Source organism: Scyliorhinus torazame, chromosome 23 (assembly GCF_047496885.1).
Source record: "Scyliorhinus torazame isolate Kashiwa2021f chromosome 23, sScyTor2.1, whole genome shotgun sequence".
Taxonomy (NCBI): Eukaryota; Metazoa; Chordata; class Chondrichthyes; order Carcharhiniformes; family Scyliorhinidae; genus Scyliorhinus; species Scyliorhinus torazame.
Window position 1 is genome coordinate 78797156 of NC_092729.1, and position 576716 is coordinate 79373871.

The window sequence follows — 576716 nt, forward strand, 5'->3', positions numbered from 1 at the left end:
AGTTAAAACCAATTGTTCCTGGTATGCAAAGCAATTTCCTCCCATGCGCCCGATATCGCATCTCCTCCAGCAGTGCAATATCGACATTATGTCCTCCGACAGTCCGACAAGTACATCTCCTGATTTCCCCAGTCTAACAAGTATATATAAGTCCAAACAGTCCTCTATATTTCTCGCTCCGCCGCTGAAAATAGAAGAGCACACTAGCTCAGCCGTGTTCTCGTCCCATATCTACACATGTTCCAATGTACTTCATACATCGGTGCCATCTACACGAGCATTTGGGCGGCAATACCATCCTCACCTCATAAACCTACGATCCACGCTACTCAACCCCCCCCCCCCCACACACACCACCCCCACCCTCGCCCTCCCCCTCCCCGCGTGAACGCTTTAACTGGTATATATCACCACCTCTACCAGATGTAGCAATTTAAATCCCAACACACCGTGTACATAGTACATGTAACCTATGTCCCGGCTCCCGCTGCATGTCAACCAAAGTCTCCCTGATACATCTACCCCTCCACGCTAATATATGCCGCCTCTAATGGTGCACCCTCATTATTCACCACGCCCCAAGTGCATCTGTTCACACACCCCTCGCATTGCACCTGGTATTCCTCCAACTTTGCTACCCACAGAATCTATTAAATGGCACAGCATAACGAACAATCTTGATATATGTACTTCGTCCTCTGTATAATCTAGTATATCGACCACAGTTACTGATACTATTGTTGAACTTGCTCCTCTTCCCATTTTCGAAGGGCGAAACAAAGATGACCAGAGGTCCTTTGCTATTTATTAAACATTGCGATCGTCACCGGCCCCGCTATTATCACAGCAGCACGCGCCCATCGCATGCTGATGTTGTAATGTTTGATTCCATTTCAGTCATCGTAAGATTAACGTACAAATCGGCATGTGAAGACATTTTTCAACTGGTCTCTGAATTTGGTCTGTGTCACTGCATAAATACAAGTATTTGTGCAACAGCTCAGTAGCTGCAGCATGAATCCCACCTCTTGCACAAACTTATGTAGATACATTGCCTCATACCCCAAAAAATACATCCGGGTCCATATCGAATAAAACATAAACACCGACCATAAGATAATGAAATTGGCCGAGATGACAAACAGTAAAATAACGGATTTCCTTCGTATCGCCATCTCTGGGTCTCTGGTACTCTCCCCACTGCTGTGAGCTCGGAGTCTCTTGCGGGCTCTGTTGGCCACTAAAATGTGTCTGACGGTGAAAAGATTAAGCAGCATAATCAGGACGAATGGAACACCAGGTGTTAAAATGTAATGAAGGAACTCAATTGTTCCCCAGACCACAGAAAACATGTCCGTGATGGGCACATCACAAAACCAGGGTCGGTTTCCCCTATAATACGGACCTGACACCATGAAATACCAGGAAATATCCTTTAAACAGCTCAGTAAAGTCACTGTACCCAGAACAACAGCCGCCGTTATTTCAGTGCAGTATTTTTGTTTCAGCTTCTTGCAGCAAATGGCGACATATCGATCGAAGGTGAAAGTGACGGTGAACCAGACAGAACAGTCAGTGGCTGCATAAAGCAGGACAGCGTGTATGTTACACATGGGGATGTTCAGCAAAAATTCAAATTGCTCCCGAAATACGATCGGAATTTGTCTCAATATGAGATCGAATATAACAACCGATAGATCCGCCGCTGCCATGCCGACGAGGTAGCATGTGACACATTTACAAAGGCCACACTGTCCTCGGGACAAGATCACAATCGCCACTATGTTGACTGTGTGGGAGAGAAAAAAACATGATTTTTATGATTCAGACTCGAAGCAAAATGACCAGTTTGCATAAGTATGAATTACATTGTGAAAGGCGTGACGAGCATGGAATGGATTAGAATAACTTGACCTGCACCAACAAACAGGAATGGCTGCCATGTAGGGAAAGCATGGCACATGCCCCGACAAAGTGGATAATGTTGGAATTGGCTGCCAAATACAGATCATAATCCTCACCTCGTTGTTTCCTTCCCTGGGTTAAACGTTGCCAATCTCTACACCACATCGTTTTCTCTTTCTTCTTGAGGCGTCCGCATGGGCCGACGATGGTTTGCTGCTTTCCATTGAGCAGGGTTCTGCGGTAGCTGAATAGTCCAAACCGGGATCTAGACACTTTGTACCAGGTTTGTCAGCTGGTGTTTAAGCAGTTGGTTGGATGGTGCGCTCTGGATTCAGCGCGCTCCTTCCGCTGTGTACTCACGGCCTCTGCGTGCACTTTCTGTGACACTCCTGGTGATTGGCGCCTTCGTGGGTGCTTCATGTCCAGCTTGTGTGTTGTAAAACAAGCGAATACACGTATCCATGAGGATGTTACATTTATTTGTGGAGGCTTTCTGAGCGTCCGTGTTGCTTTTTCTGTGCCCTTTCAGTCACTGCTTGCTTTGGCGGTGTTTGGAGTAGAGCAATTGTTTCAGGAATCTCTTGCGTCGGGCATGTGAGTTGGACCTGATGTCTTGGTGATCGAACACTCTGTTCCCCAGCCATCCGAAGACTGCGCTGTCACATTGCTGTCGCATCTGGATTTCATCGCGATATTTGCTCGGGCCAAGTTGTGGGGAATGATCCACATTGTCGAGTGGCTCACCATAGATCACCGTGGCAGGAGCGGGCCGGCAGACAAGCGTTGCTTTCCGGATATTTAGACTGAGGCTCTTCTCCCAATTACCTCGGTGAAAGCGTCGATGATGATTGGTACCTCGGTCTATGGGTGTGCACATACACAGGGGACATCTGTGTACCGCAGCCCTATGACAAAAGTTGTGGTGGTCTTGGATCTGGCCTCCAGGCGTCGGAGGGTCAATATTTCACCCCTGTCCGGTAGATTAGTCCCACCCCAGCAGTGGATGTCAGGGCGATGAGTTGGAGTGCAAAGAAGATGGAGAATGTTGTTGCTGCGATGACGCCGCACTGTTTGACCCAGGGTTGCACACTCAGAATTATACATAGATGCTGAATATTGGACCAGTGCTTTTTTACCACTGACATGTTGATAAATGTATCTACATTTTCCACCATCTTACACAATTGAACCCAGGGAAACCCTATAATGAAAGCTGAACTTACATCCGAACTTACTGTGAGGTTCGGAGGAGGAGGAGCAGTCTCTGTCAGGGAGAGAACCTCAGAACATCTAAGACTCTCAGGAGATAAGAAGGTAAGTAAGTGATCTTTACTCAATTTTACTTTTATACCTTTTTCAAATTGTCTGTGTGTGTGTGTGTGTGTGTGTGTGGGGGGGGGGGGGGCGGGGGGGGGGGACTGAAGTGACATCACAGGAAAGCTGTGGCCTGAGTGGCTGTTTGGGAATCTACACTAAATTTAAAAAATTAAGCATTGGTAACTAATTACACATAATTACTTAATTATAATTTAGAGGGATATCTAAGAGATCGGAGAGTACTATATTTAGCTTTCGCATTTCTATTAGAAATCTAGTGCTATGAAACAGATAGTTAACCGTAACTTTGAAATTTAAAAAAATATATATATTTTTTTTTAAATTACATTTTAATTTTAATTAATTGACGCAATGTCAGTTAGGGTTGCAGTTCTCTGACTGTGAGATGTGGCAGGTCCGGGTGGCTTCCAGCGTCCCGGATGGCTTCATCTGCAGAAAGTGCACCCAACTGGAGCTCCTCACAGACCGCATGGTTCGGTTGGAGCAGCAATTGGATGCACTTAGGAGCATGCAGGTGGCGGAAAGCGTCATAGATCACAGTTATGTAAATGTGGTCACGCCCAAGGTGCAGGCAGAGAAATGGGTGACCACCAGAAAGGGCAGGCAGTCAGTGCTGGAATCCCCTGTGGTTGTCCCCCTCTCGACCAGGTATACCCCTTTGGATACTGTCGGGGTGGATAGCCTATCAGGTGAAAACAGCAGCAGCCAGAGCAGTGGCACCACGGCTGGCTCTGATGTTCAGAAGGGAGGGTCAAAGCGCAGAATAGTAATAGTAATAGGGGACTCTATAGTCAGGGGCACAGATAGGCGCTTCTGTGAACGTGAAAGAGACTCCAGGATGGTATGTTGCCTTCCTGGTACCAGGGTCCAGGATGTCTCCGAACGGGTAGAGGGCATCCTGAAGGGAGAGGGCAAACAGGCAGAGGTCGTTGTACATATTGGTACTAACGACATAGGCAGGAAGGGGCATGAGGTCCTGCAGCAGGAGTTCAGGGAGCTAGGCAGATAGTTAAAAGACAGGACTTCGAGGGTTCTAATCTCGGGATTACTCCCTGTGCCACGTGCCAGTGAGGCTAGAAATAGGAAGATAGAGCAGCTAAACACGTGGCTAAACAGCTGGTGTAGGAGGGAGGGTTTACGTCATCTGGACCACTGGGAGCTCTTCCGGGGCAGGTGTGACCTGTATAAGAAGGACGGGTTGCATCTAAACCGGAGAGGCATAAATATTATGGCCGCGAGGTTTGCTAGTGTCACACGTGTGGGTTTAAACTAGTATGGCAGGGGGTGGGCACGGGAGCAATAGGTCAGAAGGTGAGAGCATTGAGGGAGAACTAGGGAATAGGGACAGTGAGGCTCTGAGGCAGAGCAGACAGGGAGAAGTTGCTGAACACAGCGGGTCTGGTGGCCTGAAGTGCATATGTTTTAATGCAAGAAGTATTACGGGTAAGGCAGATGAACTTAGAACTTGGATTAGTACTTGGAACTATGATGTTGTTGCCATTACAGAGACCTGGTTGAGGGAAGGGCAGGATTGGCAGCGAAACGTTCCAGTATTTAGATGTTTCAGGCAGGATAGAGGGGGAAGTAAAAGGGGAGGCGGAGTTGCGCTACTGGTTCGGGAGAATATCACAGCTGTACTGCGGGAGGACACCTCAGATGGCAGTGAGGCTATATGGGTAGAGATCAGGAATAAGAAGGGTGCAGTCACAATGTTGGGGGTTTACTACAGGCCTCCCAACAGCCAGCGGGAGATAGAGGAGCAGATAGGTAGACAGATTTTGGAAAAGAGTAAAAACAACAGGGTTGTGGTGATGGGAGACTTCAACTTACCCAATATTGACTGGGACTCACTTAGTGCCAGGGGCTTAGACGGGGCGGAGTTTGTAAGGAGCATCCAAGAGAGCTTCTTAAAACAATATGTAGACAGTCCAACTAGGGAAGGGGCGGTACTGGACCTGGTATTGGGGAATGTGCCCGGCCAGGTGGTAGATGTTTCAGTAGGGGAGCATTTCGGCAACAGTGACCACAATTCAGTAAGTTTTAAAGTACTGGTGGACAAGGATAAGAGTGGTCCGAGGATGAATGTGCTAAATTGGGGGAAGTGTAATTATAACAATATTAGGCGGGAACTGAAGAACATAGATTGGGGGCGGATGTTTGAGGGCAAATCAACATCTGACATGTGGGAGGCTTTCAAGTGTCAGTTGAAAGGAATTCAGGACCGGCATGTTCCTGTGAGGAAGAAGGATAAATACGGAACTTTCGGGAACCTTGGATGACGAGAGATATTGTAGGCCTCGTCAAAAAGAAAAAGGAGGCATTTGTCAGGGCTAAAAGGCTGGGAACAGACGAAGCCTGCGTGGAATATAAGGAAAGTAGGAAGGAACTTAAGCAAGGAGTCAGGAGGGCTAGAAGTACTTTGCATCAGTATTCACCAAAGAGAAGAAATTGGTAGATTTTGAGTCTGGAGAAGGGTGTGTAGATAGCCTGGGTCACATTGAGATCCAAAAAGACGAGGTGTTGGGTGTCTTAAAAAATATTAAGGTAGATAAGTCCCCAGGGCCTGATGGGACCTACCCCAGAATACTGAAGGAGGCTGGAGAGGAAATTGCTGAGGCCTTGACAGAAATCTTTGGATCCTCGCTGTCTTCAGGGGATGTCCCGGAGGACTGGAGAATAGCCAATGTTGTCCCTCTGTTTAAGAAGGGTAGCAAGGATAATCCCGGGAACTACAGGCCGGTGAGCCTTACTTCAGTGGTAGGGAAATTACTGGAGAGAATTCTTCGAGACAGGATCTACTCCCATTTGGAAGCAAATGGACGTATTAGTGAGAGGCAGCACGGTTTTGTGAAGGGAAGGTCGTGTCTCACTAACTTGATAGAGTTTTTCAAGGAGGTCACTAAGATGATTGATGCAGGAAGGGCAGTGGATGTTGTCTATATGGACTTCAGTAAGGCCTTTGACAAGGTGTCATGGTAGACTACTACAAAAGGTGAAGTCACACGGGATCAGGGGTGAGCTGGCAAGGTGGATACAGAACTGGCTGGGCCATAGAAGGCAGAGAGTAGCAATGGAAGGATGCTTTTCTCATTGGAGGGCTGTGACCAGTGGTGTTCCACAGGGATCAGTGCTGGGACCTTTGCTCTTTGTAGTATGTATAAATGATTTGGAGGAAAATGTAACTGGTCTGATTAGTAAGTTTGCAGACGACACAAAGGTTGGTGGAACTGCGGATAACGATGAGGACTGTCGGAGGATACAGCAGGATTTAGATTGTTTGGAGACTTGGGCGGAGAGATGGCAGATGGAGTTTAATCCGGACAAATGTGAGGTAATGCATTTTGGAAGGTCTAATGCAGGTAGGGAATAGACAGTGAATGGTAGAACCCTCAAGAGTATTGAAAGTCAAAGAGATCTAGGAGTACAGGTCCACAGGTCATTGAAAGGGGCAACACAGGTGGAGAAGGTAGTCAAGAAGGCATACGGCATGCTTGCCTTCATTGGCCGGGGCATTGAGTATAAGAATTGGCTAGTCATGTTGCAGCTGAGTAGAACATTAGTTAGGCCACACTTGGAGTATAGTGTTCAATTCTGGTCGCCACACTACCAGAAGGATGCGGAGGCTTTAGAGAGGGTGCAGAAGAGATTTACCAGAATGTTGCCTGGTATGGAGGGCATTAGCTATAAGGAGCGTTTGAATAAACTCGGTTTGTTCTCACTGGAACGAAGGTTGAGGGGAGACCTGATAGAGGTATACAAAATTATGAGGGGCATAGACAGAGTGGATAATCAAAGGCTTTTCCCCAGGGTAGAGGGGTCAATTACTAGGGGGCATAGGTTTAAGGTGAGACGGGCAAGGTTTAGAGTAGATGTACGAGGCAAGTTTTTTACGCAGAGGGTAGTGGGTGCCTGGAACTCGCTACCGGAGGAGGTGGTTGGAAGCAGGGACGATAGTGACATTTAAGGGGCATCTTGACAAATACATGAATAGGATGGGAATCGAGGGATACGGACCCAGGAAGTGTAGAAGATTGTAGTTTAGTCGGGCAGCATGGTCGGCACAGGCTTGGAGGGCCGAAGGGCCTGTTCCTGTGCTGTACATTTCTTTGTTCTTTGTTCTTGAAGACATGTCCATTGAGGTCGTTGTTCAACTTAACGAGATAAAGGTTTGGTTTATTTTTCTGATTTTTAAATGCATCAGTTGATGTTATTGTGTCCACATCTTTCATTTCTGTTGTTGTAAGTTGCACCACTGCATTCTGTTTCTCCAAGTCGGCTGCTAACACCGACATTCCCATCCCGGGTCTGTCCAGTTCCGGTAACTAAGCCCTTCGTTTATTCCCCATCCCCCTGCAAACAACCAATCATTTTGTAAGGGATCTTGCTAACTGCGTGAACAACTTGCTCAACCCAAATGCCACATTCATGCGCCTAGAGTTCCTAACCTATCTCTCCCTGGACCAAACGTCACCAATACCAAATAAAATAGCGCAACTCACACAGTAACTGAACAGATAGGGCCATCTCCACTGTCAGAGCCTCAGATCATTGCCTCTCCAGGGCTCCTAACTTGGCATCTTCAAGTTCCTTTACTCTCCAGCTGCGATGCCAGTGTTGGTTTGAATTCCACTGCCGGAGCCTTCGCTTCTCCCACCACGTTTCTGTCCACCAAGCACAGACAGCAGCTCCCTGGCCATGCTCATTGCCATTCTCTAGTGGCTGCTCTCCCACCGTATGTCTCCCCCTCGTTTACCATCTCTACTACCTCGTCTGCATCACCACCATTTCCCCTCTCCCAACTTGCCTCAATTGACACTAACTGGCTTGTCTCTAACTACTTTTTCTTCAAGTAGCTCTCCGAAAACTGGATCCTTTGCCAACACTTGCTCTTCAATGCCCTGTCCGAGATGCCCCCCATGAAACCTATCCTGACACCATCCGGCTTCTTCACCAACCTGCTCATCCGCCTCCAGCGCCTCTACACATCCCACTTCCTGTCTGCACTGGTATTTCTGCAGGGTGGGCGGTGGGGGGGGGGGGGGGGGGGGGGCATCCGTGTGCCCCTTTTCTCCCCCTCCTCCCACGCCTTTACCCGCCTCCCATATGGCTTTCGGGATATTGTGTTACTCCCCAGCACCCATCTCGGCCTGGAGTATAGGAAACGTGAGCCCTTTTACCCGGACTCCTCTGCAGTGCGGCCCACTCTGGCGACCCCAGTTTTTCTCCATATTTGACCCGTTGCGCCCTCAGCTTCCAACGTCTACTATCCCCAATACGTGGACCCTCATGATCCCTGTCTTCTGTATGTGCTGCACAGAGGATCATCCTGGATTTAGGAAGACGAGGGATATTTAAAGAAATCCGAGATATAGTTGGTGAGGGACGTATCCAAAGGTGACGGGATAATTGGGTATCGCCATGTATGACAGGGCCAAAGAGCCAAGGAAAGAACCCTGCACTCAGTAGTCACAGGGACGAAACGAATTCGAGGATGGGGGAAAAAGATACTGGACATTTTGTTGCTGGTGTGAATTAATAGGATTACAGCAGGACATTGACAGGATGCAGAGCTGGGCTGAGACGTGACAGGTGGAGTTCAGCCTTGATAAATGTGAACTGATTCATTTTGGAAGGCCGAATTTGACTGCAGAATACAGGGTTAATGGCATGATTATTGGAAGTGTGGAGGAACAGATGATCTTGGGGTCCACGTACGTAGATCCCTCCAAGTTGCCACCCAGGTTGATAGGGTTGTGAAGGAGGCGTATGGCGTGTTGGCTTTTATTAACAGTGGGATTGAGTCTAAGAGCCGCGTGGTTTTCCTGCAGCTTTCTAAAACTCGAGTTAGACCACACTTGCAATATTGTGTCCAGTTCTGGTCGCCTCATTATAGGAAGGATGTGGATAATTTGGAGAGGGTACAGAGCAGATTTACCTTGATGCTGCCTGGACTGTAGGGCATGTCTTACGAAGAAGGATTGAGGGAGCCAGCAGAGGTGGTGGAGTCGGAGTCATTAGGGACATTTAAGCGACTCTTGGACAGGCACATGGACAGTTGTAAATTGAAGGGATGTAGGTTAGGTTGGTCTTATATTAGGATAAATGGTCGGCACAACATCGTGGGCTGAAGGGCCTGTACTGTACTGTACTGTTCTATGTTCAATGTTCTAAGTTCTATGAATCGCTCTTTCATTTGCGAGTGGCCGGGGACGAGGTGGAGCACTGAAGCCCGGTCTTGAATCAGAAGTGAATTCTCCAGAGTTGTAAGTGACAAGGAAAGGTGTGCGGGTGGAGAGGGACAAGTTCTGTGACGTTCAGCCCAGCTGAATTTGGCTGTGAGAAGGGAGTCAGAGGTGAGGTAACGCGTGAGGTGAAGTGATTCAGTGAAGTAGAGAGAATGATCTGAAGAGGAAGAGCGGGGGAAGTGATGGATGTGATGTCTGTGCCGTGGTAGCAGCGGATGTGTTGGGTTAAAGAGAGGCAGGTGCGAGATAATGATGGGGAACATTGGTAAAAAGGACAGAGGAAAGCTCGATGTACGTTTAAAGTGAAAGAAGTGGTGCTGCTGAAATAATGTGTAGGAGGTGCCCAGCAGCATGCGTCCTGCGGATCTTTAGTAGCAAGAATATTTTTAGCTGAAAGTCAGGGACCACATAGTGGCACGGGTAGAGCAGAAAATATATGAAGATATGCTTATGAACCAGAGAAGGTAGCGGTGGCGTGTGGAGGACTACGAGATCATAAGACATAGGAGTAGAATTTGGTCACTCGGCCCATCGAGTCTGCGCCGCCATTCAATCATGGCTGATATTTTTCTCATCCCCATTCTCCTGCCACCTCCCTATAACCCCTGATGCCCTTATTAATCAAGAACCTACCTATCTCCGTCTTAAGGCCACAGTGATTTAGCCTCCATAGCCTTCTGGGGCGAAGGGTTTCACAGATTCACCACCCTCTGGCTGAAGAAATTCCTCCACATCTCTGTTTTAGAGGATCGTCTCTTTAGTCTGAGATGGTGTCCTCCGGTTCTAGTTTTTCTTACAAGCGGAAACATCTTCTCCACGTCCACTCTATTCAGGCCACACATTATCCTGTAAGTTTCCATGAGAGCTCCCCCTCATCCTTCTAAACTCCAACGAGTACAGGCACAGCGTCCTCAATCGTTCCTCATACGTTAAGCTCCTCATTCCAGGGACCATTCTTGTGAACCTCCTCTGGACCCTTTCCAAGGCAGCACATCCTTCCTTAGATACGGGGCCCAGAACTGCTCACAATACTCCAAATGGGGTCTGACCAGAGCCTTATAAAGCCTCAAAAGTACATTCCTGGTCTTGTATTCTAACCACCTCGACGTGGATGCTTACATTGCATTTGCCTTCCTAACTGCCGACTGAACGTGAACGTTAACCTGAAGAGAATCGTGAACAAGGACGCCCACGCCTCTTTGTGCGTCTGATATAAAGAAGCCAAATGTGCCGAAAGGAAGGAATGCGTTGTGAACTGCAGCCGGGTTATTACATCAGGTGCAGTGACCAGCGAGAAGCCGGGGATACCAGGGCGGAAAGGCAGAGATGTGCGAAAGGGTGTTGGAAGGTGGAATGACTTTGGAGGATGTGACACAGAACAGTGGAGTTAGTGAGGTTATACAGGCGGAGTTACGGAGAGCAGGAAGCGGAGCCGGGCGTGGATGTGTTTGGGAGGGCTGCCTGGCCCGAAATGAAGAATGGGATGTTTTGTTGGATTATTGCTGAGCAACGGAGAAAGTGGCGAGTGCTTTCAAACTCCTGCTGGTTCAAATCTATGTGCCTGTGAAACGCCACTGAAAGTGTCGATTTGCAATGAACAATACTGTGTAATAAGGAAATGTGGTGTGAGTTCCAGACGATTAGCATAATATTCTGATTGACTAGTCCCAGTAGAAACATCAGTATGCACCCCACTAATTCTGAATTTAAACCGGTGTGTGGGGTTTGCAGAAGGAATTATGTGGAATACTCCATTATTTGGGGCTCAAGGTCCGGGCCATTGTCTCTCTTGATCTCTCGACGTCAGCATTTCAGCAAAAACAATAACTGAGATTTCCAGACCGACCCTGAAGGTTAACAAGTAAAACATGACACTGAGTCCCATGGGGGTATACTGTCCAGTCGCTGGTCAAAGATGCTATTGCAAAGAACATATTTTATTTTGAAAATGCCGGTCAGAACGGCAAATATGTGTCAAGAGATTTGCAGAACTTTCGGCGCAGGCAAGTTAAGGCAAGGCGAGGATGTTGAAGGGATGTGGTTGAGAAAATTATTGGAGGAGCATAAAGCTATTGGGGTTTTGTAGATTCTAAAAGGATCAATTCGATGCTGTTAGGTCGGGGTGTATTGTTAAAACAAGCAGTTGAAGTTTATGATGAAGATATTACAGCATTACTTTGTCATCAGGAGGTCAGTTCTTGCAAATTTGATCCATTGTTTAACGCGTCGATGTACATTTCTCAACACAGAGCTGGTGATGTACTTCAGTGAGACATTCAACAAGTTCTCACATGATGACTATGATCGAGAAGGTAAGAACATCTGGGATCCAGGGCAATTTGACTGGTCGAACAAAATAGGCTTATTGGCTGCAGACAGAAAGTGATGGGCGATCACTGTTCCTGTGACAGGAAGCCGATATCCAGTCGGCCACTTCAGGAATTTGCGCTGCCTCCTCTACTGTTTTCAGTAAACATTGATGATGTACACATGAAAGTTGGAGGTACGATCTGTAGCATCGCAGATGCTAGGACAATTACTGGTGTGGCACAGTTGTTTCACAGCTCCAGGGTTCCAGGTTCAATTCCCCCCTGGGTCACTGTTTGTGCGGAGTCTGCACGTTCTCCCCGTGTCTGCGTGGGGTTCCTCCGGGTGCTCCGGTTTCCTCCCACGGTCCAAAGATGTGCAGGTTTGGTGGATTAGCTATGCTCAATTGCCTTTAGTGTCCAAAAAGATTAGGAGGGGTTACTGAGTTATGGGGGTAGGGTGGACTTGTGGGCTTCGGTAGGGTGCTCTTTCCAATGGCCGGTGCAGATTCGATGGGCCGAACGGCTTCCTTCTGCGCTAATAATTGTCTGATTCTATGATAAACAGCGAAGACGAAAAACTTAGATTGCAGGGCGATGCAGACGGACTGTTTAGATGTATAACATAGTAGCAAAAATAACTTAACACTGTAAGGTGTGACGTAATGCATTTTGAGAGGACTAAAACGTCGAGGGGGGCACAATGAACAGTCGGACAATAGGAAGCAGAGAGGACCAGAGCGACCTTGGAATGCATCTCAGAAGATCCTTCAAGATGTCTGAAAAGTTCAATAAGGACCTGAAAAAGGTATGTGAAATACTCGTTCTAATTAGTCCAGGTACAGAGTATAAGAGTAGAAAGGTTATGATGGATCGTATGAACCGCTCTTTGACCCCAGCTGGAATTCTCCTTAGTGCAGAGAAGGCCGTGATTTAAAGAACATTTAGAGAGGGTGTGAGAAAACATTTATCACTGAGCGGGCTGTTGGAATCTGGAAATCACTGCCTGAAACTGTCGGGACGGGAACATTCATGAGACGGATCGATGAACACTTCATTTATTTATTTTTCTATAATAAATTTAGAGTACCCAATTATATACATTTTTTCCAATTAAGGGGAAATTTAGCGTGGTCAATTCACCTAACCTGCACATCTTTGGGTTGTGGGGGTGAAACCCACGCAGAGAATGTGTAAACTCCGGGATTCGAACCCGGGTCTTCAGCGTTGCAGTCGCAGTGCTAACCACTGCGCCAACGTGCCGCCCCTCGTTAATCGACATATTTATAGGAGTGGGTATCTCTCCTGCGGCACAGGTGGGTTCCAGCGAGACCGACATTAATTCCAGTCACGGAACAAACAGTTTCAGTTAACCACTTGCAACCCATTGTGTACCTTGATGAAGTGGAAGAATGTGCGGTAATGCTGGGATATCTGACGGTTACTGAGGAGAGGAAAATGGGAAATAGTGGAGGGAGGAAATATCACCGTTCAATCGAGATTGGTTATGTCAGTTGTTCAGGCTGACTGTCTGGTTCATAATAGTTGAGTACATTTGTTTTTAGTGTAAAGAGAAAAGGAGGGAAACACTGTGAATTCAGACAGTCCGTCTAGGTTACTCAGCTCGTCTTCCACAAGGCCTTGGGCAAATACAACAGTATTGTTTACTTGGCGGAAATGTTTTAATAGAAGGCAATCCTCACCAATGTATGAATTGAAAAACATGTTCGATAAACATGATAACATTTTGATGTGGTAGTTGAAATGGACGAGGAAGTCACTGCTCAGGTCATGCGCATGTTATTGGAACTCAGGATATTTAGGCCCTGGTCAAAAAGAAGAAGGAGGCATGTAACATGCAGAGGCAGCTGCAATCACGTGGATCCTTTGAAGTGCATAGAGGTTGGCAGAGTAGCGTTATGTGTTGTGCACCAACACCCGGACCGGCCATCGGTTCATCCGCAACCGCGACCCCAGAGACGTCATCCACTTGCCGGCCTTCAACCCATCCATGGCGCAGTGCGGTCTGGACATCCACAGACCTGTGAAGCCAAACCATTGCCCGACACCGACCCGGAACGATCGGCCGCGCAGACCCATCTACTTGACACAGGAACCGCAAGCAAGGAAACAAGAGTGTAGAAGACTGTGTGCCAAAGGAGCAAATCCGCATGCTTCCTAACCGGAAACCCTGGATGAACAGGGATATCCACTGCTGGCTGAAGTCCAGGTCTGAGGCGTTCAAGTCAGGCGACCCTGACCTGTACATGAAAGTCAGATATGATCTAAAGAAATTCATCAAAGATGCCAAAAGACAGTTCCGGACCAAGCTCGAGTCCTAGGCTAGCCAAACGAATCTCCGTGTCAATGGCAAGGTTGCAAGACATAATGGGCTATCCGATGGAGGCATGTATACTCGCCGGCTCCAATGCACCGCTCCCTGATGAGCTCAACGCATTCTATGCCCACTTTGAGCAAGAGGTCAGCGAGAACAAGCCCTCCACCCCCAGAAGCCGCGGATGAACTTGTATCAGAGATCACTGCGGACGTCGGAGCAGCCTTCGCGAAGGTAAACCGACGGAATGCCACCGGCCCGGATGGGGTGCCCGGACGAGCACCTAGATCTTGCACGGATCAGCTGGCGGGGGTATTTGCAGACATCTTCAACCTCGTTTTACAACCATCTGAGGTCCCTATGTGCTTCAAGAAGACGACCATCACCACAAAAGAAATCCAAGCAGCGTGCCTTAATGACTATCGTCCAGTGGCTCTGACATCCATCATCATGAAGCGCTTCCAAAGGTTAGTCATGGCACGAATCGACTCCAGCCTTCCGGATTGACTTGATCCACTACAGTTCGCCTACAGCTGCAACATGTCCACGGCAGACGCCATGTCTATGGCCCTGCACTCTACCATGGAACATCTAGATACAAAGACACTTATGTCAGACTCCTATTTATCGACTACAGCTCAGCCTTCAACACCATCATTCCTACAAAACTCACCTCCAAACGCCGTGGCCTTGGCCTCAGTTCCGTCCCTCTGTGAGTGGATCCTAAACTTTTTAACCCACAGGCCACAATCAGTAAAGATAGGCAACAACACCTCCTCCACGATCATCCTCAACACCGGTGCCCAACAAGGCTTTGTCCTCAGCCCCTTACTATACTCCTTGTTCACCTATGACTGTGTGGCCAAATTCCCCTCCAACTCGATTTTCAAATTTGCTGATGACACCACCATAGTGGATCGCATTTCAAACAATGACGAGACAGAGTACAGGAATGAGCTAGATAATTTCTGTGGCTGCTATGAAACCTACAACACGACATCCGGCGGGCATTAATCAGTAATTGGAAATAACAGACTTCCATTTGAAAAAAACATTGATGTCTAATATTTTTGTGGAGGCTTTAGAAAGGGGGCAGAAGAGATTTACCAGCATGTTGCCTGGTATGGAGGGCATTAGCTATGAGGGGAGTTTGAATAAAATTGGTTTGTTTTCAGTGGAACGAAGGAGGTTGACGGGCGACCTGAATGAGGTCTACGAAATTATGAGGGGTTTCGATGGAGTAGACAGTCAGAGACATTTTCCCAGTGTTGAGGGGTCAATTAATAGGGGGCATAGGTTTAAGGTGCGAGCGGTAATGTTGAGAGGAGATGAACGACGCAATTTGTTTACAAAGAGGGTAGTGGGTGGCTTGAACTGCTGCCGGAGGAGGCGGTGGAAGCAGGAACGGAGGATTCCACCACCTCCTCCGGCAGGAGTGATGTTTAAGGGGCATCTTGACAAATACATAAATAGGGTGGGAATAGTGGGATACGGACCACGAAAGTATAGACAATTTTAGTTTTGACGGGCAGCATGGTCGGCGTGGGCTTGGAGGGCCGAAGGGCCTCTTCCTGCGCTGTACTTTTCTTTGATCTTTGTTCATTTTCGGAATTAAGTTTTGATCAAAATTTCAATAGTTTCCATTATTTGGTCATCATTTTCTGAAGTGAAACTATCACGTTTGCTGAACAGACACAAACTCCCCTGTTTCATACTGGGCAGAAACATTAAAATTCCCTCCTCTGTAATCATGAGTCAAAGCTTCCTTGGTCCGATTTGCCGTTCAACATTAACACAACACGTCATCCCACAGCCATGTGACCTTTACACTTCCACAGTCTTGAATGAGAATCTTTCTTGCCTGGCTCCACAGTGGGTGAGAGAGGGACAAACAGCAGGATTTTCGCCCAACTCTCCATTCAGGCGCTACCAGCAGAACGCGGGACTGCCGCTTCACTCAGCGGGTTACTACCCATCCCGGGGGTACTCCAACCAGGAGCAAACCTCCCAATACACCGAGCACAGGCTCAGAAACAGGCAGCTAGATTATATCACGCTCACTTCATTTCCGAGCAGCATTTACACAATCCCTCAGTGAGTGGAACTTCCCTTGAGCTTCTTTAGTTCTATTCAGCTCCTGTGACCTCTATGGACAGAATAATTTTAGTTTGAAGTCATGTTGTCATCACGCCCCAAGATTTGGATCCAGAACTGGGAAATATTCCTGTCTGTGTGAGCAATAAAATGTGGCGGTATCGAAAGATAGCAGGCCACTCTAGAGCAAAACGTAATTAGAAGAGAAATTGCAGAAACAGTGCAATGATTTAAAAGCATCTCGACGAGTGCTCCACACTTCCACAACGGAAAAAAGGCGGAGCTCCGTAGAGACCCTTCACGGTGCCTGAACCCCTCCATGGCGCCTAGAAACGCTTCACGGTGCCTGAACCACTCCATGGCGCCTAGAAACCCTTCACGGTGCCCAGAACCCCTCCATGGCGCCTAGAGACCCTTCACGGTGCCTGAACCCCTCCATGGCGCCTAGAAACCCTTCACGGTGCCTGAACCCCTCCATGGCGCCTAGAAACCCTTCATGGTGCCCAGAACCCATCCATGGCGCCTAGAGACCCTTCACGGTGCCCAGAACCCTTCCAAGGCGCCTGGAGACCCATACCCGGTGTGCAGAACCCCTCCATGGTGCCTAGAGATCATTCACTGTGTCCTGAACCCCTCCGTGGCGCCTGGAGACCCTACCCGGTGTCCTGAACTTCTCCGTGGCGCCTGGAAACCCTTCACGGTGCCCTGAACCCCTCCATGGCGGCTAGAAACCCTTCACGGTGCCCAGAACCCCTCCATGGCGCTTAGAGACCCTTCACTGTGTCCTGAACCCCTCCATGGCGCCTGCAGACTCTACCCAGTGTCCTGAACCTCTCCATGGCGGCTAGAAACCCTTCACGGTGCCCAGAACCCCTCCATGGCGCTTCGAAACTCATCGCTGTGCCCTGCAGCGCTCCATGGCGCCTGCAGACCCTACCCGGTGTCCTGAACTCCTCCATGGTGCATGGACACCCTTCATGGTGTCCTGAACCCCTCCATGGCGCCTAGAAACACTTCACTGCTGTGGGTGGCTGCCTCGATTTTTCGTATCGACTGTAAACTTTGAGGGAATGAAAGTATCTGAGGAACAGGCAGGAATTGACATTGAGGAAGAAGCTCAGCTGTGATCAAACTGATTGTTGGGGCAGGAGTGAGTGGCCGTGTAGTCTCCCAATGTTGTCATTTGCTATCAGTTCCAGTTGGCACAGCACTCGCAGCTCGCAACTGCGAGATAAGATTTTTAAGTTACATCTTTCGAATAATTATTTCAATATTCTGGGATACAGTTCAATTATCTGGTCTGCACTGCCTGTGAGATTGGTGGAGGCAGATACAACAGTGGCTTTCAAATGTCAATGCGAGAAACGACTGGAATCAAATGCATGCCTCTGGGGAAAGGATGTTCGAGTGGGATTGAATGATCTGCTTCTCTAAAGAGCCGCTGAGGTTAAACGGAATGAATGTCCTCCGTCGGTATTTCACGTACTTTTAAGTTTTTGGTCACATCTGGCTGTGAGATGATGTGCACCAACACCTTGAGTTTCCCCTGAATGTTACCCACCACGGCGAGTAGGATCACGGTAATCCTTTTCTACAATGTGTCCGTGCTTTCAGCCAGCGTCAGCTTTAGCTTACTGGTTACTTCACAGCATCAACTTAGTTGTAAGTTCGAGCCTGTCTCACCATGGGCGCTGCTTGGCGTTTTTAATATTTCCAAAACATGTGTTTTTCATAAATAAAAGCAGCAGCACATTTATAATTAGAAGTTGGTGTATTTTGTTTAGAGGTTACATTAATCTGATTGAAAAATATGTTTGTGCCACGTGTTTACTTTCTGGCCTCACACTGCGGAAACCCAAGTTCCATTCCAGCTCTGTGCAATAACTGACCTATCACACATTGTCAATTAGTCACAACATAAATTGTGGAAAAGAGCATTAACAATTATCTATTATATATTTTGTGAAATTTCAGAACAAGATTGGTTACGCAGGCAAATTAATTAATCCATTTTTTGCCCAAGTGAAACGCTGTTCCCCAGATCTCCAAGAACGCTCAGGGAGTTCGAAAGCATCCCGTACCAAGCAGTGCGCTTGATTGCTCCTCCTGCCACAGACATTCAATCCCTCCAACAGCCATCCCACAATGCACCGCAATAACTCAACACATTTCTTCAGGCAATTGACCCTTGGACAGCACCTGCCATACCTACGACCACTATCATTTTGAAGAACTAGAAAAAGCCCCTTACTTGGGACAATCACCAACTAGAATTTCCCCACGAAATCACTCACCACTCCTACTTGGAACCATATAAACGTTCCTTCACGGTGATGGGGGAAAAATCATTTAGCTTCCTCCATAAAAGCACTTTGGGTTTACCCAATCTTCACGGACTGCAACGATTCAAGAAAGCAGCTCACCACCACCTTCTGAAGGGCAACTGGGAATGGGCAATAAATTCTGTCCCAACCAGCAACTCTCAGATCCAGTAAAAGTGATCTTTTTAATGCATTGGTATTTTGAATTTCTGGGGCCTGGGATGAACTGTTCTCCTTTCTTAAAAAAAATATATTGAGTACACAATTCATTTTTTCCATTATGGGGTAATTTAAGCTGGCCAGCTCACCTACCCTGCGGATCTTTGGTTTGTGGGGGAGAAACCGACGCAAAAACGGGGATAATGTGCAAACTCCACACGGACAGTGACCCAGAGACGGGAAAGAACCTGAGAATTCGGCGCCGTGAGGCAGCAGTGCTAACCACTGCGCCATTGCGCTGTCCCTGATTTTTCATTCTAACGGTGGAATGAATCATGTAACTTCTGCTTCAGAGGAACCTGGATCGAAAGTATTTCTAAGAGCATGAATCTTGGAAGACAGAAACAATGTGCTTGATGCAGTAAGGTGGAAGGGAGTGGTGTGCAATGTACTCCAGCATTAAACGCCATTTCCTCCTTTCTCTCTTCACCACTCTCCTTTATTCTTTTTCTGTTTTGTTTTTGTTGGTATCGGGTGACGATTTGATTTGCTGTGGGACTCTTCAGCAAGATATTCCTCTGCATCTTTTTCTAGGCAGGCACATTTTGTGACTTTGTTGCTTTTTGGAACCACTGCAAACATGATAAACAGTTGGAAATCCACAACATTGAAGGAGGCTCTTTGCTCCACAATTACTGTGTCTGTGCCCATTATTACTATTATACAGAGACATGGCCAGATAATTGAAAACAGGAATTTGGTCGTCTTGCTCAAGTTGTTCAAGGCATTGGGAAGGACACACTTGGAATACTGTGTACAGTTCTGGATTATAGAAAAAATATTATTTAGGCAGAAGGAATGCAGAAAAGGTTTGCTATGCTGCTACGGGACTTGATGGTTAGAGTGATTAGGAGCGGCTGGATAGACTGGAACATGTTTCTTGGAGGCTAGTGGTGATCTTGACGACGGCTGTATAATAATGAGGGGAATAGATCAGGTAGATGTTCCCAAACGTAATGGAATCCAAAACTAGAGGGCATAGGTTTAAGGTGAGAGCGGGCTGATACAAAAGGGTCCAGCGGAACAATTGTTTCACACAGAGGTTTGTGAGTGTCTGGAACGAGCTGGCAGAGGCAGTAGTAGAAGCGTCTGCAATTCTGCCCTTTAAAAAGCATTTAGATATTTATATGGAGAAGATGGGTATAGGGGAATAAGACCAAATGTGGGTAATTGGACAGGTTGTGTACAGTGCTGGGATACATAAAGGATATTATTTAGGGAGAAGGAATGCAGAAAAGGTTTGCTGGGCTGCTACGGGAATTAATGGTTTGAGTTAATAGGATCGGCTGGATATTCTGGAACTTTTTTCTTGGAGGCTAGGGGTGATCTTGACGACGGCTGTAAAATAATGCGGGGAATAGATCAGGTAGATGTTCCCAAAGGTAATGGAATCCAAAACTAGAGGGCATAGGTTTACGGTGAGAGGGGGTTGATACAAAAGGGTCCAGAGGAACAGTTGTTTAACACAGTGGTTGGTGAGTGTCTGGAACGAGCTGGCTGAGGCAGTAGTAGAAGCGTCTGCAATTCTGCCTTTTAAAAAGCATTTATATAGTTATATGGAGAAGATCGGTAGAGACGAATATGACCAAATGTGAGCAATTGGACAGGCTTTGTGGAGGAAAAACTGGGCGGCATGGACAAATTAGGCCGAAGGCCCAATTTCCATGCTGTAAACGTCTGTGACTCGAAAACCTGTCCCACCTTCCAGATCTGTTTCGCCGCATTTTCGAGCACTCCATCTGTATGTGCCAGTGTGTTTGAAATTTTGCTGTGGGTGTCTGCCTCCATTTTTCTTATCGACTGTGAACTTTGAGAGAATGAAAGTATCTGAGGAACAGGCAGGAATTGACATTGAGGCAGAAGCTCAGCTGTGATCAAACTGAAAGTTGGGACAGGAGTGAGTGGTCGTGTCGTCTCCCTATGTTGTCATTTGCGATCAGGTCCAGTTGCCACAGCACTCGCAGTTCGCAGGTGAATATAACTGCGAGATAAGATTTTTAACTTACATCTTTGCAACAATTATTTCAATGTTCTGGGATACATTTAAATTATCTGGTCTGCGCTGCCTGTGAGATTGGTGGAGGCAGATACAACAGTGGCTTTCCAACTTCAATGCGAGAAACGACAGCAATCAAATGCATGTCTCTGGGAAAAGGTCGGTCGAGTGGGATTGAATGATCTGCTAATCTAAAGAGCCGCTGAGGTTCAACGGAATGAATGTCCTCCGTCGGTACTTCACGCACTTTCAAGTTTTTGGTCACGTCTGACTGTGAGATGATGTGCAGCGACACCTGGAGTTTCCCCTCAATGTTGCCCACCACGGCGAGTTTGATGACGGTAATCCTTTATATACAATGTGTCCGTCCGCGACATCAGCGTCAGCTTTAGCTCGCTGGTTACTTGGCAACATCAACTTAATTATAAGTTCGGACCTGTCTCACCGTGGGCGCTGCCTGGCGTTTTTTATATTTCCATAACATGTGTGGTGCGTAAATAAAAGCAGCAGCACATTTATAATTAGAAGTCGGTGTATTTTGTTCCAGGCTGCATTGATCTGTTTAAAAAGCAGCTTATGCCACGTGTTTACTTTCTGGCCTCTCGCTGCGGAAACCCGAGTTCGATTCCAGCTCTGTACAATAACTGACCTGTCACACTTTGCCAATTACTCACTACCTAAATGGAGGAAAAGAGCATTAACGATTATCTATTATACATTTTTTGAAATTTCGAAACAAGATTGGTTACGCAGGCAAATTGATTAATCCATTTCACGTGAAACGCTGTTCCCCAGATCTCCAAGAACACTCATGTATTTCGAAAGCATCCAGCACCAAGCAGTGCGCTTGATTGCTCCTCCTGCCACAAGCATTCAATCCCTCCGCCACAGGCATCCCAAAATGCACCGCAATAACTCCACAATGTCCCTCAGGCAATTGTTCCTTCGGCAGCACCTTCCAGACCTACGACCACTGTCATTCGGAAGAACTAAACAAGCCCCTACTTGGGAAAATCACCAACTGCAATTCACGCTCCAAATCACTCACCACTCCCACTGAAACCATATAAACGTTCCTTCACGGTAACGGGGGGAAATCATTTAGCTTCCTCCCTTAAAGCACGTGGGTGTACCCAAACTTTACGGCCTGCAACGATTCTAGAAAGCAGCTCACCACCACCTTCTGAAGGGCAACTAGGGATGGGCAATAAATTCTGTCCCAACCAGCAACTTTCACATCCAGTAAAAGCGATCTTTTTAATGCATTGGTGCTTTGAATTTCTGGGGCCTGTATGAACTGTTCTCCATCCTTCAAAAATAAATATACAGTACCCAATTCCTTTTTTCCAATTAAAGGGCAATTTCGTGTCGTAAATTTACCTACCCTGCACGTCATTGGTTGTGGGGAGAAATCCACGCAAAAACGGGGAGAATGTGCAAACTCCACAGGGACAGTGACCCAGAGCCGGAATTGAAACTAAGAACGCAGCGGCGTGAGGCAGCAGAGCTAACCACTGAGCCATCCTGCTGTCACTATTTGTCATTCTAACGGTGGAATTAATCATGTAACTTCTGCTTCAGAGGAAAGTACATCTAATGGATGTCTAACAGCATGAATCCTTGAAAATAGAAACAATGTTCGTGCTGCAGTAAGGTGGAAGGGAGTGGTGTGCAAAATACTCCAGCATTAAAGGCTCTCTCCCCCTTTCTCTCTTTACCATTCTCCTTTATTCTGAATCTAATTTGTTTGTATTGGTATCGGGTGAAGATTTTATTCACTGTGGTTCTCTTGAGCAAGATATTCTTCTACATTTTTTCCAGTCAGACACATTCTGCGACTTTGCTGCTTTTTGCAACCACAGCAAACGTGATGAATAATTGGAAATTCACAACACTGAAGGAGGCTATTTTTTCCACAATTACTGTGTCTGCCCATTATTACTATTGTACAGATACATGGTCAGATAATTGAGCACAGGAGTTGGAATGTCTTGCTGACGTTCTACAAGACGTTGGGAAGACCACACTTGGAATATTATGTACAGTTCTGGTCACCCTAATATAGAAACGATATTATTAACCTAGAAAGAGGGCAGAAAAGATTTGCTAGGCTGCTACCGGATTTGATGGTTTGAGTTATACGGAGCTGTTTAAACTGGAATATTTTTATTGGAGCCTAGGGGTGATCTTGACGACGGCAATAAAATAATGGGGGGCATGGATCAGGTAGATTATCACAAAGGTAGTGGAATCCAAAACTAGAGCGCGTAGGTTTAAGGTGAGAGGGGAGAGATACAAAACGGTCCACATGAAAAATTGTTTCACACAGAGGGTGGTGAGTGTCTGGAACGAGATGGCAGAGGCAGTAGTAGAGTCGTCTACAATTCTGCCTTTTAAAAAGCATTTAAATAGTTATATGGAGAAGATGGGTGTAGAGGAATATGACCAAATGTGGGCAATTGGACAGGCTTTGTGTAGTAAAAACTGGGCGACATGCACAAGTTAGGCCGAAGGACCTATTTCCATCATGTAAACGTCTATGACTCTATAACCTGTCCCACCTTCCAGCTCTGCCTCGCTGCAGATTCCAGCACTCCATCTATATGTCCAAATCGGTTTGAATGTCTGCCTCCATTTTTATTCGCGATAGTGAACTTTGAGGGAACGACAGTATCTGAGGAATAGACAGGAAATGACATTGAAGCAGAAGCTCAGCTGTGATCAAACTGAATGTCGGGGCAGGAGTGAGTGGCCGTGACGTATCCCTATGTTGTCATTTGCTACCAGTTCCAGTTGCCACAGTACTCGCAGGTGAATATAACTGCGAGATAAGGTTTTTAAGTTACATATTTCCAACAATTATTTCAATGTACTGGGATAGATTTCAATTATCTGGTCTGCACTGCCTGTGAGATTGGTGGTGGCAAATACAACAGTGGCTTTCAAATTTCAATGCGAAAAACGACAGCAATGAAATGCATGCCTCTGGGGAAAGGTCGGTCCAGTGGGATTGAATGATCTGCTAATTCAAAGAGCGCTGAAGTTAAACGGAATGAATGTCCTCCGTCGGTACTTCACGCACTTTAGGTTTTTGGTCACGTCTGGCTGTGAGATGATGTACACCAACACCTGTAGATTCCCCTCAATGTTACCCACCACGGCGAGTATGATCAAGGTAATCATCTATATACAATGTGTCCATGCTTGGCGATCGCGTCAGCTTTAGCTCACTGGTTACTTCAAAGCATCAACTTAGTTGTAAGTTCGTTCCTGTCTCACACTGGGCACTGCCTGGCGTTTTTAATATTTTCAAAACATGTGTGTTGCATAAATAAAAGCAGCAGCACATTTATATTTAGAAGTAGGTGCATTTTGTTTAGAGGTTGCATCAGTATGTTTTAAAAAGAGGCTTGTGCCACGTGTTTGCTCTCTGATCTCACACTGCGGAAACCCAAGTTGGATTCCAGCTCTGTACAATAACTGATCTATCACACTTTGTTAATTACTCACAACCTAAGTGCAGGAAAAGAACATTAACGATTATCGATTATACATTTTTTTAACATTCGGAACAAGATTGTTTACGCAGGCAAATTCATTAATGCATTTATTTCCGTGAAAACCTGTTCCCCAGATCTCCAAGAACACTCAGGGAGTTAGGCAGCATCCAGGACTAAGCAGTGCGCTTGATTGCTCCTCCTGCCACAAGCATTCAATCCCTCCGCCAGAGACATCCCAAAATGCACCGCAATGACTCAACAAAGTTCCTTCGACATTTGTTCCTTAGACAGCACCTTCCAGACCTACGACCACTGTCATTTTGAAGAACTAGAAAAGCCTCTACTTGGGACAATCACCAACTGGAATTTCCCCTCCAAATCACTCACCACTCCCACTTGGAACCATATAAACGTTCCTTCACGGTAACGGGGAAAAAATCATTTAGCTTCCTCCCAAAAAGCACGTTGGGTGTATCCCAACCTCAGGGTCTGCAAAGATTCAAGAAAGCAGCTCACCACCACCTTCTGAAGGGCAACTAGGGATGGACAATAACTTCTGTCCGAACCAGCAGCTGTCATATCCAGGAAAAATATTTTTTTTAATGCATTGGTGCTTTGAATTTCTGGGCCCTGGGATGAACTGTTCTCCATTCTTAAAAAAAATATATAGAGTACACAATTCATTTTTTCCATTATGGGGTAATTTAAGGTGGCCAGCCCACCTACCCTGCGGATCTTTGGGTTGTGGGGGAGAAACCAACGCAAAAACGGGGATAATGTGCAAACTCCACACAGACAGTGACCCAGAGATGGGATAGAACCTGAGAACTCGGTGCCGCGAGGCTGCAGTGCTAACCACAACGCCATCGCGCTGTCCCTGTTTTTTCATTCTAACCGTGGAATGAATCATGTAACGTCTGCTTCAGAGGAAACTGGATCGAAGGTATTTCTAACAGCATGAATCCTGGAAGACAGAAACAATGTGCTTGCTGCAGTAAGGTGGAAGGGAGTGGTGTGCAATGTACTCCAGCATTAAACGCTCTCTCCCCCTTTCTCTACTTACCACTCTCCTTTATTCATTTTATGTTTTGTTTCTATTGGTATCGGGTGACGATTTGATTTGCTGTGGGTCTCTTGAGCAAGATATTCTTCTGCATCTTTTTCTAGGCAGGCACATTCTGTGACTTTGTTGAATTTTGGAACCACTGCAATCATAATAAATACTTGGAAATTCACAACACTGAAGGAGGCTCTTGGCTCCACAATTACTGTGTCTGTGCCCGTTATTACTATTCTACAGATACATGGCCAGATAATTGAATACAGGAGTTTCGACGTCTTGCTGAATTTGTACAAGACATTGGGAAGGAGACACTTGGAATACTGTGTACAGTTCTGGAATATAGAAAGAATATTATTTAGGGAGAAGGAATGCAGAAAAGGTTTGCTATGCTGCTACCGGACTTGATGGTTAGAGTTAATAGGAGCGGTTGGATACACTGGAACATTTTTCTTGGAGGCTAGGGCTGATCTTGACGACGGCTGTAAAATAATGCGGGGAATAGATCAGGTAGCTGTTCCCAAATATAATGGAATCCAAAACTAGAGGGCATAGGTTTAAGGTGAGAGGAAGTGATACAAAAGGGTCCAGAGGAACAATTGTTTCACACAGAGGTTGGTGAGTGTCTGGAACGAGCTGGCAGAGACAGTAGTAGAAGCGTCTACAATTCTGCCTTTTAAAAAGCATTTAGATATTTATATGGAAAAGATGGGTAAAGGGGAATAAGACCAAATGTGGGCAATCGGGCAGGCTTTGTATAGTAAAAACCGGGCGGCATGGACTAGTTAGGCCGCAGGGGCTATTTCCATGCTGTAATCTTCAATGACCCTATGACCTGTTCCACCTTCCAGATCTGTGTCGCTGCAGATTCGAGCACACCATCTATATGTCCAAATCGGTTTGAAATTTTGACTGTGGGTGTCTGCCTCCATTTTGCTTACCGACAGAGAACTTTGAGTGAATGAAAGTATCTGAGGAACAGGCAGGAAATGACATCGAGTCAGAAGCTCAACTGTGATCAAACTGAATGTTGGGACAGGAGTGAGTGGTCGTGTCGTCTCCCCATGTTGTCATTTGCGAACAGTTCCAGTTGCCACAACACTCTAGATGAAGATATCTGCGAGATAAGATTTTCAAGTTACATGTTTCCAACAATTATTTCAATGTCCTGGGATACAGTTCAATTATGTTGTCTGCACTGCCTGTGAGGTTGGTGGAGGCAGATACAACAGTGGCTTTCAAATGTCAATGCGAGAAACGTCAGCAATCAAATGCATATCTCTGGGGAAAGGTCGGTCGAGTGGGATTGAATGATCTGCTAATCTAAAGAGCCGCTGAGGTTAAACGGAATGAATGTCCTCCGACGGTATTTCGCGGACTTTTAAGTGTTTGATCACATCTGGTTGTGAGATGATGTGCACCCACACCTGGATTTTTCCCTGAATATTACCCACCACGGCGTGTAGGATCACGGTCATTCTTTTCTACAATGTGTCCGTGCTTTAAGCCAGCGTCAGCTTTAGCTCACTGGTTACTTCACAGCATCAACTTAACTGTAAGTTCGAACCTGTCTCACCCTGGGCGCTGCCTGGCGTTTTTAATATTTCCAAAACATGTGTGTTGCATAAATAAAAGCAGAAGCACTTTTAAAATTGGAAGTTGGTGTATTTTGTTTGGAGCTAACATTAACATTAACATTTGGAGCTAACTCTTTGGAAAATATGCTTATGCCACGTCTTTACTTTCTGATCTCACACTGCGGAAATCCAAGTTCGATTCCAGCTCTGTACAATAACTGACCTATCACACATTGTCAAAATACTCACAACGGAAATTGTGGAAAAGAGTATTAACAATCATCTATTATACATTTTGTGAAATTTCAGAACAAGATTGGTTACGCAGGCAAATTGATTAATCCATTTTTGTCCAAGTGAAACGCTGTTCCCCTGATCTCCAAGAACGCTCGGGGATTTCGAAAGCATCCCGGACCAAGCAGTGCGATTGATTGCTCCTCCTGCCACAGGCATTCAATCCTCCAACAGCCATCCCAAAATTCACCGCAACAACTCAACAAATGTCCTCAGGCAATTGTCCCTTCGACAGCACCTACGACCACTATCATTTTGAAGAACAAGACAAGCCCCTACTTGGGAAAATCACCAACTGCAATTTCCCCTCAAAATCACTCTCCACTCCCACTTGGACCCATATAAACGTTCCTTCGCGGTAACGGGGAGAAAGATCATTTAGCTTCCTCCATAAAAGCACGTTGGGTGTACCCAATCTTCACGGACTGCAACGTTTCAAGAAAGCAGCTCACCATCACCTTCTGAAGGGCAACTGGGAATGGGCAATAAATTCTGTCCTAACCAGCAACTTTCATATCCAGGAAAAGTGATATTTTACATGCATTGATACTTTGAATTTCTGGGGCCTGGAATGAACAGTTTTGCATTATATAAAAATAAATATAGAGTACTCAATTCATTATTTTCAAAGAAGAGGCAATTTCGTGTGGCCAGCCCACCTATCATACACATCTTTGCTTGTGGGGGAGAAACCAACGCAAATACGGGGCCAATGTGCAAACTGCACACGGACAGAAGGGCAAGGTTTAGAGTAGATGAACGAGGCAAGTGTTTTTACACAGAGGGTAGTGGGTGCCTGGAACTCTCTACCGGCTGAGGTGGTGGAAGCAGGGACGATAGTGACATTAAAGGGGCATTTTGACAAATATATGAATAGGATGGGAATAGAGGGGTACGGAGTCAGGAAGTGTAGATGATTGTAGTTTAGTCGGACAGCATAGTCTGCACGGGCTTGGAGGGCCGAAGAGCCTGTTCTTGTGCTGTACATTTCGTTGTCCTTTGTTGACAGTGACCCAGAGCAGAGATCGAACTTGTGAACTCTGCGTCGTGAGGCAGCAGTGCTAACCGCTGGGCCATTGTGCTATCTCTGTTTGTCGTTCTAACGGTGGAATGAATCATGTAACTTCTACTTCAGAGGAAACTGGATCTTATGTATTTCTAAGAGCATGAATCCTGGAAGATATAAATAATGTGCTTGCTGCAGTAAGGTGGGAGGGAGTGGTGTGCAATGTACTACAGCATTAAACGCTCTCTCCCCCTTTCTCTCTTTACCACTCTCCTTTATTCTGTTTCTGTTTTGCTTCTATTAGTATCGGGTGAAGATTTGATTAGCTGCGAGTCTCTTGATCAAGATATTCTTCTTCATGTTTTCCAGTCAGACACATTCTGCGACATTGTTGCTTTTTGGAACCACTGCAAACATGATGAATAATTGGAAATTCACAACATAGAAGCGGCTCTTGGTTCCGTAATTACTGTGTCTGTGCCCATTTTTACTATTATACAGATGCATTGTCAGATAATTGAATACAGGAGTTGGGAGATCTTGCTGAACTTGAACAAGACATTGGGAATGACAAACATGGAATACTGTGTACAGTTCTGGTCACCCTAATATAGAAAGGATGTTATTAACCTAGAATGAGGGCAGAAAAGATTTGCTAGGTTGCTACCGGACTTGATGGTTTGAGTTATAAGGAGAGGCTCGATAGGCTCGAATATTTTTCTTGGAGGCTCGGATTCATCATGGCGGCGACTATAAAATAATGCGGGGCATAGATATTGTAGATGTTCCCAAAGGTAATGGGATCCAAAACTAGAGGGCAAAGGTTTAAGGTGAGAGGGGAGAGATACAAAAGGGTCCAGGTGAACATTTTTTTCGCACTGAGGGTTGTGAGTGTTTGAAATATTGGCAGTAGTACAGCTGTCTACAATTCTGCTTTTAAAACGTTTTTGATATTTATGTGGAGAAGATGGGTAAAGAGGAATATGACCAAATGTGGGCAATCGGGCAGGCTTTGTGTAGTAAAAACTGGGAGGCATGGACAAGTTAGGCCGACGCACCTATTTCCATGCGGTGAACTTCGATGAATCTATCACCTGTCCCACTTCCAGATCTGTGTCACTGCAGATTGGAGTACTCCATCTATATGTCCAAATCGCTTTGAAATTTTGCTGTGGGTGTCTGCCTCGATTTTTCTTATCGACAGTGAACTTTGAGGGAATGAAAGTATCTGAGGAACAGGCAGCAAATTACAGTGAGGCAGAAGTTCAGCTGTGATTAAACTGAATGTTGGGGCTGGAATGATTATCCGCATACAGAGTAAAGCTCCCTCTGTACTGTCCTCATCAAACACTCCCAGGACAGGTACAGCACAGGGTAAAGCTCCCTCTACACTGTCCCCATCAAACACTGCCAGGACAGGTACAGCACGGAGTTAGATATAGAGTAAAGCTACCTCTATAGTGTCCTCATCAAACACTCCCAGGACAGGTACAGCACAGAGTTAGATACAGAGTAAAGCACCCTTCATACTTGGAGTATAGTGTTCAATTCTGGTCGCCACACTACCAGGAGGACGTTGAAGCCTTACAGAGGGTGCAGAAGAGATTTACCAGGAAGTTGCCTGGTATGGAGGGCATTAGCTATGAGGAGAGGTTGAATAAACTTGGTTTGTTCTCACTGGAACGAAGAAGGTTGAGGGGTGACCTGATAGTGGTCTACAAAATTATGAGGGGCATAGACAGAGTGGATAGTCAGAGGCTTTTTCCCAGGGTAGAGGGGTCAATTACTAGGGGGCAGAGGTTTAAGGTGCGAGGGGCAATGTTTAGAGGAGATATACGAGGCAAGTTTTTTACACAGAGGGTAGTGGGTGCTTGCAACCTGCTGCCGGAAGAGGTGATGGAAGCAGGGGTGATAGTGATGTTTAAAGGGCATCTTGTCAAATACATGAATCGGATGGGAATTGAGGGGTGAGGACCCCGGGAGTGTAGAATATTTTAGTTTAGACGGGCAGCATGGTCGGCACGGGCTTGGAGGGCCGAAGGGCTTGTTCTTGTGCTGTACTTTTCTTTGTTCTTTGTTCTATGTTAGTCTCCCGATGTTGTCATTTGCGATCAGTTCCAGTTGCCACAGCACTCGCAGATGAAGATATCTGCGAGATAAGGTTTTTAAATTACATGTTTCCAACAATTATTTCAATGTCCTGGGATACAGTTCAATGATCTGGTCTGCACTGCCTGTGAGATTGATGGAGGCAGATACAACAGTGGCATTCAAATGTCAATGCCAGAAACGACAGCAATCAAATGCATGCCTCTGGGGAAAGGTCGGTCGAGTGGGATTGAATGATCTGCTCATCTAAAGAGCCGCTGATGTTAAACGGAATGAATGTCCTCCTTCGGTACTTCACGCACTTTTATGTCTTTGGTCACGTCTGGCTGTGAGGTGATGTGCATCAACACCTGGAGTTTTCCCTGAATGTTACCCACCACGGCGAGCAGGATCACGGTAATTCTTTTCCACAATGTGTCCGTGCTTTCAACCAGCGTCAGCTTTAGCTCACTGGATACTTCACAGCATCAACTTAATTGTAAGTTCGGACCTGTCTCACCATGGGCGCTGCCTGGTGTTTTTAATAGATCCAAAACATGTGTGTTGCATAAATAAAAGCAGCAGACATTTACAGTTGGAAGTTGGTGTATTTTGTTTAGAGCTAACATTAACCTGTTTGAAAAAGATGCTTATGCCACGTCTTTATTTTCTGATCTCACACTGCGGATACCCACATTCGATTCCAGCTCTGTACAATAACTGACCTATCACACATTGTCAATTAATCACAACGTAAATTTTGTAAAAGAGCATTAACAATCATCTATTATACATTTTGTGAAATTTGAGAACAAGATTGGTTCTTAGGCAGATTGATTAATCCATTTTTTGTCCAAATGAAACGCTGTTCCCCAGATCTCCAAGAACGCTCAGGAGTTCGAAAGCATCCCGGACCAAGCAGTGCGCTTGATTGCTCCTCCTGCCACAGGAATTCAATCCCTCCAACAGCCATCCCAAAATGCACCGCAATAACTCAACAAATTTCCTCAGGCAATTTTTCCTGAGACATCACCTTCCATACCTACGACCACTATCATGTTGAAGAACTAGACAAGTCCCTACTTGGGAAAATCACCAACTGGAATTTCCCCTCAAAATCACTCACCACTCCCACTTGGACCCATATAAACGATCCTTCGCGGTAACGGGGGAAAAATTTCATTTAGCTTCCTCCATAAAAGCACGTTGGGTGTACCCAAACTTCACGGCCTGCAACGTTTCAAGAAAACAGCTCACCACCACCGTCTGAAGGGCAACTGGGAATGGGCAATAAATTCTGTCCTAACCAGCAACTTTCACAACCAATAAAAGTGATCTTTTTAATGCATTGGTGATTTGAATTTCTGGGCCCTGGGATGAAATGTTCTCTATTCTTATAAAATATATACTGGGTACACAATTCATTTTTTTTCAAATAAGCGGCAATTTCGTGTGGCCAATCCACCTATCATGCACATCTTTGGTTGTGGAGGAGAAACCAACGCAAATACGGGGCCAATGTGCAAACCCCACACGGACAGAAGGGCAAGGTTTAGAGTAGATGAACGAGGCAAGTTTTTTTACACAGAGTGTAGTGGGTGCCTGGAACTCGCGACCGGAGGAGGTGGTGGAAGCAGGGACGATAGTAACATTTAAAGGGCATCTTGACAAATACTTGAATAGGATGAGAATAGAGGGATACGGACCCAGGACGTGTAGAAGATTGTAGTTTAGTCGGGCAGCATGGTCGGCACGGGCTTGGAGGGCCGAAGGGCCTGTTCCTGTGCTGTACATTTCTTTGTTCTTTGTTCTTTGTTGACAGTGACCCAGAGCCGAGATCGAACTTGAGAACACGGCGTCGTGAGGCAGCAGTGCTAACCACTGGGCCATTGTGCTGTCTCCTTTGTCGGTCTAACGGTGGAATGAAAAATGTAACTTCTACTTCAGAGGAAACGAGATGTAAGGTATTTCTAAGAGCATGAATCCTGGGAGATAGAAACAACGTGCTTGCTGCAGTAAGGTGGAAGGGAGTGGTGTGCAATGTCCTCCAGCATTAAACGCTCTCTTCCCCTTTATCTCTTTACCACTATCCTTTATTCTGTTTCTGTTTTGTTTCTATTAGGATCGGGTGAAGATTTGATTAGCTGTGAGTCTCTTAAGCAAGATATTCTTCTATATTTTTTCCAGTCAGACACATTCAGCGACTTTGTTTTTTTTTTTAACCTCTGGAAACATGATGAATAATTGGAAATTCACAACATAGAAGCGGCTCTTGGTTCCACAATTACTGTGTCTGTCGCCATTATTACTATTATACAGATACATGGACAGATAATTGAATTCAGGAGTTTGGAGATCTTGCTTAACTTGAACAAGACATTGGGAATGACACACTTGGAATACTGTGCACAGTTCTGGTCACCCAAATATAGAAAGGATGTTATTAACCGAGAATGAGGGCAGAAAAGATTTGCTAGGTTGCTACCGGACTTGATGGTTTGAGTTATAAGGAGAGGCTCGATAGGATCGTACATTTTTCTTGGAGGCTCGGAGAGATCTTGACGGCGACGATAAAATCATGCGGGGCATAGATATTGTAGATGTTCCCAAAGGTAATGGAATCCAAAACTAGAGGGCAAAGGTTTAAGGTGAGAGGGGAGAGATAGAAAAGGGTCCTGGTGAACAACTTGTTCGCACTGAGGGTGGCGAGTGTTTGAAATATTGGCAGTAGTGCAGCCTTCTACAGTTCCGCCTTTTAATAAGTATTTAGATATTTCTGTGGAGAAGATGGGTACAGCGGAATATGACCAAATGTGGGCAATCGGGCAGGCATTGTGTAGTAAAAACTGGGAGGCATGGGCAAGTTAGGCCGACGCACATATTTCCATGCGGTGAACTTCGATGAATCTATCACCTGTCCTACCTTCCAGATCTGTGTCGCTGCAGATTGGAGTACTCCATCTATACGTCCAAATCGATTTGAAATTTTGCTGTGGGTGCCTGCCTCGATGTTTCTTATCGACAGTGAACTTTGGGGGAATGAAGGTATCTGAGGAACAGGCAGCAAATTACATTCAGACAGAAGCTCAGCTGAGATTAAACTGAATGTTGGGGCAGGAATGATTATCCGCATAGTCTCCCTATGTTGTCATTTGCGATCAGTTCTAGTTGCCACAGCACTCGCAGATGAAGATATCTGCGAGATAAGATTTTTAAGGTACATGTTTCCAACAATTATTTCAATGTCCTTGGATACAGTTCAATTATCTGGTCTGCACTGCCTGTGAGATTGTTGGAGGCAGATACAACAGTGACTTTCAAATGTCAATGCCAGAAACGACAGCAATCAAATGCATGCCTCTGTGAAAAGGTCGGTTGAGTGGGATTGAATGATTTGCTAATCTAAAGAGCCGCTGATGTTAAACGGAATGAATGGTCTAAGTCGGTACTTCACGCACTTTTATGTTTTTTGGTCACGTCTGGCTGTGTGGTGATGTGCATCAACACCTGGAGTTTTCCCTGAATATTACCCACCACGGCGAGTAGGATCACGGTAATCCTTTTCTACAATGTGTCCGTGCTTTAAGCCAGCGTCAGCTTTAGCTCACTGGTTGCTTCACAGCATCAACTTAATTGTAAGTTTGGGCTTGTTTCACCATGGGCGCTGCCTGGCGTTTTTAATATTTCCAAAACATGTGTGTTGCATAAATAAAAGCAGAAGCACATTTATAATTGGACGTTGGTGTATTTTGTTTCGAGGTAACATTAACCTGCTTGAAAAAGATGCTTATGCCACGTGTTTACTTTCTCATCTCACACTGCGGAAACCCAAGTTCGATTCCAGCTCTATACAATAACTGACCTGTCACGCATTGTCAATTACTCACAACGTAAATTGTGGAAAAGAGCATTAACAATCATCTATTATACATTTTGTGAAATTTCAGAACAAGATTGGTTCCGCAGGCAAATTGACTAATCCATTTTTTGTCCAATTGAAACGCTGTTCCCAAGATCTCCAAGAACGCTGAGGGAGTTCGAAACAATCCCCTAACAAGCAATGCGCTTGATTGCTCCTCCTGCCACAGGGATTCAATCCCTCCAACAGCCATCCCAAAATGCACCACAATAACTCAGCAAATTTCCTCAGGCAATTGTCCCTTAGACAGCACCTTCCATACCTACGACCACTATCATTTTGAAGAACTAGACAAGCCCCTACTTGGGAAAATCTCCAACTGGAATGTCCCCTCAAAATCTCTCACCACTCCCACTTGGACCCATATAAACGATCCTTCGCGGTAACGGGGGAAAAAATTCATTTAGCTTCCTCCATAAAAGCACGTTGGGTGTACCCAAACTTCACGGACTGCAACGTTTCAAGAAAGCAGCTCACCACCACCTTCTGAAGGGCAACTGGGAATGGGCAATAAATTCTGTCCTAACCAGCAACTTTCACATCCAGTAAAAGTGATCTTTTTAATGCATTGATGTTTTGAATTTCTGGGGCCTGGGATGAACTGTTCTGCATTCTTTAAAAATAAACAGAGAGTACTCAATTCATTTTTTTCAAATAAGGGTCAATTTCGTGTGGCCAATCCAGCTAGCATGCACATCTTTGTTTGTGGGGGAGAAACCAACGCAAATACGGGGCCAATGTGCAAACTCCACACGGACAGAAGGGCAAGGTTTAGTGTAAATGAAAGAGGCAAGTTTTTTACACAGAGGGTAGTGGATGCCTGGAACTCGATACCGGAGGAGGTGGTGGAAGCAGGGACGATAGTGACATTTAAGGGGTATCTTGACAAATACATGAATAGGATGGGAAGAGAGGGATACGGACCCAGGAAGTGTAGAAGATTGTAGTTTAGTCGGGCCGCATTGTCGGCACGGGCTTGGAGGGCCGAAGGGCCTGTTCCTGTGCTGTCCATTTCTTTGTTCTTTGTTGACAGTGACCCAGAACCGAGATTGAACTTGAGAACTCGGCGTCGTGAGGCAGAAGTGCTAACCACTGGGCCATTGTGCTGCCTCTGTTTGTCGTTCTAACGGTGGGATGAATCATGTAACTTGTACTTCAGAGGAAACTGGATCTAAGGTATTTCTAAGAGCATGAATCCTGGATGATAGAAACAATGTGCTTGCTGCAGTAAGGTAGAATGGAGTGGTGTGCAACGCACTCTTGCAAGATCGATAATAAATACTTCTTCAGAATTTGACTAAGTGTAAAGTATTACAATGTGAGCGGCGTTTCTCACAATTGGGGGCTCGTCCGGGATAGTTTTCATTGATCGAGGGGGGCGGCTCAAGACTGAACCGAGAAGACGCGTCCCGTTATTTAAACCATCTCGTACTTCATCTTGAGTAGTTACCTACGGTCAACTGAACACGTTCCTAGGGTAGTCATTCTGAAGAAGCAAGTCACGGATTATAGTGGCAGGCACGCCGTGGAAGTGAAAGTCAGGCAACTCTGTGCACGGAGCAAGGTAAGAAAAGCGACTTTTAAGTATTACCTTGTTGACTTGAGTTCGTATCTAGACATCCGCAAGGGCGGATTGATGATATAAGGACTCTCGAGTTTATATCCAGACATCCGTATCAGTGAATGGGCGGATTGATGATATAAGTACTTTCAGGATTGTGATTGTTTTGACGGACCAGTCATAACTAGACAATCTTAGAAATAAGTGGAAGTTGAGTACATTACAATGGGACCAGAAAGTCCAGTGGATCGGATGTTAGTGAATTGGGATTTTGAGATCCATGTACAAAAAATGTAAGGACAGGAAAACAATGATAAAATTTTGTTGCTTCATATGGATAAGAGAAGCAATCCGTAAACCCACAGTCTTTTGGCCGAAATACGGTTCGGACGAAGATTGGGTGTGCCAAATTTTGAATATATATGTCAATGATAAAAGACCCTGTTCCGATAAAGAAGTAAGTTACGCGAGTTGTTGGCTTCCCAGCAGGAACGCCACCCGAATATATCCATTAATCCCACAGGGCGAAGACGTTCGCACAGCCCCTCTTAAACAATGGGACGTCCTAGATAATTTGCCGCCCCCTTATAAGAATACGTCAAACGACAAGGACTCGCCAAATGACCAACAAATTAATAAAGGCAAATCAGAGAAAGTCCCTGAAAAAGAAGGAGAGAGTCAAATGATATTAAGATCCACGAAAGGACAGGGAAAGGAACCAGAAATAACAAAAATGAACCTCCTTCGGGAAGTCCCGATTGGAGAGGGAGAAATAGGATTTGTAAATTCTCTTTAAATTCAGGAGAAGTCAGAGCATTAAAAAAAAAGATATCTATGTACGTTAATGGAAGACCCCTTAGGACTGGCGGAACAATTCAATCAGTTCTTAGGTCCTAATATATACACATGGACCGAATTAATGTCCATTGTGAGTATCCTATTCACGGGGGATGAAAGGGTATGATTAGAAGAGCAGGCATGCGACTGTGGGAGAATAAACACCCGACAGGGGGAAGCGATAAAGACAGAGAGAGTGATACAGAGAGAGAGAGAGACAGAGAGAGAGACAGACAGAGAGATACAGAGAGAGAGTGATACAGAGAGAGAGAGAGAGAGAGACAGACAGACAGAGAGAGAGACAGACAGAGAGAGACAGACAGAGAGATACAGAGAGACAGAGAGAGAGATACAGACAGAGAGAGACAGAGACAGAGAGAGTGATACAGAGAGAGAGAGAGAGAGACAGGCAGAGAGAGAGACAGACAGCGAGAGACAGACAGAGAGATACAGAGAGACAGGGAGAGAGAGAGAGATACAGAGAGACAGAGAGACAGATACAGAGAACAGAGAGAGAGATACAGAGAGACAGAGAGAGAAAGAGACAGAGAGTGACAGAGAGAGAGAGAGATACAGAGAACAGAGAGAGAGAGAGATACAGAGAGACAGAGAGAAAGAGACAGAGAAAGAAAGAGAGAGAGAGAGATACAGAGAACAGAGAGAGACAGAGAGAGACAGGCAGAGAGCGAGAGAGATACAGAGAGAGAGAGAGAACAGAGAGACAGAGAGAGACAGAGAGAGACATAGACTGAGAGATACAGCGAGAGAGAGACAGAGAGAAAGGGACAGGGAGAGAGATACACAGAGAGAGACAGAGGGAGACAGAGACAGAGAGATACAGAGACAGAGAGAGAGAACAGAGAGACAGAGAGAGAGAGAGGCAGAGAGATACAGAGAGACAGAGAGATACAGAGAGACAGACAGCGAGATCCAAAGAGACAGAGAGAGAGAGAAAGAGAGAAAGACAGACAGAGAGAGAGAGAGATACAGAGAACAGAGAGAGAGAGGGGGATACAGAGATACAGAGAGAAAGAGACAGAGAGAGGCAGAGAGAGAGATACAGAGAGAGAGAGAGATACAGAGAGAGAAAGAGACACAGAGATACAGAGAGAGAAAGAGACACAGAGAGACAGAGAGAGAGATAAAGAGAGAGAGAGAGACAGGCAGGGAGTAAGAGATACAGAGAGAGACAGAGACAGAGAGAGAGAGAGAGAGAGAGAGAAAGACAGAGAGAGACAGAGAGAGAAAGAGAGAGACAGAGAGAGACAGAGAAAGATAGATACAGAGAACAGAGAGAGAGAGAGATACAGAGAGTGAGAGAGACAGATAGATACAGAGAGAGAGAGAGACTGAGACTGAGAGAGATACAGAGAGAGAGAGGCAGGCACAGAGAGAGAGATACAGAGACAGAGAGAGAGAACAGTGAGACAGAGAGAGATAGAGAGAGAAAGAGACAGAGAGAGACAAAGAGACATAGAGAGAGACGGAGAGAAAGATACAGAGAGAGAGAGAGAGAGACAGAGAAGGCTGCAAAATGCCTGGAGTCACTGTTTCAATACAGAGAGAGAGAGACAGAGAAGACTGCAGCATGCCTGGAGTCAGTGTTTCAATACAGAGAGAGAGACAGACAGTTTGTTGCAGAGAAGGCTGCAAATACTGAACTACCACCCGTGGGAAGGCTGAAATAAGCTTACCCTACAACCACGGCCACCGCAGGCGGAGTCTCTAAAATCATTCTGGAGCAAATTGTTCCCCGATAAGGGTTGGTAGAAAATCTAGACTAGGACAGGGGAAGTCACTTTACCTCTAAGGTCTTATCAAGCGCAGTGTCAGTTCCCCGTCCGGCAAGTTCCCAATATAGCATACAACCCTGCCAACCGCAGTGTCAGTTCCCCGTCCGGCAAGTTCCCAATATAGCATACAAACCTGCCAACCGCAGTGTCAGTTCCCCATCCGGCAAGTTCCCAATATAGCATACAACCCTGCCAACCGCAGTGTCAGTTCCCCGTCCGGCAAGTTCCCAATATAGCATACAACCCTGCCAACCGCAGTGTCAGTTCCCCGTCCGGCAAGTTCCCAATATAGCCTACAAACCTGCCAACCGCAGTGTCAGTTCCCCGTCCGGCAAGTTCCCAATATAGCATACAAACCTGCCAACCGCAGTGTCAGTTCCCCGTCCGGCAAGTTCCCAATATAGCATACAAACCTGCCAACCGCAGTGTCAGTTCCCCGTCCGGCAAGTTCCCAATATAGCATACAACCCTGCCAACCGCAGTGTCAGTTCCCCGTCCGGCAAGTTCCCAATATAGCATACAAACCTGCCAACCGCAGTGTCAGTTCCCCGTCCGGCAAGTTCCCAATATAGCATACAAACCTGCCAACCGCAGTGTCAGTTCCCCGTCCGGCAAGTTCCCAATATAGCATACAAACCTGCCAACCGCAGTGTCAGTTCCCCGTCCGGCAAGTTCCCAATATAGCATACAAACCTGCCAACCGCAGTGTCAGTTCCCCGTCCGGCAAGTTCCCAATATAGCATACAACCCTGCCAACCGCAGTGTCAGCTCCCCGTCCGGCAAGTTCCCAATATAGCATACAACCCTGCCAACCGCAGTGTCAGTTCCCCGTCCGGCAAGTTCCCAATATAGCATACAAACCTGCCAACCGCAGTGTCAGTTCCCCGTCCGGCAAGTTCCCAATATAGCATACAAACCTGCCAACCGCAGTGTCAGCTCCCCGTCCGGCAAGTTCCCAATATAGCATACAAACCTGCCCACCGCAGTGTCAGTTCCCCGTCCGGCAAGTTCCCAATATAGCATACAAACCTGCCAACCGCAGTGTCAGTTCCCCGTCCGGCAAGTTCCCAATATAGCCTACAAACCTGCCCACCGCAGTGTCAGTTCCCCGTCCGGCAAGTTCCCAATATAGCATACAAACCTGCCAACCGCAGTGTCAGTTCCCCGTCCGGCAAGTTCCCAATATAGCATACAACCCTGCCAACCGCAGTGTCAGTTCCCCGTCCGGCAAGTTCCCAATATAGCATACAAACCTGCCAACCGCAGTGTCAGTTCCCCGTCCGGCAAGTTCCCAATATAGCATACAACCCTGCCAACCGCAGTGTCAGTTCCCCGTCCGGCAAGTTCCCAATATAGCATACAAACCTGCCAACCGCAGTGTCAGTTCCCCGTCCGGCAAGTTCCCAATATAGCATACAACACTGCCAACCGCAGTGTCAGTTCCCCGTCCGGCAAGTTCCCAATATAGCATACAACCCTGCCAACCGCAGTGTCAGTTCCCCGTCCGGCAAGTTCCCAATATAGCATACAAACCTGCCAACCGCAGTGTCAGTTCCCCGTCCGGCAAGTTCCCAATATAGCCTACAAACCTGCCAACCGCAGTGTCAGTTCCCCGTCCGGCAAGTTCCCAATATAGCCTACAAACCTGCCAACCGCAGTGTCAGTTCCCCGTCCGGCAAGTTCCCAATATAGCCTACAAACCTGCCAACCGCAGTGTCAGTTCCCCGTCCGGCAAGTTCCCAATATAGCATACAAACCTGCCAACCGCAGTGTCAGTTCCCCGTCCGGCAAGTTCCCAATATAGCCTACAAACCTGCCAACCGCAGTGTGAGTTCCCCGTCCGGCAAGTTCCCAATATAGCCTACAAACCTGCCAACCGCAGTGTCAGTTCCCCGTCCGGCAAGTTCCCAATATAGCATACAAACCTGCCAACCGCAGTGTCAGTTCCCCGTCCGGCAAGTTCCCAATATAGCATACAAACCTGCCAACCGCAGTGTCAGTTCCCCGTCCGGCAAGTTCCCAATATAGCCTACAAACCTGCCAACCGCAGTGTCAGTTCCCCGTCCGGCAAGTTCCCAATATAGCCTACAAACCTGCCAACCGCAGTGTCAGTTCCCCGTCCGGCAAGTTCCCAATATAGCATACAAACCTGCCAACCGCAGTGTCAGTTCCCCGTCCGGCAAGTTCCCAATATAGCCTACAACCCTGCCAACCGCAGTGTCAGTTCCCCGTCCGGCAAGTTCCCAATATAGCCTACAAACCTGCCAACCGCAGTGTCAGTTCCCCGTCCGGCAAGTTCCCAATATAGCCTACAAACCTGCCAACCGCAGTGTCAGTTCCCCGTCCGGCAAGTTCCCAATATAGCATACAAACCTGCCAACCGCAGTGTCAGTTCCCCGTCTGGCAAGTTCCCAATATAGCCTACAAACCTGCCAACCGCAGTGTCAGTTCCCCGTCCGGCAAGTTCCCAATATAGCCTACAACCCTGCCAACCGCAGTGTCAGTTCCCCGTCCGGCAAGTTCCCAATATAGCATACAAACCTGCCAACCGCAGTGTCAGTTCCCCGTCCGGCAAGTTCCCAATATAGCATACAACCCTGCCAACCGCAGTGTCAGTTCCCCGTCCGGCAAGTTCCCAATATAGCATACAAACCTGCCAACCGCAGTGTCAGTTCCCCGTCCGGCAAGTTCCCAATATAGCCTACAAACCTGCCAACCGCAGGGGCCCAACAACCAGGCATTTCAAAATAATTATTATAATTAATAAATGAATCATATTTGATACTACTGATTCAGTAACATTTCAATAATAGTATTTCAGCTAAAATTCATCGACTGGGAGTAAAAGTTGGATTGCTGCCAAATTCCCGTTATCAAATGTCCTTGAACGATCTGTTCTTTTTAATCAAAGCTGTTTTGTTTTTTTAAGACCAGCTTCCACATCATTTTAAGTTTTAATTCCCAGGCTAATTCTAAACATTTATTTTAAAATATCAAACACAATAACTTATTAAACATACAGGTTTTCTGTAGATGAATTCGTCGATTCTATTAAAGAAGGCACTACTAGAAGTTTGGAGATAAATTGGGACTTCCACACTCCTTGGCACCCACCCTTATCGGGACGAGTGGAAAGGATGAATCAAACCCTTAAAAATCATTTGTCAAAAATAATACTAGAAACTAGGCTCCCCTGGACAAAATGCTTACCGATAGCCCTTCTAAGAATCCGAACGGCTCCAAGAAAAGATTTGGGGTTGTCCCCATACGAAATGTTGTTCGGATTGCCATACCTTGGAACAATGGCAGAATGGCCCATTGCAGAATGTAAAGATAACTATGTAAAGAAATATATACTGGCATTGTTCCTCATTATCATTCCTCGGGAGACAAGGACTGCTAGCGCAGACACTGCCCCTTGAATTCGCAGTCCACAAATTTAAACCAGGAGATTGGGTACTGGTGAAATCGTGGCAGGAAACCAAGCTTCAACCCACTTGGGACGGACCGTTCCTGGTTTTGTTAACCACAGAGACTGCCATACGAACCGCGGAAAAAGGTTGGACTCATTACAGCAGAACGAAGGGTCCCGTGAAATCACCACCTGAACAGGAACAATGGCATGTGGAGGCCACTGAGGAATCATTAAAGATAAGATTGAAAAGGCTCAAAATCCTGAATTGTTCAATAATATGACAAAACTACAGCTAAAATGGACTATACGATGTATTATAACATTAATAATGTGGGGGGAAGGAATCGGTCATATGTTTAAATTAACAATCCCAGAAAGTCGGTACCCTCAGGTAATACGGACTGACCTATGCACCCTCATAGACTGCGAGTCAGAGGGGAATGGAAAGCAATTTAGGGTAGATTCTCTTCATTATTACCGAGAGGAATGATTACGGAGAGGGGGTGTTGGCTGAAAAGGTTCTGCCAATTCCCCAGAGGGGCACCACCGGTCGTACTATTCACCAGATTAATGGAAATTCCCCCTCAACGTGCAAGGCTGGAACTTGTCACCTCGTATATATCACCGTAAAACACACGGCCTGGATTGAGACAGGCAATAGGGTTTGTTCACTTAGACATGAGATATTCGGGGTAAACATGAGAAATGGCAAGACTGAATGCTGCTTCCGTATCTCATTAGACGAAGGAGGAACTCCCACTAATGGAACTAGGAACGACAAGGTGGAGAAAGGACAGGGAGTCAAAATAATTGAAGTGAAAGATTTAGAGCAAGCCTTTGAGATAGAGACCGGCTATGAGGAACAGAATGCGTGGATTGAGTGGGTGAGGTATTCGGCGCAGACGCAGAAGAAAGACAATTGTTATGCTTGCGCATCAGGTAGACCACAGGCCCATATGGAGCCCTTTACACTGGGGTGGACAGACAATAGAGGGAGCATGAAATGCATGATGGCCTTGTACCAAGATGAGACAGCCTGGGGCAACAAGACCTGCACTGCCCTATCTCTGATGTTTCCTCCTGTTAATAAGAAACTATCAGCAAACCCTCCCTCCTTCTTGGTTACCGTGACACATCAGAAATCGTGTATAAGTCGTTCTGATACAGGGCTAAGTAAAGATATGGGAGAACTCAAGACTTGTATTGAGACTAAGAACGTGACCACCCAGGGCAATTGCTCATCACTAAAAATACCACGTGCGGATATATGGTGGTATTGCGGAGGAAAGATTCTAAGGCCCACTCTACCCCCCCCCCCCCAAATGGAAAGGGACATGCGCATTTGTTCAGCTCGCCATTCAGTTCAGTATAGCCTATGAAAGACAAGAGGAGAGGGGGAGTGTAAAAGGGGAACGATCTAAACGAAGCATACCCACCTCATTTAATGACAGTATTTCCTGGACCCCGTTGGCATTCCCAGAGGAGTACCAGATGAGTTCAAAGCCCGAAATCAGATTGCAGCTGGGTTCGAGTCCCTCTTCTGGTGGGTTACGGTCAATAAGAATGTGGATTGGATAAACTATATATACTATAATCAACAGAGGTTCATCAATTATCCCAGGGACGCCGTGAAGGGCATAGCAGAACAACTGGATGCAACCAGTAGAATTGTCTGGGAGAATAGATTGGCTCTGGATATGATTTTGGCAGAGAAAGGTGGTGTATGCTTTATGCTTAAGGGACAGTGTTGCACGTTTATCCCTAACAACACGGCACCCGACGGATCGATTACCCATGCGCTACAAGGGTTAACCACTCTGGCTCAGGAAATGGCAGACAACTCAGTGGCAGACACATCCATGACTGGGTGGCTTGTATCAATGTTTGGGAAATGGAAAGGGTTAATTGTGTCCATCCTCACCTCCATCATCCTGGTGATAGGAGCATTGGCGGCAATAGGCTTTTGCATCATCCCGTGCGTAAGAGGCTTGGTGCAGAGGCTCAACGAAACAGCCTTGACCAAGCAGATGCCATTACCCCTGGGTAAAGGAGGCCAGGATACAATTTGCCTACTAGAAAGAGGGAAGACTGAAGGAGAGGACGGCACCATAGAAAGGGAAGTTGAGAGGATGTTGGACAATTTTGGGGTAGGTTAGAAGAGGCGACAAAGTGTAAAAAGCAACAAGAGTAAAAAGAAAATAAGGGGGCTTGTGAGAAATGAACATTTTGTGTTGTTTCTACATGTATAAACTCTGGTTCACAATTAAGATGTCAACAATGAAGCCTGATGGGAAAATTAACATGTCAAGTTCTGAGTAACCAATAGTGAGCGAGTTGTTGTAACTATGTACAAGGTTGACCTTCGGGGAAGAACGGGATGTACAATAACATAAATTGTTAAGCAAGGGGGAAGATAGCAGGTGCCAGCAGGGGGCCTCATTCTTATCTTAAACTGACGATCCAAGGATATACCAGGAGCTGACAGAAACCACTAGGCAAGGGGGAGGCCAAATAAGGGATCACTGATAAGGGAACTGCCCTTTCTATAGTTTGTGGGATGTATTTCTCACGGATTGTATTTTAATGGATTGTATATAACAAAGTGATGTTTTATGAATTCTTTGTGTCTACTATTGCTTACTGGCGGCACCCGCTTTGCAAGATCGATAATAAATAGTTCTTCAGAATTTGAGTAAGTGTAAATTGTTAAAAGGTGACCGGTGTTTCTCACACTTCTACTTCGGAGGAAACTGGATCTAAGGTATTTCTAAGAGCATGAATCCTGGAAGTGAGAAACAACGTGCTTGCTGCAGTAAGGTGGAAGGGAGTGGTGAGCAATGTACTCCAGCATTAAACGCTCTCTCCCCCTTTATCTCTTTACCACTCTCCTTTATCCTGTTTCTGTTTTGTTTCTATGAGTATCGGGTGAAGATTTGATTAGCTGTGAGTCTCTTGATCAAGATATTCTTCTACATTTGTCCCAGTCAGATACATTCTGCGACTTTGTTGTTTTATTTAACCTCTGCGAACATGATGAATAATTGGAAATTCACAACATAGAAGCGGCTCTTTGTTCCGCAATTACTGTGGCTGTCGCCATTATTAATATTATATAGATACATGGTCAGATCATTGAATACAGGAGTTTGGAGATCTTGCTTAACTTGAACAAGACATTGGGAAGGACACACTTGGAATACTGTGTACAGTTCTTGTCACTCTAATATAGAAAGGATGTTATTAACCTAGAATGAGCGCAGAAAAGATTTGCTAGGATGCTACCGGACTTGATGGTTTGAGTTATAAGGAGAGGCTCGATAGGCTCGAACATTTTTCTTGAAGCCTCGGAGTGATCATGACGGCGACTATAAAATAATGCGGGGCATAGATATTGTAGATATTCCCAAAGGTAATGGAACCCAAACCTCGAGGGCAAATATTTAACGTGTGAGGGGAGAGGTACAAAAGGGTCCAGGTGAACATTTATTTCGCACTGAGGTTGGTGAGTGTTTGAAATATTGGCAGTAGTACAGCAGTCTACAATTCTGCCTTTTAAAAAGTATTTAGATATTTATGTGGAGAAGATGGGTACAGAGGAGTATGACCAAATATGGGCAATCGGGCAGGCTTTGTACAGTAAAAACTGGGAGGCATGGACAAGTTAGACCGACGCACCCATTTCCATGCGGTGAACATCGATGAATCTATCACCTGTCCCACTTCCAGATCTGTGTCGCTGCAGATTGGGGTTCTCCATCTATATGTCCAAAACAATTTGAAATTTTGCTGTGTGTGTCTGCCTCGATTTTTCTTATCGACAGTGAACTCTGAGGGAATGAAAGAATCTAAGCAACAGGCAGCAAATTACATTGAGGCAGAAGCTCAGCTGTGATTAAACTGAATGTTGGGGCAGGAAGGATTATCGGCATACTCTCCCTATGTTGTCATTTGCGATCAGTTCCAGTTGCCACAGCATCGCAGATGAAGATATCTGCGAGATAAGATTTTTAAGTTCCATTTTTCCAACAATTATTTCAATGTCCTGGGACACAGTTCAATTATCTGGTCTGCACTGCCTGTGAGATTGGTGGAGGCAGATACAACAGTGGCTTTCAAATGTCAATGCCAGAAACGACAGCAATCAAATTCATGCCTCTGGGCAAAGGTCGGTCGAGTGGCATTGAATGATCTACTAAGCTAATGAGCCGCTGATGTCAAACGGAATGAATGTCCTCCGTCGTTACTTCACGCACTTTTATGTTTTTGGTCACGTCTGGCTGTAAGATGATGTGCATCAACACCTGGAGTTTCCCCTGAATGTGACCCACCGCGGCGATTAGGATCACGGTAATCCTTTTCTACAATGTGTCCGTGCTTTAATCCAGCGTCAGCTTTAGCTCACTGGTTACTTCACAGCATCAACTTAATAGTAAGTTCGGACCTGTCTCACCATGGGCGCTGCTTGGCGTTTTTAATATTTCCAAAACATGTCTGTTGCATAAATAAAAGCAGCAGCACATTTATAATTGGAAGTTGGTGTATTTTGTTTAGAGGTAACATTAACCTGCTTGAAAAAGATGCTTATGCCACGTCTTTATTTTCTGATCTCACACTGCGGAAACCCAAGTTCGATTCCAGCTCTGTACAATAACTGACCTATCGCACATTGTCAATTACTCACAACGTAAATTGTGGAAAAGAGCATTAACAATCATCTATTATACATTTTGTGAAATTTCAGGACACGATTGGTTCGGCAGGCAAATTGATTAATCCATTTTTTGTCCAAGTGAAACGCTGTTCCCCAGATTTCCAAGAACGCTCACGGAGTTCGAAAGCATCCCGTAACATGCAGTGCGCTTGATTACTCCTCCTGCCACAGGCATTCAATCCCTCCAACAGCCATCCCAAAATGCACCGCAATAACTCAACTAATTTCCTCAGGCAATTGTCCCTTAGACAGCACCTTCCATACCTACGACCACTATCATTTTCAAGAACTAGACAAACCCCTACTTGGGAAAATCACCAACTGGAATTTCCCATCAAAATTACGCACCACTCCCACTTGGACCCATATAAACGTTCCTTCGCGGAAACGGGGAAAAAAATCATTTAGCTTCCTCCATAAAAGCACGTTGGGTGTATCCACACCTCACGGACTGCAACGTTTGAAGAAAGCAGCTCACCACCACATTCTGTAGGGCAACTGGGAATGGGCAATAAATTCTCTCCTAACCAGCAACTTTCACATCCAGTAAAAGTGATCTTTTTAATGCATTGATACTTTGAATTGCTGGAGCCTGGGATGAACTGTTCTGCATTCTTTAACGTTAAACAGAGAGTACTCAATATTTTTTTTACAAATAAGGGGCAATTTCGTGTGGCCAATCCATTTATCATGCACACCTTTGGTTGTGGGGGAGAATCCAACGCAAATACGGGGCCAATGTGCAAACTCCACACGGACAGAAGGGCAAGGTTTAGAGTAGATGAACGAGGCAAGTTTTTTTACACAGAGGGTAGGGTGCCTGGAACTCGCAACGGGAGGAGGTGGTGGAAGCAGGGACGATAGTGACATTTAAGGGGCATCTTTACAAATACATGAATAGGATGGGAATAGAGGGATACGGACCCACGACGTGTAGAAGATTGTAGTTCTGTCGGTCAGCATGATCGGCACGGGATTGGAGGGCCGAAGCGCCTGTTCCTGTGCTGTCCATTTCTTTGTTCTTTCTTCACCTGAGGAAGGAGCAGCGCTCCGAAAGCTAGTGACATCGAAACAAACCTGTTGGACTTTAACCTGGTGTTGTAAGACATCTTACTGTGCTCACCCCAGTCCAACGCCGGCATCTCCACATCTTGTTCTTTGTTGACAGTGACCCAGAGCCGAGATCGAACTTGAGAACACGGCGTCGTGAGGCAGCAGTGTTAACCACTGGCCATTGTTCTGTCTCCTTTGTCGGTCTAATGGTGGAATGAATCATGTAACTTCTACTTCAGAGGAAACTGGATCTAAGTTATTTCTAAGAGCATGTATCCTGGAAGATAGAAACAATGTGCTTGCTGCAGTAAGGTGGAAGGGAGTGGTGCGCAATGTACTCCAGCATTAAACGCTCTCTCCCCCTTTATCTCTTTACCACTCTCCTTTATTCTGTTTCTGTTTTGTTTCTATTAGTATCGGGTGAAGATTTGATTAGCTGTGAGTCTCTTGATCAAGACATTCTTCTACATTTTTTCCAGTCAGACACATTCTGCGACTTTGTTGTTTTTTTAACCTCTGCAAACATGATGAATAATTGGAAATTCACAACATAGAAGCGGCTCTTTGTTCCACAATTACTCTGTCTGTCGCCATTATTAATATTATATAGATACATGGTCAGATAATTGAATACAGGAGTTTGGAGATCTTGCTTAACTTGAACAAGCCATTGGGAAGGACAAACTTGGAATACTGTGTACAGTTCTGGTCACTCTAATATAGAAAGGATGTTATTAACCTAGAATGAGGGCAGAAAAGATTTGCTAGGTTGCTACCGGACTTGATGGTTTGAGTTATAAGGAGAGGCTCGATAGGCTCGAACATTTTTCTTGAAGCCTCGGAGTGATCATGACGGCGACTATAAAATAATGCGGGGCATAGATATTGTAGATATTCCCAAAGGTAATGGAATCCAAACCTAGAGGGCGAAGGTTTAAGGTGTGAGGGGAGAGATCCAAAAGGGTCCAGGTGAACATTTATTTCGCACTGAGGTTGGTGAGTGTTTGAAATATTGGCAGTAGTACAGCCGTCTACAATTCTGCCTTTTAAAAAGTATTTCGATATTTATGTGGAGAAGATGGATACAGAGGAATATGACCAAATATGGGCAATCGGGCAGGCTTTGTACAGTAAAAACTGGGAGGCATGGAAAAGTTAAACCGACGCACCTATTTCCATGCGGTGAACATCCATGAATCTATCACCTGTCCCACCTTCCAGATCTGTGTCGCTGCAGATTGGGTTTCTCCATCTATATGTCCAAATCGGTTTGAAATTTTGCTGTGGGTGTCTGCCTCGATTTTTCTTATCGACAGTGAACTCTGAGGGAATGAAAGTATCTGAGCAACAGGCAGCAAATTACATTGAGGCAGAAGCTCAGCTGTGATTAAACTGAATGTTGGGGCAGGAACGATTATCGGCATAGTCTCCCTATGTTGTCATTTGCGATCAGTTCCAGTTGCCACAGCACTCGCAGATGAAGATATCTGCGAGATAAGATTTTTAAGTTACATGTTTCCAACAATTATTTCAATGTCCTGGGATACAGTTCAATTATCTTGTCCGCACTGTCTGTGAGATTGGTGGAGGCAGATACAACAGTGGCTTTCAAATGTCAATGCCAGAAGCGACAGCAATCAAATTCATTCCTCTGGGGAAAGGTCGGTCGAGTGGGATTGAATTATCTGCTAATCTAAAGAGCCGCTGATGCTAAACGGAATGAATGTCCTCCGTCGGTACTTCACGCACTTTTATGTTTTTGGTCAAGTCTGGCTGTGAGGTGATGTGCATCAACACCTGGAGTTTTCCCTGAATGTGACCCACCATGGTGAGTAGGATCACGGTAATCCTTTTCTACAATGTGTCCGTGTTTTAAGCCAGCGTCAGCTTTAACTCACTGGATACTTCACAGCATCAACTTAATCGTAAGTTCGGTCCTATCGCACCATGGGCGCTGTCTGCCGTTTTTAATATTTGCAAAACATGGGAGTTACATAAATAAAAGCAGCAGCACATTTAGAATTGGAAGTTGGTGTATTTTGTTTCGAGGTTACATTAATCTGATTGAAAAAGATGTTTGTGTCACGTGTTTACTTTCTGTTCTCACACTGCGGAAACCCAAGTTCGATTCCAGCTCTGTACAACAACTGACCTATCACACATTGTCAATTAGTCACAGCATAAATTGTGGAAAAGAGCATTAACAATTATGTATTGTACATTTTGTGAAATTTCAGAACAAGATTGGTTACGCAGGCAAATTAATTAATCTATTTTTTGTCCAAGTGAAGCGCTGTTCCCCAGATCTCCAAGAACGCTCAGGGAGTTCGAAAGCATCCCGGACCAAGCAGTGCGCTTGATTGCTCCTCCTGCCACAGGCATTCAATCCCTCCAACAGCCATCCCAAAATGCACCGCAATAACTCAACAAAATACCTCAGGCTATTGTCCCTTAGACAGCACCTTCCATACCTACGACCACTATCATTTTGAAGAACTAGAAAAGCCCCGACTTTGGAAAATCGCCAACTGGAATTTCCCATCAAAATCAATCACCACTCCCACTTGGACCCATAAAAACGTTCCTTCGCGGTAACGGGGAAATAAATCATTTAGCTTTGTCCATAGAAGCACGTTGTGTGGAAACAAACTCCAGGATCTGCAACGATTCAAGAAAGCAGCTCACCTTCTGAAGGGCAACTGGGAATGGGCAATAAATTCTGTCCGATCCAGCAACTTTTATATCCAGTAAAAGTGATCTTTTTAATGCATTGATGCTTTGAATTTCTGGGGCCTGGGATGAACTGTTCTCCATTCTTAAAAAAAATATATAGAGTAAACAATTCATTTTTTCTATTATGGGGCAATTTAAGCTGGCCAGCCCACCTCCCCTGCGGATCTTTCGGTTCTGTGGTAGAAACCAACGCAAAAACGGGGATAATGTGCAAACTCCACACGGACAGTGACCCAGAGACGGGATAGAACCTGAAAACTCGGTGCCGCGAAGCAGCAGTGCAAACCACTGCGCCATCCCGCTGTCCTTGTTTTTTCGTTCTTACCGTGGAATGAATCATGTAACTTCTGCTTCAGAGGAAACTGGATCGAAGGTATTTCTAACAGCATGCATCCTGGAATACAGAAACAATGTGCTTGCTGCAGTAAGTTGGAAGGGAGTGATGTGCAATGTAATCCAGCATTAAACGCTCTCTCTCCCCCTTTCTCTATTTACCACTCTCCTTTATTCTGTTTCTGTTTTGTTCCTATTTGTATCTGGTGACGATTTGATTTGCTGTGGGACTATTGAGCAAGATATTCTCTCCACCTTTTTCGAGGCAGGCGCATTCTGTGACTTTGTTGCTTTTTGGAACCACTGCAAACATGATGAATAATTGGAAATTCACAACACTGAAGGAGGCTCTTTGTTCCACAATTACTGTGTCTGTGCCCATTATTACTATTATACAGATACATGGCCAGATAATTGAAAACAGGAGTTTGGACGTCTTGCCGAAGTTGCACAAGACATTGGGAAGGACACACTTGGAATACTGTGTACAGTTCTGGAATATAGAAAGGATATTATTTAGGGCGAAGGAATGCAGAAAAGGTTTGCTACGCTGCTACGGGACTTGATGGTTAGAGTGAATAGGATCGGCTGGATATACTGGAACATTTTTCTTGGAGGCTCGGGGTGATCTTGACGACGGCTGTAAAATGAAACGAAAACCGCTGACTGTCACAAGTAGGCTACAAATGTAGTTACTGTGAAAAGACCCTTGTCGCCACATTCCGGCGCCGGTTCGGGGAGGCTGTTATGGGAATCGAACCGTGTTGCTGGTCTGCTATAAACCAGCGATTTAGCCTTGTGCTTAACAGCCCCACAGAAACAATGACGGGGATAGACCAGGTAGATGTTGCCAAAGTTAATGGAATCCCAAACTAGAGGGCATAGGTTTAAGGTGAGAGGGGATTGATACAAAAGTTGATACAAACAATTGTTTCACTGGTTTCTGTTTCTGTTTTGTTTCGATCGGTATCGGCTGAAGGTGTGATTTGCTGTGAGTCTCTTGAGCAAGATATTGTTCTACATCTTATTCCACTCAGACACATTCTGCGACTTTTTTGCTTTTTGCACCATTGTAAACATGATGAACAATTGGAAATTCACAACGCTGAAGGAGGCTCTTTGTTCCACAATTCCTGTGTCTGTGCCCATTGTTACTATGATCTAGTTACATGGTCAGATAATTGAATACAGGAGTTAGGATGTCTTGCTGAAGTTGTACAAGACATTGTGAAGGACACACTTGGAATACTGTGTGCACTTCTCGTCAACGTAATATAGAAAGAGGGCAGAAAAGATTTGCTCGGCTGCTACCGGACTAGACAATTTGAGTAAGAAGGAGCGGCTGGATAGACTGGAACATTTTTCTTGGAGGCTGGGGGCGATCTTGACGTCGGCTATAAAATAATGAGGAGCATGGATGAAGTAGATGTTCGCAAATGTAGTGGAATCCAAAACTAGAGGGCATAGGTTTAACGTGAGAGGGGAGAAATTCAAAAGGGTTCAGAGAGACAATTGTTTCACACAGAGGGTGGTGAGTGTCTGGAACGAGCTGGGAGAGACAGCAATGGAGGCGTCTACAATTCTGCCTTTAAAAAGCATGTTGATAGTTTTCTTGAGAAGATGGGTATAGAGGAATATGACCAAATGTGGGCAATTGGCCAGGGTTTGTGTACTAAAAACTGGGCGGCATTGACAAGTTAGGCAGAAGGGCCTATTTCCATGCTGTAAACTTCTATGATCCTATGACCTGTCCCACCTTCCAGATCTGTGTCGCTGCAGATTGGAGTACTCCATCTATATGTCCAAATCGGTTTGAAATTTTGCTGTGGGTGTCTGCCTCGATTGTTCAGATCGACAGTGAACTTTGAGGGAATGAAAGTACCTGAGGAACAGGCAGGAATTGACATTGAGACAGAAGCTCAGCTGTGGTCAAAGTGAAAGTTGGGGCAGGAGTGAGTGGCCTTGTAGTCTCCCTATGTTGTAATTTGCTCTCAGTTTCAGTTGCCACAGCACTCACAGATGAAGATATCTGCGAGATAAGATTTTAAAGTTACATGTTTCCAACAATTATTTCAATATTCTGGGATACAGTTCAATTATCTGGTCTGCACTGCCTGTGAGATTGGTGGAGGCAGATATAACAGTGACTTTCAAATTTCAATGCGAGAAACGACAGGAATGAAATGCATGCCTTTTGGGAAAGGTCGATCGAGTGGGATTGAATGAACCGCTAATCTAAAGAGCCGCTGTGGTTAAACGGAATGAATGTCCTCCTTCGGTACTTCACGCACTTTCAAGTTTTTGGTCAGGTCTGGCTGTGAGATGATGTGCATCAACACCTGGAGTTTCCCGTCAATGTTACCGACCACGGCGAGTAGGATCACGGTAATCCTTTATATATAATGTGCCCGTGCTTAAAACGACGTCAGCTTTAGCTCACTGGTTACTTCACAGCATCAACTTAATTGTAAGTTCGAACCTGTCTCACCGTGGGCGCTGACTGGCATTTTTAAAATTTCCAAAACATGTGTGTTGCATAAAAAATGCAGCAGCACATTTATAATTAGAAGTAGGTGTATTTTGTATAGAGGTTGCATTGATCTGTTTTAAAAAGAGGCTTGTGCCACGTGCTTACTTTCTGACCTCACACTGCGGAAACCCAAGTTCAATTCCACCTCTGTATAATATCTGACCTATCACACTCTGTCAATTACTCACAACCTAAATCCAGGAAAAGAGCATGGACGATTATCGATTATACATTTCCTTAAATTTCGGAACAAGATTGTCTACGTAGGCAAATTGATTAATCCATTCTTTTCCACGTGAAACGCTGTTCCCCAGATCTCCAAGAACACTCAGTGAGTTCGAAAGCATCCAGGACCAAGCAATGCGCTTGATTGCTCCTCCTGCCACAAGCATTCAATCCCTCCGCCACAACCATCCCAAAATGCACCGCAATAACTCAACAAAGTTCCTCGGGCAATTGTTCCTTCGGCAGTACCTTCCAGACGTACGACCACTAAGATTTTGAAGAACTAGACAATCCCCTACTTGGGACAATCACCAACTGGATCTTCCCCTCCAAATCACTCACCGCTCCCACTAGGAACCATATTAACGTTCCTACACGGTAACGGGGGAAAAATAATTTTGCTTCCTCCATAAAAGCACATTGGGTGTACCCAAACCTCACGGACTGCAACGCTTCAGGAAAGCAGCTCACCACCACCTTCTGAAGGGCAACTCGGGATGAACAATAAATTCTGTCCTAACCAGCAACTCTCACATCCAGTAAAAGTTATCTGTTTAATACATCGGTGCTTTGAATTCCTGGGGCCCGGGATGAACTGTTCTCCATTCTCGAAACAAAAATATAGGGTACCCAATTTATTTTTTCCAATTAAGGCGCAATTTAGCGTGACTAATCCACCTACTCTGCACATAATTGGGTTGTGGCGGCATAACCCACGCAAACACAGGGAGAATGTGCAAACTCCACACAAACAGTGACCCAGAGCCTGGGTCGATCCTGAGAACACGCCCTGTTCGTAATTCTAACGGTGGACTGAATCATGTAACTTCTGCTTCACAGGAAACTGGATCGAAGGTATTTCTAACAGCATGAATCCTGGAAGATAGAAACAATGTGCTTGCTGCAGTCAGGTGGAAGGTAATGGTGTGCAATGTATCCAGCAGTAAACGTGGTCTCCTCCTTTCTCTCTTTACCACTCTCCTTTGTTTCTCTTCTGTTTCTATTGGCATTGTGTGAAGATTTGTTTTGCCGTGGGTCTCTGAGCAAGACATTCTTCTACATCTTATAGCAGTCAGACACATAGTGCGGCTTTTTTGCTTTTTACACGACTGTTAACATGATGAATAATTGGAAATTCACAACACTGACGTTGTTCCACAATTACTGTGTCTGTGCCCATTGTTACTATTCTACAGATACATGGACAGAAATTGAATACAGAAGATGGGATGTCTTGTTGAAGCTGTACAAAACATTGGGAAGGACACAATTGGAATAATGTGTACAGTTCTGGTCACAGTAATATAGAAAGAGGGCAGAAAAGATTTGCTCGGCTGCTTCCCGTCTTGAAAATTTGAGTTATAAGGAGCGGCTGGATAGACTGGAACATTTTTATTGGAGGCTAGCAGTGATCTTCACAACGGCTAAAAAATAATGAGGGGCATAGAAAAGGTAGATTTTCCATGAGGTACTGGAATCCAAAACTAGAGGGCATAGGTTTAAGTTGAATGAGGAGAGAAACAAAGGATCCAGAGGCACAATTGTTTCACACAGAGGGTGGTGATTGTCTGGAACGAGATGGCAGAGGCAGTAGTAGAGGCGTCTACAATTCTGCCTTTTAAAAAGCATTAAGATAGTTATATGCAGAAGATGGTATGGCGGAATATGACCAAATGTGGGCAATTGGACAGGCTTTGGGTAGTAAAAACTAGCATGCATGGACAAGTTAGGCCGAAGGGCCTATTTCCACTCTGTAAACCTCTATGACCCTATGAGCTGTCCCACCTTCCAGATCTGTGTCGCTGCAGATTCGAGCACTCCATCTATATGTCCAAATCGGTTTGAAATGTTGCTGTGGGTGTCTGCCTCCATTTTTCTTATCGACAGTGAACTTTGAGGGAATGAAAGTATCTGAGGAACAGACAGCGAATTACATTGAGGCAGAATCTCAGCTGTGATCAGACTGAATGTTGGGGCAGGAGTGATGGCCGTGTACTCTCCCAATGTTGTCATTTGCTATCGGTTCCAGTTGCCACAGTACTCGCAGGTGAATATAACTGCGAGATCAGATATTTAAGTTACATCTTTCCAACAATTATTTAAATGTGCTGGGATACATTTAAATTATCTGGTCTGCACCGCCTGTGAGATTGGTGGAGGCAGATACAACAGTGACTTTCAAATGTCAATGCGAGAAAGAACAGCAATCAAATGCATGCCTTTGGGGAAAAGTCGGTCGAGTGGGATTGAATGATCTGCTAATCTAAAGAGCCGCCGAGGTTAAACGGAATGAATGTCCTCCGACGGTACTTCACGCACTTTTAAATTTTTGGTCATGACTGGCTGTGAGGTGATGTGCAGCGACACCTGGAGTTTCCCCTCAATGTTACCCACCACGGCAGTAGGATCACGGGAGACCTTTATATAAAATGTGTCCGTGCTTGACGTCAGGGTTAGCTTTAGCTCACTGTTTACTTCACAGCATCAACTTAATTGTAAGTTCGAGCCTGTTTCACCATGGGCGCTGCCTGGCGTTTTTATATTTCCAAAACATGTGTCGTGGATAAATAAAAGCAGCAGCACATTCATAATTTGAAGTAGGTGTATTTTGTTCCAGGCTGCATTGATCGGTTTTAAAAAGCAGCTTTTGCCACGTGTTTACTTTCTGGCCTCGCGCTGCGGAAACCCGAGTTCGATTCCAGCTCTGTACAATAACTGACCTGTCACACTTTGCCAATTACTCACTACATAAATGGAGGAAAAGAGCATTAACGATTCTCTATTTACATTTTTGAAATTTCGGAACAAGATTGTTTACGCAGGCAAATTGTTTAAACCATTTTTTCCCGTGAAGCGCTGTTTTCCAGATCTCCAAGAACACTCAGATAGTCTTGAGACCCTGGAGGTAATGGATAAAGATTTACTAGCGAGACAAACGGAAGGAATCACATCCACACCGCCGCAGACTGAACTTCCTCAAACAGTGTGACTGAACGAGCAGTGGAGACTTTCATGAGGGACTTGCAGAAACAGTCCATGCTGTAGATACGAGGTTGGTATGTTTTTTTCTTCAGCTACCATAACACACCACACGTTACGACCAGAGCGGCACCGGAACAACTGCAGTTCGGCCGTAGGTTGATAACCTGCCTTATTCTGGCGTTCGCCGAGATTGGCGTTGTAGTGCAATGGAATTCAGATCTACAGAGGCAGTATTGAAGCAGGCAGATGCAGGACGGAGGTGTTCAACCGGGAGACACGGTATACATCTGAACCTGTGGAGGGAGTGATATTGGGGATACTAGGAACCATGCTGGAATGGACGGGAACGGTATCTTGCATGGCATAAACACGGGAGTGGACGTGCAGCCATCTGGGATGGTCACTTCCAGAATACAAAATGGACAATTGCAAAGATTGCAGGGAAATATGGACAATGCTAAGATAGCAGGCAGGCACAGAATCTGTCTGCATATTGGAGAAATAACTCCAAGACGAGACTGAAACTATAGGCACAATTGCGTATGGATGGCCCATCTCCGTGAACAAAGGAAGATAATTAAGTCACCGATCTGGCCCCAGACCTCACGGCGCCAGTACCCCAAACAGAAAGCGCAAGCAAAGCCAGGCCAATGGCCACCTAGTACACGCCCAGCCATGAGGGCACCCACCCATTCATTGGTTAGGATCAATGCGAATGATCAAGAAACGGCCTAATTGCTTGGAGCCAAGTCCAAGGCCCGCCAAAAGCGCGCGAAGCCCCCTTCAGATATAAGAAGAAGGCCCCAAGAGAGAATCGCTCTCGTGGAATCGGCTCTCAAAGCGGAGAGACCCTTCCACCAGCTACACCAGAAGCAAGTAAGTTCAATATCAATGCACGAAACCAGACGGACGACCTTAGCTGTTCCCCTCTACCACTTCCTCCCCAGCAGCCACAGATCCTAACAACAGCCATTGTTCTTCTTACTGAGTGGGCGCCCGAAGCTAAGTAAAGGCTTTAGCAGTAGTGATAGTTTAGTCTGTAGTATTTCGTGCATGAGTAGAACTTGCTGTGTGTGTAAATAAACAGTATTGACATTGAACTAACTAACTGGTCTACCGGCTCTTCAATCAGTATTCGGGTTTGAACCTTGTGGCGGTATCGAAAGATACCTGGCGACTCTAAAGCAAACGAAATTAGAAATAAGGTAGGCGACCATATTGACCGCCATATTCAGAAACAACCAAAGAGAGCAACATTTACTGGCGACCTCTGATGGGACTCGACCTGGAAGTTGCCTAGTCACTCCGAGAGAACCCAAATTTGAATTGGGATCCAATTGGAAACAGGAAAACCACAAGTGTAAGAACAATACTGATCAAACCTCCAAGATTCGAAAGTCTGTTAATGCATGAGTACTAACAGGGATTTAAGGTAAACCTGAGAGATTTTGTTGCGTAAAACTATTGGGACTTTGGTAGGCCGGATATTAGCGTAAGCCGTACCCGTGTTTACATCACCACTTTATCAACCTCTGTTCCAAATTCGGTAGACACCACAGAGATAGAGAAAAATGGCAATGAAGACAATGGAACACCTTATGAACCCCCAGGAATTCGACGTTGAAGCGACCAGTAGAGTAGGACAGTGTCCCGTATGGGAAGAAAAGATCAGAAAGTATCTCAAAGGAAAAGAACAAAGAACAAAGAACAAAGAAATGTACAGCACAGGAACAGGCCCTTCGGCCCTCCAAGCCCGCGCCGACCATACTGCCCGACTAAACTACAATCTTCTACACTTCCTGGGTCCGTATCCTTCTATTCCCATCCTATTCATATATTTGTCAAGATGCCCCTTAAATGTCCCTATCGTCCCTGCTTCCACTACCTCCTCCGGTAGCGAGTTCCAGGCACCCACTACCCTCTGCGTAAAAAACTTGCCTCGTACATCTACTCTAAACCTTGCCCCTCTCACCTTAAACCTATGCCCCCTAGTATTTGACCCCTCTACCCTGGGGAAAAGCCTCTGACTATCCACTCTGTCTATGCCCCTCATAATTTTGTAGACCTCTATCAGGTCGCCCCTCAACCTCCTTCGTTCCAGAGAGAACAAACCGAGTTTATTCAATCGCTCCTCATAGCTTATGCCCTCCATACCAGGCAACATTCTGGTAAATCTCTTCTGCACCCTCTCTAAAGCCTCCACATCCTTCTGGTAGTGTGGCGACCAGAATTGAACACTATACTCCAAGTGTGGCCTAACTAAGGTTCTATACAGCTGCAACATGACTTGCCAATTCTTATACTCAATGCCCCGTCCAATGAAGGCAAGCATGCCGTATGCCTTCTTGACTACCTTCTCCACCTGTGTTGCCCCTTTCAATGACCTGTGGACCTGTACTCCTAGATCTCTTTGACTTTCAATACTCTTGAGGGTTCTACCATTCACTGTATATTCCCTACCTGCATTAGCCCTTCCAAAATGCATTACCTCACATTTGTCCGGATTAAACTCCATCTGCCATCTCTCCGCCCAAGTCTCCAGACAATCTAAATCCTGCTGTATCCTCAGACAGTCCTCATCGCTATCCGCAATTCCACCAACCTTTGTGTCGTCTGCAAACTTACTAATCAGACCAGTTACATTTTCCTCCAAATCATTTATATATACTACAAACAGCAAAGGTCCCAGCACTGATCCCTGTGGAACACCACTGGTCACAGCCCTCCAATTAGAAAAGCATCCCTCCATTGCTACCCTTTGCCTTCTATTGCCTAGCCAGTTCTGAATCCACCTTGCCAGCTCACCCCTGATCCCGTGTGACTTCACCTTTTGTACTAGTCTACCATGAGGGACCTTGTCAAAGGCCTTACTGAAGTCCATGTAGACAACATCCACTGCCCTACCTGCATCAATCATCTTAGTGACCTCCTCGAAAAACTCTATCAAGTTAGTGAGACACGACCTCCCCTTCACAAAACCGTGCTGCCTCTCACTAATACGTCCATTTGCTTCCAAATGGGAGTAGATCCTGTCTCGAAGAATTCTCTCCAGTAATTTCCCTACCACTGAAGTAAGGCTCACCGGCCTGTAGTTCCCGGGATTATCCTTGCTACCCTTCTTAAACAGAGGAACAACATTGGCTATTCTCCAGTCCTCCGGGACATCCCCTGAAGACAGCGAGGATCCAAAGATTTCTGTCAAGGCCTCAGCAATTTCCTCTCCAGCCTCCTTCAGTATTCTGGGGTAGATCCCATCAGGCCCTGGGGACTTATCTACCTTAATATTTTTTAAGACACCCAACACCTCGTCTTTTTGGATCACAATGTGACCCAGGCTATCTACACCCCCTTCTCCAGACTCCACATCTACCAATTCCTTCTCTTTGGTGAATACTGATGCAAAGTATTCATTTAGTACCTCGCCCATTTCCTCTGGCTCCACACATAGATTCCCTTGCCTATCCTTCAGTGGGCCAACCCTTTCCCTGGCTACCCTCTTGCTTTTTATGTACATGTAAAAAGCCTTGGGATTTTCCTTAACCCTATTTGCCAATGACTTTTCATGACCCCTTCTAGCCCTCCTGACTCCTTGCTTAAGTTCCTTCCTACTTTCCTTATATGCCACACAGGCTTCGTCTGTTCCCAGCCTTTTAGCCCTGACAAATGCCTCCTTTTTCTTTTTGACGAGGCCTACAATATCACTCGTCATCCAAGGTTCCCGAAAATTGCCGTATTTATCTTTCTTCCTCACAGGAACATGCCTGTCCTGTATTCCCTTCAACTGACACTTGAAAGCCTCCCACATGTCAGATGTTGATTTGCCCTCAAACATCCGCCCCCAATCTATGTTCTTCAGTTCCCGCCTAATATTGTCATAATTAGCCTTCCCCCAATTTAGCACATTCATCCTCGGACCACTCTTATCCTTGTCCACCAGTACTTTAAAACTTACTGAATTGTGGTCACTGTTACCGAAATGCTCCCCTACTGAAACATCTACCACCTGGCCGGGCTCATTCCCCAATACCAGGTCCAGTACCGCCCCTTCCCTAGTTGGACTGTTCACATATTGTTTTAAGAAGCCCTCCTGGATGCTCCTTACAAACTCCGCCCCGTCTAAGCCCCTGGCACTAAGTGAGTCCCAGTCAATATTGGGGAAGTTGAAGTCTCCCATCACCACAACCCTGTTGTTTTTACTCTTTTCCAAAATCTGTCTACCTATCTGCTCCTCTATCTCCCGCTGGCTGTTGGGAGGCCTGTAGTATACCCCCAACATTGTGACTGCACCCTTCTTATTCCTGATCTCTACCCATATAGCCTCACTGCCCTCTGAGGTGTCCTCTCGCAGTATAGCTGTGATATTCTCCCGAACAAGTAGCGCAACTCCGCCTCCCCTTTTACATCCCCCTCTATCCCGCCTGAAACATCTAAATCCTGGAACGTTTAGCTGCCAATCCTGCCCTTCCCTCAACCAGGTCTCTGTAATGGCAATAACATCATAGTTCCAAGTAGTAATCCAAGCTCTAAGTTCATCTGCCTTACCCGTAATGCTCCTTGCATTAAAACATATGCACTTCAGGCCACCAGACTCGCTGTGTTCAGCAACTTTTCCCCGTCTGCTCTGCCTCAGAGCCACACTGTCCCTATTCCCTAGTTCTCCCTCAATGCTCTCACCTTCTGACCTATTGCTCCCGTACCCACCCCCCTGCCATACTAGTTTAAACCCTCCCGTGTGACACTAGCAAACCTCGCGGCCAGGATATTTATGCCTCTCCGGTTTAGATGCAACCCGTCCATCTTATACAGGTCACACCTGCCCCGGAAGAGCTCCCAGTGGTCCAGAAAACGGAAACCCTCCCTCCTACACCAGCTGTTTAGCCACGTGTTTGTCTGCTCTATCTTCCTATTTCTAGCCTCACTGGCACGTGGCACAGGGAGTAATCCCGAGATTACAACCCTCGAGGTCCTGTCCTTTAACTTTCTGCCTAGCTCCCTGAACTCCTGCTGCAGGACCTCATGCCCCTTCCTGCCTATGTCGTTAGTACCAATATGTACAACGACCTCTGCCTGTTTGCCCTCCCCCTTCAGGATTCCCTCTACCCGTTCGGAGACATCCTGGACCCTGGCACCAGGGAGGCAACATACCATCCTGGAGTCTCTTTCACGCCCACAGAAGCGCCTATCTGTGCCCCTGACTATAGAGTCCCCTATAACTATTACTCTTCTGCGCTTTGACCCTCCCTTCTGAACATCAGAGCCAGCCGTGGTGCCACTGCTCTGGCTGCTGCTGTTTTCCCCTGATAGGCTATCCCCCCCGACAGTATCCAAAGGGGTATATCTGTTCGAGAGGGGGACAACCACAGGGGATTCCTGCACTGACTGCCTGCCCTTTCTGGTGGTCACCCATTTCTCTGCCTGCACCTTGGGTGTGACCACATTTACATAACTGCGATCTATGACGCTTTCCGCCACCTGCATGCTCCTAAGTGCATCCAATTGCTGCTCCAACCGAACCATGCGGTCTGTGAGGAGCTCCAGTTGGGTGCACTTTCTGCAGATGAAGCCACCCGGGACGCTGGAAGCCTCCCGGACCTGCCACATCTCACAGTCAGAGCACAGCACCCCTCTAACTGACATTGCGTCAATTAATTAAAATTTGTCTCTTTTTTTTTATAAATACTTTTTTTTTTTTTAAATTGCAAAGTTACTGTCAACTATCTGTTTCCTAGCACTAGATTTCTAATAGAAATGCGATAGCCAACTATAATACTCTCCGATCTCTGGCTTAGATATCCTCTAAATTATAATTAAGTTATTATGTTTAATTAGTTCCCAAATACTCAAATATTTTTTAAATTTAGGTTAGAATCCCAACCAGCCACTCAGGTCACAGCTTTTCTGTGATGTCGCTTCAATTTCCCCCCGACACACACAATTTGAAAAAAGGTATAAAAGTAAAAATCACTTACTTGCCTTCTGAGTGTCTGAGATGTTCTCAGGTTCTCTCGCTGACAGAGACTGCTCCTCCACCACCGATCCTTGACCTGCACAATGGCTTTGGCCCTTTGGAGTGAATTCTGCGCCAATGACGAAACAGGTCCCGGAAGCAGAGGGCATACTTGGTGGGAGAACCTGACAGAGATCCATAAGAAGAGCTGAGGGAAAGCTCGCAAGCCAATGGCAATCGTGTCCTGCTTGGCACAATTGCGAGGTACAAGAGGATGTCGTGAGGATGCTCCATAGAGTGATTGAGGAGAGAGACAAGAATAGTAAAGGAGATGTGAGTGGATATGAGAGAGAGAACAAGGAACTGTGAGAGCAGTTAGCGGCGAGGGACAAGGAGGTGGCTGATGCCACGCGGGCACACCAGTCTTGTCTCGCCCACTTGAGCAGCTTTCAGTCCAAATATGACAAAGCCTACCAAGACACGCAACGCGCGGTGTCGGTAAAACAGGAAAACGAACAACAGATCGAGCAGTTGCAGAAACAGTGCAACAACTTAAAAGCAGCTCTACGAGCGCTCCACACTTTCACAACCGAGTAAAGGCAGAGCTCGGTAGACCACGCAAAGTGCCGGAAGCAAATTGCAGTCTCTGGTTTCTGTTCAGAATGGGTTGCAGAGCAGGTTCGGACCACAGCTCGAGCAAGAAAATGGCCCCGATTGGCAGGAGTTAAATGAGACTCCCCATAGATATGTACATGGGACATGTACATAGGAAAAACCCCAGAAACGAAAAGTACCCCAACGCCCAACTGAACAGGCAGAACACACCCCGATGAACCCTGTCACCACACAGCGCAGGGCCACAGCAGAAGGGAACACAGATTTCTTCCACACTAACCCATTAACCGTCACTCAATTAAGAGACACGTCTGATAAAATAACACCGTTCCTACCCACATCGGACCCCCACCAGTTCTTTGCAAGAGCAGGCGATCATGGTACGGCCTGGATGAAAACGAGCAAGTGAAGCTTACAGTTTTAAGCCTCGACCCTTCAGTCGTGGCATCCCTTCCCGACCCACAGAATGTAGGAGGAGGCACCCTACAAGAAATGCACACAGCGATCCTAGATGCGATCGGCTATAACAAAGGAGACCACGTAGAAGGCCTAAACAAGTGGAGGCAAAATAAGAGAGAGCACCCCACAGCGTATGCTGAACGCATGTGAATAGATTTCACAGCAGTATTCGGAGAGGTAGCCCGCGCCCATTTGACCATGGATAATATGGCCAAGTGGACTCGAATCCAATTCTCTCATGCGACAGAGGCAGGGCAGAGAGCTTGCACAAATTACGACCCCCTCAGACGAGCCGCACAACGAGAAATGGGTTTTGAAAAGATTGTCCCGTGCTTAGGAACAGTCCATCCAAGGCGAAATCGTGGGCAGCACGGTAGCATTGTGGATAGCACAATTGTTTCATAGCTCCAGGGTCCCAGGTTCGATTCCGGCTTGAGTCACTATCTCTGCGGAGTCTGCACATCCTCCCCGTGTGTGCGTGGCTTTCCTCCGGTTGCTCCGGTTTCGTCCCACAGTCCAAAGATGTGCAGGTTAGGTGGATTGGGCAGGATAAATTGCCCTTAGTGTCCAAAATTGCTCTAAGTGTTGGGTGGGGTTACTGGGTTATGGGGGTTGAGTGGAGGTGTTGGCCTTGGGTAGGGTGCTCCTTCCAACAGCCGGTGCAGACTCGATGGGCCGAATGGCCTCCTTCTGTACTGTAAATTCTATGATAATCTCTGAAAACCGCATTTTTAAAACCAGATGAAAAGCAGGCAGACATGCATCCAGTTAGGACGCACGAGGACCCCGCATGGGTAAATGAGGGCAGGAACAGCCCACAGCAACCCAAATCCCAGGAGTGTTACAATTGTGGACAATTAGGACACTATGCACGAGAGTGCAATGCGCCCCAGATGCACCAGAGAAACCAACAGACGGGCACCGTAATAAGAATGGGGCAAAGCCAACCCATAATGTTAGCGCCCGTTCTGAGAACGCAGACATGAACGGCACCGACTGACGGTGTACGGGATCCTCAACTTGGATCTGCGACACTCTTTGGAACAAGTTCGGTTGTCCAGTAGAAACAGGCAAAGTCCGGGGAAACACCATAGAATTTCTTTGGGACACAGGAGGGTCCCGCACCACACTCCATTCCTCCACAATGTTTCAACGGGACACGTGGCCCACAACAGACAACATCACACTCAGGGTTTTTACAGGTCATTTACAACAGGGACACTTCACAGCCCCTGCAGCGATACAAAGAGGGAACATTACGACTAAACACCCCGTAGTTGTGGTCGATCTACCCCAGACAGCTGAACACATCCTGGAATTGACTTTTTGAGCTTCCACAACCTCTCATTTGATCCGGTAAATAAATGTGTATGGAGAACGGCAAAGGCAGCACGTAAAACCGCCACGCTTAGAGTTGGAGAATATGCAAACAGAATCAGCGCAGTCCGAGACTTCTGGTTCGACCCTCGAGCCATTAGTCAGGACAAACAGGTTAGGGAAGTCCTGCAGCAACACAAAGCAGCACAAGCACAGCACAAGCACGACTGTGGCAAGATAGAACATAGAACATAGAACATAGAAAATACAGCACAGAACAGGCCCTTCGGCCCACGATGTTGTGCCGAACCTTTGTCCTAGATTAATCATAGATTATCATTGAATTTACAGTGCAGAAGGAGGCCATTCGGCCCTTTGAGTCTGCACCGGCTCTTGGAAAGAGCACCCTACCCAAACTCAACACCTTCACCCAACACCAAGGGCAATTTGGACATTAAGGGCAATTTATCATTGGCCAATTCACCTAACCTGCACATCTTTGGATTGTGGGAGGAAACCGGAGCACCCGGAGGAAACCCACGCAGACACGGGGAGGACGTGCAGACTCCGCACAGTCAGTGACCCAAGCCGGAATCGAACCTGGGACCCTGGAGCTGTGAAGCAATTGTGCTATCCACAATGCTACCGTGCTGCCCTTGAGACAAATAAATCTACACTATATCATTTAACCGTAATCCATGTACCTATCCAATAGCTGCTTGAAGGTCCCTAATGTTTCCGACTCAACTACTTCCACAGGCAGTGCATTCCATGCCCCCACTACTCTCTGGGTAAAGAACCTACCTCTGATATCCCTCCTATATCTTCCACCTTTCACCTTAAATTTATGTCCCCTTGTAAAGGTTTGTTCCACCCGGGGAAAAAGTCTCTGACTGTCTACTCTATCTATTCCCCTGATCATCTTATAAACCTCTATCAAGTCGCCCCTCATCCTTCTCCGTTCTAATGAGAAAAGGCCTAGCACCCTCAACCTTTCCTCGTAAGACCTACTCTCCATTCCAGGCAACATCCTGGTAAATCTTCTTTGCACCTTTTCCAAAGCTTCCACATCCTTCCTAAAATGAGGCGACCAGAACTGTACACAGTACTCCAAATGTGGCCTTACCAAAGTTTTGTACAGCTGCATCATCACCTCACGGCCCTTAAATTCAATCCCTCTGTTAATGAACGCGAGCACACCATAGGCCTTCTTCACAGCTCTATCCACTTGAGTGGCAACTTTCAAAGATGTATGAACATAGACCCCAAGATCTCTCTGCTCCTCCACATTGCCAAGAACTCTACCGTTAACCCTGTATTCCGCATTCATATTTGTCCTTCCAAAATGGACAACCTCACACTTTTCAGGGTTAAACTCCATCTGCCACTTCTCAGCCCAGCTCTGCATCCTATCTATGTCTCTTTGCAGCCGACAACAGCCCTCCTTACTATCCACAACTCCACCAATCTTCGTATCATCTGCAAATTTACTGACCCACCCTTCAACTCCCTCATCCAAGTCATTAATGAAAATCACAAACAGCAGAGGACCCAGAACTGATCCCTGCGGTACGCCACTGGTAACTGGGATCCAGGCTGAATATTTGCCATCCACCACCACTCTCTGACTTCTATCGGTTAGCCAGTTCGTTATCCAACTGGCCAAATTTCCCACTATCCCATGCCTCCTTACTTTCTGCATAAGCCTACCATGGGGAACTTTATCAAATGCCTTACTAAAATCCATGTACACTACATCCACTGCTTTACCTTCATCCACATGCTTGGTCACCTCCTCAAAGAATTCAATAAGATTTGTAAGGCAAGACCTACCCCTCACAAATCCGTGCTGACTATCCCTAATCAAGCAGTGTCTTTCCAGATGCTCAGAAATCCTATCCTTCAGTACCCTTTCCATTACTTTGCCTACCACCGAAGTAAGACTAACTGGCCTGTAATTCCCAGGGTTATCCCTAGTCCCTTTTTTGAACAGGGGCACGACATTCGCCACTCTCCAATCCCCTGGTACCACCCCTGTTGACAGTGAGGACGAAAAGATCATTGCCAACGGCTCTGCAATTTCATCTCTTGCTTCCCATAGAATCCTTGGATATATCCCGTCAGGCCCGGGGGACTTGTCTATCCTCAAGTTTTTCAAAATGCCCAACACATCTTCCTTCCTAACAAGTATTTCCTCGAGCTTACCAATCTGTTTCACACTGTCCTCTCCAACAATATCGCCCCTCTCATTTGTAAATACAGAAGAAAAGTACTCGTTCAAGACCTCTCCTATCTCTTCAGACTCAATACACAATCTCCCGCTACTGTCCTTGATCGGACCTACCCTCGCTCTAGTCATTCTCATATTTCTCACATATGTGTAAAAGGCCTTGGGGTTTTCCTTGATCCTACCCGCCAAAGATTGTTCATGCCCTCTCTTAGCTCTCCTAATCCCTTTCTTCAGTTCCCTCCTGGCTATCTTGTATCCCTCCAATGCCCTGTCTGAACCTTGTTTCCTCAGCCTTACATAAGTCACCTTTTTCCTCTTAACAAGACATTCAACCTCTCTTGTCAACCATGGTTCCCTCACTCGACCATCTCTTCCCTGCCTGACAGGGACATACATATCAAGGACACGTAGCACCTGTTCCTTGAACAAGTTCCACATTTCATTTGTGTCCTTCCCTGCCAGCCTATGTTCCCAACTTATGCACTTCAATTCTTGTCTGACAACATCGTATTTACCCTTCCCCCAATTGTAAACCTTGCCCTGTTGCATGTACCTATCCCTCTCCATTACTAAAGTGAAAGTCACAGAATTGTGGTCACTATCTCCAAAATGCTCCCCCACTAACAAATCTATCACTTGCCCTGGCTCATTACCCAGTACTAAATCCAATATTGCCCCTCCTCTGGTCGGACAATCTACATACTGCGTTAGAAAAGCTTCCTGGACACACTGCACAAACACCACCCCATCCAAACTATTTGATCTAAAGAGTTTCCACTCAATATTTGGGAAGTTAAAGTCGCCCGTGACTACTACCCTATGACTTCTGCACCTTTCCAAAATCTGTTTCCCAATCTGTTCCTCCACATCTCTGCTACTATTGGGGGGCCTATAGAAAACTCCTAACAAGGTGACTGCTCCTTTCCTATTTCTGACTTCAACCCATACTACCTCAGTAGGCTGATACTCCTCGAACTGCCTTTCTGCAGCTGTTATACTATCTCTAATTAATAATGCCACCGCCCCACCTCTTTTACCACCCTCCCTAATCTTATTGAAACATCTATAACCAGGGACCTCCAACAACCATTTCTGCCCCTCTTCTATCCAAGTTTCCGTGATGGCCACCACATCGTAGTCCCAAGTACCGATCCATGCCTTAAGTTCACCCACCTTATTCCTGATGCTTCTTGCGTTGAAGTATACACACTTCAACCCCTCTCCGTGCCTGCAAGTACTCTCCTTTGTCAGTGTTCCCTTCCCCACTGCCTCATTACATGCTTTCGCGTCCTGAATATCGGCTACCTTAGTTGCTGGACTACAAATCCGGTTCCCATTCCCCTGCCAAATTAGTTTAAACCCTCCCGAAGAGTACTAGAAAACCTCCCTCCCAGGATATCGGTGCCCCTCTGGTTCAGATGCAACCCGTCCTGCTTGTACAGGTCCCACCTTCCCCAGAATGCGCTCCAATTATCCAAATACCTGAAGCCCTCCCTCCTACACCATTCCTGCAGCCACGTGTTCAACTACACTATCTCCCTATTCCTAGCCTCGCTATCACGTGGCACCGGCAAAAAAACAGAGATGACAACTCTGTCTGTCCTGGCTTTTAACTTCCAGCCTAACTCCCTAAACTTGTTTATTACCTCCACACCCCTTTTCCTACCTATGTCGTTGGTCCCAATGTGCACCACGACTTCTGGCTGCTCACCCTCCCCCTTAAGGATCCTGAAGACACGATCCGAGACATCCCTGGCCCTGGCACCCGGGAGGCAACATACCTTCCGGGAGTCTCGCTCGCGACCACAGAATCTCCTATCTATTCCCCTAACCATTGAATCTCCTACAACTATTGCTTTACTATTCTCCCCCTTCCCTTCTGAGCCCCAGAGCCAGACTCAGTGCCAGAGACCTGGCCGCTAGGGCCTTCCCCCGGTAGGTCATCCTCCCCAACAGCCTCCAAAACGGTATACTTGTTTTGAAGGGGAACGGCCACGAGGGATCCCTGCACTTTCTGCCTGTTTGTTTTTTTCCCCCTGACTGTAACCCAGCTATTCTTGTCCTGTACCTTGGGTGTGGTTACCTCCTTCTAACTCTTCTCAATTACCCCCTCTGCCTCCCGGATGATCCGAAGTTCATCCAGCTTCAGCTCCAGTTCCCTAACACGGTCTTTGAGGAGCTGAAGTTGGGTGCACTTCCCGCAGGTATAGTCAGCGGGGACACCGGTGGTATCCCTCACCACCCACATCCTACAGGAGGAGCATGTAACTGGCCTAGCCTCCATCCCCTCTTACCTGACAGAATATGGCTGCCCTGTGGACTAACTAGATCTCCGCCCACCGACCCTGCTCCCAGTCAGCTACACTTTCTGTAAACTCCTGGCTCTCTTCGCACTCTTTGCGGAAATGTCGGAAACAAAATGAAAGGAGCGCCTTACTCCCTCCTCACCTAACTCCCTTGGTCACCAAACTCTCACTATCACACTCAAATGCACCAAATTCAGCACTCAGTGCAAACAAAGTCTGCACTGTAGGGGATCACTTTTATACTGTGAATCTAGCCTCTGAAAACCTGGCCTAATCCAATTAACTAATTAACAAGCTCCAGCTGCAAGTGCCTACAAGTAGAAGCCGGTTTAAAGCTTATTGAAAATTCACCTTCTTCTAAACCAAACAGCAACTTTTAAGTTAATTAACTAAATAAAAGAAAGACTAAACTTTAGATAAAAATGAAGCCTTATACTCCCTTGGTCACCAAACTCTCACTATCACACTCAAATGCACCAAATTCAGCACTCAGTGCAAAGGTGAATAGCTTAGTGAATATTACAGGTCCCGACCCCAGACCCCAAAAGCAGTACGGTTTTCCCCAAGAAGCAGAGGGAGAAATGTCAAAGGTAATACAGTCTGGTTGATCAAGGCGTACTCATATCAATAGCCTCCACGAATAACGCACCAATTTAGCCCGTCAGGAAACCCGATGGATCATGGCGACTGATCATTGATTACCGGAAACTGAACAAAGTAACCCCAGTAGCAGCCCCCACCGTAGCCACGAGTCCCGAGACCATGCTATAAAAGGGACTACAGTCAAAGTTGTTTTCGATTTTGAACTTAGCAAAGGCTTTTGGTCCATTCCATATGATAAAGCGTGCCAATATATATTCGCCTTTATATTCCAGGCAATACACGTCGACATGCCTTTCACAAGGCTTCCACATCTCCCCCTCCATTTTCCACCGATAGCTGGCAAATGGATCAGCAAAATGTTCCCGAACCGATTGTCTGGTCCAATATGTAGATGATATGCTACTACAGGCGAACACAAAGGGAGAGCACATTTCGCTTCTCGCCAAACTTTTCGGACTCCTGCAACAGAATGGATGTCAAGTGAACCCCAAAAAGGCCCAGATTTTGCATGAAAAAGTGATTTACTTGGGTACAGTACTCACATATGGTAAACGCGTGATCGAGCAAAAGATGATTGACTCGATCGTCAAATTGCCGCTTCCCCATAACATAACAGCTCTCCGGTCATTTCTAGGACTGGTTGGCTACTGCCGAAACCACATTCACGGTTTTGCCATAAAAGCAGCGCCCCTTGCCGAACTTCTCAAGAAACAAGCGCCTTGGGAATGGCTTCCACAGCACACGGATGCCGTGGATGCTTTAAAAATAGCCCTCAGCACAGCCTCCGCATTACAGGTCTCATATCCACTTTCCCCGTACGCATTCGAAGTAGCAAGCACCGTCCAAAGCCTTTCGGCCGTGCTCCTCCAAGGACGACATGATCGCTTCGGCCCCGTGGCATACGCCTCATGCGTGTTAGATCCTGTCAAACAAGGATTTTCTGCCTGCGAAAGGCACCTGCTCGCAGATTTGTGGGCAGTACAATACTTCGCCGACATGACAGGACTCAACCCCATCACCATTCTCACTGAACAGACCCCAGCTCAGCGACTACTAGATGGTCGACTTAAGGATGGCACAGTCAGCCAGATCCGTGCAACCCGTTGGACCCTTCTTTTACAGGGGCGGGACATAACAGTTAAAAGAACCAAGACCCACACTTTCCTCGCCGATAATTTACAATATGCAGGTACCCCACACGAGTGTGAGATCATCTCCACTAAACATAATATAGGATCCTTGATACCTAAGTGAGCTCCCAGGAAAGCAGGTGCTACACCCCAGAGACCCCAGCCCACAGACACGTGCGCACCCATTATAACCTATGTGGATGGCTCCTCCATAGTTTTAAATGGGAAAAGAAATACTGGTTGCGGTATTTACATAAGAGGATGCACAGGGAGCCCCACGAAGAGATTTCGTTGAAATTGCCAGGACACTTGGGCTCGCAGGCAGCAGAGCTGGCAGCCAGAGCGCACATTGTAGATCAACTCGACTCGTTTCCGACCACAGCCGACATATATTCGGACAGTTTATATGTCTGCAACAGTTTAACCGAATTCCTACCCCTGTGGGAAAATAGAGGATTCGTTTCCGCAAACAGAAAGCCCCTACCCTCAGCCCCATTATTCCTACATATCCTAGAGACAGCTCAAGATAGGAAATACGGCATTATTAAAGTTCGTAGTCATCATCGTTCTCCCCCCCGCCGCCCCCCCCCCCCATCCCCGGTAACGTTAAGGCAGACGCCCTACCGAAGGTAGTTTCCAGACATGGTCACTTTTGGAACCCCCCGAAAGCGCCCCAGTGCACGCGGATCAGCTCTCACAGACCAACATTCAAGATTTGGCAAAGGCTCAAAAAGAAGATGAGAAGCTCAGGGACGTTTTAAAAGGCAATTTCGCAGTCCCTTATGATAAGATTTAAAAAGCGATAACCATACATGACGGTGTGATTTTAAAAGACGGCATTTATGTATTCCCTAGCCAGGACAAGAACCAAATTATTTGTCAGTTCCGTGACAATCATGGGCACCAGGGCATTGAACCCACCCTAGCACACCTCAGACCTTTTCTGCTGGTGGCCTGATTTAAACACCAATGTTACTCATTTCATTGAGAATTGCTTAATCTGTGCCCAGAACAATCCGGACAGATGTGCAAGAAAAGCTTAGCTAAGTCACACCCCTATTATATAGGACCCTTACCCCACCCCACCCCCTCAATTGCAGAAATTGTTTTACGTACGTGCTGCTGGTCATCGACACCTTCACAAAATGGGTGGGCGCTTTTACATCCAGAACAAACACTGCCAAAACGACAGCTAAAATCCTAACACAGCACATCTTTACAAGATGGGGCCTCCCACGCAGTACAGAGTCCGAACAAGGCTCCCATTTTACAGGACGAGTGATGAAAACCGCCCTCACAAATATCGGAATAAAGCGAACGTTTCATATAACATACCAGCCCCAATCACGCGGCATTGAGAGGATGAACAGAACTCTGAAAGCGACCCTCAGGAAAATGGTGCAACAGCACAATAGCACCTGGGACTCAGTTCTCCCCTTTGCACTGATGTTCATAAGAAACACGGTATCCACGTCCACAGGATACACCCCCCACACCCTCATGACCGGACGCCCCATGAAAGGGACAGAATATTTATTAGGACTGGATTTGGCCAGGCCCACAGTCACCACCCTCACGCATGAAAAATCAGTCCAGCAGATTAATGATAATGTGAAGGCAGCCCAGCTCGCTGCAGCTGTTAGACTTGGGACAGGGAAGAAACAAAGCAGGGCTTGCATTGATAAAACGGTACACGCCACCGAGTTTGCTGTAGGATAGCAAGGGAGGCTATCCCTATACAACCCCAGTTCATTTTTCTCCCCCAAACCTTCCGGACCGTATTCCATCTCTGACAAAGTCAGCCCCTCTGTACACAAGATCACATATCCCGATGGGAAGTCTGCGTGGTTTCACATAAACCAGCTTAAGACTTGTGGCTCGCAGAACAACCATGCACACCACATGTCGTTTGCAGCAGCATATGAGCACGCCCCGCCCACGAATGACGCATTCGTACCCTCCCCAACCAGTCCAGCCCGTCCTCAGACACGACTTCGACTCCAACTCCATAGGCACGTCTCCGTCTCTCCCTTCCGTCAACCAGCAGCGATAGCGACAGCGATAGCGAAAGCGACAGCCCCAGCACACCACCCTACGATTACACCTCTGCATCAGGCCCCACTCCCAGTGATACCGAACATGATTCCAGCGACACCTTCGAGATAACATACATTAAAGCCCCTGACCCAGACCCACCGCCCGACGATTATGGATTAACCCCTAGCAGCTCCAACCTCGACACAATATTCTGGCACCGAGACAATTCGTTCAGGCTCACCCGGAATGATGAGATGGACCCCAATTAGCCCCTCGCAGCTTTAGCAAACCTACTGCAGTCAAGAGTATGGCAGCTGGGAGAAGATGAAGACATAGAGTCTGACTCCCACCAAACGAATCCCTTTGCGACTCTGTTTGCTGCTGAGCAATGAGGTGTCCAGATGATGGTAAAAAGGAACCGATGGAGAGTTACGGTGTCCTTTCTGATGGAACCTGCACCATGTTTGTAATGTATGTTTGTTTGTTATTGTGAATGTTAAATGTTGTTTGTCCATTTCAAGTTTTTCATGGCCCCCGCCACCACTCTTCTAACGCCAACTGGCAGTTAATGGAACAAGTTTGTCGACAGGCAACCGTTCAGAGGAACTAGTTTGTCGGCAGACAACCAATCATAGCAACTCTCCTGATTTGAAGGTAATCACGAGAGGCAGCCCCCACGGCGACCGTTCCGTTCTTGCCGGTCGCTCAGGCAGTGGAGAAACGGCACTGGTCCCCGCCCTCCCTAAGGATTCTCCTCTAGTCAACTACGCTCGGGTAGAGCACACACGGCACTGGCCACCGTCCTACCCGGGGACTCCACCCATTCTTACCCGCCGCGGCCCATACGCACCCCATTTTGGTTCTCTAAGTTCAAAACTCTTTTTTTTGTTTATTAGGTTGCTTCCAAATGCTATTTACATCCTCGAACACTGGGATGGTAGATAGCACAGGCTGCGAGACGGCTCGCACTGTGTCAGTTTTTTCTCGGTTGTCTTGTCCAAAATATTTGGTTCAAATAATAAATGTGGCTGTCACAGATGGTGATCAATTATAATGGGCAATTGGCAATAATAGGACAGACAGACAGACATACGAGATCTTAAGCAAGATAATAACAGATATTATGCTTGTGTCCATAGAACTTCGGAACCTCAGGAAACTCAGAAGAAGAAAAGAAGAAGACAGAAAGAAAGAAAGATGAAGACAACCATCATGCTCTACAGTTGGATCTTAGCGGGATCCCTCCAGTTGCGCGCGGGTGCCACCACCCTGACCCCCCTACCACACAGGTCGTGAATGTTTGCCAACCCTGCCATACACTAAACCACGAGATAGTTACCGATACACCGATCTGGTGTGACTGGCTCATTACCTAGTATTCCCTATCCTACGTTGTGGAATCGCTATTAGTACTTGCGATACTCTGCAGTGTCGTTCAGACTGTAAGACTGCGGAAATGGTGAAGGAAAGCCTCCCGCACTCGCACTCCGGTATACACCCTCAGAGCCCCTATTTTCGGACTTCAAGAAACACCCCAACCCCTTTAACTGAATTAAAGTGCATCCGTTTTTGTGTGTGTGTTTTGTTCGTTCCAATAAAAAGAAATGTAAAACTCCCTGTTTGACTGCCAAGCCAGAGAGACCTGTGTTGCTGCTATTTGTACTGTTTAAAATACTTTACATTCTTTTCATTGCTTGAGTAAGGATAGTTCAGTTAAGGATAGTCAGAGGTTCCAGTTTTTTATTTTGTAATGCATGCCTGAATGTCATAGCGCCCCGTCGAAGGTTATAATGATGTATGGACATAAAAAATTTAGGTACAAGTTGCAATTCATAGGACAGAGCAGTGAAGAGCCTATAAAGTGCTTACGGGTGCCCAACTTGGGAAGAGAACGAAGACGATGTGGTTATTTGATCCTTCACGCTTCGCGTTGAGGATCACAAGGAGGGTGTGTAGCCACGTTGTATGGCCACTTCAGGAATACAAAATGGACATTTGCAAAGATTGCATGGAAAAATGGACAATAGAAAGAAAGAAAATAGGCACAGAGCCTGTCTGCATATTGGAGCCGCAGCTCCTAGACAGTACTGAAAATGTAGGCACATTAGCATATGGATGGCACATGTCCGGGAACAAAGGAAGATACTGAAGTAACCGATCTGGCCCCAGACCTCGCGGCGCCACTTCCCCAAACCGAAACCAGAAAACAAAGCATGCCAACGGCCACCTAGGACACGCCCAGCCATCAGGGCATCCACCCCTTTATTAGTGAAGATCAATACGAGTGATCAAGATACGGCCTAATTGATTGGGGCCAAGTTCAAGGCGCACCCAAAAGCGAAGCCCCTTCAGGTATAAGTGGAAGGCCCCAAGAGAGAATTGCTCTCTTGGACTTGTTTCTCACAGTGGAGAGACCCGTCCACCAGCTGCACCAGAAGCAGTCCAAGGTCAACGCTCGCTACCAGGCGGGCGACCTTAGCTGTTTCCCTTCACCATTTCGACCCCAGCAGCCTCAGAACTGAACAACAGCCATTGTTCCTCTGACTGAGTGGGCGCCCGAAGCTAAGGGTAGGCTTTCGCAGTAGTGATAGTTTAGTCTGTAGTTTTCCGTGCATGAGTAGATATTATTGTGTGTGTAAATAAATAGTATTGACTTTGAACTAACTAACTGGTGTAACAACTTTTTGATCAGTATTCGGGTTTGAACCTTGTGGCGGTATCGAAAGATACCTGACGACTCTAGAGCAAACATAATTAGGATTAAGGAAGGCGACCATATTCAGAGCCAACCAAAGAGAGAAACACTTGCTAATGCTGCGACAGTGACAGTGGCCCCTCCCCCGCTTTTTCCCGTCAGAGTACTTCCGGTCTGCTCTCTCCCAACGACACCAATGGGAAAATTGAAACAAGCAATTAATTTCTCCAAATTGTCAATTATTCATTTCTGAACATCTCTGAATGCATCGAAAAATCGAAACAAATGGATACTTCAGTACATTCAACAACTGCTCCCTGAAAATAGTTTGGGTCACGGCATAAATACAAGTGTTTGTGCAGCAGCTCAGAAGCTGCAACATGAAGCCAATTTCCAGAACAACATCACTCATCAATGCAGAATCATCTATCAAATAATATGTCCGTCTCCATATAGAATACACCATTAAAACTGTCCATAACAGGATGAAATTTAACGATATAACGAACAGCAATATGATTGATTTTGTTCGACTCTCCATCTCTGGGTCTCTGGAACTCTTCGCAGCATTGTTTGCCCGAAGTCGGCTGCGGGCTTTACTGCTCACCACTATGTGTCTGATGGTTGCAACATTAAGCAACAGAATCAGGACGAATGGGACACACGGGGTCACAATATGATGCAGAAACTCGATGGCTATCCAAATATGAGATACTTGAGTGGAGAATGTTATAATACAGAAGATGGGTGTGTTACTAATCATGTACCTGTCTGACAACATGAAGTACCAAAAAATGTTTTTAAAACAGCTCAGCACAGCCACGGTTCCGAGAACCACAACAGCCACTTTCTCAGTGCAATATTTATTGCTCAGCTTCTGACAACAAATGGCAACAAATCGATCAAAGGTGAAAGACACAGTAAACCAGACAGAACAGTCCGTAGCTGCATAAAGAAAGGCAGCATGGATATTACACACAGGCATAGACCACAGGAAATAAAACCGCTCCCAGTAAACAATCGGGATGTGTCTGAATATTAGATCGATAATAATGACCAGTAGATCTGCTGCTGCCATGGCCAGCAGGTAGCGAGTGACACATCTAGAGAGTCCACAATTCCGAAGTGCCAGGGTCACAATTGTCGCCACATTAGCTGGAGGGAAACAAAATAAACAGTGAAATTCTGCATCTGGATGGAGAGAAAAACGTCAGATTGACAGAATGATTATTGATCCGTTTCATATATTAGGTCGGCACGGTGTACAGTGGTTGTTACTGCTCTTTCACAGCTCCAGGCCCAGGTTCGATTCCCGGCCTGGGTCACTGTCTGTCCGGAGTCTTGACGTTCTCTCCGTGTCAGCATGCGTCTTTTCTCCGTGTGCTGCGCTTTCCTACCACAGTTCAAAGATGTGCAGGTTCGGTGTATTGGCCATTCTAAGTTCCCCATAATGTCCAAAATGGTTTTGTGGGGTTACTGGGTTACGGGGATAGGGTGAAGGCGTGGGCCCGGGTAGTGTGCTCTTTCCAAGGCCGGTGCAGAGTGATGGGCTGAATGGCCTCCTTCTGCACAGTGAATTATTTGATTGTATGAATAACGGCTCTTCGGGGGGTTTAAACTAATTTGTCAAGGGGGAGGGAAACGAGCTGTAGTCCAGAAGCCAGTGTTAAGAGTAGTGAGGTACTGAGGAGGGTATCAAGAGCGCATGACAGAAATGTGGGTTGAAGTGTGTCTCCTTGAATGCAAGGAGCATCCAGAATAAGCTGGGTCAACATGGAGCGTGGATTGGTACGTGTGACTACGATGTTGTAGCCATTACGGAGACATGGTTAGAACAGGGACAGGAATGGTTGTTGGAAGTTCCGGTGTATAGAAGTTTCAGTAAGAGTAGGGAAGGTGGTAAAAGAGGTGGAGGACTAGCATTGTTAATCAAGGATAATTTAACGGCTGCAGAAATGCAGTTCGAAGGTGATCTGCCTACTGACTTAACATGGGCCGAAGTTCGAAACAGGAAAGGAGCGGTCACGTTGTCAGCAGTTTTCGATATGCCCCGAAATAGTAATAGAGATGTGGAGGAAGAAATTGCAAAACAGATAATGGATAGGTGTGGAGGTCTCAGGGTAGTTGTCATGGGTGACTTTAACTTTCCAAATATTGATTGGAACCTCTATAGGTCGAACAGTTCGGATGGGCAAGTGTTTGTACATTGTGTGCAGGATGGTTTCCTGGCACAATATGTGGATAGGCCGACAAGAGGGGGCGGGGGGGGGGGGGTACATTGGATTTGGTACTGGGTAATGAACTGGGCCAAGTGTTAGATTTGTTTGTGGGAGAGCACTTTGGATATAGTGACCAAAATTCGGTGACTTTCACTATTGCAATGGAGAGGGATAGGGACATACAGCAAGGCAAGGTTTATAATTGAGGGAGGGGTAATTATGATGCGATTATGCAAGAATTAGGGAGCATAAGATGGGAAAGACATTGTCAAGGAAAGACACAAATGAAAACTGGAGCTTGTTCAAGGAACAAATACTGTGTGTCCTTGATATGTATGTCCCTGTCCGGCAGGGAGGAATGACCGTGTGAGGGAATTCTTTGGGGGACAGGGGGTGAGATTTCAGAGCCTTTGCTTTGATCATTGGGTCCTCACTGTCCACGGAGATAGTGCCAAAGGCCTGGAGAGTGGCGAATGTTGTTCCTCTGTTCAAGAAAATGGTAATTATAGGTCGGTTAGCCTTACTTCGATTGCTGGTAAGTTAATGGAAAAGGCCCTGAAGGATAGGATTTATGACCATTTGGAAAGATTCAGCTTAATCCGGGATAGTCAACACGGATTCGTGAAGGGAAGGCCTGCCTCAGAAATTTGATTGAATTCTTTGAGGAGGTAACTAAGTGCGTAGATGAAGGTAGAGCATTTGATGTCGTATACATGCATTTTAGTAAGGCGTTTGATAAGGTTCCCCATGGTCGGCTTATGAAGAACGTAAGGAGGTGTGGGATAGAGGAAATGTGGCCAATTGGATAAGTATCTGGCTATCACATAGAAGACAGATGGTGGTGGTTAATGGAAAATTGTCAGACAGAAGACCAGTTACCAGAGGTGTACCACAGGTACACAGGTGCTGGGTCCTCTGCTATTTGTGATTTTATCAATGACTTGGAGGAGGGGGCTGAAGGGTAGGTCAGTATATTTGCTGATTACACCAAGATTGATGGAGTAGTGGATAAGGTGGAGGGCTGTTGTTGGCTGCAATGATACATTGATAGGATGCAGAGCTGGGCAGAAAAATGGCAGATAGAGTTTAACCCTGATAAGTGCGAGGTGATTCATTTTGGTAGAAAAAATGTGAATGCGGATTACAGGGTCAACGTCAGGATTATGAGGAATGTGGAGCAACAGATAGATCTTGGGGTTCGTGTCCACAGATCTCCGAATGTTGCCACTCAAGTGGATAGAGCCGTGAAGAAGGCCTATAGTGTGTTAGCGTTTATTAACAGGGGGCTTTAGTTTAAGAGCCGCGGGGTTATGCTGCAACTGTACATGGCCGTGGTGAGACCACATTTGGAGTATTGTGTGCAGTTCTGGTCACCTCACTATAGGAAGGACGTGGAAGCATTGCAAGGGTGCAAACGAGATTTACCAGGACGCTGCCTCGTTTGCAGGATAGGTCTTATGAGGAAAGGTTGAGGGAGCTCGGGCTTTTTTCTTTGGTGTATAGATGATGAGGGGACTAGATAGAGTGGACGTCCAGAGACTATTTCCTCGGGTGGATGTAGCTGTTACAAGGGTGCGGAACTATAAGGCTCAGGGTGGGGGATATAGGAGGGATGTCCGAGGTAGGTTCTTTACTCAGAGAGTGGTTAGGGTGTGGAATGAACTGCCTGATGTGATAGTGGAGTCGGGCACTTTAGGAATTTTCAAGCGATTATTGGATAGGCACATGGAGCACACAAGAATGAAAGGGAGTGGGATAGCTTGATCTTGTTTTCGGACAACGGCTCCGCACAACATCGAGGGCCGATGGGCCTGTTCTGTGCTGTACTGTTTTATGCTCTATGTTCTATATGTCACCGAATCCAGTAACATTCTTAGGTGATTGCTTCGGAAAGGACACAGATGCTATTGGCTGATGGGAATCCTTTATGATGAAAACCTCGATACTTTATAGAAGAGTATAAAGAAAGTAGGAAGGTGATCAAGATGGAAATTAAGAGGTCTGGGAATGACCAATAAATCTCCTTGGCAAGGAAGATTAAGGTGAATCCCAAAGCATCATATTCGTACGTAAAACAACAAAAGGGTGACCAGCGAAAGAATTGGACCAGTTAAGGTGAGTGGGGGTATCTATATGTTGAATCAGAGGAGGTGAAGGGTACTAAGTGAATACTTTTCATTAGTGTTCACCAAAGAAAATAACTTTGTGGAAGCCGATTCTTGGGTAGGGTGTGTGGATAGTCTGGGCCATGGTGAAATCAAAAAGGAGGAAGTATTGGGTATTTTAATATATATTAAAGTTGACCCCAGTCTCCTTGGCCGGATGGGCTAACGCCAGAATACTGAGGGAAGCAAGGGAGCAAATAGCTAGCGCCTTAACTGGCATCTTTGTATCCTCATTGACTTCAGGTTAGATACCACAGCAGTGGAGAATAGCTGACGTGGTACCTCTATTTAAGAAAAGCAGCAGCGATAATGAAGGAAATTATACGTTGAGCCTCGCAAAGGCAGGGGATAAATTATTGGACAGTACGTTCAGGGACAGGATTGATCCCCATTTGGAAAGAAATTGGCTCATTTGCGATAGACAGCATGGTTTTGTGAAGGAGAGGTCGCCCCTCACTAACTTGATCGAGTTTTTGAGGAGGTGACAAAGATGACTCATGAGGGGAGGGCGGTGAATGTTGTTTCCATGAATTTCCGTAAAACCTTTGACAAAGGACAGCACGGTGGCACAGTGATTAGCATTACCGGCTCACGATGCCGAGGTCCCAGGTTCGATCGCGGCTCTCGGACGCTCTCTGTGTGGAGTTCGCACATACATCCCGTGTTTGCGTGGGTTTTGCCCCCCAAACCAAAAGATTGCAGAGTAGGTGAATTGGCCATGCTAAATTGCCGCGTAATTGGAAAAAAATGTATTCGTGTTTTAAATTTATTTAAAAAAAACATTTGACAAAAAGCCTCATGGCAGGCTGGTACAAAAGGTGAAGTCACACGGGATCTGAGGTCTGGTGGTAAGATGGATACAAAATTGGCTCGGTCACGGGTGACAGAGGGTAGCAGTGAAAGGGTTTTTTTCTGTCTGGAAGGCAATGACCCGCGGTGTTCCACAGGGAATTGTGCTGGGACCTCTGTTGTTTGGAGTATATATGAACGATTTGGGGGAAAATGTAGCTGGTCTGATTAGTAAGTTTGTGGATGACGCCAAGTTTGGTGCAGTGGCCGATACTGTTGAGGATTGTCAGAGGACATAGCACGACAGATATAGATTGGTGACTAGGATAGGGAAATGGTAAATGGGTTTTATTCAGGATAAATGCGAATTAATGCATTTTGTTTGGTCTAACATAGAGTGGAAATATGCCGTAAATAGCAAAACTTAGGAATATAGAAAATCAGAGAGAACTGGGCATACATCCAGAGATCTTTGAAAGTGGCAACACAGGTGGACAACGTAGTGAGGAAATCATACAGAATGCTTGCCTTAATTGGACGTGGCATTTAGTATAAAAATTAGCAAGTCATGGATAGAACCTTGGTAAGGCTGCAATTGGAATATTGCACACAATTCTGGATGCCACATTACAGAAGGGTATGGAGATTTTGGACAGCGTGCAGAGGAGGTTTGCCAGGATTTTTCCTGGTCTGGAGGGTCTTAGCTATGCGGAGATGCTGAATAGATGTTTTTATTATAAAGACGGAGGTTTAGGGATGACCTGATAGAGGTCTACAATATTATGGGGGGGCAGAGATAGCGTAGATGGGCTGGCACTCTTTCCCATGATGGACGGGTCAGGCACCATGGGACATAGGTTTAAGGTCCGTGGGGCAACGTGCAGAGGATATGTGCGAAGCAGGTTTTTTACGCAGAAGGTGGTGAGTGCCTGGAACGCGTTGTCAGGGGACGTTGTCCAAATATGTCCGACTGGTTTGTCTTTCGCTTGGACGATTTTCTTGCGCACTCTGCTTTTCACACATTCTGACCTCCTTCATTAATCTCTGGTAACAATGTACTTCATCCACAGCATTCGCTCCCCCAGTCATCTAACATTTTTTCCCGTGTCCTTCCGCCTTCCCAGCGGATAGACGAGCCCTGACTGTTATTTCTATTAATTTCTACCTTCTCGTCACATGCTGACCTGCTGTTCTGGTTCCCATTAACCATTATACGTCTTGTAGTTTTACCATTCCCTTCCCCCTATTTGCTAGTTTAAAGTCCTGTGACCACTTTATTTACTCCTTCCCGCTGGAACAATGTTCCCAGTCCAATTAAGGTGGACGCCATCCAACGGAACATATCCGTCTTGTCAACATACTGATACCAGTTCCGCATGAAATGGAACGCCACCTGCACCGCTCGTTTAGCCGCGTGTTTGCCTCCCTAATTTTCTCATTCCTGTGCCCATTTGCAGATGCCTCGGGCAGTAATCCAGAGAATATAACCCTTGAGGACCTGTTCGATTCTTTTGTTCCTAGTTCATGATAATTCACAAACAGGTCCTCTTTCCTTGTCTTTATTATGTTGTCCGTATCAATGTGGGCCACTAAAACTGGATCCTCCCCCTCCCACTCCAATATAACTTCACGCCAGTTAGAGATGTCCGTCACCTTGGCACCGGGCAGCCAACTTACCATGTGGCACTGTTGGTCCTGCTTATAAAGGATGCTCTTTGTCTCCCTAATCATTGAATCCACTGCTGCTACCACTTGTCGTTTTGATTACACGCTTGAATGACCTCCAGTACCACGTCACAGTGGTCAGCTAACTCATCCTCCCTACAGTCCTTGTCCCCATCAACAATTGAGCAAGTACCTCGTAACTGTTGGAAAAGGTCAAGAGCTGAGACACCTCCATGACTGAAGTTAGTAACTCTCGACCTGCCTCAATAGCAGCCACACGCTCCTGTCTGTCCCTGACCACTGGTTCAATTCAAGGTAGTGAGCCTAAGTGGTGTGACTACCTTCTGGAACACAGTGTCTGGGTACCTCTCCCCGTCCCTGATCTGTCGCAACGTCCGAAGCTCAGAATCCAACTCATCACATCTGAGCCGGAGTTCCTCAAGCAACCAACACTTACTACAGATGTGGTCGCTAGGAACCTCAATGGGGCCCATCAGCTCTTACATCATGCCGGAAGAACACACCACGCGTCCCTCAATCTCTAGTTTTTTAAATTAGATTTTAATTTTTTTAACTTTTAAAACATTTTTAATATTCCCCCACTACTTCAACATGAACGCAAATTATAACAGGAAATTTCAAATGGATTTTCAAATTTGAACAGATTCCTTATTCGCCAAGAAAATCACATCTTCCTGTGATGACACTCTTCATCCCCCCCGTCCCCCAAGTCGGAACACTGTGTCAGTGAATCATGATACCGCTTTACATTCCCTGGATCTGTTCGATAATCTCCTGCTCAGCTCTGCGTCCGATATTTCCGTTTCCCCGTCTGCCAATTTCACCCAACTCCGTGTTTTCCACCCAACTGCAAAGCACGCTCCTGTCTTGCCAAGTAGCTCTCACAGTGCAGAAAAACAGTACTGCCAAACAGTGCAGACAAACAATACTGATTGTCTTCCCTGTTTATCGGCCTCAAAATCCAATGCTCTGGAAACAGAATTAAACCAGTTGCACAATCCAACAGATACAGTTGAGTGTAACTCACCTGCATCCTGTTTCAGGAATACAACTCGCCAAACGATTAGTTTTCTATTACCCGATTTGAGGGCTGATTTAGCTTTCAATTGAAGATCAGTTTAATGACTAGTTACCCCCTTATAACCCGTTAGAACTCACCACTTGAACTCGCTGTTTTTTACCCAGCTCGAAAGCACTCACGTCCAGTCACGTAACAGTCTCAGCGCATTCTCTTGGTGACAGAGAGCTCCGGAGATTGCGACAAAGAAGATATATATATAAAAGTAAATAAACTTCAAAAAGGGATTGGGAACAGCCGTAAGTGGATAGATGTTGCAGAAATATGGAAAAAGTCAATGAGCAGCGCGAAAGGGAATACATGTGCGTCTGCTTGCATCAGAATGAAGTCTTACGACACCAGATTAAAGTCCAACCGGTTTGTTTCGAATCACTATCTTTCGGCCCACAGCTCCTTCATCAGGTGAGGAAGGACCAGAGGAAGGAGCTGCGCTCCGAAAGCTAGTGATTCGAGACAAACCTGTTGGACATTATCCTGGTGCTGTAAGATTCATGACTGTGCCCACCCCAGTCCAAATCATGCATCAGAATGGTGATTGAACTGATCTTCTGTGATATGCAGTTCAGATTACAGAGATATGGATGTTCTGTGCGTTACAAAGTTTGGTAATCTGAAGTGTTTCGCTGATGACATTGGAGCTCTCGAGTTTACATTTTGACAATAGGTGAGGAGTTTTCGACGGCAGAATTGGAGAAGTGATATTTTGGAGGTGATAGAAGACAGGTTTGGTACTGGAGATGATGTGGGAACGGAAATCACCTCAACGTTAAAGCAATTGCAGAGATTGTGAACTGTCTTTTCTTAAGGCTCAGACATTGGACAGATCAGTGACATTACATTGATGGAGAGGTAAAGGTGTTTCAGATTGAACTTCACAAAATGCATTTTCACATCCAAATATAAATGACAGCAAAATACCGTGGTTAACAATGGATTGGAGCATTAAAGACATAAAGTTTCTTACCAGGGACACCGAAACCAGCAAGGAAGGGATAGTAACCCGCCTGAATAACTTGGAGTGTCCAATAGATCCGTTTTTCCAATGACATCCATTTATAAAATGTAGAAAGTTGGTAAATCGCAGCCAAAAAACCCTTGTTTACTGTTGGAACATTCCAGTCATTTGTTCTCAGATTATGATCAACCATTATTGTTTTCAGATTCTCATCCATTGATGGAACATTCCTACCCACAGTTGTCAGATTCTGAAACATTGTTGTATCATTCCAATCCATTGTTCTCACATTCACAGCCATTGTTGTAACATGCCAGGTTGTGAATGTCAGATTTCAATCTCTCCCCTCGCACCCTCTGGAGCCGCTGATCTCTTTCAGTTGCCAAAGCGATGCTGCCGAAGAGACAATGGGAGAACACCTTGAAAGGAGTCTCGTTTTAAAGAAAGTTGAATCCCCCAAGGGAAACAATTTGGCTCCAAGGAGGCTGATCCGATTTCCATTATCTGAAAAAAGCAGTTAGTCGTAATTCAGGGACCCAGGGTAATGCTCTGTGGTCCTGGTTTTGAATGCAATCAGGGCATTTGGATGGACTGAATCCAGTAAATATAAAGAAATAAATTCCGAATGGTGAATATAAAACCATTTTCGATTGTCGTAAAAACCCAGCTGGTTCACTAATGTCCTTCAGGGAATAATAACAAACTGAGCAGTGAAAAAGCAGGTGCAGTTAACTATTTTCAATAAGACAGGACTTGCATCAGACATTGACTAAAATCTAACAATCAGCCATGGATATCACAGTGACGCCGAGGAATTGAGGTTTGTACATTGAACAAGATGAATACGAAAGGAGAGAGTGATAATCATTGCAGCAATCTCTGTAATAAAAGCTGTGGGTGAGTTTCGAGAGATCAAAACTCGGAACAAAATGATTTCTTCTGACAAGACACGCGCACCACAAATGATACCAGATTGACTAATGCGTTCGTCTCACATGCAGCCCGAAATGGCCAGAAAGCTTGGGAATCTGTTGACCCTCCTGACTCAACACACACTGTGACATGGATCCTCCACCGTTTAACCCGAGCACGGCAAAGGGAAGCTCAGGCCACGGGGAACCCAAAATGGCAAAATGTTGTTGCTCCAACTCAGGGACACGGGGCAATCTGGGAAAATGACGGTGGGCACAGAGAGATACGAATAAAACTACATTCTCCTCCTTATCACGAGAGACCCGTTCCAGATAAGAGACATGGTGAACCCACAAACAGTACACATCCCGCGCTACCGACCAGACCAGGACTAGCGTCAACCGGCCGGTGTTATAATTGTGACCGACTACTTTCCGAGAATCTTGCGAACCTAAACATTATTCACAGGGGGCTAAGAAAACTCTCCAAACATTGCACGGGCCTGGAGGAACTCGGATGCACCAATATGCAGGAAAGAATCATCTCTGTAGTTTTGAGGGGCGCAAGCTCCTGACTCATCCACCCACGCTCCGCTATGTAATCAATGACGGTGTCAGGCCTTTGCAGAATGGTCCTGCAGCGTCAAATGTGAGAATACAGGTCGCCTGCTAGCTAGCGGTTGGGGAGGAGGCATCCAGTCAAATGCCGGTGATACTGGAGGTCACGCACCACATTTAACACCAGCAGCTCACTCAGAATGGAATGGTGCAATCAAAGGGAAATCATGTTGAGCGGTTTCAAGGGCCACATGTGATAAGGTGGAGATACTGACCCTTGAGAGTTTAGACTGGAAGTCAGATTGATTTTCCATTCTGCTATCTTGAGTGATTCTTCCCGATGACAGAACACATCCTAGGCTTCGAGCGAATGTGGAAGTTTAGTTCATTCTTTGACATACAAAATTGTATTGCTTGACAAATTGATGGAGAGTTAAAGACATCATCCCCGATCTCTGTGTGAAAATACTTGGACAAAATGTATACCGTGTGCAAACTGTGCGGTCAGAAAGACAAAATGTCAGGGGGCCCATTAGTGCAACATGTGCTCTGGAATCGAGATACGGGTTCAGCCCAACTCAAATCTGTTAGCGGCATATTGTCAGAGGGTGGTGGTTGATGGGAAATGTTCAGCCTGGAGTTCAGTTACTAGTGGTGTACCACAAGGATGTGTTTTGGGGACCATGCTGTTTGTCATTTTTATAAATGACCTGGAGGAGGGTGTAGAAGGATGGGTGAGTAAATTTGCTGATTACACTAAAGTCGGTGAGTTGTGAACAGTGCGGAAGGATGTTACAAGTTACAGAGGGACAGAGATAAGCTGCAGAGCTGGGCTGAGAGATGGCAAATGGAGTTTAATGCAGAAAAGTGTGAGGTGATTCATTTTGGAAGGAGTAACGGGAATACAGAGTACTGGGCTAATGGTAAGGTTCTTGGCAGTGTGAATCAGCAGAGAGATCTCGGTGGCCATGTGCATAGATCCCTGAAAGTTGCCACCCAGCTTGATAGGGTTGTGAAGAAGGTGCACGGTGTGTTAGCTTTTATTGGTAGAGGGATTGAGTTTCGGAGCCATGAGGTCATATTGCAGCTGTACAAAGCTCTCGTGCGGCCGCATTTGGAGTATTGCGTGCAGTTCTGGTCGCCGCATTATAGGAAGGATGTGGAAGCATTGGAAAGGGTGCAGAGGAGATTTACCAGAATGTTGCCTGGTATGGAGCGAAGATCTTATGAGGAAAGTCTGAGGAACTTAAGGCTGTTTTCGTTAGAAAGAAGAAGGTTCAGCGGTGACTTAATTGAGGCATACACGATGATCAGAGGATTAGATAGGGTGGACAGTGAGAGCCGTTTTCCTCGGATGGTGATGGCTAGCACAAGTGGGTCATAGCTTTAAATTGAGGGGAGATAGATATAAGGCAGATGTCAGAGGTAGGTTCTTTACTCAGAGAGTAGTAAGGGCGTGGAATGCCCTGCCTGCAACAGTGGTGGACTCACCAAAATTAAGGGCATTTAAATGGCCATTGGATAAACATATGGATGATAAGGGTTAGATTGGCTTTAGAGTGGTTTCACAGGTCGGCACAACATTAAAGGTCGAAGGGCCTGTACTGCGCAGTAATGCTATATGTTCTAGAGGTTGCTATAGAGGGGCTGGAACCAACCTCAGAAATAATATGCGTTCCCCAAGCTATCAAAAGAAAATGTGCCGAACGTGATTACCGGATTAGTGGGGTAGGGAGTCCTACTCCCGGAGTCTCAGCAAATAATTCCCCTATCTGGTCAGTAAAGAAGCCGGATGCAACTTTGCCGCTAAGTATCGACTGCCGAATATTGAATCAAACAACCGCTTTGGCCTGCCCCACGGTGGTGTCAGACCCGAGATATTAATATAACGAACAACACACGCCCGAAATATTACTGTTTTAGATATCAGTAATATATGTTGGTCCGTTTCGTTAAGAAAGGAACGCCAATACAAATCCCCTTCGCCTTCCTGGGTCGTCAGTCCACCTGCACATGTTTACCGCAGGGATTTCACAATATTCCCATATTCCAAACCGAAAATTTTAATTCATAGAACATATATCGATACAGCGCAGTACAGGCCCTTTGGCCCACGATGTTGCACCGAAACAAAAGCCATCTAACCTACACTATGCCATTCTCATCCATATGCTTATCCAATAAACGTTTAAATGCCCTCAATGTTGGCGAGTTCACTACTGTTGCAGGTAGGGCATTCCACGGCCTCACTACTCTTTGCGTAAAGAAGCTACCTCTGACCTCTGTCCTATATCTATTACCCCTCAGTTTAAAGCTATGTCCCCTCGCGCTTGCCATTTCCATCCACGGGAGAAGGCTCTCCCTGTCCACCCTATCTAACCCCCTGATCATTTTGTATGCCTCTATTAAGTCTCCTCTTAACCTTCTTCTCTCTAACGAAAACAACCTCAAGTCCATCAGCCTTTCCTCATAAGATTTTCCCTCCATACCAGGCAACATCCTGGTAAATCTCCTCTGCACCCGCTCCAAAGCTTCCACATCCTTCCTATAATGTGGTGACCAGAACTGTACGCAATACTCCAAATGCGGCCGTACCAGAGTTTTGTACAGCTGCAACATGACCTCCTGACTCCGGAACTCAATCCCTCTACCAATAAAGGCCAACACTCCATAGGCCTTCTTCACAACGCTATCAACCTGGGTGGCAACTTTTAGGGATCTATGGACATGGACACCTAAATCCCTCTGCTCATCCACACTTCCAAGAACTTTACCATTAGCCAAATATTCCGCATTCCTGTTATTCCTTCCAAAGTGAATCATCTCACACTTCTCTACATTTAACTCCATTTGCCACCTCTCAGCCCAGCTCTGCAGCTTATCTATGTCCCTCTGTAACCTGCTACATCCTTCCGCACTGTCGACAACACCACCGACTTTAGTGTCGTCTGCAAATTTACTCATCCACCCTTCTGCGCCCTCCTCTAGGTCATTGATAAAAATGACAAACAGCAACGGCCCAAGAACTGATCCTTGTGGTACGCCACTTGTAACTGAACTCCATTCTGAACATTTTCCATCAACCACCACCCTCTGTCTTCTTTCAGCTAGCCAATTTCTGTTCCACATCTCTAAATCACCCTCAATCCCCAGCCTCCGTATTTTCTGCAATATTCAGTATGTAGGTGGCCTGATCCTCCAAAACGTACCGAGAGAGGAACACTGAAATGTCCGCGATGATTTGCTAGGCCTGCTCGCCATCTTGGGACAGAACGTTAACCCAAAACGCTTCTATTATGAGAAGCCGGGTCACCAACTAAGGCGCTATGGTGACCTGGACGAATCGCGCCATAGCAGGAAAAGGCTTTAGACCACCTGCCAATTCCCTTTACCCTCGATTTAAAATTCTTACAATTCGTTTTTAGGATTGTTACGATATTGCTGAAACCACATGGCTAGTTTTTGATCAAAAAGCTTCACCGTTGTCTGATCTAATAAAAAAGAACACCCCTTGGAAGGGGACTGACTTGTTCACAAAGGCCATTCGTGAACTAAAAAGACATTGACTCAGGCGCCAGCCAAACAAACTGAATCCAGAATTACCTTGTGACATTCCGGTTGCGGCGATGGACGCTACAATTTCTGACTGATACGTCTGATACAACAGGCATTTTCCTCATTTGAACGCCACATACTGGCAGTTTCCTGGGCAGTCCAGTTCGTTACCTATGTAATACAGAAGTATTACACGCACTTAACCTTGCAGAAATCAGTAATGGCGGGGAAGCGCTAGACTGCCAGTGTGTGGCAGCACCCAGTGCCAGTGGACAAAATCTGCCAAAATAAAAGAGGGAAGTAGGGATAGTGCCCAATAGCCCGGTATAAACCAGAGAGCAACAGACAGACACAAAAACCCACTAAAACATCTAATAGAGGGATCCTGGAATGAGGATGGAGTGAGGGAATTTCGGGTGTGGTAATCATATGGGAAACAGTCAAGGCCAGGTGATAGAGGCAAGAACAGTGAACCTACCCATGCCATGAGCTCTCAGAGTGACTGATGAACAGCAATAACATTTGCAATCACCTATTCGGATCACCCCCTCCCCCCCTCTCCCCTCGAAACCACATGATATGTTTTCAGACAGCCTATATGTTTCTAATGGACTGACTGACTATTTAGGGTTAAGTTAGAGGATTGAGTTAATGGATGAACAGTCTCTCCCGTCGACCACTTTACTAAAATATGTAATCGAGAACTCCCAAGGAGAGCAATATGGGCTAATTCAGGTAAAGATTCGCCATAGACCGTCGCTAACCGGCATTCTAAATGCAGATGTGTTTGCGAAGCAAGAGGCCAGTTTGCTGCCCCGGTACGGCAGCCTCGAGGTGAGGGTCTTTTTCAATTCCAAAGGAACAATTTGTTTTGAAACCCATTCGAAGCCATTCTGATCATCATTGAAGAAGTAGAAAAACAATTAAACATCACAGGGACGGTCTAGGTCTTCAAGATGGAAGATACGTGTTGCCAACGCTAGATTGTAACTAGGTAATAAATCAATTTATTGTGGTTTGGGATCATCATGGAACAGCAAGAACTGGAGACAGAATGAAGAACTTATCTTGGAGGCACGTTTTGATAAATATATAAAGCACTATATTGAAACGTGTTTGATATGTGCCCGGAAGCACATTGACCGATTCGATCATAAAGGATAACTCAGATAGTCTAGGCGCATAGAGGGGCCCTGGTCGAATTTGCTAATTTATTTTGTGGATGATCTTGCGCTATGTTTAGAGGTGGGAGGGGGGAGGGGGTTACAAATATATATGCCAGTAATCATTGATACTTTCAACAAATGGGTCGAAGCATTTCCCTCAAAAGCCAACACAACTGTGACGGCCGATAAACATGAACGTCATGTATTCCGGTAAGAACTTCCCAAAGTATGCTGGATCTCATTAATGTTCACACTTTACATGCAAACTGTCATGACCTTATTGGAAATACACCGAAACTGTCACATTGCGTCCGTTCCACAGTCAAGTGGATCGTGAAACATAGGAAGAAAATTTTGAATCCATACATACCCGCGCATGGAAAGGAGTGTCGCCTTTTGATCTAATGTATGTACGAGTTTCCATATACGAAGTGACTGGATTCACTTCACATGACATAATGCCTTGGTGATCTATTAACCGAGTAAAGAACCCAACGTGGCCGGAATTGTCATCTAGCAGTCACGAAAACAGCAAGGATCTGATGTCTTTCAGAGGTCATGGATCGATGATGAATATGTCTTGGTATAAATAAGATGTTTGATGTTTTGTAGTTCATCTGTGGTCATTAATATGTCTCCAGAAATGTAACTCTAAAGAAAATTCAGTTTTTCATCAGATTTCAGAAGATGATGTCAGGGAACAGAGGGTGAAGCTGCTCTGTGACATGTATCGAACACATGGGGTTGCTGATGATATTCATTATCCTGCCGAATAGACCAGATCATTCTCAGCGTATTCCATCAATGTTAAATCTCAGGAAGTTTGGTTTATTGCAATGATCTCTGCGGTCCTCTTAGAATTGGTCTGGAGTTTATCTACACTCTCCTATCTCTCATTCTCGTCCCCACTCTCATCCTCAACTCTCTCTCCTATCCTTCTGTCCTCCACTTTCTCTCTCTCTCCTTCAGCATTATAAATACGACAGGAATGGAGAGAGAATTTACCATTTCAAACTCGATCATCAATGAAAAGACAAAGCCGAACCTCCATACAATATTATCGAGGTAATAATTGTGACTATATCAAGCTATTTTAACTATTCCTCCTGTCTCAATGACACAACAGGAATAAACTGTTATCTGTTGATTTGTAGTTCTCTTCAATAATTGCTGCCACAGCATATAGACAGGAGCCAAGAATATAACTGACTGTCGGTGCCTGGACGCCCAAAATCCTGAGTGAAATTTGAAGCACCGCCTGAAACACGCGCAATGAGCAGAGCCCATCACATTCATTGTTCCCATTATGGGACTGTGTTTATTTCTGTACCAGCTTCCTTGGTGATGTTCAATACACCGCATTGAACATCGTCATGGACAATTTGCGTATGATGTTACTTATATTTAACATTCTTAATCCGTTAATTTCCGCCAGATAAAGCCGGTAAAACCGACCAAAGCTCGTGTAAGATCTCAATTTGTGCACATGTGCTGTTGCTTATTTGTCAAGGAGTTTTATTAAGGGAAACTTCTAATAAATTTGTGTGTAACCAATTGAAGCAGATTTGAGATCTGATTGCCGTCATGATCAATGAAATGTGTAAACATCTACAGGATAATTTTTTCACTCATTTTACCACATGCTAGTTTTTCAATAAATGGTGGGTAGGGTTTGTGCACGGAACCCTGTACCTGGGGAATTGTTCGTGTGGCCCTGGCAACAATGTCAATCCATGTTCATGGAATGTTCTATCTGGAGATGGACTTGAAGCCACAACCTTCTTCTCGTTGCCAGAATGCTGGAGGTTCAAGTTATACACCAGGACTTGAGTACAAAATATCCTGGCTGACATTCCAGTGCAGTAGTGAGGAGCGGAAGAGATTGCAGAGGGGAGGGAGTTGAATTGAAAATTAAAAACCTCACACAAACAATACTGACTTTTCCTGTGAAGAGTGGGTTATTCCTCGAGTATTTTTCCTGGCATTGAGAACTGTTCCTGAGCCGTTGAACTCTGATGAGTGAACAGAAACAGAATGGTGTACAGCAGTACTGATTGAAGAGAACCCCTTGAGATGACCATTCGAGCTGACACCAGCGACTTAGCACCTTTCACAGCTTCAGGATTCAGGAACGAGACCATCATTGACATCTGCAGCTCGAACACTTTAAATTAAGCCATCTTTCAGGCTTCAAGTTTGTAGGGGAAAGTATTACTGGGATCTCGACCATTTCCAACGTGGATTTAAAGAAATGCATGAGTTCATCAAATCAATGGATGCAAAGGGATACAGATTGATTAAGTGAGGCAGCGAACATTTTGCAGATGGAAGATACGGTACGAAATGCGTAAACACGTCGAATTTTCGCAGGCCATATAGATAAGCAGCGTTTTATTTAAATTAATGCAGTTCCGGAAGTACAGCGTAAAGTTGGTGCCATTTTCCATGAATCACAGAAGGTTAGTCTGGAGGCACAGTAAGCAGTTTGGAAGCTATGTGGTATGTTGTGATTTTTAACAAGGATGATGGAATATAACAGGGGATGTTGTACAGTTGCACAACGTGCTGGTCAGATGAACTCGGGAATACGGGGATAATGGGAATGCGGAAGCCAGATGGTAATGATGTTTCTCACAGGTGAGGCACGGTGGCGCAGTGGTTAACATTGCTGCCTCACGGCGCCGAGGTCCCAGATTCGATCCCGGCTCTGGGTCACTCTCCGTGTGGTGTTTGCACATTCTCTCCGTATTTGCGTGGGTTTCGCCTCCACAACCCAACGATGTTTAGAGTTGGTGGATTGACCACGCTAAATTGCCCCTTAATTCGAAAAAAATAATTGGGAACTCTAAATTTACAAAATAAAAAATGAAAAAGACTAAGTTTCTCACGCCACAGGAACTGCCAGACGTGCTGAGTGACATCAACTTTTTCTCTTTTATTTCTGGAGAACTATGGGCACTTTCCGTCTCTTTATGGAAGAAAGACTATAACTGTGTTCGATAATTGCACGATTACGATTAGATAGTGGTACAGTGGTATTGGCATTAGACTAGTAATGTCACGAGACTAGTTAAGGTCACAAATTAGCAGCTAGCCACATTTAAATTCAACTCTAAAGTCTGAATTGAAAGCTGCTCTCAGTCATGGTGACAACGTAACCATCATCGACTGTCCTTAAAGAAATATCTGGTTTATCAGGATCCTTTAGGGAAGGAAATCTGCCAGGCTCACATGGTCTGACCCACACGTGACCCTCAGATGCTGACTTTTAACCATACTCTGAAATGTTCAAGGGTTCAGTGGTAGCACAGTGATTAGCACTGTTGCTTCACAGCGCCAGGAACAGGGGTTCGATTCCCGGCTCGGGTCACTGTCTGTGCGGAATCTGCACGTTTTCCCTGTGTTTGCGTGGGTTTCCTGAAGTGTACCTCATACGACTCATGTCCCCTCCCCCGTCTCATTACTAAGAAATGTAGGGTTGTTTCTGTACTTTATGTTTGGTAAAGCATGCAGATTTACCAATATGCAGGGCGTAACAGCCTCTCCCTGTGGTTTTACACTAAATCATAGAATCATGGATTTACAGTGCAGAAGGAGGCCATTCGTCCCATGGAGTCTGCACCGGCTCTTAGAACGAGCACCCTACCCAAGGTCCACACCTCTACCCCATCCCCATAACCCAGTAATCCCACCCAACACTAAGGGCAATTTTGGACACTATGGGAACTTCAGCATGCCCAATCCACCGAACCCGCACATCTTTGGACTGTGGGAGGAAACCGGAGCACCCGAAGGAATCCACGCCCACACGGGGAGAATGTGCAGACTCCGCACAGACAGTGACCCAAGCCGCGAATCGAACCTGGGACCCTGGAGCTGTGAAGCAATTGTGCTAACCACAAGGCTACCGTGCTGCCCTTAAATATCAGCTCTCCCCCTCCCAGGGTATACTTGGTATGTCATACCCTCCCACCATGCGTGTGGTATATTTCTACCCCCCGCAGTTTATCTGAGACATCTCACGAACCCCTCCACCCCTGCACACGCCCTCCCTCCCCCCACGCACCCTACGCACCCCTTCCCGTTAGCTTTTTGATGCACTGCCACACAGCTGATGTACGAGGTGTATCCCTTCCTGAACCAGTGCCTGTAAATAAATCCTTTCCCCGTGTAGCTAGTAATTCACAAACCGCTCAAGATGAACATGAAAATATGCTGTCTGCACCGCTCAATGCAGCAACCCCATTTCTGCTGCACTTTCTGTATCTTACACTGTCCGACCAGTGACCTCATGTGTTCACAGTCCTTTCTGCTACATCTGACCAATAACTTTCCACCCAACTGTGCACCTCGGATACATTCCACTGTTCAATATGATGTGTATTTTAATCGCATCGCAATGTACTGACTTCATAGAACGTACAGTGCAGAACGAGGCCATTCGGCCCGTCGACTCTGCAGAGCCTTGGAAAGAGCACGCTAACAAAGGCCACAGTTCCATCCTACTCCCATAACCAGGTAACCGCAGCTAATATTTTTTGGACACTGGTGGCAATTTAGCATGGTCAAAACAACTAACCTGCACATCTTTGGACTGTGGGTGAAAACCCACGCAGACACGAGAAGAACGTGCAGACAGTGGTTTAATCGAAACCGGGATCCTGGAGGTGTGAAGCAACAGTGCTAACCACTGTGCTACCGTACAGCCCATGCATTATCTTTTTTTAAAATAAATTTAGAGCACCGAATTATTATTTTTTTTCAATTAAGGGGCAATTATCGTGGACAATCCACCTAACCTGCACACCTTTGGGTTGCGGGGGTGAAACGCACGCGAACACGGAGAGATTGTGCAAACAGCAAACGGACACTGACCCAGGGCCGGGATTCAAAGCCGGGTCTTCAGCGCTGCAGCTTCAGTGCTAACCACTGCGCCACATGCCGCCCTGTCCATGTATTTGGAAAGATACAGCTTAATCCAGGATATTCAGCATATGTGAGGGGGAAACCTTGCCTCACAAGTTTGATTGTATTCTTTGAGGTGGTAACTAAGGACAAAGATGAAGGTTGAGCAGTTGATGTCGTATAAATGGATTTTAGTACGGCGTCTGATAAGGTGCCCCATCGTCGGCTCATGCAGAAAGTAAGGAGGCATGGCATAGAGGGAAATTTGGCCGATTGGATCTGTAACTGGCGATCACATAGAAGAAAGAGGGTGTTGGTAGATGGGAAATTTTCATCCTGGAGCCCAGTCACCAGCGGTGTACCACAGGGATCAGTGCTGGGTCCTCTGCTATTTGTGATGTTTATCAATGACTTTGACGATGGAGTTGAAGGTTGGGTTCGTAAATTTGCGGATGACACCAAGATTGGTGGAGTATCGGATAATGGGGAGGGCTGTTGTAGGCTGCAAAGAGACATTGATAGGATGCAGGGCTGGGCTGAAAAGTGGCAGATGGAGTTTAAACCTGATAAGTGTGATGTGATTCATTTTCGGTGGGACAAATTTGAATGCGGATTACAGGGTTAACGGCAGGGTTCTGAAGAATGTGCAGGAGCAGAGAGATCTCGGAGTTCATGTCCATAGATCTCTGAAAGTTGCCACCCAAGTCGATAGAGCCGTGAAGAAACCCTATAGTGTGTTAGCATTTATTAACAGGGGGATTGGGTTTAAGAACCGTAAGGTTATGCTGCAACTGTACAAGGCCCTCGTTAGACCACATTTGGAGTATTGTGTGCAGTTCTGGTCATCCCATTATAGGAAGGATGTGCAAGAATTGGAAAGGGTGCAAAGGAGATTTGCCATGATCTGCCTGGATTGGCGGGTAGGTCTTATGAGGAAAGGTTGAGGGAGCTAGGACTTTTCTCATTGGATCGAAGGAGGATGAGAGGTGACTTAATTGAGGTGTATAAGATGATGAGAGGGATAGATAGAGTGGGCGTTCAGCGACATTTCCTCGGGTGAATGTAGCTGTTATAAGGGGGCACGGCTATAAGGTTCATGGTGGAAGATATAGGAGGGATGTCAGTGGTAGATTCTTTACTCAGAGAGTGGTTGGGGCGTGGAACGCACTCCCAACTATGGTAGTGGAGTCGGACACTTTTGGAACTTTCAAGCGATTATTGGATAGGCATCTGGAGTGCACTAGAATGATTGGGAGTAGGTTGATATGATAGTAGTTTCAGACTAGTTCGGTACAACGTCGTGGGCCGAAGGGCCTGATCTGTGCTGTACAGTTCTATGTTCTCTGTGCATTTGTCAACCTCTTCTTTCTGCACATTGCATTTGATATTCAGAAAATGTTTCACCCTCCCTCAACGTTTGTACATGCCATATAAAATCCTTGCTGAAGTGTCACTGACAAATCGCAGCTTGGCTCTCGGTACTGTGTGTGCGACTCATCTTCTCCAGGTGTGGCCACAGCTCCTCCATTCGCTCTGACACTGGATTGAGAGGATACACGGCTCTCTGCTATGGCAGCGACAGATCATTCCCACCCGCATTTACCGATGAATGCACGTTCCCAGTCTGTCTGTGCGTTTTAAAAGCCTCTCGTTAAGTGTATGGCAGACATCCTCATGCCACAATTTACGTGTGACATGTCACGCTCCCCCAGCTATCTGGTGTATCAGAAAATTCGGACAGTACCTATGACATCCCCCGAACAAGTTAATTTTACTGGCGATGATGGCGTTCGGGTCAATGGGTAAGGTTTCACCTTTATCCACACTCAAATATTTCAGCGCAGTCGAGGGAGACTGCTGACGTCAGAATTAGGAGGTTTTAGAAGTCACGTTATACACCAATCAGCCGTGATTGCTCCTCTACCAGAGCATGAGGTATCTCGGGGCTCTCTTAGCTTAATCACAGTATCCGCCAACCCCTCAGCTAACAGTGCGGCCTAGAACGTCCGCTTCCTCCCCGTTGTACCAGACCCTGCCCTCATTGTATTGTATTGTAAGCACATAACACTTTCCCTGACTTACACCATAGCTGTCACGATAGGAGCAACACGTTTTGCTGTTCAGCGATAAACACAGTCTCCGCCAATCCCTCGGCCACCTGAGTGATAGGATCCACCCTGTGTAGCCATCTGGGATGGCCACTTCCAGAATACAAAATGGACATTTGCAAAGATTGCAGGGAAAAATAGACAATGGGAAGAAAGCAAGCAGGCACAGAGCCTGTCTGCATATTGGGGCCACGGCTCCCAGACAAGATTGAAACTGTAGGCCCATTAGCAGATGGATGGCCCATCTCCGGGAACAAAGGGAGATACTTAAGTAACCGATCTGGCCCGAGACCTCGTGGTGCCAGTTCCCCAAACCGAAAGCAGAAAACAAAGCATGCCAACGGCCGCCTAGGACACGCCCAGCCATCAGGGCACCCACCACTTTATTGGTCAAGATCAATACGAGTAATCCAGATATGGCCCAATTGATTGGGGCCAAGTTCAAGGCCCGCCCAAAAGCGCGTGAAGCCCCTTCAGGTATAAGAAGAAGGCCCCAAGAGAGAATTGCTCTCTTGGACTTGGCTCTCACAGCGGAGAAACCCGTCCACCTGCTGCACCAGAAGCAGTCAAAGGTCAACGCTCGCTACCAGACGGACGACCTTAGCTGTTTCTCCTTCGCCATTTCGACCCCAACAGCCTCAGAACCGAACAACGGCCATTGTTCATCTGACTTAGTGGGCGCCCGAAGTTAAGGATAGGCTTTAGCAGTAGTGATAGTTTAGTTTGTAGTATTTTGTGCATGAGTAGATATTACTGTGTGTGTAGATAAATAGTATTGACTTTGAACTAACTAACTGGTGTACCGACTCTTTGATCAGTATTCGGGTTTGAAACTTGTGGCGGTATCGAAAGATACCTGGCGACTCTAGAGCAAACATAGGATTAAGGAAGGCGACCATATTCAGAGCCAACCAAAGAGAGAAACATTTACTGGCGATTCCGCCGGGACTCGACGTATAAGTGGCCTAGTCACTCCGAGGGCACCCAAATTTGAATTTGAATGCAATTGGAAACAAAAGAACCACAAGTGTAAGAACGATACTGATCAAACCTCCAACATTTGGAAGTGTGTTAATGCATGAGTACTAACAGGGATATAAGGTAAACCTGAGAGGTTTTGTTACGTAAAACTGTTAGTTTTGTAGGCCGGAAACTAGCGTAGGCCGTACCCGTGTTTACATCACTACTTTATCACCCCGTGTTCCAAATTCAGTGGAGAGCCCAGAGATAGAGAAAATGGCAATGAAGGCAATGAAACGCCTTATCAACCCCCAGGAATTCGATCGCAGCGAACTGAAGAGTAGGACAGTGTCCCGTATGGGAAGAAGAGATCAGAAAATATCTGAAAGGGAAAGGATGGCCCCTTTGGAGTGAATTCTGCGTCAAATGGTGAAACAGGTCCCGGGAGTATAGGGTATACTTGGTGGGAGATCCTGACAGAGATAGAACATAGAACATAGAACATAGAAAATACAGCACAGAACAGGCCCTTCGGCCCACGATGTTGTGCCGAACCTTTGTCCTAGATTAATCATAGATTATCATTGAATTTACAGTGCAGAAGGAGGCCATTCGGCCCCCGGAAAGAGCACCCCACCCAAATTCAACACCTCCACCCAACACCAAGGGCAATTTGGACATTAAGGGCAATTTATCATTGGCCAATTCACCTAACCCGCACATCTTTGGATTGTGGGAGGAAACCGGAGCACCCGGAGGAAACCCACGCAGACACGGGGAGGACGTGCAGACTCCGCATAGACAGTGGCCCAAGCCGGAATCGAACCTGGGACCCTGGAGCTGTGAAGCAATTGTGCTATCCACAATGCTACCGTGCTGCCCTTGAGAACAAATAAATCTACACTATATCATTTAACCATAATCCATGTACCTATCCAATAGCTGCTTGAAGGTCCCTAATGTTTCCGACTCACCTACTTCCACAGGCAGTGCATTCCATGCCCTCACTCATCTCTGGGTAAAGAACCTACCTCTGATATCCCTCCTATATCTTCCACCTTTCACCTTAAATTTATGTCCCTTTGTAATGGTTTGTTCCACCCGGGGAAAAAGTCTCTGACTGTCTACTCTATCTATTCCCCTGATCATCTTATAAACCTCTATCAAGTTGCCCCTCATCCTTCTCCGTTCTAATGAGAAAAGGCCTAGCACCCTCAACCTTTCCTCGTAAGACCTACTCTCTATTCCAGGCAACATCCTGGTAAATCTTCTTTGCACCTTTTCCAAAGCTTCCACATCCTTCCTAAAATGAGGCGACCAGAACTCTACACAGTGCTCCAAATGTGGCCTTACCAAAGTTTTGTACAGCTGCATCATCACCTCACGGCTCTTAAATTCAATCCCTCTGTTAATGAACGCGAGCACACCATAGGCCTTCTTCACAGCTCTATCCACTTGAGTGGCAACTTTCAAAGATGTATGAACATAGAATCCATAAGAAGAACTGTAAAATCCATAGATCCATAAGAAGAACTTAGAGAAAGGTCGCAAGCCGATGGCAACGTGTCCTGCTTGGCACAATTGCGAGGCACAGAGGTGGTCGTTCAGACGCTCCGTAGAGAGATTGAGGAGAGAGACAGGAATAGTGAAGGAGATGTGAGCGAATTTGAGAAGGAGAACAGGGAATTGAGAGAGCAGTTAGCGGAGAGGGACAAGGACGTGGCTGATGCCAAGCTGGCAGCCCTGTCTTGTCTCGCCCATTTGAGTAGTTTTCAGACCCAATATTATAAGTTTTCAGACCCAATATTATAAGGCCTACCAAGACACGCAACGCGCGGTCTTGGTAAGACAGGAAACCGAACAACAGTTGAGCTGTTGCAGAAACAGTCCAACGACTTAAAAGCAGCCCTACTAGCGCTCCACACTTCCATGACGGAACAAAGGGAGAGCTCGGCAGATCACGCAAAGCGCCAGAAGCAAATTGCAGAATTGCATTCTCTGCTTTCCGTTCAGAATGGGATTCAGCGCACGTTTGGACACCAGTTAGAGCAGGAAAACAGCCCCGATTGGCAGGACTTAAATGAGAATGCCCACAGATATGTGCATGGAACATGTACACAGGAAAAACCCCAGAAACGAAAAGCACTCCAACCCCCGACTGCACAGGCAGAACACACGTCGATGAACCCTGTACCCACACAGCGCAGGGCCATAACAGAAGGAGGCCCAGATTTCCTTTACACGCCCTCGTTAACCGTAACCCAGTTATGGGACGCGTGTGATAAGATTACACCGTCCCTACCCACATCGGACCCCCACCATTACTTTGCAAGTGTGAAACAGTAGGCGACCATGTACGGCCTGGATGAAAAGGAGCACGTGAAGCTCACAGTTTTAAGCCTCGACCCTTCAGTCGCAGCAGCCCTTCCCGACTCATATAATGTAGGAGGAGGCACAGTCCATGAAATGCACACAGCGATCCTAGATGCGATCGGCTACAACAAAGGAGACCCTAGAAGGCCTAAACAAATGTAGACAGAAAAAGACAGAGCAACCCACAGCCTTTGCTGGACGCTTGTGGTTTCATTTTATAGCGGTATTTCGAGAGTTATCCCGCGCCCATTTGACCCCAGGTAACATGGCCAAATGGACTCGCATCCTACTCTCTCATGCGACAGAGGCACGACAGAGAGCGTGCGCAAATTACGACCCCCTCAGACGAGGCCCACAACGAGAAATGGGTTTTGAAGAGATTATCCCGCGCTTGGGAACATCCCATCCAAGGCAAAACCGCATTTGTTAAAACCGAGGAAGAACAGGCAGACATGCATCCAGTTAGGATGCACCAGAACCCCGCATGGGTAAATGAGGGCAGGAACAGCCCACAGCAACCCAAATCCCAGGAGTGTTACAATTGTGGACAATTAGGACACTGCACACGAGAATGTACACACTACACCCCAGAAGCAGCAGAGAAACCAACAGGCTGGCAGCCGAAATAGGAATAGTGCAAAGCCAATCCACAGCGTTACCGCCCATTCTGAGAATGGAGATATGAACGGCACCGACTGACGGTGTTCGGGTTCCCAACTTGGGTCTGCGACACCCTTTGGGACAAGTCCGGTAGACCGGTAGTGGCAGGCACAGTCCAGGGACACCCCGTTGAATTCCTTTCGGACAGAGGAAGATCCCGAACCACGCTCAATTCCTCCACGATGTGTCAGTGAGACACGTGGCCCACCACATACACCATCACACTTAGCGGCTTTACAGGTCATTTACAGCAGGGACACATCACAGCCCCTGTAGCAATCAAGATAGGGAACATTAAAACAAAACACCCCGTAGCTCTGGTCGATCTACCCCAGACAGCCGAACTCATCTTAGGAATTGACTTCATGAGCTCCCACAATCTATCATTTGATCCGGTAAATAAATGTGTATGGAGAATGGCAAAGGCAGCTCGAGCCCCCGCCACGCTCACAGTTGGAGAGTATGAAAACAGAATCAGGGTAGTAGGAGACTTCTGGTTCGACACTCGAGCCATTAGTCAGAATAAAGAAGTTAGGGATGTCCTGCAGCAACACAAAGCAGCATTTGCACAGCACGAGCATGACTGTGGCAAGATCGCTGGCTTAGTAAATATTGCAGGTCCCACCCCAGACCCCAAAAGCAGTACGGTTTTCCCCAAGAAGCAGAGGGAGAAATCTCAACGGGATTACAGAGTCTGTTGGATCAAGGTGTACTCCGATCAGTAATCTCCACGAATAACGCACCAATTTGGCCCGTCAAGAAACCCGATGGACCATGGAGACTGACCATTGATTCCCGAGAACTGAACAAAGTAATCTCAGTAGCAGCCCACACCGTAGCCACGAGTTCCGAGACCATGCTCAAACAGGGACGACAGTCACAAAAAAAAAAATCGGTTTTGGACATCAGCAACGGCTTTTGTTCCATTCCATTGGATATAGCGTGCCAATATAAATTCGCATTCACATTCCAGGGACAACTATATATGTGAACATGCCTTCCACAAGGTTTCTCCAACTCCCCCTCCATTTTCCACCGGCAGCTGGCAAATGGATTCGCAAAATCTTCCCAACCCTATTGTCTGGTCCAATATGTAGATGATATGCTACTACAGACGGACAGAAAGGGAGAGCACATTTCACTCCTCGCCGAACTTTTAGGACTCCTGCAACAGATTGGATGTAAAGTGAACCCCAAGAAGGCCCAGATTTAGCAGGAAAAAGTGATTTGCTTGGGTACAGTAATCACACATGGTAAACGCGAGATCGAGCAAAAGAGAGTTGACTCGATCGTCAAATTGCCCCTTCCCCATAACGTAACAGCCCTCCGAGTCATTTCTAGGACTGGCGGGCTACTGCCGAAACCTCGTTGACGGTTTTGCCACAACAGCAGCGCCCCTATCTAAACTCAAGTAACACGCATCTTGGGAATGGCTTCCATAGCACACGGATGCCGAGGATGCTTTAAAAAGAGCCCTCGGCACAGCCCCTGCATTGCAGGTCCCAGATCCACTTTCACCATATGCAATCGAAGTAGCAAGCACCGACCGAACCCTTTCGGCCGTGCTCCTCCAAGAACGACATGATCGCTTAGGCCCCGTGGCATACGCCTCACGCGAGTTTGATCCTGCCGAGCAAGGATTTTCTGCCTGTGAAAGGCACCTGCTCGCAGTATTTTGGGCAGTACAATACTTAGCCTACATTATAGGAATAACGCCATCACCATTCTCACTGAACACACCCCAACACAGCTACTACTAGATGGTCGACTTAAGGATGGCACAGTCAGCCAGATCCACACAGCCCGTTGGACCCTTCTTTTATAGGGACGGGACATCACAGTTAAAAGAACCAAGATCCACATCTTCCTAGACGATAATTTACAATATGCAAGTACCCCACACGAGTGTGAGATCATCTCCACTAAACATAATACAGGACCCTTTATACGTACGCCGGCTGCTAGGAAAGCAGGTACTACACCCCAGAGGCCCCAGCCTACAGACACGTGCGTACCCATTAGAATGTATGTGGATGGCTCCTCCACTGTTTTAAATGGGAAAATAATTACCGGTTGCGGTATTTACGTAGAGGACGCACAGGGACGCGCCATAGATATTTCGTTGAAATTGCCAGGACACGTAGGCTCACAGGCAGCAGAACTGGCAGCCATAGCGTACATTGTAGATCACCCATACTCGTTTCCGACCACAGCCGACATATATTCGGACAGTGTATATGTCTCCTACAGTTTAACCGAATTCCTACCCCTGTGGGAAAATAGAGGATTCGTTTCCGCAGGGGGAAAGCCCCAACACTCAGCGCCATCACCCCCGACATATCCTAGAGACAGCTCAAGTTCGGAAGTATAGCATTATTAAAGCTCGTAGACATCATCATTCTCTCCCCCGCCCCCCCCCCCCCTCGGCCCCCGCTCGTAACGTTAAAGCAGACGCCCTTGCGAAGGCAGGTTCCAGACATGGTCACTTTTGGAGCCCCCCCCCCCCCCACCCGAAAGCGCCCCAGTACACGCGGTCAGGGCCTCACAGACCAACATTCAAGATTTGGCAAAGGCTCAAAAAGAAGATGAGAAGCTTAGGGAAGTTTTGAACGGCAAATTCGCAGCTCCTTATGATAAGTTTAAAAACGCGATAACCACACATGACGGTGTGATTTTAAAAGACGGCATTTATGTAGACCCCAGCCAAGGCAGGAACCAAATTATTTGTCAGTTCCCTGACAATCATGGGCACCAGGGCATTTAACCCACCCTAGCCCACCTCATACCTCTCTGCTGGTGGCCTGATTTAAAAGTCAATGTTACTCATTATATTGAGAATTGCTCAGTCTGTACCCAGAACAGTGCGGACAGATATGCAAGAGAGCTCAGTTTAGCCACACCCGACCTTGGACGAATTTTCAAATAGATGATATATGGCCCCTACCTCCCTGCAGAAATGGTTGTCAGTATGTGTTGGTGGTCATCGACACCTTCACGAAATGGATGGACGCTTTTCCATCCAGATCAAACACTGCCAAAACGACAGCTAAAATCCTAACACAGCACATCTTTTCAAGATGGGGCCTCCCACGCAGGACAGAGTCCGATCAAGGCTCCCATTTTACAGGACGAGTGATGAAAAGCGTCCTCACAATAAAGCAAAAAAGCAAGAGTTTCCTATAGCTTACTGCCCCAAATCAAGCGGCATTGTAGAGAGGATGCACAGAGCTCTAAATGCCACCCTCAGGAAAATGGTGCAACAGCACAATAGCACCTGGGACTCAGTTCTCCCCTTTGCACTGGTGTTCATAAGAAATACGGTATCCACGTCCACAAGAGACACCCCCCACACCCTCATGACCGGACGCCACATGAAAGGGACAGATTATTTATTAGGACTGGATTTGGCCAGCCCCACAGTCACTGCCCTCACGCATGAAAAATCAGTCCAGCAGATTAATGATAATGTGAAGGCAGCACAGCTCGCAGCAGCTGTTAGACTTGGGACAGGGAAGAAACAAAGCAGGGCTTGCATTGATAAAACGGTACACGCCACCGAGTTTGCTTTAGGGCAGCAAAGGAGGCTGTCCCTTTACAACCCCAGTTCATTCATCTCCCCCAAATTATGCGGACCGTACTCCATCTCTGACAAAGTCAGCCCCTCTGTACACAAGATCACACTTCGCAATGGCAAGTATGCGTGGTTTCACAGAGACCAGCTTAAGGCTTGTGGCTCGCAGAACAACCATACACACCATATCTCGCTTGCAGCAGCAGATCAGCACGCCCCGCCCACGAATGACGCATTCCTACCCACCCCCGAACAGTCCAGCCCGTCCTCAGACACGACTTCGACTCCACCCCCAGAGGCACGACTCCACCTCTCCCTTCCTTCAACCAGCAGCGATAGCGTTAGCGACAGCCCCAGCACAAAATGCTACAATTACATCCCTGCACCAGGCGCCATTTCCAGCGATACTTAACATGATTCCAGCGACCCCTCCGAGATAACATGCGTTATAGCCCCTGACCCAGACCCACCGTCCGGCGTTTATGGATTAAAACCTAGCAGCTCCAACCTCGATACCAACATTTTGGCACCGAGACAATTCGTTCAGGCTCATCCGGAACGATGAGATGGACCCCAATACACCCCACGCAGATTTAGCAAACCTTCTCCAGTCAAGAATATGGCAGCCGGGAGAAGATGCTAACATAGAGTCTGACTCCCACCAAACGAATACCTTTGCGTTTCTATTCGCTACTGAGCAACGAGATGTCCAGATGATGGTAAAAAGGAACCGATGGAGAGGTACGGTGTCCTTTCTGAAGGAACCTGCACCATGTTTGTACTGAATGTCTGTTTGTTATTGTGAATGTTAAATGTTGTTTGTCCATATAAAGTTTTTCATGGCCCCACGCCACCACTCTTCTAACGCCCACTGGCAGTTAATGGAACATGTTTGTTGACAGACAACCGTTCAGAGGAACTAGTTTGTCGGCAGACAACCAATCATAGCTGCTCTCCTGATATGAAGGTAATCAAGAGAGGCAGCCCCTACGACGACCACATATTCGTTCCGTTCTAGCCGGTCGCTCAGACAGTGGAGAAACGGTACTGTTCCCTGCCCTGCCTGAGGACCCCCCTCTGGTCAGCTACTCTCGGGTAGAGCACACACGGCACTGGTCAGCGTCCTACCCGGGGTTCCACCCATTCTTACCCGCCGCGGCCCATACGCACACCATTTTGGTTCTCTAAGTTCAAAACTCTTTTTTTTGTTTATGGCAACCCTTAGGTTACTTCGAAATGCTATTTACATACTCGAACACTGGGATGGTAGATTGCACAGGCTGCGGGACGTCTCGCACTGTGTCTGTTTTTTCTCGGATATCTTTTCCAAAATACCTGGTTTTTTAAAAAAATGAGGCAGTCACAGATGGTGACCAATTATAATGAGTAATTGGCAATTAGGGGACAGACATACGAGATCTTAAGCAAGATAATAACAGATATTATGCTTGTGTCCATAGAACTTTGGAACCTCAGGAACCTCAGAAGAAGAAAAGAAGGAGACAGAAAGAAGGAAAGATGAAGACAAACATCATGCTCTACAGCTGGATCTTAGCGGGATCCCTGCAGTTGCGCGCAGACGCTACCCCCCCCCCCCCCCCCCCTGATCGCAGGCCGTGAATGTTTCCCACACCTGCCATACACTAAACCCCAAGATAGTTACCAATACACCGACCTGGTGTGACCGGCTCATCACCTGGTATTCCCTATCCTACGTTGTGGAATCACTATTAGTACTTGCAATAGTCTGCAGTGCCGTTCAGTCTCTACGACTGAGGAAATGGCGGAGGAAAGCCTCCCGCAGTAGCACTCCGATATACGCCCTCAGATCCCCTATTTTCGGACTTCAACAAACCCTCCAACCCCTTTAAATGAATTAATGTGCCTCGATGTTTTTTGTATGTGTTTTGTTCGTTCCAATAAAAAGAAATGTAAAACCCTGTGCTTGACGGCCAAGCCAGGGAGCCCTGTGTTGCTGCTATTTGTGCAGTTAAAAATGTGGTAAATTATTTTGATTGTAGGAGTAAAGACAGTCCATTTAAGGATACCATGATGTGGAGATGCCGGCGTTGGACTGGGGTGAGCACAGTACGAAGTCTTACAACACCAGGTTAAAGTCCAACAGGTTTGTTTCGATGTCACTAGCTTTCGGAGCGCTGCTCCTTCCTCACCTGAGGAAGGAGCAGCGCTCCGAAAGCTAGTGACATCGAAACAAACCTGTTGGACTTTAACCTGGTGTTGTAAGACTTCGTACATTTAAGGATAGTTAGAGGTTACAGTTTTTTTTATTTTGTAATGCATGCCTGATTGTCATAGCGCCCCGTAGAATTTTATAACGATGTATGGACATAAATAATTTAGGTACAATTGCAATTCATAGGGCAGAGCAGGGTAGAGCCTATGACGTGCTTACGGGTGCCCAACTTAGGAAGAGAATGAAGACAACACGGTTATTTGCTCCTTCACGCTTCGCGTTGAGGATCACAAGGAGGGGGTGTAGCCATCTGGGATAGCCACTTCCAGAATACAAAATGGACATTTGCAAAGATTGCAGGGAAAAATGGACAATGGTAAGAAAGCAAGCAGGCACAGAGCCTGTCTGCATATTGGAAAAGTAGCTCCCAGACACAGTAGTATATGGTGACCCATCTCCGGGAACAAAGGAAGGTACATAAGTAACCGATCCGGCCCCAGACTTCGTGGCGCCAGTTCCCCAAACCGAAAGCCGAAAACAAAGCATGCCAACGGCCACCTAGGACATGCTCAGCCATTAGGGCACCCACCCCTTTATTGGTCAAGATCGATACGAGTGATCAAGATATGGCCCAATTGATTGGGGCCAAGTTCAAGGCCCGCACAAAAGCACGCGAAGCCCCTTCAGGTATAAGAAGAAGGCCCCAAGTGAGTATCGCTCTCTTCGACTTGACTCTCACAGCGGAGAAACCCGTCCACCAGCTTTACCAGAAGCAAGTAAGTCCAAGGTCAACGCTCGCTACCAGACGGGCGACCTTAGCTGTTTCCCCTTCACCACTTCGACCCCAGCAGCCTCAGAGCCGAACAACGGCCATTGTTCGTCTGACTTAGTGGGCGCCCGAAGCTAATTATAGGGTTTAGCAGTACTGATGGTTTAGTCTGTATTATTTCGTGCATGAGTAGATATTACTGTGTGTGTAAATAAATAATATTGACCTTGAATTAACTAACTGGTGCACCGACTCTTTGATCAGTATTCGGGTTTGAAAGTTGTGGCGGTATCGAAAGATACCTGGATACTCTAGAGCAAACATAATTCGGATTAAGGAAGGCGACCATATTGACCGTCAGATTCAGAGCCAACCAAAGAGAGCAACACCTGCTAATGTTGCGACAGTGACAGTGGGTCCCCCGACTTTTTTCCCATGGGAGTACTTCCGGACCGCTCTCTCCCAACGACAGCGATGGGAAAATTGAAACAAGCAATTAATTTCTCCAAATTGTCAATTATTCATTTCTGAACATCTCTGAATGCATCGAAAAATCGAAACAAATGGATATTTCAGTACATTCGTCAACTGCTCCCTGAAAATAGTTTGGGTCACGGCATAAATACAAGTGTTTGTGCAGCAGCTCAGAAGCTGCAACATAAAGCCAATTTCCAGAACAACATCACTCATCAATGCAGAATCATCTATCAAATAATATGTCCGTCTCCATATAGAATACACCATTAAAACTGTCCATAACAGGATGAAATTCAACGAGATAACGAACAGCAATATAATTGATTTTGTTCGACTCTCCATCTCTAGGTCTCTGGAACTCTTCGCAGCATTGTTTGCCCGAAGTCGGCTGCGGGCTTTACTGCTCACCACTATGTGTCTGATGGTTGCAACATTAAGCAACAGAATCAGGACGAATGGGACACACGGGGTCACAATATGATGCAGAAACTCGATGGATATCCAAACAGGAGATACTTGTTTGGCGAATGTTAGAATACAAAAGAAGGGTTTGTTACGAATCGAGTACGAGTCTGACAACATGAAGTACCAAAAAATGTTTTTTAAACAGCTCAGCACAGCCACGGTTCCGAGAACCACAGCAGCCACTTTCTCAGTGCAATGTTTATTGCTCAGCTTCTGGCAACAAATGGCAACAAATCGATCAAAGGTGAAAGACACAGTAAACCAGACAGAACAGTCCGTAGCTGCATAAAGAAAGACAGCATGGATATTACACACAGGGATAAACCACAGGAAATAAAACCGTTCCCAGTAAACAATCGGGATGTGTCTGAATATTAGATCGATAATAATGACCAGTAGATCTGCTGCTGCCATGGCCAGCAGGTAGCGAGTTACACATCTGGAGAGTCCACAATTGCGAAGAGTCAGGGTCACAATCGTAGCTACATTAGCTGGAGGGAAGCAAAATAAACAGTGAGATTCTGCATCTGGATGGAGAGAAAAACGTTAGTTTGACAGAATGATTATTGATCCGTTTCATATATTAGGTCGGCACGGTGTACAGTGGTTGTTGCTGTTCTTTCACAGCTCCAGGCCCAGGTTCGATTCCCGGCTTGGGTCACTGTCTGTGCGGAGTCTTGACGTTCTTTCCGTGTCATCATGGGTGTTTTCTCCGTGTGCTGCGCTTTCCTACCACAGTTCAAAGATGTGCAGGTTCGGTGTATTGGCCATTCTAAGTTCCCCATAATGTCCAAAATGGTTTTGTGGGGTGACTGGGTTACGGGGATAGGGTGAAGGCGTGGTCCTGCGTAGCGTGCTCTTTCCAAGGCCGGTGCAGAGTGATGGGCTGAATGGCCTCCTTCTGCACAGTGAATTCTTTGATTGTATGAATAACGGCTCTTCGGGGGGTTTAAACTAATTTGTCAAGGGTAAGGGAAACCAGCTGTAGTCCACAAGCCAGTGTTAAGAGTAGTGAGGTACTGAGGAGGGTATCAAGAGCGCATGACAGAAAGGTGGGTTGAAGTCTGTCTACTTCAATGCAAGGAGCATCCAAAATAAGCTGGGTGAACATGGAGCGTGGATTGGTACTTGTGACTGCGATGTTGTAGCCATTACGGAGACATGGTTAGAACAGGGACAGGAATGGTTGTTAGAAGTTCCGGGGTATAGATGTTTCAGTAAGAGTAGGGAAGGTGGTAAAAGAGGTGGAGGAGTTGCATTGTTAATCAAGGTAAATTTAACGGCTGCAGGAAGGCAGTTCGAAGGGGATCTGCCTACTGAGGTAATAAGAGCCGAAGTGCGAAATAGGAAAGGAGCGTCACGTTGTCAGCAGTTTTCTATGTGCCCCCAAATAGTAATAGAGATTTGGAGGAAGAAATTGCAAACAGATTATGGATAGGTGTGGAAGTCTCAGGGTAGTTGTCATGGGTGACTTTAACTTTGCAAATATTGATTGGAACCTCTATAGGTCGAAAAGTTCGGATGGGGAAGTTTTTGTACAGTGTGTGCAGGAGGGTTTCCTGACACAATATGCGGATAGGCCGACAAGAGGTGGAGGGGGGGGGGTGGAGGGGGGCACATTGGATTTGGCACTGGGTAATGAACCGTGCCAAGTGTTAGATTTGGTTTAGGGAGAGCACTTTAGAGATAATGACCACAATTCGGTGGCTTTCACTATTGCAATGGAGACGGATAGGGACATACGGCAATGCAAGGTTTATAATTGGTGGGGGGGGGGGGGGGTAATTATGATGCGATTATGCAAGAATTAGGGAGCATAAGATGGGAACAGATGTTGTCAGGGAAAGGCACAAATGAAAAGTGGAGCTTGCTCAAGGAACAAATACTGCGTGTCCTTGATATGAATGTCCCTGTGTGGCAGGAAGGAAATGGCCATGTGAGGGAACCATGGTTCACAAAAGAGGTTGAATGGATTGTCAAGAGGAAAAATAAAGCGTATGTAAGGATGAGAAAACAAGGTTCAGTTGGGTCGCTTGAGGGTTACAGGGTAGCAAGGAATGAGCTAAAACAAAAGGTCTTAGGAGAGCTAGGAGGCGGCATGAGAAGTCCCTGGCGGGTCAGATGAAGGAAAACGCCGCCTTTTTACTCTTATGTGAGAAATAAAAGAATGACCAGGGTGAGGTTAGGGCCGGTCAAGGACAGTAGTGGGAACTTGTGCATGGAGTCAGAAGAAATAGGAGAGGCGTTGAATGGATACTTTTCTTCAGTTTCACCAACGAGAGGGGCCGTATTTTTGAGGATGAGAGTGTGATACAAGCGGACAGACTGGAGGAGCTAGATGTTCGGAGGAAGGATGTATTAGCAATTTTGAAAAGCCTTTGGGTCGACAAGTCCACTGGGCCAGATGGGATATATCCAAGGATTCTTTTGGAGGCAAGGAATGAGATTGCAGAGCCTTTGGCTTTGATCATTGGGTCCTCACTGTCCATGGGGATCGGGCCAAAGACCGGAGAGTGGCGAATGTTGTTCCTCTGTTCAAGAAATGGAATAGGAATGACCCTGGTAATTATAGGCCGGTTCGTCTTACTTCGGTGGTCGGTAAGTTAATGGAAAATGTGCTGAAGGATAGGATTTATGACCATTTGGAAAGATGCAGCTTAATCCGGGATAGTCAACACGGATTCGTGTTGCGAAGGGTAGGTTTTGCGTCACAAATTTGATTGAATTCTTTGAGGAGGTAACTAAGTGTGGAGATGAAGGTAGAGCAGTTGACGTCATACACATGGATTTTAGTGAGGCGTTTGATCAGGTACCCCGTGGTCGGCTTATGAAGAACGTGAGGAGGTGTGGGAAAGAGGAAAATTTGGCAAATTGGATAAGTATCTGCTATCACATAGAAGACAGAGGATGGTGGTGAATGGAAAATTTTCAGACTGAAGACCAGTTATCAGAGGTGTACCACAGGTATCTGTGCTGAGTCCTCTGCTATTTGTAATTTTATCAATGACTTGGAGGAGGGGGCTGAAGGGTGGGTCAGTAAATTTGCTAATGACACAAAAATTGATGGAGTAGTGGATAAGGTGGAGGGCTGTTGTTGGCTGCAAAGAGACATTGATAGGATGCAGAGCTGGGCAGAAAAATGACAGCTGGCGTTTAACCCTGATTTTGGTAGAAAAAAATTGAATGCGGATTACTGGGTCAACGGCAGGGATCTGAGGAATGTGGAGGAACAGATAGATTTTGGGGTTCATGTCCACAGATCTCTGAAGGTTGTCACTCAAATGGATAGAGCCGTGAAGGAGGCCTATAGTGTGTTAGCGTTTATTCACAGGGGGCTTGAGTTTAATAGCCACGGGGTTATGCTGCAACTGTGCACGACCCTAGGGAGCCCACATTTGGAGTATTGTGTGCAGTTCTGGTCACCTCACTACAGGAATGATGTGGAAGCTTTGGAAAGGGTGCAAACGAGATTTACCAGGATGTTGCCTGATTTGCAGGATAGGTCTTATGAGGAAAGGTTGAGGGAGCGATGTCTTTTTTTCTTTGGAGCAGAGGAGGATGAGAGGCGACTTAATAGAGGTATATAAGATGATGAGGGGGATAGATAGAGTGAACGTTCAGAGACTTTCCTCGGGTGGATGTAGCTGTTACAAGGGAGCATAAATATAAGGCTCAGGATGGGAGATATAGGTGGGATGTACGAAGTAGGTTCTTTACTCAGAGAGTGGTTAGGGTGTGGATTGGACTGCCTGCTGTGATAGTGGAGTCGGACACGTTAGGAACATTCAAGCGGTTATTGGATAGGCACATGGAGCACACAAGAATGACAGGGAGTGGGATAGCTTGATATTTGTTTCGGACAAGGCTCGGCACAACATCGAGGGCCGAAGGGTCTGTTCTGTGCTGTACTGTTTTATGTTCTATATGTCACCGAATCCAGTAACATTCTTAGGTGTTTGCTTCGGAAAGAACATAAGAAGCAGGAGCAGGAGTAGGCCATCTGGCCCCTCGAGCCTACTCCACCATTCAATGAGATCATGGCTGATCTTTTATGTACTCAGCTCCACTTTCCGGCCCGAACACCATAACCCTTAAACCCTTTATTCTTCAAAAAACTATCTATCTTTATCTTAAAAACATTTAATGAAGGAGCCTCGACTGCTTCACTGGGCAAGGAATTCCATAGAATCACAACCCTTTGGGTGAAGAAGTTCCTCCTAACCTCAGTCCTAAATCTACTTCCCCTTATTTTGAGGCTATGCCCCCTAGTTCTGCTTTCACCCGCCAGTGGAAATAACCTGCCCGCATCTATCCTATCTATTCCCTTCATAATCTTAGATGTTTCTATGAGATCCCCCCTCATCCTTCTAAATTCCAACGAGGACAGTCCCAATCTACTCAACCTCTCCTCGTAATCCAACCCCTTCAGCTCTGGGATTAACGTAGTGAAACTCCTCTGCACACCCTCCAGAGCCAGTACGTCCTTTCTCAAGTAAGGATACCAAAACTGAACACCATACTCCAGGTGTGGCCTCACTAAACCTAATACAATTGCAGCATAACCTCCCTAGTCTTAAACTACATCCCTCTAGCAATGAAGGACAAAATTCAATTTGCCTTCTTATTCACCTGTTGCACCTGTAAACCAACTTTTTGCGACTCATGCACTAGCACACCCAGGTCTTTCTGCACAGCAGCATGTTTTAATATTTTATCATGTCAATAATAATCCATTTTGCTGTTATTCCTACCAAAATGGATAACCTCACATTTATCAACATTGTATTCCATTTGCTAGACCCTAGCCCATTCACTTAGCCTATCCAAATCCCTCTGCAGACTTCCAGTATCCTCTGCACTTTTTGCTTTACCACTTATCTTCGTGTCCTCTGCAAACTTGGACACATTGCCCTTGGTCCCCAACTTCAAATCATCTATGTAAATTGTGAAAAGTTGTGGGCCAAACACTGATCCCTGAGCGACACCACTAGCTACTGATTGCCAACCAGAGAAACACCCATTACTCTCCACTCTGATTTCTATTAATTAACCAATGATCCATCCATGCTACTACTTCCCCTTAATGCCATGCATCTTTATCTCATGCAGCAACCTTTTGTGTGGCACCTTGTCAAAGGCTTTCTGGAAATCCAGAAAAACCACATCCATTGGCTCCCCGTTATCTACCGCACTGTTAATGTCCTCAAAAAATTCCACTAAATTAGTTCGGCACGACCTGCCCTTTATGAACCCATGCTGCGTCTGCCCAATGGGTCAATTTCCATCCAGATGCCTCGCTATGTCTTCCTTGACGATAGATTCCAGCATCTTCCCTTCTACCGAAGTTAAGCGCACTGGCCTATAATTACCCGCTTTCTGCCTCCCTCCTTTTTTAAACAGTGCTGTCACGTATGCTGATTTACAATCCGCCGGGACCACCCCAGAGTGTAGTGAATTTTGGTAAATTATCACTAGTGCATTTGCAATTGCGCTAGCCATCTCTTTTAGCACTCTGGGATGCATTCCATTAGGGCCAGGAGACTTATCTACCTTTAGCCCCATTAGCTTGCCCATCACTACCTCCTTGGTGATAACAATCCTCTCAAGGTCCTCACCTGTCATAGCCTCATTTCCATCTGTCGCTGGCATGTTATTTGTGTCTTTCACTGTGAAGACCGACCCAAAGAACCTGTTCAGTTCCTCAACCATTTTCTCATCTCCCATTATTAAATCTCCCTTCTCATCCTCTAAAGAACCAATATTTACCTTAGCCACTCTTTTTTGTTTTATATATTTGCGGAAACTTATACTATCTGTTTTTATAGTCTGAGCAAGTTTACTCTCATAATCGATCTTACTCTTCTTTATAGCTTTATCAGTAGCTTTCTGTTTCCGCCTAAAGATTTCCCAGTCCTCTAGTCTCCCACTGACCTTTGCTACTTTGTATATTGTTTCCATCAATTTGATACTCCCCCTTATTTCCTTAGATATCCACGGTCGATTTTCCCTCTTTTTACCGTCCTTCCTTTTGGTTGGTATAAACATTTGCTGAGCACTGTGAAAAATCACTTGGCAGGTTCTCCACTGTTCCTCAACTGTTTCACCATAAAGTCTTTGCTCCCAGTCTACCTTAGCTAGTTCTTCTCTCATCCCATTGTAATCTCCTTTGTTTAAGCACAAAACACTAGTGCTTGATTTTACCTTCTCACCCCCCATCTGTATATTAAATTCCACCATATTGTGATCGCTCCTTCCGAGAGGATCCCTAACTATGAGATCCTGAATCAATCCTGTCTCATTACACAGGACAAATCTAGGACCGCGTGTTCCATCGTAGGTTCCATTATCTCCTGTTCTAGGAAACTATCGCGGATACATTCTATAAACTCCTCCTCAAGGCTGCCTTGACCGACCTGGTTAAACCAATCGACATTAGATTAAAATACCCCATGATAACTGCTGTACCATTTCTACATGCATCAGTTATTTCTTTGTTTATTGCCTGCCCCACCATAATGTAACTATTTGGCGGCCTATAGACTACTCCTATCAATGAATTTTTCGCCTTACTATTCCTGATTTCAACCCAAATTGATTCAACCTTATCCTCCATAGCACCGATGTCATCCCTTACTGTTGCCCGGATGCCATCCTTAAATAACAGAGCTACACCACCTCCCTTAGCATCAACTCTGTCCTTCCGAATAGTTTGATACCCTCGGATATTTAACTCCCAGTCGTGACCATCCTTTAACAATGTTTCAGTAATGGCCACTAAATCATAGTCATTCACGATGATTTGCGCCATCAACTCATTTACCTTATTCCGAATACTACGAGCATTCAGGTAAAGTACACTTATGTTGGCTTTTTTTTTTTTACCTCTGTTCTGAATCTTAACACCTCGATCAGTAACCTCTCCTAAGTTATCTTTCCTCTTAACCTTTCTCCTAATTTTCCTTGTCATTGAATCCATATCCTCATGTAACAACCTGCCGCGTCGCTCACCATTAATGTTTTCACTTCCCGTTTTATTCCTTGTAGTATTCCTAGTCCTATGCACTGAGCTCCCCTCAGTCACTGTACCTTGTTCTGTCGCCCTATTTGAATTTGGACTATGGCTTCTCTGCCTTACACTTTCCCCCTTACTGCCTTTTGTTTCTGTCCCTATTTTACTACCTTCCAACTTCCTGCACCGGTTCCCATCCCCCTGCCACATTAGTTTAAACTCTCCCCAACAGCTCTAGCCAAACCCTCCCCCCCCCCCCCCCCCCCCCCGCTCCCCGGACATCGGTTCCAATTCTGCCCAGGTGCAGACCGTCCGGTTTGTCCTGGTCCCACCTCCCCCAGAACCGGTTCCAATGTCCCAGGAATTTGAATCCCTCCCTCTTGCACCATCTCTCGAGCCACGCATTCATCCTATCTATCCTGACATTCCTACTTTGACCAGCTCGTGGCACTGGTAGCAATCCTGAAATTACTACCTTTTGATGTCCTACTTTTTAGTTTAACTCCTAACTCCCTAAATTCAGCTTGTAGGACCTCGTGTCGTTTTTTACCTGCATCGTTGGACACAGACGCTATTGGCTGATGGGAATCATTTATGATGAAAACCTCGATACCTTATAGAAGAGTATAAATACAGTAGGAAGGTGATCACGAGGGAAATTAAGTGGGCTGGGAAGGACCATAACATCTCCTTGGCAAGGAAGATTAAGGTGAATCCCAAAGCATCTCATTCATACGTAAAAAAACAAGAGGGTGACCAGGGAAAGGATTGGACGAGTTAAGGTGAATGGGGTACCTATATGTTGAATCAGAGGACGTGAAGGGTACTAAGTGACTACTTTTCATTAGTGTTCACCAAAGAAAAGGACTTTGTGGAAGACAATTCCTGCGTTGGCTGTGTGGATAGTCTGGGTCATGGTGAAATCAAAAAGGAGGAAGTATTGGGTCTTTTAAAATATATTAAAGTAGATCCGTCTCCTTGGACGGATGGGTTTACCCCAGAATACTGAGGAAAGCAAGGGAGGAAACAGCTCGGGCAGTAACTGACTATGTTGTCTCCTCATTGGCCACTAGTGAGATACCACAGGACTGGAGAATAGCTGACGTGGTGCCGCTGTTTAAAAACAGCAGCAGCGATAATCCAGGAAATTATAGGCGTTGAGCCTCGCGTCGGCAGTAGGTAAATTATTGGGCAGTATTTTCAGGGACAGGATAGATCCCCGTTTGGAATGAAATGGTCTAATTTGCGATAGACAGCATGGTTTTGTGAAGGACAGGTCGTGCTTCACTAACTTCATCAAAAACTTGTGAAAAGGTGAGAAAGATGATTCATGAGGGGAGGGCGGTGAATGTAGTTTTCATGGATTTCAGTAAAACCTTTGACAAAGGACAGCACGGTGGCACAGTGATTAGCATTACTGCCTCGCAATGCCGTGGTCCCAGGTTCGATCTCGGCTTTCGGCCACTGTCTGTGTAGAGTTCGCACATACGTCCCGTGTGTTTTTCCCCCCAAACGATGTGCAGGGTGGGTGGATTGACCATTCTAAATTGTCCCTTAATTAGATAAAAATGCATTGCGTATTTTAAATTTATTAAAAAAAAACATTTGACCAGGTGCCTCATGGCAGATTGGTACAAAAAGTGAAGTCATCCGGGATCTGAGATGAGGTGGTAAGATGAATACAGAACTGGCTCGGTCACGGATGGCAGAGGGTAGCAGTGAAAGGTTTTTTTTTCTGAATGGAAGGCAATGACCGCGGTGCTCCACAGGGAACTGTGCTGGGACCTGTTGTTTGGGGTATATATGAACGATTTGGACGAAAATGTAGCTGGTCTGATGAGTAAGTTTGTGGATGACACCAAGTTTTGTGAAGTGGCAGATAATGATGAGGATTGTCAGAGGATACAGCAGGATATATATGGATTGGAGATTGGATAGGTAAATGGTAAATGGATTTTATTTAGGATAAATGCTAAATAATGCATTCCGGTAGGTGTAACATAGAGTGGAAATATGCAGTAAATAGCAAAACTCTGAGGAATATAGAAAGTTAGAGAGCTCTGGGCATACAGGTCCAGAGATCTTTGAAAGTGGCAACACAAGTGGACAACGTAGCGAATAAATCATATGGAATGCTTGCCTTCATTGGACGTGGCATTTGGTATAAAAACTAGCAAGTCATGGATAGACCCTTGGTAAGGCCGCAATTGGAATATTGCACACAATTCTGGATGACACATTACAGAACTATGTGGAGGTTTTGGACAGGGTGCAGAGGAGGTTTACCAGGAGCTTTCCTTGTCTGGAGGGACTTAGCCAAGCGGAGATGCTGAATAGACTGTTTTTATTAGAAAGACGGAGGGTTAGGGGTGACCTGATAGAGCTCTACAATATTATGTGGGGCATGGATAGAGCGCTTCGGCAGGCATTCTTTCCCATGGTGGCCGGGTCAGGCACCATGGCACATAGGTTTAAGGTCCGTGGGGCAACGTGTAGAGGATACGTGCGAAGCAGGTTTTTTACGCAGATGGTGGTGAGTGCCTGGAACACGTTGTCAGCGGAGGTCGTGAAAGCAAATACATTAACGGCGTTCAAAAGGCACCTTTCAAAAACATGGATAGGATGGGTATAAAGGGACAGGGCACAAGGAAGTACTGAGGGGTTTGGTAAATGTTGGTATCATGACCGGTACAGGTTTAGAGGGCCGAATGGCCTGTTCGTGTGCCGTATTGTTCTTTGTTCTAATCATTTCTAGGTGATCACTTCCAAATCATACCCATTTGTGTCCAGTTGTGCTGTCGATTGATTGACCTTACAAAGAGTATACCGCTTTGGATACTTGTGGGGGGGGGGACTTACCAGGGGTAAGCCATGGGGTACGGGCCTCTGGCACGGAGTCTGTCCCTGCTGCTCAGAAGGGAAGGGGGGAGAGGAGCAGAGCATTAGTAATTCGGGACTCTATAGTCAGGGGCACAGATAGGAGATTTTGTGGGAGCGTGAGAGACTCACGTTTGGTATGTTGCCTCCCAGGTGCAAGGGTACGTGATGTCTCGGATCGTGTTTTCCTGGTCCTTAGGGGGGAGGGAGAGCAGCCCCAAGTCGTGGTCCACATTGGCACTAACGACATAGGTAGGAAAGGGGACATGGATGTCAGGCAGGCTTTCAGGGAGCTGGGATGGAAGCTCAGAACTAGAACAAACAGAGATGTTATCTCTGGGTTGTTGCCCGTGCCACGTGATAGTGAGATGAGGAATAGGGAGAGAGAGCATTTAAACACGTGGCTACAGGAATGCTGCAGGCGGGAGGGATTTAGATTTCTGGATAACTGGGGCTCTTTCTGGGGAAGGTGGGACCTCTACAGACAGGATGGTCTACATCTGAACCTGAGGGGCACAAATATCCTGGGGGGGGAGATTTGTTAGTGCTCTTTGGGGGGGGGGGTTAAACTAATGCAGCAGGGGCATGGGAACCTGGATTGTAGTTTTAGGGTATGGGAGAATGAGAGTATAGAGGTCAGGAGCACAGATTTGACGTCGCAGGAGGGGGCCAGTGTTCAGGTAGGTGGTTTGAAGTGTGTCTACTTAAATGCCAGGAGTATACGAAACAAGGTAGGGGAACTGGCAGCATGGGTTGGTACCTGGGACTTCGATGTTGTGGCCATTTCGGAGACATGGATAGAGCAGGGACAGGAATGGATGTTGCAGGTTCCGGGGTTTAGGTGTTTTAGTAAGCTCAGAGAAGGAGGCAAAAGAGGCGGAGGTGTGGCGCTGCTAGTCAAGAGCAGTATTACGGTGGCGGAGAGGATGCTAGATGGGGACTCTTCTGCCGAGGTAGTATGGGCTGAAGTTAGAAACAGGAAAGGAGAGGTCACCCTGTTGGGAGTTTTTTATAGGCCTCCTAATAGTTCTAGGGATGTAGAGGAAAGGATGGCGAAGATGATTCTGGATAAGAGCGAAAGTTAACAGGGTAGTTATTATGGGAGACTTTAACTTTCCAAATATTGACTGGAAAAGATATAGTTCGAGTACAATAGATGGGTCGTTTTTTGTACAGTGTGTGCAGGAGGGTTTCCTGAAACAATATGTTGACAGGCCAACAAGAGGCGAGGCCACGTTGGATTTGGTTTTGGGTAATGAACCAGGCCAGGTGTTGGATTTGGAGGTAGGAGAGCACTTTGGGGAGAGTGACCACAATTCGGTGACGTTTACCTTAATGATGGAAAGGGATAAGTATACACCGCAGGGCAAGAGTTATAGCTGGGGGAAGGGCAATTATGATGCCATTAGACGTGACTTGGGGGGGGGGGATAAGGTGGAGAAGTAGGCTGCAAGTGTTGGGCACACTGGATAAGTGGGGCTTGTTCAAGGATCAGCTACTGCGTGTTCTTGATAAGTATGTACCGGTCAGGCAGGGAGGAAGGCGTCGAGCGAGGGAACCGTGGTTTACCAAGGAAGTGGAATATCTTGTTAAAAGGAAGAAGGAGGGCTATGTGAAGATGATGTGTGAAGTTTCAGTTGGGGCGATGGATAGTTACAAGGTAGCGAGGAAGGATCTAAAGAGAGAGCTAAGACGAGCAAGGAGGGGACATGAGAAGTATTTGGCAGGAAGGATCAAGGAAAACCCCAAAGCTTTCTATAGGTATGTCAGGAATAAGCGAATGACTAGGGAAAGAGTAGGGCCAGTCAAGGACAGGGATGGGAAATTGTGTGTGGAGTCTGAAGAGATAGGCGAGATACTAAATGAATATTTTTCGTCAGTATTCACTCAGGAAAAAGATAATGTTGTGGAGGAGAATGCTGAGCCCCAGGCTAGTAGAATAGATGGCATTAAGGTACGTAGGGAAGGGGTGTTGGCAATTCTGGACAGGCTGAAAATAGATAAGTCCCCGGGACCTGATGGGATTTATCCCTGGATTCTCTGGGAGGCCAGGGAAGAGATTGCTGGACCTTTGGCTTTGATTTTTATGTCATCATTGGCTGCAGGAATAGTGCCAGAGGACTGGAGGACAGCAAATGTGGTCCCTTTGTTCAAAAAGGGGAGCAGAGACAACCCCGGCAACTATAGACCGGTGAGCCTCACGTCTGTAGTGGGTAAAGTCTTGGAGGGGATTATAAGAAACAAGATTTATAATCATCTAGATAGGAATAATATGATCAGGGATAGTCAGCATGGCTTTGCGAAGGGTAGGTCATGCCTCACAAACCTTATTGAGTTATTTGAGAAGGTGACTGAACAGGTAGATGAGGGTAGAGCAGTTGATGTGGTGTATATGGATTTCAGCAAAGCGTTTGATAAGGTTCCCCACGGTAGGCTATTGCAGAAAATACGGAGGCTGGGGATTGAGGGTGATTTAGAGATGTGGATCAGAAATTGGCTAGCTGAAAGAAGACAGAGGGTGGTGGTTGATGGGAAATGTTCAGAATGGAGTACAGTCACAAGTGGAGTACCACAAGGATCTGTTCTGGGGCCGTTGCTGTTTGTCATTTTTATCAATGACCTGGAGGAAGGCGCAGAAGGGTGGGTGAGTAAATTTGCAGACGATACTAAAGTCGGTGGTGTTGTCGATAGTGTGGAAGGATGTAGCAGGTTACAGAGGGATATATATAAGCTGCAGAGCTGGGCTGAGAGGTGGCAAATGGAGTTTAATGTAGAGAAGTGTGGGGTGATTCACTTTGGAAGGAATAACAGGAATGCGGAATATTTGACGAATGGTAAAGTTCTTGGACGTGTGGATGAGCAGAGGGATCTAGGTGTCCATGTACATAGATCCCTGAAAGTTGCCACCCAGGTTGATAGGGTTGTGAAGAAGTCCTACGGAGCGTTGGCCTTTATTGGTAGAGGGATTGAGTTCCGGAGTCGGGAGGTCATGTTGCAGCTGTACAGAACTCTGGTACGGCCGCATTTGGAGTATTGCGTACAGTTCTGGTCACCGCATGTTAGGAAGGACGTGGAGGCTTTGGAGCGGGTGCAGAGGAGATTTACCAGGATGTTGCCTGGTATGGAGGGAAAAGCTTATGAGGAAAGGCTGATGGACTTGAGGTTGTTTTCGTTGGAGAGAAGAAGGTTAAGAGGAGACTTAATAGAGGCATACAAAATGATCAGGGGGTTGGATAGGGTGGACAGTGAGAGCCTTCTCCCGCGGATGGAACTGGCTGGCACGAGGGGACATAACTTTAAACTGAGTGGTAATAGGTATAGGACAGAGGTCAGAGGTAGGTTCTTTACGCAAAGAGTAGTGAGGCCGTGGAATGCCCTACCTGCTACAGTAGTGAACTCGCCAACATTGAGGGCATTTAAAAGTTTATTGGATAAACATATGGATGATAATGGCATAGTGTAGGTTAGATGGCTTTTGTTTCGGTGCAACATCGTGGGCCGAAGGGCCTGTACTGCGCTGTATTGTTCTATGTTCTATGTTCTATGAGTGTTTCCTTTGATTTTGTTTTGTTTCCTCCCAAATCAAATCAGCATCTTGTCCCTTTGTACCAATGTTATTTCTTAATACAGCCTTGATGTCATCTTTCTCCAATACAGCAACTCCACCTCCTGTACTATTCTGTCTGTCCTTTCGGAATACTGAGTTCCCTTGGACATTTAACTTCCAGTCCCGGTCCTCCTGCAACCATGTTTCAGTGATCCGTCAAATCATACCCCTTTTGTATCTATGTGTGCTGTCAGCTCATTGACCTTATTCCGAATACTGCGTGGATTCAGGCAGAGGGTTTCCAAATATGTCCGACTGCTTTGTCTTTCACTTTGAAGATTTTTTTTGCGCAATATGCTTTTAACACATTCTGACGTCCTTCATTTGTCTCTGGTAACAATGTGCCTCATCCACAACTTTCGCTCCACCAGTCACCTTACATTTTTATCCCTTGTCCTTCTGCCTTCGCAGCAGATAGGCTAGCCCTGACTGTTTGTTCTATTAATCTCTATCTTCTCCTCACATGCTGACCTGCTGTCCTGGTTCCCGTTAACCATTATATATCTTGTAGTTTTACCCTTCCCCGCTATTTGCTTGTTTAAAGTCCTGGTGACCGCCCTATTTTTCCCTTCCCGCTGGTAACATGTTCCCAGTCCAATTCAGGTGGACGCCATCCCAACGGAACATATCCATCTTGTCAACATACTGATGCCAGTGCCGCATGAAATGGAACCCCACTTTCCTGCACCTCTCGTTTTGCCGCGTGTTTACTTCCCTAATTTTCTCATTCCTGTGCCCATTTACGGATGCCTAGGGTAGTAATCCAGAGATTAGAACCCTTGAGGACCTGTTCGTTTCTTTTGTTTCTAGTTCCTGATAATGCACAAACCGGTCCTCTTTCCTTGTCTTTACTATGTTGTCCATTCAAATGTCAACCACTAAAACTGAATCCTCCCCCTTCCACTCCAAAATAATTTCACGCCAGTTAGAGATGTCGCTCACCCTGGCACCGGGCAGCCAACATACCATGTGGCACCCTTGCGCCTGTTTATAAAGGATGCTCTTTGTCTCCCTAATCATTCAATCACCTACTGCTACCACTTGACGTTTTGCTTCCCCGCTTGAATTACCTCCTGTCCCACGGCACAGTGGTCAGCTAACTCATTCTCCCTATAGTCCTTGTCCCCATCAACAATTGAGCAAGTACCTCGTATCTGTTGGTCAATGTCAAGTGCTGAGGCACCTCCCTGCCTGAAGTTAGTAACTCTCGACCTGCCACAATAGCAGCCACACGCTCCTGTCTGTCCCTGACCACTGGCTGAATTCAAGGTAGTGAGCCTAAGTGGTGTGATTGCCTCTTAGAACACAGTGTCTAGTTACCTCTCCCCCTCGCTGATCTGTCGCAACGTCTGAAGCTCAGAATCCAACTCATCAAACCTCAGCCGGAGTTCCTCGAGCAACCAACAATTACTCCAGATGTGGTCACTAGGAACCACAATGGGGCCCATCAGCTCTTACATCATGCCGGAAGAACACACCACGCGCCCCTCAAGCTCTCTTTGTTAAATGAAATGTTACTTTTTTTCAACTTTAAATACATTTTTAATATTCCCCCATTATATCAATGTGAACACAATTTATAACAAGAAATTTAAAATGGATTTTCAAATTTGAACAGATTCCTTATTCGCCAAGTAAATCACATCTTCCTGGGATGACATTCTTCACGAAGTCGGAACACTGTGTCAGTGAATCATGAAACCTCTTTACATTCCCATGGTCTGTTCGATAATCTGCTCAGCTCTGCGTCCGATATTTCTGTTTCACCGTCTGCCAATTTCACCCAGCTCTGTATTTTCCACTCAACTGTAAAACACTCTCGTCCTGAAAAAGTTGCACTCACAGTGCAGACAAACAGTACTGAGTGGCCTCCCTGTTTGTAGGCCTCAAAATCCAATGCTCTGGAAACAGGATTAAACCAATTGCACAATCCAATTGATACAGTTGAGTGTTACTCAGCTGCGTCCTGTTTTACTGGCCAAACGAGTAGCTTTCAATTACCCGATTTGAGGGCTGATTTAGCTTTCAATTGAAGATCGTTTAATCACCAGTTACCCCCTTATAACACGTGAGAACTCACCACTTGAACTCGCTGTTTTACCCAGCTCTAAATCACTTTCGTCCAGCCCCGTAAGAGTCTCAGTGCAGGCTCCTGGTGACAGAGAGCGCCGGAGTTTGCGAAAAATAAGAGATACACATATAAGTAAATTAACTTCAAAAAGGGACTAGGAACAGCCGTCAGTGGATAGATGTTGCAGAAATATTTCCTCGGGTGGATGTCGCGGTTACAAGGGGGCATAACTAAACGCTTCAGGGTGGGAGCTATCGGAGCTATTTCCGAGGTAGGTTCTTCACTCAGAGTGTGGTTAGGGCGTGGAATGGACTGCCCGCTGTGATAGTGGAGTCGGACACTTTAGGAGATTTCAAGCGGTTATCGGAAAGGCACATGGAGCACATCAGAATGACAGGGAGTGGGGTAGCTTGATCTTGGTTTCGGACACTTTTCGGCACAACATCGAGAGCCAAAGGGCCAGTTCTGTGCTGTACTGGTCTATGTTCTAAATATGGCAAAAAGTAACTGAGCACCACGAAAGGGAATATATGTGCGCCATGCTTGCATCAGAATAAAGTCTAACAGCATCAGATTAAAGTCCACCTGGTTGTTTCGAATCACTATCTTTCGCAGCGCAGTTCCTTCCTCAGGTGAGGAAGGGCCTAAGGAAGGAGCTGCGCTCCGAAAGCTAGTGATTTGAAACAAAGCTGTTAGACTTTACCCTGGTGTTGTAAGATTTCTTACTGTGCCCACCCCCGTCCAACGCCGGCATCTCCACATCGTTATTCAGAATGGTGATTGAACTGATTTTCTGTGATTTACAATTGAGATTACAGAGGCATGGATGTTCAGTGCGCGACACAGGTTGGTAATCTGAAGTGTTTCGCTGATGGCACTGGAGCTCTCGAGTTCTACTTTAACAAAGACATATTTTGAGAATATGTGAAGGGGTTTCGAATTGTGGAATTGATATTTTGAAGGTGATATAATACAGATTTGGTACTGGATATGATGTGGGTTCGGAACTCCCCTCAATGTGAAAGCAATTGCAGAGATTGTGAACTATCTTTTTTTGATGCTCACATTGGACAGATCAGTGAAATTACATTGATGGAGAGGTAAAGATGTTTCAAATTGAACTTCACAAAATGCATTTTCACATTCAAATATAATTGACAACAAAATCCCGTATTTAAGAATGAATTGTAAAATTTAAAGACAGATAGAATTACTTACCATGAACACCGAAAACAGCAAGGAAGGGATAGTAACCCCCCTGAATAAGGTGAAGTGTGAAATAGATCCGTTTTTCCAATGACATCCATTTATAAAATGTGGAAAGTTGGTAAAGAGCGCCGAATAAACCTCTGTTTACTGTTGGAACATTCCAGTCTTTTGTTCTCAGATTCTGATCAACTGGGATTGGTTTCAGATTTTCATCCATTGATGGAACATTCCGACCCACAGTTGTCAGATTCGGAAACATTGTTGTATCATTCCAATCCATTGTTCTCACATTCACAGCCATTGTTGTAACATTCCAGGCTGCGAATCTCAGATTTCAATCTCTCCCCTCGCTCCGTCTGGAACCGCTGGTCTCTCTCAGTTGCCAAAGCGATGCTGCCAAAGAGAGTATGGGAGAACACCTTGCAATGAGTCTTATTTTACAGTATGCGATGCCTCAAGGGAAACAATTTGGGTCCAAGGAGACTGATCCGATTTCCATTACCGTAAATAGCAGGTAGTAGTAATATAGGGACCCAGGGAAATGGTCAGGGGTCCGCGTTTGAATTCAACCAGGGTTTTTGAAGGGATTGAATCCAATAAATGTCTGGGAATAAATTCCGAATGGTGGTCATGAAACCTTTTTCGACTGTCGTAAAAACCCAGCTGTGGTTAAATTCCAGCTGGTTCACTAATGTCCTTCAGGGAATAATAACAACCTGAGCAATGAAAAATCAGGTGCAGTTAACTATTTTCAATGAGACCGGATTTGCATCAGACATTGACTAAAATCTCACATGCAGCCCAAGATGACGAGAAAGCTTGGGAATCTCCTGACTCAACACACTCTGTGACATGGCTCTTCTACCGTTTAAGCGGAGCACGGCAAAGGGATTCTCAGGCCACGGGGATCGCCCCCAAATGGCAAAATGTTGTTGCTCCATTTCAGGGAATCAGGGGAATCTGGAAACATATGACGGAGGACACAGAGGTATAATATTAAAGGTACATTCCCCTCCCTATCGCGAGAAACCCGGTCCAGATAGGAGCCCTGGTGGACCCACAAATAGGAGAAATCCCACGCCACCAGGATTAGCGTCAACCGGCCGGAGTTATAATTGTGACCGACTCCGTCACTTATTTCCCAAACCCTCGCCAACCTAACCAGTATTCCCAAAGTCCTGAGGAAACTCACCAGCTCTTGGACGGGCCGGCAGGAGCTCGGATGGCACCAATATGCACGAAAGAAGAATCTCATAGCATCCAGCAAATGTCTATGGGATAGTGCAGGGTCCCGCACCACACTTAACACCAGCAGTTCTCCCCGAATTGAATGGTGCATTGAAAGTAAAATCATGTTGAGCGGTTTCAACGGCTATTTGCAACAAGGTGCAGAAACTGACCCTTTGGAGTTTAGATAGGAGGACATATTTATTTTCCATTCTGCTATCTTGATAGATTTATCTCCAGGACCGAACACAACTTAGATTTCGATCGAATGAGAAAGTTTAATTTATCCTTCAAAACCGCAAATTACATTGTTTGACAAATGGATGGAGAGTTAAAAGCATCATCCACAATTTATGTGTGAATATTCATGGATCAAATGTGTACCGTGAGCCAACTGCGCGTTCAGCCGGGCAAAATGTCACGGTATCTCTCGGTGTAACATGTGCTATGGAATTAAGAGCCGGTTTCTAACCAACTCAAATATGACAGTGCGGAATGTCAGGAGAGGTCGCTGTAGAGGGGCTGGACCAAAGCTCAGAAGTCATGTTGGTTGCCCTAACAATCAGGAGAAAATGTTCCGAAAGCAATTGCCGGATTAGTGGGGCAGGGAGACCTATTTCCCCACCCTCAGCAAAGAATAGACCTATCTGGCCAGTAAAGACGCCGGATGAGTCCTGGCCCCCTAACTATCGACGACCGAAAAGTGAATACCACAGCCCAGCGACATCCCCCGCTGTTGTGAGCAATCCCGAGGTTTGGTAATAACGAACTACACAGGACCGAAATGTTACTGTTTTAGATATCAGTAATAGATTTTGGTCAATTTCCTTAAGAGGTCAATCCAAATTTCCTTTCACCTTCCTGGGTCAACAGTGCACCTGCATATGTGTGCCTCAGGGATTTCACAATATTTCCATATTCCAAAGCGGAATTTTTAGCTCAGTATGTGGACGCCCCTTTCCTCCAAAACGTAAGGAGAGAGGAATACTGCTATATCCTTGTTGATTCGCGAGGCCTTCCCGCCATCCTGTGAAAAAAGGTTAACCCAACATTCTAGTATAATGAAAAGCCGGGTCACAGTCTTAGCCGCTATGGTGTCCTGTGTGAAACGAGAGACAGAAAGGAAAAAAGCTACAGACCACCTGACAATTCCCTTTACCCACGATTTAAAATACTTAAGATTGTTTTTTAGGACTGTTATGATAGTGTCTAAACCACGTGGACAGTTTTGGAACAAAAACCATCACCGTTGTCTGATTTAACAAAAAATGAACACCCTTTGGAATGGGACTGAGCTGTTCACACAGGTCATTCGTGAACTAACAAGGCGACAGCCGTACAGACACCGAATCCGGAATTGCATTTTGACATTCAGGTAGCGGTGATGGACGCTACTATCTCTGCCGGTCTGTACAGGAAAGGCCCGGGAGGCTGGGACCGGCTGCTTCTGCGTCCTCATCCTTACGTCCAATACAACAGGAATATTCCACATTTGAACGCCACTGGCAATTTCCGGGGCAATCCACATTTTTACCTATATATTTGGCCTCAATCCACTAACCGTTTTAGCAGAACTGACACCCCTCAAATTATTATTAGATGTAAGAATAAAAGATGGAATTATTAGTCAGAATCACAATGCCCGATGAGAGTTAACGTGATAAGGTTAGGCCACGCCCGTTAACAGAAGTATTCAACCCACTTTCCTGGCAGATATCAGTAATGCCGGGGAAGCGCTGGAATGCCAGTTTCTGGCTGCACCTCGTCCCAAGGGACTGATTCTGCCTAAACAAAGTAGGATAGTGCCCAATAGCACATTAGAAACCAGAGAACTGTTGACAGACACAAAAACCCACTCACACATTTTATAGGCGGATCCTCGATTGATGATGGAGTGAGGGAATCCGGATGTTGCAATCACATGGAGAATAATCAAGGGCAGGTGCTGGAGGTAAGAACATTGAATCTATCCAGTGACATCAGCGCTCAGAATGTCTAATGAACAGCAATAACATTTGTCGTCACCTACACGGAATATTACCCCCACCACCACATGACATTCTTTCAGACAGCATGTATGTTTCTAAAGGGCTGATTGACTTTTTGCCGATATCGGAAACAGCCTCTCGCGTCAACCACATTAATAAAATATATAATCGAGAACGCCCAAGGGCAACAATATGGGGCAATTAAGGTAAAGACTCGTCATTGACCGTCCCCAATCTAACCGCAGATCAGTTCGCAAAGCAAGAGACCAGTGTTGTCCATAAGACCATAAGACATAGGAGCATGGGTCATTCGGCCCATCGAGTTTGCTCCGCCATTCAATCCTGGCTGATACTTTCTCATGCCGATTCTCCTGCCATCTCCCCATAACCCCTGATCCCCTTATTAATCAAGAGCCTATCTAAATCTGTCTTAAAGACACTCAATGATTTGGCCTCCACAGTCTTCTGCGGTAAAGAGTTCCACAGATTCCCCAACGTCTGGCTGAAGAAATTCCTCGTCATCTCAGTTTCAAAGGGTCGTCCCTTTAGTCTCAGATGGTATGTTCTGGTTCTAGTTTTTCCAACAAGTGGGAACATCCTCTCCACGATCACTCTATCCAGGCCGCGCAATAGCCTGTAAGTTTCAATAAGATCCCCCCTCATCCTTGTAAACTCCAACGAGTAGAGACCCAGAGTCCTCAACCGTTCCTCATATGACAAGTTTTTCATTCCAGGGATAATTCTTGTGAACCTTCTTTGTACCCTTTCCAAGGCCAGCACATTCTTCCTTAGATACGGTGCCAAGATCTGCTCACAATACTCCAAATGGGGTCTGACCAGAGCCTTATACAGCCTCATCAGTACATCCCTGTTCCTGTATTCTAACCCTCTTGCCATGAATGCTGTCTTCTTAATTTGCCTTCATTCGCCTTCTTAACTGCCGACTGGACCTGCACATTGTCCAGATACGTCACCATCAAAGTAAACGATTATTCAATTCCAAACGTAATCTTTGATTTGAAACAGATTAGAGAGGCATCTGCCCGTTCTCATCACATTGAAGAAGTTGAAGAGCAAGTTAGACATCAGTGACGGACGAGTTCTTCAAGACGGACGATACGTATTGCCAACCTCAGATCGTAACTAGGTTATTTATCGATTTATTGAGGACTGAGATCATCATGCAGTAGCAACAACTGGAGAAAGAATAAAGAACTTACGTTGGAAGCATATTTTGCGAAATATAGAAAGCATTATGTTGACAAGTACTTGATATATGCTCGGAAGTGCATTGACCGATACAACCATAAAGGAGAACTGGCATATACCAGGCGCATAGAGGGACCCTGACAGAATTTAATAATTCATTGTGTGGATTATTTTGCGCTTTGTTTTTTTGGGGGGGAGGGGGGCGGTTACAAATACATACGCTAGTAATGATTGACGTTTTAACAAATTGGTCAAAGCAAATGGGTCTTCACAAATGAGGACACAAATCACATCCCAGAAATATTGACGAATGAAAGGTTAGGTGAGAGGGAAGAACTGAGGGCGAACAACATTCGTAGAGAAATGGTGCTGGGAAAACAGATGGGATTGAAGGCGGATAAATCATCAGGGCCCGCGAATCTGCATCCCGGAGTGCTTAAAGAGGTGGCTCTGGAAATAGTGGATTCATTGGTGGCCATCTTCCGGGATTCTATGGACTTGGAACTGTCCCTGCAGATTGGAGGGTAGCTTACGTCACTCCGATATTCAAAAAGGGAGGTAGAGAGATAGTAGGGAATTATAGACCTGTAAGGCTAATATCGGTAGTGGCCAGAATGCTTGAATCCATTATCAAGGACTTTATAGCGGTACACTTATAAATCACTGGCAGGATCAGTCAGATCAGCATGGATTAATGAATCATGCTTGACAAATCTGTTGGAATTCTTTGAAGAGGGAACCAGTACAGTCGACAAGGGTCGATGTGGTATATTTGGACTTTCAGAAGGCTTTTGACAACGTTCTGCATAAGAGATTATTGTGCAAGTTTAAAGCGCAGGGGATTGGGGGAAATGTATTAAGGTGGATTGACAACTGGTTGGCAGAGAGAAAACAAAGAGTAGTGATTAATGGGTCCTTTTTAAATTGACAGGCGATAACTAATGGTGTACCACAGGGATCGGCGCTGGGACCCCAGCTGTTCACAATACATATTCATGATTTGAATGAGGGAACAAAATGTAACATCACAAAGTTTGCAGATGATACCAAATTAGGTGCGATGACGAATTGTGACGAGGATGCAGGGATCCTACAACAAGATCTGGACAGGTCTGGCGACTGGGCAAACCAATGGCAGAAGCAGTATAATTTGGATAAGTGTGAGGTTATTCATTTTGGAAGCAAAAACAGGAAGGCAAATTACGACCTGAATGGTTATAAATTGGGAGAGGGGAGTGTGCAGCGGGACCTGGGTGTCCATGTGCACCATTTGCTGAACGTATGCATGCTGGTCCAGCAGGCGGTAAAGAAGGCAAATGGTATGTTAGCCTTCATTGCAAGAGGTTTCGAATATAGAAGCAGGGACGTGTTGCTGTAAATCTGCAGGGCCTTGTTGAGGCAACACTTGGAGTGCGCAGTTTTGGTCTCCTTATCTGTGGAACGAAGTTCTAGCTCTCGAGGGAGTGCAGCGAACTTACCAGACTGATTCCAGGGATGGCGGGACTGTCATATGAGGAGAGATTGACTAGGTTGGCATCGTTCTCGCTGGAGATCAGAAGAATGAGGGGGCAATCTCAAAGAAACTTATAAAATTCTAACAGGACTAGACAGGGTGGATGCAGGGAAGATGTTACCAATGATTGGTGTGTCCAGAACCAGGGGTCACAGTCTGAGGATTCGGAGTAAACTATTTCGGACAGAGGTAATGAGACATTTCTTCACACAAAGAGTGGTGGGCCTGTGGAATTCATTACCACAGGAAGTATTGATGTTAAAACGATGAATATATTCAAGAGGCGGCTGTATATAGCTCTTGGGTAGATTGGGATCAAAGGCTTTTGGGAGAACGCAGTGTTAGGCTATAGAGTTGGATGATCAGCCATGCTCGTGATGAATGGCGGAGCAGGCTCGAAGGGCCAAAAGGCCCCCTCCTGCTCCTATATTCTATGTATCTATGTATTCCCCTCAAGAACAAACACCACAATGGTGACTGCTGATATACCTGAACATCATGTATTCACCCGGTGGGAACTTCCCAAAGTGCAGAATCTCAGCAAAGTTCACACTTTACTGTCCACTTCATGCAAGCCGTCATGAGCTTATTGGGAATACACCGAAACTGTAACATTGCGTCCCTCCCACAGTCCAGTGGAAACGTGAAACATCGGAAGAACATTTCGAAATCCATGAAGCAGAATCAAATGTCCATACCCGCGCATGGAAAGTGGTGCTGCCTTTTGTTCTAATGTGTGTACAGGTGATATACCCGGAGCGACTGGATTCACTCCACATGACTTCATGACATGGCGATCCATTAACCGAATAAAGACCATAACTTGGCCGGAGTTTTCATCTGTCAGTCTCGAGAACAGCACGGATTTGATGTCGTTCAGAGTTCATTGACCAATGCTGAGTATTTCTTGGTGTAATTAAGATGATTGATATTTTGGACTTTATCTGTGGTCTTTATAATGTCTCGAGAAAATGTAACTCCAAAGAAAATTCAGTTATTCATCAGGTTTCAGAAGATGACGTCAGGGAACAGAGGCTGAAGCTGCTCTGTGACATGTGTCAGCAGAACACATGGTGGTTGCTGATGATATTTATTATCCTGAAAATGAAATGAAAATTCCTTTTTGTCACAAGTAGGCTTCAAATGAAGTTACTGTGAAAACCACTTAGTCGACACATTCCGGCGCATGTTCGGGTAGCCTGGTACGGGAAGTAAACCGTGCTGCTGGCCTGCCTTGGTCTGCATTCAAAGCCAGTGATTTAGCCCTGTGCTAAACCAGCTCCTGCCGAATGGATCAGATCATTCTCAACGTATTCCATTAATGTTAGATATCAGTAAGCTTGGTTTGTTGCAACGGTCACTGCGATCCTCTGAGAAGTAGTCTGAATTTGTACTCCTCATTCCTATCTCTCATTCTCCTCCCCTCTCTCGTCCTCAACTCCCTCTCCTATCTTCAGTCCTACACTCTCTGTCTCTTCTTCAGCATTATAAAGACGACAGGTTTGGAGGGAGAATTTACAATTTTATACTCGATCATAAATGAAAAGACAAAGCCGAATCTCCATACAATACTATTGAGGTAATAGTTTTGACTATATTACACTATATGAACAATTTCTCCAGTCTCAGACACAACTGCAATAGATTATTATCTGTTGGTTTGTAGTTCTCTAAAATAATTATTGCCACAGCATCTAGAATGGGGCCATGGATATAACTGACTGTTGGGAGCTGGGCGCCCAAACCCTAAGTGAAATTTGAAGAACCACCTGAAACAGGCGCAATGAGCAGAGACTCGTCACACTCGTTATTCCCATTATGGGACCGTGGTTATTTCTGTACCAGTGTTCTTGGTGACGTTGAAGAAACAGTATTTAACACCGTCACTGGCCACTTTGCATCTGATGTAACTTACATTTAACATTCTTTATCCGGTGAATTTCAGACAGATTAAGCTGGTAAAACCAACCCAAGCTAGTGTAAACTCTCAATCTGTGCACATGTTTTGTTGCTTATTTGTCAAGGGTTTTTTAAGGAAAGTTCTAATGAATTTGCCTGTAACCAATTGAAGCAGTTTTATGTAGTGGTGGTTCATCGCGATCTGAATGAAGCCATGATCAATGAAATGTGTAAAGATCTATAGGATAATTTATTCATTCATTCTACCAGATACTTGTTTTTCAATAAATGGTGGGTAGGGTTTGTTCACGGAATCATTTGCCTGAAGAATTTTTTGTGTGCCCTTGGCAACAATTTCAATCCATGTTCATGGAGTATTCTCTCTGCAGATGGACTTCAAACTACAATCTTCTTCTCCGTGCCAGAGGCCTGTGTATTCAAGTGACACACCAGGGCTTGTGCACAAAACATCCTGGCTGACATTCCAGTGTAGTAATGAGGAGTGGAAGAGATTACAGAGACGAGGCCATGGAGGGATTTGAAAGCAAAATTTAAAACCTCACAAAAATAACACTAAGTTTTCCTGGGAGGAGTGGGTTATTTCTCGAGTGTTATTCCTGGCAGTGAGAGCGGTTCCTAAACAACATAACTTTTACGAGTTGTGAGGGTTACATAATGAATGTGCAAAGGAATACGGACTAATTAAGTGAGTTAGCGAACATTTGGCAGATGGAACATAAGGTAGGAAAATGTGCAAACATGTCCAGTAACCCTTTATATACAATAAGTCCTTACTTGAAGTCATTGTCAGCTTTAGCTCACTGGTTACTTCACAACATTAATTTAATTGCAAGTTCGAACCTGTCTCGCCGTGGTCGCTGCCTGGCGTTTTTAATATTTTCAAAACATGTGTGTTGCATCAATAAAAGCAGCAGCACATTGATAATTAGAAGTAGGTGTATTTTGTTTCGAGGTTGCATTGATCTGTTTTGAAAAGGGACTTGTGCCACGTGCTTACTTTCTGACCTCACACTGCAGGAACTCAAGTTCGGTTCCAGCTCTGTATAATAACTGACCTATCACACTCTGTCAATTACTCACAATCTAAATGCAGGAAAAGAGCATGGACCATTATCGATTATACCTGTTTTGAAATTTTGGAACACAAGAACATAAGAACAAGGAGCAGGAGTATGTCATCTGTCCCCTCGAGCCTGCTCCACCATTCAATGAGATCATGGCTGATCAAGATTGTCTACGCAGGCAAATTGATTAATCCATTCTTTTCCACGTGATACGCTGTTCCCCAGATCTCCAATAACACTCAGTGAGTTCGAAAGCATCCAGCACCAAGCAATGCGCTTGATTGCTCCTCCTGCCACAAGCATTCAATCCCTCCGCCACAGCCATCCCAAAATGCACCGCAATAACTCAACAAAGTTCCTCAGGCAATTGTTCCTTCGACAGCACCTTCCAGACGTACGACCACTATCATTTTGAAGAACTAGAAAAGCCCCTACTTGGGAAAATCACCAACTGGATCTTCTCCTCCAAATTACTCACCACTCCGACTAGGAACAATATTAACGTTGCTTCAAGGTAACGGGGAAAAATAATTTAGCTTCCTCCATAAAGGCACGTTGGGTGTACTCAAACCTCAACGGCCTGCAACGCTTTAAGAAAGCAGCTCACACTACCTTCTTAAGGGCAACTAGGCATGGGCAATTAATTCTGTCCTAACCAGCAACTTTCCCATCCAGTAAAAATTATCGTTTTAAAGCATTGGTGCTTTGAATTCCTGGGGCCTGGGATGAACTGTTCTCCATTCTTGAAAGAAATATATCGGGTACCCAATTCCTTTTTTCCAAATAAGGCGCAGTTTAGCGTGGCCAATCGACCTACTCTGCACATCATTGGGTTGTGGGGGCATAACACACGCAAACACAGGGAGAATGTGCAAACTCCACACAAACAGTGACCCAGAGCCAGGATCGAACCTGAGAACTCGACGCCGTGAGGCAGCAGTGCTAGCCACTGCGCAACCGTGCTGCCCGTTTGCCATTCTAACGGTGGAATGAATCATGTAAACTCTACTTCAGAGGAAACTGGATCGAGGGTATTTCTAACAGCATGAATCCTGGAAGATAGAAACAATGTGCTTGCTGCAGTAAGGTGGAAGGTCATGGTGTGCAATGTATCCAGCAGTCAACGTGCTCTCCTCCTTTCTCTCTTTACCACTCTCCTTTGCTTCTCTTTTGTTTCGATCGGTATCGGGTGAAGATTTGTTTTGCCGTGGGTCTCTTTAGCAAGACATTCTTCTACATCTTATTCCAGTCAGACACATTTTGCGACTTTTTTGCTTTTTACACGACTGTAAACATGATGAATAATTGGAAATTCACAACACTGACTTTGTTCCACAATTACTGTGTCTGTGCCCATTGTTACTATTATACAGATGCATGGTCAGAATTTGAATACAGGATATGGGACGTCTTGTTGAAGCTGTACAAGACATTGGGAAGGACACAATTGGAATAATGTGTACAGTTCTGGTCACCGTAATATAGAAAGAGGGCGGAAAAATTTGCTCGGCTGCTTCCGGTCTTTAAAATTTGAGTTATAAGGAGCGACTGGATATGTTTCTTGAAGGCTAGAGGTGATCTTCACAACGGATATAAAATAATGAGGGGTATAGATGAGGTAGATTTTCCCAAAGGTACTGGAATGCAAAACTAGAGGGCATAGGTTTAAGTTGAATGAGGAGAGAAAAAAAAGGATCCAAGGAACAATTGTTTCACACAGAGGGTGATGAGTGTCTGGAACGAGCTGGCAGTGGCGGTAGTAGAGGCGTCTACATTGTTGCCTTACAGAGACAGTTACAGAGACAGAGACAGATACAGAGACAGATACAGAGACAGTTACAGAGACAGATACAGAGACAGATACAGAGCATGTTACAGAGACAGATACAGAGACAAATACAGAGTCAGTTACAGAGACAGTAACAGAGACAGTTACAGAGACAGTTACAGAGACAAATACAGAGACAGTTACAGAGACAGATACAGAGACAGTTACAGAGACAGATACAGAGACAGATACAGAGACAGTTACAGAGACAGATACAGAGACAGTTACAGAGACAGTTACAGAGACAGATACAGAGACAGTTACAGAGACAGTTACAGAGACAGAGACAGTTACAGAGACAGATACAGAGACAGTTACAGGGACAGTTACAGAGACAGATACAGAGACAGTTACAGAGACAGTTACAGAGACAGATACAGTTACAGAGACAGATACAGAGACAGTTACAGAGACAGATACAGAGACAGTTACAGAGACAGTTACAGAGACAGATACAGATACAGAGACAGTTACAGAGACAGATACAGAGACAGATACAGAGACAGTTACAGAGACAGTTACAGAGACAGATACAGAGACAGTTACAGAGACAGATACAGAGACAGAGACAATTACAGAGACAGATACAGAGACAGTTGCAGAGGCAGAAACAGAGACAGATACAGAGACAGTTACAGAGACAGTTACAGAGACAGATACAGAGACAGTTACAGAGACAGATACAGAGACAGAGACAGTTACAGAGACAGATACAGAGACAGAGACAGTTACAGAGACAGATACAGAGACAAATACAGAGTCAGTTACAGAGACCGAGAGATACAGAGAACGTTACAGGGAGAGGTACAGAGAGAGAGATAGAGAGAGATAGAGAGAGAGAGATACAGAGAACGTTACAGAGAGAGGTCCAGAGAGAGATACAGAGACAGATACAGAGACAGAGAGATACAGAGAACGTTACAGGGAGAGGAACAGAGAAAGATGTAGAGACAGATAGAGAGAGAGAGATACAGAGAACGTTACAGAGAGAGGTACAGAGAGAGATATTGAGACAGTTACAGGGAGAGAGAAATACAGAGAACCTTACAGAGAGAGGTACAGAGAGAGATATAGAGACAGATAGAGAGAGAGAGATACAGAGAATGTTACAGAGAGAGGTACAGAGAGAGATACAGAGACAGCTAGAGAGAGAGAAAGATCCAGAGAAAGATACAGAAGGAGGAATAGAGAGAGAGATACAGAGACAGACACAGGGACAGATACAGAGAGAGAGAGAGATACAGAAATGCAGGCCCTGGTTCTTCTGGTCACGCATGACACCATTTCCTCCCTGCGAATCTTTCCTCGTGCCCTCCTTCCTGATCGCTAGAAATGTCCTCATGACAAACATAATACTGACTGTTCTATCACTCCAGAGTGATAAACAGGATGGGACATTGAAAATCCCACAGACCCCTGAAACCACTCAAATATCAAAGGAAGATTGAATATCATGGTCAGTGTTTCCACTATGTCCACACTCCATCCCTCAGACCCTCTCACGCAGACAATCTAGACCAGGTTATTATTCTATTTCATTGTGTTATAAAAAGTGTTGGATTGAAAGGGGTTAACTGACCCTGTTTGTTTAGTGAGTGTAATTAATGTCAGTCTCCATGGATCCTAATGGTGTCACTGGAGGATGTCCTTCTCCTATTAATAAGCGATTCATTTCAATGTGGTAACCCAAACTGTCACGGGAGCGTCAACTCCAACACTGACAGAGATCAGCGGCTCCAGAGAGACCGAGAGAAGGGAGCAGAATCTCAAAACAACCCACAGGAACCTTACCGCAATGAACAGAAGTTTATCAGTGGCTCTTTATTGGATTTCTCGAGATCCTTTCGCTTCACCATGGTGGATCCTGGATGTACTCTGGATAATTCAGGCGGGTTATTATCCCCTCCTGGCTACTGTTGGTGTGCCTGGTAAGTCTCCCTGTCCAGTTATTTACTGTGTAAACTACTTTAAGTCTATTATTGCTCTGGTCATTTCCCTCTTGGAAAGATTGAATGCATGTTCTTCAGTTCCAGTCACTCATCTCAGTCCCTATCCAGTATCCACACACCGCTCTCTGGCTGAAATCGGAGATTGTTCACAATCTCCGCACTCACTTTGACACTGAAGATATTTATATCCAGAAAATGTGTATTTAAATGTTTTCTCCATTCCCAATCCTACCCACTTGAATTCGCCTCATCTCAGCCGCAGAATAAACCATCATCTGTGTCTTTGTTAAATCCACACTCGATTATTGCGATTAAATTCTTGTCATCCAATTCCTGTTACACGTTATCATGAAGCGCAGCTCATCCACAACTCTGCTGTCCATATCCTAACCCTCACCCAATCCCAGTGACGTATCATGCCTGTGCCCACTGATCCACATTGGTTCACAGTCTGGAAGCATCTCAATATCAATGTTCTCATTCAGTGATTGAATTTCTCTCACAGTCTCAATTTATACCATTTCCAACGAAATTGCAATGAGTTAATTTTCATTCTATGTCCAGTTCTGTTATTGGAAGGTTCGTGGAGGTGATGAGGATGGGTTTCTGGAGGTTGTGTCATTGGCGAATAAGTGGTGGTGATGTGGATGTGTTTCTGGAGGTTGTGTTATTGGGACGTTAGTGGGGGTCCTGTGGATTGGTTTCTGGAGGTTGTGTTATTGGGAAGTTAGTGGAAATTATGTGGATGAATTTCTAGACGTTCTGTTAATGAGAGGTTATTGGCGGTGATGAGGATGTGTTTCTGCAGGTTGTGGTATTGGGACGTTAGTGGAGGTGCTGTGGATGGATTTCTGCAGGTTATGTATTGGGGAGTTGGTGGAGTGATGAAGATGTGTTTCTGGAGGTTGCGTTATTGGGAAGTTAGTGGAGGTGACTGATCCACAGGGACCAGTGCTGGGACCTTTGCTGTTTGTAGTATATATAAATGATTTGGAGGAAAATGTAACTGGTCTGATTAGTAAGTTTGCAGACGACAAAGTTTGGTGGAATTGCGGATAGCGATGAGGACTGTCAGAGGATACAGCAGGATTTAGATTGTTTGGAGACTTGGGCGGAGAGATGGCAGATGGAGTTTAATCCGGACAAATGTGAGGTAATGCATATTGGAAGGTCTAATGCAGGTAGGGAATATACAGTGAATGGTAGAACCCTCAATTGTATTGAAAGTCAAAGAGATCTAGGAGTACAGGTCCACAGGTCACTGAAAGGGGCAACACAGGTGGAGAAGGTAGTCAAGAAGGTATACGGCATACTTGCCTTCATTGGCCGGGGCATTGAGTATAAGAATTGGCAAGTCATGTTGCAGCTGTATAGAACCTTAGTTAGGCCACACTTGGAGTATAGTGTTCAATTCTGGTCGCCACACTACCAGAAGGATGTGGAGGCTTTAGAGAGGGTGCAGAAGAGATTTACCAGAATGTTGCCTGGTTATGGAAGGCATTAGCTATGAGGAGCGGTTGAATAAATTCGGTTTGTTCTCACTGGAACGAAGGAGGTTGAGGGGCGACCTGATAGAGAATACAAAATTATGAGGGGCATAGACAGAGTGGATAGTCAGAGGCTTTTCCCCGGGGTAGAGGGATCAATTACTAGCGGGCATAGGTCTAAGGTGAGAGGGGCTAGGTTTGGAGTAGATGTACGAAGCAAGTTTTTTACGCAGAGGATAGTGGGTGCCTGGAACACGCTACCGGAGGAGGTGGTGGAAGCAGGGACGATAGTGACATTTAAGGGGCATCTTGACAAATACATGGGGCAGCACGGTAGCATGGTGGTTAGCACAATTGCTTCACAGCTTCAGGGTCCCAGGTTCGATTCTGGCTTGGGTCACTGTCTGTGCGGAGTCTGCACATCCTCCCCGTGTGTGTGTGGGTTTCCTCCGGGTGCTCCGGTTTCCTCCCACAGTCCAAAGATGTGCGGGTTAGGTGGATTGGCCATGAGAAATTGCCCTTAGTGTCCAAAATTGCCCTTCGTGTTGAGCGGGGTTACTGGGTCATGGGAATATGGTGGCGGCGTGGACCTTGGGTAGGGTGCTCTTTCCAAGAGCCGGTGCAGACTCGATGGGCCGAATGGCCTCCTTCTGCACTAAATTCTATGAACTTCTATGTGTTACGGTGAGTGTGTGTTTTAATGTCTCTTTCTGTGAGTGTGAGTGTGTGTATTAGTGTCTCTGTGTGTCTGTGAGTGTGTGTATTCGTGTCTCTGTGTGTGTCTGTGCTTCTGTGTATTAGTGTCAGTGTATGTGTGTCTGTGCTTCTGAGTATTAGTGTCTGTGTGTCTGTGAGTGTGAATATTTGGATTAGTGTCTCTGGGTGTGTCTGAATGTGTGCATTTGTGCCTCTGGGTGTGTCTGTTTGTGTGTGTATTAGTGTCCATGTGTCTCTGTGTGTGTCTGTGAATGTGTGCATCAGTGTTTCTGTGTGTGTCTGTCAGTGTGTGTTTCAGTGACTGTGAGTGTGCATTAGTGTCTCTCAGTCAGCCTATGCATTTGTGTATTAGTGTATGTGTGTGCGAGTGTGTGTATTAGTGTATCTCTGTGTGTATGTGTGTGTACTGGTGTCTGTGTGTGACTGCGAATGTGTGTATTGGTGTACCTGTGTGTCTGTGATTGTGTGTATTCGTGTGTGAGTGTGTGCATTAGTGCCTGTTGTCTATTAGAGTTTCCGTGCGAGTGTGAGTGCGAGTCATTGTTCCTGTGTGTCTGTGAGTGTCCGAATTAGTATGCCTGTGTGAGTGTGTGTGTTACTGTATGTGTGTATGTCTGTGAGTGTGTGTGTCAGTGTGTGTCTGAGTGTGTGTATTGGTGACTCTGTGTGTGTGGGTGTGTATTATAGCATGTGTGTGTCTGTGAGTGTGTGTAGTAGTGCCTCTGTGTGTTTGAGTGTGTGTATTAGTGTCTGTGTGTGTGTGTCTGTGAGTGTCTGCATTCGTGTCTGTGTGTGTCTGTGAGTGTGTGCATTAGTGCCTGTCTGTGTGTCAGTGTGTTAATATATGTCTCTGATGGTGTGTGGGTTAGTGTGTGTATTAGGGTCTGTGTGTGTGTTCCCATTCGTGTCTGTGTGTGTATGAGTCTGTGTATTGGTGTCTCTATGTGTGTGTGAGTGTGCGTACTTGTGTCTCGACGTGTCTGTGAATATGTGTATTAGTGACTCTGTGTCTGTGAGTGTGAATCAGTGTCTCTCTGTGAGTGAGTGTGTATTCGTGTCTGTGTGTTTGTGAGTGTGTGTATTAGTGTGTGTATGTGTGTGTGTGTGCGCACTTGTGTGTCGGCGTGTCTATGAATATGTGTATTAGTGAATGTGTGGGAGTGTGTGAATCAGTGTCTCTTTGTGTGTGAGTGTGGATTAGTCTCTGTGTGTGCGTCTGTATGTGAGTGTATTAGTGCCTACCTATCTCTGAGAGTGCGTGTACTAGTGCTTACGTGTGTGCCTGTGAGTGTAATTATTCGTGTCCCTGTATGTCTGTGAGTGTCTGTGTGTGCGTCTGTGAGAGTGTGGATTAGTTTCTATCTGTGTCTGTGACTGTGTGTGTTAATGTATGTGTGTAAGTTTGTGTATTAGTGTCCCTGAGTGTGTTAGTGTGTGTAATAGTGCCTCCGCGTGCATGAGTGTGGGTACTCATGTCCCCTGTCTGTCAGTGTGTGTAATAGTGTATCTCTGTGTATATGAGTGTGGGTATTAGTGTCTTTTCTTTCTGTGAGTGTGTATTAGTGTCTGTGTGTGCTAGTGTGTGTAATGGTGTACCTGTGTGTCTGTGGATGTGTGTATTAGTGTCTGTGCGTGTGCGAGGGTGTGTATTAGTGTCTGTGTGTGTCTATCTGCGTGTGTATTACATTCTCTGTGTGTCTGTGAGTGTGTGTATTAGTGTCGCTGTGTGTGTGAATGTGTGTATTAGTGCCTCTGTGTTGTTGTGAGTGTGTGAGTAGTAGTGACTGTGAGTGTGTATATTCGTGTCTCTCTGTGTGTGATTGCATGGATCAGTGTCTCTGTGCTTGGGAGTGTGTGTATTAGTGTCTGTGTGTGTGTGTTTCAGTGTATTAGTGTCTCTGTTGTTATGGGCGAGGCGTTTTCAGAACCCCAAAATGTATCATGGAGTTCAACCAACCGCCCCTTTAATGTATTTAGTGCTTTTCCTAGCACACGGCTTGTTCCCTAGGAGTGGGATTACAATTATGGAGACGTGGGTTTATAAACACAAAACAATGTTTATTCCATGAACTCAACTTAACATCTTTTTAAACATTGGATCTCTTAACACCCCTTACTTCAATGATTACTCAGAAAATATTGCAACAGTAAATAATTCCTCAAAATGTTCCTTCAAACTTACAAGAGACTTAACACCTTTAAACAGAATCACATCAGGTTAAAGGCTTTACTATTATGAGTTTAAATCACCCTAATGATCCAGAGATAGACTTTCATGGCAGATATCACAGCAACTCAAGCTCCCTGCAAAACACAGACACACAACCAGCTATTTTCCTCCAAACTGCAGCTCTCTGGAAACACACAGACACACAAGCTGCTTTTTTATACTGCAAAACTAAACTGCAAAATGGCTGACCAGACCTCAGCTCCACCCACTCTTTGACATCACTGTTTTCTTAAAGGTACATTGCTTAAACATCCATGTATTAAAGGTACTCTCACATGACACCTCCCCCCAAGAAACAAAAATAAGCCATCAACTTCAAGATGGTTTCATTTTTCACTTTTGCACCATCCACTAAGACATGCACAAAGTAAATATGCATTTTCATTTAAAGAAAACAACACACTCAAACAGGTATAATAATATAGTCCATTTCTCTTTGTTCTTCTTCCTCCAACCGAAATCCTTCTCGAGTGACAATCTCTTTGAACATAGTCTCTGCACGATCCATCCATTCCTCTACTCCTCGGCATTTTTCTTTAGAATCAGATACTTTAGTTCAATCTGACCACAGAGTCCCTTGCAATTCTCCAATACAGGGCCATTGATGATCACAACTTTCCGGCAGTCATATGCCTATTGAAAGTCCACTGTCCTTTGACTTTTTTTATGTTTCTTCAGCAATTCCATCAGTGGAGTAATCACGCCACAAAACCGTTGCACAACTGTGCGATGAAATCCATTCATGCTAAGAAATCGCATTATTTCCCTTCGTCGTGAGGGTATTGGAACCTCCGCAAGTAAAGTGATTTGGGCTCTCCAAATTCACTTTCGGCTAGGTTCATCACCAAACCCGCCTCCTGAAGTCGATCGAAGAACTCCATACAATGTTTTAAATGTTCTTTCCATGTCTGGAAGTTGGAAATATAAACAGATTGTCCCGCTTTCTCAATGCAATCTTCAAACGTGGGATAGCTTATGAGTCCGTTCTTGTAACTGAATTCACCTTTCTGTCGTCCACACACAACCGTTGGGTACCGTCTGGTTTAGGTACCATCACCATGGGTGAGTTCCATTGGCTGCAACCCACTTCAATTATGCAATTTTTAAGCATACTCTCAATCTCGCTGTTAACCTGTGCCAATTTTGAAGGATTACATCTATATGGATGTTGTTTGATAGGAACAGCATTTCCCCACATCTACATCATGTGTAGCCATTTTAGCACTTCCCAATTGATCTCTACAAACCTGCCCAAGAGATATCAATAACTCTTTCAGGTCAGTTCGTTTTTCCTCTGGAAGGTAACTTAACAATTCATCCCAATTTTTAAGAACATCCTCATTATCCAATTTAGTTTGAGGTATGTCAAATTCACAGTCCTCTGGATTTGGTTCGTCACTTTTTGTTAGAATCATTAAAACCTCCTTTCTCTCTCTTTCCCTTTCAACGTACCTTTTAAGCATATTCACATGACACACTCGGTGAGTCTTCCTTCTATCTGGTGTTTTTAACCACATAATTCACCTCATTTAATTTCCTTTCAATTTTATACGGTCCACAAAACCTAGCTTTTAAAGGCTCACCTACCACTGGTAACAACACTAAAACTTAATCCTCACTGGCAAAACTACGAACTTTGGATTTCTTCTCCGATACCCGTTTCATCAAATTTAATGCAACTTTCAAATGTTGTCTCGCCAATTCACCTGCTCTATTTAATCGTTCCCTAAAATTTGACACGTAATCCAATAGTGTAATTTCCGATTTCTCACCCACCAATTTTTCCTTAAATCAACTTAAGTGGCCCTCTTACCTCCTGACCAAAAATTAGTTCAAAAGGACTAAACTTGGTAGGCTTATTAAGTGCATCCCTAATTGCAAACAATACGAATGGGATTCCTTTATTCCAATCCTCTGGATAATCTTGACAATACGCCAACAACATTGTCTTTAACATCCGGTGCCACATTCCTAACGCCCCTGCGATTCCATAACTTCTTTGAATAACTTTGAAGTAAAATTCGTTCCTTAATCCGATTGAATTTCTGTGGGTAGTCCATACCTAGTAAAGAATTTAAGTAACTCATCAACAATCCTTTAGCTGTAATATTACGTACTGGAATTGCCTCTGGAAACCTAGTAGACACATCCATTACAGTCAAAAGATATTGATTTCCACTTTTTGTATTAGGAAGCGGTCCTACACAATCAATTAGGACCCACGTAAAAGGTTCCTCAGATGCTGAAATGGGTATTGAGGGCGCTGGTTTTATCACTGCTTGAGGTTTCCCTATCACTTGACATGTGTGACATGATTGACAAAATTTAACTTCATCTTTATGTAGTCCAGGCCAATAAAAATGTTTCTGGATTTCAGCTTGAGTTTTCATCATTCCCAAATGACCTCCCACTGGTACCTCATGTGCAACTCGCAACACCTCCTTTCTATACCCTACCGGCAATACTACTTGAACTTCTGCCCACTTTTCATCCGCCTGCATATGTACAGGCCTCCATTTTCTCATCAAGACATCATTTTCACGGCAATAACACTCTGGTGTACTCTCAGATTCCTCTTCCGTATATGCTTTCTGATATATCCGTTATATTTCTACATCTTTCTGTTGTAACTCCGCAAATTTTCCTGAACTAAAAATATCCGCCTCATCCGCCACCTGTTCTTTTTCTTCTGCAACCATCTGATCAAAAATCGTTTCTGATAATTGCACTTCAACTTCGTCTTCATTCTTTGATTTCTCCTCTTGTCTTAACCTGTAACTTGGCGGCCTTGTTACGACACAATCCGGAAAAATCCCAGGATATTCGTCCTTCAACACTTCAGCTGTCTGATTTTCCACTGGCTTATCAACCACAGTAGGCATCACTCCCACCTGCGGTCCAGCTATATCATTATCCAAGATAAACTGTATTCCTGACAAGATAGTTTCTCTATTAATCCTACTACCACTTCACCACTCTTCACTGAACTTTCCAACCTTATCTTATATAATGGAACGCTACTCCTCTCACCCAGAATTCCACATATTACCACCTTTTCTGGCAACATTCTTCCCAAACTACATAATTCCTCATCTCTTACCATTAAAGATTGACTAGCCCCTTTATCTCATAAAATTGTGATTTATTTACCTTCTCCTCCTGATACACATGAGTAAACTTAACCCACAAAAGTAAATTATTTAAAGACATCTGGCACCTTCTTAACAATTACTTCTTGGACAGGCTGTACAATCGTTTGCACCTCCTTCGCTTCCTTTGGGCTCTCCTTTACCACTCTAAAAAAACCCACTGTCTTATCCTGTTTTACTACATCAGCCCTCCCAGTGCTTTTCTTCAACCACCAACACTGTGACTTTACATGGCCTAGTTTATTACAGTGAAAACATCTGAAACTTTTCATTTATTTTCCACCCTCCTGGATTTCATTTTTCATCTGAGGTACACTCTCTTTATTGTCTCCCATCAGATCACATTTACCTTTACCACTTGAGTATTTCTCATGTCCCCAGTTTCTATCCATCACCGGCTGAAACCGATGGCGGAAGCCAATCTTTGATTCATGAATTAATTCATAATCATCTGCTATTTCTGCTGCTAATCTCGCAGTTTTAACCCTCTGTTCTTCCACATGAGTTTTCACTACATCAGGAATTGAATTTTTAAACTCTTCCAAAAGTATAATTTCTCTGAGAGCTTCATACGTTTGGTCCATTTTCAAAGCCCTTATCCGCCTATTAAAATTACTCTGTTTGAGCCTTTCAAACTCCATGTATGTTTGACCAAATTCTTTCCTTAAATTTCTAATCCTTTGTCTGTAAGCTTCAGGCACTAGCTCATATGCACTTAAGATGGATTTCTTCACCTTCTCATACGTTCCAGATACCTCCTCCGATAGTGACGCAAACACTTCACTAGCTCTATCTATCAGCTTTGTTTGAATCAGTAACACCCACATGTCCTGTGGCCATTTCATTTGTTTAGCTACCTTCTCAAATGAAATGAAAAAGGCTTCCACTTCCTTCTCATCAAACCTTGGCAATGCTTGGACATATTTAAATAGATTCCCACCATACCTTCGACTATGATGCGCTTTCTCAGTATCCTCATCACTATCATCCAACTGTACGTTTCCCTTGACGTCTGCCAATTTTAACTGATTGTCATGTTGCATGGCCATTTTCTTAAGTTCAAACTCCCTCTCTTTATCTTTTTCCCTGATCTGTATCTCCCTTTCCTTTACTTTTTGTTCTGCTAGGGCTATTGTTTCTTTTCTCCTTTCTTCTCTCTCCTTTTCTTTTTCCTCTCTCTCTCTCTTTCTTTTTCCTCTCTCTCACTCTCGTATTCAAGCCGCTTTAATTCTTTCTCGTGTCCCATTTGTTTAATTTGCAACTGAATTTTTGCCATTTCCAATGAGTCAAACTCTACCTCAGGCACCTTATAATGTTTAGCCACCGCCATAATTACCTCATCTTTTCACATTTTGTCTGGTAATGTTAACTGCGATGTTCTTGCCAAATCTAACAGTCTGCTTTTAGTTTCTGTCTTTAAGGTACTACGTGTGACATTCTCCACCCCCAAAAACTTCTGAGCCTCTGAAAGAGCCATTGTTCACAACACTCTCCCCACTTAAACTAAAATACCACACCGGAAAAGCAACAATCCTTCACTGTCTTTAAGTTCACAAAAGCCAATCCAATAGATACACTTTATCCCCCTCTAGCCCCAAATTGTTATGGGCGAGGTGTTTTCAGAACACTAAAATGTATCATGGAGTTCAACCAACCTCCCCCTTTAATGTATTTGTAGCTTTTCCGAGCACACGGCTTGTTACCCTGGTGTGGGATTACAATTATGGACACGAGGGTTTTTGAACACAAAACAATGTTTATTCCATGAACTCAACTTAACATCTTAAATAAACATTGGATCTCTTAACACCCCTTACTTCAAAGATAACTCAGAAAATATTGCAACAGTAAATGATTCCTTAAAATGTTCCTTCAAACTTACAAGAGACTTAACACCTTTAAACACATCAGGTTAAAGGCTTTACGATTATGAGTTTAAATCACCCTAATGATCCAGAGATAGTCTTTCAAGGCAGATATCACAGCAACTCAAGCTCCCTGCAAAACACAGACGCACAACCAGCTCTTTTCCTCCAAACTGCAGCTCTCTGGAAACACACAGACACACAAGCTGCTTTTTTACACTGCAAAACTAAACTGCAAAATGGCTGACCTGACCTCAGCTCCACCCACTCTCTGACATCACAATTTTCTTAAATCTACATTGCTTAAACATCCATGTCTTAAATATACTCGCAGATGACGCTGCATGTATGTGTGTGTGTGTATTTGTGCCTGTGTGAGTGTGAATCAGTGTCTCTGTGTTTGTGAGTGTGTGTATTAGACGATCCGTGTGTCTGTGTGTGTATTAGTTTCTGTGTGTTTGTGTGAGTGTGTATTAGTGTCTCTGTGTGTGAGCGTTGTATTAGTGTATCTTTGTATATGAGTATGTGAATCAGTGTATCTGTGCGCCTGTGAGTGTGTGTATGTGTGTGCCAGTATATGTATTAGAGAATCTTTGTGTCTGTGGATGTGTGTACTGGTGTATGTGTGTGTGTGTGTGTGTACTTTGTCCCAGTGTGTGCGAATGTGGGTATTAGTATCTCCATTTGTGTCTGTGTGTGAATTACTGTCTCCGTGTGTGTGAGTGTATTAGTGTCTGTGTGTGAGTGTATTAGTGTATGTGTGTGAGTGTATTAGTAAGTGTATGTGAGCGTGAGTGTGTATCTGTTAGTGTGTGTATGTGTGTAAGTATGTGTATTAGTGTCGCTGTGTGGTCTGCGAGTGCATATTAGTTTCTGTGTGTGTGTCTGTGAGTGTGTGCATTAGTGTATCTGTGTATCTGTTAGTGTGAGTGTATTTGTGTCTCACTGTGTGTATGTGAGTGTGTGTATTTATCATTAGAATTATCATAGAATTTACAGTGCAGAAGGATCCCATTCGGCCCATCGAGTCTGCACCGGCTCTTGGAAAGAGCACCCTACCCAAGGTCAACACCTCCACCCTATCCCCATAACCCACTAACCCCACCCAACACTAAGGGCAATTTTGGACACAAAGGGCAATTTATCAAGGCCAATCCACATAACCTGCACATCTTTGGACTGTGGGAGGAAACCGGAGCACCCGGAGGAAACCCACGCACACACGGGGAGGATGTGCAGACTCCGCACAGACAGTGACCCAAGCCGGGAATCGAACCTGGAACCCTGGAGCTGTGAAGCAATTGTGCTAGCCACAATGCTGCCGTGCTGTCCTCTTGTGTGTGTGTGTGTGTATGTGAGTGGGTATTAGTGTATGTGTGTGCGCGTACTAGCGTCTCTGTCCGTCTGCGAGTGTGTGTATTAGTTTCTCTCTGTGAGTCTGTGTGTGTCTTAGTGTCCCTGTGTATGTCTGTGAGTGTGTTTAATAGTGCCACTTTGTGTGTCTGTGTGTGTGTGTATGAGTGTCTGTGTTTGTATTAGTGTGTCGGTGGGTCTGAGTGTGTGCATTCATGTCTCTGTGTATGCCTGTAAATGTGTGTATTATGTCTCTGTGTGTGTCTGTGATGTGTGTATTAGTGTATATTTGTGTGTCCGCAAGTGTGTGTATTAGTTGTATGTGTGTGTTTGTTTCAGTGTCTCTGTGACTGCCAGTGGGTGCACTTGTTGTCTATTTGTTTGTGAGTGTGTTTTAGTGTTTATTTATTTGTCTTTATCAAAACCAGCTCAATTGAACGATGGAATATCTACCTCGGCCTGATGTGCAATTTTATTGTTCCTTTCCCTTCCTCATAGTGAATCTCATCGCAATTGTGATCCTGAAGAGACAAAACTGTAGATTGTCCAAATGTGTCACTTGTTACCTGGTGGCCATGGCAGTGGGGGATCTACTGGTCGTTATTCTCGACCTGATATTGAGACACATACCCATTGTTTTCAAGGAACACTTTTATTTCCTGCGGTCCATCCCCGTGTGTAATATCCACGCCGTCCTGCTTTATGCAGCCACTGACTGTTCTGTCTGGTTCACCGTCACTTTCACCTTTGATCGATTTGTGGCCATTTGTTGCCCGAAGCTGAAAAGTAAATATTGCAGCGAGAAAACGGCGGCTGTGGTTTTGGGAACAGTGGCTGTGCTGAGCTGTTTGAAGAACGTTTCCTGGGGGTTTATGGTAACCGGCCGGTATTGGCTGAAGAACAGCCCCTGGTTTTGTGAAGTCACAGCGGATGTTTTGGGCTCTCTGGTCTGGGGATCAATTGAGCTCGTCCACAACATTACAACACCGTTTGTTCCATTTGTCCTGATTCTGCTGCTCAATGTTCTCACCGTCAGACATATTGTCGCGAACAGCAGGGCCCGCAGGAGACTCCGGGCGCACTGCAGTGGGGAGAGTCCCAGAGATCCAGAGATGGAAAGTCGGAGGAAATCCATCATTTTACTGTTTATTATCTCTGCCAATTTCTTTCTGTTATGGTCAATGTTAATGGTTTATTCTATATGGAACCGGATGTGGTTTCTGGTCTATAACAACTCTGTGTGGTTAGATAATTATGTTCAGGAATTGGGGATGATGTTGCAGCTCCTGAGCTGCTGCACAAACACTGCGATTTACGCCGTGACACAGACTCTGTTCAGACAGCAGTTGAAGAATGTGCTGAAATTTCCCTTCACTCGGATTCTTCAACTCATTAAATCCAGGTGTTATAAGAATAATCCCTTATTGTCACAAGTAGGTTTCAGTGAAGTTACTGTGAAAAGCCCCTAGTCGCCACATTCCGGCGCCTGTTCGGGGACGCCGGTTGCGGAATTGAACATGTCTGCTGCCTTGTCCTGCATTACAAGCCAGCTGTTTAGTCCACTATGCTGAACCAGCCACTTTAACATACCTGATAATTATTGGTTGGGGACTAATGGCATTCCCATAATCCTCAATGAGTATGAGCTCCCCCAATGAGTAGGAATCATGAGCAGAGTCACCTGCATATTTAGAGCTGGCCAGTGTAGGACCAGCGTGAGAGGAGAGAGCAGTGGAGTACTACTGTCGTATGTATGTAATGGAAATTAAGTTATTTCTTTTCGATTCTACATACTCGTGCTGGAATATTCGTGGCCCTCACAAAACCAGGGCATCTCTCTCCTCCAACTTCCGGTGAACCTGCCCATTACCAGCCAGCCTCATATTGATTTGCCATCCTGCATTACCAAGATAAATCGGTGGTGGCCACCTTGTGATGCCGGGTGACAGTCGGCGGCCTGTCCTAATCCCTGTCCTCATCCCTCCTAAACCCCCGCTGAAGGATGGGGGACTCTATCAGCCGCTCTTCAAAAGGTCGGCCAGTAAGGCACCGAATGGGGAGGAACCCGGCAGAGATCGACTGGGAAGTGTCTGCACCCTATTGTAAATGACTCTGAGTTACTTGGTGTGGACTCTCCGTGTCCTTACTAAAGAGGCGTTCCTGCAGCCTACCTGCCATTAGGGTGGGTTTTTTATGTCAAATATTTTTATCGCTACAAAAATATTACCTAAAAAAATTTGCTTGAGCTGCCAACCACTCCCCATGGCCGATCGGATGGTTCTGCGTTATCCCCACATGGCTGGTCAGCTGGGTGAGTGTGTCTCTAACCATGGGCGATGAGCTGCGTGTGTGGGGCTCCTCCCATGGCTGATCAGCTGGGTGTGCCTGCCTTCCCCCAGGGGCGATCAGTTGGGTGTGGGTTGGGAGTGCATCACAGTAGCACAGCCGTTAGCACTGTGGCTTCAGAGCGCCAGGGTCCCGGGTTCGATTTCCGGCTTGGGTCTGTGCGGAATCGTCACGTTCTCCCCGTGTCTGCGTGGATTTGCTCCGGGTGCTCCGGTTTCCTCCCGCAGTCCAAAGATGTGCAGGTTAGGTGAGTTGGACATGTCACATTGCCCTTAGTGCCCACAAAGTATAGAAGGGTTGTCATGTGAGAGTACCTTTAAGAAATGGGTGCTTATCAGTGATGTCAGAGTGTGGGTGGAGCTGGACTGTCAGTCTGTTTTTACTTTCGTTCAGGCTGTTTTCTGCAGGTGTGCTTCGTTTCGTTTTAGATTTGGAAAAGCTGCAATCACAGCAAGATGTGTATGAATCTCGGCATGCTTCTGAGTGTTCATTTGGTGATTTCAAAGTGGTAACTGGTGACTTCCTGTGAAGAGGTTTCTTTTTGTCTTATGGATGTTGCAAGGACAGATTAAGAATTACTGAGAGATTACTGTATACTTTGGGGGATTTGCTGGTGTTGATAGTTGTTAAGATGTTTACTGTGCGTTTATAAACTGTTAACGGGTTTCACAAATAAACAGTATTTTAATTTAAAAGTACTGTAGATTTATGTTACATCCCACCTACAGAGTAAGCCAGTTTGTTCCCCATAACCACAATCCATTAAAGGTTGTGGGTCGGGTAAACTCCGTGTTACACTTTGGGGTTCTCTAAACCCTGGACCATAACAAATTTAGGGTTCATCCAGGATAAAAGTCTATCTATTGGGTTGGCTTTGTGAACTTAAAGACAGTGAGGGGTGAGCATATGGTGGTTGTTTTTCAGATGTGACATTTCAGTTTAAGTAGGGAGTATGTTGTGGACACAGGCTCTTTCAGAGGTTCTGAAGTTTTGAGGGCTGGAGACGGTCACACGCAGTACCTTAAGGACAGAGACTGTAAACAGGCTTTTAGAGTTGTCAAACACATTGCAGTTAACATTATGTGACAAAATGCGAAAAGATGATTTAATTAAGGCGGTGGCTCGGCAGAGAAAATTGCCTGAGATACAGTCTGACCCATTGGGAATGGCAAAAATTCAGTTACAAATTAAACAAATGGAACATGAGAAAGAATTAAAGCAGCTTGAATACGAAAGAGATCGAGAGGACAAGGAGAGAGAAGAAAGGAATACAGAAGGAATAACCCTAGCAGAACAAAAAGAAAAAGGAAAGGAGATGCAGGTCAGGGAAAAAGATAAAGAGAGAGTTTCAACTTCAGAAAATGGCCATGAAACATGAGTCAGTTAAAATTGGCGAGCGTAAAGGGAAACGTACAGTTGGATGATAGTGATGAGAATAGTGAGGAAGAGCGTCATAGTCGAAGGCTATTTAAATATGTCCACGCATTGCCAAGGTTTGATGAGAAGGAGGTACAAGCATTTTCCACTTCATTTGAGAAGGTAACTAAACAAAAGAAATGGCCACAGGACATGTGGGTATCACTGATTTAAACAAAGCTGATAGGTAGGGCTAGTGAAGTGTTTGCATTACTACCAGAGGAGGTATCTGGGTCGTAGGAGGAGATGCCAAAATCCATCTTAGGTGCATATGAACTAGTACCAGAAGCCTACAGACAAAGAAATTTATGGAACGAATTTGGTCAAACATACATGGAGTTTGAAAGGATCAGAGTAATTTTGTTAGGTGGATTAGGGCTTTGAAAATAGACCAAACGTATGAAGCTTTCAGAGAAATTATGCTTTTGGAGGTGTTTAGAAACTGAATTCCTGATGTAGTGAGGACCCATGTGGAAAGGGCAGACGGTTAAAACTGCGAGGGTAGCAGCAGAAATGGCAGATGATGTTGAATTAGTTCAAAAATCAAAGTTTGACTTCCGACATCAGTTTCAGTCTGTGAGGGATAGAAACTGGGGAAAAGATAAATACCCAAGTGGTAAAGGTAAAGGTGATCTGATAGGAGATAATAACGAGAGAGTACCTCAGACTAAAAAGGAAATCCAGGAGGGTCGAAGAGACATGAAAAGTTTCAAATGTTTTCACTGTCATAAACTGGGCCATGTAAAGTCAGTGTTGGTGGTTGAAGAAACGTACTGGAAAGGCTGATGTGGTAAAAGGATCAGGCAGTGGGTTTGTTAAAGTGGTAAAGGAACGCCCAAGTGAAGCGAAGGAGGTGCAAAATGTTGTACAGCCTGATCAACAGGTGATTGACAAGAAGATGCCAGATGTCTTTAAAGAATTTACTTGTGTGGGTAAAGTTTACTCATGTGTACCAGAAGGAGCAGGTAAAGAAGTTACAATTTTAAGAGATTCGGGAGCCAGTCAATCTTTAATAGTAAGAAATGAGGAAGTTATGTAGTTTGGGCAGAATTTTGCCAGAAAAGGCAAATATGTGGAATTCAGGGTGAGAGGAGTAGTGTTCCATTCTATAAGGTAAAGGTTGGAAAGTCAGTGAAGAGTGGTGAAGTGGTGGTAGGAGTAATAGAGAAACTATCTTGTCCAGGAATACAGTATATCTTGGCTAATGATATTGCTGGATAAAGTTGAAGTTCAATTATCAGAAACGATTTTTGATCAGATGGTTGAAAAGAACAAGAACAGCTGGAGGATGAGGCGGATTGTTTTGGTTCAGGAAAATTGGCGGGGTTACAACAGAAAGATATAGAAATAAAACGGATGCATCAGAAAGCATACACAGAATATGAATCTGAGTGTATACCAGAGTGTTATTACCGTAAAAATGATGTCTTGGTGAGGAAATGGAGACCTGTACATATGCAGCCGGATGAAAAGTGGGCAGATGTTCATCAAGTGGTATTGCCGCTAGGGTATGGAAACGTGGTGTTGCGATTTGCACATTAGGTACCAGTGGGATATCATTTGGGAGTAAGGAAAACTCAAGCTAAAATACAAAAACATTTTTATTGGCCTACACTACATAAAGATTTAGTTAACTTTTGTTGATCATGTCACACATGCCAATTGATAGGGACATCACAAGCAGTGATAAAACCAGTGCCCTGAACACACATTCCAGCATTTAAGGAACCTTTTACAAGGGTCTTAATTGATTGCTTCGGACACCTTGCTAAAACGAAAAGTGGGAAACAATATATTTTGACTATAATGGATGTGTCTCCTAGGTTTGCAGATGCCATTCCAGTCTGTAATTTTATAGCTAAAAAGATTTTGGAGTACTTACTCCAATGCTTTACTAGATATGGACTACCCAAAGGAATACAATCGGATCAAGGATCAAATTTCACCTCAAGGTTATTCAGCATGAATAATTCAGTCCTTGTGAAGTAATTCTTGGTCATGGGGTAAGAGGACCATTTAAGTTGATTAAGGAAAAATCCGTGAGTGAGAAATCGGAACTTACATTAATGGATTACGTGTCAAATTTAAATAGTAAGAATAGTAAGAAGACTTCTTACAGTGCCCACCCCAGTCCAACGCCGGCATCTCCACATCAAATTTAAATAGAGCAGGGGAATTGGCTGGTCAACATTTAAAAGTCGCACAAAATGTGATGAAACGGGTAGCGGAGAAGGAATCCAAAGTTCGTAGTTTTCACAGTGGACATAAAGTTTTAGTATTGTTACCAGTGGTAGGTGAACCTTTAAAAGCAAGGTTCTGTGGACCTTATCAGATTGAAAGGAAATTAAATGAGGTGAAATTGGTGGTAAGAATGCCAGATAGAAGGAAAACTCACCGAGTGTGTCATGTGATTATGCTTAAAATGTACGTTGAAAGGGAAGGAGAGCAGAAGGAGAAGGTTGTAATGATTCTAACTCAAAGTGACGAACCACATCCGGATGATTTTGAATTTGACATACTTTGAGGTAAATTAGAAAACGAGGATGTTCTTAAAAATTGGGGAAAATTGATGAATTACCTTCCAGACGAAAACGGACTGACTTGAAAGAGTTATTGATATCACGTGGGCAAGTTTGTGGAGAGGTAATGAGTAGGGAAGCACTAATATGCCTAAACATGATGTAGATGTGGGAAATGCTGTTCCAATCAAACAACATCCATATAGACTTAACCCTTTAAAATTGGCACAGGTTAACAAAGAGATTGAGAGTACGCTGAAGAATGGCAGAATTGAAGTGGGTTGCAGCCAATGGAGCTCATCTATAGTGATGGTACCAAAACCAGACGGTACCCAACGGTTGCGTGTGGACTATAGAAAGGTTAATGCAATTACAAGAACGGACTCATATCCTATCCCACGTTTGAAGGATTGTAGTGAGAAAGTGAGACAATCAGTTTTTATTTCCAAATTGGATTTACTTAAAAGTTACTGGCAAGTACCTTTATCCGAAAGGCGGAGGAGATTTCAGCTTTTTGTGACTCCAGGTGGTATATACCAATTCAAAGTTATGCAATTTGGCATGAAAATCGCCCCAGCCACATTTCAATGGTAACTAACAAAGTTGTTTCAGGATTACCCAATTGTGCGGTATACATCGCCGATCTGGGCATTTTCAGCCAGACATGGACAGAACATTTATAGCATCTGATGGAGTGATTCGATCGACTTCAGGAGGCGTGGCTGGTGCTAAGCCGAGACAAAAGTGCATTTGGAAAAGCCCAAGTCACTTTCCTTGAGGCTTGGAGGGCCGAAGGGCCTGTTCCTGTGCTGTACATTTCTTTGTTCTTTGGCCATACAATCACACGGGAACGAATGGTCACACGGGATGAGAAAACAAAAGTAAGTGAGGAGTTTCCAATACCCTCGAGACGAAGGGAAATATTGCGATTTCTCGGCATGAGTGGATTTGATCGAACATTTGTACCAATTTTTGCAACGTGGTTGCTCCACTGATGGACGTGCTGAAGAATCGTCGAAAATTTCAGTGGACAGCGGAGTTTCAACAGGCATTTGTCTGCACGGTAGCCTTGTGGATAGCACAATTGCTTCACAGCTCCAGTGTCCCAGGTTCGATTCCGGCTTGGGTCACTGTCTGTGCGGAGTCTGCACGTTCTCCCCGTGTGTGCGTGGGTTTCCTCCGGGTGCTCCGGTTTCCTCCCACAGTCCAAAGATATGCAGGTTAGGTGGATTGGCCATGCTAAATTGCCCTTCGTGTCCAAAATTGCCCTTAGTGTTGGGTGGGGTTACTGGGTTATGGGGATAGGGTGGCGGTGTTGGCCTTGGGTAGGGTGCTCTTTCCAAGAGCCAGTGCAGACACGATGGGCCGAATGGCCTCCTTCTGTACTGCAAATTCTATGATTTAACTGTCTGAAAGCTGTGGTAATCAATGCTCCTGTGGTGGAGAATTACAAGGGATTCTGTGTTCAGATTGAACTAAAATATCTGACTTTAAAGAGAAATGCAGAAGGTAGATAAACGAATGAATCAGGCAAAAACCTTTGCGTTCAAAGAAACTGTCAATCGAGAAGGATTCCAGTTGAAGGTAGACGAAAAAAATGGACTATGTTCGTACTAAATGTTTGCGTGCTTTGTTTTGTTAAACATATGTTCATTGTCCATATTTCTTAAAGGTAAGTGAAAAGGTGAAAAATGAAACCATCTTGAAGTGGATGGTTTCTTTTTTTGGGGGCGAGCGAGGTGTTATGTCCGAGTACCTTTAAGAAATGTGTAGTTCATAAAAAAAGTATGGAAGGGTTGCCATGTGAGAGTACCTTTAAGAAATGGGTGTTTATCAGTGATGTCAGAGTATGGGTGGAGCTGGGCTGTCAGTCTGCTTTTACTTTCGCTTTGGGCTGTTTGCTACAGGGTGTGTTTTAGTTTGATTTTAGATTTGGAGAAGCTGAAGTCACAGGAAGATATGTATGAATCTCTCCAAGCTAAAGAATGTTCATTTGGTGATTTCAAAGTGGCGACTGATCTCAGTAGAGAAGCTAAACCTGCTGTCTTTCTGTAAAGAGGGGTTTTGTCTTGTGGATGTTGCAAGGAAAGGTTCAGAGTTACTCATAGATTACTGTATTCCTTGGAGAATTTATTGTTGTTGATAGTTGTTAAGATGTTTACTGTGGGTTTATAAAGTGCTAACTGGCTTAATAAACAAAGTGTTTTAATTTAAAAGCCCTGTAGATTTCTGATGTATCACACCTACAGAGTCAGCCTGTGTGTTCCTCATAACCACAATCCATTCAAAGTTGTGGGTGAGGTGAATTCCATGATACACTTTGGGACTCCCAAAACCCTGGCCCATTACAGGGATTATTGGGCGACGGCGGTAGGGTGGAAGTGAGGGGTTAAGTGGGTCGGTGCAGACTCGATGGGCCGAATGGCCTCCTTCTGCACTGTATGTTCTATGTAATCTATGTCTGTCTCACTCCATGGCCGATAAGCTAAGTGTGTGTGAGACTCCCCCCAAAGCCGCTGATTTGTGTTGGTCAGCGTGCCTCCCCCCATGGTAGATCAGCAGGGTGTTTGTGCCGCCACCCATGGATGATCAGCTGGGTGTGTGACCTCCCATATGGCCTGCGAACAGGGTGTCTGTTACTCCCCATGTTCGACACGCTGAGTGTGTGTGAGTCCCCCCATGGCCGATCAGCTGGGTGAGTGTGAATCACCCCGGGGATTATCAGCTGTGAGTGCGCACACGCCATTTCCCATCAGCTTGTTGTCTGTGACTTCCAAAGGCAGATCAGCTGGGTGTATGTGACTCCCCCATGGCCGATCAGCTGGGTGTGGCTGGCTTCCAGCTTGGCCGGTTATCTGTGTGTGTAGGCCTTCCCCTATGCCCGATCAGCTGTGTGTGTGTGAGACCACAGCCATGGCTGATCAGCTGGGTGTGTCCCTCCTCCGGGGCTCGTCGGCTGAGTGTGTCTGCCTCCCCATGGCCGATCAGCTGGGTGTGGCTGGCTTCCACCTTGGCCGGTTATCTGGGTGTGTAGGCCTTCCCCTATGCCCGGTCAGCTGTGTCTGGGTGAGACCACAGCCATGGCTGATCAGCTGGGTGTGTCCCTCCTCCAGGGTTCGTCGGCTGAGTGTGTGTGCATCCCCATGGCCTATCAGCTGGGTGTGTGCCGCCTCCCCACGCCTATCAGCTGGGTGTGTGCCTCCTCTATGGCCGATCAGCTGTGTGTGTGTGTGTACCTCCCCATGGCCTATCAGCTGTGTGTTTACATAAACACTGTTTACTGTAGGGCACTGTTTATATAGAATCTGTTTCCAGCAGTATACTGTTTATATAAACACTGTTTACTGTAGGGCACCGTTGATATAGCATCTGTTTCCAGCAGCATACTGTTTACATAAACACTCTTCACTGTCGGGCACCGTTTATATAGAATCTGTTTCCAGCAATATACTGTTTACATAAACACTGTTTACTGTAGAGCACAGTTCATTTTGAATCTGTTTCCAGCAGTACACTGTTTACATAAACAGTGGTTACTGTAGGGCACAGTTTAGAAAGAATATGTTTCCAGCAGTATACTGTTCACATAAACACTCTTTACTGTAGAGCACAGTTTATATAGAATCTGTTTACAGGAGTATACTGTTTACATAAACACTGTTTACTGTAGAGCACCGTTTATATAGAATCTGCTTCCAGCAGTATACTGTTTCCAAAAACACTGTTTACTGTAGAGCACCGTTTATATAGAATCCGTTTCCAGCAGTATACTGTTTACATAAACACTGTTTACTGTAGCGCACCGTTTATATAGAATCTGTTTCCAGCAGCATACAGTTTACATAAACACTGTTTACTGTAGGGCACCGTTTATATAGAATCAGTTTCCAGCAGTATACTGTTTACATAAACACTGTTTACTGTAGAGCACCGTTTATATAGAATCTGTTTTACAGCAGTATACTGTTTACATAAAAACTGTTTACTATAGAGCACCGTTCATATAGAATCTGTTTCCAGCAGTATACTGTTTACATAAACACTGTTTTCTGTAGAGCACCGTTTATATAGAATATGTTTTCAGCAGTAAACCGTTTACATAAACACTGTTTACTGTAGAGCACCGTTTATATATAATCTGTTTTACCGCAGTATACTGTTTACATAAAAACTGTTTACTGTAGCGCACCGTTTATATAGAATCTGTTTCCAGCAATATACTGTTCACATAAACAGTGTTTACTGTCGAGCACAGTTCATTTTAAATCTGTTTCCAGCAGTACACTGTTTACATAAACAGTGGTTACTTTAGGGCACAGTTTAGAAAGAATATGTTTCCAGCAGTATACTGTTGACATAAACACTCTTTACTGTAGAGCACCGTTTATATAGAACCTGTTTAAAGGAGTATACTGTTTACATAAACACTGTTTACTGTAGAGCACCGTTTATATAGAATCTGCTTCCAGCAGTATACTGGTTACATAAACACTGTTTACTGTAGGGCACCGTTTATATCGAATCTGTTTCCAGCAGTATACTATTTACATAAACACTGCTCACGGGAGGGCACCGTTTATATAGAATCTGTTTACAGCAGTATACCGTTTACATAAACACTGTTTACTGTAGCGCACCATTGATATAGAATCTGTTTTACCGCAGTATACTATTTACATAAACACTGTTTACTGTAGAGCACCGTTCATATAGAATCTGTTTCCAGCAGTATACTGTTTCCAAAAACACTGTTTACTGTAGAGCACCGTTTATATAGAATCTGTTTCCAGCAGTATACTGTTTACATAAAAACAGTTTACTGTAGCGCACCGTTTATATAGAATCTGTTTCCAGCAGTATACAGTTTACATAAACACTGTTTACTGTAGAGCACCGTTTATATAGAATCTGTTTCCAGCAGTAAACCGTTTACATAAACACTGTTTACTGTAGGGCACCGTTTATATAGAATCTGTTTCCAGCAGTATACTGCTTATATAAACACTGTTTACTGTAGGACACCGTTTAGAAATAATTTGTTTCCAGCAGTATACTGTTCACATAAACACTGTTTACTGTAGAGCACCGTTTATATAGAATCAGTTTCCAGCAGTATACTGTTTACGTAAACACTATTTACTGTAGAGCACCGTTTATATAGAATCTGCTTCCAGCAGTATACTGATTACATCAACACTGTTTACTGTAGGGCACCGTTTATATCAAATCTGTTTCCAGCAGTATACTGTTTACATAAACACTGCATACTGAAGAGCACCGTTAATATAGAATCTGTTTCCAGCAGTATACTGTTTATATAAACACTGTTTCCTGTAGAGCACCGTTTATATAGAATCTGCTTCCAGCAGTATACTGTTTACATAAACACTGTTTACTGTAGAGCACCATTTATATAGAATCTGTTCCACCAGTATACTGTTTACATAAACACTGTTTACTGTAGAGCACTGTTTATATAGAATCCATTTTACCGCAGTATACTGTTTACATAAAAATTGTTTACTGTAGAGCACCGTTCATATAGAATCTGTTTCCAGCAGTATACTGTTTACATAAACACTGTTTACTGTCGAGCACCGTTTATATAGAACCAGTTTCCAGCAGTATACTGTTTACATAAACACTTTTTACTGTAGAGCACCGTTTATATAGAATCTGTTTTCAGCAGTAAACCGTTTACATAAACACTGTTTACTGTAGCGCACCGTTTATATAGAACCAGTTTCCAGCAGTATACTGTTTACATAAACACTTTTTACTGTTGAGCACCGTTTATATAGAATCTGTTTTCAGCAGTAAACCGTTTACATAAACACTGTTTACTGTAGAGCACCGTTTATATAGAATCTGTTTTACCGCAGTATACTGTTTACATAAACACTGTTTACTGTCGACCACCGTTTATATAGAATCTGTTTCCAGCAGTATACTGTTTCCTCAACACTGTTTACTGCACAGCACCGTTTATATCAAATCTGTTTCCAGCAGTATACCATTTACATAAACACTGTTTGCTGTAGAGAACATTTTATATAGAATCTGTTTCCAGCAGTATATACTGTTTACATGGACACTGTTTACTGTAGAGCACCGTTTATATAGAATCTGTTTGCAGCAGTATACTGTTTACATAAACACTGTTTACTGTAGAGCACCGTTTATATAGAATCTCTTTTCAGCAGTAAACCGTTTACATAAACACTGTTTACTGTAGAGCACCGTTTATATAGTATCTGTATTACCGCAGTATACTGTTTACATAAACACTGTTTGCTGTAGAGCACCCTTTATATAGAATGTGTTTCCAGCAGTATACTGTTTACATAAACACCGTTTACTGTAGACCACCGTTTATATAGAATCTGTTTCTAGCAGTATACTGTTTACATAAACACTGTATACTGTAGAGCACCGTTTATATAGAATCTGTTTTCAGCAGTATACCGTTTACATAAACACTGTTTACTGTAGAGCACCCTTTATATAGCATCTCTTTCCAGCAGTATACTGTTGACATAAACAGTGTTTACTGTAGACCACTGTTTATATAGAATCTGTTTCCAGCAGTATACTGTTTACATAAACACTGTTTACTGTAGAGCACCGTTTATATAGAATCTGTTTCCAGCAGTATACTGTTTACATAAACACTGTTTACTGTAGGGAACCGTTTATTTAGAATCTGTTTCCAGCAGTATACTGTTTACATAAACACTGTTTACTGTAGGGCACCGTTTATATAGAATCTGTTTCCAGCAGTATACTGTTTACATAAACACTGTTTACTGTAGACCACCGTTTATTTAGAATCTGTTTCCAGCAGTATACCGTTTACAAAAACACTGTTTGCTGTAGAGAACCTTTTATATAGAATCTGTTTCCAGCAGTATACCGTTTACATAAACAATGTTTACTGTAGGGCACCGTTTATATAGAATCTGTTTCCAGCAGTATACTGTTTACTTAAACACTGTTTACTGTAGAGCACCGTTTATATAGAATCTGTTTCCAGCAGTATACCGTTTACATAAACAGTGTTTACTTTAGGGCACCGTTGATAAAGAATCTGTTTACATAAACAATGTTTACTGCAGAGCACCGTTTATATAGAATCTGTTTCCAGCAGCATACAGTTTACATAAACACTGTTTACTGTAGGGCACCGTTTATATAGAATCAGTTTCCAGCAGTATACTGTTTACATAAACACTGTTTACTGTAGAGCACCGTTTATATAGAATCTGTTTTACAGCAGTATACTGTTTACATAAAAACTGTTTACTATAGAGCACCGTTCATATAGAATCTGTTTCCAGCAGTATACTGTTTACATAAACACTGTTTTCTGTAGAGCACCGTTTATATAGAATCTGTTTTCAGCAGTAAACCGTTTACATAAACACTGTTTACTGTAGAGCACCGTTTATATATAATCTGTTTTACCGCAGTATACTGTTTACATAAAAACTGTTTACTGTAGCGCACCGTTTATATAGAATCTGTTTCCAGCAATATACTGTTCACATAAACAGTGTTTACTGTCGAGCACAGTTCATTTTAAATCTGTTTCCAGCAGTACACTGTTTACATAAACAGTGGTTACTTTAGGGCACAGTTTAGAAAGAATATGTTTCCAGCAGTATACTGTTGACATAAACACTCTTTACTGTAGAGCACCGTTTATATAGAACCTGTTTAAAGGAGTATACTGTTTACATAAACACTGTTTACTGTAGAGCACCGTTTATATAGAATCTGCTTCCAGCAGTATACTGGTTACATAAACACTGTTTACTGTAGGGCACCGTTTATATCGAATCTGTTTCAAGCAGTATACTATTTACATAAACACTGCTCACGGGAGGGCACCGTTTATATAGAATCTGTTTACAGCAGTATACCGTTTACATAAACACTGTTTACTGTAGCGCACCATTGATATAGAATCTGTTTTACCGCAGTATACTATTTACATAAACACTGTTTACTGTAGAGCACCGTTCATATAGAATCTGTTTCCAGCAGTATACTGTTTCCAAAAACACTGTTTACTGTAGAGCACCGTTTATATAGAATCTGTTTCCAGCAGTATACTGTTTACATAAAAACAGTTTACTGTAGCGCACCGTTTATATAGAATCTGTTTCCAGCAGTATACAGTTTACATAAACACTGTTTACTGTAGAGCACCGTTTATATAGAATCTGTTTCCAGCAGTAAACCGTTTACATAAACACTGTTTACTGTAGGGCACCGTTTATATAGAATCTGTTTCCAGCAGTATACTGCTTATATAAACACTGTTTACTGTAGGACACCGTTTAGAAATAATTTGTTTCCAGCAGTATACTGTTCACATAAACACTGTTTACTGTAGAGCACCGTTTATATAGAATCAGTTTCCAGCAGTATACTGTTTACGTAAACACTATTTACTGTAGAGCACCGTTTATATAGAATCTGCTTCCAGCAGTATACTGATTACATCAACACTGTTTACTGTAGGGCACCGTTTATATCAAATCTGTTTCCAGCAGTATACTGTTTACATAAACACTGCATACTGAAGAGCACCGTTAATATAGAATCTGTTTCCAGCAGTATACTGTTTATATAAACACTGTTTCCTGTAGAGCACCGTTTATATAGAATCTGCTTCCAGCAGTATACTGTTTACATAAACACTGTTTACTGTAGAGCACCATTTATATAGAATCTGTTCCACCAGTATACTGTTTACATAAACACTGTTTACTGTAGAGCACTGTTTATATAGAATCCATTTTACCGCAGTATACTGTTTACATAAAAACTGTTTACTGTAGAGCACCGTTCATATAGAATCTGTTTCCAGCAGTATACTGTTTACATAAACACTGTTTACTGTCCAGCACCGTTTATATAGAACCAGTTTCCAGCAGTATACTGTTTACATAAACACTTTTTACTGTAGAGCACCGTTTATATAGAATCTGTTTTCAGCAGTAAACCGTTTACATAAACACTGTTTACTGTAGCGCACCGTTTATATAGAACCAGTTTCCAGCAGTATACTGTTTACATAAACACTTTTTACTGTAGAGCACCGTTTATATAGAATCTGTTTTCAGCAGTAAACCGTTTACATAAACACTGTTTACTGTAGAGCACCGTTTATATAGAATCTGTTTTACCGCAGTATACTGTTTACATAAACACTGTTTACTGTAGAGCACCCTTTTTTTGAATCTGTTTCCAGCAGTATACTGTTTACATAAACACTGTTTACTGTCGACCACCGTTTATATAGAATCTGTTTCCAGCAGTATACTGTTTCCTCAACACTGTTTACTGCACAGCACCGTTTATATCAAATCTGTTTCCAGCATTATACCGTTTACATAAACACTGTTTGCTGTAGAGAACATTTTATATAGAATCTGTTTCCAGCAGTATATACTGTTTACATGGACACTGTTTACTGTAGAGCACCGTTTATATAGAATCTGTTTGCAGCAGTATACTGTTTACATAAACACTGTTTACTGTAGAGCACCGTTTATATAGAATCTCTTTTCAGCAGTAAACCGTTTACATAAACACTGTTTACTGTAGAGCACCGTTTATATAGTATCTGTATTACCGCAGTATACTGTTTACATAAACACTGTTTGCTGTAGAGCACCCTTTATATAGAATGTGTTTCCAGCAGTATACTGTTTACATAAACACCGTTTACTGTAGACCACCGTTTATATAGAATCTGTTTCTAGCAGTATACTGTTTACATAAACACTGTATACTGTAGAGCACCGTTTATATAGAATCTGTTTTCAGCAGTATACCGTTTACATAAACACTGTTTACTGTAGAGCACCCTTTATATAGAATCTCTTTCCAGCAGTATACTGTTGACATAAACAGTGTTTACTGTAGACCACCGTTTATATAGAATCTGTTTCCAGCAGTATACTGTTTACATAAACACTGTTTACTGTAGAGCACCGTTTATATAGAATCTGTTTCCAGCAGTATACTGTTTACATAAACACTGTTTACTGTAGGGAACCGTTTATTTAGAATCTGTTTCCAGCAGTATACTGTTTACATAAACACTGTTTACTGTAGGGCACCGTTTATATAGAATCTGTTTCCAGCAGTATACTGTTTACATAAACACTGTTTACTGTAGACCACCGTTTATTTAGAATCTGTTTCCAGCAGTATACCGTTTACAAAAACACTGTTTGCTGTAGAGAACCTTTTATATAGAATCTGTTTCCAGCAGTATACCGTTTACATAAACAATGTTTACTGTAGGGCACCGTTTATATAGAATCTGTTTCCAGCAGTATACTGTTTACTTAAACACTGTTTACTGTAGAGCACCGTTTATATATAATCTGTTCCCAGCAGTATACCGTTTACATAAACAGTGTTTACATTAGGGCACCGTTGATAAAGAATCTGTTTACATAAACAATGTTTACTGCAGAGCACCGTTTATATAGAATCTGTTTCCGGCAGTATACTGTTTACATAAACACTGTTTACTGTCGGGCAGCGGTTATATAGAATCTGTTTCCAGCAGTATACTGTTTATATAAACACTGTTTACTGTAGGGCACCGTTTATATCAAATCTGTTTCCAGCAGTATACTGTTTACATAAACACTGTTTACTGTAGGGCACCGTTTATATAGAATCTGATTCCAGCAGTATACTGTTTACATAAATACTGTTTCCTGTAGGGCACCATTTATATAGAATCTGTTTCCAGCAGTATACTGTTTACATAAATACTGTTTCCTGTAGGGCACCGTTTATCTAGAATCTCTTACCAGCAGTATCCTGTTCACATAAACACTGTTTACTGTAGTGCACCGTTTCCATAGAATCTGTTTCCAGCAGTATACCGTTTACATAAACATTGTTTACTGGAGAGCACCGTTTATATAGAATCTGTTTCCAGCAATGTACCGTTTACATAAACATTGTTTACTGTAGAGCACCGTTTATATAGAATCTGTTTCCAGCAGTATACTGTTTACATAAACACTGTTTACTGTAGGGCACCGTTTATATAGAATCTGATTCCAGCAGTATACTGTTTACATAAATACTGTTTCCTGTAGTGCACCGTTTATCTAGAATCACTTACCAGCAGTATCCTGTTCACATAAACACTGTTTACTGTAGGGCACCGTTTATATAGAATCTGTTTCCAGCAGTATACTGTTCACATAAACACTGTTTACTGTAGAGCACCGTTTATATAGAATCTGTTTCCAGCAGTATACTGTACACATAAACACTGTTTACTGTAGGACACCGTTTATATAGAATCTGTTTCCAGCAGTATACTGTTCACATAAACACTGTTTACTGTAGAGCACCATTTATATAGAATCTGTTTCCAGCAGTATACTGTTTACATAAATGCTGTTTCCTGTAAATCACCGTTTATCTGGAATCTCTTACCGGCAGTATCCTGTTCACATAAACACTGTTTACTGTAGGGCACCGTTTATATAGAATCTGTTTCCAGCAGTATACTGTTTACATAAACACTGTTTACTGTAGACCACCGTTTATTTAGAATCTGTTTCCAGCAGTATACCGTTTACAAAAACACTGTTTGCTGTAGAGAACCTTTTATATAGAATCTGTTTCCAGCAGTATACCGTTTACATAAACAATGTTTACTGTAGGGCACCGTTTATATAGAATCTTTTTCCAGCAGTATACTGTTTACTTAAACACTGTTTACTGTAGAGCACCGTTTATATAGAATCTGTTTCCAGCAGTATACCGTTTACATAAACAGTGTTTACTTTAGGGCACCGTTGATAAAGAATCTGTTTACATAAACAATGTTTACTGCAGAGCACCGTTTATATAGAATCTGTTTCCGGCAGTATACTGTTTACATAAACACTGTTTACTGTCGGGCAGCGGTTATATAGAATCTGTTTCCAGCAGTATACTGTTTATATAAACACTGTTTACTGTAGGGCACCGTTTATATCAAATCTGTTTCCAGCAGTATACTGTTTACATAAACACTGTTTACTGTAGGGCACCGTTTATATAGAATCTGATTCCAGCAGTATACTGTTTACATAAATACTGTTTCCTGTAGGGCACCATTTATATAGAATCTGTTTCCAGCAGTATACTGTTTACATAAATACTGTTTCCTGTAGGGCACCGTTTATCTAGAATCTCTTACCAGCAGTATCCTGTTCACATAAACACTGTTTACTGTAGTGCACCGTTTCCATAGAATCTGTTTCCAGCAGTATACCGTTTACATAAACATTGTTTACTGGAGAGCACCGTTTATATAGAATCTGTTTCCAGCAATGTACCGTTTACATAAACATTGTTTACTGTAGAGCACCGTTTATATAGAATCTGTTTCCAGCAGTATACTGTTTACATAAACACTGTTTACTGTAGGGCACCGTTTATATAGAATCTGATTCCAGCAGTATACTGTTTACATAAATACTGTTTCCTGTAGTGCACCGTTTATCTAGAATCTCTTACCAGCAGTATCCTGTTCACATAAACACTGTTTACTGTAGGGCACCGTTTATATAGAATCTGTTTCCAGCAGTATACTGTTCACATAAACACTGTTTACTGTAGAGCACCGTTTATATAGAATCTGTTTCCAGCAGTATACTGTACACATAAACACTGTTTACTGTAGGACACCGTTTATATAGAATCTGTTTCCAGCAGTATACTGTTCACATAAACACTGTTTACTGTAGAGCACCATTTATATAGAATCTGTTTCCAGCAGTATACTGTTTACATAAATGCTGTTTCCTGTAAATCACCGTTTATCTGGAATCTCTTACCGGCAGTATCCTGTTCACATAAACACTGTTTACTGTAGTGCACCGTTTCCATAGAACCTGTTTCCAGCAGTATACCGTTTACATAAACATTATTTACTGGAGAGCACCGTTTATATAGAATCTGTTTCCAGCAATGTACCTTTTACATAAACATTGTTTACTGTAGAGCACCGTTTATATAGAATCTGTTTCCAGCAGTATACTGTTTACATAAACAGTGTTTACTGTAGGGCACCGTTTATATAGAATCTGATTCCAGCAGTATACTGTTTACATAAATACTGTTTCCTGTAGGGCACCGTTTATCTAGAATCTCTTACCAGCAGTATCCTGTTCACATAAACACTGTTTACTGTAGGGCACCGTTTATATATAATCTGTTTCCAGCAGTATACCGCTTACATAAACACTGTTTACTGTAGAGCACCGTTTATATAGAATCTGTTTCCAGCAGTATACTGTTCACATAAACACTGTTTACTGTCGGGCACCGTTTATATAGAATCTGTTTCCAGCAGTATCCTGCTCACATTAACACTGTATACTGTAGAGCACCGTTTATATAGAATCTGTTTCCAGCAGTATACTGTTTACATAAACACTGTTTACTGTAGGGCACTATTTATATAGAACCAGTTTCCAGCAGTATACTGTTTACATAAACACTTTTTACTGTAGAGCACCGTTTATATAGAATCTGTTTTCAGCAGTAAACCGTTTACATAAACACTGTTTACTGTAGCGTACCGTTAATATAGAAGCAGTTTCCAGCAGTATACTGTTTACATAAACACTTTTTACTGTAGAGCACCGTTTATATAGAATCTGTTTTCAGCAGTAAACCGTTTACATAAACACTGTTTACTGTAGAGCACCGTTTATATAGAATCTGTTTTACCGCAGTATACTGTTTACATAAACACTGTTTACTGTAGAGCACCCTTTTTTTGAATCTGTTTCCAGCAGTATACTGTTTACATAAACACTGTTTACTGTCGACCACCGTTTATATAGAATCTGTTTCCAGCAGTATACTGATTCCTCAACACTGTTTACTGCACAGCACCTTTTATATCAAATCTGTTTCCAGCAGTATACCGTTTACATAAACACTGTTTGCTGTAGAGAACATTTTATATAGAATCTGTTTCCAGCAGTATATACTGTTTACATGGACACTGTTTACTGTAGAGCACCGTTTATATAGAATCTGTTTGCAGCAGTATACTGTTTACATAAACACTGTTTACTGTAGAGCACCGTTTATATAGAATCTCTTTTCAGCAGTAAACCGTTTACATAAACACTGTTTACTGTAGAGCACCGTTTATATAGTATCTGTATTCCCGCAGTATACTGTTTACATAAACTCTGTTTGCTGTAGAGCACCCTTTATATAGAATCTGTTTCCAGCAGTATACTGTTTACATAAACACCGTTTACTGTAGACCACCGTTTATATAGAATCTGTTTCTAGCAGTACACTGTTTACATAAACACTGTATACTGTAGAGCACCGTTTATATAGAATCTGTTTTCAGCAGTATACCGTTTACATAAACACTGTTTACTGTAGAGCACCCTTTATATAGAATCTCTTTCCAGCAGTATACTGTTGACATAAACAGTGTTTACTGTAGACCACCGTTTATATAGAATCTGTTTCCAGCAGTATACTGTTTACATAAACACTGTTTACTGTAGAGCACCGTTTATATAGAATCTGTTTCCAGCAGCATACTGTTTACATAAACACTGTTTACTGTAGGGAACCGTTTATTTAGAATCTGTTTCCAGCAGTATACTGTTTACATAAACACTGTTTACTGTAGGGCACCGTTTATATAGAATCTGTTTCCAGCAGTATACTGTTTACATAAACACTGTTTACTGTAGACCACCGTTTATTTAGAATCTGTTTCCAGCAGTATACCGTTTACAAAAACACTGTTTGCTGTAGAGAACCTTTTATATAGAATCTGTTTCCAGCAGTATACCGTTTACATAAACAATGTTTACTGTAGGGCACCGTTTATATAGAATCTGTTTCCAGCAGTATACTGTTTACTTAAACACTGTTTACTGTAGAGCACCGTTTATATAGAATCTGTTTCCAGCAGTATACCGTTTACATAAACAGTGTTTACTTTAGGGCACCGTTGATAAAGAATCTGTTTACATAAACAATGTTTACTGCAGAGCACCGTTTATATAGAATCTGTTTCCAGCAGTATACTGTTTACATAAACACTGTTTACTGTCGGGCAGCGGTTATATAGAATCTGTTTCCAGCAGTATACTGTTTATATAAACACTGTTTACTGTAGGGCACCGTTTATATCAAATCTGTTTCCAGCAGTATACTGTTTACATAAACACTGTTTACTGTAGGGCACCGTTTATATAGAATCTGATTCCAGCAGTATACTGTTTACATAAATACTGTTTCCTGTCGGGCACCATTTATATAGAATCTGTTTCCAGCAGTATACTGTTTACATAAATACTGTTTCCTGTAAATCACCGTTTATCTGGAATCTCTTACCGGCAGTATCCTGTTCACATAAACACTGTTTACTGTAGTGCACCGTTTCCATAGAATCTGTTTCCAGCAGTATACCGTTTACATAAACATTGTTTACTGGAGAGCACCGTTTATATAGAATCTGTTTCCAGCAATGTACCGTTTACATAAACATTGTTTACTGTAGAGCACCGTTTATATAGAATCTGTTTCCAGCAGTATACTGTTTACATAAACACTGTTTACTGTAGGGCACCGTTTATATAGAATCTGATTCCAGCAGTATACTGTTTACATAAATACTGTTTCCTGTAGTGCACCGTTTATCTAGAATCTCTTACCAGCAGTATCCTGTTCACATAAACACTGTTTACTGTAGGGCACCGTTTATATAGAATCTGTTTCCAGCAGTATACTGTACACATAAACACTGTTTACTGTAGGACACCGTTTATATAGAATCTGTTTCCAGCAGTATACTGTTCACATAAACACTGTTTACTGTAGAGCACCATTTATATAGAATCTGTTTCCAGCAGTATACTGTTTACATAAAAGCTGTTTCCTGTAAATCACCGTTTATCTGGAATCTCTTACCGGCAGTATCCTGTTCACATAAACACTGTTTACTGTAGTGCACCGTTTCCATAGAACCTGTTTCCAGCAGTATACCGTTTACATAAACATTGTTTACTGGAGAGCACCGTTTATATAGAATCTGTTTCCAGCAATGTACCTTTTACATAAACATTGTTTACTGTAGAGCACCGTTTATATAGAATCTGTTTCCAGCAGTATACTGTTTACATAAACACTGTTTACTGTAGGGCACCGTTTATATAGAATCTGATTCCAGCAGTATACTGTTTACATAAATACTGTTTCCTGTAGGGCACCGTTTATCTAGAATCTCTTACCAGCAGTATCCTGTTCACATAAACACTGTTTACTGTAGGGCACCGTTTATATATAATCTGTTTCCAGCAGTATACCGCTTACATAAACACTGTTTACTGTAGAGCACCGTTTATATAGAATCTGTTTCCAGCAGTATACTGTTCACATAAACACTGTTTACTGTAGAGCACCGTTTATATAGAATCTGTTTCCAGCAGTATACTGTTCACATAAACACTGTTTACTGTCGGGCACCGTTTATATAGAATCTGTTTCCAGCAGTATCCTGTTCACATTAACACTGTATACTGTAGAGCACCGTTTATATAGAATCTGTTTCCAGCAGTATACTGTTTACATAAACACTGTTTACTGTAGGGCACTATTTATATAGAATCTGTTTCCAGCAGTATACTGTTTACATAAACACTGTTTACTGTTGAGCACCGTTTATATAGAATCTGTTTCCAGCAGTATACTGCTTACATAAACTGTTTACTGTAGAGCACCGTTTATATAGAATCTGTTTCCTGCAGTATACCGTTTACATAAACACTGTTTGCTGTAGTGCTATATTTACAAAGACTGTTTACAGTAGTGTATGATTTACATTAACCTTGTTTACTACAGAGCACTGTGTCCATAGTCTCAGTCTGAAGTAGTGTGCGGTTTACAGAAATATTTTTTACAGTTGCGCACTGTTTCCATTGACTGTTTAGCGTAGGCCACTGTTTACATCGTCACTGTTTACAGCAGTGTACATTTTACAGAAGCACGGTTTACTTTACGGCACTGTTTGCACAGACTCTTTTAGCAGTTGTGTACAGTTTATGTAAACACTGCTCCCTGTAGGGCTCTGTTTACACACACTCTGTTTACATTTGTGCACGGTTTACTTTCATTCTGTTTACTGCAGGGCATTGTTCACATAGGCTCTGGTAACAGCAGTGTACGGTGTATCTAAATGTCGGGAATTGTTTACATAGACTCTGTTTACAACAGCATAGGCTGTAAATAAACACTGCCTATTGTAGTGCACTGTTTACATAGACTCTTATTACAGCAGGTTACGGTTTTCAAAAACGTTCTGCTGTAGGGCACTGTTTACATAGACTCCGCTTACAGCAGTGCACGGTTTCACAGACACTGTTGACTGCAGGACACTGTTTTCATAGAATCTGTTTGCAGCAGAGTACGGTTTACGTCGGCACTGTTTACTGTAAGGCGCTGTTTACATAATCGTTGTTTGCCGTGGTCTCCGGTTTACATTAAGACATTTCACTGCAGGGCAGTTTTTACATGGACTTTGTTGACCGCAGTATACGACTTAATAAACTCTGTTTAATTTAGGGCACTGCTCAAATTGACTTGTTTACTGTGGTGTACGGTTCACATAAATCCTGGTTATTGTAGGGCACTGTTTACATTCACTCTGTTTACAGTAGTTTACATTTTACATAAACACTGTTTACAGAAGGAACAAATTTACATATACTCTGTTTACAACTTTGTACGATTTACAGAAGCACTGTTTACTGTAGGGCACTGTTTACATAGACTGTTTACAGAAGTATATGGTTTACTTTCACCCTGTTTGCTGTCGGGCACTGTTTCCATAGACTCTGTTACTGTACGGCACTGTTTAAATTTTGGTTACTGCAGTGCACTGTGTACATAGTCTTTGTTTATAGCAGTGTACATTTTACATATGCACGGTTTACTGTAGGGCATGTTTGCACAGACTCTGTTTACAGTAGTGCACAGTTTACGTAAACACTGCTTCCTGTAAGGTTCTGTTTACACACACTCCGTTTACATTAGTGAACAGTTTACTTTCATTCTGTTTACTGCAGGGCATTGTTCACATAGACTCTGGTGACAGCAGTGTACAGTGTATCCAAATGTAGGACATTGTTTACATAGACTCTGTTTACAACAGAATGCGGTTTACATAAACACTGCTTACTGTAGTGCACTGTTTACATAGACTCTTATTACAGCAGGGTACTGTTTTCAAAAACATTTTACTGCAGGACACTGTTTACATAGAATATGTTTACAGCAGAGTACGGTTTACGTCGGCACTGTTTACTGTAAGGCGCTGTTTACATAATCGCAGTTTGCCGTGGTCTCCGGTATACATTAAGACATTTCACTGTAGGGCAGTTTTTACATGGACATTGTTTACAGCAGTATACGACTTAATAAACTCTGTGTAATTGAGGGCACTGTTCAGATAAAATTGTTTACTGTGGTGTACGGTTCACAGAAGTACTCTCTCCCTCTCAGTCTCTCTCCCTCTCAGTCTCTCTCTCCCTCTCAGTCTCTCTCACCCTCTCAGCCTCTCTCACCCTCTCAGTCTATCTCCCTCTCAGTCTCTCTCCCTCTCAGTCTCTCTCTCCCTCTCAGTCTCTCTCACTCTCAGTCTCTCTCTCCCTCTCAGCCTCTCTCACCCTCTCAGTCTCTCCCCCTCTCTGAGCCTCTCTCACCCTCTCAGTATCTCTCTCCCTCTCAGCCTCTCCCCCTCTCAGTCTCTCACCCTCTCAGTCTCTCTCACACTCTCAGTCTCTCTCCCTCTGTCTCTCTCCCTCTCTATCACCCACTCAGTCTCCCTCACCCTCTCAGTCTCTATCGCCCTCTCCTCACCCTCTCAGTCTCTCACCCTCTCCGTCTCTCTCCCTCTCAGTCTCTCTCACACTCGCAGTCTCTCTCCCTCTGTCTCTCTATTCCTCTCAGTCTCTCTCCCTCTCAGCCTCCTCTCTCCCTCTCAGTCTCTCTCTCCCTCTCAGTCTCTCTCTCCCTCTCAGTCTCTCTCCCTCTCAGTCACTCTCTCCCTCTCAGCCTCTCTCACCCTCTCAGTCTCTCCCCCTCTCTCAGCCTCTCTCACCCTCTCAGTCTCTCTCTCCCTCTCAGCCTCTCCCCCTCTCAGTCTCTCACCCTCAGTCTCTCTCACCATCTCAGTCTCTCTCTCTCTCTCTCTCCCTCTCTCTCACCCTCTCAGTCTCCCTCACCCTCTCAGTCTCTCTCGCCCTCTCCTCACCCTCAGTCTCTCACCCTCTCCGTCTCTCTCCCTCTCAGTCTCTCTCACCCTCGCAGTCTCTCTCCCTCTCAGTCTCTCTATCCCTCTCAGTCTCTCTCCCTCGCAGCCTCCTCTCTCCCTCTCAGTCTCTCTCTCCCTCTCAGTCTCTCTCAACCTCTCAGTCTCTCTCCCTCTCAGTCTCTCTCATGCTCTCAGGCTCTCTTCCTCTCAGTCTCTCTCACCCACTCAGTCTCTCTCACCCACTCAGTCTCTCTCCCTCTCAGCCCTTCCCCCTCTCAAACTCTCTCCCTCTCAGCCTCTCCCCCTCTCAGTCTCTCTCCCTCTCAGTCTCTCTCACTCTCAGTCTCTCTCTCCCTCTCAGTCTCACTCACCATCTCTCACCCTCTCAGCCTCTCTCCCTCTCAGTCGCTCTCACCCTCTCAGCCTCTCTCACCCTCTCAGTGTCTCTCTCCCTCTCTGTCTCTCTCCCTCTCAGTCTCTCTCCCTCTCAGTCGCTCTCACGCTCAGTCTCTCTCTCCCTCTCAGTCTCTCTCTCCCTCTCAGTCTCTCTCCCTCTCAGTCTCTCACCCTCTCAGTCTCTCTATCCCTCTCAGTCTCTCTCCCTCTCAGCCTCCTCTCTCCCTCTCAGTCTCTCTCTCCCTCTCAGTCTCTCTCACCCTCTCAGTCTCTCTCCCTCTCAGTCTCTCTCATGCTCTCAGGCTCTATTCCTCTCAGTCTCTCTCCCTCTCAGTCTCCCTCACCCTCACAGTCTCACTCCCTCTCAGTCTCTCTCTCCCTCTCAGTCTCTCTCACCCTCTCAGCCTCTCTCACACTCTCAGTCTCTCTCTCCCTCTCAGTCTCTCTCCCTCTCAGTCTCTCTCACCCTCGCAGTCTCTCTCCCACTCAGTCTCTCTCTATCTCAGGCTCTCTCCCTCTCAGTCACTCTCCCTCTCAGCCTCCTCTCTCCCTCTCAGTCTCTCTCTCCCTCTCAGTCTCTCTACCTCTCAGTCTCTCTCCCTCTCAGCATTCTCTCTCCCTCTCAGTCTCTCTCTCCCTCTAAGTCTCTCTCTCCCTCTCAGTCTCTCTCCCACTCAGTCTCTCTCAGCCTCTCCGGCTCACTTCCTCGCAGTCTCTCTTCCTCTCTGTCTCCCTCACCCTCTCAGTCTCTCTCCCTCTCAGTCTCTCTCACCCTCTCAGCCTGTCTCTCCCTCTCAGTCTATCTCTGCCTCTCAGTCTCCCTCACCCTCAGTCTCTCACCCTCTCAGTGTCTCTCTCCCTCTCAGTCTCTCTCACCCTCTCAGTCTCTCTCACCCTCTCTGTCTCTCTCACCTTCTCAGCCTCTCTCATTCTCAGCCTCTCCCCCTCTCAGTCCATCTCCCTCTCAGTCTCTCTCTCCCTCTCAGCCTCTCTCCCACTCAGCCCCCTCTCTCCCTTTCAGTCTCTCTCTCCGTCTCAGTCTCACTCACCCACTCAGTCTGTCTCCCTCTCAACCCCTCCCCCTCTCAGACTCTCTCCCTCTCAGCCCCTCCCCTCTCAGTCTCTCTCCCTCTCAGTCTCTCTCACCCTCAGTATCTCTCTCCCTCTCAGTCTCACTCACCCTCTCTCACCCTCTCAGTATCTCACCCTCTCAGCCTCTCTCCCTCAGTCGCTCTCACCCTCGCAGCCTCTCTCACCCTCTCAGTGTCTCTCTCCCTCTCAGTCTCTCTCCTTCTCAGTCTCTCTCCCTCAGTCGCTCTCACCCTCGCAGCCTCTCTCACCCTCTCAGTGTCTCTCTCCCTCTCAGTCTCTCTCCTTCTCAGTCTCTCTCCCTCAGTCGCTCTCAGCCACTCAGTCTCTCTCTCTCTCAGTGTCTCTCTCCCTCTCAGTCTCTCTCCTTCTCAGTCTCTCTCCCTCAGTCGCTCTCAGCCACTCAGTCTCTCTCTCTCTCAGTCTCTCTCACCCTCGCAGTCTCTCTCCCTCTCAGTCTCTCTCTATCTCAGGCTCTCTCCCTCTCAGTCACTCTCCCTCTCAGCCTCCTCTCTCCCTCTCAGTCTCTCTCTCCCTCTCAGTCTCTCTACCTCTCAGTCTCTCTCCCTCTCAGCATTCTCTCTCCCTCTCAGTCTCTCTCTCCCTCTAAGTCTCTCTCTCCCTCTCAGTCTCTCTCCCACTCAGTCTCTCTCAGCCTCTCCGGCTCACTTCCTCGCAGTCTCTCTTCCTCTCTGTCTCCCTCACCCTCTCAGTCTCTCTCCCTCTCAGTCTCTCTCACCCTCTCAGCCTGTCTCTCCCTCTCAGTCTATCTCTGCCTCTCAGTCTCCCTCACCCTCAGTCTCTCACCCTCTCAGTGTCTCTCTCCCTCTCAGTCTCTCTCACCCTCTCAGTCTCTCTCACCCTCTCTGTCTCTCTCACCTTCTCAGCCTCTCTCATTCTCAGCCTCTCCCCCTCTCAGTCCATCTCCCTCTCAGTCTCTCTCTCCCTCTCAGCCTCTCTCCCACTCAGCCCCCTCTCTCCCTTTCAGTCTCTCTCTCCGTCTCAGTCTCACTCACCCACTCAGTCTGTCTCCCTCTCAACCCCTCCCCCTCTCAGACTCTCTCCCTCTCAGCCCCTCCCCTCTCAGTCTCTCTCCCTCTCAGTCTCTCTCACCCTCAGTATCTCTCTCCCTCTCAGTCTCACTCACCCTCTCTCACCCTCTCAGTATCTCACCCTCTCAGCCTCTCTCCCTCAGTCGCTCTCACCCTCGCAGCCTCTCTCACCCTCTCAGTGTCTCTCTCCCTCTCAGTCTCTCTCCTTCTCAGTCTCTCTCCCTCAGTCGCTCTCAGCCACTCAGTCTCTCTCTCTCTCAGTCTCTCTCTCCCTCTCAGTCTCTCTCCCACCCTCAGTCTCTCTCCCTGTCAGTCTCTCTATCCCTCGCAGTCTCTCTCCCTCTCAGCCTCCTCTCTCCCTCAGTCTCTCTCTCCCTCTCAGTCTCTCTCACCCTCAGTCTCTCTCCCTCTCAGTCTCTCTCATGCTCTCAGGCTCTCTTCCTCTCAGACTCTCTCCATCTCAGTCTCCCTCACCCTCACAGTCTCACTCCCTGTCAGTCACTCTCTCCCTCTCAGTCTCTCTCACCCTCTCAGCCTCTCTCTCCCTCTCAGTCTTTCTCTCCCTCTCAGTCTCTCTCTCCCTCTCAGTCTCTCTCCCTCTCAGTCTCTCTCAGCCTCTCAGGCTCTCTTCCTCTCAGTCTCTCTCCCTCTCTGTCTCCCTCACCCTCTCAGTCTCTCTCCCTCTCAGTCTCTCTCAGTCTCTCTCTCCCTCTCAGTCTCTCTCCCTCTCAGCCTCTCTCACACTCTCAGTCTCTCTCTCCCTCTCAGTCTCTCTCTCCCTCTCAGTCTCTCTCTCCCTCTCAGTCTCTCTCCCTCTCAGTCTCTCTCAGCCTCTCAGGCTCTCTTCCTCTCAGTCTCTCTCCCTCTCTGTCTCCCTCACCCTCTCAGTCTCTCTCCCTCTCAGTCTCTCACAGTCTCACTCCCTGTCAGTCTCTCTCTCCCTCTCAGTCTCTCTCACCCTCTCAGCCTCTCTCACACTCTCAGTCTCTCTCTCCCTCTCAGCCTCTGTCACCCTCTCAGCCTCTCTCACCCTCTCAGTCTCTCTCCCTCTCAGTCTCTTTCACCCTCTCAGCCTGTCTCTCCATCGCAGTCTCTCTCACCCTCTCAGTCTCTCCCACCCTCTCTGTCTCTCTCACCTTCTCAGCCTCTGCCCTCTCAGCCTCTCCCCCTCTCAGTCTCTCTCCCTCTCAGCCTCTCTCCCACTCAGCCCCCTCTCTCCCTGTCAGTCTCTCTCTCCGTCTCAGTCTCACTCACCCTCTCTCACCCTCTCAGCCTCTCTCCCTCTCAGTCGCTCTCACCCTCTCAGCCTCTCTCACCCTCTCAGTGTCTCTCTCCCTCTCTGTCTCTCTCCCTCTCAGTCTCTCTCCCTCTCAGTCGCTCTCACGCTCTCAGTCTCTCTCTCCCTCTCAGTCTCTCTCTCCCTCTCAGTCTCTCTCCCCCTCAGTCTCTCACCCTCACAGTGTCTCTCTCCCTCTCAGTCTCTCTCACCCTCTCAGTCTCTCTCACCCTCTCTGTCTCTCTCACCTTCTCAGCCTCTCTCATTCTCAGCGTCTCCCCCTCTCAGTCCATCTCCCTCTCAGTCTCTCTCTACCTTTCAGCCTCTCTCCCACTCAGCCCCCTCTCTCCCTTTCAGTCTCTCTCTCCGTCTCAGTCTCTCTCACCCACTCAGTCTGTCTCCCTCTCAGCCCCTCCCCCTCTCAGACTCTCTCCCTCTCAGCCTCTCCCCCTCTCAGTCTCTCTCCCTCTCAGTCTCTCTCACCCTCAGTATCTCTCTCCCTCTCAGTCTCACTCAACCTCTCTCACCCTCTCAGTATCTCACCCTCAGCCTCTCTCCCTCTCAGCCCCTCCCCCTCTCAGACTCTCTCCCTCTCAGCCTCTCCCCCTCTCAGTCTCTCTCCCTCTCAGTCTCTCTCGCCCTCAGTATCTCTCTCCCTCTCAGTCTCACTCAACCTCTCTCACCCTCTCAGTATCTCACCCTCTCAGCCTCTCTCCCTCTCAGTCGCTCTCACCCTCTCAGCCTCTCTCACCCTCTCAGTGTCTCTCTCCCTCTCAGTCTCTCTCCCTCTCAGTCTCTCTCCCTCATGTCGCTCTCAGCCTCTTAGTCTCTCTCTCAGTCTCTCTCTCCCTCTCAGTCTCTCTCCCTCTCAGTCTCTCTCCCTCTCAGTCTCTCTATCCCTCTCAGTCTCTCTCCCTCTCAGCCTCCTCTCTCCCTCTCAGTCTCTCTCTCCCTCTCAGTCTCTCTCACCCTCAGTCTCTCTCCCTCTCAGTCTCTCTCATGCTCTCAGGCTCTCTTCCTCTCAGACTCTCTCCATCTCAGTCTCCCTCACCCTCACAGTCTCACTCCCTGTCAGTCTCTCTCTCCCTCTCAGTCTCTCTCACCCTCTCAGCCTCTCTCACACTCTCAGTCTCTCTCTCCCTCTCAGTCTCTCTCTCCCTCTCAGTCTCTCTCTCCCTCTCAGTCTCTCTCCCTCTCAGTCTCTCTCAGCCTCTCAGGCTCTCTTCCTCTCAGTCTCTCTCCCTCTCTGTCTCCCTCACCCTCTCAGTCTCTCTCCCTCTCAGTCTCTCTCAGTCTCTTTCTCCCTCTCAGTCTCTCTCTCCCTCTCAGTCTATCTCCCTCTCAGTCTCTTTCAGCCTCTCAGGCTCTCTTCCTCTCAGTCTCTCTCCCTCTCTGTCTCCCTCATCCTCTCAGTCTCTCTCCCTCTCAGTCTCTCTCAGTCTCTCTCACCCTCTCAGCCTGTCTCTCCCTCTCAGTCTCTCTCTGCCTCTCAGCCTCTCTCCCTCTCAGTCTCTCTCAGCCTCTCAGGCTCTCCCTCTCAGTCTCTCTCCCTCTCAGTCTCCCTCACCCTCTCAGTCTCTCACCCTCTCAGTGTCTCTCTCCCTCTCAGTCTCTCTCGCCCTCTCAGTCTCTCTCCGTCTCAGCCTCTGTCACCCTCTCAGCCTCTCTCACCCTCTCAGTCTCTCTCCCTCTCAGTCTCTCTCACCCTCTCAGCCTGTCTCTCCATCGCAGTCTCTCTCACCCTCTCAGTCTCTCCCACCCTCTCTGTCTCTCTCACCTTCTCAGCCTCTGCCCACGTAGCCTCTCCCCCTCTCAGTCTCTCTCCCTCTCAGTCTCTCTCTCCCTCTCAGCCTCTCTCCCACTCAGCCCCCTCTCTCCATGTCAGTCTCTCTCTCCGTCTCAGTCTCTCTCACCCACTCAGTCTCTCTCCCTCTCAGCCTCTCCCCCTCTCAAACTCTCTCCCTCTCAGCCTCTACCCCTCTCAGTCCCTCTCCCTCTCAGTCTCTCTCACTCTCAGTCTCTCTCTCCCTCTCAGTCTCACTCACCCTCTCTCACCCTCTCAGCCTCTCTCCCTCTCAGTCGCTCTCACCCTCTCAGCCTCTCTCACCCTCTCAGTGTCTCTCTCCCTCTCTGTCTCTCTCCCTCTCAGTCTCTCTCCCTCTCAGTCGCTCTCACGCTCTCAGTCTCTCTCTCCCTCTCAGTCTCTCTCTCCCTCTCAGTCTCTCTCCCTCTCAGTCTCTCACCCTCTCAGTCTCTCTATCCCTGTCAGTCTCTCTCCTTCTCAGCCTCCTCTCTCCCTCTCAGTCTCTCTCTCCCTCTCAGTCTCTCTCACCCTCTCAGTCTCTCTCCCTCTCAGTCTCTCTCATGCCTCAGGCTCTCTTCCTCTCAGTCTCTCTCCCTCTCAGTCTCCCTGACCCTCACAGTCTCATTCCCTCTCAGTCTCTCTCTCCCTCTCAGTCTCTCTCACCATCTCAGCTTCTCTCACACTCTCAGTCTCTCTCTCCCTCTCAGTCTCTCTCCGTCTCAGTCTCACTCACCCTCTCTCACCCTCTCAGCCTCTCTCCCTCTCAGTCGCTCTCACCCTCTCAGCCTCTCTCACCCTCTCAGTGTCTCTCTCCCTCTCTGTCTCTCTCCCTCTCAGTCTCTCTCCCTCTCAGTCGCTCTCACGCTCTCAGTCTCTCTCTCCCTCTCAGTCTCTCTCTCCCTCTCAGTCTCTCTCCCCCTCAGTCTCTCACCCTCACAGTGTCTCTCTCCCTCTCAGTCTCTCTCACCCTCTCAGTCTCTCTCACCCTCTCTGTCTCTCTCACCTTCTCAGCCTCTCTCATTCTCAGCGTCTCCCCCTCTCAGTCCATCTCCCTCTCAGTCTCTCTCTACCTTTCAGCCTCTCTCCCACTCAGCCCCCTCTCTCCCTTTCAGTCTCTCTCTCCGTCTCAGTCTCTCTCACCCACTCAGTCTGTCTCCCTCTCAGCCCCTCCCCCTCTCAGACTCTCTCCCTCTCAGCCTCTCCCCCTCTCAGTCTCTCTCCCTCTCAGTCTCTCTCACCCTCAGTATCTCTCTCCCTCTCAGTCTCACTCAACCTCTCTCACCCTCTCAGTATCTCACCCTCAGCCTCTCTCCCTCTCAGCCCCTCCCCCTCTCAGACTCTCTCCCTCTCAGCCTCTCCCCCTCTCAGTCTCTCTCCCTCTCAGTCTCTCTCGCCCTCAGTATCTCTCTCCCTCTCAGTCTCACTCAACCTCTCTCACCCTCTCAGTATCTCACCCTCTCAGCCTCTCTCCCTCTCAGTCGCTCTCACCCTCTCAGCCTCTCTCACCCTCTCAGTGTCTCTCTCCCTCTCAGTCTCTCTCCCTCTCAGTCTCTCTCCCTCATGTCGCTCTCAGCCTCTTAGTCTCTCTCTCAGTCTCTCTCTCCCTCTCAGTCTCTCTCCCTCTCAGTCTCTCTCCCTCTCAGTCTCTCTATCCCTCTCAGTCTCTCTCCCTCTCAGCCTCCTCTCTCCCTCTCAGTCTCTCTCTCCCTCTCAGTCTCTCTCACCCTCAGTCTCTCTCCCTCTCAGTCTCTCTCATGCTCTCAGGCTCTCTTCCTCTCAGACTCTCTCCATCTCAGTCTCCCTCACCCTCACAGTCTCACTCCCTGTCAGTCTCTCTCTCCCTCTCAGTCTCTCTCACCCTCTCAGCCTCTCTCACACTCTCAGTCTCTCTCTCCCTCTCAGTCTCTCTCTCCCTCTCAGTCTCTCTCTCCCTCTCAGTCTCTCTCCCTCTCAGTCTCTCTCAGCCTCTCAGGCTCTCTTCCTCTCAGTCTCTCTCCCTCTCTGTCTCCCTCACCCTCTCAGTCTCTCTCCCTCTCAGTCTCTCTCAGTCTCTTTCTCCCTCTCAGTCTCTCTCTCCCTCTCAGTCTATCTCCCTCTCAGTCTCTTTCAGCCTCTCAGGCTCTCTTCCTCTCAGTCTCTCTCCCTCTCTGTCTCCCTCATCCTCTCAGTCTCTCTCCCTCTCAGTCTCTCTCAGTCTCTCTCACCCTCTCAGCCTGTCTCTCCCTCTCAGTCTCTCTCTGCCTCTCAGCCTCTCTCCCTCTCAGTCTCTCTCAGCCTCTCAGGCTCTCCCTCTCAGTCTCTCTCCCTCTCAGTCTCCCTCACCCTCTCAGTCTCTCACCCTCTCAGTGTCTCTCTCCCTCTCAGTCTCTCTCGCCCTCTCAGTCTCTCTCCGTCTCAGCCTCTGTCACCCTCTCAGCCTCTCTCACCCTCTCAGTCTCTCTCCCTCTCAGTCTCTCTCACCCTCTCAGCCTGTCTCTCCATCGCAGTCTCTCTCACCCTCTCAGTCTCTCCCACCCTCTCTGTCTCTCTCACCTTCTCAGCCTCTGCCCACGTAGCCTCTCCCCCTCTCAGTCTCTCTCCCTCTCAGTCTCTCTCTCCCTCTCAGCCTCTCTCCCACTCAGCCCCCTCTCTCCATGTCAGTCTCTCTCTCCGTCTCAGTCTCTCTCACCCACTCAGTCTCTCTCCCTCTCAGCCTCTCCCCCTCTCAAACTCTCTCCCTCTCAGCCTCTACCCCTCTCAGTCCCTCTCCCTCTCAGTCTCTCTCACTCTCAGTCTCTCTCTCCCTCTCAGTCTCACTCACCCTCTCTCACCCTCTCAGCCTCTCTCCCTCTCAGTCGCTCTCACCCTCTCAGCCTCTCTCACCCTCTCAGTGTCTCTCTCCCTCTCTGTCTCTCTCCCTCTCAGTCTCTCTCCCTCTCAGTCGCTCTCACGCTCTCAGTCTCTCTCTCCCTCTCAGTCTCTCTCTCCCTCTCAGTCTCTCTCCCTCTCAGTCTCTCACCCTCTCAGTCTCTCTATCCCTGTCAGTCTCTCTCCTTCTCAGCCTCCTCTCTCCCTCTCAGTCTCTCTCTCCCTCTCAGTCTCTCTCACCCTCTCAGTCTCTCTCCCTCTCAGTCTCTCTCATGCCTCAGGCTCTCTTCCTCTCAGTCTCTCTCCCTCTCAGTCTCCCTGACCCTCACAGTCTCATTCCCTCTCAGTCTCTCTCTCCCTCTCAGTCTCTCTCACCATCTCAGCTTCTCTCACACTCTCAGTCTCTCTCTCCCTCTCAGTCTCTCTCCGTCTCAGTCTCACTCACCCTCTCTCACCCTCTCAGCCTCTCTCCCTCTCAGTCGCTCTCACCCTCTCAGCCTCTCTCACCCTCTCAGTGTCTCTCTCCCTCTCTGTCTCTCTCCCTCTCAGTCTCTCTCCCTCTCAGTCGCTCTCACGCTCTCAGTCTCTCTCTCCCTCTCAGTCTCTCTCTCCCTCTCAGTCTCTCTCCCCCTCAGTCTCTCACCCTCACAGTGTCTCTCTCCCTCTCAGTCTCTCTCACCCTCTCAGTCTCTCTCACCCTCTCTGTCTCTCTCACCTTCTCAGCCTCTCTCATTCTCAGCGTCTCCCCCTCTCAGTCCATCTCCCTCTCAGTCTCTCTCTACCTTTCAGCCTCTCTCCCACTCAGCCCCCTCTCTCCCTTTCAGTCTCTCTCTCCGTCTCAGTCTCTCTCACCCACTCAGTCTGTCTCCCTCTCAGCCCCTCCCCCTCTCAGACTCTCTCCCTCTCAGCCTCTCCCCCTCTCAGTCTCTCTCCCTCTCAGTCTCTCTCACCCTCAGTATCTCTCTCCCTCTCAGTCTCACTCAACCTCTCTCACCCTCTCAGTATCTCACCCTCAGCCTCTCTCCCTCTCAGCCCCTCCCCCTCTCAGACTCTCTCCCTCTCAGCCTCTCCCCCTCTCAGTCTCTCTCCCTCTCAGTCTCTCTCGCCCTCAGTATCTCTCTCCCTCTCAGTCTCACTCAACCTCTCTCACCCTCTCAGTATCTCACCCTCTCAGCCTCTCTCCCTCTCAGTCGCTCTCACCCTCTCAGCCTCTCTCACCCTCTCAGTGTCTCTCTCCCTCTCAGTCTCTCTCCCTCTCAGTCTCTCTCCCTCATGTCGCTCTCAGCCTCTTAGTCTCTCTCTCAGTCTCTCTCTCCCTCTCAGTCTCTCTCCCTCTCAGTCTCTCTCCCTCTCAGTCTCTCTATCCCTCTCAGTCTCTCTCCCTCTCAGCCTCCTCTCTCCCTCTCAGTCTCTCTCTCCCTCTCAGTCTCTCTCACCCTCAGTCTCTCTCCCTCTCAGTCTCTCTCATGCTCTCAGGCTCTCTTCCTCTCAGACTCTCTCCATCTCAGTCTCCCTCACCCTCACAGTCTCACTCCCTGTCAGTCTCTCTCTCCCTCTCAGTCTCTCTCACCCTCTCAGCCTCTCTCACACTCTCAGTCTCTCTCTCCCTCTCAGTCTCTCTCTCCCTCTCAGTCTCTCTCTCCCTCTCAGTCTCTCTCCCTCTCAGTCTCTCTCAGCCTCTCAGGCTCTCTTCCTCTCAGTCTCTCTCCCTCTCTGTCTCCCTCACCCTCTCAGTCTCTCTCCCTCTCAGTCTCTCTCAGTCTCTTTCTCCCTCTCAGTCTCTCTCTCCCTCTCAGTCTATCTCCCTCTCAGTCTCTTTCAGCCTCTCAGGCTCTCTTCCTCTCAGTCTCTCTCCCTCTCTGTCTCCCTCATCCTCTCAGTCTCTCTCCCTCTCAGTCTCTCTCAGTCTCTCTCACCCTCTCAGCCTGTCTCTCCCTCTCAGTCTCTCTCTGCCTCTCAGCCTCTCTCCCTCTCAGTCTCTCTCAGCCTCTCAGGCTCTCCCTCTCAGTCTCTCTCCCTCTCAGTCTCCCTCACCCTCTCAGTCTCTCACCCTCTCAGTGTCTCTCTCCCTCTCAGTCTCTCTCGCCCTCTCAGTCTCTCTCCGTCTCAGCCTCTGTCACCCTCTCAGCCTCTCTCACCCTCTCAGTCTCTCTCCCTCTCAGTCTCTCTCACCCTCTCAGCCTGTCTCTCCATCGCAGTCTCTCTCACCCTCTCAGTCTCTCCCACCCTCTCTGTCTCTCTCACCTTCTCAGCCTCTGCCCACGTAGCCTCTCCCCCTCTCAGTCTCTCTCCCTCTCAGTCTCTCTCTCCCTCTCAGCCTCTCTCCCACTCAGCCCCCTCTCTCCATGTCAGTCTCTCTCTCCGTCTCAGTCTCTCTCACCCACTCAGTCTCTCTCCCTCTCAGCCTCTCCCCCTCTCAAACTCTCTCCCTCTCAGCCTCTACCCCTCTCAGTCCCTCTCCCTCTCAGTCTCTCTCACTCTCAGTCTCTCTCTCCCTCTCAGTCTCACTCACCCTCTCTCACCCTCTCAGCCTCTCTCCCTCTCAGTCGCTCTCACCCTCTCAGCCTCTCTCACCCTCTCAGTGTCTCTCTCCCTCTCTGTCTCTCTCCCTCTCAGTCTCTCTCCCTCTCAGTCGCTCTCACGCTCTCAGTCTCTCTCTCCCTCTCAGTCTCTCTCTCCCTCTCAGTCTCTCTCCCTCTCAGTCTCTCACCCTCTCAGTCTCTCTATCCCTGTCAGTCTCTCTCCTTCTCAGCCTCCTCTCTCCCTCTCAGTCTCTCTCTCCCTCTCAGTCTCTCTCACCCTCTCAGTCTCTCTCCCTCTCAGTCTCTCTCATGCCTCAGGCTCTCTTCCTCTCAGTCTCTCTCCCTCTCAGTCTCCCTGACCCTCACAGTCTCATTCCCTCTCAGTCTCTCTCTCCCTCTCAGTCTCTCTCACCATCTCAGCTTCTCTCACACTCTCAGTCTCTCTCTCCCTCTCAGTCTCTCTCCCTCTCAGTCTCTCTCACCCTCGCAGTCTCTCCCCCTCTCAGTCTCTCTCTATCTCAGGCTCTCTCCCTCTCAGTCACTCTCCCTCTCAGCCTCCTCTCTCCCTCTCAGTCTCTCTGTCCCTCTCAGTCTCTCTACCTCTCAGTCTCTCTCCCTTTCAGTCTCTCTCCTTCTAAGTCTCTCTCCCTATCAGTCTCTCTCCCTCTCAGCATTCTCTCTCCCTCTCAGTCTCTCTCTCCCTATCAGTCTCTCTCTCCCTCTCAGTCTCTCACCCTCTCAGTATCTCACCCTCTCAGCCTCTCTCCCTCTCAGTCGCTCTCACCCTCTCAGCCTCTCTCACCCTCTCAGTGTCTCTCTCCCTCTCAGTCTCTCTCCCTCTCAGTCTCTCTCCCTCTCAGTCGCTCTCACCCTCTCAGTCTCTCTCTCTCTCTCTCTCAGTCTCTCTCTCCCTCTCAGTCTCTCTCCCTCTCAGTCTCTCTCCCTCCCAGTCTCTCTATCCCTCTCAGTCTCTCTCCCTCTCAGTCTCTCTCACCATCTCAGCCTCTCTCACACTCTCAGTCTCTCTCTCCCTCTCAGTCTCTCTCCCTCTCAGTCTCTCTCACCCTCGCAGTCTCTCTCCCTCTCAGTCTCTCTCTATCTCAGGCTCTCTCCCTCTCAGTCACTCTCCCTCTCAGCCTCCTCTCTCCCTCTCAGTCTCTCTCTCCCTCTCAGTCACTCTACCTCTCAGTCTCTCTCTCCCTCTCAGCCTCTCTCCCTTTCAGTCTCTCTCCCTCTCAGTCTCTCTCCCTCTCAGTCTCTCTCCCTCTCAGCATTCTCTCTCCCTCTCAGTCTCTCTCTCCCTCTCAGTCTCTCTCACCATCTCAGCCACTCTCACACTCTCAGTCTCTCTCAGCCTCTCAGGCTCTCTTCCTCTCAGTCTCTCTCAGTCACTCTACCTCTCAGTCTCTCTCTCCCTCTCAGCCTCTCTCCCTTTCAGTCTCTCTCCCTCTCAGTCTCTCTCCCTCTCAGTCTCTCTCCCTCTCAGCATTCTCTCTCCCTCTCAGTCTCTCTCTCCCTCTCAGTCTCTCTCACCATCTCAGCCTCTCTCACACTCTCAGTCTCTCTCAGCCTCTCAGGCTCTCTTCCTCTCAGTCTCTCTCAGTCTCTCTCACCCTCTCAGCCTGTCTCTCCCTCTCAGTCTCTCTCTGCCTCTCAGTCTCTCTCCCTCTCAGTCTCTCTCAGCCTCTCAGGCTCTCCCTCTCAGTCTCTCTCCCTCTCAGTCTCCCTCACACTCTCAGTCTCTCTCTCCCTCTCAGTCTCTCTCCCTCTCAGTCTCTCACACCCTCGCAGTCTCTCTCCCTCTCAGTCTCTCTCTATCTCAGGCTCCCTCCCTCTCAGTCACTCTCCCTCTCAGCCTCCTCTCTACCTCTCAGTCTCTCTCTCCCTCTCAGTCACTCTACCTCTCAGTCTCTCTCTCCCTCTAAGCCTCTCTCCCTTTCAGTCTCTCTCCCTCTCAGTCTATCTCCCTCTCAGCATTCTCTCTCCCTCTCAGTCTCTCTCTCCCTCTCAGTCTCTCTCACCATCTCAGCCTCTCTCACACTCTCAGTCTCTCTCTCCCTCTCAGTCTCACTCTCCGTCTCAGTCTCTCTCACCCACTCAGTCTCTCTCCCTCTCAGCCCCTCCCCCCTCTCAGACTCTCCCTCTCAGCCTCTCACCCTCGCAGTCTCTCTCCCTCTCAGTCTCTCTCTATCTCAGGCTCTCTCCCTCTCAGTCACTCTCCCTCTCAGTCTCTCTCCCTCTCAGTCTCTCTCTCCCCCTCAGTCTCTCTACCTCTCAGTCTCTCTCTCCCTCTCAGCCTCTCTCCCTTTCAGTCTCTCTCCCTCTCAGTCTCTCTCCCTCTCAGTCTCTCTCCCTCTCAGCATTCTCTCTCCCTCTCAGTATCTCTCTCCCTCTCAGTCTCTCTCTCCCTCTCAGTCTCTCGCCCTCTCTGTCTCCCTCACCCTCTCAGTCTCTCTCCCTCTCAGTCTCTCTCAGTCTCTCTCACCCTCTCAGCCTGTCTCTCCCTCTCAGTCTCTCTCTGCCTCTCAGTCTCTCTCCCTCTCAGTCTCTTTCAGCCTCTCAAGCTCTCCCTCTCAGTTTCTCTCCCTCTCAGTCTCCCTCACACTCTCAGTCTCTCACCCTCTCAGTGTCTCTCTCCCTCTCAGTCTCTCTCACCCTCTCAGTCTCTCTCACCCTCTCTGTCTCTCTCACCTTCTCAGCCTCCCTCCCTCTCAGCCTCTCCCCCTCTCAGTCCATCTCCCTCTCAGTCTCTCTCTCCCTCTCAGCCTCTCTCCCACTCAGCCCCCTCTCTCCCTTTCAGTCTCTCTCTCCGTCTCAGTCTCTCTCACCCACTCAGTCTCTCTCCCTCTCAGCCCCTCCCCCTCTCAGACTCTCTCCCTCACAGCCTCTCCCCCTCTCAGTCTCTCTCCCTCTCAGTCTCTCTCACTCTCAGTATCTCTCTCCCTCTCAGTCTCACTCACCCTCTCTCACCCTCTCAGTATCTCACCCTCTCAGCCTCTCTCCCTCTCAGTCGCTCTCACCCTCTCAGCCTCTCTCACCCTCTCAGTGTCTCTCTCCCTCTCAGTCTCTCTCCCTCTCAGTCTCTCTCCCTCTCAGTCGCTCTCACCCTCTCAGTCTCTCTCTCTCTCTCTCAGTCTCTCTCTCACTCTCAGTCTCTCTCAGCCTCTCAGACTCTCTTCCTCTCAGTCTCGCTCCCTCTCTGTCTCCCTCACCCTCTGAGTCTCTCTCCCTCTCAGTCTCTCTCAGTCTCTCTCACCCTCTCAGCCTGTCTCTCCCTCTCAGTCTCTCTCTGCCTCTCAGTCTCTCCCCTCTCAGTCTCTCTCAGCCTCTCAGGCTCTCCCTCTCAGTCTCTCCCCCTCTCAGTCTCCCTCACCCTCTCAGTCTCTCACCTCTCAGTGTCTCTCTCCCTCTCAGTCTCTCTCGCCCTCTTAGTCTCTCTCCGTCTCAGCCTCTGTCACCCTCTCAGCCTCTCTCTCCCTTTCAGTCTCTCTCCCTCTCAGTCTCTCTCCCTCTCAGTCTCTCTCCCTCTCAGCATTCTCTCTCCCTCTCAGACTCTCTCTCCCTATCAGTCTCTCTCTCCCTCTCAGTCTCTCTCCCTCTCAGTCTCTCTCAGCCTCTCAGGCTCTCTTCCTCTCAGTCTCTCTCCCTCTCTGTCTCCCTCACCCTCTCAGTCTCTCTCCTTCTCAGTCTCTCTCAGTCTCTCTCACCCTCTCAGCCTGTCTCTCCCTCTCAGTCTCTCTCTGCATCTCAGTCTCTCTCCCTCTCAGTCTCTCTCAGCCTCTCAGGCTCTCCCTCTCAGTCTCTCTCCCTCTCAGTCTCCCTCACCCTCTCAGTCTCTCACCCTCTCAGTGTCTCTCTCCCTCTCAGTCTCTCTCACCCTCTCAGTCTCTCTCACCCTCTCTGTCTCTCTCACCTTCTCAGCCTCTCTCCCTCTCAGCCTCTCTCAGCCTCTCAGGCTCTCCCTCTCAGTCTCTCTCCCTCTCAGTCTCCCTCACCCTCTCAGTCTCTCACCCTCTCAGTGTCTCTCTCCCTCTCAGTCTCTCTCTCCCTCTCAGCCTCTCTCCCATTCAGCCCCCTCTGTCCCTTTCAGTCTCTCTCTCCGTCTCAGTCTCTCCTACCCTCTCAGACTCTCTCCCTCTCAGCCTCTCCCCCTCTCAGTCTCTCTCCCTCTCAGTCTCTCTCACTCTCAGTATCTCTTTCCCTCTCAGTCTCACTCACCCTCTCTCACCCTCTCAGTATCTCACCCTCTCAGCCTCTCTCCCTCTCAGTCGCTCTCACCCTCTCAGCCTCTCTCACCCTCTCAGTGTCTCTCTCCCTCTCAGTCTCTCTCCCTCTCAGTCTCTCTCCCTCTCAGTCGCTCTCACCCTCTCAGTTTCTCTCTCTCTCTCTCAGTCTCTCTCTCCCTCTCAGTCTCTCTCCCTCTCAGTCTCTCTCCCTCCGTCTCTCTATCCCTCTCAGTCTCTCTCGCTCTCAGTCTCTCTCACCATCTCAGCCTCTCTCACACTCTCAGTCTCTCTCTCCCTCTCAGTCTCTCTCCCTCTCAGTCTCTCTCACCCTCGCAGTCTCTCTCCCTCTCAGTCTCTCTCTGCCTCTCAGGCTCTCCCTCTCAGTCTCTCTCCCTCTCAGTCTCCCTCACCCTCTCAGTCTCTCACCCTCTCAGTGTCTCTCTCCCTCTCAGTCTCTCTCACCCTCTCAGTCTCTCTCACCCTCTCTGTCTCTCTCACCTTCTCAGCCTCTCTCCCTCTCAGCCTCTCTCAGCCTCTCAGGCTCTCCCTCTCAGTCTCTCTCCCTCTCAGTCTCCCTCACCCTCTCAGTCTCTCACCCTCTCAGTGTCTCTCTCCCTCTCAGTCTCTCTCTCCCTCTCAGCCTCTCTCCCATTCAGCCCCCTCTGTCCCTTTCAGTCTCTCTCTCCGTCTCAGTCTCTCCTACCCTCTCAGACTCTCTCCCTCTCAGCCTCTCCCCCTCTCAGTCTCTCTCCCTCTCAGTCTCTCTCACTCTCAGTATCTCTTTCCCTCTCAGTCTCACTCACCCTCTCTCACCCTCTCAGTATCTCACCCTCTCAGCCTCTCTCCCTCTCAGTCGCTCTCACCCTCTCAGCCTCTCTCACCCTCTCAGTGTCTCTCTCCCTCTCAGTCTCTCTCCCTCTCAGTCTCTCTCCCTCTCAGTCGCTCTCACCCTCTCAGTCTCTCTCTCTCTCTCTCAGTCTCTCTCTCCCTCTCAGTCTCTCTCCCTCTCAGTCTCTCTCCCTCCCAGTCTCTCTATCCCTCTCAGTCTCTCTCGCTCTCAGTCTCTCTCACCATCTCAGCCTCTCTCACACTCTCAGTCTCTCTCTCCCTCTCAGTCTCTCTCCCTCTCAGTCTCTCTCACCCTCGCAGTCTCTCTCCCTCTCAGTCTCTCTCTATCTCAGGCTCTCTCCCTCTCAGTCACTCTCCCTCTCAGCCTCCTCTCTCCCTCTCAGTCTCTTTCTCCCTCTCAGTCACTCTACCTCTCAGTCTCTCTCTCCCTCTTAGCCTCTCTCCCTTTCAGTCTCTCTCCCTCTCAGTCTCTCTCCCTCTCAGTCTCTCTCCCTCTCAGCATTCTCTCTCCCTCTCAGTCTCTCTCTCCCTCTCAGTCTCTCTCACCATCTCAGCCTCTCTCACACTCTCAGTCTCTCTCAGCCTCTCAGGCTCTCTTCCTCTCAGTCTCTCTCAGTCACTACCTCTCAGTCTCTCTCTCCCTCTAAGCCTCTCTCCCTTTCAGTCTCTCTCCCTCTCAGTCTCTCTCCCTCTCAGTCTCTCTCCCTCTCAGCATTCTCTCACCCTCTCAGTCTCTCTCTCCCTCTCAGTCTCTCTCACCATCTCAGCCTCTCTAACACTCTCAGTCTCTCTCAGCCTCTCAGGCTCTCTTCCTCTCAGTCTCTCTCAGTCTCTCTCACGCTCTCAGCCTGTCTCTCCCTCTCAGTCTCTCTCTGCCTCTCAGTCTCTCTCCCTCTCAGTCTCTCTCAGCCTCTCAGGCTCTCCCTCTCAGTCTCTCTCCCTCTCAGTCTCCCTCACACTCTCAGTCTCTCTCTCCCTCTCAGTCTCTCTCCTTCTCAGTCTCTCTCACCCTCGCAGTCTCTCTCCCTCTCAGTCTCTCTCTATCTCAGGCTCTCTCCCTCTCAGTCACTCTCCCTCTCAGCCTCCTCTCTCCCTCTCAGTCTCTCTCTCCCTCTCAGTCACTCTACCTCTCAGTCTCTCTCTCCCTCTCGGCCTCTCTACCTTTCAGTCTCTCTCCCTCTCAGTCTCTCTCCCTCTCAGTCTCTCTCCCTCTCAGCATTCTCTCTCCCTCTCAGTCTCTCTCTCCCTCTCAGTCTCTCTCACCATCTCAGCCTCTCTCACACTCTCAGTCTCGCTCTCCCTCTCAGTCTCACTCTCCGTCTCAGTCTCTCTCACCCACTCAGTCTCTCTCCCTCTCAGCCCCTCCCCCTCTCAGACTCTCCCTCTCAGCCTCTCACCCTCGCAGTCTCTCTCCCTCTCAGTCTCTCTCTATCTCAGGCTCTCTCCCTCTCAGTCACTCTCCCTCTCAGTCTCTCTCCCTCTCAGTCTCTCTCTCCCTCTCAGTCTCTCTACCTCTCAGTCTCTCTCTCCCTCTCAGCCTCTCTCCCTTTCAGTCTCTGTCCCTCTCAGTCTATCTCCCTCTCAGTCTCTCTCCCTCTCAGCATTCTCTCTCCCTCTCAGTCTCTCTCCCTCTCAGTCTCTCTCTCCCTCTCAGTCTCTCGCCCTCTCAGTCTCTCTCAGCCTCTCAGGCTCTCTTCCTCTCAGTCTCTCTCCCTCTCTGTCTCCCTCACCCTCTCAGTCTCTCTCCCTCTCAGTCTCTCTCAGTCTCTCTCACCCTCTCAGCCTGTCTCTCCCTCTCAGTCTCTCTCTGCCTCTCAGTCTCTCTCCCTCTCAGTCTCTGTCAGCCTCTCAGGCTCTCCCTCTCAGTCTCTCTCCCTCTCAGTCTCCCTCACCCTCTCAGTCTCTCACCCTCTCAGTGTCTCTCTCCCTCTCAGTCTCTCTCACCCTCTCAGTCTCTCTCACCCTCTCTGTCTCTCTCACCTTCTCAGCCTCCCTCCCTCTCAGCCTCTCCCCCTCTCAGTCCATCTCCCTCTCAGTCTCTCTCTCCCTCTCAGCCTCTCTCCCACTCAGCCCCCTCTCTCCCTTTCAGTCTCTCTCTCCGTCTCAGTCTCTCTCACCCACTAAGTCTCTCTCCCTCTCAGCCCCTCCCCCTCTCAGACTCTCTCCCTCTCAGCCTCTCCCCCTCTCAGTCTCTCTCCCTCTCAGTCTCTCTCACTCTCAGTATCTCTCTCCCTCTCAGTCTCACTCACCCTCTCTCACCCTCTCAGTATCTCACCCTCTCAGCCTCTCTCCCTCTCAGTCGCTCTCACCCTCTCAGCCTCTCTCACCCTCTCAGTGTCTCTCTCCCTCTCAGTCTCTCTCCCTCTCAGTCTCTCTCCCTCTCAGTCGCTCTCACCCTCTCAGTCTCTCTCTCTCTCTCTCAGTCTCTCTCTCCCTCTCAGTCTCTCTCCCTCTCAGTCTCTCCCTCTCAGTCTCTCTATCCCTCAGTCTCTCTCCCTCTCAGCCTCCTCTCTCCCTCTCAGTCTCGCTCTCCCTCTCAATCTCTCTCACCCTCACAGTCTCTCTCCCTCTCAGTCTCTCTCATGCTCTCAGGCTCTCTTCCTCTTAGTCTCTCTCTCCCTCTCAGTCTCTCTCACCCTCTCTGTCTCTCTCCGTCTCAGCCTCTGTCACCCTCTCAGCCTCTCTCACATTCTCAGCCTCTCTCCCTCAGCCTCTCCCCCTCTCAGTCTCTCTCCCTCTCAGTCTCTCTCTCCCTCTCAGCCTTTCTCCCACTCAGCCCCCTCTCTCCCTCTCAGTCTCTCTCTCCGTCTCAGTCTCTCTCACCCACTCAGTCTCTCTCCCTCTCAGCCCCTCCCCCTCAAACTCTCTCCCTCTCAGCCTCTCCCCCTCTCAGTCACTCTCCTTCTCAGTCTCTCCCCCTCAGTCTCCCTCACCCCCTCAGTCTATCTCCCTCTCAGTCGCTCTCATCCTCTCAGCCTCACTCACACTCTCAGTGTCTCTCTCCCTCTCAGTCTCTCTCTCCCTCTCAGTCTCTCTCCCTCAGTCGCACTCCCCCTCATTCTCTCTCTCCCTCTGAGTCTCTCTCTCCCTCTCAGTCTCTCTCCCTCTCAGTGTCTCTCTCCCTCTCAGTGTCTGTCTCCCTCTCAGTCTCTCTCACCCTCTCTGTCTCTCTCCGTCTCAGCCTCTGTCACCCCCTCAGCCTCTCTCACATTCTCAGCCTCCCTCCCTCTCAGCCTCTCCCCCTCTCAGTCTCTCTCCCTCTCAGTCTCTCTCTCCCTCTCAGCCTTTCTCCCACTTAGCCCCCTCCCTCTCAGTCTCTCTCTCCGTCTCAGTCTCTCTCACCCACTCAGTCTCTCTCCCTCTCAGCCCCTCCCCCTCAGACTCTCTCCCTCTCAGCCTCTACCCCTCTCAGTCTCTCTCCTTCTCAGTCTCTCCCCCTCTCAGTCTCCCTCACCCTGTCAGTCTCTGTCCCTCTCAGTCGCTCTCACCCTCTCAGCCTCACTCACACTCTCAGTGTCTCTCTCCCTCTCAGTCTCTCTCTCCCTCTCAGTCTCTCTCCCTCAGTCGCACTCCCCCTCAGTCTCTCTCTCCCTCTGAGTCTCTCTCTCCCTCTCAGTCTCGCTCCCTCTCAGTCTCTCTCCCTCTCAGTCTCTCTCTCCCTCTCAGTCTCTCTCCCTCTCAGTCTCTCTCCCTCTCAGTCTCTCTCCCTCTCAGTCTCTCTCTCCCTCTCAGTCTCTCTCCCTCTCAGTCTCTCTCTTCCTCTCAGCCTCTCTCACCCACTCAGTCTCTCCCCCTCTCTCAGCCTCTCTCACCATCTCAGTCTCTCTCTCCCTCTCAGCCTCTCCCCCTCACAGTCTCTCACCCTCTCTATCTCTCTCACCCTCTCAGTCTCTCTCCCTCTGTCTCTCTCCCTCTCTCTCACCCTCTCAGTCTCTCTCGCCCTCTCCTCACCCTCTCAGTCTCTCATCCTCTCAGTCTCTCTCACCCTCTCAGCCTCTCTCCCTCTCAGTCTCCCTCACCCTCTCAGCCTCTCTCCCTCTCAGTCGCTCTCACCCTCAGCCTCTCTCACACTCTCAGTGTCTCTCTCCCTCTCAGTCTCTCTCCGTCTCAGTCTCTCTCACCCTCTCTGTCTCTCTGCGTCTCAAACTCTCTCACCCTCTCAGCCTCTCTCACCCTCTCAGTCTCTCTCCCTCTCTGTCTCTCTCACCCTCCCAGACTCTCTCACCTTCTCAGCCTCTCTCCCTCTCAGCCTCTCCCCCTCTCAGTCTCTCTCTCTCTCAGCCCCCCCCCTCTCAAACTCTCTCCCTCTCAGTCTCTCTCTCCCTCTCAGTGTCTCTCTTCATCTCAGTCTCTCTCACCCTCGCTGTCTCTCTCCGTCTCAGCCTCTGTCACCCTCTCAGTCTCTCTCACCCTCTCAGTCTCTCTCCCTCTCAGCCTCTCCCCCTCTCAGTCTCTCACCCTCTCAATCTCTCTCCCTCTCAGCCTCTCCCGCTCTCAAACTCTCTCCCTCTCAGTCTCTCTCTCCCACTCTGCCTCTCTCCCTCTCAGTGCCTCTCTCCCTCTCAGTGTCTCTCTCCCTCTCAGTCTCTCTCACCCTCTCTGTCTCTCTCCGTCTCAGCCTCTGTCACCCTCTCAGCGTCTCTCACCCTCTCAGTCTCTCTCCCTCTCAGTCTCTCACCCTCTCAGCCTCTCTCTCCATCTCAGTCTAGCTCACACTCTCTGTCTCTCTCACCCTCTCAGTCTTTCTCACATTCTCAGCCTCCCTCCCTCTCAGCCTCTCCCCCTCTCAGTCTATCTCCCTCTCAGTCTCTCTCTCCCTCTCAGCCTTTCTCCCACTCAGCCCCCTCTCTCCCTCTCAGTCTCTCTCTCCGTCTCAGTCTCTCTCACCGACTCAGTCACTCTCCCTCTCGCCCCTCCCCCTCAGACTCTCTCCCTCTCAGCCTCTCCCCCTCTCAGTCTCTCTCCTTCTCAGTCTCTCTCCCTCTCAGTCTCCCTCACCCTCTCAGTCTCTCTCCCTATCAGTCTCTCTCTCCCTCTCAGTCTCTCTCCCTCAGTCGCACTCTCGCTCAGTCTCTCTCTCCCTCTCAGTCTCTCTCCCTCAGTCGCACTCACGCTCAGTCTCTCTCTCCCTCTGAGTCTCTCTCTGCCTCTCAGTCTCTCTCCCTCTCAGTCTCTCTCAGCCTCTCAAGCTCCCTCTCAGTCTCTCTCCCTCTCAGTCTCCCTCACCCTCTCAGTCTCTCACCCTCTCAGTGTCTCTCTCCCTCTCAGTCCCTCTCACCCACTCAGTCTCTCTCACCCTCTCTGTCTCTCTCACCTTCTCAGCCTCTCTCCCTCTCAGCCTCTCCCCCTCTCAGTCCATCTCCCTCTCAGTCTCTCTCTCCCTCTCAGCCTCTCTCCCACTCAGCCCCCTCTCTCCCTTTCAGTCTCTCTCTCCGTCTCAGTCTCTCTCACCCACTCAGTCTCTCTCCCTCTCAGCCCCTCCCCCTCTCAGACTCTCTCCCTCTCAGCCTCTCCCCCTCTCAGTCTCTCTCCCTCTCAGTCTCTCTCACTCTCAGTATCTCTTTCCCTCTCAGTCTCACTCACCCTCTCTCACCCTCTCAGTATCTCACCCTCTCAGCCTCTCTCCCTCTCAGTCGCTCTCACCCTCTCAGCCTCTCTCACCCTCTCAGTGTCTCTCTCCCTCTCAGTCTCTCTCCCTCTCAGTCTCTCTCCCTCTCAGTCGCTCTCACCCTCTCAGTCTCTCTCTCTCTCTCTCAGTCTCTCTCTCCCTCTCAGTCTCTCTCCCTCTCAGTCTCTCTCCCTCCCAGTCTCTCTATCCCTCTCAGTCTCTCTCCCTCTCAGTCTCTCTCACCATCTCAGCCTCTCTCACACTCTCAGTCTCTCTCTCCCTCTCAGTGTCTCTCTCCCTCTCAGTCTCTCTCCCTCTCAGTCTCTCTCCCTCTCAGCATTCTCTCTCCCTCTCAGTCTCTCTCTCCCTCTCAGTCTCTCTCAGCATCTCAGCCTCTCTCACACTCTCAGTCTCTCTCAGCCTCTCAGGCCCTCTTCCTCTCAGTCTCTCTCAGTCACTCTACCTCTCAGTCTCTCTCTCCCTCTCAGCCTCTCTCCCTTTCAGTCTCTCTCCCTCTCAGTCTCTCTCCCTCTCCCTCTCAGCATTCTCTCTCCCTCTCAGTCTCTCTCTCCCTCTCAGTCTCTCTCACCATCTCAGCCTCTCTCACACTCAGTCTCTCAGCCTCTCAGGCTCTCTTCCTCTCAGTCTCTCTCAGTCTCTCTCACCCTCTCAGCCTGTCTCTCCCTCTCAGTCTCTCTCTGCCTCTCAGTCTCTCTCCCTCTCAGTCTCTCTCAGCCTCTCAGGCTCTTCCTCTCAGTCTCTCTCCCTCTCAGTCTCCCTCACACTCTCAGTCTCTCTCTCCCTCTCAGTCTCTATCCGTCTCAGTCTCTCTCACCCTCGCAGTCTCTCTCCCTCTCAGTCTCTCTCTATCTCAGGCTCTCTCCCTCTCAGTCACTCTCCCTCTCAGCCTCCTCTCTCCCTCTCAGTCTCTCTCACCATCTCAGCCTCTCTCACACTCTCAGTCTCTCAGCCTCTCAGGCTCTCTTCCTCTCAGTCTCTCTCAGTCTCTCTCACCCTCTCAGCCTGTCTCTCCCTCTCAGTCTCTCTCTGCCTCTCAGTCTCTCTCCCTCTCAGTCTCTCTCAGCCTCTCAGGCTCTTCCTCTCAGTCTCTCTCCCTCTCAGTCTCCCTCACACTCTCAGTCTCTCTCTCCCTCTCAGTCTCTATCCGTCTCAGTCTCTCTCACCCTCGCAGTCTCTCTCCCTCTCAGTCTCTCTCTATCTCAGGCTCTCTCCCTCTCAGTCACTCTCCCTCTCAGCCTCCTCTCTCCCTCTCAGTCTCTCTCTCCCTCTCAGTCTCTCTCCCTCTCAGTCTCTCTCTCCCTCTCAGTCACTCTACCTCTCAGTCTCTCTCTCCCTCTCAGCCTCTCTCCCTTTCAGTCTCTCACCCTCTCAGTCTCTCTCCCTCTCAGCCTCTCCCCCTCTCAGTCTCTCACCCTCTCAATCTCTCTCCCTCTCAGCCTCTCCCGCTCTCAAACTCTCTCCCTCTCAGTCTCTCTCTCCCACTCTGCCTCTCTCAGTCTCAGTGTCTCTCTCCCTCTCAGTCTCTCTCACCCTCTCTGTCTCTCTCCGTCTCAGCCTCTGTCACCCTCTCAGCGTCTCTCACCCTCTCAGTCTCTCTCCCTCTCAGTCTCTCACCCTCTCAGCCTCTCTCTCCATCTCAGTCTAGCTCACACTCTCTGTCTCTCTCACCCTCTCAGTCTTTCTCACATTCTCAGCCTCCCTCCCTCTCAGCCTCTCCCCCTCTCAGTCTATCTCCCTCTCAGTCTCTCTCTCCCTCTCAGCCTTTCTCCCACTCAGCCCCCTCTCTCCCTCTCAGTCTCTCTCTCCGTCTCAGTCTCTCTCACCGACTCAGTCACTCTCCCTCTCGCCCCTCCCCCTCAGACTCTCTCCCTCTCAGCCTCTCCCCCTCTCAGTCTCTCTCCTTCTCAGTCTCTCTCCCTCTCAGTCTCCCTCACCCTCTCAGTCTCTCTCCCTATCAGTCTCTCTCTCCCTCTCAGTCTCTCTCCCTCAGTCGCACTCTCGCTCAGTCTCTCTCTCCCTCTCAGTCTCTCTCCCTCAGTCGCACTCACGCTCAGTCTCTCTCTCCCTCTGAGTCTCTCTCTGCCTCTCAGTCTCTCTCCCTCTCAGTCTCTCTCAGCCTCTCAAGCTCCCTCTCAGTCTCTCTCCCTCTCAGTCTCCCTCACCCTCTCAGTCTCTCACCCTCTCAGTGTCTCTCTCCCTCTCAGTCCCTCTCACCCACTCAGTCTCTCTCACCCTCTCTGTCTCTCTCACCTTCTCAGCCTCTCTCCCTCTCAGCCTCTCCCCCTCTCAGTCCATCTCCCTCTCAGTCTCTCTCTCCCTCTCAGCCTCTCTCCCACTCAGCCCCCTCTCTCCCTTTCAGTCTCTCTCTCCGTCTCAGTCTCTCTCACCCACTCAGTCTCTCTCCCTCTCAGCCCCTCCCCCTCTCAGACTCTCTCCCTCTCAGCCTCTCCCCCTCTCAGTCTCTCTCCCTCTCAGTCTCTCTCACTCTCAGTATCTCTTTCCCTCTCAGTCTCACTCACCCTCTCTCACCCTCTCAGTATCTCACCCTCTCAGCCTCTCTCCCTCTCAGTCGCTCTCACCCTCTCAGCCTCTCTCACCCTCTCAGTGTCTCTCTCCCTCTCAGTCTCTCTCCCTCTCAGTCTCTCTCCCTCTCAGTCGCTCTCACCCTCTCAGTCTCTCTCTCTCTCTCTCAGTCTCTCTCTCCCTCTCAGTCTCTCTCCCTCTCAGTCTCTCTCCCTCCCAGTCTCTCTATCCCTCTCAGTCTCTCTCCCTCTCAGTCTCTCTCACCATCTCAGCCTCTCTCACACTCAGTCTCTCTCTCCCTCTCAGTGTCTCTCTCCCTCTCAGTCTCTCTCCCTCTCAGTCTCTCTCCCTCTCAGCATTCTCTCTCCCTCTCAGTCTCTCTCTCCCTCTCAGTCTCTCTCACCATCTCAGCCTCTCTCACACTCTCAGTCTCTCTCAGCCTCTCAGGCCCTCTTCCTCTCAGTCTCTCTCAGTCACTCTACCTCTCAGTCTCTCTCTCCCTCTCAGCCTCTCTCCCTTTCAGTCTCTCTCCCTCTCAGTCTCTCTCCCTCTCCCTCTCAGCATTCTCTCTCCCTCTCAGTCTCTCTCTCCCTCTCAGTCTCTCTCACCATCTCAGCCTCTCTCACACTCTCAGTCTCTCAGCCTCTCAGGCTCTCTTCCTCTCAGTCTCTCTCAGTCTCTCTCACCCTCTCAGCCTGTCTCTCCCTCTCAGTCTCTCTCTGCCTCTCAGTCTCTCTCCCTCTCAGTCTCTCTCAGCCTCTCAGGCTCTTCCTCTCAGTCTCTCTCCCTCTCAGTCTCCCTCACACTCTCAGTCTCTCTCTCCCTCTCAGTCTCTATCCGTCTCAGTCTCTCTCACCCTCGCAGTCTCTCTCCCTCTCAGTCTCTCTCTATCTCAGGCTCTCTCCCTCTCAGTCACTCTCCCTCTCAGCCTCCTCTCTCCCTCTCAGTCTCTCTCTCCCTCTCAGTCACTCTACCTCTCAGTCTCTCTCTCCCTCTCAGCCTCTCTCCCTTTCAGTCTCTCTCCCTCTAAGTCTCTCTCCCTCTCAGCATTCTCTCTCCCTCTCAGTCTCTCTCTGCCTCTCAGTCTCTCTCACCATCTCAGCCTCTCTCACACTCTCAGTCTCTCTCTCCCTCTCAGTCTCACTCTCCGTCTCAGTCTCTCTCACCCACTCAGTCTCTCTCCCTCTCAGCCCCTCCCCCTCTCAGACTCTCCCTCTCAGCCTCTCACCCTCTCAGTCTCTCATCCTCTCAATCTCTCTCACCCTCTCAGCCTCTCTCCCTCTCAGTCTCCCTCACCCTCTCAGCCTCTCTCCCTCTCAGTCGCTCTCACCCTCAGCCTCTCTCACCCTCTCAGTGTCTCTCTCCCTCTCAGTCTCTCTCCGTCTCAGTCTCTCTCACTCTCTCTGTCTCTCTGCGTCTCAGCCTCTCTCACCCTCTCAGCCTCTCTCACCCTCTCAGTCTCTCTCCCTCTCTGTCTCTCTCACCCTCCCAGACTCTCTCACCTTCTCAGCCTCTCTCCCTCTCAGCCTCTCCCCCTCTCAGTCTCTCTCTCAGCCCCTCCCCCTCTCAAACTCTCTCCCTCTCAGTCTCTCTCTCCCTCTCAGTGTCTCTCTTCATCTCAGTCTCTCTCACCCTCTCTGTCTCTCTCCGTCTCAGCCTCTGTCACCCTCTCAGCCTCTCTCACCCTCTCAGTCTCTCTCCCTCTCAGCCTCTCCCCCTCTCAGTCTCTCACCCTCTCAATCTCTCTCCCTCTCAGCCCCTCCCGCTCTCAAACTCTCTCCCTCTCAGTCTCTCTCTCCCACTCTGCCTCTCTCCCTCTCAGTGCCTCTCTCCCTCTCAGTGTCTCTCTCCCTCTCAGTCTCTCTCACCCTCTCTGTCTCTCTCCGTCTCAGCCTCTGTCACCCTCTCAGCGTCTCTCACCCTCTCAGTCTCTCTCCCTCTCAGTCTCTCACCCTCTCAGCCTCTCTCTCCATCTCAGTCTAGCTCACACTCTCTGTCTCTCTCACCCTCTCAGTCTTTCTCACATTCTCAGCCTCTCTCCCTCTCAGCCTCTCCCCCTCTCAGTCTATCTCCCTCTCAGTCTCTCTCTCCCTCTCAGCCTTTCTCCCACTCAGCCCCCTCTCTCCCTCAGTCTCTCTCTCCGTCTCAGTCTCTCTCACCGACTCAGTCACTCTCCCTCTCGCCCCTCCCCCTCAGACTCTCTCCCTCACAGCCTCTCCCCCTCTCAGTCTCTCTCCTTCTCAGTCTCTCTCCCTCTCAGTCTCCCTCACCCTCTCAGTCTCTCTCCCTATCAGTCTCTCCCTCCCTCTCAGTCTCTCTCCCTCAGTCGCACTCACGCTCAGTCTCTCTCTCCCTCTCAGTCTCTCTCCCTCAGTCGCACTCACGCTCAGTCTCTCTCTCCCTCTGAGTCTCTCTCTGCCTCTCAGTCTCTCTCCCTCTCAGTCTCTCTCAGCCTCTCAAGCTCCCTCTCAGTCTCTCTCCCTCTCAGTCTCCCTCACCCTCTCAGTCTCTCACCCTCTCAGTGTCTCTCTCCCTCTCAGTCCCTCTCACCCACTCAGTCTCTCTCACCCTCTCTGTCTCTCTCACCTTCTCAGCCTCTCTCCCTCTCAGCCTCTCCCCCTCTCAGTCCATCTCCCTCTCAGTCTCTCTCTCCCTCTCAGCCTCTCTCCCACTCAGCCCCCTCTCTCCCTTTCAGTCTCTCTCTCCGTCTCAGTCTCTCTCACCCACTCAGTCTCTCTCCCTCTCAGCCCCTCCCCCTCTCAGACTCTCTCCCTCTCAGCCTCTCCCCCTCTCAGTCTCTCTCCCTCTCAGTCTCTCTCACTCTCAGTATCTCTTTCCCTCTCAGTCTCACTCACCCTCTCTCACCCTCTCAGTATCTCACCCTCTCAGCCTCTCTCCCTCTCAGTCGCTCTCACCCTCTCAGCCTCTCTCACCCTCTCAGTGTCTCTCTCCCTCTCAGTCTCTCTCCCTCTCAGTCTCTCTCCCTATCAGTCGCTCTCACCCTCTCAGTCTCTCTCTCTCTCTCTCAGTCTCTCTCTCCCTCTCAGTCTCTCTCCCTCTCAGTCTCTCTCCCTCCCAGTCTCTCTATCCCTCTCAGTCTCTCTCTCTCTCAGTCTCTCTCACCATCTCAGCCTCTCTCACACTCTCAGTCTCTCTCTCCCTCTCAGTCTCTCTCTCCCTCTCAGTCACTCTACCTCTCAGTCTCTCTCTCCCTCTCAGCCTCTCTCCCTTTCAGTCTCTCTCCCTCTCAGTCTCTCTCCCTCTCAGTCTCTCTCCCTCTCAGCATTCTCTCTCCCTCTCAGTCTCTCTCTCCCTCTCAGTCTCTCTCACCATCTCAGCCTCTCTCACACTCTCAGTCTCTCTCAGCCTCTCAGGCTCTCTTCCTCTCAGTCTCTCTCAGTCACTCTACCTCTCAGTCTCTCTCTCCCTCTCAGCCTCTCTCCCTTTCAGTCTCTCTCCCTCTCAGTCTCTCTCCCTCTCAGTCTCTCTCCCTCTCAGCATTCTCTCTCCCTCTCAGTCTCTCTCTCCCTCTCAGTCTCTCTCACCATCTCAGCCTCTCTCACACTCTCAGTCTCTCTCAGCCTCTCAGGCTCTCTTCCTCTCAGTCTCTCTCAGTCTCTCTCACCCTCTCAGCCTGTCTCTCCCTCTCAGTCTCTCTCTGCCTCTCAGTCTCTCTCCCTCTCAGTCTCTCTCAGCCTCTCAGGCTCTTCCTCTCAGTCTCTCTCCCTCTCAGTCTCCCTCACACTCTCAGTCTCTCTCTCCCTCTCAGTCCCTCTCCCTCTCAGTCGCTCTCACCCTCTCAGTCTCTCTCTCTCTCTCTCAGTCTCTCTCTCCCTCTCAGTCTCTCTCCCTCTCAGTCTCTCTATCCCTCAGTCTCTCTCCCTCTCAGCCTCCTCTCTCCCTCTCAGTCTCTCTCTCCCTCTCAGTCTCTCACCCTCACAGTCTCTCTCCCTCTCACTCTCTCTCATGCTCTCAGGCTCTCTTCCTCTCAGTCTCTCTCCATCTCAGTCTCCCTCACCCTCACAGTCTCACTCCCTGTCAGTCTCTCTCTCCCTCTCAGCCTCTCTCCCACTCAGCCCCCTCTCTCCCTCTCAGTCTCTCTCTCCGTCTCAGTCTCTCTCTCCCTCTCAGTCTCTCTCAGCCTCTCAGGCTCTCTTCCTCTCAGTCTCTCTCCCTCTCTGTCTCCCTCACCCTCTGAGTCTCTCTCCCTCTCAGTCTCTCAGTCTCTCTCACCCTCTCAGCCTGTCTCTCCCTCTCCGTCTCTCTCTGCCTCTCAGTCTCTCCCCTCTCAGTCTCTCTCAGCCTCTCAGGCTCTCCCTCTCAGTCTCTCTCCCTCTCAGTCTCCCTCACCCTCTCAGTCTCTCACCCTCTCAGTGTCTCTCTCCCTCTCAGTCTCTCTCGCCCTCTTTGTCTCTCTCGGTCTCAGCCTCTGTCACCCTCTCAGCCTCTCTCTCCCTTTCAGTCTCTCTCCCTCTCAGTCTCTCTCCCTCTCAGTCTCTCTCCCTCTCAGCATTCTCTCTCCCTCTCAGTCTCTCTCTCCCTATCAGTCTCTCTCTCCCTCTCAGTCTCTCTCCCTCTCAGTCTCTCTCAGCCTCTCAGGCTCTCTTCCTCTCAGTCTCTCTCCCTCTCTGTCTCCCTCACCCTCTCAGTCTCTCTCCCTCTCAGTCTCTCTCAGTCTCTCTCACCCTCTCAGCCTGTCTCTCCCTCTCAGTCTCTCTCTGCCTCTCAGTCTCTCTCCCTCTCAGTCTCTCTCAGCCTCTCAGGCTCTCCCTCTCAGTCTCTCTCCCTCTCAGTCTCCCTCACCCTCTCAGTCTCTCACCCTCTCAGTGTCTCTCTCCCTCTCAGTCTCTCTCACCCTCTCAGTCTCTCTCACCCTCTCTGTCTCTCTCACCTTCTCAGACTCTCTCCCTCTCAGCCTGTCCCCCTCTCAGTCCATCTCCCTCTCAGTCTCTCTCTCCCTCTCAGCCTCTCTCCCACTCAGCCCCCTCTCTCCCTTTCAGTCTCTCTCTCCGTCTCAGTCTCTCTCACCCACTCAGTCTCTCTCCCTCTCAGCCCCTCCCCCTCTCAGACTCTCTCCCTCTCAGCCTCTCCCCCTCTCAGTCTCTCTCCCTCTCAGTCTCTCTCACTCTCAGTATCTCTTTCCCTCTCAGTCTCACTCACCCTCTCTCACCCTCTCAGTATCTCACCCTCTCAGCCTCTCTCCCTCTCAGTCGCTCTCACCCTCTCAGCCTCTCTCACCCTCTCAGTGTCTCTCTCCCTCTCAGTCTCTCTCCCTCTCACTCTCTCTCACCATCTCAGCCTCTCTCACACTCTCAGTCTCTCTCCCTCTCAGTCTCTCTCACTCTCAGTATCTCTTTCCCTCTCAGTCTCACTCACCCTCTCTCACCCTCTCAGTATCTCACCCTCTCAGCCTCTCTCCCTCTCAGTCGCTCTCACCCTCTCAGCCTCTCTCACCCTCTCAGTCTCTCTCCCTCTCAGTCTCTCTCACCCTCGCAGTCACTCTCCCTCTCAGTCTCTCTCTATCTCAGGCTCTCTCCCTCTCAGTCACTCTCCCTCTCAGCCTCCTCTCTCCCTCTCAGTCTCTCTCTCCCTCTCAGTCACTCTACCTCTCAGTGTCTCTCTCCCTCTCAGTCTCTCTCCCTCTCAGTCTCCCTCACCCTCTCAGTCTCTCACCCTCTCAGTGTCTCTCTCCCTCTCAGTCTCTCTCACCCTCTCAGTCTCTCTCACCCTCTCTGTCTCTCTCACCTTCTCAGCCTCCCTCCCTCTCAGCCTCTCCCCCTCTCAGTCCATCTCCCTCTCAGTCTCTCTCTCCCTCTCAGCCTCTCTCCCACTCAGCCCCCTCTCTCCCTTTCAGTCTCTCTCTCCGTCTCAATCTCTCTCACCCACTCAGTCTCTCTCCCTCTCAGCCCCTCCCCCTCTCAGACTCTCTCCCTCTCAGCCTCTCCCCCTCTCAGTCTCTCTCCCTCTCAGTCTCTCTCACTCTCAGTATCTCTCTCCCTCTCAGTCTCACTCACCCTCTCTCACCCTCTCAGTATCTCACCCTCTCAGCCTCTCTCCCTCTCAGTCGCTCTCACCCTCTCAGCATCTCTCACCCTCTCAGTGTCTCTCTCCCTCTCAGTCTCTCTCCCTCTCAGTCTCTCTCCCTCTCAGTCGCTCTCACCCTCTCACTCTCTCTGTCAGTCTCTCTCTCCCTCTCAGTCTCTCTCCCTCTCAGTCTCTCTCCCTCTCAGTCTCTCTATCCCTCAGTCTCTCTCCCTCTCAGCCTCCTCTCTCCCTCTCAGTCTCTCTCTCCCTCTCAGTCTCTCACCCTCACAGTCTCTCTCCCTCTCAGTCTCTCTCATGCTCTCAGGCTCTCTTCCTCTCAGTCTCTCTCCATCTCAGTCTCCCTCACCCTCACAGTCTCACTCCCTGTCAGTCTCTCTCTCCCTCTCAGCCTCTCTCCCACTCAGCCCCCTCTCTCCCTCTCAGTCTCTCTCTCCGTCTCAGTCTCTCTCTCCCTCTCAGTCTCTCTCAGCCTCTCAGGCTCTCTTCCTCTCAGTCTCTCTCCCTCTCTGTCTCCCTCACCCTCTGAGTCTCTCTCCCTCTCAGTCTCTCTCAGTCTCTCTCACCCTCTCAGCCTGTCTCTCCCTCTCCGTCTCTCTCTGCCTCTCAGTCTCTCCCCTCTCAGTCTCTCTCAGCCTCTCAGGCTCTCCCTCTCAGTCTCTCTCCCTCTCAGTCTCCCTCACCCTCTCAGTCTCTCTCGCCCTCTTAGTCTCTCTCCGTCTCAGCCTCTGTCACCCTCTCAGCCTCTCTCTCCCTTTCAGTCTCTCTCCCTCTCAATCTCTCTCCCTCTCAGTCTCTCTCCCTCTCAGCATTCTCTCTCCCTCTCAGTCTCTCTCTCCCTATCAGTCTCTCTCTCCCTATCAGTCTCTCTCCCTCTCAGTCTCTCTCAGCCTCTCAGGCTCTCTTCCTCTCAGTCTCTCTCCCTCTCTGTCTCCCTCACCCTCTCAGTCTCTCCCCTCTCAGTCTCTCTCAGTCTCTCTCACCCTCTCAGCCTGTCTCTCCCTCTCAGTCTCTCTCTGCCTCTCAGTCTCTCTCCCTCTCAGTCTCTCTCAGCCTCTCAGGCTCTCCCTCTCAGTCTCTCTCCCTCTCAGTCTCCCTCACCCTCTCAGTCTCTCACCCTCTCAGTGTCTCTCTCCCTCTCAGTCTCTCTCACACTCTCAGTCTCTCTCACCCTCTCTGTCTCTCTCACCTTCTCAGCCTCTCTCCCTCTCAGCCTCTCCCCCTCTCAGTCCATCTCCCTCTCAGTCTCTCTCTCCCTCTCAGCCTCTCTCCTACTCAGCCCCCTCTCTCCCTTTCAGTCTCTCTCTCCGTCTCAGTCTCTCTCACCCACTCAGTCTCTCTCCCTCTCAGCCCCTCCCCCTCTCAGACTCTCTCCCTCTCAGCCTCTCCCCCTCTCAGTCTCTCTCCCTCTCAGTCTCTCTCACTCTCAGTATCTCTTTCCCTCTCAGTCTCACTCACCCTCTCTCACCCTCTCAGTATCTCACCCTCTCAGCCTCTCTCCCTCTCAGTCGCTCTCACCCTCTCAGCCTCTCTCACCCTCTCAGTGCCTCTCTCCCTCTCAGTCTCTCTCCCTCTCAGTCTCTCTCCCTCTCAGTCGCTCTCACCCTCTCAGTCTCTCTCTCTCTCTCTCAGTCTCTCTCTCCCTCAGTCTCTCTCCCTCTCAGTCTCTCTCCCTCCCAGTCTCTCTATCCCTCTCAGTCTCTCTCCCTCTCACTCTCTCTCACCATCTCAGCCTCTCTCACACTCTCAGTCTCTCTCTCCCTCTCAGTCTCTCTCCCTCTCAGTCTCTCTCACCCTCGCAGTCTCTCTCCCTCTCAGTTTCTCTCTATCTCAGGCTCTCTCCCTCTCAGTTACTCTCCCTCTCAGCCTCCTCTCTCCCTCTCAGTCTCTCTCTCCCTCTCAGTCACTCTACCTCTCAGTCTCTCTCTCCCCCTCAGCCTCTCTCCCTTTCAGTCTCTCTCCCTCTCAGTCTCTCTCCCTCTCAGTCTCTCTCCCTCTCAGCATTCTCTCTCCCTCTCAGTCTCTCTCTCCCTCTCAGTCTCTCTCACCATCTCAGCCTCTCTCACACTTTCAGTCTCTGTCAGGCTCTCTTCCTCTCAGTCTCTCTCAGTCACTCTACCTCTCAGTCTCTCTCTCCCTCTCAGCCTCTCACCCTTTCAGTCTCTCTCCCTCTCAGTCTCTCTCCCTCTCAGTCTCTCTCCCTCTCAGCATTCTCTCTCCCTCTCAGTCTCTCTCTCCCTCTCAGTCTCTCTCACCATCTCAGCCTCTCTCACACTCAGTCTCTCTCAGCCTCTCAGGCTCTCTTCCTCTCAGTCTCTCTCAGTCTCTTTCACCCTCTCAGCCTGTCTCTCCCTCTCAGTCTCTCTCTGCCTCTCAGTCTCTCTCCCTCTCAGTCTCTCTCAGCCTCTCAGGCTCTCCCTCTCAGTCTCTCTCCCTCTCAGTCTCCCTCACACTCTCAGTCTCTCTCTCCCTCTCAGTCTCTCTCAGTCTCTCTCACCCTCGCAGTCTCTCTCCCTCTCAGTCTCTCTCTATCTCAGGCTCTCTCCCTCTCAGTCTCTCTCTCCCTCTCAGTCACTCTACCTCTCAGTCTCTCTCTCCCTCTCAGCCTCTCTCCCTTTCAGTCTCTCTCCCTCTCAGTCTCTCTCCCTCTCAGTCTCTCTCCCTCTCAGCATTCTCTCTCCCTCTCAGTCTCTCTCTCCCTCTCAGTCTCTCTCACCATCTCAGCCTCTCTCACACTCTCAGTCTCTCTCCCTCTCAGCCCCTCCCCCTCTCAGACTCTCCCTCTCAGCCTCTCACCCTCGCAGTCTCTCTCCCTCTCAGTCTCTCTCTATCTCAGGCTCTCTCCCTCTCAGTCACTCTCCCTCTCAGTCTCTCTCCCTCTCAGTCTCTCTCTCCCTCTCAGTCTCTCTACCTCTCAGTCTCTCTCTCCCTCTCAGCCTCTCTCCCTTTCAGTCTCTCTCCCTCTCAGTCACTCTCCCTCTCAGTCTCTCTCCCTCTCAGCATTCTCTCTCCCTCTCAGTCTCTCTCTCCCTCTCAGTCTCTCTCTCCCTCTCAGTCTCTCGCCCTCTCAGTCTCTCTCAGCCTCTCAGGCTCTCTTCCTCTCAGTCTCTCTCCCTCTCTGTCTCCCTCACCCTCTCAGTCTCTCTCCCTCTCAGTCTCTCTCAGTCTCTCTCACCATCTCAGCCTGTCTCTCCCTCTCAGTCTCTCTCTGCCTCTCAGTCTCTCTCCCTCTCAGTCTATCTCAGCCTCTCAGGCTCTCCCTCTCAGTCTCTCTCCCTCTCAGTCTCCCTCACCCTCTCAGTCTCTCACCCTCTCAGTGTCTCTCTCCCTCTCAGTCTCTCTCACCCTCTCAGTCTCTCTCACCCTCTCTGTCTCTCTCACCTTCTCAGCCTCCCTCCCTCTCAGCCTCCCCCTCTCAGTCCATCTCCCTCTCAGTCTCTCTCTCCCTCTCAGCCTCTCTCCCACTCAGCCCCCTCTCTCCCTTTCAGTCTCTCTCTCCGTCTCAGTCTCTCTCACCCACTCAGTCTCTCTCCCTCTCAGCACCTCCCCCTCTCAGACTCTCTCCCTCTCAGCCTCTCCCCCTCTCAGTCTCTCTCCCTCTCAGTCTCTCTCACTCTCAGTATCTCTCTCCCTCTCAGTCTCACTCACCCTCTCTCACCCTCTCAGTATCTCACCCTCTCAGCCTCTCTCCCTCTCAGTCGCTCTCACCCTCTCAGCCTCTCTCACCCTCTCAGTGTCTCTCTCCCTCTCAGTCTCTCTCCCTCTCAGTCGCTCTCCCTCTCAGTCGCTCTCACCCTCTCAGTCTCTCTCTCTCTCTCTCTCAGTCTCTCTCTCCCTCTCAGTCTCTCTCCCTCTCAGTCTCTCTCCCTCTCAGTCTCTCTATCCCTCAGTCTCTCTCCCTCTCAGCCTCCTCTCTCCCTCTCAGTCTCTCTCTCCCTCTCAGTCTCTCTCACCCTCACAGTCTCTCTCCCTCTCAGTCTCTCTCATGCTCTCTTCCTCTCAGTCTCTCTCCATCTCAGTCTCCCTCACCCTCACAGTCTCACTCCCTGTCAGTCTCTCTCTCCCTCTCAGCCTCTCTCCCACTCAGCCTCCTCTCTCCCTCTCAGTCTCTCTCTCCCTCTCAGTCTCTCTCACCCTCACAGTCTCTCTCCCTCTCAGTCTCTCTCATGCTCTCTTCCTCTCAGTCTCTCTCCATCTCAGTCTCCCTCACCCTCACAGTCTCACTCCCTGTCAGTCTCTCTCTCCGTCTCAGTCTCTCTCTCCCTCTCAGTCTCTCTCAGCCTCTCAGACTCTCTTCCTCTCAGTCTCTCTCCCTCTCTGTCTCCCTCACCCTCTGATTCTCTCTCCCTCAGTCTCTCTCAGTCTCTCTCACCCTCTCAGCCTGTCTCTCCCTCTCAGTCTCTCTCTGCCTCTCAGTCTCTCCCCTCTCAGTCTCTCTCAGCCTCTCAGGCTCTCCCTCTCAGTCTCTCTCCCTCTCAGTCTCCCTCACCCTCTCAGTCTCTCACCCTCACAGTGTCTCTCTCCCTCTCAGTCTCTCTCGCCCTCTTAGTCTCTCTCCGTCTTAGCCTCTGTCACCCTCTCAGCCTCTCTCACCCTCTCAGTCTCTATCCCTCTCGGTCTCTCTCCCTCTCACCCTCTCAGCCTGTCTCTCCATCTCAGTCTCTCTCACCCTCTCAGTCTCTCTCACCCTCTGTCTCTCTCACCTTCTCAGCCTCTGCCCTCTCAGCCTCTCCCCCTCTCAGTCTCTCTCCCTCTCAGTCTCTCTCTCCCTCTCAGCCTCTCTCCTACTCAGCCCCCTCTCTCCCTCTCAGTCTCTCTCCGTCTCAGTCTCTCTCACCCACTCAGTCTCTCTCCCTCTCAGCCCCTCCCCCTCTCAAACTCTCTCCCTCTCAGCCTCTCCCCCTCTCACTCTCTCCCTCTCAGTCTCTCTCACTCTCAGTCTCTCTCTCCCTCTCAGTCTCACTCACCCTCTCTCACCCTCTCAGTCTCTCACCCTCTCAGCCTCTCTCCGTCTCAGTCGCTCTCATCCTCTCAGCCTCTCTCACCCTCTCAGTGTCTCTCTCCCTCTCTGTCTCTCTCCCTCTCAGTCTCTCTCCCTCTCAGTCTCTCTCCCTCTCAGTCGCTCTCACCCTCTCAGTCTCTCTCTCCCTCTCAGTCTCTCTCTTCCTCTCAGTCTCTCTCCCTCTCAGTCTCTCTCCCTCTCAGTCTCTCTATCCCTCTCAGTCTCTCTCCCTCTCAGCCTTCTCTCTCCCTCTCAGTCTCTCTCTCCCTCTCAGTCTCTCTCACCCTCTCAGTCTCTCTCCCTCTCGGTCTCTCTCATGCTCTCAGGCTCTCTTCCTCTCAGTCTCTCTCCCTCTCAGTCTCCCTCACCCTCACAGTCTCACTCCCTCTCAGTCTCTCTCTCCCTTTCAGTCTCTCTCACCCTCTCAGACTCTCTCACACTCTCAGTCTCTCTCTCCCTCTCAGTCTCTCTCCCTCTCAGTCTCTCTCACCCTCGCAGTCTCTCTCCCTCTCAGTCTCTCTCTATCTCAGGCTCTCTCCCTCTCAGTCACTCTCCCTCTCAGCCTCCTCTCTCCCTCTCAGTCTCTCTCTCCCTCTCAGTCTCTCTACCTCTCAGTCTCTCTCTCCCTCTCAGCCTCTCTCCCTTTCAGCCTCTCTCCCTCTCAGTCTCTCTCCCTCTCAGTCTCTCTCCCTCTCAGCATTCTCTCTCCCTCTCAGTCTCTCTCTCCCTCTCAGCCTCTCTCCCACTCAGCCCCCTCTCTCCCTCTCAGTCTCTCTCTCCGTCTCAGTCTCTCTCACCCACTCAGTCTCTCTCCCTCTCAGCCCCTCCCCCTCTCAAACTCTCTCCCTCTCAGCCTCTCCCCCTCTCACTCTCTCCCTCTCAGTCTCTCTCACTCTCAGTCTCTCTCTCCCTCTCAGTCTCACTCACCCTCTCTCACCCTCTCAGTCTCTCACCCTCTCAGCCTCTCTCCGTCTCAGTCGCTCCCATCCTCTCAGCCTCTCTCACCCTCTCAGTGTCTCTCTCCCTCTCTGTCTCTCTCCCTCTCAGTCTCTCTCCCTCTCAGTCTCTCTCCCTCTCAGTCGCTCTCACCCTCTCAGTCTCTCTCTCCCTCTCAGTCTCTCTCTCCCTCTCAGTCTCTCTCCCTCTCACTCTCCCTCTCAGTCTCTCTATCCCTCTCAGTCTCTCTCCCTCTCAGCCTCTCTCCCTCTCAGTCTCTCTCTCCCTCTCAGTCTCTCTCACTCTCAGTATCTCTTTCCCTCTCAGTCTCACTCACCCTCTCTCACCCTCTCAGTATCTCACCCTCTCAGCCTCTCTCCCTCTCAGTCGCTCTCACCCTCTCAGCCTCTCTCACCCTCTCAGTGCCTCTCTCCCTCTCAGTCTCTCTCCCTCTCAGTCTCTCTCCCTCTCAGTCGCTCTCACCCTCTCAGTCTCTCTCTCTCTCTCTCAGTCTCTCTCTCCCTCAGTCTCTCTCCCTCTCAGTCTCTCTCCCTCCCAGTCTCTCTATCCCTCTCAGTCTCTCTCCCTCTCACTCTCTCTCACCATCTCAGCCTCTCTCACACTCTCAGTCTCTCTCTCCCTCTCAGTCTCTCTCCCTCTCAGTCTCTCTCACCCTCGCAGTCTCTCTCCCTCTCAGTTTCTCTCTATCTCAGGCTCTCTCCCTCTCAGTTACTCTCCCTCTCAGCCTCCTCTCTCCCTCTCAGTCTCTCTCTCCCTCTCAGTCACTCTACCTCTCAGTCTCTCTCTCCCCCTCAGCCTCTCTCCCTTTCAGTCTCTCTCCCTCTCAGTCTCTCTCCCTCTCAGTCTCTCTCCCTCTCAGCATTCTCTCTCCCTCTCAGTCTCTCTCTCCCTCTCAGTCTCTCTCACCATCTCAGCCTCTCTCACACTTTCAGTCTCTGTCAGGCTCTCTTCCTCTCAGTCTCTCTCAGTCACTCTACCTCTCAGTCTCTCTCTCCCTCTCAGCCTCTCACCCTTTCAGTCTCTCTCCCTCTCAGTCTCTCTCCCTCTCAGTCTCTCTCCCTCTCAGCATTCTCTCTCCCTCTCAGTCTCTCTCTCCCTCTCAGTCTCTCTCACCATCTCAGCCTCTCTCACACTCAGTCTCTCTCAGCCTCTCAGGCTCTCTTCCTCTCAGTCTCTCTCAGTCTCTTTCACCCTCTCAGCCTGTCTCTCCCTCTCAGTCTCTCTCTGCCTCTCAGTCTCTCTCCCTCTCAGTCTCTCTCAGCCTCTCAGGCTCTCCCTCTCAGTCTCTCTCCCTCTCAGTCTCCCTCACACTCTCAGTCTCTCTCTCCCTCTCAGTCTCTCTCCCTCTCAGTCTCTCTCACCCTCGCAGTCTCTCTCCCTCTCAGTCTCTCTCTATCTCAGGCTCTCTCCCTCTCAGTCTCTCTCTCCCTCTCAGTCACTCTACCTCTCAGTCTCTCTCTCCCTCTCAGCCTCTCTCCCTTTCAGTCTCTCTCCCTCTCAGTCTCTCTCCCTCTCAGTCTCTCTCCCTCTCAGCATTCTCTCTCCCTCTCAGTCTCTCTCTCCCTCTCAGTCTCTCTCACCATCTCAGCCTCTCTCACACTCTCAGTCTCTCTCCCTCTCAGCCCCTCCCCCTCTCAGACTCTCCCTCTCAGCCTCTCACCCTCGCAGTCTCTCTCCCTCTCAGTCTCTCTCTATCTCAGGCTCTCTCCCTCTCAGTCACTCTCCCTCTCAGTCTCTCTCCCTCTCAGTCTCTCTCTCCCTCTCAGTCTCTCTACCTCTCAGTCTCTCTCTCCCTCTCAGCCTCTCTCCCTTTCAATCTCTCTCCCTCTCAGTCACTCTCCCTCTCAGTCTCTCTCCCTCTCAGCATTCTCTCTCCCTCTCAGTCTCTCTCTCCCTCTCAGTCTCTCTCTCCCTCTCAGTCTCTCGCCCTCTCAGTCTCTCTCAGCCTCTCAGGCTCTCTTCCTCTCAGTCTCTCTCCCTCTCTGTCTCCCTCACCCTCTCAGTCTCTCTCCCTCTCAGTCTCTCTCAGTCTCTCTCACCATCTCAGCCTGTCTCTCCCTCTCAGTCTCTCTCTGCCTCTCAGTCTCTCTCCCTCTCAGTCTATCTCAGCCTCTCAGGCTCTCCCTCTCAGTCTCTCTCCCTCTCAGTCTCCCTCACCCTCTCAGTCTCTCACCCTCTCAGTGTCTCTCTCCCTCTCAGTCTCTCTCACCCTCTCAGTCTCTCTCACCCTCTCTGTCTCTCTCACCTTCTCAGCCTCCCTCCCTCTCAGCCTCCCCCTCTCAGTCCATCTCCCTCTCAGTCTCTCTCTCCCTCTCAGCCTCTCTCCCACTCAGCCCCCTCTCTCCCTTTCAGTCTCTCTCTCCGTCTCAGTCTCTCTCACCCACTCAGTCTCTCTCCCTCTCAGCACCTCCCCCTCTCAGACTCTCTCCCTCTCAGCCTCTCCCCCTCTCAGTCTCTCTCCCTCTCAGTCTCTCTCACTCTCAGTATCTCTCTCCCTCTCAGTCTCACTCACCCTCTCTCACCCTCTCAGTATCTCACCCTCTCAGCCTCTCTCCCTCTCAGTCGCTCTCACCCTCTCAGCCTCTCTCACCCTCTCAGTGTCTCTCTCCCTCTCAGTCTCTCTCCCTCTCAGTCTCTCTCCCTCTCAGTCGCTCTCACCCTCTCAGTCTCTCTCTCTCTCTCTCTCAGTCTCTCTCTCCCTCTCAGTCTCTCTCCCTCTCAGTCTCTCTCCCTCTCAGTCTCTCTATCCCTCAGTCTCTCTCCCTCTCAGCCTCCTCTCTCCCTCTCAGTCTCTCTCTCCCTCTCAGTCTCTCTCACCCTCACAGTCTCTCTCCCTCTCAGTCTCTCTCATGCTCTCTTCCTCTCAGTCTCTCTCCATCTCAGTCTCCCTCACCCTCACAGTCTCACTCCCTGTCAGTCTCTCTCTCCCTCTCAGCCTCTCTCCCACTCAGCCTCCTCTCTCCCTCTCAGTCTCTCTCTCCCTCTCAGTCTCTCTCACCCTCACAGTCTCTCTCCCTCTCAGTCTCTCTCATGCTCTCTTCCTCTCAGTCTCTCTCCCTCTCAGTCTCCCTCACCCTCACAGTCTCACTCCCTGTCAGTCTCTCTCTCCGTCTCAGTCTCTCTCTCCCTCTCAGTCTCTCTCAGCCTCTCAGACTCTCTTCCTCTCAGTCTCTCTCCCTCTCTGTCTCCCTCACCCTCTGATTCTCTCTCCCTCAGTCTCTCTCAGTCTCTCTCACCCTCTCAGCCTGTCTCTCCCTCTCAGTCTCTCTCTGCCTCTCAGTCTCTCCCCTCTCAGTCTCTCTCAGCCTCTCAGGCTCTCCCTCTCAGTCTCTCTCCCTCTCAGTCTCCCTCACCCTCTCAGTCTCTCACCCTCACAGTGTCTCTCTCCCTCTCAGTCTCTCTCGCCCTCTTAGTCTCTCTCCGTCTCAGCCTCTGTCACCCTCTCAGCCTCTCTCACCCTCTCAGTCTCTATCCCTCTCAGTCTCTCTCCCTCTCACCCTCTCAGCCTGTCTCTCCATCTCAGTCTCTCTCACCCTCTCAGTCTCTCTCACCCTCTGTCTCTCTCACCTTCTCAGCCTCTGCCCTCTCAGCCTCTCCCCCTCTCAGTCTCTCTCCCTCTCAGTCTCTCTCTCCCTCTCAGCCTCTCTCCTACTCAGCCCCCTCTCTCCCTCTCAGTCTCTCTCCGTCTCAGTCTCTCTCACCCACTCAGTCTCTCTCCCTCTCAGCCCCTCCCCCTCTCAAACTCTCTCCCTCTCAGCCTCTCCCCCTCTCACTCTCTCCCTCTCAGTCTCTCTCACTCTCAGTCTCTCTCTCCCTCTCAGTCTCACTCACCCTCTCTCACCCTCTCAGTCTCTCACCCTCTCAGCCTCTCTCCGTCTCAGTCGCTCTCATCCTCTCAGCCTCTCTCACCCTCTCAGTGTCTCTCTCCCTCTCTGTCTCTCTCCCTCTCAGTCTCTCTCCCTCTCAGTCTCTCTCCCTCTCAGTCGCTCTCACCCTCTCAGTCTCTCTCTCCCTCTCAGTCTCTCTCTCCCTCTCAGTCTCTCTCCCTCTCAGTCTCTCTCCCTCTCAGTCTCTCTATCCCTCTCAGTCTCTCTCCCTCTCAGCCTTCTCTCTCCCTCTCAGTCTCTCTCTCCCTCTCAGTCTCTCTCACCCTCTCAGTCTCTCTCCCTCTCGGTCTCTCTCATGCTCTCAGGCTCTCTTCCTCTCAGTCTCTCTCCCTCTCAGTCTCCCTCACCCTCACAGTCTCACTCCCTCTCAGTCTCTCTCTCCCTTTCAGTCTCTCTCACCCTCTCAGACTCTCTCACACTCTCAGTCTCTCTCTCCCTCTCAGTCTCTCTCCCTCTCAGTCTCTCTCACCCTCGCAGTCTCTCTCCCTCTCAGTCTCTCTCTATCTCAGGCTCTCTCCCTCTCAGTCACTCTCCCTCTCAGCCTCCTCTCTCCCTCTCAGTCTCTCTCTCCCTCTCAGTCTCTCTACCTCTCAGTCTCTCTCTCCCTCTCAGCCTCTCTCCCTTTCAGCCTCTCTCCCTCTCAGTCTCTCTCCCTCTCAGTCTCTCTCCCTCTCAGCATTCTCTCTCCCTCTCAGTCTCTCTCTCCCTCTCAGCCTCTCTCCCACTCAGCCCCCTCTCTCCCTCTCAGTCTCTCTCTCCGTCTCAGTCTCTCTCACCCACTCAGTCTCTCTCCCTCTCAGCCCCTCCCCCTCTCAAACTCTCTCCCTCTCAGCCTCTCCCCCTCTCACTCTCTCCCTCTCAGTCTCTCTCACTCTCAGTCTCTCTCTCCCTCTCAGTCTCACTCACCCTCTCTCACCCTCTCAGTCTCTCACCCTCTCAGCCTCTCTCCGTCTCAGTCGCTCCCATCCTCTCAGCCTCTCTCACCCTCTCAGTGTCTCTCTCCCTCTCTGTCTCTCTCCCTCTCAGTCTCTCTCCCTCTCAGTCTCTCTCCCTCTCAGTCGCTCTCACCCTCTCAGTCTCTCTCTCCCTCTCAGTCTCTCTCTCCCTCTCAGTCTCTCTCCCTCTCACTCTCCCTCTCAGTCTCTCTATCCCTCTCAGTCTCTCTCCCTCTCAGCCTCTCTCCCTCTCAGTCTCTCTCTCCCTCTCAGTCTCTCTCACCCTCTCAGTCTCTCTCCCTCTCGGTCTCTCTCATGCTCTCAGGCTCTCTTCCTCTCAGTCTCTCTCCCTCTCAGTCTCCCTCACCCTCACAGTCTCACTCCCTCTCAGTCTCTCTCTCCCTTTCAGTCTCTCTCACCCTCTCAGACTCTCTCACACTCTCAGTCTCTCTCTCCCTCTCAGTCTCTCTCCCTCTCAGTCTCTCTCACCCTCGCAGTCTCTCTCCCTCTCAGTCTCTCTCTATCTCAGGCTCTCTCCCTCTCAGTCACTCTCCCTCTCAGTCTCCTCTCTCCCTCTCAGTCTCTCTCTCCCTCTCAGTCTCTCTACCTCTCAGTCTCTCTCTCCCTCTCAGCCTCTCTCCCTTTCAGCCTCTCTCCCTCTCAGTCTCTCTCCCTCTCAGTCTCTCTCCCTCTCAGCATTCTCGCTCCCTCTCAGTCTCTCTCTCCCTCTCAGCCTCTCTCCCACTCAGCCTCCTCTCTCCCTCTCAGTCTCTCTCTCCCTCTCAGTCTCTCTACATCTCAGTCTCTCTCTCCCTCTCAGCCTCTCTCCCTTTCAGCCTCTCTCCCTCTCAGTCTCTCTCCCTCTCAGTCTCTCTCCCTCTCAGCATTCTCTCTCCCTCTCAGTCTCTCTCTCCCTCTCAGTCTCTCTCTCCCTCTCAGTCTCTCTCCCTCTCAGTCACTCTCAGCCTCTCAGGCTCTCTTCCTCTCAGTCTCTCTCCCTCTCTGTCTCCCTCACCCTCTCAGTCTCTCCCTCTCAGTCACTCTCAGTCTCTGTCACCCTCTCAGCCTGTCTCTCCCTCTCAGTCTCTGTCTGCCTCTCAGTCTCTCTCCCTCTCAGTCTCTCTCCCTCTCCGTCTCTCTCCCTCTCAGCCTCTCTCCCTCTCAGTCGCTCTCACCCTCTCTTCCTCTCTCACCCTCTCAGTGTCTCTTTCCCTCTCAGTCTCTCTCCCTCTCAGTATTTCTCCCTCTCAGTCGCTCTCACCCTCTCAGTCTCTCTCCCTCTCAGTCACTCTCAGCCTCTCAGGCTCTCTTCCTCTCAGTCTCTCTCCCTCTCTGTCTCCCTCACCCTCTCAGTCTCTCCCTCTCAGTCACTCTCAGTCTCTGTCACCCTCTCAGCCTGTCTCTCCCTCTCAGTCTCTGTCTGCCTCTCAGTCTCTCTCCCTCTCAGTCTCTCTCCCTCTCCGTCTCTCTCCCTCTCAGCCTCTCTCCCTCTCAGTCGCTCTCACCCTCTCTTCCTCTCTCACCCTCTCAGTGTCTCTTTCCCTCTCAGTCTCTCTCCCTCTCAGTATTTCTCCCTCTCAGTCGCTCTCACCCTCTCAGTCTCTCTCTCCCTCTCAGTCTCTCTCTCCCTCTCAGTCTCTCTCCCTCTCAGTCTCTCTCCCTCTCAGTCTCTCTCTCCCTCTCAGTCTCTCTCTCCCTCAGCCTCCTCTCTCCCTCTCAGTCTCTCTCTCCCTCTCAGTCTCTCTCACCCTCACAGTCTCTCTCCCTCTCAGTCTCTCTCACCCTCTCAGGCTCTCTTCCTCTCAGTCTCTCTCTCCCTCTCAGTCTCCCTCACCCTCAGTCTCTCACCCTCTCAGCCTCTCTCCCTCTCAGTCTCTCTCTATCTCAGGCTCTCTCCCTCTCAGTCACTCCCCCTCTCAGCCTCCTCTCACCCTCTCAGCCTCTCTCTCCCTCTCAGTCTCTCTCCCTCTCAGTCTCTCTCTCTCCCTCTCAGCCTCTCTCCCTTTCAGTCTCTCTCCCTCTCAGTCTCTCTCCCTCTCAGTCTCTCTCCCTCTCAGCATTCTCTCTCCCTCTTAGTCTCTCTCTCCCTCTCAGTCTCTCTCTCCCTCTCAGTCTCTCTCCCTCTCAGTCTCTCTCACCCTCTCATTCTCTCTCCCTCTCAGCCTCTCCCCCTTTCATACTCTCACAGCCTCTCCCCCTCTCCGTCTCTCTCCCTCCCAGTCTCTCTCCCCCTCTCAGTCCCTCTCCCTCTTAGTCTCTCCCTCCCTCTCAGTCTCTCTCTCCCTCAGTCTCTCTCCCTCTCAGTCTCTCTCTCCCTCTCAGTCTCTCTCAGTCTCTCTCGTCCACTCAGTCTACCACCCTCTAAGTCTCTCACTCCCTCACAGCCTCTCTCCCTCTCAGTCGCTCTCACCCTCTCAGCCTCTCTCTCCCTCTAAGTCTCTCTCCCTCTCAGTGTCTCTCTACCTCTCAGTCTCTCTCACCCTCTCTGTCTCTCTCCGTCTCAGCGTCTGTCACCCTCTCAGCCTCTCTCACCCTCTCAGTCTCTCTCCCTCGCTGTCTCTCACCCTCTCAGCCTCTCTCCCCATCTCAGTCTAGCTCACCCTCTCTGTCTCGCTCACCCTCTCAGTCTCTCTCACAATCTCAGCCTCTCTCCCTCTCAGCCTCTCCCCCCCTCAGTCACTCTCCCTCTCAGTCTCTCTCTCCCTCTCAGCCTTTCTCCCACTCAGCTCCCTCTCTCCCTCTCAGTCTCTCTCTCCGTCTCAGTCTCTCACACCCACTCAGTCTCTATCCCTCTCAGCCCCTCCTCATCTCAGACTCTCTCCCTCTCAGTCTCTCTCCCTCTCAGTCTCCCTCAACCGCTCAGCCTCTCTCCCTCTCAGTCGCTCTCACCCTCTCAGCCTCACTCACCCTCAGTCTCTCTCTTCCTCTGAGTCTCTCTCTCCCTCTCAGTCTCTCTCTCTCTCAGTCTCTCTCCCTCTCAGCCTCTCACCCACTCAGTCTCTACCACTCTCTCAGCCTCTCTCACCATCTCAGTCTCTCTCTCCCTCTCAGCCTCTTCCCCTCTCAGTCTCTCACCCTCTCAGTCTCTCTCACCCTCTCAGTCTCTCTCCCTCTGTCTCTCTCCCTCTCTCTCACCCTCTCAGTATCTCTCGCCCTCTCCTCACTCTCTCAGTCTCTCACACTCTCAGTCTCTCTCCCTCTCAGTCTCTCTCCCTCTCTCTCAGTCTCTCTCCCTCTCTCTCAGTCTCTCTCAGTCTCTCTCCCCCTCAGTCTCACTCTCCCTCTCAGCCTCTCTCTCCCTCTCAGTCTGTCTCTCCCACTCAGTCTCTCTCCCTCTCAGCCTCCTCTCTCCCTCTACGTCTCTCTCTCCCCCTCATTCTCTCTCACCCTCTCAGTCTTTCTCCCTCTCAGTCTCTCTCACCCTCTTAGGCTCTCTTCCTCTCAGTCTCTCTCCCTCTCAGTCTCCCTCAACCTCAGTGTCTCTCCCTCTCAGCCTCCTCTCTCCCTCTCAGTCTTTCTCTCCCGCTCAGTCTCTCTCACCCTCTCAGTCTCTGTCCCTCGCAGTCTCTCTCACCCTCTCAGGCTCTCTTCCTCTCAGTCTCTCTCCCTCTCAGTCTCCCTCACCCTCAGTCTCTCACCCTCTCAGCCTCTCTCTCCCACTCAGTCTCTCTCTCCCTCTCAGTCTCTCTCCCTCTCAGCCTCTCTCACCCTCTCAGTGTCTCTCTCCCTCTCAGTCTCTCTCCGTGTCAGTCTCTCTCACCCTCACAGTCTCTCTCCGTCTCAGCCTCTCTCACCCTCTCAGCCTCTCTCACCCTCTCAGTCTCTCTCGCTCTCTGTGTCTCTCATCCTCCCAGACTCACTCACCTTCTCAGCCTCTCACCCTCTCAGCCTCTCCCCCTCTCAGTCTCTCTCCCTCTCAGCCCCTCCCCCTCTAAAACTCTCTCCCTCTCAGTCTCTCTCTCCCACTCTGCCTCTCTCCCTCTCAGTCTCTCTCCCTCTCAGTGTCTCTCTCCCTCTCAGTCTCTCTCACCCTCTCTGTCTCTCTCCGTCTCAGCCTCTGTCACCCTCTCAGCCTCTCTCACATTCTCAGCCTCTCTCCCTCTCAGCCTCTCCCCCTCTCAGTCTCTCCCTCTCAGTCTCTCTCTCAGCCTTTCTCCCACTCAGCCCCCTCTCTCCCTCTCAGTCTCTCTCTCCGTCTCAGTCTCTCTCACCCACTCAGTCTCTCTCCCTCTCAGCCCCTCCCCCTCAGACTCTCTCCCTCTCAGCCTCTCCCCCTCTCAGTCTCTCTCCTTCTCAGTCTCTCCCCCTCTCAGTCTCCCTCACCCTCTCAGTCTCTCTCCCTCTCAGTGTCTCTCTCCCTCTCAGTCTCTCTCTCCCTCTCAGTCTCTCTCCCTCAGTCGCACTCCCCCTCATTCTCTCTCTCCCTCTGAGTCTCTCTCTCCCTCTCAGTCTCTCTCCCTCTCAGTCTCTCTCCCTCTCAGTCTCTCTCGCCCTCCCAGTCTCTCTCCCTCTCAGTCTCTCTCTTCCTCTCAGCCTCTCTCACCCACTCAGTCTCTACCGCTCTCTCAGCCTCTCTCACCATCTCAGTCTCTCTCTCCCTCTCAGCCTCTTCCCCTCTCAGTCTCTCACCCTCTCAGTCTCTCTCACCCTCTCAGTTTCCCTCTGTCTCTCTCCCTCTCTCTCACCCTCTCAGTATCTCTCGCGCTCTCCTCACTCTCTCAGTCTCTCACACTCTCCGTCTCTCTCCCTCTCAGCCTCTCACCCTCTCAGTCTCTCTCCCTCTCTGTCTCTCTCACCCTCCCAGACTCTCTCACCTTCTCAGCCTCTCACCCTCTCACCCGCGCCCCCTCTCAGTCTCTCTCCCTCTCAGCCCCTCCCCCTCTAAAACTCTCTCCCTCTCAGTCTCTCTCTCCCTCTCAGTCTCTCTCACCCTCTCTGTCTCTCTCCGTCTCAGCCTCTGTCACCCTGTCAGCCTCTCTCACATGCTCAGCCTCTCTCCCTCTCAGCCTCTCCCCCTCTCAGTCTCTCTCCCTCTCAGTCTCTCTCTCAGCCTTTCTCCCACTCAGCCCCCTCTCTCCCTCTCAGTCTCTCTCTCCGTCTCAGTCTCTCTCACCCACTCAGTCTCTCTCCCTCTCAGCCCCTCCCCCTCAGACTCTCTCCCTCTCAGCCTCTCCCCCTCTCAGTCTCTCTCCTTCTCAGTCTCACCCCTTCTCAGTCTCCCTCACCCTCTCAGTCTCTCTCCCTCTCAGTGTCTCTCTCCCTCTCAGTCTCTCTCTCCCTTTCAGTCTCTCTCCCTCAGTCGCACTCCCCCTCAGTCTCTCTCTCCCTCTGAGTCTCTCTCTCCCTCTCAGTCTCTCTCCCTCTCAGTCTCTCTCCCTCTCAGACTCTCTCTCCCTCTCAGTCTCTCTCCCTCTCAGTCTCTCTCTTCCTCTCAGCCTCTCTCACCCACTCAGTCTCTACCGCTCTCTCAGCCTCTCTCACCATCTCAGTCTCTCTCTCCCTCTCAGCCTCTTCCCCTCTCAGTCTCTCACCCTCTCAGTCTCTCTCACCCTCTCAGTCTCTCTCCCTCTGTCTCTCTCCCTCTCTCTCACCCTCTCAGTATCTCTCGCCCTCTCCTCACTCTCTCAGTCTCTCACACTCTCCGTCTCTCTCCCTCTCAGCCTCTCTCACCCTCTCAGTCTCTCTCCCTCTCTGTCTCTCTCACCCTCCCAGACTCTCTCACCTTCTCAGCCTCTCACCCTCTCAGCCTCTCCCCCTCTCAGTCTCTCTCCCTCTCAGCCCCTCCCCCTCTAAAACTCTCTCCCTCTCAGTCTCTCTCTCCCTCTCAGTCTCTCTCACCCTCTCTGTCTCTCTCCGTCTCAGCCTCTGTCACCCTCTCAGCCTCTCTCACATTCTCAGCCTCTCTCCCTCTCAGCCTCTCCCCCTCTCAGTCTCTCTCCCTCTCAGTCTCTCTCTTCCTCTCAGCCTTTCTCCCACTCAGCCCCCTCTCTCCCTCTCAGTCTCTCTCTCCGTCTCAGTCTCTCTCACCCACTCAGTCTCTCTCCCTCTCAGCCCCTCCCCCTCAGACTCTCTCCCTCTCAGCCTCTCCCCCTCTCAGTCACTCTGCTTCTCAGTCTCTCCCCCTCTCAGTCTCCCTCACCCCCTCAGTCTCTCTCCCTCACAGTCGCTCTCACCCTCTCAGCCTCACTCACACTCTCAGTGTCTCTCTCCCTCTCAGTCTCTCTCTCCCTCTCAGTCTCTCTCCCTCAGTCGCACTCCCCCTCAGTCTCTCTCTCCCTCTGAGTCTCTCTCTCCCTCTCAGTCTCTCTCCCTCTCAGTCTCTCTCCCTCTCAGTCTCTCTCTCCCTCTCAGTCTCTCTCCCTCTCAGTCTCTCTCCCTCTCAGTCTCTCTCCCTCTCAGTCTCTCTCTCCCTCTCAGTCTCTCTCCCTCTCAGTCTCTCTCTTCCTCTCAGCCTCTCTCACCCACTCAGTCTCTCCCCCTCTCTCAGCCTCTCTCACCATCTCAGTCTCTCTCTCCCTCTCAGCCTCTCCCCCTCACAGTCTCTCACCCTCTCTATCTCTCTCACCCTCTCAGTCTCTCTCCCTCTGTCTCTCTCCCTCTCTCTCACCCTCTCAGTCTCTCTCGCCCTCTCCTCACCCTCTCAGTCTCTCATCCTCTCAGTCTCTCTCACCCTCTCAGCCTCTCTCCCTCTCAGTCTCCCTCACCCTCTCAGCCTCTCTCCCTCTCAGTCGCTCTCACCCTCAGCCACTCTCACCCTCTCAGTGTCTCTCTCCCTCTCAGTCTCTCTCCGTCTCAGTCTCTCTCACCCTCTCTGTCTCTCTGCGTCTCAGCCTCTCTCACCCTCTCAGCCTCTCTCACCCTCTCAGTCTCTCTCCCTCTCTGTCTCTCTCACCCTCCCAGACTCTCTCACCTTCTCAGCCTCTCTCCCTCTCAGCCTCTCCCCCTCTCAGTCTCTCTCCATCTCAGTCTCTCTCACCCTCTCTGTATCTCTCCGTCTCAGCCTCTGTCAACCTCTCAGCCGCTCTCACCCTCTCAGTCTCTCTCCCTCTCAGCCTCTCCCCCTCTCAGTCTCTCACCCTCTCAATCTCTCTCACCCTCTCAGTCTCTCTCCCTCTGTCTCTCTCCCTCTCTCTCACCCTCTCAGTCTCTCTCGCCCTCTCCTCACCCTCTCAGTCTCTCATCCTCTCAGTCTCTCTCACCCTCTCAGCCTCTCTCCCTCTCAGTCTCTCTCACCCTCTCAGCCTCTCTCCCTTTCAGTCGCTCTCACCCTCTCAGCCTCTCTCACCCTCTCAGTGTCTCTCTCCCTCTCAGTCTCTCTCCGTCTCAGTCTCTCTCACCCTCTCAGTCTCTCTCCGTCTCAGCCTCTCTCACCCTCTCAGCCTCTCTCACCCTCTCAGTCTCTCTCCCTCTCTGTCTCTCTCACCCTCCCAAACTCTCACCTTCTCAGCCTCTCTCCCTCTCAGCCTCTCCCCCTCTCAGTCTCTCTCCCTCTCAGCCCCTCCCGCTCTCAAACTCTCCCCCTCTCAGTGCCTCTCTCCCTCTCAGTGTCTCTCTCCCTCTCAGTCTCTCTCACCCTCTCTGTCTCTCTCCGTCTCAGCCTCTGTCACCCTCTCAGCGTCTCTCACCCTCTCAGTCTCTCTCCCTCTCAGTCTCTCACCCTCTCAGCCTCTCTCTCCATCTCAGTCTAGCTCACCCTCTCTGTCTCTCTCACCCTCTCAGTCTTTCTCACATTCTCAGCCTCTCTCCCTCTCAGCCTCTCCCCCTCTCAGTGTCTATCTCCCTCTTAGTCTCTCTCTCCCTGTCAGCCTTTCTCCCACTCAGCCCCCTCTCTCCCTCTCAGTCTCTCTCTCCGTCTCAGTCTCTCTCACCGATTCAGTCTCTCTCCCTCTCGCCCCTCCCCCTCAGACTCTGTCCCTCTCAGCCTCTCCCCCTCTCAGTCTCTCTCCCTCTCAGCCTCTCTCCCTCACCCTCTCAGTCTCTCTCCCTATCAGTCTCTCTCTCCCTCTCAGTCTCTCTCCCTCAGTCGCACTCACGCTCTGTCTCTCTCTCCCTCTCAGTCTCTCTCCCTCAGTCGCACTCACGCTCAGTCTCTCTCTCCCTCTGAGTCTCTATCTCCCTCTCAGTCTCTTTCCCTCTCAGTCTCTCCCCCTCTCTCAGCCTTTCTCACCATCTCAGTCTCTCTCACCCTCGCAGTCTCTCTCCCTCTCAGCCTCTCTCTCCCTCTCAGCCTCTCTCTCCCTCTCAGTCTCTCTCAGCCTCGCAGTCTCTCTCCCACTCTCAATCTCTCTCTCCCTCTCAGCCTCTCCCCCTCTCCGTCTCTCTCCCTCTCAGTCTCTCTCACCCACTCTCACCCTCAGTCTCAACCTCTCAGTCTATCTCACCCTCTCAGTCGCTCTCTCCCCCTCAGTCTCTCTCCCTCTGTCTCTCTCCCTCTCAGCCTCTCTCTCCCTCTCAGTCTCTCTCCCTCTCAGCCTCCTCTCTCCCTCTCAGTCTCTCTCTCCCGCTCAGTCTCTCTCACCCTCTCAGTCTCTCTCCCTCGCAGTCTCTCTCACCCTCTCAGTCTCTCTCCCTCGCAGTCTCTTTCTCCCTCTCAGTCTCTCTCTCCCTCTCAGTCTCTCTCCCTCAGTCGCACTCCCCCTCAGTCTCTCTCTCCCTCTGAGTCTCTCTCTCCCTCTCAGTCTCTCTCCCTCTCAGTGCCTCTCTCCCTCTCAGTGTCTGTCTCCCTCTCAGTCTCTCTCACCCTCTCTGTCTCTCTCCGTCTCAGCCTCTGTCACCCCCTCAGCCTCTCTCACATTCTCAGCCTCTCTCCCTCTCAGCCTCTCCCCCTCTCAGTCTCTCTCACTCTCAGTCTCTCTCTCAGCCTTTCTCCCACTCAGCCCCCTCTCTCCCTCTCAGTCTCTCTCTCCGTCTCAGTCTCTCTCACCCACTCAGTCTCTCTCCCTCTCAGCCCCTCCCCCTCAGACTCTCTCCCTCTCAGCCTCTACCCCTCTCAGTCTCTCTCCTTCTCAGTCTCTCCCCCTCTCAGTCTCCCTCACCCTGTCAGTCTCTCTCCCTCTCAGTCGCTCTCACCCTCTCAGCCTCACTCACACTCTCAGTGTCTCTCTCCCTCTCAGTCTCTCTCTCCCTCTCAGTCTCTCTCCCTCAGTCGCACTCCCCCTCAGTCTCTCTCTCCCTCTGAGTCTCTCTCTCCCTCTCAGTCTCTCTCCCTCTCAGTCTCTCTCCCTCTCAGTCTCTCTCTCCCTCTCAGTCTCTCTCCCTCTCAGTCTCTCTCCCTCTCAGTCTCTCTCCCTCTCAGTCTCTCTCTCCCTCTCAGTCTCTCTCCCTCTCAGTCTCTCTCTTCTTCTCAGCCTCTCTCACCCACTCAGTCTCTCCCCCTCTCTCAGCCTCTCTCACCATCTCAGTCTCTCTCTCCCTCTCAGCCTCTCCCCCTCACAGTCTCTCACCCTCTCTATCTCTCTCACCCTCTCAGTCTCTCTCCCTCTGTCTCTCTCCCTCTCTCTCACCCTCTCAGTCTCTCTCGCCCTCTCCTCACCCTCTCAGTCTCTCATCCTCTCAGTCTCTCTCACCCTCTCAGCCTCTCTCCCTCTCAGTCTCCCTCACCCTCTCAGCCTCTCTCCCTCTCAGTCGCTCTCACCCTCAGCCACTCTTACCCTCTCAGTGTCTCTCTCCCTCTCAGTCTCTCTCCGTCTCAGTCTCTCTCACCCTCTCTGTCTCTCTGCGTCTCAGCCTCTCTCACCCTCTCAGCCTCTCACACCCTCTCAGTCTCTCTCCCTCTCTGTCTCTCTCACCCTCCCAGACTCTCTCACCTTCTCAGCCTCTCTCCCTCTCAGCCTCTCCCCCTCTCAGTCTCTCTCCATCTCAGTCTCTCTCACCCTCTCTGTATCTCTCCGTCTCAGCCTCTGTCACCCTCTCAGCCGCTCTCACCCTCTCAGTCTCTCTCCCTCTCAGCCTCTCCCCCTCTCAGTCTCTCACCCTCTCAATCTCTCTCACCCTCTCAGTCTCTCTCCCTCTGTCTCTCTCCCTCTCTCTCACCCTCTCAGTCTCTCTCGCCCTCTCCTCACCCTCTCAGTCTCTCATCCTCTCAGTCTCTCTCACCCTCTCAGCCTCTCTCAGTCTCTCTCACCCTCTCAGCCTCTCTCCCTTTCAGTCGCTCTCACCCTCAGCCACTCTCACCCTCTCAGTGTCTCTCTCCCTCTCAGTCTCTCTCCGTCTCAGTCTCTCTCACCCTCTCTGTCTCTCTGCGTCTCAGCCTCTCTCACCCTCTCAGCCTCTCACACCCTCTCAGTCTCTCTCCCTCTCTGTCTCTCTCACCCTCCCAGACTCTCTCACCTTCTCAGCCTCTCTCCCTCTCAGCCTCTCCCCCTCTCAGTCTCTCTCCATCTCAGTCTCTCTCACCCTCTCTGTATCTCTCCGTCTCAGCCTCTGTCACCCTCTCAGCCGCTCTCACCCTCTCAGTCTCTCTCCCTCTCAGCCTCTCCCCCTCTCAGTCTCTCACCCTCTCAATCTCTCTCACCCTCTCAGTCTCTCTCCCTCTGTCTCTCTCCCTCTCTCTCACCCTCTCAGTCTCTCTCGCCCTCTCCTCACCCTCTCAGTCTCTCATCCTCTCAGTCTCTCTCACCCTCTCAGCCTCTCTCAGTCTCTCTCACCCTCTCAGCCTCTCTCCCTTTCAGTCGCTCTCACCCTCTCAGCCTCTCTCACCCTCTCAGTGTCTCTCTCCCTCTCAGTCTCTCTCCGTCTCAGTCTCTCTCACCCTCTCAGTCTCTCTCCGTCTCAGCCTCTCTCACCCTCTCAGCCTCTCTCACCCTCTCAGTCTCTCTCCCTCTCTGTCTCTCTCACCCTCCCAAACTCTCACCTTCTCAGCCTCTCTCCCTCAGCCTCTCCCCCTCTCAGTCTCTCTCCCTCTCAGCCCCTCCCGCTCTCAAACTCTCCCCCTCTCAGTGCCTCTCTCCCTCTCAGTGTCTCTCTCCCTCTCAGTCTCTCTCACCCTCTCTGTCTCTCCGTCTCAGCGTCTGTCACCCTCTCAGCGTCTCTCACCCTCTCAGTCTCTCTCCCTCTCAGTCTCTCACCCTCTCAGCCTCTCTCTCCATCTCAGTCTAGCTCACCCTCTCTGTCTCTCTCACCCTCTCAGTCTTTCTCACATTCTCAGCCTCTCTCCCTCTCAGCCTCTCCCCCTCTCAGTGTCTATCTCCCTCTCAGTCTCTCTCTCCCTCTCAGCCTTTCTCCCACTCAGCCCCCTCTCTCCCTCTCAGTCTCTCTCTCCGTCTCAGTCTCTCTCACCGATTCAGTCTCTCTCCCTCTCGCCCCTCCCCCTCAGACTCTGTCCCTCTCAGCCTCTCCCCCTCTCAGTCTCTCTCCCTCTCAGCCTCTCTCCCTCACCCTCTCAGTCTCTCTCCCTATCAGTCTCTCTCTCCCTCTCAGTCTCTCTCCCTCAGTCGCACTCACGCTCAGTCTCTCTCTCCCTCTCAGTCTCTCTCCCTCAGTCGCACTCACGCTCAGTCTCTCTCTCCCTCTGAGTCTCTATCTCCCTCTCAGTCTCTTTCCCTCTCAGTCTCTCCCCCTCTCTCAGCCTTTCTCACCATCTCAGTCTCTCTCACCCTCGCAGTCTCTCTCCCTCTCAGCCTCTCTCTCCCTCTCAGCCTCTCTCTCCCTCTCAGTCTCTCTCAGCCTCGCAGTCTCTCTCCCACTCTCAATCTCTCTCTCCCTCTCAGCCTCTCCCCCTCTCCGTCTCTCTCCCTCTCAGTCTCTCTCACCCACTCTCACCCTCAGTCTCAACCTCTCAGTCTATCTCACCCTCTCAGTCGCTCTCTCCCCCTCAGTCTCTCCCTCTGTCTCTCTCCCTCTCAGTCTCTCTCTCCCTCTCAGTCTCTCTCCCTCTCAGCCTCCTCTCACCCTCTCAGTCTCTCTCTCCCGCTCAGTCTCTCTTACCCTCTCAGTCTCTCTCCCTCGCAGTCTCTCTCACCCTCTCAGGCTCTCTTCCTCTCAGTCTCTCTCCCTCTCAGTCTCCCTCACCCTCTCAGTCTCTCACCCTCTCAGCCTCTCTCTCTCAGTCTCTCTCTCAGTCTCTCTCCCTCTCAGTCTCTCTCTCCCTCTCAGTCTCTCTCAGCCTCTCAATCTCTCTCACACTCTCAGTCTCTCTCTAACTCTCAGCCTCTCCCCCTCTCCGTCTCTCTCCCTCTCAGACTCTCTCACGCTCTCTCACCCTCAGTCTCTCACACTCTCAGTCTCTCTCACCCTCTCAGTCTCTCTCTCCCTCTCAGTCTCTCTCGCCCTCTCCTCACCCTCTCAGTCTCTCACCCACTCCGTCTCTCTCCCTCTCAGCCTCCCACACCCTCTCAGTCTCTCTCACCCTCTGTCTCACTCCCTCTCAGTCTCTCACCCTCTCAGACTCTCTCACCCTCTCAGTCTCTCTCTCCCTCTCAGTCTCTCTCCCTCTCAGCCTCCTCTCTCCCTCTCAGTCTCACTTTCCTCTCAGTCTCTCTCACCCTCTCAGTCTCTCTCCCTCTCAGCCTCTCCCCCTCTCATACTCTCACAGCCTCTCCCCCTCTCCGTCTCTCTCCCTCCCAGTCTCTCTCGCCCTCTCCTCATCCTCTCAGTCTCTCACCCTCTCCGTCTCTCTCCCTCTCAGTCTCTCTCACCCTCTCAGTGTCTCTCTCTCACTTAGTCTCTCACACCCTCTCAGTCTCTCTCCGTCTCAGCCTGTCTGACCCTCTCAGCCTCTCTCACCCTCTCAGTCTCTCTCCCTCTCCTCTCTCTCCCTCCCAGTCTCTCTCCCTCTCAGTCGCACTCACCCTCTCAGTTTCTCTCTCACTCCCAGTCTCTGTCAGTCTCTCTCACCCTCTCAGTCTCTCACCCTCTCAGTCTCTCTCACCCTCTCAGCCTCTCTCCCTCTCAGTCTCTCTCACTCTCTCAGCCTCTCTCCCTCTCAGTCTCTCTCACCCTCTGAGCCTCTCTCCCTCTCAGTCGCTCTCACCCTCTCAGCCTCTCTCACCCTCTCAGTGTCTCTCTCCCTCTCAGTCTCTCTCCGTCTCAGTCCCTCTCACCCACTCAGTCTCTCTCCGTCTCAGCCTCTCTCACCCTCTCAGCCTCTCTCACACTCTCAGTCTCTCTCCCTCTCTGTCTCCCTCAACCTCCCAGACTCTCTCACATTCTCACCTCTCTCCCTCTCAGCCTCTCCCCCTTACAGTCTCTCTCCCTCTCAGCCCCTCCCCCTCTCAAACTCTCACCCTCTCAGCCTCTCTCACCCTCTCAGTGTCTCTCTCCCTCTCAGCCTCTCTCTCCCTCTCAGACTCTCTCCCTCTCAGCCTCCACCCCTCTCATTCTCTCTCCCGCTCAGTCTCTCTCCCTCTCAGTCACTCTCACCCTCCCTGTCTCTCTCACCCTCTCAGCCTATCAACCTCTCAGCCGCTCTCACCCTCTAATTCTCTCTCTCCCTCCCAGTCTCTCTCTCCCTCTCAGTCTCTCCCTCTCAGCCTCTCTCCCTCTCAGTCTCTCTCTCCCTCTCAGTCTCTCTCCCTCTCAGTCGCTTTCGCCCTCTCAGCCTCTTTCACCCTCTCAGTCTCTGTCCCTCTCAGTATCTCTCCCTCTCAGTCGCTCTCACCCTCTCAGCCTCTCTCACCCCCTCAGTCTCTCTCCCTCTCAGTCTCGCTCCCTGTCAGTCTCTCTCTCCCTCCCAGTCTCTTTCAACCTCTCAGTCTCTCTCCCCCGAACTCTCTCTCCCTCTCAGTCTCTCTCAACCTCTCAGTCTCTCTCACCCTCTCAGTCACTCACCCTCTCAGTCTCTCTCACCCTCTCAGTCTCTCTCCCTCTCAGTCTCTCTCCCTCTTAGTCTCTCTCAATCTCAGTTTATCTCACCCTCTCAGCCTCTCTCACCCTCTCAGTCTCTCTCTCCCTCTCAGTCTCTCTTACTCTCAGTCTCCCTCACCCTCTCAGCCTCTCTCAATCTCAGTCTCTCTCACCCTCTCAGTCTATCTCCCTCTCAGTCTCTCTCAACCTCAGCCTCTCTCTCCCTCTCAGTCTCTCTCACCCTCTCAGTCTCTCTCACCCTCCCAGTCTCTCTCAACTTCTCAGCCTCTCTCCCTCTCAACCTCTCCCCCTCTCAGTCTCTCTCCCTCTCAGTCTCTCTCCCTCTCAGCCACTCTCCCTCTCAGCCCCCTCCCCCTCTCAGTCTCTCTCCCTCTCAGTCTCTCCCTCTCTCAGTCACTCTCACCCTCCCAGTCTCTCTCACCCACTCAGCCTCTCAACCTCTCAGTCGCTCTCACCCTCTCAGCCTCTCTCACCCTCTCAGTGTCTCTCTCCCTCTCAGCCTCTCTCTCCCTCTCAGACTCTCTCCCTCTCAGCCTCTACCCCTCTCAATCTCTCTCCCGCTCAGTCTCTCTCCCTCTCAGTCACTCTCACCCTCCCAGTCTCTCTCACCCTCTCAGCCTATCAACCTCTCAGTCGCTCTCACCCTCTAATTCTCTCTCTCCCTCCCAGTCTCTCTCTCCCTCTCAGTCTCTCTCCCTCTCAGCCTCTCTCCCTCTCAGTCTCTCTCTCCCTCTCAGTCTCTCTCCCTCTCAGTCGCTTTCGCCCTCTCAGCCTCTCTCACCCTCTCAGTCTCTGTCCCTCTCAGTATCTCTCCCTCTCAGTCGCTCTCACCCTCTCAGCCTCTCTCACCCCCTCAGTCTCTCTCCCTCTCAGTCTCGCTCAGTCTCTCTCTCCCTCCCAGTCTCTTTCATCCTCTCAGTCTCTCTCCCCCGAACTCTCTCTCCCTCTCAGTCTCTTTCAACCTCTCCGTCTCTCTCACCCTCTCAGTCCCTCACCCTCTCAGTCTCTCTCACCCTCTCTGTCTCTCTCCCTCTAAGTCTCTCTCCCTCTCAGTCTCTCTCAATCTCAGTTTATCTCACCCTCTCAGCCTCTCTCACCCTCTCAGTCTCTCTCTCCCTCTCAGTCTCTCTTACTCAGTCTTTCTCACCCTCTCAGTCTCTCCCCCTCTCAGTCTCTATCACCGTCTCAGTCTCTCTCCCTCTCAGTCTCTCTCACCCTCTCGTTTGCTCTCACCTTCTCAGTCTCTCTCACCCTCTCAGTCTCTCTCACCCTCTCAGTCTCCCTCACCCACTCAGCCTCTCTCAAACTCAGTCTCTCTCACCCTCTCAGTCTCTCTCACCCTCTCAGTCTCACTCACCCACTTAGCCTCTCTCAACCTCTCAGTCTCTCTCCCTCTCAGCCTCTCTCACCCTCTCAGTCTCTCTCACCCTCTCAGTCTCTCTCTCAATCTCTTTCACCCTCTCAGTCTCTCACCCTCTCAGTCTCTCTCACCCTCTCAGTCTCTCTCCCTCTCAGTCGCTCTCACCCTCTCAGTCTCTCTCTGCCTCTCAATCTCTCTCACACTCTCTCATCCTCTCAGCCCCTCTCCCTCTCAGCCTCTCTCTCCCTCTCAGTCGCTCTCACCCTCTCAGTCTCTCTCACCCTCTCAGTCTCTTCCACCCACTCAGTCTCTCTCCATCTCAGTCTCTCTCCCTCTCAGACTCTCACCCTCTCAGTCTCTCTCTGCCTCTCAATCTCTCTCACCCTCTCTCAACCTCTCAGCCCCTCTCCCTCTCAGCCTCTCTCTCCCTCTCAGTCGCTCTCACCCTCTCAGTCTCTCTCTCCCTCTCAGTCTCTGTCAGTCTCTCTCACCCTCTCAGTCTCTCACCCTCTCAGTCTCTCTCACCCTCTCAGCCTCTCTCCCTCTCAGTCTCTCTCACCCTCTCAGCCTCTCTCCCTCTCAGTCGCTCTCACCCTCTCAGCCTCTCTTACCCTCTCAGTGTCTCTCTCCCTCTCAGTCTCTCTCCGTCTCAGTCTCTCTCACCCTCTCAGTCTCTCTCCGTCTCAGCCTCTCTCACCCTCTCAGCCTCTCTCACACTCTCAGTCTCTCTCCCTCTCTGTCTCTCTCACCCTCCCAGACTCTCTCACATTCTCACCTCTCTCCATCTCAGCCTCTCCCCCTTTCAGTCTCTCTCCCTCTCAGCCCCTCCCCCTCTCAAACTCTCTCCCTCACAGTCTCTCTCTCCCACTCTGCCTCTCTCCCTCTCAGTGTCTCTCTCCCTCTCAGTCTCTCTCCATTTCAGTCTCTCTCTCCCTCTGAGCCTCTCTCCCTCTCAGTATCTCTCTCCGTCTCAGTCTCTCTCACCCTCTCAGTCTCTCTCCCTCTCAAACTCACTCCCTCTCAGCATCTCCCCCTCTCAGTCTCTCTCCCTCTCAGTCTCACTCCCTCTTAGTCACTCTCACCCTCAGTCTCTCTCTGCCTCTCAATCTCTCTCACTCTCTCTCATACTCTCAGCCCCTCTCCCTCTCAGCCTCTCTCTCCCTCTCAGTCGCTCTCACCCTCTCAGTCTCTCTCACCCTCTCAGTCTCTTCACCCACTCAGTCTCTCTCCATCTCAGTCTCTCTCCCTCTCAGACTCTCACCCTCTCAGTCTCTCTCTGCCTCTCAATCTCTCTCACCCTCTCTCAACCTCTCAGCCCCTCTTCCTCTCAGCGTCTCTCACCCTCTCAGTCGCTCTCACCCTCTCAGTCTCTCTCTCCCTCTCAGTCTCTGTCTGTCTCTCTCACCCTCTCAGTCTCTCACCCTCTCAGTCTCTCTCACCCTCTCAGCCTCTCTCCCTCTCAGTCTCTCTCACCCTCTCAGTGTCTCTCTCCCTCTCAGTCTCTCTCCGTCTCAGTCTCTCTCACCCTCTCAGTCTCTCTCCGTCTCAGCATCTCTCACCCTCTCAGCCTCTCTCACACTCTCAGTCTCTCTCCCTCTCTGTCTCTCTCACCCTCCCAGACTCTCTCACCTTCTCACCTCTCTCCATCTCAGCCTCTCCCCCTTTCAGTCTCTCTCCTTCTCAGCCCCTCCCCCTCTCAATCTCTCTCCCTCTCAGTCTCTCTCTCCCACTCTGCCTCTCTCCCTCTCAGTGTCTCTCTCCCTCTCAGTCTCTCTCCATCTCAGTCTCTCTCTCCCTCTGAGCCTCTCTCCCTCTCAGTATCTCTCTCCGTCTCAGTCTCTCTCACGCTCTCAGTCTCTCTCCCTCTCAAACTCTCTCCCTCTCAGCCTCTCCCCCTCTCAGTCTCTCTCCCTCTCAGTCTCTCTCCCTCTTAGACACTCTCACCCTCTCAGTCTCTCTCTCCCTCTCAGTCTCGCTCACCCTCTCTCACCCTCTCAGTCTCTCACCCTCTCAGCCTCTCTCACCCTCTCAGTGTCTCTCTCCCACTCAGTCTCTCACCCTCTCAGTCTACCTCACCCTCTCAGCCTTTCTCTCACTCTCAGTCTCTCTCACCCTCTCAGTCTCTCTCCCTCTCAGTCTCTCTCACCCTCTCAGCCTCTCTCTCCCTCTCAGTGTCTCTCTCCCTCTCAGTCTCTCTCCGTCTCAGTCTCTCTCACCCTCTCAGTCTCTCTCCGTCACAGCCTCTCTCACCCTCTCATCCTCTCTCACACTCTCAGTCTCTCTCCCTCTCTGTCTCTCTCACCCTCCCAGACTCTCACCTTCTCAGCCTCTCTCCCTCTCAGCCCCTCCCCCTTAAAGTCTCTCTCCCTCTCAGCCCCTCCCCCTCTCAAACTCTCTCCGTCTCAGTCTCTCTCTCCCACTCTGCCTCTCTCCCTCTGAGTGTCTCTCTCCCTCTCAGTCTCTCTCCCTCTCAGTCTCTCTCTCCCTCTCAGCCTCTCTCCCTCTCAGTATCTCTCTCCGTCTCAGTCTCTCTCACCCTCTCAGTCTCTCTCCCTCTCAAACTCTCTCCCTCTCAGCCTCTCCCCCTCTCAGTCTCTCTCCCGCTCAGACTCTCTCCCTCTTAGTCACTCTCACCCTCTCAGTCTCTCTCTCCCTCTCTGTCTCTCTCACCCTCTCTCACCCTCTCAGTCTCTCACCCTGTCAGCCTCTCTCACCCTCTTAGTGGCTCTCTCCCACTCAGTCTCTCAACCTCGCAGTCTCCCTCACCCTCTCAGCCTCTCTCTCACTCTCAGTCTCTCTCACCCTCTCAGTCTCTCTCCCTCTCAGCCTCTCTCACCCTCTCAGCCTCTCTCTCCCTCTCAGTCCCTCTCACCCTCTCAGTCTCTCTCACCCTCCCAGTCTCTCTCAACTTCTCAGCCTCTCTCCCTCTCAACCTCTCCCCCTCTCAGTCTTCTCCCTCTCAGTCTCTCACCCTCTCAGCCTCTCTCCCTCTCAGCCCCCTCTCCTCCTCTCAGTCTCTTTCCCTCTCAGTCTCTCTCTCTCTCAGTCACTCTCACCCTCCCAGTCTCTCTCACCCACTCAGCCTCTCTACCTCTCAGTCGCTCTCACCCTCTCAGCCTCTCTCACCCTCTCAGTGTCTCTCTCCCTCTCAGCCCCTCTCTCCCTCTCAGACTCTCTCCCTCTCAGCCTCTCCCCCTCTCATTCTCTCTCCCTCTCAGTCTCTCTCCCTCTCAGTCACTCTCACCCTCCCAGTCTCTCTGACCCTCTCAGCCTCTCAACCTCTCATTCGCTCTCACCCTCTAATTCTCTCTCTCCCTCCCAGTCTCTCTCACCCTCTCAGTCTCTCTCCCTCTCAGCCTCTCTCCCTCTCAGTCTCTCTCTCCCTCTCAGTCTCTCTCCCTCTCAGTCGCTTTCGCGCTCTCATTCTCTCTCACCCTCTCAGTGTCCCTCTCAGTATCTCTCCCTCTCAGTCGCTCTCACCCTCTCAGCCTCTCTCACCCTCTCAGTCTCTCTCCCTCTCAGTCTCGCTCCCTCTCAGTCTCTCTCTCCCTTCCAGTCTCTTTCAACCTCAGTCTCTCTCCCCCGAACTCTCTCTCCCTCTCAGTCTCTGTCAACCTCTCAGTCTCTCTCATCCTCTCAGTCTCTCATCCTCTCAGTCTCTCTCACCCTCTCAGTCTCTCTCCCTCTCAGTCTCTCTCCCTCTCAGTCTCTCTCAATCTCAGTTTATCTCACCCTCTCAGCCTCTCTCACCCTCTCAGTCTCTCTCTCCCTCTCAGTCTCTCTTACTCTCAGTCTCTCTCACCCTCTCAGTCTCTCCCCCTCTCAGTCTCTATCACCGTCTCAGTCTCTCTCCCTCTCAATCTCTCTCACCCTCTCACCCTCTCTCCCTCTCAGTCTCTCACCCTCTCAGCCTCTGTTACCCTCTCAGTCTCTCTCCCTCTCAGTCTCTCTCACCCTCTCGTTTGCTCCCACCTTCTCAGTCTCTCTCACCCTCTCAGTCTCTCTCACCCTCTCAGTCTCCCTCACCCACTCAGCCTCTCTCAAACTCTCAGTCTCTCTCACCCTCTCAGTCTCTCTCACCCTCTCAGTCTCCCTCACCCACTCAGCCTCTCTCAACCTCTCAGTCTCTCTCCTTCTCAGCCTCTCTCACCCTCTCAGTCTCTCTCACCCTCTCAGTCTCTCTCTCCCTCTCAGTCTCTTTCACCCTCTCAGTCTCTCACCCTCTCAGTCTCTCTCACCCTCTCAGTCTCTCTCCCTCTCAGCCTCTCTCACCCTCTCAATCTCTCTCACCCTCTCAGTCTCTCTCTCCCTCTCAGTCTCTTTCACCCTCTCAGTCTCTCACCCTCTCAGTCTCTCTCACCCTCTCAGTCTCTCTCCCTCTCAGTCGCTCTCACCCTCTCAGTCTCTCTCTGCCTCTCAATCTCTCTCACCCTCTCTCATCCTCTCAGACCCTCTCCCTCTCAGCCTCTCTCTCCCTCTCAGTCGCTCTCACCCTCTCAGTCTCTCTCACCCTCTCAGTCTCTCTCACCCTCTCAGTCTCTCTCTCCCTCTCAGACTCACTCGCCCTCTCAGTCTCTCTCTCCCTCCCAGTCTCTCTCACCCTCTCTGTCTCTCTCACCCTCGCAGTCTCTCTCTCCCTCTCGGACTCTCTCGCCCTCTCAGTCTCTCTCACCCTCTCAGTCTCTCTCACCCTCTCAGTATCTCTCACCCTCTCAGTCTCTTCCACCCACTCAGTCTCTCTCCATCTCAGTCTCTCTCCCTCTCAGACTCTCTCCCTCTCAGTCTCTCTCACCCTCTCAGTCTCTCTCCCACTCTGAGTGACTCACCCTCTCAGTCTCTGTCCCTATCAGCCTCTCTCCCTCTCAGTCTCTCTCCCTCTCAGAACCTCTCACCCTCTGTCTCACTCCCTCTCAGTCTCTCACCCTCTCAGTCTCTCTCAACCTCTCAGTCTCTCTCACCCTCTCATTCTCTTCCACCTTCTCAGTCTCTCTCCATCTCAGTCTCTCTCCCTCTCAGACTCTCTCCCTCTCAGTCTCTCTAACCCTCTCAGTCTCTCTCCCACTCTCAGTGACTCACCCTCTCAGTCTCCCTCCCTCTCAGTGACCATGGTATTCGAGGTAAGGTTTTAACATGGATTGACGATTGGCTGTCAGGCAGAAGGTAGTGATTTGGGATAAAAGGTTCTTTTTCGGACTGGCAACCGGTGACGAGTGGTGTCCCGCAGGGTTCAGTGTTGGGGCCACTTTTCTCTTTATATATTAACGATCTAGATGACGGGACTGTGGGCATTCTGGCTAAGTTTGCCGGTGATACAAAGATAGGTGGTGCGGCAGGTAGTATGGAGGTGGTGGGGAGGCTGCAGAAAGATTTAGACAGGTTAGGAAAGTGGTCCAAGAAATGGCTGATGAAATTCAACGTGGACAAGTGCGAGGTCTTGCACTTTGGAAAAAAGAATAGAGGCATGGACAATTTTCGAAACGGTGACAAAATTCATAATGCTGAAGTACAAAGGGACTTGGGAGTCCTAGTCCAGGATTCTCGAAAGGTAAACTTGCAGGTTGAGTCCGTAATTAAGAAAGCAAATGCAATGTTGTCATTTATCCCAAGAGGCTTGGAATATAAAAGCAGGGATGTACTTCTGAAGCTTTATAAAGCATTAGTTAGGCCCCACTTAGAATACTGTGAGCAATTTTGGGTCCCACACCTCAGGAAGGATATACTGGCACTGGAGCGGGTCCAGCGGAGATTCACACGGATGATCCCAGGAATGGTAGGCCTAACATACGATGAACGTCTGAGGATCCTGGGATTATATTCATTGGTGTTTAGGAGGTTGAGGGGAGATCTAATAGAAACTTACAAGATAATGAATGGCTTAGATAGCGTGGACGGAGGGAAGTTGTTTCCATTAGCAGGGGAGACTAGGATCCGGTGGCACAGCCTTAGAATAAAAGGGAGTCACTTTAGAACAGAGATGAGGAGAATTTTTTTCAGCCAGAGAGTGGTGCGTCTCTGGAATTCATTGCCACCGAGGGCGGTGAAGGCCGGGACGTTGAGTGTCTTTAAGACAGAAGTTGATAAATTCTTGATTTTTCGAGGAATTAAGGGCTATGGAGAGCGCGGGTAAATGGAGTTGAAATCAGCCAAGATTGAATGGCGGAGTGGACTCGATGGGCCGAATGGCCTTCCCTCCGCACCTATGTCTTATGGTCTTATGGTCTTATATAAACATTGTTTACTGTACGGCACTGTTTACAGAGACTCTGCTTACAGCAGTGTACGTTTTACGTTAACACTGTTTACTGTAGGGCGCTGGTCCCATAGAATTTGCTTACAGTCGGACACTCTTTAAAGAGACTCTGTTTTCAGTAGTGTACGGTGTTCTTTCGTTCTGTTTAACGTCGGGAACTGTATACTAAACTATGTTTACAGCAATGTACAGTTTACATACACACTGTGTACTGTCGGGCACTGTATACATAGAGTGTTTACAGCAGGTTACGCTTTACATAAATACTGTGTACATTAGGGAACACTTTACATATGCGTTGTTTACGGCAGTGTACATGTACACTGTTTAGCGGAGGGCACTGTTAACATTGTTCCTATTAACAGCAGTGTACAGTTTACAAAAACACTGTTTACTGTAGGGAACTGTTGACATGGACTGTATTTACAGCAGTGTACAGTTTACAAAAACACTGTTTACTGTAGGACACTGTTTACATGGACTGTATTTACAGCAGTGTACGATTTACATAAATACTGTTAACTGTAGGGCCCGGTTTACATAGAATCTGTTTACAGTAATACACAGTTTACGTAAACACTTTACTGTGGGGCGCTGTTGACATAGACTCTGTTTACAGTCATGCACGGTTCACATTAACACTGTTTACGGTAGGGCACTGCTTAGATAGACTGTCTACAACAGTGTTCGGTTTACATAAGCACTGTTTACATAGACTCTATTTACAGCAGCTCACGGTATAGAGAAATACTGTTTACTGTATGGCACTATTTACATAGACTTTGTTTACAGTAGTGTACGCCTTATGTAAACACTGTTTATTGTGCGGCGGTGTTTATGTAGACTCTTTTGACAGTATTTTTTTCAGCGGTGTACGGTTTACATAAACACTGCTTACTATAGGGCGCTGTTTACATAGACTCTGTTTACAGCAGTGTACGGTTTCCATAAACATTGTTTGCTGGAGGGGACTGTTTACATCGACTATGTTTACAGCAGTGTACGGTTTCCATAAACGCTGATTACTGAAGAGCACTGTTTACATAGACTGTTTTGCAGCATTGCACCATTTACAAAAATACTGTTTACTGCAGCGCACCGTTTATATAGAATCTGTTTCCAGCAGTATACTCTTTACATAAATGCTGTTTACTGTAGAGCACCGTTTATATAGAATCTGTTTTCAGCAGTATACCGTTTACTGTAGAGCACCGTTTATATAGAATCTATTTCCAGCAGTATACTGTTTCCATAAACACTGTTTGCTCTCGGGCACTGTTTACATTGATTTTGTTTTCAGCAATGTACGGTTTACATAAACAATGTTTACTGTAGGGCACTGTTCACATAAACATTGTTTGCAGCAGTGTACGATTTATAGAAATACTGTATATTGTCGGGCACTGTGTACAGAGACTCTGTTTACAGTAGTGTACGGTTTACATAAACAATGTTTACTGAACGGGCTATTAGCCTCGACCCTGTTTACAGCAGTGTACGGTTTACATTAACACTTTTTACTGTTGGGCAGTTTCCAGAGACTCTGTTTACAGTAGTGTACGGTTTACAGAAACAATGTTTACTGTAGAGCACTGTTTAAATAGACTCCGTTTACTGTAGGGCACTGTTTTAATACTGTTTATATAGGGCACTTTTACATTGACTGTTTACAGTAATGTACGTTTCCCTTTCACTCTGTTTACTGTACGGCACCGTTTACATAGACTCTGCTTACAGCAGTGTACATTTTACATAAACACTGTTTGCTTTAGGGCACTGTTTACATAGACTCTGATTACCGTGGGGCACTCAATACATTCTGTTTACTGTAGGGCACTGTTTACATAGACACTGTTTACAGAAGTATACGGTTTACTTTCACTCTGTTTACTGGAATGCACTCTTTACATAGACTCTGTTTACAGCATTGTACATTTTGCATGGACACTGTTTGCAGTAGGGTACCGTTTACATTGACTCTGCTTAGAGCAGTGCACGATTTACATAAACACTTTACTGTAGGGCGCTGTTTATATAGACTGTTTCCACTCGTGTCCGGTTTATATAAACACTGTTTACGGTAGGGCACTGTTTACAGAGACTCTGCTTGCAGCAGCGTACGTTTTACGTAAACACTGTTTATTCTAGGGCGCTGTTTAAAGAGACTCTGTTTTCAGTAGTGTACGGTGTTCTTTCGGTCTGTTTACCGTCGGGAACTGTATACTAAACTATGTTTACAGCAATGTACAGTTTACATATACACTGTTTACAGTCGGGCACTGTTTACATAGAGTGTTTACAGCAGGTTACGGTTTACATAAATACTGTGTACATTAGGGAACTCTTTACATCTGCTTTGTTTACGGCAGTGTACATGGACACTGTTTAGTGGTGGGCACTGTTAACATTATTCCTATTTACTGCAGTGTACAGTTTACAAAAACACTGTTTACTGTAGGGAACTGTTTACATGGACTGTATTTACAGCAGTTTACGATTTACATAAATATTGTTAACTGTAAGGCCCGGTTTACATAGAATCTGTTTACAGCAGTGCACAGTTTACGTAAACACTTTACTGTGGGGCGCTGTTGACATAGACACTGTTTACAGTCGTGTACGGTTCACATTTACACTGTTTACGGTAGGGCACTGCTTAGATAGACTGTCTACAACAGTGTTCGGTTTGCATAAGCACTGTTTACATAGACTCTCTTTACAGCAACGCACGGTACAGAGAAACACTGTTTACTGTCTGGCACTATTTACAGAGAATTTGTTTACAGTAATGTACGGCTTACATAAACACTGTTTATTTTGCGGCGGTGTTTATGTAGACTCATTTGGCAGTAGTGTACGGTTTACATTAACACTTTTACCTGAAAGACACTGTTTATATCGACTCTGTTTACAGCGGTGTACTGCTTACATTCACAGTGTTTACTGTAGGTAACTGTTAAACTAGTCTCTGCTTCTAGCAGTGTAAGGTTTACATAAACACTGTTTACTGTATTGGACTGTTTACAGAGACTCTATTTACAGCAGTGTATGGTTTACGTAAACACTGTTTACTGTGGGAAACTGTTTACATTTACTTTGTTTTCAGCAATGTAACGTTTATATAAACACTGTTTACAATTGGGCACTGTTTACATCGACTGTTTACAGCACTGGACCATTTACTTTTACACTGTTTACTTTAGGGCACTGTTTATGTACTTACTTTACAGCAGTGTACCGTTAACATAGTCATTGTTTACTGTCGGGCCCTGTTTACATAGAGTCTGTGCAGGGCAAGGTAATGTTTACTTAAAAACTGTTTCCTGTAGGGCATTGTTGAGAATGACTCAGTTTACATCAGTGTACGGATTACATAAACACTATTTACTGTAGGGCATTGTTTACATAGACTTTGTGTACAGCAGTGTACGGTTTACTTAAGCGCTGTTTATAATTGGGCAATCTGTTTACATTGACTGATTACAGCATTATGCAGCTCACATAAACACGCTTTACAGTTTACACGGGTATTGTACACATTGACTCGTTTTACAGCAGTGTACGGTTTACGTAAAATGTTTACTACCGGACACTGTGTACATAGAGTATGTTTACATCAGTGGTAAGGTTTACATAAACACTGTTTGCTGTAGTGTCCTATTTACATAGACTGTTTACAGCATTGCAAGGTTTACAAAAACATTGTTTATTGCAGGGCACTCTTTACATCGACTCTGTTTACAGCAAGGTACGGTTCACAAAATCTCTGTTTACCGTAGGGCACTGTTTTTCTAAACTGTTTACTGCACTGTACAGTATTAATAAACACTGCTTACTGCAGCGCACAGTGTATATAGACTTTGTTTACAGCCATGTACGGTTGACAAAAGTACTGTTTTCTGTCGTGCACTGTAAGCATAGACTATTTTTACCACGCTGTACGGTTTACATAAACATTGCTTACTGTTGGGCACTGTTTACATAGACTCTGTTTACAGCAGTATACGGTCTCCATAAACATTGTTTGTTGTAGGAGACTGTTTACATCGACTATGTTTACAGCAGTGTACGGTTTCCATAAACATTGTTTGCTGTAGGGGACTGTTTACATCGACTATGTTTACAGCAGTGTACGGTTTACATAAACGCCGATTACTGAAGAGCACTGTTTACATAGACTGTTTTGCAGCATTGCACCGTTTACAAAAATACTGTTCACTGTAGCGCACTGTTTGTATAGAATCTGTTTCCAGCAATATACTGTTTACATAAACGCTGTTTACTGTAGAGCACCGTTTATATAGAATCTGTTTCCAGCAGTATACCGTTTACGGTAGGGCACTGTTTATATAGAATCTGTTTCCAGCAGTATACTGTTTACATCAACACAGTTTACTTTAGAGCACCGTTTATATAGAATCTGTTTCCAGCAGTATACTGTTAACATAAACACTGTTTACTGTAGAGCACCGTTTATATAGAATCTGTTTCCAGCAGTATACTGTTTACATATACACTGTTTACTGTAGAGCACCGTTTATATAGAATCTGTTTCCAGCAGTATACTGTTTACATAAACACTGTTTACTGTAGAGTACCGTTGATATAGAATCTGTTTCCAGCAGTTTACCGTTTACATAAACATTGTTAACAGTAGGGCACCGTTGTATAGAATCTTTTTTCGCAGTTTACTGTTTACATAAACACTGTTTGCTGTAGGGCACTGTTTACATTGGTTCTGTTTACAGCAATGTACGGTTTACATAAACAATGTTTCCTGTCGGGCACTGTTTACATAAACATTGTTTGCAGCAGTGTACGACTTATAGAAACACTGTTTACTGTAGGGCACTGTTTACAGAGACTCTGTTTACAGTAGTGTACGGTTGATATAAACATTGTTTACTGAACGGGCTAGTTGCCTCGACTCTGTTTACAGCTGTGTACGGTTTACATTAACACTTTTATCTGTAGGGCACTGTTTCCAGAGACTCTCTTTACAGTAGTGTGCGGTTTACATAAACAATGTTTACTGTAGAGCATTGTTTACATAGACATTGCTGACAACCGTGTACGATTTATAGAACTACTGTTGACTGTAGGGCACTGTCTCCAGAGACTCTGTTTACAGTAGTGTACGGTTTACATAAACGCCGATTACTGAAGAGCACTGTTTACATAGACTGTTTTGCAGCATTGCACCGTTTACAAAAATACTGTTCACTGTAGCGCACTGTTTGTATAGAACCTGTTTCCAGCAATATACTGTTTACATAAACGCTGTTTACTGTAGAGCACCGTTTATATAGAATCTGTTTCCAGCAGTATACCGTTTACGGTAGGGCACTGTTTATATAGAATCTGTTTCCAGCAGTATACTGTTTACATCAACACAATTTACTTTAGAGCACCGTTTATATAGAATCTGTTTCCAGCAGTATACTGTTAACATAAACACTGTTTACTGTAGAGCACCGTTTATATAGAATCTGTTTCCAGCAGTATACTGTTTACATATACACTGTTTACTGTAGAGCACCGTTTATATAGAATCTGTTTCCAGCAGTATACTGTTTACATAAACACTGTTTACTGTAGAGTACCGTTGATATAGAATCTGTTTCCAGCAGTTTACCGTTTACATAAACATTGTTAACTGTAGGGCACCGTTGTATAGAATCTTTTTTCGCAGTTTACTGTTTACATAAACACTGTTTGCTGTAGGGCACTGTTTACATTGGTTCTGTTTACAGCAATGTACGGTTTACATAAACAATGTTTCCTGTCGGGCACTGTTTACATAAACATTGTTTGCAGCAGTGTACGACTTATAGAAACACTGTTTACTGTAGGGCACTGTTTACAGAGACTCTGTTTACAGTAGTGTACGGTTGATATAAACATTGTTTACTGAACGGGCTAGTTGCCTCGACTCTGTTTACAGCTGTGTACGGTTTACATTAACACTTTTTACTGTAGGGCACTGTTTCCAGAGACTCTCTTTACAGTAGTGTGCGGTTTACATAAACAATGTTTACTGTAGAGCATTGTTTACATAGACATTGCTGACAACCGTGTACGATTTATAGAACTACTGTTGACTGTAGGGCACTGTCTCCAGAGACTCTGTTTACAGTAGTGTACGGTTTATATAAACAATGTTTACTGAACGGACTATTAGCCTCAACCCTGTTTACAGCAGTGTGCTGTTTACATGAAGACTATTTACTGTCGGGCACTCTTTTAAGACTGTTTGTATAGGGCACTTTTACATAGACTGTTTACAGTAATGTACGGTTCCCTTTCACTGTGTTTACTGCAGGGCACTGTTTACATAGACTCTGCTTACAGCAGTGTACATTTTACATAAACACTGTTTGCTTTAGGTCACTGTTTACATGGACTCTGATTACCGTAGGGCACTCAATACATTCTGTTTACTGTAGGTCACTGTTTACATCGACACTGTTTACAGTAGTATACGGTTTACTTTCACTCTGTTTACTGGAAGGCACTCTTTACATAGACTCTGTTTACAGCAGTGTACATTTTGCATGGACACTGTTTGCAGTAGGGTACAATTTACATTGACTCTGTTTAGAGCAGTGCACGGTTTACATAAACACTTTACTGTAGGGTGCTGTTTATATAGACTGTTTACACTAGTGTACGGTTTATATAAATGCTGTTTACGGTAGGGCACTGCTTACAGAGACTCTGCTTACAGCAGTGTACGTTTTACGTAAACACTGTTTATTGTAGGGCGCTGTTTAAAGAGATTCTGTTTTCATAGTGTACGGTGTTCTATCGGTCTGTTTACCGTCAGGAACTGTATACTAAACTATGCTTACAGCAATGTACAGTTTACGTCCGCACTGTTTATTGTCGGGCCCTGTTTACATAGAGTGTTTACAGCAGGTTACCTTGCACATAAATACTGTTTACATTAGGGAACACTTTACATATGCTTTGTTTACAGCAGTGTACATGGACACTGTTTAGTGGAGGGCACTGTTAACATTGTTCCTATTTACATGTGTATAGTTTACAAAAATACTGTTTACTGTAGGACACTGATTACATGGACTGTATTTACAGCAGTTTACGATTTACATAAATACTGTTAACTGTAAGGCCCGGTTTACATAGAATCTGTTTACAGCAATACACAGTTTACGTAAACACTTTACTGTGGGGCGCTGTTGACATAGACTCTGTTTACAGTCGTGTACGGTTCACAGTAACACTGTTTACGGTAGGGCACTGCTTAGTTAGACTGTCTACAACAGTGTTCGGCTTACATAAGCATTGTTTACATGGACTCTGTTTACAGCAACGCACTGTATAGAGAAACACTGTTTACTGTATGGCACTATTTGCATAGACTTTGTTTACAGTAGTGTATGGCTTACGTAAATACTGTTTATTGTGCGGCGGTGTTTATGTGGACTCTTTTTGCAGTAGTGTACGGTTTACATAAACACTTTTACCTGAAAGGCACTGTTTAGATCGACTCTGTTTACAGCGGTGTACTGCTTACATTCACAGTGTTTACTGTAGGTAACTGTTAAACTAGTCTCTGCTTCCAGCAGTGTGCGGTTTACATAAATGCTGTTTACTGTATTGGACTGTTTACAGAGACTCTATTTACAGCAGTGTATTGTTTACGTAAACACTACACTGTGGGAAACTGTTTACATTTACTTTGTTTTCAGCAATGTAACGTTTATATAAACACTGTTTACAATTGGGCACTGTTTACATCGACTGTTTACAGCACTGGACCATTTGCATTTACACTGTTTACTTTAGGGCACTGTTTATGTACTTACTTTACAGCAGTGTACCGTTAACATAGTCACTGTTTACTGTCGGGCCCTGTTTTCATAGAGTCTGTGCAGGGCAAGGTAAGGTTTACTTAAAAACTGTTTACTGTAAGGTATTGTTTAGAATGGCTCAGTTTACAGCAGTGTACGGATTACATAATCACTGTTTACCGTAGGCATTGTTTACATAGACCTTGTGTACAGCAGTGTCCGGTTTACATAAGCACTGTTTATAATTGGGCAATCTGTTTACATTGACTGATTACAGCATTATGCAGCTCACATAAACACGCTTTACAGTTTACACGGGCATTGTACACATTGACTCGTTTTACAGCAGTGTACGGTTTACGTAAAATGTTTACTACTGGACGCTGTGTACATAGAGTATGTTTACAGCAGTGGTAAGGTTTACATAAACACTGTTTTCTGTAGGGTACTATTTACATCGACTGTTTACAGCATTGCACGGTTTCCAAAAACATTGTTTACTGCAGGGCACTCTTTACATAGACTCTGTTTACAGCAAGGTGCGGTTTACAAAATCTCTGTTTACCGTAGGGCACGGTTTATGTAAACTGTTTACGGCGCTGTGCAGTTTCAATAAACACTGTTTACTGCAGCGCACAGTTTACATAGAATTTGTTTACAGCCGTGTACGGTTGACAAAAGCACTGTTTTCTGTCGTGCACTGTAAGCATAGACTATTTTTACAGCGGTGTACGGTTTACATAAACACTGCTTACTGTTGGGCACTGTTTACATAGACTCTACAGCATTGCACGGTTTACAAAAACATTGTTTTCTGCAGGGCACTTTTTACATAGACTCTGTTTACAGCAAGGTACGGTTTACAAAATCTCGGTTTACCGTAGGGCACTGTTTGTGTAAACTGTTTACGGCGCTGTACAGTTTAAGTAAACACTGCTTACTGCAGAGCACAGTTTACATGGACTCTGTTTACAGCAGTGTACGGTTTCCATAAACGCTAATGACTGAAGAGCACTGTTTCCATAGACTGTTTGCAGCATTGCACCGTTTACAAAAACACTTTTTACTGTAGGACACTGTTTACATAGACGCTGTTTACAGCAGGGGACGGTTTACATAAACACTGTTTACTGTAGGACACTGTTTACATAGACTCTGTTTACAGTAGTGCACGTTTTAGATAAACATTGTTTACGTCGGGCACTTTTAACATAGAGTCTGTAGAACGATACTTTTCATTGTACATCAGTACACGTGGCAATAAAAAAATCCAATTTAATAAGGAGCTGTTGACATAGACTCTTTTTACTTCAGGGCACAGTTTACGTAGACTCTGTTTACTATCAGACACTGTTTACATACACTCTGTTTACTATAGTGCACCCTTCTTGTAGACCCTGTTTACTGCTGGGCACTGTTCCCTTCGTCTATGTTTAGTGTAGGTTACTGTGTTAATAGGCTGCCTTGACCTTAGGGCAGCGTTCACATAATCTATGTTTACTGTCGGTAATGTTTGCATATACTCTGTTTACTGCAGTGCACTGTTTAGATTGACTTCTCACTATCGGGGACTGTTCACATCGACTCTGTTTACTGTAGGACACTGTTTACATAGCCTATGTTTACTGTTCTGTACTGTTTGCAAAGATTGTTTACTGTAGGGCACTGTTTACATCGACTATGTTTACAACAGTGTACGGTTTACATAAACGCTGATTACTGAAGAGCACTGTTTACATAGTCTGTTTGCAGCATTGCACCGTTTACAAAAACACTTTTTACTGTCGTGCGCTGTTTACACAGACTCTGTTTACAGCAGGGGACGGTTTACAGAAACACTGTTTACTGTAGGACACTGTTTACGTAGACTCTGTTTACAGCAGGGGACGGTTTACATAAACACTGTTTACTGTAGGACACTGCTTACACAGACTCTGTTTACAGTAGTGCACGTTTTAGATAAACATTGTTTATGTCGAGCACTTTTAACATAGAGTCTGCAGAACGATACTTTTCATTGTACATCAGTACACGTAGCAATAAACAAATCCAATTTAATAAGGAGCTGTTGACAGAGACTCTTTTTACTTTAGGGCACAGTTTACGTGGACTCTGTTTACTATCAGACACTGTTTACATAATCTCTGTTTACTATAGTGCACCCTTCTTGTAGACCCTGTTTACTGCTGGGCACTGTTCCCTTCGTCTATGTTTAGTGTAGGTTACTGTGTTAATAGACTGCCTTGACCTTAGGGCAGCGTTCACATAATCTCTGTTTAGTGTCGGTACTGTTTGCATATACTCTGTTTACTGCAGTGCACTGTTTAGATTGACTTCTCACTATCGGGGACTGTTGACATCGACTCTGTTTACTGGTGGGCACTGTTTACATAGCCTATGTTTACTGTTCTGTACTGTTTGCAAAGATTGGTTACTGTAGGGCACTGTTTACATCGATTCTGTTTACTATGGGCACGATTTTGTATAGTCTCTGTTTACTGCAGTGCACTGTTTATATAGACTGCTGTAGGGCACGATTTACATCGATTGTTTACTCTTTTGACACGGTTTGCATAGGTTCTAGTTGCTGTTGGGAACTGTTTACATTGACTCTGTTTACTGTAGTGCACTGTTCACATAGACTTTGTTTACTGTTGGTCACTATCTATATGGACTCTGTTTACTGTATGCCACTGTTTACATCGACTGTTTTAATGTGCAGTAAGAAGTCTTACAACACCTGGTTAAAGTCCAATAGCTCTGTTTCAAATCACTAGCTTTCGGAGCACTGTTCCTTCCTCAGGTGAATGAAAAGGTAGGTTCCAGAAACATATATATAGACAAAGTCAAATATGTAAGTTAATTGTTATGGGTCAGGGTTTAGAGAACCCCAAAGTAAATCATTAAGATCACCTGACCCACAACCTTCAATAGATTGTGGGATGGGGAGCACACGGCTCACTCTACAGGTATGGTACAGAAGAAATGGACCATTATTTTTTGAAACAACACATTGTTTATTTTAGGAACTCAAGTTAACCGTTTTAAAACAAACAGTGAATATCTGGGCAAACATTAATTCAAAGATAACCCCCAAAGAATACACCACTAAGTACTCCTTTAAGCTGTCCCTTTAACATGCAAAAGACTTAAACATTTAAACAGGAGCACATTAGGTACGCATTCACTACTGAGAACATTTATAATTCTGAATTCACCAAATGATCCAGAGATAGTCTTTGGATGGCAGAGATCAACAGGACAGCTCTTTGTTTAACTTCAGCTGCAGCTGATTGGAAAACCCAGTCACGCCCAAGCTATTTCTCAAAGTGAAACTAAAAAGCAGAAGCAGTGCTCAGCTCCACCCACACTTTGACATAACTGCAGTAACATGAGCAGCTAACCATTTCTTAAAGCGACATTCTCATGACACCTCCCCCACAAAGAAAATAAACCATCAACTTCAAGATGGTTCGATTTTTCAGCTTTTCAACATCCTTTAAATAATGAACACAGTAAATATACTTTATCGTTGCAAAAAACAACACCCGCGAACAGGTATAAAAATATAGTCCTTTTTTTTGTTCTTTCTTCATACTCCAACTGAAATATTTCTCGATTGACAGTCTCTTTGAACAAGGAGGTCTCTGCAAGATCAGTCCATTTCTTTACGCCTCGACGTTTCTCTTTAAATTCAGATACTTTAGTTCAATCTGATCATTGAGTCCCTTGCAATTCTCAAAAACAGGAGCATTGGTTATCACAGCTTTCAGGCTTTCAAATGCCTGTTGAAAGTCCGTTGTCCATTGACATTTTCGAGGTTTCTTCAGAAAGTCCATGAGTGGCGGAATCATGCTACAAAGCTTTTGCACAAATGTTCGATCAAATCCACTCATTCCAAAAATTGCATTATTTCCCTTCGTCTCGAGGGTATCGGAAACTCCTCAAGGAAAGTGATTTGGGCTTTTCCATATTCACTTTTGGCTCGGTTTATCACCAAACCCTCCTCCTGAAGTCGGTCAAATGTTTTAAATGTTCTTTCCATGTCTGGCTGAAAATTACCAGATCGTCGATGTATACCGCACAATCCAAGTAATCCTGAAACAACATCATTAGTTAACCGTTGAAATGTGGCGGGGGCGTTTTTCATGCCAAATAGCATAACTATTTGACCAGACGGTACCTGCCAGTAGCCTTTAAGTAAATCCAAATGGAAATAAAAGCGGACTGTCGCACTTTCTCAATGCAATCCTCCTAACGTGGGAAAGGATAAGAGTCCGTTCTTGTAACTACATTAACCTTTCTATAGTCCACACACAACCGTTGGGTACCGTCTGGTTTCGGTAACATCACTATGGGTGAGCTCCATTGGCTGCAACCCACTTCAATTATGCCATTTGTAAGCATACTCTCAATCTCTTTGTTAACATGTGCCAATTTTAAAGGATGTGTACATGGATGTTGTTTGATTGCACAGCATTTCCCGCATCTACATCATGTATAGCCAGTTTAGTACTTCCCAATTTATCTCCACAAACTTGCCCATATGATATCAATAACTCTTTCAGGTCTGTTCGTTTTTCCTCCGGAAGATAACTCAACAATTTATCCCAATTGCTAAGAGCATCCTCATTATCCTATTTAATTTGAGATATGCCAAATTCAGTCATCTGGATTTGGTTCTTCACTTTGAGTTAGAATCATTAAAACCTCCTCCTTTTCTCTCCTTCCCTTTCAAAGTACCCTTTCAGCATATTCACATTACACACTCGGCGAGTCTTCCTTCTATCTGGTGTTCTTACCACATAATTCACCTCACTTAATTTCCTTTCAATTTGATAAGGTCAACAAAACCAAGCTTTTAAAGGTTCACCTACCACTGGTAACTACACTAAAACTTTATCCCCACTGGCAAAACTACGGACTTTGGATTCCTTGTCCGCTTCCCGTTTCATCACATTTTGTGCACCTTTTAAATGTTGTCTGGCCAATTTGCCTGCTCTATTTAATCGTTCCCTAAACTTTGACACGTAATCGAACAATGTAATTTCCGATTTCTCACTCACCAATTTTTCCTGAATCAATTTAACTGGTCCTCTTACCTCGTGACCAAAAATAAGTTCAACAGGACTAAATTTGGTTGACTCATTCGGTGCATCCCTAATTGCAAACAGTACGAATGGAATTCCTTTCTCCCAATCCTCTGGATAATCTTGATAATAAGCCCTCAACATTGTCTTTAATGTCTGATGCCACCTTTCTAACGCAATGTGCGATTCTGGATGATACACAGTTTATTTAAATTGTTTTATTCCCAGGCTATCCATAAATTCTTTGAATAACTTTTGAGGTAAAATTTATCCTTGATCCGATTGTATTTCTGTGGGTAGTCCATATCTAGTAAAGAATTCATGGAATTCCTCCACAATACTTTTAGCTGTAATATTACGTAATGGAAACCTAGTAGACACATCCATTATAGTCAAAAAATATTGATTCCCACGGTTTTTTTAGGAAGCGGCCCTACGCAATCAAGTAGGACCCTTTTAAATGGAGCCTCAAATGCTGGAATGGGTATTAAGGGCACTGGTTTTTATCACTGCTTGGGGTATCACTTGACATGTGTGACTTGATTGACAACATTTAACTCCATCGTTATGTAGTCCAAGCCAATAAAAATGTTTCTAGATTTTAGCTTGAGTTTTCCTTATCCCCAAATCACATCCCACTGGTACCTCATGTGGAACTCGCAACACCTCCTTTCTATACCTTACCGGCAATACTACTTGATGAACTTCTGCCCACTTTTCATCCGCCTGCATATGTAAAGGTCTCCATTTTCTCATCAATACATCACTTTTACGGTAATAACACTCTTTGAAACACTCAGATTCCTCTTCGGCATATGCTTTCTGATACATCTGTTTCATTTTTATATCTTTCTGTTTTAACTCCGCCACTTTTCCTGAACTAAAAATATCCGCCTTATCCTCCATCTGTTCTTGTTCTTTTTCAATCATCTGATCAAAAATCGTTTCTGATAATTGCACTTCAACTTCATCTTCACTCTTTGATTTATCATCTTGTCTTAACCTTGTTACTACACAATCCGGATAAATCCCAGGATATTCGCCCTTCAACACTTCAGTTGTCTGATTTTTCACTGGCTTATCAACCACAGTAGGCATCACTCCCACTTGCGATCCAGCTATATCATTACCCAAGATAAACTTTATTCATGGGCAAGATCGTTTCTCTACTTCTACTACCACTTCACCACCCTTCACTAGACTTTCCAACCTTACCTTATATAATGGAACGCTACTCCTCTCACCCTGCATTCCACATATTATCACCTTTTCCGGCAACATTATTCCCAACCTACATAACTCCGCATCTCTTACCATTAAAGATTGACTAGCTCCCGTATCTCTTAAAATTGTGACTTATTTATCTGCTCCTCCTGATACACATGAGTAAACTTTTACCCACACAAGTAAATTCTTTAAGGAGATCTGGCACCTTCTTGAACAGTCTGTACAATCGTTTGCACCTTCTTGGCTTCCCTTGGGCTTTCCTTCACCATTCTAACAAACCCCACTGTCTTATCCTGTTTCATCACATCAGCCTTCCCAGTGCTTTTCTCCAACCACCGTCACTGTGACTTTACATGGCCTAGTTTATTTGAGTGAAAACATTTCAAAAGTTTCATTTCTTTTCTACCCACCTGGATTTTTAAAAAAAATCTGAGGTACACTCTCCTTATTATCTCCCATCAGATCACCTTTACCTTTTCCACTTGAGTAGTTCTCATCTCCCCAGTGTCTATCGCTCACAGGCTGAAACTGATGTCGGAAACCAAGCTTTGATTTAAAAACTAATTCATAATCATCTGCCATATTTGCTGCTAATCTCGCAGTTTTAACCCTCTGCTCTTCCACATGAGTTCTCACTCCACCAGGAATTGAATTTTTAAACTCCTCCAAAAGTATAATTTCTCAGAGAGCTTCATGCGTTTGGTCTATTTTCAAAGCCCTTATCCACCTATCAAAATGACTCTGTTTGAGCCTTTCAAACTGGATGTATGTTTGACCAAATTATTTCCTTAAATTCCTAAACCTTAATCTGTAAGCTTCAGGCCCTAGATCAAATGCACCTAAAATTGATTTTTTTTCACCTCCTCATACGACCCCGATACCTCCTCCGGTAGTGCTGCGAACACTTTACCAGCCCTACTTACGAGCTTTGTTTCAATCAGGTACGCACATGCCCTGTGGCCATTTCATTTACTGAGCTACCTTCTCAAATGAAATGAAAAAGGCTTCTACCTCATTCTCGTCAAACGTTGGCAATGCTTTGACATATTTAAATAGATCCCCACCACGCCTTCGACTATGACGCTCTTTCTCACTATCCTACTCAGTATCATCCAACTGTATGCTTCCCTTTACGTCTGCTAAATTTAAATGACTGTCATGCTTCATGGCCATTTTCTGAAGTTCAAACTCTCTCTCTTTATCTATTTCCCTTTATTTTTATTTTGGTTCTGCGAGACCTATTCTTTCTTTACCAGTTTCTTCTGTCTCCTTTTCTTTTTCCTCTCTCTCACTTTCTCTTTCCGCGCTCTCTCTTTCATATTCAAGCTGCTTTAATTCTTTCTCATGTTCCATTTGTTTAATTTGTAACTGAATTTTTGCCATTTCCAATGAGTCAAACTGTATCTCAGGCAACTTTAAATGCTTTTCCACTGCCATAAGTACCTCATCTTTTCGCATTTTGTCAGGTAATGTCAACTGCAATGTTTTTGCCAAATATAACAGTCTGCTTTTAGTCTCTGTCCGTAAGGTACTGTGAGTGACCGTCTCCACCCCCAAAAACGTCTGAGCCTCTGAAAGAGCCATTGTCCACAACACCACCACCCCTTCCCACTTAAACGAAAATAGCACACCTGAAAATCAACCACAATATTCTCACCCCACGGTCTTTAAGTTCACTAAGCCAATCAAATAGATAGATGTTTACCCGGATGAGCCCCCAATTGTTACGGGTCGTTGTTTAGAGAATCCCAAAGTGTATCATGGAGTTCACCTGACCCACAACTTTTAATAGATTGTGGTTTGGGGAGCACATTCTACAGCCTACAGTCATGCAACAGCAGAAGTGGCCCAGTATTTTTAAAAACAAAACAATGTTTATTCTATGAACTCAAGTTAACCTTTATGTTGTCATCACTAAAATAAGATGAACAAGGTAGCACCTATTTAATTTGTTTTGATTTGATTTATTGTCACAATAACCGAAGTACATTGAAAAGTATTTTCTGCTGCCAATGAGATGTACATAATGGACGAAAATAATAATTGACAGAGTAGATTGACAAATGGTACATCGGCAAACAGTAATTGGTTACCATGCGGAACAAAGGGCCAAACAAAGCAAATATATGAGCAAGAGCAACATAGTGCGTCGTGAATAGCGCCTTACAGGGAGCAGATCAGTCCGAGGGGGAGTCGTTGAGGAGTCTAGCAGCTTTGGGCAACAAGCTGTTCCTTCTGTATCTTCTGTCTGATGGAAGGGTCTGGAAGAAGGCAACGGCTATGTGGGAAGGGTGTCCGCCGACCTTAGGCATCGGGAGGTATAGGCAGAATCAATGTGCGGGTGGCAAGCTTGTGTAATGCGTTGTGTCATGTGTTATTAATCTTAAATCAGATCTGTTTGTCCCAAAATATTCCTCCAACCCTTCTCCGCCCATGGAAATATCTTTCGACTCTTTCCCTCAAATAATGTTCTGGAATCAATTCTCCTAACTCCCTTTATATTTACCTATGTCTATTCTGTCAGGTATAAATTCAGGCTAGATCAGAGCTTTTGAGCGGTTATCTAGATTTTCGGGTTTGGAGTGTGTATACAGTCAAGCATCCAAGTTTCAATTGGTGTATCTTGGAAAAGGTGGCAGCTATGATACGCAGAGTATCTCAGCCACGGACGTTGTATCAAGAGGCAGACAACACCTCTGTTCTGTCCACTAGCTTAATCATGACCGTCGTGTTATTTTTATTCGCTGCCTTGCTTCAACTCTGATCGTTCTGTCATTGGTCTGCTGGGCTGTTCCAGTGAAGTTCAATACAACCTCGACAATGAGCTCATGATCGTCCAGACTCAGAAATCCACATATATCTGGACTTAATATTGAGTTCAACAGCTTTATCTCCTAACCTTTGTCTCCATCTTGTTGTTTGTGTTTCATATTGATTTGACATTGTTGGCCTGGTTTTCTTTCTTTCTCGCATCATGTTACAATCAGATCGGTTTCATATATTACCGGCCAGTGTTTAGAGATCACAAAAGTGTATCATGGAGTTCAACTGACCCACAACTTTCAAATAGATTGTAGTTATGGCGAGCACAAGGGCCCACTTTGGTGTGATACAACAGAAATCAAAAGTGCTTTTCAAACAAAACAATGTTTATCATATGAATCAAGTTAACATGTTATAAGCACATAGTAAACATCTTGGCAACTATCAACTCAAAAACTCCCCCCAACGAATACAGCACTCTATAAGTAACCCTTAATCAGTCCCAGCAACATCCATAAGACAAATACTCTCTTTAACAAATACATCAAGTTTAAATTCTCTACTGAGAGCAGATATCAGTTTGAAATTAGCAAGTAATCTGAAGACATTCTTTTCATGCAGAGAGAGATCAAAATTACATCTTGTTTGGCTGGTTGCAGCTCCAACTCTGAAAGCGAAACTAAACACACACTGTAGCAGCCAGCTCAAAAACGAAAGTAAAAGCAGACAGACAGCCCAGCTCCACCCAGACTCTGACATCACTGCATCTATTTGATAAACACCCGTTTCTTAAAGGTAGTCTTACATGACACATGTATCAATCAAAGTTCTTTAGACACAACCTTTATTTCATTGCTACTGCCATGACCATTCCCTTTGTCTTTCTATCATGAAATATATTTCTCTTCCAACATTGTTTGTCTCCACACTCACACACACTCATCCTTTGCTCGCCCTGACCCGTCCTTCTTCCCCTGGTTTATTACTCTGACATTTTTATCATACTTTCCTTATGATGGCAGGACATCCTGAACTGAAGCGTTAACTGGATTATCTCCACCGATGCTGCCTGGACTGTTGAACTTCTTCAGAATGTTTTCGTCCTCTGTCAGTTTTCAGTCTACACAGCATTTGGTTTTGAAATTAATCTTTATGATTAGATCAGACCCATGCAGTGGAATAGGTCACTTTACCCGTCTGCATGTTGTCTACAACTTTAACCATTGTCCAGATAGTTTGAGGATTGCTGTGGGTGGATGAGGTTGGAATTATATATTTAATTTGAATACTTTGTGTTTCGCTGATTCTGTTGTTTTTCGCCAGTTTGGCGCTTGCGGAATTGCATCAATAGACGTCCCACAACAGAGGTATGTATTTTTTCCATTTAGCGTTGTGAACAAGAATACAATGAGATGTTTTATTTGTCCATTCTGCCATGTGGTTTGGACATCTCTGGAAAGGCCAGCATGACGTATCCATGATTATTGCACTGGATCTCAGTCTCTAACTCGGCCATTTCAGAGGGAAGGTAAGATTAAAGCAGAATTCTATGCATCTGCAATCACATGTAGACCAGAACAGGAGGTAATTATCACTTTAAACACTAAATTTAGGCAGACTTGCACAGCACAGGGGCTGAATAGAGAATGTGTTTAAATCCACCAACAAGGTTAGTCAAGTTACAGGACAGCCAATAATAATCCCCCCACAATTTTATTCCGCCAAATTTGCGCCGCCCACATTGCCCCCGCCCCGCCCCCCCAAAATGAGCTGATAATCAGAATCTTCCTCGGTGATGGGACAAGCAACATCGACAGACCGAGTAGCCCAGAGAAGTCAGCAGAAGACCAAAGGTTAAAGAAAACTGATTGCCAAGAGTGACTTGAAATTCTGCAACTGGTCCGAACAAGCAAAGATCCTTTTATCATTCTGTAAAAGTAGTTATTCTCTTTTAACTTGAAAAGAAAGTTAAGTTGAAATTGATAACCTGAAAGAGTGGTGATTATTATTTTCTTTATAAAGTTTACTTTACTTCACTTAGCAAACTGGACCCATGTGTAAGCTACTAAGTGGTAAGCAAATAAAATTATTCTACGAAGATATGGGTTATACCGGGGATAACTTGAAAAAGCTAGTTTGACCCGAATAGTAAAGGTGTCTGTGTGATTCAGACATTCCCCACTACACTCAGCTGATTGGTCATGGGGGAATGACTCAGAAGCAGCTGGGTTTCTCCCCTGGTGGATACCTTCCTGACCGACCTTTTATACAACGGACTAAAGAGTCCCCCACCCCTCAGCGGGGGAGGGGCGGGGGGCGAGAAGCGATTAGGAGGGTTGCTGGTGGTTAGCTGGGGTTCCGGGATGGCGCAGGTGAGTGTGCCTCGGTAATGCTGCCCTATTATTCTGACTGTTGGTGCTGAGGTCTTTTAAGTTTTTTTATTGACTGATTAAGAGAATTTCTCCATTTCATGAACTTGGAAGTTTCAATAATTTTGAAAACATTAAAATGATGCTTCTGTCAGCGGATTTATTTCATTTGAAATCTTTTCTAGTCTTTTCCCCATTGTAGTTGGTGGCGTTCCTTCTCCTCTACCTGCTCCCGATTCCCAGGGGCCGCTGCAGTTCTCCTGCGGTGGTAGCTGCCCCTCCCAGAGTAACCTCTTGGCCTCGCATCGCCGGCCCCACCACCCACACACATACACACACAAAACCCAAAGTGGCCGGCGACCATCTCCAATGGTAACATAAATAGCCAACGACCCTGGTAATGCAGGATGACAAATCAGGGTGAGTCTGGCTGGTGATGGGCAGTTTTACTGGCAGTGTGAGGAGAGAGGTGCCGTGTGGTTGTGGTTCCCTCACAGGATTTCATAAATTGAAGAATCGGACTAAAGGGAAATTTCAGCATATTCTTAAACTGCTGTCTGAACTGAGTCTGTGTCACGGCGTAAATCGCAGTGTTTGTGCAGCAACTCAAGAGCTGCAACATGAACCCCAATTCCATAACATAATAATCTACCCATACAGTGGTATACCCCAGATAATCCAGCCGGTTCCACATAGAAAAAAACATTAACATTGACCACAACAGGATGAAATTGGCCGAGATAATAAACAGTAACATGATGGATTTCCTCCGACTCTCCATCTCTGGGTCTCTGGAACTCTCCCCACTGCTGTGAGCCCGGAGTCTCCTGCGGGACCTGCTGCTCAGGACAATGTGTCTGACGGTGAGAACATTGAGCAGCAGAATCAGGGCGAATAGAACACACGGGGTTAGAATGTTGTGGAGGAACTCGATTGTTGTCCAGACAGGAGAGAACGCAACATCCCCTGGGACATGACAAAACCAGGGCAGATTCCTCAGCCGATACCCATCTGAGAACATAAAATACCAGAAAATGTTCTTCAAACAGCTCAGCACAGTCGTTGTACCCAGGACCACAGCCGCCGTTTTCTGGCTGCAATGTTTACTTTTCTGCTTCGGGCAACAAATGGCCACAAATCGATCAAAGGTGAAAGTGACGGTGAACCAGACAGAACAGTCAGTGGCTGCATAGAGCAGGACGGCGTGGATATTACACACGGGGATGGACCACAAAAAAACAAACTGCTTATCAAAGACAATGGGAATGTGTCTCAATATCAGGTCGAGAATCACGACCAGTAGATCCCCCACTGCCATGGCCACCAGGTAACATGTGACACATTTGGACAGTCCACAATTTTTTCTCTTCAGGATCATAATTGTGATGAGGTTCACTGTGAGGAAGGGAAGTAGACAATGAAATTATACATCTGGCTGGGGAAGGCGTTCCCAGTTTGATAGAGGTGGTATTGACTAAGACAAACAGATATGCACAAATACACTCACACACAGATGCACAGAGGCACACATACAGACACGCAGGCACAGATACACAAATGCACTGTCACAGACACATAAATGCAAACTCACACACTCACAAAATCACAGAGACACAAATACAGACACTCACAGACACAGAGACACAAATACAAACACTCACAGACACAGAGACACACATACAAACACAAACACACACACGTATATTTGTACCCACAAATACATTCCACTGCACCCACCCACACACCCAGGAACATGCACACACACCCACACCCACACCCACACCCTGGCATGCACTCACGTACCCACACACAAACACCAATGTACACAGAGCCGCACAGACACTCTAAAACTTACCCCCACACACCCGCAAAATTAGTCCCCCAAACACAAAATGCGCACACATATACTTAAGCACACAAAATCCAAACACACTCAGACATACTACATACGCACACACATACTCCCACCAAACACACAGCCACTCCCACACACACAAACTCACTCATACACAAAAACCCCGACAGAAACACAAAGACACACATGCATACACATATACAGTCCCCCCACGCACACTCATACACACTCTCATAAACACCCACATATACACAGAGACCATCTCACAGAGATCCCCACCGCACACTCACACACAGCAACACGAATATGCACACGCATATGCACAAACACAAACCACCACACGCAAACCCACACATACAAATCCACCCAACCACACTCACACACATACCCACACACACCAAGACGGATACATACATACATCCTCACACAAACATCCCCACACGCCCACATGCACATGCACAATAACAACCTCATGCACACTCAAATGCGTACACACAAACACCAAAACGCGCACACCAAAGAACATTCATAACCAAATGCCCAGTCACACGTACACATGAACACGTCCATACAGTCACGCGAACAACCACACAGACACTACCACATAAACACACACACACCGACACCCACACAAACATGCACACAGACACACAAACATGCACACAGATACACAAACACCCACACATGCAAACACACACATACACACACGCAAACACACTCAGCCGCACATGCACCGCATATATATGCACTCACCCACACCCACATACGCAGACACAACCAGACACCCCCGTCACAGAAACATAGTCACAGACACGCACACACATACTCATCAAAACACACCCACACTCAAACACGAACCCACCCGCACCCGCCACCCACACCACACACAAAGACGCAACGACGTCCACGCCACCGCCACATACAATCACCCACACACCCAAACTCACACGCACACTAATATACACTGACACACAAACTCAGCCACACACCTATAAACACACAATCCACACGAGCACAGGCACACTCTCACACGGACACACCCACAGGCATATCTCCCTATACACACAAACTCATAAACCTGCACACACATCCACCCTCACATCCAGACATACTCAAATGAACACACACATAGACACACTCACACTCACATATTCATCCGCACAATGACAACCGCGTGTACCATTTCAAATATGCAATGGAGAAATCACAAAGTTTCCTTGGCCAGCGCCTTCCAAGCCCACAACGAATACAGCTCGAAGGACAGGAGCAGCAGATACCTGGGAACCCCACCACCTGAAGGTTCCCCTCCAAGTCACTCACCATGCTGACCTGGACATGTATCGCTGTTCCTTCACAATCGCTCGGTCAAAATCCTGGAACTCCCTCGCTAAAGCACACTGACTGCAACTACACCTCCGTGACTGCACCGGGCCATGTAGACAGCTCGCCACTACCTTCTGAACGGCAACTAGGGGAGATCAGTGAATACTGGCATAGCCAGAGATACCCACACCGTCAATGAATCAAAGAACACTGAGTTGCAGACAGGCCGGAAAGGAATGTAGATCAGTTTGGCTGTAAGGAGAGTTTCCATCAGGTTGTGTGGCACCACCATCGCACTAAATAGGAGAGATTTCAAACAGATCGTGCATCTCAAATCTGGGCTTTGATCAGACGCTGTGGGTCATCAGCAGCAGCAGAATTGCAACAACCACACACTGTAACCTCATGGCCGATCATATTGCCCACTCTCCCAATCACATCAATCCTGGGAATCCACCCTGCTTCAATTAGGAGTGCAGGGTAACATGCTCGGAGCAGTGACAGGCAGACCTGACAATGAGGGGCCAACCTGCTGAAGCGACAACGCAGGAGCGACACACTGAGCAGGACAAACAGAGATGTGAAATCCCGCAGATCAGATCTCAACTCAGCAGCCCTGTCACAGAGACCCCTGTGCCTTTATCCTTAGAACCATCGAATTCCTAAAGTACAGAAAAGGCCCATCAAGCCCGCGCCCACCCTCTGCAAAGTAACGCTCCCCAGGCCTAGTTCCTCCCCCGCCTCCCCATCCCCATAACTTGAGCTGTAGATCCCGGGACACAAAGGGGCAATTCAGCATGTCCAATAAATCTAACGTGCACATCTTTGTGCTGTGGGAACAATCTGGAGCACCCGGAGGAATCCTACACAAGCACTGGGCGAAGGTACACCGCAACCCAATGCCGGGATTGAAGCCGGAATCATGGCGCTGTGAGGCAGCCAGCCTACCTATTTAGGAGCCCTTTTCCTTGTTTTTAATGACACCGTTTTGTTGAAAAAGGAGCCTCCGCAGTCTTGTTTCAAACACCTCAGTTTTATGGTCACCATGGCTGAGACGGGCTTTAGGGTTTCGATGTTGAGATCATAAACCGCTAACGACTCCCCCTCATCCCGGCGTGAGGCTCCGGGTCGTGTTGAAGGAGGTGACACCGTTCTGTAACCGCCTCCTTGTTGAATCAGGGTCGCATAACACTTTACTCCTGGGTTAAGTGTAGGTTTGAATTGAACTGGATCGGCGACTTCACAGAAAGACACAATCTCTCAATGCAGAAGAGGCCCTTCGGCCCATCAATTCTGCACCGACACGGGAGGAACACCTGACCAAACCACCTAATCCAGTTTACCAGCACATGACCCATAATCTTGGATGATGTGACTTGCCAAGTCCACACCAAAATACATCTTCAAGAAGGTGAAGGAACCCGCCCCTACCACCCTCACAGGCAGTTTTTTCCAGTCCATTCCCACCTCCTGTGTAAAAGCGTATTCCTCACAACACAGACGCCCTGCCCTTTACCCTGAGCTTAAGTCCCCTTGTGACTGACTCTTCAACTAAGAGGACCAGCTCCTCCCGAGCCACCCTGTCCATACTCCTCAATCTAGTACACCTCGATCAGGTCGCCGCTTAGTGGTCTACTCCAGCGAAAACAATGCAAGCCTATCCAAACCCGCGCCATAACTTAAATGTTCTACCCCAGACAACAACCTGATGAATCTTCTCTGCACCCTCGTCAGTGCAATTACGTCATTCTAGTAATGTGACGAACAGAACTGCACACAGTACTCCATCCACCTGTGGCCTCACCAAAGCTCTGCACATCTCCAACATGAACTCCCTGGTTAGTGAAGCATTCTTATGAAACCCCAGGTGGGCCGGGCAGAGCCGCTTCATCTGCCTCACTACGGCGCGTCCCTTCCCTGCAGCATCTGCTCCATTTGTTTGTCATGTTGCAGGGCCACATACACTGTAACTAAAGGCCCCTACCTCATCTAGAGCTGGATGAACAAATCCTCTGTCCTCCCTGAATGTGTGCAGCAGTTCACAACACAACCTCCAGACACCCATCCACAGAACCTCCACTAACCTTTCAATAACAGAACTGGACAAGTAATGACAATTAACTCATTTTCACATTCACCAGGAATGGTATCAATTGATAGGTGAGTAGGTGGAGAATTGCAATCACAGAATGGGAATATTGATATTGAGATGTGGCTGGACTGAGAACCAATGTGGATCAGTGAAAACAGGGGTAACAGGTGACGGGATTGGGTGAGAGTTAGGATATGGACAGCAGAGTTGTGGTTGAGCTGCGATTCATGAAGATTTGTAACAGGAATTATGTGAGGAGAACATCATTGGCATTGCCAAGCCTGGATTTAACAACTACACAGGTGGTGGTCTATTCTGCAGCTGAGATGAAGCAGTGCCGGCGATGGCAAGTGGGCAGGATTGGGAATGGAGAGAACGTCGGGATATAAACCTTTCAGTCTCAAAGGGAGTGTGGAGTGGGGAACAACACCCGTTATCAGGCAGAGCGCTAACTGTAGCCAATGGATAGGGATTGGCATACTGACTGGAATTGAAGAACTTGGATTCAGTCTTTCCAAGATATAAATAACGAGAGCGAAAATACACTTAAAGTGGTTTCTGCAATAAATACCTGGACAGGAAGACTTACCAGGGGCACCAACAATAGCCAGGAGCGGATAATAACCCGCTTGAATAATCAGTGTTACGCCTTCAATCCGCCATAATAAATTACTAGAAGTAATAAAGTAAAGACCTTCAGATAAACTCTTGTCCATTAATATAGCGGTCCGAGCGATTGTTCTCAGATTCTGCTCCATCCTCTCGGTCTCTCTGGAGCCGCTGATCTCTGTCAGTGTTGGAGTTGATGCGCCCGCTGACAGTTTGGGATAAACACATTGAAATGAATCGCTTATGAATAGAAGACGGGAACCCTCCAGCGACACAATTAGAATCCCTCGGGACTGGCATTAATTACAGACGCTGAACAAACAGGGTCAGTTAACCCCTTTCAGTCCAACACTTTTATAGATGCGCTTTTTGATTGCAACGGACAAGGTTGGGCCGAAGGGCCTGTCTCCGTGCCGTAGATTCTATGATTCCATATCGCAATGAAGTAGAAGATTATCCGGGTCTAGATTGGCTGTGTGAGAGTGACTGAGGGATGGAATGTTCCAAATAGTGGAAACACTGACGTGATATTGAATCCTCATTGATAAATGAGTGGTTCCAGGGGATTGGAGAATTATTAATGTCCCATCCTGTTTATAAAATGAGAGAGAGAGAGGGCAGCACGGTAGCATTGTGGATAGCACAATTGCTTCACAGCTCCAGGGCCCCAGGTTCGATTCCGGCTTGGGTCACTGTCTGTGCGGAGTCTGCACGTTCTCCTCGTGTGTGCGTGGGTTTCCTCCGGGTGCTCCGGTTTCCTCCCACAGTCCAAAGATGTGCAGATTAGGTGGATTGGCCGTGCTAAATTGCCCTTAGTGTCCAAAATTGCCCTTAGTGTTGGGTGGGGTTACTGGGTTATGGGGATAGAGTGGAGGTGTGGGCTTGGAGAGGGTGCTCTTTCCAAGAGCCGGTGCAGACTCGATGGGCCGAATGGCCTCCTTCTGCACTGTAAATTCTATGTAAAATCTATGTAAACCCTGGCGTGGCAGAGAAGCCAGTATAATGTGAGCAATGAGGCGATTTCTCGAGGTCAGAATGGGGACAGGAATATTATTTCTCGGCGTGAAAATGGTGCAATGAGTGAGCAGAAGCCCGGCTAACATCGGGAAAAATCACATCATCTGTCCTAAATGTACTGATTTTTCAAAATGACGAGAGGATTGATGGAGGAACTGGTTTTAATTTATGTAATTGTAATATCTTGATAGACGGGAAACCACGAGATGGATTTATGAATGAGCGATTTATTTAACGTGCACACTAGATAGGGAATGAGATAAAAGCTACCAGGATACAAGACTCCAAACTCCAACTGGCGGAAATCCGCTCGACGCCCGCCGTGCCTCCTCTCATCCCATTGGCCGATCGAGTACACAGACCTCGGGGAGCTTGCCCCTTAAACTGGAAGGCCAGCACATTCCTCCCCTTCATATTCCTGATTAACATTCTCAAATAACAAGCGAGCTATTGACAAAATGCACAACACACGTCTCTCAAAACAGTCTCTTTCGAGTAAGTCAGTCAGTGGACAGGTTAATCCTCTGGCAGTCACGAAATTCACTGGCGGGTGCTTCAGCAGTGGAGGTGACGGGTGTGTTGGCGCTGAGTGGGCAGACTCTCGATAGGCGAAGATGTATCCATTCAGGTGGTTTCCCTGCCCCCTTCCGACCGGAACACTACTGGGTTGATCCTCTTTGCAGCTTTTAGCAACATTACTTTCATTCACGTCCATCTCACTGGGGAGCCTCCGAGCGCCAGGTGGCTCCACTCGCTCGGTGTCTGGTTCAATCCTCCTTCAGTGGTCCAGCTTTATTTTTTAACACTCTCTCCCAAACGTTTTCCCCGTCGGACACTGGTCCTATTTTGGTCCCGACCGGTCCCGGATCCAGCACCGAAATTCTTAAAAGAACTAAATGACCCAGTACAAATGTCCTTTCTGCTTTCCTGGAATCGCTGTGTCTTTTCCGTTCATTCTGTACGGCCTCCAACTTCCTCAAACAACTTGAAAATATAAGATTCAATCGTGTACTGATGCGTCTTCCCATCAGCAGCTCGGCGGTTATAGTGTGTGTGGGAGTGGGAGTATTGTGAGTAAGGACCGAGCCAATCTGATTTACAAAGGGGCTGAAGACTGTTGTTTCCTGATAGCCTTGACGTTTCGAAGTCTCTATCAGCAGATTCATTTGAAGCAGGGTGGCACAGAGCTTTTCAAACGTGTTCGATGCTGTTGGTCCTCATAAATGATTGGGATTCTTCACTTGTCAAAGCAGTCCCGTTAACTGAGACCAGAACATCAGGTAACTCAAGGCTGGAGAATGTCTGTCGCAACTTTTATGCTGCCACCGATGAGGTTGTTGTCATCGTTTCTCGCATTGCCAAACACTTGGACTGAGCATCTCGAATAAACAAGGACATGGGACCGATCAAAGGACCACCAATGTCGATGTACTGTCTCACGTCGGGGTGATCTGGTCACTCCCCGAAACGCATAAGGCCGCAGATGGAGAGCATTGCTCCACTGGACACACTGTTTGAGCAGGGTCTCCAGGTCAATGTCCATCCCAGGACAGTACCAGTAACTGCGTGTGCGCATCATCATTTTTTTCATCCCAGGATGGGTGCAGGGTGCTCCTGTAACAATAGCGTCCAAGTGGGAGTGAGAACGGCCACCCGAGATCCCCATAACACGCCGTGTTCATAACAACTCATCCTTTCTTATCTGAAAGGGTCGCAGTAATTCAGCCCTATTATCACACGGCCAACCGTAGACTCATAGAAGCATAGAATTTACAGTGCAGAAGGAGGCCATTCCGCCCATCGAGTCTGCACCGGCTCTTGGAAAGAACATCCTATTGAAGCCCACGCCTACACCCTATCCCCGTAACCCAGTAACCCCACCTAACGTTTTTGGACATGCAAGGCAATTGATCATGACCAATCCACCTAACCTGCACATCTTTGGACTGTGGGAGGAAACCGGAGCTCTTGGAGGAAACCCACGCAGACACGAGGAGAAACTGCAGACTCCGCACAGACAGTGACCTAAGGCGGGAAACGAATCTTGGGGCCCTGGAACTGTGAAGCAACTGTGCTAACCACTGTGCTACCACGCTGCCCACCATGCCGGACCATGTGCTTCATTCGAGTTATAAACGGTTTATTTTGTGTTCAGAGTGTTATCAGCCTCACTGATCCTGGAAAAGTAGAAAAGAAGTGCAAAGCAGGAACGTCCTCCTGCGGCACCGGTGATGGGGGGGGGGGGGGGGTTGGACTCTGAGGTAGAGAAAGAACTTTCAAAGTGTCCACATTCAAAACGTTGGTGCCCTGCCAATGTTGAAACGTATTCCTTCAGATTTCTAACTGTAGACCCAAGCGTAGGAATTTGACTGAAGATACGGCGGGAGTGGGGGGGGGGGGGGGGGGGGGGGGTTGGGATATCAGGGAGAGTAACCTTATCCTCCCAAAACAATTCCACCAGGGCTTGGTGACCAGTAACAACTCTGAAATATAGTCAGAGGCCTATTGTTGGATTTTCGAACTCGCACGGCCAGTCTCTGGCAATATGCTTGTTCAGCAGTTAATGTCCTCGAGGAATCGGTAACAGGCTTTTCCGCACAATCTTTCACCGTATGGACCAGGACCGCCCCTATTCCACAAGAGGACATGTCACAGGAGAGGATTATCTGTTGTGATGGGTCAATGTGGAACAAGAGACTGTTGAGCTCCTTTAACCTGTTCAAACGCTTCTTTCGGATGTTGTTCCCAATACCAGGAGAACCTGGGAGCGAGGAGCACCCCCCACCCCGCGCACCTCTTCCCCAGCCTCCGACACCGAGCGTCGTCATCTCCAACCCTGAGATTTTTCCGGAGCATGTGTGGTGCATAAATAAAAGCAGCAGCACATTTATAATTAGGAGTCGGTGTATTTTGTTCCAGGCTGCATTGATCTGTTTTAAAAAGCAGCTTTTGCCACGTGTTTGCTTTCTGGGCTCGCGCTGCGGAAACCCGAGTTCGATTCCATCTCTGTACAATAAGTGACCTGTCACACTTTGTCAATTACTCACTACCTAAATGGAGGAAAAGAGCATTAACGATTATCTATTATACATTTTTTGAAATTTCGGAACAAGGTTGTTTACGCAGGCAAATTGATTAATCAATTTTTTACCACGTGAAACGCTGTTCCCCAGATCTCCAAGAACATTCAGGTAGTTAGAAAGCATCCAGGACCAAGCAGTGCGCTTGATTGCTCCTCCTGCCACAGGCATTCAATCCCTCCGCCACAGACATCCCAAAATGCACCGCAATAACTCAACAAAGTTCCTCAGGCAATTGTTCCTTCGACAGCACCTGCCAGACCTACGACCACTGTCATTTTGAAGAACTAGTCAATCCGCTACTTGGGAAAATCACCAACTGCAATTCCCCCTCCAAATCACTCACCACTCCCACTAGGAACCATATTTACGTTCCTTCACGGGAACGGGGATTTTTTTTTTAGCTTCCTCTCTTAAAGCACGTGGGTGTTCCCAAACCTCAGGGCCCACAACGATTCAAGAAAGCAGCTCACCACCACCTTCTGAAGGGCAACCATGGATGGGCAATAAATTCTGTCCCAACCAGCAACTCTCCCATCCAGTAATAATGATATTTTTAAAGCATTGGTGCTTTGAATGTCTGGGACCTGGGAATGAACTGTTCTTCATTCTGTAAAAATAAATATAGAGTACCCAATTCCTTTTTTCCAATTAAGGGGCAATTTCGTGTGGCCAACCCACCTACCCTGCACATCTTTGGTTGTGGGGGGGGGGGGGGGGGGGAACCCACGCAAATCCGGGGAGAATGTGCAAATTCCACACGGACAGTGACCCAGAGATGGAATCGAACCTGAGAACTCAGCGGAGTGAGGCAGCAGTACTAACCACTGGGCCATCCTGCTGTCCCTATTTGTCATTCTAACGGTGGAATGAATCATGTAACTTCTGCTTCAGAGGAAAGTGAATCTAACGTATTTCTCACACCATGAATCCTTGAAGACAGAAACAATGTGCTTGCTGCAGTAGGGCGGAAGGGAGTGGTGTGCAACATACTCTTGCATTAAACGCTCTCTCCCCCTTTCTCTCTTCACCATTCTCCTTTATTCTGTTTCTAATTTGTTTCTATTGGTATCGGGTGAAGATTTGATTAGCTGTGGGTCTCTAAAGCAAGATATTCTTCTATATTTTTCCAGTCAGACACAAACTGCGACTTTGTTGCTTTTTGCAACCACAGCAAACTTGATGAATAATTGGAAATTCACAACACTGAAGGCTCTTTGTTCCACAATTACTGTGCCTGCCCATTATTACTATTCTACAGATACATGGTCAGATTATTGAAGACAGGAGTTGGGACGTCATGCTGAAGTTGTACAAGAAACTGGGAAGGACACAGTTGGAATACTGTGTACAGTTCTGGCCACCCTAATATAGAAAGGATATTATTAAGCTGGAAAGAAGGCAGGAAAGATTTGCTAGACTCCTCCCGGACTTGATTGTTTGAGTTAAACGCAGCGGCTGGATAGACTGGAACATTTGAGGGGCATTGATGAAGTAGATTTTGCCAACGGCAGTGGAATCCAAAACTAGAGGGCATAGGTTTAAGGTGAGAGGAGAGAGATAGAAAAGCGTCCAGATGAACAATTGTTCCAACAGAGGGTGGTGAGTGTCTGGAACGATCTGGCAGAGGCAGCAGTAGAGGCGTGTACAATTCTGCATTTAACAAGCGTTTAGATATTTATATGGAGAAGATAGGAATAGAGGAATATGACCAAATGTGGACAACTGGACAGGCTTTGTGTATCAAAAACTGGGCGGCACGGACAAGTTAGGCCGAAGGGCCTATTTCCATGCTGTAAACTTCGATGACTTTATGACGTGTCCCACCTTCCAGAACCGTGTCCCTGCAGATTCGGGCACACCATCTAATGTCCAAATCGGTTTGAAATTTTGCTGTGGGTGTCTGCCTCGATTTATCTTAACGACAGCTCTGAGGGAATGAAAGTGTCTGAGGAACAGGCAGGAATTGACATTGAGGCAGAAGCTCAGCTGTGATCAAACTGAATGTTGGGGCAGGAGTCAGTGGCCCTGCTGTAATTTTCTAAATGGTCCAGTTGCCACAGCACTCGCAGATCGCAGGCCAATATAACTGCGAGGTAAGATTTTTAAGTTACATCTTTCGAACAATTATTACAATGTTCCGGGATAGATTTCAATTATCTGGTCTGCACTGCCTGTGAGATTGGTGGAGGCAGATGCAACAGTGACTTTCAAATTTCAATGCGAGAAACAACAGCAATCAAATGCATGCCTGTGGGGAAAGGTCGGTCGAGTGGGATTGAATGATCCGCTAATCTAAAGAGCCACTGAGGTTAAACGGAATGAATGTCCTCCGTTGTTACTTCACGCACCTTTACATTTTTGGTCACGTCTGGCTGTGAGGTGATGTGCAGCAACACCTGGAGTTTCCCCTCAATGTTACCCACCACGGCGAGTTTGATCACGGTAATCCTTTATATACAATGTGTCCATATTTGACGGCAGCGTCAGCTTTCGCTCACTGGTTACTTCACAGCATCAACTTTCGAGTAAGTTCGCGCCTCTCTCACCGTGGGCGCTGCCTGGCGTTTTTTATATTTCCAAAACATGTGTGGTGCATAAATAAAAGCAGCAGCACATTTATAATTAGAAGTCGGTGTATTTTGTCACAGGCTGCATTGATCTGTTTAAAAAGCAGCTTATGCCACGTGTTTGCTTTCTGGCCTCGCGCTGCGGAAACCCGAGTTCGATTCCAGCTCTGTACAATAACTGACCTGTCACACTTTGCCAATTACTCACTACCGAAATGGAGGAAGAGCATTAACGATTATCTATTATACATTTTTTGAAATTTCGGAACAGGATTGGTTTCACAGGCAAATTGATTAATCCATTTTTTTCACGTGAAGTGCTGTTCCCCAAATCTCCAAGAACACTCAGGGTGTTCGAAAACATCCAGGACCAAGCAGAGCGCGTGATTGCTCCTCCTGCCACAAGCATTCTATCCCTCCGCCACAGACATCCCAAAATGCACCGCAATAACTCAACAATGTTCCTCAGACAATTGTTCCTTCGACAGAACCTTCCAGACCTCCGACCACTGTCATTTAGAAGAACTAGACAAGCCGCGACTTGGGAAAATCACCAACTGCAATTCCCCCTCCAAATCACTCACCACTCCCACTTGGAATTATATAAAAGTTCCTTCACGGTAACTGGAAACAAATCATTTAGCTTCCTCTCTTAAAGCACGTGGGTGTACCCAAACCTCCCGGCCTGCAACGTTTCAAGAAAGCAGCCACCACCTTCTGAAGGGCAACTAGGGATGGGCAATACATTCTGTCCCAACCAGCAACCCTCCCATCCAGTAAAAGTCATCTTTTTAATGCGTTGATGCTTTGAATTTCTGGGGCCTGGGAATGAACTGTTGTCCAATCTTCAAAAATAAATATACAGTACCCAATTCCTTTTTTCCAATTAAGGTGCAATTTCGTGTGGCCAATCCACCGACCCTGCACATCGTTGGTTGTGGGGGAGAAACCCACGCAAAATCGAGGAGAATGTGCAAACTCCACACGGACAGTGACCCAGAACCGGAATCGAACCTACGAACTCTTCAGCGTGAGGCATTTAGTACTAACCACTGGGCCATCCTGCTGCCCCTAATTGTCGTTCTAACGGTGGAATGAATCTTGTAATTTCTACTTCAGAGGAAAGTGAATCTAATGTATTTCTAACAGCATGAATCTTTGAAGATAGAAACAATGTGCTTGCTGCAGTCAGGTGAAAGGGAGTGGAGTGCAATATACTCCAGGATTAAACGCTCCCTCCCCCTTTCTCTCTTTACCTTTCTCCTTTATTCTCTTTCTGTTTTGTTTCTATTGGTGTCGGGTTAAGATTTCATTAGCTGTGGGTCTCGTGTGCAAGATATTCTTCTACGATTTTTCCAGTCAGACACAATCTGCGACTTCGTTGCTTTTTGCAACCACAGCAAACATGATGAATAACTGAAAATTCACAGCACTGAAGGAGGCTCCTTGTTCCACAATTACTGTGCCTGTGGCCGTTATTACTATTCTACAGATACATTGTCAGATTATTGAATACAGGAGTTGGGACGTCTTGCTGAAGTTCTTCAGGACTTTGGGAAGAACACACGTCCAATACTGTGTACAGTTCTGGTCACCCTAAGATAGAAAGGATATTTTTAACCTAGATTGAGGGCAGAAAAGATTTGCGAGGCTTCTACCGGACTTCATGATTTGAGTTATAAGGATCGGCTGGATAGACTGGAATATCTTTCTTGGAGGCTAGGGATGATCTTGACATCGGCTATAAAATAATGAAGGACATAGATTAAGTAGATTTTACCAAAGGTAGTGGAATCTGAAACTAGAGGGCATAGGTTTAAGGTGAGAGGGTGGGGACTCAAAAGGGTCCAGAGGAACCATTGTTTCACACAGAGGGCGTTGAGTGTCTGGAACGAGCTGGCAGAGGCAGTAATGGAGGCGTCTACAATTCTGCCTTTAAAAAGTATTTACATAGATATATGGAGAAGATGGGTATAGAGGAATATGACCAAATGTGGGCAATCGGCAGGCTTTGGGTAGTAAAAACTGGGCTGCATGGACAAGTTAGGCCAAAGGGCCAATTTCCATGCTGTAAACTTCGATGACTCTCTGACCTGTCCCACCCTCCACAGCTGTGTCGCTGCAGATTCGAGCACACCACCTAATGTCCAAATCGGTTTGAAATTTAGCTCTGGGTGTCTGCCTCGATTTATGTTTCCGACAGTGAACTTTGAGGGAATGAAAGTATCTGAAAAAGGCAGGAATTGACATTGAGGCAGAAGCTCAGCTGTGATCAAACTGAATGTTGGGCCAGGAGTGACCGGCCTTGTAGTTTCCTTATGTTGTAATTTCCTATCAATCCAGTTGGCACAGCACTCGCAGCTCGCAGATGAATATAACTGCGAGATAAGATATTTAAGTTGCATCTTTCGAATAATTATTTCAATGTTCTGGGATACAGTTCAATTATATGGTCTGCACTGCCTGTGAGTTTGGTGAACGCAGACACAACAGAGGCTTTCAAATTTCAATGCGATAAACGACAGCAATGAAATGCATGCCTCTGGGGAAAGGTCGATCGAGTGGGATTGAATGAACCGCTAATTTAAAGAGCCGCTGATGTTAAACGGAATGAATACCCCCGTCGGTACTTCACGCACTTTTATGTTTTGGTCACGTCTGGCTGTGAGGTGATGTGCACTAACACCTCGAGTTTCCCGTCAATGTTACCCACCACGGCGAGTATGATCACGGTAATCATTTATATAAAATGTGCCCATGCGTGAAACGGACGTCAGCTTTAGCTCACTGGTTACATCACAGATTCAACTTGATTGCACTTTCGGACCGTGGTCGCTGATGGCGTTTTTCACATTTCCAAAACATGTGTGTTGCACAACCAAAAGCAGCAGCACATTTATAATGAGAAGAAGGTGTGTTTTTTCCCAGAGATTGCATTATTCTGTTTAAAAAGAGCCTTGTGCCACCTGATCACTTTCTGATCTCACACTGCGGAAACCCGAGTTCGATTCCAGCTCTGTACAATAACTGACCTATCAACCTTTGTCAATTACTCACAACCTAAATGGAAGAAAAGAGCATGAACGATTATCTATGATAGGTTCCTTGAAATTTCGGAACAAGATTGGTTACGGAGGCAAATTGATTAATCCATTTTCTTCGACGTGAAACGCTGCTCCCCAGATCTCCAAGAACACTTAGGGAGTTCGAAAGCGTCCAGGAACAAGCAGTGCGTTTGATTGCTCCTCCTGCCACAAGCATTCAATCCCTCCGCCACAACCATCCCGAAATAACCGCTACAACACACAAAGTTCCCCGGGCAATTGTTCCTCAGGCAGTCCCTCCACACCTCCGACCACTATCATTTTGAAGAACTAGACAAGCCCCTACTTGGGCCAATGACCAACTGGAATTTCCTCTCCAAATCACTGACCACTCCCTCTTGGAACCACATAAACGTTCCTGCAGGTTTACGGGGAAAAATCATTTGGCTTTCTCCCAAAAATCACTTTGGGTTTACCCAAACGTCAGGGCCAGCAACGATTCAAGAAATCAGCTCACCACAACCTTCTGAAGGGCAACTAGGGATTGGCAATACATTCTGTCCCAACCAGCAACTCTCACATCCAGTAAATGTGATATTTTTAATACATTGGTTCTTTGAATTTCTGGGGCCTGGGATGAACAGTTCTCCATTCATTAAAAAAAAACATCGAGTATCCAATTCATGATTTCCAATTTCGGAGCAATTTAGCGTGGCCAATTCATCTACCCTGCACATCTTTGGGTTGTGGGGAAGAAACCCACGCAAAAACGGGGAAAAAGTGCAAGCTCCACACGGAGAGTAACGCAGAGACGGGATCGAACCTGAAAATACTGCGCCCTGAGTCAGCAGTGCTAACCAATGTGCCACCGTGCTGACCCTACTTTTTCATTCTAACGGTGGAATGAATCATGTAACTTCTGCTTCCTGACACAGTATGTAGATAGGCCAACGAGAGGCGAGGCCGTATTGGATATGGTCCTGGGTAATGAACCAGGAGAGGTGTTAGATTAGGAGGTAGGTGAGCACTTTGGTGATAGTGACCACAATTCGATTACGTTTACTTTAGTGATGGAAAGGGATAGGTATATGCCGCAGGGCAAGATTTATATCTGGGGGAAAGGCAATTTCGATGCGATAAGGCAAGACTTAGGATGCATCGGATGGAGAGGAATACTGCAGGGGATGGGCACAATGGAAATGTGGAGCTTGTTCAAGGAACAGCTACTGCGTGTCCTTGATAAGTATGTGCCTGTCAGGCAGGGAGGAAGTGGTCGAGCAAGGGAACCGTGGTTTACTAAGGCAGTCAAAACACTTGTCAAGAGGAAGAAGGAGGCTTATGTAAAGATGAGACATGAAGGTTCAGTAAGGGCGCTCGAAAGTTACAAGTTAGCTAGGAAGGACCTAAAGAGAGAGCCAAGAAGAGCCAGGAGGGGACATGAGAAGTCTTTGGCAGGTAGGATCAAGGATAACTAACCCTAAAGCTTTCTATAGAGATGTCAGGAATAAAAGAATGACTAGGGTAAGAGTAGGGCCAGTCAAGGACAGTAGTGGGAAGTTATGCTTGTTGTCCGAGGAGATAGGCGAGGTGCTAAATGAATATTTTTCGTCAGTATTCACACAGGAAAAAGACAATGTTGTCGAGGGGAATACTGAGATTCAGGCTACTAGGCTAGAAGGGCTTGAGGTTCATAAGGAGGAGGTGTTAACAATTCTGGAAAGGGTGAAAATTAATAAGTCCCCTGGGCCGGATGGGATTTATCCTAGAATTCTTTGGAAAGCTAGAGAGGAGATTGCTGAGCCTTTGGCTTTGATCTTTAAGTCATCTTTGTCAACAGGAATAGTGCCAGAAGACTGGAGGATAGCAAATGATGTCCCCTTGTTCAAGAAGGGGAGTAGAGACAACCCCGGTAACTATAGACCAGTGAGCCTTATTCTGTTGTGGGCAAAATCTTGGAAAGGTTTATAAGAGATAGGTTGTATAATCACCTGGAAAGGAATAATTTGATTAGACATAGTCAACACGGTTTCGTGAAGGGTAGGTCATGCCTCACAAAGCTTATTGAGTTCTTTGAGAAGGTGACCAAACAGGTGGATGAGGGTAAAGCAGTTGATGTGGTGCATATGAATTTCAGTAAAGCGTTTGATAAGGTTCCCCACGGTAGACTACTGCAGAAAATACGGAAGCATGGGATTCAAGGAGATTTAGCAGTTTGGATCAGAAATTGGCTAGCTGGAAGAAGACAAAGGGTGGTGGTTGATGGGAAGTGTTCAGACTGGAGTCCAGTTACTAGTGGTGTACCACAAGGATCTGTTTTGGGGCCACTGCTGTTTGTCATGTTTATAAATGACCTGGAGGAGGGCGTAGAAGGATGGGTGAGTAAATGTGCAGATGACACTAAAGTTGGTGGAGTTGTGGACAGTGCGGAAGGATGTTACAAGTTACAGAGGGACATAGATAAGCTGCAGCGCTGGGCTGAGAGGTGGCAAATGGAGTTTAATGCAGAGAAGTGTGAGGTGATTCATTTTGGAAGGAATAACAGGAAGACAGGGTACTGGGCTAATGGTAAGATTCTTGGCAGTGTGGATGAGCAGTAAGATCTCGGTGTCCATGTACATAGATACCTGAAAGTTGCCACTCATGTTGAAAGGGTTGTTAAGAAGGCTTTCGGTGTGTTAGCTTTTATTGGTAGAGAGATTCAGTTTCGGAGCCATGAGGTCATGTTGCAGCTGTACAAACCTCTGGTGCGGCCGCATTTAGAGTATTGCGTGCAATTCTAGTCACCGCATTATAGGAAGGATGTGGAAGCATTGGAAAGGGTGCAGAGGAGATTTACCAGAATGTTGTCTGGTATGGAGGGAAGGTCTTATGAGGAAAGGCTGAGGGATTTGAGGCTGTTTTCGTTAGCGAGAAGAAGGTTATGGGGTGACTTAATTGAGGCATACAAGATGATCAGAGGATTGGATCGGGTGGACAGTGAGAGCCTTTTTCCTCGGATAGTGATGTCTAGCACGAGGGGACATAGCTTTAAATTTAGGGGAGATAGATATAAGACAGACGTCAGAGGTAGGTTCTTTACTCAGAGAGTAGTAAGGGTGTGGAATGCCCTGCCTGCAACAGTAGTGGACTCGCCAACACTTAGGGTATTCAAATGGTCATGGGATAGACATATGGACGATAAGGGAATAGTGTAAATGGGCTTTAGAGTGGTTTCACAGGTCGGCGCAACATCGAGGTCTGAAGGGCCTGTACTGCGCTGTAATGTTCTATGTTCAATGTGCTTCAGAGGAAACTAGATCGAAGGTATTTCTAACAGCATGAATCCTGGAAGACAGATACAATGTGCTTGCTGCAGTAAGGTGGAAGGGAGTGGTGTGCAATGTACTCCAGCATTAAACGCTCTCTCCTCCTTTCTCTCTTTACCACTCCTTTATTCTGTTTCTGTTTTGTTTCTATTGGTATCGGGTGAAGTTATGATTTGCTGTGGGTCTCTTGAGCAAGATATTCTTGTTCATCTTTTTCCAGTCAGACACATTCTGCGACTTTGTTGCTCTTTGCAACCACATGATGAATAATTGGAAATTCACAGCACTGAAGGAGGCTCTTTGTTCCACAATTACTGTGTCTGTGGCCATTATTACTATTATACAGATACATGGCCAGATAATTGAATACAGGAGTTGGGACGTCTTGCTGAAGTTGTACAAGAAATTGGGAAGGACACTGTTGGAATACTGTGTACAGTTCTGGTCACCTTAATATAGAAAGGATATTATTAACCGAGAAAGAGGCAGAAAAGATTTGCTAGGCTCCGACCGGACTGGATAGTTTGAGTTAAACGGAGCGGCCGGATAGACTGGAACATTTTTCTTGGAGGCGAGGGGTGATCCTGACGTCGGCTATAAAATAATGAGGGGCATTGATGAAGTAGATTTTCCCAAAGGTAGTGGAATCCAAAACTAGAGGGAATAGTTTTAAGGTGAGAGGGGAGAGATAGAAAAGGGTCCAGAAGAACAATTGTTTCACACAGAGGGTGTTGAGTGTCTGGAACGAGCTGGCAGAGTCAGTAGTAGAGGCGTATACAATTCTGCCTTTAAAAAGCATCTAGATAGTTATGTGGAGAAGATGGGTATAGAGGAATATGACCAAATGTGGACAACTGGACCGGGGTTGTGTAGTATAAACTGGGCGGCATGGACAAGTTAGGCCGAAGGGCCTATTTCCCTGCTGTAAACTTCGATAACTCTATGACCTGTCCCACCTTCCAGATCTGTGTTGCTGAAGATTCGAGCACACCACCTAAAGTCCAAATCGGTTTGAAACTTTGCTGTGGGTGTCTGCCTCGATTTATCTTAACGACAGTGAACTTTGAGGGAATGAAAGTATCTGAGGAACAGGCAGGAATTGACATTGAGGCAGAAGCTTAGCTGTGATCAAACTGAATGTTGGGGCAGGAGTGAGTGGCCGTGTTGTAATTTTCTATCAGTTCCAGTTGCCACAGCACTCGCAGCTCGCAGGTCAATATAACTGCGAGGTAAGATTTTTAAATTACATCTTTCGAACAATTATTACAATGTTCTGCGACACAGTTCAATTATCTGGTCTGCACTGCCTGTGAGATTTGCGGAGGCAGATACAACAATGATTTCGAATTTCAATGCGAGAAACAACAGCAATGAAATGCATGCCTCTGGGGAAAGTTCGGTCGAGTGCGATTGAATGATCTGCTAATCTAAAGAGCCGCTGAGGTTAAGCGGAATGAATGTCCTCCGTTGTTACTTCACGCACTTTTACATTTTTGGTCAAGTCTGCCTATGAGGTGATGTGCAGCGACACGTGGAGTTTCCCGTCAATGGTACCCACCACGGCGAGTTTGATCACGGTAATCCTTTATATACAATGTGTCCGTGCTTGACGTCTGCGTCAGCTGTAGCTCACTGGTTACTTCACAGCATCAACTTTCGAGTAAGTTCGAGCCTGTCTCACCGTGGGCGCTGCCTGGCGTTTATTAAATTTCCAAAACATGTGCGGTTCATAAATAAAAGCAGCAGCTCATTTGTAATTAGGAGTCGGTGTATTTTGCTACAGGCTGCATTGATCCGTTTTAAAAAGCAGTTGCTGCCACGTGTTTGCTTTCTGGGCTCGCGCTGCGGAAACCCGAGTTCGATTTCGGCTCTGTACAATAACTGACCTGTCACACTTTGCCAATTACTCACAACCTAAATGGAGGAAAAGATCATTAATGATTATCTACTATACATTTTTTGAAATTTCGGAACAAGATTCTTTACGCAGGCAAATTGATTAATCCATTTTTTTCCAGTGAAGCGCTGTTCCCCAGATCTCCAAGAACACTCAGGGTGTTCGAAAACATCCAGGAACAATCAGTGCGCTTGATTGCTCCTCCTGCCACAGGCCTGCAATCCCTCCGCCACAGACATCCCAAAATGCACCGCAATAACTCAACAAAGTTCCTCAGGCAATTGTTCCTTCGGCAGCACCTTCCAGACCTACGACCACTGTCATTTTGAAGAAATAAACAAGCCCCTGCTTGGGAAAATCACCAACTGCAATTCCCCCTCCAAATCACTCACCACTCCCACTTGGAACCATAAAAACGTTCCTTCTCGATAACGAGGAAAAATCATTTAGCTTCCTCCCTAAAAGCATTTGGGTGTACCCCAAACTCACGGCCTGCAACGATTCTAGAAAGCAGCTCACCACCACCTTCTGAAGGACAACTGGGAATGGGCAATAAATTCTGTCCCAACCAGCAACTCTCACATCCAGTAAAAGTGATATTTTTATGCATTAGTGCTTTGAATTTCAGGGGCCTGTATGAACTGGTCTCCAACCTTCAAAAATAAATATACAGTACCCAATTCCTTTTTTCCAATTAAGGGGCAATTCCGTGTGGCCAATCCACCTACCCTGCACATCTTTGGTAGTGGGGGAGAAACCCACGCAAAAATGGGGAGAAAGGTGGAAACTCCACACGGACAGTGACCCAGAGCCGGAATTGAAACTAAGAACTCAGCGGCGTGAGGCAGCAGTGCAAATGCAAATGACAACCAGGAGCTACATACGGTGGTCAGACCTGGAGCCTGGCATCGTGCGGCTGGGCCATCAATGTAACAGACCAGAAGTTGCAATCAGTCACACCCCTTCGTCCATGGCAATCACCCGGCAGACCTTGGGTGCACCTGCATGCGCATTTTGCCCGGCATTTTCAGGGCTCAATGTTCTTATTGATAGTGGATGTCCATTCCAAAACGTTAGACATCCAACGTATGCCATTCACCACTTCGACGGCTGCCACCGAGAAGGTAGGCCTCTCATTTAATAGACTTGACATCCTGGAGGTCATGGATAAAGATTTTCTAGCGAGACAAACGGAAGGAATCACATCCACACCGCTGTAGACTAAACTTCCTCAAACAGTGTGACTGAACGAGCAGGGCAGACTTTCATGAGGGACTTGCAGAAACAGTCCATGCTGTAGATACGAGGTTGGTATGTTTTTTTCTTCAGCTACCATAACACACCACACGTTACGACCAGAGCGGCACCGGAACAACTGCTGTTGTTGGGCAGTAGGTTGATAACCTGCCTTAGTCTGGCGTTCCCCGAGATTGGCGTTGTAGTGCAACGGAATTCAGATCTTCAGAGGCAGTATTGAAGCAGGCAGATGCAGGACAGAGGTGTTCAACCGGGAGACAAGGTATACATCTGAACCTGTGGAGGGAGTGATATTGGGGATACTAGGAACCATGCTGGAATGGACGGGAACGGTATCTTGCATGGCGTAAACACGGGAGTGGACGTGCAGCCATCTGGGATGGTCACTTCCAGAATACAAAATGGACAATTGCAAAGATTGCAGGGAAATATGGGCAATGCTAAGATAGCAGGCAGGCACAGAATCTGACTGCATATTGGAGAAATAACTCCAAGACGAGACTGAAACTGTAGGCACATTAGCGTATGGATGGCCCCTCTCCGTGAACAAAGGAAGATAATGAAGTCACCGATCTGGCCCCAGACCTCACGGCGCCAGTACCCCAAACCGAAAGCGCAAGCAAAGCCAGGCCAATGGCCACCTAGTACACGCCCAGCCATGAGGGCACCCACCCATTCATTGGTTAAGATCAATGCGAATGATCAAGAAACGGCCTAATTGCTTGGGCCAAGTCCAAGGCCCGCCAAAAGCGCGCGAAGCCCCTTCAGATATAAGAAGAAGGCCCCAAGAGAGAATCGCTCTCTTGGAATCGGCTCTCAAAGCGGAGAGACCCTTCCACCAGCTACACCAGAAGCAAGTAAGGCCAATATCAACGCACGAAACCAGACGGACGACCTTAGCTGTTCCCCTCTCCCACTCCCTCCCCAGCAGCCACAGATCCGAACAACAGCCATTGTTCTTCTTACTGAGTGGGCGCCCGAAGCTAAGTAGTAGCAGTCGTGATAGTTTAGTCTGTAGTATTTCGTGCACGAGTAGAACTTGCTGTGTGTGTAAATAAATAGTATTGACGTTGAACTAACTAACTGGTGTACCGGCTCTTCGATCAGTATTCGGGTTTGAACCTTGTGGCGGTATCGAAAGATACCTGGCGACTCTAAAGCAAACGAAATTAGAAATAAGGAAGGCGACCATATTGACCGCCATATTCAGAAACAACCAAAGAGAGCAACATTTACTGGCGACCTCTGACGGGACTCGACCTGGAAGCGGCCTAGTCACTCCGAGAGAACCCAAATTTGAATTGGAATCCAATTGGAAACAGAAAAACCACAAGTGTAAGAACAATACTGATCAAACCTCCAAGATTCGAAAGCCTGTTAATGCATGAGTACTAACAGGGATCTAAGGTAAACCTGAGAGATTTTGTTGCGTAAAACTATTGGGAGTTTGATAGGCCGGATATTAGCATAAGCCGTACGCGTGTTCATATCACCACTTTATCAACCTCTGTTCGAAATTCGGTAGACACCACAGAGATAGAGAAAAATGGCAATGAAGACAATGGAACGCCTTATGAACCCCCAGGAATTCGACGTTGCCGCGACCAGTAGAGTAGGACAGTGTCCCGTATGGGAAGAAGAGATCAGAAAGTATCTCAAAGGAAAAGCTTGGGCCCTTTGGAGTGAATTCTGCGCCAATGACGAAACAGGTCCCGGAAGCAGAGGGCATACTTGGTGGGAGAACCTGACAGAGATCCATAAGAAGAGCTGAGGGAAAGCTCGCAAGCCGATGGCAATCGTGTCCTGCTTGGCACAATTGCGAGGTACAAGAGGATGTCGTGAGGATGCTCCATAGAGTGATTGAGGAGAGAGACAAGAATAGTAAAGGAGATGTGAGTGGATATGAGAGAGAGAACAAGGAACTGTGAGAGCAGTTAGCGGCGAGGGACAAGGAGGTGGCTGATGCCAAGCGGGCACACCAGTTTTGTCTCGCCCATTTGAGCAGCTTTCAGTCCAAATATGACAAAGCCTACCAGGACACGCAACGCGCGGTGTTGGTAAGACAGGAAAACGAACAACAGGTCGAGCAGTTGCAGAAACAGTGCAACAACTTAAAAGCAGCTCTACGAGCGCTCCACACTTTCACAACGGAACAAAGGCAGAGCTCGGTAGACCACGCAAAGTGCCGGAAGCAAATTGCAGTCTCTGGTTTCTGTTCAAAATGGGTGGCAGAGCAGGTTCGGACCCCAGCTCGAGCAAGAAAATAGCCCCGATTGGCAGGAGTTAAATGACACTCCCCATAGATATGTACATGGGACATGAACATAGGAAAAACCCCAGAAATGAAAAGTACCCCAACGTCCAACTGAACAGGCAGAACACACCCCGATGGACCCTGTCACCACACAGCGCAGGGCCACAGCAGAAGGGAACACAGATTTCTTCCACACTAACCCGTTAACCGTCACTCAATTAAGAGACACGTCTGATAAAATAACACCGTTCCTACCCACATCGGACCCCCACCAGTTCTTTGCAAGAGCAGGCGATCATGGTACGGCCTGGATGAAAAGGAGCAAGTGAAGCTTACAGTTTTAAGCCTCGACCCTTCAGTCGTGGCATCCCTTCCCGACCCACAGAATGTAGGAGGAGGCACCCTACAAGAAATGCACACAGCGATCCTAGATGCGATCGGCTATAACAAAGGAGACCAAGTAGAAGGCCTAAACAAGTGGAGGCAAAAGAAGAGAGAGCACCCCACAGCGTATGCTGAACGCTTGTGGATAGATTTCACAGCAGTATTCGGAGAGGTCGCCCGCGCCCATTTGACCATGGATAATATGGCCAAGTGGACTCGAATCCAATTCTCTCATGCGACAGAGGCAGGGCAGAGAGCTTGCACAAATTACGACCCCCTCAGACGAGCCGCACAACGAGAAATGGGTTTTGAAAAGATTGTCCCGTGCTTAGGAACAGTCCATCCAAGGCGAAATCGTGGGCAGCACGGTAGCATTGTGGATAGCATAATAGCTTCACAGCTCCAGGGTCCCAGGTTCGATTCCAGCTTGGGTCACTGTCTGTGCGGAGTTTGCACATCCTCCCCGTGTGTGCGTGGCTTTCCTCTGGTTCCTCCGGTTTTGTCCCACAGTCCAAAGATGTGCAGGTGAGGTGGATTGGGCAGGATAAATTGCCCTGTGTCCAAAATTGCTCTTAGTGTTGGGTGGGGTTACTGGGTTATGGGGGTTGAGTGGAGGTGTTGGCCTTGGGTAGGGTGCTCCTTCCAACAGCCGGTGCAGACTCGATGGGCCGAATGGCCTCCTTCTGCACTGTAAATTCAATGATAACCTCTGAAAACCGCATTTTTAAAACCAGATTAAAAGCAGGCAGACATGCATCCAGTTAGGGTGCACCAGGACCCCGCATGGGTAAATGAGGGCAGGAACAGCCCACAGCAACCCAAATCCCAGGAGTGTTATAATTGTGGACAATTAGGACACTATGCACGAGAGTGCAATGCGCCCCAGAAGCACCAGAGAAACCAACAGGCAGGCACCGTAATAAGAATAGGGCAAAGCCAATCCATAACGTTAGCGCCCGTTCTGAGAACGCAGACATGATCGGCACCGACTGACCGTGTTCGGGATCCCCAACTTGGATCTGCGACACTCTTTGGAACAAGTCCGGTTGTCCAGGAGAAGCAGGCAAAGTACGGGGAAACACCATAGAATTTCTTTGGGACACAGGAGGGTCCCGCACCACACTCCATTCCTCCACAATGTTTCAACGAGACACGTGGCCCACAACAGACACCATCACACTCAGCGGTTTTACAGGTCATTTACAACAGGGACACTTCACAGCCCCTGCAGCGATACAAAGAGGGAACTTTACGACTAAACACCCCGTAGTTGTGGTCGATCTACCCCAGACAGCTGAACACATCCTGGAATTTACTTTTTGAGCTTCCACAACCTCTCATTTGATCCGGTAAATAAATGTGTATGGAGAATGGCAAAGGCAGCACGAACCACCGCCACGCTCACAGTTGGAGAGTATGCAAACTGAATCAGCGCAGTACGAGACTTCTGGTTCGACCCTCGAGCCATTAGTCAGGACAAACAGGTTAGGGAAGTCCTGCAGCAACACAAAGCAGCATTTGCACAGCACAAGCACGACTGTGGCAAGATAGCTTAGTGAATATTACAGGTCCCGACCCCAGACCCCAAAAGCAGTACGGTTTTCCCCAAGAAGCAGAGGGAGAAATGTCAAAGGTAATACAGTCTGGTTGATCAAGGCGTACTCAGATCAATCGCCTCCACGAATAACGCACCAATTTAGCCCGTCAGGAAACCCGATGGATCATGGCGACTGATCATTGATTATCGGGAACTGAACAAAGTAACCCCAGTAGCAGCCCCCACCGTATCCACGAGTCCCGAGACCATGCTAAAAAAGGGACTACAGTCAAAGTTGTTTTCGATTTTGAACTTAGCAAAGGCGTTTGGTCCATTCCATATGATAAAGCGTGCCAATATACATTCGCCTTTATATTCCACGGGCAGCAATACACGTCGACATGCCTTTAACAAGGTTTCCACATCTCCCCCTCCATTTTCCACCGATAGCTGGCAAATGGATCAGCAAAATGTTCCCGACCCGATTGTCTGGTCCAATATGTATATGATATGCTACTACAGGCGAACACAAAGGGAGAACACATTTTTCGGACTCCTACAACAGATTGGATGTCAAGTGAACCCCAAGAAGGCCCAGATTTTGCATGAAAAAGTGATTTACTTGGGTACAGTACTCACATATGGTAAACGCGTGATCGAGCAAAAGACGATTGACTCGATCGTCAAATTGCCGCTTCCCCATAACATAACAGCTCTCCGGTCATTTCTAGGACTGGTTGGCTACTGCCGAAACCACATTCACGGTTTTGCCATAAAAGCAGCGCCCCTATCCGAACTTCTCAAGAAACAAGCGCCTTGGGAATGGCTTCCACAGAACACGGATGCCGTGGATGTTTTAAAAAGAGCCCTCAGCACAGCCTCCGCATTACAGGTCCCATATCCACTTTCCCCGTACGCATTCGAAGTAGCAAGCACCGTCCAAAGCCTTTCGGCCGTGCTCCTCCAAGAACGATATGATCGCTTAGGCCCCGTGGCATACGCCTCATGCGTGTTAGATCCTGTCAAACAAGGATTTTCTGGCTGCGAAAAGCACCTGCTCGCAGATTTGTGGGCAGTACAATACTTCGCCGACATGACAGGACTCAACCCCATCACCATTCTCACTGAACAGACCCCAACTCAGCTACTACTAGATGGTCGACTTAAGGATGGCACAGTCAGCCAGATCCGTGCAACCCGTTGGACCCTTCTTTTACAGGGGCGGGACATAACAGTTAAAAGAACCAAGACCCACACTTTCCTAGCCGATAATTTACAATATGCAGGTACCCCACACGAGTGTGAGATCATCTCCACTAAACATAATATAGGATCCTTGATACCTAAGTGAGCTCCCAGGAAAACAGGTACTACACCCCAGAGACCCCAGCCGACAGACACGTGCGCACCCATTATAACCTATGTGGATGGCTCCTCCATAGTTTTACATGGGAAAAGAAATACTGGTTGCGGTATTTACATAAGAGGACGCACAGGGACGCGGCCCAGAAGAGATTTCGTTGAAATTGCCAGGACACTTGGGCTCGCAGGCAGCAGAGCTGGCAGCCAGAGCGCACATTGTTGATCAACTCGACTCGTTTCCGACCAAAGCCGACATATATTCGGACAGTTTTTTATGTCTGCAACAGTTTAACCGAATTCCTACCCCTATGGGAAAATAGAGGATTCGTTTCCGCAGACAGAAAGCCCCTACCCTCAGCCCCATTATTCCTACATATCCTAGAGACAGCTCAAGATAGGAAATACGGCATCATTAAAGTTCGTAGTCATCATCGTTCTCCCCCCCCCCCCCCCCCCCCCACTCCCGGTAAAGTTAAGGCAGACGCCCTACCGAAGGCAGTTTCCAGACATGGTCACTTTTGGAACCCCCCGAAAGCGCCCCAGTCCACGCGGATCAGCTCTCACAGACCAACATTCAAGATTTGGCAAAGGCTCAAAAAGAAGATGAGAAGCTCAGGGAAGTTTTAAAAGGCAATTTCACAGCCCCTTATGATAAGATTAAAAACGCGATAACCATACATGACGGTGTGATTTTAAAAGACGGCATTTATCTATTCCCTAGCCAGGAGAAGAACTAAATTATTTGTCAGTTCCATGACAATCATGGGCACCAGGGCATTGAACCCACCCTAGCCCACCTCAGACCTTTCTGCTGGTGGCCTGATTTAAAAACCAATGTTACTCATTTCATTGAGAATTGCTTAATCTGTGCCCAGAACAATCCGGACAGACATGCAAGAAAAGCTCAGCTAAGTCACACCCCTATTATATAGGGCCCCTACACCCCCCCCCCCCAAATTGCAGAAATTGTTTTAAGTATGGGCTGCTGGTCATCGACACCTTCACAAAAATGGGTGGGAGCTTTTACATCCAGAACAAACACTGCCAAAACGACAGCTAAAATCCTAGCACAGCACATCTTTACAAGATGGGGCCTCCCACGCAGTGTAGAGTCCGATCAAGGCTCCCATTTTACAGGACGAGTGATGAAAAACGTCCTCACAAATGTCGGAATAAAGCAAACGTTTCATATAACATACCAGCCCCACTCACGCGGCATTGAGAGGATGAACAGTACTCTGAAAGCCACCCTCAGGAAAATGGTGCAACAGCACAATAGCACCTGGGACTCAGTTCTCCCCTTTGCACTGATGTTCATAAGAAACACGGTATCCACGTCCACAGGATACACCCCCCACACCCTCATGACCGGACGCCCCATGAAAGGGACAGAATATTTATTAGGACTGGATTTGGCCAGCCCCACAGTCACCGCCCTCACGCATGAAAAATCAGTCCAGCAGATTAATGATAATGTGAAGGCAGCACAGCTCGCAGCAGCTGTTAGACTTGGGACAGTGAAGAAACAAAGCAAGGCTTGCATTGATAAAACGGTACACGCCACCGAGTTTGCTGTAAGGCAGCAAGTGATGTTATCCCTATACAACCCCAGTTCATTTTTCTCCCCCAAATTGTCCGGACCGTACTCCATCTCTGACAAAGTCAGCCCCTCTGCACACGTCCCAATGGCAAGTATGCGTGGTTTCACATAGACCAGCTTAAGGCTTGTGGCTCGCAGAACAACCATGCACACCACATCTTGCTTGCAGCAGCAGATGAGCACGCCGCTCCCACGAATGACCCTCCCCAACCAGTCCAGCCCGTCCTCAGACACGACTTCGACTCCACCCGCAGAGGCATGACTCCACCTCTCCCTTCCTTTAACCAGCAGCGACAGCGATAGCGTTAGCGACAGCCCCAGCACACCACGCTACGATTACACCCCTGCACTAGACCCGAATCCCACGATACCTAACATGATTCCAGCGACCCCTTCAAGATAACATACGTTATAGCCCCTGACCCAGACCCACCGTCCGGCGTTTATGGATTAAAACCTAGCAGCTCCAACCTTGATACCAAAATTTTGGCGCAAAGACAATTCGTTCAGGCTCATCCGGAACGATGAGATGGACCCCAATTAGCCCACCGCAGATTTAGCAAACCTACTCCAGTCAAGAATATGGCAGCCGGGAGAAGATGCTAACATAGAGTCTGACTCCCACCAAACGAATCCCTTTGCGGCTCTGTTCGCTACTGAGCAATGAGATGTCCAGATGATGGTAAAAAGGAACCGATGGAGAGTTATGGTGTCCTTTCTGATGGAACCTGCACCATGTTTGTACTGAATGTTTGTTTGTTATTGTGAATGTTAAATGTTGTTTGCCCATTTAAAGTTTTTCATGGCCCCCGCCACCACTCTTCTAAGGCCCACTGGCAGTTAATGGAACAGGTTTGTCGACAGACAACCGTTCAGAGGAACTAGTTTGTCGGCAGACAACCAATCATAGCTACTCTCCTGATATGAAGGTAATCAAGAGAGGCAGCCCCCACGACGACCACATATTCGTTCCGTACTTGCCAGTCGCTCAGACAGTGGAGAAACAGCACTGGTCCCCGCCCTGCCTGAGGACCCCCCTCTGGTCAGCTGCGCTCGGGTAGAGCACAAACGGCACTGGTCAGCGTCCTACCTGGGGTTTTCACCCATTCTTTCCCGCCGCGGCCCATACGCACCCCATTTTTGCTCTCGAAGTTCAAAACTCTTTTTTTTGTTTATGGCAACCCTTTGGTTACTTCGAAATGCTACTTACATACTCAAACACTAGGATGGTAGATTACACGGGCTGCGGGACGGCTCGCACTGTGTCTGTTTCTTCTCGGATATCTTTTCCAAAATATCTGTTTTAAAAAAAAATAAGGCAGTCACAGATGGTGACCAATTATAATAAGTAATTGGCAATTAGGCAACGATAAGATGAGACAGACAGACATACGAGATCTTAAGCAAGATAATAACAGGTATTATGTTTGTGTCCATAGAACTTTGGAACCTCAGAAGAAGAAAAGAAGGAGACAGAAAGAAGGAAAGATGAAGACAAACATCATGCTCTACAGCTGGATCTTAGCGGGATCCCTGCAGTTGCGCGCAGGGATCCGCCCTGATCGCAGGCCGTAAATGTTTCCCACCCCTGCCATATACTAAACCCCGAGATAGTTACCGATACAGCGACCTGGTGTGACTGGTTCATCACCTGGTATTCCCTATCCTACTTTGTGGAATCACTATTAGTACTTGCAATAGTCTGCAGTGTCGTTCAGTCTCTAAGACTGAGGAAATGGCGGAGGAAAGCCTCCCGCAGTAGCACTCCGATATACGTCCTCAGATCCCCTATTTTCGGACTTCAACAAACCCTCCAACCCCTTTAAGTGAATTAAAGTGCCTCGATGTTTTTTGTATGAGTTTTGTTCGTTCCAATAAAAATAAATGTAAAACCCTGTGCTTGACGGCCAAGCCAGAGAGCCCTGTGTTGCTGCTATTTGTACAGTTAAAAATGTGGTAAATTATTTTGATTGTAGGAGTAAGGACAGTTCATTTAAGGATAGTTAGAGGTTACAGTTTTTTTATTTTGTAATGCATGCCTGATTGTCATAGCGCCGCGTAGAATTTTATAACGATGTATGGACATAAATAATTTAGGTACAAGTTGCAATTCATAGGACAGAGCAGGGTAGAGCCTATGACGTGCTTACGGGTGCCCAACTTAGGAAGAGAATGAAGACGACGCGGTTATTTGCTCCTTCACGCTTCGTGTTGAGGATCACAAGGAAGGGGTGTAACCATCTGGGATGGCCACTTCCAGAATACAAAATGGACATTTGGAAAGATTGCAGGGGAAAATGGACAATGGTAAGAAAACAAGCAGGCACAGAGCCTGTCTGCATATTGGAAAAGTAGCTCCCAGACACAGTAGTATATAGTTGGCCCATCTCCGGGAACAAAGGAAGGTACATAAGTAACCGAACCGGCCCCAGACTTCGCGGCGCCAGTTCCCCAAACCGAATGCAGAAAACAAAGCATGCCAACGGCCACCTAGGACATGCCCAGCCATTAGGGCACCCACCCCTTTATTGGTCAAGATCAATACGAGTGATGAAGATATGGCCCAATTGATTGGGGCCAAGTTCTAGGCCCACCCAAAAGCGGGCAAAGCCCCTTCAGAGATAAGAAGAAGGCCCCAAGTGAGTATTGCTCTCTTCGACTTGACTCTCACAGTGGAGAAACCCGTCCACCAGCTGTACCAGAAGCAAGTAAGTCCAAGGTCAACGCTCGCTACCAGACGGGCGACCTTAGCTGTTTCCCCTTCACCACTTCGACCCCAGCAGCCTCAGAACCGAACAACGGTCATTGCTCCTCTGACTTAGTGGGCGCCCGAAGCTAATTATAGGATTTAGCAGTCCTGATGGTTTAATCTGTATTATTTCGTGCATGAGTAGATATTACTGTGTGTGTAAATAAATAATATTGACTTTGAATTAACTAACTGGTGCACCGACTCTTTGATCAGTATTCGGGTTTGAAAGTTGTGGCGGTATCGAAAGATACCTGGGTACTCTAGAGCAAACATAATTCGGATTAAGGAAGGCGACCATATTGACCGTCAGATTCAGAGCCAACCAAAGAGAGCAACACCTGCTAATGTTGCGACAGTGACAGTGGGTCCCCCAACTTTTTTCCCATGGGAGTACTTCCGGTCCGCTCTCTCCCAACGACAGCGATGGGAAAATTGAAACAAGCAATTAATTTCTCCAAATTGTCAATTATTCATTTCTGAACATCTCTGAATGCATCGAAAAATCGAAACAAATGGATATTTCAGTACATTCGTCAACTGCACCCTAAAAATAGTTTGGGTCACGGCATAAATACAAGTGTTTGTGCAGCAGCTCAGAAGCTGCAACATGAAGCCAATTTCCAGAACAACATCACTCATCAATGCAGAATCATCTATCAAATAATATGTCCGTCTCCAATTATAGAATACACCATTAAAACTGTCCATAACAGGATGAAATTCAACGAGATAACGAACAGTAATATGATTGATTTTGTTCGACTCTCCATCTCGGGGTCTCTGGAACTCTTCGCAGCATTGTTGGCCCGAAGTCGGCTGCGGGCTTTACTGCTCACCACTATGTGTCTGATGGTTGCAACATTAAGCAACAGAATCAGGACGAATGGGACACACGGGGTCACAATGTGATGCAGAAACTCGATGGCTATCCAAACAGGAGATACTTAAGTGGAGAATGTTATAATACAGAAGATGGGTGTGTTTCTAATCGTGTACCGGTCTGACAACATGAAATACCAAAACATGTTTTTGAAACAGCTCAGCACAGCCACGGTTCCGAGAACCACAGCCGCCACTTTCTCAGTGCAATGTCTATTGCTCAGCTTCTGACAACAAATGGCAACAAATCGATCAAAGGTGAAAGACACAGTAAACCAGACAGAACAGCCCGTAGCTGCATAAAGAAAGACAGCATGGATATTACACACAGGCATAGACCACAGGAAATAAAACCGCTCCCAGTAAACAATCGGGATGTGTCTGAATATTAGATCGATAATAATGACCAGTAGATCTGCTGCTGCCATGGCCAGCAGGTAGCGAGTGACACATCTGGAGAGTCCACAATTCCGAAGAGTCAGGGTCACAATCGTAGCGACATTAGCTGGAGGGAAGCAAAATAAACAGTGAAATTCTGCATCTGGATGGAGAGAAAAACGTTAGTTTGACAGAACGATTATTGATCCGGTTCGAATATTATGTCGGCACGGTATACAGTGGTTGGTACTGTTCTTTTACAGTTCCAGGCCCAGGTTCGATTCCGGGCTTGGGGTCACTGTCTGTGCGGAGTCGTGACGTTCTCTCCGTGTCAGCATGGATTTTATTCTCCGGATGCTGCACTTTCCTCAAAGATGTGCAGGTTAGGTATATTGGCAATTCTAAATTGACCATAATGTCCAAAATGGTTTCGTGGGATTACTGGGTTACGGGGATAGGCTGAAGGCGTGAGTCTGGGTAGCGTGCTCTTTCCAAGGCCGGTGCAGACTCTATGGGACGAATGGCCTCCTTTTGCACAGTGAATTCTATGATTGTATGAAAAAAGGCTGACCAGCAAAAGGAATGGACCGGTTAAGGTGAGTGGGATATCTATATGTTGAACCAGAGGACGTGACGGGTTCTAAGTGAGTACTTTTCATCAGTGTTCACCAAGAAAAGGACTTTGTGGAAGACGATTCTTGGGTGAGGTGTGTGGATAGTCTGGGCCATGTTCAAATCAAAAAGGAGGAAGTATTGGGTCTTTTAAAATATATTAAAGTAGATCCGTCTCCTTGGCCGGATGTGTTTACCCCAGAATACTGAGGGAAGCAAGGGAGGAAATAGCTAGGGCATTAACTGACATCTTTGTGTCCTCATTGGCCACTAGTGAGATACCACAGGACTGGAGAATAGCTGAAGTGTTACCGCTGTTTGAGAAAGGCAGCAGCGATAATCCAGGAAATTATACGGCGTTGAGCCTCGCGTCGCCTGTAGGTAAATTATTGGACAGTATTTTCAGGGACAGGATTGATCCTCATTTGGAAAGAAATGGGCTAATTTGAGATAGACAGCATGGTTTTGTGAAGGCGAGGTCGCACCTCACCAAGTTGCTCAAGGTTTTTTGAGGAGGTGACAAAGATGATTCATGAGGGGAGGGCGGTGGATGTTATTTTCATGGATTTCAGTAAAACTATTGACAAAGAACAGCACGTGGCACAGTGATTAGCATTACTGCCTCACGATGCCGAGGTCCCAGGTTCGATCCCATCTCTCGGACGCTCTCTGTGTGGAGTTCGCACATCCTTCCTGTGTTTGCGTGGGTTTTGCCCCCAAAACCAAAAGATGTGCAGGATCGATGGATTGGCCATGCTAAATTGCCGCTTAATTGGTGGGACTACCTCCTGGAACACAAGGTACCTCTCCCCCTCACTGATCTGTCGCAACGCCTGAAACTCAGAATCCAACTCATCAACTGTGAGCCGGAGTTCCTCGAGCAACCAACACTTACTACACATGTGGTCACTAGATACCACAATGGGGCACATCAGCTCTTATATCATGCCGGAAGAACACCCCCCCCCCCCTCAAGCTCTCATTTTTAAAATGTAATTTAAATTTTTTTAACATTTAAAGCATTTTTAATATTTCCCCATTACCTCAATATGAAGACAATATATAACAAGAAATTTCAAATGGATTTTCAAATTTGAACAGATTCCTTATTCGCCAAGGAAATCACACCTTCCTGTGATGACACTCTTCATGCCCCCCGTCCCCCAAGTCGGAAGAATGTGTCAGTGAATCATGAAACCTCTTTACATTCCCAAGGTCTGTTCGATAATCTCCTGCTCAGCTCTGCGTCCGATATTTCCGTTTCACCTTCAGCCAATTTCACCCAACTCCGTGTTTTCCACCCAACTGCCAAGCACTCTCGCCCTGCCAAGTAGCACTCACAATGCAGACAATCAGTACTGCCAAACAGTGCAGAAAACAGTACTGCGTGTCTTTCCTGTTTATCGGCCTCAATATCCAATGGCCTGGAAAGAGGATTAAACCAGTTGCACAATCCAACAGGTACAGGTGAGTGTAACTCATCTGAATCCTTTTTCAGGAATACAACTAGCCAAACGAGCAGCTTTCAATTACACGATTTGAGGGCTAATTTAGCTTGCAATTGAAGATCAGTTTAACTACTAGTTACACCCTTATAACCCGTTAGAACTCACCACTTGAACTCGCTGTTTTTTACCCAGCGATAAAGCTCTCTCGTCCAGCCACTTAACACTCTCAGTGCAGGCCCCTGGTGACACAGAGAGGCGGGGATTGCGACAAAGAACATAGAACATAGAACATAGAAAATACAGCACAGAACAGGCCCTTCGGCCCACGATGTTGTGCCGAACATTTGTCCTAGATTAATCATAGATTATCATTGTGCAGGGGGGTTTCCTGAAACAATATGTTGACAGGCCAACAAGAGGCGAGGCCACGTTGGATTTGGTTTTGGGTAATGAACCAGGCCAGGTGTTGGATTTGGAGGTAGGAGAGCACTTTGGGGACAGTGACCACAATTCGGTGACGTTTACGTTAATGATGGAAAGGTATAAGTACACACCGCAGGGCAAGAGTTATAGCTGGGGGAAGGGCAATTATGATGCCATTAGACATGACTTGGGGGGGGGGATAAGGTGGAGAAGTAGGCTGCAAGTGTTGTGCACACTGGATAAGTGGGGCTTATTCAAGGATCAGCTACTGCGTGTTCTTGATAATATGTACCGGTCAGACAGGGAGGAAGGCGTCGAGCGAGGGAACCGTGGTTTACCAAGGAAGTGGAATCTCTTGTTAAGAGGAAGAAGGAGGCCTATGTGAAGATGAGGTGTGAAGTTTCAGTTGGGGCGCTTGATAGTTACAAGGTAGCGAGGAAGGATCTAAAGAGAGAGCTAAGACGAGCAAGGAGGGGACATGAGAAGTATTTGGCAGGAAGGATCAAGGAAAACTCAAAAGCTTTCTATAGGTATGTCAGGAATAAGCGAATGACTAGGGAAAGAGTAGGACTAGTCAAGGACAGGGATGGGAAATTGTGTGTGGAGTCTGAAGAGATAGTCGAGATACTAAATGAATATTTTTCGTCAGTATTCACTCAGGAAAAAGATAATGTTGTGGAGGAGAATGCCGAGCCCCAGGCTAATAGAATAGATGGCATTGAGGTAGATAGGGAAGAGGTGTTGGCAATTCTGGGCAGGCTGAAAATAGAAAAGTCCCCGATACCTGATGGGATTTATCCGAGGATTCTCTGGGAGGCCAGGGAAGAGATTGCTCGACCTTTGGCTTTAATTTTTATGTCATCATTGGCTACAGGAATAGTGCCAGAGGACTGGAGGACAGCAAATGTGGTCCCTTTGTTCAAAAAGAGGAGCAGAGACAACCCCGGCAACACTTGACCGGTGAGCCTCACGTCTGTAGTGGGTAAAGTCTTGGAGGGGATTATAAGAGACAAGATTTATAATCATCTAGATAGGAATAATATGATCAGGGATAGTCAGCATGGCTTTGTGAAGGGTAGGTCATGCCTTACAAACCTTATTGAGTTCTTTGAGAAGGTGACTGAACAGGTAGACGAGGGTAGAGCAGTTGATGTGGTGTATATGGATTTCAGCAAAGCGTTTGATAAGGTTCCCCACGGTAGGGTATTGCAAAAAAAAAGGAGGCTGGGGATTGAGGGTGATTTAGAGATGTAGATCAGAAATTGGCTAGCTGAAAGAAGACAGAGGGTGGTGGTTGATGGGAAATGTTCAGAATGGAGTACAGTCACAAGTGGAGCACCACAAGGATCTGTTCTGGGGCCGCTGCTGTTTGTCATTTTTATCAATGACCTAGAGGAAGGCGCAGAAGGGTGGGTGAGTAAATTTGCAGACGATACTAAAGTCGGTGGTGTAGTCGATAGTGTGGAAGGATGTAGCAGGTTACAGAGGGATATAGATAAGCTGCAGAGCTGGGCTGAGAGGTGGCAAATGGAGTTTAATGTAGAGAAGTGTGAGGTGATTCACTTTGGAAGGAATAACAGGAATGCGGAATATTTGGCTAATGGTAAAGTTCTTGAAAGTGTGGATGAGCAGAGGGATCTAGGTATCCATGTACATAGATCCCTGAAAGTTGCCACCCAGGTTGATAGGGTTGTGAAGAAGGCCTATGGAGTGTTGGCCTTTATTGGTAGAGGGATTGAGTTCCGGAGTCGGGAGGTCATGTTGCAGCTGTACAGAACTCTGGTACGGCCGCATTTGGAGTATTGCGTACAGTTCTGGTCACCGCATTATAGGAAGGACGTGGAGGCTTTGGAGCGGGTGCAGAGGAGATTTACCAGGATGTTGCCTGGTATGGAGGGAAAATGTTATGAGGAAAGGCTGATGGACTTGAGGTTGTTTTCGTTGGAGAGAAGAAGGTTAAGAGGAGACTTAATAGAGGCATACAAAATGATCAGGGGTTGAATAGGGTGGACAGTGTGAGCCTTCTCCCGCGGATGGATATGGCTGGCACGAGGGGACATAACTTTAAATTGAGGGGTAATAGATATCGGACAGAGGTCAGAGGTAGGTTATTTACGCAAAGAGTAGTGAGGCCGTGGAATGCCCTACCTGCTACAGTAGTGAACTCGCCAACATTGAGGGCATTTAAAAGTTTATTGGATAAACATATGGATGATAATGGCATAGTGTAGGTTAGATGGCTTTTGTTTCGGTGCAACATCGTGGGCTGAAGGGCCTGTACTGCGCAGTATTGTTCTATGTTCTATGTTCTATCATTGAATTTACAGTGCAGAAGGAGGCCATTCGGCCCTTTGAGTCTGCACCGGCTCCTGGAAAGAGCACCCTACCCAAACTCAACATCTCCACCCAACACCAAGGGCAATTTTGGACATTAAGGGCAATTTATCATTGGCCAATTCACCTAACCTGCACATCTTTGGACTGTGGGAGGAAACCGGAGCATCCGGAGGAAACCCACGCAGACACGGGGAGGACGTGCAGACTCCGCACAGACAGTGACCCAAGCCGGAATCGAACCTGGGACCCTGGAGCTGTGAAGCATTGTGCTATCCACAATGCTACCGTGCTGCCCTTAAGAACAAATAAATCTACACTATATCATTTTACCGTAATCCATGTACCTATCCAATAGCTGCTTGAAGGTCCCTAATGTTTCCCACTCAACTACTTCACAGGCAGTGCATTCCATGCCCCCACTACTCTCTGGGTAAAGAACCTACCTCTGATATCCCTCCTATATCTTCCACCTTTCACCTTAAATTTATGTCCCCTTGTAATGGTTTGTTCCACCCGGGGAAAAAGTCTCTCACTGTCTACTCTATCTATTCCCCTGATCATCTTATAAACCACTATCAAGTCGCCCCTCATCCTTCTCCGTTCTAATGAGAAAAGTCCTAGCACCCTCAACCTTTCATCGTAAGACCTACTCTCAATTCCAGGCAACATTCTCGTAAATCTTCTTTGCACTTTTTCCAAAGCTTCCACATCCTTCCTAAAATGAGGCGACCAGAACTGTACACATTACTCCAAATGTGGCCTGACCAAAGTTTTGTACAGCTGCATCATCACCTCACGGCTCTTAAATTAACTCTGTTAATGAACGCGAGCACACCATAGGCCTTCTTCACAGCTCTATCCACTTGAGTGGCAACTTTCAAAGATGTATGAACATAGACCCCAAGATCTCTCTGCTCCTCCACATTGCCAATAACTCTACCGTTAACCCTGTATTCCGCATTCATATGTGTCCTTCCAAAATGGACAACCTCACACTTTTTAGGGTTAAACTCCTTCTGCCACTTCTCAGCCCAGCTCTGCATCCTATCTATGTCTCTTTGCAGCCGACAACAGCCATCCTCACTATCCACAACTCCACCAATCTTCGTATAGTCTGCAAATTTACTGACCCACCCTTCAACACCCTCATCCAAGTCATTAATGAAAATCACAAACAGCAGAGGACCCAGAATTGATCCCTGCGTTACGCCACTGGTAACTGGGATCCAGGCTGAATATTTACCATCCACCACCACTCTCTGACTTCTATCGGTTAGCCAGTTCATTATCCAACTGGCCAAATTTCCCACTATCCCATGCCTCCTTACTTTCTGCATAAGCCGACCAGGGGGAAGCTTATGAAATGCCTTACTAAAATCCATGTACACTACATCCACTGCTTTACCTTCATCCACATGCTTGGTCACCTCCTCAAAGAATTCAATAAGACTTGTAAGGCAAGACCTACCCCTCACAAATCCGTGCTGACTATCCCTAATCAAGCAGTGTCTTTCCAGATGCTCAGGAATCCTATCCTTCAGTACCCTTTCCATTACTTTGCCTATCACCGAAGTAAGACTAACTGGCCTGTAATTCCCAGGGTTATTCCTGGTCCCTTTTTTGAACAGGGGCACGAAATTCGCCACTCTCCAATCCCCTGGTACCACCCCTGTTGACAGTGAGGACGAAAAGATCATTGCCAACGGCTCTGCAATTTCATCTCTTGCTTCCCATAGAATCCTTGGATATATCCCGTCAGGCCCGGGGGACTTGTCTATCCTCAAGTTTTTCAAAATGCCCAACACATCTTCCTTCCTAACAAGTATTTCCTCGAGCTTACCAATCTGTTTCACACTGTCCTCTCCAACAATATCGCCCCTCTCATTTGTAAATACAGAAGAAAAGTACTCGTTCAAGACCTCTCCTATCTCTTCAGACTCAATACACAATCTCCCGCTACTGTCCTTGATCGGACCTACCCTCACGCTAGTCATTCTCATATTTCTCACATATTGTAAAAGGCCTTGGGGTTTTCCTTGATCCTACCCGCCAAAGATTGTTCATGCCCTCTCTTAGCTCTCTTAATCCCTTTCTTCAGTTCCCTCCTGGCTATCTTGTATCCCTCCAATGCCCTGTCTGAACCTTGTTTCCTCAGCCTTACGTAAGTCTCCTTTTTCCTCTTAACAAGGCATTCAACCTCTCTTGTCAACCATGGTTCCCTCACTCGACCATCTCTTCCCTGCCTGACAGGAACATACATATCAAGGACACGTAGCACCTGTTCCTTGAACAAGTTCCACATTTCACTTGTGTCCTTCCCTGCCAGCCTATGTTCCCAACTTATGCACTTCACTTCTTGTCTGACAACATCATAGTTACCCTTCCCCCAATTGTAAACCTTGCCCTGTTGCACGTACCTATCCCTCTCCATTACTAAAGTGAAAGTCACAGAATTGTGGTCACTTTCTCCAAAATGCTCCCCCACTAACAAACAAGAAGAGATACATGTACAAATAAATAAACTTCAAAATAAGCTAGGAACAACCGTCAATGGATAGATGTTGCAGGAATATGGAAAAAGTCAATGAGCAGCGCGAACGGGAACAGATGTACGGATGCTTGCATCAGAATAAAGTCTAACAACACCAGGTTAAAGTCCAACAGGTCTGTTTCGAGTCACTATTTTCGGAGCGCAGCTCCTTCCTGAGGTGAGGTGGACCTAAGGAAGGAGCTGCGCTCCGAAAACTAGTGTATCGAAACAAAAATGTTGTACTTTAACCTGCTGTTGTAAGATTTCTTATTCTGCCAACCCCCGTCCAACGCCGCTACCTCTACATCATGCATCAGAATGTTGATTGAACTGATTTTCTGTGATTTACAGATCAGATTACAGATGTATGGATGTTCTGTGCACTACAACGTTTGGTAACCTGAAGTGTTTAGCTGATGGCATTGGAGTTCTCGAGTCCTACTGTAACAAAGACACATTTTGAGAATATGTGAAGGGGTTTTCGAAGGCAGAATTGGGGAAGTGATATTCTGGAAGTGATAAAATACAGTTTTGGTACTGGAGATGATGTGGGGTCTGGACTCCCCTCAATGTGAAAGCAATTGCACAGATTTTTTTTTAACGATACAGCGTAGTACAGGCCCTTCGGCCCACGATGTTGCACCGAAACAAAAGCCATCTAACCTACACTATGCCATTATCATCCATATGTTTATCCAATAAACTTTTAAATGCCCTCAATGTTGGCGAGTTCACTACTGTAGCAGGTAGGGCATTCCACGGCCTCACTACTCTTTGCGTAAAGAACCTACCTCTGACCTCTGTCCTATATCTATTACCCCTCAGTTTAAAGCTATGTCCCCTCGTGCCAGCCATTTCCATACGCGGGAGAAGGCTCTCACTGTCCACCCTATCCAACCCACTGATCATTTTGTATGCCTCTATTAAGTCTCCTCTTAACCTTCTTCTCTCCAACGAAAACAACCTCAAGTCCATCAGCCTTTCCTCATAAGATTTTCCCTCCATACCAGGCAACATCCTGGTAAATCTCCTCTGCACCCGCTCCAAAGCCTCCACGTCCTTCCTATAATGCGGTGACCAGAACTGTATGCAATACCCCAAATGCGGCCGTAACAGAGTTCTGTACAGCTGCAACATGACCTCCTGACTCCGGAACTCAATCCCTCTAACAATAAAGGCCAACATTCCATAGGCCTTCTTCACAACCCTATCAACCTGGGTGGCAACTTTCAGGGATCTATGTACATGGACACCTAGATCCCTCTGCTCATCCACACTTCCAAGAACTTTACCATTAGCCAAATATTCTGCATTCCTGTTATTCCTTCCAAAGTGAATCACCTCACACTTCTCTACATTAAACTCCATTTGCCACCTCTCAGCCCAGCTCTGCAGCTTATCCATATCCCTCTGTAACCTGCTACATCCGTCCACACTATCGACAACACCACTGACTTTAGTAGCGTCTGCAAATTTACTCACCCACCCTTCTGCGCCTTCCTCTAGGTCATTGATAAAAATGACAAACAGCAACTGCCCTAGAACAGATCCTTGTGGTACTCCACTTGTAACTGAACTCCATTCTGAACATTTCCCATCAACCACCACCCTCTGTCTTCTTTTAGCTAGCCAATTTCTGATCCAAACTGCTAAATCACCCTGAATCCCATGCCTCTGAGCTTACTAAAACACCTAAACCCCGGAACCTGCAACATCCATTCCTGTCCCTGCTCTATCCATGTCTCCCAAATGGCCACAACATCGAAGTCCCAGGTACCAACCCATGCTGCCAGTTCCCCTACCTTATTTCGTAGACTCCTGGCATTGAAGTAGACACACTTCAAACCACCTACCTGAACACTGGCCCCCTCCTGCGACGTCAAATCTGTGCTCCTGACCTCTATACTCTCATTCTCCCTTACCCTATAACTACAATCCAGGTTCCCATGCCCCTGGTGCATTAGTTTAACCCCCCCCCCAAAAAAAAAAGAGCACTAACAAATCTCCCCCTCCAGGATATTTGTGCCCCTCAGGTTCAGATGTAGACCATCCTGTCTGTCGAGGACCCACCTTCCCCAGAAAGAGCCCCAGTTATCCAGAAATCTGAAACCCTCCCGCCTGCACCATCCCCGTAGCCACGTGTTTAATTGTTCTCTCTCCCTATTCCTCCTCTCACTATCACGTGGCACGGGCAACAACCCAGAGATAACAACTCTGTTTGTTCTAGTTCTGAGCTTCTGTCCTAGTTCCCTGAAAGCCTGCCTGACATCCTTGTCCCCTTTCCTACCTATGTCGTTAGTGTCAATGTGGACCACGACTTGGGGCTGCTCCCCCTCCCCCTAAGGACCCAGAAAACACGATCCGAGACATCACATATCCTTGCACCTGGGAGGCAACATACCAAACGTGAGTCTCTCACGCTCCCACAAAATCTCCTATCTGTGCCCCTGACTATCGAGTCCCCAGTTACTAATGCTCTGCTCCTCTCCCCCCTTCCCTTCTGAGCAACAGGGACAGACTCCGTGCCAGAGGCCCGTACCCCATTGCTTACCCCTGGTAAGTCGTCCCCCCCCCCCCCACAAGTATCCAAAGCGGCATACTTATTTCTCAGGGGAACGACCGCAGGAGATCCCTGCACTGACTGCTTTTTCCCAGTCCCTCTTACCCATCTATCTCCAATCTTTGGTGTAACTAATTCCCTGAAGCTGCTATCTATGACTCCCTCTGCCTCCCGAATGATCCGAAGTTCTTTCAACACCAGCTCCAGTTCCCTAACTCGGTCTTGGAGGAGCTGGAGATGGCAGCACTTCCTGCAGGTAAAATCAGCAGGGACACTAACGGCATCCATCACCTCAAACATCCTGCAGGAGGAACATTGCACTCCCTTCCCTGCCATCCCTCTAACTTTCTACCAAGATCTGGCTAACATCTAAATTAAATTTTTGTTTAAAAAATAATAATAATAATAAAATATGGTACTTACCTCACACCAATGGGTTTTATTATTAGGTTAGAGGAGGAGGGCGGGTGGGAGACACTACACGTGTCGTGTCTCGGGTTTCCTCTCCACCAGAATTTATTGGTGAGGGTCTTCCCAGAAGTCCGCGGGTCGAACTTCCTGTTCCCGCCTTAAACACTAAAATTAAAAGAAACAGCAAAGAGGGACCGAAAACGGGACCAGGTAAGTGTTTACCGCTGAAATTGACTAGCCTGCTCCTGTGAAGGTCTCCCAGAAATCACTAACGCACCGCTCCCTCTGAAATCGACTGGCCCGCTCCTGCAAAGACAAGTGTTTTAAAGGAGAGACTTACCTCCCAGATTGTGAACTATCTTCTTTTAAGACTCAGACATTTGACAGATCAGTGAAACTACATTGATGGAGAGGTAAAGGTGTTTCAGATTGAACTTCACAAAATGCATTTTCACATCCAAATATCAATGACAACAAAATCCCGTGGTTAACAATGCATTGGAAAATTAATATCACGTAATGTTTCTTACCAGGGTCATCGAACCCAGCGAGAAAGGAATAGTAACCCGCCTAAATGATCTGGAGTGCGAAATAGGTCCGTCTTCCCAATGACATCCATTTATAAAATGTAGAAACTTGGTAAAGCGCGCCGAATATACTCCCGTTTACTGTTGGAACATTCCAGTCTTTCGTGCTCAGATTCTGGTCAACTAGGATTGCTTCCAGATTCTCATCCATTGATGTAGTATTCCTACCGACTGTTCTCAGACTCATTGTTGTATCATTCCAATCCATTGTTCTCACAGTCACAGCCATTGTTGTAACATGCCAGGCTGTGAATGTCACATTTCAATATCTCGCCTCCCACCCTCTGGAGCCGCTGATCTCTCTCAGTTGCCAAAGCGATGCTGCCGAAGAGACATTGAAAGGAGCACCTTGAAAGGAGTCTTGGTTTAAAGAAAGTGGGCAGCACGGTAGGACAAGTGGATAGCACTGTGGCCTCACAGCGACGGAGTCCCATGTTCGAGTACCCACTGGGTCACTGTCTGTGCGGAGTCTGCACGTTCTCCCCGCGTGTGCGTGGGTTTCCTCCGGGTGCTCCGGTTTCCTCCCACAGTCGAAAGACGTGCAGGTTAGGTGGATGGGCCATGCTAAATTGCCCTTAGTCTCCAAAAAGGTTAGGAGGGGTTATTGGGTTACGGGGATTGGGTGCAAGGGAGGGCTTAAGCGTGTCGCTGCAGGCTCGATGTGCCGAACGGCCTACTTCTGCACTGTGTGTTCCACGTTCTCATTTAAAAATTGGAATCTCTCAAGGGAACCAATTTGCGTCCACGGAGGCTGATCCGATTTCCATTATCTGACAAAAGCAGTTAGTCGTAATTCAGGAACGCAGGGAAATGCTCTGGGGTTCTTGGTTTGAATGCAACCAGGGCATTTGGAGGGGTTGAATCCAATAAATATACAGAAAAAAATGCCGAACGGTGACCATGAGACAAATCGATTGCCGTAAAAACCCAGCTGGCTCACTAATGTCCTTCAGGGAATAATAACAACCTGAGCAGCGAGAAAGCAGGTGCAGTTAACTATTTTCAATGTTATTCAGACATGAATAAAATCTAACAATCAGCCATGGATATCAGAGTGACGCCGAGGAATTGAGATGTGTACAGTGAACAAGATGAACAAGGCAGGGGCGAATTACAAACTTTGTAGCAAACTCTGTAATGCCAACAGTGGTGAGTTTCCAGAGATCACAACTCGGGTCAAAATTATTCGTTCTGACAAGACACCCGCACCACAGATAACACGAGTTTGACTAATGCATTCGTCTCACATGCAACCCATGATGGTCAGAAAACTTGGAAATCTGTTGAACCTTCCTATTCAACACACGCTGCGACATGACTCCACCACTGTAGATCCCGAGCACGGAAAAGGGAAGCTCAGGCCACAGGGATCTCCCCCAAAATGGCAAAATGTTGTTGCTCCGGCTCGGGCGTATGGGGAAATCTGGGAAAATGTCGGAGGACACAGAGAGATAAGAATACAGCTACATTCCTCTCCCTATCCCGAGAAACCCGTCCAGGTAAGAGACATGGTGAGCCCACAAGCAGGACACATCCCTCTCCACTGACAAGACAAGGACGAGCGTCAACCGGCCCGAATTATAATTGTGACCGACTCCGTCACTTATTTCCAAAACCCTCGCGAACCTAATCATTATTCAAAAGGTCCTGAGAAACCTCTACAGTCCTCTGACGGGCCTGAAAGAAATCAAAAGGAACGAGTATGCATGAAAGATAAATCTCTTAGTTTTGAGGAGCGCTCGCTCCTAACTCAATCTACCCACGCCCCGCCTTGAAATCAATGGCGGTGTCAGGCCTTTGCAGGATGGTCCTGCAGCGTCAAATGTGAGAATATTGAGCGCCTAGTGAACGGTTGGGTAGGAGGCATCCAGCAAATGTCTATCGGATAATGGAGGGTCCCGCATCACACATAACACCAGTAGCTCTCCCCGAATTGAATGGTACATTCAAAGGGAAATCATGTTGAGCGGTTTCAACGGCACTTGCAACAAGGTGGAGAAACTGACCCTTTAGAGTTTAAACTGAAAGCCATATTGATTTTCCATTCTGCTATCTTGAGTGATTTATCCCTTGGACAGAAGATATCCTCGGCTTCGAGCGAAGGTGAAAGTTTAATTTATCCTTTGACACAGCAAATTGTATAGTTTGACAAATTAATGGAGAGTTAAACGCACTATCCCCGATCTCTGTGTGAAAATACATGGACCAAATGTGTACCGTGGGTCATCTGTGCGTTCAGCCAGGCAGAATGTCAGGGTTTCTCTCGTCACAACATGTGCTCTGGAATCGACAGCCTGTTTCAGCCCAACACCAATATAATAGGGGCGGAATGTCAGCAGAGGTCGCTAGAGAGGGGCTGGACCCAAGCTCAGAAGTCAAATGGTTTCCCCAAGCTATCAGGAGATAATGTGCCGAAAGTAATTGCCGGATTAGTGTTGCAGAGAGTCCAACTTCCCGTACGCTCATCAAAGAAGTCACCTATCAGGCCAATAAAGAAGCCGGATGAATCCTGGCCCCTAAGTATCGACCTCCACCGCAGTTGTGAGCAGTTCCGAGGTTTTGGTTAAAAAAACACTTCACGAGCCCGACATTTTACTGTTTTAGATACATGGAATGGATGTTGGTCAATTTCGTTCAGAAGGGAATGGCAATGTAAGTTTCCCTTCACTTTCTTGGGTCAACACTACACCTGCACATGTTTGCCACAGGGATTCCCATATTCCAAACATCAAATTTTTATTCAGTACGTCGACGGCCTTCTCCTCCAAAAGATCCAGAGAGAGGGACACAGATATCCTCGATGATTTGCTTGGCCTTCTCGCCATCCTGGGACAAAACGTTAAACCAACACGCTCTGATCATGGAAAGCCGGGTCGCATTCTTCGGCGCAATGGTGACCTGGACGAATCGAGACATAGAAAGGAAAAGGCTATAGACCACCTGACAATTCCCTTTACCCTCGATTTAAAATTCTTAAGATTGTTTTTTAGGATTGTTTCGATATTGCTGAAACCACATTCACTGTTTAGGGACAAAAAGCTTCACCGTTGTCTCATTTACCAAAAACAAAACATCCCTTGGAATAGGACTGAGCTGTTCACACAGGTCATTCGTAAACTAAAAAATACATTGACCCAGGCGCCAGCCATAATCCAGAATTCCCTTTTGACATTCAAATAGCGGCGATGGACAGTTCTATCTCTGCTGGTCTACTACAGGAAAGTACCGGGAGACTGGGACAGGCTGTCTGTGCGTCGCGGCACTTCTACCCAATAGAACAGGCATTTTCCACATTTGAACGCCACATACTGACAGTTTCCGGGGCAGAACAACTTTTCAGCTCTCCAATTGGCCTGAATACACCATTTTAGCACAACAGACACCTCTCCAATTATTATTAGATGGACGCATAAGAGATGGAATTCTTAGTCAGATCACAAATCTCTATGAAAGATAACGTTACAAGGGAAGCACATTCCTGTTGACAGAAGTATTACACCCACTTTCCTTGCAGGCATCAGCAATGGCGGGGAAGAGATGAAATGTCAGCTCGTAGCAGAACCTGGTCCGAAGGGGCCAATTCTGCCAAGAAAAAAGAGGGAAGGAGGGGAAGTGCCCTATTGCTCAGTAGAAACCAGAGAATAATAGACAGACACAAAGAACCACGGAAATAACTTATAATGGGATCCTCGATTGAGGATGGAGTGAGGGAAATCGGATGTGGCCATCATGTGGAAAACAATCAAGGGTGGGTTCTCGAGGTAAGAACATTGAACCTGCCCAGTGCCACGGGCGTTCAGAGTGTTTGATGAACAGCAGTAACATTTATAGTCACCTACCCGGAACCCCCCCCCCCCGCACCGTCTAACCACATGAAATTTTATCAGACAGCATGGATGTTTCTAATGGACTGACTGAATTTTTGCCGATATAGGAAGCTGGAGGGTTTGTGTTAATCGATGAAGAACCTGCCCCGTCAACTACATTAATACAGTATGTAATCGGGAACGCCTACGGAGAACAATATGAGGTAATTAAGGTAAAGACTCGTCATAGACCCCCGCCAGCAGCCAATCAAAGTGCAGAAGAGTTCGCTAAGCAAGAGGCCAGTTTGCTGCCCCGATGCATCAAACTCAAAGTGACGGTATTATTCAATTCCAAAGATACGATTTGTTTTGAAACCAATTCGAAACCATTCTCATCATCATTGAAGAAGTAGAAGAACAAGTAAGACATCAAGGACCGGTTAATTATTTAAGACGGGTTATACATCGTGCCAAACCTGTATCATAATTTGTAATTAATCAAGTTATTGAGGTTAGGGATCATCATGGAATAGCAACAACTGTAGAAAGAATGAAGAACTTATGTTGGAGGCATATTTTGATAAATACGGAACGCGTTTCACTGAAAAGTGCTTGATATGTGCCCGGAAGCACATTGACCGATACGATCATAAAGAATAACAGAGGTAATTTTAACTCATTCCAACAATAATTCAAGTATTTATTTTAAATTAATTAACTAGTGCTTAAATAACACTCAGCGCGGTGCAGTGCTCCAACTGCGAGATGTGGCAGATCTGTGACGCTGCCAGCGTTCCGTTCGACTACATCTGCAGCAAGTATAACCAATGACAGATCCTCACAGAGCGCGTGGTTCGGTTGGAACAGCAGTTGGATGCACTTAGGAGCATGCAGGTTGCGGAAAGCGTGCCCACATCCAAGATCCAGGTAAACAGATGTGTGAACGCGAGGAAGGGCAGGCAGTCAGCGCAGAAATCCTCAGTGGCTGTGCGCCCTCTAATAGGTATACAGTTTTGGATACTGTTGAGGGAGATAGCATATCAAGGGAACAAATAACAAAGGACAAATAAATGCCCTTCGGCCCTCCAAACCCGTGCCGAACATGCTGCCCGTCTAAACTAAAATCTTCTACCCTTCCTGGGTCCGCATCCCACTATGCCCATCCTATTCATTTATTTGTCAAGATGCCCCTTAAATGTCACTATCGCCCCTGCTTCCACCACCTCCTTCGGCAGCGAGTTCCAGGCACCCTCTGCCCTATGTGTAAAAAACTTGCCTCCGACATTTTCTCGCTAAACCTAGTCCCTCGCACCTTAAACTGTGCCTCCCAGTAATTGACGCCTCTACCGTGGGGAAAAACCTCTGACTATTCATTCTGTCTATGCCTCTCATAATTTTGTGGACCTCTATCAGGTCGCCCCTCAACCTCCATCGTTCCAGTGAGAACAATCCGAGTTTATTCAACCGCTCCTCATAGCTAATGCCCTCCATACCAGGCAACATTCTGGTAAATCTCTTCTGCACCCTCTCTAAAGCCTCCACATTCTTCTGGTAGTGTGGCGACCAGAATTGAACACTACACTCCAAGTGTGGCCTAAATAAGGTTCTATACTGCTGCAACATGACTTGTCAATTCTTATACTCAATGCCCCGGCCGATGAAGGCAAACATGCCAAATGCCTTCTTGACTACCTTCTCCACCTGAGTTGCCCCTTTCAGTGACCTGTGGAACTGTACACCTAGATCTCCCTGACTTTCAATACTCTTGAGTGTTCTACCATTCTCTACCTGCATTAGACCTTCCAAAATGCATTACCTCACATTTGTCCGGATTAAACTCCATCTGCCATATCTCCGCCCAAGTCTCCAAACGATCTAAATCCTGCTGTATCCTCTAACAGTCCTCATCGCTATCCGCAATTCCACCAACCTTTGTGTCGTCTGCAAACTTACTAATCAGACCAGTTACATTTTCTTCCAAATCATTTATATATACTACAAAGAGCAAAGGTCCCAGCACTGATCCCTGTGGAACACCACTGGTCACAGCCCTCCAATTAGAAAAGCACCATTCCATTGCTACTCTCTGCCTTCTATGGCCGAGCCAGATCTTTATCCACCTTGCCAGCTCACCCGTGATCCCGTATGACTTCACCTTTTGTACCAGTCTACCATGAGGGACCTTGTCAAAGGCCTTACTGAAGTCCATATAGACAACGTCCACTGCCCTACCTGCATCAATCATCTTTGTGACCTCTTCGAAAAACTCTATCAAGTTAGTGAGACACGACCTCCCCTTCACAAAACCATGCTGCCACTCACGAATACGTTCATTTGCTTCAAAATAGAGTAGGTCCTGTCACGAAGAATTCTCTCCTGTAATTTCCCTACCACTGACGGAAGGCTCACCGCCAGAAGTTCACTGCATTATGCTTGCTATCCTTCTTAAACAAAGGAACAACATTGGCTGTTCTCCAGTCCTCCGGGACATCACCTGAAGACAGCGAGGATCCAAAGATTTCTGGAAAGGCCTCAGCAATTTCCTCTCTAGCCTCCTTCAGTAGCAATTTCCTCTCCAGACACCTTCAAAAGCAATTAAGGAAAGTGGCACCACAACTAGCTCTGTTGTTCAACAGGGGAGGGAAAAGTGCAGGATATTGATAGTTATTGGGGACTCTAGAGTAACGGCCAGAGATAGGCGCTTCTGTGGACGTGAACGAGACTCCAGGATGATATGTTGGCTCCCAGGTCCCAGGATCAAGGAATGTCTCTGAACGAACGTCATCCGGACGTCATAGTACAGATAGGTACTATCGACATAGGCAAGAAGTGTGTTGAGGTCCTGTAGAAGGAGTTCAGTGAGTTAGGCAGTAAGCTCAAAAGTAGGACCTCGAGGGTTGTGATAGTCTCTGAAATGGTGGACTGTGTTGGAGACAGCTGTAAACGAAAGTCTGTGTCCTCTTCTGACCTAAACTCCGTGGTGTCCTTGGTCTTGGGCAGAGGGCTGTTTTTCCGGCTGCTCTCCCCGTCGGTGATCGGCCGTTTGTTGGCACCGTGTCTGGCATTGTCTGGGGGTGGGGCGCCGCCTACCTACACATTGGCGCCCTCCCTCGTCTAGTGTCTCTGCTCGGGCACGGCGGTTTTCCTGGGGGGGGGGGGGCGGGGAGGGGGAGGCAAACACAAAGAGCAACAGTGTTAGATGGCATGGCGCATGCAGCCCTAGGGTTGGGAATTTGATGGCATCAGTGGCCAGGGTACCCAGCCAGTGCAGCAGATATTTGGATCAAGGTGGCGGTCCGGCCGTCACATGTGTGTAGCGGTAGGGTGTTTGGTACCGGGGCACAGCGCAGGGTCTCCAGTCCGGGGCACCTCCCCGACGGCCATGACGGCGGCTCCCACCTCCGCCCAGGCTCGGCGAACGATGACGCCTGATGGTCTCCGTCCAGGCCCGGGATCCACCATCAGCCTCCTCTCCTCCACGGTGTCAAGGTGAGTCTGCAGTTCGGCGTCCCGGAAGCGCGGCGCTGCCCTCCTTGCGGCCATGTTGGCTGCGACGCTTGTGTGTGGGAGTGGGAGAATGCATTTTTTGCAGCCGCGCCAGGGAGTCAATCATGGAACCGGCGAATGGGCCGCCGTTCTGTTAACGGACCGTGGCGTTCCACGTTGCGCCCGTGCTAGCCCCTTGGGGGCGGTTGAATGGCTGCAGTTGTGAACCCCATCTCGACGTCAGGAAACTCCACCGTTTTCCAAAGGCATCAACACTTAGCCTCCAGAATGGAGAATTCAGCCCATGGTGAACCACGCGGCACCCGAAATAGCTGCAGAATCGGTGCAGGTGTGGCGCTAGTTTCTCTGTCAGGAAAGGTTCGGAATTCTCCGTTGGCGGCAACACTTCGGGCCGGAGCCTCCGATTTTCCGGCTAGGTTCGGATCGTACGACCAACATCTCGGCGCCGCCCCCGCACCGATGCTCCGCCCAGTGGGGGGCCAGCAGCCGCGTCACATAAACCCCCGGCTTTACCTGCAGATCAGGATGGAGAAGGGCCGGGTTCCTGGCCACACATGCGCACGGCGGTGGCCTGCAGCAGCCTGCCGTACAACATGGCGCCGGCCGTCCGCGGACCCCGCAAGATAGTGTCCCCTGTAACCCCCCCTCACCGCCCCGGACCATCCCTCATCAGACCCTCAACCCCCGCCGAAGTCCATCTGTCACAGGAACGGCTACCCCACCCCCCAACCCCACAGACTGCGGCACCGCTGGACACAGTCTGCAACCGCCACGCCAGGATCAGGAAAGTCGAGAGGACACGTGTCCCTCGCCATCGTGAAGTCGGCCCATCGAGGCGGAGCATCGGGGGAGGGCCTCAGCTGATGTTCTGAGGCTGTCCCAAAGGCGTACGCCTCGACTAAGCTGTTTTTGAGGGGTTGGAGCATGCGCAAAACGGCTCCGCCCACGATGTTGGAGTAAAACCGGATTCTCTGGCCAATCGCTGAACACAATTTCGGCGTCGGCAATCGGAGAATCCAGCCCCTGGTCTCAGAAACCGATCTGGCCCAGGATATTCCATAGTTGGTTAATCTACATTGTGTTCTCAGTAATCATCTCGTACACACTCCACGAGTTCAGACAATACCGAATTATTGCTCAATCTCCGAGTAGATTAAAGCCACGAATGATTACTGTAGCATCCTGATTACACGCGTCTCGAATTAACTGTCAAATGCGATCGTACCTTCACACGACAGATGACAGTACTGACAACTCCGAATAATGCTTTCGGCTTTCGGCTGCCTGTTGCCATTTACTTCCACTCAGATTCATTGTACATTTGGAGTATCATTGCCTATGCCGTATTTTACACATGCATGGATTTTATCAACGAAGATAATCACCCACACCTTTTCCTTTTTATCTATCCTTACCAAACATGCCGCCTTGTGTTTGTTATCCGTAGGTTATGCTCCTAATTTCTCTACCTTCTTACAAATGCGCCGTGTATTTAGAGACTGTGCGTTTCGATTTGGCTTTAAAAAAAATGTTTACAAGCTGTTTTCTTAATTATGCCTTCTTTGTTGTTAGGCCATGTTTCTCCCTCCTTCTACATTTATGTCTCCTTTCCTGTCTTTCATTCCTATCTATATTTCACTCTCGAACGTCTGCCCGCTCAGATTTACACCCCCTGTCAATCTAGATCAAACTATCCACAGCAGCAAGAGCGAAAATCTCTGCAAGGATATTGGTCCCTGGCTTGCGGTTCTGCAACTTTATGATATATACCATCAGCTGTATTTGTCATACTGTCTTTCTTCTTGTAATCATCATTCAATATTCAATATTTTTAATTTAAACAACACTTGTCACCGTCACTGTTGCATCCGGATTATAGCTTTGAACATAAGAGGACCAGAGGGGTACCAATATCCTGGGCGGGGAAATTTGCTAATGCTCTTCGGGAGGGTTTAAACTAGTTCAGCAGGGGCTTGGGAACCTGAATTGTACCTCCAGTATACAGGTGGTTGAGAGTAGTGAGGTCATGAGTAAGGTTTCAAAATTGCGGGAGTGTACCGGCAGGCAGGAAGGTGGTTTAAAGTGTGTCTTCTTCAATGCCAGGAGCATTGGGTAGGTGAACTTGCGGCATGCGTTGGTACCTGGGACTTCGATGTTGTAACAATTTCGCAGACATGGATAGAGCAGGGACAGGAATGGTTGTTGCAGGTGCCGGGGTTTAGATATTTCAGTAAGCTCAGAGAAGGGGGTAAAATAGGGGGAGGGGTGGCATTGTTAGTCAAGGAAACTATTACGGTGGCAGAAAGGACGTTTGATGAGGACTCGTCTACTGAGGTACTATAGGCTGAGGTTAGAGACAGGAAAGATGGGGTCACCTTGTTAGGGGTTTTCGATAGACCTCCGAAAAGTTCCAGAGATGCAGAGGAAAGGATTGCAAAGATGATTCGGGATAGGAGCGAAAGCAACAGGGTAGTTGTGGGGGACTTTAACTTTCCAAATATTGACTGGAAACGCCAAAGTTCGAGTGATTGAGATCGGTCTGCTTTTGTCCAATGTGTGCAGGAGGGTTTCCTTACACAGGATCTAGATAGGACAACGAGAGGCGAGGTCATATTGGATTTGGTACTGGGTAATGAACCAGGACAGGTGTTAGATTTGGAGGTAGATGAGCACTTTGGTGATAGTGACCACAATTCGATTACGTTTACTTTAGTGATGGAAAGGGATAGGTATATTCAGCAGGGCAAGAGCTATATCTGGGGGAAAGGTAATTATGATGCGATGAAGCAAGACTTAGGATGCAGCGGATGGAGAGGAAAACTGCAGGGGATGGGCACAATGGAAATGTGGAGCTTGTTCAAGGAACAGCTACTGCGTGTCCTTGATAAGTATGTGCCTGTCAGGCAGGGAGGAAGTGGTCGAGCAAGGGAACCGTGGTTTACTAAAGCAGTCGAAACACTTGTCACGAGGAAGAAAGAGGCTTATGTAAAGATGAGACATGAAGGTTCAGTTAGGGCGCACGAGAGTTACAAGTTAACTAGGAAGGACCTAAAGAGAGAGCTAAGAAGAGCAAGGAGGGGACATGAGAAGTCTTTCGAAGGTAGGATCAAGGATTTCCCTAATGCTTTCTATAGATATGTCAGGAATAAACGAATGACTAGTGTAAGAGTGGGGCCAGTCAAGGTCAGTCATGGGAAGTTGTACTTGGAGTGCGAGGAGATAGGAGAGGTGCTAAATGAATATTTTTCGTCAGTATTCACACAGGAAAAAGACAATGTTGCCGAGGAGCATAATGAGATTCAGGCTACTAGACTAGAATGGCTTGAGGTTCATAACGGGGAGCTGTTAGCAATTTTGGAAAGTGTGAAAATAGATAAGTCCCCTGGGCCGGATGGGATTTATCCTAGGATTCTCTGGGAAGCTAGGGAGGAGATTGGCTTTGATCTTTAAGTCATCGTTGTCTACAGGAATAGTGCCAGAAGACTGGAGGATAGCAAATGTTGTCCCCTTGTTCAAGAAGGGGAGTAGAGACAACCCCGGTAACTATAGACCAGTGAGCCTTACTTCTGTGTGGGCAAAATCTTGGAAAGGTTTATAAGAGATTGGATGTATAATCATCTGGAAAGGAATAATTTGATTAGAGATAGTCAACACGGTTTTGTGAAGGGTAGGTCGTGCTCAACAACCCTTATTGAGTTCTTTTAGAAGGTGGCCAAACAGGTAGCTGAGGGCAAAGCAGTTGATGTGGTGTATATGGATTTCAGTAAAGCGTTTGATAAGGTTCCCCACGGTATGCTACTTCAGAAAATACGGAGGCGTGGGATTCAGGGTGATTTAGCAGTTTGGATCAGAAATTGGCTAGTTGGAAGAAGACAAAGGGTGGTGGTTGATGGGAAATGTTCAGACTGGAGTCCAGTTACTAGTGGTGTACCACAAGGACCTGTTTTGGGGCCACTGCTGTTTGTCATTTTTATAAATGACCTGGAGGAGGGCGTAGAAGGATGGGTGAGTAAATTTGCAGATGACACTAAAGTCTGTGGACAGTGCGGTAGGATGTTACAAGTTACAGAGAGACATAGATAAGCTGCAGCGCTGGGCTGAGAGGTGGCAAATGGAGTTTAATGCAGAAAAGTGTGAGGTGATTTATTTTGGAAGGAATAACAGGAAGACAGAGTACTGGTCTCATGGTAAGATTCTTGGCAGTGTGGATGAGCAGAGAGATATCGGTGTCCATGTACATAGATCCCTGAAAGTTGCCACCCAGGTTGAGACGGTTGTTAGGAAGGCGTACGGTGTGTTAGCTTTTATTGGTAGAGGGATTGAGTTTCGGAGCCATGAGGTCATGTTGCAGCTGTACAAAACTCTGGTGCGGCCGCATTTGGAGTATTGCGTGCAATTCTGTCGCCGCATTATAGAAAGGATGTGAAAGCATTGGAAAGGGTGCAGAGGAGATTTACCAGATTATTGCCTGATATGGAGGGAAGATCTTATGAGGAAAGGCTGAGGGACTTGAGGCTGTTTTCGTTAGAGAGAAGAAGGTTAAGAGGTGCCTTAATTGAGGCATACAATACGATCAGAATATTGGATAGGGTGGACAGTGAGAGCCTTTTTCCTCGGATGGTGATGTCTAGCACGAGGGGACAAAGCTTTAAATTGAGGGGAGATCGATATAAGACAGATGTCAGAGGTAGGTTCTTTACTCAGCGAGTAGTAACGGCGTGGAATGCCCAGCGTGCAACAGTAGTGGACTCTCCAACACTAAGGGCATTCAAATGTTCATTGGATAGACATATGGACGATAAGGGAATAGTGTAGATGGGCTTTAGAGTGGTTTCACAGATCGGCGCAACATTAAATTAAATGAAAATGAAATGAAATGAAAATTGCTTATTGTCACAAGTAGGCTTCAAATGAAGTTTCTGTGAAAAGCCCCTAGTCGCCACATTCCGGCGCCTGTTCGGGGAGGCTGTTAAGTGAATTGAACCGTTTTCATGGCCTGCCTTGGTCTGCTTTCAAAGCCAGCGATTTAGCCCTGTGCTAAACAGCCTCTGAACATCGAGGGCCGAAGACCTTGTACTGCGCTGCAATGTTCTATGTTCTATGTTCTATAACTGAAACTCTTAAAGGAACTGTCACAGTTGCTCCCAACATGACTAGAAAAAACACTGGGCGCTCGTCCTATGTAAAGTCTCTTGCTAATTGTGTGCTGCACACAACGCGGAGAGGTGGTTCAATATGATGCAGTTTACTGAGATTTTTCTGTATGAGACAGAAAGTTCAACAAATGTTGAGGTCAAACTGCAGCCTTGCCGTCAGCAGCATCTGTGAACACTTAGTAATGATAAGCTCATCTAAGATCAACAACGGTGATATGAGAGAGGCCGCTCACATATCAAAGGAGGATTTAAATATTATTGTTGCCCCCGCTATTATTTCCACCTTTCCATCCACACTGACCCTCAGAAACTCCAGAAAGAGTTCATTGTGATATAAAAATAATTGGATTGAAAGGAGTTAACTGATCCTGCTTGTTCTGTGGCTGGAATTAATGTCGGTCTCCCTGGATTCTAATCGTGTCACTGGAGGGGTTCCCTCTTCTATTAATAAGGATTCCTTTCAATGTGTTATCACAAACTGTTAGGGGAAGCATCAAATCCAACACTAACAGAGATCAACGGCTTCAGAGAGACCGAGAGGAGGGAGCAGAATCTGAGAACAACAGATTTGGAATTTTCTACAGTGGATTAGAATCTGGGAACAATCGATCGGGACGTTCCAACAATGGACAGGAGTTTGTACCAGGGTCTTTTTTGGCTTTCCCAAGATTGGATTTCATTAGCATCTAGGATTCAAGATGTACTTATGATTATTCAAGCGGGATACTATCCGATCCTGGCTATTATTGGTGTTACTGGTAAGTCTCCCTGTCTAGATATTAAATCTATAAACCGTGTTTAACTAGACTCCTGTTCTTGTCATTCAATCCGCCCTGTTTGCTGCTGTTGTTTCAGTTGAGTTTCTGAATGCAGTTACTAACTGTACAAAACACGGCTAAATGTTTCATCGTTCTTGTTTTCTTCACTCTCTCCTCTGGCTTCGCGTGGAATTGTTGCTCAGTTCCCATATGCAGCGATTATATTTGTGATCCACTGATTACCACTTCTGTTCGCCTTTAATCCTCAGCCTTCGTCTGACCCAATATCCACCCGATCATTAATCATGTCCACAGTCACCTCCAGAATATCGTCCTCTGGATCATCCCAGCTGACAATGTGATTTTCTGACTTGACTATTCCAAATCTCTGCTGAACTGCCTCCGAGTTACAAAGTGCAGAATCAAATCTGACCTGGAACTCTGCTCTCCATATCCCAATCTGTGACGAAATCCAATTCATCCAACATCCTTGTGCTCACTGACCTCTATCACCCTGTGCTCTGTCAAATCAATAATTTACTAACAGATCTGATTAAATGCCTCCGTCCATTTGCCCAACTCTCTGGTCATTCCCCCAGAACGTTTCTGCTTGTTCAAATATAAAAAGAGACTGATAGCACCCGGCAACCCCTCAAACTCCCAGTTCCTAATCACAAACCCATATCACTCCCTGACACTAGCTTTCACTGACACAGCCCCTGTTGTCCCTGTTCTGTGAAAATCTCGATCCATAAACCTTGCAGGCACACTGCTGGACATTTCCAGTGTGGGGTTCTCGGGAGATAGGTAGACTAAGTGAATAAGTCATGACAGAAAATGCGGAGTGAATTCCTGTATTTGGGAATCTGTCATCCATCAGGCAGCATTTCTGCAAGCCCAGCAGCAGACCTGGTACCAAACAGCACTGATTCCCCCCTTTCCTGGGAACAATACTAGCAATGGCCAGAGAGAGAGATCCTGATGCTTGGACAACTCAGGTTCACCAGACTACTTACCCAGGCCTGTACCCTGGAGAGAACACGCCAGCTTTGTCGTTCCCGATGGCACAACACAGGAAGAAGCAGATATCGGTTATCAACTCTCACAGCGCTCGAACACCAGGGGTTGCTGTCAACAGTGGATGAAAACATGAGGTTTCAGTGAATAGCTACCTTCCTTAGTCGTCAGTCCTTTTACTGCTGCCTCATCGCGGTCTCCTGGTTCCAATGGATCATTGAAGCTTAAGGGGTCCTCTCTGAACAGGCAGGTTGTTAATCTGTACACCAGGCAAGATAAACTTCGCAAAGACAATCAGCAGTCTTTCCTTTCACAAGCTGGATGATAAGGACCCTGTGTCCTGGCCTGACCAATAACATTCTGCACGTTGATGATATACACATGACAGCTCTGATCGAGAATGAATTTACGCGGCTCGGTGTGGACTACCGAAGTGTAAGTAACTGGACCCGCTCAATATGGATCCTGCATAGAGAAACACAACACATTCTTGCGACAGCAAAATCCAAGAGGAAACAAATGAGAATGGGGCCGGTCTCACAGAACAAAACACACTTCAATCGTGATGACTGAACTCCAAGAAGAGAGCGCATCCTCGGGGCAACACTGACCACCCCAGTGAGTCCAAACGGAGCCAGGAGTTCCTCAACATCCTGGTTGCGGCTGGTTCGCACAACATCCAAGATCAGAGAGTGGTGTGAAAGTGGGACTATCTACACAACATCGTCTATAACTCTGCAGTCGCTGAATACTGGAAAATAGACCAGAGGAATGCTGATTGATTTAAGGATTATAGAACTGAAATGGAGCTAGTTACCCTAACCAGCAGGAGAGCTTCCGTTAACTTAAAATACGCCCCCGACCAAAATAGAGATGTTCTCAGTTTTGCCAGATCTCAGCAGATTGCTCAGCAATGTACCAATCAATACTGGTTAAAACTCTGCAACAACAACGAATATGCTGCTGAATCCGAGGCTGTCAGAGGGATGTATGAAGGAACCAAGAACGCATTGGGTCAAACAGTAACTAATTAGCCCCATTGAAGAGATAGACATAGATGATCATCATTGAACGCAGCAAGCAGCTGGATTGGTGAGTGAAGGACGACCGCAAACACGGTGAGCGTTACCACTTAGACCCACTCGGCTCCATTCTAGACTTTAACGTAGGAGCTGGGCAGTAAGACCACCATGATTCAGATGAACCAGACCATTGACCATCTTTCCTTTGGGAATACACAGGAAGTATGAAATTATTGCTGAAATAAATAACAGTGGAAATCCAGCGTCATTGAGAAATCTCTGTTGGGAGGAAAGATTGGTGATTCACGCCATCGGTGATATAACAATGGTCACCGTGTACAAAGACAAAGGAGATGGCTCTGACTGGACTAATTATCAAGGCATTTGATGGTCAGCATAGACATGGTGGGCCGAAGGGCCTGTTTCTGTGACGTGTGACTCTAAAGCTCTCCCTGTGGCTCTTTCTCCTTGTTTGGTATTGTGGGATAACCTCCAAGAGTCTTAACCATCTTCCCTCCTACTAGGTATGATTCCAAAAGCAGAGCGTCTTCCTCATTCCCATTGATTCCAGTTTTGCTCGGGCTTCTTGATCCCATACTCGATCAAATGCTGCTTTGATGTCACCTCCCTTCTTACTTAAGTGTGTTCTGCATGTTTGAACAAAGGCTATGGCGAGGTCAGTGGCCCTGGCACAACTCAAACTGAGCGTCTGTGAGCCGGTTACTGCTCAGTAAGTGCCGCTTCATTGCACAGCTGTTGAGCCGTTCCATCATATCGCTAATGATCAGCAGCAGACAGGTGGGGCGGTAATTAACCAGTTAGGTCTGTGTTTGCGGCCGTTTCAGTGTGTATGTGTCTGTGATTACAGGTGTGCTTTGGTATGGGTGTCAATATGTTTGTATGAGTGTACGTGGTTGCACTTGTGAGTCTGGGCATGTGGGTGTTTGTGTGCAGCGTGGGTGAGTGTGCATGTTTGCTTGTGTGTGTGTCGGGTGTGAATGTGTGTGGGTGGCTGTGAGGGTGTCCTGTGCATTTTCTTGTGTGTTTATGGGTGAGTATGGCTACTTGTCTGTTTCTCGGCTTGAGCATGTGTTGTGTGGGTGAGTATGCGTGTGGGTGGGGAGTGAGTCTCTGGGTTTGCGTGTGATTGGCTGTGTGTGTTTGAGTGTGTGTGTATTTGTGTGTTTTGGGTGTGTACGTTGGCGTGTGTACACGCGCTTGGGTATGTATGTGATTGTTTGGTTGTGTGTATATATGTGGTGGTATGTGAGTGGGTGTGGGTGAGTGTGTTTGTGTGTGTATCTGTTTCTGTATGAATGGTATGTGAGTGGGAGTGTATGTGTGGGGGGGGGGGTCTGTGTGTGTGGGTACGTGTGTGTTCGGTTTTGGGTGAATGGGGGTGTGCATGATTGTGCGCGTGTGTGGGGTCTGTATTTGGGTATCTGTGGGAACAGAGATGTATGTCTGACAGTTTGTGTGTTTGTGCATGAATTTAGGGATGTGCATGTGGATGACTTTATGATCGGTATGGGTGAACGTGTATGACTGCGTATGTTTCTGTGTGGTGCTGTATGTCTGTGAGTGTTTGGATGTGGGTGTATGTCTGCCTGTGTCTGTATCTGGGCGTGTTGGTAAGTGTGTATGTACAAATATATGGAAATGTACATGTGTGTATATGGGTGGATGTGTATTGTGTGCATGAGAGGTTAAGTGCGTGACTGTGTGTGTGTTGGTATTTGTGGATACATTCTGGGTGTGGGCATGTAAGTGTTGTAATGGGCCAGGGTTTAGAGAACCCCAAAATGTATCATGGAGTTCACCTGACCCACAACTTTGAATGGAGTGTGGTTATGGCGAGCACAGGGGCCCACTTTGCAGGGGTGATGCAACAGAAACCTACAGTACTTTTAAATTAAAACACTGTTTATTTATGAAACCAGGTAACACTTTATAAATCCACAGTAAACATTTTAAGTATCAACACCAAGAAATCCTCCAAAGCCTCCACTTCTAAACAAAACAAAGGGCTGTGTGGTGAGCTGGTGAGATAAGCTTTTCTTTCCCTTTCCTCTCTCCACCCTTCCACAACCTCGAAACTGCGGGGAGTGTGAAAATCAGTTCAGCTTTTTTTTCCTCGCTGCAATTGTCAAGTGGATAAATGGAAGGGATGGCAGAGAGGGCAGTGTAGTGTTCCTCCTGCAGGATGTTCGAGGTGAGGGACACCGTCAGTGGCCCTGATAAGTTCACCTGCGGGAATTGCACCCATCTCCAGCTCCCCAAACGCCGAGTTAGGGAACTGGAGCTGGAGCTGGATGAACTGAGGATCATTCGGGAGGCAGAGTCGGTTACAAATAGATGCTACAGGGATGTCGTTACTCCGACGCATGAAGGTCGCTGGGTGACGTGGAGTCGGACACTTTAGGAACTTTCAAGCGGTTATTGGATAGGCATATGGAGTGCACTAGAATGATTGGGAGTAGGTTGATTTGATCTTAGTTTCAGATCAGTTCGGCACAATATCGTGGGCCGAAGGGACTGTACTCTGGTGGACAGTTCTATGTTCTATGTAAAGACTACAGTACTCTCTAAGTAATTCTGAATCATTCCTTGCAACATCCATAAGACACAAAGAACTCTTTTTACAGAAATACGTCAGGTTTAACTTCACTACTGAGAACAGTTACCACTTTGAAATCACCAAATGAACATTCATAAGCTTGCAGAGATTTATACACATCTTGCTGTGACTGCAGCTTCTCCAAATCTAAAACGAAACTAAAAACACCCTGTAGCTGCGAGGCGAAAGCGAAAGTAAAAACAGACACACAGCACAGCCCCACCCACACTCTGACATCACTGACAAACACCCATTTCGTAAAGGTATATCCACTACAGCTATTCGCTAACCACCCATTTCTTAAAGGTACTCTCACATGAGACCTCTCCCCAAGAAAGTAAAATAAACCAGCAATTTCAAGATGGTTTCATTTTTCACCTTTTCACTTTCCTTTAGGAAATATGGAAAATAACAAAACAAAACACGCAAACATTTATAATAACATTCTCCATTCTTGTTCTTCTTCTACCAACTGGAATCCTTCTCGATTGACAGTCTCTTTCGACATGAAGGCACTCTCCATCCATTTCTCTACGCCTCGGCATTTCTCTTTAAAGTGAGAAACTTTAGTTCAATCTGATCACAGAGTCCTTTGTAATTCTCCAACAAAGGAGCATTGGTTATCACAGCTCTCAGGCAGTCAAATGCCTGTTGAAACTCCGCTGTCCACTGAAATTTTAGACGTTTCTTTAGCAAATCTATCAGTGGAGAAACCACACTACAAACACTTTGCACAAATGTTTGATCAAATCCACTCATGCCAAGAAATTGCGTTATTTCCCTTCGTGACGTGGGTATTGGAACCTCCGCAATAATTTTTGTTTTCACATCCCGTGTGACCACTCATCCGTGTCCGTCTGAATGGCCAGGGAAAGTGACTTGGGCTTGACCAAATTCACTTTTTCCTAGGTTTACCCCCAAACCCGCCTCCTGAAGTCGATCGAAGTACTCCATCAGTTGTTTTAAATGTTCTTTCTATCTCTGGCTGAAAATTACCTGATCGTCGATGTTTACTGCACTATTGGGTAATCCTGAAATGACTTTGGTAGTTCACCGTTCAAATGTGGCAGGGGCGTTTTTCATGCCAAATGGCATAACTTTGAATTGGTAGCTACCATCTGGAGTCACAAAAGCTGAAATCTCCTTCGCCCTTTCGGATAAAGGTACCTGCCAGTAACCTTTCAGTACATTCAGTTTGGAAATAAAAGTTGATTGTCCCACTCTCTCAATGCAATCCTCCAAACGTGGGATAATATCGAGTCCGTTGATGTAACTGCATTACTCTATCTATAGTCCACTCACAACCATTGCGTACCGTCTGGTTTTGGTACCATCACTATGGGAGAGCTCCATTGGCTGCAACCCACTTTAATTTTGCCTTTTTAAGAATACTTTCAATCGCCTTGTTAACTTGTGCCAATTTTAAAGGGTTAAGTCTTTTTGAATGTTGTTTGATTGGAACAACATTTCCCACATCTACATCATGTGCCTCCCAACTTATCTCCAGAAACTTGCCCATGTGATATCAATAACTCTTTCAGGTCAGTTCGTTTTTCCTTTGGAAGGTAACTCAACAATTTATCTCAATTTTTAAGAACCTCCTCGATTTCCAATTTAATTTAAGGTATGACAAATTCAAAGTCATCTGGGTTTGGTTCCTCATTTTGATTTAGATTTATTAAAATCTCCATTTTCTGTCCTTCCCTTTCAAAGTACCTTTTAAGCATATTCACCTGACACACTCGGTGAGTTTTCCTTCTATCTGGCCTTCTTGCCACATAATTCAACTCACTTAAATTCCTTTCAGTCTGATAAGGTCCACAAAACCTTGCTTTTAAAGGTCCACGTGCCACTGCTGACAGTACTAAAACCTTATCTCCACTGGCAAAACTCCGAACTTGTCCGCTACCCACTTCTCATCACATTTTGTGCAACTTTTAAATGCTGCCAAGCTAATTCCCCTGCTCTATTTGCCGTGGTAATCAAGATAAGCGCACACAGAAAGATCCAGACCCCGCTGCCGCTGGGCAATGCTTCCGCTTACAGGGCGGCCAAATCTCTCACCGCGCAGATTCAGAGTGTACAGATTCAATTACCATACGAGCCTCCCGAACAGGCGCCGGAATGTGGTGACTAGGGGCTTTTCACAGTAACTTAATTTGAAGCCTTCTTGTGACAATATGCGATTTTCATTTCATATTCATTTTCTATTGAATCGTTCCCTCAAATTTGACAAATAATCAAATAATGTAAGTTCCGATTTCTCACACACCATTTTTTCCTTAATCAATTTAAGTGGTCCTCGTACTTCATGATCAAAAATTAGTACAAATGGACTGAATGTTCTTGACTCATTAGGTGCATCCCGAATTGCAAACAGTACGAAGGAAATGTCTTTATCTCAATCCTCTGGATAATCTTGACAATAAGCCCTCAACATTGTCTTTTATGTCTGATGGCACCTTTCTAACTCTCCCTGCGGTTCTGGATGGTACGCAGTTGATTTAAATTATTTTATTCAGGAGCCATCCATAACTTCTTTGAATAACCTTGATCCTTAATCCGATTGTATTTCTGTGGGTAGTCCATATCTTGTAAAGCATTTAACTAACTCCTCCACAATCATTGAAGCTGTAATATTGCGTACTGGAATGGCCTCTGGATACCTAGTAGACACATTCATTATTGTCAAAAGATATTGATTCCCACTTTGCGTTTTAGGAAGCGGCCCTTCGTAATCAATTCAGACCCTTGTAAAGGGTTCCTCAAATTCTGGAATGGGTATTAAGGGCGCTGATTGTATGACTGCTTGAGGTTTCCTTGTCACTTGATCGACAACATTTCACGACATCTTTATGAAGTCCAGTCCAATGAAAATGTTTTGTATTTTAGCTTGAGTTTTCCTTACTCCCAAATGACTTCCCACTGGTACCTCAGGCGCAATTCGCAACACCTCATTTCGATACCCTACTGGCAATACCACTTGATGGAACTTCTTCCCACTTTTCATCCGCCTGCATATGAAAAGGTCTCCATTTTCTCATCAAGACATTATTTTTACGGTACTAAAACCCCGGTGTACCCACAGATTCCTCTTCCGTGTATGCTTTCTCAAATTTCCGTTTTATTTCTATATATTTCTGTTGTACCTCCGCCAATTTTCCTGAATTAAAATTATCCTCCACCTGTTCTTGTTCTTTTTCAACCATCTGATCAAAAGTCCGTTCTGATAATTGCACTTCACCTTTATCTTCACTGTTTGATTTCTCCTCTTGTCTTAATTTGTGACTTTGTTACTGCACAATCCGGACACATCCACGATATTCGTCCTTCAACTCTTCAGTTGTCTGAATTTCACTGGCTTATCAACCACAGTAGACATCACTCCCACCTGCGATCCAGCTATATCGTTACCCAAGAAAAACTGTATTCCTGGACAGGATAGTTTCTCTATTACTCCTACTACACTTCACCACTCTTCACTGGACTTTCCAACCTTACCTTATATAATGGAATTCTACACTTCTCACCCTGAATTTCACATATTACCACCTTTTCTGGCAACATTCTTCCCAAACTACATAACTCCTCATCTCTTTCCATTAAAGATTGACTAGCTCCCGTATCTCTTAAAATTGTGACTTCTTTACCTACTCCTTCTGGTACACATGAGTAAACGTTATTCATGTAACCACACAGGCAGATGCGCACATTCAAACACTCGCGCATATACACAGCCACACACACATACACGCCCCGCCCGCACTCAGATACACACACAAATACTCCCAGACATTCATGCGGACGAACCTCCTCACAGACGATCACACTTTCGTACATTGTCCCACAGACAAACTCTCACCCACAAACACACACAATCACGCACGCACGCAGCCACACACACAAACAGTCACGCACATAGAAACGTGCGCCCACACACACCAGCACCAACAAAAAACTCACACGCAAATATACATGCAGAAACACACACATGCACATACATTCACACACATATGTCATGTGGGGGTACCTTTAAGAAATGGGTGTTTATTGAATAGCTGTAGTGGATGTACCTTTAAGAAATGGGTGTTGATCAGTGATGTCAGAGTATGGATGTTACTGGGCTGTCTGTCTGCTTTTATTTTCGCTTTGGGCTCACAGCTACAGCGTGTGTTTAGTTTGGTTTTAGATTTGGAGAAGCTGCAGTCACAGCAAGATGTGCATTAATCTCTGCAAGCTGATGAATGTTCATTTGGCGATTTCAAAGTGGTGAAGGTAAACCTGATGTATTTCTGAATAAGGGTTATTTTTGTCTTATGGATGGTGCAAGGTAGGATTAAGAGATACTTAGAGAGTACTGTTTTATTAGGTGGTTTTATTTGCGTTGATAGTTGTTAAGATGTTTACTCTGGGTTTATGAAGTGGGCGTTCGTCTGTGGGTGCGGATTGGTGTATCTGTGCGTGTGTGTGAGGGCATCTGTGTGTATGTATGTGGGTTTATGCGTGTGTGTGAATGCATTTGATGGTGTTTGTGTGTGGGTGTATGTGTGGTGGGATTTATATGTTTATGGGTATGTGTATTTGTAATTGAGTCAGTCGGTTTGTGAGGGTGTGTGTGCCTGTGTGTGTGAGAGAGAGAGAGAGGTAAAGATAGAGAGGGAGAGTATGGATGCGCGGTGGTGTGAGTATGTGTGTTACGATGTGTTTTTCTGAGCGTTTTTGTGCTTGTGAATGTTTGTGTGTGTGAGTATGTGTAAGGGTGTCTGTGGCAGTTCGTGTGTGGGCATGTTTTTCTGTGGGGGTATCTGTGTCTCTGTGAGTGAGTTTATTTGTGTCTCTCTGTCTGCGAATGTGTTTATTTCAGCTCTCTGACTGCGAGTGTGTGTATTTGTCGCTCTGTGTCTGTGAGTGTGTATGAGCCTCTCCCTGCGTTTGTGAGTGCGCGTATTTGTGTTCTTGTGTTCGTGAGCATTCGTAATGGTGTCTCTGTGTCTGTGAGTGTGAGTATGTGTAGTTGTGTCTCTGAGTGTGTGCATTTGTGTCTGTGAAAGTGTGCATTTCAGCATGTGCGTTCGTGTATGTGTGTCGCTGTGTGTCTGTGAGTGTGCGTATTTGTGTCTCTCTGTGCCTTTGAGTGTATTTTTGCCTGTGTTTCTGTAATTATGTGCATTTTGGCTCTTTGTCTGTGATTGTGTGCATTTGGGTCTCTGTCTCAGCAAACCTGCGCATGTGTGTACGTGTATCTGTAAGCTACGGCTCTTCGGGGGGGGGCGGGGGGATTAAACTAATTTGCCAGGGGTCTGGGAAAACGAGCTGTGTTCCAGAAGCCAGTGTCGAGAGTAGTGAGGTACTGAGGATGGTATCAAGGTCGCAGTCGTGTACCGGCACACAGAAAGGAGGGTTGAAGTGTGTCTACTTCAATGCAAGGAGCATCCGGAATAAGGTAGCTGAACTTGGAGCGTGGATTGGTACTTGGGACTACGATGTTGTGGCCATTACGGTGAAATGATTAGAATAGGGACTGAATGGTTGTTGGACGTTCCGGGGTATAGATAGAACATAGAACATAGAAAATTACAGCGCAGTACAGGCCCTTCGGCCCTCGATGTTATATAGTCAGGGGCACAGATAGGAGATTTTGTTGGAGCGTGAGAGACTCAAGTTTGGTATGTTGCCTCCCAGGTGCAAGGATACGTGATGTCTCGGATCGTGTTTTCCGGGTCCTTAAGGGGGAGGGGGAGCAGCCCCAAGTCGTGGTCCACATTGACACTAACGACATAGGTAGGAAAGGGGACAAGGATGTCAGGCAGGCTTTCAGGGAGCTAGGATGGAAGCTCAGAACGCGAACAAACAGAGTTGTTATCTCTGGGTTGTTGCCCGTGCCACGTGATAGTGAGATGAGGAATAGGGAGAGCGAGCATTCAAACACGTGGCTACAGGGATGGTGCAGGCGGGAGGGATTCAGATTTCTGGATAACCGGGGCTCTTTCTGGGGAAGGTGGGACCTCTACAGACAGGATGGTCTACATCTGAACCTGAGGGGCACAAATATCCTGGGGGGGGGGGGGATTTGTTAGTGCTCTTTGGGGGGGGGGGTGAAATTAATGCAGCAGGGGCATGGGAACCTGGATTGTAGTTTTAGGGTAAGGGAGAATGAGAGTATAGAGGTCAGGAGCACAGATTTGACATCGCAGGAGGGGGCCAGTGTTCAGGTAAGTGGTTTGAAGTGTGTCTACTTCAATGCCAGGAGTATACGAAACAAGGTAGGGGAACTGGCAGCATGGGTTGGTACCTGGGACTTCGATGTTGTGCCCATTTCGGAGACATGGATAGAGCAGGGACAGGAATGGATGTTGCAGGTTCCGGAGTTTAGGTGTTTTAGTAAGCTCAGAGAAGGAGGCAAAAGAGGGGGAGGTGTGGCGCTGCTAGTCAAGAGCAGTATCACGGTGGCGGAGAGGATGCTAGATGGGGACTCTTCTTCCGAGGTAGTATGGGCTGAAGTTAGAAACAGGAAACGAGAGGTCACCCTGTTGGGAGTTTTTTTATAGGCCTCCTAATAGTTCTAGGGATGTAGAGGAAAGGATGGCGAAGATGATTCTGGATAATAGCGAAAGAAACAGGGTAGTTATTATGGGAGACTTTAACTTTCCAGATATTGACTGGAAAAGATATAGTTCGAGTATAATAGATGGGTCGTTTTCAGTACAGTGTGTGCAGGAGGGTTTCCTGAAACAATATGTTGACAGGCCAACAAGAGGCGAGGCCACGTTGGATTTGGTTTTGGGTAATGAACCAGGCCAGGTGTTGGATTTGGAGGTAGGAGAGCACTTTGGGGACAGTGACCACAATTCGGTGACGTTTACGTTAAAGATGGAAAGGGATAACTATACACCGCAGGGCAAGAGTTATAGCTGGGGGAAGGGAAATTATGATGCCATTAGACGTGACTTGGGGGGGGGGGGGTATTAAGGTGGAGAAGTAGGCTTCAAGTGTTGGGCACACTGGATAAGTGGGGCTTGTTCAAGGATCAGCTACTGCGTTTTCTTGATAAGTATGTACCGGTCAGGCAGGGAGGAAGGCGTCGAGCGAGGGAACCGTGGTTTACCAAGGAAGTGGAATCTCTTGTTAAGAGGAAGAAGGAGGCCTATGTGAAGATGAGGTATGAAGATTCAGTTGGGGCGATGGATAGTTACAAGGTAGCGAGGAAGGATCTAAAGAGAGAGCTAAGACGAGCAAGGAGGGGACATGAGAAGTATTTGGCAAGAAGGATCAAGGAAATCCCAAAAGCTTTCTATAGGTATGTCAGGAATAAGCGAATGACTAGGGAAAGAGTAGGACCAATGAAGGACAGGGATGGGAAATTGTGTGTGGAGTCTGAAGAGATAGGCGAGATACTAAATGAATATTTTTCGTCAGTATTCACTCAGGAAAAAGATAATGTCGTGGAGGAGAATGCTAAGCCCCAGGCTAATAGAATAGATTGCATTGAGGTACGTAGGGAAGAGGTGTTGCCAATTCTGGACAGGCTTAAAATAGATAAGTCCCCGGGACCTGGTGGGATTTATCCTAGGATTCTCTGAGAGGCCAGGGAAGAGATTGCTGGACCTTTGGCTTTGATTTTTATGTCATCATTGGCTACAGGAATAGTGCCAGAGGACTGGAGGACAGCAAATGTGGTCCCTTTGTTCAAAAAGGGGAGCAGAGACATCCCCGGCAACTATAGACCGGTGAGCCTCACGTCTGTAGTGGGTAAAGTCTTGGAGGGGATTATAAGAGACAAAATTTATAATCATCTAGATAGGAATAATATGATCAGGGATAGTCAGCATGGCTTTGTGAAGGGTAGGTCATGCCTCACAAACCTTATTGAGTTCTTTGAGAAGGTGACTGAACAGGTAGATGAGGGTAGAGCAGTTCATGTGGTGTATATGGATTTCAGCAAAGCGTTTGATAAGGTTCCCCACGGTAGGCTATTGCAGAAAATACGGAGGCTGGGGATTGAGGGTGATTTAGAGATGTGGATCAGAAATTGGCGAGCTGAAAGAAGACAGAGGGTGGTGGTTGATGGGAAATGTTCAGAATGGAGTACAGTCACAAGTGGAGTACCACAAGGATCTGTTCTGGGGCCGTTGCTGTTTGTCATTTTTATCAATGACCTAGAGGAAGGCGCAGAAGGGTGGGTGAGTAAATTTGCAGACGATACTAAAGTCGGTGGTGTTGTCGATAGTGTGGGAGGATGTAGCAGGTTACAGAGGGATATAGATAAGCTGCAGAACTGGGCTGAGATGTGGCAAATTGAGTTTAATGTAGAGAAGTGTGAGGTGATTCACTTTGAAAGGAATAACAGGAATGCGGAATATTTGGCTAATGGTAAAGTTCTTGAAAGTGTGGATGAGCAGAGGGATCTAGGTGTCCATGTACATAGATCCCTGAATGTTGCCACCCAGGTTGATAGGGTTGTGAAGAAGGCCTATGGAGTGTTGGCCTTTATTGGTAGAGGGATTGAGTTCCGGAGTCGGGAGGTCATGTTGCAGCTGTACAGAACTCTTGCTCGGCCGCATTTGGAGTATTGCGTACAGTTCTGGTCACCGCATTATAGGAAGGACGTGGAGGCTTTGGAGCGGGTGCAGAGGAGATTTACCAGGATGTTGCCTGGTATGGAGGGAAAATCTTATGAGGAAAGGCTGATGGACTTGAGGTTGTTTTCGTTGGAGAGAAGAAGGTTAAGAGGAGACTGAATAGAGGCATACAAAATGATCAGGGGGTTGGATAGGTTGGACAGTGAGAGCCTTCTCCCGCGGATGGAAATGGCTTGCATGAGGGGACATAACTTTAAACTGAGGGGTAATAGATATAGGACAGAAGTCAGAGGTAGGTTCTTTACGCAAAGAGTAGTGAGGCCGTGGAATGCCCTACCTGCTACAGTAGTGAACTCGCCAACATTGAGGGCATTTAAAAGTTTATTGGATAAACATATGGATGATAATGGCAAAGTGTAGGTTAGCTGGCTTTTGTTTCGGTGCAACATCGTGGGCCGAAGGCCCTGTACTGCGCTGTATTGTTCTATGTTCTATGTTGCGCCAACCTGTGAAACCACTCTCAAGCCCATCTACACTATTCCCTTATTGTCCATATGTCTATCCAATGACCATTTGAATGTCTTTAGTGTTGGCGAGTCCACTACTATTGCAGGCAGGGCATTCCACGCCCTTGCTACTCTCTGAGTAAAGAACCTACCTCTGACATCTGTCTTATATCTATCTCCCCTCAATTTAAAGTTATGTCCCCTCGTGCTAGACATCACCATCCGAGGAAAAAGGCTCTCACTGTCTACCCAATCAAATCCTCTGATCATCTTGTATGCCTCAATTAAGTCCCCTCTTAACCTTCTTCTCTCTAACGGAAACAGCATCAAGTCCCTCAGCCTTTCCTCATAAGATCTTCCCTCCATTCTTGTAAATCTCCTTTGCACCCTTTCCAATGTTTCCACATCCTTCCTAAAATGCGGCGACCAGAATTTCACGCAATACTCCAACTGCGGTCGCACCAGAGTGGTGTGTAGCTGCAACATGACGTCATGGCTCCTAAACTCAATCCCTCTACCAATAAAAGCTAACACACCGTACGCCTTCTTAACAACCCCCTCAACCTGGGTGGCAACTTTCAGGGATCTATGTACATGGACACCGCGATCTCTCTGCTCATCCACACTGCCAAGAAACTTAACATTAGCCCAGTCCTCAGTCTTCCTGTTATTCCTTCCAAAATGAATCACCTCACACTTTTCCGCATTAAACTCCATTTGCCACCTCTCAGCCCAGCGCTGCAGCTTATCTATGTCCCTCTGTAACTTGTAACATCCTTCCGCACTGTCCCCAACTCCACCGAATTTAGTGTCATCTGCAAATTTACTCATTCATCCTTCTACCCCCTCCTCCAGTTCATTTATAAAAATGACAAACAGCAGTGGCCCCAAAACAGTTCCTTGTGGTACACCACTGGTAACTGGACTCCAGTCTGAACATTTCCCATCAACCACCACCCTTTGTCTTCTTCCAGCTAGCCAATTTCTGATCCAAACTGCTAAATCACCCGGAATCCCATCCCTCCGTATTTTCTGCAGTAGTCTACCATGGGGAACCTTATCAAACGCTTTACTGAAATCCATATACACCACATCAACTGCTTTATCCTCATCCACCTGTTTGGTCACCTTCTCAAAGAACTCTATAAGGTTTGTGAGGCACGACCTACCCTTCACAAAACCGTGTTGACTATCTCTAATCAAATTATTCCTTTCCAGATGATTATACATCCTAGCTCTTATAAAGCTTTCCAAGATTTTGCCCACAACAGAAGTAAGGCTCACTGGTCTATAGTTACCGGGGTTATCTCTACTCCCCTTCTTGAAGAAGGAGACAACATTTGCTATGCTCCAGTCTTCAGGCACTATTCCTGTAGACAAAGATTACGTAAAGATCAAGGCCAAAGGCTCAGCAATCTCCTCCCTAGATTCCCAGAGAATCCTAGGATAAATCCCATCCGGCCCACGTGACTTATCTATTTTCACGCTTTCCAGAATTGCTCATGTTTCAGTAAGAATAGGGAAGGTGGTAAAAGAGGTGGAGGAGTGGCATTGTTAATCAAGGATAGTTGACCGGCTGCAGAAAGGCAGTTTGAAGGGGATCTGGCTACTGAGGTAATATGGGCCGACGTTAGAAATAGGAAAGGAGCGGTCACATTTTTAGGAGATTTATATAGGCCCCCAAATAATAATAGAGATGTGGAGGAAGAAATTGAAAAACAGATTATGGATAGGTGTGGATGTCTCAGGGTAGTTGTCATGGGTGACTTTAACTTTCCAAATATTGATTGGAACCTCTATAGGTCGAACCGTTCGGATGGGGCAGTTTTTGTACAGTGTGTGCAGGAGGCTTTCCTGACACAATATGTGGATAGGCCGACAAGAAGGGGGGGGCACATTGGATTTGGTACTGGGTAATGAACCGGGTCAAGTGTTAGATTTGTTTGTGGGAGAGCACTTTGGAGATAGTGACAACAATTCGGTGTCTTTCACTATTGCAATGGAGAGGGATAGGGCCATACGGCAGGGCAAGGTTTATAATTGGGGCAGGCGTAATAATGATGCGATTCGGCAAGAATTAGGTAGCATAGGATGGGAACAGAAACTGTCAGGGAAAGGTACAAATGTAAAGTGGAGCTTGTTCAAGGAACAAATGCTGCGTGTCCTTGATAGGCATGTCCTTGTCTGGCAGGGAGGAAACGGCCGTGTGAGGGAACCATGGTTCACAAAAGTGGTTGCATGTCTTGTCAGGAGGAAAAAGGAAGAGTGTGAGAGGATGAGAAAACAAGGTTTAGTAGGGTAGCTTGAGGGTTCCAACGTAGCAAGGAATGAGCAGAAAAAAGGGATTCGGAGAGCTTGGAGGGGGCATGAGAAGTCCTTGACGAGTTGGATCAAGGAAACCCCCAAGGCTTTTTACTATTTTGTGCGAAATAAAAGAATGACCAGGTTGAGGGTAGGGCCGGTCAAGGACAGTAGTGGGAACTTGTGCCTGGAGTCAGAAGAAATAGGAGAGGCATTTAATGAATACTTTTCTTCATTGGTCACAAAGGAGAGGGTCCATGTTTTTGAGGATGGGAGTATGATTCAGGCGGGTAGGTTGGAAGAAGTAGATGTTCTGAGGAAGGATGTATTAGCAATTTTGAAAAACCTGAGGGTCGACAAGTCCCCTGGGCCTGATGGGATATACCCAAGCGTTCTTTGGGAGGCAAGGGATGAGATTGCAGAGCATTTTGGCTTTGATCTTTGTGTCCTCGCTGTCCACGGGGATAGTGCCAGAGGACTGGAGAGTGGCGAATGTTGTTCCTCTCTTCAAGAAAGGGAATAGGAATGACCCTGGTAATTATAGGCCAGTTAGTCTTACTTCGGTGGTCGGGAAGATAATGGAAAATGTCCTGAAGGCTAGGATTTATGACCATTTGGAAAGATGCAGCTTAATCCGGGATAGTCAACACGGATTTGTGAAGGGTAGGTCATGCCTCACAAATTTGATTGAATTGTTTGAGGAGGTAACCAAGTGTGTATGTGAAGGTAGAGCAGTTGATGTCGTATACATGGATTTTAGTAAGGCGATTGATAAGGTTCCAAATGGTCGGCAATGAAGAAAGTAAGGAGGTGTGGGATAGAGGAAAATTTGGCCAATTGGATAAGTAACTTGCTATCACATAGAAGACAGAGGGTGGTGGTGGATGGAAAACTTTCAGACTGGAGACCAGTTACCAGCGGAGTACCACAAGGATCAGTGCTGGGTCCTTTGCTATTTGCGATTTTTATCAATGATTTGGAGGAGGGGGCTGAAGGGTGGGTAAGTAAATTTGCTGGTGACACCATGCTGAGGTGGAGGGCTGTTGTAGGCTGCAAAGAGACATTGATAGGATGCAGAGCTGGGCTGAAAAATGGCAGATGGAGTTTTACCCTGATAAGTGCGAGGTGATTCATTTTGGTCGAAAATAATTGAATGCAGATTACAGGGTCAACGGCAGGGTTCTGAGGAATGTGGAGGAACAGAGAGATCTTGGGGTTCAGGTCCACAGATCTCTGAAGGTTGCCACTCAAGTGGATAGAGCCGTGAAGAAGGCTTATACTGTGTTAGCGTTTATTAACAGGGGGCTTGAGTTTACGAGCCGCGGGGTTATGCTGCAACTATACACTACCCTGGTGAGACCACATTTGGAGTATTGTGTGCAGTTTCCGGTCACCTCATTATAGGAAGAATGTGGAAGCATTGGAAACGGTGCAAAGGAGATTTACCAGGATGCTGCCTGGTTTGCAGGTTTGGTCTTATGAGGAAAGGGTGAGGGAGCTAGGGCTTTTCTCTTTGGAGCGGAGGAGGATGAGAGGCGACTTAATAGAGGTTTATAAGATAGTGAGGGGGATAGATAGAGTGGACGTTCAGAGACAATTTCGTCGGGTGGATGTAGATGTTACAAGAGGGCATAACTATAAGATTCAAGGTGGGAGATATAGGAGGGATGTCCGAGGTATGTTCTTTACTCAGAGAGTGGTTAGGGTGTGGAACGGACTGCCTGCTGTGATAGTGGGTTCGGAAAATTTAGGTACTTTCAAGCTTTTATTGGATAGGCACATGGAGCACACCAGAATGACAGGGAGTGGGATACCTTGATCTTGGTTTCGTACAATGCTCGGGACAACATCGAGGGCCGAAGGGCCTGTTCTGTCCTGTACTGGCCTATGTTCTATATTCTAAGTGTGTGTATTTGAGTCTCGATATCTGTAAGTCTGTGTATCTGTGTCTCTGTGGATGTGAGTCTGTGCATTTGTATCTCTGTGTGTCTGTAAGTTTGTGTATTTCAGTCTCTATCACTTTGACTCTGTGTGTCTGTCTATCTGTGTCTCTATGTCTGTCGGTGTATATTTGTGTCAATTTGTGCGCGTGTGTCCGTGTATTTGTTTCTGTGTGTCTGTGTGTGTGTGCCTGTGTCTCTGTGCCTGTGATTGTGTACTTGTGTTCATTTGTTTGTCTTCGTCAGCACCACGTCAATCAAACTGGTAATGCCTGCCCCAGCCTGATGTATTTTTATTTTCATTGTTTTTTTTCCTTCCTTTCAGTGAACATCATCGCAATTATGATCCTGAAGAGAAAAAACTGTGGACTGTCCAAATGTGTCACTTGTTACCTGTTGGCCATGGCAGTGGGAGATCTACTGGTCGTTATTCTCGACCTGATATTGAGACACATTCCCATTGTCTTTGATAAGCAGTTTTATTTCCTGCGGTCCATCCCTGTGTGTAATATCCACGCCGCCCTGCTTTATGCAGCCACTGACTGTTCTGTCTGGTTCACCGTCACTTTCACCTTTGATCGATTTGTGGCCATTTGTTGCCCGAAGCTGAAAAGTAAATACTGCAGCGAGAAAACGGCGGCTGTGGTCGTGGGTACAACGACTGTGCTGAGCTGTTTGAAGAATATTTTCTGGTACTTTATGTTCACAGGTCTGTATATGCTGGCGAACTTCCCCTGGTTTTGTGATATCATAGAAGATGTGATGGTCTCTCCGGAATGGACAGCAATCGAGCTCCTCCACAACATTCTAACCCCGTGTGTTCCATTTGCCCTGATTCTGCTGCTCAATTTTTTCACCGTGAGACACATTGTCCTGAGCAGCAGGGCCCGCAGGAGACTCCGGGCTCACAGCAGTGGGCACAGTCCCAGAGACCCAGAGATGGAGAGCCGAAGGAAATCCATAATTTTACTGTTTGTTATATCGGCCAATTTCATCCTGTTATGGTCAATGTTAATGTTTTATTCGATATGGTGGCGGATGTATGTTCTGGGGTATCGGTACGTATATTTAGATGCTTATGTCCTGGAATTTGCGTTCATGCTGCAGCTCCTGAGTTGCTGCACAAACACTGCGATTTATGCCGTGACACAGACTCAGTTCAGACAGCAGTTGAAGAATGTTCTGGAATTCCGGTGTGGCCTTGAGCTATGAGGTGACACATAAGGTGGGTCTCGTAGGAATACCTCGAATATTACCTGTTAACCCCATCAAACGTGTACCAACATATCCACGAGCCACCCTTCCCGCCCTCTCTCGCCCCCCCCCCCTCCCCCAACCACAGTCTCACTCCTCCAAACCTGATCGAGAAACCCCCCTAAAAATAGATTAAAACGAATGGGAAATAGCAAGGTGGAAGAGCGAGAAAGAAGGAGGACAGGGAAATCTCAGCATCAGTTTGCAGCCACACGAGGTGGCACGGGACCAGGAAGGACCGACTCCACAGAGTTTGCAGCACAGATCCATGTGCTGATGGGCAGACTTTTGGTTTTCCTCACCTCCAAGCTCCAAAGCCGCAGGAATATGCTGAAGAAAATCTTCTGGTCATAGGAGTGGAGCTCAGGGAGGCCACTTTCGGCGAGGTTTTGGCCAAAAGGGAGCGCTGGCTTGTGACCCAGGATTCGATGGCGAGAGACCTCACGAAGGCCGCCACGGACTAAGGGAATCGAATTCTGACACTCGAATCTGAGGTGGCGAGACTGATCAAGATGCAGTGTGGGTTAAGAGAAAAGCCCGACGACCAGAAAGACAGGTCTCGACGTGAAAACCCAAGAATCATGGAGCTGCCGGAAGGTATGAGGGGAGGGACCCCACGGAATACATATCGCTGATGCTCGGGAAGTTGGTCAGTGATCAGGTATTAGCCAAGCTCCCGGTGGACACGTCTCCTCGACAGTAGCCCAGAGCCGGGGAACCTCCACGGGCGATAATTGGCAAATTCCACAAGGTGCAGGACAAAGCGCAGATCCTGAGTTGAGTGTGTAGCCATGTAAAATGGCCGCGTTCCGATTAATGTGGCCAAAACCCAGTTTAAAACGGCTAACCCGAAAGACTGCTGGGAAAAGCAGCCAAGAAGACACAAGCAGGCAGCTGCAGACAATTTTGCATATTCGGCTCTGCGAAGGTAGCCCAGATCGATACTCAGGGCTATCAACAGCCCATCAACCCAGGTTTTCACAGTTGCATTCAGGACTGTTTGCAGCCAATCTATTCAGACATCCACAGTTAAATCGGCTATCCCCGGGAACAATTGCAACATATTAGCAATTGAATTCCGGGCCAGACCTGTCAGCGCCTGCAGTGACCGAAACAAAGACAGGTGAGCGACCACCCCCCGATCGAGGAATCGCCTCACCATTGGACACATCGACCCCAGAGATTGGGGACAGAATCCAATCACTTGGGTCTCAGGGTCAAGGGCCGCCCCGGGAGGCGCGAAGCCCCTGGGCCCTATAAAAGTGAAGGTCCAAGTTCAGATCTCTCCCTCGCTCATCTTCGCCTGCTCGAGACCTTCGCAAGACCAGCCACCGGTAATAGTAAGTTTGAATCCAGCGATCACTATCCGGTAGAGACACCTAGCCACCGACCTGTAGCAGCCTTTTAAATCCCGCGGGCCAGATTTCATTGGACAAGCCATTCGTTTCCTGACCTGGTGGGCTCTTCCTAAGTTAAGTATTGGCCAGTAGTGATAGGTTTATTATATAGAAAGTAGTATTAGGGTATTAATATTGCTTGTTGTATATAATAAATGACCATTGTTTTAATCCTTACTAAGCGGTGTGCTGTATTATTAATCATAACCTGAACTTGAACCACGTGGCGGTATCATAAAGATACCTGGCGACTCATGAGCAAAGGTGACGTAAACAGAGCAAATAGACTAAGGTTAAAAAGAGCAACAAGTGAAAGAGAGGAAAAGTGGGAGGGACATTCCATCCGCTTGTACCAAGACTTTGGGGAAGATCTGGCCAAGCGCCGGGCCGAATTTAACAGCAACATCTCCGCTCTTTAAAAAAGCTAACACAGATGTCATACTTCACCTGGAAATATATGGATCACTGACAAAGGGAAAGAGCAGTATTTCCACGCCCCGGAGGAGTCCAACAGATTGGTCCATGATAATAGTCCAGGCAGGCACTGAGAGCACTCATGGGCTAGAAGCCGAGTTGCGAGAGTCGGGATTTGGGAGGGGCAGGGACAACTGAGAGCAGAAATGTTGGGATGGCTGGGGGGGGGGGGGGGGGGGTGGAGCGGCTTATGGCCTTAAATAGGGGAGACTGGCCATGAGGGGAGTCACTACACCAGCGAGTAAGCTGTTGTATGGGGAGTACAGTGAAGGAGGAGGCTGCGGCGTGCCTGGCAGAGGGGAGGGGAAAGAAAAAAATTCAGGGAAAACAAAGGGCAAAAGAAGGTGGCAGAGATGTAGTGGGTAGGGCGTAAATCCGGAGGGGAGGGCGAGGGGCGTGCTGTATGGGTGAAACATACGGGTAAGAGGAGACAGGAGGGGAGACAAAGGGGAGAGTGGGAGGCTGGAAAACTGGTTGCAGCAGACAGCATATGGAGATGGCCAAAAAGTAGAATTAGTCGGCAGGCAATTTTAACGGCCTGAGAGTGAGAATAGGTCCGGTGGAACAGTGCCGACCCCACAAGGTGAATACAGTTAACCCAACAAGGGAGGATGTTGTTTAGCCCCACAGGCAGGGGGTGGGTAGACAACCCTGTAGAGTGTCTCTCCGCATGTAACGTCATATACTTGACCCTCCTGTTGACTACCTTGGCATCACCTGACACAATCACCTTCCTTTCCACAATACTGGCATTTCCCCTCCATGGATTTATACTCCCGTGATACATTTGAATTAGGGAAAGCAGTATTTGTTGACTGGAATTCTGTGTCGAAAGCACGAATCTTAGCATCCATATCGCAGTCAATGTGAACACTTTGACCTACTAATAGCGAGTAGTTGTTGATAGTCGGTACCATTCGGGAAACACAATTCTAGTGCAATGGGCAAATTCGTTCTCAAACCAACAATAAAAGCAGTCTTCAACCTCCCAAGAAGTGGTTAGCACTGTTGCTTCACAGCGCCAGATTCCACATTCGATTCCCTGCTTGGGTCACTGTCTGTGCAGAGTCTTCGCGTTCTTCCTTTGGCTGCGGGGGTTTCCTGCGGGTGCTCCGGTTTCCTTCCACAATTCCCGAAAGTCGTGCTTGTCAGGTGAATTGGACTTGCTGAATTCTGCCTGAGTGTACCCGAACAGGCTCCGGAGTATGGTGACTAGGGGCTTATCACAGTATCTCCATTGCAGTGTTACTGTAAGCCTATTTGTGACACTAAATATCAGTATTATGTATCTCCTGCCCCTTCGGCAATTCCATTCCTTGGTGCTCCGCCCATACTTTCCTACACCTTTGCTCATATTCTGATGCCTCATATGTCTTCTTCTGAATACAAGCAATAATTTTTGTCCAATCAGTCTTTGGTGGGTGGCATTTCAACATCCATTTCTCAATGATAGTCCACCGTCCTTTCAGCTTGTGTTCGTCATCCCCTAGTATTTATTTAACATCTCTAGGCAACAGTACGCTTTCTCTTTTAGAAATCAATATCAACAAATGTTGAACTCCGGCCAACCGGTGAGATTGTAGATTTGTCTACAGCGCTCGAGCCCTTTCCATGTTCTCATTCTTCCCTCCCTGGGGTTAGGTAATTCTTTAGACTGTTTATCATTCCTGTACGCGTCTGCTGGCTAATGAACCAACCGTTGGTCTTAACTGGCTCGAGTAATTTTCTACCCCGTCTGCAGAGATTGCTGTTAACAGCTCGAGCTTGTCTCGGATCGAATTTAAAGAGGCTAAGTTTATGCCTTTTGCCTTTTGAGACTACGATTTTTTATTTTTCAGTAATTCCTTTGTCATGTCTGTGAGAGAATCAAGGACGGATTCTGACGATCCTTTAGATTCTAAATACTCCCATTAAGTTTCCCACTCAGATTCCAGGATCCATTTAAGGGTTTCGTTTTTAGACTTTTGGTTTAATTGTCATTGCTTTTAAACTGGATGAAACTGCCATGGAAGAGCTTACGTTTGCAATTGCTTTATCTGCTATCGGGACTCTCCGTCTGACGTTGGGGTGATCCCTATTGCCTGACTTGCAAAGGCGGGGCTTCTGCAGTCAGACCTACAGGATGTGGCTGTGTGGATGTTGAGGGCCCATTGATGTGTCGTTCCTCACGGGTAAGGAGTTCAATGTTTTACTTCCCAATTCTGATTCAGCAGTTCAGCTACTTCAAGTTTAGAGTTGCATTCCCCCAAGTTATTTTTTTTTTTCAAATCGTAATTCACTTTTCTCTAAATTTAGCCCCTGTACTTTACATTTAAATCTCACATTTTCGATTCGAAGTTTTCTAATTTTTCGAGGTTGGGCTTGTCTCTATCTAACTCTTCACAGACTGCCCGTAGTTGATCCTTCTGTTTTTCCATCTCATTGTCGTACTTTGTACTTTCTATATGTTCCTTTCTCCATCGGATATGACTTGTTATGATCAAGGATCATTTCATTGGATCTTTCTCTCTCATACTGGAAGCATTTTTCCAAAGTTTTGTTATATCATCGGTGGACCATTGTTGCTCAGAAGCATCGTGTTTAAAACACTTCTATTCAGTTTCTGTACCGATTTTGTTCAAATCAAGCTGCTGTTCTCTGTAACTTTTTGCCAACCGAAACATTTATTCAACGGAAATCTCTGGTGGGTGTTGCCCACCCCTAGAGGCTGTGGGCAGATTCTCGGCTGTTATTTCAACTCCGAAACAGTATTTCTCACCCGGGCCTCAAATCTCAGGTATTTCCTTAGTCGAAAAGATGGTACTACATATATGTATATATACATACACATACCGCCGTAGGATCCATATATACCATCTGAAATTTGAGCCATTTGCGCCACTGACGCGTTCTTCAGGAGACCGCATGGAGTCACCCGACTGTGCACGGCCGCAAATGTGAGGTTCTCTGACAGAAGAACAGAAGAACTAGGAGCAGGAGTAGGCCAGCTAGCCCCTCGAGCCTGCTCCACCATTCAATGAGGTCATGGCTGATCTTTTGTGGACTCAGCTCCACTTTCCGGCCCGAACACCATAACCCTTAATCCCTTTATTCTTCAAAAAAAATCCATCTTTCTCTAAAAAACATTTAATGAAGGAGCCTCTACTGCTTCATTCGGCAAGGAATTCCATAGATTCACAACCCTTTGGGTGAAGAGGTTCCTCCTAAACTCAGTTCTAAATCTACTTCCCCTTATTTTGAGGCTATGCCCCCTAGTTCTGCTCTCACCCGCCAGTGGAAACAACCTGCCCGCATCTATTCTATTTGTTCCCTTCATAATTTTATATGTTTCTATAAGATCCCCCCTGATCCTTCTAAATTCCAACGGATACAGTCCCAGTCTGCTCAACCTCTCCTCGTAATCCAACCCCTTCAGTTCTGGGATCAACCTAGTGAATCTCCTCTGCACACCCTCCAGTGCCAGTACGTCCTTTCTCAAGTAAGGAGACCAAAACTGAAAACAATACTCAAGGTGTAGTCTCACTAACTCGACTCGACGGGACGAATGGCCTCCTTCTGCACTGTAAATTCTATGATAATCTATGATATGATAACACCTTATACAATTGCAGCATAACCTCCCTAGTCTTAAACTCCATCCCTCTAGCAATGAAGGACACAATTCCATTTGCCTTCTTAATCACCTGTTGCACCTGTAAACCACTTTTTGCGACTCATGCACTCGCACACCCAGGTCTCTCCGCACAGCAGCATGTTTTAATATTTTATCATTTAAATAATAATCCCTTTTGCTGTTATTCCTACCAAAATGGATAACCTCACATTTGTCAACGCTGTATTCCATCTGCCATACCCTAGCCCATTCCCTTAGCCTATCCAAATCCCTCTGCAGACCCAGTATCCTCTCCACTTTTTGCTTTACCACTCATCTTAGTGTCGTCTGCAAACTTGGACACATTGCCCTTGGTCCTCAACTCCAAATCGTCTGTGTAAATTGTGAACAATTGTGGGCCCAACACTGATCCCTGAGGGACACCACGAACTACTGATTGCAACCAGAGAAACACCCATTAATACCCACTCTTTGCATTCTATTAATTAACCAATCCTCTTTCCATGCTAGTACTTTCCTCTTAATGCCATGCATCTTTATCTGATGAAGCAACCTTTTGTGTGGCACCTTGTCAAGGGCTTTCTGGAAATCCAGATATACCACATCCATTGCCTCCCCGTACCTACCGCACTGGTAATGTCCTCAAAAAATTCCACTAAATTAGTTAGGCACGACCTGCCCTTTATGAACCCATGCTGCATCTGCCAATGGGACAATTTCCATCCAGATGCCTCGCTATTTCTTCCTTGATGATATATTCCAGCATCTTCCCTACTACCGAAGTTAAGCTCACTGGCCTATAATTACCCGCTTTCCGCCTACCTCCTTTTTTAAACAGTAGTGTCACGTTTGCTAATTTCCATTCCGCTGGGTCCACTCCAGACTCTAGTGAATTTTGTTAACTTATCACTAGTGCATTTGCAATTTCCCTAGCCATCTCTTTTAGCACTCTGGGATGCATTCCATCAGGGCCAGGAGACTTGCCTACCTTTAACCCCATTACCTTGCCCATCACTACCTCCTCAGTGATAACAATCCTCTCAAGGTCCTCACCTGTCATAGGCTCATTTCCATCAATCACTGGCATGTTATTTGTGTCTTCCACTGTGAAGACCGACCCAAAAACCTGTTCAGTTCCTCAGCCATTTCCTCATCCCCATGATTAAATCTCCCTTCTCATCCTCTAAAGGACCAATATTTGCCTTAGCCACTGTTTTTTGTTTTGTATATTTGTAGAAACTTTTACTATCTGTTTTTATATTCTGGGCAAGTTTACTGTCATAATCTATCTTACTCTTCTTTATAGCTTTTTTAGTAGCTTTCTGCTGCCCCTAAATATTTCGAGTCCTCTAGAGTCCCACTAATATTTGCTACTTTGTATGCTTTTTCCTTCAATTTGATACTCTCCCTTATTTCCTCAGATATCCACGGTCGATTTTCCCTCCTTCTACTGTCCTTCCTTTTTGTTGGTATAAACCTCTGCTGAGCACTGTGAAAAATCGCTTGGAAGGTTCTCCACTGTTCCTCAACAGTTTCACCATCAAGTCTTTGCTCCCAGTCTATCTGAGCTAGTTGTTCTCTCATCCCATTGTTATCTCCTTTGTTTAAGCACAAACCACTAGTGTTTGATTTTACCTTCTCATCCTCCATCTGTATTTTAAATTCCACCATATTGTGATCGTTCCTTCCGTGAGGATCTCTAACCATGAGATCCTGAATCAATCCTGTCTCATTACACAGTACCCGATCTAGGACCGCTTGTTCCCTTGTAGGTTCCATTACATACTGTTCTAGGAAACTATCGCGGATACATTCTATAAACTCCTCCTCAAGGCTGCCTTGACCGACCTGGTTAAACCAATCGACATGTAGATTAAAATCCCCCATGATAACTGCTGTACCATTTCTACATGCATCAGTTATTTCTTTGTTTATTGCCTGCCCCACCATAATGTTACTATTCGGTGGCCTATAGACTACTCCTATCAGTGACTTTTTCGCCATACTATTCCTGATTTCCACCCAAATGGATTCAACCTTATCCTCCATAGCGCCGATGTCATCCCTTATTATTGCCCGGATGTCATCCTTAATTAACAAGATACACCACCTCCCTTACCATTTACTCTGTCCTTCCGAATAGTTTGATACCCTCGGATATTTAACTCCCAGTCGTGACCATCCTTTAACCATGTTTCAGTAATGGCCACTAAGTTTCAGTAATGGCCACATAGTCATTCACGATGATTTGTGCCGTCAACTCATTTACCTTATTCCGAATACTACGGGCATTCAGGTAAAGTACACTTATGTTGTTTTTTTTAACCTCTGTTCTGAATCATAACACCTCGATCAGTAACCTCTCCTAAATTATATTTCCTCTTAACTTTTCTCCTAACTTTCCTTGTCGTTGAACTCATATCTTCGTGTAACAACCTGCCGTGTCGTTTACCATTAATGTTTTTACTTCCAGTTTTATTCCTTTGAGTAATCCTGGTTCTATTCACTGAGCTCCCCTCAGTCGCTGTACCTTGTACTGTCGCCCGTTTTGATTTTGGACTATGGTTTCTCTGCCTTACCCTTCCCCCCCTTACTGCCTTTTGTTTCTGTCCCTGTTTTACGACCTTCCCACTTTCTGCATCGGTTCCCATCCCCTTGCCACATTAGTTTAAACTCTCCCCAACAGCTCTAGCAAATACCCCCCCTAGGACATCGGTTCCAGTCCTGCCCAGGAGCAGACGTCCGGTTTGTGCTGGTCCCACCTCCCCCAGAACCGGTTCCAATGCCCCAGGAATTAGAATCCCTCCCTCTTGCGCCATCTCTCGAACCACGCATTCATCCTATCTATCCTGGCATTCCTACTTTGACTAGCTCGTGGCACTGGTAGCAATCCTGAGATTACTACCTTTGAGGGCGTACTTTTTATTTAACTCCTAACTCCCTGAATTCAGCTAGTAGGACCTCGTCCCGTTGTTTACCTATATCGTTGGTGCCTATGTGCACCATGACAGCTGGTTGTTCACCCTCCCCGCCCCCCTCCCCCACACCCCACCCCCACCCCCAAGAATGTCCTGCAGCCGCTCCTAGACATCATTGTCCCTTGCACCAGGGAGGCAACATACCATCCTGGAGTCTCGATTGCGTCCGCAGAACTGCCTGTCTATTCTCCTTACGATTGAGTCCTCTATCACAATAGACCTGCCATTCTTCTTCTTGCCCTTCTGCGCAGCAGAGCCAGCCACCGTGCCATGAACCTGGCTGCTGCTGCCTTCTCCTGGTGAGCCATCTCCCTTAACAGTATCCAAAGTGGTATATCTTTTTTGCCGGGAGATGACCGCAGGGGGCACCTGCACTGCCTTCCTACTCTTGCTCTGTCTTTTGGTCACCCATTTTCTATCTCCCTCAGTACCTTTCACCTGCAGTGTAACCAACTCGCTAAACGTGCTATCCACGACATCCTCAGCATCGCGGACGTTCCATAGTGAGTCCATCCGCAGCTCCAGAGCCGTCAAGCGGTCCAACAGGAGCTGCAACTGGACACACTTCTTGCACGTGAAGGAGCCAGGGACAGTGGACGTGTCCCTGAGCTCCTACATCGCACACGAGGAGCATGACACGGGTCTGAGATCTCCTGCCATGTCTTAAACCTTCGGTTAACTTCAACAACTACAATTTCCCCCCCCTCCAAAAAAAAACAACGAAGAAAAAATAAGTAAATATACCAATGAAAAGAAAAAGCAAACAGAAAAACTACCTACCCGTCACTTTCCAGGGATAAAAAGCACCTCCTCCCCACCCAGCTTCGAATTCCCACCTAAATTCAAATTCCCAAACTCACTCTGCCGTCTCACTCTGGCTGTGTCTCCTCTGGCTCACTGGAAGAACTCACTAATTGACCTCGGTTCTGCCAATTCGCCGCCGATGCTTTAATGTGTTGATTGATTTCGTCCCCTTTGTTCTCCTGGAGGGTTCGCCAAATTATACGATATCTTGTTCTATGGTCAAATATGAGTCAAAGGTCATGTTGATTGGAGGTGTCCAAATTACAATTGATTTGCGAATCATTCACCTTGATACACTTGCATAAAATTTGAATCAAAAATGTTGAACAACATAATACATAAACTGGACAGAGCAGAGCTAATACAGTTCCACAAAAGCACAAGTAAAATATAAAGAAAATTACCTCAAACAGAAATCCATAGAAGATTTATAAATTCCTAAAAACATTCAGAAAAAAACTGAACTAAGGCGTCTTATTCTGCAAGAAGGTCTTATTGATGGTCTGATCCCTCAGTCACTCTCATTGGATTCAAATGGACAGCTGAGACCTACTGATTTGTTCAAATAAATATGTCACTTAGAAAATGATTTATTAGTCAAACATTGGTCATTGCGTCAGATTTACCGATGCCCATCAAATTAATTCAGTGTCTATGTGCTCCAGCTCCGTACGCCAATCTGACAAAGATTTTTTTTTTTAACTGGATTGCCCATTTTACTTTATTCCATTAAGGGCCAATTTGGTATGGCCAATCCACCTATCCTGCAGATCTTTGGATTTTGTCGGGGCGAAACCTACGCAAACACGGGGAGAATGTGCAGTGACCCAGAGCCGGGATCGAACTTAGGACCTCGGCGCCTTGAGGCAGCAGTGCTAAATACTGCGTCACTAACCTTAAAAAGATACGGTGCTGGAATTAACCTTGCTGTTGCCAAGTACTTAATACATTTGCGTTACTTAATGTACTGGAATTCTATGGTCCATTGAATACATTAAACTTTTACGCAACATTTCATGAAACTATGTCTCAATTTCTGCAGACATGCAATAGATTCTTCATTATCTGAAACAATGTCTATCTTTCCACATTCATGGCCTTTAGAAGAATTCAATTTTATAGCTATGCACTCAATCAATGCTTCAATGCACCAAATAAATCAACGAATCAATAAATCAATAATCTAGCATCCTGCTTTTAATTTGGGGAATTCTGCAGGCATCTTGTGCACAGGAAGCGCCCCTAAATATTTGAACTTTTAAAATTAAGTTCAGAGTATCTGATTAGCGAATTTCTCTCTGTCGCTCTCTCTGTTTCTACGCAAATATGTACAAAATAACAGTAGGCATTTTGATTGCCCAGTAAGATTACACAAGCAGCAATGTGATCATGGAGGAAAATCCTCCAGGGCCCCCTGTGGAAAGTGTCATGGGAGTGTCGCTTTAAGAAAGGTTGTGGTCATAACTCGTAGCTTCAGTGATGTCATTTTGTGTCTGGAGCAGAGCGGTGGATGAATTTTTTTCTTATTTTCTCTTTCAGTTTTGACTGCTGTTGACTGCAGATTGAGAAAAGAAGTGTTTAGGCCTGTCTCTCTCTCTCTCTATTTTCATTCTAACTAGTTGTTCCAGAAAAACAACCATTGATTATAGCTACCTGTTTTGGTCACTTCAAAGAAATAGTTTCCTTTCCGGAAGGAATTATGTCTGCTGGTACAGCGAAATTACAATCTCAGGGAAAGCCAGTCTCATTCAAGTGAGAATGCAGAGTGATTGGTCACGCCCTTGAAAAGGGGTTTTGGATTTATGGGATTTTGTTTTTGAATTGGAAAAGTTAATGAGTGGATCATTAAGTGTTATACATAGATTACTGTAGCTGTGTGATGTCTTTATGTTTGTAATTGATAACAATTCTTGTGGTGTAAGGGCAGCACGAAACCTACGCAAACACGGGGAGAATGTGCAAACTCAACATAGGCAGTGACCCAGAGCCGGGATCGAACATGGGACCTCGGCGCCTTGAGGCAGCAGTGCTAAATACTGCGCCACTAACCTTAAAAATATAAGGTGCTGGAATTAACCTTGACAGGTTAATTGACAGAATTGACAGTAAGCCCTGCAGCGTCACGATGCCGAGGTCCAAGGTTTGATCCCGGCTCTGGGTCACTGTACGTGTGGAGTTTGCACATTCTCCCCGTATTTGCGTGGGTTTCGCCCCCACAACCCAAAATATTTGCAGGCTATGTGGATTGTTCACACTAAATTGCCCCTTAATTGGAAAAAATGAATTGGGTACTCTAAGTTGAAAAAAAAATTCTTGTTGTGTCTTTATATATACAAGTTCACTAAATTCTTGGAATAAAGTTTATTTTGAATAAAGTGTCTAGGATGACTAGAATCACACCTAAAGGGAAGGCTCTTGTGCTCATCCCAGCCAAATTAAATATCAAAGTTTTAGCTCAGGGGTCATAATATACTTTGGGGTTTCTAAGCCCTGGCCCTGAACAGAATTGGGGGATCTTGGGATAAAAATATATCTTTCGTGATTCGAGTTGGTTCAGTGTACTTAAAGACTGTGAGTGGCGAGCATATTTCAGTTTGCTTTTCAGGCATTGAATTCAAGTTGAAATATGGAGTGGGTTGTGGACAATGGCTCTTTCAGAGGATCAGTGCTTTTGGGAGTGGAAAAGGTCACGCGCAGTACCTTACAAATGGAGGCTACGAAAAAGGCTGTTAGATTTAGCACACACATTATGGTTAATATTGCGTGACAAGGTATGGAATGTGGCGGTAGCTTAGCATTTAAAATTGCCTTCGACACAGTCAATATCAGTGAAAATGGCAAAAATACAATTGCAGACAAAGCATATTGAGCATGAAAAAAGGTAAAGCAACTTGAATTTCAAATGAGGGAGAAAGAAAGATTTGCCCCAGCAGAACAAAAAGAAAAGGAGAGAGAGGAAAAGGAAAAATAACGAACGTCCCAAGCAGAGTAAATGCGAGAGAAAGAGAGTTGCAGATCAGGAGAAAAAGAGAGAGAAAAGAAAAAGAGAGCCATTGAACATCAGAGGCATGCATTGAAACGTGAATTTCAGTGAAAATTACCGGAGGTAAAGTGAAACGTACTGTCTGAGGATAGTAATGAGAATAGTGAGAAAGAGCAAAAGCGTCATAGTCTAAGTTTCGATGGGTATCTATTTAAATATGTCCAAGCATTGCCAAGGTGTAATCAGAAGGATATAGGAGAATTTTTAATTTCATTTGAGAAGGTGGATAAACAAATCAAATAGCCACAGTCATGTGGGCATGACTGATTCAAACAAAGTTGGTAGGTAGAGCTAGTGAAGTGTTTGCATCGCTCTGAGGGGACTTTTGTGGAGGTGAATAAATCGATCATAGGTGCATATGAATAGCGCCTGAAGCCTACAGACAAAGGTTCAGAAATGTAAGCAAAGACCCTGGTCAAACATACACAGTTGACGGGGGTCAAACCGATTGACTTTGATAGGTAGATCCGAGTTTTCAAAATAGACGAAACGTGTCAAGCTCTCAGAGAAATAATAATTTTGGAGGAGATTAAAGATCCAATCAGTGATGAGAACTCATGTGGAAGAGCAAAGCGTTAAAGCTGCGAGATTAGCAGCATAAATAGTTCTTAAACTGGTTCATAAATGAAATTTGGTTTCTGCCATCAGTTTCATCCTGTGGTGGATGTAAGCTGTGGAAAGAGAAATACTCAAGTCGCAAAGGTACAGGGGATCTGAAGGGAGATAATAAGGGTAGTGTACGTCAGTTTGAAAAAGCACTTCAGGAGGATGGAGAGAAATGAAACGTTTCAGATATTTTTACTGTAATAGACTAGGTCAGTGTTGGGGTTAAAGAAAACACAGGGAAGGCTGAAGTACTAATAAGCCAGTGGGGTTTGTTGAAGTGGTAAAGGAAGCCCGAATTGAAGCGAAGGAGTTGAAAAAGAATGTACAGCCTGCTCAAGAGGTGATTGATAAGAAGGTGCCAGGTTCTTAAAAAAATGTACTTTTGTGGATAACGTTTACTCATGGGTATCAGAAGGAGTAGGTAAATATTTCAAAATGTATGTACTGTGCACGTTCCCTTGGCGGCAGAAAAATAGTTTTCACTGTTCGTCGGTGCATTAGACAATAAATCAAATCAATCACAACAATTTTAAGGGATACGGGAGGTACTCAAACCTTGATTTGAAGAGGTGAGGAGTTGTGTAGTTTGGAGGAAAAATGCCTAAAAAGGTGGCAATATGTGGAATTCAGGGTGAGAAGAGTCGTGCTCCATTAGGGTGTTGACACCCTACCACTCCTTCCCATATCCTCCAAATCCCACCGTCCTGCCTGTAAACATTAACACGTTTCTGACATCGATAAACAAACTGTTCCCCAGTCCCCAGGCCGGGACTTTCATACTCAGCACCAGCTCGCTCCTCCGTCCCCTACCCCCAAACCCTCCTAAATACTTTGAACTCGTGAACTAGTCTAATGTTCAATTGGTCTTTGTCCCCTGCTGTTCAATGCAGCCTCTCTGACTTGGCCTCATCTGAGGGGCCTCAGGAGCACTTTTGTCTTTGCTCAACTTCTGACCAGTGCAAGGGCCACTTTCATTAATTTTACTGAGGATTTCCTTGTTCTCTCTTTTACATTTCTGCTTCGATTGTGAGTTTTCAGAGCGATAAGTGGACATGTTGGAACTGAATGTTGGGTAGGAGTGATGGCCGTGTCGTCTCGCGATGTTGTCATTTGCTATCAGTTCCAGTTGCCACAGTACTCGCAGATGAATATAACTGCGAGATCAGATTTCTAAGTTACATCTTTCCAACAATTATTTCAATGTTCTGGGATACATTTCAATTACCTGTTCTGCACTGCCTGTGAGATTGGCGGAGGCAGATACAACAGTGACTTTCAAATTTGAATGCGAGAAACAACAGCAATCAAATGCATGCCTGTGGGGAAAGGTCGGTCGAGTGGGATTGAATGATCCGCTAATCTAAAGAGCCGCTGAGGTTAAACGGAATGAATGTCCTCGGTCGGTACTTCACGCACTTTTACATTTTTGGTCACGTCTGGCTGTGAGGTGAAGTGCATCAACAGCTGGAGTTTCCCCTCAATGGTACCCACCACGGCGAGTTTGATCACGGTAATCCTTTATATACAATGTGTCGGCGATTGATGTCAGCGTCAGCTTTAGCTCACTCGTTACTTCACAGCATTAACTTAATTGTAAGTTCAGACCTGTCTCACCGTGGGCGCTGCGTGGCGTTTTTTATATTTCCAAAACATGTGTGGTGCATAAATAAAAGCAGCAGCACATTTATAATTAGAAGTAGGTGTATTTTGTTACTGGCTGCATTGATCTGTTTTAAAAAGCAGCCTATGCCACGTGTTTACTTTATGGGCTCGCGCTGCGGAAACCCGAGTTCGATTCCAGCTCTGTACAATAACTGACCTGTCACACTTTGCCAATTACTCACTACCTAAATGGAGGAAAAGAGCATTAACGATTATCTATTATACATTTTTTGAAATATCGGAATAAGATTGTTTACGCAGGCACATTGATTAATCCATTTTTTTCCACGTGAAACGCTGTTCCCCAGATCTCCAAGAACACTCAGGTAGTTCGAAAGCATCCCGGACCAAGCAGAGCGCTTGATTGCTCCTCCTGCCACAGGCATTCAATCCCTCCCCACAAACGTCCCAAAATGCACCGCAATGACTCAACAAAGTTCCTCAGGTAATTGTTCCTTCGACAGCCCCGTCCAGAACTACGACCACTGTCATTTTGAAGGAGTAGACTCACCAAATTACTCACCACTCCCACTGGGAAACTGATTAACGTTCCTTCACGGTAATGGTTTTTTTTTAGCTTCCTCCCTTAAAGCACGTGTGTGTACCCAAACCTCACGGCCTGCAACGATTCAAGAAAGCAGCTCATCATCACCTTCTGAAGGGCAACCAGGGATGGGCAATAAATTCTGTCCCAACCAGCAACTCTCATATCCAGTAAAAGTGATATTTTTAAAGAATTGGTGCTTTGCATTTCTGGGGCCATAAAAATAAATATAAAGTACCCAATTCCTTTTTTCCAATTAAACGGCAATTTCGTTCAGCCAATCCACCTACCCTGCACATCTTTGCTTGTGTAGGGGAAACCCACGCAAAAGCGGGGAGCATGTGCAAACTGCACACGGACAGTGACCCAGAGACGGAATCGAACCTGAGAACGCAGCGGCATAAGGCAGCAGTGCTAACCACTGGGCCATCCTGCTGTCCCTGTTGGTAATTCTAACGGTGGAATGAATCATGTAACTCCTGCTTCAGAGGCACGTGAATCTAATGAATTTCGAACAGAATGTACCCTTGCAGCTAGAAACAATGTGCTTTCTGCAGTAAGGTGGAAGGGAGTGGTGTGCAATATACTCCAGCATTAAACGCTCTCTCCCCCTGTCTCTCTTTCCCATTCTCCTTTATACTGTTTCTGTTTTGTTTCTATTGATATCGGCTGAAGATCTTATTAGCTGTGTGTCTCTTGAGCAAGATATTCTTCTACATTTTTTCCAGTCAGACACATATTGCGACTTTGTTGCTTTTCGCAACCACAGCAAACATGATGAATAATTGGAAATTCACAACACTGAAGGAGGCTCTTTGTTCCACAATTACTGTGTCTGCCCATTATTACTATTATACAGATAAATGGTCAGATTATTGAAGACAGGAGTTGGGACGTCTTGCTGACGTTGTACAGGACATTGGGCAGGACACACTTGGAATACTATATACAGTTCTGGTCACCCCCAATATAGAAAGGATATTATTAACCTAGAAAGAGATCAGAAAAGATTTGCTGGGCTGCTACCGGACTTGATGTTTTGAGTTAAACGGAGCGGTTGAATAGACAGGAACATTTTTCTTGGAGACTAGGGGTGATCTTGATGTCGGCTATGAAATAATGAGGGGCATAGATGAAGTAGATTTTCCCAAGGTTAGTGGAATCCAAAACTAGAGGGCATAGATTTAAGGTGAGAGAGGAGAGATTCAAAAGGGTCCAGGTGAACAATTGTATCACACAGAGGGTGTTGAGTGTCTGGAACGAGCTGGCAGAGGCAGCAATGGAGGCTTCTACAATTCTGGCTTTTAAAAAGCATTTACATAATGATATGGAGAACATGGGTATAGAGGAATATGACCAAATGTGGGCAATTGGACAGGCTTTGTGTAGTAAAAACTGGGCGGCATGGCCACGTTCGGCCGAAGGGCCTGTTTCCATGCTGTAAACGTCGATGACCCTATGACCTGTCCCACCTTCCAGATCTGTGTCGCTGCAGATTCGAGCACATCATCGAATATCCAAATCGGTTTGGAATTTTGCTGTGGGTGTCTGCCCGATTTTTCTGATCGACAGTGAACTCTGAGGGAATTAAAGTGTGTGAGGATCAGGCAGCAACTGACATTGAGGCAGAAGCTCAGCTGCGATCAAACTGAATGTTGGGGCAGGAGTGAGTGGCCGTGTAGTCTCCCAATGTTATAATTTGCTATTAGTTCCAGTTGGCACAGCACTCGCAGCTCGCAGTTGTATATAACTGCGAGATAAGATTGTTAAGTTACGTCTTTCGAATAATGAATCAATGTTCTGGGATACATTTCAATTATCTGGTCGGCACTGCCTGTGAGATTGGTGGAGGTAGATACAACAGTGGCTTTCAAATGTCAATGCCACAAACGACAGGAATCAAATGCATGCCTCTGTGGAAAGGTCGATCGAGTGGGATTGAATGAATCGCTGATCTAAAGAGCCGCTGAGCTTAAACAGAATGAATGTCCTCCGTCGGTACTTCACGCACTTTTATGTTTTTGGTCACGTCTGGCTGTGAGGTGATGTGCATCAACGGCTGGAGTTTCCCCTTAATATTACTCACAACGGCGAGTATAATCACGGTAACCCTTCCATATTTGAAGGTAGCGTCAGCTTTAGCTCACTGGTTACTTCACAGCTTTAATTTAATTGTAAGTACGAACCTGTTTCACCGTGGGCGCTGTCTGGCGGTTTTAATATTTCCAAAACCTGTGTGTTGCATAAATAAAAGCAGCAGCGCCTTTATAATTAGAAGTAGGTGTATTTTGTTTCGAGGTTGCATTGATCTGTTTTGAAAAGAGACTTGTGCCACGTGTTTAGTTTCTGACCTCACACTGCAAAAACTCAAGTTCGGTTCCAACTCTGTCCAATAACTGACCTGTCACACTCTGTCAATTACTCACAATCTAAATGCAGGAAAAGAGCATGAACGATTATCTATTATACATTTTTAAAATTTCGGAACAAGATTGTCTACGCAGGCAAATTGATTAATCCATTCTTTTCTACGTGATACGCTGATCCCCAGATCTCCAAGAACACTCAGTCGGTTCGAAAGCATCCAGGACCAAGCAATGCGCTTGATTGCTCCTCCTGCCACAAGCATTCAATCCCTCCGCCACAGCCATCCCACAATGCACCGCAATAACTCAACGAAGTTCCTCAGGCAATTGTTCCTTCGACAGCACATTCCAGACGTACGACCACTAACATTTTGAAGAACTAGAAAAGCCCCTACTTGGGAAATTCACCAACTGGATCTTCTCCTCCAAATCACTCACCACTCCCACTCGGAACAATATTAAGGTTGCTGCAAGGTAACGGGGGAAAAATAAATTTGCTTCCTCCATAAAGGCACGTTGGGTGTACCCAAACCTCAACGGCCTGCAACGCTTCAAGAAAGCAGCTCACCACCATTTTCTTAAGGGCAACTAGGCATGGACAATGAATTCTGTCCTAACCAGCAATTCTCACATCCAGTAAAAATTATCGTTTTAAAGCATTGCTGCTTTGAATTCCTAGGGCCTGGAATGAACTGTTCTCCATTCTTGAAACAAAAATATCGGGTACCCAATTCATTTTTTCCAATTAAGGCGCAATTTAGCGTGACCAATCCACCTACTCTGCACATCATTGGGTCGTGGGGACATAACCCACGCAAACACGGGGAAATTGTGCAAAGTCCACAAAGGCAGCGACCCTCAGCCAGGATCGAAGCTGAGAACTCGACGCCGTGAGGCAGCAGTGCTAGCCACTGCGCAATCGTGCTGCCCGTTTGTCATTCTAACGGTGGAATGAATCATGTAACTTCTGCTTCAGAGGAAACTGGATCGAAGGTATTTATAACAGCATGAATCCTGGAAGACAGAAACAATGTGCTTGCTGCAGGAAGGTGGAAGGTAGTGGTGAGCAATGTATCCAGCAGTAAACGCTCTCTCCTCCTTTCTCTCTTTAACACTCTCCTTTATTCTGTTTCTGTTTTGTTTCGATCAGTATCGGGTGAACGTGTGATTTGCTGTGGGTCTCTTGAAGATATTCTTCTACATCTTATTCCAGTCAGACACATTCTGCGACTTTTTTGCTTTTTGCACCACTGTAAACATGATAAACAATTGGAAATTCACAACGCTGAAGGAGGCTCTTTGTTCCACAATTACTGTGTCTGTGCCCATTATTACTATCACAGATACATGGCCAGATAATTGAGAACAGGAGTTTCGACGTCTTCTGAAGTTGTACAAGACATTGGGAAGGACACACTTGGAATACTGTGTACAGTTCTGGAATATAGTAAGAATATTATTTAGGGAGAAGGAATGCAGAAAAGGTTTGCTATGCTGCTACCGGATTTGATGGTTAGAGTTAATAGGAGCGGCTGGATAGACTGGAATATTTTTCTTGGAGACTAGGGGTGATCTTGACGACGGCTGTAAAATAATGCGGGGAAAAGATCAGGTAGATGTTCCCAAAGGTAATGGAATCCAAAACTAGAGGGCATAGGTTTAAGGTGAGAGGGAAGTGATACAAAAGGGTCCAGATGAACAATTGTTTCACGCAGTGGGTGGTGAGTGTCTGGAACGAGCTGGCAGACGCAGTAGTAGAAGCGTCTACAATCCTGCCTTTTAAAAAGCATTTAGATATTTATATGGAGAAGATGGGTAAAGGGGAATAAGACCAAATGTGGGCAATCGGGCAGGCTTTGTATAGTAAAAACCGGGCGGCATGGACAAGTTAGGCCGAAGGGGCTATTTCCATGATGTAAACTTCGATGACCCGATGACCTTCCAGATCTGTATCGCTGCAGATTCGAGCACTCCATCTATATGTCCAAATCGGTTTGAAATTTTGACTGTGGGTGTCTGCCTCCATTTTGCTTATCGACAGAGAACTTTGAGTGAATGAAAGTATCTGCGGAACAGGCAGGAAATGACATCGAGTCAGAAGCTCAACTGTGATCAAACTGAATGTTGGGACAGGAGTGAGTGGTCGTGTCGTCTCCCGATGTTGTCATTTGCTTACAGTTCCAGTTGCCACAGCACTCGTAGATGAAGATATCTGCGAGGTAAGATTTTCAAGTTACATGTTTCCAACAATTATTTCAATGTTCTGGGAGACAGTTCAATTATCTTGTCCGCACTGCCTGTGAGATTGGTGGAGGCAGATACAACAGTGGCTTTCAAATGTCAATGCGAGAAACGTCAGCAATCAAATGCATGTCTCTGGGGAAAGGTCGGTCGAGCGGGATTGAATGATCTGCTAATCTAAAGAACGCTGAGGTTAAATGGAATGAATGTCCTCCGACGATACTTCACGCACTTTTAAGTGTTTGGTCACATCTGGTTGTCAGATGATGTGCACCCACACCTGGATTTTTCCCTGAATATTACCCACCACGGCGAGTAGGATCACGGTAATCCTTTTCTACAATGTGTCCGTGCTTTAAGCCAGCGTCAGCTTTAGCTCACTGGTTACTTCACAGCATCAACTTAATAGTAAGTTCGAACCTGTCCCATCGTGGGCGCTGCCGGGCGTTTTTTGTATTTCCAAAACATGTGTGTTGCAAAATAAAAGCAGAAGCACTTTTAAAATTGGAAGTTGGTGTATTTTGTTTAGAGCTAACATTAACCTTTTTGGAAAAGATGCTCTTGCCACGTCTTTACTTTCTGATCTCACACTGCGGAAACCCAAGTTCGATTCCAGCTTTGTACAATAACTGACCTATCACACATTGTCAAAATACTCACAACGGAAATTGTGGAAAAGAGCATTAACAATGATCTATTATACATTTTGTGAAATTTCAGAACAAGATTGGTTACGCAGGCAAATTGATTAATCCATTTTTTGTCCAAGTGAAATGCTGTTCCCCAGATCTCCAAGAACGCTCGGGGAGTTCGAAAACATCCCGGACCAAACAGTGCGCTTGATTGCTCCTCCTGCCACAGGCATTCAATCCCTCCAACAGCCATCCCAAAATGCACCGCAACAACTCAACAAATGTCCTCAGGCAATTGTCCCTTCGACAGCACCTTCCATACTTACGACCACTATCATTTTGAAGAACAAGGCAAGCCCCTACTTGGGAAAATCACCAACTGGAATTTCCCATCAAAATTACTCACCACCCACTTGGACCCATATAAACGTTCCATCGTGGTAACGGAGGAAAAAATCATTTAGCTTCCTCCATAAAAGCGTGTTGGGTGTACCCAATCTTCACGGACTGCAACGTTTCAAGAAAGGAGCTCACCACCACCTTCTGAAGGGCAACTGGGAATGGGCAATACATTCTGTCCTAACCAGCAACTTTCACATCCAGTAAAAGTGATCTTTTTAATGCATTGATTCTTTGAATTTTTGGGGCCTGGGATGAACTGTTCTGTATTCTTAAAAAAAATATATAGAGTACACAATTCATTTTTTTTTCAAATAAGCGGCAATTTTTGGGGGCCAATCCACCGATCATGCACATCTTTGGTTGTGGGGGACAAACCAACGCAAATACGGGGCCAATGTGCAAACTCCACACGGACAGAAGGGCAAGGTTTAGAGTAGATGAACGAATCAAGTTTTTTTACACAGAGGGTAGTGGGTGCCTGGAACTCGCTACGGGAGGAGGTGGGGGAAGCAGGGACGATAGTGACATTTAAGGGGCATCTTGACAAATACATGAATAGGATGGGAATAGAGGGATACGGACCCAGGACGTGCAGCAGATTGTAGTTTAGTCGGGCAGCATGGTCGGCACGGGCTTGGAGGGCCGAAGGGCCTGTTCCTGTGCTGTACATTTCTTTGTTCTTTGTTCTTTGTTGACAGTGACCCAGAGCCGAGATCGAACTTGAGAACACGGCGTCGTGAGGCAGCAGTGCTAACCACTGGGCCATTGTGCTGTCTCGTTTGTCGGTCTAACGGTGGAATGAATCATGTAACTTCTACTTCCGAGGAAACGAGATTGAAGGTATTTCTAAGAGCATGAATCCTGGAAGATAGAAACAATGTGCTTGCTGCAGTAAGGTGGAAGGGAGTGGTGTGCAATGTACTCCAGCAGTAAACGTTCTCTCCCCCTTTATCTCTTTACCATTCTCCTTTATTCTGTTTCTGTTTTGTTTCTATTAGTATCGGGAGAAGATTTGATTAGCTGTGAGTCTCATAAGCAAGATATTCTTCTATATTTTTTCCAGTCAGACACATTCTGCGACTTTGTTGTTTTTTTTAACCTCTGCAAACATGATGAATAATTGGAAATTCACAACATAGAAGCGGCTCTTTGTTCCGCAATTACTGTGTCTGTCGCCATTATTACTATTATTCAGATACATGGACAGATAATTGAATACAGGAGTTTGGAGATCTTGCTTAACTTGAACAAGACATTGGGAAGGATACACTTGGAATACTGTGCACAGTTCTGGTCACCCTAATATAGAAAGGATGTTATTAACCTAGAATGAGGGCAGAAAAGATTTGCTAGGTTGCTACCCGACTTGATGGTTTGAGTTATAAGGAGAGGCTCGATAGGCTCGAACATTTTTCTTGGAGCCTTGGAGTGATCATGAAGGCGACTATAAAATAATACGGGGCCTAGATATTGTAGATGTTCCCACAGGTAATGGAATGCAAACCTAGAGGGAAAAGGTTTAAGGTGCGAGGGGAGAGATAAAAAAGGGTCCAGGTGAACATTTCTTTCGCACTGAGGGTGGTGAGTGTTTGAAATATTGGCAGTAGTACAGCCGTCTACAATTCTGCATTTTAATAAGTGTTTAGATATTTATGTGGAGAAGATGGGTACAGAGGAATATGACCAAATGTGGGCAATCGGGCAGGCTTTGTGCAGTAAAAACTGGGAGGCATGGACAAGTTAGACCGACGCACCTATTTCCATGCGGTGAACTTCGATGAATCTATCACCTGTCCCACCTTCCAGATCTGTGTCGCTGCAGATTGGAGTACTCCATCTACATGTCCAAATGGGTTTGAAATTTTGCTGTGGGTGTCTGCCTCGATTTTTCTTATCGACAGTGAACTTTGAGGGAATGAAAGTATCTGAGGAACAGGCAGCAAATTACATTGATGCAGAAACTCAGCTGTGATTAAACTGAATGTTGGGGCAGGAATGATTATCCGCATAGTCTTCATATGTTGTCATTTGCGATCAGTTCCAGTTGCCACAGCACTCGCAGATGAAGATATCTGCGAGATTAGATTTTTAAGTTACATGTTTCCTACAATTATTTCAAAGTCCTGGGATACAGTTCAATTATCTGGTCTGCAATGCCTGTGAGATTGGTGGAGGCAGATACAACAGTGGCTTTCAAATGTCAAAGCCAGAAACGACAGCAATCAAATGCATACCTCTGGGAAAAGGTCGGTCGAGTGGGATTCAATGATCTGCTAATCTAAAATGTTAATCTGATGTTAAACGGAATGAATGTCCTCCTTCGGTACTTCACCGCGCACTTTTATGTTTTTGGTCACGTCTGACTGTGAGATGATGTGCATCAACACCTGGATTTTTCCCTGAATGTGACGCACCACGGCGAGTAGGATAAGGGTAATCCTTTTCTACAATGTGTCCATGCTTTAAACCAGCGTCAGCTTTAGCTCACTGGTTACTTCACAGCATCAACTTAATTGTAGGTTCGGACCTGTCTCACCATGGGCGCTGCCTGGCGTTTTTAATATTTCCAAAACATGTGTGTTGCATAAATAAAAGCAGCAGGCATTTACAGTTGGAAGTTGGTGTATTTTGTTTCGAGCTAACATTAACCTGTTTGAAAAAGATCCTTATGCCACGTCTTTATTTTCTGATCTCACACTTCGAAAACCCGAGTTCGATTCCAGCTCTGTACAATAACTGACCTATCACACATTGTCAATTACTCACAACGTAAATTGTGGAAAAGAGCTTTAACAATCATCTATTATACATTTTTTGAAATTTCAGAACACAATTGGTTCCGCAGGCAAATTGATTAATCCATTTTTTGTCCAACTGAAACACTGTTCCCCAGATCTTCAAGAACGCTCATGGAGTTCGAAAGCATCCCGGACCAAGCAGTGCGCTTGATTGCTCCTCCTGCCACAGGCATTCAATCCCTCCAACAGCCATCCCAAAATGCACCGCAATAACGCAACAAATTTCCTCAGGCAATTGTCCCTTAGACAGCACCTTCCATACCTACGACCACTATCATTTTGAAGAACTAGACAAGCCATTACTTGGGACAATCACCAACTGGAATTTCCCACCAAAATCACTCACCACTCCCACTCGGACCCAAAAAACGTACCTTCGCGGTCACGGAGAAAAAATCATTTAGCTTCCTCCATAAAAGCACGTTGGGTGTACCCAAACCTCACGGCCTGCAACGTTTCAAAACAGCAGCTCACCACCACCTTCTGAAGTGCAACTGGGAATGGGCAATAAATTCTGTCCTAACCAGCAACTTTCACATCCAGTAAAAGTGATCTTTTTAATGCATTGATGCTTTGAATTTCTGGGGCCTGGGATGAACTGTTCTGCATTCTTTAAAAATAAACAGAGAGTATTCAATTCATTTTTTTCAAATAAGGGGCAATTTCGTGTGGCCAATCCACCTATCATGCACATCTTTGCTTGTGGGGGAGAATCCAACGCAAATACGGGGCCAATGTGCAAACTCCACACCGACAGAAGGGCAAGGTTCAGAGTAGATGAACGAGGCAAGTTTCTTTACACAGAGGGTAGTGGGTGCCTGGAACTCGCTACCGGAGGAGGTGGTGGAAGCAGGGACGATAGTGACATTTAAGGGGCATCTTGACAAATGCATGAATAGGATGGGAATATAGGGATACGGACCCAGGACGTGTAGAAGATTGTAGTTTAGTCGGGCAGCATGGTCGGCACGGGCCTGGAGGGCCGAAGGGCCTGTTCCTGTGCTGTACCTTTCTTTGTTTTTTTGTTGACAGTGACCCAGAGCCGAGCTCGAACTTGAGAACACGGCGTCGTGAGGCAGCAGTGCTAACCACTGGGCCATTGTGCTGTCTCTGTTTGTCGTTCCAACGGTGGAATGAATCATGTAACCTCTCCTTCAGAGGAAACTGGAACTAATGTATTTCTAAGAGCATGAATCCTGGAAGACAGAGACAATGTGCTTGCTGCAGTAAGGTGGAAGGTAGTGGTGCGCAATGTACTCCAGCATTAAACGCTCTCTCCCCCTTTATCTCTTTGCCACTCTCCTTTATTCTGTTCTGTTTTGTTTCTATTAGTATCGGGTGAAGATTTGATTTGCTGTGAGTCTCTTGATCAAGATATTCTTCTACATTTTTTCCAGTCAGACACATTCTGCAACTTTGTTGTTATTTTTAACCTCTGCAAACATGATAAATAATTGGAAATTCACAACATAGAAGCGGCTCTTTGTTCCGCAATTACTGTGTCTGTCGCCATTATTACTATTATACACATACATGGTAAGATAATTCATACAGGAGTTTGGAGATCTTGCTTAACTTGAACAAGACATTGGGAAGGACAGACGTGGAATACTGTGTACAGTTCTGGTCACCCTAATATAGAAAGGATGTTATTAACCTAGAATGAGGGCAGAAAAGATTTTCTAGGTTACTGCCGGACTTGATGGTTTGAGGTATGAGGAGAGTCTCGATTGGCTCGAACATTTTTCTTGGAGGCTCGGAGTGATCATGACGGCGACAATAAAATAATGCGGAGCATAGATATTGTAGATGTTCCCAAAGGTAATGGAATCCAAACCTAGAGGGCAAAGGTTTAAGTTGCGAGGGGAGAGATACAAAAGGGTCCAGGTGAACATATTTTCGCACTGAGGTTGGTGAGTGTTTGAAATATTGGCAGTAGTACAGCCGTCTACAATTCTGTCTTTTAAAAATTATTTTGATAATTATGTGGAGAAGATGGGTATAGAGGAATAAGACCAAATGTGGGCAATCGGGCAGGCTTTGTGTAGTAAAAACTGGGAGGCATGGACAAGTTAGGCCAAAGCACCTATTTCCATGCGGTGAACTTCGATGGCTCTCTCACCTGTCCCACCTTCCAGATCTGTGTCGCTGCAGATTGGCGTACTCCATCTATATGTCCAAATCGGTTTGAAATTTTGCTGTGGGTGTCTGCCTCGATTTTTCTTATCGACAGTGAACTTTGAGGGAATGCAAATATCTTCAGAACAGGCAGCCAATTTCATTGAGGCAGAAGCTCAGCTGTGATTAAACTGAATGTTGGTGCAGGGATGATTATCCGCATAGTCTCCCTATGTTGTCATTTGCTATCAGTTCCAGTTGCCACAGCACTCGCAGATGAAGATATCTGCGAGATAAGATTTTTAAGTTACATGTGTCCAACAATTATTTCAATGTCCTGGGAGACAGTTCAATTATCTGGTCTGCACTGCCTGTGAGATTGGTGGAGGCAGATACACAGTTGCATTCAAATTTCAATGCGAGAAACGTCAGCAATCAAATGCATGCGTCGAGGGAAAGAATGGTCGAGTTTGATTGAATGATCTGCTAATCTAAAGAGCCGCTGAGGTTAAACGGAATGAATGTCCTCCGTCGGTATTTCACATACTTTTAAGTTTTTGGTCACATTTGGCTGTGAGATGATGTGCACCAACACGTTGAGTTTCCCAAGAATGTTACCGACCACGGCGAGTAGGATCACGGGAGTCCGTTCCTACAATGTGTCCGTGCTTGAAGCCAGCGTCAGCATCAGCTCACTGGTTACTTCACAACATCAACTCAATTGTAAGTTCGGTCCTGTCGCACCATGGGCGCTGCTTGGCGTTTTTATTATTTGCAAAACATGTGTGTTTCATAAATAAAAGCAGCAGCACATTTATAATTGGAAGTTGGTGTATTTTGTTTCGAGGTTACATTAATCTGATTCAAAAAGATGCTTGTGCCACGTGTTTACTTTCTGATCTCACACTGCGGAAACCCAAGTTCGATTCCAGCTCTGTGCAATAACTGTCCTATCACACATTGTCAATTAGTCACAATATAAAATTTGGAAAAGAGCATTAACAATTATCTATTGTACATTTTGGGAAATTTCAGAACAAGATTGATTCCGCAGGCAAATTGATTAATCTATTTTTTGTCCAAGTGAAGCGCTGTTCCCCAGATCTCCAAGAACGTTCAGGGTGTTCGAAAGCATCCGGGACCAAGCAGTGCGCTTGATTGCTCCTCCTGCACAAGCATTCAATCCCTCCAACAGCCATCCCAGAATGCACCGCAATAACTCAACAAATGTCCTCAGGCTATTGTCCCTTAGACAGCACCTTTCATACCTACGACCACTATCATTTTGAAGAACTAGAAAAGCCCCTACTTGGGACAATCACCGACTGTAATTTCCCCACGAAATCACTCACCACTCCCACTTGGAACCATATAAACGTTCCTCCATGGCAACGGGGAAATAAATCATTTAGCTTCGTCCCTAGAAGCACGTTTTGTGTATACAAACTCCAGGATCTTCAACGATTCAAGAAAGCAGCTCACTTTCTGAAGGGAAACTAGGGATGGACAATAATTTCTGTCCTAACCAGCAACTGTCATATCCAGTAAAAGTGATCTTTTTAATGCAGTGGTGCTTTGAATTTCTGGGCCCTGGGATGAACTGTTCTCCATTCTTAAATAAAATATAGAGAGTAAACAATTCATTTTTCTATGGGGCAATTTAAGCTGGCCAGCCCACATACACTGCGGATCTTTCGGTAGTGGGGTAGAAACCAACGCAAAAACGGGGATAATGTGCAAACTCCACACGGACAGTGACCCAGAGACGCGATAGAACCTGAAAACTCGGTGCCGCGAAGCAGCAGTGCAAACCACTGCGCCATCACGCTGTCCCTGTTTTTTTCATTCTAACCGTGGAATGAATCATGTAACTTCTGCTTCAGAGGAAACTGGATCGAAGGTTTTTCTAACAGCATGCATCCTGGAAGACAGAAACAATGTGCTTGCTGCAGTAAGTTGGAAGGGAGTGATGTGCAATGTAATCCAGCATTAAACGCTCTCTCCCCCCTTTCTCTCTTTACCACTCTCCTTTATTCTGTTTCTGTTTTGTTCCTATTTGTATCGGGTGACGATTTGATTTGCTGTGGGACTCTTGAGCAAGATATTCTCTCCACCTTTTTCTAGGCAGGCGCATGCTGTGACTTTGTTGCTTTTTGAAACCACTGTGAATAATTGGAAATTCACAACACTGAAGGATGCTCTTTGCTCCACAATTACTGTGTCTGTGCCCATTATTACTATTATACAGATACATGGCCAGATAATTGAAAACAGGAGTTTGGACGTCATGCCGAAGTTGCACAAGACATTGGGAAGGACACACTTGGAATACTGTGTACAGTTCTGGAATATAGAAAGGATATTATTTAGAGCGAAGGAATGCAGAAAAGGTTTGCTAGGCTGCTACGGGACTTGATGGTTAGAGTTAATAGGATAGGCTGGATATACTGGAACATTTTTCTTGGAGGCTAGGGGTGATCTTGACGACGGCTGTAAAATGAAATGAAAACCCCTGATTGTCACAAGTAGGCTACAACTGCAGTTACTGTGAGAAGACCCTGGTAGCCACATTCCGGCGCCTGTTCGGGGAGGCTGTTATGGGAATCGAACCTTGCTGCTGGTCTGCTAAAAACCAGCGATTTAGCCTTGTGCGAAACAGCCCCACAGAAGCAATAAGGGGCATAGACCAGGTAGATGTTGCCAAAGGTAATGGAATCCCAAACTAGAGGGCATAGGTTTAAGGTGAGAGGGGGTTGATACAAAAGGGTCCAGAGGAACAATTGTTTCACTGGTTTCTGTTTCTGTCTTGTTTCGATCGGTATCGGCTGAAGGTGTGATTTGCTGTGAGTCTCTTGAGCAAGATATTGTTCTACATCTTATTCCACTCAGACACATTCTGCGACTTTTTTGCTTTTTGCAGCACTGTAAACATGATGAACAATTGGAAATTCACAACGCTGAAGGAATCTCTTTGTTCCACAGTTACTGTGGCTGTGCCCATTGTTACTATGATCTAGTTACATGGTCAGATAATTGAATACAGGAGCTGGGATGTCTTGCTGAAGTTGTACAAGACATTGTGAAGGACACACTTGGAATACTGTGTACACTTCTCGTCAACGTAATATAGAAAGAGGGCAGAAAAGATTTGCTCGGCTGCTACCGGACTAGAGAATTTGAGTTATAAGGAGCGGCTGGATAGACGGGAACATTTTTCTTGGAGGCTGGGGGCGATCTTGACGTCGGCTATAAAATAATGAGGAGCATAGATGAAGTAGATTTTCGCCAATGTAGTGGAATCCAAAACTAGAGGGCATAGGTTTAACGTGTGAGGGGAGAGATTCAAATGGGTTCAGAGAGACAATTGTTTCACACAGAGGGTGGTGAGTGTCTGGAACGAGCTGGCAGAGGCAGTAATAGAGGCGTCTACAATTCTGCCTTTAAAAAGCATTTGGATAGTTATATTGAGAAGATGTGTATAGAGGAATATGACCAAATGTGGGCAATTGGACAGGGTTTGTGTAGTAAAAACTGGGCGGCATTGACAAGTTTGGCCGAAGGGCCTATTTCCATGCTGTAAACTTCTATGACCCTATGACCTGTCCCACCTTCCAGATCTGTGTCGCTGCAGATTGGAGTACTCCATCTATATGTCCAAATCGGTTTAAAATTTTGCTGTGGGTGTCTGCCTCGATTTTTCTGATCGACAGTGAACTTTGAGGGAATGAAAGTATCTGAGGAACAGGCAGGAATTGACATTGAGGCAGAAGCTCAGCTGTGATCAAACTGAATGTTGGGGCAGGAGTGAGTGGCCTTGTCGTCTGCCTATGTTGTAATTTCCTATCAGTTTCAGTTGCCACAGCACTCGCAGATGAAGATATCTGCGAGATAAGATTTTAAAGTTACATGTTTCCAACAATTATTTCAATGTCCTGGGAGACAGTTCAATTATCTGGTCTGCACTGCCTGTGAGATTGGTGGAGGCAGATATAACAGTGGCTTTCAAATTTCAATGCGAGAAACGGCAGGAACGAAATGCATGCCTTTTGGGAAAGGTCGATCGAGTGGGATTGAATGAACCGCTAATGTAAAGAGCCGCTGAGGTTAAACGGAGTGAATGTCCTCCTTCGGTACTTCACGCACTTTCAAGTTTTTGGTCACGTCTGGCTGTACGATGATGTGCACCAACACCTGGAGTTTCCGTCAATGTTACCGACCACGGCGAGTAGGATCACAGTAATCCTTTATATAAAATGTGCCCATGCTTATAACGACGTCAGCTTTAGCTCACTGGTTACTTCACAGCATCAATTTAATTATAAGTTCGAACCTGTCTCACTGTGGGCGCTGACTGGCGCTTTTAAAATTTCCAAAACATGTGTGTTGCTTAAAAAATGCAGCAGCACATTTATAATTAGAAGTAGGTTCATTTTGTTTAGAGGTTGCATTGATCTGTTTTGAAAAGAGGCTTGTGCCACGTGCTTACTTTCTGATCACACGCTGCGGAAACCCAAGTTCGATTCCAGCTCAGTATATCTGACCTATCACTCTCTGTCAATTCCTCACAACCTAAATCCAGGAAAAGAGCATGGACCATTATCGATTATACATTTCCTTAAATTTCGGAACAAGATTGTCTACGCAGGCAAATTGATTAATCCATTCTTTTCCACGTGAAACGCTGTTCCCCAGACCTCCAAGAACACTCAGGTAGTTCGAAAGCATCCAGGACCAAGCAATGCGCTTGATTGCTCCTCCTGCCACAGGCATTCAATCCCTCCGCCACAGACATCCCAAAATGCACCGCAATAACTCAACAAAGTTCTTCAGGCAATTGTTCCTTCGGCAGTACCTTCCAGACGTACGACCACTAAGATTTTGAAGAACGAGACAAGCCCCTACTTGGGACAATCACCAACGGGATCTTCCCCTCCAAATCACTCACCGCTCCCACTAGGAACCATATTAACGTTCCTACACGGTAACGGGGAAAAATAATTTTGCTTCCTCCATAAAAGCACGTTGGGTGTACCCAAACCTCACGGACTGCAACGCTTCAAGAAAGCAGCTCACCACCACCTTCTGAAGGGCAACTAGGGATGGACAGTAAATTCTGTCCTAACCAGCAACTCTCACATCCAGTAAAAGTTATCTGTTTAATACACTGGTGCTTTGAATTCCTGGGGCCCGGGATGAACTGTTCTCCATTCTCGAAACAAAAATATAGGGTACCCAATTCATTTTTTCCAATTAAGGCGCAATTTAGCGTGACTAATCCACCTACTCTGCACATAATTGGGTTGCGGGGGCATAAACCACGCAAACACGGGGAGAATGTGCAAACTCCACACAAAAAGTGACCCAGAGCCTGGATCGAACCTGAGAACACGACGCCATAAGGCAGCAGTGCTAGCCACTGCGCCACCGTCCTACCCCTGTTCGTAATTCTAAAGGTAGACTGAATCATGTAACTTCTGCTTCACAGGAAACTGGATCGAAGGTATTTCTAACAGCATGAATCCTGGAAGATAGAAACAATGTGCTTGCTGCAGTCAGGTGGAATGTAGTGGCGTCCAATGTATCCGGCAGTAAACGCTCTCTCCTCCTTTCTCTCTTTACCACTCTCCTTTGTTTCTCTTCTGTTTCTATTGACATTGGGTGAAGATTTGTTTTGCCGTGGGTCTCAGAGCAAGACATTCTTCTACATCTTATTGCAGTCAGACACATTTTGCGACTTTTTTGCGTTTTACACGACTGTTAACATAATGAATAATTGGAAATTCACAACACTGACTTTGTTCCTCAATTACTGTGTCTGTGCCCATTGTTACTATTCTACAGAGACATGGTCAGAAGTTGAATCCAGAAGATGGGACGTCTTGTTGAAGCTGTACGCGACATTGGGAAGGGCACAATTGGAATATTGTGTACAGTTCTGGTCACCATAATATAGAAAGAGGGCATAAATGATTTGCTCGCCTTCTTCCGGTCTTGAAAATTTGAGTTATAAGGAGCGGCTGGATAGACTGGATCATTTTTATTGGAGGCTAGCGGTGATCTTGACAACGGCTAAAAAATAATGAGGGGCATAGATGAGGTAGATTTTCCCAGAGGTACTGGAATCCAAAACTAGAGTGCATATGTTTAAGTTGAATGAGGAGAGAAACAAAAGGGTACAGAGGCACAATTGTTTCACACAGAGGGTGGTGAGTATCTGTAACGAGCCGGCAGAGGCAGTAGTAGAGGCGCCTATAGTGTTGCCTTTCAAAAAGCATTTAGAGAGTTATATGGAGAAGATGGGTATAGAGGAATATGACCAAATGAGGGCACTTGGACAGGCTTTGGGTAGTAAAAACTAGACGGTATGGACAAGTTAGGCCGAAGGGCCTATTTCCACTCTGTAAACTTCAATGACCCTATGAGCTGTCCCACGTTCCAGATATGTGTCTGTAAATAAAGATAAACCACCCGGGAACCACTGTAAATAAAGATAAACCACCCGGGGACCACTGTAAATAAAGAGAAACCACCGAGAGACCACTGTAAATAAAGATACACCACCCGGTGACCACTGTAAATAAAGATAAACCACCCAGAGATCACTGTAAATAAAGATAAACGACCCGGGGACCACTGTAAATAAAGATAAACCACCCAGTGACCACTGTAAATAAAGATAAACCACCCAGAGACCACTGTAAATTAAGATAAACCACCCAGAGACCACTGTAAATAAAGATAAACCACCCAGAGACCACTGTAAATAAAGACAAACCACCCTGGGACCACTGTAAAGAAAGATAAACCACCCAGGGACCACACTAAATAAAGATAAACCACCCAGGGACCACTGTAAATAAAGATAAACCACCCAGAGACCACTGGAAATAAAAATAAACCACGCAGAGACCACTGTAAATAAAGTTAAACCACACGAGGACCACTGTAAATAAAGATAAACCACCCAGGGACCACTGAAAATAAAGATAAACCACCCAGGGACCACTGTAAATTAAGATAAACCATCCGGGGACCAATGTAAATAACGATAAACCACACAGGGACCACTGAAAATAAAGATAAACCACCCAGGGACCACTGTAAATAAAGATAAGCCACCCAGGGACCACTGTAAATAAAACTAAACCACCCAGGGACCAGTGTAAATGAAGATAAACCACCCAGGGACCACTGTAAATAAAGATAAACAGCTCAGGGACCACTGTAAATAAAGATAAACCAACCGGGGACCTCTGTAAATAAAGATAAACCACCCAGGGACCACTGTAAATAAAGATAAACAGCCCAGGGACCACTGTAAATAAAGAAAAACCAACCGGGGACCTCTTTAAATCAAGATAAACCACCCAGGGACCACTGTAAATAAAGATAAACCACCCAGGGACCAGTGTAAATAAAGATAAACCACCCATGGACCAATGTAAATAAAGATAAACCACCCGGGAACCACTGTAAATAAAGATAAACCACACTGGGACCACTGTAAATAAAGATAAACCACCCAGGGTCCACTGTAAATAAAGATAAACAACCCGGGGACCACTGTAAATAAAGATAAACCACCCAGGGACCACTGTAAATAAATATAAACCACCCAGGGACCACTGTAAATAAAGATAAACCACCCAGGGACCACTGTAAATAAAGATAAACCACCCGGGGACCACTGTAAATAAAGATAAACCACCCAGGGACCACTGTAAATAAAGATAAACCACACGGGGACCACTGTAAATCATGGTAAACCACTCAGGGGCCACTGTAAATAAAGATAAACCACCCAGAGACCACTGTAAATAAAGGTAAACCACCCAGGGACCACTGTAAATAAAGATAAACCACCAGGGAACCACTGTAAATAAAGATAAACCACCCAGGGACCACTGTAAATAAAGATAAACCACCCAGGGACCAGAGTACATGAAGATAAACCACCCAGGGACCACTGCAAATAAAGATAAACCACCCAGGGACCACTGTAAATAAAGATAAACCACCCGGGGACCACTGGAAGTAAAGATAAACCACGCAGGGACCACTGTAAATAAATATAAACCACCCAGGGACCAGTGTAAATAAAGAAAAACCACCCGGGGACCACTGTAAATAAAGATAAACCAACCAGGGACCACTGTAAATAAAGATAAACCACACGGGGACCATTGTAAATAAAGATAAACCACTCAGGGGCCACTGTAAATAAAGATAAACCACCCAGAGACCACTGTAAATAAAGGTAAACCACCCGGGGACCACTGTAAATAAAGAGAAACCACCAGGGAACCACTGTAAATAAAGATAAACCACCCAGAGACCACTGTAAATAAAGATAAACCACCCAGGGACCACTGTAAATAAAGATAAACCACGCAGGGACCACTGTAAATAAAGATAAACCACCCAGGGACCACTGTAAATAAAGATAAACCACACGGGGACCACTGTAAATAATGGTAAACCACTCAGGGGCCACTGTAAATAAAGATGAACCACCCAGAGACCTCTGTAAATAAAGGTAAACCACCCAGGGACCACTGTAAATAAAGATAAACCACCCGGGGACCACTGTAAATAAAGATAAACCACGCAGGGACCACTGTAAATAAATATAAACCACCCAGGGACCAGTGTAAATCAAGAAAAACCACCCGGGGACCACTGTAAATAAAGATAAACCAACCAGGGACCACTGTAAATAAAGATAAACCACACGGGGACCACTGTAAATAAAGATAAACCACTCAGGGGCCACTGTAAATAAAGATAAACCACCCAGAGACCACTGTAAATAAAGGTAAACCACCCAGGGACCACTGTAAATAAAGAGTAACCACCAGGGAACCACTGTAAATAAAGATAAACCACCCAGAGACCACTGTAAATAAAGATAAACCACCCAGGGACCACTGTAAATAAAGATAAACCACCCAGAGACCACTGTAAACAATGATAAATCACCCGGGAACCACTGTAAATAAAGATAAACCACCCGGGGGCCACTGTAAATAAAGATAAACCAACCAGAGACCACTTTCAATAAAGATAAACCACCAGAGAACCACTGTAAATAAAGATAAACCACCCGGGGACCACTGTAAATAAAGATAAACCACACAGGGACCAGTGTAAATAAAGAATAACCAACCGGGGACCACTGTAAATAAAGATAAACCACCCAGGGACCACTGTAAATAAAGATAAACCACCCAGGGCCCACTGGAAATAAAGATAAACAGCCCAGGGAACACTGTAAATAAAGATAAACCACCCGGGACCACTGTAAATAAAGATAACCCACCCAGGGACCAGTGTAAATAAAGAAAAACCAACCGGGGACCACTGTAAATAAAGATAAACCAGCCGGGAACCACAGTAAATAAAGAAAAACGACACAGGGACCACTGTAAATAAAGATAAACCACCCAGGCACCACTGTAAATAAAGAAAAACCACCCGGGGACAACTGTAAATAAAGATAAACCACGGGGACCACTGTAAATAAAGATACACCACCCAGGACCCACTGTAAATAAAGATAAACCACACAGGGACCAGTGTAAATAAAGAAAAACCAACCGGGGACCACTGTAAATAAAGATAAACCAGCCGGGAACCACTGTAAATAAAGATAAACCACCCGGGGACCACTGTAAATAAAGATAAACCAACCAGAGACCACTGTCAATAAAGATAAACCACCAGAGAACCACTGTAAATAATGATAAATCACCCGGGAACCACTGTAAATAAAGATAAACCACCCAGGGACCACTGTAAATAAAGAGAAACCACCCAGGGACCAGTGTAAATAAAGAATAACCAACCGGGGACCACTGTAAATAAAGATAAACCACCCAGGGACCACTGTAAATAAAGATAAACCACCCAGGGCCCACTGTAAATAAAGATAAACAGCCCAGGGAACACTGTAAATAAAGAAAAACCACCCGGGGACAACTGTAAATAAAGATAAACCACGGGGACCACTGTAAATAAAGATACACCACCCAGGACCCACTGTAAATAAAGATAAACCACACAGGGACCAGTGTAAATAAAGAAAAACCAACCGGGGACCACTGTAAATAAAGATAAACCAGCCGGGAACCACAGTAAATAAAGAAAAACGACACAGGGACCACTGTAAATAAAGATAAACCACCCAGAGACCACTGTAAATAAAGATAAACCACCCAGGGACCACTGTAAATAAAGATAAACCACCCAGGGACCACTGTAAATAAAGATAAACCACCCAGGGAACACTGTAAATAAAAATAAACCACCCAGAGACCACTGGAAATAAAAATAAACCACGCAGAGACCACTGTAAATAAAGTTAAACCACACGAGGACCACTGTAAATGTAGAAAAACCACCCAGGGACCACTGTAAATAAAGATAAACCACCCAGAGACCACTGTAAATAAAGATAAACCACCCAGAGACCACTGTAAATAAAGATAAACCACCCGGAGACCACTGTAAATAAAGATAAACCACCCAGGGACCACTGTAAATTAAGATAAACCATCCGGGGAGCAATGTAAATAACGATAAACCACACAGGGACCACTGTAAATAAAGATAAACCAACCGGGTACCTCTGTAAATAAAGATAAACCACCCAGGGACCACTGTAAATAATGATAAACCAACCGGGGACCTCTGTAAATGAAGATAAACCACCCAGGGACCACTGTAAATAAAGATAAACCACCCAGGGACCACTGTAAATAAAGATAAACCACCCAGGGACCACTGTAAATAAAGATAAACAGCCCAGGGACCACTGTAAATAAAGAAAAACCAACCGGGGACCTCTGTAAATCAAGATAAACCACCCAGGGACCACTGTAAATAAAGATAAACCACCCAGGGACCAGTGTAAATAAAGATAAACCACCCAGGGACCACTGTAAATAAAGATAAACCACCCGGGAACCACTGTAAATAAAGATAAACCACACTGGGACCACTGTAAATAAAGATAAACCACCCAGGGTCCACTGTAAATAAAGATAAACAACCCGGGGACCACTGTAAATAAAGATAACCCACCCAGGGACCACTGTAAATAAATATAAACCACCCAGGGACCACTGTAAATAAAGATAAACCACCCGGGGACCACTGTAAATAAAGATCAACCACCCAGGGACCACTGTAAATAAATATAAACCACCCAGGGAACACTGTAAATAAAGATAAACCACCCAGGGACCACTGTAAATAAAGATAAACCACCCGGGACCACTGTAAATAAAGATAAACCACCCAGGGACCAGTGTAAATAAAGAAAAACCAACCGGGGACCACTGTAAATAAAGATAAACCAGCCGGGAACCACAGTAAATAAAGAAGAACGACACAGGGACCACTGTAAATAAAGATAAACCACCCAGAGACCACTGTAAATAAAGATAAAACACCCAGGGACAACTGTAAATAAAGATAAACAGCCCAGGGACCACTGTAAATAAAGATAAACCACCCAGAGACCACTGTAAATAAAGATAAACCACCCAGGGACCACTGTAAATAAAGATAAACCACACAGGGACCACTGTAAATAAAGATAAACCACCCAGGGACCACTGTAAATAAAGATAAACCACCCAGAGACCACAGTAAATAAAGAAAAACCACCCAGGGACAACTGTAAATAAAGATAAACAGCCCAGGGACCACTGTAAATAAAGATAAACCACCCAGAGACCACTGTAAATAAAGATAAACCACCCAGGGACCACTGTAAATAAAGATAAACCACCCAGGGACCACTGTAAATAAAGATAAACCACCCAGGGACCACTGTAAATAAAGATAAACCACCCAGAGACCACTGGAAATAAAAATAAACCACGCAGAGACCACTGTAAATAAAGTTAAACCACACGAGGACCACTGTAAATGTAGAAAAACCACCCAGGGACCACTGTAAATAAAGATAAACCACCCAGAGACCACTGTAAATAAAGATAAACCACCCAGGGACCACTGTTGTTTAAGATAAACCATCCGGGGACCAATGTAAATAACGATAAACCACACAGGGACCACTGTAAATAAAGATAAACCAACCGAGTACCTCTGTAAATAAAGATAAACCACCCAGGGACCACTGTAAATAAAGATAAACCACCCAGGGATCACTGTAAATAATGATAAACCAACCGGGGACCTCTGTAAATCAAGATAAACCACCCAGGGACCACTGTAAATAAAGATAAACCACCCAGGGACCACTGTAAATAAAGATAAACCACCCAGGGACCACTGTAAATAAAGATAAACAGCCCAGGGACCACTGTAAATAAAGAAAAACCAAGCGGGGACCTCTGTAAATCAAGATAAACCACCCAGGGACCACTGTAAATAAAGATAAACCACCCAGGGACCAGTGTAAATAAAGATAAACCACCCAGGGACCACTGTAAATAAAGATAAACCACCCGGGAACCACTGTAAATAAAGATAAACCACCCAGCGTCCACTGTAAATAAAGATAAACAACCCGGGGACCACTGTAAATAAAGATAAACCACCCAGGGACCACTGTAAATAAATATAAACCACCCAGGGACCACTGTAAATAAAGATAAACCACCCGTGGACCACTGTAAATAAAGATCAACCACCCAGGGACCACTGTAAATAAATATAAACCACCCAGGGACCACTGTAAATAAAGATAAACCACACGGGGACCACTGTAAATAATGGTAAACCACTCAGGGGCCACTGTAAATAAAGATAAACCACCCAGAGACCACTGTAAATAAAGGTAAACCACCCAGGGACCACTTTAAATAAAGATAAACCACCAGGGAACCACTGTAAATAAAGATAAACCACCCAGTGACCACTGTAAATAAAGATAAACCACCCAGGGACCAGTGTACATGAAGATAAACCACCCAGGGACCACTGTAAATAAAGATAAACCACCCAGGGACCACTGTAAATAAAGATAAACCACCCGGGGACCACTGTAAATAAAGATAAACCACCCAGAGACAACTGTAAATAAAGATAAACCACCCAGGGACCACTATAAATAAAGATAAACCACCCAGGGACCACTGTAAATAAAGATAAACCACCCAGGGCCCACTGTAAATAAAGGTAAACCACCCAGGGACCAGTGTAAATAAAGAAAAACCACCCAGGGACCACTGTAAATAAAGATAAACCACCCGGGAACCACTGTAAATAAAGATAAACCACACTGGGACCACTGTAAATAAAGATAAACCACCCAGCGTCCACTGTAAATAAAGATAAACAACCCGGGGATCCACTGTGAATAAAGATAAACCACCCAGGGACCACTGTAAATAAATATAAACCACCCAGGGACCACTGTAAATAAAGATAAACCACCCGTGGACCACTGTAAATAAAGATCAACCACCCAGGGACCACTGTAAATAAAGATAAACCACCCAGGGACCACTGTAAATAAAGATAAACCACACGGGGACCACTGTAAATAATGGTAAACCACTCAGGGGCCACTGTAAATAAAGATAAACCACCCAGAGACCACTGTAAATAAAGGTAAACCACCCAGGGACCACTTTAAATAAAGATAAACCACCAGGGAACCACTGTAAATAAAGATAAACCACCCAGTGACCACTGTAAATAAAGATAAACCACCCAGGGACCAGTGTACATGAAGATAAACCACCCAGGGACCACTGTAAATAAAGATAAACCACCCAGGGACCACTGTAAATAAAGATAAACCACCCGGGGACAACTGTAAATAAAGATAAACCACCCAGAGACAACTGTAAATAAAGATAAACCACCCAGGGACCACTGTAAATAAAGATAAACCACCCAGGGACCACTGTAAATAAAGATAAACCACCCAGGGCCCACTGTAAATAAAGATAAACCACCCAGGGCCCACTGTAAATAAAGGTAAACCACCCAGGGACCAGTGTAAATAAAGAAAAACCACCCAGGGCCCACTGTAAATAAAGATAAACCACCCAGGGCCCACTGTAAATAAATATAAACCACCCAGGGACCACTGTAAATAAAGATAAACCACCCAGGGCCCACTGTAAATAAAGATAAACCACCCAGGGACCACTGTAAATAAAGATAAACCACCCAGGGACCACTGTAAATAAAGATAAACCACCCAGGGACCACTGTAAATAAAGATAAACCACCCAGAGACCACTGTAAATAAAGATAAACAGCCCAGGGACCACTGTAAATAAAGATAAACCACCCAGAGACCACTGTTAATAAAGATAAACCACCCAGAGACCACTGTAAATAAAGATAAACAGCCCAGGGACCACTGTAAATAAAGATAAACCACCCAGAGACCACTGTAAATAAAGATAAACCACCCAGGGACCACTGTAAATAAAGATAAACAGCCCAGGGACCACTGTAAATAAAGATAAACCACCCAGAGACCACTGTAAATAAAGATAAACCACCCAGGGACCACTGTAAATAAAGATAAACCACCCAGGAACACTGTAAATAAAGATAAACCGCCCGGGGACCACTGTAAATAAAGATAAACCACCCAGGGACCACTGTAAATAAAGATAAACCACCCGGGGACCACTGTAAATAAAGATAAACCACCCAGGGACCACTGTAAATAAAGATAAACCACCCAGGGACCACTGTAAATAAAGAATAACCACCCGGGGACACACGCACTCCAGGCCACTCCCGGCCACCCAACACACACACTCCAGGTCACTCCCGGCCAGCCCACACACACACTCCAGGACACTCCCGGCCAGTCCACACACACACTCCAGGCCACTCCCGGCCAGCCCACACACACACTCCAGGTCACTCCCGGCCAGTCCACACACACACTCCAGGTCACTCCCGGCCAGCCCACACACACACTTCAGGCCACTCCCGGCCAGCCCACGCACACACTCCAGGCCAGGCCCGGCCAGCCCACACACACTCCAGGCCACTCCCGGCCAGCCCACACACACACTCCAGGCCACTCCCGGCCAGCCACCACACACACTCCAGCCCACTCCAGGCCAGCCCACTCCCGGCCATCCCACACACACACCAGGCAAGGCCACTCCCGACCAGCCCACACTCACACTCCAGGCCACTCCCGGCCTGCCCACACACACACTCCAGGCCACTCCCGGCCAGCCCACACAATGCTCCACGCCACTCCCGGCCAGCCCACACACACTCTCCAGACCACTCCCGGCCAGCCCACGCACACACTCCAGACCAGGCCACTCCCGGCCAGCCCACACACACACTCCAGGCCACTCCCGGCCAGCCCACACACACACTCCAGGCCACTCCCGGCCAGCCCACACACACACTCCAGGCCAGGCCACTCCCGGCCAGCCCACACACACACTCCAGGCCACTCCCGGCCAGCCCACACACACATTCCAGGTCACTCCCGGCCCACACACACACTCCAGGCCACTCCCGGCCAGCCCACGCACACACTCCAGGCCACTGCCGGCCAGCCCACACACACACTCCAGTGGAACCCTTTCTTCTCACTCTCTCTAAACCCCTTCCTAATTTGGAGTCCTCTGTGAAATTGCTCTTTACCTTAAACTGATCTGCAGATTACAATTCCAGTTCCCTAATCCCCATATTCAACTGAAATCCTCCATCCCTGACAACAATCCATTAAATACCCTTTGTTTTGTCTCCAAGATCCTCACATCCTTTTGTATATTTAGCGGCAGATCAAGAAGCAATTCCTCAGCTATGGTCCTGTCTATAAACCTGGTTATAACTCTATAGGCTATTGGCAAAGTATTAGAAAGTGGGATTCAAATACTCAGGTGGTTGTTTTTGACCTGCCCAGTCCAGGTGGGCCGAATGACCTTTCTGTACTCTGGACCTCGATGACTCTATGATCCTAACATCCTTCTTTTAGGAGTCTCCGCCTCTATTGATCAAGTTAAATATCTTCTGAGGTTTTTCCAATCTTATCACCATGACCTTCCAGTGCAAAGTGTGGGCATGTACCCGCTCCCTTCCTGTACTCTTTTTAAACTTGTCCCGTTTAGTTTATATTTCCTGTCCTCTGCCCTCCTCCCTAATGCATCACCCACACGACAGTGATTTAAATTTACTTTCCCCGTGACCCTCCCTTTCACAGATCTGGGAACATGCTGCTGAAGATTGCTGCTACCCTGCTCACTGTGTCATTGCTGAGTGTCTGTCATTTGTGAATGTTGAAATTCTTTCCATTGAAGTCTATCGCAGTGAATTGTATCTTGAAGAGTAATTGTCCTCATGTGGACCCCGAGTGAACATCAGTGTCTCCTCCCCTCCTCTCTGAACAACTATCATTCACCGCTTCTCTCTGCTTTCTGTTTCTTAGCCAATATCACATTCTCACTGTCACAGACCCTTTAATCCACGGCTTTGGGACTCGATAACAACTCTAATAAATGACATTTGATCACAATATGTTCCAGTACATAAATTCATATCAGTTCCCTCATTAATCCTCCAGTTATTTTGAAATATAACTGCAATAACAACATGCGATGTGATTTCCCACGAATATCGCCGTGTTTCTGGTCACATAACACCATTTCCTCGCGAAGGAGCAATATTCCTGTTGCCCAGTCTGACCCCGAGAAATGTCCTGGTGACTTACATTATACTGACTGCTCTGTCACTCCAGGGTGTATCCCTCTCTCTCCTTTTATAAACAGGATGGGACAGTGAAAATGCCCCAGTCCCCTGGAACCACTCAGATATCAATGAGGATTGAGTATCAGGTTCAGTGTGTCCACTATTTCCACACTCCATCCCTCAGTCACTGTCACACAACCGATCCAGACCCGGCTAATCTTCTATTTCATTGAGATAGAAAAAGTATTGGATTGAAAGGGGTTAACTGAGCCTGTTTGTTTAGTGACTGTGATTAATGTCAGTCTCTATGGATCTAACCGTGTCACTGGAGGGTTTGTCTCTGCTATTAATAAGCGATTCCTTTCATTGAGTTATCCCAAACTGTCAGCGGGAGCGTCAATTCCAACACTGCCAGAGGTCAGCGGCTCCAGAGAGGCCGAGAGGAGGGAGCAGAATCTGGGAACTACCCACAGGAACGTTACAGCAATGGAGCAGAATCTGGGAACTATCCACAGGAACGTTACAGCAATGGATCAGAATCTGGGAACTACCCACAGGAACGTTACAGCAATGGATCAGAATCTGGGAACTATCCACAGGAACGTTACAGCAATGGATCAGAATCTGGGAACTATCCACAGGAACGTTACAGCAATGGATCAGAATCTGGGAACTACCCACAGGAACGTTACAGCAATGGATCAGAATCTGGGGAATACCCACAGGAACGTTACAGCAATGGATCAGAATCTGGGAACTACCCACAGGAACGTTACAGCAATGGATCAGAATCTGGGAACTACCCACAGGAACGTTACAGCAATAGACAGGAGTTTATCCTGGGGTATTAACTATATGTCTTGGCCGCCTTTACAAATGCGGATCTACGGCGCACTGATGATAATTCAGGCGGGTTACTATCCCCTCCTGGCTGTTGTCGGTGTCCCTGGTAAGTCTCCCTGTCCAGTTATTTATTGTATAAACCACTTTAAGTGTATTATTGCTCTGGTCATTTGCATCTTGGAAAGATTGAATCCACGTTCTTCATTTCAGAAGTTTGTAAGTTCTCAGGTCCAGGAGCAGAATGAGGCTATTTGGCCCCTCGCGTCTGCTCCGTCATTCGGTCTTGGCTGATCTCATCCTCGGCTTAACGCTGCCGCCCTGACCATTATCCAAAATTCTCAACCCTATTCCCAATTCAAAATCTATATAACTGCTCCTTAAATGTACTCACTGTCCCAGCATGCCCCGCACTCTGGATAGCGAATTCCAAGATTCACATCCCATTGGGAGAAGTAGTTTCTCCTCTGCTCTGATTCACATTTGCTGCCTGTTATCCTGAGATCCTGACCTCTCGTTCTAGATCGCCCCACAAGAGGAAGCATCGGCTCCACTTTCACTTTACCCACACCTTTTATCATCTTATAAAGACCAATTTGATCTCTATTCCTTCTTAACAACTCTCTTGATAAGACAAAGCCCTCATCTCTGCGATCACTCTAGTCAACCTCCTATGAACTGCCTCTAAAGCCCCGACATCTTTCCTCAAATCAGGGGCCAGAACTGTGCAATGCTCCAGGTGCGATCTGACCAACATCTGGAATAATGGTAATAACACTTCCTTAGGTTGAAGCTCTGTGCCTTTAGCTATAAATATCAACATCGATTCCAGTCGCTGAGGTCATTCCCTATCCAGTAACTCCACTCGCTCTCTGGTTAATATCGGAGGCTGTTCACAATCCCTGCTCTCCCTTTGACAGTAAAGTTATTATACCCAGACGCTCTCTCCATTCCCAATCCTGCTCACTTGCCATCGCCACCTCTGCTTCATCTCAGCTGCAGAATAAATAATCATCTGTGTCTTTGTTAAATCCACACTCGACTAATCCAATGATATTCTGTCACACAATTTCTGATACAAATCTTCATGAAGCGCAGCTCATCTCCAACTCTACTGCCATATCCTAACTCTCACCCAATCCCAGTCACCCATCATCCCTGTGCTCACTGATGTAGATTGGTTCCCAGTCTGGGTCCTAACCCTCAACCAATTCCAGTCACCTATCATCCCTGTGCTCACTGATGTAGATTGGTTACCAGTCTGGGAGCATCACACTATCTGAATTCTCATTCAGTTATTGCAATTCTTCACAGTCTCACTCATCAAATTAGACCAAGCCCATGTCCATTTTCAATGAATGTGGAAATGAGTTATTTTTCATCACTTTTACAATTCTGTAATTGGGAGGTGAGTGAAAAGGCTGAGAATGGTTTTCTGCAGGTTGTGTTATTGGAAGGTGAGTGGAGATGCTGAGGATGGGTTTCTGCAGGTTGTGTTATTGGGAGGTGAGTGAACATGCTGAGGATGGGTTTCTGCAGGTTGTATTACTGGGAGGTTAGTGGAGATGCTGAGGATGGGTTTCTGCAGGTTTTGTTATTGGGAGGTGAGTGGAGATGCTGAGGATGGGTTTCTGCAGGTTGTGTTATTGGAAGGTGAGTGAACATGCTGAGGATGGGTTTCTGCAGGTTGTATTACTGGGAGGTTAGTGGAGATGCTGAGGATGGGTTTCTGCAGGTTGTGTTACTGGGAGGTTAGTGGAGATGCTGAGGATGGGTTTCTGCAGGTTTTGTTATTGGGAGGTGAGTGGAGATGCTGAGGATGGGTTTCTGCAGGTTGTGTTATTGGAAGGTAACTGAAGATGCTGAGGATGGGTTTCTGCAGGTTGTGTTACTGGGAGGTTAGTGGAGATGCTGAGGATGGGTTTCAGCAGGTTTTGTTATTGGGAGGTGAGTGGAGATGCTGAGGATGGGTTTCTGCAGGTTGTGTTATTGGAAGGTAACTGAAGATGCTGAGGATGGGTTTCTGCAGGTTGTGTTATTGGGAGGTGAGTGGAGATGCTGAGGATGGGTTTCTGCAGGTTGTGTAATTGGAAGTTGAGTGAAGATGCTGAGGATGGGTCCCTGCAGGTTGTGTTATTGGGCGGTGAGTGAAGTTGCTGCGAATGGGTCTGTGCAGGTTGTGTACTTGGGAGATGAGTGGAGATGCTGAGGATGGGTCCCTGCAGGTTGTGTTATTGGGCGGTGAGTGAAATTGCTGAGAATGGGTCTGTGCAGGTTGTGTACTTGGGAGATGAGTGGAGATGCTGAGGATGGGTTTCTGCAGGTTGTGTTGTTGGGAGTTGCGTGAAGATGCTGAGGGTGGGATTCTGCAGGTTGTGTAATTGGAAGGTGAGTGGAGATGCTGAGGATGGGTTTCCGCAGGTTGTGTTATTGGGAGGTGAGTGAACATGCTGAGGATGGGTTTCTGCAGGTTGTATTACTGGGAGGTTAGTGGAGATGCTGAGGATGGGTTTCTGCAGGTTGCGTTACTGGGAGGTTAGTGGAGATGCTGAGGATGGGTTTCTGCAGGTTTTGTTATTGGGAGGTGAGTGGAGATGCTGAGGATGGGTTTCTGCAGGTTGTGTTATTGGAAGGTAACTGAAGATGCTGAGGATGGGTTTCTGCAGGTTGTGTTACTGGGAGGTTAGTGGAGATGCTGAGGATGGGTTTCTGCAGGTTTTGTTATTGGGAGGTGAGTGGAGATGCTGAGGATGGGTTTCTGCAGGTTGTGTTATTGGAAGGTAACTGAAGATGCTGAGGATGGGTTTCTGCAGGTTGTGTTATTGGAAGGTTATTGCAGATGCTGAGGATGAGTTTCTGCGGTTGTGCTTTTGGGAGGTGAGTGAGGATGCTGAGGATGGGTTTCTGCAGGTTGTGTTATTGGGAGGTGAGTGGAGATGCTGAGGATGGGTTTCTGCAGGTTGTGTAATTGGAAGTTGAGTGAAGATGCTGAGGATGGGTCCCTGCAGGTTGTGTTATTGGGCGGTGAGTGAAGTTGCTGAGAATGGGTCTGTGCAGGTTGTGTACTTGGGAGATGAGTGTAGATGCTGAGGATGGGTTTCTGCAGGTTGTGTTGTTGGGAGTTGCGTGAAGATGCTGAGGGTGGGATTCTGCAGGTTGTGTAATTGGAAGGTGAGTGAAGATGCTGAGGATGGGTTTCTGCAGGTTGTGTTATTGGGAGGTGAGTGGAGATGCTGAGGATGGGTTTCTGCAGATTGTCTTACTGGCAGGTGAGTACAGATGCTGAGGGTGGGTTTCTGCAGGTTGTGTGATTGGAAGGTGAGTGAAATTGCTGAGGATGGGTTTCTGCAGGTTGTGTTATTGGGAGGTGAGTGAAGGATGGGTTTCAGCAGGTTGTGTTATTGGAAGGTTAGTAGAGATGCTGAGGATGCGTTCTGCAGGTTGTGTTATTGGAAGGTTAGTGAAGATGCTGAGGATGTGTTTCTGCAGGTTGTGTTATTGGGAGGTGAGTTGAGATGTTGAGGATGGGTTTCTGCAGGTTGTGTTATTGAGAGGTGAGTGAAGATGCTGAGGATGTGTTTCTGTAGGTTGTGTTATTGGGAGGTGAGTGGAGATGCTGAGAATGATTTTCTGCAGGTTGTGTTATTGGAAGGTTAGTGAAGATGCTGAGGATGGGTTCCTGTAGGTTGTGTTATTGGGAGGTTAGTGGAGATGCTGAGGATGGGTTTCTGCAGGTTGTGTTATTGGGAGGTGAGTGAAGATGCTGAGGATGGTTTTCTGCAGGTTGGGTTTTTGGGAGGTGAGTGGAGATGCTGTGGATGTGTTTCTGCAGATTGTGTTGTTGGGAGGTGAGTGAAGATGCTGAGGATGGGTTTCTGCAGGTTGTATTATTGAAAGGTTACTGGAGATGCTAACGATGGGTTTCTGCAGGTTGTGTTATTGGGAGGTGAGTGGAGATGCTGAGAATTGGTTTCTGCAGGTTGCATTATTGGGAAGTGAGTGGAGATTCTGAGGATGGGTTTCTGCAGGTTGTGTTATTGGAAGGCTATTTAAGATGACGAGGATGTGTTTCTGCAGGTCGTGTTATTGGGAGGTGAGTGTAGATGCTAAGGATGGGTTTCTGCAGGTTGTGTTATTGGGAGGTTAGTGGAGATGCTGAGGATGGGTTTCTGCAGGTTGTTTTATTGGGAGGTGAATGAAGATGCTGAGGATGTGTTTCTGCAGGTTGTGTTATTGGGAGGTGAGTGGAGATGCTGAGAATTAATTTCTGCAGGTTGTGTTATTGGAAGATTATTGAAGATGCTGAGGATGGGTTTCAGCAGGTTGTGTAATTGGGAGGTGAGTGGAGATGCTGAGGATGTGTTTCAGCAGGTTGTGTAATTGGGAGGTGAGTGGAGATGCTGAGGATGGGTTTCTGCAGGTTGTGTTATTGAAAGGTTACTGGAGATGCTGAGGATGGGTTTCAGCAGGTTGTGTAATTGGGAGGTGAGTGGAGATGCTGAGGATGTGTTTCTGCAGTTTGCATTATTGGGAATTTACTGGAGATACTGAGGATGGGTTTCTGCAGGTTGTGTGATTAGAAGGTTATTGAAGGTGATGAGGATGGGTTTCTGCAGGTTGTGTTATTGGGAGGTGAGTGAAGATGCTGAGGATGGGTTTCTGTCGCTTGTGTTATTGGGAGATGAGTGGAGATGCTGTGGATGCGTTTCTGCAGATTGTGTTATTGGGATGTGAATGAAGATGCTGAGGATGGGTTTCTGCAGGTTGAGTTATTGAAAGGTGACTGGAGATGCTGAGGATAGGTTTCTGCAGGTTGTGTTATTGGGAGGTGAGTGGAGAAGCTGAGGATGGGTTTCTGCAGGTTGTGTTATTGGAAGGATATTGAAGATGCTGAGGATGGGTTTCTGCAGGTTGTGCTTTTGGGAGGAGAGTGAGGATGCTGAGGATGGGTTTCTGCAGGTTGTGTTATTGGGAGGTTATTGAAGATGCTGAGGATGGGTTTCTGCAGCTTATGTTATTGGGAGGATAGTGAAGATGCTGAGGATGGGTTTCTGCAGTTGTGTTATTGGAAGTTTAGTGGAGATGCTGAGGATGGGTCCCTGCTGGTTGTGTTATTGGGCGGCGAGAGAAGTTGCTGAGAATGGGTTTCTGCAGGTTGTGTTATTGGAAGGTAACTGAAGATGCTGAGGATGGGTTTCTGCAGGTTGTGTTATTGGAAGGTTATTGCAGATGCTGAGGATGAGTTTCTGCGGTTGTGCTTTTGGGAGGTGAGTGAGGATGCTGAGGATGGGTTTCTGCAGGTTGTGTTATTGGGAGGTGAGTGGAGATGCTGAGGATGGGTTTCTGCAGGTTGTGTAATTGGAAGTTGAGTGAAGATGCTGAGGATGGGTCCCTGCAGGTTGTGTTATTGGGCGGTGAGTGAAGTTGCTGAGAATGGGTCTGTGCAGGTTGTGTACTAGGGAGATGAGTGTAGATGCTGAGGATGGGTTTCTGCAGGTTGTGTTGGTGGGAGTTGCGTGAAGATGCTGAGGGTGGGATTCTGCAGGTTGTGTAATTGGAAGGTGAGTGAAGATGCTGAGGATGGGTTTCTGCAGGTTGTGTTATTGGGAGGTGAGTGGAGATGCTGAGGATGGGTTTCTGCAGATTGTCTTACTGGCAGGTGAGTACAGATGCTGAGGGTGGGTTTCTGCAGGTTGTGTGATTGGAAGGTGAGTGAAATTGCTGAGGATGGTTTTCTGCAGGTTGTGTTATTGGGAGGTGAGTGAAGGATGGGTTTCTGCAGGTTGTGTTATTGGAAGGTTAGTAGAGATGTTGAGGATGGGTTTCTGCAGGTTGTGTTATTGAGAGGTGAGTGAAGATGCTGAGGATGTGTTTCTGTAGGTTGTGTTACTGGGAGGTGAGTGGAGATGCTGAGAATGATTTTCTGCAGGTTGTGTTATTGGAAGGTTAGTGAAGATGCTGAGGATGGGTTCCTGTAGATTGTGTTATTGGGAGGTTAGTGGAGATGCTGAGGATGGGTTTCTGCAAGTTGTGTTATTGGGAGGTGAGTGAAGATGCTGAGGATTGGTTTCTGCAGGTTGTGTTCTTGGGAGGTGAGTGAAGGATGGGTCTCTGCAGGTTGTGTTATTGGAAGGTTAGTGGAGATGCTGAGGATGGGTTTCTGCATGTTGTGTGATTGGAAGGTGAGTGAAATTGCTGAGGATGGGTTTCTGCAGGTTGTGTTATTGGAAGGTTACTGGAGATGCTGAGGATGGGTTTCTGCATGTTGTGTGATTGGAAGGTGAGTGAAATTGCTGAGGATGGGTTTCTGCAGGTTGTGTTATTGGGAGGTGAGTGAAGGATGGGTTTCTGCAGGTTGTGTTATTGGAAGGTTAGTGGAGATGCTGAGGATAGGTTTCTGCAGGTTGTGTTATTGGGAGGTGACTGGAGATGATGAGGATGGGTTTCTGCAGGTTGTGTTATCGGGAGCTGAGTGAAGATGCTGAGGATGGGTTTCTGCAGGTTGTGTTAATGGGAGGTGAGTTGAGATGTTGAGGATGGGTTTCTGCAGGTTGTGTTATTGAGAGGTGAGTGAAGATTCTGAGGATGTGTTTCTGCAGGTTGTGTTATTGGGAGGTGAGTGGAGATGCTGAGAATGATTTTCTGCAGGTTGTGTTATTGGAAGGTTAGTGAAGATGCTGAGGATGGGTTCCTGTAGGTTGTGTTATTGGGAGGTTAGTGGAGATGCTGAGGATGGGTTTCTGCAGGTTGTGTTATTGGGAGGTGAGTGAAGATGCTGAGGATGGGTTTCTGCAGGTTGGGTTTTTGGGAGGTGAGTGGAGATGCTGTGGATGTGTTTCTGCAGATTGTGTTGTTGGGAGGTGAGTGAAGATGCTGAGGATGGGTTTCTGCAGGTTGTATTATTGAAAGGTTACTGGAGATGCTAACGATGGGTTTCTGCAGGTTGTGTTATTGGGAGGTGAGTGGAGATGCTGAGAATGGGTTTCTGCAGGTTGCATTATTGGGAAGTGAGTGGAGATTCTGAGGATGGGTTTCTGCAGGTTGTGTTATTGGAAGGCTATTTAAGATGACGAGGATGTGTTTCTGCAGGTTGTGTTATTGGGAGGTGAGTGTAGATGCTAAGGATGGGTTTCTGCAGGTTGTGTTATTGGGAGGTGAGTGGAGATGCTGAGGATGGGTTTCTGCAGGTTGTGTCATTGGGAGGTTAGTGGAGATGCTGAGGATGGGTTTCTGCAGGTTGTTTTATTGGGAGGTGAATGAAGATGCTGAGGATGTGTTTCTGCAGGTTGTGTTATTGGGAGGTGAGTGGAGATGCTGAGAATTAATTTCTGCAGGTTGTGTTATTGGAAGATTATTGAAGATGCTGAGGATGGGTTTCAGCAGGTTGTGTAATTGGGAGGTGAGTGGAGATGCTGAGGATGTGTTTCAGCAGGTTGTGTAATTGGGAGGTGAGTGGAGATGCTGAGGATGGGTTTCTGCAGGTTGTGTTATTGAAAGGTTACTGGAGATGCTGAGGATGGGTTTCAGCAGGTTGTGTAATTGGGAGGTGAGTGGAGATGCTGAGGATGTGTTTCTGCAGTTTTCATTATTGGGAATTTACTGGAGATGCTGAGGATGGGTTTCTGCAGGTTGTGTGATTAGAAGGTTATTGAAGGTGATGAGGATGGGTTTCTGCAGGTTGTGTTATTGGGAGGTGAGTGAAGATGCTGAGGATGGGTTTCTGTCGCTTGTGTTATTGGGAGATGAGTGGAGATGCTGTGGATGCGTTTCTGCAGATTGTGTTATTGGGATGTGAATGAAGATGCTGAGGATGGGTTTCTGCAGGTTGAGTTATTGAAAGGTGACTGGAGATGCTGAGGATAGGTTTCTGCAGGTTGTGTTATTGGGAGGTGAGTGGAGAAGCTGAGGATGGGTTTCTGCAGGTTGTGTTATTGGAAGGATATTGAAGATGCTGAGGATGGGTTTCTGCAGGTTGTGCTTTTGGGAGGAGAGTGAGGATGCTGAGGATGGGTTTCTGCAGGTTGTGTTATTGGGAGGTTATTGAAGATGCTGAGGATGGGTTTCTGCAGCTTATGTTATTGGGAGGATAGTGAAGATGCTGAGGATGGGTTTCTGCAGTTGTGTTATTGGAAGTTTAGTGGAGATGCTGAGGATGGGTCCCTGCTGGTTGTGTTATTGGGCGGCGAGTGAAGTTGCTGAGAATGGGTCTGTGCAGGTTGTGTACTTGGGAGATGAGTGGAGATGCTGAGGATGGGTTTCTGCAGGTTGTGTTGTTGGGAGTTGCGTGAAGATGCTGAGGGTGGGTTTCTGCAGGTTTTGTTATTGGAAGGTTATTGAACATGCTGAGGATGGGTTTCTGCAAGTTGTGTTATTGGGAGGTGAGTGAAGATGCTGAGGATTGGTTTCTGCAGGTTGTGTTCTTGGGAGGTGAGTGAAGGATGGGTCTCTGCAGGTTGTGTTATTGGAAGGTTAGTGGAGATGCTGAGGATGGGTTTCTGCATATTGTGTGATTGGAAGGTGAGTGAAATTGCTGAGGATGGGTTTCTGCAGGTTGTGTTATTGGAAGGTTACTGGAGATGCTGAGGATGGGTTTCTGCATGTTGTGTGATTGGAAGGTGAGTGAAATTGCTGAGGATGGGTTTCTGCAGGTTGTGTTATTGGGAGGTGAGTGAAGGATGGGTTTCTGCAGGTTGTGTTATTGGAAGGTTAGTGGAGATGCTGAGGATAGGTTTCTGCAGGTTGTGTTATTGGGAGGTGACTGGAGATGATGAGGATGGGTTTCTGCAGGTTGTGTTATCGGGAGCTGAGTGAAGATGCTGAGGATGGGTTTCTGCAGGTTGTGTTAATGGGAGGTGAGTTGAGATGTTGAGGATGGGTTTCTGCAGGTTGTGTTATTCAGAGGTGAGTGAAGATTCTGAGGATGTGTTTCTGCAGGTTGTGTTATTGGGAGGTGAGTGGAGATGCTGAGAATGATTTTCTGCAGGTTGTGTTATTGGAAGGTTAGTGAAGATGCTGAGGATGGGTTCCTGTAGGTTGTGTTATTGGGAGGTTAGTGGAGATGCTGAGGATGGGTTTCTGCAGGTTGTGTTGTTGGGAGGTGAGTGGAGATGCTGTGGATGTGTTTCTGCAGGTTGGGTTATTGGGAGGTGAGTGGAGATGCTGTGGATGTGTTTCTGCAGATTGTGTTGTTGGGAGGTGAGTGAAGATGCTGAGGATTGGTTTCTGCAGGTTGTATTATTGAAAGGTTACTGGAGATGCTGAGGATGGGTTTCTGCAGGTTGTGTTTTTGGGATGTGAGTGGAGATGCTGAGGATGGGTTTCTGCAGGTTGCATTATTGGGAAGTTAGTGGAAATGCTGAGGATGGGTTTCTGCAGGTTGTGTTATTGGAAGGTTATTTAAGATGATGAGGATGGGTTTCTGCAGGTTGTGTTATTGGGATGTGAGTTTAGATGCTGAGGATGGGTTTCTGCAGGTTGTGTTATTGGGAGGTGAGTGGAGATGCTGAGGATGGGTTTCTGCAGGTTGTGTCATTGGGAGGTTAGTGGAGATGCTGAGGATGGGTTTCTGCAGGTTGTTTTATTGGGAGGTGAATGAAGATGTTGTGGATGTGTTTCTGCAGGTTGTGTTATTGGGAGGTGAGTGGAGATGCTGAGAATTAATTTCTGCATGTTGTGTTATTGGAAGGTTATTGAAGATGCTGAGGATGTGTTTCTGTAGGTAGTGTTATTGGGAGGTTAGTGGGGATGCTGAGGATGGGTCTCTGCAGGTTGTGTTATTGGAAGGTTAGTGGAGATGCTGAGGATGGGTTTCTGCATGTTGTGTGATTGGAAGGTGAGTGAAATTGCTGAGGATGGGTTTCTGCAGGTTGTGTTATTGGGAGGTTAGTGGAGATGCTGAGGATGGGTTTCTGCAGGTTGTGTTGTTGGGAGGTGAGTGAAGATGCTGAGGATGGGTTTCTGCAGGTTGGGTTATTGGGAGGTGAGTGGAGATGCTGAGGATGGGTTTCTGCAGGTTGTGTTATTGGGAGGTGAGTGGAGATGCTGTGGATGTGTTTCTGCAGATTGTGTTGTTGGGAGGTGAGTGAAGATGCTGAGGATTGGTTTCTGCAGGTTGTATTATTGAAAGGTTACTGGAGATGCTGAGGATGGGTTTCTGCAGGTTGTGTTATTGGGAGGTGAGTGGAGATGCTGAGGATGGGTTTCTGCAGGTTGCATTATTGGGAAGTTAGTGGAAATGCTGAGGATGGGTTTCTGCAGGTTGTGTTATTGGAAGGTTATTTAAGATGATGAGGATGGGTTTCTGCAGGTTGTGTTATTGGGATGTGAGTTTAGATGCTGAGGATGGGTTTCTGCAGGTTGTTTTATTGGGAGGTGAATGAAGATGTTGTGGATGTGTTTCTGCAGGTTGTGTTATTGGGAGGTGAGTGGAGATGCTGAGAATTAATTTCTGCATGTTGTGTTATTGGGAGGTGAGTGGAGATGCTGAGGATGGGTTTCTGCAGGTTGTGTTATTGGGATGTGAGTTTAGATGCTGAGGATGTGTTTCTGTAGGTAGTGTTATTGGGAGGTTAGTGGGGATGCTGAGGATGGGTTTCTGCAGGTTGTGTTATTGGAAGGTTAGTGGAGATGCTGAGGATGGGATTCTGCAGGTTGTGTTGTTTGGAGGTGAGTGGAGATGCTGAGGATGGGTTTCTGCAGGTTGTGTTATTGGGAGGTGAGTGGAGATGCTGTGGATGTGTTTCTGCAGATTGTGTTGTTGGGAGGTGAGTGAAGATGCTGAGGATTGGTTTCTGCAGGTTGTATTATTGAAAGGTTACTGGAGATGCTGAGGATGGGTTTCTGCAGGTTGTGTTATTGGGAGGTGAGTGGAGATGCTGAGGATGGGTTTCTGCAGGTTGCATTATTGGGAAGTTAGTGGAAATGCTGAGGATGGGTTTCTGCAGGTTGTGTTATTGGAAGGTTATTTAAGATGATGAGGATGGGTTTCTGCAGGTTGTGTTATTGGGATGTGAGTTTAGATGCTGAGGATGGGTTTCTGCAGGTTGTGTTATTGGGAGGTGAGTGGAGATGCTGAGGATGGGTTTCTGCAGGTTGTGTCATTGGGAGGTGAATGAAGATGCTGTGGATGTGTTTCTGCAGGTTGTGTTATTGGGAGGTGAGTGGAGATGCTGAGAATTAATTTCTGCATGTTGTGTTATTGGAAGGTTATTGAAGATGCTGAGGATGTGTTTCTGTAGGTAGTGTTATTGGGAGGTTAGTGGGGATGCTGAGGATGGGTTTCTGCAGGTTGTGATATTGGAAGGTTAGTGGAGATGCTGAGGATGGGTTTCTGCATGTTGTGTGATTGGAAGGTGAGTGAAATTGCTGAGGATGGGTTTCTGCAGGTTGTGTTATTGGAAGGTTAGTGGAGATGCTGAGGATGGGTTTCTGCATGTTGTGTGATTGGAAGGTGAGTGAAATTGCTGAGGATGGGTTTCTGCAGGTTGTGTTATTGGGAGGTGAGTGAAGGATGGGTTTCTGCAGGTTGTTTTATTGGAAGGTTAGTGGAGATGCTGAGGATAGGTTTCTGCAGGTTGTGTCATTGGGAGGTGACTGGAGATGATGAGGATGGGTTTCTGCAGGTTGTGTTATCGGGAGCTGAGTGAAGATGCTGAGGATGGGTTTCTGCAGGTTGTGTTAATGGGAGGTGAGTTGAGATGTTGAGGATGGGTTTCTGCAGGTTGTGTTATTGAGAGGTGAGTGAAGATTCTGAGGATGTGTTTCTGCAGGTTGTGTTATTGGGAGGTGAGTGGAGATGCTGAGAATGATTTTCTGCAGTTTGTGTTATTGGAAGGTTAGTGAAGATACTGAGGATGGGTTCCTGTAGGTTGTGTTATTAGGAGGTTAGTGGAGATGCTGAGGATGGGTTTCTGCAGGTTGTGTTATTGGGAGGTGAGTGAAGATGCTGAGGATGGGTTTCTGCAGGTTGGGTTTTTGGGAGGTGAGTGGAGATGCTGTGGATGTGTTTCTGCAGATTGTGTTGTTGGGAGGTGAGTGAAGATGCTGAGGATTGGTTTCTGCAGGTTGTATTATTGAAAGGTTACTGGAGATGCTGAGGATGGGTTTCTGCAGGTTATGTTATTGGGAGATGAGTGGAGATGCTGAGGATGGGTTTCTGCAGGTTGCATTATTGGGAAGTTAGTGGAAATGCTGAGGATGGGTTTCTGCAGGTTGTGTTATTGGAAGGTTATTTAAGATGATGAGGATGGGTTTCTGCAGGTTGTGTTATTGGGATGTGAGTGTAGATGCTGAGGATGGGTTTCTGCAGGTTGTGTTATTGGGAGGTGAATGAAGATGCTGAGGATGTGTTTCTGCAGGTTGTGTTATCGGGAGCTGAGTGGAGATGCTGAGAATTAATTTCTGCATGTTGTGTTATTGGAAGGTTATTGAAGATGCTGAGGATGTGTTTCTGTAGGTCGTGTTATTGGGAGGTTAGTGGGGATGTTGAGGATGGGTTTCTGCAGGTTTTGTTACTGAAAGGTTACTGGAGATGCTGAGGATGGGTTTCTGCAGGTTGTGTTATTGGGAGGTGAGTGGAGATGCTGAGGATGTGTTTCTGCAGGTTGCAATATTGGGAATTTAGTGGAGATGCTGAGGATGGGTTTCTGCAGGTTGTGTTATTGGAAGGTTATTGAAGATGATGAGGATGGGTTTCTGCAGGTTGTGTTATGGGGAGGTGAGTGTAGATGCTGAGGATGGGCTTCTGCAGTTTGTGTTATTGGGAGGGGAGTGAAGATGCTGAGGATGGATTTCTGCAGGTTGTGTTATTGGAGGTGAGTGGAGATGTTGAGGATGGGTTTCTGCAGGTTGTTTTATTGGGAGGTGAATGAAGATGCTGAGGATGTGTTTCTGCAGGTTGTGTTATTGGGAGGTGAGTGGAGATGCTGAGAATTAATTTCTGCAGGTTGTGTTATTGGAAGGTTATTGAAGATGCTGAGGATGTGTTTCTGTAGAAAGTGTCATTGGCAGGTTAGTGGAGATGCTGAGGATGGGTTTCTGCAGGTTGTGTTATTGGAAGGTTATTGAAGATGATGAGGATGGGTTTCTGCAGGTTGTGTTAATGGGAGGTGAGTTGAGATGTTGAGGATGGGTTTCTGCAGGTTGTGTTATTGAGAGGTGAGTGAAGATTCTGAGGATGTGTTTCTGCAGGTTGTGTTATTGGGAGGTGAGTGGAGATGCTGAGAATGATTTTCTGCAGGTTGTGTTATTGGAAGGTTAGTGAAGATGCTGAGGATGGATTCCTGTAGGTTGTGTTATTGGGAGGTTAGTGGAGATGCTGAGGATGGGTTTCTGCAGGTTGTGTTGTTGGGAGGTGAGTGGAGATGCTGTGGATGTGTTTCTGCAGGTTGGGTTATTGGGAGGTGAGTGGAGATGCTGTGGATGTGTTTCTGCAGATTGTGTTGTTGGGAGGTGAGTGAAGATGCTGAGGATTGGTTTCTGCAGGTTGTATTATTGAAAGGTTACTGGAGATGCTGAGGATGGGTTTCTGCAGGTTGTGTTATTGGGAGGTGAGTGGAGATGCTGAGGATGGGTTTCTGCAGGTTGCATTATTGGGAAGTTAGTGGAAATGCTGAGGATGGGTTTCTGCAGGTTGTGTTATTGGAAGGTTATTTAAGATGATGAGGATGGGTTTCTGCAGGTTGTGTTATTGGGATGTGAGTTTAGATGCTGAGGATGGGTTTCTGCAGGTTGTGTTGTTGGGAGGTGAGTGAAGATGCTGAGGATTGGTTTCTGCAGGTTGTATTATTGAAAGGTTACTGGAGATGCTGAGGATGGGTTTCTGCAGGTTGGGTTATTGGGAGGTGAGTGGAGATGCTGAGGATGGGTTTCTGCAGGTTGTGTTATTGGGAGGTGAGTGGAGATGCTGTGGATGTGTTTCTGCAGATTGTGTTGTTGGGAGGTGAGTGAAGATGCTGAGGATGGGTTTCTGCAGGTTGTGTTATTGAAAGGTTACTGGAGATGCTGAGGATGGGTTTCTGCAGGTTGTGTTATTGGGAGGTGAGTGGAGATGCTGAGGATGGGTTTCAGCAGGTTGCATTATTGGGAAGTTAGTGGAAATGCTGAGGATGGGTTTCTGCAGGTTGTGTTATTGGAAGGTTATTTAAGATGATGAGGATGGGTTTCTGCAGGTTGTGTTATTGGGATGTGAGTTTAGATGCTGAGGATGGGTTTCTGCAGGTTGTGTTATTGGGAGGTGAGTGGAGATGCTGAGGATGGGTTTCTGCAGGTTGTTTTATTGGGAGGTGAATGAAGATGTTGTGGATGTGTTTCTGCAGGTTGTGTTATTGGGAGGTGAGTGGAGATGCTGAGAATTAATTTCTGCATGTTGTGTTATTGGAAGGTTATTGAAGATGCTGAGGATGTGTTTCTGTAGGTAGTGTTATTGGGAGGTTAGTGGGGATGCTGAGGATGGGTCTCTGCAGGTTGTGTTATTGGAATGTTAGTGGAGATGCTGAGGATGGGTTTCTGCATGTTGTGTGATTGGAAGGTGAGTGAAATTGCTGAGGATGGGTTTCTGCAGGTTGTGTTATTGGGAGGTTAGTGGAGATGCTGAGGATGGGTTTCTGCAGGTTGTGTTGTTGGGAGGTGAGTGGAGATGCTGAGGATGGGTTTCTGCAGGTTGTGTTATTGGGAGGTGAGTGGAGATGCTGTGGATGTGTTTCTGCAGATTGTGTTGTTGGGAGGTGAGTGAAGATGCTGAGGATTGGTTTCTGCAGGTTGTATTATTGAAAGGTTACTGGAGATGCTGAGGATGGGTTTCTGCAGGTTGTGTTATTGGGAGGTGAGTGGAGATGCTGAGGATGGGTTTCTGCAGGTTGCATTATTGGGAAGTTAGTGGAAATGCTGAGGATGGGTTTCTGCAGGTTGTGTTATTGGAAGGTTATTTAAGATGATGAGGATGGATTTCTGCAGGTTGTGTTATTGGGATGTGAGTTTAGATGCTGAGGATGGGTTTCTGCAGGTTGTGTTATTGGGAGGTGAGTGGAGATGCTGAGGATGGGTTTCTGCAGGTTGTGTCATTGGGAGGTTAGTGGAGATGCTGAGGATGGGTTTCTGCAGGTTGTTTTATTGGGAGGTGAATGAAGATGTTGTGGATGTGTTTCTGCAGGTTGTGTTATTGGGAGGTGAGTGGAGATGCTGAGAATTAATTTCTGCATGTTGTGTTATTGGAAGGTTATTGAAGATGCTGAGGATGTGTTTCTGTAGGTAGTGTTATTGGGAGGTGAGTGGGGATGCTGAAGATGGGTCTCTGCAGGTTGTGTTATTGGAAGGTTAGTGGAGATGCTGAGGATGGGTTTCTGCATGTTGTGTGATTGGAAGGTGAGTGAAATTGCTGAGGATGGGTTTCTGCAGGTTGTGTTATTGGGAGGTTAGTGGAGATGCTGAGGATGGGTTTCTGCAGGTTGTGTTGTTGGGAGGTGAGTGAAGATGCTGAGGATGGGTTTCTGCAGGTTGGGTTATTGGGAGGTGAGTGGAGATGCTGAGGATGGGTTTCTGCAGGTTGTGTTATTGGGAGGTGAGTGGAGATGCTGTGGATGTGTTTCTGCAGATTGTGTTGTTGGGAGGTGAGTGAAGATGCTGAGGATTGGTTTCTGCAGGTTGTATTATTGAAAGGTTACTGGAGATGCTGAGGATGGGTTTCTGCAGGTTGTGTTATTGGGAGGTGAGTGGAGATGCTGAGGATGGGTTTCTGCAGGTTGCATTATTGGGAAGTTAGTGGAAATGCTGAGGATGGGTTTCTGCAGGTTGTGTTATTGGAAGGTTATTTAAGATGATGAGGATGGGTTTCTGCAGGTTGTGTTATTGGGATGTGAGTTTAGATGCTGAGGATGGGTTTCTGCAGGTTGTGTTATTGGGAGGTGAGTGGAGATGCTGAGGATGGGTTTCTGCAGGTTGTGTTATTGGGAGGTGAGTGGAGATGCTGAGGATGGGTTTCTGCAGGTTGTGTCATTGGGAGGTGAATGAAGATGCTGTGGATGTGTTTCTGCAGGTTGTGTTATTGGGAGGTGAGTGGAGATGCTGAGAATTAATTTCTGCATGTTGTGTGATTGGAAGGTTATTGAAGATGATGAGGATGTGTTTCTGTAGGTAGTGTTATTGGGAGGTTAGTGGGGATGCTGAGGATGGGTTTCTGCAGGTTGTGATATTGGAAGGTTAGTGGAGATGCTGAGGATGGGTTTCTGCATGTTGTGTGATTGGAAGGTGAGTGAAATTGCTGAGGATGGGTTTCTGCAGGTTGTGTTATTGGAAGGTTAGTGGAGATGCTGAGGATGGGTTTCTGCATGTTGTGTGATTGGAAGGTGAGTGAAATTGCTGAGGATGGGTTTCTGCAGGTTGTGTTATTGGGAGGTGAGTGAAGGATGGGTTTCTGCAGGTTGTTTTATTGGAAGGTTAGTGGAGATGCTGAGGATAGGTTTCTGCAGGTTGTGTCATTGGGAGGTGACTGGAGATGATGAGGATGGGTTTCTGCAGGTTGTGTTATCGGGAGCTGAGTTAAGATGCTGAGGATGGGTTTCTGCAGGTTGTGTTAATGGGAGGTGAGTTGAGATGTTGAGGATGGGTTTCTGCAGGTTGTGTTATTGAGAGGTGAGTGAAGATTCTGAGGATGTGTTTCTGCAGGTTGTGTTATTGGGAGGTGAGTGGAGATGCTGAGAATGATTTTCTGCAGGTTGTGTTATTGGAAGGTTAGTGAAGATGCTGAGGATGGGTTCCTGTAGGTTGTGTTATTAGGAGGTTAGTGGAGATGCTGAGGATGGGTTTCTGCAGGTTGTGTTATTGGGAGGTGAGTGAAGATGCTGAGGATGGGTTTCTGCAGGTTGGGTTTTTGGGAGGTGAGTGGAGATGCTGTGGATGTGTTTCTGCAGATTGTGTTGTTGGGAGGTGAGTGAAGATGCTGAGGATTGGTTTCTGCAGGTTGTATTATTGAAAGGTTACTGGAGATGCTGAGGATGGGTTTCTGCAGGTTATGTTATTGGGAGATGAGTGGAGATGCTGAGGATGGGTTTCTGCAGGTTGCATTATTGGGAAGTTAGTGGAAATGCTGAGGATGGGTTTCTGCAGGTTGTGTTATTGGAAGGTTATTTAAGATGATGAGGATGGGTTTCTGCAGGTTGTGTTATTGGGATGTGAGTGTAGATGCTGAGGATGGGTTTCTGCAGGTTGTGTTATTGGGAGGTGAATGAAGATGCTGAGGATGTGTTTCTGCAGGTTGTGTTATCGGGAGCTGAGTGGAGATGCTGAGAATTAATTTCTGCATGTTGTGTTATTGGAAGGTTATTGAAGATGCTGAGGATGTGTTTCTGTAGGTAGTGTTATTGGGAGGTTAGTGGGGATGTTGAGGATGGGTTTCTGCAGGTTTTGTTACTGAAAGGTTACTGGAGATGCTGAGGATGGGTTTCTGCAGGTTGTGTTATTGGGAGGTGAGTGGAGATGCTGAGGATGTGTTTCTGCAGGTTGCAATATTGGGAATTTAGTGGAGATGCTGAGGATGGGTTTCTGCAGGTTGTGTTATTGGAAGGTTTTTGAAGATGATGAGGATGGGTTTCTGCAGGTTGTGTTATGGGGAGGTGAGTGTAGATGCTGAGGATGGGCTTCTGCAGGTTGTGTTATTGGGAGGGGAGTGAAGATGCTGAGGATGGATTTCTGCAGGTTGTGTTATTGGAGGTGAGTGGAGATGTTGAGGATGGGTTTCTGCAGGTTGTTTTATTGGGAGGTGAATGAAGATGCTGAGGATGTGTTTCTGCAGGTTGTGTTATTGGGAGGTGAGTGGAGATGCTGAGAATTAATTTCTGCAGGTTGTGTTATTGGAAGGTTATTGAAGATGCTGAGGATGTGTTTCTGTAGAAAGTGTCATTGGCAGGTTAGTGGAGATGCTGAGGATGGGTTTCTGCAGGTTGTGTTATTGAGAGGTGAGTGAAGATTCTGAGGATGTGTTTCTGCAGGTTGTGTTATTGGGAGGTGAGTGGAGATGCTGAGAATGATTTTCTGCAGGTTGTGTTATTGGAAGGTTAGTGAAGATGCTGAGGATGGGTTCCTGTAGGTTGTGTTATTAGGAGGTTAGTGGAGATGCTGAGGATGGGTTTCTGCAGGTTGTGTTATTGGGAGGTGAGTGAAGATGCTGAGGATGGGTTTCTGCAGGTTGGGTTTTTGGGAGGTGAGTGGAGATGCTGTGGATGTGTTTCTGCAGATTGTGTTGTTGGGAGGTGAGTGAAGATGCTGAGGATTGGTTTCTGCAGGTTGTATTATTGAATGGTTACTGGAGATGCTGAGGATGGGTTTCTGCAGGTTACGTTATTGGGAGATGAGTGGAGATGCTGAGGATGGGTTTCTGCAGGTTGCATTATTGGGAAGTTAGTGGAAATGCTGAGGATGGGTTTCTGCAGGTTGTGTTATTGGAAGGTTATTTAAGATGATGAGGATGGGTTTCTGCAGGTTGTGTTATTGGGATGTGAGTGTAGATGCTGAGGATGGGTTTCTGCAGGTTGTGTTATTGGGAGGTGAATGAAGATGCTGAGGATGTGTTTCTGCAGGTTGTGTTATCGGGAGCTGAGTGGAGATGCTGAGAATTAATTTCTGCATGTTGTGTTATTGGAAGGTTATTGAAGATGCTGAGGATGTGTTTCTGTAGGTAGTGTTATTGGGAGGTTAGTGGGGATGTTGAGGATGGGTTTCTGCAGGTTTTGTTACTGAAAGGTTACTGGAGATGCTGAGGATGGGTTTCTGCAGGTTGTGTTATTGGGAGGTGAGTGGAGATGCTGAGGATGTGTTTCTGCAGGTTGCAATATTGGGAATTTAGTGGAGATGCTGAGGATGGGTTTCTGCAGGTTGTGTTATTGGAAGGTTTTTGAAGATGATGAGGATGGGTTTCTGCAGGTTGTGTTATGGGGAGGTGAGTGTAGATGCTGAGGATGGGCTTCTGCAGGTTGTGTTATTGGGAGGGGAGTGAAGATGCTGAGGATGGATTTCTGCAGGTTGTGTTATTGGAGGTGAGTGGAGATGTTGAGGATGGGTTTCTGCAGGTTGTTTTATTGGGAGGTGAATGAAGATGCTGAGGATGTGTTTCTGCAGGTTGTGTTATTGGGAGGTGAGTGGAGATGCTGAGAATTAATTTCTGCAGGTTGTGTTATTGGAAGGTTATTGAAGATGCTGAGGATGTGTTTCTGTAGAAAGTGTCATTGGCAGGTTAGTGGAGATGCTGAGGATGGGTTTCTGCAGGTTGTGTTATTGAGAGGTGAGTGAAGATTCTGAGGATGTGTTTCTGCAGGTTGTGTTATTGGGAGGTGAGTGGAGATGCTGAGAATGATTTTCTGCAGGTTGTGTTATTGGAAGGTTAGTGAAGATGCTGAGGATGGATTCCTGTAGGTTGTGTTATTGGGAGGTTAGTGGAGATGCTGAGGATGGGTTTCTGCAGGTTGTGTTGTTGGGAGGTGAGTGGAGATGCTGTGGATGTGTTTCTGCAGGTTGGGTTATTGGGAGGTGAGTGGAGATGCTGTGGATGTGTTTCTGCAGATTGTGTTGTTGGGAGGTGAGTGAAGATGCTGAGGATTGGTTTCTGCAGGTTGTATTATTGAAAGGTTACTGGAGATGCTGAGGATGGGTTTCTGCAGGTTGTGTTATTGGGAGGTGAGTGGAGATGCTGAGGATGGGTTTCTGCAGGTTGCATTATTGGGAAGTTAGTGGAAATGCTGAGGATGGGTTTCTGCAGGTTGTGTTATTGGAAGGTTATTTAAGATGATGAGGATGGGTTTCTGCAGGTTGTGTTATTGGGATGTGAGTTTAGATGCTGAGGATGGGTTTCTGCAGGTTGTGTTATTGGGAGGTGAGTGGAGATGCTGAGGATGGGTTTCTGCAGGTTGTGTCATTGGGAGGTTAGTGGAGATGCTGAGGATGGGTTTCTGCAGGTTGTTTTATTGGGAGGTGAATGAAGATGTTGTGGATGTGTTTCTGCAGGTTGTGTTATTGGGAGGTGAGTGGAGATGCTGAGAATTAATTTCTGCATGTTGTGTTATTGGAAGGTTATTGAAGATGCTGAGGATGTGTTTCTGTAGGTAGTGTTATTGGGAGGTTAGTGGGGATGCTGAGGATGGGTCTCTGCAGGTTGTGTTATTGGAAGGTTAGTGGAGATGCTGAGGATGGGTTTCTGCATGTTGTGTGATTGGAAGGTGAGTGAAATTGATGAGGATGGGTTTCTGCAGGTTGTGTTATTGGGAGGTTAGTGGAGATGCTGAGGATGGGTTTCTGCAGGTTGTGTTGTTGGGAGGTGAGTGAAGATGCTGAGGATGGGTTTCTGCAGGTTGGGTTATTGGGAGGTGAGTGGAGATGCTGAGGATGGGTTTCTGCAGGTTGTGTTATTGGGAGGTGAGTGGAGATGCTGTGGATGTGTTTCTGCAGATTGTGTTGTTGGGAGGTGAGTGAAGATGCTGAGGATTGGTTTCTGCAGGTTGTATTATTGAAAGGTTACTGGAGATGCTGAGGATGGGTTTCTGCAGGTTGTGTTATTGGGAGGTGAGTGGAGATGCTGAGGATGGGTTTCAGCAGGTTGCAATATTGGGAAGTTAGTGGAAATGCTGAGGATGGGTTTCTGCAGGTTGTGTTATTGGAAGGTTATTTAAGATGATGAGGATGGGTTTCTGCAGGTTGTGTTATTGGGATGTGAGTTTAGATGCTGAGGATGGGTTTCTGCAGGTTGTGTTATTGGGAGGTGAATGAAGATGTTGTGGATGTGTTTCTGCAGGTTGTGTTATTGGGAGGTGAGTGGAGATGCTGAGAATTAATTTCTGCATGTTGTGTTATTGGAAGGTTATTGAAGATGCTGAGGATGTGTTTCTGTAGGTAGTGTTATTGGGAGGTTAGTGGGGATGCTGAGGATGGGTCTCTGCAGGTTGTGTTATTGGAAGGTTAGTGGAGATGCTGAGGATGGGTTTCTGCATGTTGTGTGATTGGAAGGTGAGTGAAATTGCTGAGGATGGGTTTCTGCAGGTTGTGTTATTGGGAGGTTAGTGGAGATGCTGAGGATGGGTTTCTGCAGGTTGTGTTGTTGGGAGGTGAGTGGAGATGCTGAGGATGGGTTTCTGCAGGTTGTGTTATTGGGAGGTGAGTGGAGATGCTGTGGATGTGTTTCTGCAGATTGTGTTGTTGGGAGGTGAGTGAAGATGCTGAGGATTGGTTTCTGCAGGTTGTATTATTGAAAGGTTACTGGAGATGCTGAGGATGGGTTTCTGCAGGTTGTGTTATTGGGAGGTTATTTAAAATGATGAGGATGGGTTTCTGCAGGTTGTGTCATTGGGAGGTGAATGAAGATGCTGTGGATGTGTTTCTGCAGGTTGTGTTATTGGGAGGTGAGTGGAGATGCTGAGGATGGGTTTCTGCAGGTTGCATTATTGGGAAGTTAGTGGAAATGCTGAGGATGGGTTTCTGCAGGTTGTGTTATTGGAAGGTTATTTAAAATGATGAGGATGGGTTTCTGCAGGTTGTGTTATTGGGATGTGAGTTTAGATGCTGAGGATGGGTTTCTGCAGGTTGTGTTATTGGGAGGTGAGTGGAGATGCTGAGGATGGGTTTCTGCAGGTTGTGTCATTGGGAGGTGAATGAAGATGCTGTGGATGTGTTTCTGCAGGTTGTGTTATTGGGAGGTGAGTGGAGATGCTGAGAATTAATTTCTGCATGTTGTGTTATTGGAAGGTTATTGAAGATGCTGAGGATGTGTTTCTGTAGGTAGTGTTATTGGGAGGTTAGTGGGGATGCTGAGGATGGGTTTCTGCAGGTTGTGATATTGGAAGGTTAGTGGAGATGCTGAGGATGGGTTTCTGCATGTTGTGTGATTGGAAGGTGAGTGAAATTGCTGAGGATGGGTTTCTGCAGGTTGTGTTATTGGAAGGTTAGTGGAGATGCTGAGGATGGGTTTCTGCATGTTGTGTGATTGGAAGGTGAGTGAAATTGCTGAGGATGGGTTTCTGCAGGTTGTGTTATTGGGAGGTGAGTGAAGGATGGGTTTCTGCAGGTTGTTTTATTGGAAGGTTAGTGGAGATGCTGAGGATAGGTTTCTGCAGGTTGTGTCATTGGGAGGTGACTGGAGATGATGAGGATGGGTTTCTGCAGGTTGTGTTATCGGGAGCTGAGTGAAGATGCTGAGGATGGGTTTCTGCAGGTTGTGTTAATGGGAGGTGAGTTGAGATGTTGAGGATGGGTTTCTGCAGGTTGTGTTATTGAGAGGTGAGTGAAGATTCTGAGGATGTGTTTCTGCAGGTTGTGTTATTGGGAGGTGAGTGGAGATGCTGAGAATGATTTTCTGCAGGTTGTGTTATTGGAAGGTTAGTGAAGATGCTGAGGATGGGTTCCTGTAGGTTGTGTTATTAGGAGGTTAGTGGAGATGCTGAGGATGGGTTTCTGCAGGTTGTGTTATTGGGAGGTGAGTGAAGATGCTGAGGATGGGTTTCTGCAGGTTGGGTTTTTGGGAGGTGAGTGGAGATGCTGTGGATGTGTTTCTGCAGATTGTGTTGTTGGGAGGTGAGTGAAGATGCTGAGGATTGGTTTCTGCAGGTTGTATTATTGAAAGGTTACTGGAGATGCTGAGGATGGGTTTCTGCAGGTTATGTTATTGGGAGATGAGTGGAGATGCTGAGGATGGGTTTCTGCAGGTTGCATTATTGGGAAGTTAGTGGAAATGCTGAGGATGGGTTTCTGCAGGTTGTGTTATTGGAAGGTTATTTAAGATGATGAGGATGGGTTTCTGCAGGTTGTGTTATTGGGATGTGAGTGTAGATGCTGAGGATGGGTTTCTGCAGGTTGTGTTATTGGGAGGTGAATGAAGATGCTGAGGATGTGTTTCTGCAGGTTGTGTTATCGGGAGCTGATTGGAGATGCTGAGAATTAATTTCTGCATGTTGTGTTATTGGAAGGTTATTGAAGATGCTGAGGATGTGTTTCTGTAGGTAGTGTTATTGGGAGGTTAGTGGGGATGTTGAGGATGGGTTTCTGCAGGTTTTGTTACTGAAAGGTTACTGGAGATGCTGAGGATGGGTTTCTGCAGGTTGTGTTATTGGGAGGTGAGTGGAGATGCTGAGGATGTGTTTATGCAGGTTGCAATATTGGGAATTTAGTGGAGATGCTGAGGATGGGTTTCTGCAGGTTGTGTTATTGGAAGGTTATTGAAGATGATGAGGATGGGTTTCTGCAGGTTGTGTTATGGGGAGGTGAGTGTAGATGCTGAGGATGGGCTTCTGCAGGTTGTGTTATTGGGAGGGGAGTGAAGATGCTGAGGATGGATTTCTGCAGGTTGTGTTATTGGAGGTGAGTGGAGATGTTGAGGATGGGTTTCTGCAGGTTGTTTTACTGGGAGGTGAATGAAGATGCTGAGGATGTGTTTCTGCAGGTTGTGTTATTGGGAGGTGAGTGGAGATGCTGAGAATTAATTTCTGCAGGTTGTGTTATTGGAAGGTTATTGAAGATGCTGAGGATGTGTTTCTGTAGAAAGTGTCATTGGCAGGTTAGTGGAGATGCTGAGGATGGGTTTCTGCAGGTTGTGTTATTGGAAGGTTATTGAAGATGATGAGGATGGGTTTCAGCAGGTTGTGTTATTGGGAGGTGAGTGAAGTTGCTGAGGATGTGTTTCAGCAGGTTGTGTTATTGGGCGGTGAGTGAAGAGGCTGAGGATGGGTTTCTGCAGGTTGTGTTATTGGAAGTTCATTGAAGATGCTGGGGATGGGTTTCTGCAGGTTCTGTTATTGGGAGGTGAGTGAAGATGCTGAGGATGGGTTTCTGCAGGTTGAGTTATTGGGAGGTGAGTGAAGAATGGGTTTCTGCAGGTTGTGTTATTGGAAGGTTAGTGGAGATGCTGAGGATGGGTTTCTGCATGTTGTGTGATTAGAAGGTGAGTGAAGTTGCTGAGGATGGGTTTCTGCAGGTTGCGTTATTGAGAGGTTCGTGAAGATGTTGAGGATGTGTTTCTGCAGATTGTGTTATTGGGAGGTGAGTGGAGATGCTGAGAATGATTTTCTGCAGGTTGTGTTATTGGAAGGTTAGTGAAGATGCTGAGGATGGGTTCCTGTAGGTTGTATTATTGGGAGGTTAGTGGAGCTGCTGAGGATGGGTTTCTGCAGGTTGTGTTATTGGGAGGTGAGTGAAGATGCTGAGCATGGGTTTCTGCAGGTTGGGTTATTGGGAGGTGAGTGGAGATGCTGTGGATGCGTTTCTGCAGATTGTGTTGTTGGGAGGTGAGTGAAGATGCTGAGGATTGGTTTCTGCAGGTTGTATTATTGAAAGGTTACTGGAGATGCTGAGGATGGGTTTCTGCAGGTTGTGTTATTGGGAGGTGAGTGGAGATGCTGAGGATGGGTTTCTGCAGGTTGTGTTATTGGGAGGTTAGTGGAGATGCTGAGGATGGGTTTCTGCAGGTTGTGTTATTGGGAGGTGAGTGGAGATGCTGAGAATTAATTTTTGCAGGTTGTGTTATTGGAAGGTTATTGAAGATGCTGAGGATGGGTTTCTGCAGGTTGTGTTATTGGGAGGTGAGTGGAGATGCTGAGGATGTGTTTCTGCAGGTTGCATTATTGGGAATTTAGTGGAGATGCTGAGGATGGGTTTCTGCAGATTGTGTTGTTGGAAGGTTATTGAAGATGATGAGGATGGGTTTCTGCAGGTTGTGTTATGGGGAGGTGAGTGTAGATGCTGAGGATGGGCTTCTGCAGGTTGTGTTATTGGAGGTGAGTGGAGATGTTGAGGATGGGTTTATGCAGGTTGTGTTATTGGAAGGTGAGTGGCGATGCTGAGGATGGGTTTCTGCAGGTTGTTTTATTGGGAGGTGAATGAAGATGCTGAGGATGTGTTTCTGCAGGTTGTGTTATTGGGAGGTGAGAGGAGATGCTGAGAATTAATTTCTGCAGGTTGTGTTATTGGAAGGTTATTGAAGATGCTGAGGATGTGTTTCTGTAGAAAGTATTATTGGGAGGTTAGTGGAGATGCTGAGGATGGGTTTCTGCAGGTTGTGTTATTGGGAGGTGAGTGAAGATCCTGAGGATGGGTTTATGTAGGTTGTGTTATTGGGAGGTGAGTGGAGATGCTGTGGATGTGTTTCTGCAGATTGTGTTATTGGGATGTGAGTGAAGATGCTGAGGATGAGTTTCTGCAGGTTGAGTTATTAAAAGGTGACTGGAGATGCTGAGGATAGGTTTCTGCAGTTGTGTTATTGGAAGGTGAGTGAAGATGCTGAGGATGGGTTTCTGCAGGTTGTGTTATTGGGACGTGAGTGAACGATGGGTTTCTGCAGGTTGTGTTATTGGAAGGTTAGTGGAGATGCTGAGGATGGGTTTCAGCATGTTGTGTGATTGGAAGGTGAGTGAAGTTGCTGAGGATGGGTTTCTGCAGGTTGCGTTATTGAGAGGTTAGTGAAGCTGCTGAGGATGGTTTCCGCAGGTTGTGTTATTGGGTGGTGAGTGAAGGATGTTGTTCCGCAGGTTGTGTAATTGAAGGTTATTGGAGATGCTGAGGATGGGTTTCAGCAGGTTGTGTTATTGAGAGGTGACTGGAGATGCTGAGGATGGGTTTCTGCAGGTTGTGTTACTGGGAGGGGAGTAGAGATGCTGAGGATGGGTTTCAGCAGTTTGTGTTATTGGAAGGTGAGTGAAAATGCTGAGGATGGGTTTCTGCAGGTTGTGTTATTGGGAGGTGAGTGGAGATGCTGAGGATGGATTTTCTGCAGGTTGTGTTATTGGGAGGTGAGTGGAGATGCTGAGGATGGGTTTCTGCAGGTTGTGTTGTTTGGAGTTGCGTGAAGATGCTGAGGGTGGGTTTCTGCAGGTTTTGTTATTGGAAGGTTATTGAAGATGCTGAGGATGGGTTTCTGCAGGTTGTGTTCTTGGGAGGTGAGTGAAGGATGGGTTTTTGCACGTTGTGTTATTGGAAGGTTAGTGGAGATGCTGAGGATGGGTTTCTGCAGGTTGTGTTATTGGGAGGTGAGTTGAGATGTTGAGGATGTGTTTCTGCAGGTTGTGTTATTGAGAGGTGAGTGAAGATGCTGAGGATGTGTTTCTGCAGGTTGTGTTATTGGGAGGTGAGTGGAGATGCTGAGGATGGGTTTCTGCAGGTTGTGTTTTTGGAAGGTGAGTGAAGTTGCTGAGGATGTGTTTCTGCATGTTGTGTTATTGGGAGGTGAATGAAGAGGCTGAGGATGGGTTTCTGAAGGTTGTGTTACTGGGAGGTGAGTGAAGATGCTGAGGATGGGTTTCTGCAGGTTGTGTTATTGGAAGTTCATTTAAGATGCTGAGGATGGGTTGATGCAGGTTCTGTTATTGGGGGGTGAGTGAAGATGCTGAGAATGGGTTTCTGCAGGTTGTGTTATTGGTTGGTGAGTGAAGGATGGTTTTCCACAGGTTGTGTAATTGGAAGGTTAGTGGAGATGCTGAGGATGGGTTTCTGCAGGTTGTGTTATTGGAAGGTTACTGAAGATGCTGAGGATGGGTTTCTGCAGGTTGTGTTATTGGAAGGTTATTGAAGATGCTGAGGATGGATTTCTGCAGGTTGTACTTTTGGGAGGAGAGTGAGGATGCTGAAGATGGGCTTCTGCAGGTTGTGTTATTGGGAGGTGAGTGGAGATGCTGAGGATGGGTTTCTGCAGGTTGTGTAATTGGAAGATGTGTGAAGATGCTGAGGATGGGTTTCTGCAGGTTGTGTTATTGGGAGGTGAGAGGAGATGCTGAGGATGGGTTTCAGCAGGTTGTGTTATTGAAAGGTGAGTGAAGATGCTGAGGATGTGTTTCTGCAGGTTGTGTTATTGGGAGATGAGTGGAGATGCTGAGATTTAATTTCTGCAGGTTGTGTTATTGGGAGGTGAGTGAAGATGCTGAGGATGGGTTTCTGTAGGTTGTGTTATTGTGAGGTGAGTGGAGATGCTGTGGATGTGTTTCTGCAGATTGTGTTATTGAGATGTGAGTGAAGATGCCGAGGATGGGTTTCTGCAGGTTGTGTTATTGGAAGGTTATTGAAGATGCCGAGGATGGGTTACTGCAGCTTGTGTTATTGGGAGGATAGTGAAGATGCTGAGGATGGGTTCTGCAGTTGTGTTACTGGAAGTTTAGTGGAGATGCTGAGGATGGGTTTCTGTAGGTAGTGTTATTGGGAGATGGGTGGAGTTGCTGAGGATGGGATTCTGCAGGTTGTGTTGTTGGGAGTTGCGTGAAGATGCTGAGGGTAGGTTTCTGCAGGTTTTATTATTGGAAGGTTATTGAAGATGCTGAGGATGGGTTTCTGCAGGTTGTGCTTTTGGGAGGAGAGTGAGGATGCTGAGGATGGGTTTCTGCAGGTTGTGTTATTGGGAGGTGAGTGGAGATGCTGAGGATGGGTTTCTGCAGGTTTTGTTATTGGAAGGTTATTGAAGATGCTGAGGATGGGTTTCTGCAGGTTGTTATTGGGAGGTGAGTGAAGATGCTGAGGATGTGTTTCTGCAGGTTGTGTTCTTGGGAGGTGAGTGAAGGATGGGTTTCTGCAGGTTGTGTTATTGGAAGGTTAGTGGAGATGCTGAGGATGGGTTTCTGCATGTTGTGTGATTGGAAGGGGAGTGAAATTGCTGAGGATGGGTTTCTGCAGGTTGTGTTATTGCGAGGTGAGTGAAGGAAGGGTTTCTGCAGGTTGTGTTATTGGAAGGTTAGTGGAGATGCTGAGGATAGGTTTCTGCAGGTTGTGTAATTTTGAGGTGACTGGAGATGATGAAGATGGGTTTCTGCAGGTTGTGTTATTAGGAGCTGAGTGAAGATGCTGAGGATGTGTTCCTGCAGGTCGTGTTATTGGGAGGTGAGTGGAGATGCTGAGAATGATTTTCTGCAGGTTGTGTTATTGGAAGGTTAGTGGAGATGCTGAGGATGGGTTCCTGTAGCTTGTGTGATTGGAAGGGGAGTGAAAATGCTGAGGATGGGTTTCTGCAGGTTGTGTTATTGTGAGGTGAGTGGAGATGCTGTGGATGTGTTTCTGCAGATTGTGTTATTGAGATGTGAGTGAAGATGCCGAGGATGGGTTTCTGCAGGTTGTGTTATTGGAAGGTTATTGAAGATGCCGAGGATGGGTTACTGCAGCTTGTGTTATTGGGAGGATAGTGAAGATGCTGAGGATGGGTTCTGCAGTTGTGTTACTGGAAGTTTAGTGGAGATGCTGAGGATGGGTTTCTGTAGGTAGTGTTATTGGGAGATGGGTGGAGTTGCTGAGGATGGGATTCTGCAGGTTGTGTTGTTGGGAGTTGCGTGAAGATGCTGAGGGTAGGTTTCTGCAGGTTTTATTATTGGAAGGTTATTGAAGATGCTGAGGATGGGTTTCTGCAGGTTGTGCTTTTGGGAGGAGAGTGAGGATGCTGAGGATGGGTTTCTGCAGGTTGTGTTATTGGGAGGTGAGTGGAGATGCTGAGGATGGGTTTCTGCAGGTTTTGTTATTGGAAGGTTATTGAAGATGCTGAGGATGGGTTTCTGCAGGTTGTTATTGGGAGGTGAGTGAAGATGCTGAGGATGTGTTTCTGCAGGTTGTGTTCTTGGGAGGTGAGTGAAGGATGGGTTTCTGCAGGTTGTGTTATTGGAAGGTTAGTGGAGATGCTGAGGATGGGTTTCTGCATGTTGTGTGATTGGAAGGGGAGTGAAATTGCTGAGGATGGGTTTCTGCAGGTTGTGTTATTGCGAGGTGAGTGAAGGAAGGGTTTCTGCAGGTTGTGTTATTGGAAGGTTAGTGGAGATGCTGAGGATAGGTTTCTGCAGGTTGTGTAATTTTGAGGTGACTGGAGATGATGAGGATGGGTTTCTGCAGGTTGTGTTATTAGGAGCTGAGTGAAGATGCTGAGGATGTGTTCCTGCAGGTCGTGTTATTGGGAGGTGAGTGGAGATGCTGAGAATGATTTTCTGCAGGTTGTGTTATTGGAAGGTTAGTGGAGATGCTGAGGATGGGTTCCTGTAGCTTGTGTGATTGGAAGGGGAGTGAAAATGCTGAGGATGGGTTTCTGCAGGTTGTGTTATTGGGAGGTGAGTGAAGGAAGGGTTTCTGCAGGTTGTGTTATTGGAAGGTTAGTGGAGATGCTGAGGATGGGTTTCTGCAGGTTGTGTTACTGGGAGGGGAGTAGAGATGCTGAGGATGGGTTTCAGCAGGTTGTGTTATTGGAAGGTGAGTGAAGATGCTGAGGATGGGTGTCTGCAGGTTGTTATTGGGAGGTGAGTGAGGATGCTGAGGATGTGTTTCTGCAGGTTGTGTTCTTGGGAGGTGAGTGAAGGATGGGTTTCTGCAGGTTGTGTTATTGGAAGGTGAGTGAAGATGCTGAGGATGTGTTCCTGCAGGTCGTGTTATTGGGAGGTGAGTGGAGATGCTAAAAATTATTTTCCGCAGGTTGTGTACTTGGGAGATGAGTGGAGATGCTGAGGATGGGTTTCTGCAGGTTGTGTTGTTGGAAGGTTATTAAAGATGCTGAGGATGGGTTTCTGCAGGTTGTGTTATTGGAAGGTGAGTGAAGATGCTGAGGAAGGGTTTCTGCAGGTTGTGTTATTGGAAGGTGAGTGAAATTGCTGAGGATGGGTTTCGGCAGGTTGCGTTATTGGAAGGTTAGTGAAGATGCTGAGTGTGGTTTCTGCAGGTTGTGTTATTGGGAGGTGAGTGAAGGATGGGTTTCTGCAGGTTGTGTTATTGGAAGGTTAGTGGAGATGCTGAGGATAGGTTTCTGCAGGTTGTGTTATTGGGAGGTGACTGGAGATGATGAGGATGGGTTTCTACAGGTTGTGTTATTGGGAGCTGAGTGAAGATGCTGAGGATGGGTTTCTGCAGGTTGTGTTATTGGGAGGTGAGTTGAGATGTTGAGGATGGGTTTCTGCAGGTTGTGTTATTGAGAGGTGAGTGAAGATGCTGAGGATGTGTTTCTGCAGGTTGTGTTATTGGGAGGTGAGTGGAGATGCTGAGAATTATTTTCTGCAGGTTGTGTTATTGGAAGGTTAGTGAAGATGCTGAGGATGGGTTCCTGTAGGTTGTGGTATTGGGAGGTTAGTGGAGATGCTGAGGATGGGTTTTTGCAAGTTGTGTTATTGGGAGGTGAGTGAAGATGCTGAGGATGGGTTTCTGCAGTTGTGTTATTGGAAGTTTAGTGGAGATACTGAGGTTGGGTTTCTGCAGGTTGTGTTATTGGAAGGTGAGTGAAGATGCTGAGGATGGGTTTCTGCAAGTTGTGTTATTGGAAGGTGAGTGAAGATGCTGAGGATGGGTCCCTGCAGGTTGTGTCATTGGGCGGTGAGTGAAGTTGCTGAGAATGGGTCTGTGCAGGTTGTGTACTTGGGAGATCAGTGGAGTTGCTGACGATGGGTTTCTGCAGGTTGTGTTATTGGAAGGTTAGTGAAGATGCTGAGGGTGGGTTTCTGCAGGTTGTGTTATTGGAAGGTGAGTGAAGATGCTGAGGATGGGTTTCTGCAGGTTGTGTTCTTGGGAGGTGAGTGAAGGATGGGTTACTGCAGGTTGTGTTATTGGAAGGTTAGTGGAGATGCTGAGGATGGGTTTCTGCATGTTGTGTGATTGGAAGGTGAGTGAAATTGCTGAGGATGGGTTTCTGCAGGTTGCGTTATTGGAAGGTTAGTGAAGATGCTGAGGTTGGTTTCTGCAGGTTGTGTTATTGGGAGGTGAGTGAAGGATGGGTTTCTGCAGGTTATGTTATTGGAATGTTAGTGGAGATGCTGAGGATAGGTTTCTGAGGTTGTGGTATTGGGAGGTGACTGGAGATGATGAGGATGGGTTTCTGCAGGTTGTGTTATTGGGAGCTGAGTGAAGATGCTGAGGATGGGTTTCTGCATGTTGTGTTATTGGGAGGTGAGTTGAGATGTTGATGATGGGTTTCTGCAGGTTGTGTTATTGAGAGGTGAGTGAAGATGCTGAGGATGTGTTTCTGCAGGTTGTGTTATTGGGAGGTGAGTTGAGATGTTGAGGATGGGTTTCTGCAGGTTGTGTTATTGAGAGGTGAGTGAAGATGCTGAGGATATGTTTCTGCAGGTTGTGTTATTGGGAGGTGAGTGGAGATGCTGAGAATGATTTTCTGCAGGTTGTGTTATTGGAAGGTTAGTGAAGATGCTGATGATGGGTTCCTGTAGCTTGTGTTATTGGGAGGTTAGTGGAGATGCTGAGGATGGGTTTCTGCAGGTTGTGTTATTGGGAGGTGAGTGAAGATGCTGAGGATGGGTTTCTGCAGGTTGTGTTATTGGGAGGTGAGTGGAGATGCTGTGGATGTGTTTCTGCAGATTGTGTTGTTGGGAGGTGAGTGAAGATGCTGAGGATGTGTTTCTGCAGGTTGTGTTATTGGAAGGTGAGTGGAGATGCTGAGAATGATTTTCTGCAGGTTGTGTTATTGGAAGGTTAGTGAAGATGCTGATGATGGGTTCCTGCAGCTTGTGTTATTGGGAGGTTAGTGGAGATGCTGATGATGGGTTTCTGCAGGTTGTGTTATTGGGAGGTGAGTGAAGATGCTGAGGATGGGTTTCTGCAGGTTGTGTTATTGGGAGGTGAGTGGAGATGCTGTGGATGTGTTTCTGCAGATTGTGTTGTTGGGAGGTGAGTGAAGATGCTGAGGATTGGTTTCTGCAGGTTGTATTATTGAAAGGTTACTGGAGATGCTGAGGATGGGTTTCTGCAGGTTGTGTTATTGGGAGGTGAATGGAGATGCTGAGGATGGGTTTCTGCAGGTTGCATTATTGGGAAGTTAGTGGAAATGCTGAGGATGGGTTTCTGCAGGTTGTGTTATTGGAAGGTCATTTAAGATGATGAGGATGGGTTTCTGCAGGTTGTGTTATTGGGAGGTGAGTGTAGATGCTGAGGATGGGTTTCTGCAGGTTGTGTTATTGGGAGGTGAGTGGAGATGCTGAGGATGGGTTTCTGCAGGTTGTGTCATTGGGAGGTTAGTGGAGATGATGAGGATGGGTTTCTGCAGGTTGTGTTATTGGGAGGTGAGTGGAGATGCTGAGGATGGGTTTCTGCAGGTTGTTTTATTGGGAGGTGAATGAAGATGCTGAGGATGTGTTTCTGCAGGTTGTGTTATTTTGAGGTGAGTGGAGATGCTGAGAATTAATTTCTGCAGGTTGTGTTATTGGAAGTTTACTGGAGATGCTGACGATGGGTTTTTGCAGTTTGTGTAATTGGGAGGTGAGTGGAGATGCTGAGGATGTGTTTCTGCAGGTTGCATTAATGGGAATTTAGTGGAGATGCTGAGGATGGGTTTCTGCAGTTTGTGTTATTGGGAGGTGAGTGGAGATACTGAGGATGGGTCCCTGCAGGTTCTGTTATTGGGCGGTGAGTGAAGTTGCTGAGAAGGGGTCTGTGCAGGCTGTGTACTTGGGAGATGAGTGGAGTTGCTGAGGATGGGTTTCTGCAGGTTGTGTTGTTGGGAGTTGCGTGAAGATGCTGAGGGTGGGTTTCTGCAGGTTTTGTTATTGGAAGGTGAGTGAAGGTGCTGAGGATGGGTTTCTGCAGGTTGTGCTTTTGGGAGGTGAGTGAGGATGCTGAGGATGGTTTTCTGCAGGTTGTGTTATTGGGAGGTGAGTGGAGATGCTGAGGATGGGTTTCTGCAGGTTGTGTAATTGGAAGGTGAGTGAAGATGCTGAGGATGGGTTTCTGCAGGTTGTGTTATTGGGAGGTGAGTGGAGATGCTGAGGATGGGTTTCTGCAGGTTGTTTTACTGGGATTTGAGTAGAGATGCTGAGGTTGGGTTTCTGCAGGTTGTGTTACTGGGAGGTGAGTGGAGATGCTGAGAATGGGTTTCTGCAGGTTGTGTTATTGTGAGGTTAGTGGAGATGCTTAGGATGGGTTTCTGCAGTTTGTGTTATTGGGAGATGAGTGAAGATGCTGAGGATGGGTGCCTGCACGTTGTGTTACTGGGAGGTGAGTGGAGATTTTGAGAATTAATTTCTGCAGGTTGTGTTATTGGAAGATTATTGAAGATGCTGAGGATGTGTTTCTGTAGGTAGTGTTATTGGGAGGTTAGTGGGGATGCTGAGGATGGGTTTCTGCAGGTTGTGTTATTGAAAGTTTACTGGAGATGCTGAGGATGGGTTTTTGCAGGTTGTGTAATTGGGAGGTGGGTGGAGATGCTGAGGATGGGTTTCTGCAGGTTGTGTTATTGGGAGGTGAGTGGAGATGCTGAGGATGGGTTTCTGCAGGTTGTGTAATTTGAAGGTGAGTGAAGATGCCGAGGATGGGTTTCTGCAGGTTGTGTTATTGGGAGGTGAGTGGAGATGCTGAGGATGGGTTTCTGCAGGTTGTGTTACTGGGAGGTGAGTAGAGATGCTGAGGTTGGGTTTCTGCAGGTTGTGTTACTGGAAGGTGAGTGGAGATGCTGAGGATGGGTTTCTGCAGTTTGTGTTATTGAAAGTTTACTGGAGATGCTGAGGATGGGTTTCTGCAGGTTGTGTTACTGGGAGGTGAGTAGAGATGCTGAGGTTGGGTTTCTGCAGGTTGTGTTACTGGAAGGTGAGTGGAGATGCTGAGGATGGGTTTCTGCAGTTTGTGTTATTGGGAGATGAGTGAAGATGCTGAGGATGGGTTCCTGCACGTTGTGTTATTTCGAGGTGAGTGAAGATGCTGAGGATGGGTTTCTGCAGGTTGTGTTATTGGGAGATGAGCGGGGATGCTGAGGATGGGTTTCTGCAGGTTGTGTTATTGGAAGGTTAGTGAAGATGCTGAGGATGGGTTTCTGCCGGTTGTGTTATTGGAAGGTTATTGAAGATGCTGAGGATGGGTTTCTGCAGCTTGTGTAATTGGGAGGTGAGTGGAGTTGCTGAGGATGTGTTTCTGCATGTTGCATTATTGGGAATTTAGTGGAGATGCTGAGGATGGGTTTCTGCAGGTTGTGTTATTGGAAGGTTATTGAAGATGATGAGGATGGGTTTCTGCAGGTTGTGTTATGGGGAGGTGAGTGTAGATTCTGAGGATGGGTTTCTGCAGGTTGTGTTATGGGGAGGTGAGTGAAGATGCTGAGGATGGATTTCTGCAGGTTGTGTTATTGGAGGTGAGTGGAGATGTTGTGGATGGGTTTCTGCAGGTTGTGTTATTGGGAGGTGAATGAAGATGTTGAGGATGTGTTTCTGCAGGTTGTGTAATTGGGATATGAGTGGAGATGCTGAGAATTAATTTCTGCAGGTTGTGTTGTTGGAAGGTTATTGAAGATGCTGAGGATGTGTTTCTGTAGGTAGTGTTATTGGGCGGTTAGTGGAGATGCTGAGGATGTGTTTCGGCAGGTTGTGTTATTGGGAGGTGAGTGAAGATGCTGAGGATGGGTTTCTGTAGGTTGTGTTATTGGGAGGTGAGTGGAGATGCTGTGGATGTGTTTCTGCAGATTGTGTTATTGGGATGTGAGTGAAGATGCTGAGGATGGGTTTCTGCAGGTTGAGTTATTGAAAGGTGACTGGAGATGCTGAGGATAGGTTTCTGCAGGTTGTGTTATTGGGAGGTGAGTGGAGATGCTGAGGATGGGTTTCTGCAGGTTGTGTTATTGGAAGGTTATTGAAGATGCTGAGGATGGGTTTCTGCAGTTGTGTTATTGGAAATTTAGTGGAGATGCTGAGGATGGGTTTCTGCAGGTTGCGTTACTGGAAGGTGAGTGAAGATGCTGAGGATGGTTTTCTGCAGGTTGTGTTATTGGGAGGTGAGTGGAGATGCTGAGGATGGGTTTCTGCAGGTTGTGTTATTGGGAGGTGAGTGGAGATGCTGAGGATGGGTTTCTGCAGGTTGTGTCATTGGGAGGTTAGTGGAGATGATGAGGATGGGTTTCTGCAGGTTGTGTTATTGGGAGGTGAGTGGAGATGCTGACGATGGGTTTCTGCAGGTTGTTTTATTGGGAGGTGAATGAAGATGCTGAGGATGTGTTTCTGCAGGTTGTGTTATTTTGAGGTGAGTGGAGATGCTGAGAATTAATTTCTGCAGGTTGTGTTATTGGAAGTTTACTGGAGATGCTGACGATGGGTTTTTGCAGTTTGTGTAATTGGGAGGTGAGTGGAGATGCTGAAGATGTGTTTCTGCAGGTTGCATTATTGGGAATTTAGTGGAGATGCTGAGGATGGGTTTCTGCAGTTTGTGTTATTGGGAGGTGAGTGGAGATACTGAGGATGGGTCCCTGCAGGTTCTGTTATTGGGCGGTGAGTGAAGTTGCTGAGAAGGGGTCTGTGCAGGCTGTGTACATGGGAGATGAGTGGAGTTGCTGAGGATGGGTTTCTGCAGGTTGTGTTGTTGGGAGTTGCGTGAAGATGCTGAGGGTGGGTTTCTGCAGGTTTTGTTATTGGAAGGTGAGTGAAGGTGCTGAGGATGGGTTTCTGCAGGTTGTGCTTTTGGGAGGTGAGTGAGGATGCTGAGGATGGTTTTCTGCAGGTTGTGTTATTGGGAGGTGAGTGGAGATGCTGAGGATGGGTTTCTGCAGGTTGTGTAATTGGAAGGTGAGTGAAGATGCTGAGGATGGGTTTCTGCAGGTTGTGTTATTGGGAGGTGAGTGGAGATGCTGAGGATGGGTTTCTGCAGGTTGTTTTACTGGGATTTGAGTAGAGATGCTGAGGTTGGGTTTCTGCAGGTTGTGTTACTGGCAGGTGAGTGGAGATGCTGAGAATGGGTTTCTGCAGGTTGTGTTATTGGGAGGTTAGTGGAGATGCTGAGGATGGGTTTCTGCAGTTTGTGTTATTGGGAGATGAGTGAAGATGCTGAGGATGGGTGCCTGCACGTTGTGTTACTGGGAGGTGAGTGGAGATGCTGAGAATTAATTTCTGCAGGTTGTGTTATTGGAAGATTATTGAAGATGCTGAGGATGTGTTTCTGTAGGTAGTGTTATTGGGAGGTTAGTGGGGATGCTGAGGATGGGTTTCTGCAGGTTGTGTTATTGAAAGTTTACTGGAGATGCTGAGGATGGGTTTTTGCAGGTTGTGTAATTGGGAGGTGAGTGGAGATGCTGAGGATGGGTTTCTGCAGGTTGTGTTATTGGGAGGTGAGTGGAGATGCTGAGGATGGGTTTCTGCAGGTTGTGTAATTTGAAGGTGAGTGAAGATGCCGAGGATGGGTTTCTGCAGGTTGTGTTATTGGGAGGTGAGTGGAGATGCTGAGGTTGGGTTTCTGCAGGTTGTGTTACTGGAAGGTGAGTGGAGATGCTGAGAATGAGTTTCTGCAGGTTGTGTTATTGGGAGGTTAGTGGAGATGCTGAGGATGGGTTTCTGCAGTTTGTGTTATTGGGAGATGAGTGAAGATGCTGAGGATGGGTTCCTGCACGTTGTGTTATTTCGAGGTGAGTGAAGATGCTGAGGATGGGTTTCTGCAGGTTGTGTTATTGGGAGATGAGCGGGGATGCTGAGGATGGGTTTCTGCAGGTTGTGTTATTGGAAGGTTAGTGAAGATGCTGAGGATGGGTTTCTGCCGGTTGTGTTATTGGAAGGTTATTGAAGATGCTGAGGATGGGTTTCTGCAGCTTGTGTAATTGGGAGGTGAGTGGAGTTGCTGAGGATGTGTTTCTGCATGTTGCATTATTGGGAATTTAGTGGAGATGCTGAGGATGGGTTTCTGCAGGTTGTGTTATTGGAAGGTTATTGAAGATGATGAGGATGGGTTTCTGCAGGTTGTGTTATGGGGAGGTGAGTGTAGATTCTGAGGATGGGTTTCTGCAGGTTGTGTTATGGGGAGGTGAGTGAAGATGCTGAGGATGGATTTCTGCAGGTTGTGTTATTGGAGGTGAGTGGAGATGTTGTGGATGGGTTTCTGCAGGTTGTGTTATTGGGAGGTGAATGAAGATGTTGAGGATGTGTTTCTGCAGGTTGTGTAATTGGGATATGAGTGGAGATGCTGAGAATTAATTTCTGCAGGTTGTGTTGTTGGAAGGTTATTGAAGATGCTGAGGATGTGTTTCTGTAGGTAGTGTTATTGGGCGGTTAGTGGAGATGCTGAGGATGTGTTTCGGCAGGTTGTGTTATTGGGAGGTGAGTGAAGATGCTGAGGATGGGTTTCTGTAGGTTGTGTTATTGGGAGGTGAGTGGAGATGCTGTGGATGTGTTTCTGCAGATTGTGTTATTGGGATGTGAGTGAAGATGCTGAGGATGGGTTTCTGCAGGTTGAGTTATTGAAAGGTGACTGGAGATGCTGAGGATAGGTTTCTGCAGGTTGTGTTATTGGGAGGTGAGTGGAGATGCTGAGGATGGGTTTCTGCAGGTTGTGTTATTGGAAGGTTATTGAAGATGCTGAGGATGGGTTTCTGCAGTTGTGTTATTGGAAATTTAGTGGAGATGCTGAGGATGGGTTTCTGCAGGTTGCGTTACTGGAAGGTGAGTGAAGATGCTGAGGATGGTTTTCTGCAGGTTGTGTTATTGGGAGGTGAGTGGAGATGCTGAGGATGGGTTTCTGCAGGTTGTGTTATTGGGAGGTGAGTGGAGATGCTGAGGATGGGTTTCTGCAGGTTGTGTCATTGGGAGGTTAGTGGAGATGATGAGGATGGGTTTCTGCAGGTTGTGTTATTGGGAGGTGAGTGGAGATGCTGACGATGGGTTTCTGCAGGTTGTTTTATTGGGAGGTGAATGAAGATGCTGAGGATGTGTTTCTGCAGGTTGTGTTATTTTGAGGTGAGTGGAGATGCTGAGAATTAATTTCTGCAGGTTGTGTTATTGGAAGTTTACTGGAGATGCTGACGATGGGTTTTTGCAGTTTGTGTAATTGGGAGGTGAGTGGAGATGCTGAAGATGTGTTTCTGCAGGTTGCATTATTGGGAATTTAGTGGAGATGCTGAGGATGGGTTTCTGCAGTTTGTGTTATTGGGAGGTGAGTGGAGATACTGAGGATGGGTCCCTGCAGGTTCTGTTATTGGGCGGTGAGTGAAGTTGCTGAGAAGGGGTCTGTGCAGGCTGTGTACATGGGAGATGAGTGGAGTTGCTGAGGATGGGTTTCTGCAGGTTGTGTTGTTGGGAGTTGCGTGAAGATGCTGAGGGTGGGTTTCTGCAGGTTTTGTTATTGGAAGGTGAGTGAAGGTGCTGAGGATGGGTTTCTGCAGGTTGTGCTTTTGGGAGGTGAGTGAGGATGCTGAGGATGGTTTTCTGCAGGTTGTGTTATTGGGAGGTGAGTGGAGATGCTGAGGATGGGTTTCTGCAGGTTGTGTAATTGGAAGGTGAGTGAAGATGCTGAGGATGGGTTTCTGCAGGTTGTGTTATTGGGAGGTGAGTGGAGATGCTGAGGATGGGTTTCTGCAGGTTGTTTTACTGGGATTTGAGTAGAGATGCTGAGGTTGGGTTTCTGCAGGTTGTGTTACTGGCAGGTGAGTGGAGATGCTGAGAATGGGTTTCTGCAGGTTGTGTTATTGGGAGGTTAGTGGAGATGCTGAGGATGGGTTTCTGCAGTTTGTGTTATTGGGAGATGAGTGAAGATGCTGAGGATGGGTGCCTGCACGTTGTGTTACTGGGAGGTGAGTGGAGATGCTGAGAATTAATTTCTGCAGGTTGTGTTATTGGAAGATTATTGAAGATGCTGAGGATGTGTTTCTGTAGGTAGTGTTATTGGGAGGTTAGTGGGGATGCTGAGGATGGGTTTCTGCAGGTTGTGTTATTGAAAGTTTACTGGAGATGCTGAGGATGGGTTTTTGCAGGTTGTGTAATTGGGAGGTGAGTGGAGATGCTGAGGATGGGTTTCTGCAGGTTGTGTTATTGGGAGGTGAGTGGAGATGCTGAGGATGGGTTTCTGCAGGTTGTGTAATTTGAAGGTGAGTGAAGATGCCGAGGATGGGTTTCTGCAGGTTGTGTTATTGGGAGGTGAGTGGAGATGCTGAGGTTGGGTTTCTGCAGGTTGTGTTACTGGAAGGTGAGTGGAGATGCTGAGAATGAGTTTCTGCAGGTTGTGTTATTGGGAGGTTAGTGGAGATGCTGAGGATGGGTTTCTGCAGTTTGTGTTATTGGGAGATGAGTGAAGATGCTGAGGATGGGTTCCTGCACGTTGTGTTATTTCGAGGTGAGTGAAGATGCTGAGGATGGGTTTCTGCAGGTTGTGTTATTGGGAGATGAGCGGGGATGCTGAGGATGGGTTTCTGCAGGTTGTGTTATTGGAAGGTTAGTGAAGATGCTGAGGATGGGTTTCTGCCGGTTGTGTTATTGGAAGGTTATTAAAGATGCTGAGGATGGGTTTCTGCAGCTTGTGTAATTGGGAGGTGAGTGGAGTTGCTGAGGATGTGTTTCTGCATGTTGCATAATTGGGATATGAGTGGAGATGCTGAGAATTAATTTCTACAGGTTGTGTTGTTGGACGGTTATTGAAGATGCTGAGGATGTGTTTCTGTAGGTAGTGTTATTGGCAGGTTAGTGGAGATGCTGAGGATGTGTTTCGGCAGGTTGTGTTATTGGGAGGTGAGTGAAGATGCTGAGGATGGGTTTCTGTAGGTTGTGTTATTGGGAGGTGAGTGGAGATGCTGTGGATGTGTTTCTGCAGATTGTGTTATTGGGATGTGAGTGAAGATGCTGAGGATGGGTTTCTGCAGGTTGAGTTATTGAAAGGTGACTGGAGATGCTGAGGATAGGTTTCTGCAGGTTGTGTTATTGGGAGGTGAGTGGAGATGCTGAGGATGGGTTTCTGCAGGTTGTGTTATTGGAAGGTTATTGAAGATGCTGAGGATGGGTTTCTGCAGTTGTGTTATTGGAAGTTTAGTGGAGATGCTGAGGATGGGTTTCTGCAGGTTGCGTTACTGGAAGGTGAGTGAAGATGCTGAGGATGGTTTTCTGCAGGTTGTGTTATTGGGAGGTGAGTGGAGATGCTGAGGATGGGTTTTCTGCAGGTTGTGTTATTGGAAGTTGAGTGAAGATACTGAGGATGGGTCGCTGCAGGTTGTGTTATTGGGCGGTGAGTGAAGTTGCTGAGAAGGGGTCTGTGCAGGCTGTGCACTTGGGAGATGAGTGGAGTTGCTGAGGATGGGTTTCTGCAGGTTGTGCTGTTGGATGTTGCGTGAAGATGCTGAGGGTGGGTTTCTGCAGGTTTTGTTATTGGAAGGTGAGTGAAGATGCTGAGGATGGGTTTCTGCAGGTTGTGCTTTTGGGAGGTGAGTGAGGATGCTGAGGATGGGTTTCTGCAGGTTGTGTTATTGGGAGGTGAGTGGAGATGCTGAGGATGGGTTTCTGCAGGTGGTGTAATTGGAAGGTGAGTGAAGATGCTGAGGATGGGTTTCTGCAGGTTGTGTTATTGGGAGGTGAGTGGAGATGGTGAGGATGGGTTTCTGCAGGTTCTGTTACTGGGAGGTGAGTAGAGATGCTGAGGTTGGGTTTCTGCAGGTTGTGTTACTGTGAGGTGAGTGGAGATGCTGAGAATGGGTTTCTGCAGGTTGTGTTATTGGGAGGTTAGTGGAGATGCTGAGGATGGGTTTCTGCAGTTTGTGTTATTGGGAGATGAGTGAAGATGCTGAGGATGGGTTCCTGCACGTTATGTTATTTTGGAGGTGAGTGAATATGCTGAGGATGGGTTTCTGCCGGTTGTGTTATTGGAAGGTTATTGAAGATGCTGAGGATGGGTTTCTGCAGTTGTGTTATTGGAAGTTTAGTGGAGATGCTGAGGATGGGTTTCTGCAGGTTGTGTTATTGGAAGTTGAGTGAAGATACTGAGGATGGGTCCCTGCAGGTTGTGTTATTGGGCGGTGAGTGAAGTTGCTGAGAATGAGTCTGTGCAGGTTGTGTACTTGGGAGATGAGTGGAGATGCTGAGGATGGGTTTCTGCAGGTTGTGTTGTTGGAAGGTTATTGAAGATGCTGAGGATGGGTTTCTGCAGGTTGTGTTATTGGGAGGTGAGTGAAGATGCTGAGGAAGGGTTTCTGCAGGTTGTGTTATTGGAAGGTGAGTGAAATTGCTGAGGATGGGTTTCTGCAGGTTGCGTTATTGGAAGGTTAGTGAAGATGCTGAGTGTGGTTTCTGCAGGTTGTGTTATTGGGAGGTGAGTGAAGGATGGGTTTGTGCAGGTTGTGTTATTGGAAGGTTAGTGGAGATGCTGAGGATAGGTTTCTGCAGGTTGTGTTATTGGGAGGTGACTGGAGATGATGAGGATGGGTTTCTACAGGTTGTTATTGGGAGCTGAGTGAAGATGCTGAGGATGGGTTTCTGCAGGTTGTGTTATTGGGAGGTGAGTTGAGATGTTGAGGATGGGTTTCTGCAGGTTGTGTTATTGAGAGGTGAGTAAAGATGCTGAGGATGTGTTTCTGCAGGTTGTGTTATTGGGAGGTGAGTGGAGATGCTGAGAATGATTTTCTGCAGGTTGTGTTATTGGAAGGTTAGTGAAGATGCTGAGGATGGGTTCCTGTAGGTTGTGGTATTGGGAGGTTAGTGGAGATGCTGAGGATAGGTTTCTGCAAGTTGTGTTATTGAGAGGTGTGTGAAGATGCTGAGGATGGGTTTCTGCAGTTGTGTTATTGGAAGTTTAGTGGAGATACTGAGGATGGGTTTCTGCAGGTTGTGTTATTGGAAGGTGAGTGAAGATGCTGAGGATGGGTTTCTGCAGGTTGTGTTATTGGAAGGTGAGTGAAGATGCTGAGGATGGGATTCTGCAGGTTGTATTATTTGAAGTTGAGTGAAGATACTGAGGATGGGTCACTGCAGGTTGTGTCATTGGGCGGTGAGTGAAGTTGCTGAGAATGGGTCTGTGCAGGTTGTGTACTTGGGAGATGAGTGGAGTTGCTGAGGATGGGTTTCTGCAGGTTTTGTTATTGGAAGGTTATTGAAGATGCTGAGGATGGGTTTCTGCAGGTTTTGTTATTGGAAGGTTATTGAAGATGCTGAGGATGGGTTTCTGCAGGTTGTGTTATTGGGAGGTGAGTGAAGATGCTGAGGATGGGTTTCTGCAGGTTGTGTTTTTGGGAGGTGAGTGAAGGATGGGTTACTGCAGGTTGTGTTATTGGAAGGTTAGTGGAGATGCTGAGGATGGGTTTCTGCATGTTGTGTGATTGGAAGGTGAGTGAAATTGCTGAGGATGGGTTTCTGCAGGTTGCGTTCTTGGAAGTTTAGTGAAGATGCTGAGGGTGGTTTCTGCAGGTTGTGTTATTGGGAGCTGAGTGAAGGATGGGTTTCTGCAGGTTATGTTATTGGAATGTTAGTGGAGATGCTGAGGATAGGTTTCTGCAGGTTGTGTTATTGGGAGGTGACTGGAGATGATGAGGATGGGTTTCTGCAGGTTGTGTTATTGGGAGCTGAGTGAAGATGCTGAGGATGGGTTTCTGCATGTTGTGTTATTGGGAGGTGAGTTGAGATGTTGATGATGGGTTTCTGCAGGTTGTGTTATTGAGAGGTGAGTGAAGATGCTGAGGATGTGTTTCTGCAGGTTGTGTTATTGGGAGGTGAGTTGAGATGTTGAGGATGGGTTTCTGCAGGTTGTGTTATTGGAAGGTGAGTGAAGATGCTGAGGATGGGTTTCTGCAGGTTGTGTTATTGGAAGGTGAGTGAAGATGCTGAGGATGGGATTCTGCAGGTTGTGTTATTTGAAGTTGAGTGAAGATACTGAGGAAGGGTCACTGCAGGTTGTGTCATTGGGCGGTGAGTGAAGTTGCTGAGAATGGGTCTGTGCAGGTTGTGTTAGTGGGAGGTAAGTGGAGATGCTGAGGATGGGTTTCTGCAGGTTGCATTATTTGGAAGTTAGTGGACATGCTGAGGATGGGTTTCTGCAGGTTGTGTTATTGGGAGGTGAGTGGAGATGCTGAGAATTAATTTATGCAGGTTGTGTTATTGGAAGGTTATTGAAGATGCTGAGGATGTGTTTCTGTAGGTAGTGTTATTGGGAGGTTAGTGGGGATGCTGAGGATGGGGTTCTGCAGGTTGTTTTACTGAAAGGTTACTGGAGATGCTGAGGATGGGTTTCTGCAGGTTGAGCTATTGGGAGGTGAGTGGAGATGCTGAGGATGTGTTTCTGCAGGTTGCATTATTGGGAATTTAGTGAAGATGATGAGGTTGGGTTTCTGCAGGTTGTGTTATGGGGAGCTGAGTGTAAATGCTGAGGATGGGTTTCTGCAGGTTGTGTTATTGGGAGGTGAGTGAAGATGCTGAGGATGGATTTCTGCAGGTTGTGTTATTGGAGGTGAGTGGAGATGTTGAGGATGGGTTTCTGCAGTTGTGTTATTGGGAAGTGAGTGAAGGATGGGTTTCTGCAGGTTGTGTTATTGGGAGGTGAGTGAAGATGCTGAGGATGTGTTTCTGCAGGTTGTGTTATTGGGAGGTGAGTGGAGATGCTGAGAATTAATTTCTGCAGGTTGTGTTATTGGAAGGTTATTGAAGATGCTGAGGATGTGTTTCTGTCGGTAGTGTTATTGGGAGGTTCGTGGGATTGCAGAGGATGGGTTTCTGCAGGTTGTGTTATTGAAAGGTTACTGGAGATGCTGAGGATGGGTTTCTGCAGGTTGTGTTATTGGGAGGTGAGTGGAGATGCTGAGGATGTGTTTATGCAGATTGCATTATTGGGAATTTAGTGGAGATGCTGAGGATGGGTTTCTGCAGGTGTGTGATTGGAAGGTTATTGAAGATGATGAGGATGGGTTTCTGCAGGTTGTGTTATTAGGAGATGAGTGTAGATGCTGAGGATGGGTTTCTGCAAGTTGTGTTATTGGGAGGTGAGTGGAGATGTTGAGGATGGGTTTCAACAGGTTGTTTTATTGGGAGGTGAATGAAGATGCTGAGGATGTGTTTCTGCAGGTTGTGTTATTGGGAGGTGAGTGGGGATGCTGAGAATTAATTTCTGCAGGTTGTGTTATTGGAAGTTCATTGAAGATGCTGAGGATGGGTTTCTGCAGGTTCTGTTATTGGGAGGTGAGTGAAGATGCTGAGGATGGGTTTCTGCAGGTTATGTTATTGGGAGGTGAGAGAAGGATGGGTTTCTGCAGGTTGTGTTATTGGAAGATTAGTGGAGATGCTGAGGATGGGTTTCTGCATGTTGTGTGATTGGAAGGTGAGTGAAGTTGCTGAGGATGGGTTTCTGCAGGTTGCGTTATTGAGAGATTAGTGAAGCTGCTGAGGATGGTTTCCGCAGGTTGTGTTATTGGGAGGTGAATAAAGGATGGTTTTCCGCAGGTTGTGTTATTGGAAGGTTAGTGGAGATGCTGAGGATGGGTTTCAGCAGGTTGTGTTATTGACAGGTGACTGGAGATGCTGAGGATGGGTTTCTGCAGGTTGTGTTATTGGAAGGTTACTGAAGATGCTGAGGATGGGTTTCTGCAGTTTGTGTTATTGGGAGGTTAGTGGAGATGCTGAGGATGGGTTTCAGCAGGTTGTGTTATTGAGAGGTGACTGGAGATGCTGAGGATGGGTTTCTGCATGTTGTGTTATTGGAAGGTTACTGAAGATACTGAGGATGGGTTCCTGCAGGTTGTGTTATTGGGCGGTGAGTGAAGTTGCTGAGAATGGAATTGTGCAGGTTGTGTACTTGGGAGATGAGTGGAGATGCTGAGGATGGGTTTCTGCAGGTTGTGTTGTTTGGAGTTGCGTGAAGATGCTGAGGGTGGGTTTCTGCAGGTTTTGTTATTGGAAGGTTATTGAAGATGCTGAGGATGAGTTTCTGCAGGTTGTGTTATTGGGAGGTGAGTGAAGATGCTGAGGATGGGTTTCTGCAAGTTGTGTTCTTGGGAGGTGAGTGAAGGATGGGTTTCTGCCGGTTATGTTATTGCGAGGTGAGTGAAGATGCTGAGGATGTGTTTCTGCAGGTTGTGTTACTGGGAGGTGAGTAGAGATGTTGAGGATGTGTTTCTGCAGGTTGTGTTATTGGGAGGTGAGTGAAGATGCTGAGAATGATTTTCTGCAGGTTGTGTTATTGGAAGGTTAGTGAAGATGCTGAGGATGGGTTTCCGTAGGTTGTGTTATTGGGAGGTTAGTGGAGATGCTGAGGATGGGTTTCTGCAGGTTGTGTTATTGGGAGGTGAGTGAAGATGCTGAGGATGTGTTTCTGCATGTTGTGTTATTGGGAGGTGAGTGGAGATGCTGAGAATTAACTTCTGCAGGTTGTGTTATTGGAAGGTTATTGAAGATGCTGAGGATGTGTTTCTGTAGGTAGTGTTATTTGGAGGTTAGTGGGGATGCTGAGGATGGGTTTCTGCAGGTTGTGTTATTGGGAGGTGAGTAAAGATGCTGAGGATGGGTTTCTGCAGGTTGTGTTATTGGAACTTGAGTGAAGATACTGAGGATGGGTTCCTGCAGGTTGTGTTATTGGAAGGTTATTGAAGATGCTGAGGATGTGTTTCTGTAGGTAGTGTTATTTGGAGGTTAGTGGGGATGCTGAGGATGGGTTTCTGTAGGTTGTGTTATTGGGAGGTGAGTGTAGATGCTGAGGATGGGTTTCTGCAGGTTGTGTTATTGGAAGTTGAGTGAAGATACTGAGGATGGGTTCCTGCAGGTTGTGTTATTGGGCGGTGAGTGAAGTTGCTGAGAATGGGTCTGTGCAGGTTGTGTACTTGGGAGATGAGTGGAGATGCTGAGGATGGGTTTCTGCAGGTTGTGTTATTGGGGGGTGAGTGAAGATGCTGAGGATGGGTTTCTGCAGGTTGTGTTCTTGTGAGGTGAGTGAAGGATGGGTTTCTGCAGGTTGTGTTATTGGGAGGTTAGTGGAGATGCTGAGGATGGGTTTCTGCATTTTGTGTGATTGGAAGGTGAGTGAAATTGCTGAGGATGGTTTTCTGCAGGTTGTGTTATTGGAAGGTTATTGAAGATGCTGAGGATGGATTTCTGCAGGTTGTGTTATTGGGAGGTGAGTTGAGATGCTGAGGATGGGTTTCTGCAGGTTGTGTTATTGAGATGTGAGTTGAGATGCTGAGGATGGGTTTCTGCAGGTTGTGTTATTGGAAGGTGAGTGGAGATGCTGAGGATGGGTTTCTGCAGGTTGTGTAATTGGAAGGTGTGTGAAGATACTGAGGATGGGTTTCTGCAGGGTGTGTTATTGGGAGGTGAGTGGAGATGCTGAGGATGAGTTTCTGCAGGTTGTGTTATTGGGAGGTGAGTGTAGATGCTGAGGATGGGTTCCTGCAGGTTGTGTCATTGTTAGGTTAGTGGAGATGCTGAGGATGGGTTTCTGCAATTTGTTTTATTGGGAGGTGAATGAAGATGCTGAGGATGTGTTTCTGCATGTTGTGTTATTGGGAGGTGAGTGAAGATGCTGAGGATGGGTTTCTTCAGGTTGGGTTATTGGGAGTTGAGTGGAGATGCTGTGGATGTATTTCTGCAGATTGTGTTGTTGGGAGGTGAGTGAAGATGCTGAGGATGGGTTTCTGCAGGTTGTATGAGTGAAAGGTTACTGGAGATGCTGAGGATGGGTTTCTGCAGGTTGTGTTATTGGGAGGTGAGTGGAGATGCTGAGGATGGGTTTCTGCAGGTTGCATTATTGGGAAGTTAGTGGAGATGCTGAGGATGGGTATCTGCAGGTTGTGTTATTGGAAGGTTTTTGATGCTGAATGGGTTGGGTTTCTGCAGGTTGTGTTATTGGGAGGTGAGTGTAGATGCTGAGGATGGGTTTCTGCAGGTTGTGTTATTGGGCGGTGAGTGAAGTTGCTGAGAATGGGTCTGTGCAGGTTGTGTACTTGGGAGATGAGTGGAGATGCTGAGGATGGGTTTCTGCAGGTTGTGTTATTGGGGGGTGAGTGAAGATGCTGAGGATGGGTTTCTGCAGGTTGTGTTCTTGTGAGGTGAGTGAAGGATGGGTTTCTGCAGGTTGTGTTATTGGGAGGTTAGTGGAGATGCTGAGGATGGGTTTCTGCATTTTGTGTGATTGGAAGGTGAGTGAAATTGCTGAGGATGGTTTTCTGCAGGTTGTGTTATTGGGAGGTGAGTTGAGATGCTGAGGATGGGTTTCTGCAGGTTGTGTTATTGGGATGTGAGTTGAGATGCTGAGGATGGGTTTCTGCAGGTTGTGTTATTGGAAGGTGAGTGGAGATGCTGAGGATGGGTTTCTGCAGGTTGTGTAATTGGAAGGTGTGTGAAGATACTGAGGATGGGTTTCTGCAGGGTGTGTTATTGGGAGGTGAGTGGAGATGCTGAGGATGAGTTTCTGCAGGTTGTGTTATTGGGAGGTGAGTGGAGATGCTGAGGATGGGTTTCTGCAGGTTGCATTATTGGGAATTTAGTGGAGATGCTGAGGATGGGTATCTGCAGGTTGTGTTATTGGAAGGTTTTTGATGCTGAATGGGTTGGGTTTCTGCAGGTTGTGTTATTGGGAGGTGAGTGTAGATGCTGAGGATGGGTTTCTGCAGGTTGTGTTATTGGGAGGTGAGTGGAGATGCTGAGGATGGGTTTCTGCAGGTTGTGTCATTGTTAGGTTAGTGGAGATGCTGAGGATGGGTTTCTGCAATTTGTTTTATTGGGAGGTGAATGAAGATGCTGAGGATGTGTTTCTGCATGTTGTGTTATTGGGAGGTGAGTGGAGATACTGAGGATGGGTTCCTGCAGGTTGTGTTATTGGAAGGTTATTGAAGATGCTGAGGATTTGTTTCTGTAGGTTGTGTTATTTGGAGGTTAGTGGGGATGCTGAGGATGGGTTTCTGCAGGTTGTGTTATTGGGAGGTGAGTGAAGATGCTGAGGATGGGTTTCTGCAGGTTGTGTTATTGGAAGTTGAGTGAAGATACTGAGGATGGGTTCCTGCAGGTTGTGTTATTGGGCGGTGAGTGAAGTTGCTGAGAATGGGTCTGTGCAGGTTGTGTACTTGGGAGATGAGTGGAGATGCTGAGGATGGGTTTCTGCAGGTTGAGTTATTGGGGGGTGAGTGAAGATGCTGAGGATGGGTTTCTGCAGGTTGTGTTCTTGTGAGGTGAGTGAAGGATGGGTTTCTGCAGGTTGTGTTATTGGGAGGTTAGTGGAGATGCTGAGGATGGGTTTCTGCATTTTGTGTGATTGGAAGGTGAGTGAAATTGCTGAGGATGGTTTTCTGCAGGTTGTGTTATTGGAAGGTTATTGAAGATGCTGAGGATGGATTTCTGCAGGTTGTGTTATTGGGAGGTGAGTTGAGATGCTGAGGATGGGTTTCTGCAGGTTGTGTTATTGGGATGTGAGTTGAGATGCTGAGGATGGGTTTCTGCAGGTTGTGTTATTGGAAGGTGAGTGGAGATGCTGAGGATGGGTTTCTGCAGGTTGTGTAATTGGAAGGTGTGTGAAGATACTGAGGATGGGTTTCTGCAGGGTGTGTTATTGGGAGGTGAGTGGAGATGCTGAGGATGAGTTTCTGCAGGTTGTGTTATTGGGAGGTGAGTGGAGATGCTGAGGATGGGTTTCTGCAGTTTGTGTAATTGGAAGTTGAGTGAAGATGCTGAGGATGGGTTTCTGCAGGTTGTGTTATTGGGAGGTGAGTGGAGATGCTGAGGATGGGTTTTCTGCAGGTTGTGTTATTGGGAGGTTCGTGAAGATGCTGAGGATGGGTTTCTGCAGGTTGTGTTATTGGGCGGTGAGTGAAGTTGCTGAGAATGGCTCTGTGCAGGTTGTGTACTTGGGAGATGAGTGGAGATGCTGAGGATGGGTTTCTGCAGGTTGTGTTGTTGGGAGTTGCGTGAAGATGCTGAGTGTGGGTATCTGCAGGTTTTGTTCTTGGAAGATTATTGAAGATGCTGAGGATGGGTTTCTGCAGGTTGTGTTATTGGGGGGTGAGTGAAGATGCTGAGGATGGGTTTCTGCAGGTTGTGTTGTTGGGAGGTGAGTGAAGGATGGGTTTCTGCAGGTTGTGATATTGGAAGTTGAGTGAAGATGCTGAGGATGGGTTTCTGCAGGTTGTGTTTATCATAGATTATCATAGAATTTACAGTGCAGAAGGAGGCTATTCGGCCCATCGAGTCTGCACCGGCTCTTGGAAAGAGCACCCTACCCAATGTCAACACCTCCCCCTGTCCCCATAGCCCAGTAACCCCACCCAACACTAAGGGGAATTTTGGACAATAAGGGCAATTTTATTATGGCAAATCCACCTAACATGCACATCTTTGGACTGTGGGAGGAAACCGGAGCACCCGGAGGAAACCCACGCACACACGGGGAGGATGTGCAGACTCCGCACAGACAGTGACCCAAGCCGGAATCGAACCTGGGACTCTGGAGCTGTGAAGCAATTGTGCTAACCACTATGCTACCGTGCTGCCCCGGTGTTATTTGGAGGTGAGTTGAGATGTTGAGGATGTGTTTCTGCAGGTTGTGTTATTGAGAGGTGAGTGAAGATGCTGAGGATGTGTTTCTGCAGGTTGTGTTATAGGGAGGTTAGTGGAGATGCTGAGGATGGGTTTCTGCAGGTTGTGTTATTGGGAGGTGAGTGAAGATGCTGAGGATGGGTTTCTTCAGATTGGGTTATTGGAAGGTGAGTGGAGATGCTGTGGATGGGATTCTGCAGATTGTGTTCTTGGAAGGTGAGTGACGATGCTGAGGATGGGTTTCTGCAGGTTGTATTATTGAAAGGTTACTGGAGATGCTGAGGATGGGTTTCTGCAGGTTGTGTTATTGGGAGGTGAGTGGAGATGCTGAGGATGGGTTTCTGCAGGTTGCATTATTGGGAAGTTAGTGGAGATGCTGAGGATGGGTTTCTGCAGGTTGTGTTATTGAAAGGTTATTGAAGATGAATGGGATGTGTTTCTGCAGGTTGTGTTATTGGGAGGTGAGTGTAGATGCTGAGGATGGGTTTCTGCAGGTTGTGTTATTGGGAGGTGAGTGAAGATGCTGAGGATGGGTTTCTTCAGGTTGGGTTATTGGGAGTTGAGTGGAGATGCTGTGGATGTGTTTCTGCAGATTGTGTTGTTGGGAGGTGAGTGAAGATGCTGAGGATGGGTTTCTTCAGGTTGGGTTATTGGGAGTTGAGTGGAGATGCTGTGGATGTGTTTCTGCAGATTGTGTTGTTGGGAGGTGAGTGAAGATGCTGAGGATGGGTTTCTGCAGGTTGTATGAGTGAAAGGTTACTGGAGATGCTGAGGATGGGTTTCTGCAGGTTGTGTTATTGGGAGGTGAGTGGAGATGCTGAGGATGGGTTTCTGCAGGTTGCATTATTGGGAAGTTAGTGGAGATGCTGAGGATGGGTATCTGCAGGTTGTGTTATTGGAAGGTTATTGATGATGAATGGGTTGGGTTTCTGCAGGTTGTGTTATTGGGAGGTGAGTGTAGATGCTGAGGATGGGTTTCTGCAGGTTGTGTTATTGGGAGGTGAGTGGAGATGCTGAGGATGGGTTTCAGCAGGTTGTGTCATTGTTAGGTTAGTGGAGATGCTGAGGATGGGTTTCTGCAATTTGTTTTATTGGGAGGTGAATGAAGATGCTGAGGATGTGTTTCTGCATGTTGTGTTATTGGGAGGTGAGTGGAAATGCTGAGAATTAATTTCTGCAGGTTGTGTTATTGGAAGGTTATTGAAGATGCTGAGGATGTGTTTCTGTAGGTAGTGTTATTTGGAGGTTAGTGGGGATGCTGAGGATGGGTTTCTGCAGGTTGTGTTATTGGGAGGTGAGTAAAGATGCTGAGGAAGGGTTTCTGCAGGTTGTGTTATTGGAAGTTGAGTGAAGATACTGAGGATGGGTTCCTGCAGATTGTGTTATTGGGCGGTGAGTGAAGTTGCTGAGAATGGGTCTGTGCAGGTTGTGTTCTTGTGAGGTGAGTGAAGGATGGGTTTCTGCAGGTTGTGTTATTGGGAGGTTAGTGGAGATGCTGAGGATGGGTTTCTGCATTTTGTGTGATTGGAAGGTGAGTGAACTTGCTGAGGATGCTTTTCTGCAGTTTGTGTTATTGGAAGGTTATTGAAGATGCTGAGGATGGATTTCTGCAGGTTGTGTTATTGGGAGGTGAGTTGAGATGCTGAGGATGGGTTTCTGCAGGTTGTGTTATTGGGATGTGAGTTGAGATGCTGAGGATGGGTTTCTGCAGGTTGTGTTATTGGAAGGTGAGTGGAGATGCTGAGGATGGGTTTCTGCAGGTTGTGTAATTGGAAGGTGTGTGAAGATACTGTGGATGGGTTTCTGCAGGGTGTGTTATTGGGAGGTGAGTGGAGATGCTGAGGATGAGTTTCTGCAGGTTGTGTTATTGGGAGGTGAGTGGACATGCTGAGGATGGGTTTCTGCAGGTTGTGTAATTGGAAGGTGTGTGAAGATACTGAGGATGGGTTTCTGCAGGTTGTGTTACTGGGAGGGGAGTAGAGATGCTGAGGATGGGTTTCAGCAGGTTGTGTTATTGGAAGGTGAGTGAAGATGCTGAGGATGGGTTTCTGCAGGTTGTGTTATTGGGAGGTGAGTGGAGATGTTGAGGATGGGTTTTCTGCAGGTTGTGTTATTGGGAGGTTCGTGAAGATGCTGAGGATGGGTTTCTGCAGGTTGTGATATTGGAAGTTGAGTGAAGATACTGAGGATGGGTTCCTGCAGGTTGTGTTATTGGGCGGTGAGTGAAGTTGCTGAGAATGGCTCTGTGCAGGTTGTGTACTTAGGAGATGAGTGGAGATGCTGAGGATGGGTTTCTGCAGGTTGTGTTGTTGGGAGTTGCGTGAAGATGCTGAGTGTGGGTATCTGCAGGTTTTGTTATTGGAAGATTATTGAAGATGCTGAGGATGGGTTTCTGCAGGTTGTGTTATTGGGGGGTGAGTGAAGATGCTGAGGATGGGTTTCTGCAGGTTGTGTTGTTGGGAGGTGAATGAAGGATGGGTGTCTGCAGGTTGTGTTATTGGAAGGATAGTGGAGATGCTGAGGATTGGTTTCTGCATTTTGTGTGATTGGAAGGTGAGTGAAATTGCTGAGGATGGGTTTCTGCAGGTTGCGTTATTGGAAGGTTAGTGAAGATGCTGAGGGTGGTTTCTGCAGGTTGTGTTATTGGGAGGTGAGTGAAGGATGGGTTTTTGCAGGTTGTGTTATTGGGAGGTGAGTGAAGATGCTGAGGATGGGTTTCTGCAGGTTGTGTTTATCATAGATTATCATAGAATTTACAGTGCAGAAGGAGGCCATTCGGCCCATCGAGTCTGCACCGGCTCTTGGAAAGAGAACCCTACCCAATGTCAACACCTCCCCCTATCCCCATAGCCCAGTAACCCCACCCAACACTAAGGGGAATTTTGGACAATAAGGGCAATTTTATTATGGCAAATCCACCTAACATGCACATCTTTGGACTGTGGGAGGAAACCGGAGCACCCGGAGGAAACCCACGCACACACGGGGAGGATGTGCAGACTCCGCACAGACAGTGACACAAGCCGGAATCGAACCTGGGACTCTGGAGCTGTGAAGCAATTGTGCTAACCACTATGCTACCGTGCTGCCCCGGTGTTATTTGGAGGTGAGTTGAGATGTTGAGGATGTGTTTCTGCAGGTTGTGTTATTGAGAGGTGAGTGAAGATGCTGAGGATGGGTTTCTGCAGGTTGTGTAATTGGAAGTTGTGTGAAGATACTGTGGATGGGTTTCTGCAGGGTGTGTTATTGGGAGGTGAGTGGAGATGCTGAGGATGAGTTTCTGCAGGTTGTGTTATTGGGAGGTGAGTGGACATGCTGAGGATGGGTTTCTGCAGGTTGTGTAATTGGAAGGTGAGTGAAGATGCTGAGGATGGGTTTCTTCAGATTGGGTTATTGGGAGGTGAGTGGAGATGCTGTGGATGGGATTCTGCAGATTGTGTTGTTGGGAGGTGAGTGAAGATGCTGAGGATGGGTTTCTGCAGGTTGTATTATTGAAAGCTTACTGGAGATGCTGAGGATGGGTTTCTGCAGGTTGTGTTATTGGGAGGTGAGTGGAGATGCTGAGGATGGGTTTCTGCTAGTTGCATTATTGGGAAGTTAGTGGAGATGGTGAGGATGGGTTTCTGCAGGTTGTGTTATTGGAAGGTGAGTGGAGATGCTGAGGATGGGTTTCTGCAGGTTGTGTTATTGGAAGGTGAGTGGAGATGCTGAGGATGGGTTTCTGCAGGTTGTGTAATTGGAAGGTGTGTGAAGATACTGTGGATGGGTTTCTGCAGGGTGTGTTATTGGGAGGTGAGTGGAGATGCTGAGGATGAGTTTCTGCAGGTTGTGTTATTGGGAGGTGAGTGGACATGCTGAGGATGGGTTTCTGCAGGTTGTGTAATTGGAAGGTGTGTGAAGATACTGAGGATGGGTTTCTGCAGGTTGTGTTACTGGGAGGGGAGTAGAGATGCTGAGGATGGGTTTCAGCAGGTTGTGTTATTGGAAGGTGAGTGAAGATGCTGAGGATGGGTTTCTGCAGGTTGTGTTATTGGGAGGTGAGTGGAGATGTTGAGGATGGGTTTTCTGCAGGTTGTGTTATTGGGAGGTTCGTGAAGATGCTGAGGATGGGTTTCTGCAGGTTGTGATATTGGAAGTTGAGTGAAGATACTGAGGATGGGTTCCTGCAGGTTGTGTTATTGGGCGGTGAGTGAAGTTGCTGAGAATGGCTCTGTGCAGGTTGTGTACTTAGGAGATGAGTGGAGATGCTGAGGATGGGTTTCTGCAGGTTGTGTTGTTGGGAGTTGCGTGAAGATGCTGAGTGTGGGTATCTGCAGGTTTTGTTATTGGAAGATTATTGAAGATGCTGAGGATGGGTTTCTGCAGGTTGTGTTATTGGGGGGTGAGTGAAGATGCTGAGGATGGGTTTCTGCAGGTTGTGTTGTTGGGAGGTGAATGAAGGATGGGTGTCTGCAGGTTGTGTTATTGGAAGGATAGTGGAGATGCTGAGGATTGGTTTCTGCATTTTGTGTGATTGGAAGGTGAGTGAAATTGCTGAGGATGGGTTTCTGCAGGTTGCGTTATTGGAAGGTTAGTGAAGATGCTGAGGGTGGTTTCTGCAGGTTGTGTTATTGGGAGGTGAGTGAAGGATGGGTTTTTGCAGGTTGTGTTATTGGGAGGTGAGTGAAGATGCTGAGGATGGGTTTCTGCAGGTTGTGTTTATCATAGATTATCATAGAATTTACAGTGCAGAAGGAGGCCATTCGGCCCATCGAGTCTGCACCGGCTCTTGGAAAGAGAACCCTACCCAATGTCAACACCTCCCCCTATCCCCATAGCCCAGTAACCCCACCCAACACTAAGGGGAATTTTGGACAATAAGGGCAATTTTATTATGGCAAATCCACCTAACATGCACATCTTTGGACTGTGGGAGGAAACCGGAGCACCCGGAGGAAACCCACGCACACACGGGGAGGATGTGCAGACTCCGCACAGACAGTGACACAAGCCGGAATCGAACCTGGGACTCTGGAGCTGTGAAGCAATTGTGCTAACCACTATGCTACCGTGCTGCCCCGGTGTTATTTGGAGGTGAGTTGAGATGTTGAGGATGTGTTTCTGCAGGTTGTGTTATTGAGAGGTGAGTGAAGATGCTGAGGATGGGTTTCTGCAGGTTGTGTAATTGGAAGTTGTGTGAAGATACTGTGGATGGGTTTCTGCAGGGTGTGTTATTGGGAGGTGAGTGGAGATGCTGAGGATGAGTTTCTGCAGGTTGTGTTATTGGGAGGTGAGTGGACATGCTGAGGATGGGTTTCTGCAGGTTGTGTAATTGGAAGGTGAGTGAAGATGCTGAGGATGGGTTTCTTCAGATTGGGTTATTGGGAGGTGAGTGGAGATGCTGTGGATGGGATTCTGCAGATTGTGTTGTTGGGAGGTGAGTGAAGATGCTGAGGATGGGTTTCTGCAGGTTGTATTATTGAAAGCTTACTGGAGATGCTGAGGATGGGTTTCTGCAGGTTGTGTTATTGGGAGGTGAGTGGAGATGCTGAGGATGGGTTTCTGCTAGTTGCATTATTGGGAAGTTAGTGGAGATGGTGAGGATGGGTTTCTGCAGGTTGTGTTATTCGAGGTGAGTGGAGATGTTGAGGATGGGATTCTGCAGGTTGTTTTATTGGGAGGTGACTGAAGATGCTGAGGATGTGTTTCTGCAGGTTGTGTTATTGGGAGGTGAGTGGAGATGCTGAGAATTAATTTCTGCAGGTTGTGTTATTGGAAGGTTATTGAAGATGCTGAGGATGTGTTTCTGGAGATAGTGTTATTGGAAGGTTATTGAAGATGCTGAGGATGTGTTTCTGTAGGTAGTGTTATTGGGAGATTAGTGGGGATGCTGAGGATGGGTTTCTGCAGGTTGTGTTATTGAAAGGTTACTGGAGATGCTTAGGATGGGTTTCTGCAGGTTGTGTTATTGGGAGGTGAGTGACGATGCTGAGGATGGGTTTCTGCAAGTTGTGTTATTGGGAGGTGAGTGCAGCTGCTGAGAATTGGTTTCTGCAGGTTGTGTTATTGGGAGGTGAGTGGAGATGCTGAGAATTAATTTCTGCAGGTTGTGTTATTGGAAGGTTATTGAAGATGCTGAGGATGTGTTTCCGTAGGTAGTGTTATTGGGAGGTTAGTGGGGATGCTGAGGATGGGTTTCTGCAGGTTGTGTTACTGAAAGGTTACTGGAGATGCTGAGGATGGGTTTCTGCAGGTTGAGTTATTGGGAGGTGAGTGGAGATGCTGAGGTTGTGTTTCTGCAGGTTGCATTATTGGGAATTTAGTGGAGATGCTGAGGATGGGATTCTGCAGGTTGTGTTATTGGAAGGTTATTGAAGATGATGAGGATGGGTTTCTGCAGGTTGTGTTATGGGGAGGTGAGTGAAGTTGCTGAGGATGGGTTTCTGCAGGTTGCGTTATTGAGAGATTAGTGAAGCTGCTGAGGATGGTTTCCGCAGGTTGTGTTATTGGGAGGTGAGTAAAGGATGGTTTTCCGCAGGTTGTGTTATTGGAAGGTTAGTGGAGATGCTGAGGATGGGTTTCAGCAGGTTGTGTTATTGGAAGGTTAGTGGAGATGCTGAGGATGGGTTTCAGCAGGTTGTGTTATTGAAAGGTTACTGAAGATGCTGAGGATGGATTTCTGCAGGTTGTGTTATTCGAGGTGAGTGGAGATGTTGAGGATGGGATTCTGCAGGTTGTTTTATTGGGAGGTGACTGAAGATGCTGAGGATGTGGTTCTGCAGGTTGTGTTATTGGGAGGTGAGTGGAGATGCTGAGAATTAATTTCTACAGGTTGTGTTATTGGAAGGTTATTCAAGATGCTGTGGATGTGTTTCTGCAGATTGTGTTATTGGGATGTGAGTGAAGATGCTGAGGATGGGTTTCTGCAGGTTGAGTTATTGAAAGGTGACTGGAGATGCTGAGGATAGATTTCTGCAGTTGTGTTATTGGGAGGTGAGTGGAGATGCTGAGTATGGTTTTCTGCAGGTTGCATTATTGGGAAGTTAGTGGAGATGCTGAGGATGGGTTTCTTCAGGTTGTGTTACTGGGAGGTGAGTGAAGGATGGGTTTCTGCAGGTGTGTTATTGGAATGTTAGTGGAGATGCTGAGGATGGGTTTCTGCATGTTGTGTGATTGGAAGGTGAGTGAAGTTGCTGAAGATGTGTTTCTGCAGGTTGCATTATTGGGAATTTAGTGGAGATGCTGAGGATGGGATTCTGCAGGTTGTGTTATTGGAAGGTTATTGAAGATGATGAGGATGGGTTTCTGCAGGTTGTGTTATGGGGAGGTGAGTGAAGTTGCTGAGGATGGGTTTCTGCAGGTTGCGTTATTGAGAGATTAGTGAAGCTGCTGAGGATGGTTTCCGCAGGTTGTGTTATTGGGAGGTGAGTAAAGGATGGTTTTCCGCAGGTTGTGTTATTGGAAGGTTAGTGGAGATGCTGAGGATGGGTTTCAGCAGGTTGTGTTATTGAGAGGTGACTGGAGATGCTGAGGATGGGTTTCTGCAGGTTGTGTTATTGGAAGGTTACTGAAGGTGCTGAGGATCGATTTCTGCAGGTTGTGTTATTCGAGGTGAGTGGAGATGTTGAGGATGGGATTCTGCAGGTTGTTTTATTGGGAGGTGACTGAAGATGCTGAGGATGTGTTTCTGCAGGTTGTGTTATTGGGAGGTGAGTGGAGATGCTGAGAATTAATTTCTGCAGGTTGTGTTATTGGAAGGTTATTGAAGATGCTGAGGATGTGTTTCTGTAGATAGTGTTATTGGGAGGTTAGTGGAGATGCTGAGGATGGGTTTCTGCAGGTTGTGTTATTGGGAGGTGAGTGAAGATGCTGAGGATGGGTTTCTGTAGGTTGTGTTATTGGGAGGAGGGTGGAGATGCTGTGGATGTGTTTCTGCAGATTGTGTTATTGGGATGTGAGTGAAGATGCTGAGGATGGGTTTCTGCAGGTTGAGTTATTGAAAGGTGACTGGAGATGCTGAGGATAGATTTTTGCAGTTGTGTTATTGGGAGGTGAGTGGAGATGCTGAGTATGGGTTTCTGCAGGTTGCATTATTGGGAAGTTAGTGGAGATGCTGAGGATGAGTTTCTGCAGGTTGTGTTATTGGATGGTTATTGAAGATGATGAGGATGGGTTTCTGCAGGTTGTGTTATTGGGAGGTGAGTGGAGATGCTGAGGATGGGTTTCTTCAGGTTGTGTTTTTGGAACGTGAGTGAAGTTGCTGAGGATGGGTTTCTGCAGGTTGTGTTATTGGGAGGTGAGTGAAGAGGCGGAGGATGGGTTTCTGCAGGTTGTGTTACTTGGAGGTGAGTGAAGGATGGGTTTCTGCAGGTGTGTTATTGAAAGGTTAGTGGAGATGCTGAGGATGGGTTTCTGCCTGTTGTGTGATTGGAAGGTGAGTGAAGTTGCTGAGGATGGGTTTCTGCAGGTTGTGTTATTGGAAGGTTACTGAAGATTCTGAGGATGGGTTTCTGCAGGTTATGTTATTGGAAGGTTATTGAAGATGCTGAGGATGGATTTCTGCAGGTTGTGTTATTGGGAGGTGAATTGAGATGCTGAGGATGGGTTTCTGCAGGTTGTGTTATTGGGAGGTGAGTTGAGATGCTGAGGATGGGTTTATGCAGCTTGTGTTATTGGGAGGTGAGTGGAGATGCTGAGGATGGGTTTCTGCAGGTTGTGTAATTGGAAGGTGTGTGAAGATACTGAGGATGGGTTTCTGCAGGTTGTTTTATTGGGAGGTGAGCGGAGATGCTGAGGATGGGTTTCTGCAGGTTGTGTTACTGGGAGGGGAGTAGAGATGCTGAGGATGGGTTTCAGCAGGTTGTGTTATTGGAAGGTGAGTGAAGATGCTGAGGATGGGTTTCTGCAGGTTTTGTTATTGGAAGATTATTGAAGATGCTAAGGATGGGTTTCTGCAGGTTGTGTTTATCATAGATTATCATAGAATTTACAATGCAGAAGGAGGCCATTCGCCCCATCGAGTCTGCACCGGCTCTTGGAAAGAGCACCCTACCCAAGGTCAACACCTCCCCCTATCCCCATAGCCCAGTAACCCCACCCAACACTAAGGGGAAGTTTGGACACTAAGGGCAATTTTATTATGGCCAATCCTCCTAACCTACACATCTTTGGACTGTGGGAGGAAACCGGAGCACCCGGAGGAAAACCACGCACACACGGGGAGGATGTGCAGACTCCGCACAGACAGTGACCCAAGCCGGAATCGAACCTGGGACTCTGGAGCTGTGAAGCACGTGTGCTAACCACTATGCTACCGTGCTGCCCCGGTGTTATTGGGAGGTGAGTTGAGATGTTGAGGATGTGTTTCTGCAGGTTGTGTTATTGAGAGGTGAGTGAAGATGCTGAGGATGTGTTTCTGCAGGTTGTGTTATTGGGAGGTGAGTGAAGATGCTGAGAATGATTTTCTGCAGGTTGTGTTATTGGAAGGTTAGTGAAGATGCTGAGGATGGGTTTCCGTTGGTTGTGTTATTGGGAGGTTAGTGGAGATGCTGAGGATGGGTTTCTGCAGGTTGTATTATTGAAAGGTTACTGGAGAAGCTGAGCATGGGTTTCTGCAGGTTGTGTTATGGGGAGGTGAGTGGAGATGCTGAGGATGTGTTTCTGCAGGTTGTGTTATTGGGAGGTGAGTGAAGATGCTGAGGATGGGTTTCTGCAGGTTGTGTTATTGGGAGGTGAGTGGAGATGCGGATGATGGGTTTCTGCAGGTTGCATTATTGGAAGGTTATTGAAGATAATGAGGATGGGTTTCTGCAGGTTGTGTTATTAGGAGGTGAATGTAGATGCTGAGGATGGGTTTCTGCAGGTTGTGTTATTGGAAGGTTAGGGAAGATGCTGAGGATGTGTTTCTGTAGGTTGTGTTATTGGGAAGTGAGTGGAGATGCAGTGGATGTGTTTCTGCAGATTGCGTTATTGGGATGTGAGTGAAGATGCTGAGGATGGGTTTCTGCAGGTTGAGTTATTGAAAGGTGACTGGAGATGCTGAGGATAGGTTTCTGCAGGTTGTGTTATTGGGAGGTGAGTGGAGATGCTGAGGATGGGTTTCTGCAGGTTGCATTACTGGGAAGATAGTGGAGATGCTGAGGATGGGTTTCTGCAGTTTGTGTTATTGGACGGTTATTGAAGATGATGAGGATGGGTTTCTGCAGTTTGTGTTATTGGGAGGTGAGTGGAGATGCTGAGGATGGGTTTCTGCAGGTTGTGTTATTGGGAGGTGAGTGAAGTTGCTGAGGATGGGTTTCTGCAGGTTGTGTTATTGGGAGGTGAGTGAAGATGCTGAGGATGGGTTTCTGAAGGTTGTGTTACTGGGAGGTGAGTGAAGATGCTGAGGATGGGTTTCTGCATTTTGTGTTATTGGAAGTTCATTGAAGATGCTGAGGATGGGTTTCTGCCGGTTCTGTCATTGGGAGGTGAGTGAAGATGCTGAGGATGGGTTTCTGCAGGTTGTGTTATTGGAAGGTTATTGGAGATGCTGAGGATGGGTTTCTGCATGTTGTGTGATTGGAAGGTGAGTGAAGTTGCTGAGGATGGGTTTCTGCAGGTTGCGTTATTGGGAGGTTAGTGAAGCTGCTGAGGATGGTTTCCGCAGGTTGTGTTATTGGGAGGTGAGTGAAGGATGGTTGTCCGCAGGTAGTGTTATTGGAAGTTTAGTGGAGATGCTGAGGATGGGTTTCAGCAGGTTGTGTTATTGAGAGGTGACTGGAGATGCTGAGGATGGGTTTCTGCAGGTTGTGTTATTGGGAGGTGAGTGAAGATGCTGAGGATGGGTTTCTGCAGGTTGTGTTATTGGGAGGTGGGTGGAGATGTTGAGAATGATTTTCTGCAGGTTGTGTTATTGGAAGGTTAGTGAAGATGCTGAGGATGGGTTTCCGTTGGTTGTGTTATTGGGAGGTTAGTGGAGATGCTGAGGATGGGTTTCTGCAGGTTGTATTATTGAAAGGTTACTGGAGATGCTGAGGATGGGTTTCTGCAGGTTGTGTTATGGGGAGGTGAGTGGAGATGCTGAGGATGTGTTTCTGCAGGTTGCATTATTGGGAATTTAGTGGAGATGCTGAGGATGGGTTTCTGCAGGTTGTGTTGTTGGAAGGTTATTGAAGATAATGAGGATGGGTTTCTGCAGGTTGTGTTATTAGGAGGTGAATGTAGATGCTGAGGATGGGTTTCTGCAGGTTGTGATATTGGGAGGTGAGTGAAGATGCTGAGGATGGGTTTCTGCAGGTTGAGTTATTGAAAGGTGAATGGAGATGCTGAGGATCGGTTTCTGCAGGTTGTGTTATTGGGAGGCGAGTGGAGATGCTGAGAATGAATTTCTGCAGGTTGTGTTATTGGAAGGCTATTGAAGATGCTGAGGATGTGTTTCTGTAGGTAGTGTTATTGGGAGGTTAGTGGAGATGCTGAGGATGGGTTTCTGCAGGTTGCATTATTGAGAATTTAGTGGAGATGCTGAGGATGGGTTTCTGCAGGTTGTGTTATTGGAAGGTTATTGAAGATGCTGAGGATGGGTTTCTGCAGGTTGCATTATTGGGAATTTAGTGGAGATGCTGAGAATGGTTTTCTGCAGGTTGTGTTATGAGGAGGTGAGTGTAGATGCTGAGGATGGATTTCTGCAGGTTGTGTTATTGGGAGGTGAGTGAAGATGCTGAGGATGGGTTTCTGCAAGTTGTGTTATTGGAAGGTGAGTGGAGATGTTCAGTATGTGTTTCGGCAGGTTGTTTTATTGGGAGGTGAATGAAGATGCTGAGGATGTGTTTCTGCAGGTTGTGTTATTGGGAGGTGAGTGGAGATGCTGAGAATTAATTTCTGCAGGGCGTGTTATTGGAAGGTTATTAAAGATGCTGAGGATGTGTTTCTGTAGGTAATGTTATTGGGAGGTTAGTGGAGATGCTGAGGATGGGTATCTGCAGGTTGTGTTATTGGGAGGTGAGTGAAGATGCTGCGGATGCGTTTCTGCAGGTTGAGTTATTGAATGGTGACTGGAGATGCTGAGGGTAGTTTTCTGCAGGTTGCGTTATTGGGAGGTGAGTGGAGATGCTGAGGATGGGTTTCTGCAGGTCGCATTATTGGGAAGATAGTGGATATGCTGAGGATGGGTTTCTGCAGGTTGTGTTATTGGAAGGTTATTGAAGATGCTGAGGATGGGTTTCTGCAGGGTGTGTTACTGGGAGGTGAGTGAAGATGCTGAGAATGGGTTTCTGCATTTTGTGTTATTGGAAGTTCATTCAAGATGCTGAGGATGGGTTTCTGCAGTTTCTGTTATTGGGAGGTGAGTGAAAATGCTGAGGATGGGTTTCTGCAGGTTGTGTTATTGGGAGGTGAATGAAGGATGGGTTTCTGCAGGTTGTGTTATTGGAAGGTGAGTGGAGATGCTGAGGATGGGTTTCTGCATGTTGTGTGATTGTAAGGTGAGTGAAGTTGCTGAGGATGGGTTTCTGCAGGTTACGTTATTGGGAGGTTAGTGAAGCTCCTGAGGATGGTTTCCGCAGGTTGTGTTATTGGGAGGTGAGTGAAGGATGGTTTTCCGCAGGTTGTGTTATTGGAATGTTAGTGGAGATGCTGAGGATGGGTTTCAGCAGGTTGTGTTATTGAGAGGTGACTGGAGATGCTGAGGATGGGTTTCTGCAGGTTGTGTTATTGGGAGGTGAGTGGAGATGTTGAGGATGGGTTTCTGCAGGTTGTTTTATTGGGAGGTGAATGAAGATGCTGAGGATGTGTTTCTGCAGGTTGTGTTATTGGGAGGTGAGTGGAGATGCTGAGAATGAATTACTGCAGGTTGTGTTATTGGAAGGCTATTGAAGATGCTGAGGATGTGTTTCTGTAGGTAGTGTTATTGGGAGGTTAGTGGAGGTGCTGAGGCTGGGTTTTTGCAGTTTGTGTTATTGGGAGGTGAGTGGAGATGCTGAGGATGGGTTTCTGCAGGTTGTGTTACTGGGAGGTGAGTGAGTATGGGTTTCTGCAGGTTGTGTTATTGGAAGGTTAGTGGTGATGCTGAGGATGGGTTTCTGCATGTTGTGTGATTGTAGGGTGAGTGAGGTTGCTGAGGATGGCTTTCTGCAGGATGCGTAATTGGGAGGTTAGTGAAGCTGCTGAGGATGGTTTCCGCAGGTTGTGTTATTGAGAGGTGAATGAAGGATGGGTTTCCGGAGGTTGTGTTATTGGTAGGTTAGTGGAGTTGCTGAGGATGGGTTTCAGCAGGTTGTGTTATTGGGAGGTGAGTGGAGATGCTGAGGATGGGTTTCTGCAGGTTGTGTTATTGGGAGATGAGTGAAGTTGCTGAGGATGGGTTTCTGCAGGTTGTGTTATTGGGAGGTGAGTGAAGATGCTGAGGATGGGTTTCTGCAGGTTGTGTTACTGGGAGGTGAGTGAAGATGCTGAGGATGGGTTTCTGCATTTTGTGTTATTGGAAGTTCATTGAAGATGCTGAGGATGGGTTTCTGCCGGTTCTGTCATTGGGAGGTGAGTGAAGATGCTGAGGATGGGTTTCTGCAGGTTGTGTTATTGGAAGGTTATTGGAGATGCTGAGGATGGGTTTCTGCATGTTGTGTGATTGGAAGGTGAGTGAAGTTGCTGAGGATGGGTTTCTGCAGGTTGCGTTATTGGGAGGTTAGTGAAGCTGCTGAGGATGGTTTCCGCAGGTTGTGTTATTGGGAGGTGAGTGAAGGATGGTTTTCCGCAGGTAGTGTTATTGGAAGGTTAGTGGAGATGCTGAGGATGGGTTTCAGCAGGTTGTGTTATTGAGAGGTGACTGGAGATGCTGAGGATGGGTTTCTGCAGGTTGTGTTATTGGGAGGTGAGTGAAGATGCTGAGGATGGGTTTCTGCAGGTTGTGTTATTGGGAGGTGGGTGGAGATGTTGAGAATGATTTTCTGCAGGTTGTGTTATTGGAAGGTTAGTGAAGATGCTGAGGATGGGTTTCCGTTGGTTGTGTTATTGGGAGGTTAGTGGAGATGCTGAGGATGGGTTTCTGCAGGTTGTATTATTGAAAGGTTACTGGAGATTCTGAGGATGGGTTTCTGCAGGTTGTGTTATGGGGAGGTGAGTGGAGATGCTGAGTATGTGTTTCTGCAGGTTGCATTATTGGGAATTTAGTGGAGATGCTGAGGATGGGTTTCTGCAGGTTGTGTTGTTGGAAGGTTATTGAAGATAATGAGGATGGGTTTCTGCAGGTTGTGTTATTAGGAGGTGAATGTAGATGCTGAGGATGGGTTTCTGCAGGTTGTGTTATTGGGAGGTGAGTGAAGATGCTGAGGATTTGTTTCTGTAGGTTGTGTTATTGGGATGTGAGTGGAGATGCAGTGGATGTGTTTCTGCAGATTGCGTTATTGGGATGTGAGTGAAGATGCTGAGGATGGGTTTCTGCAGGTTGAGTTATTGAAAGGTGACTGGAGATGCTGAGAATGAATTTCTGCAGGTTGTGTTATTGGAAGGCTATTGAAGATGCTGAGGATGTGTTTCTGTAGGTAGTGTTATTGGGAGGTTAGTGGAGATGCTGAGGATGGGTTTCTGCAGGTTGTGTTATTGGAAGGTTATTGAAGATGCTGAGGATGGGTTTCTGCAGGTTGCATTATTGGGAATTTAGTGGAGATGCTGAGAATGGTTTTCTGCAGGTTGTGTTATTAGGAGGTGAGTGTAGATGCTGAGGATGGATTTCTGCAGGTTGTGTTATTGGGAGGTGAGTGAAGATGCTGAGGATGGGTTTCTGCAAGTTGTGTTATTGGGAGGTGAGTGGAGATGCTGAGGATGGGTTTCTGCAAGTTGTGTTATTGGGAGGTGAGTGAAGATGCTGAGGATGTGTTTCTGCAGGTTGTGTTATTGGGAGGTGAGTGGAGATGCTGAGAATTAATTTCTGCAGGGTGTGTTATTGGAAGGTTATTGAAGATGCTGAGGATGTGTTTCTGTAGGTAATGTTATTGGGAGGTTAGTGGAGATGCTGAGGATGGGTATCTGCAGGTTGTGTTATTGGGAGGTGAGTGAAGATGCTGCGGATGCGTTTCTGCAGGTTGAGTTATTGAATGGTGACTGGAGATGCTGAGGGTAGTTTTCTGCATGTTGCGTTATTGGGAAGATAGTGGATATGCTGAGGATGGGTTTCTGCAGGTTGTGTTATTGGAAGGTTATTGAAGATGCTGAGGATGGGTTTCTGCAGGGTGTGTTACTGGGAGGTGAGTGAAGATGCTGAGAATGGGTTTCTGCATTTTGTGTTATTGGAAGTTCATTGAAGATGCTGAGGATGGGTTTCTGCAGTTTCTGTTATTGGGAGGTGAGTGAAGATGCTGAGGATGGGTTTCTGCAGGTTGTGTTATTGGGAGGTGAATGAAGGATGGGTTTCTGCAGGTTGTGTTATTGGAAGGTTAGTGGAGATGCTGAGGATGGGTTTCTGCATGTTGTGTGATTGTAAGGTGAGTGAAGTTGCTGAGGATGGGTTTCTGCAGGTTACGTTACTGGGAGGTTAGTGAAGCTCCTGAGGATGGTTTCCGCAGGTTGTGTTATTGGGAGGTGAGTGAAGGATGGTTTTCCGCAGGTTGTGTTATTGGAATGTTAGTGGAGATGCTGAGGATGGGTTTCAGCAGGTTGTGTTATTGAGAGGTGACTGGAGATGCTGAGGATGGGTTTCTGCAGGTTGTGTTATTGGGAGGTGAGTGGAGATGTTGAGGATGGGTTTCTGCAGGTTGTTTTATTGGGAGGTGAATGAAGATGCTGAGGATGTGTTTCTGCAGGTTGTGTTATTGGGAGGTGAGTGGAGATGCTGAGAATGAATTACTGCAGGTTGTGTTATTGGGAGGCTATTGAAGATGCTGAGGATGTGTTTCTGTAGGTAGTGTTATTGGGAGGTTAGTGGAGATGCTGAGGCTGGGTTTTTGCAGTTTGTGTTATTGGGAGGTTAGTGGAGATGCTGAGGATGGGTTTCTGCAGGTTGTGTTATTGGGAGGTTATTCAAGATGCTGAGGATGGGTTTTTGCAGGTTGTGTTATTGGGAGGTGAGTGGAGATGCTGAGGATGGGTTTCTGCAGGTTGTGTTACTGGGAGGTGAGTGAGTATGGGTTTCTGCAGGTTGTGTTATTGGAAGGTTAGTGGAGATGCTGAGGATGGGTTTCTGCATGTTGTGTGATTGTAGGGTGAGTGAGGTTGCTGAGGATGGCTTTCTGCAGGATGCGTAATTGGGAGGTTAGTGAAGCTGCTGAGGATGGTTTCCGCAGGTTGTGTTATTGAGAGGTGAATGAAGGATGGGTTTCCGGAGGTTGTGTTATTGGTAGGTTAGTGGAGTTGCTGAGGATGGGTTTCAGCAGGTTGTGTTATTGGGAGGTGAGTGGAGATGCTGAGGATGGGTTTCTGCAGGTTGTGTTATTGGGAGGAGAGTGAAGATGCTGAGGATGGGTTTCTGCAGTTTGTGTTATTGGGAGGTTAGTGGAGATGCTGAGGATGGGTTTCTGCAAGTTGTTTTATTGGGAGGGGAATGAAGATGCTGAGGATGTGTTTCTGCAGGTTGTGTTATTGGGAGGTGAGTGGAGATGCTGAGAATTAATTTCTGCAGGTTGTGTTATTGGAAGGCTATTGAAGATGCTGAGGATGTGTTTCTGTAGGTAGTGTTATTGGGAGGTTAGTGGAGATGCTGAGGATGGGTTTCTGCAGGTTGCATTATTGAGAATTTAGTGGAGTTGCTGAGGATGGGTTTCTGCAGGTTGTGTTATTGGAAGGTTATTGAAGATGCTGAGGATGGGTTTCTGCAGGTTGCATTATTGGGAATTTAGTGGAGATGCTGAGAATGGTTTTCTGCAGGTTGTGTTATTAGGAGGTGAGTGTAGATGCTGAGGATGGATTTCTGCAGGTTGTGTTATTGGGAGGTGAGTGAAGATGCTGAGGGTGTGTTTCTGCAAGTTGTGTTATTGGGAGGTGAGTGGAGATGCTGAGAATTAATTTCTGCAGGGTGTGTTATTGGAAGGCTATTGAAGATGCTGAGGATGTGTTTCTGTAGGTAGTGTTATTGGGAGGTTAGTGGAGATGCTGTGGCTGGGTTTTTGCAGTTTGTGTTATTGGGAGGTTAGTGGAGATGCTGAGGATGGGTTTCTGCAGGTTGTGTTATTGGAAGGTTATTCAAGATGCTGAGGATGGGTTTCTGCAGGTTGTGTTATTGGGAGGTGAGTGAAGGATGGGTTACTGCAGGTTGTGTTATTGGAAGGTTATTGAAGATGCTGAGGATGTGTTTCAGTAGGTAATGTTATTGGGAGGTTAGTGGAGATGCTGAGGATGGGTATCTGCAGGTTGTGTTATTGGGAGGTGAGTGAAGATTCTGAGGATGCGTTTCTGCAGGTTGAGTTATTGAAAGGTGACTGGAGATGCTGAGGATAGGTTTCTGCAGGTTGTGTTATTGGGAGGTGAGTGGAGAAGCTGAGGATGGGTTTCTGCAGGTTGCATTATTGGGAAGATAGTGGAGATGCTGAGGATGGGTTTCTGCAGGTTGTGTTATTGGAAGGTTATTGAAGATGATGAGGATGGGTTTCTGCAGATTGTGTTATAGAATCATAGAATCAAAGAAGTTTACAGCATGGAAACAGGCCGTTCGGCCCAACCAGTCCATGCCGCCCAGTTTTTACCATTAAGCTAGTCCCAGTTGCCCGCACTTGGCCCATAACCCTCTATACCCATCTTACCCATGTAACCATCTAAATGCTTTTTGAAAGACACAATTGTACCCGCTTCTACTACTACCTCTGGCAGCCCATTCCAGACACTCACTACCCTCTGAGTGAAGAAATTGCCCCTCTGGGCCCTTCTGAATCTCTCCCCTCTCACCTTAAACCTATGCCCTCTAGTTTTAGACTCCCCTACCTTTGGGAAAATATGTTGACTATCTACCTTATCTATGCCCCTCATTATTTTATAGACCTCTATAAGTTCACCCCTAAGCCTCCTACGCTCCAGGGAAAAAAGTACCAGTCTATCCAGCCTCTCCTTATAACTCAAACCATCAGGTCCCGGCAACATCCTAGTAAATCTTTTCTGCACTCTTTCTAGTTTAATAATATCCTTTCTATAATAGGGTGACCAGAACTGCACACAGTATTCCAAGTGTGGCCGTACCAATGTCTTGTACAACTTCAACAAGACGTCCCAACTCCTATATTCAATGTTCTGACCAATGAAACCAAGCATGCCGAATGCCTTCTTCACCACCCTGTCCACCTGCGACTCCACCTTCAAGGAGCTATGAACCTGTACTCCTAGATCTCTTTGTTCTATAACTCTCCCCAACGCCATACCATTAACTGAGTAGGTCCTGGCCTGATTCGATCTGCCAAAATGCATCACCTCACATTTATCTAAATTAAACTCCATCTGCCATTCGTCGGCCCACTGGCCTAATTGATCAAGATCCCGTTGCAATCCTAGATAACCTTCTTCACTATCCACTGTGCCACCAATCTTGGTGTCATCTGCAAACTTACTAACCATGCCTCCTAAATTCTCATCCAAATCATTAATATAAATCACAAATAACAGTGGACCCAGCACCGATCCCTGAGGCACACCACTGGTCACAGGCCTCCAGTTTGAAAAACAACCCTCTACAACCACCCTCTGCCTTCTGTTGTCCAGCCAATTTTGAATCCATTTGGCAACCTCACCCTGGATCCCGTGAGCTTTAACCTTCTGCAACAACCTACCATGCGGTACCTTGTCAAAGGCTTTGCTAAAGTCCATGTAGACAACGTCTACTGCACTGCCCTCATCTACCTTCTTGGTCACTCCCTCAAAAAACTCAATCAAATTTGAGAGACATGATTTTCCACGCACAAAGCTATGCTGACTGCCCCGAATCAGTCCTTGCCTCTCTAAATGCTTGTAGATCCGGTCTCTCAGAATACCTTCTAGCAATTTACCTACTACAGACGTTAGGCTCACCGGTCTGTAGTTCCCAGGCTTTTCCCTGCTGCCCTTCTTAAACAAGGGCACAACATTCGCCACTCTCCAATCTTCAGGCACCTCACCTGTGGCTGCCGATGATTCAAATATCTCGGTTAGGGGACCCGCAATTTCCTCCCTAGCCTCCCACAACATCCTGGGATACATTTCATCAGGTCCCGGGGATTTATCTACCTTGATGCGCTTTAAGACTTCCAGCACCTCCTCCTCTGTAATATGCACACTTCTCAAGACATCACTATTTATTTCCCTTAGTTTCCTAACCTCCATGCCTTTCTCCACCGTGAATACCGATGAGAAATATTCATTCAGGATCTCACCCAACTCTTGTGGCTCTGCACATAGATGCCCCTGTTGATCCTTAAGAGGCCCTACTCTGTCCCTAGTTACTCTTTTCCCCTTTATGTATCTGTAGAATCTCTTTGGATTGTCCCTTGCATTATTTGCCAAAGCAATTTCATGTCCCCTTTTTGCCCTCCTGATTTCCCTCTTAACTCTATTTCGACAATCTCTATACTCTTCAAGGGATCTACTTGATCCCAGTTGCTTATGTACGTCATATGCCTCCTTCTTCTTTTTGACCAGAGTCTCAATATCTCGAGTCATCCAGGGTTCCCTACTTCTACCAGCCTTGCCCTTCACTCTAAAGGGAATGTGCTTACCCTGCACCCTGGTTAACACATTTTTAAAAGCCTCCCATTTACCAGCCGTCCCTTTGTCTGCCAATAGTCTCCCCCAATCTACCTCTGCAAGTTCCTGTCTGATACCATCAAAATTGGCCTTGCCCCAATTAAGAATTTTAACTCTTGGGCCAGACCTATCATTCTCCATAGCTATCTTAAAACTAATGGAATTATGGTCACTTGTCCCAAAGTGATCCCTCACTAGCACTTCTATCACTTGCCCTTCCTTATTTCCCAAGACGAGGTCAAGTTTTGCCCCCTCTCTAGTCGGTCCATCCACATACTGAATGAGAAATTCCTCCTGAATACACTCAACAAATTTCCCTCCATCCAAGCCCCTAATGCGATGGCTGTCCCAGTCAATGTTGGGAAAGTTAAAGTCCCCTACTACTACCACCCTATTATACTTGCAGCTATCTGTAATCTCCTTACATATTTGCTCCTCAATTTCCCGCTGACTATTTGGGGGCCTGTAGTACAGTCCTACCAAGGTGATCTCTCCCTTCTTATTTTTCAGTTCCACCCATATAGACTCAGTGGGCGAACCCTCGGATATATCCCCTCTAAGTACTGCCGTGATGTTCTCCCTAATCAAAAACGCCACTCCCCCTCCTCTCTTACCTCCTGTTCTATCCGTTCTATAGCATCTGTACCCCGGAACATTGAGCTGCCAGTCCTGCCCCTCCCTTAGCCATGTTTAAGTCATAGCTATAATATCCCAGTCCCATGTGCCCGTCCATGCCCTGAGTTCATCCGCTTTGCCCGTCAGGCCCCTTGCATTGAAATAAATGCAGTTTAATGTAGACCTTCCTTGCTCTCTTCCCTGCTTTCTCTGGTCATGCTTTACACACTCTCCCTTCCTGCCTTTTGTTTCTGTCCCCACTGACTTCCTACATCGGTTCCCATCCCCCTGGCACATTAGTTTAAACCCTCCCCAACTGCACTAGCAAACACCCCCCCGAGAACATTGGTTCCGGTCCCACCCAGATGCAGACCGTCCGATTTGTACAGGTCCCACCTCCCCCAGAATCGGTCCCAATGTCCCAGGAATTTGAAACCCTCCCTCTTGCACCATCTCTCAAGCCACATATTCATCCTAGCTATCCTGTCATTCCTACTCTGACTATCACGTGGCACTGGTAGCAATCCTGAGATTACTACCTTTGAGGTACTACTTTTTAGTTTAACTCCTAACTCCATAAATTCAGCTTGTAGGACCTCATCCCGTTTTTTACCTATATCGTTGGTGCCTATATGCACCACGACAGCTGGCTGTTCACCCTCCCCCTCCAGAATGCCCTGCAGCCGCTCCGAGACATCCTTGACCCTTGCACCAGGGAGGCAACATACCAACCTGGATTCTCGTTTGCGTCCGCAGAAACGCCTGTCTATTCCCCTTACAATTGAATCCCCTATCACTATAGCTCTGCCACTCTTTTTCCCGCCCTTCTGTGCAGCAGAGCCAGCCACGGTGCCATGAGCCTGGCTGCTGCCACCTTCCCCTGGTGAGCCATCTCCCCCAACAGTTTCCAAAACGGTAAATCTGTTTTGGAGGGAGATGACCGCAGGGGATCCCTGCACTGCCTTCCTACTCTTCCTCTGTCTGTTGGTCACCCTTTCCCTATCTGCCTCAGTAACTTTAATCTGCGGTGTGACCAACTCACTGAATGTGCTTTCCACAACTTCCTCAGCATCGCGGATGCTCCAAAGTGAGTCCATCCGCAGCTCCAGAGCCGTCAAGCGGTCTAACAGGAGCTGCAGTTGGACACACTTCTTGCAGATGAAGGAGTCAGGGACACCAGAAGGGTCCCTGACTTGCCACATCTCACAAGAGGAGCATGACACGGGTCTGAGCTCTCCTGCCATGACTTAAACCTGAAGTTAAATTTGAACTACACTACACAGCTAAGAGAAAGTCAAAGAGAGAGAGAAATCACTTATCAGTTTCAAGCCAATCACTTACCTGCTGGCTGTGATGTAGTTGCTCCAGAGACTCCCTCACAGGTCTGCTTCTCTGCACCTCCTTCAGGTGAGCACCAAATTCCCTTAACTAGTTAATTAATTTACTTAATTAACTTGATTTTTTTTTTTTTGTCACTCCACTCTTACCCGAACTCAGCCTTACCCAAACTCAGATACACTCTGTTTGCCTTCAGCACTCTGTTTCTAAAGGCACTTCAGCCACACCCTTTGTATCCTTCCTGATTTACAGTCAGCCAATAGGCCTGCTCCCAAAACTGATCTCTCTCCCGAACAGCTGACCTGCAAGGTAAGGAAGTGGTTAATCAGTACTTACCTCACCCACAGCGCGCCCTTTTAAACTGTCCCCTCTGCCTCGCAGCTGCCGCGCTTTTTGAAACTCCCGCGCTGTTTCCAAGGTCCTGGCTCCCTCTCTCTCCCGAACAGCTGACCTGCAAGGTAAGGAAGTGGTTAAGCAGTACTTACCTCACCCACAGCGCGCCCTTTTAAACTGTCCCCCCTGCCGCGCAGCTCCCGCGCTTTTTGAAACTCCCGCGCTGTTTCCAAGGTCCTGGCTCCCTCTCTCTCCCGAACAGCTGACCTGCAAGGTAAGGAAGTGGTTAAGCAGTACTTACCTCACCCACAGCGCGCCCTTTTAAACTGTCCCCTCGGCCTCGCAGCTCCCGCGCTTTTTGAAACTCCCGCGCTGTTTCCAAGGTCCTGGCTCCCTCTCTCTCCCGAACAGCTGACCTGCAAGGTAAGGAAGTGGTTAAGCAGTACTTACCTCACCCACAGCGCGCCCTTTTAAACTGTCCCCTCTGCCTCGCAGCTCCCGCGCTTTTTGAAACTCCCGCGCTGTTTCCAAGGTCCTGGCTCCCTCTCTCTCCCGAACAGCTGACCTGCAAGGTAAGGAAGTGGTTAAGCAGGACTTACCTCACCCACAGCGCGCCCTTTTAAACTGTCCCCTCTGCCTCGCAGCTCCCGCGCTTTTTGAAACTCCCGCGCTGTTTCCAAGGTCCTGGCTCCCTCTCTCTCCCGAACAGCTGACCTGCAAGGTAAGGAAGTGGTTAAGCAGTACCAATTATTAATAACACCCAGTGTTATTGGGAGGTGAGTGGAGATGCTGAGGATGGGTTTCTGCAGGTTGTGTTATTGGGAGGTGAGTGAAGTTGCTGAGGATGGGTTTCTGCAGGTTGTGTTATTGGGAGGTGAGTGAAGATGCTGAGGATGGGTTTCTGCAGGTTGTGTTATTGGGAGGTGAGTGAAGATGCTGAGGATGGGTTTCTGCATTTTGTGTTATTGGAAGTTCATTGGAGATGCTGAGGATGGGTTTCTGCAGGTTCTGTTATTGGGAGGTGAGTGAAGATGCTGAGGATGGGTTTCTGCAGGTTGTGTTATTGGAAGGTTAGTGGAGATGCTGAGGATGGGTTTCTGCATGTTGTGTGATTGGAAGGTGAGTGAAGTTGCTGAGGATGGGTTTCTGCAGGTTGCGTTATTGGGAGGTTAGTGAAGCTGCTGAGGATGGTTTCCAAAGGTTGTGTTATTGGGAGGTGAGTGAAGGATGGTTTTCCGCAGGTTGTGTTATTGGAAGTTTAGTGGAGATGCTGAGGATGGGTTTCAGCAGGTTGTGTTATTGAGAGGTGACTGGAGATGCTGAGGATGGGGTTCTGCAGGTTCTGTTATTGGGAGGTGAGTCAAGATGCTGAGGATGGGTTTCTGCAGGTTGTGTTATTGGGAGGTGAATGAAGGATGGGTTTCTGCAGGTTGTGTTATTGAGAGGTGAGTGAAGATGCTGAAGATGGGTTTCTGCAGGTTCCGTTATTGGGAGGTGAGTGAAGATGCTGAGGATGGGTTTCTGCAGGTTGTGTTACTGGGAGGTTAGTGGAGATGCTGAGGATGGGTTTCTGCATGTTGTGTGATTGGAAGGTGAGTCAGGTTGCTGAGGATGATTATCTGCAGGATGCGTTATTGGGAGGTCAGTGAAGCTGCTGAGGATGGTTTCCGCAGGTTGTGTTATTGAGAGGTGAATGAAGGATGGGTTTCCGGAGGTTGTGTTATTGGTAGGTTAGTGGAGATGCTGAGGATGGGTTTCAGCAGGTTGTGTTATTGGGAGGTGAGTGGAGATGCTGAGGATGGGTTTCTGCAGGTTGTGTTATTGGGAGGTTAGTGGAGATGCTGAGGATGGGTTTCTGCAAGTTGTTTTATTGGGAGGGGAAAGTAAGATGCTGAGGATGTGTTTCTGCAGGTTGTGTTATTGGGAGGTGAGTGGAGATGCTGAGAATTAATTTCTGCAGGTTGTGTTATTGGAAGGTTATTGAAGATGCTGAGGATGTGTTTCTGTAGGTAGTGTTATTGGGAGGTTAGTGGGAATGCTGAGGATGGGTTTCTGCAGGTTGTGTTATTGAAAGGTTACTGGAGATGCTGAAGATGGGTTTCTGCAGGTTGTGTTATTGGGAGGTGAGTGGAGATGCTGAGGATGGGTTTCTGCAGGTTGTGTTATTGGGAGGTGAGTGAAGGATGGTTTTCCGCAGGTTGTGTTATTAGAAGGTTAGTGGAGATGCTGAGGATGGGTTTCAGCAGGTTGTGTTATTGAGAGGTGACTGAAGATGCTGAGGATGGGTTTCTGCAGGTTGTGTTATTGGAAGGTTACTGAAGATACTGAGGATGGGTTCCTGCAGGTTGTGTTATCGGAAGTTGAGTGAAGACACTGAGGATGGGTTTCTGCAGGTTGCGTTATTGGGCGGTGAGTGAAGTTGCTGAGAATGGGTCTGTGCAGGCTGTGTACTTGGGAGATGAGTGGAGATACTGAGGATGGGTTTCTGCAGGTTGTGTTGTTGGGAGTTGCGTGAAGATGCTGAGGGTGGGTTTCGGCAGGTTTTTTATTAGAAGGTTATTGATGTTGCTGAGGATGGGTTCCTGCAGGTTGTGTTGTAGGAAGGTGAGTGAAGTTGCTGAGAATGGGTCTGTGCAGGTTGTGTACTTGGGAGATGAGTGGAGATGCTGAGGATGGGTTTCTGCAGGTTGTGTTGTTGGGAGTTGCGTGAAGATGCTGAGGGTGGGTTTCTGCCGGTTTTGTTATTGGAAGGTTATTGATGATGCTGAGGATGGGTTTCTGCAGGTTGTGTTCTTGGGAGGTGAGGAAGGATGGGGTTCTGCAGGTTGTGTTATTGGAAGGTTAGTGGAGATGCTGAGGATGGGTTTCTGCATTTTGTGTGATTGGAAGGTGAGTGAAATTGCTGAGGATGGGTTTCTGCAGGTTGCGTTATTGGAAGGTTAGTGAAGATGCTGAGGGTGGTTTCTGGAGGTTGTGTTATTGGGAGGTGAGTGAAGGATGGGTTTCTGCAGGTTATGTTATTGGGAGGTTAGTGAAGATGCTGAGGATGGGTTTCTGCAGGTTGTGATATTGGAAGTTGAGTGAAGATGCTGAGGATGGGTTTCTGCAGGTTGTGTTTATCATAGATTATCATAGAATTTACAGTGCATAAGGACGCCATTCGGCCCATCGAGTCTGCACCGGCTCTTGGAAAGAGCACCCTACCCAAGGTCAACACCTCCCCCTATCCCCATAGCCTAGTAACCCCATCCAACATTAAGGGGAATTTTGGACACTAAGGGCAATTTTATTATGGGCAATCCACCTAACCTGCACATCTTTGGACTGTGGGAGGAAACCGGAGCACCCGGAGGAAACCCACGCACACACGGGGAGGATGTGCAGACTCCGCACAGACAGTGACCCAAGCCGGAATCGAACCTGGGACTCTGGAGCTGTGAAGCAATTGTGCTAACCACTATGCTACCGTGCTGCCCCGGTGTTATTGGGAGGTGAGTTGAGATGTTGAGGATGTGTTTCTGCAGGTTGTGTTATTGAGAGGTGAGTGAAGATGCTGAGGATGTGTTTCTGCAGGTTGTGTTATTGGGAGGTGAGTGAAGATGCTGAGAATGATTTTCTGCAGGTTGTGTTATTGGAAGGTTAGTGAAGATGCTGAGGATGGGTTTCCGTAGGTTGTGTTATTGGGAGGTTAGTGGAGATGCTGAGGATGGGTTTCTGCTGGTTGTGTTATTGGGAGGTGAGTGGAGATGCTGAGGATGGTTTTCTGCAGGTTGTGTTATTGGGAGGTGAGTGAAGTTGCTGAGGATGGGTTTCTGCAGGTTGTGTTATTGGGAGGTGAGTGACGATGCTGAGGATGGGTTTCTGCAGGTTGTGTGATTGGAAGGTGAGTGAGGTTGCTGAGGATGATTATCTGCAGGATGCGTTATTGGGAGGTCAGTGAAGCTGCTGAGGATGGTTTCCGCAGGTTGTGTTATTGAGAGGTGAATGAAGGATGGGTTTCCGGAGGTTGTGTTATTGGTAGGTTAGTGGAGATGCTGAGGATGGGTTTCAGCAGGTTGTGTTATTGGGAGGTGAGTGGAGATGCTGAGGATGGGTCTATGCAGGTTGTGTTATTGGGAGGTGAATGACGATTCTGAGGATGGGTTTCTGCAGGTTGTGTTATTGGGAGGTTAGTGGAGATGCTGAGGATGGGTTTCTGCAAGTTGTTTTATTGGGAGGGGAATGCAGATGCTGAGGATGTGTTTCTGCAGGTTGTGTTATTGGGAGGTGAGTGGAGATGCTGAGAATTAATTTCTGCAGGTTGTGTTATTGGAAGGTTATTGAAGATGCTGAGGATGTGTTTCTGTAGGTAGTGTTATTGGGAGGTTAGTGGGAATGCTGAGGATGGGTTTCTGCAGGTTGTGTTATTGAAAGGTTACTGGAGATGCTGAAGATGGGTTTCTGCAGGTTGTGTTATTGGGAGGTGAGTGGAGATGCTGAGGATGGGTTTCTGCAGGTTGTGTTATTGGGAGGTGAGTGAAGGATGGTTTTCCGCAGGTTGTGTTATTAGAAGGTTAGTGGAGATGCTGAGGATGGGTTTCAGCAGGTTGTGTTATTGAGAGGTGACTGGAGATGCTGAGGATGGGTTTCTGCAGGTTGTGTTATTGGAAGGTTACTGAAGATGCTGAGGATGGGTTTCTGCAGTTTGTGTTTTTGGAAGGTTAGTCGAGATGCTGAGGATGGGTTTCAGCAGGTTGTGTTATTGAGAGGTGACTGAAGATGCTGAGGATGGGTTTCTGCAGGTTGTGTTATTGGAAGGTTACAGAGGATGGGTTTCTGAAGGTTGTGTTATTGTAAGTTGAGTGAAGATACTGAGGATGGGTTCCTGCAGGTTGAGTTATTGGAAGTTGTGTGAAGATACTGAGGATGGGTTTCTGCAGGTTGCGTTATTGGGCGGTGAGTGAAGTTGCCGAGAATGGGTCTGTGCAGGATGTGTACTTGGGAGATGAGTGGAGATACTGAGGATGGGTTTCTGCAGGTTGTGTTGTTGGGAGTTGCGTGAAGATGCTGAGGGTGGGTTTCTGCAGGTTTTTTATTGGAAGGTTATTGATGTTGCTGAGGATGGGTTCCTGCAGGTTGTGTTGTAGGAAGGTGAGTGAAGTTGCTGAGAATGGGTCTGTGCAGGTTGTGTACTTGGGAGATGAGTGGAGATTCTGAGGATGGGTTTCTGCAGGTTGTGTTGTTGGGAGTTGCGTGAAGATGCTGAGGGTGGGTTTCTGCAGGTTTTGTTATTGGAAGGTTATTGATGATGCTGAGGATGGGTTTCTGCAGGTTGTGTTATTGGGAGGTGAGTGAAGGATGGGGTTCTGCAGGTTGTGTTATTGGAAGGTTAGTGGAGATGCTGCGGATGGGTTTCTGCATTTTGTGTGATTGGAAGGTGAGTGAAATTGCTGAGGATGGGTTTCTGCAGGTTGCGTTATTGGAAGGTTAGTGAAGATGCTCAGGGTGGTTTCTGGAGGTTGTGTTATTGGGAGGTGAGTGAAGGATGGGTTTCTGCAGGTTATGTTATTGGGAGGTTAGTGAAGATGCTGAGGATGGGTTTCTGCAGGTTGTGATATTGGAAGTTGAGTGAAGATGCTGAGGATGGGTTTCTGCAGGTTGTGTTTATCATAGATTATCATAGAATTTACAGTGAAGAAGGAGGCCATTCGGCCCATCGAGTCTGCACCGGCTCTTGGAAAGAACACCCTACCCAAGGTCAACACCTCCCCCTATCCCCATAGCCCAGTAACCCCACCCAACACTAAGGGGAATTTTGGACACTAAGGGCAATTTTATTATGGGCAATCCACCTAACCTGCACATCTTTGGACTGTGGGAGGAAACCGGAGCACCCGGAGGAAACCCACGCACACACGGGGAGGATGTGCAGACGCCGCACAGACAGTGACCCAAGCCGGAATCGAACCTGGGACTCTAGAGCTGTGAAGCAATTGTGCTAACCACTATGCTACCGTGCTGCCCCGGTGTTATTGGGAGGTGAGTTGAGATGTTGAGGATGTGTTTCTGCAGGTTGTGTTATTGAGAGGTGAGTGAAGATGCTGAGGATGTGTTTCTGCAGGTTGTGTTATTGGGAGGTGAGTGAAGATGCTGAGAATGATTTTCTGCAGGTTGTGTTATTGGAAGGTTAGTGAAGATGCTGAGGATGGGTTTCCTTAGGTTGTGTTATTGGGAGGTTAGTGGAGATGCTGAGGATGGGTTTCTGCAGGTTGTGTAATTGGGAGGTGAGTGGAGATGCTGAGGATGGGTTTCTGCATGTTGTGTTATTGGGAGGTGAGTGAAGTTGCTGAGGATGGGTTTGTGCAGGTTGTGTTATTGGGAGGTGAGTGAAGATGCTGAGGATGGGTTTCTGCAGGTTGTGTTATTGGGAGGTGAGTGAAGATGCTGAGGATGGGTTTCTGCAGGTTGTGTTATTGGCAGGTGAATGAAGGATGGGTTTCTGCAGGTTGTGTTATTGGAAGGTTAGTGGAGATGCTGAGGATGGGTTTCTGCAGGTTGTGTCATTGGAAGGTGAGTGAAGCTGCGGAGGATGGGTTTCTGCAGGTTGCGTTATTGGTAGGTTAGTGAAGCTGCTGAGGATGGTTTCCGCAGGTTGTGTTATTGGGAGGTGAGTGAAGGATGGTTTTCCGCAGGTTGTGTTATTGGAAGGTTAGTGGAGATGCTGAGGATGGGTTTCAGCAGGTTGTGTTATTGAGAGGTGACTGGAGATGCTGAGGATGGGGTTCTGCAGTTTGTGTTATTGGAAGTTCATTGAAGATGCTGAGGATGGGTTTCTGCAGGTTCTGTTATTGGGAGGTGAGTCAAGAAGCTGAGGATGGGTTTCTGCAGGTTGTGTTATTTGGAAGTGAATGAAGGATGGGTTTCTGCAGGTTGTGTTATTGGGAGGTGAGTGAAGATGCTGAGGATGGGTTTCTGCAGGTTGTGTTATTGGGAGGTGAGTGAAGATGCTGAGGATGGGTTTCTGCAGGTTGCGTTATTGGGCGGTGAGTGAAGTTGCTGAGAATGGGTCTGTGCAGGCTGTGTACTTGGGAGATGAGTGGAGATACTGAGGATGGGTTTCTGCAGGTTGTGTTGTTGGGAGTTGCGTGAAGATGCTGAGGGTGGGTTTCTGTAGGTTTTGTTATTGGAAGGTTATTGATGTTGCTGAGGATGGGTTCCTGCAGGTTGTGTTGTAGGAAGGTGAGTGAAGTTGCTGAGAATGGGTCTGTGCAGGTTGTGTACTTGGGAGATGAGTGGAGATGCTGAGGATGGGTTTCTGCAGGTTGTGTTTATCATAGATTATCATAGAATTTACAGTGCAGAAGGAGGCCATTCGGCCCATCGAGTCTGCACCGGCTCTTGGAAAGAGCACCCTACCCAAGGTCAACACCTCCCCCTATCCCCAAAGCCCAGTAACCCCACCTAACACTAAGGGGAATTTTGGACACTAAGGGCAATTTTATTATGGCCAATCCACCTAACCTGCACATCTTTGGACTGTGGGAGGAAACCGGAGCAAACCCACGCACACACGGGGAGGATGTGCAGACTCCGTAAAGACAGTGACCCAAGCCGGAATCGAACCTGGGACTCTGGAGCTGTGAAGCAATTGTGCTAACCACTATGCTACCGTGCTGCCCCGGTGTTATTGGGAGGTGAGTTGAGATGTTGAGGATGTGTTTCTGCAGGTTGTGTTAGTGAGAGGTGAGTAAAGATGCTGAGGATGTGTTTCTGCAGGTTGTGTTATTGGGAGGTGAGTGAAGATGCTGAGAATGATTTTATGCAGGTTGTGTTATTGGAAGGTTAGTGAAGATGCTGAGGATGGGTTTCCGTAGGTTGTGTTATTGGGAGGTTAGTGGAGATGCTGAGGATGGGTTTCTGCAGGTTGTGTTATTGGGAGGTGAGTGAAGATGCAGAGGATGGGTTTCTTCAGATTGGGTTATTGGGAGGTGAGTGGAGATGCTGTGGATGTGTTTCTGCAGATTGTGTTGTTGGGAGGTGAGTGAAGATGCTGAGGATGGGTTTCTGCAGGTTGTATTATTGAAAGGTTACTGGAGATGCTGAGGATGGGTTTCTGCAGGTTGTGTTATTGGGCGGTGAGTGGAGATGCTGAGGATGGGTTTCTGCAGGTTGCATTATTGGGAAGTTAGTGGAGATGCTGAGGATGGGTTTCTGCAGGTTGTGTTATTGGAAGGTTATTGCAGATGAATGGGATGGGTTTCTGCAGGTTGTGTTATTGGGAGGTGAGTGTAGATGCTGAGGATGGGTTTCTGCAGGTTGTGTTATTGGGAGGTGAATGAAGATGCTGAGGATGTGTTTCTGCAGGTTGTGTTATTGGGAGGTGAGTGGAGATGCTGAGAATTAAGTTCTGCAGGTTGTGTTATTGGAAGGTTATTGAAGATGCTGAGGATGTGTTTCTGTAGGTAGTGTTATTGGGAGGTTAGTGGGGATGCTGAGGATGGGTTTTTGCAGGTTGTGTTATTGGAAGGTTATTGAAGATGAATGGGATGGGTTTCTGCAGGTTGTGCTATTGGGAGGTGAGTGTAGATGCTGAGGATGGGTTTCTGCAGGTTGTGTTATTGGGAGGTGAATGAAGATGCTGAGGATGTGTTTCTGCAGGTTGTGTTATTGGGAGGTGAGTGGAGATGCTGAGAATTAAGTTCTGCAGGTTGTGTTATTGGAAGGTTATTGAAGATGCTGAGGATGTGTTTCTGTAGGTAGTGTTATTGGGAGGTTAGTGGGGATGCTGAGGATGGGTTTTTGCAGGTTGTGTTATTGAAAGGTTAGTGGAGATGCTGAGGATGGGTTTCTGCAGGTTGTGTTATTGGGAGGTGAGTGAAGATGCAGAGGATGGGTTTCTTCAGATTCGGTTATTGGGAGGTGAGTGGAGATGCTGTGGATGTGTTTCTGCAGATTGTGTTGTTGGGAGGTGAGTGAAGATGCTGAGGATGGGTTTCTGCAGGTTGTATTATTGAAAGGTTACTGGAGATGCTGAGGATGGGTTTCTGCAGGTTGTGTTATTGGGCGGTGAGTGGAGATGCTGAGGATGGGTTTCTGCAGGTTGCATTATTGGGAATTTAGTGGAGATGCTGAGGATGGGTTTCTGCAGGTTGTGTTATTGGAAGGTTATTGAAGATAATGAGGATGGGTTTCTGCAGGTTGTGTTATTAGGAGGTGAATGTAGATGCTGAGGATGGGTTTCTGCAGGTTGTGTTATTGGGAGGTGAGTGGAGATGTTGAGGATGGGTTTCTGCAGGTTGTTTTATTGGGAGGTGAATGAAGATGCTGAGGATGTGTTTCTGCAGGTTGTGTTATTGGGAGGTGAGTGGGGATGCTGAGAATTAATTTCTGCAGGTTGTGTTATTGGAAGGTTATTGAAGATGCTGAGGATGTGTTTCTGTAGGTAATGTTATTGGGAGGTTAGTGGAGATGCTGAGTATGGGTATCTGCAGGTTGTGTTATTGGGAGGTGAGTGAAGAAGCTGAGGATGTGTTTATGTAGGTTGTGTTATTGGGATGTGAGTGGAGATGCTGTGGATGTGTTTCTGCAGATTGCGTTATTGGGATGTGAGTGAAGATGCTGAGGATGGGTTTCTGCAGGTTGAGTTATTGAAAGGTGACTGGAGATGCTGAGGTTAGGTTTCTGCAGGTTGTGTTATTGGGAGGTGAGTGAAGGATGGGTTTCTGCAGGTTATGTTATTGGGAGGTTAGTGAAGATGCTGAGGATGGGTTTCTGCAGGTTGTGATATTGGAAGTTGAGTGAAGATGCTGAGGATGGGTTTCTGCAGGTTGTGTTTATCATAGATTATCATAGAATTTACAGTGCAGAAGGAGGCCATCCGGCCCATCGAGTCTGCACCGGCTCTTGGAAAGAGCACCCTACCCAAGGTCAACACCTCCCCCTATCCCCATAGCCCAGTAACCCCACCCAACACTAAGGGGAATTTTGGACACTAAGGGCAATTTTATTATGGCCAATCCACCTAACCTGCACATCTTTGGACTGTGGGAGGAAACCGGAGCACCCGGAGGAAACCCACGCACACACGGGGAGGATGTGCAGACTCCGCACAGACAGTGACCCAAGCCGGAATCGAACCTGGGACTCTGGAGCTGTGAAGCAATTGTGCTAACCACTATGCTACCGTGCTGCCCCGGTGTTATTGGGAGGTGAGTTGAGATGCTGAGAATGATTTTATGCAGGTTGTGTTATTGGAAGGTTAGTGAAGATGCTGAGGATGGGTTTCCGTAGGTTGTGTTATTGGGAGGTTAGTGGAGATGCTGAGGATGGGTTTCTGCAGGTTGTGTTATTGGGAGGTGAGTGAAGATGCAGAGGATGGGTTTCTTCAGATTGGGTTATTGGGAGGTGAGTGGAGATGCTGTGGATGTGTTTCTGCAGATTGTGTTGTTGGGAGGTGAGTGAAGATGCTGAGGATGCGTTTCTGCAGGTTGTATTATTGAAAGGTTACTGGAGATGCTGAGGATGGGTTTCTGCAGGTTGTGTTATTGGGCGGTGAGTGGAGATGCTGAGGATGGGTTTCTGCAGGTTGCATTATTGGGAAGTTAGTGGAGATGCTGAGGATGGGTTTCTGCAGGTTGTGTTATTGGAAGGTTATTGAAGATGAATGGGATGGGTTTCTGCAGGTTGTGTTATTGGGAGGTGAGTGTAGATGCTGAGGATGGGTTTCTGCAGGTTGTGTTATTGGGAGGTGAATGAAGATGCTGAGGATGTGTTTCTGCAGGTTGTGTTATTGGGAGGTGAGTGGAGATGCTGAGAATTAAGTTCTGCAGGTTGTGTTATTGGAAGGTTATTGAAGATGCTGAGGATGTGTTTCTGTAGGTAGTGTTATTGGGAGGTTAGTGGGGATGCTGAGGATGGGTTTTTGCAGGTTGTGTTATTGAAAGGTTAGTGGAGATGCTGAGGATGGGTTTCTGCAGGTTGTGTTATTGGAAGGTTATTGAAGATGAATGGGATGGGTTTCTGCAGGTTGTGTTATTGGGAGGTGAGTGTAGATGCTGAGGATGGGTTTCTGCAGGTTGTGTTATTGGGAGGTGAATGAAGATGCTGAGGATGTGTTTCTGCAGGTTGTGTTATTGGGAGGTGAGTGGAGATGCTGAGAATTAAGTTCTGCAGGTTGTGTTATTGGAAGGTTATTGAAGATGCTGAGGATGTGTTTCTGTAGGTAGTGTTATTGGGAGGTTAGTGGGGATGCTGAGGATGGGTTTTTGCAGGTTGTGTTATTGAAAGGTTAGTGGAGATGCTGAGGATGGGTTTCTGCAGGTTGTGTTATTGGGAGGTGAGTGAAGATGCAGAGGATGGGTTTCTTCAGATTGGGTTATTGGGAGGTGAGTGGAGATGCTGTGGATGTGTTTCTGCAGAATGTGTTGTTGGGAGGTGAGTGAAGATGCTGAGGATGGGTTTCTGCAGGTTGTATTATTGAAAGGTTACTGGAGATGCTGAGGATGGGTTTCTGCAGGTTGTGTTATTGGGAGGTGAGTGAAGATGCTGAGGATGGGTTTCTGCAGGTTGCATTATTGGGCGGTGAGTGAAGTTGCTGAGAATGGGTCTGTGCAGGCTGTGTACTTGGGAGATGAGTGGAGATACTGAGGATGGGTTTCTGCAGGTTGTGTTGTTGGGAGTTGCGTGAAGATGCTGAGGGTGGGTTTCTGTAGGTTTTGTTATTGGAAGGTTATTGATGTTGCTGAGGATGGGTTCCTGCAGGTTGTGTTGTAGGAAGGTGAGTGAAGTTGCTGAGAATGGGTCTGTGCAGGTTGTGTACTTGGGAGATGAGTGGAGATGCTGAGGATGGGTTTCTGCAGGTTGTGTTTATCATAGATTATCATGGAATTTACAGTGCAGAAGGAGGCCATTCGGCCCATCGAGTCTGCACCGGCTCTTGGAAAGAGCACCCTACCCAAGGTCAACACCTCCCCCTATCCCCAAAGCCCAGTAACCCCACCTAACACTAAGGGGAATTTTGGACACTAAGGGCAATTTTATTATGGCCAATCCACCTAACCTGCACATCTTTGGACTGTGGGAGGAAACCGGAGCAAACCCACGCACACACGGGGAGGATGTGCAGACTCCGTAAAGACAGTGACCCAAGCCGGAATCGAACCTGGGACTCTGGAGCTGTGAAGCAATTGTGCTAACCACTATGCTACCGTGCTGCCCCGGTGTTATTGGGAGGTGAGTTGAGATGTTGAGGATGTGTTTCTGCAGGTTGTGTTAGTGAGAGGTGAGTGAAGATGCTGAGGATGTGTTTCTGCAGGTTGTGTTATTGGGAGGTGAGTGAAGATGCTGAGAATGATTTTATGCAGGTTGTGTTATTGGAAGGTTAGTGAAGATGCTGAGGATGGGTTTCCGTAGGTTGTGTTATTGGGAGGTTAGTGGAGATGCTGAGGATGGGTTTCTGCAGGTTGTGTTATTGGGAGGTGAGTGAAGATGCAGAGGATGGGTTTCTTCAGATTGGGTTATTGGGAGGTGAGTGGAGATGCTGTGGATGTGTTTCTGCAGATTGTGTTGTTGGGAGGTGAGTGAAGATGCTGAGGATGGGTTTCTGCAGGTTGTGTTATTGGGAGGTGAGTGGAGATGCTGAGGATGGGTTTCTGCAGGTTGTGTTATTGGGCGGTGAGTGGAGATGCTGAGGATGGGTTTCTGCAGGTTGCATTATTGGGAATTTAGTGGAGATGCTGAGGATGGGTTTCTGCAGGTTGTGTTATTGGAAGGTTATTGAAGATAATGAGGATGGGTTTCTGCAGGTTGTGTTATTAGGAGGTGAATGTAGATGCTGAGGATGGGTTTCTGCAGGTTGTGTTATTGGGAGGTGAGTGGAGATGTTGAGGATGGGTTTCTGCAGGTTGTTTTATTGGGAGGTGAATGAAGATGCTGAGGATGTGTTTCTGCAGGTTGTGTTATTGGGAGGTGAGTGGGGATGCTGAGAATTAATTTCTGCAGGTTGTGTTATTGGAAGGTTATTGAAGATGCTGAGGATGTGTTTCTGTAGGTAATGTTATTGGGAGGTTAGTGGAGATGCTGAGTATGGGTATCTGCAGGTTGTGTTATTGGGAGGTGAGTGAAGATGCTGAGGATGTGTTTATGTAGGTTGTGTTATTGGGATGTGAGTGGAGATGCTGTGGATGTGTTTCTGCAGATTGCGTTATTGGGATGTGAGTGAAGATGCTGAGGATGGGTTTCTGCAGGTTGAGTTATTGAAAGGTGACTGGAGATGCTGATGTTAGGTTTCTGCAGGTTGTGTTATTGGGAGGTGAGTGAAGGATGGGTTTCTGCAGGTTATGTTATTGGGAGGTTAGTGAAGATGCTGAGGATGGGTTTCTGCAGGTTGTGATATTGGAAGTTGAGTGAAGATGCTGAGGATGGGTTTCTGCAGGTTGTGTTTATCATAGATTATCATAGAATTTACAGTGCAGAAGGAGGCCATCCGGCCCATCGAGTCTGCACCGGCTCTTGGAAAGAGCACCCTACCCAAGGTCAACACCTCCCCCTATCCCCATAGCCCAGTAACCCCACCCAACACTAAGGGCAATTTTATCATGGCCAATCCACCTAACCTGCACATCTTTGGACTGTGGGAAAAAACCGGAGCACCCGGAGGAAACCCACGCACACACGGGGAGGATGTGCAGACTCCGCACAGACAGTGACCCAAGCCGGAATCGAACCTGGGACTCTGGAGCTGTGAAGCAATTGTGCTAACCACTATGCTACCGTGCTGCCCCGGTGTTATTGGGAGGTGAGTTGAGATGCTGAGAATGATTTTATGCAGGTTGTGTTATTGGAAGGTTAGTGAAGATGCTGAGGATGGGTTTCCGTAGGTTGTGTTATTGGGAGGTTAGTGGAGATGCTGAGGATGGGTTTCTGCAGGTTGTGTTATTGGGAGGTGAGTGAAGATGCAGAGGATGGGTTTCTTCAGATTGGGTTATTGGGAGGTGAGTGGAGATGCTGTGGATGTGTTTCTGCAGATTGTGTTGTTGGGAGGTGAGTGAAGATGCTGAGGATGGGTTTCTGCAGGTTGTATTATTGAAAGGTTACTGGAGATGCTGAGGATGGGTTTCTGCAGGTTGTGTTATTGGGCGGTGAGTGGAGATGCTGAGGATGGGTTTCTGCAGGTTGCATTATTGGGAAGTTAGTGGAGATGCTGAGGATGGGTTTCTGCAGGTTGTGTTATTGGAAGGTTATTGAAGATGAATGGGATGGGTTTCTGCAGGTTGTGTTATTGGGAGGTGAGTGTAGATGCTGAGGATGGGTTTCTGCAGGTTGTGTTATTGGGAGGTGAATGAAGATGCTGAGGATGTGTTTCTGCAGGTTGTGTTATTGGGAGGTGAGTGGAGATGCTGAGAATTAAGTTCTGCAGGTTGTGTTATTGGAAGGTTATTGAAGATGCTGAGGATGTGTTTCTGTAGGTAGTGTTATTGGGAGGTTAGTGGGGATGCTGAGGATGGGTTTTTGCAGGTTGTGTTATTGAAAGGTTAGTGGAGATGCTGAGGATGGGTTTCTGCAGGTTGTGTTATTGGAAGGTTATTGAAGATGAATGGGATGGGTTTCTGCAGGTTGTGTTATTGGGAGGTGAGTGTAGATGCTGAGGATGGGTTTCTGCAGGTTGTGTTATTGGGAGGTGAATGAAGATGCTGAGGATGTGTTTCTGCAGGTTGTGTTATTGGGAGGTGAGTGGAGATGCTGAGAATTAAGTTCTGCAGGTTGTGTTATTGGAAGGTTATTGAAGATGCTGAGGATGTGTTTCTGTAGGTAGTGTTATTGGGAGGTTAGTGGGGATGCTGAGGATGGGTTTTTGCAGGTTGTGTTATTGAAAGGTTAGTGGAGATGCTGAGGATGGGTTTCTGCAGGTTGTGTTATTGGGAGGTGAGTGAAGATGCAGAGGATGGGTTTCTTCAGATTGGGTTATTGGGAGGTGAGTGGAGATGCTGTGGATGTGTTTCTGCAGATTGTGTTGTTGGGAGGTGAGTGAAGATGCTGAGGATGGGTTTCTGCAGGTTGTATTATTGAAAGGTTACTGGAGATGCTGAGGATGGGTTTCTGCAGGTTGTGTTATTGGGCGGTGAGTGGAGATGCTGAGGATGGGTTTCTGCAGGTTGCATTATTGGGAATTTAGTGGAGATGCTGAGGATGGGTTTCTGCAGGTTGTGTTATTGGAAGGTTATTGAAGATAATGAGGATGGGTTTCTGCAGGTTGTGTTATTAGGAGGTGAATGTAGATGCTGAGGATGGGTTTCTGCAGGTTGTGTTATTGGGAGGTGAGTGGAGATGTTGAGGATGGGTTTCTGCAGGTTGTTTTATTGGGAGGTGAATGAAGATGCTGAGGATGTGTTTCTGCAGGTTGTGTTATTGGGAGGTGAGTGGGGATGCTGAGAATTAATTTCTGCAGGTTGTGTTATTGGAAGGTTATTGAAGATGCTGAGGATGTGTTTCTGTAGGTAATGTTATTGGGAGGTTAGTGGAGATGCTGAGTATGGGTATCTGCAGGTTGTGTTATTGGGAGGTGAGTGAAGATGCTGAGGATGTGTTTATGTAGGTTGTGTTATTGGGATGTGAGTGGAGATGCTGTGGATGTGTTTCTGCAGATTGCGTTATTGGGATGTGAGTGAAGATGCTGAGGGTGGGTTTCTGCAGGTTTTGTTATTGGAAGGTTATTGATGTTGCTGAGGATGGGTTCCTGCAGGTTGTGTTGTAGGAAGGTGAGTGAAGTTGCTGAGAATGGGTCTGTGCAGGTTGTGTACTTGGGAGATGAGTGGAGATGCTGATGATGGGTTTCTGCAGGTTGTGTTGTTGGGAGTTGCGTGAAGATGCTGAGGGTGGGTTTCTGCAGGTTTTGTTTTTGGAAGGTTATTGATGATGCTGAGGATGGGTTTCTGCAGGTTGTGTTCTTGGGAGGTGAGTGAAGGATGGGGTTCTGCAGGTTGTGTTATTGGAAGGTTAGTGGAGATGCTGAGGATGGGTTTCTGCATTTTGTGTGATTGGAAGGTGAGTGAAATTGCTGAGGATGGGTTTCTGCAGGTTGCGTTATTGGAAGGTTAGTGAAGATGCTGAGGGTGGTTTCTGGTGGTTGTGTTATTGGGAGGTGAGTGAAGGATAGGTTTCTGCAGGTTATGTTATTGGGAGGTTAGTGAAGATGCTGAGGATGGGTATCGGCAGGTTGTGATATTGGAAGTTGAGTGAAGATGCTGAGAATGGGTTTCTGCAGGTTGTGTTTATCATAGATTATCATAGAATTTACAGTGCAGAAGGAGGCCATTCGGCCCATCGAGTCTGCACCGGCTCTTGGAAAGAGCACCCTACCCAAGGTCAACACCTCCCCCTAACCCCATAGCCCAGTAACCCCACCCAACACTAAGGGGAATTTTGGACACTAAGGGCAATTTTATTATGGCCAATCCACCTAACCTGCACATCTTTGGACTGTGGGAGGAAACCGGAGCACCCGGAGGCAACCCACGCACACACGGTGAGGATGTGCAGACTCCGCAAAGACAGTGACCCAAGCCGGAATCGAACCTGGGACTCTGGAGCTGTGAAGCAATTGTGCTAACCACTATGCTACCGTGCTGCCCCGGTGTTATTGGGAGGTGAGTTGAGATGTTGAGGATGTGTTTCTGCAGGTTGTGTTATTGAGAGGTGAGTGAAGATGCTGAGGATGTGTTTCTGCAGGTTGTGTTATTGGGAGGTGAGTGAAGATGCTGAGAATGATTTTATGCAGGTTGTGTTATTGGAAGGTTAGTGAAGATGCTGAGGATGGGTTTCTGCAGGTTGTGTTATTGGGAGGTGAGTGAAGATGCAGAGGATGGGTTTCTACAGATTGGGTTATTGGGAGGTGAGTGGAGATGCTGTGGATGTGTTTCTGCAGATTGTGTTGTTGGGAGGTGAGTGAAGATGCTGAGGATGGGTTTCTGCAGGTTGTATTATTGAAAGGTTACTGGAGATGCTGAGGATGGGTTTCTGCAGGTTGTGTTATTGGGCGGTGAGTGGAGATGCTGAGGATGGGTTTCTGCAGGTTGCATTATTGGGAAGTTAGTGGAGATGCTGAGGATGGGTTTCTGCAGGTTGTGTTATTGGAAGGTTATTGAAGATGAATGGGATGGGTTTCTGCAGGTTGTGTTATTGGGAGGTGAGTGTCGATGCTGAGGATGGGTTTCTGCAGGTTGTGTTATTGGGAGGTGAATGTAGATGCTGAGGATGTGTTTCTGCAGGTTGTGTTATTGGGAGGTGAGTGAAGATGCTGAGAATTAAGTTCTGCAGGTTGTGTTATTGGAAGGTTATTGAAGATGCTGAGGATGTGTTTCTGTAGGTAGTGTTATTGGGAGGTTAGTGGGGATGCTGAGGATGGGTTTTTGCAGGTTGTGTTATTGAAAGGTTAGTGGAGATGCTGAGGATGGGTTTCTGCAGGTTGTGTTATTGGGAGGTGAGTGAAGATGCAGAGGATGGGTTTCTTCAGATTGGGTTATTGGGAGGTGAGTGGAGATGCTGTGGATGTGTTTCTGCAGATTGTGTTGTTGGGAGGTGAGTGAAGATGCTGAGGATGGGTTTCTGCAGGTTGTATTATTGAAAGGTTACTGGAGATGCTGAGGATGGGTTTCTGCAGATTGTGTTATTGGGCGGTGAGTGGAGATGCTGAGGATGGGTTTCTGCAGGTTGCATTATTGGGAGGTGAATGAAGATGCTGAGGATGTGTTTCTGCAGGTTGTGTTATTGGAAGGTTATTGAAGATGAATGGGATGTGTTTCTGTAGGTTGTGTTATTGGGAGGTGAGTGTCGATGCTGAGGATGGGTTTCTGCAGGTTGTGTTATTGGGAGGAGAATGAAGATGCTGAGGATGTGTTTCTGCAGATTGTGTTATTGGGAGGTGAGTGAAGATGCTGAGGATGTGTTTATGTAGGTTGTGTTATTGGGATGTGAGTGGAGATGCTGTGGATGTGTTTCTGCAGATTGCGTTATTGGGATGTGAGTGAAGATGCTGAGGATGGGTTTCTGCAGGTTGAGTTATTGAAAGGTGACTGGAGATGCTGAGGTTAGGTTTCTGCAGGTTGTGTTATTGGGAGGTGAGTGAAGGATGGGTTTCTGCAGGTTATGTTATTGGGAGGTTAGTGAAGATGCTGAGGATGGGTTTCTGCAGGTTGTGATATTGGAAGTTGAGTGAAGATGCTGAGGATGGGTTTCTGCAGGTTGTGTTTATCACAGATTATCATAGAATTTACAGTGCAGAAGGAGGCCATCCGGCCCATCGAGTCTGCACCGGCTCTTGGAAAGAGCACCCTACCCAAGGTCAACACCTCCCCCTATCCCCATAGCCCAGTAACCCCACCCAACACTAAGGGGAATTTTGGACACTAAGGGCAATTTTATTATGGCCAATCCACCTAACCTGCACATCTTTGGACTGTGGGAGGAAACCGGAGCACCCGGAGGAAACCCACGCACACACGGGGAGGATGTGCAGACTCCGCACAGACAGTGACCCAAGCCGGAATCGAACCTGGGACTCTGGAGCTGTGAAGCAATTGTGCTAACCACTATGCTACCGTGCTGCCCCGGTGTTATTGGGAGGTGAGTTGAGATGTTGAGGATGTGTTTCTGCAGGTTGTGTTATTGAGAGGTGAGTGAAGATGCTGAGGATGTGTTTCTGCAGGTTGTGTTATTGGGAGGTGAGTGAAGATGCTGAGAATGATTTTCTGCAGGTTGTGTTATTGGAAGGTTAGTGAAGATGCTGAGGATGGGTTTCCGTAGGTTGTGTTATTGGGAGGTTAGTGGAGATGCTGACGATGGGTTTCTGCAGGTTGTGTTATTTGTATGTGAGTGGAGATGCTGAGGATGGGTTTCTGCATGTTGTGTTATTGGGAGGTTAGTGAAGTTGCTGAGGATGGGTTTCTGCAGGTTGTGTTATTGGGAGGTGAGTGAAGATGCTGAGGATGGGTTTCTGCAGGTTGTGTTATTGGGAGGTGAGTGAAGATGCTGAGGATGGGTTTCTGCAGGTTGTGTTATTGGCAGGTGAATGAAGGATGGGTTTCTGCAGGTTGTGTTATTGGAAGGTTAGTGGAGATGCTGAGGATGGGTTTCTGCATGTTGTGTGATTGGAAGGTGAGTGAAGTTGCGGAGGATGGGTTTCTGCAGGTTGCGTTATTGGGAGGTTAGTGAAGCTGCTGAGGATGGTTTCCGCAGGTTGTGTTATTGGGAGGTGAGTGAAGGATGGTTTTCCGCAGGTTGTGTTATTGGAAGGTTATTGGAGATGCTGAGGATGGGTTTCAGCAGGTTGTGTTATTGAGAGGTGACTGGAGATGCTGAGGATGGGGTTCTGCAGTTTGTGTTATTGGAAGTTCATTGAAGATGCTGAGGATGGGTTTCTGCAGGTTCTGTTATTGGGAGGTGAGTCAAGATGCTGAGGATGGGTTTCTGCAGGTTGTGTTATTTGGTGGTGAATGAAGGATGGGTTTCTGCAGGTTGTGTTATTGGGAGGTGAGTGAAGATGCTGAGGATGGGTTTCTGCAGGTTGTGTTATTGAGAGGTGAGTGAAGATGCTGAGGATGGGTTTCTGCAGGTTGCGTTATTGGGCGGTGAGTGAAGTTGCTGAGAATGGGTCTGTGCAGGCTGTGTACTTGGGAGATGAGTGGAGATACTGAGGATGGGTTTCTGCAGGTTGTGTTGTTGGGAGTTGCGTGAAGATGCTGAGGGTGGGTTTCTGCAGGTTTTGTTATTGGAAGGTTATTGATGTTGCTGAGGATGGGTTCCAGCAGGTTGTGTTGTAGGAAGGTGAGTGAAGTTGCTGAGAATGGGTCTGTGCAGGTTGTGTACTTGGGTGATGAGTGGAGATGCTGAGGATGGGTTTCTGCAGGTTGTGTTGTTGGGAGTTGCGTGAAGATGCTGAGGGTGGGTTTCTGCAGGTTTTGTTATTGGAAGGTTATTGATGATGCTGAGGATGGGTTTCTGCAGGTTGTGTTCTTGGGAGGTGAGTGAAGGATGGGGTTCTGCAGGTTGTGTTATTGGAAGGTTAGTGGAGATGCTGAGGATGGGTTTCTGCATTTTGTGTGATTGGAAGGTGAGTGAAATTGCTGAGGATGGGTTTCTGCAGGTTGCGTTATTGGAAGGTTAGTGAAGATGCTGAGGGTGGTTTCTGGTGGTTGTGTTATTGGGAGGTGAGTGAAGGATAGGTTTCTGCAGGTTATGTTATTGGGAGGTTAGTGAAGATGCTGAGGATGGGTTTCGGCAGGTTGTGATATTGGAAGTTGAGTGAAGATGCTGAGAATGGGTTTCTGCAGGTTGTGTTTATCATAGATTATCATAGAATTTACAGTGCAGAAGGAGGCCATTCGGCCCATCGAGTCTGCACCGGCTCTTGGAAAGAGCACCCTACCCAAGGTCAACACCTCCCCCTAACCCCATAGCCCAGTAACCCCACCCAACACTAAGGGGAATTTTGGACACTAAGGGCAATTTTATTATGGCCAATCCACCTAACCTGCACATCTTTGGACTGTGGGAGGAAACCGGAGCACCCGGAGGAAACCCACGCACACACGGGGAGGATGTGCAGACTCCGCAAAGACAGTGACCCAAGCCGGAATCGAACCTGGGACTCTGGAGCTGTGAAGCAATTGTGCTAACCACTATGCTACCGTGCTGCCCCGGTGTTATTGGGAGGTGAGTTGAGATGTTGAGGATGTGTTTCTGCAGGTTGTGTTATTGAGAGGTGAGTGAAGATGCTGAGGATGTGTTTCTGCAGGTTGTGTTATTGGGAGGTGAGTGAAGATGCTGAGAATGATTTTATGCAGGTTGTGTTATTGGAAGGTTAGTGAAGATGCTGAGGATGGGTTTCTGCAGGTTGTGTTATTGGGAGGTGAGTGAAGATGCAGAGGATGGGTTTCTACAGATTGGGTTATTGGGAGGTGAGTGGAGATGCTGTGGATGTGTTTCTGCAGATTGTGTTGTTGGGAGGTGAGTGAAGATGCTGAGGATGGGTTTCTGCAGGTTGTATTATTGAAAGGTTACTGGAGATGCTGAGGATGGGTTTCTGCAGGTTGTGTTATTGGGCGGTGAGTGGAGATGCTGAGGATGGGTTTCTGCAGGTTGCATTATTGGGAAGTTAGTGGAGATGCTGAGGATGGGTTTCTGCAGGTTGTGTTATTGGAAGGTTATTGAAGATGAATGGGATGGGTTTCTGCAGGTTGTGTTATTGGGAGGTGAGTGTCGATGCTGAGGATGGGTTTCTGCAGGTTGTGTTATTGGGAGGTGAATGTAGATGCTGAGGATGTGTTTCTGCAGGTTGTGTTATTGGGAGGTGAGTGAAGATGCTGAGAATTAAGTTCTGCAGGTTGTGTTATTGGAAGGTTATTGAAGATGCTGAGGATGTGTTTCTGTAGGTAGTGTTATTGGGAGGTTAGTGGGGATGCTGAGGATGGGTTTTTGCAGGTTGTGTTATTGAAAGGTTAGTGGAGATGCTGAGGATGGGTTTCTGCAGGTTGTGTTATTGGGAGGTGAGTGAAGATGCAGAGGATGGGTTTCTTCAGATTGGGTTATTGGGAGGTGAGTGGAGATGCTGTGGATGTGTTTCTGCAGATTGTGTTGTTGGGAGGTGAGTGAAGATGCTGAGGATGGGTTTCTGCAGGTTGTATTATTGAAAGGTTACTGGAGATGCTGAGGATGGGTTTCTGCAGGTTGTGTTATTGGGCGGTGAGTGGAGATGCTGAGGATGGGTTTCTGCAGGTTGCATTATTGGGAGGTGAATGAAGATGCTGAGGATGTGTTTCTGCAGGTTGTGTTATTGGAAGGTTATTGAAGATGAATGGGATGTGTTTCTGCAGGTTGTGTTATTGGGAGGTGAGTGTCGATGCTGAGGATGGGTTTCTGCAGGTTGTGTTATTGGGAGGTGAATGAAGATGCTGAGGATGTGTTTCTGCAGGTTGTGTTATTGGGAGGTGAGTGGAGATGCTGAGAATTAAGTTCTGCAGGTTGTGTTATTGGAAGGTTATTGAAGATGCTGAGGATGTGTTTCTGTAGGTAGTGTTATTGGGAGGTTAGTGGGGATGCTGAGGATGGGTTTTTGCAGGTTGTGTTATTGAAAGGTTAGTGGAGATGCTGAGGATGGGTTTCTGCAGGTTGTGTTATTGGGAGGTGAGTGAAGAAGCAGAGGATGGGTTTCTTCAGTTTGGGTTATTGGGAGGTGAGTGGAGATGCTGTGGATGTGTTTCTGCAGATTGTGTTGTTGGGAGGTGAGTGAAGATGCTGAGGATGGGTTTCTGCAGGTTGTGTTATTGGGCGGTGAGTGGAGATGCTGAGGAAGGGTTTCTGCAGGTTGCATTATTGGGAATTTAGTGGAGATGCTGAGGATGGGTTTCTGCAGGTTGTGTTATTGGAAGGTTATTGAAGATAATGAGGATGGGTTTCTGCAGATTGTGTTATTGGGAGGTGAGTGAAGATGCTGAGGATGGGTATCTGCAAGTTGTGTTATTGGGAGGTGAGTGGAGATGTTGAGGATGGGTTTCTGCAGGTTGTTTTATTGGGAGGTGAATGAAGATGCTGAGGATGTGTTTCTGCAGGTTGTTTTATTGGGAGGTGAGTGGGGATGCTGAGAATTAATTTCTGCAGGTTGTGTTATTGGAAGGTTATTGAAGATGCTGAGGATGTGTTTCTGTAGGTAATGTTATTGGGAGGTTAGTGGAGATGCTGAGTATGGGTATCTGCAGGTTGTGTTATTGGGAGGTGAGTGAAGATGCTGAGGATGTGTTTCTGTAGGTTGTGTTATTGGGATGTGAGTGGAGATGCTGTGGATGTGTTTCTGCAGATTGCGTTATTGGGATGTGAGTGAAGATGCTGTGGATGGGTTTCTGCAGGTTGAGTTATTGAAAGGTGACTGGAGATGCTGAGGTTAGGTTTCTGCAGGTTGTGTTATTGGGAGGTGAGTGGACATGCTGAGGCTGGTTTTCTGCAGGTTGCATTATTGGGAAGATAGTGGAGATGCTGAGGATGGGTTTCTGCAGGTTGTGTGATTGGAAGGTTATTGAAGATGATGAGCTTGGGTTTCTGCAGGTTGTGTTATTGGGAGGTGAGTGGAGATGCTGAGGATGGGTTTCTGCAGGTTGTGTTATTGGGAGGTGAGTGAAGTTGCTGAGGATGGGTTTCTGCAGGTTGTGTTATTGGGAGGTGAGTGAAGATGCTGAGGATGGGTTTCTGCAGGTTGTGTTACTGGGAGGTGAGTGAAGATGCTGAGGATGGGTTTCTGCATTTTATGTTATTGGAAGTTCATTGAAGATGCTGAGGATGGGTTTCTGCAGGTTCTGTCATTGTGAGGTGAGTGAAGATGCTGAGGATGGGTTTCTGCAGGTTGTGTTATTGGGAGGTGAATGAAGGATGGGTTTCTGCAGGTTGTGTTATTGGAAGGTTAGTGGAGATGCTGAGGATGGGTTTCTGCATGTTGTGTGATTGGGAGGTTAGTGAAGCTGCTGAGGATGGTTTCCGCAGGTTGTGTTATTGGGAGGTGAGTGAAGGATGGTTTTCACAGGTTGTGTTATTGGAAGGTTAGTGGAGATGCTGAGGATGGTTTCAAAAGGTTGTGTTATTGAGAGGTGACTGGAGATGCTGAGGATGGTTTTCTGCAGGTTGTGTTATTGGCAGGTGAGTGAAGATGTTGAGGATGGGTTTCTGCAGGTTGTGTTATTGGGAGGTGAGTGGAGATGTTGAGGATGGGTTTCTGCAGGTTGTTTTATTGGGAGGTGAATGAAGATGCTGAGGATGTGTTTCTGCAGGTTGTGTTATTGGGAGGTGAGTGGAGATGCTGTGAATGAATTTCTGCAGGTTGTGTTATCGGAAGGCTATTGAAGATGCTGAGGATGTGTTTCTGTAGGTAGTGTTATTGGGAGGTTAGTGGAGATGCTGAGGATGGGTTTTTGCAGTATGTGTTATTGGGAGGTTATTGGAGATGCTGAGGATGGGTTTCTGCAGGTTGCATTATTGGGAATTTAGTGGAGATGCTGAGGATGGGTTTCTGCAGGTTGTGTTATGGGAAGGTTATGGAAGATGCTGAGGATGGGTTTCTGCAGGTTGTGTTTTTGAAAGGTTACTGGAGATGCTGATGATGGGTTTCTGCAGGTTGTGTTATTGGGAGGTGAGTGGAGATGCTGAGGATGTGTTTCTGCAGGTTGCATTATTGGGAATTTAGTGGAGATGCTGAGGATGGGTTTCTGCAGGTTATGTTATTAGGAGGTGAGTGTAGATGCTGAGGATGGGTTTCTGCAGGTTGTGTTATTGGGAGGTGAGTGAAGATGCTGAGGATGGGTTTCTGCAAGTTGTGTTATTGGGAGGTGAGTGGAGATGTTGAGGATGGGTTTCTGCAGGTTGTTTTATTGGGATGTGAATGAAGATGCTGAGGATGTGTTTCCGCAGGTTGTGCTATTGGGAGGTGAGTGGAGATGCTGACAATTAATTTCTGCAGGTTGTGTTATTGGAAGGTTATTGAACATGCTGAGGATGTGTTTCTGTAGGTAATGTTATTGGGAGGTTAGTGGAGATGCTGATGATGGGTATCTGCAGGTTGTGTTATTGGGAGGTGAGTGAAGATTCTGAGGATGCGTTTCTGCAGATTGAGTTATTGAAAGCTAACTGGAGATGCTGCGGATAGGTTTCTGCAGGTTGTGTTATTGGGAGGTGAGTGGAGATGCTGAGGATGGGTTTCTGCAGGTTGCATTATTGGGAAGATAGTGGAGATGCTGAGGATGGGTTTCTGCAGGTTGTGTTATTGGAAAGTTATTGAAGATGCTGAGGATGGGTTTCTGCAGGTTTTGTTATTGGAAAGTTATTGAAGATGCTGAGGATGGGTTTCTGCAGGTTGTGTTACTGGGAGGTGAGTGAAGATGCTGAGGATGGGATGCTGCAGGTTGTGTAATTGGGAGGTGAGTGAAGGATGGGTTTCTGCAGGTTGTGATATTGGAAGGTTAGTGGAGATGCTGAGGATGTGTTTCTGCAGGTTGTGTTATTGGAAGGTTATTGAAGATGAATGGGATGTGTTTCTGCAGGTTGTGTTATTGGGAGGTGAGTGTCGATGCTGAGGATGGGTTTCTGCAGGTTGTGTTATTGGGAGGTGAATGAAGATGCTGAGGATGTGTTTCTGCAGGTTGTGTTATTGGGAGGTGAGTGGAGATGCTGAGAATTAAGTTCTGCAGGTTGTGTTATTGGAAGGTTATTGAAGATGCTGAGGATGTGTTTCTGTAGGTAGTGTTATTGGGAGGTTAGTGGGGATGCTGAGGATGGGTTTTTGCAGGTTGTGTTATTGAAAGGTTAGTGGAGATGCTGAGGATGGGTTTCTGCAGGTTGTGTTATTGGGAGGTGAGTGAAGATGCAGAGGATGGGTTTCTTCAGTTTGGGTTATTGGGAGGTGAGTGGAGATGCTGTGGATGTGTTTCTGCAGATTGTGTTGTTGGGAGGTGAGTGAAGATGCTGAGGATGGGTTTCTGCAGGTTGTGTTATTGGGCGGTGAGTGGAGATGCTGAGGATGGGTTTCTGCAGGTTGCATTATTGGGAATTTAGTGGAGATGCTGAGGATGGGTTTCTGCAGGTTGTGTTATTGGAAGGTTATTGAAGATAATGAGGATGGGTTTCTGCAGATTGTGTTATTGGGAGGTGAGTGAAGATGCTGAGGATGGGTATCTGCAAGTTGTGTTATTGGGAGGTGAGTGGAGATGTTGAGGATGGGTTTCTGCAGGTTGTTTTATTGGGAGGTGAATGAAGATGCTGAGGATGTGTTTCTGCAGGTTGTGTTATTGGGAGGTGAGTGGGGATGCTGAGAATTAATTTCTGCAGGTTGTGTTATTGGAAGGTTATTGAAGATGCTGAGGATGTGTTTCTGTAGGTAATGTTATTGGGAGGTTAGTGGAGATGCTGAGTATGGGTATCTGCAGGTTGTGTTATTGGGAGGTGAGTGAAGATGCTGAGGATGTGTTTCTGTAGGTTGTGTTATTGGGATGTGAGTGGAGATGCTGTGGATGTGTTTCTGCAGATTGCGTTATTGGGATGTGAGTGAAGATGCTGAGGATGGGTTTCTGCAGGTTGAGTTATTGAAAGGTGACTGGAGATGCTGAGGTTAAGTTTCTGCAGGTTGTGTTATTGGGAGGTGAGTGGACATGCTGAGGCTGGGTTTCTGCAGGTTGCATTATTGGGAAGATAGTGGAGATGCTGAGGATGGGTTTCTGCAGGTTGTGTGATTGGAAGGTTATTGAAGATGATGAGCTTGGGTTTCTGCAGGTTGTGTTATTGGGAGGTGAGTGGAGATGCTGAGGATGGGTTTCTGCAGGTTGTGTTATTGGGAGGTGAGTGAAGTTGCTGAGGATGGGTTTCTGCAGGTTGTGTTATTGGGAGGTGAGTGAAGATGCTGAGGATGGGTTTCTGCAGGTTGTGTTACTGGGAGGTGAGTGAAGATGCTGAGGATGGGTTTCTGCATTTTATGTTATTGGAAGTTCATTGAAGATGCTGAGGATGGGTTTCTGCAGGTTCTGTCATTGTGAGGTGAGTGAAGATGCTGAGGATGGGTTTCTGCAGGTTGTGTTATTGGGAGGTGAATGAAGGATGGGTTTCTGCAGGTTGTGTTATTGGAAGGTTAGTGGAGATGCTGAGGATGGGTTTCTGCATGTTGTGTGATTGGGAGGTTAGTGAATCTGCTGAGGATGGTTTCCGCAGGTTGTGTTATTGGGAGGTGAGTGAAGGATGGTTTTCCGCAGGTTGTGTTATTGGAAGGTTAGTGGAGATGCTGAGGATGGTTTCAGCAGGTTGTGTTATTGAGAGGTGACTGGAGATGCTGAGGATGGTTTTCTGCAGGTTGTGTTATTGGCAGGTGAGTGAAGATGTTGAGGATGGGTTTCTGCAGGTTGTGTTATTGGGAGGTGAGTGGAGATGTTGAGGATGGGTTTCTGCAGGTTGTTTTATTGGGAGGTGAATGAAGATGCTGAGGATGTGTTTCTGCAGGTTGTGTTATTGGGAGGTGAGTGGAGATGCTGTGAATGAATTTCTGCAGGTTGTGTTATCGGAAGGCTATTGAAGATGCTGAGGATGTGTTTCTGTAGGTAGTGTTATTGGGAGGTTAGTGGAGATGCTGAGGATGGGTTTTTGCAGTATGTGTTCTTGGGAGGTTAGTGGAGATGCTGAGGATGGGTTTCTGCAGGTTGCATTATTGGGAATTTAGTGGAGATGCTGAGGATGGGTTTCTGCAGGTTGTTTTATTGGAAGGTTATGGAAGATGCTGAAGATGGGTTTCTGCAGGTTGTGTTTTTGAAAGGTTACTGGAGATGCTGATGATGGGTTTCTGCAGGTTGTGTTATTGGGAGGTGAGTGGAGATGCTGAGGATGTGTTTCTGCAGGTTGCATTATTGGGAATTTAGTGGAGATGCTGAGGATGGGTTTCTGCAGGTTATGTTATTGGGAGGTGAGTGAAGATGCTGAGGATGGGTTTCTGCAGGTTGTGTTATTGGGAGGTGAGTGAAGATGCTGAGGATGGGTTTCTGCAAGTTGTGTTATTGGGAGGTGAGTGGAGATGTTGAGGATGAGTTTCTGCAGGTTGTTCTATTGGGAGGTGAATGAAGATGCTGAGGATGTGTTTCCGCAGGTTGTGCTATTGGGAGGTGAGTGGAGATGCTGACAATTAATTTCTGCAGGTTGTGTTATTGGAAGGTTATTGAACATGCTGAGGATGTGTTTCTGTAGGTAATGTTATTGGGAGGTTAGTGGAGATGCTGAGGATGGGTATCTGCAGGTTGTGTTATTGGGAGGTGAGTGAAGATTCTGAGGATGCGTTTCTGCAGATTGAGTTATTGAAAGCTAACTGGAGATGCTGCGGATAGGTTTCTGCAGGTTGTGTTATTGGGAGGTGAGTGGAGATGCTGAGGATGGGTTTCTGCAGGTTGCATTATTGGGAAGATAGTGGAGATGCTGAGGATGGGTTTCTGCAGGTTGTGTTATTGGAAAGTTATTGAAGATGCTGAGGATGGGTTTCTGCAGGTTTTGTTATTGGAAAGTTATTGAAGATGCTGAGGATGGGTTTCTGCAGGTTGTGTTACTGGGAGGTGAGTGAAGATGCTGAGGATGGGATTCTGCAGGTTGTGTAATTGGGAGGTGAGTGAAGGATGAGTTTCTGCAGGTTGTGATATTGGAAGGTTAGTGGAGATGCTGAGGATGTGTTTCTGCAGGTTGTGTTATTGGAAGGTTATTGAAGATGAATGGGATGTGTTTCTGCAGGTTGTGTTATTGGGAGGTGAGTGTCGATGCTGAGGATGGGTTTCTGCAGGTTGTGTTATTGGGAGGTGAATGAAGATGCTGAGGATGTGTTTCTGCAGGTTGTGTTATTGGGAGGTGAGTGGAGATGCTGAGAATTAAGTTCTGCAGGTTGTGTTATTGGAAGGTTATTGAAGATGCTGAGGATGTGTTTCTGTAGGTAGTGTTATTGGGAGGTTAGTGGGGATGCTGAGGATGGGTTTTTGCAGGTTGTGTTATTGAAAGGTTAGTGGAGATGCTGAGGATGGGTTTCTGCAGGTTGTGTTATTGGGAGGTGAGTGAAGATGCAGAGGATGGGTTTCTTCAGATTGGGTTATTGGGAGGTGAGTGGAGATGCTGTGGATGTGTTTCTGCAGATTGTGTTGTTGGGAGGTGAGTGAAGATGCTGAGGATGGGTTTCTGCAGGTTGTGTTATTGGGCGGTGAGTGGAGATGCTGAGGATGGGTTTCTGCAGGTTGCATTATTGGGAATTTAGTGGAGATGCTGAGGATGGGTTTCTGCAGGTTGTGTTATTGGAAGGTTATTGAAGATAATGAGGATGGGTTTCTGCAGATTGTGTTATTGGGAGGTGAGTGAAGATGCTGAGGATGGGTATCTGCAAGTTGTGTTATTGGGAGGTGAGTGGAGATGTTGAGGATGGGTTTCTGCAGGTTGTTTTATTGGGAGGTGAATGAAGATGCTGAGGATGTGTTTCTGCAGGTTGTGTTATTGGGAGGTGAGTGGGGATGCTGAGAATTAATTTCTGCAGGTTGTGTTATTGGAAGGTTATTGAAGATGCTGAGGATGTGTTTCTGTAGGTAATGTTATTGGGAGGTTAGTGGAGATCCTGAGTATGGGTATCTGCAGGTTGTGTTATTGGGAGGTGAGTGAAGATGCTGAGGATGTGTTTCTGTAGGTTGTGTTATTGGGATGTGAGTGGAGATGCTGTGGATGTGTTTCTGCAGATTGCGTTATTGGGATGTGAGTGAAGATGCTGAGGATGGGTTTCTGCAGGTTGAGTTATTGAAAGGTGACTGGAGATGCTGAGGTTAGGTTTCTGCAGGTTGTGTTATTGGGAGGTGAGTGGACATGCTGAGGCTGGGTTTCTGCAGGTTGCATTATTGGGAAGATAGTGGAGATGCTGAGGATGGGTTTCTGCAGGTTGTGTAATTGGAAGGTTATTGAAGATGATGAGCTTGGGTTTCTGCAGGTTGTGTTATTGGGAGGTGAGTGGAGATGCTGAGGATGGGTTTTTGCAGTATGTGTTATTGGGAGGTTAGTGGAGATGCTGAGGATGGGTTTCTGCAGGTTGCATTATTGGGAATTTAGTGGAGATGCTGAGGATGGGTTTCTGCAGGTTGTGTTATTGGAAGGTTATGGAAGATGCTGAGGATGGGTTTCTGCAGGTTGTGTTTTTGAAAGGTTACTGGAGATGCTGATGATGGGTTTCTGCAGGTTGTGTTATTGGGAGGTGAGTGGAGATGCTGAGGATGTGTTTCTGCAGGTTGCATTATTGGGAATTTAGTGGAGATGCTGAGGATGGGTTTCTGCAGGTTATGTTATTAGGAGGTGAGTGAAGATGCTGAGGATGGGTTTCTGCAGGTTGTGTTATTGGGAGGTGAGTGAAGATGCTGAGGATGGGTTTCTGCAAGTTGTGTTATTGGGAGGTGAGTGGAGATGTTGAGGATGGGTTTCTGCAGGTTGTTTTATTGGGAGGTGAATGAAGATGCTGAGGATGTGTTTCCGCAGGTTGTGCTATTGGGAGGTGAGTGGAGATGCTGACAATTAATTTCTGCAGGTTGTGTTATTGGAAGGTTATTGAACATGCTGAGGATGTGTTTCTGTAGGTAATGTTATTGGGAGGTTAGTGGAGATGCTGAGGATGGGTATCTGCAGGTTGTGTTATTGGGAGGTGAGTGAAGATTCTGAGGATGCGTTTCTGCAGGTTGAGTTATTGAAAGGTGACTGGAGATGCTGCGGATGGGTTTCTGCAGGTTGCATTATTGGGAAGATAGTGGAGATGCTGAGGATGGGTTTCTGCAGGTTGTGTTATTGGAAAGTTATTGAAGATGCTGAGGATGGGTTTCTGCAGGTTTTGTTATTGGAAAGTTATTGAAGATGCTGAGGATGGGTTTCTGCAGGTTGTGTTACTGGGAGGTGAGTGAAGATGCTGAGGATGGGATTCTGCAGGTTGTGTAATTGGGAGGTGAGTGAAGGATGGGATTCTGCAGGTTGTGATATTGGAAGGTTAGTGGAGATGCTGAGGATGGGTTTCTGCATGTTGTGTGATTGGAAGGTGAGTGATGTTTCTGAGGATGGGTTTCTGCAGATTGCTTTATTGGGAGGTTATTGAAGATGCTGAGGATGGGTTTCTGCAGGTTGTGTTATTGGGAGGTGACTGGAGATGATGAGGATGGGTTTCTGCAGGTTGTGTTATTGGGAGGTTAGTGGAGATGCTGAGGATACCTTTCTGCAGGTTGTGTTATTGGGAGGTGAGTGAAGATGCTGAGGATGGGTTTCTGCAGGTTGTGTTACTGGGAGATGAGTGAAGATGCTGAGGATGGGTTTCTGCAGGTTGTATTATTGGAAGTTTATTGAAGATGCTGAGGATGGGTTTCTGCAGGTTGTGTTATTGGAAGGTGAGTGGAGAAGCTGAGGATGGGTTTCTGCAGGTTGTGTTACTGGGAGGGTAGTGGAGATGCTGAGGATTGGTCTCTGCAGGATGTGTTATTGGAAGGTGGGTGAAAATACTAAGGATGGGTTCCAGCAGGTTGTGTTATTTCGTGGTGAGTCAAGATGCTGAGGATGTGTTTTTGCAGGTTGTGTTATTGGACGTTGAGTGAAGATACTGAGGATGGGTTCCTGCAGGTTGTGTTATTGGGAGTTGCGTGAAGATGCTGAGGATGGGTTTCTGCAGGTTTTGTTATTGGAAGGTTAGTAGAGATGCTGAGGATGGGTTTCTGCATGTTGTGTGATTGGAAGGTGAGTGAAGTTGCTGAGGATAGGTTTCTCAGGTTGCGTTATTGGGAGGTTAGTGAAGATGCTGAGGATGGTTTCTGCAGGTTGTGTTATTGGGAGGTGAGTGAAGGATGGGTTTCTGCAGGTTGTGTTATTGGGAGGTGACTGGAGATGCTGAGGATGGGTTTCTGCAGGTTGTGTTATTGGGAGGTGAGTGGAGATGCTGAGAATGATTTTCTGCAGGTTGTGTTATTGGAAGGTTAGTGAAGATGCTGAGGATGGGTTTCTGCAGGTTGTGTTATTCGGAGGTTAGTGGAGATGCTGATGATTGGTTTCTGCAGGTTGTGTTATAGGAAGGTGAGTGAAGATACTGAGGATGGGTTCCAGCAGGTTGTGTATTTCGAGGTGAGTCAAGATGCTGAGGATGGGTTTCTGCAGGTTGTGTTATTGGGAGGTGAGTGGAGATGCTGAGGATGGTTTTCTGCAGGTTGTGCTATTGGAAGGTTAGTGAAGGTGCTGAGGATGGGTTTCTGCAGGTTGTGTTATTGGGAGGTTAGTGAAGGTGCTGAGGATGCGTTTCTTCAGGTTGTGTTATTGGACGTTTAGTGGAGATGCTGAGGATGGGTTTCTGCAGGTTGCGTTATTGGAAGGTGAGTGAAGATGCTGAGGATGGGTTTCTGCAGGTTGTGTTATTGGGAGGTGAGTGGAGATGCTGAGGATGGGTATTCTGCAGATTGTGTTATTGGGAGGTTAGTGAAGGATGGGTTTCTGCAGGTTGAGTTATTGAAAGGTGACTGGAGATGCTGAGGTTAGGTTTCTGCAGGTTGTGTTATTGGGAGGTGAGTGGACATGCTGAGGCTGGTTTTCTGCAGGTTGCATTATTGGGAAGATAGTGGAGATGCTGAGGATGGGTTTCTGCAGGTTGTGTGATTGGAAGGTTATTGAAGATGATGAGCTTGGGTTTCTGCAGGTTGTGTTATTGGGAGGTGAGTGGAGATGCTGAGGATGGGTTTCTGCAGGTTGTGTTATTGGGAGGTGAGTGAAGTTGCTGAGGATGGGTTTCTGCAGGTTGTGTTATTGGGAGGTGAGTGAAGATGCTGAGGATGGGTTTCTGCAGGTTGTGTTACTGGGAGGTGAGTGAAGATGCTGAGGATGGGTTTCTGCATTTTATGTTATTGGAAGTTCATTGAAGATGCTGAGGATGGGTTTCTGCAGGTTCTGTCATTGTGAGGTGAGTGAAGATGCTGAGGATGGGTTTCTGCAGGTTGTGTTATTGGGAGGTGAATGAAGGATGGGTTTCTGCAGGTTGTGTTATTGGAAGGTTAGTGGAGATGCTGAGGATGGGTTTCTGCATGTTGTGTGATTGGGAGGTTAGTGAAGCTGCTGAGGATGGTTTCCGCAGGTTGTGTTATTGGGAGGTGAGTGAAGGATGGTTTTCCGCAGGTTGTGTTATTGGAAGGTTAGTGGAGATGCTGAGGATGGTTTCAAAAGGTTGTGTTATTGAGAGGTGACTGGAGATGCTGAGGATGGTTTTCTGCAGGTTGTGTTATTGGCAGGTGAGTGAAGATGTTGAGGATGGGTTTCTGCAGGTTGTGTTATTGGGAGGTGAGTGGAGATGTTGAGGATGGGTTTCTGCAGGTTGTTTTATTGGGAGGTGAATGAAGATGCTGAGGATGTGTTTCTGCAGGTTGTGTTATTGGGAGGTGAGTGGAGATGCTGTGAATGAATTTCTGCAGGTTGTGTTATCGGAAGGCTATTGAAGATGCTGAGGATGTGTTTCTGTAGGTAGTGTTATAGGGAGGTTAGTGGAGATGCTGAGGATGGGTTTTTGCAGTATGTGTTATTGGGAGGTTAGTGGAGATGCTGAGGATGGGTTTCTGCAGGTTGCATTATTGGGAATTTAGTGGAGATGCTGAGGATGGGTTTCTGCAGGTTGTGTTATGGGAAGGTTATGGAAGATGCTGAGGATGGGTTTCTGCAGGTTGTGTTTTTGAAAGGTTACTGGAGATGCTGATGATGGGTTTCTGCAGGTTGTGTTATTGGGAGGTGAGTGGAGATGCTGAGGATGTGTTTCTGCAGGTTGCATTATTGGGAATTTAGTGGAGATGCTGAGGATGGGTTTCTGCAGGTTATGTTATTAGGAGGTGAGTGTAGATGCTGAGGATGGGTTTCTGCAGGTTGTGTTATTGGGAGGTGAGTGAAGATGCTGAGGATGGGTTTCTGCAAGTTGTGTTATTGGGAGGTGAGTGGAGATGTTGAGGATGGGTTTCTGCAGGTTGTTTTATTGGGATGTGAATGAAGATGCTGAGGATGTGTTTCCGCACGTTGTGCTATTGGGAGGTGAGTGGAGATGCTGACAATTAATTTCTGCAGGTTGTGTTATTGGAAGGTTATTGAACATGCTGAGGATGTGTTTCTGTAGGTAATGTTATTGGGAGGTTAGTGGAGATGCTGATGATGGGTATCTGCAGGTTGTGTTATTGGGAGGTGAGTGAAGATTCTGAGGATGCGTTTCTGCAGATTGAGTTATTGAAAGCTAACTGGAGATGCTGCGGATAGGTTTCTGCAGGTTGTGTTATTGGGAGGTGAGTGGAGATGCTGAGGATGGGTTTCTGCAGGTTGCATTATTGGGAAGATAGTGGAGATGCTGAGGATGGGTTTCTGCAGGTTGTGTTATTGGAAAGTTATTGAAGATGCTGAGGATGGGTTTCTGCAGGTTTTGTTATTGGAAAGTTATTGAAGATGCTGAGGATGGGTTTCTGCAGGTTGTGTTACTGGGAGGTGAGTGAAGATGCTGAGGATGGGATGCTGCAGGTTGTGTAATTGGGAGGTGAGTGAAGGATGGGTTTCTGCAGGTTGTGATATTGGAAGGTTATTGGAGATGCTGAGGATGTGTTTCTGCAGGTTGTGTTATTGGAAGGTTATTGAAGATGAATGGGATGTGTTTCTGCAGGTTGTGTTATTGGGAGGTGAGTGTCGATGCTGAGGATGGGTTTCTGCAGGTTGTGTTATTGGGAGGTGAATGAAGATGCTGAGGATGTGTTTCTGCAGGTTGTGTTATTGGGAGGTGAGTGGAGATGCTGAGAATTAAGTTCTGCAGGTTGTGTTATTGGAAGGTTATTGAAGATGCTGAGGATGTGTTTCTGTAGGTAGTGTTATTGGGAGGTTAGAGGGGATGCAGAGGATGGGTTTCTTCAGTTTGGGTTATTGGGAGGTGAGTGGAGATGCTGTGGATGTGTTTCTGCAGATTGTGTTGTTGGGAGGTGAGTGAAGATGCTGAGGATGGGTTTCTGCAGGTTGTGTTATTGGGCGGTGAGTGGAGATGCTGAGGATGGGTTTCTGCAGGTTGCATTATTGGGAATTTAGTGGAGATGCTGAGGATGGGTTTCTGCAGGTTGTGTTATTGGAAGGTTATTGAAGATAATGAGGATGGGTTTCTGCAGATTGTGTTATTGGGAGGTGAGTGAAGATGCTGAGGATGGGTATCTGCAAGTTGTGTTATTGGGAGGTGAGTGGAGATGTTGAGGATGGGTTTCTGCAGGTTGTTTTATTGGGAGGTGAATGAAGATGCTGAGGATGTGTTTCTGCAGGTTGTGTTATTGGGAGGTGAGTGGGGATGCTGAGAATTAATTTCTGCAGGTTGTGTTATTGGAAGGTTATTGAAGATGCTGAGGATGTGTTTCTGTAGGTAATGTTATTGGGAGGTTAGTGGAGATGCTGAGTATGGGTATCTGCAGGTTGTGTTATTGGGAGGTGAGTGAAGATGCTGAGGATGTGTTTCTGTAGGTTGTGTTATTGGGATGTGAGTGGAGATGCTGTGGATGTGTTTCTGCAGATTGCGTTATTGGGATGTGAGTGAAGATGCTGAGGATGGGTTTCTGCAGGTTGAGTTATTGAAAGGTGACTGGAGATGCTGAGGTTAAGTTTCTGCAGGTTGTGTTATTGGGAGGTGAGTGGACATGCTGAGGCTGGGTTTCTGCAGGTTGCATTATTGGGAAGATAGTGGAGATGCTGAGGATGGGTTTCTGCAGGTTGTGTGATTGGAAGGTTATTGAAGATGATGAGCTTGGGTTTCTGCAGGTTGTGTTATTGGGAGGTGAGTGGAGATGCTGAGGATGGGTTTCTGCAGGTTGTGTTATTGGGAGGTGAGTGAAGTTGCTGAGGATGGGTTTCTGCAGGTTGTGTTATTGGGAGGTGAGTGAAGATGCTGAGGATGGGTTTCTGCAGGTTGTGTTACTGGGAGGTGAGTGAAGATGCTGAGGATGGGTTTCTGCATTTTATGTTATTGGAAGTTCATTGAAGATGTTGAGGATGGGTTTCTGCAGGTTGTTTTATTGGGATGTGAATGAAGATGCTGAGGATGTGTTTCCGCAGGTTGTGCTATTGGGAGGTGAGTGGAGATGCTGACAATTAATTTCTGCAGGTTGTGTTATTGGAAGGTTATTGAACATGCTGAGGATGTGTTTCTGTAGGTAATGTTATTGGGAGGTTAGTGGAGATGCTGATGATGGGTATCTGCAGGTTGTGTTATTGGGAGGTGAGTGAAGATTCTGAGGATGCGTTTCTGCAGATTGAGTTATTGAAAGCTAACTGGAGATGCTGCGGATAGGTTTCTGCAGGTTGTGTTATTGGGAGGTGAGTGGAGATGCTGAGGATGGGTTTCTGCAGGTTGCATTATTGGGAAGATAGTGGAGATGCTGAGGATGGGTTTCTGCAGGTTGTGTTATTGGAAAGTTATTGAAGATGCTGAGGATGGGTTTCTGCAGGTTTTGTTATTGGAAAGTTATTGAAGATGCTGAGGATGGGTTTCTGCAGGTTGTGTTACTGGGAGGTGAGTGAAGATGCTGAGGATGGGATGCTGCAGGTTGTGTAATTGGGAGGTGAGTGAAGGATGGGTTTCTGCAGGTTGTGATATTGGAAGGTTATTGGAGATGCTGAGGATGTGTTTCTGCAGGTTGTGTTATTGGAAGGTTATTGAAGATGAATGGGATGTGTTTCTGCAGGTTGTGTTATTGGGAGGTGAGTGTCGATGCTGAGGATGGGTTTCTGCAGGTTGTGTTATTGGGAGGTGAATGAAGATGCTGAGGATGTGTTTCTGCAGGTTGTGTTATTGGGAGGTGAGTGGAGATGCTGAGAATTAAGTTCTGCAGGTTGTGTTATTGGAAGGTTATTGAAGATGCTGAGGATGTGTTTCTGTAGGTAGTGTTATTGGGAGGTTAGTGGGGATGCAGAGGATGGGTTTCTTCAGTTTGGGTTATTGGGAGGTGAGTGGAGATGCTGTGGATGTGTTTCTGCAGATTGTGTTGTTGGGAGGTGAGTGAAGATGCTGAGGATGGGTTTCTGCAGGTTGTGTTATTGGGCGGTGAGTGGAGATGCTGAGGATGGGTTTCTGCAGGTTGCATTATTGGGAATTTAGTGGAGATGCTGAGGATGGGTTTCTGCAGGTTGTGTTATTGGAAGGTTATTGAAGATAATGAGGATGGGTTTCTGCAGATTGTGTTATTGGGAGGTGAGTGAAGATGCTGAGGATGGGTATCTGCAAGTTGTGTTATTGGGAGGTGAGTGGAGATGTTGAGGATGGGTTTCTGCAGGTTGTTTTATTGGGAGGTGAATGAAGATGCTGAGGATGTGTTTCTGCAGGTTGTGTTATTGGGAGGTGAGTGGGGATGCTGAGAATTAATTTCTGCAGGTTGTGTTATTGGAAGGTTATTGAAGATGCTGAGGATGTGTTTCTGTAGGTAATGTTATTGGGAGGTTAGTGGAGATGCTGAGTATGGGTATCTGCAGGTTGTGTTATTGGGAGGTGAGTGAAGATGCTGAGGATGTGTTTCTGTAGGTTGTGTTATTGGGATGTGAGTGGAGATGCTGTGGATGTGTTTCTGCAGATTGCGTTATTGGGATGTGAGTGAAGATGCTGAGGATGGGTTTCTGCAGGTTGAGTTATTGAAAGGTGACTGGAGATGCTGAGGTTAAGTTTCTGCAGGTTGTGTTATTGGGAGGTGAGTGGACATGCTGAGGCTGGGTTTCTGCAGGTTGCATTATTGGGAAGATAGTGGAGATGCTGAGGATGGGTTTCTGCAGGTTGTGTGATTGGAAGGTTATTGAAGATGATGAGCTTGGGTTTCTGCAGGTTGTGTTATTGGGAGGTGAGTGGAGATGCTGAGGATGGGTTTCTGCAGGTTGTGTTATTGGGAGGTGAGTGAAGTTGCTGAGGATGGGTTTCTGCAGGTTGTGTTATTGGGAGGTGAGTGAAGATGCTGAGGATGGGTTTCTGCAGGTTGTGTTACTGGGAGGTGAGTGAAGATGCTGAGGATGGGTTTCTGCATTTTATGTTATTGGAAGTTCATTGAAGATGCTGAGGATGGGTTTCTGCAGGTTCTGTCATTGTGAGGTGAGTGAAGATGCTGAGGATGGGTTTCTGCAGGTTGTGTTATTGGGAATTGAATGAAGGATGGGTTTCTGCAGGTTGTGTTATTGGAAGGTTAGTGGAGATGCTGAGGATGGGTTTCTGCATGTTGTGTGATTGGGAGGTTAGTGAATCTGCTGAGGATGGTTTCCGCAGGTTGTGTTATTGGGAGGTGAGTGAAGGATGGTTTTCCGCAGGTTGTGTTATTGGAAGGTTAGTGGAGATGCTGAGGATGGTTTCAGCAGGTTGTGTTATTGAGAGGTGAGTGGAGATGCTGAGGATGGTTTTCTGCAGGTTGTGTTATTGGCAGGTGAGTGAAGATGTTGAGGATGGGTTTCTGCAGGTTGTGTTATTGGGAGGTGAGTGGAGATGTTGAGGATGGGTTTCTGCAGGTTGTTTTATTGGGAGGTGAATGAAGATGCTGAGGATGTGTTTCTGCAGGTTGTGTTATTGGGAGGTGAGTGGAGATGCTGTGAATGAATTTCTGCAGGTTGTGTTATCGGAAGGCTATTGAAGATGCTGAGGATGTGTTTCTGTAGGTAGTGTTATTGGGAGGTTAGTGGAGATGCTGAGGATGGGTTTTTGCAGTATGTGTTCTTGGGAGGTTAGTGGAGATGCTGAGGATGGGTTTCTGCAGGTTGCATTATTGGGAATTTAGTGGAGATGCTGAGGATGGGTTTCTGCAGGTTGTGTTATTGGAAGGTTATGGAAGATGCTGAAGATGGGTTTCTGCAGGTTGTGTTTTTGAAAGGTTACTGGAGATGCTGATGATGGGTTTCTGCAGGTTGTGTTATTGGGAGGTGAGTGGAGATGCTGAGGATGTGTTTCTGCAGGTTGCATTATTGGGAATTTAGTGGAGATGCTGAGGATGGGTTTCTGCAGGTTATGTTATTGGGAGGTGAGTGAAGATGCTGAGGATGGGTTTCTGCAGGTTGTGTTATTGGGAGGTGAGTGAAGATGCTGAGGATGGGTTTCTGCAAGTTGTGTTATTGGGAGGTGAGTGGAGATGTTGAGGATGAGTTTCTGCAGGTTGTTCTATTGGGAGGTGAATGAAGATGCTGAGGATGTGTTTCCGCAGGTTGTGCTATTGGGAGGTGAGTGGAGATGCTGACAATTAATTTCTGCAGGTTGTGTTATTGGAAGGTTATTGAACATGCTGAGGATGTGTTTCTGTAGGTAATGTTATTGGGAGGTTAGTGGAGATGCTGAGGATGGGTATCTGCAGGTTGTGTTATTGGGAGGTGAGTGAAGATTCTGAGGATGCGTTTCTGCAGATTGAGTTATTGAAAGCTAACTGGAGATGCTGCGGATAGGTTTCTGCAGGTTGTGTTATTGGGAGGTGAGTGGAGATGCTGAGGATGGGTTTCTGCAGGTTGCATTATTTAGAAGATAGTGGAGATGCTGAGGATGGGTTTCTGCAGGTTGTGTTATTGGAAAGTTATTGAAGATGCTGAGGATGGGTTTCTGCAGGTTTTGTTATTGGAAAGTTATTGAAGATGCTGAGGATGGGTTTCTGCAGGTTGTGTTACTGGGAGGTGAGTGAAGATGCTGAGGATGGGATTCTGCAGGTTGTGTAATTGGGAGGTGAGTGAAGGATGAGTTTCTGCAGGTTGTGATATTGGAAGGTTAGTGGAGATGCTGAGGATGTGTTTCTGCAGGTTGTGTTATTGGAAGGTTATTGAAGATGAATGGGATGTGTTTCTGCAGGTTGTGTTATTGGGAGGTGAGTGTCGATGCTGAGGATGGGTTTCTGCAGGTTGTGTTATTGGGAGGTGAATGAAGATGCTGAGGATGTGTTTCTGCAGGTTGTGTTATTGGGAGGTGAGTGGAGATGCTGAGAATTAAGTTCTGCAGGTTGTGTTATTGGAAGGTTATTGAAGATGCTGAGGATGTGTTTCTGTAGGTAGTGTTATTGGGAGGTTAGTGGGGATGCTGAGGATGGGTTTTTGCAGGTTGTGTTATTGAAAGGTTAGTGGAGATGCTGAGGATGGGTTTCTGCAGGTTGTGTTATTGGGAGGTGAGTGAAGATGCAGAGGATGGGTTTCTTCAGATTGGGTTATTGGGAGGTGAGTGGAGATGCTGTGGATGTGTTTCTGCAGATTGTGTTGTTGGGAGGTGAGTGAAGATGCTGAGGATGGGTTTCTGCAGGTTGTGTTATTGGGCGGTGAGTGGAGATGCTGAGGATGGGTTTCTGCAGGTTGCATTATTGGGAATTTAGTGGAGATGCTGAGGATGGGTTTCTGCAGGTTGTGTTATTGGAAGGTTATTGAAGATAATGAGGATGGGTTTCTGCAGATTGTGTTATTGGGAGGTGAGTGAAGATGCTGAGGATGGGTATCTGCAAGTTGTGTTATTGGGAGGTGAGTGGAGATGTTGAGGATGGGTTTCTGCAGGTTGTTTTATTGGGAGGTGAATGAAGATGCTGAGGATGTGTTTCTGCAGGTTGTGTTATTGGGAGGTGAGTGGGGATGCTGAGAATTAATTTCTGCAGGTTGTGTTATTGGAAGGTTATTGAAGATGCTGAGGATGTGTTTCTGTAGGTAATGTTATTGGGAGGTTAGTGGAGATCCTGAGTATGGGTATCTGCAGGTTGTGTTATTGGGAGGTGAGTGAAGATGCTGAGGATGTGTTTCTGTAGGTTGTGTTATTGGGATGTGAGTGGAGATGCTGTGGATGTGTTTCTGCAGATTGCGTTATTGGGATGTGAGTGAAGATGCTGAGGATGGGTTTCTGCAGGTTGAGTTATTGAAAGGTGACTGGAGATGCTGAGGTTAGGTTTCTGCAGGTTGTGTTATTGGGAGGTGAGTGGACATGCTGAGGCTGGGTTTCTGCAGGTTGCATTATTGGGAAGATAGTGGAGATGCTGAGGATGGGTTTCTGCAGGTTGTGTGATTGGAAGGTTATTGAAGATGATGAGCTTGGGTTTCTGCAGGTTGTGTTATTGGGAGGTGAGTGGAGATGCTGAGGATGGGTTTTTGCAGTATGTGTTATTGGGAGGTTAGTGGAGATGCTGAGGATGGGTTTCTGCAGGTTGCATTATTGGGAATTTAGTGGAGATGCTGAGGATGGGTTTCTGCAGGTTGTGTTATTGGAAGGTTATGGAAGATGCTGAGGATGGGTTTCTGCAGGTTGTGTTTTTGAAAGGTTACTGGAGATGCTGATGATGGGTTTCTGCAGGTTGTGTTATTGGGAGGTGAGTGGAGATGCTGAGGATGTGTTTCTGCAGGTTGCATTATTGGGAATTTAGTGGAGATGCTGAGGATGGGTTTCTGCAGGTTATGTTATTAGGAGGTGAGTGAAGATGCTGAGGATGGGTTTCTGCAGGTTGTGTTATTGGGAGGTGAGTGAAGATGCTGAGGATGGGTTTCTGCAAGTTGTGTTATTGGGAGGTGAGTGGAGATGTTGAGGATGGGTTTCTGCAGGTTGTTTTATTGGGAGGTGAATGAAGATGCTGAGGATGTGTTTCCGCAGGTTGTGCTATTGGGAGGTGAGTGGAGATGCTGACAATTAATTTCTGCAGGTTGTGTTATTGGAAGGTTATTGAACATGCTGAGGATGTGTTTCTGTAGGTAATGTTATTGGGAGGTTAGTGGAGATGCTGAGGATGGGTATCTGCAGGTTGTGTTATTGGGAGGTGAGTGAAGATTCTGAGGATGCGTTTCTGCAGGTTGAGTTATTGAAAGGTGACTGGAGATGCTGCGGATGGGTTTCTGCAGGTTGCATTATTGGGAAGATAGTGGAGATGCTGAGGATGGGTTTCTGCAGGTTGTGTTATTGGAAAGTTATTGAAGATGCTGAGGATGGGTTTCTGCAGGTTTTGTTATTGGAAAGTTATTGAAGATGCTGAGGATGGGTTTCTGCAGGTTGTGTTACTGGGAGGTGAGTGAAGATGCTGAGGATGGGATTCTGCAGGTTGTGTAATTGGGAGGTGAGTGAAGGATGGGTTTCTGCAGGTTGTGATATTGGAAGGTTAGTGGAGATGCTGAGGATGGGTTTCTGCATGTTGTGTGATTGGAAGGTGAGTGATGTTTCTGAGGATGGGTTTCTGCAGATTGCTTTATTGGGAGGTTATTGAAGATGCTGAGGATGGGTTTCTGCAGGTTGTGTTATTGGGAGGTGACTGGAGATGATGAGGATGGGTTTCTGCAGGTTGTGTTATTGGGAGGTTAGTGGAGATGCTGAGGATACCTTTCTGCAGGTTGTGTTATTGGGAGGTGAGTGAAGATGCTGAGGATGGGTTTCTGCAGGTTGTGTTACTGGGAGATGAGTGAAGATGCTGAGGATGGGTTTCTGCAGGTTGTATTATTGGAAGTTTATTGAAGATGCTGAGGATGGGTTTCTGCAGGTTGTGTTATTGGAAGGTGAGTGGAGAAGCTGAGGATGGGTTTCTGCAGGTTGTGTTACTGGGAGGGTAGTGGAGATGCTGAGGATTGGTCTCTGCAGGTTGTGTTATTGCAAGGTGGGTGAAAATACTAAGGATGGGTTCCAGCAGGTTGTGTTATTTCGTGGTGAGTCAAGATGCTGAGGATGTGTTTTTGCAGGTTGTGTTATTGGACGTTGAGTGAAGATACTGAGGATGGGTTCCTGCAGGTTGTGTTATTGGGAGTTGCGTGAAGATGCTGAGGATGGGTTTCTGCAGGTTTTGTTATTGGAAGGTTAGTAGAGATGCTGAGGATGGGTTTCTGCATGTTGTGTGATTGGAAGGTGAGTGAAGTTGCTGAGGATAGGTTTCTCAGGTTGCGTTATTGGGAGGTTAGTGAAGATGCTGAGGATGGTTTCTGCAGGTTGTGTTATTGGGAGGTGAGTGAAGGATGGGTTTCTGCAGGTTGTGTTATTGGGAGGTGACTGGAGATGCTGAGGATGGGTTTCTGCAGGTTGTGTTATTGGGAGGTGAGTGGAGATGCTGAGAATGATTTTCTGCAGGTTGTGTTATTGGAAGGTTAGTGAAGATGCTGAGGATGGGTTTCTGCAGGTTGTGTTATTCGGAGGTTAGTGGAGATGCTGATGATTGGTTTCTGCAGGTTGTGTTATAGGAAGGTGAGTGAAGATACTGAGGATGGGTTCCAGCAGGTTGTGTATTTCGAGGTGAGTCAAGATGCTGAGGATGGGTTTCTGCAGGTTGTGTTATTGGGAGGTGAGTGGAGATGCTGAGGATGGTTTTCTGCAGGTTGTGCTATTGGAAGGTTAGTGAAGGTGCTGAGGATGGGTTTCTGCAGGTTGTGTTATTGGGAGGTTAGTGAAGGTGCTGAGGATGCGTTTCTTCAGGTTGTGTTATTGGACGTTTAGTGGAGATGCTGAGGATGGGTTTCTGCAGGTTGCGTTATTGGAAGGTGAGTGAAGATGCTGAGGATGGGTTTCTGCAGGTTGTGTTATTGGGAGGTGAGTGGAGATGCTGAGGATGGGTATTCTGCAGATTGTGTTATTGGGAGGTTAGTGAAGGATGGGTTTCTGCAGGTTGTGTTATTGGGAGGTGACTGGAGATGCTGAGGATGGGTTTCTGCAGGTTGTGTTATTGGGAGGTGAGTGGAGATGCTGAGAATGATTTTCTGCAGGTTGTGTTATTGGAAGGTTAGTGAAGATGCTGAGGATGGGTTTCTGCAGGTTGTGTTATTCGGAGGTTAGTGGAGATGCTGATGATTGGTTTCTGTAGGTTGTGTTATAGGAAGGTGAGTGAAGATACTGAGGATGGGTTCCAGCAGGTTGTGTATTTCGAGGTGAGTCAAGATGCTGAGGATGGGTTTCTGCAGGTTGTGTTATTGGGAGGTGAGTGGAGATGCTGAGGATGGTTTTCTGCAGGTTGTGCTATTGGAAGGTTAGTGAAGGTGCTGAGGATGGGTTTCTGCAGGTTGTGTTATTGGGAGGTTAGTGAAGGTGCTGAGGATGCGTTTCTTCAGGTTGTGTTATTGGACGTTTAGTGGAGATGCTGAGGATGGGTTTCTGCAGGTTGCGTTATTGGAAGGTGAGTGAAGATGCTGAGGATGGGTTTCTGCAGGTTGTGTTATTGGGAGGTGAGTGGAGATGCTGAGGATGGGTATTCTGCAGATTGTGTTATTGGGAGGTTAGTGAAGATGCTGAGGATGGGTTTCTGCAGGTTGTGTTATTGAAAGCTAACTGGAGATGCTGCGGATAGGTTTCTGCAGGTTGTGTTATTGGGAGGTGAGTGGAGATGCTGAGGATGGGTTTCTGCAGGTTGCATTATTGGGAAGATAGTGGAGATGCTGAGGATGGGTTTCTGCAGGTTGTGTTATTGGAAAGTTATTGAAGATGCTGAGGATGGGTTTCTGCAGGTTTTGTTATTGGAAAGTTATTGAAGATGCTGAGGATAGGTTTCTGCAGGTTGTGTTACTGGGAGGTGAGTGAAGATGCTGAGGATGGGATTCTGCAGGTTGTGTAATTGGGAGGTGAGTGAAGGATGGGTTTCTGCAGGTTGTGATATTGGAAGGTTAGTGGAGATGCTGAGGATGGGTTTCTGCATGTTGTGTGATTGGAAGGTGAGTGATGTTTCTGAGGATGGGTTTCTGCAGATTGCTTTATTGGGAGGTTATTGAAGATGCTGAGGATGGGTTTCTGCAGGTTGTGTTATTGGGAGGTGACTGGAGATGATGAGGATGGGTTTCTGCAGGTTGTGTTATTGGGAGGTTAGTGGAGATGCTGAGGATACCTTTCTGCAGGTTGTGTTATTGGGAGGTGAGTGAAGATGCTGAGGATGGGTTTCTGCAGGTTGTGTTACTGGGAGATGAGTGAAGATGCTGAGGATGGGTTTCTGCAGGTTGTATTATTGGATGTTTATTGAAGATGCTGAGGATGGGGTTCTGCAGGTTTTGTTATTGGAAGGTGAGTGGAGAAGCTGAGGATGGGTTTCTGCAGGTTGTGTTACTGGGAGGGTAGTGGAGATGCTGAGGATTGGTCTCTGCAGGTTGTGTTATTGGAAGGTGGGTGAAAATACTAAGGATGGGTTCCAGCAGGTTGTGTTATTTCGTGGTGAGTCAAGATGCTGAGGATGTGTTTCTGCAGGTTGTGTTATTGGACGTTGAGTGAAGATACTGAGGATGGGTTCCTGCAGGTTGTGTTATTGGGAGTTGCGTGAAGATGCTGAGGATGGGTTTCTGCAGGTTTTGTTATTGGAAGGTTAGTAGAGATGCTGAGGATGGGTTTCTGCATGTTGTGTGATTGGAAGGTGAGTGAAGTTGCTGAGGATAGGTTTCTCAGGTTGCGTTATTGGGAGGTTAGTGAAGATGCTGAGGATGGTTTCTGCAGGTTGTGTTATTGGGAGGTGAGTGAAGGATGGGTTTCTGCAGGTTGTGTTATTGGGAGGTGACTGGAGATGCTGAGGATGGGTTTCTGCAGGTTGTGTTATTGGGAGGTGAGTGGAGATGCTGAGAATGATTTTCTGCAGGTTGTGTTATTGGAAGGTTAGTGAAGATGCTGAGGATGGGTTTCTGCAGGTTGTGTTATTCGAAGGTTAGTGGAGATGCTGATGATTGGTTTCTGCAGGTTGTGTTATAGGAAGGTGAGTGAAGATACTGAGGATGGGTTCCAGCAGGTTGTGTATTTCGAGGTGAGTCAAGATGCTGAGGATGGGTTTCTGCAGGTTGTGTTATTGGGAGGTGAGTGGAGATGCTGAGGATGGTTTTCTGCAGGTTGTGCTATTGGAAGGTTAGTGAAGGTGCTGAGGATGGGTTTCTGCAGGTTGTGTTATTGGGAGGTTAGTGAAGGTGCTGAGGATGCGTTTCTTCAGGTTGTGTTATTGGACGTTTAGTGGAGATGCTGAGGATGGGTTTCTGCAGGTTGCGTTATTGGAAGGTGAGTGAAGATGCTGAGGATGGGTTTCTGCAGGTTGTGTTATTGGGAGGTGAGTGGAGATGCTGAGGATGGGTATTCTGCAGATTGTGTTATTGGGAGGTTAGTGAAGATGCTGAGGATGGGTTTCTGCAGGTTGTGTTATTGGAAGTTGAGTGAAGATACTGAGAATGCGTTCCTGCAGGTTGTGTTATTGTGAGGTGAGTGAAGTTGCGGAGCATGGGTTTCTGCAGGTTGTGTTATTGGGAGATGAGTGGAGATGCTGAGGATGGGTTTCTGCAGGTTGTGTTATTGGCAGTTGCGTGAAGATGCTGAGGATGGGTTTCTGCAGGTTTTGTTATTGGAAAGTTATTGAAGATGCTGAGGATGGGTTTCTGCAGGTTGTGTTACTGGGAGGTGAGTGAAGATGCTGAGGATGGGATTCTGCAGGTTGTGTAATTGGGAGGTGAGTGAAGGATGGGTTTCTGCAGGTTGTGATATTGAAAGGTTAGTGGAGATGCTGAGGATGGGTTTCTGCATGTTGTGTGATTGGAAGGTGAGTGATGTTTCTGAGGATGGGTTTCTGCAGATTGCTTTATTGGGAGGTTATTGAAGATGCTGGGGATGGTTTCTGCAGGTTGTGTTATTGGGAGGTGAGTGAAGGATGGGTTACTGCAGGTGGTGTTATTAGAAGGTTATTGAAGATGCTGAGGATGGGTTTCTGCAGGTTGTGTTATTGTGTGGTGAGTGGAGATGCTGAGGATGGGTTTCTGCAGGTTGTGTTATTGGGAGGTTAGTGGAGATGCTGAGGATACGTTTCTGCAGGTTGTGTTATTGGGAGGTGAGTGAAGATGCTGAGGATGGGTTTCTGCAGGTTGTGTTACTGGGAGATGAGTGAAGATGCTGAGGATGGGTTTCTGCAGGTTGTATTATTGGAAATTTATTGAAGATGCTGAGGCTGGGTTTCTGCAGGTTGTGTTATTGGAAGGTGAGTGGAGAAGCTGAGGATGGGTTTCTGCAGGTTGTGTTACTGGGAGGTGAGTGAAGATGCTGAGGATGGGTTTCTGCAGGTTGTGTTATTGGGAGGTGAGTGGAGACGCTGAGAATGGGTTTCTGCAGGTTGTGTCAGTGGGTGGTTAGTGGAGATGCTGAGGATGGGTTTTCTGCAGGTTGTGTTATTGGGAGGTTAGTGAAGATGCTGAGAATTGATTTCTGTATGTTGTGTTATTGGAAGGTGAGTGAAGATACTGAGGATGGGTACCTGCAGGTTGTGGAATTGGGAGGTGAGTGAAGATGCTGAGGATGGGTTTCTGCAGGTTGTGTTATTGGAAGGTTATTGAAGATGGTGAGGATGGGTTTCTGCATCTCGTGTTATTGGGAGGTTCGTGAAGATGATGAGGATGGGTTTCTGCAGGTTGTGTTCTTGGGAGCTCAGTGGAGATGCTGAGGATGGGTTTCTGCAGGTTGTGTTATTGGGAGGTGAGTGGAGATGCTTTGGATTTGTTTCTGCAGATTGTGTTATTGGGAGGTGAGTGAAGATGCTGAGGATGGGTTTGTGCAGGTTGTGTTATTGGGAGTTGAGTGGAGATGCTGGGGATGGGTTTCTGCAGGTTGTGTTACTGGGAGGTGAGTAGAGATGCTGAGGATGGGTTTCTGCAGGTTGTGTTATTGGGATGTGAGTGGAGAATCTGAGGATGGGTTTCTGCACGTTATGTTATTGGAAGTTGAGTGAAGATACTGAGGATGGTTTCCTGCAGGTTGTGTTATTGGGTGGTGAGTGGAGATGCTGATGATTGGTTTCTGCAGGTTGTGTTATAGGAAGGTGAGTGAAGATACTGAGGATGGGTTCCAGCAGGTTGTATATTTCGAGGTGAGTCAAGATGCTGAGGATGTGTTTCTGCAGGTTGTGTTATTGGGATGTGAGTGGAGATGCTGAGGATGGTTTTCTGCAGGTTGTGCTATTGGAAGGTTAGTGAATGTGCTGAGGATGGGTTTCTGCAGGTTGTGTTATTGGGAGGTTAGTGAAGGTGCTGAGGATGCGTTTCTTCAGGTTGTGTTATTGGACGTTTAGTGGAGATGCTGAGGATGGGTTTCTGCAGGTTGTGTTATTGGAAGGTGAGTGAAGATGCTGAGGATGGGTTTCTGCAGGTTGCGTTATTGGGAGGTTAGTGAAGATGCTGAGGATGGTTTCTGCAAGTTGTGTTATTGGGAGGTGAGTGGAGATGCTGAGGATGGGTTTCTGAAGGTTGTGTTACTGGGAGGTGAGTGAAGATGCTGAGGATGTCTTTCTGCAGGTTGTGTTATTGGGAGGTGAGTGGAGGTGCTGAGGACGGGTTTCTGCAGGTTGTGTTATTGGGAGGTGATTGAAGATGCTGAGGATGGCTTTTCTGCAGGTTGTGTTATTGGGAGGAGTGATGATGCTGAGGATAGGTTTCTGCAGGTTGTGTTATTGGAAGGTGAGTGAAATTGCTGAGGATGGGTTTCTGCAGGTTCTGTTATTGGGAGGTGAGTGGAGATGCTGAGGATGGGTTTCTGCAGGTTGTGTTGCTGGTAGGTGAGTAGAGATGCTGAGGATGGGTTTCTGCAGGTTGTGTTATTGGGAGGTGAGTGGAGAATCTGAGAATGGGTTTCTGCAGGTTGTGTTATTGGGAGGTTAGTGGAGATGCTGAGGATTGGTCTCTGCAGGTTGTGTTATTGGAAGGTGGGTGAAGATACTGAGGATGGGTTCCAACAGGTTGTGTTATTTCGAGTAGAGTCAAGATGCTGAGGATGTGTTTCTGCAGGTTGTGTTATTGGACGTTGAGTGAAGATACTGAGGATGGGTTCCTGCAGGTTGTGTTATTGGGAGTTGCGTGCAGATGCTGAGGATGGGTTTCTGCAGGTATTGTTATTGGAAGGTTAGTGGAGATGCTGAGGATGGGTTTCTGCATGTTGTGTGATTGGAAGGTGAGTGAAGTTGCTGAGGATGGGTTTCTCAGGTTGCGTTATTGGGAGGTTAGTGAAGATGCTGAGGATGGTTTCTGCAGGTTGTGTTATTGGGAGATGAGTGGTGATGCTGAGGATGGGTTTCTGCAGGTTGTGTTATTGGGAGTTGCGTGAAGATGCTGAGGATGGGTTTCTGCAGGTTTTGTTATTGGAAGGTGATTGAACATGCTGAGGATGGGTTTCTGCAGGTTGTGTTATTGGAAGGTGAGTGAAGTTGCTGAGGATGGTTTTCTGCAGGTTGCGTTATTGGGAGGTTTGTGAAGATGCTGAGGATGGTTTCTGCAGGTTGTGTTATTGAGAGGTGAGTGGAGATGCTGAGGATGGGTTTCTGAAGGTTGTGTTACTGGGAGGTGAGTGAAGATGCTGAGAATGTGTTTATGCAGGTTGTGTTATTGGGAGGTGAGTGGAGATGCTGAGGACGGGTTTCTGCAGGTTGTGTTATTGGGAGGTGAGTGAAGATGCTGAGGATGGCTTTTCTCCAGGTTGTGTTATTGGGTGGAGTGAAGATGCTGAGGATAGGTTTCTGCAGGTTGTGTTATTGGGTGGTGAGTGGAGATGCTGAGGATGGGTTTCTGCAGGTTGTGTTATTGGGAGGTTAGTGGAGATGCTGAGGATACGTTTCTGCAGGTTGTGTTATTGGGAGGTGAGTGAAGATGCTGAGGATGGGTTTCTGCAGGTTGTGTTACTGGGAGATGAGTGAAGATGCTGAGGATGGGTTTCTGCAGGTTGTATTATTGGAAATTTATTGAAGATGCTGAGGCTGGGTTTCTGCAGGTTGTGTTATTGGAAGGTGAGTGGAGAAGCTGAGGATGGGTTTCTGCAGGTTGTGTTACTGGGAGGTGAGTGAAGATGCTGAGGATGGGTTTCTGCAGGTTGTGTTATTGGGAGGTGAGTGGAGACGCTGAGAATGGGTTTCTGCAGGTTGTGTCAGTGGGTGGTTAGTGGAGATGCTGAGGATGGGTTTTCTGCAGGTTGTGTTATTGGGAGGTTAGTGAAGATGCTGAGAATTGATTTCTGTATGTTGTGTTATTGGAAGGTGAGTGAAGATACTGAGGATGGGTACCTGCAGGTTGTGGAATTGGGAGGTGAGTGAAGATGCTGAGGATGGGTTTCTGCAGGTTGTGTTATTGGAAGGTTATTGAAGATGGTGAGGATGGGTTTCTGCATCTCGTGTTATTGGGAGGTTCGTGAAGATGATGAGGATGGGTTTGTGCAGGTTGTGTTATTGGGAGTTGAGTGGAGATGCTGGGGATGGGTTTCTGCAGGTTGTGTTACTGGGAGGTGAGTAGAGATGCTGAGGATGGGTTTCTGCAGGTTGTGTTATTGGGAGGTGAGTGGAGATGCTTTGGATTTGTTTCTGCAGATTGTGTTATTGGGAGGTGAGTGAAGATGCTGAGGATGGGTTTGTGCAGGTTGTGTTATTGGGAGTTGAGTGGAGATGCTGGGGATGGGTTTCTGCAGGTTGTGTTACTGGGAGGTGAGTAGAGATGCTGAGGATGGGTTTCTGCAGGTTGTGTTATTGGGATGTGAGTGGAGAATCTGAGGATGGGTTTCTGCACGTTATGTTATTGGAAGTTGAGTGAAGATACTGAGGATGGTTTCCTGCAGGTTGTGTTATTGGGTGGTGAGTGGAGATGCTGATGATTGGTTTCTGCAGGTTGTGTTATAGGAAGGTGAGTGAAGATACTGAGGATGGGTTCCAGCAGGTTGTATATTTCGAGGTGAGTCAAGATGCTGAGGATGTGTTTCTGCAGGTTGTGTTATTGGGATGTGAGTGGAGATGCTGAGGATGGTTTTCTGCAGGTTGTGCTATTGGAAGGTTAGTGAATGTGCTGAGGATGGGTTTCTGCAGGTTGTGTTATTGGGAGGTTAGTGAAGGTGCTGAGGATGCGTTTCTTCAGGTTGTGTTATTGGACGTTTAGTGGAGATGCTGAGGATGGGTTTCTGCAGGTTGTGTTATTGGAAGGTGAGTGAAGATGCTGAGGATGGGTTTCTGCAGGTTGCGTTATTGGGAGGTTAGTGAAGATGCTGAGGATGGTTTCTGCAAGTTGTGTTATTGGGAGGTGAGTGGAGATGCTGAGGATGGGTTTCTGAAGGTTGTGTTACTGGGAGGTGAGTGAAGATGCTGAGGATGTCTTTCTGCAGGTTGTGTTATTGGGAGGTGAGTGGAGGTGCTGAGGACGGGTTTCTGCAGGTTGTGTTATTGGGAGGTGATTGAAGATGCTGAGGATGGCTTTTCTGCAGGTTGTGTTATTGGGAGGAGTGATGATGCTGAGGATAGGTTTCTGCAGGTTGTGTTATTGGAAGGTGAGTGAAATTGCTGAGGATGGGTTTCTGCAGGTTCTGTTATTGGGAGGTGAGTGGAGATGCTGAGGATGGGTTTCTGCAGGTTGTGTTGCTGGTAGGTGAGTAGAGATGCTGAGGATGGGTTTCTGCAGGTTGTGTTATTGGGAGGTGAGTGGAGAATCTGAGAATGGGTTTCTGCAGGTTGTGTTATTGGGAGGTTAGTGGAGATGCTGAGGATTGGTCTCTGCAGGTTGTGTTATTGGAAGGTGGGTGAAGATACTGAGGATGGGTTCCAACAGGTTGTGTTATTTCGAGTAGAGTCAAGATGCTGAGGATGTGTTTCTGCAGGTTGTGTTATTGGACGTTGAGTGAAGATACTGAGGATGGGTTCCTGCAGGTTGTGTTATTGGGAGTTGCGTGCAGATGCTGAGGATGGGTTTCTGCAGGTATTGTTATTGGAAGGTTAGTGGAGATGCTGAGGATGGGTTTCTGCATGTTGTGTGATTGGAAGGTGAGTGAAGTTGCTGAGGATGGGTTTCTCAGGTTGCGTTATTGGGAGGTTAGTGAAGATGCTGAGGATGGTTTCTGCAGGTTGTGTTATTGGGAGATGAGTGGTGATGCTGAGGATGGGTTTCTGCAGGTTGTGTTATTGGGAGTTGCGTGAAGATGCTGAGGATGGGTTTCTGCAGGTTTTGTTATTGGAAGGTGATTGAACATGCTGAGGATGGGTTTCTGCAGGTTGTGTTATTGGAAGGTGAGTGAAGTTGCTGAGGATGGTTTTCTGCAGGTTGCGTTATTGGGAGGTTTGTGAAGATGCTGAGGATGGTTTCTGCAGGTTGTGTTATTGAGAGGTGAGTGGAGATGCTGAGGATGGGTTTCTGAAGGTTGTGTTACTGGGAGGTGAGTGAAGATGCTGAGAATGTGTTTATGCAGGTTGTGTTATTGGGAGGTGAGTGGAGATGCTGAGGACGGGTTTCTGCAGGTTGTGTTATTGGGAGGTGAGTGAAGATGCTGAGGATGGCTTTTCTGCAGGTTGTGTTATTGGGTGGAGTGAAGATGCTGAGGATAGGTTTCTGCAGGTTGTGTTATTGGAAGGTGAGTGAAATTGCTGAGGATGGGTTTCTGCAGGTTGTGTTATTGGGAGGTGAGTGGAGATGCTGAGGATGGGTTTCAGCAGGTTGTGTTACTGGGAGGTGAGTAGAGATGCTGAGGATGGGTTTCTGCATGTTGTGTTATTGGGAGGTGAGTGGAGAATCTGAGAATGGGTTTCTGCAGGTTGTGTTATTGGGAGGTTAGTGGAGATGCTGAGGATTGGTCTCTGCAGGTTGTGTTATTGGAAGGTGGGTGAAGATACTGAGGATGGGTTCCAGCAGGTTGTGTTATTTCGAGGTGAGTCAAGATGCTGAGGATGTGTTTCTGCAGGTTGTGTTATTGGACGTTGAGTGAAGATACTGAGGATGGGTTCCTGCAGGTTGTGTTATTGGGAGTTGCGTGAAGATGCTGAGGATGGGTTTCTGCAGGTTTTGTTATTGGAAGGTTATTGAAGATGCTGAGGATGGGTTTCTGCAGGTTGTCTTATTGGGAGGTGAGTGAAGATGCTGAGGATGGGATTCTGCAGGTTGTGTAATTGGGAGGTGAGTGAAGGATGGGTTTCTGCAGGTTGTGTTATTGGAAGGTTAGTGGAGATGCTGAGGATGGGTTTCTGCAGGTTGTGTTATTGTGAGGTGAGTGAAGTTGCCGAGCATGGGTTTCTGCAGGTTGTGTTATTGGGAGATGAGTGGAGATGCTGAGGATGGGTTTCTGCAGGTTGTGTTATTGGCAGTTGCGTGAAGATGCTGAGGATGGGTTTCTGCAGGTTTTGTTATTGGAAAGTTATTGAAGATGCTGAGGATGGGTTTCTGCAGGTTGTGTTATTGGGAGGTGAGTGAAGTTGCTGAGGATGGGATTCTGCAGGTTGTGTAATTGGGAGGTGAGTGAAGGATGGGTTTCTGCAGGTTGTGATATTGGAAGGTTAGTGGAGATGCTGAGGATGGGTTTCTGCATGTTGTGTGATTGGAAGGTGAGTGATGTTTCTGAGGATGGGTTTCTGCAGATTGCTTTATTGGGAGGTTATTGAAGATGCTGAGGATGGTTTCTGCAGGTTGTGTTATTGGGAGGTGAGTGAAGGAGATGAGGATGGGTTTCTGCAGGTTGTGTTATTGGGAGGTTAGTGGAGATGCTGAGGATACCTTTCTGCAGGTTGTGTTATTGGGAGGTGAGTGAAGATGCTGAGGATGGGTTTCTGCAGGTTGTGTTACTGGGAGATGAGTGAAGATACTGAGGATGGGTTTCTGCAGGTTGTATTATTGGAAGTTTATTGAAGATGCTGAGGATGGGTTTCTGCAGGTTGTGTTATTGGAAGGTGAGTGGAGAAGCTGAGGATGGGTTTCTGCAGGTTGTGTTACTGGGAGGGTAGTGGAGATGCTGTGGATTGGTCTCTGCAGGTTGTGTTATTGGAAGGTTGGTGAAAATACTAAGGATGGGTTCCAGCAGGCTGTGTTATTTCGTGGTGAGTCAAGATGCTGAGGATGGGTTTCTGCAGGTTGTGTTATTGGACGTTGAGTGAAGATACTGAGGATGGGTTCCTGCAGGTTGTGTTATTGGGAGTTGCGTGAAGACGCTGAGGATGGGTTTCTGCAGGGTTTGTTATTGGAAGGTTAGTGGAGATGCTGAGGATGGGTTTCTGCAGGTTGTGTGATTGGAAGGTGAGTGAAGTTGCTGAGGATGGGTTTCTCAGGTTGCGTTATTGGGAGGTTAGTGAAGATGCTGAGGATGGTTTCTGCAGGTTGTGTTTTTGGGAGGTGAGTGAAGGATGGGTTTCTGCAGGTTGTGTTATTGGATGGTTAGTGGAGATGCTAAAGATGGGTTTCGGCAGTTTGTGTTATTGGGAGGTGACTGGAGATTCTGAGGATGGGTTTTTGAAGGTTGTGTTATTGGGAGGTGAGTGGAGATGCTGAGAATGATTTTCTGCAGGTTGTGTTATTGGAAGGTTAGTGAAGATGCTGAGGATGGGTTTCTGCAGGTTGTGTTATTCGGAGGTTAGTGGAGATGCTGATGATTGGTTTCTGCAGGTTGTGTTATAGGAAGGTGAGTGAAGATACTGAGGATGGGTTCCAGCAGGTTGTGTATTTCGAGGTGAGTCAAGATGCTGAGGATGGGTTTCTGCAGGTTGTGTTATTGGGAGGTGAGTGGAGATGCTGAGGATGGTTTTCTGCAGGTTGTGCTATTGGAAGGTTAGTGAAGGTGCTGAGGATGGGTTTCTGCAGGTTGTGTTATTGGGAGGTTAGTGAAGGTGCTGAGGATGCGTTTCTTCAGGTTTGTTATTGGACGTTTAGTGGAGATGCTGAGGATGGGTTACTGCAGGTTGTGTTATTGGAAGGTGAGTGAAGATGCTGAGGATGGGTTTCTGCAGGTTGTGTTATTGGGAGGTGAGTGGAGATGCTGAGGATGGGTATTCTGCAGATTGTGTTATTGGGAGGTTAGTGAAGATGCTGAGGATGGGTTTCTGCAGGTTGTGTTATTTGAAGTTGAGTGAAGATACTGAGGATGCGTTCCTGCAGGTTGTGTTATTGTGAGGTGAGTGAAGTTGCCGAGCATGGGTTTCTGCAGGTTGTGTTATTGGGAGATGAGTGGAGATGCTGAGGATGGGTTTCTGCAGGTTGTGTTATTGGCAGTTGCGTGAAGATGCTGAGGATGGGTTTCTGCAGGTTTTGTTATTGGAAAGTTATTGAAGATGCTGAGGATGGGTTTCTGCAGGTTGTGTTATTGGGAGGTGAGTGAAGATGCTGAGGATGGGATTCTGCAGGTTGTGTAATTGGGAGGTGAGTGAAGGATGGGTTTCTGCAGGTTGTGATATTGGAAGGTTAGTGGAGATGCTGAGGATGGGTTTCTGCATGTTGTGTGATTGGAAGGTGAGTAATGTTTCTGAGGATGGGTTTCTGCAGGTTGCGTTATTGGAAAGTTATTGAAGATGCTGAGGATGGGTTTCTGCAGGTTGTGTTATTGGGAGGTGAGTGAAGATGCTGAGGATGGGATTCTGCAGGTTGTGTAATTGGGAGGTGAGTGAAGGATGGGTTTCTGCAGGTTGTGATATTGGAAGGTTAGTGGAGATGCTGGGGATGGTTTCTGCAGGTTGTGTTATTGGGAGGTGAGTGAAGGATGGGTTACTGCAGGTTGTGTTATTAGAAGGTTATTGAAGATGCTGAGGATGGGTTTCTGCAGGTTGTGTTATTGGGAGGTGACTGGAGATGATGAGGATGGGTTTCTGCAGGTTGTGTTATTGGGTGGTGAGTGGAGATGCTGAGGATGGGTTTCTGCAGGTTGTGTTATTGGGAGGTTAGTGGAGATGCTGAGGATACGTTTCTGCAGGTTGTGTTATTGGGAGGTGAGGGAAGATGCTGAGGATGGGTTTCTGCAGGTTGTGTTACTGGGAGATGAGTGAAGATGCTGAGGATGGGTTTCTGCAGGTTGTATTATTGGAAGTTTATTGAAGATGCTGAGGATGGGTTTCTGCAGGTTGTGTTATTGGAAGGTGAGTGGAGAAGCTGTGGATGGGTTTCTGCAGGTTGTGTTACTGGGAGGTGAGTGAAGATGCTGAGAATGGGTTTCTGCAGATTGTGTTATTGGGAGGTGAGTGGAGACGCTGAGAATGGGTTTCTGCAGGTTGTGTTAGTGGGTGGTTAGTGGAGATGCTGAGGATGGGTTTCTGCAGGTTGTTTTAGTGGGAGGTGAGTGAAGATGCTGAGGATGGGTTTTCTGCAGGTTGTGTTATTGGGAGGTTAGTGAAGATGCTGAGAATTGATTTCTGTAGGTTGTGTTATTGGAAGGTGAGTGAAGATACTGAGGATGGGTTCCTGCAGGTTGTGGAATTGGGAGGTGAGTGAAGATGCTGAGGATGGGTTTCCGCAGGTTGTGTTATTGGAAGGTTATTGAAGATGCTGAGGATGGGTTTCTGCATCTCGTGTTATTGGGAGGTTCGTGAAGATGATGAGGAAGGTATTCTGCAGGTTGTGTTCTTGGGAGGTGAGTGGAGATGCTGAGGATGTGTTTCTGCAGATTGTGTTATTGGGAGCTGAGTGAAGATGCTGAGGGTGGGTTTCAGCAGGTTGTGTTATTGGGAGGTGAGTGGAGATGCTTTGGATTTGTTTCTGCAGATTGTGTTATTGGGAGGTGAGTGAAGATGCTGAGGATGGGTTTCTGCAGGTTGTGTTATTGGGAGGTGATTGGAGATGCTGAGAATGGGTTTCTGCAGGTTGTGTTACTGGGAGGTGAGTAGAGATGCTGAGGATGGGTTTATGCAGGTTGTGTTATTGGAAGTTGAGTGAAGATACTGAGGATGCGTTCTTTCAGGTTGTGTTATTGTGAGGTGAGTGAAGTTGACGAGCATGGGTTTCTGCAGGTTGTGTTATTGGGAGATGAGTGGAGATGCTGAGGATGGGTTTCTGCAGGTTGTGTTATTGGCAGTTGCGTGAAGATGCTGAGGATGGGTTTCTGCAGGTTTTGTTATTGGAAAGTTATTGAAGATGCTGAGGATGGGTTTCTGCAGGTTGTGTTATTGGGAGGTGAGTGAAGATGCTGAGGATGGGATTCTGCAGGTTGTGTAATTGGGAGGTGAGTGAAGGATGGGTTTCTGCAGGTTGTGATATTGGAAGGTTAGTGGAGATGCTGAGGATGGGTTTCTGCAGGTTGTGTTATTGGAAGGTGAGTGGAGAAGCTGAGGATGGGTTTCTGCAGGTTGTGTTACTGGGAGGTGAGTGAAGATGCTGAGGATGGGTTTCTGCAGGTTGTGTTATTGGGAGGTGAGTGGAGACGCTGAGAATGGGTTTCTGCAGGTTGTGTTAGTGGGTGGTTAGTGGAGATGCTGAGGATGGGTTTCTGCAGGTTGTTTTATTGGGAGGTGAGTGAAGATGCTGAGGATGGGTTTTCTGCAGTTTGTGTTATTGGGAGGTTAGTGAAGATGCTGAGAATTGATTTCTGTAGGTTGTGTTATTGGAAGGTGAGTGAAGATACTGAGGATGGGTTCCTGCAGGTTGTGGAATTGGGAGGTGAGTGAAGATGCTGAGGATGGGTTTCCGCAGGTTGTGTTATTGGGAGGTTCGTGAAGATGATGAGGATGGTTTTCTGCAGGTTGTGTTCTTGGGAGGTGAGTGGAGATGCTGAGGATGTGTTTCTGCAGATTGTGTTATTTTGAGCTGAGTGAAGATGCTGAGGATGGGTTTCAGCAGGTTGTGTTATTGGGAGGTGAGTGGAGATGCTTTGGATTTGTTTCTGCAGATTGTGTTATTGGGAGGTGAGTGAAGATGCTGAGAATGGGTTTCTGCAGGTTGTGTTATTGGGAGGTGAGTGGAGATGCTGAGGATGGTTTTCTGCAGGTTGTGTTATTGGGAGGTGAGTGGAGATGCTGAGAATGGGTTTCTGCAGGTTGTGTTATTGGGAGGTGAGTGGAGATGCTGAGGATGGGTTTCTGCAGGTTGTGTTACTGGGAGGTGATTGGAGATGCTGGGGATGGGTTTCTGCAGGTTGTGTTATTGGGAGGTGATTGGAGATGCTGGGGATGGGTTCCTGCAGGTTGTGTTACTGGGAGGTGAGTAGAGATGCTGAGGATGGGTTTCTGCAGGTTGTGTTATTGGGAGGTGAGTGGAGAATCTGAGGATGGGTTTCTGCAGGTTGTGTTATTGGAAGTTGAGTGAAGATACTGAGGATGGGATCCTGCAGGTTGTGTTATTGGGTGGTGAGTGGAGATGCTGCTGATTGGTTTCTGCAGGTTGTGTTATAGGAAGATGAGTGAAGATACTGAGGATGGGTTCCAGCAGGTTGTGTATTTCGAGGTGAGTCAAGATGCTGAGGATGGGTTTCTGCAGGTTGTGTTATTGGGAGGTGAGTGGAGATGCTGAGGATGGTTTTCTGCAGGTTGTGCTATTGGAAGGTTAGTGAAGGTGCTGAGGATGGGTTTCTGCAGGTTGTGTTATTGGGAGGTGAGTGAAAATGCTGAGGATGGCTTTCTGCAGCTCGTGTTATTGGGAGGTTAGTGGAGATGCTGAGGATTGGTCTCTGCAGGTTGTGTTAATGGAAGGTGGGTGAAGATACTGTGGATAGGTTCCAGCAGGTTGTGTTATTTCGAGGTGAGTCAAGACGCTGAGAATGTGTTTCTGCAGGTTGTGTTATTGGGTGGTGAGTGAAGTTGCTGAGGGTGGGTTTCTGCAGGTTGTGTTATTGGGAGTTGCGTGAAGATGCTGAGGATGGGTGTCTGCAGGTTTTGTTATTGGAAGGTTATTGAAGATGCTGAGGATTGGTTTCTGCAGGTTGTGTTATTGGGAGGTGAGTGAAAATGCTGAGGATGGGTTTCTGCAGGTTGTGTCATTTCGAGGTGATTGCAGGATGGGTTTCTGCAGGTTGTGTTATTGGAAGGTTAGTGGAAATGCTGAGGATGGGTTTCTGCATGTTGTGTGATTGGAAGGTGAGTGAAGTTGCTGAGGATGGGTTTCTGCAGGTTGCGTTCTTGGGAGGTTAGTGAAGATGCTGAGGATGGTTTCTGCAGGTTGTGTTATTGGGAGGTGCGTGGAGATGCTGAGGATGTGTTTCTGCACGTTGTGTTATTGGGAGGTGAGTGGAGATGCTGAAGATGGGTTTCTGCAGGTTGTGTTATTGGGAGGTGACTGGAGATGCTGAGGATGGTTTCTGCATTTTGTGTTATTGGGAGGTGAGCGAAGATGCTGAGGATGTGTTTCTGCAGGTTGTGTTATTGTCAGGTGAGTGGAGATGCTGAGGATGGGTTTCTGCAGGTTGTGTTATTGGAAGGATATTAAAGATGGTGAGGATGGGTTGCTGCAGGTTGTGTTATTGGGTGGTGAGTGAAGATGCTGAGGATGGGTTTCTGCAGGTTGTGTTATTGGGAGGTGAGTGAAGATGCTGAGGATGGGTTTCTGCAGGTTGTGTTACTGGGTGAGTGAAGATGCTGAGGATGGGTTTCTGCAGGTTGTGTTATTGGAAGGTTATTGAAGATGCTGAGGATGGGTTTCTGCAGGTTGTGTTATTGGTAGGTGAGTGGAGATGCTGAGGATGGGTTTCTGAAGGTTGTGTTACTGGGAGATGAGTGAAGATGCTGAGGATGTGTTTCTGCAGGTTGTGTTTTTGGGAGGTGAGTGGAGATGCTGAGGACGGGTTTCTGCAGGTTGTGTTATTGGGAGGTGAGTGAAGATGCTGAGGATGGCTCTTCTGCACGTTGTGTTATTGGGAGGAGTGAAGATGCTGAGGATTGGTTTCTGCAGGTTGTGTTATTGGAAGGTGAGTGAAATTGCTGAGGATGGGTTTCTGCAGTTTGTGTTATTGGGAGGTGAGTGTAGATGCTGAGGATGGGTTTCTGCAGGTTTTGTTACTGGGAGGTGAGTAGAGATGCTGAGGATGGGTTTCTGCAGGTTGTGATATTGGGAGGTGAGTGGAGAATCTGAGAATGGGTTTCTGCAGGTTGTGTTATTGGGAGGTTAGTGGAGATGATGAGAATTGGTCTCTGCAGGTTGTGTTATTGGAAGGTGGGTGAAGATACTGAGGATGGGTTCCAGCAGGTTGTGTTATTTCGAGTAGAGTCAAGATGCTGAGGATGTGTTTCTGCAGGTTGTGTTATTGGACGTTGAGTGAAGATACTGAGGATGGGTTTCTGCAGGTTGTGTTATTGGAAGTTGAGTGAAGATACTGAGGATGGGTTCCTGCAGGTTGTGTTATTGGGAGGTGAGTGAAGTTGCTGAGGATGGGTTTCTGCAGGTTGTGTTATTGGGAGTTGCGTGAGGATGCTGAGGATGGGTTTCTGCAGGTTTTGTTATTGGAAGGTTCGTGAAGATGCTGAGGATGCGTTTCTGCATGTTGTGTGATTGGAAGGTGAGTGAAGTTGCTGAGGATGGGTTTCTCAGGTTGCGTTATTGGGAGGTTAGCGAAGATGCTGAGGATGGTTTATGCAGGTTGTGTTATTGGGAGGTGAGTGAAGGATGGGTTTGGATGGGTTTCTGCAGGTTTTGTTATTGGAAGGTTAGTGGAGATGCTAAAGATGGGTTTCTGCAGGTTGTGTTATTGGGAGGTGACTGGAGATGCTGAGGAAGGGTTTCTGCAGGTTGTGTTATTGGGAGGTGAGTGAAGATGCTGAGGATGTGTTTCTGCAGGTTGTGTTATTGGGAGGTGAGTGGAGATGCTGAGAATGATTTTCTGCAGGTTGTGTTATTGGAAGGTTATTGAATATGCTGAGGATGTGTTTCTGTAGGTTGCGTTATTGGGAGGTTAGTGGAGATGCTGAGGATGGGTTTCTGCAGGTTGTGTTATTGGGAGTTGAGTGAAGATGTTGAGGATGGGTTTCTGCAGGTTGTGTTATTGGGAGGTGAGTGGAGATGCTGTGGATGTGTTTCTGCAGATTGTGTTATTGGGATGTGAGTGAAGATGCTGAGGATGGGTTTCTGCAGGTTGTGTTATTGGGAGGTGAGTGGGGATGCTGAGGGTGGGTTTCTGCAGGTTGTGTCATTTCGAGGTGATTGCAGGATGGGTTTCTGCAGGTTGTGTTATTGGAAGGTTAGTGGAAATGCTGAGGATGGGTTTCTGCATGTTGTGTGATTGGAAGGTGAGTGAAGATGCTGAGGATGGGTTTCTGCAGGTTGTGTTTTTGGGAGGTGAGTGGAGATGCTGAGGACGGGTTTCTGCAGGTTGTGTTATTGGGAGGTGAGTGAAGATGCTGAGGATGGCTCTTCTGCACGTTGTGTTATTGGGAGGAGTGAAGATGCTGAGGATTGGTTTCTGCAGGTTGTGTTATTGGAAGGTGAGTGAAATTGCTGAGGATGGGTTTCTGCAGTTTGTGTTATTGGGAGGTGAGTGTAGATGCTGAGGATGGGTTTCTGCAGGTTTTGTTACTGGGAGGTGAGTAGAGATGCTGAGGATGGGTTTCTGCAGGTTGTGATATTGGGAGGTGAGTGGAGAATCTGAGAATGGGTTTCTGCAGGTTGTGTTATTGGGAGGTTAGTGGAGATGATGAGAATTGGTCTCTGCAGGTTGTGTTATTGGAAGGTGGGTGAAGATACTGAGGATGGGTTCCAGCAGGTTGTGTTATTTCGAGTAGAGTCAAGATGCTGAGGATGTGTTTCTGCAGGTTGTGTTATTGGACGTTGAGTGAAGATACTGAGGATGGGTTTCTGCAGGTTGTGTTATTGGAAGTTGAGTGAAGATACTGAGGATGGGTTCCTGCAGGTTGTGTTATTGGGAGGTGAGTGAAGTTGCTGAGGATGGGTTTCTGCAGGTTGTGTTATTGGGAGTTGCGTGAGGATGCTGAGGATGGGTTTCTGCAGGTTTTGTTATTGGAAGGTTCGTGAAGATGCTGAGGATGCGTTTCTGCATGTTGTGTGATTGGAAGGTGAGTGAAGTTGCTGAGGATGGGTTTCTCAGGTTGCGTTATTGGGAGGTTAGCGAAGATGCTGAGGATGGTTTATGCAGGTTGTGTTATTGGGAGGTGAGTGAAGGATGGGTTTGGATGGGTTTCTGCAGGTTTTGTTATTGGAAGGTTAGTGGAGATGCTAAAGATGGGTTTCTGCAGGTTGTGTTATTGGGAGGTGACTGGAGATGCTGAGGAAGGGTTTCTGCAGGTTGTGTTATTGGGAGGTGAGTGAAGATGCTGAGGATGTGTTTCTGCAGGTTGTGTTATTGGGAGGTGAGTGGAGATGCTGAGAATGATTTTCTGCAGGTTGTGTTATTGGAAGGTTATTGAATATGCTGAGGATGTGTTTCTGTAGGTTGCGTTATTGGGAGGTTAGTGGAGATGCTGAGGATGGGTTTCTGCAGGTTGTGTTATTGGGAGTTGAGTGAAGATGTTGAGGATGGGTTTCTGCAGGTTGTGTTATTGGGAGGTGAGTGGAGATGCTGTGGATGTGTTTCTGCAGATTGTGTTATTGGGATGTGAGTGAAGATGCTGAGGATGGGTTTCTGCAGGTTGTGTTATTGGGAGGTGAGTGGGGATGCTGAGGGTGGGTTTCTGCAGGTTGTGTCATTTCGAGGTGATTGCAGGATGGGTTTCTGCAGGTTGTGTTATTGGAAGGTTAGTGGAAATGCTGAGGATGGGTTTCTGCATGTTGTGTGATTGGAAGGTGAGTGAAGTTGCTGAGGATGGGTTTCTGCAGGTTGCGTTCTTGGGAGGTTAGTGAAGATGCTGAGGATGGTTTCTGCAGGTTGTGTTATTGGGAGGTGCGTGGAGATGCTGAGGATGTGTTTCTGCAGGTTGTGTTATTGGGAGGTGAGTGGAGATGCTGAAGATGGGTTTCTGCAGGTTGTGTTATTGGGAGGTGACTGGAGATGCTGAGGATGGGTTTCTGCATTTTGTGTTATTGGGAGGTGAGCGAAGATACTGAGGATGTGTTTCTGCAGGTTGTGTTATTGGGAGGTGAGTGGAGATGCTGAGGATGTGTTTCTGCAGGTTGTGTTATTGGGTGGTGAGTGAAGATGCTGAGGATGGGTTTCTGCAGGTTGTGTTATTGGGAGGTGAGTGAAGATGCTGAGGATGGGTTTCTGCAGGTTGTGTTACTGGGAGGTGAGTGAAGATGCTGAGGATGGGTTTCTGCAGGTTGTGTTATTGGAAGGTTATTGAAGATACTGAGGATGGGTTTCTGCAGGTTGTGTTATTGGTAGGTGAGTGGAGATGCTGAGGATGGGTTTCTGAAGGTTGTGTTACTGGGAGGTGAGTGAAGATGCTGAGGATGTGTTTCTGCAGGTTGTATTATTGGAAGGTTATTGAAGATGCTGTGGATGGGTTTCTGCAGGTTGTGTTATTGGTAGGTGAGTGGAGATGCTGAGGATGGGTTTCTGAAGGTTGTGTTACTGGGAGATGAGTGAAGATGCTGAGGATGTGTTTCTGCAGGTTGTGTTATTGGGAGGTGAGTGGAGATGCTGAGGACGGGTTTCTGCAGGTTGTGTTATTGGGAGGTGAGTGAAGATGCTGAGGATGGCTTTTCTGCAGGTTGTGTTATTGGGAGGAGTGAAGATGCTGAGGATTGGTTTCTGCAGGTTGTGTTATTGGAAGGTGAGTGAAATTGCTGAGGATGGGTTTCTGCAGTTTGTGTTATTGGGAGGTGAGTGTAGATGCTGAGGATGGGTTTCTGAAGGTTGTGTTACTGGGAGGTGAGTAGAGATGCTGAGGATGGGTTTCTGCAGGTTGTGATATTGGGAGGTGAGTGGAGAATCTGAGAATGGGTTTCTGCAGGTTGTGTTATTGGGAGGTTAGTGGAGATGCTGAGAATTGGTCTCTGCAGGTTGTGTTATTGGAAGGTGGGTGAAGATACTGAGGATGGGTTCCAGCAGGTTGTGTTATTTCGAGGTGAGTCAAGATGCTGAGGATGGGTTTCTGCAGGTTGTGTTATTGGAAGTTGAGTGAAGATACTGAGGATGGGTTCCTGCAGGTTGTGTTATTGGGAGGTGAGTGAAGTTGCTGAGGATGGGTTTCTGCAGGTTGTGTTATTGGGAGTTGCGTGAGGATGCTGAGGATGGGTTTCTGCAGGTTTTGTTATTGGAAGGTTCGTGAAGATGCTGAGGATGGTTTCTGCAGGTTGTGTTATTGGGAGGTGAGTGAAGGATGGGTTTCTGCAGGTTGTGTTATTGGAAGGTTAGTGGAGATGCTAAAGATGGGTTTCTGCAGGTTGTGTTATTGGGAGGTGACTGGAGATGCTGAGGAAGGGTTTCTGCAGGTTGTGTTATTGGGAGGTGAGTGAAGATGCTGAGGATGTGTTTCTGCAGGTTGTGTTATTGGGAGGTGAGTGGAGATGCTGAGAATGATTTTCTGCAGGTTGCGTTATTGGAAGGTTATTGAATATGCTGAGGATGTGTTTCTGTAGGTTGCGTTATTGGGAGGGTAGTGGAGATGCTGAGGATGGGTTTCTGCAGGTTGTGTTATTGGGAGGTGAGTGAAGATGCTGAGGATGGGTTTCTGCAGGTTGTGTTATTGGGAGGTGAGTGGAGATGCTGTGGATGTGGTTCTGCAGATTGTGTTATTGGGATGTGAGTGAAGATGCTGAGGATGGGTTTCTGCAGGTTGTGTTATTGGGAGGTGAGTGGGGATGCTGAGGGTGGGTTTCTGCAGGTTGGATTATTGGGAAGTTAGTGGAGATGCTGAGGATTGGTTTCTGCAGGTTGTGTTATTGGGAGGTGAGTGAAGATGCTGAGGATGGGTTTATGCAGGTTGTGTTACTGGGAGGTGAGTGAAGATGCTGAGGATGGGTTTCTGCAGGTTGTGTTATTGGAAGGTTATTGAAGATGCTGAGGATGGGTTTCTGCAGGTTGTGTTATTGGTAGGTGAGTGGAGATGCTGAGGATGGGTTTCTGAAGGTTGTGTTACTGGGAGGTGAGTGAAGATGCTGAGGATGGGTTTCTGCAGGTTGTGTTATTGGAAGGTTATTGAAGATGCTGTGGATGGGTTTCTGCAGGTTGTGTTATTGGTAGATGAGTGGAGATGCTGAGGATGGGTTTCTGAAGGTTGTGTTACTGGGAGATGAGTGAAGATGCTGAGGATGTGTTTCTGCAGGTTGTGTTATTGGGAGGTGAGTGGAGATGCTGAGGACGGGTTTCTGCAGGTTGTGTTATTGGGAGGTGAGTGAAGATGCTGAGGATGGCTTTTCTGCAGGTTGTGTTATTGGGAGGAGTGAAGATGCTGAGGATTGGTTTCTGCAGGTTGTGTTATTGGAAGGTGAGTGAAATTGATGAGGATGGGTTTCTGCAGTTTGTGTTATTGGGAGGTGAGTGTAGATGCTGAGGATGGGTTTCTGCAGGTTGTGTTACTGGGAGGTGAGTAGAGATGCTGAGGATGGGTTTCTGCAGGTTGTGATATTGGGACGTGAGTGGAGAATCTGAGAATGGGTTTCTGCAGGTTGTGTTATTGGGAGGTTAGTGGAGATGCTGAGAATTGGTCTCTGCAGGTTGTGTTATTGGAAGGTGGGTGAAGATACTGAGGATGGGTTCCAGCAGGTTGTGTTATTTCGAGGTGAGTCAAGATGCTGAGGATGGGTTTCTGCAGGTTGTGTTATTGGAAGTTGAGTGAAGATACTGAGGATGGTTTCCTGCAGGTTGTGTTATTGGGAGGTGAGTGACGTTGCTGAGGATGGGTTTCTGCAGGTTGTGTTATTGGGAGTTGCGTGAGGATGCTGAGGATGGGTTTCTGCAGGTTTTGTTATTGGAAGGTTCGTGAAGATGCTGAGGATGCGTTTCTGCATGTTGTGTGATTGGAAGGTGAGTGAAGTTGCTGAGGATGGGTTTCTCAGGTTGCGTTATTGGGAGGTTAGCGAAGATGCTGAGGATGGTTTCTGCAGGTTGTGTTATTGGGAGGTGAGTGAAGGATGGGTTTCTGCAGGTTGTGTTATTGGAAGGTTAGTGGAGATGCTAAAGATGGGTTTCTGCAGGTTGTGTTATTGGGAGGTGACTGGAGATGCTGAGGAAGGGTTTCTGCAGGTTGTGTTATTGGGAGGTGAGTGAAGATGCTGAGGATGTGTTTCTGCAGGTTGTGTTATTGGGAGGTGAGTGGAGATGCTGAGAATGATTTTCTGCAGGTTGTGTTATTGGAAGGTTATTGAATATGCTGAGGATGTGTTTCTGTAGGTTGCGTTATTGGGAGGTTAGTGGAGATGCTGAGGATGGGTTTCTGCAGGTTGTGTTATTGGGAGGTGAGTGAAGATGCTGAGGATGGGTTTCTGCAGGTTGTGTTATTGGGAGGTGAGTGGAGATGCTGTGGATGTGGTTCTGCAGATTGTGTTATTGGGATGTGAGTGAATATGCTGAGGATGGGTTTCTGCAGGTTGTGTTATTGGGAGGTGAGTGGGGATGCTGAGGGTGGGTTTCTGCAGGTTGGATTATTGGGAAGTTAGTGGAGATGCTGAGGATTGGTTTCTGCAGGTTGTGTTATTGGAAGGATATTGAAGATGATGAGGATGGGTTTCTGCAGGTTGTGTTATTGGGTGGTGAGTGGAGATGCTGTGGATGTGTTTCTGCAGATTGTGTTATTAGGAGGTGAGTGAAGATGCTGAGGATGGTCTTCTGCAGGTTGTGTTATTGGGATGTGAGTGAAGATGTTGATGATGGGTTTCTGCAGGTTGTGTGATTGGGAGGTGAGTGGAGATGCTGAGAATGGGTTTCAGCAGGTTCTTTAATTGGGAGGTGAGTGAAAATGCTGTGGATGGGTTTCTGTAGGTTGTGTTATTGGGAGGTGAGTGGAGATGCTGTGGATGTGTTTCTGCAGATTGTGTTATTGGGATGTGAGTGAAGATGCTGAGGATGGGTTTCTGCAGGTTGTGTTATTGGGAGGTGAGTGGGGATGCTGAGGGTGGGTTTCTGCAGGTTGTGTCATTTCGAGGTGATTGCAGGATGGGTTTCTGCAGGTTGTGTTATTGGAAGGTTAGTGGAAATGCTGAGGATGGGTTTCTGCATGTTGTGTGATTGGAAGGTGAGTGAAGTTGCTGAGGATGGGTTTCTGCAGGTTGCGTTCTTGGGAGGTTAGTGAAGATGCTGAGGATGGTTTCGGCAGGTTGTGTTATTGGGAGGTGCGTGGAGATGCTGAGGATGTGTTTCTGCAGGTTGTGTTATTGGGAGGTGAGTGGAGATGCTGAAGATGGGTTTCTGCAGGTTGTGTTATTGGGAGGTGACTGGAGATGCTGAGGATGGGTTTCTGCATTTTGTGTTATTGGGAGGTGAGCGAAGATACTGAGGATGTGTTTCTGCAGGTTGTGTTATTGGGAGGTGAGTGGAGATGCTGAGGATGGGTTTCTGCAGGTTGTGTTATTGGAAGGATATTAAAGATGGTGAGGATGGGTTTCTGCAGGTTGTGTTATTGGGTGGTGAGTGAAGATGCTGAGGATGGGTTTCTGCAGGTTGTGTTATTGGGAGGTGAGTGAAGATGCTGAGGATGGGTTTCTGCAGGTTGTGTTACTGGGAGGTGAGTGAAGATGCTGAGGATGGGTTTCTGCAGGTTGTGTTATTGGAAGGTTATTGAAGATACTGAGGATGGGTTTCTGCAGGTTGTGTTATTGGTAGGTGAGTGGAGATGCTGAGGATGGGTTTCTGAAGGTTGTGTTACTGGGAGGTGAGTGAAGATGCTGAGGATGTGTTTCTGCAGGTTGTATTATTGGAAGGTTATTGAAGATGCTGTGGATGGGTTTCTGCAGGTTGTGTTATTGGTAGGTGAGTGGAGATGCTGAGGATGGGTTTCTGAAGGTTGTGTTACTGGGAGATGAGTGAAGATGCTGAGGATGTGTTTCTGCAGGTTGTGTTATTGGGAGGTGAGTGGAGATGCTGAGGACGGGTTTCTGCAGGTTGTGTTATTGGGAGGTGAGTGAAGATGCTGAGGATGGCTTTTCTGCAGGTTGTGTTATTGGGAGGAGTGAAGATGCTGAGGATTGGTTTCTGCAGGTTGTGTTATTGGAAGGTGAGTGAAATTGCTGAGGATGGGTTTCTGCAGTTTGTGTTATTGGGAGGTGAGTGTAGATGCTGAGGATGGGTTTCTGCAGGTTGTGTTACTGGGAGGTGAGTAGAGATGCTGAGGATGGGTTTCTGCAGGTTGTGATATTGGGAGGTGAGTGGAGAATCTGAGAATGGGTTTCTGCAGGTTGTGTTATTGGGAGGTTAGTGGAGATGCTGAGAATTGGTCTCTGCAGGTTGTGTTATTGGAAGGTGGGTGAAGATACTGAGGATGGGTTCCAGCAGGTTGTGTTATTTCGAGGTGAGTCAAGATGCTGAGGATGGGTTTCTGCAGGTTGTGTTATTGGAAGTTGAGTGAAGATACTGAGGATGGGTTCCTGCAGGTTGTGTTATTGGGAGGTGAGTGAAGTTGCTGAGGATGGGTTTCTGCAGGTTGTGTTATTGGGAGTTGCGTGAGGATGCTGAGGATGGGTTTCTGCAGGTTTTGTTATTGGAAGGTTCGTGAAGATGCTGAGGATGGTTTCTGCAGGTTGTGTTATTGGGAGGTGAGTGAAGGATGGGTTTCTGCAGGTTGTGTTATTGGAAGGTTAGTGGAGATGCTAAAGATGGGTTTCTGCAGGTTGTGTTATTGGGAGGTGACTGGAGATGCTGAGGAAGGGTTTCTGCAGGTTGTGTTATTGGGAGGTGAGTGAAGATGCTGAGGATGTGTTTCTGCAGGTTGTGTTATTGGGAGGTGAGTGGAGATGCTGAGAATGATTTTCTGCAGGTTGTGTTATTGGAAGGTTATTGAATATGCTGAGGATGTGTTTCTGTAGGTTGCGTTATTGGGAGGTTAGTGGAGATGCTGAGGATGGGTTTCTGCAGGTTGTGTTATTGGGAGGTGAGTGAAGATGCTGAGGATGGGTTTCTGCAGGTTGTGATATTGGGAGGTGAGTGGAGAATCTGAGAATGGGTTTCTGCAGGTTGTGTTATTGGGAGGTTAGTGGAGATGCTGAGAATTGGTCTCTGCAGGTTGTGTTATTGGAAGGTGGGTGGAGATACTGAGGATGGGTTCCAGCAGGTTGTGTTATTTCGAGGTGAGTCAAGATGCTGAGGATGGGTTTCTGCAGGTTGTGTTATTGGAAGTTGAGTGAAGATACTGAGGATGGGTTCCTGCTGGTTGTGTTATTGGGAGGTGAGTGAAGTTGCTGAGGATGGCTTTCTGCAGGTTGTGTTATTGGGAGTTGCGTGAGGATGCTGAGGATGGGTTTCTGCAGGTTTTGTTATTGGAAGGTTCGTGAAGATGCTGAGGATGGTTTCTGCACGTTGTGTTATTGGGAGGTGAGTGAAGGATGGGTTTCTGCAGGTTGTGTTATTGGAAGGTTAGTGGAGATGCTAAAGATGGGTTTCTGCAGGTTGTGTTATTGGGAGGTGACTGGAGATGCTGAGGAAGGGTTTCTGCAGGTTGTGTTATTGGGAGGTGAGTGAAGATGCTGAGGATGTGTTTCTGCAGGTTGTGTTATTGGGAGGTGAGTGGAGATGCTGAGAATGATTTTCTGCAGGTTGTGTTATTGGAAGGTTATTGAATATGCTGAGGATGTGTTTCTGTAGGTTGCGTTATTGGGAGGTTAGTGGAGATGCTGAGGATGGGTTTCTGCAGGTTGTGTTATTGGGAGGTGAGTGAAGATGCTGAGGATGGGTTTCTGCAGGTTGTGTTATTGGGAGGTGAGTGGAGATGCTGTGGATGTGGTTCTGCAGATTGTGTTATTGGGATGTGAGTGAAGATGCTGAGGATGGGTTTCTGCAGGTTGTGTTATTGGGAGGTGAGTGGGGATGCTGAGGGTGGGTTTCTGCAGGTTGGATTATTGGGAAGTTAGTGGAGATGCTGAGGATTGGTTTCTGCAGGTTGTGTTATTGGGAGGTGAGTGAAGGTGCTGAGGATGGGTTTATGCAGGTTGTGTTACTGGGAGGTGAGTGAAGATGCTGAGGATGGGTTTCTGCAGGTTGTGTTATTGGAAGGTTATTGAAGATGCTGAGGATGGGTTTCTGCAGGTTGTGTTATTGGTAGGTGAGTGGAGATGCTGAGGATGGGTTTCTGAAGGTTGTGTTACTGGGAGGTGAGTGAAGATGCTGAGGATGGGTTTCTGCAGGTTGTGTTATTGGAAGGTTATTGAAGATGCTGTGGATGGGTTTCTGCAGGTTGTGTTATTGGTAGGTGAGTGGAGATGCTGAGGATGGGTTTCTGAAGGTTGTGTTACTGGGAGATGAGTGAAGATTCTGAGGATGTGTTTCTGCAGGTTGTGTTATTGGGAGGTGAGTGGAGATGCTGAGGACGGGTTTCTGCAGGTTGTGTTATTGGGAGGTGAGTGAAGATGCTGAGGATGGCTTTTCTGCAGGTTGTGTTATTGGGAGGAGTGAAGATGCTGAGGATTGGTTTCTGCAGGTTGTGTTATTGGAAGGTGAGTGAAATTGATGAGGATGGGTTTCTGCAGTTTGTGTTATTGGGAGGTGAGTGTAGATGCTGAGGATGGGTTTCTGCAGGTTGTGTTACTGGGAGGTGAGTAGAGATGCTGAGGATGGGTTTCTGCAGGTTGTGATATTGGGAGGTGAGTGGAGAATCTGAGAATGGGTTTCTGCAGGTTGTGTTATTGGGAGGTTAGTGGAGATGCTGAGAATTGGTCTCTGCAGGTTGTGTTATTGGAAGGTGGGTGAAGATACTGAGGATGGGTTCCAGCAGGTTGTGTTATTTCGAGGTGAGTCAAGATGCTGAGGATGGGTTTCTGCAGGTTGTGTTATTGGAAGTTGAGTGAAGATACTGAGGATGGGTTCCTGCAGGTTGTGTTATTGGGAGGTGAGTGAAGTTGCTGAGGATGGGTTTCTGCAGGTTGGATTATTGGGAAGTTAGTGGAGATGCTGAGGATTGGTTTCTGCAGGTTGTGTTATTGGGAGGTGAGTGAAGATGCTGAGGATGGGTTTATGCAGGTTGTGTTACTGGGAGGTGAGTGAAGATGCTGAGGATGGGTTTCTGCAGGTTGTGTTATTGGAAGGTTATTGAAGATGCTGAGGATGGGTTTCTGCAGGTTGTGTTATTGGTAGGTGAGTGGAGATGCTGAGGATGGGTTTCTGAAGGTTGTGTTACTGGGAGGTGAGTGAAGATGCTGAGGATGGGTTTCTGCAGGTTGTGTTATTGGAAGGTTATTGAAGATGCTGTGGATGGGTTTCTGCAGGTTGTGTTATTGGTAGGTGAGTGGAGATGCTGAGGATGGGTTTCTGAAGGTTGTGTTACTGGGAGATGAGTGAAGATTCTGAGGATGTGTTTCTGCAGGTTGTGTTATTGGGAGGTGAGTGGAGATGCTGAGGACGGGTTTCTGCAGGTTGTGTTATTGGGAGGTGAGTGAAGATGCTGAGGATGGCTTTTCTGCAGGTTGTGTTATTGGGAGGATTGAAGATGCTGAGGATTGGTTTCTGCAGGTTGTGTTATTGGAAGGTGAGTGAAATTGATGAGGATGGGTTTCTGCAGTTTGTGTTATTGGGAGGTGAGTGTAGATGCTGAGGATGGGTTTCTGCAGGTTGTGTTACTGGGAGGTGAGTAGAGATGCTGAGGATGGGTTTCTGCAGGTTGTGATATTGGGAGGTGAGTGGAGAATCTGAGAATGGGTTTCTGCAGGTTGTGTTATTGGGAGGTTAGTGGAGATGCTGAGAATTGGTCTCTGCAGGTTGTGTTATTGGAAGGTGGGTGAAGATACTGAGGATGGGTTCCAGCAGGTTGTGTTATTTCGAGGTGAGTCAAGATGCTGAGGATGGGTTTCTGCAGGTTGTGTTATTGGAAGTTGAGTGAAGATACTGAGGATGGGTTCCTGCAGGTTGTGTTATTGGGAGGTGAGTGAAGTTGCTGAGGATGGGTTTCTGCAGGTTGTGTTATTGGGAGTTGCGTGAGGATGCTGAGGATGGATTTCTGCAGGTTTTGTTATTGGAAGGTTCGTGAAGATGCTGAGGATGCGTTTCTGCATGTTGTGTGATTGGAAGGTGAGTGAAGTTGCTGAGGATGGGTTTCTCAGGTTGCGTTATTGGGAGGTTAGCGAAGATGCTGAGGATGGTTTCTGCAGGTTGTGTTATTGGGAGGTGAGTGAAGGATGGGTTTCTGCAGGTTGTGTTATTGGAAGGTTAGTGGAGATGCTAAAGATGGGTTTCTGCAGGTTGTGTTATTGGGAGGTGACTGGAGATGCTGAGGAAGGGTTTCTGCAGGTTGTGTTATTGGGAGGTGAGTGAAGATGCTGAGGATGTGTTTCTGCAGGTTGTGTTAATGGGAGGTGAGTGGAGATGCTGAGAATGATTTTCTGCAGGTTGTGTTATTGGAAGGTTATTGAATATGCTGAGGATGTGTTTCTGTAGGTTGCGTTATTGGGAGGTTAGTGGAGATACTGAGGATGGGTTTCTGCAGGTTGTGTTATTGGGAGGTGAGTGAAGATGCTGAGGATGGGTTTCTGCAGGTTGTGTTATTGGGAGGTGAGTGGAGATGCTGTGGATGTGGTTCTGCAGATTGTGTTATTGGGATGTGAGTGAATATGCTGAGGATGGGTTTCTGCAGGTTGTGTTATTGGGAGGTGAGTGGGGATGCTGAGGGTGGGTTTCTGCAGGTTGGATTATTGGGAAGTTAGTGGAGATGCTGAGGATTGGTTTCTGCAGGTTGTGTTATTGGAAGGATATTGAAGATGATGAGGATGGGTTTCTGCAGGTTGTGTTATTGGGTGGTGAGTGGAGATGCTGTGGATGTGTTTCTGCAGATTGTGTTATTAGGAGGTGAGTGAAGATGCTGAGGATGGTCTTCTGCAGGTTGTGTTATTGGGATGTGAGTGCAGATGTTGATGATGGGTTTCTGCAGGTTGTGTGATTGGGAGGTGAGTGGAGATGCTGAGAATGGGTTTCAGCAGGTTCTTTAATTGGGAGGTGAGTGAAAATGCTGTGGATGGGTTTCTGTAGGTTGTGTTATTGGGAGGTGAGTGGAGATGCTGGGGATGGGTTTCTGCTGGTTGTGTTACTGGGAGGTGAGTGGAGAATCTGAGAATGGGTTTCTGCATGTTGTGTTATTGGGAGGTTAATGGAGATGCTGAGGATTGGTTTCTGCAGGTTGTGTTAATGGAAGGTGGGTGAAGAAACTGAGGATAGGATCCAGCAGGTTGTGTTATTTCGAGGTGAGTCAAGATGCTGAGGATGGGTTTCTGCAGGTTGTGTTATAGAAAGTTGAGTGAAGATACTGAGGATTGGTTCCTGCAGGTTGTGTTATTAGGTGGTGAGTGAAGTTGCTGAGGGTGGGTTTCTGCAGGTTGTGTTATTGGGAGTTGCGTGAAGATGCTGAGGATGGGTTTCTGCAGGTTTTGTTATTGGAAGGTTATTGAAGATGCTGAGGATGGGTTTCTGCAGGATGTGTTATTAGGGGTTGAGTGAAGATGCTGAGGATGGGTTTCTGCAGGTTGTGTTATTTCGAAGTGAGTGAAGGATGGGGTTCTGCAGGTTGTGTTATTGGAAGGTTAGTGGAAATGCTGAGGATGGGTTTCTGCATGTTGTGTGATTGGAAGGTGAGTGAAGATGCTGAGGATGGTTTCTGCAGGTTGTGTTATTGGGAGGTGAGTGAAGGATGGGTTTCTGCAGGTTGTGGTATTGGAAGGTTAGTGGAGATGCTGAAGATGGGTTTCTGCAGGTTGTGTTATTGGGAGGTGACTGGAGATGCTGAGGATGTGTTTCTGCAGGTTGTGTTATTGGGAGGTGAGTGGAGATGCTGAGGATGGGTTTCTGCAGGTTGTGTTATTGGAAGGATATTGAATATGATGAGGATGGGTTTCTGCAGGTTGTGTTATTGGGTGGTGAGTGAAGTTGCTGAGGATGGGTTTCTGCAGGTTGTGTTATTGGGAGGTGAGTCAAGATGCTGAGGATGGGTTTCTGCGGGTTGTGTTACTGGGAGGTGAGTGAAGATGCTGAGGATGGGTTTCTGCAGGTTGTGTTATTGGAAGGTTATTGAAGATGCTGAGGATGCTTTTCTGCAGGTTGTGTTATTGGGAGGTGAGTGGAGATGGTGAGGATGGGTTTCTGAAGGTTGTGTTACTGGGAGGTGAGTGAAGATGCTGAGGATGTGTTTCTGCAGGTTGTGTTATTGGGAGGTGAGTGGAGATGGTGAGGATGGGTTTCTGAAGGTTGTGTTACTGGGAGGTGAGTGAAGATGCTGAGGATGTGTTTCTGCAGGTTGTGTTATTGGGAGGTGAGTGGAGATGCTGAGGACGGGTTTCTGCAGGTTGTGTTATTGGGAGGTGAGTGAAGATGCTGAGGATGTGTTTCTGCAGGTTGTGTTATTGGGAGTTGAGTGGAGATGCTGAGGATGGTTTTCTGCAGTTTGTGTTATTGGAAGGATATTGAAGATGATGAGGATGGGTTTCTGTAGGTTGTGTTATTGGGTGGTGAGTGAAGTTGCTGAGGATGGGCTTCTGCAGGTTGTTTTATTGGGAGGTGAGTGAAGATGCTGAGGATGGGTTTCTGCGGGTTGTGTTGCTGAGAGGTGAGTGAAGATGCTGAGGATGGGTTTCTGCAGGTTGTGTTATTGGGAGGGGAGTGGAGATGGTGAGGATGGGTTTCTGAAGGTTGTGTTACTGGGAGGTGTTTGAAGATGCTGAGGATGTGTTTCTGCAGGTTGTGTTATTGGGAGGTGAGTGGAGATGCTGAGGACGGGTTTCTGCAGGTTGTGTTATTGGGAGGAGTGAAGATGCTGAGGATTGGTTTCTGCAAGTCGTGTTATTGGAAGGTGAGTGAAAATGCTGAGGATGGGTTTCTGCAGGTTGTGTTATTGGGAGGTGAGTGGAGAATCTGAGAATCGGTTTCTGCAGGTTGTGTTATTGGAAGGTTAGTGGAGATGCTGAGGATTGGTCTCTGCAGGTTGTGTTATTGGAAGGTGAGTGGAGAATCTGAGAATGGGTTTCTGCAGGTTGTGTTATTGGGAGGTTAGTGGAGAAGCTGAGGATTGGTCTCTGCAGGTTGTGTTATTGGAAGGTGGGTGAAGATACTGAGGATAGGTTCCAGCAGGTTGTGTTATTTCGAGGTGAGTTAAGATGCTGAGGATGGATTCCTGCAGGTTGTGTTATTGTAAGTTGAGTGAAGACACGGAGGATGGGTTCCTCCAGGTTGTGTTATTGGGAGGTGAGTGAAGTTGCTGAGGATGGGTTTCTGCAGGTTGTGTTATTGGGAGTTGCGTGAAGATGCTGAGGATGGGTGTCTGCCGGTTTTGTTATTGGAAGGTTAGTGGAGATGCTGAGGATGGGTTTCTGCAGGTTGTGTTATTGGGTGGTGAGTGAAGATGCTGAGGATGTGTTTCTGCAGGTTGTGTTATTGGGAGGTGAGTGGAGATGCTGAGGACGGGATTCTGCAGGTTGTGTTATTGGGAGGTGAGTGGAGATGCTGAGGATGGTTTTCTGCAGTTTGTGTTATTGGAAGGATATTGAAGATGATGAGGATGGGTTTCTGTAGGTTGTGTTATTGGGTGGTGAGTGAAGATGCTGAGGATGGGTTTCTGCAGGTTGTTTTATTGGGAGGTGAGTGAAGATGCTGAGGATGGGTTTCTGCGGGTTGTGTTGCTGAGAGGTGAGTGAAGATGCTGAGGATGGGTTTCTGCAGGTTGTGTTATTGGGAGGGGAGTGGAGATGGTGAGGATGGGTTTCTGAAGGTTGTGTTACTGGGAGGTGATTGAAGATGCTGAGGATGTGTTTCTGCAGGTTGTGTTATTGGGAGGTGAGTGGAAATGCTGAGGACGGGTTTCTGCAGGTTGTGTTATTGGGAGGAGTGAAGATGCTGAGGATTGGTTTCTGCAAGTCGTGTTATTGGAAGGTGAGTGAAAATGCTGAGGATGGGTTTCTGCAGGTTTTGTTATTGGAAGGTTAGTGGAGATGCTGAGGATGGGTTTCTGCAGGTTGTGTTATTGGGTGGTGAGTGAAGATGCTGAGGATGTGTTTCTGCAGGTTGTGTTATTGGGAGGTGAGTGGAGATGCTGAGGACGGGATTCTGCAGGTTGTGTTATTGGGAGGTGAGTAAAGATGCTGAGGATGTCTTTTCTGCAGGTTGTGTTATTGGGAGGAGTGAAGATGCTGAGGATTGGTTTCTGCAAGTTGTGTTATTGGAAGGTGATTGAAAATGCTGAGGATGTGTTTCTGCATGTTGTGTTATTGGGAGGTGAGTGGAGATGCTGAGGGTGTGTTTCTGCAGGTTGTGTTACTGGGAGGTGAGTAGAGATGCTTTGGATGGGTTTCTGCAGGTTGTGTTATTGGGAGCTGAGTGTAGAATCTGAGAATGGGTTTCTGCAGGTTGTGTTATTGGGAGGTTAGTGGAGATGCTGAGGATTTGTTTCTGCAGGTTGTGTTACTGGGAGGTGAGTAGAGATGCTGAGGATGGGTTTCTGCAGGTTGTGTTATTGGGAGGTGAGTGGAGTATCTGAGAATGGGTTTCTGCAGTTTGTGTTACTGGGAGGTGAGTGAAAATGCTGAGGATGTGTTTCTGCAGGTTGTGTTATTGGGAGGTGAGTGGAGATGCTGAGGACGGGTTTCTGCAGGTTGTGTTATTGGGACGTGAGTGAAGATGCTGAGGATGGCTTTTCTGCAGGTTGTGTTATTTTGAGGAGTGAAGATGCTGAGGATAGGTTTCTGCAGGTTGTGTTATTGGAAGGTGAGTGAAATTGCTGAGGATGGGTTTCTGCAGGTTGTGTTATTGGGAGGTGAGTGGAGATGCTGAGGATGGGTTTCTGCAGGTTGTGTTACTGGGAGGTGAGTAGAGATGCTGAGGATGGGTTTCTGCAGGTTGTGTTACTGGGAGGTGAGTAGAGATGCTGAGGATTGGTTTCTGCAGGTTGTGTTATTGGGAGGTGAGTGGAGAATCTGAGAATGGGTTTCTGCAGGTTGTGTTATTGGGAGGTTAGTGGAGAAACTGAGGATTGGTCTCTGCAGGTTGTGTTATTGGAAGGTGGGTGAAGATACTGAGGATGGGTTCCAGCAGGTTGTGTTATTTCGAGGTGAGTCAAGATGCTGAGGATGGGATTCTGCAGGTTGTGTTATTGGGAGGTGAGTGAAGTTGCTGAGGATGGGTTTCTGCAGGTTGTGTTATTGGGAGTTGCGTGAAGATGCTGAGGATGGGTTTCTGCAGGTTTTGTTATTGGACGGTTAGTGGAGATGCTGAGGATGGGTTTCTGCATGTTGTGTTATTGGGATGTGAGTGAAGATGCTGAGGATGGGTTTCTGCAGGTTTTGTTATTGGAAGGTTCGTGAAGATGCTGAGGATGCGTTTCTGCATGTTGTGTGATTGGAAGGTGAGTGAAGATGCTGAGGAAGGGTTTCCGCAGGTTGTGTTCTAGGGAGGTGAGTGGAGATGCTGTGGATGTGTTTCTGCAGATTGTGTTCTTGGAAGGTGAGTGAAGATGCTGTGGATGTGTTTCTGCAGGTTGTGTTATTGGGAGGTGAGTGAAGATGCTGAGGATGGGTTTCCGCAGGTTGTGTTATTGGGAGGTTCGTGAAGATGCTGAGGATGGTTTCTGCAGGTTGTGTTATTGGGAGGTGAGCGAAGGATGGGTTTCTGCAGGTTGTGTTATTGGAAAGTTAATGGAGATGCTGAGGATGGGTTTCTGCAGGTTCTGTTATTGGGAGGTGAGTGGAGATGCTGAGGATGGGATTCTGCAGGTTGTGTTATTTGAAGGTTAGAGGAGATGCTGAAGATCGGTTTCTGCAGGTTGTGTTATTGGGAGGTGAGTGTAGGATGGGTTTCTGCAGGTTGTGTTATTGGAAGGTTAATGGAGATGCTGAGGATGGGTTTATTCAGGTTGTGTTATTGGGAGGTGAGTGGAGATGCTGAGGATGGGTTTCCGCAGGTTGTGTTATTGGGAGGTGAGTGGGGATGCTGAGGGTGGGTTTCTGCAGGTTGTGTTATTGGGAGGTGAGTGAAGATGCTGAGGATGGGTTTCTGCAGGCTGTATTATTAGGAGGTGAGTGGAATTGTTGAGGATGGGTTTCTGCAGGTTGTTTTATTGGGAGGTGAATGAAAATGCTGTGGATGGCTTTCTGCAGATTATGTTATTGGGAGGTGAGTGAAGATGCTGTGGATGGTTTTCTGCAGGGTGTGTTATTGGGAGGTGAGTGAAGATGCTGAGAATGGGTTTCTGCAGGTTGAGTTATTGGGAGGTTAGTGGAGAAGCTGAGGATTGGTCTCTGCAGGTTGTGTTATTGGAAGGTGGGTGAAGATACTGAGGATGGGATCCAGCAGGTTGTGTTATTTCGAGGTGAGTCAAGATGCTGAGGATGGGTTTCTGCAGGTTGTGTTATTGGGAGGTGAGTGAAGTTGCTGAGGATGGGTTTCTGCAGGGTGTGTTATTGGGAGTTGCGTGAAGATGCTGAGGATGGGTTTCTGCAGGTTTTGCTATTGGAAGTTTAGTGGAGATGCTGAGGATGGGTTTCTGCAGGTTGTGTTATTGGGATGTGAGTGAAGATGCTGAGGATGGGTTTCTGCAGGTTGCGTTTTTGGAATGTTATTGAAGATGCTGAGGATGGGTCACTGCAGCTCGTGTTATTGGGAGGTTAGTGAAGATGCTGAGGATTGGTTTCTGCAGGTTGTGTTCTTGGGAGGTGAGTGGAGATGCTGTGGATGTGTTTCTGCAGATTGTGTTATTGGAAGGTGAGTGAAGATGCTGAGGATGGGTTTCTGCAGGTTGCGTTATTGGGAGGTTCGTGAAGATGCTGAAGATCGGTTTCTGCAGGTTCTGTTATTGGGAGGTGAGTGAAGGATGGGTTTCTGCAGGTTGTGTTATTGGAAGGTGAATTGAGATGCTGAGGATGGGTTTCTGCAGGTTCTGTTATTGGGAGGTGACTGGAGATGCTGAGGATGGGTTTCTGCAGGTTGTGTTATTGGGAGGTGAGTGGGGATGCTGAGGGTGTGTTTCTGCAGGTTGTGTTATTGGGAGGTGAGTGAAGATGCTGAGGATGGCTTTCTGCAGGTTGTATTATTCTGAGGTGAAAGGAATTGTTGAGGATGGGTTCCTGCAGGTTGTGTTATTGGGAGGTGAGTGGAGATGCTGTGGATGGCTTTCTGCAGGTTGTGTTATTGGGAGGTGAATGAAGATGCTGAGAATGGGTTTCTGCAGGTTGTGTTATTGGGAGGTGAGTGGAGATGCTGTGGATGGGTTTCTGCAGGTTGCATTATTGGGATGTTAGTGGAGATGCTGAGGATGGGTTTCTGCAGGTTGTGTTCTTGGAAGGTTAGTGGAGATGCTGAGGATGGGTTTCTGCATGTTGTGTGATTGGAAGGTGAGTGAAGTTTCTGAGGATGGGTTTCTGCAGGTTGTGTTATTGGGAGGTGAGTGGAGATGCTGAGGATGGGTTTCTGCAGGTTGCGTTATTGGGAGGTTAGTGAAGATGCTGAGGATGGTTTCTGCATGTTGTGTTATTGGGAGGTGAGTGGAGATGCTGAGGATGCGTTTCTGCAGGTTGTGTTATTAGGAGGTGAGTGAAGATGCTGAGGAAGGGTTTCTGCAGGATGTGTTATTGGAAGGTGAGTGGAGATGCTGAGGATTGGTTTCTGCAGGCTCTGTTATTGGAATGTGAGTGAAGATATTGAGGATGGGTTCCTGCAGGTTGTGTTATTGGGAGGTGAGTGAAGATGCTGAGGATTGGTTTCTGCAGGTCGTGTTATTGGGAGATGAGTGGAGATGCTAAGCATGGGTTTCTGCAGGTTGTGTTATTGGAAGGTGAGTGGAGATGCTGAGGATGGGTTTCTGCAGGTTGTGTTATTGGGAGGTGAGTGAAGATGCTGAGGATGGGTTTCTGCAGGTTGTGTTTTCGGAAGGTTAGTGAAGATTCTGAGGATGGGTTTCTGCATGTTGTGTTATTGGACGGCTATTGAAGATGCTGAGCATGGTTTTCTGCATGTTGTGTTATTGGACGGTTATTGAAGATGCTGAGCATGATTTTCTGCATGTTGTGTTATTGGGAGGTGAGTGGAGATGCTGAGGATGGGTTTCTGCAGGTTGTGTTATTGGGAGGTGAGTGACGATGCTGTGGATGGGTTTCTGCAGGTTGTGTTATTGGTAGGTGAGTGAAGATGCTGAGGATGGGTTTCTGCAAGTTGTGTTATTGGGAGGTGAGTGAAGATGCTGAGGATGGGTTTCTGCAGGTTGTGTTATTGGGAGGTGAGTGGAGATGCTGTGGATGGGTTTCTGCAGGTTGTGTTATTGGGAGGTGAGTGACGATGCTGTGGATGGGTTTCTGCAGGTTGTGTTATTGGTAGGTGAGTGAAGATGCTGAGGATGGGTTTTTGCAAGTTGTGTTATTGGGAGGTGAGTGGAGATGCTGAGAATGGGTTTCTGCAGGTTGTGTTACTGGGAGGTGAGTGGAGATGCTGAGGATGGGTTTCTGCAGGTTGTGTTATTGGAAGGTTTGAGAAGATGCTGAGGATGGGTTTCTGCCGGTTGTGTTATTGGAAGGTGAGTGGAGATGCTGAGGTTGGGTTTCTGCAGGTTGTTTTATTCGGAGGTGAGTGAAGACGCTGAGGATGGGTTTCTGCAGATTGTGTCATTGTGAGGTGAGTGGAGTTGCTGAGGATGTTTTTCTTCAGGTTGTGTTATTGGGAGGTGAGTGTAGATGCTGAGGGTGGGTTTCTGCAGGTTGCGTTATTGGCAGGTGAGTGGAGATGCTGAGGGTGGGTTTCTGCAGGTTGTGTTATTGGGAGGTTTGTGAAGATGCTGAGGATGGTTTCTGCAGGTTGTGTTATTGGGAGGTGAGGGAAGGATGGGTTTCTGCAGGTTGTGTTATTGGAAGGTTAATGGAGATGCTGAGGATGGGTTTCTGCAGGTTCTGTTATTGGGAGGTGAGTGGAGATGCTGAGAATGGGTTTCTGCAGCTTGTGTTATTGGAAGGCAAGTGAAGATGCTGAGGATGGTTTTCTGAAGGTTGTGTTTTTGGAAAGTGAGTGGAGTTGCTTAGGATGGGTTTTGCAGGTTGTGTTATTGGGAGGTGAGTGGAGATGCTGAGGATGGGTTTCTGCAGGTTGTGTTATTGGGAGGTGAGTGGAGATGCTGAGGATGGTTTTCTGCAGGTTGTGTTGTCAGCTGTCTCAGAGATTAAGGGAGAACAGATAATTTGGTGACCCAGCTCTGAACGAGGTCTGGGGACTGTAGTTGCCGTGAATCTGTCTCGGACATGACCAGGAAATGGAGCAAAGACTGCAGAGAGGGAAGAGCTGGACAGATAGAGGAGAATGGTCTCTGTACCAGCATCATAGAATTTACAGTGCAGACGGAAGCCATTCGGCCCATCGAGTCTGCACCGGCTCTTGGAAACAGCACCCTACCCAAGGTCAACACCTCCACCCGATCCCCATAACCCAGTAACCTCACCCAACACTAAGGGCAATTTTGGACACTAAGGGCAATTTAGCATGGCCTATACACCTAACCTGCACAACTTTGGGCTGTGGGAGGAAATCGGAGCACCCGGAGGAAACCCACGCACACACGGGGAGGATGTGCAGACTCCGCACAGACAGTCACCAAGCGGGAATCGAACCTGGGATCCTGGAGCTGTGAAGCAATTGTGCTAACCACAATGCTATCGTGAAGCCCTTGGGGAATGTTGGGGAATTACAACAACACTTTACCAACCTACTCCAAACCCAGGAGCAATTTGTGAGGCAATCTGATATAACAAGGAGCTGGTTACAGATCGGTGTCGCATCCTACAGCACGGCCTGGAGACTGACACCAGGTTGTGGATGGGCCTGTCAAATCTGATATAACAAGGTGCTGTTTACAGAACGGTGTCACCTCCTTCAGCACGGCCTAGAGCCTGACACCAGGCTGTGGATGGTCCTGTCAAATCTGATATCACATGGTGCTGGTTACAGAACGGCGTCACCTCCTTCAGCACGGCCTGGAGCCTGACACCAGGCTGTGGATGGTCCTGTCAAATCTGATAAAACAAGGAGCTGGTTACAGAACGGTGTCGACTCCTTCAGCTCGGCCTGGAGCCTGACACCAGGCTGTGGATGGGCCTGTCAAATCTGATATAACAAGGTGCTGGTTACAGAACGATGTCGCCTCCATCAGCACGGCCTGGAGCCTGACACCATGCTGTGGATGGTCCTGTCAAATCTGATATAACAAGGAGCTGGTTACAGAACGGTGTCGCCTCCTTCAGCACGGCCTGGAGCCTGACACCAGGCTGTGGATGGTCCTGTCAAATCTGATATAACAAGGTGCTGGTTACAGAACGGTGTCGCCTCCTTCAGCACGGCCTGGAGACTGACACCAGGCTGTGGATGGTCCTGTCAAATCTGATAAAACAAGGTGCTGGTTAAAGAACGGTGTCACCTCCTTCAGCACGGCCTGGGGCCTGACAGCAGGCTGTGGGTGGTCCTGTCAAATCTGATATAACAAGGGGCTGGTTACAGAACGGTGTCGACTCCTTCAGCACGGCCTGGAGCCTGACACCAGGCTGTGGATGGTCCTGTCAAATCTGATATAACAAGGTGCTGGTTACAGAACTGTGTCGCCTCCTTCAGCACGGCCTGGAGCCTGACACCAGGCTCGGGTTGGTCCTGTCAAATCAGAGATAACAAGGCGCTGGTCACAGAACGGTGTCGCCTCCTTCAGCACGGCCTGGAGCCTGACACCAGGCTGTGGATGGTCCTGTCAAATCTGATATACCAGAGGAGCTGGTTACAGAATGGTGTCACCTCCTTCAGCACGGCCTGGAGCCTGACACCAGGCTGTGGATGGTCCTGTCAAATCTGAAAAACCAAGGTGCTGGTTACAGAACGGTGTCGCCTCCTTCAGCACGGCCTGGAGCCTGACACCAGGCTGTGGATGGTCCTGTCAAATCTGATATAACAAGGTGCTGGTTACAGAACGGTGTCGCCTCCTTCAGCACGGCCTGGATCCTGAAACCAGGCTGTGGATAGTCATGTCAAATCTGATACAACAAGGAGCTGGTAACAGAACGGTGTCACCTCCTTCAGCACGGCCTGGAGCCTGACACCAGGCTGTGGATGGTCCTGTCAAATCTGATATAACAAGGTGCTGGTTACAGAACGGTGTCACATCCTTCAGCACGGCCTGGAGCCTGACACCAGGCTGTGAATGGTCCTGTCAAATCTGATATAACAAGGAGCTGGTTACAGAACTGTATCGCCTCCTTCAGCACGGCCTGGAGCCTGTCACCAGGCTGTGGATGGTCCTGTCAAATCTGATATAACAAGGTGCTGGTTACAGAACGGTGTCGCCTCCTTCAGCACGGCCTGGAGACTGACACCAGGCTGTGGATGGTCCTGTCAAATCTGATAAAACAAGGTGCTGGTTACAGAACGGTGTCACCTCCTTCAGCACGGCCTGGGGCCTGACACCAGGCTGTGGGTGGTCCTGTCAAATCTGATATAACAAGGTGCTGGTTACAGAACGGTGTCGCCTCCTTCAGCCCGGCCTGGAGCCTGACAACAAGCTGCGGATGGCCCTGTCAAATCTGATACAACAAGGAGCTGGTTACGGAACGGTGTCCCCTCCTTCAGCACGGCCTGGAGCCTGACGCCAGGCTGTTGATGGTCCTGTCAAATCTGATATAACAAGGAGCTGGTTACAGAACGGTGTCGCCTCCTTCAGCACGGCCTGGAGCCTGACACCAGGCTGTGGATGGTCCTGTCAAATCTGATACAACAAGGAGCTGGTTACAGAACGGCGTCGCCTCCTTCAGCACGGCCAGGAGCCTGACACCAGGCTGTGGATCGTCCTGTCAAATCTGATATAACAAGGTTCTGGTTGCAAAACGGAGTCACCTCCTTCAGCACGGCCTGGAGCCTGACACCAGGCTGTGGATGGGCCTGTCAAATCTGATATAAAAAGTAGCTGGATACAGAACGGTGTCGCCTCCTTCAGCACGGCCTGGAGCCTGACACCAGGCTGTGGATGGGCCTGTCAAATCTGATATAACAAGGTGCTGGTTACAGAACGGTGTCACCTCCTTCAGCACGGCCTGGAGCCTGACACGAGCTGTGGATGGTCCTGTCAAATCTGATATAACAAGGAGCTGGTTGCAGAACGGTGTCGCCTCCTTCGGCACGGCCTGGAGCCTGACACCAGGCTGTGGATGGTCCTGTCAAATCTGATACAACAAGGTGCTGGTGATAGAACTGTGTCGCCTCCTTCAGCACGGCCTGGAGCCTTACACCAGGCTGTGGATGGTCCTGTCCAATCTGATATAACAAGGAGCTGGTTGCAGAACGGTGTCGCCTCCTTCAGCACGGCCTGGAGCCTGACACCAGGCTGTGGATGGTCCTGTCAAATCTGATATAACAAGGAGCTGGTTACAGAACGGTGTCGCCTCCTTCAGCACGGCCTGGAGCCTGACACCAGGCTGTGGATGGTCCTGTCAAATCTGATACAAAAAGGTGCTGGTTATAGAACGGTGTCGCCTCCTTCAGCACGGCCTGGAGCCTGACACCAGGCTGTGGATGGTCCTGTCAAATCTGATACAAAAATGTGCTGGTTATAGAACGGTGTCGCCTCCTTCAGCACGGCCTGGAGCCTGACACCAGGCTGTGGAATGTCCTGTCAAATATGATATAATAAGGTGCTGGTTACAGAACGGTGTCGCCTCCTTCAGCACGGCCTGGAGCCTGACACCAGGCTCGGGTTGGTCCTGTCAAATCTGAGATAACAAGGTGCTGGTCACAGAACGTTGGCGCATCCTTCAGCACGGCCTGGAGCCTGACACCAGGCTGTGGAAGCTCCTGTCAAATCTGATATACCAAGGAGCTGGTTACACAACGGTGTCACCTCCTTCAGCAGGGCCTGGAGCCTGACACCAGGCTGTGGATGGTCCTGTCAAATCTGATATAACAAGGTGCTGGTTACAGAACGGTGTCGCCTCCTTCAGCACGGCCTGGAGCCTGACACCAGGCTGTGGATGGTCCTGTCAAATCTGATACAACAAGAAGCTGGTTACAGAACGGTGTCACCTCCTTCAGCACGGCCTGGAGCCTGATACCAGGCTGTGGATGGGCCTGTCAAATCTGATATAAAAAGTAGCTGGATACAGAACGGTGTCGCCTCCTTCAGCACGGCCTGGAGCCTGACACCAGGCTGTGGATGGGCCTGTCAAATCTGATTTAACAAGGTGCTGGTTATAGAACGGTGTCGCCTCCTTCAGCACGGCCTGGAGCCTGACACCAGGCTGTGGATGGTCCTGTCAAATCTGATATAACAAGGAGCTGGTTACAGAACGGTGTCGCCTCCTTCAGCACGGCCTGGAGCCTGACACCAGGCTGTGGATGGTCCTGTCAAATCTGATATAACAAGGTGCTGGTTATAGAACGGTGTCGCCTCCTTCAGCACGGCCTGGAGCCTGACACCAGGCTGTGGATGGTCCTGTCAAATTTGATATAACAAGGAGCTGGTTACAGAACGGTGTCGCATCCTTCAGCACGGCCTGGAGCCTGACACCAGGCTGTGGAAGGTCCTGTCAAATCTGATATACCAAGGAGCTGGTTACACAACGGTGTCACCTCCTTCAGCAGGGCCTGGAGCCTGACACCAGGCTGTGGATGGTCCTGTCAAATCTGATATAACAAGGAGCTGGTTGCAGAACGGTGTCGCCTCCTTCGGCACGGCCTGGAGCCTGACACCAAGCTGTGGATGGTCCTGTCAAATCTGATACAACAAGGTGCTGGTTGTAGAACGGTGTCGCCTCCTTCAGCACGGCCTGGAGCCTTACACCAGGCTGTGGATGGTACTGTCCAATCTGATATAACAAGGAGCTGGTTGCAGAACGGTGTCGCCTCCTTCAGCACGGCCTGGAGCCTGACACCAGGCTGTGGATGGTCCTGTCAAATCTGATACAAAAAGGTGCTGGTTATAGAAGGGTGTCGCCTCCTTCAGCACGGCCTGGAGCCTGACACCAGGCTGTGGATGGTCCTGTCAAATCTGATACAAAAAGGTGCTGGTTATAGAACGGTGTCGCCTCCTTCAGCACGGCCTGGAGCCTGACACCAGGCTGTGGAAGGTCCTGTCAAATATGATATAATAAGGTGCTGGTTACAGAACGGTGTCGCCTCCTTCAGCACGGCCTGGAGCCTGACACCAGGCTCGGGTTGGTCCTGTCAAATCTGAGATAACAAGGTGCTGGTCACAGAACGTTGTCGCATCCTTCAGCACGGCCTGGAGCCTGACACCAGGCTGTGGAAGGTCCTGTCAAATCTGATATACCAAGGAGCTGGTTACACAACGGTGTCACCTCCTTCAGCAGGGCCTGGAGCCTGACACCAGGCTGTGGATGGTCCTGTCAAATCTGATATAACAAGGTGCTGGTTACAGAACGGTGTCGCCTCCTTCAGCACGGCCTGGAGCCTGACACCAGGCTGTGGATGGTCCTGTCAAATCTGATATAACAATGTGCTGGTTACAGAACGGCGTCGCCTCCTTCAGCACGGCCTGAAGCCTGACACCAGGCTGTGGATGGTCCTGTCAAATCTGATATAACAATGTGCTGGTTACAGAACGGTGTCGCCTCCTCCAGCACGGCCTGGAGCCTGACACCAGGCTCGGGTTGGTACTGTCAAATCTGAGATAACAAGGTGCTGGTCACAGAACGGTGTCGCCTCCTTCAGCACGGCCTGGAGCCTGACACCAGGCTGTGGATGGTCCTGTCAAATCTGATATACCAAGGAGCTGGTTACAGAATGGTGTCACCTCCTTCAGCAGGGCCTGGAGCCTGACACCAGGCTGTGGATGGTCCTGTCAAATCTGAGATAACAAGGTGCTGGTCACAGAACGGTGTCGCCTCCTTCAGCACGGCCTGGAGCCGGACACCAGGCTGTGGATGGTCCTGTCAAATCTGATATACCAAGGTGCTGGTTACAGAACGGTGTCGCCTCCTTCAGCACGGCCTGGAGCCTGACACCAGGCTGTGGATGGTCCTGTCAAATCTGATATAACAAGGAGCTGGTTACAGAACGGTGTCACCTCCTTCAGCACGGCGTGGAGCCTGACACCAGGCTGTGGATGGTCCTGTCAAATCTGATATAACAATGTGCTGGTTACAGAACGGTGTCGCCTCCTTCAGCACTGCCTGGAGCCTGACACCAGGCTGTGGATGGTCCTGTCAAATCTGATATAACAAGGTGCTGGTTACAGAACTGTGTCGCCTCCTTCAGCACGGCCTGTAGCCTGACACCAAGCTGTGGATGGCCCTTTCAAATCTGATACAACAAGGAGCTGATTACAGAACGGTGTCCCCTCCTTCAGCACGGCCTGGAGCCTGACACCAGTCTGTGGATGGCCCTGTCAAATCTGATACAACAAGGAGCTGGTTACAGAACGGTGTCGCCTCCTTCAGCACGGCCTGGAGCCTGACACCAAGCTGTGGATGGCCCTGTCAAATCTGATACAACAAGGAGCTGGTTACGGAACGGTGTCCCCTCCTTCAGCACGGCCTGGAGCCTGACGCCAGGCTGTTGATGGTCCTGTCAAATCTGATATAACAAGGTGCTGGTTACAGAACGGTGTAACCTCCTTCAGCACGGCCTGGAGCCTGACACCAAGCTGTGGATGGCCCTGTCAAATCTGATATAACAAGGAGCTGGTTACAGAACGGTGTCCCCTCCTTCAGCACGGCCTGGAGCCTGACACCAGGCTGTGGATGGGCCTGTCAAATCTGATATAAAAAGTAGCTGGATACAGAACGGTGTCGCCTACTTCAGAACGGCCTGGAGCCTGACACCAGGCTGTGGATGGTCCTGTCAAATCTGATACAACAAGGTGCTGGTTATAGAACGGTGTCGCCTCCTTCAGCACTGCCTGGAGCCTTACACCAGGCTGTGGATGGTCCTGTCCAATCTGATATAACGAGGAGCTGGTTACAGAACGGTGTCGCCTCCTTCAGCACGGCCTTGAGCCTGACACCAGGCTCGGGTTGGTCCTGTCAAATCTGAGATAACAAGGTGCTGGTCACAGAACGGTGGCGCCTCCTTCAGCACGGCCTGGAGCCTGACGCCAGGCTGTGGATGGTCCTGTCAAATCTGATATACCAAGGAGCTGGTTACAGAACGGTGTCGCCTCCTTCAGCACTGCCTGGAGCCTGACACCAGACTGTGGGTGGTCCTGTCAAATCTGATATAACAAGGAGCTGGTTACAGAACGGTGTCACCTCCTTCAGCACGGCCTGGAGCCTGACACCAGGCTGTGGATGTCCCTGTCAAATCTGATATAACAAGGTGCTGGTTACAGAACGGTGTCGCCTCCTTCAGCACGGCCTGGAGCCGGACACCAGGCTGTGGATGGTCCTGTCAAATCTGATATAACAAGGTGCTGGTTACAGAACGGTGTCGCCTCCTTCAGCACGGCCTGGATCCTGAAACCAGGCTGTGGATAGTCATGTCAAATCTGATACAACAAGGAGCTGGTAACAGAACGGTGTCACCTCCTTCAGCACGGCCTGGAGCCTGACACCAGGCTGTGGATGGTCCTGTCAAATCTGATATACCAAGGAGCTGGTTACAGAACGGTGTCGCCTCCTTCAGCACGGCCTGGAGCCTGACACCAGGCTGTGGAAGGTCCTGTCAAATCTGATATACCAAGGAGCTGGTTACACAACGGTGTCACCTCCTTCAGCAGGGCCTGGAGCCTGACACCAGGCTGTGGATGGTCCTGTCAAATCTGATATTACAAGGTGCTGGTTACAGAACGGTGTCGCCTCCTTCAGCACGGCCTGGAGCCTGACACCAGGCTGTGTATGATCCTGTCAAATCTGATATAACAAGGAGCTGGTTACAGAACGGTGTCGCCTCCTTCAGCACGGCCTGGGGCCTGACACCAGGCTGTGGGTGGTCCTGTCAAATCTGATATAACAAGGTGCTGGTTACAGAACGGTGTCGCCTCCTTCAGCACGGCCTGGATCCTGAAACCAGGCTGTGGATAGTCATGTCAAATCTGATACAACAAGGAGCTGGTAACAGAACGGTGTCACCTCCTTCAGCACGGCCTGGAGCCCGACACCAGGCTGTGGATGGTCCTGTCAAATCTGATATAACAAGGTGCTGGTCACAGAACGGTGTCGCCTCCTTCAGCACGGCCTGGAGCCTGACACCAGGCTGTGGATGGTCCTGTCAAATCTGATATACCAAGGAGCTGGTTACAGAACGGTGTCGCCTCCTTCAGCACGGCCAGGAGCCGGACACCAGGCTGTGGATGGTCCTGTCAAATCTGATATACCAAGGAGCTGGTTACAGAACGGAGTCGCCTCCTTCAGCACGGCCTGGAGCCTGACACCAGGCTGTGGATGGTCCTGTCAAATCTGATATAACAAGGAGCAGGTTACAGAACGGTGTCGCCTGCTTCAGCACGGCCAGGAGCCTGACACCAGGCTGTGGATGGTCCTGTCAAATCTGATATACCAAGGAGCAGGTTACAGAACGGTGTCGCCTCCTTCAGCACGGCCAGGAGCCTGACACCAGGCTGTGAATGGCCCTGTCAAATCTGATATAACAAGGAGCTGGTTACAGAACGGTATCGCCTCCTTCAGCACGGCCTGGAGCCTGTCACCAGGCTGTGGATGGTCCTGTCAAATCTGATATAACAAGGTGCTGGTTACAGAACGGTGTCGCCTCCTTCAACACGGCCTGGAGCCTGACACCAGGCTGTGGATGGTCCTGTCAAATCTGATACAACAAGGAGCTGGTTACAGAACGGTGTCACCTCCTTCAGCACGGCCAGGGGCCTGACACCAGGCTGTGGGTGGTCCTGTCAAATATGATATAACAAGGTGCTGGTTACAGAACGGTGTCCCCTCCTTCAGCACGGTCTGGAGCCTGACACCAAGCTGTGGATGGTCCTGTCAAATCTGATATATCAAGGATCTGGTTACAGAACGGTGTCGCCTCCTTCAGCACGGCCTGAAGCCTGACACCAGGCTGTTGATGGTCCTGTCAAATCTGATATAACAAGGTTCTGGTTACAGAACGGTGTCACCTCCTTCAGCGCGGCCTGGAGCCTGACACCAGGCTGTGGATGGTCCTGTCAAATCTGATATAACAAGGTGCTGGTTACAGAACGGTGTCACCTCCTTCAGCACGGCCTGGAGCCTGACACCAGGCTGTGGATGGTCCTGTCAAATCTGATATAACAAGGAGCTGGTTACAGAACGGTGTCACCTCCTTCAGCACGGCCTGGAGCCTGACACCAGGCTGTGGATGGTCCTGTCAAATCTGATATAACAAGGAGCTGGGTACAGAACGGTGTCGCCTCCTTCAGCACTGCCTGGAGCCTGACACCAGGCTGTGGATGGTCCTGTCAAATCTGATACAACAAGGTGCTGGTTATAGAACGGTGTCGCCTCCTTCAGCACGGCCTGGAGCCTGACACCAGGCTGTGGATGGTCCTGTCAAATCTGATATAACAAGGAGCTGGTTACAGAACGGTGTCGCCTCCTTCACCACGGCCTGGAGCCTGACACCAGGCTGTTGATGGTCCTGTCAAATCTGATATAACAAGGTTCTGGTTGCAAAACGGTGTCACCTCCTTCAGCACGGCCTGGAGCCTGACACCAGGCTGTGGATGGTCCTGTCAAATCTGATATAACAAGGTGCTGGTTACAGAACGGTGTCACCTCCTTCAGCACGGCCTGGAGCCTGACACCAGGCTGTGGATGGTCCTGTCAAATCTGATATAACAAGGAGCTGGGTACAGAACGGTGTCGCCTCCTTCAGCACTGCCTGGAGCCTGACACCAGGCTGTGGATGGTCCTGTCAAATCTGATACAACAAGGTGCTGGTTATAGAACGGTGTCGCCTCCTTCAGCACGGCCTGGAGCCTGACACCAGGCTGTGGATGGTCCTGTCAAATCTGAGATAACAAGGAGCTGGTTACAGAACGGTGTCGCCTCCTTCAGCACGGCCTGGAGCCTGACACCAGGCTGTTGATGGTCCTGTCAAATCTGATATAACAAGGTTCTGGTTGCAAAACGGTGTCACCTCCTTCAGCACGGCCTGGAGCCTGACACCAGGCTGTGGATGGGCCTGTCAAATCTGATATAACAAGGAGTTGGTTACAGAACGGTGTCGCCTCCTTCAGCACGGCCTGGAGCCTGACACCAGGCTGTGGATGGTCCTGTCAAATCTGATATAACAAGGTGCTGGTTACAGATCGGTGTCACCTCTTTCAGCACGGCCTGGAGCCTGACACCAGGCTGTGGATGGTCCTGTCAAATCTGATATAACAAGGAGCTGGTTACAGAACGGTGTCGCCTCCTTCAGCACGGCCTGGAGCCTTACATCAAGCTGTGGATGGTCCTATCAAATCTGATATAACAAGGAGCTGGTTACAGAACGGTGTCGCCTCCTTCAGCACGGCCTGGAGCCTGACACCAGGCTGTGGAAGGTCCTGTCAAATCTGATATAACAAGGTGCTGGTTACAGAACGGTGTCGCCTCCTTCAGCACGGCCTGGAGCCTGAAACCAGGCTGTGGATGGTCCTGTCAAATCTGATATAACAAGGAGCTGGTTACAGAACGGTGTCACCTCCTTCAACACGGCCTGGAGCCTGACACTAGGCTCGGGTTGGTCCTGTCAAATCTGAGATAATAAGGTGCTGGTCACAGAACGGTGTCGCCTCCTTCAGCACGGCCTGGAGCCTGACACCAGGCTGTGGATGGTCCTGTCAAATCTGAAATACCAAGGTGCTGGTTACAGAACGGTGTCACCTCCTTCAGCACGGCCTGGAGCCTGACACTAGGCTGTGGATGGTCCTGTCAAATCTGATATAACATGGTGCTGGTTACAGAACGGTGTCGCCTCCTTCAGCACGGCCTGGAGCCTGACACCAGGCTGTGGATGGTCCTGTCAAATCTGATCTCACAAGGAGCTGGTTACAGAACGGTGTCACCTCCTTCAGCACGGCCTGGAGCCTGACACCAGGCTGTGGATGGTTCTGTAAGGGGCTCTTAACGTCACAGTTCCATTGTCCGTTTCTGTATCCGGAATTTAAAAACCCGTCTCAGTAATGGTGACCATTACACTGCGGGGGTTTGAGGCAACACTGCAGGGGCTCCTTGTATCACACGAAAGGGGATTATTGAGAAATAGTGAATGGTTAACTATACACAGCACAGAGGTCTCTGAAACAGCTTTTTAATTGGGGGCTCCCGAAGCCACACTGCCTGTCCCGTGCTCCCAGGGATTATTGAGCAGTAAATGGTTAACTATACACAGCATAGAGGTCTCTGAAACAGCTTTTTAATTTGCGGCTCCCAGACCACACTGTCTGTCTCCTGCTCCCAGGGATTATTGAGCAGTAAATGGTTAACGATATACAGCACAGAGGTCTCTGAAACAGCTTTTTAATTGGGGGCTCCCGAGGCCACAATGCCTGTCCCTTGCTCCCAGGGATTATTGAGCAGTAAATGGTTAACTAAATACAGCACAGAGGTCTGTGAAACAGCTTTTTAATTGGGGGTTCCCGAGGACACACTGTCTGTCCCCTGCTCCGAGGGATTATTGAGCAGTAAATGGTTAACTATATACAGGCGCAGAGGTCTCTGAAACAGCTTTTTAATTGGGGGCTCGCGGACCACACTGCCTGTCCCGTGCTCCCAGGGATTATTCAGCAGTTAATGGTTAACTATATATAGCACAGAGGTCTCAGAAACAGCTTTTTAATTGGAGGCTCGCGAGCCCACACTGCCAGTCGCCTGCACCCAGGGATTATTGAGCAGTAAATGGTTCAGTATATAAAGCACAGAGGTTTCTGAAACAGCTTTTTAATTGGTGGATCCTGGAGCCAAACTTCATAATTCCTGCACTCAGGGATTATTGGGAAGTAAATGATCAACTATGTACAGCACAGAGGTCACTGACACAGCTTTTTAATAGGGGGCTCCCGAGGGCACAGTGCCTGTCCCCTGCTCCCAGGGATTATTGAGCAGTAAATGGTTAACTATATACAGCACAGAGGTCACTGAAACAGCTTTTTAATTGGGGGCTCCCGGACCACACTGCCTGTCACCTGCTCCCATGAATTATTGAGCAGTAAATGGTTAACTATATACAGGCACAGATGTCACTATAGCAGCTTTTTAATTGGGGGCTCCCGAGGCCACACTGCCTGTCCCCTGCTCCAAGGGATTATTGAGCAGTAAATGGTTAACTATATACAGCACCCAGGTCACTGAAACAGCTTTTTATTCGCGGGCTCCCGGAGCCACACTGCCTGTCCCCTACTCCCAGAGTTTATTGAGCAGCAAATGGTTAACTATATACAGCGCAGAAATCTGTGACAAAGCTTTTTAATTGGGGTCTCCCAGAGCCACACTGCCTTTTCCTGCTCCCAGGGATTATTGAGCAGTAAATGGTTAACTATATACAGGCAGGGGACTTCCGGGTGCAGCGTTGACTCGCTAAGTCGCACATTTCGGCACCTCCCGTTTCAACGGACTTTTGGGCTCTTATCGGGAGCCCCAACGGAAATTTTCACAGGCTAAACCCAGTGTGAGGCGACATAGGAAGGAGTTTCCCTAGATGTGGATGAAAAGAAGTGAGAGTAGTGGCCAGATTGCGGAGGATCCTCTGGAGCAGTGGCAAAGAAGGGAATGGAGAAGCAAGATGGCGGCTGAGGGAGCCCAGTTGGTATGGGGCCTGGAACAGCAGGAGTTCCTCCGGCGATGTGTGGAGGAGCTCAAGAAGGAGGTGCAGGCGCCGATGGTGCAGGCGATTGAGGGGCTGAAGGAGACGCAAAATACCCAAGAGATGGAGCTCCGTGGAGTGAAGGCAAAAGCTGCCGAAAATGAGGACGAGATACAGGGCTTGGTGGTGAAGACGGAGACGCACGGGGTTCTACACAAGAGGTGTATGGAGAGATTGGAAGCCCTGGGAAATAGCTCGAGGAGGAAGAACTTAAGGATTTTGGGTCTTCCCCAAGGGGCAGAGGGAGCGGACGTTGGGGCGCACGTGAGCATGATGCTCCATACCTTAATGGGAGCTGAGGCCCCGACGGGCCCCCTGGAAGTGGAGGGAGCGTACCGGGTCCTCGTGAGAAGACCAAAGGCAGGGGAAACACCGCGAGCAATAGTGGTGAGATTCCACCGCTACAAGGACAGGGAGGTGGTCCTGAGATGGGCTAAGATGACACGGAGCAGCAGATGGGAGAACACGGTGATCCGCGTCTACCAAGATTGGAGTGCGGAGGTGGCGAGAAGGAGGGCGAGTTTCAATCGGGCCAAGGCGGTGCTCCACAGGAAGTAAGTGAAATTCGGAATGTTGCAGCCGGCAAGACTGTGGGTTACACACCAGGGCAAACACCACTACTTCGAGACGGCAGAGGAGGCGTGGGCATTCATTCAAGAGGAGAAGTTGGACTAGATTTGGGAAAGAATGTTTGGAATGAAGTAGCGAGGTGGTGGCAAGAAATTGTAAATCAGATGGGGGAATGTTTTCCGTCGAAGGAGGGGGACACGAAGAAATGTGGGCTCTGTTCCCGCGATATGGAAAGTGTGGCGGGAAAAGGGGGCGTAGGAACGAGGGGGCCTCACACGCAGGGAGGCTAAGGATAAACGGGGGAATTTAGGTCAGCCAGAGTTTGCTGACTCCGGGAAGCAATATGGGGGGTGCAATTAAGCTAGAGCGGGATCTAGCGGGGGGGGGGGGGGGATTAACTGGGTTGCTGCTGATAAGGGGAAGGAGGAGCTGTTATGGGATGGGATGGTCGGGACTGGAGGGTGCTTTCTGGGGGACAAGCGGTTGCGTGGGAACCGGGTGAGGAGCTGGTTTAAAAAAGGGGATGGCTAGTCGACGATCGGGGGCTGGGGGTAAAGAGCCCCCCAACCCGGTTGATCACGTGGAACGTGAGAGGGTTGAATGGGCCGATTAAGAGGGCAAGGGTACTTGCGCACCTAAAGAAGCTAAAGGCAGACGTGGTCATGCTTCAGGAGACGCACCTGAAACTGGCGGATCAGGTCAGATTAAGAAAAGGATGGGTGGGACAGGTATTCCACTCTGGCTTGGATGCGAAAAATAGAGGGGTGGCAATATCGGTGGGGAAATGGGTATCGTTTGAGGCTACGATCACAGTGGTGGACAGTGGGGGTAGGTACGTGATGGTGAGTGGCAGATTGCAAGGTGAGGCGGTGGTGCTGGTGAACGTATATGCCCCGAACTGGGATGACGTGAACTTTATGAAGCGTATGTTGCGGCGCATCCCGGACCTGGATATGGGAAAGTTGGTAATGGGGGGGGGGGGGACTTCAACACGGTGCTGGACCCAGGGCTAGACCGGTCCAGATCGAGGACCGGGAGGAGGCCGGCAGTGGCCAAGGTGCTTACGGGCTTTATGGAGCAAATGGGAGGAGTGGATCCCTGGAGATTTACTAGACCGAGGAGTAAAGAGTTTTCCTTCTTCCCCCACGTTCATAGAGTGTACTCCCGGATAGATTTCTTTGCCCTGGGAAGGGCGTTGATCCCGAAGGTGGCAGGAGCGGAGTACTCGGCTATAGCCATTTCAGATCATACCCCACATTGTGTAGATCTGGAACTAGGGGAGGAAAAGGAGCAACGCCCACTTTGGAGATTGGACATGGGACTGTTGGCGGACGAGGGGTATGTGGAAGGGTGAGGGGATGTATTGAAAGATACCTAGAGGTCAATGATGGCGGAGAGGTCCAGGTGGGAGTAGTCTGGGAGGCGCTGAAGGCGGTGGTGAGAGGGGAGCTGATTTCCATAAGGGCCCATAAGGGGAAACAAGAGGGTAAAGAAAGGGAGAGACTGATTGGGGAGATTCTGAGGGTGGATAGGCAATATGCAGAGGCTCCAGACCAAGGGCTACACAGGGAAAGACGGAGATTGCACACGGACTTTGACTTGTTGACCACGGGTAAGGTGGAGACGCAGTGGAGGAAGGCACAGGGAGTTCAGTATGAATACGGAGAGAAGGACTGCTGGCCCAACAACTGAGGAAGATGGGGGCGGCGAGAGAGATCGGAGGAGTTAGAGACGAGGAGAGAAGGATGGAATAGAGAGCGGAGTGGGTGAACGGGGTATTTAAGGTATTCTACGAGAGGTTGCATAAGGCCCAACCCCCGGAAGGGAAAGAGGGAATGATGCATTTCCTAGACCAGTTGGATTCCTGAAGATTGAGGAGCAGGAGAGGACAGGACTGGGAGCGCAGATTGAGGTAGAGGAGGTGGTAAAAGGAATCGGGAACATGCAGGCAGGGAAGGCCCCGGGACCAGATGGGTTCCCGGTGGAATTCTATAAGAAACATGTGGACCTGCTGACCCCACTCTTGACGAGAACCTTCAATGAGGCTAAGGAAAGGGGGACACTACCCCGACGATGTCGGAGGCGACGATATCGCTGATCCTGAAAACAGACAAAGACCCGCTGCAGTGCGGGTCATACAGGCCCGTCTCCCTCCTGAACGTAGATGCCAAATTATTGGCCAAAGTGATGGCAACAAGGATAGAGGACTGTGTCCCTGGGGTGATGCATGGTGACCAAGCAGGATTTGTTAAAGGGAGGCAATTGAATACCAATATACGGAGGTTGTTGGGGGTGATGATGATGCCCCCACCGGAGGGTAAGCGGAAATAGTGGTGGCTATGGATGCAGATAAGGCATTTGATAGAGTGGAGTGGGACTACTTGTGGGAGGTACTGAAGAAATTTGGATTTGGAGAGGGGTTCATTAGGTGGATTTGGCTCCTATACGGGGCCCTGGTGGCAAGTGTGATTACGAACAGGCAACGATCCGACTACATTCGACTATATAGGGGCACAAGACAGGGGTGCCCCCTGTCCCCGTTACTGTTTGCGTTGGCAATTGAGCCATTTGCCATAGCGCTGAGGGGCTCTTGGAAGTGGAGAGGGGTACTTAGAGGAGGAGAAGAACATCGGGTGTCATTATACGCGGATAATCTGCTGTTATATATCGCGGACCCAGTGGAAGGGATGCCTGAGATAATGCAGACACTCAGGGAGTTTGGAGGGTTTTCGGGATACAAACTGAATGTGGGGAAGAGTGAACTGTTTGTGATGCACCCCAGGGAACAGGGCAGGGGAATAGACGAGCTACCGCTGAGGAGGGTAACAAGAGATTTCCGGTATTTAGGGATCCAGGTGGCCAGGGATTGGGGAACCCTGCATAAGCTTAACTTGACACGACTGGTAGTGCAGATGGAGGAGGACTTTAAGAGGTGGGATATGGTGCCCCTGTCATTGGCGGGCAGGGTGCATGCGGTTAAAATGGTGGTCCTCCCGAGGTTTCTTTTTGTGTTTCAGTGCCTCCCCATACTGATTACAAAGACCTTTTTTAAGAAGATGGACAGGAGCATCATGAGCTTTGAGTGGGCTGGAAAGATCCCAAGGGTAAAGAGGGAGTTCCTGCAGCGCAGTAGGGATAGAGGAGGGTGGGCACTGCCGAGTCTGAGTGATTATTATTGGGCCGTTAACGTGTCAATGATAAGAAAGTGGATGAGGGAAGAAGAAGGAGCGGCGTGGAAAAGGCTGGAGATGGCGTCCTGTAGGGGAACTAGCTTAAAAGCACTGGCAACGGCGCTGCTGCCGTTCTCCCCGAAAAGGTACACCACAAACCCAGTGGTGGTGGCGACTCTGAAGATTTGGGGGCAGTGGAGACGACATAGGGGAGTGACGGGGGCCTCGCTGTGGTCCCCGATAAGGAACAACCACAGGTTCGTCCCGGGAACGATAGATGGGGGATTTCAAGCTTGGCAGCGAGCAGGAATTGCCCAACTGAAGGACTTGTTCTTGGATGGGACGTTCGTGAGTCTGGGAGCACTGACAGAAAAATACGGGTTGCCACCTGGGAATGCATTTCGTTATATGCAAGTGAGGGCATTTGTGAGGCAACAGGTGAGGGAATTTCTGCAGCTCCCGGTGCAAGTGATCCAGGACAGCGTGATTGCGGGGGCATGGGTGGGTGATGGTAAGGTGTTCGATATATACAGGGAAATGAGAGACGAGGGGGAGACGATGATAGAGGGACTGAAAGGAAAATGTGAGGAGGAGCTGGGGGAAGAGATTGAGGAAGGGCTGTGGGCAAATGCCCTAAGTAGTGTAAGTTCCTCGTCGTCGTGTGCCGGGCTCAGCCTGATCCAATTCAAGGTACTACACAGGGCGCATATGACGGGAGCAAGATTGAGCAGGTTTTTTGGGGTGGAGGATAGGTGCGGGAGGTGCGCGGGAAGCCCTGCGAACCACACCCACATGTTTTGGTCATGTCCGGTATTGCACGGGTTCTGGGTGGGTGTGGCAAAAGTGATTTCAAAGGTGGTGGGGGTCAGGGTCGAACCAAACTGGGGGTTGGCTATATTCGGGGTTGCAGATGAGCCGGGAGTGCAGGAGGCGAGAGAGGCCGATGTTTAGGCCTTTGCGTCCCTAGTAGCCCGACGAAGGATTCCACTTATGTGGAAAGAAGTTAACCCCCGGGCGTGGAGGCCAGGATAAACGACATGGCAGGGTTTATAAAATTGGAGCGGATAAAGTACGCCCTAAGAGGTTCGGCTCAGGGGTTCACCAGGCGGTGGCAACCGTTCCTCGACTATCTCGCAGAGCGATAAGGGAAAACAGGAAAGGCAACAGCAGCAACCCAGGGAGGGGGGGGGGGGAGGGGGCATTCGGGTCTTTGGGGGATTTTTGTGTGTTGTTACATATGTGTTGTTCATAGTTATCTTCTCAATGTTACTATTTCTTTTCGTTTTTATTTTTATTTGTGTTGGCACTTGCCGTTAGTTAATATATTATTTTAAAAACGATCAATGTATATATTGTTCCAAAGTTGTAGAAATGGAAAATTCTTGCTTGATCGAAAAACTTTAAGAAAATCTTTTTTTTTTTAAACTACATACAGGCACAGAGGTCTCTGAAACAGCTTTTTAATTGGGGGCTCCCGAGGCCAACCTGACTGTCCCCAGCTCCCAGGGATTATTGAGCAGTAAATGGTTAACTATATACAGCACAGAGGTCATTGAAACAGCTTTTTAATTGGGGCTCCCGAGGCCACACTGCCTGTCCCCTGATCCCAGGGATTATTGAGAAGTAAATGGTTAACTGTATACAGCACAGAGGTCTCTGAAACAGCTTTTTAATTGGGGGCACCCGGAGCCACACTGCCTGACCCCTGCTCCCAGAGATTATTGAGAAGTAAATGGTTAACTATATACAGCACAGAGGTCTCTGAAACAGCTTTTTAATTGGGGCCTCCCGGAGCCACACTGCCTGACCCCTGCTCCCAGAGATTATTGAGAAGTAGACGGTTAACTATATACAGCACAGAGGTCTCTGAAACAGCTTTTTAATTGGGGGCTCTCGAGACCACACTGCCAGACCCCTGCTCCCAGGGATTATTGAGCAGGAAATGGTTAACCATGTACAGCACAGAGGTCTCCCAAACAGCCTTTTAATTGGGGGCTCCCGGATCACACTGCCTGTCCCCTGCTCCCCGGGATTATTGAGCAGTAAATGGTTAACTATATACAGCACAGAGGTCTCCCAAACAGCTTTTTCATTGGGTGCTGCGAGGCCACACTGCCTGAGGAAGGAGCAGCGCTCCGAAAGCTAATGCCATCGAAACAAACCTGTTGGACTTTAACCTGGTGTTGTAAGACTTCTGACTGTGCTCACCCCAGTCCAACGCCGGCTCCTCCACATCATAACTGTATACAGCACAGAGGTCTCTGAAACAGCTTTATAATTGGGGGCTCCCGAGGCCACATTGCCTGTCCCCTGCTCCCAGGGATTATTGAGCAGTAAATGGTTAACTCTATACAGGCACTTATGTCTCTGAAACAGCTTTTTAATTGGGGGCTCCCGATGCCACACTGCCTGACCTCTGCTCCCAGGGATTATTGAGCAGTAAATGGTTAACGATATTTAGCACAGAGGTCTCTGAAACAGCTTTTTAATTGGGGGCTCCCGGGCCACACTGCCTGTCCCCTGCTCCCAGGGATAAATGAGCAGTAAATGGTTAACTATATACAGCACAGAGGTCTCTGAGACAGCTTTTTAATAGAGGACTCCCGAGGGCACACTGCCTGTTCCCAGGGATTCTTGAACAGTAAATGATTAACTATATACAGCACAGAAGTCACTGAAACAGCTTATGAATTGGGGGCTACCGGACTACACTGCCTATCCCCTGCTCCCAGGGATTATTGAGCAGTAAATGGTTAACTATATACAGGCACAGAGGTCTCTGAAACAGCTTTTTAATTGGGTGCTCCCGAGGCCACACTGCCTGTCCCTGCTCCCAGGGATTATTGTGCAGTAAATGGTTAACTATATTTAGCACAGAGGTCTCTGAAGCAGCTTTTTAATTGGGGGCTCCCGGACCACACTGCCTGTCCCCTGCTCCCAGGGATTATTGAGCAGTAAATGGTTAACTATATACAGCACAGAGGTCTCTGAAGCAGCTTTTTAATTGGGGGCTCCCGGACCACACTGCCTGTCCCCTGCTCCCAGGGATTATTGAGCAGTAAATGGTTAACTATATACAGCACAGAGGTCTCTGAAGCAGCTTTTTAATTGGGGGCTCCCGGACCACACTGCCTGTCCCCTGCTCCCAGGGATTATTGAGCTGTAAATGGTCAACTATATACAGGCGGATTTCAGGGTGTGGCTGTGCAGAGCTCGATCGCATATTCGGTAGCTCCCGCTTGGAACGGACTTTTGGGCTCTCTTCCAGGGCCTCCATGTCATTTGTTTGACATTTCCCGGTGTGGGTAGAAGACTGCAGCATTCCCCTGACAGTGTCCCCCAGGAATGTTATGTCTTTTGGCTACCAGACCAGGCAGAAACAGTAAAAGATTTGACTGCAACAGGATAAACAGGGCCTCTTCCAGCATGCAGGCGGGGGAAGGGCAAGCCTAAAGCTGCAATCTGACTTGACTCTATCAAAGGTGAATTCTAGCAGCATAGGGAACAACTGTGAAAACATCTACCAAGGCCATTGAAGAAGCAGGGACGAGGCTTCCGCTGGCGGGCATGGAGGAGTAGGTCGCGCATTCGGCAGCTCCCATCCAGAACGTACTCCCAGACCTTTTTCAGGAGTTTCCATAGACATTTTGAGGCAGACTGGTGAAGCGAACACTGCCAAAAGGATTCCCTCTCGTCTTCCGGTTGCGGCTATGTGGAGCTAAGCCGCACGATTCGGTAGCTCCCGCTACCACGGACTTTCGGGCTCGTCAGAGGAGCCCCAACGGAACTTTTTTTTTTTTGACGCAGCCCGTGGGGAAGAGAAGAGAGAGGACCCCCCCCCCCCCCCCCAACTTCTATGAACGGACCAGAAGTGTAACGGACAAAGGAGCGGCACTGGAGCAACAGGAGAAGCGAGGGGAAGAAAACAAAATGGCGGCGGCCAGGGACAAAGGGGAGCTGCAGGAGTTTATCAAGCGCTGCTTCGAGGAGCAGCGTGAGGAGATGCGCAAGGAGATGTTGGCGCCTAAGCTTTCGGCAATTGAAGGACTCGGGATCACCCAGAAGGCCCACAAAGCTAAGATCCAGGAGGTACAGAAAAGAGTCAGTCAGAACGAGGACGAGCTCGTGGGCCTGGCGGTGAGAGTGGAGCTGAACGAGGCGCTACACAAGAGGTGGGCGGGAAGACTCGAAGACCTGGAGAACAGTTCGAGGAGAAAGCATCTGCGAATCCTGGGTCTCCCTGAGGGAGTGGACGGGGCTGATGCCAGGGCATTACCGAGCACAATGCTCGAGGTGATGATGGGCACGAAGGCCCCTTCGAGGTCGCTGGAGTTGGACGGGGCACATCGGGTGCTGGTGAAGAAGCCCCAGGCAAATGAGCCGCCAAGGGCGATGGTGGTGAGGTTCCACCGGTTCATGGACAGAGAGTGGGTCCTGAGATGGGCCAAGAAGGAGCGGAGCAGTAAGTGGGACAATGCAGAGACCGAATATACCCGGACTGGAGCGCGGAGGTTGCAAAGCAAAGAGTGGGTTTCAACCGAGCCAAAGTGGCGTTGTACCGGAAAGAAGTGAAATTCGGAATGCTGCAGCCAGCGCGACAGTGGGTCACATACAAGGGCCAACACTATTACTTTGAAACGCCTGAAGAGGCGTGAACCTTTGTACAAGCCGAAAAGTTGGACTCTAACTGAGGGTTTGTGAGGGTGGGGGGGATGTTTTGGGGTTTGATGTGTGATGGTTGTGGTATATAGGGGGTCAATCACACGCAGGAATGTTACATGGGCTGGGGGAGAGAGACAAGGCCGCGACAGGAGCTGTGCCAGAGGGGGCGGAGCGGGCTTTGGAAAGGTGGGAAGGGGAACGAAGAAATGCTGATGGATTGGGAGACTCCCACACGGGGAGGCCAATGGGACGGCGGGGGAAGCCGGGGTCAGCAGGCGTCAGCTGACTTACGGGAGTGACATGGGGGGAGCAAAAAAGCTAGACAGGGGTCACGCGGGGGGGGGGGGGGAGGGAGGGGAGGGGGAGGGGTGGGAAAGGGGTGCTGCTGCACTGGCCGAAAGGGAATGGGACACAGAAGAGGTGGTCGGGACGGGGGTTCCCCCCTCGAGGGGACTGGAGGGTGAGGGAGGCGTGGAGACGGACTGGCCCAGAAAAGGAGATGGCTAATCGGCGGGGCGTGGGGGGGGGGGGGGGGGGAGAGCCCCTCCAATCCGGCTGATAACGTGGAATGTGAGGGGCCTGAATGGGCCGGTGAAGAGGGCTCGAGTGTTCGCGCACTTAAAGGGACTGAAGGCGGACGTGGCCATGCTCCAAGAGACACACCTGAAGGTGGCGGACCACGTCAGGCTAAGAAAGGGATGGGTAGGACAGGTATTCCACTCGGGACTGGACGCGAAGAATAGAGGGGTGGCAATAGTGGTGGGAAAGCGGGTGTCATTTGAGGCCAAGACTATTGTAGCAGACAATGGAGGGCGATATGTAATGGTGAGCAGTAGGCTGCAAGGGATGTGGGTGGTGTTGGTAAACGTAGACGTCCCGAACTGGGAAGATACAGGATTCATGAAGCGCATGTTGGGGCGCATTCCGGACCTGGAGATAGGAGGTCTGATAATGGGAGGGGACTTCAATACAGTGTTGGATCCAGCACGAGACCACTCCAAATCAAGGACTGGGAAGAGGCCGGCGGCGGCCAAGGTACTTTGGGGGTTTATGGATCAGATGGGGGGAGTGGACCCATGGCGGTTTGCAAGGCCGCAGGCCAGGGAATTACCTTTCTTCTCCCATGTACACAAAGCCTACTCCCGGATAGATTTCTTTGTTCTGGGTAGGGCGTTCATCCCGAGGGTGGAGGGGACGGAGTCTTTGGCTATAGCCGTTTCGCACCATGCCCCACACTGGATGGAACTTGTTGCTCTTTTCAGCCTTAGTCTATTTGCTCTGATTACGTCACCTTTGCTCATGAGTCGCCAGGTATCTTTATGATACCGCCACGTGGTTCAAGTTCAGGTTATGATTAACAATACAGCACACCGCTTAGTAAGGATTAAAACAACGGTCATTGATTATATACAAAAAGCAATATTAATACCCTAATACTACTTTCTATATAATAAACCTATCACTACTGGCCAATACTTAACTTAGGAAGAGCCCACCAGGTCAGGGAAACAAATGGCTTGTCCAATCAGATCTGGCCCGCGGGATTCAAAAGGCTGCTACAGGTCGGTGGCTAGGAGTCTCTATCGGATAGCGATCGCTGGATTCAAACTTACACTTGCCGGTTGCTGTTCTTCCGAAGGTCTCGAGCAGGCAAAGAGGAGAGAGAGAGAGATCTGAACTTGGCCCCTCACTTTTATAGGGCCCAGGAGCTTCCCGCCTCCTGGGGCGGCCCTTGACCCTGAGTCCCAAGTGATTGGATTTGTTCCCAATCACTGGGTTCGATATGTCCAATAATGGGGCGATTCCTCGATCGGGGGGGGGTGGTCGCTCACCTGTCTTTGTTTCGGCCACTGCAGGCGCCGACAGGTCTGGCCCGGTATTCAATTGCTAATATGTTGCAATTGTTCCCGGGGATAGCCGATTAAACTGCAGATGTCTGGATAGATGGGCTGCAAAGAGTCCTGAATGTAACTGCAAATACCTGGGTTGATGGGCTGTTCATAGCCCTGAGTATCGATCTGGGCTACCTTCCCAGAGCCGAATATGCAAAACTGTCTGCAGCTGCCTGCTTGTGTCTTCTTAGCTGCTTTTCCCAGCAGTCTTTCGGGTTAGCCATTTCAAACTGGGTTTTGGCCAGATTAACCGGGACGCAGCCGTTTTACGTGCCTTCCAACCCGCTTTGTGATCCTAACGCGAAGCGTGAAAGATCACATAAATGTTGTCCTCTTCGTTCCCTGACTGGGTGGGGGGGGGGGGGGGGGGCACCTCCTACATGGCCACTACTCTGACCCTAGCTATGCACAAAAATTTACCTAAACAATTCTTGAGGGCGTTATGTCAGGCAGGGGCATGTATCTATAAAAAAAATAAACTGGGAACCTCTAATTTTACCTAAACAATTTTTCAAGCATTATACAATCTTATCTCTCTAAACATACAATAACAATCACAACATTTAATATATTCTTTCCTGGCTTGGCAGTCAAGCTGAGGATCATACATTTCCATACATTTTCTTTTTAGTTACAGGAAAAACCGCCAGTGCATGTTTTATTATTCATATGTCGCGGGGGTCTGGGGTCTGGTCATAGCCGAATATCGGGGATTGGATTCGATAGACCGGGGTTCGAGCGCGGTACGCTCTCCTTTTCCACTTGCGGAGGCGCGTGGTCTGTACTGCAAAACCGAGTATAGCCAATGCCAACAGTGCCTCAATGATGTATGATAGGGAGTACCAAGTTATGAACTTGGCACACCAGGATAATGCAGCGTGGTTGGTGACTGGGCCCTCGGTACTACTGGGCCGTGAAGTGTTAACAGTAAAGGGGTTTGGAGTGATGGGGTCTGCATTCCCGCACAACCAAAAGTCCATAACAAGCATGTTGAGCACGAAGAAGGGAGTCCTCATGGCTGTCTTCTTTCCTTCCTTTTCCTGTGTTCGCTGGTTTTCTCTGGACTTGGAGCTTCTGGAGTTCTGTAAGACAAGCGTAGTGTGTGTAAATACTTTGGTTTAATATCTGGTGTGTTAGTGTGTCTGTCCTTCTTGGGGCAAATTAAGCCCTTATAATTGGTCACAGTATGTGACTCTCCCCCCCCCCCCCATTTTTTTTTTCAAAACAAATGTTTGGACACGGTACACTTCCCAATGGTAGACATTGCTAGGTTTATCATCCAAATGTTCTAGCACGTAAATAGCATGTGGCAGCAACCCAAAGGTTGCCTAAATAAAATAAAACTGTTTTTGAAAGAAAAGTTCGAATGAGGTGCGTGTGGGCCGCGACGGGTAATAATTGGGTGGAGTCCCCGGGTAGGACGGCTACCAATACCGTATCTTCCCTACCCGAGCGTTTTTGAACAACGTGGGGGTCCCCAGGCAGGGTGGGTCTCACGACGTTTCTCCACTGGCTGAGCGACCAAAGAACGGACAAAAATGTAGTCATCATAGAGGGGTTACTGTTCTGATTCTACCAAGTCAGAAGAGTAGCTACGATCGGGCGTCTGGTCTGGTGACCACGTATCAGCTGAAAAGCTAGTTCCTCTGAATGGGCATCTGGTCTGGTGACCAGGTATCTGTGAACAAGTTGGCACCGCTGTACAAGCGTCTGGCTTGTCCAATTGGAAAAGAGCTAAAAAGTTCAGGTGAATGGGTGTGGGGCGGTGAGAACATTCTCCTGTCGGACGAACAACATGTAACAAACAGACAGACAACATAAAAGATGGGTTGAAGTGTGTATACTTCAACGCAAGAAGCATCAGGAATAAGGTGGGTGAACTTAAGGCATGGATCGGTACTTGGGACTACGATGTGGTGGCCATCACGGAAACTTGGATAGAAGAGGGGCAGAAATGGTTGTTGGAGGTCCCTGGTTATAGATGTTTCAATAAGATTAGGGAGGGTGGTAAAAGAGGTGGGGGGGTGGCATTATTAATTAGAGATAGTATAACAGCTGCAGAAAGGCAGTTCGAGGAGTATCGCCCTATTGAGGTAGTATGGGTTGAAGTCAGAAATAGGAAAGGAGCAGTCACCTTGTTAGGAGTTTTCTATAGGCCCCCCAATAGTAGCAGAGATGTGGAGGAACAGATTGGGAAACAGATTTTGGAAAGGTGCAGAAGTCATAGGGTGGTAGTCATGGGCGACTTTAACTTCCCAAATATTGAGTGGAAACTCTTTAGATCAAATAGTTTGGATGGGGTGGTGTTTGTGCAGTGTGTCCAGGAAGCTTTTCTAACACAGTATGTAGATTGTCCAACCAGAGGAGGGGCAATATTGGATTTAGTACTGGGTAATGAACCAGGGCAAGTGATAGATTTGTTAGTGGGGGAGCATTTTGGAGATAGTGACCACAATTCTGTGACTTTCACTTTAGTAATGGAGAGGGATAGGTACGTGCAACAGGGCAAGGTTTACAATTGGGGGAAGGGTAAATACGATGTTGTCAGACAAGAATTGAAGTGCATAAGTTGGGAACATAGGCTGGCAGGGAAGGACACAAGTGAAATGTGGAACTTGTTCAAGGAACAGGTGCTACGTGTCCTTGATATGTATGTCCCTGTCAGGCAGGGAAGAGATGGTCGAGTGAGGGAACCATGGTTGACAAGAGAGGTTGAATGTCTTGTTAAGAGGAAAAAGGTGACTTATGTAAGGCTGAGGAAACAAGGTTCAGACAGGGCATTGGAGGGATACAAGATAGCCAGGAGGGAACTGAAGAAAGGGATTAGGAGAGCTAAGAGAGGGCATGAACAATCTTTGGCGGGTAGGATCAAGGAAAACCCCAAGGCCTTTTACACATATGTGAGAAATATGAGAATGACTAGAGCGAGGGTAGGTCCGATCAAGGACAGTAGCGGGAGATTGTGTATTGAGTCTGAAGAGATAGGCGAGGTCTTGAATGAGTACTTTTCTTCTGTATTTACAAATGAGAGGGGCGATATTGTTGGAGAGGACAGTGTGAAACAGATTGGTAAGCTCGAGGAAATACTTGTTAGGAAGGAAGATGTGTTGGGCATTTTGAAAAACTTGAGGATAGACAAGTCCCCCGGGCCTGACGGGTTATATCCAAGGATTCTATGGGAAGCAAGAGATGAAATTGCAGAGCCGTTGTCAATTATCTTTTCGTCCTCACTGTCAACAGGGGTGGTACCAGGGAATTGGAGAGTGGCGAATGTCGTGCCCCTGTTCAAAAAAGGAACTAGGGATAACCCTGGGAATTACAGGCCAGTTAGTCTTACTTCGGTGGTAGGCAAAGTAATGGAAAGGGTACTGAAGGATAGGATTTCTGAGCATCTGGAAAGACACTGCTTGATTAGGGATAGTCAGCACGGATTTGTGAGGGGTAGGTCTTGCCTTACAAATCTTATTGAATTCTTTGAGGAGGTGACCAAGCATGTGGATGAAGGTAAAGCAGTAGATGTAGTGTACATGGATTTTAGTAAGGCATTTGATAAAGTTCCCCATGGTAGGCTTCTGCACAAAGTAAGGAGGCATGGGATAGTGGGAAATTTGGCCAGTTGGATAACGAACTGGCTAACCGATAGAAGTCAGAGAGTGGTGGTGGATGGCAAATATTCAGCCTGGATCCCAGTTACCAGTGGTGTACCGCAGGGATCAGTTCTGGGTCCTCTGCTGTTTGTGATTTTCATTAATGACTTGGATGAGGGAGTTGAAGGGTGGGTCAGCAAATTTGCAGACGATACGAAGATTGGTGGAGTTGTGGATAGTAAGGAGGGCTGTTGTCGGCTGCAAAGAGACATAGATAGGATGCAGAGCTGGGCTGAGAAGTGGCAGATGGAGTTTAACCCTGAAAAGTGTGAGGTTGTCCATTTTGGAAGGACAAATATGAATGCGGAATACAGGGTTAACGGTAGAGTTCTTGGCAATGTGGAGGAGCAGAGAGATCTTGGGGTCTATGTTCATGCAGCTTTGAAAGTTGCCACTCAAGTGGATAGAGCTGTGAAGAAGGCCTATGGTGTGCTCGCGTTCATTAACAGAGGGATTGAATTTAAGAGCCGTGAGGTGATGATGCAGCTGTACAAAACTTTGGTAAGGCCACATTTGGAGTACTGTGTACAGTTCTGGTCGCCTCATTTTAGGAAGGATGTGGAAGCTCTGGAAAAGGTGCAAAGAAGATTTACCAGGATGTTGCCTGGAATGGAGAGTAGGTCTTACGAGGAAAGGTTGAGGGTGCTAGGCCTTTTCTCATTAGAGCGGAGAAGGATGAGGGGCGACTTGATAGAGGTTTATAAGATGATCAGGGGAATAGATAGAGTAGACAGTCAGAGACTTTTTCCCCAGGTGGAACACACCATTACAAGGGGACATAAATTTAAGGTGAAAGGTGGAAGATATAGGAGGGATATCAGAGGTAGGTTCTTTACCCAGAGAGTAGTGGGGGCATGGAATGCACTGCCTGTGGAAGTAGTTGAGTCGGAAACATTAGTGACCTTCAAGCAGCTGTTGGATAGGTACATGGATTACGGGAAAATTATATAGTGCAGATTTATTTGTTCTTAAGGGCAGCACGGTAGCATTGTGGATAGCACAATTGCTTCACAGATCCATGGTCCCAGGTTCGATTTCGGCTTGGGTCATTGTCTGTGCGGAGTCTGCACGTCCTCCCCGTGTCTGCGTGGGTTTCCTCCGGGTGCTCCGGTTTCCTCCCACAGTCCAAAGATGTGCAGATTAGGTGAATTGGCCAATGATAAATTGCCCTTAATGTCCAAATTGCCCTTGGTGTTGGGTGGAGGTGTTGAGTTTGGGTGGGGTGCTCTTTCCGGGGGCTGGTGCGGACTCGGGGGGCCGGGTGGCCTCCTTCTGCACTGTGGATTCAGTGATAATCTATGATTGATCTAGGACAAAGGTTCGGCACAACATCGTGGGCCGAAGGGCCTGTTCTGTGCTGTATTTTCTATGTTCTATGTTCTATAAAACATTCTGCAGGTTCCATCAGAAAGGACAACACTTTTCACCAAGTGTCTCCTTTAAATCATCATGTGGACACCTCAGTTCTCGGTCGCTATGGGCTTTGCCTTTTTCTTATTGAGAGTGCCTGTCGGTTGGGCACTCTGTGGTTTCTTCGGGCCATTGTATTCTTTAGCAAAATGTCCCAACTGTCCGTAATTGTAGCATTTTTGCGGTTTTGCTGGGGGGCTGCTCTTTCCCTCGTTTACCCAGGCGGGGTTGTGGAGAGTGGTTCTTACTGCCTGCACGTCTGCGGTGGCTTGGTTTTCCTCGGGGGTTCTAGCTGCGGGTTTACCGTGAGCCGCTTGTTCCCAAATGCGGGACAATCTCTTGACCACCCACTTCTCATTATGAGCCTCCTCCGAGGGGTCATAATTGCTACAGGCATTCTGTCCTGCTTCCGTGGCATGGGAGATAAGGGTGCAGGTCCATTTGGCCATATTGTCTGCGGACAAATGGGCACGATCTACGTTGCCGAAAACGGCTTCAAAGTGAATCCACAAGCGTCCTGCGAACGCTGTGGGGTGTTCAGACTTTTTCTGTCTGCATTTATTCAGACCGTCTACGGGGTCGCCCTGGTTGTACCCGATCGCATTCAGGATCGCGGTATGCATTTCTGCAAGGGTGCCTCCTCCTACATTCTGTGGGTCGGGAAGGGCTGCTGCGACCGATGGGTCTAAGCTGAGGACCGTGAGCTTTACCTGCTCTTTCTCATCCAGGCCGTACACGGTCGCCTGGTGTTTGACGGTGGCGAAGAAATGGTGTGCGTCTGAAGCAGGGAGGAACGGTGTGAGTTTGGGACACGCGTCCCGTAATTGGGTCACTGTGAGAGGGGTGGAATATAAGACTTCCGTCTCGTCTGCTGTGGCGGTGCGGTGGGTTGTTAAAGGGTTCATGGGAGCCTGTATTATCTGTTGTGGGGGGGGGGGGTGCTTTCCTCCTTTGGGGTTTTCCCTGCGCACATGCTCCCTGAACATATCTCTGCGCTGTCTCTTGCAATTCTTCCCAATCAGGGCCGTCTTCCCTTTCTAAACTTTCCCCAAAGGTTTCTTGAAATCCCTTTTGGACAGAAAGCAGTGCTTTCAAGTCTGCAATCTGCTTTCGGCACTTTGCATGGTCCAAAGTCCTCTGCCTTTGTTCCGTGGTTGTGGCGTGGAGCGCTCTCAAGGCTGCCTTGAGATCACTGCATTGTTTCTGGAGCGTCTCTAACTGGTTTTCTGTTTCTTTCTTTACCAGGACTGCACGCTGCGTGTCCTGATAAGCCTTTTGATATTGTGACTGGAAACTACTCAAGTGTGCTGGACAAGATTGGTGAGCCCGTTTGGCGTCAGCCACCTCTTCGTCCTTTGCTGCTAATTTCCCTTTTATCTCCAAGTTCTCTTTCTCAATTTCGCATACATCGATTTTACTCAACGATGTATGCCTTCTGTTTCCTTGTGGAGTGTCCTGACGACCTCCTCTGTGCCTCGCAATTGTGCCAGACAGGACACAATTGCCATCGGCTTGCGCGCTTTTGCTAAACACTTTTTGTGGATCTCACTCAGGTTCTCCCACCAAGTATGCCCTATACTTCCAGGACCTGAGTCGTCGTTACTGCAGAAACCCTTCCACATGGGCCATCCTTTGCCCTGCAGAATTTTGCGGATTTGCACTTCCCAAACGGGAAACTGTCCCGTTCCTACGCTGCTAACTGGTGCAACAGCAAAATCTTCGGGGTTCATGAGGCGCTGCATCGCTTGCACTGCCTGCATGGCTCTCTCTTATCTGCTCGTTACGTTCGAATTTGGAACAGGGGGCTAAGGTGGTGTCGTAGATGCGGGTACGGCTTGCGCTAGTTTCTGAAATACCAACTGCCGATAGTTTTGACGCAACAAAAAATCTCTCAGTTTTGCCTTATAACCCTGTTAGTTACGCATGCATACACACACTTCCGAATTGTGAATTATTAACCAGAACCGCTTGAACACGTGTGGGGTTTTTTTTTGTCTCCGATTGGATTCTAATTCAAAATGTTGGGGTTCTCCCGGAGTGGTTTTCCACTTCTAAGTCGGGTCCCGTCAGGATGTCGCCAACTATGTTGCTCTTTTTAGCCTTAGTCTATTTGCTCTGTTTAGGTCACCTTTGCTCACGAGTCGCCAGGTATCTTTATGATACCGCCACGTGGTTCAAGTTCAGAATATGATTAATAACACAGCACACCGCTTAGTAAGGATTAAAACAACGGTCCTATATTATATACAACAAGCAATATTAATACCCTAATACTACTATCTATATAATAAACCTATCACTACTGGCCAATACTTAACTTAGGAAGAGCCCACCAGGTCAGGGAAACGAATGGCTTGTCCAATCAAATCTGGCCCGCGGGATTCAAAAGGCTGCTACAGGTCGGTGGCTAGGTGTCTCTACCAGATAGTGATCGCTGGATTCAAACTTACACTTGCCGGTTGCTGTTCTCCCGAAGGTCTCGAGCAGTCAAAGAGGAGAGAGAGAGAGATCTGAACTTGGCCCCTCACTTTTATAGGGCCCAGGGGCTTCCCATCTCCCGGGGCGGCCCTTGACCCTGAGTCCCAAGTGAATGGATTTGTCCGCAATCCCTGGGGTTGATGTGTCCAATGGTGAGGCGATTCCTCGATCGGGGGGTGGTCGCTCACCTGTCTTTGTTTCGGCCACTGCAGGCGCCGACAGGTCTGGCCCGGTATTCAATTGCTAATGTGTTGCAATTGTCCCCGGGGTTAGCCGATTTAACTGCAGATGTCTGGATAGATGGGCTGCAAACAGTCCTGAATGTAACTGCAAATAACTGGGTTGATGGGCTGTTGATAGCCCTGAGTATCGATCTGGGCTACCTTCCCAGAGCCGAATATGCAATACTGTCTGCAGCTGCCTGCTTGTGTCTTGTTAGCTGCGTTTCCCATCAGCCTTTCGGGTTAGCCATTTCAAACTGGGTTTTGGCCAGATTAATCGGAACGCAGCCATTTTACGTGGCTACAAACTGGAGCTGGGAGAGGAGAGGGACCAACGCCCGCCGTGGCGGCTGGACGTGGGACTGCTGGCTGATGAGGTGGCGTGTGGGAAGGTGAGGGGGTGTTTCATAGAATTTTTCACAGAATTTACAGTGCAGAAGGAGACCATTCGGCCAATCGAGTCTGCACCGACTCTTGGAAAGAGCACCCTACCCAAGGTAAACACCTCCACCCTATCCCCATAACCCAGCAACCCCACCCAACACTAAGGGCAATTTTGGACACTAAGGTCAATTTATCAAGGCCAATCCACCTAACCTGCACATCCTTGGACTGTGGGAGGAAACCAGAGCACCCGGAGGAAACCCACGCACACACGGGGAGGATGTGCAGACTCCGCACAGACAGTGACCCAAGACGGAATCCAGCCTGGGACCCTGGAGCTGTGAAGCAATTGTGCTAACCACTGTGCTACCGTGCTGCCAAGTATCGAAAGTTACTTGGAGGGCAACGACAACGCTCCCCGTTGTCCCCCGGGTGGGGGTGATATGGGAGGCGTTGAAGGCGGTGATCAGGGGAGAGCTAATTTCCATCAGGGCTCATAGGGAGACGACAGAGGGATGGAAAGGGAGAGGTTAGTGGGGGAGATCTTGCGGGTGGACAGGAGATACGCAGAGGCCCCGGAGGAAAGATTACTTGGGGAAAGACGACGGCTCCAGACGGAGTTTGACTTGTTGACCACAGGGAAGGCGGAGGCACAGTGGAGGAAGGCACAGGGGGCGACCTACGAGTACGGGGAAAAGGCTAGTCGGATGCTGGCACACCAGCTCCATAAGAGGATGGCAGCGAGGGAAATAGGGGGAGTCAAAGATGGAATGGGAGCCACGGTTCGGAGTGCGACGAAAATAAACGAGGTATTCAAGGCCTTTTATGAAGAGCTGTACAGATCCCAGCCCCCAGCGGGGGAAGAGGGGGTGAGACGATTCCTAGATCAGCTGAGATTCCCGAGGGTGGAGGAGCAAGAGGTGGCTGGTTTGGGGGCACCAATTGGGTTGGAGGAGCTGAGGAAGGGTTTGGGGAGCATGCAGGCGGGGAAGGCCCCGGGACCGGACGGATTCCCGGTGGAGTTCTACAGGAAGTACTCATACATGTTGGCCCCGCTATTGGTGAGGACCTTTAATGAGGCAAGTGAGGAGGGGTCCCTGCCCCCGACAATGTCGGAAGCGACAATTTCTTTGATCCTAAAGCGGGACAAGGACCCACTGCAATGTGGATCGTACAGGCCGATCTCGCTCCTCAATGTGGATGCAAAGTTGCTGGCAAAAGTGCTTGGCCACGAGGATCGAGGACTGTGTCCCGGGGGTAATCCACGAGGACCAGACGGGATTTGTAAAGGGCAGGCAACTAAATACCAATGTGCGGTGGCTCTTAAACGTGATAATGATGCCACCAGGGGAGGGAGAGGCGGAGATAGTGGCAGCTATGGATGCGGAGAAGGCCTTTGACTGAGTAGAATGGGAGTACCTCTGGGAGGTGCTGCGTAGGTTTGGGTTCGGGGGAGGGTTTATCAACTGGGTTAAGCTCCTTTACAGAGCCCCGATGGTGAGTGTAGTGACGAACCGGCGGAGGTCGGAGTACATTCGACTGTACCGAGGGACGAGGCAGGGGTCCCCCCTGTTGTTCGCATTTGCGATCGAACCATTGGCCATGTCATTGAGGGAGTCTAATAAATGGAAGGGGGTGGTCCGAGGGGGAGAAGAGCATCGGGTGTGGCTATATGCGGATGACCTGTTGCTGTACGTGTCGGATCCAATGGAGGGGATGGTGGGGGTCATGCAGACTCTAAGGGAGTTTGGGGAGTTTTCAGGCTATAAGCTCAATGTAGGGAAGAGTGAGCTCTTTGTATTACAGGCGGGGAACCAAGACAGAGGGATAGGGGACCAACCGCTGAGGAGGGCGGAAGGGAGCTTTCGGTATCTGGGGATCCAGATAGCCAGGAGTTGGGGGACCCTACATAAACTGAATCTGACGAGGTTGGTGGAGCAAATGGAGGAGGATTTCAAAAAATGGGACATGTTACCTCTCTCGCTGGCGGGTAGAGTGCAGTCGGTCAAAATGGTGGTCCTTCCGAGGTTTCTGTTTGTGTTTCAGTGTCTTCCCATCGTGATCACTAAGGCCTTTTATAAGAGAGTAGGCAGGAGTATTATGGGGTTTGTGTGGGCGAATAAGACCCTGAGAGTAAGGAGAGGGTTCCTGGAACGCAGTAGGGACCGAGGAGGGTTGGCGCTGCCAAACCTGGGGAGCTACTACTGGGCAGCAAATGTGGCGCTGATCCGCAAGTGGGTTATGGAGGGAGAGGGGGCGGCATGGAAGAGGATGGAGATGGCATCCTCTAAAGGAACGAGCCTAGGGGCGTTGGTAACGGCACCGCTGCCGCTCTCGCCGACAAAGTACACCACGAGCCCGGTGGTGGCCGCAGCGCTAAGGATCTGGGGCCAGTGGAGACGGCACCGGAGTGCAATGGGAGCACCGGTGTGGTCTCCGATCAGGGGTAACCACCGGTTTGTCCCGGGGAAGATGGACGGGGGGTTCGAGGGCTGGCATCGGGCAGGGATTGGAAGAATGGGGGACCTGTTCATCGACGGGACGTTTGCGAGCCGAGGGGCACTGGAGGAGAAGTTCGAGTGACGCCCGGGAAATGCCTTTAGATATATGCAGGTGAGGGCTTTTGTGAGGCGACAAGTGAGGGAATTTCCGTTGCTCCCGGCACAAGAAGTTCAAGATAGGGTGATCTCGGGTGTATGGGTCGGGGAGGGCAAGGTGTTCGAAATACACCAGGAGTTGAAAGAAGAGGAGGAAGTGCTGGTAGAAGAGTTGAAGGGTAAATGGGAAGAGGAGCTGGGGGAGGAGATCGAGGAAGCTCTGTGGGCTGATGCCCTAGGTAGGTTTACTTCCTCCTCCTCGTGTGCCAGGCTCAGCCTGATACAATTTAAGGTGGTCCACAGAGCGCACTTGACGGGGGCGAGGTTGAGTAGGTTCTTCGGGGTAGAGGACAGATGTGGAAGGTGCTCAGGGAGCCCGGTGTACCAGGTCCATATGTTTTGGTCATGCCCGGCACTGGAGAGGTTCTGGAGAGGAGTGGCGGGAGCAATATCTCAGGTGGTGAAAGTCCGGGTCAAGCCAAGCTGGGGGCTAGCACTATTTGGAGTAGTGGACGAACCGGGAGTGCAGGAGGCGAAAGAGGCCGGCATTCTGGCCTTTGTGTCCCTAGTAGCCCGGCGAAGGATCTTGCGAATGTGGAAGGAGGCGAAGCCCCCCAGCCTGGAGGCCTGGATAAATGATATGGCTTGGTTCATAAAGTTGGAGAGGATTAAGTTCGCCTTGAGAGGGTCTGCGCACGGGTTTAACAGGCGGTGGCAACCGTTCCTAGACTATCTCGCGGAGTGTTAGAGGAAGGGCGGTCAGCAGCAGCAGCAACCTTGGGGGGGGGGGGTGGAGGGGACGTCCTGAGAGGGGTGGACAAGGGCGGTGGGAAAGGGGGGACTGCCTGGGAGGGTGGATGAGCAAGAGATAACATGAAGGGTTGGGGAAACTGGCACGTACGGGTGAGGGCCAGTGTACGAAGCTGTGTAAATATATCATTTTGCCATGTATATATCTTGCTCTGCGCGATTTCTCGTTTTTACTTTTGTTCCGGCGGGGGGGGGGGGGGGGGTTATTGATTGTAAGGGGGGACAAATTGTCTTAAAAAACTTTAATAAATATATATTTTTAAAAAGAGAGTGTGTTAATGGCTGTGTGTCTGCGAGAGTATAATTAAATGTATCTGTGTGTCTTTGGGTGTGTATATTAGTGTCTCTGCGTGTCTGTGATTGTGTGTATTAGTGTCTCTGTGTGTCTGTGAGTGTGTGTTAGTGTCTCTCTGTGTCTGTGAGTGTATGTATTAATGTCTCTGTGTGTCTGCGAGTGTGTGTATTAGTGTCTCTGTGTGTCTGTGAGTGTGTGTTAGTGTCTCTCTGTGTCTGTGAGTGTGTGTATTAATGTCTCTGTGTGTCTGTGAGTGTGTGTATTAATGTCTCTGTGTGTCTGTGGGTGAGTGTCTTAGTGTCTCTGTGTGTCTGCGATTGTGTGTATTAGTATCTCGGTGTGTCTGTGAGTGTGTGTTAGTGTCTCTGTGTGTCTGTGGGTGGGTGTATTTCTGTGTCTGCGAGTGTGTGTATTAGTGTCTCTGTGTGTCTGTGAGTGTGTGTATTAATGTCTCTGTGTGTCTGTGGGTGGGTGTCTTAGTGTCTCTGTGTGTCTGCGATTGTGTGTATTAGTATCTCTGTGTGTCTGTGGGTGGGTGTCTTTCTGTGTCTGCGAGTGTGTGTATTAGTGTCTCTGTGTGTCTGTGAGTGTGTGTATTAGTGTCCCTGTTTGTCTGTGGGTGGGTGTTTTTCTGTGTCTGCGAGTGTGTGTATTAGTGTCTCTGTGTGCCTGTGAGTGTGTGTTTGTGTGTTGGTGTCTCTGTGAGTCTGCGAGTGTGTGTTAGTCTCCCTGTGTGTCTGCGAGTGTGTGTTAGTGTATCTGTGTGTCTGCGAGTGAGGGCCAGTGTACAAAGCTGTGTAAATATATCATTTTGCCATGTATATATCTTGCTCTGCGTTTTTTCTCGTTTTTACTTTGTTCCGGCGGAGGAGGGGGGGTTATTGATTGTAAGGGGGGACAAATTGTCTTAAAAAACTTTAATAAATATATATTTTTTAAAAGACAGTATGTTAGTGTCTGTGTGCCTGCGAGAGTGTGATTTAATGTATCTGTGTGTCTTTGGGTGTGTATATTCGTGTCTCTGTGTGTCTGCGATTGTGTGTATTAGTGTCTCTGTGTGTCTGTGAGTGTGTGTTAGTGTCTCTCTGTGTCTGTGAGTGTATGTATTAATGTCTCTGTGTGTCTGTGGGTGGGTGTCTTAGTGTCTCTGTGTGTCTGCGATTGTGTGTATTAGTATCTCTGTGTGTCTGTGAGTGTGTGTTAGTATCTCTGTGAGTCTGCGAGTGTGTGTATTTCTCTGTCTGCGAGTGTGTGTATTAGTGTCTCTGTGTGTCTGTGGGTGGGTGTCTTAGTGTCTCTGTGTGTCCGCGATTGTGTGTATTAGTGTATCTGTGTGTCTGTGAGTGTGTGTTAGTGTCTTTGTGTGTCTGTGAGTGTGTGTATTTCTGTGTCTGCGGGTGTGTGTATTAGTGTCTCTGTTTGTCTCTGGGTGTGTGTATTAGTGTCTCTATGTGTCTGCGAGTGTGTGTGTTAGTGCCTCTGTGTGTCTGTGAGTGTGTGTATGAGTGTCTCTGTGTGTCTGCGATTGTGTGTATTAGTGGCTCTGTCTGCCTGTGAGTGTGTGTATTAGTGTCTCTGTGTGTCTGTGGGTGTGTGCATTTCAGTGTCTGCGAGTGTGTGTATTAGTGTCTGTGTGTGTCTGTGAGTGTATGTATTAGTGTCTCTGTTTGTCTGTGGGTGTGTGAGTTAGTGTCTCTGTGTGCCTGCGAGTGTGTGTATTAGTGTCTCTGTGTGTCTGTGAGTGTGTGTATTAGTGTCTCTGTGTGTCTGTGGGTGTGTCTATTTCTGTGCCTGCGAGTGTGTGTATTAGTGTCTCTGTGTGTCTGCGAGTGTGTGTATTAGTGCCTCTGAGAGTCTGTGTGTGTGTGTATTAGTGTCTCTGTGTGTCTGTGAGTGTGTGTATTAGTGTCTCTGTGTGCCTGCGATTGTGTGTATTAGTGTCTCTGTGTGTCTGTGAGTGTGTGTTTGTGCCTCTGTGTGTCTGTGAGTGTGAGTATTTCTGTGTCTGCGAGTGTGTGTATTAGTGTCTCTGTGTGTCTGTGGGTGTGTGTATTAGTGTCTCTGTGTGTCTTCGAGTGTGTGTGTTAGTGCCTCTGTGTGCCTGTGAGTGTGTGTATTAGTGTCTCTGTGTATCTGAGAGTGTGTGTGTGTTAGTGTCTCAATTTGTCTGCGAGTGTGTGTGTTAGTGTCTCTCTGTGTGTCTGCGAGAGTGTGTATTAGAGTCTCTGTGTGTCTGTGAGTGTGTGTTTGTGTGTTAGTGTCTCTGTGTGTCTGCGAGTGTGTGTGTCTGCGAGTGTGTGTATTAGAGCCTCTGTGTGTCTGTGAGTGTGTGTTAGTATCTCTGTGAGTCTGCGAGTGTGTGTATTTCTCTGTCTGCGAGTGTGTGTATTAGTGTATCTGTGTGTCTGTGAGTGTATGTTTGTGTGTTAGTGTCTCTGTGTGTCTGCGAGTGTGTGTTTGTGTCTCTCTGTGTCTGTGAGTGTGTGTTAGTGTCCCTGTGTGTCTGCGAGTGTGTGTTACTGTATCTGTGTGTCTGCGAGTGTGTGTATTTGTGTGACTGTGAGTGTGTGTATTTGTGTATCTGTGTCTGCGAGTGTGTGTATTAGTGTTTCTGGGTGTCTGCGAGAGTGTGTATTAGTGTCTCTGTGTGTCTGCGAGTGTGTGTTTTGTGTTAGTGTGTGTATTAGTGCCTCTGTGTGTTTGCAAGTGTGTTTGTTAGTGTCTCTGTGTGTCTGTGAGTGTGTGCATTAGTGTCTCTGTGTGCCTGCGAGTGTGTGTGTTAGTGTCTCTATGTGTCTCCGTGTGTGTGTATTAGTGTCTCTCTGTGTGTCTGCGAGAGTGTGTATTAGCGTTTCTGTGTGTCTGTGAGTGTGTGTTTGCGTGTTAGTGTCTCTGTGTGTCTGTGAGTGTGTGTATTTCTGTGTATGCGAGTGTGTGTATTAGTGTCTCTGTGTGTCTGTGAGTGTGTGTATTAGTGTCTCTGTGTGTCTGTGAGTGTGTGTATTAGTGTCTCTGTGTGTCTGTGAGTGTGTGTTTGCGTGTTAGTGTCTCTGTGTGTCTGTGAGTGTGTGTACTAGTGTCTCTGTGTGTCTGTGAGTGTGTGTATTAGTGTCTCTGTGTGTCTGTGAGTGTGTGTTTGCGTGTTAGTGTCTCTGTGTGTCTGTGAGAGTGTGTATTTATGTGTATGCGAGTGTGTATTAGTGTCTCTGTGTGTCTGTGAGTGTGTGTACTAGTGTCTATGTGTGTCTGTGGATGTGTGTATTTCTGTGTATGCGAGTGTGTGTATTAGTGTCTCTGTGTGTCTGTGAGTGTGTGTATTAGTGTCTCTGTGTGTCTGTGAGTGTGTGTATTAGTGTCTCTGTGTGTCTGCGATTGTGTGTATTAGTGTCTCTGTGTGTCTGCGATTGTGTGTATTAGTGTATCTGTGTGTCTCTGAGTGTGTGTTAGCGTCTCTGTGCGTCTGTGTGTGTGTGTATTTCAGTGTCTGCGAGTGTATTTATTAGTGTCTCTGTGTGTCTGTGAGTGTGTGTATTAGTGTCTCTGTGTGTCTGTGAGTGTGTGTATTCGTGTCTCTGTGTGTCTGTGGGTGTGTGTATTCGTGCCTCTGTGTGTCTGCGAGTGTGTGTTTTCGTGTCTCTGTGTGTCTGTGGGTGTGTGAATGTCTGTGTCTGCGAGTGTGTATATTAGTGTCTCTGTGTGTCTGTGAGTGTATGTATATGTGTCTCTGTGTGTCTGTGTGTGTGTGTTAGTGTCTCTGTGTGTCTGCGAGTGTGTGTATTAGTGTCTCTGTGTGTCTGTGAGTGTGTGTATTCGTGTCTTTGTGTGTATGTGGGTGGGTGTATTTCTGTGTCTGCGAGTGTGTGTATTAGTGTATCTGTGTGTATGTACTCGTGTCTCTGAGTGGCTGTGAGTGTGTGCATTAGTGTCTCTGTGGGTCTGTGAGTGTGTGTATTAGTGTCTCTGTGTGTCTGCGATTGTGTGTATTAGTGTCTCTGTGTGTCTGTGAGTGTGTGTTAGTGTCTCTGTGTATCTGTGAGTGTGTGTATTTCAGTGTCTGTGAGTGTGTGTTAGTGTCTCTGTGTGTCTGTGGGTGTGTGTATTAGTGCCTCTGTGTGTCTGCGAGTGTGTGTGTAAGTGCCTCTGTGTGTCTGTAAGTGTGTGTATTCGTGCCTCTGAGTGTCTGTGAGTGTGTGTATTAGTGTCTCTCTGTGTGTCTGTGAGAGTGTCTATTGGAGTCTCTGTGTGTCTGTGAGTGTGTGTTTGTGTGTTAGTGTCACTGTGAGTCTGCGAGTGTGTGTATTTCTGTGTCTGCGAGTGTGTGTATTAGTGTCTCTGTGTGTCTGCGAGTGTGTGTATTCGTGTCTCTGCGATTGTGTGTATTAGAGTCTCTGTGTGTCTGTGAGTGTGTGTTAGTGTCTCTGTGAGTCTGCGAGTGTGTGTATTTCTGTGTCTTCGTGTGTGTGTATTATTGTCTCTGTGTGCCTGTGAGTGTGTGTATGAGTGTCTCTATGTGTCTGCGATTGTGTGTTTTAGTGTCTCTGTGTGTCTGTGAGTGTGTGTTAGTGTCTCTGTGTGTGATAGTGACTCTGTGTGTCTGTGGGTATGTGTATGTCTGTGTCTGCGAGTGTGTATATTAGTGTCTCTGTGTGTCTGTGAGTGTGTGTTTGCGTGTTAGTGTCTCTGTGTGTCTGTGAGTGTGTGTACTAGTGTCTATGTGTGTCTGTGGATGTGTGTATTTCTGTGTATGCGAGTGTGTGTATTAGTGTCTCTGTGTGTCTGTGAGTGTGTGTATTAGTGTCTCTTTGTGTCTGTGAGTGTGTGTATTAGTGTCTCTGTGTGTCTGCGATTGTGTGTATTAGTGTCTCTGTGTGTCTGCGATTGTGTGTATTAGTGTATCTGTGTGTCTCTGAGTGTGTGTTAGCGTCTCTGTGCGTCTGTGTGTGTATTTCAGTGTCTGTGAGTGTGTTTATTAGTGTCTCTGTGTGTCTGTGAGTGTGTGTATTAGTGTCTCTGTGTGTCTGTGTGTGTGTATTCGTGTCTCTGTGTGTCTGTGGGTGTGTGCATTCGTGCCTCTGTGGGTCTGCGAATGTGTGTTTTTGTGTCTCTGTGTGTCTGTGAGTGTGTGTATTAGTGTCTTTGTGTGTATGTGGCTGGGTGTATTTCTGGGTCTGCGAGTGTGTGTATTAGTGTATCTGTGTGTATGTACTCGTGCCTCTGAGTGTCTGTGAGTGTGTGTATTAGTGTCTCTGTGTGTCTGTGAGTGTGTGTATTAGTGTCTCTGTGTGTCTGCGATTGTGTGTATTAGTGTCTCTGTGTGTCTGTGAGTGTGTGTTAGTGTCTCTGTTTGTCTGTGAGTGTGTGTATTTCAGTGTCTGTGAGTGTGTGTATTAGTGTCTCTGTGTGTCTGTGGGTGTGTGTATTAGTGCCTCTGTGTGTCTGCGAGTGTGTGTGTAAGTGCCTCTGTGTGTCTGTAAGTGTGTGTATTCGTGCCTCTGAGTGTCGGTGAGTGTGTGTATTAGTGTCTCTGTGTGTCTGCGAGTCTGTGTGTTAGTGTATCTGTGGTCTGTGAGTGTGTGTATTAGTGTCTCTGTGTGTCTGCGAGTTTGTGTGTTAGTGTCTCAATGTGTCTGCGAGTGTGTGTATTAGTGACTCTCTGTGTGTCTGTGAGAGTGTCTATTGGAGTCTCTGTGTGTCTGTGAGTGTGTGTTTGTGTGTTAGTGTCACTGTGAGTCTGCGAGTGTGTGTATTTATGTGTCTGCGTGTGTGTGTATTATTGTCTCTGTGTGCCTGTGAGTGTGTGTATGAGTGTCTCTATGTGTCTGCGATTGTGTGTTTTAGTGTCTCTGTGTGTCTGTGAGTGTGTGTTAGTGTCTCTGTCTGTCTGCGAGTGTGTGTTAGTGTATCTGTGTGTCTGCGAGTGAGGGCCAGTGTACAAAGCTGTGTAAATATATCATTTTGCCATGTATATATCTTGCTCTGCGTGATTTCTCGTTTTTACTTTGTTCCGGCGGAGGGGGGGGGGGGTTATTGATTGTAAGGGGGGACAAATTGTCTTAAAAAACTTTAATAAATATATATTTTTTAAAAGACAGTATGTTAGTGTCTGTGTGTCTGCGAGAGTGTGATTTAATGTATCTGTGTGTCTTTGGGTGTGTATATTCGTGTCTCTGTGTGTCTGTGATTGTGTGTATTAGTGTCTCTGTGTGTCTGTGAGTGTGTGTTAGTGACTCTCTGTGTCTGTGACTGTATGTATTACTGCCTCTGTGTGTCTGTGGGTGGGTGTCTTAGTGTCTCTGTGTGTCTGCGATTGTGTGTATTAGTATCTCTGTGTGTCTGTGAGTGTGTGTTAGTGTCTCTGTGTTTCTGTGGGTGGGTGTATATCTGTGTCTGCGAGTGTGTGTATTAGTGTCTCTGTGTGTCTGTGAGTGTGTGTATTAGTGTCTCTGTGTGTCTGTGGGTGGGTGTCTTAGTGTCTCTGTGTGTCCGCGATTGTGTGTATTAGTGTATCTGTGTGTCTGTGAGTGTGTGTTAGTGTCTCTGTGTGTCTGTGAGTGTGTGTATTTCTGTGTCTGCGGGTGTGTGTATTAGTGTCTCTGTTTGTCTGTGGGTGTGTGTATTAGTGTCTCTGTGTGTCTGCGAGTGTGTGTGTTAGTGCCTCTGTGTGTCTGTGAGTGTGTGTATGAGTGTCTCTGTGTGTCTGCGATTGTGTGTATTAGTGGCTCTGTCTGCCTGTGAGTGTGTGCATTAGTGTCTCTGTGTGTATGTGGGTGTGTGCATTTCTGTGTCTGCGAGTGTGTGTATTAGTGTCTGGGTGTGTCTGTGAGTGTATGTATTAGTGTCTCTGTTTTTCTGTGGGTGTGTGAGTTAGTGTCTCTGTGTGCCTGCGAGTGTGTGTATTAGTGTCTCTGTGTGTCTGTGAGTGTGTGTATTAGTGTCTCTGTGTGTCTGTGGGTGTGTCTATTTCTGTGCCTGCGAGTGTGTGTATTAGTGTCTCTGTGTGTCTTTGAGTGTGTGTTAGTGCCTCTGTGTGTCTGTGAGTGTGAGTATTTCTGTGTCTGCGAGTGTGTGTATTAGTGTGTCTGTGTGTCTGTGGGTGTGTGTATTAGTGTCTCTGTGTGTCTTCGAGTGTGTGTGTTAGTGCCTCTGTGTGTCTGTGAGTGTGTGTATTAGTGTCTCTGTGTATCTGAGAGTGTGTGTGTGTTATTGTCTCAATTTTTCTGCGAGTGTGTGTGTTAGTGTCTCTCTGTGTGTCTGCGAGAGTGTGTATTAGAGTCTCTGTGTGTCTGTGAGTGTGTGTTTGTGTGTTAGTGTCTCTGTGTGTCTGCGAGTGTGTGTGTCTGCGAGTGTGTGTATTAGTGCCTCTGTGTGTCTGTGAGTGTGTGTTAGTATCTCTGTGAGTCTGCGAGTGTGTGTATTTCTCTGTCTGCGAGTGTGTGTATTAGTGTGTCTGTGAGTGTGTGTTTGTGTGTTAGTGTCTCTGTGTGTCTGCGAGTGTGTGTTAGTGTCTCTCTGTGTCTGTGAGTGTGTGTTAGTGTCCCTGTGTGTCTGCGAGTGTGTGTTACTGTATCTGTGTGACTGCGAGTGTGTGTATTTGTGTGACTGTGAGTGTGTGTATTAGTGTATCTGTGTCTGCGAGTGTGTGTATTAGTGTTTCTGGGTGTCTGCGAGAGTGTTTATTAGTGTCTCTGTGTGTCTGCGAGTGTGTGTTTTGTGTTAGTGTGTGTATTAGTGCCTCTGTGTGTTTGCAAGTGTGTGTGTTAGTGTCTCTGTGTGACTGTGAGTGTGTGCATTAGTGTCTCTGTGTGCCTGGGAGTGTGTGTGTTAGTGTCTCTATGTGTCTCCGAGTGTGTGTATTAGTGTCTCTCTGTGTGTCTGCGAGAGTGTGTATTAGCGTTTCTGTGTGTCTGTGAGTCTGTGTTTGCGTGTTAGTGTCTCTGTGTGTCTATGAGTGTGTGTATTTCTGTGTATGCGAGTGTGTGTATTAGTGTCTCTGTGTGTCTGTGAGTGTGTGTATTAGTGTCTCTGTGTGTCTGTGAGTGTGTGTATTAGTGTCTCTTTGTGTCTGTGAGTGTGTGTTTGCGTGTTAGTGTCTCTGTGTGTCTGTGAGTGTGTGTACTAGTGTCTCAGTGTGTCTGTGAGTGTGTGTATTAGTGTCTCTGTGTGTCTGTGAGTGTGTGTATTAGTGTCACTGTGTGTCTGTGAGTGTGTGTTTGCGTGTTAGTTTCTCTGTGTGTCTGTGAGTGTGTGTATTTCTGTGTCTGCGAGTGTGTGTATTAGTATCTCTGTGTGTCTGTGAGTGTGTGTACTTGTGTCTATGTGTGTCTGTGGATGTGTGTATTTCTGTGTATGCGAGTGTGTGTATTAGTGTCTCTGTGTGTCTGTGAGTGTGTGTATTAGTGTCTCTGTGTGTCTGTGAGTGTGTGTATTAGTGTCTCTGTGTGTCTGCGATTGTGTGTATTAGTGTCTCTGTGTGTCTGCGATTGTGTGTACTGGTGTATCTGTGTGTCTCTGAGTGTGTGTTAGCGTCTCTGTGCGTCTGTGTGTGTGTGTATTTCAGTGTCTGCGAGTGTGTTTATTAGTGTCTCTGTGTGTCTGTGAGTGTGTGTATTAGTGTCTCTGAGTGTCTGTGAGTGTGTTTATTCGTGTCTCTGTGTGTCTGTGGGTGTGTGTAGTCATGCCTCTGTGTGTCTGCGAGTGTGTGTTTTCGTGTCTCTGTGTGTCTGTGGGTGTGTGAATGTCTGTGTCTGCGAGTGTGTATATTAGTGTCTCTGTGTGTCTGTGAGTGTATGTATATGTGTCTCTGTGTGTCTGTGTGTGTGTGTTAATGTCTCTGTGTGTCTGCGAGTGTGTGTATTAGTGTCTCTGTGTGTCTGTGAGTGTGTGTATTCGTGTCTTTGTGTGTATGTGGGTGTATTTCAGTGTCTGCGAGTGTGTGTATTAGTGTATCTGTGTGTATGTACTCGTGCCTCTGAGTGTCTGTGAGTGTGTGCATTAGTGTGTGTTTTCGTGTCTCTGTGTGTCTGTGGGTGTGTGAATGTCTGTGTCTGCGAGTGTGTATATTAGTGTCTCTGTGTGTCTGTGAGTGTATGTATATGTGTCTCTGTGTGTCTGTGTGTGTGTGTTAATGTCTCTGTGTGTCTGCGAGTGTGTGTATTAGTGTCTCTGTGTGTCTGTGAGTGTGTGTATTCGTGTCTTTGTGTGTATGTGGGTGTATTTCAGTGTCTGCGAGTGTGTGTATTAGTGTATCTGTGTGTATGTACTCGTGCCTCTGAGTGTCTGTGAGTGGGTGCATTAGTGTCTCTGTGTGTCTGCGATTGTGTGTATTAGTGTCTCTGTGTGTCTGTGAGTGTGTGGTAGTGTCTCTGTGTGTCTGTGAGTGTGTGTTAGTGTCTCTGTGTGTCTGTGAGTGTGTGTATTTCAGTGTCTGCGAGTGTGTGTATTAGTGTCTCTGTGTGTCTGTGAGTGTGTGTATTAGTGTCTCTGTGTGTCTGCGATTGTGTGTATTAGTGTCTCTGTGTGTCTGTGAGTGTGTGTTAGTGTCTCTGTGTGTCTGTGAGCGTGTGTATTTCAGTGTCTGTGAGTGTGTGTTAGTGTCTCTGTGTGTCTGTGGGTGTGTGTATTAGTGCTCTGTGTGTCTGCGAGTGTGTGTGTTAGTGCCTCTGTGTGACTGTAAGTGTGTGTATTCGTGCCTCTGAGTGTCTGTGAGTGTGTGTATTAGTGTCTCTGTGTGTCTGCGAGTCTGTGAGTTAGTGTATCTGTGGTCTGTGAGTGTGTGTATTAGTGTCTCTGTGTGTCTGCGAGTTTGTGTGTTAGTGCCTCAATGTGTCTGCGAGTGTGTGTATTAGTGTCTCTCTGTGTGTCTGTGAGAGTGTCCATTGGAGTCTCTATGTGTCCGTGAGTGTGTGTTTGTGTGTTAGTGTCACTGTGAGTCTGCGAGTGTGTGTATTTCTGTGTCTGCGAGTGTGTGTATTAGTGTCTCTGTGTGTCTGCGAGTGTGTGTATTCGTGTCTCTGCGATTGTGTATATTAGAGTCTCTGTCTGTCTGTGAGTGTGTGTTAGTGTCTCTGTGAGTCTGCGAGTGTGTGTATTTCAGTGTCTGCGTGTGTGTGTATTATTGTCTCTGTGTGCCTGAGAGTGTGTGTATGAGTGTCTCTATGTGTCTGCGATTGTGTGTTTTATTGTCTCTGTGTGTCTGTGAGTGTGTGTTAGTGTCTCTGTGTGTGATAGTGACTCTGTGTGTCTGTGGGTGTGTGTATGTCTGTGTCTGCGAGTGTGTATATTTGTGTTTCTGTGTGTCTGTGAGTGTGTGTTTGCGTGTTAGTGTCTCTGTGTGTCTGTGAGTGTGTGTATTTCTGTGTATGCGAGTGTGTGTATTAGTGTCTCTGTGTGTCTGTGAGTGTGTGTATTAGTGTCTCTGTGTGTCTGTGAGTGTGTGTATTAGTGTCTCTGTGTGTCTGCGATTGTGTGTATTAGTGTCTCTGTGTGTCTGCGATTGTGTGTATTAGTGTATCTGTGTGTCTCTGAGTGTGTGTTAGCGTCACTGTGCGTCTGTGTGTGTATTTCAGTGTCTGCGAGTGTGTTTATTAGTGTCTCTGTGTGTCTGTGAGTGTGTGTATTAGTGTCTCTGTGTGTCTGTGAGTGTGTGTATTCGTGTCTCTGTGTGTCTGTGGGTGTGTGTATTCGTGCCTCTGTGGGTCTGCGAATGTGTGTTTTTGTGTCTCGTGTGCCTGTGAGTGTGTGTATTAGTGTCTTTGTGTGTATGTGGGTGGGTGTATTTCTGTGTCTGCGAGTGTGTGTATTAGTGTATCTGTGTGTATGTACTCGTGCCTCTGAGTGTCTGTGAGTGTGTGTATTAGTGTCTCTGTGTGTCTGTGAGTGTGTGTATTAGTGTCTCTGTGTGTCTGCGATTGTGTGCATTAGTGTCTCTGTGTGTCTGTGAGTGTGTGTTAGTGTCTCTGTGTGTCTGTGGGTGTGTGTATTAGTGCCTCTGTGTGTCTGCGAGTGTGTGTGTAAGTGCCTCTGTGTGTCTGTAAGTGTGTGTATTCGTGCCTCTGAGTGTCGGTGAGTGTGTGTATTAGTGTCTCTGTGTGTCTGCGAGTCTGTGTGTTAGTGTATCTGTGGTCTGTGAGTGTGTGTATTAGTGTCTCTGTGTGTCTGCGAGTTTGTGTGTTAGTGTCTCAATGTGTCTGCGAGTGTGTGTATTCGTGTCTCTCTGTGTGTCTGTGAGAGTGTCTATTGGAGTCTCTGTGTGTCTGTGAGTGTGTGTTTGTGTGTTAGTGTCACTGTGAGTCTGCGAGTGTGTGTATTTCTGTGTCTGCGAGTGTGTGTATTAGTGTCTCTGTGTGTCTGCGAGTGTGTGTATTCGTGTCTCTGTGTGTCTGCGATTGTGTGTATTAGAGTCTCTGTGTGTCTGTGAGTGTGTGTTCGTGTCTCTGTGAGTCTGCGAGTGTGTGTATTTATGTGTCTGCGTGTGTGTGTATTATTGTGTGTTTTAGTGTCTCTGTGTGTCTGTGAGTGTGTGTTAGTGTCTCTGTGTGTGATAGTGACTCTGTGTGTCTGTGGGTGGGTGAATGTCTGTGTCTGCGAGTGTGTATATTAGTGTCTCTGTGTGTCTGTGAGTGTGTGTTAGTGTCTCTGTGAGTCTGCGAGTGTGTGTATTTCTGTGTCTGCGAGTGTGTGTATTAGTGTCTCTGTGTGCCTGTGAGTGTTTGTTTGTGTGTTAGTGTCTCTGTGTCTGCGAGTGTGTGTTAGTGCCTTTGTGTGTCTGTGAGTGTGTGTTAGTGTCTCTGTGTGTCTGCGAGTGTATGTTACTGTATCTGTGTGTCTGCGAGTGTGTGTATTTGTGTGTCTGCGAGTGTGTGTATTAGTGTCACTGTGTCAGCGAGTGTGTGTATTAATGTTTCTGTGTGTCTGCGAGAGTGTTTAGTACTGTCTCTGTGTGTCTGCGAGTGTGTGTATTTGAGTGAGTGTGTATATTAGTGCCTCTGTGTGTTTGAGAGTGTGTGTGTTAGTGTCTCTATGTGTCTGCCAGTGTGTGTGTTAGTGTCACTGTGAGTCTGCGAGTGTGTGTATTTGTGTGTCTGCGAGTGTGTGTATTAGTGTCTCTGTCTGTCAGCGAGTGAGTGTATTAGTGGCTCTGTGTGTCTGCGAGAGTGTGTATTAGTGTCTCTGTGTGTCTCCGAGTGTGTGTATTTGTGCCTGTGTGAGTGTGTGTATTAGTGCCTCTGTGTGTTTGCTGGAGTGTGTGTTAGTGTCTCTATGTGTCTGGGAGCGTGTGTTAGTTACTCTGTGTGTCTGCCAGTGTATGTATTAGTGCCTCTGTGTGTCTGCGAGAGTGTTTGTGTCTCTGTGTGTCTGTGAGTGTGTGTATTTGTGTGTGTGTGAGTGTGTGTTAGTGTGTCTGTGCGTCTGCGAGTGTGTGTATTAGTGTCTCTGTGTGTCTGTGAGTGTGTGTGTTAGTGTCTTTGTGTGTATGTGGGTGGGTGTATTTCTGTGTCTGCCAGTGTGTGTATTAGTGTATCTGTGTGTATGTACTCGTGCCTCTGAGTGTCTGTGAGTGTGTGTATTAGTGTCTCTGTGTGTCTGTGAGTGTGCGTATTTGTGTCTCTGTGTGTCTGCGAGTGTGTGTATTAGTGTCTCTGTGTGTCTGTGAGTGTGTGTTAGTGTCTCTGTGTGTCTGTGAGTGTCTGTGTTTCAGTGTCTGTGAGTGTGTGTATTAGTGTCTCTGTGTGTCTGTGGGTGTGTGTATTAGTGTCTCTGTGTGTCTGCGAGTGTGTGTGTTAGTGCCTCTGTGTGTCTGTGAGTGTGTGTATTCGTGCCTCTGAGTGTCTGTGAGTGTGTGTATTAGTGTCTCTGTGTGTCTGCGAGTCTGTGTGTTAGTGTATCTGTGTGTCTGTGAGTGTGTGTATAAGTGTCTCTGTGTGTCTGCGAGTTTGTGTGTTAGTGTCTCAATGTGTCTGCGAGTGTGTGTATTAGTGTCTCTCTGTGTGTCTGTGAGAGTGTCTATTGGAGTCTCTGTGTGTCTGTGAGTGTGTGTTTGTGTGTTAGTGTCACTGTGAGTCTGCGAGTGTGTGTATTTCTGTGTCTGCGAGTGTGTGTATTAGTGTCTCTGTGTGTCTGCGAGTGTGTGTATTCGTGTCTCTGTGTGTCTGCGATTGTGTGTATTAGAGTCTCTGTGTGTCTGTGAGTGTGTGTTAGTGTCTCTGTGAGTCTGCGAGTGTGTGTATTTGTGTGTCTGCGTGTGTGTGTACTTGTGTCTCTGTGTGTCTGCGAGTGTGTGTGTTAGTGTCTCTATGTGTCTCCGAGTGTGTGTATTAGTGTCTCTCTGTGTGTCTGCGAGAGTGTGTATTAGAGTCTCTGTGTGTCTGTGAGTGTGTGTTTGTGTGTTAGTGTCTCTGTGTGTCTGTGAGTGTGTGTACTAGTGTCTCTGTGTGTCTGTGGGTGTGTGTATTTCTGTGTCTGCGAGTGTGTGTATTAGTGTCTCTGTGTGTCTGCGAGTGTGTGTATTTGTGTCTCTGTGTGTCTGTGAGTGTGTGTATTCGTGCCTCTGAGTGTCTGTGAGTGTGTGTATTAGTGTCTCTGTGTGTCTGCGAGTCTGTGTGTTAGTGTATCTGTGTGTCTGTGAGTGTGTGTATAAGTGTCTCTGTGTGTCTGCGAGTTTGTGTGTTAGTGTCTCAATGTGTCTGCGAGTGTGTGTATTAGTGTCGCTGTGTGTCGGTGAGTGTGTGTTAGTGTCTCTGTGTGTCTGTGAGTGTGTGCATTTATGTGTCTGCGAGTTTGATTATTAGTGTCTCTGTGTGTCTGCGAGTGTGTGTTAGTGCCTCTGTGTGTCTGTGAGTGTGTGTATGAGTGTCTCCATGTGTCTGCGATTGTGTGTTTTAGTGACTCTGTGTGTCTGTGGGTGTGTGTATGTCTGTGTCTGCAAGTGTGTATATTAGTGTCTCTGTGTGTCTGTGAGTGTATGTATTTGTGACTCTGTGTGTCTGTGGGTGTGTGTTAGTGTCTCTGTGTCTGCGAGTGTATGTATTAGTGTCTCTGTCTGTCTGTGAATGTGTGTATTAGTGT